Below are 409,190 nucleotides of genomic sequence, written 5' to 3' on the forward strand. Positions count from 1 at the left end.
ACTGACAAAAAGACAGAATGCTGAAACTGAAGATTTTAACTGGGAGTGACCAGGATAGATGAGATTTGAAATGAATAAATCATTGGGAGGTAAGTTAGAGAAGCATGGCTGAGATGGTTTGGAGATGTGCAGACGAGGGTTATTGGATGTACTGGACAAAGGATGTTGAAGGTGGAGCTGCAGGCAGGAGAAAATGAAAGACCACAAAGAGGTAGAACTACAGAAAAGATTCAGATTTTAGAACTGGATTGCTAAGCATTTGGTGTGATGGAAGCAGAGGACCCCAAGAGGACTTGCTGAAAGAGAAGAAGTCCCTTCCATGTTTTTGGTGTTTTTCTTCTTCCTCCCCTTCTTCTTCTTCTTCTTCTTCTTCTTCTTCCAGCTGCTCCCTTTAGATGCTGCCACAGCAGATCATCTATTCAGTTCAATTCAGACCAGGCTGAAGGAGGGGTGGTTATCTGCCCCGACCAGGTGAGGAAGACAGGATGAAGACATACTGTGGAAGAGAGCCAGTGATTAATAATAACTACTGGTTGAATGCAGAGTGGTTTATAAACACATGGTGAGTGAAAAAGAAACACTCAGTGCATCATGTGAAGCCTCCAGCTGCATAGCCTTTTTAAGCATAATTAAGGGAGGACTCAAGGTCACCTGATCTACACTCAAAAAAGTGAAATTTGGTGGTTATTGCATTTACAAGACTCTAACATGTAATTTGAACACAATGAATTTATGTTTCTAAGGTGAACGTAATAAAATCATATAAGATCTACATGAAATTTACCAACTTAGCGCCTCTTAAATTTATTCTTGTTGATATGACATGATAAAATCTAACAAGAGTGGTTAGCTGCCTTAAAGACTCGCGATATCACAAGATCACGTGAGATTCTAAACAACAAGAGGCAGGAAAGCACATGGTTTGCTTCGCGGTCATCTTGGAAAGGTAAGAGTGAATCTATCTTCATCCATCTTGATGAAAATACTTTTTGCACAAAGGTATCATTAGTTTGTCGATTCTTTTCAGTTCTATTTATTCACATTTGTTTTTTTTTGTGTGTTTTTTTAAATATCTGTTTGTTTATGCCATTCTAGCTAGCTAACACGTTAGTGCAAGAATATAGCACAATGTCATGCTAGCATGATAGCCTAATATGAAAGACTTAGCTACTCCAAATATAGATATTGTTTATAACTTAACCTCTGCACATAAGCTAGTTTGGCTCTACCACAGACACTGTTGTGATAAATTTACATTTTACATGTGGGTTGTTGAAATTTGTAAGTTTGTAAGTTGCAACTGATGGACAGTGGTTTATTTAACAATTTATGTGTTTTTAGTACACTGAGGAGGAAAGACAAAACATGAACAGATATGTTTTCCTGTTTTTTAATTTTTTTGAAATTAAATATTTTTCTACTTAATAAACTTGGAGACTTGCAGTTCCCTCCTGTAAAGATAATAAATGTTTAATCTTATCAGGTGGTGAAAGGTCTGGAGAGCTGGCAGGCCAGTTCATCAAATTCATAGTGAGCTAATATTTTTCTTAAAAATTATCACATTCCCATGTTAAAAATGTAATATATTCATTTGTAAGTGACATATACTTTTGAGACCAAGAAAACATTGCATTCTGATTTTATGTACACATCATCTAAACTTTCTTGAATTGGGGGTATGGCATGATTAAATTAATACACAATTTACAAAACAATATTAAAATGACAGACTTGTCTAAAATGCATAAATACTATTTGAAAAGATTAAGACTGTAAAACAATAGCCTCTGTATTTCTCACAAATTCCTGGTAATTCAACTAATAGTTCTTTAATCCCACTGCTAGGTCGTTGAGATGGATTTCCCTATATATTTGTTTTTTTTCCCCCTCTGTGTATAAAGACTGATGCTGTTGAAATCAGAAGAGAATACATCACCAAAGGTCTTTGCATGTACCTGAATGAAGATCCTGAGAAGCTGGTGAAGGATTACCTGGTATGTTAACTTGCCTGTATCCTTAACTAAGGAGATGATCAAAGATAAGCTTGAACTACATAAAAGAGTTTCAGGGGATGGGGTTTTCCTATAAATTACCGGTGGCTGTAAAAAATACCTTTTAAAATAGGAAAAGTAAGAGCTTTAAGTTTCTCACTGGATACTACACACACCATTCTTGAGTGTTTTATACTATCATTATTATAATATCATTATAATAACCTCATTCATACACACATTCATACAAGATTTTTATGTAACATTTACACTTCAATGGATGTATCAGGAGCAACTTGGGGTTCAGTATGTTACCCATTGATAGTTTTAGTATCAGATTAGAGAAGACAGGGATTAAACCAGTAGACAACTTGCTCTACCTCCTGTGCCACAGTCACCCCTATCACAACTCAAGATTTTGAAAGACAGGACATTGTTGAGGTATTGAATGAACTTCTCTTGAGTCAGGAAAAATATCGGGCAGTCATTTTTGATTACATTTACATTATTATAAGGCTTGAATGAGTAAAGCTTTTAGGTATTTTACATTAATGTAAAACAGATATTTACTTTTAAAACTGTTTGCAATGGACATTAGTGAGAAATCATTATCTTTTTTTGTTTGTTTTATTGTCACAGGAAGTTGATAAAAAGCATCGCCACTGCCATAGCAGAGACAGTCTTTGGAATCTGTGTCATTCGGTCAGAGGGTGCGGAGCCTGGCGATGACCCTCAGGATGTTGTGATTGTTCTAGAGGGGGTGGAAGTGATGGGTGAGTTGGGCAGTGTAGTTTTTGCAGTGACAATGTTGCTTGGTCTGGTCTATTCACTGAACCTGAGCTACCCTCTGGAACTCAGGTACACCTTTGAGGTCCTGCACAAGATTCTTATGGAATTAGATGCACACAAACTATCCAACAGCACACAAAGTACAGGTTCTCAAAAGACTATTTTCTCATTGAGAAATGTTTCCATTACAACAGCTACACCATGTATCTGGACCATGAACCTAAAATAATTGCAGATATTTTCTTTTTTGAAAGTGCATCTGTTGACCTTCAAAGTAGTTGTATTGGTCATCGGAAAATCACCTGCTTCAGCCATTCATTGTTGTTAAAAAAATTGTTTTAACAGGTTAACTTTCCACTTTGTCCACTACTTTTTTTTCTGTTATGTAACTTGTACTTGCATTTCATGTATTCTTTATACATTATGTGAAATTTGCTATAAATTCAATAAATTGGAGAAAACAAAAAGATGTGTATGACAAAATTTTATTTACCTTTTAGATGTAATAGTGAAATGTATGTTAACCAGGCTCTAGACTTTGTTAAATGCTCCAAAAAATTACTCTTTAAATTAACTTAAAATAATCATGGAAAGAATTTCCACGTGATTAAATTGCTTTCTATTAGCATTAAAGACTTGTGTTGGAATAACTTAATTTGTATGAGTTGGTTCAACTCAATTAACTTAAGCTGGGACCAAATTTAGTAAATTAGTTGGAGAAAACCTACTGAATTGAGTAGGTTTAAGTTGGATCAATTCAATTGAGTTGAATTGATCCAACTTAAAGAACAAAACTCTTTAAGTTGGATCAACACTATTAAAATATATTGGATCAAAATGCAGTAAATACGTTGATTCATCAATCTTTAATTAAGTTGGTCCAACTTGAGTGCATTAAGTTGGAGTAACAGAATTGCATAATGCTAAAATAAAGCAATTTAATCACATGGAAATTCTTTCCATGATTTTTTTATGTTCATTTAAAGAGTTATTTTTTTGAGTGTAGTCCTAACTATATGTTTGATCAAAAAGGAAAGACGGAGAGGGTGTGTTTCCCAAATCCAACCAGGGAGCTGGTTCTGCAGAAGAAGGGCCTGAAAGCTGAAGGCTCTGCCTCCCATTCTACTTTTAAATACTCTAGGAACCACAAGTCAGCCTGCAGTCTGAGAGTGAAGTGCTCTAATGGGGTCATATGGTACTATAAGGTCATTAAGATAACATGGAGCCTGAATATTCAAGACCTTCTCCTTGTGTTTGAGGAGAAGAATTTTAAATTCAATTCTGGATTTAACAGGGAGCCAATGAAGAAGAATATAGGAATATAGCCAATAAAAGAGGAATATCTCTCTGTCTAATCCCTGTCAGCATTCTTGCTGCAGCATTTTGGTTTAGCTAAAGGCTTTTCAGGGAAAATATGCTTAATCCCTCGACCTTTCCCGACACCTTTCAGTACCTTTTAAAATGATCATTGATACCAGTTGATACAATTCCTTCTCTCTCCATATTTATATTTGAATATTTTATTATAGGTTAGTGGTTCACATTTCTCATGAACTGTGTGTTTCTATGTTCTTCTCAGTTATTCTCATACTCACTGTTGTCATACCATAAGAAAAACACTTTGGAAGGTCTGCACTCTTGAACTGAACTAAGGACCTGTTTTTGTTGAATTTGTGACCTCGTCCTCCTGGTGAGGAGGATGAGAGTAAGTAGAAAGTATGAATAACAGTGTAAGCATGCACCCTGCGTTGTTTTATGTGCAGTGTCATTTAAAAACATCCTTAGCTCAGTTTCCTAAATTGATACCTTGATTGAAAGATTATCATTCATACAAGAGCCACGTACTCAGACGTGTGATGAGGGTAGGCCCACTGGCTGTACATATGTGTCATGACTTGTTCAGCACTTACAGTGGCTGAAATGCTTAAACCATGATACAGTATAATCATGACAACAACACTCCAAATTCTAGTGACCAAAAAAACCTACAGAAAAAGTGCCCGTATGAATGGGTGAATGAGGTAAGTTGTGTTCAATCATCTTCACTTCACTTCAAGTGCTCAGAGTAGAAAAGTGCTATGTATGAACCAGTCCATTTACCATTTGCTCCATAATCTGATTGGGTGTTGCGTCCTTTTACTACTGAATGCCTCCTATGCCCACTAGGTGGTGATGGAGAATACCCTCTACCCATATGTCACAGTGATGTATATATATCATACGTGGAACCACCAAAAAAAATTTCATGTAGAGTGAAAGATGATTAGTAAGTGGTGCTACAAGTATGATATAATACTGTCACATAGATGACTCCAGGCTCATGTTTTATTTTGACATTCCTTGATCTGTGTTCAGTGTATTTAGTTTTGCTTCCTGTTTTTTCCTCCTGTGTCTCATTCCCTCGTTATCCCTCTGTGTATTTGAGCCGTTTTTTCCTCTGTTCGTTGTTGTGTCGTGCCGTCACATACCCCACGTGCTGTTTCCACGTGTGGGAAAAAGTGTCTGTGACTGTAATTAGCAAACCATGAAACAGTTTTGTTTACCTGAATTTTTAATGTTTTGAGCTGGTTTGTTTTTAACGATACAGGGGATTAAAAATGAAAAAGGAGAGAAGGGATATTGGACACAGGTGTTCTTTGTTTTTGTCTTCAGACAATTCAAAATAAAGGTGGAGATTTGAGATTAGAAACAACGTAGCAGCTCAAGCTTCCAGTTAGTCTTCTGAAAGAGTAAACGTTTGAATAAACTGATTATTAGCTGTATACTAATGCAATAAAAATTCAAAAACTTGCTGTAGTCACATGTAGATGTTTATTATGTAAAACCTGTCATGACAACACCACTCTGCTACTCCACCTACTCAACCAGTGAAACCAGGATCATTCAGCTAACCAAACTAGTTATTTGAAACCTGCTTTTTTTTAGTGACTTCGAGACAGTCTGGACTTGCTGAGATTGAAGATTGTTTACTGTGGTGCAAAAATAAACCAGTCACTCTGGTTTATTACAAAGCCTTATCTAAGTGTATACATCTTATGCACTCAGTGCACAGAATAATTACCGATGTGAACATCTGATCATTACTGTAAAAACAAGTCAATTATGTTTACTGAAAATCAGTCCAGTCATTCTGGCTTTTGTTTGGTTGAGAAACAAAATCAGGCAAAGACTTCATCTATAAGTATCACAGAAACAGTGAAAACTTCACACTATTAACTATTTTTATGCAAGGCCACATAGTCTCTCGCTGAGCTCCCAGAGCTTCTTTGATGCTGCATCATCCTTAGCTTTGTCAGAAACTTCTTTCACTGTGCAGTTGGAGAAGAAACGTCCGCTGAACGGTTCAATCCCCTCCTGGAGGGCACAGTGCAGGGTGGTCTGGCATCCCTGCTCTGTGTTCTTGAAAAAATAAGCAGTGAGGGGCTTCAGGAATAATTGCAAAGTCGAGTTTATATTCCTGGCCAGTTCAGAGTTGATGGCTCCTGCAAAAATAGAAGAACAACTTTAACTTGAAGGGAAAGCTGGTTAGATCTGCTTCAGTTTCTAAATCATGTAGGATCAGAACTTAAAGTGTATACCGAGTGTGTGTACTATACATTAATTCGGTGTTTGTTTGCATGAACTGATGGGGAATATTGGTGCCATGCCCACTGACCTGGATGGAGGCTGTAGCAGGTGACATTGGTACCCTTCAGTCTCTTGGCCAGCTCATGGGTGAAGAGGTAATTGCACAACTTGCTATCAGAATAGTACTGAAGGACCTCCATGAATGAGGTCCCCAGTCCAAGAGCTTTGTGAGTGTTAAGGCAGTCAAAATCAATTTTTCCAAAGTAATGTGCCATAGATGACACGTTGACCACCCTACTTGGTCCACACGCCTTCAGCTGTTCCAGCAGCAGATTCGTTAACAGGAAGTGACCAATGTGATTGACACCAAACATCAGGCCCAGTCCGTCCGCTGTGCGACCCTGCATTTGCACACCTGGACAAAACATGGAGAAAACTTTTATCTTGTTTCAAGATGTGTTAAGATCTAAACAAGCAAGACTTTTAAACATCTGATCACAGTAGAGTAGATAGTTAGGTAAGTCAGATAAGTTCAGGCCACAGGAATAGTCAACAGAATCCTGATTCTCTAGAAGTGCACGTTTAAGTGTATCAGAACTGACTGACTTCTTTCTGTATTTCATTGCAACCCTGAATGTTCAAAATCGGCAGCACGAGGATCATAACCTTGCAAAGTTGACATATGAAGTAGTTCTGTGAACTGGGATGGATGTTGTGTAATAACTGTGTAGCCTTCTTTCTCTGTATTCTTTACGTAGTGTGCTAAAGTGACTGGAAAACATTTTAATCGCTTTCCAAAGCTCACCATGTTATCCATTAAATGTATAAAATCCTTTATACTCTAGAGATAAATATATTTATAATAATATAAATATAATAACCAATGACGACAGACACTGACACAGTTCTCTGTTCATATGACATGAAGTTGCAATGGACAGCCAAACCTGCATTATTGATGAGGATGTCCAGTCGGGGTTCAGATTTGAGGAAGTTTTCAGCAAAACTGCGAACAGACTTTAGACTCCCCAGATCTAGCTGCATGAACACCACCTGGTTGTTCCCGCTGTCCTGCAGAAAACATGAAAAACTCATTGAGCACATAACTATTTTACAATGTCCATCTACTGTCATGAATGAGCCTGGTATAACCTGTACAATAATTGTTAGATTTGTATTGTTGGATTGTCATTTATGCTTAGAAATATATATTTATATATGCTTAGAAGTATATAACCATTTGTAGATTGAAAGAATGTCTCATCCTAGGAGGTCTGTAACAACTCTGTGTAGCATGAAGAGGGGGGTGCGTTTACTCCTCTCCAGAGTGTTGTTCTAGCATGGATCACACACCTCTTGGGATCATGAGCGAGGTTGTATCTTCTCTTCTGATATATGGTATAGCAAACACACGTATATCTGTTTAAGTATAAGTGCCTTTTGTTTAGATGAACTGCTGGACTTCCAGACCAGTAGGTTTAGGGAAGTCGTTTATGGGGTCACAGTCTGACCCCCCCCCCCCCACACACTTACTTACACAACGCACAGACAAGGTACTCTTTGTGTGTATGTATACGTCATATGTTAATGAACCTATGTATATTCATGTAACCTAACGGACGAGAGAAACTGGGGTCAAGCGTTTGTCCAGTTCTCTCCCGTGCACGAGAAACATAAAGAACTTTGCCAACTCGTGTCTTGCTTTGTTGTGCAGCTGAATTGTCTTGAACGTTCCAGCGAATAGGTTTAAGCTACAAACCTATCAATAATGTACATACTAGATAACATTGCAGGTTATTTAGGACAGACATGGGTCTTTTGCTTGGTTAAATATCTAGTCACCCTCTTGATTTCTTCAAGTGCAGCCTCTCCTCGCTGCTTGCTGCGACAGGCCAGAATCACCCGAGCTCCTCTTTTAGCCAGATCTAGGGCTGTGGTCTTCCCAATACCCGTGTTGCTGCCTGCAGGTGAAAAAGCTTTTATTCTGCTCATCAAAGAAACATAGTGCAACACAGTGGCCACAAAACACAGCCTTTACTTACCAGTCACAATCACAGTTTTCCCATGTAGCTTTGCTTTGCTTGTGCACCTCTTTCCTTTCACTACAATCTCACGGTAAAAATAAGCAACAGCTATAGCAAGACCCAAGACCAGCAGAAGGCACATTGTTCCTGCCTCAGTTTCACAGCAAACTGCCTGCTCACAAGAAGTCTAAGCAATTCAGCTGGCTGTAACTTGCTCTGAGATTTAAACAAACACACCCATTTCCTGCATGGGCGTGACTGTGTCTTTGTTATCGGGTTACAGCCAATGACAGTCATTGGTTACAGCCAAAATGAAGCCAAAACGTCTCTATCGCCCCCTGGTGTCTGGCTGCAGTATAGGTCATAAACCCCGCCTCTTCCATGTGGCTGGGGTCAGACTAAAATAAATTTATTCTCCTCAGATAATTTTTTTTCCAAAGATTCTTTCTTTTGTTGTCAATAATTCTCATCACGTTGATTTATGTCCAAGGGGTCTCCTCTCCCATAAGTTTGATTCTAATTCCTACCGCGGTGATGTTAAATTGGGGGTGAAACGTCATCATAACAGCTTTGACTGGCAGCTGCAGTCACGGAGAAACTTGCGTATCTCTGTCCGGGAATAGCAGATAGAGCGTAGGCTCTGAGAGGAGGGCCAGCGTTTACGCTACGAAAACACGACCGAGTGTTTTAACCTGACAGCCTGAGGTGTTCTTCAGTAAACTGGACTACCCGACAGAAGGACCCGAGGCCCCGCTGCACTTTTTCGGTAAGTTAAATGTGTTTGTAAGCTACTCAGTAACTACCGTCCTTAGCTAGCTCCTGAGACCTTAGCTAGCTAAAATGAGCACTCGGCTGTCAGGGTTCGTTTAGCTAATCTGTGCAGGTAAATGAATTTACTAAAGAAATCAAGAGAAACGTCCCGGGCTACTCAGTCACTAATTACTGTTCCTGTACTTTTATTACAAGTATTATACTGTAAAAGCAACAGGCTGCACCCTGCTGCAGCTCCTGTGCAGAGCTGAATATTAAATATGTGCAAACAACATGTTTTCAGTCTCTTGCCACATCTGTAAAGACAGTAACACCATTTTTAAAAGCTTGTACTTCAGTAACTCCTCATTAATCAGGAACTATGGATTAAAGTACTGTAGTGTACTGTAATACTGAAAAAAATGTAAGAGAATAACTTCAGATCCTGAGTGTGTGAGGACAGAAGAATCAGCTTTATTTCAATTTTGAGGGATAAAATTTATATCTGAGTTTGATGGTTCTGTTCTCTTTGTGATTACAGGAGCTGCCCTCAGATTCAGACCTCAGCACCACCCAGTGACAGCAGACAGATCATCCAACATGTTCACGTGTGAACTGCAAAATGAACTGATGAAAACAGTACAAAGGTTAAAGTACCACATGTGCTGTAGTGAAAGCTGCAGCTGTTTTATTGATAAAGTTAAAGACAAAAAAACAAAAGGATTAATCACACCTGTAACTGTGTCACATATATCAGCATTAACACGACCTCAGTTTGGTGTTTCACAAAGCTGCTGATCTCAGACCTGCACAGCTTCCGTTTTAAACACTTGATGTACTCAGCTGCATGAAGAGCATATGAGATTTTCTCTAACACAATTAAATAAAACCTGATGAAGGTCAAAGGTCGTCACTTGTATGTTTAACTACAAACTTGTCATCTGGAATTCTTTCAGTTTTTTGCAGATAGTGTGTTATTTACCATAAAGTAATTCAGAGTTATTCATACCAGAGTAACCAGAGAGGATCATATATTTTTAAATGTATAACTTTCTACAGGACTAAATATAATATCTTTATGTAAAAGTCTGGAGCCTCTGGGGAGTATCTGAGTATTTATAACATTACACAGTGTTCATGAAATGCTGGGTTTATCCATCTCCTGGGGCGGGCCTACGGAGGAGTGCTGAAGATTTCCCTGTGAGGGAGCTGCTAGTGAAGAGTCCTGCTTGATCAATGCGATGAGCTTCAGTGTTCCTGTTGTTTTGTAAATGAAGCCTCTCTCAGCGGGTCAACAGAACTTCTGGCGCAGGACAGCTGTGATGAAAAAAAGGCAAGAAGTTTCTCCAAACCTCTGGACCCAGGAAACCCAGCTTGGTCCTGATGGTCTCCCTCACTAGTTTCTCTCCAGGGTGAATGTAGCTGTTGATATAATATGGACTCTATTATTAAATGAAAAGAACAAATTAGACTACACTACTAAAACCTGCTGTTTTTAAAGTTTCCATGTTACCAGGCTGTAGAGGGCTCTGAAGATTTAAACAGTTTAGATCCATTACACTCACAGTCTTATGTTAAAATCTCAAAGGACAGCATTATATTTTTGATATTAATAGTAACTCTGGGCCTCTGTAGAGTTTGCAGATGATCTCATCTCTGTCTAAAAATGAATAAAAAAAAACACAAGAAGTGCGCATTTCAGAAGGACGCTGCTCATAAAGTTACACAATTACACAGCCGAATTCACGTTTATTGTTGTATTTACAAAATACCATCGTTTTTGTCTTTGTTTGTATCATTTTATTTTGTTGTATTTATCTGCAACACCTTAAAGGCCGGTCCATGAAAATATAAAAATATTATATAAATTTTATATAAGCATCGGGGACAATGCTGTCTTGCAATTGTTGAGGTCACTAGTGTGCGCCCTATTTCTTCCAGGATCACTCTTCATTTGTAGGTTTTAGTGGACTCCTACTACTGTGACGTGGTTTTCATGGGCCAAAGGCATTTGATTCCAAGATCTGGGAGATTGTAGAAATGAGCAGTGATGCCCTTCTTGCCATCTTTCCAGAAAAATAAGTGATCTGGAAGCTGTTTGGCTTACTTACTGCAGCAGCACTTTCTGCACCTGCGTAAAGGTGCACATTTACTAACAGTATGTGTTGCAGCTTTGAATCTTTTATTAATATATATTTTGTTAATATTTTGGCTATGGTGTCTTGTTATGAAATATATAGAAGACTAACAGTGTTAGCTTGCGGTCAAAGCTAAGTTTGACTGGGAAACTCAAAGCTCAATAGTCTGTATCAACAAAAATTCACTGCAGCCTGTGTAATATTTGATGCATCATAATTTATTCCAGTCTATCTTGCAAATACATATTTGCGTTGCAATGTCACGCACAAACACACACAACTATTAGATCCTTAAGATCAAACCTGTGTCATTCTTTTGGTCCACTGTAGTGTAGTAAAAAAAACAAAAAACAAGTGAAGTGGCCACAAATGGCCAGGATAGAGCCCAGAGGGTTAATTCGTAAAATGTATAAAAATATGATTGATTACAGGATAATACATTACTGTTAATAGCAACTGTAAGCTTTTTACTTTGAAGTTACAAGTATAAACAATGCTGTTACCTTTACACTAATTTTTTTTTTACCATAAGTATGGACATAAAACAAGTGAACAACATTTTATAATAAGCTTAATTAGAATTCTGTACACTGCAAAAAAAAAAAAAAAACCCACAACAACAAATAAAAAACACAAACAAACAGCCAATGCCTTCGTCTGTTTATTAAATGTCAAACATCGCATTGACCTGTAGTCTCTGCTCGTCAGCACATGCTTTTAAAAAGAGCTCCGTGTCCTCTGCAAACTGAAAAACAAAGAGGAAGAAGTCCCTCTACACAAAAACACTGCAGATGACAGGCCAGGCAAACATCTATTGACCTGTTTGAATGCCTCCTCAGCATGTGAGCCTTGAAGGGTTTTTTTAAGAAGACTAAGACCACAGTGAGGGAATTCCATTTTCATGGACTTTCCACAAGCCGCAGTTTCATTTAGCACAGAGGGTAGAGCACATGAATGTTCTACCAAAGATTCAGAAAATGGTTTAGATGCTGGAGAGAAGACATCGAGAGGGAGATGGGGCTCCACGGAGAGTTCAGTGGGGAGCAGTCCTGAACACTGACATGACAATAATTGACTTGCCATATCCCCACGCTGTATGACTGTCATGTTACAGACAGGGCAGTGAAAGTGCACCGGCATATCATTTTGTCTGTAAGAGAGAAAAAAAAAGAAAGAACCCCACATGTAATTTAAATGTAGTTGTATAGAATGCAATCAGTTCATCTAACAGTCAGATTGTACATATTAACAAAAATATCCAAGCCATCCTCAATAATGAAAGCAAAATGGTGTGGATCACAAAAGCAGTCAGGAAATGTGGTGAACAAGAAAAAAAAATATTTAATGAAAACTAGAGATGGACGGATCCGATATTACGTATCGGTATCGGTCCGATACTGACCTAAATTACTGGATCGGATATCGGAGAAAAATAAAAAATGTAATCCGATCCATTAAATATCACGAAAGCACCTCACAAAACTTGCAACACGCCGTAACTCACCTCAGAATGTTAGCAGTATGCATCACATGATAGAGCGGCTGTGGCATGCAGGACCTGTCGGTGGTCTGGATAGCATTTGGAGTTTCGCTAGCAACCCGGCATTTCATCTCCGACAAAGTTATCCCCGAAAGAAGTAAAGCAAGTGTGTAAGTCCATCTCTGAATGTTTGTAAAGCATTCCTGCGTTAAGCTTAACAACTGATATATGGAGCGACTGCCTCTCTCTCTCTCCCTCTCTTGCTGCTACTTCAATCATGAAATTGCTTAATGATCAGCTGATCGGCTTTTCTGTCGTGAGTCCGTCTCTCTTGTTTGTTTTTGTTGTTTTGTTTTGTTTCCTTCCAGAAAGAGGAAACCAGCGGATAAACAACAGCAGCACGTTTAAGCTTGATAAGCTATTGTTAGAATTTATTTAATATTACTTTCTACACCAGGATCCTTTTGTAGCTGACGCTGGTAACTGTGCAGGGGCGGATCTAGCAAAGTTTAGCCAGGGGAGCCGATAGGGCATTAACAGGGAAAAGGGGGCACAAAGACATACTTTTCTTTCTTATTCTCATTTAAAATGTCTAGCTTTTAATAAATAATTATCTGACACCCAAAGTTTTAATTTGATGCAAAATGAATAGAAGTCCATTACTGTATTTAGTAACGATTAAGTCTAATATATATACCCTAGTAAGCTATAGTACTTTTTATTTTGGGAAGGTACCATCTGTGCAGTGTGCAATTTTGTTGAAGAAAGATGTTAATATTTTAATATATTGAAAAATAATTTATTTCTGTGCATTTTTTTTTCACACTGCATCAAATTAAGGTTGATTACGTCGATTAAGCATCATGAGGTGGAGGGTGGTTCCCTATTTTTTATTTATTTATTTTTGTTGTTGCTAGGAGTTGGAACCCTATTAGTTAGTTTGCTTAATATTTACGCTAAGTACTCTTTAAAATACCAGAATAGGGAGGATGGTGTAGGTTTAAGTTTATTAGATTGATCAGTATTGCTGAACTATGAAATATTTTTTTTGCATACAGGTATAACTAGGGATGGGTATCGAAAACCGGTTCTTGTTGAGAACCGGTTCCCACTGTTTCAATTCCTTGGAATTGTTTGCCATTTTTGCAAACGATTCCCTTATCGATTCCAGTCGCCCCGAATGACGTCACCACGTTGCGGAGCGTCATTTACCTGGCAGGAAACACGGCGCGTAAGCGGCTCAAACGCTCAAAAGTTTACGAGAATGGATGACAACAGGGCAACTTGCAATACTTGCAAAGTAGATATTTAATTTAAGGGAGGAAACACTACGAATATGCAAAAGCATTTGCTCACAAAACACGTGATAACCTTAAATGAATGTCATGTTTTTAATTCCGCTCTGGACTCGTGAATCTCAACCCAGCAGCAGCGGTAACGTTTGCACGTCCTCTCCCGTTAATGCGGCAGGTAAATAATCAACTAACAGTGCATATTATGTTAGCGCGATCTGCCTTATTACAAAACCTGCTATTACTGTGCATTTAGGTGACAATGATGAGACAGACAGACAGAGTCTGGCTGGCTCAGATGCTGGCAGTTCTCGCTGCAGTCTACCGGTAGCGTCTCCTTTCAGGCCATGATTGACGAATGTCACCGAGCAGTGACTAAGTTTGTGGTAAAAGGCTTGAACCAGTGTTGCCAACTCCTCAGTAAGGAAAATCGCTATTGGTTGTCCTAAAAGTTGCTAGAAGTCGCTAAATGACGTCATCGCCTAATTTGCATAATTGGTCATGCTAATCTAATTGTAACCTATGTTGTTGGAGAGAGAAATAACATCGTGGAAGAGACATAAAGTGAGTAAAAAACGTCCTAAATGCATTTAGAGTTTATTTAGAACTACAAATTAAATTTATTTTAGCAATTATTGTTTTTTTTAATGTCACAATTCCAACCCTGCTCCTTTACCCGGGCTTGGACCGGCAAAAGTGACCTGAAATAGGCACTCTGGTGGAGTTACTTTGTGTGTGTGTGTTTATAAGTAGTTTTAAACCTTGTGATCCACAAAACAGCATAAGAGTAAAAGAGTAAAAGATGAACTGACTGCGTTACAGCACCCACTGCTTGTTGAGAGTAAAAGCGATACGCGCTTTCACGTCTTTTTTTAGCGACTTCTTTTTTCTAAAAAAAAAGTCGCTAAGGGGTCTGAAAACTCGCTAAATATAGCAACAAAGTCGCTGGCTTGAACCCATTTGCCACAGCAGATGCCCCCAATTTTAGGTAAGTGAATGTGTTTAATTGTAGGCAGGGACATTACTGGATATTCTTGTGTAATTGCTACTGAATAATTTATGTTATACTTTGTTATTGCTACAGAAGAATATTTATTTATTTTTTACATTTACAATTTTTTTTCCTGGGGACCCTGTGACACCCCATTGAAGAGCCGTAGGCTGGATCTCTTAAGATCTCACTGTTGGGTTTGTAAGGCCATGTTACCCCTAAATTTCTATCTTGTTCAAAGAGAAGATATAAAATGAAGTTCTAAGCTAATCGAACTTAGTGTTCTCCTTTTTTAAAAAGAATCGATAAGAGAATCGATAAAGAATCGAATCGTTAAACAGAATCGAAAATGGAATCGGAATCGTGAAAATCTTATCAATACCCATCCCTAGGTATAACAGAATAGCTTTAGTGTAGTTGTTGTTTTAAACTTGAGTATGAACTTATACAAAATGCAGCAAGATATTTAAAAAAACAGTTTTGTTGATTAAAACACACTATATCGGATTCTTATCGGTATCGGCAGATATCCAAATTTATGATATCGGTATCGGTATCCAACATAAAAAAGTGGTGTCGTGCCATCTCTAATGAAAACACACTTTTTTCTCTTGCTGATGAATGCACTGAACTGTAGATTAAGAAAAGATACTTTTAAGTCAACAAAGAGACTGCAGAGGTGCTGAAAAGAAGTGCATATTTATAACTTTAACTATGATATTTAATACCAACATACCTTTGAAAAGCAAAGCATTTTTAATGTGTCCATTTACACTGAACAAAAATATAAACGCAACACTTTTGTTTTTGCTCCCATTCCCCATGGGATGGACGTAGAGACCTAAAATTCATTCCAGATACACAATATAACCATCCCTCCCAAACAGTGGTCACAAATCAGTCCAAATGTGTGGTAGTGGGCACATCTGCTATATTGAGATAATCCATCCCACCTCACAGGTGTGCCACATCAGGATGCTGATCTGACATCATGAGTAGTGCACAGGTGTACCTCAGACTGCCCACAACAAAAGGCCACCCTGGAATGTGCAGTTTTTTGCGCTATTGGGGGTCTGGGGACCCAGAACCGGTCAGTATCTGGTGTGACCACCATTTGCCTCATGCAGTGCAACACATCGTCGCATGGAGTCTATCAGATTGTCAATTGTGGCCTGTGGAATGTTGGTCCACTCCACTTCAATGGCTGTGCGAGGTTGTTGGATAATCGTGGGAACTGGTACACGCTGTCGTATACGCCGGTCAAGCACATCCCGAATATGCTCAATGGGTGACATGTCCGGTGAGTATGCTGGCCATGCAAGAACTGGGACATTCTCAGCTGCCATCTGCCCTGAACAATGTGAACCATGATTCATCCGTGAAGCGCACACCTCTCCAACGTGCCAGACGCCATCGAATGTGAGCATTTGCCCACACAAGTCTGTTACGGCGACGAGCTGGAGTCAGGTCAAGACCCCGATGAGGACGACGGGCATGCAGTTGAGCGTCCCTGAGACGGTTTCTGACAGTTTGTGCAGAAATTGTTTGGTTGTGCAAACCAATTGTTCCAGCAGCTGTCTGGGTGGCTGGTCTCAGACGATCTTGGAGGTGAACCTGCTGGATGTGGAGGTCCTGGGCTGGTGTGGTTACACGAGGTCTGCGGTTGTGAGGCTGGTTGGATGTGCTGCCATATTCTCTGAAACGCCTGTGGAGACGGCTTATGGTTGAGAAATGAACATTCAATGCACGGGCGACAGATCTGGTTGACATTCCTGCTGTCAGCATGCCAATTGCACGCTCCCTCATTGCTTGTGGCATCTGTGGCATTTTGCTGTGAGACAAAACTGCACATTCCAGGGTGGCCTTTTGTTGTGGGCAGTCTGAGGTACACCTGTGCACTACTCATGATGTCAGATCAGCATCCTGATGTGGCACACCTGTGAGGTGGGATGGATTATCTCAATATAGCAGATGTGCCCACTACCACACATTTGGACTGATTTGTGACCACTGTTTGGGAGGGATGGTTATATTGTGTATCTGGAATGAATTTTAGGTCTCTACGTCCATCACATGGGGAATGGGAGCAAAAACAAAAGTGTTGCGTTTATATTTTTGTTCAGTGTATATGCTCTTCGATCTTTGCCCTGAAAGAAGGGCTGAAAGGGGGGCACAGAGGGCAGTGAAAGAGTCTTCTGCAACACGTGGTGCATTCCTGCAATTCTGGCTTGGTGGCAGAATTCCAAATTGATATGTGCATCTAAAACAGAGAGAAAAACAAATAAACACCATATACACATTTAAGTTCAGGTTTTAGCAGAAATAACACGTTACAGTTAGCATGTAAGAGATTTGGGAGAAAATTCATTACAAAACCTAATTTACAAGACACTTTTATTTGTGACATACATATCTATTGACATATAACAGACAATTTAACAAAGGCTAACTAAAATCTGGGCAATAAAAAAGCAGAACAGAATGGAATAGAGAATATTAATATTTATAAATGTATAAATCTCTTTGTGACAAACTTTACAATGTTGATGCAGGTGGAATGAGAGACATGAATAAAGCGCAATATGCAGTAAATGGAATGTGCATTGATGTCAGATAGTGAAAAGCAGTGAAGTGAATTTGTTAACAAGCAAAAATCAAATACGTTCGAAAGGGACCACTAAATGCTAACCAGAGGTGTCAAAAGTACACACATTCCTCACTAAAGTTTAGATACCTCGAGGGTATGACAGTTGTTGTAACGCTAACAAAGTGCCAACGTAATCAGTGTCAGCAAAGTAGATGATTCCTAGAATTATATATTTATTAACGGCGAATTTATACATGGATGACTCTGTACCAACCTTTACGATCGATTTGCAAGGTTAATGATCCATGCAGGAACGAGACAAAAAAAAGAAAAAAGAACGTCTTTCCACCTACTGTGGAGGTCACGTGTTTCCAGTTACTGTGGAGGTCCCAATGGTCGTGTCCAAATTCATGGGCTGCATCTTCCTGTGGGCCGGGTCCTCAGAAGGTTGGGTAGGCTGGAAGTAAACGGCTGGGGAAATTGGACAGTCTAGCCTTCTGATTAGCGTGACCGCTGTCTCGGTGGAGTTTAATAAACTCAGCCGTCTGCTCCTTGCTATCTAAAATATAACAGGACACTGGCGTAAATTCTCGACCGTCTCATACTTCTGTTTAATCAGTTTTCTGTTTGACGTTTAGTCAGCTGTGTAAAAACCAAGGAGGACCCCACCCGGGGGATTAATAAAGTTTTATTTTATCCAATCTAATAACCCGGGGTAGCGGTCATGTCCGGTTGGGGGCTCTTTTGGCTCTCAGGTGACTGTTTCCTCATGGCTGCGTGCAGCGGGGCTAGAGGAGGGGCTGTGCTGTCGGGAGTGGGTTACTGACCTGGTAGCCTGGCTGCCCCTGGGTGGGTCCGGGATGGGCGTGAGGTTCTGGGGGCGCTCCGTCTCTAGGCTGGGGCCCTGGCCGGGCCTCGGGTCCTGGTTGGTGTGTTGCCGGGGTTGTGGGCGGGTGGGTGCATGGGGGCCCATCCCTGGCGCAGGGTGCCGCTGGTGCGTCGAGCCACCTGGGGGGGCTCTTCAACTGGTGGGGGAGATTGTCACACCTTGCAGGAGCTTTCCTCTCTTCAGGAACTCTCTCTGCAGGAGGGGGAGATACAGGAGAGGTGGAGGAAGATCTCAGCCTGGGCGTCTATTGTCTCATGTAGTCTGGAAGATGAGTGGATGGTGGGGTGGGTGCAGTTTTCTCTGTGGTGGGGTTGGGTGGACTGTCCCGGGCTCTGTGGGGCCGGGGGGCGCTGCTGCACTGGGCCCCGGTCTGGATGGGCCTGGGCCCCCTTTCCCTGGCGGGTCGCGGAGTATGGGAGTGCCTACTGGGGTCAGCGGGGGATCTGGCCCCAGGGAGGGGTCACCTGCCCCTCCCTTCCTTCCCTCCCCATCTCCAGCTGCCTCCCTCTTCCCGCTCCACCACAACCACCCACACATGCAGGGCCTTGGAGTAGGGGTATGTCACCAGGGTGCAGAGGAGGCTACCCCCCCCCCCCCCCCCCCCGTCCCCCCGTCCCCTTCTGGCTGCCTCTGCCTCAATTTTATCCCACAACTTGGACATTCACATTACTCACACTCTCATTACACATACATATAGGATCTTGGGGGTGGGCACGATACACGGAGTCCAAATTACCATCAGGGTGTATACCTCACCCCTGGCGTCGTTGCCCACCTCTCAATTTTAAATACACGTAGACATTGAGGGCTAGCAGGAGGGACTATGCGCTTACCTGCTGCTCTCTGGCAGGTAGCTCCATGCCCTCCTGGGTTTTAATTGCACCTTAGAACACACATGCATCAACACTACAATGAGCGGGTGGAGGGAGGTTTGGAGTCTTCTCTCACCCCCGTTCTCTGCGGCCTGCTGGAGCGGGGGGGCTAGGAGGAGTTGGCCGTCCGACTGCGGTCTGGAGTGTGGGGCCTCCCTGCTGCTACGGAGTCGGGGCGGTCTGCCTCCCCCCACCGCAGGGAAAAGGGTAACACCACCTGGGTCTGGGTGCAGTTCCCCCCTCCAGGGGCAAGGGTACCTAGACCCGGTTCGTAGAGTACGCTTGGGGAGTGTGATCGTGTGTACAGCGTCTCTTTATGTCTGTCTCCACGTTGGTTGAGTGTGGAGTAAGTGCATATGAGAGCATGAGGGTGGGAATGGATGTTTGTGTCTGTGTGTGCCTGTATGTCTGTGTCTATATGTCAGGTTGGGTATCAGACGCCACCTCTCTGGGGACACCTCAGGCCCTCCAAGGTTTGGAGGCCTATCTCCACCCACCACCACTTCCCCTGCCAGTGGCGGACTCCCTCAGGTGTCGGTGCGTTGGTGGTTCTTTGTGTCTGGGGATGGGCGTCCAGGTACACACTGGCTCACTCCTTGGCGGCCGCTTATCGGGGCCTGGAGCCTGGGGCTCGCTCGGGCCACTTCGGAGGTGGGGTGCCCCCGGCCTCTCGGCCTGGGGCTCGGTCACTCAGGCACAGCTGGCTGCCGGCGGAGCTCACGGGCGCGTCACTGCAACTCCCCCTGGCTTCTGCTCGGTGGCTGCTGAGTGAGCCCTCATCTGGGACTCTCCTCAGCTCTTACTGGGACAGTGGCGCGGCTGCCCCTCTGTTGGTCTTCCTTGGTCTCTTGTGTTCTGGGGGCCTCTGGATGTCTGGAGTTTTGATCTCCTCCATACCTGCTTCATACCCTGGAGGGCGGGGCTGTGGCTCCCCACACTCCCTAGCAGATCGTTACATGGAGAAACCTTTGGAATATAAGCATGCTGATCCACACAGGTATGCACACAGGTGTACACACGGGTATTCACAGACGCGGACTACAGCTTTCTTGGCTGCTGCCTCAAAGCACATTGTGCGCTGTCTATCTTGCGTGCTGCACAATATCGTTTATTATTTAGTATCTACTGATATCTACTGCTAGCTAGTTTATTGTGATGGTGCTGTTTTTTTTATTATGTTGCTCTTTGTTGTTTGCTTTCTCTTCTGTTTTTTTTCTCCATACAGGTGACCCAGGTGTTTTGTTTTGTTTTGTTTTGGGTTTTTTTGTTTTTTTTTCTTTCTTCCCCCCCCTTCTCACCGTCTCTTCTCCTCTTTGGTTTTCTTTCTCTCCCTCTCTTTCTTTCATTCTTTCTCCCTGTCCTATCCCCCAGTCATGTCTGTCCCGTTTGTAGCAACTGAAAATAAAATAAATTCATAATTATAATAAAGGTCAATCAAATGGACCAATATGGCAAGACCATGATGATCTACTTGGTAAAATTAATCCGCTTGGCATCTTTCTTGGCCTTAAGACAACAATTCTGATGGCTAAAGATCCAAACGGGACACAAAAAAAAAAAACAAAAAAAAAAAACAAGGAGGACCCCAAAGTTTTATTTTATCCAATCTAATAACTTTAATCTCAGCCAAACCGATTTACTCACGAACAAACAAAACACTGAAAAAAGCCCAACAATAACATTTTTAGGTTGTTTAAGTGACTTATATATTACGTTTAACCCGAGTAGCGAAAGTCCACGGTGATCTGAAAATGATGTGCCGGGAGTTGTGCCGTTCTCGGCGGTATCAGTGACCCTCGAGCTCCCGGCTAGCTATCAAGCTGGTGGGTAGCATGTTTGAGAGAGAATATGTGTGTCTGTGACTGTCGGCTCTCTTTTCTTGCATTGTCTCCTCACTGTACAGAGTTGTGACAAACCACCTGTTTCTGGCCGGAATCCCGGCATACAGGTACATTGCATTTCCCTCATAGACTGCTGACTTTACCATCTTTCTTACTCGGCTCTGAACTCTTGCTAACTTAGGTTGGAACTTGTCTGTTTTTCCCCTGTGGCCGAGTTCTGGTTTATGCCACCCTACACCTTCCCACCCTTAGTGATCGGAGTTTGGGGGCAACATTCCAGTTGACTTCTCATGTGTGGTGTGGTTAGCTCCTTTGAGTGCTCAGTCAGGAAGAGCTGGCATGCATTATTAATACAATTCTTTAATTTAATTTATTTTAAAAAGTCATTAATGGTGGTAATGTCAAGTTGTAGCACAGCACCATGGGCCACCACTGTGTTATACACTTGCAGAGGTATCACATCATGCTCAGGAGTACATCAGTGTTTCTTTTCTTGCTGCCCATGCTAAGGCTGCCATTGAATCCAAACTGTGCTGTAAAACTCCCTGGACTTGGGAGCCTTGATCAGAAGAAGGATATCTGCCTTGTTCAGTTGTAGAGTCCCCAAAAATGTTTCTCCAGGAGACAGTGGATAAGGGGCACACTGGAGAAAAGTTAACTGTGGTGATGGTGCATCTTGTTTTTCTGAATCTACTGCAGAAATGAATGCAGGTCGTTTTTGACCCACCTATGAAAGTTTGGGGTAGTAATACAAAAACTACAATTTTTGTAAAATGTGTAAAACGTAAGGTGAAAATTTCAATTGTATGATATCAGCAACATGTTTTCGAGGAATCGCTGGAACATGAAATGATGAAGACTTTTCATTAATTAGATATTGCAAGAAAACAACCTCACTGGCCAACTGCACGTATGTATCTAAGGGTTGAAACTGATTTTAGACACTTGCCACTGTCTGGGAACATCCGGGCACTCTTTTTGAAAAGTTAGCCCTTCCAGGTGCCTCTGAGCTGCCTACATAGCTAAACGCTGGACAACTAACAGCATAAAATGGGTAAAATGTTAACAGCTGAATGGGATTAATTTGGCATGTTTTACTAACTAACAGCGTAAAAAGTGAGCTGGCCCATGAAAGTCAATCACACTTTGAACCAGATGTTGATTCAGTGCATTCCTGCAGCATGTGCTCTCCGCTATCATTCAGATGTGATAGCAGTAGCATCAGTAAAACCAGCTCCTGCGTTTCCCTCTGTGATTTCCATGGTTACATTTGGGTCCATGGCAACAAGCAGAAAATGGCAACACATTACGAATGCCATTCTACTGAAAACAACAAAAGTAGCAACATCACTCACTGAATTAATGACTCTTTAGCTTCCTAATCAGATTCAGTCATTTATTTACTGATTACATATTAGTGTTTCTCAGCAATATTTACAGAAAGGTATTGTGAAATAGACAGAAAAGAAACAAACACAAACAAAGAAGATATGGTAACTGACATGCCACAGTAGCATACATGGATGGTGAAAGAGAGGGGCTGCTATTCATCATCATGAGATGTCACCAAGGAGCGTGAGCCTGTGCAATTATAGTTAAGGTATGATTCAGCTCCTGATCTGTGATCCATTGCCAATACTCCCCTACATCACCACGTGCTGGTCATAGTGGATGGTCTGATTTGGGGGGTTCTCTCTCTGTACTTTAGGGTCATTAACTCGTTAAATAAGGTTTTGAGATGACTGCCATTGTGAACAGGTGTTCTATGATTAAAATCAAAAAAACATTTAAAATGTTTTATCAAAGAAAATCTGAAAATTTAAAGCCGAATGAAGCTTAATGTTAAATGTAAGACTTGACATGGTCTTCAATTGATGATTAAAGTCCTACATGTTTTCCTCAGCCCTCTAACTCGTATCAAGTACTTTTCCCAAACCACTGGGTCGCAGCACAGTTACACTGTCGGTCTCATTCAGTAATAAAAGCAGATTGAGGCATCCTGCACTCTAGTGGTTGCAAAGTTGAACAACACCCTACTCAAAAGAAGACAGCCACACACTGTGGTGTGAACTTACTTCCGTTCCACTTCATTTCCCTGTGTTACTTCTGGAAGAACTTTTACATACTCAGTACTCAGGGGTGGATCAAGAGAAATCTTCTTAGGGTGGTATGAGGGTGGCATGGAGATCAAATGGGGTGGCAAAAAAGAAAAAAGTCTTTTTTTTGACACATATGCGGCTGTTACATTCTGCAATATGCATTATATATCATTAAAATAGTAAGTATACAAAAATGGAGTAACTATACACATGTTTCAAATAAATATACTACCAGTTAAAAACATGAAAATATTAGATGATTCATTACATGTCACACTCAGTGTGACAAAGTGGCTAGGACAGAATTCATTTGTCATTTGTCACTTGCATATATTGTTATTTTGTGTTCTGTTATTTTACAGTCAGCCATAATGCTTTAATTTAGACATTGCTGGTGTAACTTCTCTTAACACACAATATCCCGGGTTTTGTTTGTGGTAGCAGTAGTTACATTCTTTACATCCATGCATGTGTTTTAAAGCAAACACTACTAACTAGTGATGGTCCGCTTGAAGCTGACGCTCCGGTGCGTGTGTCAAAAAAATCAACACACTGCTTCAGAAGCACTGTGTCGAAGCTTGACTCGTTTGGCCAGAGTCACGTGATCAGTGACGTCCGAAGCTTCATTTAGAGCCTAACTGCTTCGGTATCTGATTCAATGGTTTATAAGGAAGCAAATCATTCGCGGGATTTGTGGAGTGTTTTGATGGTGACAGATAGCGAACCACTGATCATTCTACTGAGAGATTTGGAGCCAGCGAGGAATAAAGGAGGTTCTGTTGTGTGGGAGAATTTTGAGTTGATTTTTGTCAATCGGGTGGGTTTTCCAGCTTTGTGTTCTGGCCGTTTGCTTTTTGTTTTGTGCGTGTTTATTATATCTGAAAACGGGAAAAAGGTAAAATGTCAAAAATCTGTTTCCATAATATAAATATCATTAAATATATAAATATAGACTTCAGCCACTGCACAGAGACCTGCCATCTTCAGAAGTTTTCTGATGACTCTGCGGTGGTTGGATGCATCAGCAGGGATGATGAGACAGAGTACCGGGCTGTGGTCGACTCCTTTGTCACGTGGTGTGAGCAGAATCATCTGCAGCTCAACGTGGCAAAGACCAAGGAACTGATCGTGGACTTCAGGAAGACCAGGAAACACTTGACCCCTGTTTCAATCCAGGGGGTCAGTGTTGACATTGTGGAGGACTATAAATACCTTGGAGTACACATTGACAATAAACTGGACTGGGCTAAAAACACCACAGCACTTTACAGGAAGGGCCAGAGTCGTCTCTATTTTTTGAGGCGACTGAGGTCCTTCAACATCTGCCAGAAAATGCTGAGGATTTTCTATGAGTCTGTGGTGGCCAGTGCGATCCTCTATGCTGTTGCATGCTGGGGGAGCAGGCTGAGGGTCGCAGATGCCAACAGACTTAATAAACTGATCCGTAAGGCCAGCAATGTTGTGGGGATGGAGCTGGACTCCCTCAAGGTGGTGTCGGAGAGGCGGATGCTGTCCAAGATAAAGACAATGTTGGATAACACCTCCCACCCACTCCATGACATGTTGGTCAGTCACAGGAGCTCGTTCAGTGAGAGACTGAGATTACCGAAAAGCACCACTGAACGACACAGGAAATCATTCCTGCCTGTGGCCATCTCCCTGTACAACGCATCCACTTAACACACTGTTTGCTGCTACAACTACACATGTTTCTTTTCCAAATATTTATTTATAAGTAACTTATGTATGTATGTATGTATATATATGTATATATTGTACTATTCTTAGTTAGCGTATTGTCTGTCTTGTCTTAATGTTGGTTTAAAATGGAGCACTGTAACAAAAAATAATTTCCCCCAGGGATCAATAAAGTATTCTGATTCTGATTCTGATTCTGATAAATATCACCCAATGTATATACTATATATATATATATATAATGTTCTTCCTCTACAGCCCCCCCCCCCCCCCCCCCCCCAATTTTTGCACATGTCGAGGAGCGTGTCAGGCTACATTTCACTGTGTGTTATACTTGTATAACTATGCATGTGACAAATAAAGAACCTTGAACCTTGAAATAACTTTAGAAAAACTTCCACTTGACTCTTTACATGTAATGTTGTAAAACTATATATTTTATTGTTTAATTAATCTGAAAATGTTAGTCTGCCAAATGTGCAGCAATTGAATTTCTTTATTCTCTTTATCTGATCGTTTGTGGGGCCCAGGTAGACTGTATAACTGCATCTCTACCAGTTTCTCTGCACTCCAGCCTCTTCTGTTCCATGTGAAGGGATTTTCCTTAAGGCAGGAGAAATTATCTCCACAAAAAGGAACAGGTTCAGTCATCGCACACTAGAACAAATTCTCTTTTTAAATAAAAATGAGAAAGGGTTACCTTAAATGCATCATGTTTTTAATTTGCAAGTTCATAAGCATTTTCCTTTTCCATTTCACAATCAATTCTACCCCCAGGTCAAAAATATGTCTGGGGAAATTTCCCTAATATAATATTATTTATAAATACACCCCTCCGGCGATTAATTGCATACCTGCATGGAGGCAAGACCTCACAGCAGAAGCATACTCCATAATGTGTTTTACATTATTATATGTATATATTATATGTAACCTGGTATTTTTCAATTATTGTATTTACCAACATCAAGAAGTCACAAGCAAAGAAAGACCACACCATGGTGCATAACAAGGAGAGTTTACTGGTCAAAACTATTTATTAAACAAATAAAACACATTTTCTATTTCATTTATTTTAACCAGAACACATACAGATGAGTGGCTAAGTGGAAGAAGATGGATGGATATGAATTCTCTAGCTGGGCCCACGTCCTCATTTTTGACAGCGTTTTAGTAAGTAAAAGTGAATGCTTTGGCATGAATTGAGCTGCGGTTCGGGTAAGGCCTCGAAGGGGACTGGTGACGGCTCGCGGGCCTGGCAGATCCCCATGCACTAAATAGACATGAAGAAGTTAAAGAATTGAAAAAAAGAAGGGAGGTTTGGGCACGTAAACGAGAATGAACAGCTTGCAGAACTGAGGGAACATACATAGATGACAACTGGAAGGAGTGTGTTTGGAGGTGTGGTCCGGCTCCTGAAATTCCGATATGTAATCTCCAATAAAATTGTGTTCATACAAAATCTATGAGTGACGACCTCATCAGCAGTCCAAGTCAAACTGGGCACACAGACCTGGGTTCCTTCAAGCCAATCCAAACAGATGACGGAGATGTACTTACGAATGATTCCTTGGACTTTGGCTACCAGGCCACCGGGTGGACATGGTGAGGTCTTCTCAGAGAAATCGCACGAGTACAGGACATTATCCACTGTGGTGCCATGCTCGCTATAGTTCAGAAGCTCATAATGCTTGGTATTCTGAAGGACGACAAAGACACACACACACACACAATTTACATCTTGGTCACTAACAACCACAGGAGTGCTCTGCAGAGTGATGTAGTTTAACAGCCTCACCTTGTCATAGAAAATACAGGCATGTTTCCCCGATACGTAGTTGCAGTGACCGTAGTTTGTAAGGCACACATCCATGTCAGCACCTTAAAGAAACAGTTAAAGACTTAAACACCCTTTCCCACAACACAAAGAATACAGATTTGCAACATGGATTTTTTTTCTGCAGTATTGCCGTGTCAAAATGTATTTTAATGACCTGCACTCCAATGTGACATATTGTGTTTTTGTTCAGTAGTTTTTATTCCACATGGTCCTGTTGTGACCCTCACAGGTCTAAGAACTTACTTTCACAGACAACTTGCTTAAAATACTCCGATTTAAAGATGACGGTATCAACTATCACTCAACCTGACTAATGATGCAGAGATTGTGAGCTAGTACAGGCTCAGTACATTATTATATTATACTCTGTCGTGTACTGCTGCCTGTCGTACAGAAGTACAGTCATGGTTAAAAGGATACCTTCTGTCAAGGTTTACATATTGGGACAAAATAAAAATCATCTTGTTTTTAGCAGGTCTTGAAATTAAATCTTGATATATAACCTCAGATGAACTATAAAATATGACATTACACTGTCATGTATTTGACAAAACTAAGCCAAAATGCAGAATTAGTGTATGAAGCACTAAGCAAACCCTTGTTGCTTCCATAGAAATAAAGATGACAAGTAGCAGGTACATACTGCTGATCAAACACAACTGATTAACTGATTATCAGCACGAGTGACCACCTCTATAAACTCAGAAGCATTCTGGTGTGTGTCGACATAATGCCAAAGAGGAAAGATGTCTTAAAGAATAAATGAGTGCTGCATGTCAGTATCTGAAGTTGCATGAAGCCAGTCCCAAACACGCTCATAATTCTACCATGAGAAAGATTATTCACTATTCAAGTGGAAAACATGCAAGACAACTGCAAAACATTCCCAGGAGTTAAAGTCCAAAAACAGTCACCAAGGATCAGGCAGTGCAATGACTCCAAGCACGTCAGCAAATCTGTCTGGTGGTTCTGCAAGCTAATGAATGATGGGGTGTTGTTAGTTTTTCCACACACTGCTTCTGCTTCACTTCCCAGTTTTATATCTGTAGGAGTGATTAGCTCAGAGCCAAGACACCAAACCAGGGGCCGTGGTACACCTGCTGTGTTGACAGCTTTGCGTGTCACCAGTAATACCATCACACACCTATATCCATTCATGCTAGCTGTTACGGTGCATGTACGTGCTGCAGTATTCTTCTGAACAATAGGTGTTGCCCGTCCTCCAAATCAGCGCTGGTATAGAAGGAGAAGAAGTCAAAGTTGGAAGCCGAGGAATTTTAAAGTTTTTGCCAAGTTTCAAAGTTTCAACATCTCCCTCTGTGAAACCTGTGAACCTCTAAACTTCTGTACTGATATGATGTTAGGATGCCATTAAAAACAGACTTTAACCCAGCTGCAGCAGCAATGCTGCCAGATTATAAAAATGGAGAAGTGCATGACCAGCAGAGATGACAGCTTACAACATGTAACATCAACTTTGCTGTACGGTGACATTTGCCAGGCACCACACAGCAGGTATGATGGGGCCCTACCTATGTTCTACTTCGGTCTTACTAAACTTTAGTCACAAGGCAAGAATATAACCTAAATCAAACATGATTAACTAGAGTTTGGTGAACTGGTAAAAAAAAACTACGTGAGAGCAGCTTTAATGCTGTTCTCCTACGTGAACCTTTCCCCATCACAGGTGAAACCTAAGAGTGGCTCAGAGCCAGGGCACAGAATGCAGCAGGGTCAAAGTCACAGCGACTGAATGTCCTACCTGATCCTACGTGTAACGTCCTATAGCACATGCTGACAGCTGCTCCTCTTCCTGTCAGAGGGTAAAAGACCGCTCTGGCTTGCACCTTTTTCTGACCTGGGAGGAGGAGAGTGTAGGTTTTAATAATTAGAACAAAACAGCAATCAAACAGCAGAAAAACTGACTTCTTGACAAGTAAACAGACTAAACTGTAGTGCAAAGGTATCTTACTGTTTGGGTGGGGTGCTGAGGTTTTTGGGGTAGTGCTGGTGGTGGGGGGAGGTTGAGTGCTGGGCACTTTGGGAGCAAAGAGCTGCTGGATCCTCTGATAGGCCAAGAGCTTGATCATCTCTGCATCCAGTTTGTCCAGCTCGATCGATGTGCACAAAAACACAAACGCACACAACCGCTAGAAGCTAATTACATCTTGTAGGTGGCTGTAGCTCAGGTGGCAGAGCAGGTCAGCCACTAATCAGAAGGTCGGTGGTTCGATCCCAGGCTGCCTCCTGGCTGCATGCCAAATCTTGGGCAAGATACTAACCCCATGTTTGCCTACTGGTGGTGGTCAGAGGGCCCGGTGGCGCTAGTATCCGGCAGCCGCTGGGCAGCTGTGGCTATAATGTAGCTTGCCAATGGGTGAATGACTGAATGTAGTGTGAAACGCTTTGGGGTCCTTAGGGACTAGAAAAATGCTATACAAATGCAGGCCATTTACCATCTTCGTGTGCTTCATAGCAGAACACAGCAATACGAAGGCTCTTAAACTGTCACATGTGGCCGCAGAGTGACAAACTCACCCCCATCCTCCTCTTTTCCATCCTTCATGGAGCTGGACAGGTTGGTGATGGAGGGCAGTGTGTTGGGCAGCAGTGAGTCCGTCAGTGCAGGAGCAGCCTTTATGTCTGAGGGACAGGAGAGGAAAAAAGAGACAAACTGATGAGATGAGATAAAAGAAGGACCAGAAAAAAGACAGTTTTTGATAGTTCACTATAAAGGAAAAAAGTGCACAGGAACTATTACTGAGATAGAAGGCAAAGCAAGTTGTATCTGAATAACTTTTTTTTCTTCATAACTCAGTAACTGAAAATAAAATGTGCTCTTAAATGGCCATGTATCCTTTTGGTAAATGGGGCTGCACGACACAAAATATGCAAGAAAACTGTTAGCACCATCGATTATGTCAGCAGTGAGTATTCAATTAATAGCAACAGTAAACATTCAAAAGAGAGAAAACTCAGGTCTTTTAAAATGAACGTTTCATTTGTTTCCACTTTAGAAAATGCTTGTTTTGATAGTTTAACAATACACAGTATCTGCCAAAAGAGCTCAACTCTTTCACTGTATTTACATCCCATATCACAATCACATTTCCACTTTCTTGAAGAAACATTTTCCTAAAGACAAAAAACTGATAAATTATTAGAAGTAGAAATAACAGAATCACAATTTTAAGTGATCTGCCAAATAAAATAAGCTATGCATCCTAGACTGAGGCATGAAATAAAAAGGCCTTCTTCCCATCTGCTTGGAGCTCTTTCTTACATTATAAGGGGAAAAAAAAGAGTTCTGACAGTATTGCATCTCCTGGATGAAGCAGAGTTGGTCAGTGTGCACGCGTGTGAATGCATGTCAAATCAAATCAAATCAAATCAAATCACTTTTATTGTCACATCACATGTGCAGGTACATTGGTACAGTACATGTGAGTGAAATTCTTGTGTGCGAGCTTCACAAGCAACAGAGTTGTGCAAAATACAATAATGTAAACAAGCAAATACAAGAATGGCTACATCTGAAACTAATAAATATATGTACAATATATAATAGTATATGCATTTCTGGATGTGTATACTAAATATTTTTCTACGTGTGTGTGTGTGTGTGTGTGTGTGTGTGTGTGTGTGTGTGTGTGTGTGTGTGTGTGTATACACATATTTACAAATTAAATAGAGTAAACAATAAATAAAAATATACAGAGTTGAATATGTGCAAAACAGTGGCATTACTGTACAGTATGGAGTGCATAATGTTAAAGTTCCAGTAGTGAAGCTGAGGTGTCTATGACGTGTTCAGCAGTCTGATGGCCTGATGGAAAAAGCTGTCTCTCAGTCTGCTGGTACGGGACCGGATGCTGCAGAACCTCCTTCCTGATGGAAGTAGTCTGAACAGTTTATGGCTGGGGTGACTGGAGTCCTTGATGATCCTCCCCGCTTTCCTCAGGCACCGCTTCCTGTAGATGTCTTGGAGGGAGGGAAGCTCACCTCCAATTATCCGTTCAGAGCACCGCACTACTCGCTGGAGAGCTTTGCAGTTGTAGGCGGTGCTGTTGCCATACCAGGTGGTGATGCATCCAGTGAGGATGCTCTCAATGGCACAGTGATAGAAGGTCCTGAGGATGCGGGGGCTCATGCCGAATCTTTTCAGTCTCCTGAGAAAGAAGAGGCGCTGCTGCGCCTTCTTCACTGTTTTGTTTGTGTGTACTGACCACGTAAGATCCTCAGCCAGATGTACACCAAGGAACCGGAAGCTGCTCACTCTCTCCACAGCAGCGCCGTTGATGGTGATGGGGGTGTGTACTTCTCTGCACCTCCGGAAGTCCACTATCAACTCCTTTGTCTTTGCGACGTTGAGGGTGAGATGGTTGTCTTGACACCAGTGGGTCAGAGCGCTGACCTCCTCCCTGTAAGCCATCTCATCACCGTTGGTGATAAGACCCACCACTGTTGTGTCGTCCGCAAACTTCACAATGATGTTGGAGTTGTTAGTGGCTGTGCAGTCGTAGGTGTAGAGTGAGTACAGGAGAGGGCTCAGTACACACCCCTGTGGAGCACCAGTGTTCAGTGTGATGGGGGATGAGGTGATGCTGCCCAGTCTGACCACTTGGCGTCTGTCAGACAGGAAGCTAAGGATCCAGCTGCAAAGGGAGCTGCTCAGTCCTAGATCCTGCAGTTTCCTGTCCAGCTTCGAGGGAACGATGGTATTGAATGCTGAGCTGTAATCTACAAACAGCATTCTCACATACGTGTCTCTCTTCTCCAGGTGTGACAGGGCAGTGTGTAGTGTCAGGGCTGTGGCATCATCAGTGGACCTGTTGTGGCGGTATGCAAACTGTAGAGGGTCCAGTGAGTCGGGTAGTGCAGAGCAGATGAAGTCCCTGACCAGCTTGTCAAAGCAATAGCTCACGATGGGGGTCAGGGCTACAGGTCCTCAGTCGTTCAATGAGGAGATGGTGGAGGATTTGGGTACAGGGACGATGGTGGCCATTTTGAAGCAGGCTGGGACTACAGACAGAGAGAGGGAAAGGTTGAAGATGTGTGTGAACACTCCAGCCAGCTGAGCCGCGCATGACTTGAGGACGCGGCCGGGAATCCCGTCCGGACCAGTAGCTTTGCGCGCGTTCACCTTCCTGAAGCACTTCCGCACATCCTCCTCAGACACAGTGTGCGCACTGACGTCATCCGCGGTGCGCACACTGTCCGGTCTCATGGTGTTCGCTGTGTCGAAGCTAGCGTAGAATACGTTTAGATCCTCACACAGAGAGGCCGTGGTCTGCGGTGTGCTGGTTTTCCCTCTAAAGTCTGTGATCGTGTGTTAAAGATGGTAAATGGCCTGCATTTGTATAGCACTTTTCTAGTCCCTAAGGACCCCAAAGCGCATGTGTGTTAAAGTGTGCGAGTGAATGTGTGTAAGCCTTCAAACAAGCATGTAGTGAAGTGAAGAAAGGTGAGCATATAACCATTCTCAGTTCTGAGGCCTTCTCTGTGCTTTAATGCAAAACAGACGTTATGAAAGTGGAGATGTTAATACTAATAATAATTCAGCCTAACAGCATGACTATTAACACAATTTCTTAAAGTTAAAAATGTATTTATATCAAGGTTCAAGGTTCAAGGTTCTTTATTTGTCACATGCATAGTTATACAAGTATAACACACAGTGAAATGTAGCCTGACACGCTCCTCGACATGTGCAAAAAAATTGGGGGGGGGGGGGGGGGTGTAGAGGAAGAACATCATATATATATATATATATATATATATATATATACATTGGGTGAATGTGCAGTAGTAGCAGCAAGCAGGTGAATTCTGTACATTAATATGAATAGACATCTGACTATTTTACAGGATAGACAGTATAAACATATTTAAAATTAAAGGAATTGAAATGTACATTGTGCCTTGGTTTAGTGTCTGGAAGAGTCCTGTCTCAGTCAATTATAGATGATGTGAGAGGGCGGGTGTGTGTGTTTAGGGCACGGATGGCTTGGGGATAGAAGCTCCTCTTGAGTCTCTCTGTCCTTGCCCGGAAGATGCAGAACCTTCTACCAGATTGCAGAAGTTGGAACAGTTTGTTGCCAGGATGGGACGGGTCCTTCAGTATCTGCGCTGCTCTAGTCCGGCATTTCCTGGTGTAGGTGTCCTGAAGCGGGGGGAGAGCAATCCTGCAGCAGCGTTCTGCTGTACGGATCACTCTCTGGAGAGCTTTTTGGTCCTTCACACAGCTGTTCCCAAACCACGATGTCATGTTCTGTGTGAGGATGCTCTCCACAGCGCCTGTGTAGAAAATCCTGAGGATCTTTGGAGAGACCCTGAACTTCCTCAGTTGTCGTAGGTGATACAGGCGCTGCCTAGCCTTTTTGGTCTGGGCCTGAATGTGGGCAGCCCATGTCAGGTCTGAGGAGATGTGGACACCAAGATACTTGAAGGACTGCACCCTCTCCACTGGAGTGCCATTGATGATAATGGGCTTGTCCTCTGGGATGGAGGAGGAGATGATGTTCTTCAGCAGCCTCTCAAACACCTTCATTACTACCGAGGTCAGTGCAACTGGCCGGTAATCGTTCAGGGATGAGAGTTTGCTGTTCTTGGGCACAGGGATGATGGTGGATCCTTTGAAGCATGTGGGGACCACAGACTTCACCATGGACTCGTTGAAGATGTAAGTGAACACACCTGCTAGCTGGTCAGCACAGCAGCGCAGCAGACGCCCGGTGATGCCGTCTGGCCCCGCCGCTTTCCTTGTGTTCACTCTCCTCAGTGCCGCTCGGACGTCATGCTCTGCGATGCTGGTCACCGGTCTCTCGCTGATGACGTCACTGTCCTCGGTAGTCAGGCGGTAGATAGCATTAGAATAGATGTCAGACTATTCCCCTGCATTACCAGAAGCAGTCTGTTCTCCCTGCTCCTGAGGAGCAGTTCTCCCACAGTCAGCAGCCCAGCGACAATGCTGTGCTTGGTAAGATGATGTCAATGCTCAGGGAGCTGTTGAATAAAGTGAAGGCTGGGGATGAACATTCCCCCTCACAGCAGGGTGGCGGGCGAGTACAGAACCGGGCCCCTTCGTTCAATGGCAGGAGCTGTCAGGTCTGTAATAAGGAGGACCACACTACACAGTCCCATTGCCGCTTTGCCCGACTCTGTTTCCCATGCTTTCAGCCCGGTCACACACGGCGCTCGTGTGCCAATGGGGCCTCTACGGGTATTAACACCCAGGGAAACTAGACGACCTGTGTTTTGAGGGAGGCTGTACAGGTCATGAAGAACACTCCCACACATATGATGCAGCAGAGCTGTATGACAATGTAAAGGACTTAGACAAGTCTGAGAGAGTTATTTTTCAGGACACACAGAGAATCAGCAGCAGTGACAGCCTGTTCTACACTCCTGTTACAATCGGAGGCAAGGCATCCCTTGGTGCTATGTTGGATAGTGGTTCAATGGCCTGTTTTTTGAGTGAAGTAGCACTGCAGAGGTTTGCTGCTGCTGGTGCTATTGATTTGAGCAATCAGGGGGCACCCACTGTTGTTTTTGTTGGCTGTGGTGGTGTACGAGTGAAGCCTAAATCAGTGGTGGAGCTCGACATGGAAGTGTATGGGTGTCATATCTTGGTTCCAACCTTTGTTGTTGAGAATCAACAAAATTACTTAATTTATGGCTCGAATGTCATCAGACATTTAATCCATCAGTTCAAGAAAGATGCAAGCTACTGGGAGGCAGTTTTGACGTCGGGTTCAGGGCATCAGGAACTTGAACAGTTCCTCTCTCTGCTTGCTGGGCTGGAATGCTGGTCTGGTACTGAGGTACCAGACAAAGTGGGCACAGTCAGGTGCAACAGGGCTGTCACCCTGCCAGGTAACAGTGAGTTTCTTGTATGGGGGAAACCTCCTAAAGATGTTAAGATTTCTCCCGGCTCTACTGTGGTTACTGAGCCAACCCCCTCTCGCTCTGCACCCAGGGGCATCATGGTCGCTAGAGTGGTGACTCCTCTCTGGGGAGACAGGTGGGTCCCACTCAAGCTCCTCAACGTCACAGACAACCCTGTTATTCTGTGGAGGAATGCCAAGCTTGCTGATGTCTACACCTGCTTTGCATTGGAGGATATGGAGGTTCCAGAGCTCAGTCAACAGTCTACTCGTACAGAGCCCACTGGGACATCTGTACCCACAGTGGATGTTGGTACTGTACAGGAGAGGCTGGACCGTGTTGGCCTGGGTGACCTGGACCTAAAGTCCTGTGATGTGTCTCCGGACTGGCAAGAAAAGTTGGCTGACCTTGTGGTCAATTATCAAGATGTCTTTTCTCGCCATCAGGCGTGTGCCTCCTGCCTAATACCACAAGCTCCGCCAGGTTCTTAACAAGATGGAGGAGAGAGACATACACCTTCCAACAACTGCTCACACTGTCTAGCAAATACACCGGACAATTACATCCACGCTCTTTGGTTCTGTCCACCAGTTCAGAAGTTTTGGCGTGAGATATGTGAAGACTTATCAAAGTGTCTGAAATGTAACATTCCAGCCTCCCCTTTAGTATGCTTGCTGGGCAACTTGGATGTGGTCACTGCAGAAATAAACACAGCCCACATTGTTTTTACGGCCCTATGCATTGCCAAGAAAATGGTCCTCATTAACTGGAAAAATAAAAATAATCTTAATTCTAACCAACATAAAAACCATCTAATAGATCACATTAGTCTTGATACAGCCTCTGCCATCACATTTGATCAATCCCTTTGGGTCTTTTGATTGGCTTCATCACCTAGTGGGGGTGGGGGGTCGTGGTTTGGTCCTGCCTTCGGTATTGTGGTTGATATGGGGGTAGGGACGGCCTTAGGGCGTCTGAGGAGTCCCTAGGGACGTTTTCCCTGGAGGGCCTAACCCGGGGGATGTGGCCATGACCTGGTTAGGGGCTCTGGTGGCTCTTAGATGGGCCGGATGAGCCTGGGCCCCCTTGCCCTGGTGGGTTCCAGAGTGTGGGGGTGCCTACTGGGGTCAGCGGGGGAGCTGACCCCAGGGAGGGGCCGCTTGCCCCTCCCTTTCTTCCTTCCCCATCCTCAGCTGCCTCCCTATTCCCGCTCTACCACACCCACCCACACACGCAGGGCTTGGGGTGCAGGTATGTCACCAGGGTGCAGGGGAGGCACTCCCCCTCTGTCCCCTTCTGGCCGCCTGTGCCTCAATTTTATTCTGCAACCTAGACATCCACATTACTAACACTCTCACATAACACATACATATAGGGCCTTGCGGGTGGGCACGTTTTACAGCATCCAGAGGATGGTCGGTGTATTCCAACCCACCTCTGGCGCTGGTGCCCTACCCTCAATTTTAAATGCATATAGACACTGAGGGTTTTCGGGAGGAGCCATGCTGCTCTCTGATAGGAAGCAGGAACCATGCTCTCCTGTGTTTTAAATGCACTTTAGAACAGCACACAGCAACACTACATATGAGCGGGCAGAGGGAGGTTTGGGGTCTTCACTCACCCCGGTTCTTTTAGCCCTCAGGGCTGGGGGGCTGGGAGGAGGTTCTGGCCGTCAGATTGGGGTCTGGGATGCGGGGCCTCCCTGCTACTGCAGATAAGGAGGTGGTCCGCTTGCCTCCACCCCAGAGAGAAGGGTTCCATCTCCTGGGTCTAGGTGCAGCTTGCCCCTCTGGGGACGGGGGTACCTGGACCTGGGATATAGAGTATGTTTGGGGAGTGTGACTGTCTGTGCAGTGTCTATTTGTGTCTGTCTACACGTTGGGTGAGTGCAGAGTATTTGGTTGGTTCTCTGGGTACATCTCAGGCCCTCCAAAGTACGGAGGCCTATCTCCCCTCACCACACTCCCTGCTGGTGGCTGATGCCCTCAGACGTTGGTGTGTTGGTGGTTCTTGTCGACTGGGGCTGGGCGCTCATGTATGTACCGGCTCACTCCTGGTGGCCGATTGGCAGGGCCTGGCGCCTGTGGCCCGGCTGGGCCCCTTCCGGGGGGTGGGGTCCGCTCAGGCCTCTGGTCCTCTCTGGCACAGCTGGCTGCCGGCAGAGCCCGCAGGCACGCCACTGCAACCCCCTCTGGCCTCTGCTCCATAGCTGCTGGGTGACCTCTCGTTTGGGGCTCTCCTCAGCTCTTCCCAGAAGTGTGGCACGGTTCCCCCCCTTTGGTGGTCCTCCTCAGGTCCTCGTACTCTGGGGCCTCTGGATGTCTGGGGCCTGGATCTCCTCCATACCTGCTTCATGCCCTGGGGGACGGGGCTATGGCTCCCCACACTCCCTAGCAGATCGTTACATGGGGAATCCTTTGGAATACAAGTTTATTGTGATGGTGCTGTTTTTTTTTATTATGTTGCTCTTTGTTGTTTGCTTTCTCTTCTGTTTTTTTTCTCCATACAGGTGACCCAGGTGTTTTATTTGTTTTTTTTTTCTTTCTTCCCCCCCTTCTCACCGTCTCTTCTCCTCTTTGGTTTTCTTTCTCTCCCTCTCTTTCTTTCATTCTTTCTCCCTGTCCTATCCCCCAGTCATGTCTGTCCCGTTTGTAGCAACTGAAAATAAAATAAATTCATAATTATAATAAAGGTCAATCAAATGGACCAATATGGCAAGGCCATGATGATCCACTTGGTAAAATAAATCCGCTTGGCTTCTTTCTTGGCCTTAAGACAACAATTCTGATGGCTAAAGATCCAAACGGGACACAAAAAAGAAAAAAAAAAAGGAATAGAAGCATGCTGATCCACACAGGTATGCACACAGGTGTACACACAGGTGTTCACAGACGCGGACTACACCTTTCTTGGCTGCTGCCTCAAAGCACATTGTGCGCTGTCTATTTTGCGTGCTGCACAATAGCGTTTAATATTTAGTATCTACTGTTATCTACTGCTAGCTAGTTTATTGTGATGGTGCTGTATTTATTATGTTGCTCTTTGTTGTTTGCTTTCTCTTCTGTTTTTTTTTCTCCATACAGGTGATCCAGGTGTTTTGTTTGTTTTTCTTTCTTTCTTCCCCCCTTTCTCACCGTCTCTTCTCCCCTCTGTTTTTCTTTCTCTCCCTCTCTTTCTTTCATTCTTTCTCCCTGTCCTATCCCCCAGTCATGTCTGTCCGGTTTGTAGCAACCAAAAAATAAAATAAAATAAATACATAATTATAATAAATGGCCTGTATTTATATAGCGCTTTACTAGTCCCTAAGGACCCCAAAGCGCTTTACATATCCAGTCATCCACCCATTCACACACACATTCACACACTGGTGATGGCAAGCTACATTGTAGCCACAGCCACCCTGGGGAGCACTGACAGAGGCGAGGCTGCCGGACACTGGCGCCACCGGGCCCTCTGACCACCACCAGTAGGCAACGGGTGAAGTGTCTTGCCCAAGGACACAACAACCGAGACTGTCCAAGCCGGGGCTCGAACCGGCAACCTTCCGATTACAAGGCGAACTCCCAACTCTTGAGCCACGATCGCCCCAATAATAAAGGTCAATCAAATGGACCAATATGGCAAGGCCATGATGATCCACTTGATAAAATAAAATAAAATAAGACAATTATGATGGCTAAAGATCCAAACGGGACAAAAAACCCCCCCAAAAAAACAGGCGGACGCTGAAGGACGCTCATCCCCTGCCACATCAAGCTGATTGCTTGGCAGCCCTTGGTGGCAATGCGTTTTTTAGCACGATGGACTTGACTTCTGGCTTCTATAACATGCCGCTACATGAGGAGGATTGCAAATACTCTCCATTCACAACACCCATGGGTTTGTACAAGTATAACCGCCTCCCTCAGGGTTTGTGCAACAGCCCAGCCAGCTTCATGAGAATGGACCTGTGGACGTGGACAGCAGATCGCACCTTTCAGTCTTCTTCTGAAGCTGGATCTGGCGATGTCATGGATGCGAAAGTGGGGATTCTGTGAACAGAACTCGGCAATGGGTTGACAATTTGTCGGCTGCATGTTCAGACAGCTGTGAGGGCGCTGAGCCCTCTAGTCGTGTTTTCAGCATGGCTGATGAGCCTGAGAGTGTGAGTGATTTGCACCATCAAGCCGGTTCAGTGACCTCTGAACAAGACTGCTTATCGGCCCCCTCGACTATCACTCAGGGAGCGAACAGACAACTCAAGCCTTCCAACCAATCTGGTCCTGGCAATGTACAACCAGTCAGATCTCGTTTTGGACGCATTGTCAAACCAGTCAATCGGTTGCTCCATGTAATGTCCACTCAAGAGGTCGTTAATGATGCAAGTCAGATAATTGGCAAAGTCTCTAAGTCAAGGCTTTTCAGTAAGGTTTTTCTTCTACATTGTGGTTTCCAGTTTGGTGTATTCTTTGTTCCATTCTGGTTTTCATTTGCACCACCATGTTTGAACTTCAGTCCCGATGCGGGGACATTTTTTTTTCTGTGGGGCATGGTTTGTGTGGGGTGTAGACGGCATCCTGCATCCAGGAGTTGTAGTGAGTTGGCGCTGCTCACTCTGCTTCATCCTTTTGGGGATACTTCTTGAGTTGGTGTGTCTATATAACCATGTCGGGTCTGTTTTCTTTTGGGTCTCTCTTTTATTTTGTTGATTTTGGTGGATGCTGTGGGTTGTGCAGAGTACAAAAATATCGATATTATAATATGAGAATCGATTCTAGAACATAAATTGCTGGTATCGGAAGAATCGATATTTCAGTATCGATCCGCACACCACTAGAAAATACTCCCAAGCTGGTGGTAGGTGCTTGTGAGCGATACTGTTGTCAATTTTGTATGTGTATTAATGAAAACATTCTTATGGTGGTAATTGTCAACATGTATTTTGATTGTAAGCAGTACTAGCATGTATCCTGAAAGTTACAGGCATTTTGATGCATGGGTAGTAACTTTATTCACGAGTAGCATTTTTAGTTAGCATGCTAAGCTAATACTCGTTAGCTAGTCGGGTGCTTGTTGACTTGCACTCAGCTCTAATGTTTCTCTATGAGATTGTAATTGTTCTAATTCTTGTTAACAGAACTGAATGTTGCAGTGTCTTTGCACACTGTTAATGACGACTGTGTGCTGTTTTCTTTGTACCAGGTAGGCGCTGTTAAGTATAAGTTTTAATTGATGCTGTTGTATAGGAAAAAAAAATGATAAACAATGATGATTTGTTTTATAATAGAAAAGCTGTTTTTATATGTTATTGTTGTTGTTGGTTAGGAAAAAGGAGATATAATGTCTCTTATCACTCATTTACCACAAAGAGAAAAATAAATAAATAATACTGCCACTATATGATCACAGGTTTGGTTTCAGCTAGAACTTTTAAAGAAAGACTTTGTTGCTGTTATGTTGTATAAATATATCTTAGTCATTTGTTAAGTGTTATGTTTGGAAGAAAAGAAAAGGAAAATACTCCCCAGCTGGTGAACTGAATGTTGCAGTTGCTTTGCACACTGTTAATAACGACTGTGTGCTGTTTTCTTTGTACCAGTTGCCAGAATAAAGAGGGAGCCCAGAGTAAGGGCAAGTCCAGCGTCACAGTGCCGTCCTTTCTACATGGGCATATCGCACCACTTGCACCATAGACCCACAGAACAGCAACAGCTACATATGCAGGACACCTTAAACTAGTTTTTTAATTAAGCAGCAAGGCAGAACAAAGTCAGGGCTGTATCAAGACACGAGGACTAAACCCCAATTCAACCAGACCCAGAGCAGGATTTAACCAAGACAGAACCAGAATCAAAACTAGATGATAGTAGCACTAAAAATCATCATAGACCTGCACTACACTTATTTTTTAATTCTACCAAAGTCCACTATTTAGATTCAGAAACGTTTATATAATTATTTAGCCTTGTTGTGTAAACAAGCCTGCATAACTTAATAAATATAGAATTTGAAAAATAACAAACCTAAAAAGAAACACTATGAGCTACATGCTACAATGCTGAAGAGGCATACAGTTCATCACCTCTCCCTCCACTGGGCAAATCTGACCACAACCTGGTGCACCTTGTCCATGTGTATGAGCCCTTAGTGCGCAGGGTGCCACCAGCCACCCGCACAGTGCAGAGATGGTCAGAGGAGAGCGAGGAGGCTCTTAAGGACTGTTTTGAGTCGACTGTGTGGGAGGTGATCTGTGACGACCATGGAGAGGACATCGACAGCCTTACTACATGCATTACTGACTATATTAATTTCTGTGTGGATAACACCGTACCTACCAGGACTGTACGGTGTTTCTCCAACAACAAACCTTGGATTACCCCAGAAATTAAAGCTGTCCTCAAGCAGAAGAGGAGGGCCTTCAAATCCAAAGACAAAGAGGAGTTGAAAAGGGTGCAGAGAGAGTTGAGGGGACTGATAAGGAATGGGAAGGACAGCTACAGGCAGAAGATGGAGAACCAGCTTCAGCAAAACAACGTTGGTGAAGTCTGGAGAGGCCTCAGAACCATCTCAGGCCACAAACAGCAGAACTCTCTGCCTGGGAGGGATGTGAGGTGGGCAAATGAACTGAATCATTTCTTCAACAGATTTGATTCAACCATGAGACAGTCTACAACATCGGCTGCAGACTCACCCACCCCCACTGCTGCTGTTCCACCTCTGACACCTCAGACACTTCACACCTCCTCTATTCACCCTGCTCACTCCTCCCCACCCCCAACAACAGCATCCAATACACACTCAACACAAGGCTCCAGCCTGTCTCTCTCAACCACCCAGGTTAGGAGGGAACTGAGGAGGATTAATGGCAAGAAGGCAGCGGGTCCAGATGGCATCAGCTCGAGGGTCGTCAGGTCCTGCGCGGACCAACTGTGTGGGGTGATGGAGCACCTCTTCAACCTGAGCCTGAGGTTGGGAAGAGTCCCACAGCTCTGGAAAACCTCCTGTGTTGTACCAGTGCCAAAGACTTCACGCCCCAAGGACCTCAACAGCTACAGGCCGGTGGCTCTGACATCCCACCTGATGAAGACCCTGGAGCGGTTGGTCCTGGCTCAGCTTCGGCGCCTAACAAGCTCATCACTGGACCCACTTCAGTTTGCCTACCAGCCTGGCATTGGAGCGGATGATGCCGTCATTCACCTCCTACATCGTTCCCTCGCTCACCTGGAGACCGCTGGAAGCACTGTGAGAATCATGTTCTTTGATTTCTCCAGTGCCTTCAACACTATTCTTCCCTCGGTTCTAAAGGACAAGCTGGTGAACTCTGGAGTGGACCATCACCTCACTACCTGGATCCTGGACTACCTCACCGACCGACCACAGTATGTGAGGACTCAGGGCTGTGTGTCGGACAGGGTCGTCTGCAGTACGGGGGCCCCACAGGGAACGGTTCTGGCTCCGTTCCTCTTCACCATCTACACTGCAGACTTCTCCCACAATTCCACCCAGTGCTTCCTGCAGAAGTTCTCTGATGACTCTGCAATAGTCGGCCTCATCACTGATGGGGACGACAAGGAGTACAGAGGTCTGACCCAAGACTTTGTGGACTGGTGCCAGCTGAACTACCTCCAGATCAACGCCAGTAAAACCAAGGAGCTGGTGGTAGACTTCCGCAGGCACAAGCATTCTCCACTGCAACCACTGAACATCCAAGGTATGGACATTGAGGCTGTGGACAGCTACAGGTACCTTGGTGTTCATCTGAACAATAGACTGGACTGGACTCATAACTCAGACGCCCTCTACAGGAAAGGGCAGAGCAGGCTGTACCTGCTGCGGAGACTCAGGTCGTTTGGGGTGGAGGGCCCACTCCTGAAGAAATTCTATGACTCTGTTGTGGCTTCTGCTATCTTTTATGGTGTGGTCTGCTGGGGCGGCAGCATCTCTGCTGGGGACAGGAAGAGACTGAACAGGGTGATCCGAAGGGCCAGCTCTGTTCTAGGATGCCCTCTGGACCCAGTGGAGGTGGTGAGTGACAGGAGAACGGCGGCTAAGCTGTCATCCCTGTTGGACAACGTCTCCCACCCCATGCAGCAGACTGTGACAGCACTGAGCAGCTCCTTCAGTGGGAGACTGCGGCACCCACGGTGTGGGACGGAGAGATTTCGCAGGTCTTTCCTCCCCACTGCTGTCAGACTCCATAATAAAGACTTTAACTGAACAAACACACACATCCATACATGTGCAATAACACTAAGTGCAATAATCTTTTCTGGCATCGTTGTATTTTTACTCAGTTGTATATAGCATTCGTATTCTATTTTTATCTTATTGTATATTTTTATTCTATTTTATTCTACTGTATATAGTATATTATTTTATTCTATTCTGTACAGCTGTGTACTGTATTTATTCTTATTGTATTCTAATTTTTGCGTCATAACTTTTGCACTGTCCACTTCCTGCTGTGACAAAACAAATTTCCCACGTGTGGGACTAATAAAGGTTATCTTATCTTATCTTATCTTATCTTATCTTATGAGGACCTATGATACAGTTATACTTTTGGTAAACAACCATTTGACTAACATGTGTGTCTCACCTGCTCTTGTTCCATCTCTGTTCTGTCCTCATTCTCCACCTCCCTCTCTGCCTCTATCTCTCCCTCTCAGTTCCTCTCTCTCCCTCTCTGCTCCTCTCTCTCCAACATCATCAAATATACAGTTGAAACCAGATATTTACAAACTCTTCAGATAAAAACACTTTTTAAATTGTAACATCAAATCAGACTAAATGTTTATTTCTTTTAGATTGATAAAAATAAAAAACATATTTGTTAACTTTAAGAGTAAAGAGAGAAACTGTCTGTATTTCTTAATTGTAAATGGCACCAAATTGTATTCAAAATTGAGCCACACTTATGGAGCTCCACAATTCTTTTCCTGGTGTTTTGGTTGACATCTCTTGATTTTCCCATGTCACAGAAACAGGCTCTGTGTTTTGCCTTATATGCATCCACAGCTGTGCCACCAATTTACTCACATGGACTCTACTAACCTATCAGAAGCTTCTTCAGCTCAGAATGGAATCGTCTGCAGTTTTCTTATTAATTAACAATAGACTTAGTGTACATGTACTCCTACATTTGATGAAAGTGATAAAAAATAGAAGCTCTGTCTCTCTTTATTCTGACATTTAACTAATTCAAAAGATATTTCAATATTTATTTATCCAAAACAAAACAAGTTTACTCTAAATGGATGTTGTACAGTAAAAAATGTTCTTGTATTTTCTCCATAAAGTGTATGTAAATATCTGGTTTAAACTGTGAATATACTGCTGTGTATTGAAATTCCTCTTGTTTTGCATAGAAATATACTGAACAACATACAAAGCATAATATATAAAATAACATCTACCAGAGTTTTTTCTTTGAAAGAAGCCCCTTATGTCCATTCTTGTATATCAGTACATTACTGAAACCGATTTATTTAGCCGTGGAGGGAAACAACTGAAAATATGAAATAAACACACATGTAAGCTAAGACTCTCTAAAGAAACAGCATTGTTGTTGTTCGGCTTTTCATTTCGCCATTTGTTGATTCACTTGAAGAGAAGTAACGTAATATGGGTCAAGTGATCAGTTTGACATCAATCTTTTGTGATACACCGTCATATTTACATTATTTGTACAGTACGAATGATTTGCTTTGGTACCTGGTCGAACTTCAGTTCTCCTCTGTCTGCCTGGCTGCGCTTCCAGTTTTTGTTTTATACAGTTGTCAGCCAGGCATCTAACTATGAAAAATTACCCTCCAAAAGACCCCGAGCTTCTGAAAAAACAACCCGGGCTTAAGCCCAGTAAGACACCCCCCGCTCCTCCACTGCTGCTCAGATTCAGAGATTTGGCTGATGTCGGTTGATTGGACTGAATTTAACAGTGCAATTCCATAAGGACCCAAAATGTACTGCAAAAACAACTCAAAATATTCCAAGGCAAAGAAATCGGATATTTGTAAATGTTCAAACCAATCACATGATCTGAGATCAACACTCAAAAAAAATAACTTGTTCAATTTACTTAATACAGTTATGTCAACAATTTCCACTAAGCAGAGTTTTGTTCTAATTCTAAATGATTATTAAGATGCAAATAAGTGACTTAAGTGTAACTAACATAAGAAAATCAGGTCATTCTAACCTTATCTGGTCAGCTTTGATTTAGGTAGTAGGTCTGTGTTCACCTAATTAAAGTGACCAAAACAAAAATTCTTGTTGATTAATGCAAACATAAATATTTCATTATACTGAATTAAGTTCTATTTACATAAGTAAGTTAACCATATTTAGTAAAACCAATCAAACAATACTTTGCAGCTCTTAAATTAGTGTGGCAATCACTGGATTTTATTTTACTTAACTTGTTTTAACTGGTATAACCGTAGTAGTTTAAAGTTGATTTACTAAACCAGGATATGTCAACAATTTCCACAGAGTGTAGTTAAGTTACGGCACTTTAGTGGAACAAACATTTATTACTAATGAAGCAGAGATACAGTGGGGCAAAAAAGTATTTAGTCAGCCACTGATTGTGCAAGTTCCCCCACTTAAAATGATGACAGAGGTCAGTAATTTGCACCAGAGGTACACTTCAACTGTGAGAGACAGAATGTGAAAAAAAAATCCATGAATTCACATGGTAGGATTTGTAAAGAATTTATTCGTAAATTAGGGTGGAAAATAAGTATTTGGTCACCTCAAACAAGGAAAATCTCTGGCTCTCACAGACCTGTAACGTCTTCTGTAAGAAGCTTTTCTGTCCCCCACTCGTTACCTGTATGAATGGCACCTGTTTGAACTCATCATCTGTATAAAAGACACCTGTCCACAGCCTCAAACAGTCAGACTCTAAACGCCGCCATGGCCAAGACCAAAGAGCTTTCGAAGGACACCAGGAAAAGTATTGTAGACCTGCACCAGACTGGGAAGAGTGAATCTACAATAGGCAAGCAGCTTGGTGTGAAAAAAATCAACTGTGGGAGCAATCATCAGAAAATGGAAGACATACAAGACCACTGATAATCTCCCTCGATCTGGGGCTCCACGCAAGATCTCATCCCGTGGGGTCAAAATGATCATGAGAACGGTGAGCAAAGATCCCAGAACCACACGGGGGGACCTGGTGAATGACCTGCAGAGAGCTGGGACCAAAGTAACAAAGGTCACCATCAGTAACACACTACAACGGCAGGGAATCAAATCCCGCAGTGCCAGACGTGTTCCGCTGCTGAAGCCAGTGCATGTCCAGGCCCGTCTGAAGTTTGCCAGAGAGCACATGGATGATACAGCAGAGGATTGGGAGAATGTCATGTGGTCAGATGAAACCAAAGTAGAACTTTTTGGTATAAACTCAACTCGTCGTGTTTGGAGGAAGAAGAATACTGAGTTGCATCCCAAGAACACCATACCTACTGTGAAGCATGGGGGTGGAAACATCATGCTATGGGGCTGTTTTTCTGCCAAGGGGACAGGACGACTGATCCGTGTTAAGGACAGAATGAATGGGGCCATGTATCGTGGGATTTTGAGCCAAAACCTCCTTCCATCAGTGAGAACTTTGAAGATGAAACGAGGCTGGGTCTTCCAACATGACAATGATCCAAAACACACCGCCCGGGCAACAAAGGAGTGGCTCCGTAAGAAGCATTTGAAAGTCCTGGAGTGGCCTAGCCAGTCTCCAGACCTCAACCTCATAGAAAATCTGTGGCGGGAGTTGAAAGTCCGTGTTGCTCGGCGACAGCCCCAAAACATCACTGCTCTCGAGAAGATCTGCATGGAGGAATGGGCCAAAATACCAGCTACTGTGTGTGCAAACCTGGTAAAGACCTATAGTAAACGTTTGACCTCTGTTATTGCCAACAAAGGTTATGTTACAAAGTATTGAGTTGTATTTTTGTTATTGACCAAATACTTATTTTCCACCCTGATTTACGAATAAATTCTTTACAAATCCTACCATGTGGATTCATGGATTTTTTTTTTTCACATTCTGTCTCTCACAGTTGAAGTGTACCTCTGGTGCAAATTACTGACCTCTGTCATCATTTTAAGTGGGGGAACTTGCACAATCGGTGGCTGACTAAATACTTTTTTTGCCCCACTGTATCTCTGAGTATCAATAAACATTTTCCTTCTTCTATATCGGGCGTAATGTTTAACAGTTTTCACTAAAGAGCAAATAAGTAGGAAAAGTGGTTCTATTTCACTTTTACATTAATAAGATTATAGCTGGTGTTTTTCTATGCTGTGTTAATATTGTGTCAAATGCTGTTTAAAAAGCAAGCCAACAACAAATGGACTCTGTAGCAGAAGGGAACTACACATACCAAGTTTTGGAAAAACAGAAAATAGTTAAGATACGCAACCCTTGTGACATCTCTTATTGCCCCGTTTTCATGCCAATCTGTTACATTCTCCATTTTTTATTTTTCACCCTTCCCTCTCCATCCATCCATTCTCCAGCTGTCTTAGGGCGAGAGGCGGGGTACGCCCTGGACAGGTCGCCAGTCTGTTGCAGTCAGAGCTGGGAGCCCCCTTCCCTCACCAACATAAAATGAAAATCTCATATTAAAAATCTGAAAGTCTGCTAAAACATATCCAGACATCATTTCTTGTTTTTGTTTTAGCTCTTGAGCTTTTGTTGAGAGACAGTTTCCATCAAGTTCCATGACAATTGTTTGTAAAACCTCAAATGTCTACTTAAGCTTTGTGGGGTAGCTCAAGACCAGTGAGTAAAGGAGGCCAAACAACATGGCGACTACATTTGCAATGTTACCAAGGTCATGAAGCACTTCGACACCTTCAGTGATTATTCCAACACCTTCAAGGTCATCTGTGGGTTCTGCGTCCATCTTAATGGTGAAGATTCCCAGGATCATTTCCCGCATTGCCTAATAGTTGTCATTCTCAAAATAAAAATAAATAAATCTTTAGCCAGAACACAAACCTGCAAAAAAACATTCTCTTTGCTTCCACAAAGCAAAGCTGTGGAAAGCAGAGGCCACTAAACTTACAGTGTCCTCCTTTATGAGAGTTTCTGGGTCTTCACTGAGATAAACAATTCGTGCTTTTAGTACACGAGCTCTTTTAGTTTCAATGGCAGCAGCCTGCAGCAAAGAAAAGGGCAGTGTGTAAGGTTATTGTTGTATTGTGCCGTAAAGAACACAAGAAAAAAAATAAAAGGAAAAAACACAAAAAGTAATCACTGAAAAGTCCAAAATAACTGAAATTTTTAATAGTTTCTGCAGCTGAAAGTAGCAGTTTAAACAGTTTAAATCTTAATTTTAGGAAGATTTTTCAAAATCGACTTTGTAAAAAATCTCTTGAGAAAAGGTTATTACAGAAAGAATAACAGGAACAAATGCCAGAAGTTATAGCACCCAAAAAAGAACCCATACAGAGTTCAGAAAAATAAAGAGTAATTGAGTAACAGTTGCACTCAAATAATAATAACAGAATTAATTGAATACAAAAATATATTGATGAACAGACATTTGTTAGAAAAACAACAATAAAAAAAACACCTTGTCCAAGTCTGCCTTGATGTTCTTAATTTTTTGTCGCAAATAATAATAATGGATTGGATTTATATAGCGCTTTTCAAGGCACCCAAAGCGCTTTACAATGCCACTATTCATTCACTCTAGCATTCATACACTGGTGGAGGCAAGCTACGGTTGTAGCCACAGCTGCCCTGGGGCAGACTGACAGAAGCGAGGCTGCCATTTCGCGCCATCGGCCCCTCTGGCCAACACCAGTAGGCGGTAGGGTAAAGTGTCTTGCCCAAGGACACAACGACCAGGACAGAGAGCCCAGGGATCGAACCGGCGACCTTCCGGTTACAGATACGCTTCCCAACCCCCTGAGCTTGTCTTTTCCTTTGGAAGAATTTTATTAGCTGCAAGGAGCGGTGATCTAACTGCTGCATGAATGTCAGTGGGACAGTGGTGATGTGGGCAAACTCTGCTTCCACCTACAAACATGTAATAATTACAGTAAAAAAGTGCTGTGGACCACAGCAATCTGATGTAGGATAATGATAACAACAATGAAATGCATTTTTATTATCTGATTCATTTTAGTTAAAACAAGTCAAAATAATCAGAAATGGCAGTGGTGCTCTTTCTTAACTACAAACCAAATTTGAAAATGACAATTTCCAGCTCTGGGTGAATATTCACGAAAGATCTGAACCCTTTACAAAATAAAAAAGGGTAATAATAATAATAATAATAACTGATCTCAGTGGTATCCCACATCACTACTAGAGAGAGCTTCTGAGCACGTGTGATGTTTTCTCAGTGTGATATGACACAGGACTTTGTAAAGAGGCAGTTTGGATTGTTGAATTCACTCAGCCCTGTTATGTTGTAAAAAGGAAAAAAGGACCTTTGTCAAAAGAAGCAATCAGATATACTTGAATGTAAACACTGATATCAATACCATTCGTCTCTTAGGAGAACCTGTTAGAGCACATGCACACAAAGTGGGTTCTGTGACTGTAGCTAGTCCAAAATTTGAGTTAACGCTATAATGCCCTTTGTATCATATTTGATACATGAGTTTCTGAGACCCCTATCTCATCAGCATGATCAATACTTGCCATGATTTCAAAATGTTATGGACAAAACTCTTTTTTGTCTAAAATTAAAATTGTTGTTAACAAAAAGTTGCAAAAAATGCCCAATGTATCAAATATATACAAAAATATATAATAAATATATAATAAAAATATACCATATACAAAATGATATAGCAAAAAAAGTGGATTTTGTTATAAGGGTTATTAAACATCTGAGTTCCAAAAAAATCTGAATTTTCTGGCTATTTTTTGATGGGTTGGATCTTACAGGGTTAAACTTGGTAAAGTGTAGTGATGTGTCGGTTGCGAACGAAATGGCTCTTAGAGCCAGGTCTTTGACGTGAACGACGCGAGCCGGCTCCTTATCGCGAGTCGTGGTTTGTTTGTTTTTTCCTTTCTCTCACCAGAGCAGAGGGAGAGACAGAGAAAGAGCCAGGGACAACAACGTCACATTAGAAAAGTATAGTAATTATCCACAACTATTTTCATTTGCGGATGATAAAGGATTAAGGTTTATTCATGCAGGCCCATATGACAGAGAATATGCATCTTCTTTTTGTTTTCATATTTTAATTAATATTTTATTGTGTTGTGGTTTGCAGTGTTTTGTGTTGTTTCACTTTAAATTTGTTTAAAAGGAAAAAGCTGAAAATTTAAATAGTTAAAAGTTGAACTGTGACTAGTTGGTTTTTGTATTATATGATTTATTTAATATATTTTATGTGGAGTGAATAAATAAAAGTATATTTACGGTGGCCCCTAGAGACAAAGCACGTACAAACTCCAAAACACATAAAAACTCAGAAGCACGTAAAAACTCCAAAACACAAACAAAACACAACAGAAGTGCTCCAGGATGCTAGGGGGCAGTGTTGAGCTTTTGTTACCTAGAGGCTACACAAGCCAGCAAGTACCAACGACCGGATTTGGTGTGGTAATAACAGGTAAATGAAGATTTTTTTAAATGATTTGAATATATATGAGTGATTGTGTATTAATACACAAACAATACACATATGCTTTCAATTGTGTAATTTAAGTGATCTAGGTAGCTCTGTTTTGGAAGTTCAGTTAATGCTAAAAATGTGTTTTGGAGTTTGTACGTGCTTTGTCTCTAGGGGCCACTGTACATATTTATATATAAACATATATAAATAAATTTTTTAACATTAGTAATTCCTTTTTGTGCATAATTTTATATTATTGTTAATAATAAATTAATTAAAGCAACAAAACAACCTGAAGAGTCGGTTCGGAGCCGAAAGAGCCGTCTCTTTTTAGTGAGCCGAACCAAAAGAGCCGGTTCTCTAAAAAGAGCCGGAAATCCCATCACTAGTAAAGTGTGATATGTTTAAAATGCCAACAAATTCATCTGAGTTAATTTGTGTGTAGCTGCATTTATTTAACTGAATAACTCCCAGTTGACTTCTTTGAGTGAACGGAGCACACTCGTTACAGTTACAGTTATTAACGTGTCTAACATTACTAACGTGTTTAAGTACTGATTTTGGCAGAAATGATGATACAACATGGGAACAAATTCATGACTAGGTGTAGCAGAGTAACAGCCAACCAATAGACTTAAGAGACATGAAATGCATGCTGCTAAACATGTGTTAACAGACGTCTCTGCTGATTCTCTGTCTCTCTTCCACAGCATGTCTTCTATCCTGTCTTCCTTCTCTCTCCCCAATCGGTCTCAGCAGATGGCCCCGCCCCTCCCTGAGCCTGGTTCTTTCTCATACTTTGGAATAGGGCCCATTATCACATAAGAGGCACCATGTACCAGTGTCAGTACCTAAAAACACTGAAAGAGGTCATGTTGCCTTATGCTGAGGAAGAAATGCCCTTAAAATCGTGGGGCGATCGTGGCTCAAGAGTTGGGAGGTCGCCTTGTAATCGGAAGGTTGCCGGTTCGAGCCCCGGCTTGGACAGTCTCGGTCGTTGTGTCCTTGGGCAAGACACTTCACCCGTTGCCTACTGGTGGTGGTCAGAGGGCCCGGTGGCGCCAGTGTCAGGCAGCCTCGCCTCTGTCAGTGCGCCCCAGGGTGGCTGTGGCTACAATGTAGCTTGCCATCACCAGTGTGTGAATGTGTGTGTGAATGGGTGGATGACTGGATATGTAAAGCGCTTTGGGGTCCTTAGGGACTAGTAAAGCGCTATATAAATACAGGCCATTTACCATTTAAAATGGGTGTTTCAGCAGGACAACGACCCCAAACACACCAGCAAGCAGGCAACATCCTGGTTGCAGACAAAAACAGATTGATGTTATAAAGTGGCCGGCCCTATACCCAGACCTCAATCTGATTGAGAATTAGTGGAATGACCTCAAAAATTGTCTTCTTGATGCAAAACCCAAGAATGCAGAAGATCTGTTTAATGTAGTCCAGTCAGCTTGGAGGCAGGTGTCAAATATTTGTTGACTCCATGCCACACAGATGTAAAACAGTGATCAGAAATAATAGTTACACAACTTAATATTAGTTGTGTGCTTAAAGGAAAAGCAAAATCCTCATTTTAGTTTCTACTGTAAATATTCCAGTTTGTAAATGAAAATGCAGACACTTCTATTTTTGTGAACCTAATTTTCTTTTTCTTCATTTTCAGTAAAGAAAAACTTGTTCATGTTTTCATTTGGGATTGAATGTGCATGGCTCCAGGGCCTTTGTATATATGGAAAAAAATGCTATTAACTGTACCATAGACAAAACTGAAGGCAGAGACAAATCAAGAAACCGAAAGCTGCTGCAGCAAAGGTCCGACAGAGCATCTAGACTTCAGTCAGTCACTGACTGCCAAAGATTTTCATTGTTTTTAAAAAAACGATCAAGGGCTGAACCATTTTCTAATAGGGGAGGGAGGGTAACACTGCAATATATTCATTTTTTAGAATTTATATTCAACGTTAATTGCAGCTAGGCTCAAAGTGTTAATGCTAACTTATTTTAATAAACAACATGTCATATGCAAACAACTAGGGTGTGGCAAAGATTATTTTAGGGTGGCACATGCCCACCCAATGCCACCCTTGTAGATCCACCCCTGTCAGTACTGAACTTGCTGTCTCAGAAAGTGAAAACCAAACTAGAGCTCAAAGTGGACCTAGAACAAGGCTGAAAATAACAGGCATAAACACTGAGTTTGTTCTTAGAAAATCTTTCTGTATTTACAGGTTTGAACAGACAAGCAGGTACAGACAGAGTGCTTATATACACAGCAGCACAAGATGTTAAAATGAGTGCTAAAACTATACGGTATTTACAGATGGACTACAGCGGAAAGTACAGACTAAGAACAAGTTTTATCACAAAACGTCTGGTACTCTACACAGTATCACAAATTCAATGAGCTGTACAGTTAAAAACCAAAAAATGGCAAATCTACATGAAATCCAATGTTTCTCCAATCGAGAGGCACTGAATTAAAATGTATTTACATTATATATACATGTTATAGTGTATAAGCATGTATGTTTTCATACATATATAGCTACCTGTGGTGCAAAAGCAGCAAAAGAAATTAGAATGTATGGAATTGAATACTACAAAGAAAAAAAATGTTTGTGCTAAATGGGCTGACTGACAAAAAGGTTACACCATACATAACTAATATACTGGCAAAAACAAAGATTGAGCCCAAGGAAGTAATGTTTGCTCAAAGTCCTAACGGTCCTAACGGTTACGTCAGTCATTTAAAAGAAAAAAGAAAAAAAGAGATTGTCAATAATACTTCAAGTTCATGCAAAGATATAAACCATTTAAAAAAAAAAGAAAAAAAAGAAGAACTTTTCCCTGTTGACCAACCAGCTGTGCAGCTTTCCCTTCATCGTGACACAGAAGGTGCAAAATAAGAGGGAGGGCGGGGCTTCCTGTGCGGATTATGGAACAGAGTTAGAACGCAGTACGGGCACTTGGTGGGGAGGTACAGTCTCAGAGTCAGCCTCATCCTGGTTGGAAAAGCCGCTTGTTGTGGCAGTGCTGGGTGGTGGTGGTGTGGAGGTGTTAGCGGTGGTGCTGAGGGTGGTGCTGATGACACTGCTGCTGGTGGTGGTGCTTGTGCAACTGGCAGCAGGTGTAGTGGCCTGCTCCTCTTTGGGCTGCTTACTGGCAAACTCAGTGATGCTAAAGACAAATTGGAGGCAGCCCAGTTTGATGTAGCTGCCATGGTGGAGCAGGGCCGTGCCCTCCCAGCCCGCCCCGCTGCCTCCAATTAGGCTGGAGCTACTCGCTTTGCAGCTACAAGACGGCTCAGCACCACCCTGACGTTGGCTACTCATCACTCCTCCTACTGGCAACAACCCCACCATGGAGTTGGCTCCCTCGTTCTCTTCCCGTTTCTTACTGCGACCTACGCAAAGAAGAAATGCAGCAGGTCTGAGAAAGACGTCTGTACAGACTAGTGTCACAGTAAACTCCATTAATGTGGAGACAATGCAACCATGAAAAGATTTCACTGATTACATTTTATCCACAAAATAAAAATGAACACTTTGTTTTGAAAATGAGACTAAAATCATGTGGAAAGCTGAACTCTGGCAAACATGTTTTACACTCATCATCTATAAACAGTTTCAGAGAAATCTGATTTAATGCTGTTTCACACTGCAGCTCTTTACTAATCAAACATCTGTCCAAATGATCTTTAATAACAGATTAAGACTGGAAGCTTTATGTGATACAGCAACATTCAGACTTTACATAACGTGGTCTGCCACAGAACAAGTATATCTGACTGCTCATTTTACACTTTATTTACCTTTCTCATTGCTACAATGCCACATGCACCAAGTTTACCACTGTACTGTACGTTTACTACATCCTTACTTTTACTTTGCAATTGCAATAGCTAATAATAAGCCAGCCCGTTCTTTCCCATTTGGTGTTTTCTCTACCAGCAGGCTCGCTGGCTAGATCGCCATTATGGATGGAGATGAACTCCAACACCAAACTCATGGTTTGTTTTTTTCCTGCACTTCAAGCTGGCACTCTAACCAGAACCTACAACAGACGGAGAACTGGTTCGTGTGCAGTTCTCCAACAATGAGAATACAATGAGCTCACTGGGACTCAAAGCAGAACAAGAGCCAGCAGCTGCAGTCCAAGAACATGGGCTGACTGAAGACAGCTAATGATGATGTTCACTTATTTATTTTAGTTTTATATTAAGCTAATATTATTCACTTAAATATAAGCACGCATAGCTCAGCACATCTCATAGACTACTCTAAGGTATGAATTACAGCAAGAAGGTGATAAGTTTTCTTGTCATTGGTTCACTGCACTGCACAAACTAATTACATGTACCCATTAAGAATGACAAATGTGACCTTGACCACAATTTGGATGAAGAACACTAAAAGCTGACCAAAAATGCAGGAGCAGTGTCAGTGTAACAAACAGGACACTGACATTAAGCACATGGGGGGGGTACACTTCCTGAAATTCTAGCCAAACTAAAAATAATTCTTTTCAGTATTAGAGTATAAATTAAAGTATTCCTGTAATTTACAGACGCAATGATGTTATGATTTCTTCACAATTAAAATTTTAACCATTTTAACCAGAACACATACAGATGAGTGGCTAAGTGGAAGAAGATGGATGGATATTCATAAAAAGTTCATACAAAATCTATGAGTGACGACCTCATCAGCAGTCAAACTGGGCACACAGACCTGGGTTCCTTCAAGCCAATCCAAACAGATGACGGAGATGTACTTACGAATGATTCCTTGGACTTTGGCTACCAGGCCACCGGGTGGACATGGTGAGGTCTTCTCAGAGAAATCGCACGAGTACAGGACATTATCCACTGTGGTGCCATGCTCGCTATAGTTCAGAAGCTCATAATGCTTGGTATTCTGAAGGACGACAAACACACATCTTGGTCATTTACATCTTGGTCACTAACAACCACAGGAGTGCTCTGCAGAGTGATGTAGTTTAACAGCCTCACCTCGTCATAGAAAATACAGGCATGTTTCCCCGATACGTAGTTGCAGTGACCGTAGTTTGTAAGGCACACATCCATGTCAGCACCTTAAAGAAACAGTTAAAGACTTAAACACCCTTTCCCACAACACAAAGAATACAGATTTGCAACATGGATTTTTTTTCTGCAATATTGACGTGTCAAAATGTATTTTAATGACCTGCACTCCAATGTGACATATTGTGTTTTTGTTCAGTAGTTTTTATTCCACATGGTCCTGTTGTGACCCTCACAGGTCTAAGAACTTACTTTCACAGACAACTTGCTTAAAATACTCCGATTTAAAGATGACGGTATCAACTAGGGCTGGGCCATATTATACCGTTCACGGTAATACCGGTATAATGTTAGGCAACGATAGGAAAATGAAATATCGCGATAGAATGGGAGTAAAACGCGCATGCGCAGTGCCTTTGTTTTCATACGCACATGGCCGATTGTTGAGTGAAACAGATGAACCAGAATTGGTTTGTAAAAATGGTGCAACTTCAGTGATGTGGAACTGATTTGGTGTTTGTCCGTCAGATACACGACAAAGCACATTTTTTTGCAGAACATGCAAGCGGCCGTCGTTATTGTCGTATTTGTCGGACTAAGATGCTCTTAAATCTGGGAGTAATCTGGGTCCTAAACTCCGTATGCTTCAGGTCAAACAACACTGCAGCATCACTGAGCGTTAAAAACTGTCTAAATTCTTTCATCTTTAATAAAACGATCAGCATTGCTGCTTTACCAGGTGTAACTATAAAGTTTAACTTCCAGGCATCCATGAAAACAAAAGTTATTACATTTAACGGAGTTAGAAGTTAGCAGGAAGCTAGCGGAAGTTAGCTCGCTAGTTTTGCTAGTTACCTAAGCATGATATTGCATGTTCTGACTGAGAGATTTCTGAAAAAAAATCAAACGTACAGCTCTGCTATCACTTCCAACATAAATGAAGACAGGAAACTAAACAGCAGTGACGTTTGTAGGGTTACTGAAGTTGGGCTAGCTGGTATATAATGATGTGCTACGTGATTGCTAGCGACACAGCTATATTAGCATAACATAAACAGTGAAGCTGGAGGACGAACACTAACACTTTTCCACTTATAAAAGTTAACGTTAAGGTTCTTCATGGTTAGAGACAAATGCAATTGCATGGCAGGATGTTGTAAACGGACCAAACTTCAGTCAGGAGAACAACTGAGATAATCCATCCACAATACGAGGTTAGTCATTAATATACTGCAACATGGGAATAGAGCAGCTGCCAGAGAATTCAACATTAATGAATCAATGGTACAGAAGTGGAGGAAGCAAGAAGAATGAGTTTAATAAAATTTGATTTATCTGACTGCTTTGTTTCGCTTAATGTGCCTTATAATCCCGTGCACCTTATGGTCCGAAAAATACATACTGCACACTGCAGTTTAATGTTGCAAAGCACCTCTTTAACTTCAGTGGATATTATACATGGTTATGCTCAGGATATGTCAGCCCATTTCTACTGGAAATGCCTTTTGGTTAAACTTTCAGCAAGGAATTTGCATTTGCACTGTTACATTTTTATAAAGCTTTAATGTACATAAAAACCAGCTTCTTGTTTAAGTGAAAATAAATGGAAGGTTGTCTTTTTGCGCTAGTAATGTTGTGGAGTTGTATTTTGTCTCGCATCAATTATATCGTCGGTTATATCGTTATCGCAAATTTTCAAATATATATATCGTGATAAATATTTTTGGCCATATCGCCCTGCTCTAGTATCAACTATCACTCAACCTGACTAATGATGCAGAGATTGTGATATATTATTATATTATACTCTAAAATATGACATTACTGCCATGTATTTGAAAAAAACTAAGCCAAAATGCAGAATTAGTGTATGAAACACTAAGCAAACCCTTGTTGCTTCCATAGAAATAAAGATGACAAGTAGCAGGTACATACTGCTAATCAAACACAATTGATTAACTTATCAGCACGAGTGACCACCTCTATAAAAACCCAGAAGCATTCTGGTGTGTACATAATGCCAAAGAGGAAAGATGTCTTAAAGCAGCGGTCCCCAACCCCCGGGCCTTGGACCGGTACCGGTCCGTGAGTCGTTTGGTACCGGGCCGCGAGAGTTGAGACTCAGGTGTGAAATGTATGGTTTTCAGCGTTATTTTTTATCGTTTTTATCGTTGACTTGGTTTTCCTGGGTCTTTTCACGTGTGTTATGAATAAATCTTTTTTTCGGTACCGGTACTAGTTTTATTTTGTTGTATTTATCCGCGACACCTTAAAGGCCGGTCCGTGAAAATATTGTCAGGCATAAACCGGTTCGTGGCGCAAAAAAGGTTGGGGACCGCTGTCTTAAAGAATAAATGAGTGCTGCATGTCAGTATCTGAAGTTGCATGAAGCCAGTCCCAAACACGCTCATAATTCTACCATGAGAAAGATTATTCACTATTCAAGTGGAAAACATTCAAGACTGTTGCAAAATATTTCCAGGAGTTAAAGTCCCAAAAAAAATTCACCTAGGATCAGGCAGTGCAATGACTCCAAGCACATCAGCAAATCTAAACAAGAATGTCTGGTGATTCTGCAAGCTAATGAATGATGGGGTGTTGTTAGTTTTTCCACAAACTGCTTCTGCATCACTTCCCATTTTTGTATTTGTAGGAGTGACTAGCTCAGGTCCAAGGTACACCTGCTGTGTTGGCAACTTTGCGTATCACCGGCAATGCCATCACACAGCTATATCCATTCATGCTAGCTATTACGGTGCATGTACGTGCTGCAGTATTCTTCTGAACAATAGGTGTTGCCCGTCCTCCAAATCAGCGCTGGTATAGAAGGAGAAGAAGTCAAAGTTGGAAGCCAAGGAATTTTAAAGTTTTTGCCAAGTTTCAAAGTTTCAACATCTCCCTCTGTGAAACCTGTGAACCTCTAAACTTCTGTACTGATATGATGTTAGGATGCCATTAAAAACAGACTTTAACCCAGCTGCAGCAGCAATGGAACGATGCATCATAAAAATGGAGCAGTCCCCTCTGCGAATCCCTAACTTATTGTGGTGGAGGGGTTTGTGTGTCCCAGGGATCCCAGGGGCTATGTTGCCTGGGGGCTTTTGCCCCCCTGGTAGGGTCTGCCATGGCAAATTGGTCCTGGTTGAGGGACCAGACAAAGAGCGATTCGGAAGACCCCTATGGCAAGACCATCGAGGGAACAGTTCACCCTGCCATAGGGTTATTGGGGCCCCGCCATGGGGTCTGGCCGGGCACAGCCCGAAAGAGGGACATGGGCCCATCTTCCTGCAGGCCCACCACCCGCATGAGGTACGGTAGGGGTAGGGTGCATTGTGAGCCAGGCGGCGGCCAGGACCGGCAAACCGTCAGGCGACTCAGGAGGGGAAAGCGGTGTTCAACCTGCACTGTGTATAGTGCGGGTGGAGTGCTGCTGACTTAGACTGAGAAAATTGCCGGGCGGTGGAAGGAATAGTTCGAGGACCTCCTTTGGGGGCGAGGTCACTGAAGCAGTTAAACAATTCCTTGGTGGCAGAGCCCCTGGGTTGGATGAGGTCCACCCTGAGTTCCTGAAGGCTCCAGATGTTGTAGGGCTGTCTTGGTTGACACACCTCTACAATGTTACATTGAGATCAGGGGCCGTACCTCTGGATTGGTAGACCGGGGTGGTGGTTCCAATCTTTAAGAACGGGGACCGGAGGGTGTGTTCCAACTACAGGGGAATCACACTCTTCAGCCTCCCTGGGAAAGTCTATGCCAGGGTGCTGGAAAGGAGAGTCTGTCTGTTAGTTGAACCTCTGATACAGGAGGAAGAATGCGGTTTTCGTCCTGGTCGTGGAACACTGGATCAGCTCTTCAGCATCTCAAGGATACTTGAGGGTGCATGGGAGTTTGCCCAACCAGTCTACATGTGTTTTGTGGACTTTGAGAAGGCATTCGACCGTGTCCCTCGGGGAGTCCTGGGAGTATGGGGCGTCTGGCCCATTGCTACGGGCCATTCAGTCCCTATACAACTGTTGCATTGGTCCATATAGCCGGCAATAAGTTGGACTTGTTCCTGGTGGGTGATGGGCTCCACCAGAGCTGCCCTTTGTCACCAATTCTGTTCATAATTTTTAAGGACAGAATTTTTAGGCGTAGCCAAGGGGTGGAAGGCTTTCACTTGGGTGGTCTCAGGATCTCATCTCTGCTTTTTGCAGATGGAGTTGTTTCTGCTGGCTTCATCGGGTGATAGCCTCTGGCTTCCCTCGGAATGGTTCGCAGCCGAGTGTGAAGCGGTGGGAATAAGAATCAGCACCTCCAAATCTGAGGCCATGGTTCTCAGCCGAAAAATGGTAGAGTGCCCACTCCGGGTCAGGGACGAGTTCCCGCCCAAGTGGAGAAGTTTAAGTATCTCGGGGTCTTGTTCACGAGAGACGGGAGCAGGAAATCGACAAACGGATTGGTGCGGCGGCCGCAGTGATGCGGACGCTATATGGGTCTGTTGTGGCGAAGAGAGCTGAGTGTAAAAGAGATTGCGGATACAAGCGGCGGAAATGGGCTTCCCCCGAAGGGTGGCTGACCTCTCACTTGAGATAGGGTGAGAAGTTTGGCCATTTGGGAGGGGCTCAGAGTAGAGCCGCTGCTCCTCCACATCGAAAGGAGCCAGTTGAGGTGGTTAGGGCATCTGACAAGGATGCCTCCTGGGGGCCACCTGGGTGAGGTGTTCCGGGCATGTGCCACCGGAAGGAGGCCCCGGGGCAGACCGAGATTATATCCCTCGGGTGGCCTCGGAACGCCTTGGTATTCCCCCAGACAAGCTGGAGGAAGTGGCTGGGGAGAGGGAGGTCTGGGCTTCTCTGCTTGGGCTGCTGCCTTCGCAACCCAGCCCTGGATAAGCGGAAGAAAATGGATGGATGGATGACCAGCAGAGATGACAGCTTACAGCATGTAACATCAATTTTGCTATACGGTGACATTTGCCAGGCACCACACAGCAGGTATAATGGCGTCCTACCCATGTTCCACTTCTGTCTTACTAAACTTTAGTCATAAGGCAAGAGTCTAACCTAAATCAAACATGATTGACTGGAGTTTGGTGAAGTGGTATGATTTTTATAAAGTACGTCAGTACGTGAACCTTTCCTCATCAAAGGTGAAACCTAAGAGTGGCTCAGAGCCAGGGCACAGAATGCAGCAGGGTCAAAGTCACAGCGACTGAATGTCCTACCTGATCCTATGTGTAACGTCCTATAGCACATGCTGACAGCTGCTCCTCTTCCTGTCAGAGGGTAAAAGACCGCTCTGGCTTGCACCTTTTTCTGACCTGGGAGGAGGAGAGTGTAGGTTTTAATAATTAGAACAAAACAGCAATCAAACAGCAGAAAAACTGACTTCTTGACAAGTAAACAGACTAAACTGTAGTGCAAAGGTATCTTACTGTTTGGGTGGGGTGCTGAGGTTTTTGGGGTAGTGCTGGTGGTGGGGGGAGGTTGAGTGCTGGGCACTTTGGGAGCAAAGAGCTGCTGGATCCTCTGATAGGCCAAGAGCTTGATCATCTCTGTATCCAGTTTGTCCAGCTCAATCCCTGCACACACACAAACACACATAACCGCTAGAAGCTAATTACATCTTCGTGTGTTTCATAGCAGAACACAGCAATACGAAGGCTCTTAAACTGTCACATGTGGCCGCAGAGTGACAAACTCACCCCCATCCTCCTCTTTTCCATCCTTCATGCAGCTGGACAGGTTGGTGATGGAGGGCAGTGTGTTGGGCAGCAGTGAGTCCGTCAGTGCAGGAGCAGCCTTTATGTCTGAGGGACAGGAGAGGAAAAAAGAGACAAATTGATGAGATGAGATAAAAGAAGGACCAGAAAAAAGACAGTTTTTGATAGTTCACTATAAAGGAAAAAAGTGCACAGGAACTATTACTGAGATAGAAGGCAAAGCAAGTTGTATCTGAATAACTTTTTTTTCTTCATAACTCAGTAACTGAAAATAAAATGTGCTCTTAAATGGCCATGTATCCTTTTGGTAAATGGGGCTGCACGACACAAAATATGTAAGAAAACTGTTAGCACCATCGATTATGTCAGCAGTGAGTATTCAATTAATAGGAACAGTAAACATTCAAAAGAGAGAAAACTCAGGTCTTTTAAAATGAACGTTTCATTTGTTTCCACTTTAGAAAATGCTTGTTTTGATAGTTTAACAATACACAGTATCTGCCAAAAGAGCTCAACTCTTTCACTGTATTTACATCCCATATCACAATCACATTTCCACTTTCTTGAAGAAACATTTTCCTAAAGACAAAAAACTGATAAATTATTAGAAGTAGAAATAACAGAATCACAATTTTAAGTGATCTGCCAAATAAAATAAGCTATGCATCCTAGACTGAGGCATGAAATAAAAAGGCCTTCTTCCCATCTGCTTGGAGCTCTTTCTTACATTATAAGGGGAAAAAAAGAGTTCTGACAGTATTGCATCTCCTGGATGAAGCAGAGTTGGTCAGTGTGCACGCGTGTGAATGCATGTGTGTTAAAGTGTGCGAGTGAATGTGTGTAAGCCTTCAAACAAGCATGTAGTGGCTGCAGTGAAGAAAGGTGAGCATATAACCATTCTCAGTTCTGAGGCCTTCTCTGTGCTTTAATGCAAAACAGACGTTATGAAAGTGGAGATGTTAATACTAATAATAATTCAGCCTAACAGCATGACTATTAACACAATTTCTTAAAGTTAAAAATGTATTTAAATTAATATAAATACGCAAAATAATGTTGCTATAGCCTCAAATTAAATGTTCTCTCATGCACACCATGGCCACCGTTACATGTATAATGAGGAGAGAGTAACATAATGATTACCTGAGTATATTATTACTATTATTATCATCATTATTATTATTAGCTGTATAAAGTGATACATTTAGACTGCAGCTTTGACATTTCTGATGTGTACCTGGAGTAGGTGCTGATCCAAACTTTACTGTGTCGTGCTCCTGGCTGCCTCTAGATGGTGCATCTGTGAAGGAACTGCTGGTGATTGAGGAGGGCTTTTCATCGGTGCTCACACACTCCTCCTGGGGCTCTGTCTGGCTCCTGTGGTTCTGTTGGCCACTGTGGGGCCATATCGTGGGGGCAGTGGGGCAGTTCTGTTGGGCACATGCATTTACAGTGCTCTCAGGTTCCTTCTTAACCGTTTCTGTTCCTATGTGGTTCACCAGTCCATAGGCAGAAGCTGATGGCGTTTTCCCAGCCTTCAGTCTGTTCTGTAGCTCAGCCTGCCTGCAGGAATCTGAGGCACTGTTACAGTCTACAGGTCCATTGGCTCTGGGAGGCTGAACCAATTCCAGAGGCCCATTAGGTTTCCTACAGTTCTGACATGGTGTCACGGTGCATTTGCAAAGAACTAGCCCTGATGGGCTGTCCTTGGAAAGAGAGGCCCCCTGGGAGTCACTGGGTGTACTGCAAGCTTTAGAGCAGGGGTCAGGGGAAGAAGTCCTTTCTAATGAGGCCTGAGTTTTCATGTCTTCTGATGCTCCACTTGATTGTGTATTTGCTTTCTGCTCAAAGTGCCACTCTGTTGATGAGGCCTTCTGTTTGATGGATAGGTGTCGCATGATACTGCACTGGAGAGCGATGACATCCTGAAGCCACTGTTCAACACAACACATGTATGTTTTTATAAAGAAGCAACCAGCAGTTCTGTTGAGAGGCCCTCCCCTTCATCAAGGATTCATTTATATCACACAAACAAACAGATACCAGAATTTATCTTTTGCTGCAATTTTCAATTAATTACTCAAAGCTCTACAGTCTGTGAAAAAAACAGACTTTCTAATGCAACTGTTGCAAAGTGCCGTGAAGCAGTTGGTTCAGCTTTCAGAACTTCTGAAACTGAATTTTCTGTTACTTTCTGATAAACACAGTACACAGGATGTGTCAGTGTTTCACTCATCTACACCAAAAATCTGACTCTCTAAAAACTTCTTGTCCAAAAGCGATCAATCATCCTTAACCTCCTAGGACCTGGTGTCCACATATGTGAACATCACATTTTGGGTTGGCTAGACCAAAATACTAAATGTTGCTCTACAAAGGCCTGATTTCCACATGCGAGGACGTTATACTGCCACTGTTCTATTGAAATTTAAATCGAATGTCCTCATATGTGGATCTCATTTTTCTCAGAAACAAACATCAGGTAAAAAATAAAATCTGATAATTCTTTGGTTTTACATTCATCAGGTCCCAATCAGCCCAAATAGCAAAGAGAAATTAAAAATGCATGCTATGAAAGAGTTTGGGTCTTAGGAGGTTACGCTGCTCTCCTATTAATCTCACATCCTATTACATCAGATGACACAGATTGTAGCACACAAAAGCCTGTTTCGAGGGAACTATCATTACAATCTGACTTAAAGAACATGTTAGGCAGCTGCTGGTTTCTCTTGTGCCTACCTCCTGCTGCTCAGCCTCTGTGGTGAAATGCTTTGTGGGCTGATGGTCAGGAATGCCACTACAAACCAGCTCCAGCTGGCGCACCCCTGCAGGAAGCAGCATGGGCGGAGGATTCTGGTACTGGGACTTGATGGCATCTGGCACCTGAATAAAAACACTGACTGTTAGAGACAATCTAACACTTTCTAGCAAATTAACCAGTACGTTCAGATGTGTCTAAAAATAGCATCACTTCATATACAAGTGCACAACTGCTTAAATTTCAGAAGCTGGAAAAAAGACAGAATGTCAGTATCTAGGTAGAGCAGGGCGATATGACCAAAATATTTATCACGATATACATTTGAAAATTTGCGATAACTATATAATTGACACTAGACAAAACACTTTCCAACTCCTCAACTTTATTAGTGCAAAAAAAAAAAAAAAAACATCAATGTATTTTCACTTAAACAAGCAGCTGTTTTTTATGTGCATTAAAGTTATATAAAAATGTAACAGTGCAAATGCAAATCCTTGCTGACAGTTTAACCAAAAAGACATTTCCAGTGGAAATTGGTCGACATATCCTCAGCATAACCATGTATAATATCCACAAAACTTAAAAAGAGGTTATACACACACAGTACTGTAATATTATGTTGAAGTACAGTACGTATCACTCCGCGAGGCTCCGCCTACGATAGCCGTAACGCTCCGACAATCCATCAAGCGGTGTGGCTTCGTAGCTTAGCAAAGTCGTACTGAAACATTTGACAGATTTTCGAGCGCTGTGTACATAAAATCGTTTCGAGGTCAGTAAACACAACCAGAATTCATACATAAGGCACACGGGATTATAAGGGGCACTGTCTATTTTGAGAAAAATCAAAGGATTGATTTTAAGTGCGCCGTATTTTCCAAAAAACACGGTAATAACGTCGGCCCGCTAGCACGCGCTACCAAAAATAGTGCTTTGTTGTGTATCTGACGGATGAAAGCTAAACCAGTTCCACACCACTGAAGTTGCAGCATTTTTACAAACGAATTCTGGTTCATCCGTTTCATTCAACGATCCACTTTCGCTCTTCTCATTCTGCGTCGCCGCCGTGTGCGCATGTAAACAAAGGCACTGCGCATGTGCGTTTTACCCATATTCTATCGCAATATGTCATTTTCCTATCGTTGCCCAACATTACACCGGTATTAGCGTGAACGGTATGATTTAGCCCAGCCCTATATCTAGGTATTACTGTCTTAGTGTAACAGATATATTATTAAAGCCATTCATTTCCTAGATCTCCACCTGTGTTCCAGTGGCCAAGAAAAAAGGATTATATGAAATCCAACACACTGCACCGTCACACTGAGACACACGTCTACCTTGATGGTTTTCTTGTTGCGCTGGCGAGTGGTGCGCCGGTTGGGAGCATTTTGTCGATGTACTCTACGCAGGAAGTCCAACTTAACTGCGTGCTGGGACATCCTGTCCTGGAACTGATCGAAGAGCTGACAGCGGCTGGACAGGCTGAGGCTCCTCTGATTCAGCTGCATAGCAAACAAAAATATATCAATACAAATTTACATCAATAAAAGGAAAGGGAAAGCAGCTTTAGCTTAGAATCAGCACAGTGCATCTTACTACTAAGTGCTCCACATGGTTTGGACACATCCATTTGCCGGCAGGTAAAGCTGTGAGTGGAGGATCCAGACAGTCCATGTGGAACAGGAGGGGACAGTAATCGCACTGGATCAATGGAGCCAACCTGCAACTCCTGAGAGACCAAATAAATAGAATTAGTACCTGCTGTCATCACTTCAGGGCTTCGTCTACCTCTTTGCACTGTGCTCCAGAACTCCTGACCTGTTGCATGAAAAGCAGATTTTGACTGGCAAAGGGACTAGACCATTGGGATCCAGTTCATGCTGAGGCCGCCTGAAGGGCTTTCCAAGCAGCTCTTCTTTTTTCCTCCGTTTACTGCTGCCTAGAAATCCAAACAAAAGAGCAACATTGAAGAAACAGTCTAAATTGCATATATAAAGAGGTATTTTAAACTTAGGGTGCTGAAAGAAATCATATTTTGGTAGTCATTATGACTGACTGACCTGGTAGTGCAGTGGTGCACGTGAGCTCACTCGGCAGCTGAAACTGAGTGGGGTTTCTCTCCATAGCAGCCGCTATTAGGAGCTGAAAGGGCCTCTTGAGGAGTCGCGGTGTCGGAGCAGAAACTGTAGAACTCTCGAGCTCTGCACCCTGAACTTCATCCTCAGGCTCTGCTGCCTCCTCCTCTCCATCGTTCTGCTCCTCTGAGGGGGTTGGGGTGGATGAAGTGTTGGAATTTGGAGTCCCAGGTCGGCTGCTTGGCCTGCTGCTGGTTCTGCGGTCCAATAGTCGTACCTGGGCCACTCGTAGACCAGGGCCTGCAGCTCCAGCCCCCGGAGGAAGACCGTCAAGCCGCAGTGGGCCAGCGTTGAGCTCCAGCTCCACAGATGGAGAAGCAGAGCGCTTGGAGGAGGATTTCTCTGGCAGGCCGTTGGTCTGTTCAGACTTCTGTTCTCTTTTCTGTACAAAGTCACACAAAAAACCCAAACACTGATTTAAAAAGCCATCTCTTGACACTGCTGTCTTAGCAAATTATAGATGAATCTCTAATCTTCCTTTTATCTCAAAGATTCTTGAAAAAAATCATTAAAAAAAAAAAAGCTAACAGATCATCTGCAGAGGAATGGCTTATTTGAACAGTTTCAGTCAGGTTTCAGAGCTCATCACAGCACAAAAACAGCTTTAGTGAAGGTTACAGTTAATCTTCTTATGGCCTCTGACAGTGGACTCATCTCTGTACTTGTACTTGTTAGACCTCAGTGCAACGTTCAATACTTTTGACCATAATATTTTATTAAATTATTATGGTCAAGCATAATATTTATTAGAGCATGCTGTAGGTATTTATTTCTGCAGTGGTTTGTATTAGGGCTCCCACAATTTGTCAACTAGCCACGATTACGTCGACTATCAAAATCGTTGACGACTAATTTAATAGTCAATGTGTCGTTTGAAGCTTTGTAAGACCCCGAAAGATGCAGGAATAAGTAGTAGGATTTAAGAGTGTAACAACGAAATGAAACAGAAGATGGCAGCACTGCATGTACAAGGATGCCAGCTGCCGTTAAACCCCGAAGAAGAAGAACCAGGCTGTGTCCCAATCCAGCGACCGCACGCTTCGAAGTATGCATTTTGAGACCGATTACGTCACAGCGACGCAACGACGGCTGTCCCAATCCAAAGTGTATTCCAAATGCGGTTGCCAAATGTGCCATCAATTTCCCCAAATTTGAAGTGTGGTCCGTTGTAGACTTCGTGGTCCCATACATCCCACAATTCATTGCGCAACAGTGGGTGTGGATAATTTTGCCGAAAAATACGGCAGACGGCTGAAGCGGAGCGGCCGAAGAGTAAACTTTTAAAAGTGAGTACTGAATGTTATGTCACTTATTTATGTGCAAATGTTTAATAATGAAGAACATTAAAACATTACTGTTGCCCACATGTCAGCAAAGTTGTGTGACATTAATGATGTTTGTACTTTCAGCGTCAGCTTGGTTTTAAAGCCTCTACTTTAAAATATACGCCGTTCAATAGTCAACCTTAATCTGACAGAGAATGTGATGATTTTATGGATAATTAAAGTCAGTTATACATCCACAAACACAACAAGCTGAAAGTCAGTGATGCTGCTTGGTTTGCAGTCCTGAATATCACAGCACAAGCAGGATTCACTGCACTGTTAATGTTAGCTATGTTATATTGCTGCCTCTGTTCGGTGGTGTCGAGCCAAACGGACTTTAACGTGTGTTTGAACGAGCTCACGGTTCACTCGTTAAGCTGAAAGAAAGATGCTTTAATCACAGGAGTCACACATGTGTCCACTGTACCATCTGGGAACTCTTCTTGTTTAGCACTCGTAATAACACAAACACTAAATCCTCCTTCTCTTGTGCTGTTTTGTAGCAGTGTGTACACCTGAGACTGTCACCTGTCTGTCTGTCCTGCACTCTCTCTCTGTTTATTTCTCTCCGGTTGTGGAATAAAAGTATGAACATGTCTCAGCCTCAGATACTCAACTAATCAAAGTGATGTCATAAAAAAAATGAACGAACAAAACATTTTTTCTCCTTCATTTCTGTCAAACAATGCTGTATGAAACGTTTCTCGCGGTTTGTATCATGGTTGCTAGGCAACCTGAGCAGCGCGACGAAGGCTAGACCGTCCCATTTCACAACCTCTCACTTCCGCACTTCTCGTACTTCCTAGTACGCGCCGTTCCTAGTACGCAAACTGTGAATACTCTGAAGCGTACGGTCACTGGATTGGGACACAGCCGCAGTCTCCGGTATCATAGCTGTGTCCAAATTCAGGGGCCGCACCCTTTGGAGACTGCATTTGGAGGCCGATTACATTACAGCGACACGAGGAAGGCTGTCCAAATTCGAAGACTCCGACAAATGCGTCCTTCATTTCCCCAGATTTCAAGGATGGGTCGGGTGTATCCTTCGTTGCCCAACCTATCCCAGAATTCATAGCACGGCCCAGCCAATTCCAGTTTCCAACAATGACGGCAGCTACTTAATTTTAATATTACTCTTTGTGGGTCACAAAATAAACTTTTAAGATATTTTCAAGTGAGAATTCAGCTGTCTAAACTTTAAATATCTGATCAGTTTATCAAGACATCACATTTTTGCAAAAGTGCACCAACATTTTCGGAGACATCTGTTACCCACCAGCTCGATAGCTAGCCGGGGCTCAAGGCTCACTAGAGCCGACGAGAACACCGAACTCCTGGCACATCGTTTTCAGACCCCCCGCGGTCTAAACATGATATATAAGTCACTTAGATAACTTAAAAATGTTGTTGTTTGGCTTTTTCCAGTGTTTCATGTGTTCCTGAGTAAGTTGGCTTGGCTGAGATTAAAGTTTTTTCACACAGCTGAAGAAAAATCAAACAGAAAACAGATTAAACAGAAAGTTTGAGATGGTAGAATTTACTCCAATGTCCTGTTATATTTTAGTTAGCAAGGAGCAGACGGCTATCTAATAGACTCCAATTTGTTCATGTGAGTCCGCTTCACACACCAAGGTTAATTATGGATATACTAGGACCAATTCTGTTTACATTTTAAATGCTTCCCTTAGGCAGTATCATCAGCAGTATCATAGTATACATTTTCACTGCTATGCAGAGGACACCCAACTTTATTTATCCATGAAGCCAGATAACACACACCGATTAGTTAAACTGCAGGAATGTCTTAAAGACATAAAGACCTGGATGGCCTCTAATTTTCTGCTTCTAAATTCAGATCAAACTGAGGTTATTGTACTCGGCCCTGAAAATCTTAGAAATATGGTATCTAACCAGACTCTTACTCTGGATGGCATCACCTTGGCCTCCAGTAACACTGTGAGGAACCTTGGAGTCATTTTTAACCAGGATATGTCCTTCAACGCACATATTAAACAAATATCTAGGACTGACTTCCAATCTTTGCGTAATATCTCTAAAATAAGAAATATCCTGTCTCACTGTGACACTGAAAAACTACTTCATGCATTTATTACTTCTAGGTTGGACTATTGTAATTCATTATTATCGGGATTGTCCAAAAACTCCCTGAAAAGCCTTTAATTAATCCAAAATGCTGCAGCAAGAGTCCTGACAGGGACTAGAAAGAGAGAGCAGATTTCTCCTATATTGGCTCCCTGTTAAATCCAGAATTGAATTCAAAATCCTGCTCCTCACATACAGCATATGTAAGCATATAGTTGGGCTGGATCAGTTGACCCTGAATCCTCCCTTAGTTATGCTGCAATAGGTGTAGACTGCTGGGGGACTCCCATGATGCATCGAGTATTTTTTCTTCAGTCACCTTTCTGACTCACTATGTGTCATGGCCCCGCCCCTCCCTGAAACTGGTTCTGCCAGAGGTTTCTTCCTGTTGAAAGGGAGTTTTTCCTTCCCACTGTCGCCAAAGTGCTTGCTCATTGCTTTTCTCTGCATGTTAGGGCTGCACGATTAATCGTTAGAAAAATTGCGATCTCGATTCATACTTATGTGCGATCTCATTTCCAAATGACAACGATTAAAAAATTTTTTTTAAAAAGGCGACGACGATTGTACCGCATTTTGATCCGGGACGCAATCTGCATGAAAACAAGCGCTCACTCTTCCTGCTCAACAAATGACAAGGGCGGAGCTTTATACCACGTGATACAGAAGCTGTGCTAAAATTGGCAGGGAAAAAAACAACGGAGAGCACGTCAGGGATGACGACAAAGTGACAGGAGAAAATCCGTCCCGGTCAACCACCCAAACATCAATAACGGAAACCTTATACAGCGTTTCCCTATACCCGTCGAACTCCCGCAGGCACAAAGAAATTACGGAGGCTATCACTTATCACCTGACCAAAGATATGGCTCCCATCAATACTGTGCAAAACGAGGGATTTAGGAAAATGATCAACACCCTAGACAAACGCTACACAGTGCCGTCCCGCAACTATTTTTCTATTGTTGCACTACCTGCTCTATACACGCAGCGTCGAGCAACGGTGGAGACGGAATTTCAAGCAGTACAACGACAAAATGTGAGACATTTGTTGTTTTTATGTTTATTTATTGTTTTTATGTTCAGTCTCAACTGTTACGAAGTTGATGTGCAGTTAATAAGCGCAATAAATATTTATACTGGAAAAGAGAATCGTGATCTCAATTCTAAGCAAAAAAATCGTGATTCTCATTTTATGCAAAATCGTGCAGCCCTACTGCATGTATTATTGTAGGGTAAAATATTATTGTGATTTGGTGCTGAATAAATAAAATTGAATTGAACTGATTTATCAGTACATAGAACACACTCTCCAGGATACATTTCAAAAGCAGAATGAATCAAATGTGTAACAACACATCTGTCACTCACCTTCTTTCGAACATTGCAGCGATGACACATCCATTCCCCTGGAGGAAGCATTTCTTCACTCAGAGGTGGGTTGCTGTCGTAAGAAGACAGAAATTAAATATTTAATAAGATAAAATGAATCACAATTTCTAATTCTCATTTCATTGAAATGAAAAACTGATTTGATCCCATTGTTTTGGTATCAAAACAAAAGTCTAGCTTCTTCTGTCTCCATCTGGTGGGCCAATGGCTGCATTACAACAAAAGCATCCACACAGTGCAAAGTAATGGCAGTTACCAATGTTACATTTTCATTACAGTAGCTGACACATTCATTAATAATCAATTGCTTCCTATGTTTTACACTACATACTAGAGGTGGGAATCACCATACATCCCACGATACGATATTATCACAATACTTAACACACGACACAATATTATTGCGATTTTTAAAAATATTTTGCAATATTCAGATTCTGTACATAAAGGTAAACTTTATCAATATTCATTTTATCTAATATCAAAGTCTCACACTCAGTCTTTCTCTCATTTCAGTCAGTTTTATTGTTGACAAACTGAACGGTTTGTATTACAGTCTAGTCCAACTTAACTGAATGCAACCATCTGGTACAATTATAGCTATTCTGAACTATGCAATTTATGAAAACTATGCAGCCCATTCAGCAACTGAAGAATTTGAAAGTAAATTAAAACAAAATATAATTTTACATTAAATAAAAAAGTTTTAAACGTAATTAAAATAAAACATGTCTTAAATTAAAATAAGTAAACTGTCATGTTTATTGCTGCCAAAAACAAGTTAAACACATTTGGACAGTGAAGCAATGTCAGGATTGTTGCTCAGAAAAAGGATCAACATGCTCTGAAGTCAGAGCACAAAAACCTTTTTTGTAACAAAATATCGATTTCTGCTGTCCCTGTATCGATACATTATTAGCAAACAAAATATCACGATACTGCACAGTATCGATTTTTTTCCCCCCACCCCTACTACATACTGCCCCCATTCAAGAAAACTTTCGTCAGATCCACCTCATTTCACCTTACCATTTTTTAAAATTATGTCTGGTTAACTGTTACCTTGGTATTTCCATCACTCATCTGCTACTTGCAACCACCATCCGCTTAACAGTTATTCATAAAATTACACTTAGTGACCAAACTGAACCATCTATCTATTATGCTTTGTTACTCCTTTCTTTTTAACTTGCATTTTTAACCATGGTGGTGCAGTGACTAGCACTGTTGCCTCACAGCAAGGAGCTCCTTAGTTTGATTCTACCACCTGGCCGGGGCCTTTCTTTGTGGGGTTTGCATGTTCTCCCCGTGTTTGCGTGGGTTCTCTCTGGGTACTAGTAGTTTGCTTGTAGTAAGCTTATTTACCTACTTTTTCTCTTTACTCATTATTATTTTTTAACAATTTATTCATTTCTATTGGCTGTTTGTTTCTATAGTTTCTAGTCAACTTTAAACTTTTTTTGCTGATGCACCCGGTGTATGAATTCATAATTGCAGAATTTAGCATAAAAATTGGACTAAGAAATACAAAACATATCCAGTAAAATGACGACAAAAATACATTCCTCCAGATTTAAAAAATGAAACAAGTTTTTTTTAATGATATGTTTGTGTTTGAAGTGGTCACATGTGAGATGCGCTGTGCATGGCACAACTGAGTTGTCACCCCATGTAATATTGTCTTTTACATTGCAGACATCAAAGCAGCAAAATTCGTCAATACATATTTAAAATCTGAAGGCGTCCACAGGTGTGGCTATATATGTACAGACGAGTTTTATACGGTTTTCAGGTGACAGTCTGGACTCAATTCTTCCAAATACCAAAGTAATACAGAAAAAAATGATACGGGTATTTATTTATCGCTGCGGCACCGAAATTACCTCAACAAACGCTGTTATACCCGTCCAAAAAAACTGCGGAATATTTCGTCCGTATTTTTAAAGCACCCCTTTTCCATCAGAGTTGATTTTAAAGGTTTGTAAGATGGCGGTGGAAGAAGGGGGGGAAAGAGCAACGAGGTCGCCATATTGTAAACAGAGGCTACATTTTTACCAGCAGCTCCGCTGGCTGCAGCCTCGGCAGGAGGGGAGGACCGACTGCAAGCTAATTCAAGCCTCTTGCAGATACGACATATTTAAGCATTTTTTTTTCAAACTCCTGTGTGTTATATTTTCATTAACGACGCGTGAAAATAAGTTTGCTATACACTTTCAAACTATATAAAGTCCAAAAGTCAGTATACAAGATAGACGACTGGGATAACGGTGCACAGTCCTCCCAGAGCAAGAAAACATTCTGCTCTGTTACTTTAATTATCAGTTCCTATCTTAGATCACCAAACGTCTTTTAATTAACTTTAACTGGTTTATTTCCTGAGATTCTGAAAATGTGTGGAAGTAAATTTGACATGCAAGCAGCTTCCAGAGAAAAATGGGAGTTAATAATAAACCTTACAGAGTGCAACACAGCGGCTAAAGCCGGCCTCCATGGTTAACGTGAACGGAGAACACAGCGGGAATTTCGGAAGAACAATTGATCGTTAACGTTGACTTTTCATTGATATAAGCGTGAGCTTTTGTAGCGAAAAAACTATCAGGCAAAATGAAATCATTTAACAGATCATTTCTTTACACATTTCAAATCATGTGTCTATGAGAATCGGAACCACAGCAAAACGGTAACCGAGGACAATCACTGGAGTTAGCATTCAGCCATCTTTACACATAACTGACGGGGACTAGCAGTTATTTCCGCTTGTTTTACTGACTCTGTGCGTGTTCTTCAGTCAAATAACTTACCAGCACTGGAGATGGAAAGCTGCAGGACAGTGGTCACAGCACAGCAAGTCTCCCCCTTCCCTGCAACTATCGCAGGTGTCGTGGTTAGTCGCCCTGCCGCTCCTCCGGACGTCCCTCACCAGTTTCCGACTCCGTTTCTCTACCTCATCTGACTTCGGGGGCGCCAGTAGTGTTTGAATTTGCTGCAAAAGTTGTTCAGCTGTTTAGTTTGACATCGCGGCTAGTGTCTAGTGTCCGCTGTGACGTTTATAGAGAGCGGTAACAGTAATTTGTGGCCTCCGTTACCAAGCCGAATTAGCTAGCTAAGAGCTTGACAGCGGGCTATAGTGATGATGACAGCTGCGATTCAAATTTGGTAAAATTTATTAAAGTGTTAGCAACAGAGGAATGTTTCGCTTAATTAAGGCCTTAGACATAGCAGCCTTACCTCCATTAAGCCCCCAGAGGTATCCAAATCGTACACAATCGTTGGTGTCTCCATTTTGTCCCACATTCATCCAGAAACAGACTTTGCAAAAGGAATTTGCGAACCAAGAGCCTCGGTGCTCACAATAACCACGATAAATCCTGTAAGAGATTACTTCCCGAATGTTTTCGGTCAGAGGATGTCTGGTAAATCGACGTTAGCTATCGTTAGCTGCCCAAAGGAGCTAGCTAGGCAAACGTCAACCAGTCAAGGTTGTGAAGCTAGCGGTCTCACTAGCTGCCGTGGTTGGCCATAAAAAGGTAACAAAAATGACGTCTAACTATGTAGTTAAAATACTGATTCCTTAGCACCACTTTTTATGTGTAAGTGCCACGAAAACATACAGAATTTTCTATCAGTAGACTACTGCTCTTAGCTACACAATCCATCTGCGGCCTAGCTGGCCAGCCATGATTCTTGTTTCTGCTCCTGCAAAAAGGAGCGCTGTAAATCTGCAAAGCCCTCCGCTCCCATTGTCAAAACAAAATGTAACCAAACAATCCAGGAGAAAACTAGATGTAGTACGGCCCAAAACCTGGTTTCCGACAGCGTCCGGAATGTATAATCCTCAAATCAAGTATGTGGAAATGCAAATTTGGTTGATGTTATTGTTGTGAAAAGGCTGTGCATCTACACTGGCTGCTAGCAACATCCTTACAGTTGGCGCAACCGCGCACACCGGACACGCATGCGTATTGGAACGGATATAGATAATTACGGATACATTATAACGAAGCGGTAAAACATTGTCTACACGGTGTTTTGAGTGGCACTGACGTTTTGAAGTTATTTTATTTGCTATGACTTTCCCTGTCGGTTGCCTTATGGCACTACTCATTACTATTGTGCTGCTACGAGAGTAGCATTAACTGCTTCTTGCTTCAATAGCTTTATTGTTTGTTAAAGAACACGACTCGTGTAATTTGCACTTCTGCTACAATAGCGTTTCAGCTGCTCAAATGACCATCTTAATTCTTCTTCCGCTTGCTCAACGTGTAGTCTATTTCAACATGTAGTCTATGTAGACAGCATCCATCCATTCTCTTCCGCTTATCCTTATCGCGGGGTGGCTGGAGCCTATACCAGCTGGATGACAAGTCAGTTAAGCTAACAGAAATGTTTAGATCAATTCAAACCAATTTAGTTTTAATTACATAGCACCAAATCACATCAGCTGTCACTGTCCTCAAAGCGCTTAGTTATCCTTCTACCAATCAGACTTTTCTGACAGAGGGCATTGTGTATTTTGCAATTAAAGTCCTCACTGGGTTAAGCTGCTGAAGTCTGAAACACATTCTTTAATTAAGAGAGGACCAGATTGTGCAAAGTGAAACGCTGAAGTAATGCACAGATCATTAGAAAATAAAGACATCCAAAACATTAACAAATCAATAATCCACCATTATATTCTCTTAAACCAAAGATTTATTTAAGAATGTATGAAGCCCTAATTTACTTATTTTCCATCTAGCACTTAAATAATATAAGTTCTCACATAAATAAAATTTGTATTTATTGCAGGTTTGTCTGGTTTTTGTTAACCAGATCACACCAACTATAAAGTCTGACCAGATCCCAAAACACTACATGTAGGGTAAAGAATATGTTTGTGTGGGACACCTTACTAATGCTGAGAGATGATGAAAACTGAATCTAGAAACAAAAAACAAAAAAACTATGCTAGTTAACAGTTTGGCATCAGTTATGTGAAGGATATATATACTGCCATTTATGTGAATGAAAATTTCCAATCTTAAAATAGAAGGTATGATCTCTGTTTTGTGCAACCATGTCTATCATATTAAGTATTAAAACTGTTTAAATATATTTTAGCAGCCAAACTGTCTGTTTCAGTTTTAATAGCAATTAATCCATAGGTCAGCACACGGACTGATTGTTATGCAGCACTTTTCTGCTCTTGCAGAGCACTTATAGCACATCAGTTCTGAACCACACTTTTTCATCTTGGTGTTCTCTGTTGCAAACTAGAGCACATTAAAATGTGGGGCATTGCATCAATATATGGGACTGGTAGACAAGGAATAAAAATGCTGTGCAGGCCCACTTAAAGTACACGCATGATCGCAACATCCACAGCAAGTAAAGGTCCTGCATTTAAAGTCTCGGTAAAATAGAAGTATTTAGATATTAAGGTAAAGATATAGTTTATTTATCCCAGAACTGGGAAATTTTTATGTTATAGTAGTTAATGTTTGACTTAAATCAAACAAACCTAAATAACTTAAATAAGTAGAGTGGTGTGCAGCTTAATAAAATCTTAACAATTAACAACAATAATAACTAGTTGAAAATAAAATTAGGCACAATAAAGTAAAATAAGTATAACTTTAATTAGTGATATATAACTAGTAAAAATGTCCATCCATTCATTCATTAATTTTCTGCTGTTTATCCAGGTTCACGTTGCGAGAGCAGCAGTCTAAGCAGAGATTTCCCTCACAACAGCCACCTCTTCTATCTGGGGAATACTGAGACATTCCAGGCCTGCAGAGATGTGTGATCTCTCCACTGAGTCCACTGCCCAGAATACCTCACCTATAGGAAGCGTCCAGGAGGCATCCTAGGCAGATGCCCAAACCACCTCAACTGGCTCCTTTAGAATTTTCCTTTCAAAACAAAAGCAACAACAAAAATAGAACATTAAAACTGGCTAGCTAATTGTTGGTCTTCTACTTCACCTTGTTGTCAGTGTGGGCACCAGGTACCACCTCAAAATCCTGGATAGGCACAGGCTGTAGTTGTTTTCTTCCTTCTGTAGTTGATGATCTCTGGTCTTACTCAGAGATGATTTCTTCCAGACCACTCCACAAAATCATCCTCCTGCTCCTGTCCATCACGTATACATCCAAACACTATAGAACTGTCAGAGTAGTTCTGTTACCCAGAGTTGTACTGAAAGCCTGAGATGCACAAGTTGAACAGGAATGATGAAGGTGGCACTATATGTTGTGCCAATACCCAGTGACACTGGGCAGTTATCAGAAAATTGCATGTTAGTACTCATTGTGCAGAAAAATGTTTGTTTTCATATCTAAAATATTTAAATTGATATTACTGCAAAATTAATATGCATGTCAAATCAAATCAAATCACTTTTATTGTCACATCACATGTGCAGGTACATTGGTACAGTACATGTGAGAGAAATTCTTGTGTGCGAGCTTCACAAGCAACAGAGTTGTGCAAAATACAATAACGTAAACAAGCAAAATACAAGAATGGTTACATCTGAAACTAATAAATATATGTACAATATATAATAGTATATGCATTTATGGATGTGTATACTAAATATTTTTCTATGTGTGTGTGTGTGAGTGTGTGTGTGTGTATACACATATTTTACAAATTAAATAGAGTAAACAATAAAATAAAATATTTAAAAATATGTTGCGTTATATTTAATTCATTTTAACCACTTAGGTTGTTTACTCTAGATCTATGCATCTTATTCTATATGGTAATGTAGCATTATCCTGCTTTAAGAATCATATATATTTAAAAAGTTCAGCAAGCTCATACCTTTGCCTTCAACTCTTTGACATTTTCTAGCAAATATAAGAAGGGCTTTATATATATACTGGCTGTTTTTTTAAATGGGGCTGATTCTAAAACCTAAAAATGGTTGCCTTGGAGAGAGGAAATGTTAGCAATTATAATGTATAGTGGACAGAATTTCCATGAATGATGGGTAATTGCTAACCCTTGCCAGCAGAGGGAGGCACTGCTCAGTTGTATTTGAGTAGCTGGCAAAATGAGTTTTCATGCTGGTAGTTAGCTTATGTCAGGGGTGTCGAACTCCAGGCCTCGAGGGCCGGTGTCCTGTAGGTTTCAGATCTCAACCTGGGTCAACACACCTGAATCACATGATGAGTTCATTACCAGGCCTCTGGAGAACTTCAAGACATGTTGAGGAAGTCATTTAGCCATTTAAATCAGCTGTGTTGGATCAAGGACACACATAAAACCTGCAGGACACCGGCCCGCGAGGCCTGGAGTTCGACACATGTGGCTTATGTGATTTTGTGCACAGAAATATATGACATTCCATTTTAGAAATGTAGTCCCATGTTCCAATTAATTTTAATTAAATTACTAATGTTACTAGCCATCACATGTTGTACACATGTCCAGCATGACCATTCACCAGGCTACAGTTTATTGAACATTTTAGTGCATATATTAATATGTACATTAATATGTAGTACAAGAATGTTGAAAATGAAAAATCTTTTTTACAAAGTGAATTTTCAGTTATATTTTTAAATCTACATATTTTGATCACATTTGTAAAAGCCCTTAAAAAGTATTTAGTTGCTGACTTTAACCTCCTAGGACCTGGCGTCCACATATGTGGACATCACATTTTGGGTTATTTAGACCAAAATACTGAATTTTGCTCTACAAGGGCCTGATATCCACTTATGAAGACATCATACTGCCACTGTTCTATCACAATTTAAAATGAATATCCTCATATGTGGCTCTTATTTTTATTAAAAACAAAAGTAAGGTAAAAAAAAAAATCTGGTAATTCTTTGTTTTTACATTCATCAGGCCCCAATGTGACCAAATATCAAAGAGAAATTAAAAATGCATGCCGTGGAAGAGTTCGGGTCTTAGGAGGTTAAGTCATTTTTCTGATGAAGGAGACTTGTAAGGTTGTAATTATGAAGTATTATACTGTTATAGTTATTACTGATAAATGTATCCTGTTGTGATAAACTAACTAAAGTACTGTGATATGTTTATTTTAAGATATTTTTGAGTGTATTGTATTTAATATTAGAGTAAGAGAATTTCTAATGGTTAAAAAAAAAAAAAAAAATTATATATATATATATATATATATATATAGCTAGCCTTGGTGGTGCTGTTCTCTTATTGTTCCCTTGCCACTGAGAGTACACCTTTGCTGGTTCTGTGGAGAACAGCTGGTTTATTCTCCTGCCTTCTATCTCTCTGGTGTACCTCCTCAAGCGGCTGGCCAAGGCTGTGAGTCTTTGCTTGGCAGTTTCCAAGGCCTCAGGTATGGACAGCTTGCTGTATTTCTTAGGCACCTTATTTGTCGCACCTTTCTGCAACTCCGTTAGTTGGCTAACCTCCCTCCGTGCTACTTTGATCTTGCCCTCTAGCCTCCTTCTCCATGGAGGGTACTGCCCCTTGTCGCTGTTCAACTTGTAGCCAAGCATCTCACTGATCACTGTTGCCGTATTGTAGATCAGCTTGTTAGTGTCGGTAATCGTGGTTGTAGGTATTGCCCGTAGTGCAATACCTACAATACCTAGTATGTATGTATATATATATACATATATGTATGTATATATATACATAATGTATATATATATATATAATATATATATACATATACATATACATATACACATATACATACATATACACATATACATACATATACATACATATATATACATATATGTATGTATATATATATATATAATATATATATACATATACATATACACATATACATACATATACACATATACATACATATACATACATATATATAATATATATATATATATATATATATACATACATATATATATATATATATATACATATATACACATATATATAACACCCAGCACGCCCCTGCGGGCGGTTTATCCTTCAAGCTCGGGTCCTCTACCAGAGGCCTGGGAGCTTGAGGGTCCTGCGCAGTATCTTAGCTGTTCCCAGGACTGCGCTCTTCTGGACAGAGATCTCCGATGTTGTTCCCGGGATCTGCTGGAGCCACTCGCCTAGCTTGGGAGTCACCGCACCTAGTGCTCCGATTACCACGGGGACCACCGTTACCTTCACCCTCCACATCCTCTCGAGCTCTTCTCTGAGCCCTTGGTATTTCTCCAGCTTCTCGTGTTCCTTCTTCCTGATATTGCTGTCATTCGGAACCGCTACATCGATCACTACGGCCGTCTTCTTCTGTTTGTCTACCACCACTATGTCCGGTTGGTTAGCCACCACCATTTTGTCCGTCTGTATCTGGAAGTCCCACAGGATCTTAGCTCGGTCATTCTCCACCACCCTTGGGGGCATCTCCCATTTTGACCTCGGGACTTCCAGGTTATACTCGGCACAGATGTTCCTGTACACTATGCCGGCCACTTGGTTATGGCGTTCCATGTATGCCTTGCCTGCTAGCATCTTGCACCCTGCTGTTAGGTGCTGGATTGTCTCTGGGGCATCTTTACACAGCCTGCACCTGGGGTCTTGCCTGGTGTGATAGACCCCAGCCTCTATGGATCTTGTGCTCAGAGCTTGTTCTTGTGCTGCCATGATTAGTGCTTCTGTGCTGTCTTTCAGTCCAGCTTTGTCCAGCCACTGGTAGGATTTCTGGATATCAGCCACCTCCTCTATCTGCCGGTGGTACATACCGTGCAGGGGCCTGTCCTTCCATGATGGTTCCTCGTCTCCCTCCTCTTTCTTGGGTTTCTGCTGCCTGAGGTATTTACTGAGCACTCGGTCAGTTGGGGCCATCTTCCCAATGTATTCTTGGATGTTCGTTGTCTCATCCTGGACTGTGGTGCTGACACTCACCAGTCCCCGGCCCCCTTCCTTCCGCTTAGCGTACAGCCTCAGGGTGCTGGATTTGGGGTGAAACCCTCCATGCATGGTAAGGAGCTTTCTTGTCTTTATGTCAGTGGCTTCTATCTCCTCCTTTGGCCAGCCTATTACCCCAGCAGGGTACCTGATCACGGGCAGGGCGTACGTGTTGATGGCCCGGATCTTGTTCTTACCATTCAGCTGACTCCTCAGGACTTGCCTGACCCTCTGCAGGTACTTGGTGGTTGCAGCTTTTCTAGCGGCCTCTTCATGGTTCCCATTCGCCTGTGGGATCCCCAAGTACTTGTAACTGTCCTCTATGTCTGCAATGTTGCCTTCTGGTAGTTCAATCCCCTCAGTTCTGACTACCTTCCCTCTCTTTGTTACCATCCGACTACACTTCTCCAGTCCGAACGACATTCCAATGTCATTGCTGTATAGCCTGGTAGTGTGGATCAGTGAATCGATGTCTCGTTCACTCTTGGCATACAGCTTGATGTCATCCATGTACAGGAGGTGGCTGACAACTGCTCCGTTCCGTAGTCGGTATCCGTAGCCAGTCTTGTTAATGATCTCACTGAGGGGGTTCAGGCCTATGCAGAACAGCAGTGGGGACAGAGCATCTCCTTGGTAGATCCCGCACTTGATGGCGACTTGTGCTATGGGCTTGGAGTTGGCCTCTAGTGTTGTACGCCACATCCCCATTGAGTTCCTGATGAAGGCTCTTAGGGTCCCATTGATCTTGTACAATTCTAGGCATTCCAGTATCCAGCTGTGGGGCATTGAGTCATAGGCCTTCTTGTAATCAATCCAGGCAGTGCACAGGTTGGTCAGTCTGGTCTTGCAGTCTCGGCTGATTGTTCTGTCTACCAGTAGCTGGTGTTTTGCGCCTCTGGTATTCTTGCCAATTCCTTTCTGTGTCCCGCTCATGTATTGACCCATGTGCCTGTTCATCTTAGCCGATATGATGCCTGACAGGAGCTTCCATGTAGTACTGAGGCAGGTTATTGGTCGGTAGTTGGAGGGGACCGGTCCCTTCTTGGGGTCCTTGGGGATCAGGACCGTCCGGCCTTCAGTTAGCCATCCAGTTAATGCAGCACTACGGGCAATACCTACAACCACGATTACCGACACTAATATATACATATACATATACATATATATATATACATATATATATATATGTATACAAAAAAAAAAAAAAAACACCCAGCACGCCCCTGCGGGCGGTTTATCCTTCAAGCTCGGGTCCTCTACCAGAGGCCTGGGAGCTTGAGGGTCCTGCGCAGTATCTTAGCTGTTCCCAGGACTGCGCTCTTCTGGACAGAGATCTCCGATGTTTTTCCCGGGATCTGCTGGAGCCACTCGCCTAGCTTGGGAGTCACCGCACCTAGTGCTCCGATTACCACGGGGACCACCGTTACCTTCACCCTCCACATCCTCTCGAGCTCTTCTCTGAGCCCTTGGTATTTCTCCAGCTTCTCGTGTTCCTTCTTCCTGATATTGCTGTCATTAGGAACCGCTACATCGATCACTACGGCCGTCTTCTTCTGTTTGTCTACCACCACTATGTCCGGTTGGTTAGCCACCACCATTTTGTCCGTCTGTATCTGGAAGTCCCACAGGATCTTAGCTCGGTCATTCTCCACCACCCTTGGGGGCATCTCCCATTTTGACCTCGGGACTTCTAGGTTATACTCGGCACAGATGTTCCTGTACACTATGCCGGCCACTTGGTTATGGCGTTCCATGTATGCCTTGCCTGCTAGCATCTTGCACCCTGCTGTTATGTGCTGGATTGTTTCTGGGGCATCTTTACACAGCCTGCACCTGGGGTCTTGCCTGGTGTGATAGACCCCAGCCTCTATGGATCTTGTACTCAGAGCTTGTTCTTGTGCTGCCATGATTAGTGCCTCTGTGCTGTCTTTCAGTCCAGCTTTGTCCAGCCACTGGTAGGATTTCTGGATATCAGCCACCTCCTCTATCTGCCGGTGGTACATACCGTGCAGGGACCTGTCCTTCCATGATGGTTCCTCGTCTCCCTCCTCTTTCTTGGGTTTCTGCTGCCTGAGGTATTCACTGAGCACTCGGTCAGTTGGGGCCATCTTCCCAATGTATTCTTGGATGTTCCTTGTCTCATCCTGGACTGTGGTGCTGACACTCACCAGTCCCCGGCCCCCTTCCTTCCGCTTAGCGTACAGCCTCAGGGTGCTGGACTTGGGGTGAAACCCTCCATGCATGGTCAGGAGCTTTCTTGTCTTTATGTCAGTGGCTTCTATCTCCTCCTTTGGCCAGCTTATTACCCCAGCAGGGTACCTGATCACGGGTAGGGCGTATGTGTTGATGGCCCGGATCTTGTTCTTACCATTCAGCTGACTCCTCAGGACTTGCCTGACCCTCTGCAGGTACTTGGTGGTTGCAGCCTTTCTAGCGGCCTCTTCATGGTTCCCATTTGCCTGCGGGATCCCCAGGTACTTGTAACTGTCCTCTATGTCTGCAATGTTGCCTTCTGGTAGTTCAATCCCCTCAGTTCTGACTACCTTCCCTCTCTTTGTTACCATCCGACTACACTTCTCCAGTCCGAACGACATTCCAATGTCATTGCTGTATAGCCTGGTAGTGTGGATCAGTGAATCGATGTCTCGTTCACTCTTGGCATACAGCTTGATGTCATCCATGTACAGGAGGTGGCTGACAACTGCTCCGTTCCGTAGTCGGTATCCGTAGCCAGTCTTGTTAATGATCTCACTGAGGGGGTTCAGGCCTATGCAGAACAGCAGTGGGGACAGAGCATCTCCTTGGTAGATCCCGCACTTGATGGTAACTTGTGCTATGGGCTTGGAGTTGGCCTCTAGTGTTGTACGCCACATCCCCATTGAGTTCCTGATGAAGGCTCTTAGGGTCCCATTGATCTTGTACAATTCTAGGCATTCCAGTATCCAGCTGTGGGGCATTGAGTCATAGGCCTTCTTGTAATCAATCCAGGCAGTGCACAGGTTGGTCAGTCTGGTCTTGCAGTCTCGGCTGATTGTTCTGTCTACCAGTAGCTGGTGTTTTGCACCTCTGGTATTCTTGCCAATTCCTTTCTGTGTCCCGCTCATGTATTGACCCATGTGCCTGTTCATCTTAGCCGATATGATGCCTGACAGGAGCTTCCATGTAGTACTGAGGCAGGTTATTGGTCGGTAGTTGGAGGGGACCGGTCCCTTCTTGGGGTCCTTGGGGATCAGGACCGTCCGGCCTTCAGTTAGCCATTCCGGGTGTCTTTCGTTAACTAGCAGCTGGTTCATTTGTGCTGCCAGACGCTCGTGGAGTGCAGTCAGCTTCTTCAGCCAGTAGGCGTGAACCATGTCGGGCCCTGGTGCTGTCCAACTCTTCATACTGGAGACCCTTTCTTGGATATCTGCCACTGTGATGGTTACTGGACCCTGTTCAGGGAGGTCGCTGTGGTCTGCCCTCAGATCCTCTAGCCACTGAGCATTGCCGTTATGGGTTGCATCCTTCTCCCATATGCTCTTCCAGTATTGCTCCGTCTCCAGCCTTGGTGGTGCTGTTCTCTTATTGTTCCCTTGCCACTGAGAGTACACCTTTGCTGGTTATATATATATACATATATATATATATATATATATATATATATATATATATATATATATATATATATATATATATATACATATATATATATATACATATATATATATGGGTGATAAGTTAGCAGCGATGCAGGTGGATGCTTCTCTGGTGTCCTGGATTGTTGATTACCTGACAGGAAGACCACAATATGTACGTCTCCCACAGTGTGTCTCTGACAAGGTGATTAGCAACACAGGGGCACCACAGGGGACTGTCCTCTCCCCCTTCCTCTTCACCCTCTACACCACAGACTTCAGCCACTGCACAGAGACCTGCCATCTTCAGAAGTTTTCTGATGACTCTGCGGTGGTTGGATGCATCAGCAGGGATGATGAGACAGAGTACCGGGCTGTGGTCGACTCCTTTGTCACGTGGTGTGAGCAGAATCATCTGCAGCTCAACGTGGCAAAGACCAAGGAACTGATCGTGGACTTCAGGAAGACCAGGAAACACTTGACCCCTGTTTCAATCCAGGGGGTCAGTGTTGACATTGTGGAGGACTATAAATACCTTGGAGTACACATTGACAATAAACTGGACTGGGCTAAAAACACCACAGCACTTTACAGGAAGGGCCAGAGTCGTCTCTATTTTTTGAGGCGACTGAGGTCCTTCAACATCTGCCAGAAAATGCTGAGGATTTTCTATGAGTCTGTTGTGGCCAGTGCGATCCTCTATGCTGTTGCATGATGGGGGAGCAGGCTGAGGGTCGCAGATGCCAACAGACTTAATAAACTGATCCGTAAGGCCAGCAATGTTGTGGGGATGGAGCTGGACTCCCTCAAGGTGGTGTCGGAGAGGCGGATGCTGTCCAAGATAAAGACAATGTTGGATAACACCTCCCACCCACTCCATGACATGTTGGTCAGTCACAGGAGCTCGTTCAGTGAGAGACTGAGATTACCGAAAAGCACCACTGAACGACACAGGAAATCATTCCTGCCTGTGGCCATCTCCCTGTACAACGCATCCACTTAACACACTGTTTGCTGCTACAGCTACACATGTTTCTTTTCCAACTATTTATTTATAAGTGACTTATGTATGTATGTATGTATATATATGTATATATTGTACTATTCTTAGTTAGCGTATTGTCTGTCTTGTCTTAATGTTGGTTTAAAATGGAGCACTGTAACAAAAAATAATTTCCGCCAGGGATCAATAAAGTATTCTGATATATATATATATATATATATATATATATATATATATATATATATATACACATATATATACATATACATATATATATATATATATATATATATTTTTTTTTTTTTTTTTAATTTTTTTTAATTTATTTATATATTTATTTATTTATATATATATTTATTTATATATATATTTATTTATGTATATATTCAGGGGCGATTCTAGGATCAGAGCTCTGGGGGTGCTGATCTCTCTCACCCAGAGAGCTGCCCAGCCAGGCAAGATAAACCTGTCTCTGTCAGTCCCTGCATCCTTAAATGTTGTCCCGAGTTCTCTCTGACTGTCACTTTGGTGCATTTAAACCCCTGTTCCTCCCTGTCCTCATCGTCTGTTGTTTTAGTCTCTGTTATCAGTCATCATAATTTTACCATCTCTGTGCAAGTCTGCAAATTTCTTTATTAAATTATAAGATTCTTAAATTCAATAAGTCTCTCTGTGCCTGGGTCCTCGTCACAAAACATGACATCACTGTTTTGTGCATTTTAACACAATTTAATCCCATATATGTGAAAGAAAAGCAAAACACTTTTTTGAAAAGTCTGTAACTACGGAGCCCCGCAGGGGACATGGGAGAAAAAAAAAATTAAGACGGACTTTTGGAAGATCCCGCAAAACTAACTCGGGATCTCGCAAAACTTTTGCGAGATCTCGCAAAACAAACTCGGGATCTCGCAAAACTTTTAGCCGCATTCTTCGGACGCCGGCTCGAAGCCGACCGGGAGGTCGAGGCACGATGTGCCGGGAAAGCAGTGTTCCTCCCGGCTGTAGTAGGTCTCGACCTCCCGTTAGCTTCAAGCTAACGGGAAGAATGCAGCTAAAACTTTTGGAGATCCCGAGTTTGTTTTGTGAGATAAATTATAAAATACAGAAACCAACTATTTACATTTCATACATTTAAACTTTTAACTACTTAAAATTTTCAGCTTTTTCCTTTTAAACAAATTTAAAGTGAAACAACACAAAACACTGCAAACCACAACACAATAAAATATAAATTAAAATATGGAAAAAAGAGGGGGAAAAAGAACGCCCAGATCTTTAATTAAGGGAAAGGTTGGCATTTAGAAATATTAATATCACATTCAACTGACTGCGTTTTATCTTCCCATTGCACTGATGGGTGGACAGTTCTTAGGTGCCTGTGCATGTTGTTTGTGGAGCCGGCTCTATATGACATCCTTTTCTTGTAGACTCTACACTCTGTCTTTGTTTTGTCAATAAGATTGAAATGGTTCCAGACTTTGCTTCTTTTCTTGGTGTCACTCATTTTCTTTACTGTACCTTTCCAATGTGATGGTGTTGTCTCTTGTTGCTCCCGGCTCTTTCTTTCCCTCTCCCTCTTGTTGTGTGCTGCTGCTGTTGCGAGTGTAACTACCGCCCCTTCAGCTCAGCGCTGAGCAGAGGGGTGCAAACGCAAGGCTCTGTTTGCCGTCTCTGCTCAGTGCAAACACAAGGGTGACTTGCAGCGTGAAGCGAAAAAAAAAGTGAAAGAGAGGGCAGGAGAAAGAAAAAAAAACCCCACGGCTTCCAATAAGGAGCCGGCTCGCATCGTTCACTTCAAAGATCTGGCTCTAAGAGCCATTTCGTTCGCGACCGACCCATCACTAGTGAGTAAAATCAGGTTTTTTCTCTTTGTCAGTTTAACAGTTTTTGTTTTGCCTGTCACTGTTCCCTGTCTGTTTCCTTACCTGGTTCTTCCTGACCTTGTACTTTCTCCTCACGTTCCCCTCTTTCCTCTCTCCCTCTTTGGACTGACAATCATACACAAATAGATTGTATTCAATTAGATGAAAAATTACATTAATATGAAAAAAAAATACTATTAAGATCACTAACAAAAAGGCCTCTCTCAGTGTACTTTCAACCAAAAGGCAAATAACCAAACGACATGAACATCTAATAAAAGATATAAACATTGAAACACTGATCCAACATTACTCTTGATTGACGGATCATTTGTTCTTACACTTTTACCTGAATGTGGCTCCTTTTTTTGAAAAAACTTCCTTATATCCATTATGAACCTGGCTGTCTCTCTGTACACAAACACACACACATACACGCACAACAGGAGTTATAAGGTTAATGGGCATTCAGTCAGCTAGTTAGTATCCATTTCAAACAGGACAGTGGTAACCAGGGGCGATTCTAGTATCAGAGCTTTGGGGGTGCTGAGCACCCAGAGAGATGCCCAGCCAGGCAAGATAAACTTTACTCATCACAATGAGACTTCTTCCCTGTCTCTGTCAGTCCCTGCATCCTTAAATGTCTCCAGTTCCCTCTGACTGTCTCTTTGGTGCATTTAAACCACTGTTCCTCCCTGTCCTCATCGTCTGTTGTCTTCGTCTCTGTTATCAGTCATTATAATTTTACCATCTCTGTGCAAGTCTGCAAATTTCTTTATTAAATCATAAGATTCATCAAGTCTCTCTGCCTGGGTCCTTGTCACAAAACATGACATTGTTTTGTACATTTTAACACAATCCCCACATTTGTGAAAGAAAATCAAAACAGTTTTTAAAAATCTGTAACAGAGCCATCAAATCTGATAAAGGTTATTTAGATGCTGCAAAAGAAGAATGGATTGGAAAAAAAAGAAAATACATATCCTAACCTTAATTACTGCGGGAGAATAATGAATGATGATCATAGTGAGTAAGAAGTAAACTGAGTGCATTTTTTGGACAGAGATTAACTTTTAATGTGTATGTATAATATAATACAGATACATAAAAATACACTTGAAAAATAGAAGTGTATTTTAAATGTACAAATGTACAAAATATTGATAAAAAAATGATAAAACTGGAGGCAACTTTGCCTCTGGTACAATGTATACAATGTATGAAAAGATCTTTACTGCAGATACTATTATGGCTCTGCAGAATTTTTCTTTTATTTTAACCTATGTCGCCTCAGCTTGAGGTTGACAAATCACTATTGTTGGTGAATTCTCTCAAGCAGTTTAACAGTTTGTTTTGCCTGTCACTGTTCCCTGTCTGTTTCCTTACCTGGTTCTTCCTGACCTTGTACTTTCTCCTCTCGTTCCCCTCTTTCCTCTCTCCCTCTTTGGACTGACAATCATACACAAATAGATTGTATTCAATTAGATGAAAAATTACATTAATATGAAAAAAATACTATTAAGATCACTAATAAAAACTGTCTTCTCTCAGTGTACTTTCAAACAAAAGGCAAGTAACTGTTGAGAAATCAGTTTTACCCCGGTTCTTTTCATTCCTCGAGCGTCCAGAGATGGCACCGGACTCAGTAGTCATTTTCACAAAATCTTTATTCATCTTTATTCATCTTCATTTAAGCATGCATCTTCTAGAAGGGAAGACGAGGCCGGTGTCCCTCTGCAAAAATCTTCACCCCTTTGTCTGTGAAACACAGTTTTATAGAAGTGACCCCATCATAAAACCCCCACGGTGTGCTGCAAACTCTGTCTGTGTCTATGTGCACGAGCACATGAATGCCTACATGTGCGCGTTCCCTCGTGTCTATGCGAGTGCTCGTGTGTAACTGTGTACGCATACCTGTGTGTATGTGTGAGTGCACATGAGTGAGTGTGCGTGTGGATGTGTGTGCGTGACAGTTAAAACTCTGTGGGTGTAGGTATCTCCCTAGAGGTCATAAAACCCCTCTCCCTTCCAGACCATAGTTACAAATGTTGAAACCCCCACCCTAAAACATCCTCTGGGGAATTTCCACTCAGTGGGGGAGAAGCCTTCTACAATCTACTCCTAAGTTCACAACACAGTGAGGCCTTTATTACTTTAAGGGCGGTGTCTCTACTATAGTTCTACATTCTATGATAACACATTTCTAAACTCTAAAATAAGCTAAACATTCTACAAGTCCCCCTTTTTTATCTGCTCTATGGCAGATAAAACTAAACTAAATCCCTCACCATAATGTTTTCATACTGTGACTCCACATTTCCCAAAAGTGGCATCATGGTGTCTGCCTTTGTATCAGACTCTCCCACAGCACGATTGATGAGTCTTACAATCAAAGCTCTGATACAAGGCACACAACAACACCCACATGTCACTAATACTGCAATACAAAACAAACAAAGAAACCATAATTAACATAATGAAACCTTTCCATTGCCCAAAGACAGAGGTCATCCACGCTTCCAGCGGGTCATCTAATCCCAAATGCTCATACATTGCGGTGGACGTCTTTAGGCCTTCCAAAACTCGGGTCACAGAGCCGTCAGGAACTGTGTTATTTGGAATGAAAGTACAATACATATCCCCAAACATCGCGCAAACACCCCCTTTTTATCCCAGCAACATATCTAACGCCATCCGATTTTGTACTTCCATTAAAGACGTTGGACTCAACTGTTCAGCAAGCCCTTGCATTTAATGACAGAACAAAGATCAAATGTATACGAGATTGTGGACCCTTTAACGTAGTCCAACTCTATACCGCCATAATAATCAAAACACTCATCTGATTTACCTGTTTCGCTACGTTTGGTTCGCTTCACCGTGGCCTGTGATGGTGGAGTCGCTGGAATGGATTCAGGTCTGTCTCTGGGCAATTCACTTATAAGAAAAATCACAGTTACAATAACAACAGTCACACCTAACACTACCGTTTCTCTCCAATTCCCCCTCCACCAGCCTAGAGAAGTTGACATGATTTAAATGTAGATAAAAAGCTCGTCTGTTTACATCTCTCCCTCACAGAAGGCTTCTCTGCAGAGCATCAAATCTGCATGGCAAAGTAACACACTTTAGGTGATCTTCATCCTTGGGAAAAGTGGTGTCAACTATTTCCCAGTCTCCTAGTATTTGTCCCTCACACAGAATTACAATTCCATCGCTGGACTTCCTCTGCGCTGTCGCTTTTGGAGCTTGGCACGCTCTCTCCATCCCTCAGGTTCTCATGTTCCAACGCTGCTGAAGATTTAAGGCAGAGCACGTCGTACACCTTAGCTGTCTTCCTCAGCGTCAACACTGAATCTTTCATTTTATTTAAAATCTTGCTGTGGGAAGTCTCCTCTTGATCTCCTGGAAGCTCAGTAGCACAGCTCTCTGTGTGATGTCTGCTGTGCTGAAGATGATCTCCGATCCTCCTGAAGCCTCTCTCCTGGCCTCAGCTCCCCTCTTGTGGACGATCCTCTCAGCCACGCCTTCTCGTCATGGCACCTCACGACATTTACAAATTCAAAAATGACACTCCTCTCGCCACACGGCTTTCGCCACGTGTCAACTCCCCAATGAGACATGCACAAGAATGTTGCACATTCTCTCTAAAAAAAATCTCCAGGGTTTCCCACTTGGAGCAGCCATACTCCAACCTGTAACCCTGTGTAAAAACATTAGTCAGCAGTTACATGTTAAGCTTGTTTAACTCCCAGCTCCACCTGGAGCCTGTAACCTGGAAGACAAATCTGTTAAATCAAACTTCACATTTGCAACCAACTATAGATCATGAGAGTGATAAAGTACTCAGCATAACAGACAAGTATCATGTGCAGGTTTTCTCCAATCATTAAATCACTATTATTACCATAATTTGTCCCAAATCATGAATCATCCCAATTTATTCCACAATTTAATCTGTGACTTTCCTTAAACAATGTCACTCCACCCGTTTTATCACTATGAGCTCAATAACCCATCTTCAACTATTCCATAAACACTGCATCCCTTATTTGTTTTTCTCATGTCACTTGTCCACTTCTGCCGAATCCTCCACAATGCACTCTTAAAGAAAACAAACATTAGCAACACACATGGATCGTGTGGTGGGCAGGCGTCGGCCATCCACATTCCAGAGGTGCCATAAAAACACCATAAAGTTAGCCATCCATAGCTGTGGAAAGAATGTTATTCACATCATCAAAGTAACCTTCACATTTTCCCAAAAACACAGTGTAACAGCATCACCAACTCATAACCTGCAGTAGAGAAACAAACATCCACCAATTGTTCTGTTAGAAATCACATCATCAAATCACATGAAGAACTGTAATGCTGTAGAAAAGAGAATGCAAATGTTAGCGCTGCGCAGGTGTGTACAAACTTTCTCACAGTAACTTCTGTGAGCAACACAAGCCCATGAATAACACACCCCTGGTAGATTCACAAACACAGAAAATGGCATTTAAAAGTTAAATCATCACGCAACCTCGAATGTTGCTGTCATCTTTCTGCTCCTGTAAAAGGAAACACATAAATTCATCCACCCTTTTGTCCTGTCTAGGTGGAAGTTAACCTTGTGTCGTGGTCAAGTCTTGTCAGCTTTTACCAATCAGTCTTTTCTCTTTCACTCATTCATTCATACATTCATTCATTCTTTCTTTGCTGATAGTGGAACCTATCGTCGCATTTAGTTTCCACTTTCAGCAAAATGACGTCATTTCAAAAAGAAAAAGAAGAACTTTAGATCGGATTACATCGCTGAATCCTTTTTAGGCAGGGACTCTCACTTTCTAATTGTCCCAAATAAGTGGCTTCCTCCTGAGCCCATTTTAATGTGGAGAAACTCACTTGCAACAATTTTCCCAACGACATGTAGCGCTTTTAATTCCCGACGTGCAGATCTGCTTAAAGAAAAGAAATTCACAAACAAAAATCAGTGCACTGTTCAAAAAATAAAAAATAAAATGACAAATGACAAATAAAACTGAAAAACAAAAGAAAATAAAAATACAGAAGCCCGGTCTTAAGGCTTGTCACAGAATATTCTTTCTCTTATAGGTGAGAAAACACCCATACTTCAGAAACAAAACAAAAATCTGCTAGTTTCACTCATTTAAACTCTGGCTGCAGGATTCTGTTCACCCCTGCTATCATGTTCCCCAAAATAATACTAATTCAGTCGTCTATGTATCAGTTCTCAACCCACTCAATAAACCAGACAGGATGATGGTAACAGAATTACCTACTTAAAATTGTGTTTGATCTTCATTGTGTGTGTGTGTGTGTGTGTGTGTGTGTGTGTGTGTGTGTGTGTGTGTGTGTGTGTGTGTGTGTGTTAGTCGGGTTAATACATTTTCTGTTTTTATGTAACCTTTTATGTACCTTACCCCTTTTTTCTGAAACAAAACTCCGTTCACTCCAATTTTTGTTTCAGAAACATCTAAATGAAAAACTCTGTCATAGTCAGGCACAGCTAAACCCCAAATGCTTGCAGGTTACCATAGGCAACCACACTGTGTGTTGTTAACCCCTTCTACAAATACCCTCTTGTAATGTGTAACACTTTGTGTATGATTTTTTGTTATCTCTGGTGCATATTATCTGCATGTGTGGTGTCACCTTTCCATTTTTCTAACAGTACACTTGCATACCTCAGTGCTTGTCTTCCTCCCCCTTTTGTGGTGGTCTGTGTCAATCCTCCACTTCCAGGCAGTCGTTTGTCTCCCCGGATTCCTTAACCCAATTTGATTCCCCACACTAAAACAGCAGCCTCAGCCCTCTTCTGCTCTTTTTCTTCTCTCCCACTTTTCAGTCCAATGGCAGTCAGTTTTCTTCAGCTTTGTCCCATGTCTCTCTTTGTCCCACTGTCTCTTTCATTGCCATCTCGCTCCAAACATGGCAAATGTCAAACTCAGACAGTCTTCTCAAAAGTCCTTCACACACAGTGAGGTTGCAGCTTGCTGGAAACGCATCTCCATCCATCCAATCTAGATGGTGGTTCTTCTCTTTCTGATGCCGTTTGCCCACAGTGCTGCTGGACCTCTCTGCTCAGAACTCTGGTATTGTCTGTTGGACTCCTGTCCACTGTTGATGTTCATGCTCGTGCTTCTGGAACTGCACTCAGTGTCTTCAGGGAGAGATTAGCTTCCTTGGAGCTTGCTTATTCAGGACGAGGACGAGAAGCTGCAAAACAATTCAGCCAAAAAAATTCTGGCTGGGTGTTTCTATTTTTTTCTAATGATTTTAACCTATAATTTTCTTCCGACTGCTGCCCATGGAGAATTGATCCAGGTCCGTTCCCCACCTGTAAACGACAGACTGAGAGACTTTCATTATTCACTGTGACTGCATATGTTTTCATCACTCCTAAAGCAACACATCTCTACTTATTTTGTTTTGAACTCTACTGACTTTAAAGCCCAAAAATAAAATTTTATTTGGTCTTAACCGCAAACACAAAAATCTTCTTGATGTTGTTGTTAATTATTTTCATCCACAACACTCCAAATTATGTTTTCTTTTGTGTCCAGCAGGGGAAGAAGGTGACCTGTAGTGTCACTGCTTCCCCCAGTTGGAGACAATTTCCCACTCACACTTCCACACTTTTTATTTTCTTTGTTTTCATGATATTTCTTTCTCTTTTTTTATTACCCCATTGTTTTACACCCACACATTAACCTGTTAACTCACTCCTCCAACCTCATTTTCCTTTCACCCCAACAGCTCTCATACAGTCAACAATCAAATTCTCCATTCATCCTTGAGTACTTGATCACCTTTAAATGTCACTGTTAATTTTATCAATTTATTTATCATTACTTTAACACTAATCCACTGTTTATTTTTTATTTACTTTAGTTCATTTTCTCCTATTTGATCACTACGATTTCTTGACTATTTATTATTTCACAGAAAATCAACTAATCTACTTTGTCTCCCTCTTTGTCATCAAGAAATTCACACACACTCACAGGCTGGTCACTCGCCCCCACCTTTTCTTTCTCTCTCACACACACGCACATTTACTCTTCGTTCGTTCCACCTGTGAACCCGCCCCTCGAGGCTGGCTCACACACACCTCATGCTTCTCGCAGCCCCATTCAAACTTTCTGCAAGACACTTCTGCTGATTAAGGACAACGCCCTAAGCGGCACACAAAGCGGGTGCCGTCCGCTCTTGTGCAACTCACAAATTATTCAAACTGCGCCACGGACTCGATACCGCGGTTTCTCTTCCCCTAAAAAATATAGAACCAAATTAAACCCCCAATTGACTTCACAGTTTACAACGACTCGTGACACGGCCTTCTGCCGCGATTTCTGCACACCACAAACACACACTTTTAGACACGAATTCTTTTTGTTACTTTAATTGACTCCTGTACTTCAGACGAGACGCCGACTCTAACGGCGCTTTCACACAAACTGCACAGTCTACACACACTGCAGTCAGTGGGCTGAGCCAAGCAGTCGTTCTCTCACTAACAAAGCAACTTGCCCCCACTCTCATGCAGGTTATCAACCGTGACTAGGATCCAACACCTAGGTTTAGTTATTTAGGGCGCCCCCGGTGCCCAGGTCACCACCCCGGCAAATCCCAAGGACGCGTCCGACCAAGGGTGGAGTTGCCAAACTCGGAGCACACACGGCCCTTAGCCGGCGACAAAGCCTTTCAGCCCCGCTTTCTAACTAATAGTAACACAAGTTTCCTGCTTTAACGCACGAGGACGAGCACAGCACCGCCACTTTTTCCTAATAACTAAGACGGATCAAACACCGATTCTATTAACTCATTCACTGCCATTGACGTCTATAGCCGTCAATGGCAGTGAATGAGTCAATGGGTTTAACTCATTCACTGCCAATGGCTGGCAGTGAATGAGTTAATCCGTAACAAACGTCTCCTGCTTTAACGCACCGAGATGTCCTCACGGGGCGCTAAACATCAACCTGAGTTCTTATCAAAAGTCTCTTGCTTTAATCGCTCACAGTACGCTAAACATCAACCTGAGTTCTTAGCAAAAGTCTCTTGCTTTAGTCGCTCACAGTACGCTAAACATCAACCTGAGTTCTTAGCAAAAGTCTCTTGCTTTAACGTACTGAGACGGACGCTAGCCGCCTTTTTTTCTACTGAGTGAATTTACACTGGGATACGTTCAACTTAGCGAACAGATAATTTAGGCTTTAAACAATATGCACGGTTCGAAAATAAACAGGTCGTGCTTACCTTTTAATCATGTGAGCTAGCTCTCTGTTCGCCTTGTTTCACGATCTCAGCTCTGCCAATTCATCTCTGCGCCTCGAGCGAATCCCGGGTTTCACGGCACCAAAACTGTTGAGAAATCAGTTTTACCCCGGTTCTTTTCATTCCTCGAGCGAGTAAACTTAACAGCAATTGGGGAGACAGAACATAGGAACCTGAAACATGGTACAAAAACGTCACAGTAGACATAACATGGAACACAGGGAAGCCATATGACAAAGCCAAAGAACTAAACCTATGATAACCATAACTGAGACCTAGGGAAACAAGAAACAGTACAACAAAGGACACAAAACATAATCCATAATATAAAAACACGAGATCTCTTCGAAATAAAACAGGAAACATGAGAGGCAGACATGACAACATAAGACAACAGACATGAAACACACGAAGGGCAAGAGAGACTTCACAGGGGTTGAAAACACAAGGGGGAACTAATAAGCAAATGAACATAGGAGACCTAATGAGCTTAAACATACTATAAACATCAAAATGAACTAAAACTCAAAACACTGGGTCATAAGACCCAGGATCGTGACAATCGGCACATGCACATATGACAAAATAACCAGCTTCTCTCATTCCATTTCAAACAGGACAATGGTAACAACAGCAGGCTACAGACAATTTTAAGTTTTAGATTTTAAATAGGCTGTATACATTTCAATGGGAGCAAAAGGACGGTCACATGTCGTTGATTTTACTACATGAGGACGGATTGTAGGTAGGGTAGCAAACCTCGTCGGAAAACACGTTTTCAACACTGCAGGGTACCTGAGTGCAATGCATTTCAGCTAAAAAGAAACATGGTCTGACTCCTACCTAACTATATAAGAGTGACTGAAGGTTAAATGCAGCTAATATGTCCTGTTTTAAGCCAGGCACTTACACCTCCGCTCCGCTGCGTCTCAGCCACCATCGATTTGGCAGCAAGAGGCTAGAGCCAGAGTACGGGAGACGTGAGCTGGAACAAACCATTTTGAGAGGGGGGGTTATCTATACTTTTGTTGTTAAAATGTTACGTCTCAAACAAGTACAGTACTGTATGCTTTTTATAGTTTTAGTAGTGTGTCACACAAACAGCAAATATTGTCAAAAAAAAGTAAGAAATCTTTGATTCATTTTTGGGGGTGCTGAAGCTGAAGCACCCCCAAAAATGGGCTAAAATCGCCCTGTATATATTCCTCTATCCGGTTGTTCAGTGATGACACGACGAATCCTACTTCCGGGTCTAAAGTAGTCTGCATTTAATATGGCTTTTGTGTTGTTAACATGTTTAATGTTAGGTATTTTCTTCTATTTGATCTCAAAAAGCTCCTAAAACAGTCAGTGATCACCGTTGACCTCCCTCGGCTTTTATTACCGCTAATCATTTATTTAAGCTCAGTTTTTAAAACCTTAGGATGTAACTACAGCCCAGCCCATGCAGCAGTATATGAATGACTAACCTCGTATTTTGGATGGATTATCTCAGTTGTTCTCCTGGCTGAAGTTTGGTCCTTTTACAGCATCCTGCCATGCGATTACATTTGTTCCTGACCACCGAGAACACTCACGGTAACTTTTATTGAGTGGAAAAAAAGTTAGCTTGTTTATATTATGCTAACATAGCTGTGTCACTAGCGGTCACGTAGCACATCATTATATACCAGCTAGCCAAACTTCAGTAACCCTACAAACATCACTGCTGTTTAGTTTTCTGTCTTCATTTATGTTGGAAGTGATAACAGAGCTGTACGTTTTAATTTGTTTCCAAAACCCCGCAGTCAGGACATGCTATATTGTATTTAAATAGAAGCTAGCGAGCTAACTCCCTGCTAACTTCTAACTCCGTTAAATGTCATAAATTCCGTTTTCATGGATGCCTGGATGTTAAACTCAATTGTTACACCTGGTAGAGCAGAACGCTGATCATTTTATTAAAGATGAAAGACTTTAGACAGTTTTTCAACTCTCAGTAATGCCATAGTGATCGTTTGATATATGGACCTGCAGCGGAGTTTAGGTCCAGACACGGCTAGTGACGTCAGACTGAACAACCGGATAACTGAAATGCTGTAATGCAGCTGTAATGCAGTTCAGTTCAGGAATACAATGGAGTATACTTAAATGAAAATCGAAACATATTTTTTATACATGGAGTAGATACTTTACTTTTCCAGGTTTGAAAAGAGAAGCCAAGGTGGAAATACCTGAAATCTTTTTTTTTTTTTTTTTGTCTTTTTGTAAAGGACAGGAGAGAGCAACCCCTGTGGCTGGAAAAAGACTTCCGATTTTCTATGGGAAAACAGCACTGGGCTCCCTAGTAATTTGAGCTTGGTAAACATGAGTTATGGCTACATGCATGTTTTATATTATCTATGGTCCAAGTTTCAGTCAGCTGATAATACCAAGAACTCGGACTCTTGGTCAGGCTCATCCAGGCTTGTGGGGATTGGTTTGACACTTATTATTTTTTGCTGCTCGAACAGGTAAATGTCTCTCTTTTCTTAATTCCTCCTACAAAAGGATAATTTGCTAGCTGTGGAAAAGGTCCACGTACAAGATACCTAAATGTCTTAAATTGCTGAAGTAAATCAGAGATATGCAGACTAAGCAAAGCCTTGGAACTAGACTGATAAAGTAATCTCCTGCTCCATTGCAGCAACTATGCTCTGTGTGTCAGGCAGTGTGGGTATTTACATGCACATAAATAATCAGATCCACCAATCAACCCATCCATCTGCCCACTGCTGTAGGATATAATCCTGGACAAGTCACCAGTGTGTCTCAGGGCTAACAGAAGAAGACAACCATTTACATCAGAATCAGCTTTATTGAAGTATGTGTGCACACAAAAAAAATTGGGCTCTGATTATTTCTTTGCTCTCAGTGTACTTAAAATGGTCGCCGGACCAGGCGTGGGTGAAGGGACGGCTGCGGAACCTGACAGCAGCGGGACGGCTGCGGAACCTGACAGCAGCGGGACGGCAGCAGGTGATGATGCTGCAGGCGATGATGTAAAAGTCGCGGGGGACGATTCAGCAGGTGACGGCTGAACCAATTTCCCCGGACCATCAGCAGGTGTGAGGATGTGCTGGCTGGGTCCTCCAGGACCCTCAGCTAACGAGGCGTGGTGCTGGGTGGGCTCCTCGGACCCTCCAGCAGACGATGCATGAGGCCGGACGGGCTCCTCGGGCCCTCCAGCAGACGTGGCTTGAGGCCGGACGGGCTCCACGGGCCCTCCAGCAGACGTGGCTTGAGGCCGGACGGGCTCCTCGGGCCCTCCAGCAGACGTGGCTTGAGGCTGGACGGGCTCCTCGGGCCCTCCAGCTGAGATTGACGGCTGAATGGGTCCCTCTGGTCCTCCCACAGAGGACGGCGGCAGAGGGGCGGACTCACTGGAGCTCTCAGCAGGGGATGACGGCTGAGACTGCTCAGCAAAGTCCTCCAATGAAGCTGCTGGTGCTGGCATCTCGACCTCTAGGGGTCCAGAGCTGGCCGGTGACTGGCACCCAGCCTCTGGGGAGGCCCTAGAGGGAGCTACTGTCTCTGAGATGGCCAGCTTAAATGAACCAGCAAAAGTTTGTGTGGAGTGGCTGGGTAAATGAGTGGGCAGACAGCTGAACCGGTGGCAACAGAGCTATAGGCAGCGAAGCGGCTACGGACTGAACTACCAGTAGCGGAGACGGTAGTAGTGGAGGTGTAATAAATTGTGGAGTGTCTGACTGAACTGAGGGCAGCTGGGCTGCTGACTGAGGTGAAAGTGAGGATGGGACAATATGGCCAGAAAAACCAGTTTCAGAAAGGTTCATTGCTTTCCCTGAAGTAACTGACGGAGACAAGAAAGCTTCCCTGACACTTAAATTCCCTATGTTCGTAGTGCTAGGCTCAGCTACTCCGGGCATGGGAACAACAGCGTGAACATAGTCATTAGCAAAAAATGTCTGCTCAACAAAGGTAGTCTTAGGAGCAATGGCCATGGGCGAGACAGAAATCCTTATTATTTTTAGAGGAGACACAAAAAATAGCTCCAGAAGAAATAGACCTAGTATCTGGGTCAGAAGGAACAGAAAGAGTGTCTGTTTCACCCACCACAGCCGACTGTTTTGACATCCTGAAGTCCGGCTGTGGGGTGCCGCGCTGGTGACGCGAATGTCGCTTCCTCCCTGCCGACTGCTCCGGCGGGCCGGGCAAAACCTCCGGCGGGCCGGGCAAAACCTCCGGCGGGCCGGGCAAAACCTTCGCCGGCGGGCTGGGTTGGGAAGCGGTAGCGGCTGGAGGGTGGAGGTGAAGTTCGTGGAGAATGAAGTTTTGTACCAGAGGGTGCAGAGAGTCCAATAGCCAGGGATAATCGGAAATAATAATAATAAATTTTATTTATGAGTGCCTTTCAAGTCACCCAAGGACACTTTACAATAGAATAAAACACTTAGTAAAACAATGGGAGAATAAGAACAATAAAATACAAGCACAAGATAAAATGAACAAACAGTGGATTCACAGTGAATATGCAGATTTGAACAGATGAGTTTTGAGTTGGGACTTAAACTGGGGGAGAGAACCAATATTTCTTATTTCAGGGGGCAGAGAGTTCCACAGCCTGGGAGCAGAGCAGCTGAAAACTCTGCTTCCCATGGTGGTGAGGCGGAAGGAAGGTACAGTAAGCTGGATATAAGAAGAAGAACGAAGTGAACGGGCAGAACAAGTGGTGGTTAACAGGTCAGAAAGGTAAGAAGGAGCGAGGTTATGAATGGCCTTGAAGGTGAGCAGAAGAAGTTTGAAAATTATCCGGAATTTCACAGGGAGCCAGTGAAGTTCCTGAAGAACAGGGGTGATGTGCTGGTAGGAGGGGGTTCTGGTGATAATGCGAGCAGCAGAGTTCTGAACCAGTTGAAGCTTGTGGAGGGATTTTTGGGGGAGACCATGCAGAAGAGAATTGCAGTAGTCAATACGGGAGGTAACAAGACTATGTACAAGAATGGACGTAGACTGGGTGGAAAGAGAAGGAAGCAATCTGTTAATGTTACGTAGATGGAAGTAGGCAGAACGGGTGAGATTATTGATGTGAGATTTATAGGAAAGTGAACTGTCTAGGATGACACCAAGGCTCTTAACCTGAGGAGAAGGGAAAACTGTGGAGTTATCGATGGTGAGTGAGAAATGGTTTGCCTTCAAAAGGTTGGATTTGGTGCCAATAAGGAGGATCTCAGTTTTATCCTCATTGAGCTTTAGAAAATTAGAGGTAAACCAGGATTTTAACTCGGATAGACATTCTGTAAGGGAAGAAGGTGGGAGGGAGGAATCAGGTTTGCAAGAGAGATATAACTGGGTGTCATCAGCAAAACAGTGAAACTGAAGATCAAATTTGCGGAAGATGGTACCTAGAGGGAGGATGTATATTATAAAGAGAAGAGGGCCTAAAACTGAGCCTTGGGGTACACCAGAGGTGACGGGAAATAGATGAGAGCGGAATGATCTTAGTTGAATAAACTGGGAGCGGTCGAGGAGATATGATTGAAACCAGACGAGGGGTGTGTCAGAGATGCCAAGAGAGGAAAGTCTGCTTAGAAGGACAGAGTGAGAAATGGTGTCAAAGGCTGAGCTCAGATCTAAAAGGACGAGAATGGTGAGAAGACCAGAGTCAGCTCCGATTAGAAGATCGTTAGTGACTTTAAGTAGAGCAGTTTCGGTACTGTGACATGAGCGAAAACCAGATTGAAATCTCTCGTAGATGTTATTATTAACCAGGTGTAAATGAAGTTGAGCTGCAACCACTTTTTCGAGTATCTTAGAAATGAAGGGTAGATTGGAAATCGGACGAAGGTTGTTAAAGTTGTTAGGATCTAAGGAAGGTTTTTTCAGTATAGGAGTGACTAGAGCAGTCTTCAATAAGGAGGGAACGCTACCGGTGGTGAGAGAAGAGTGAATGATAGCAGAAATGAGTGGGAGTAAAGAAGAGAGGCAGGATTTCACAAGCCCGTGGGCATGGGGTCAAGATGACATGTGGCAGGCTTTGATTTACATATTAACTCGGAAATATCAGATAAATCAGGAAGATGAAAAGTGGAAAACGGCTCAAAAAGGAGAAGAGGTTCTGGAGAGGGCGTAGACACAACATTTTATCTGAGTTGCTGGTGGATGTTATTGATTTTCGTAGTCCAGAACAGCATCAAGGAGTTGCATGTTTCAGAGGAATAGAAGTGCGGTGGTAAAGCGTTGGGGGGTTGAATTAGCTTGTTGAAAACTGAAAACAGAGTCCTTGCATTACCCTCATAAGAACTGATAATACCAAAGTAGAAGCTTTGTTTCGCCTTGTTAATGGAGTCTTTATACTGAAGTACGTGGTATTTATAGATTTCTGAATCAACAGTTAAACCAGATTTCTTATATTTACGCTCTAGCTGCCGAGCTTTGGCCTTCAGAGCTCGGAGGTCAGAGGTAAACCAGGGAGCAGAGCAAGCGAAGGAAACAGAGTGGGTTTTTACAGGAGCCAGAGAATCAAGGACAGTGCGTAGACAATTATTATAATATAACAACAAATCATCAGGAGTAGAATAGAAGTCCGGAATCTGAATATTGTCCAAACTGGTAGTGAGAATGTCCATGTCAATGTTCTTGATGTTGCGGAACGAGATGAGACGGGTTGGCTTGGTAGAAGAGCAGCAGAGAGTGAGGTTAAATGAAAGGAGGAAGTGGTCAGTTATGGGGATTTCAGTAGCAGAAAGACTCGAGGGAGTAAGACCAGAACAGCAGACCAAGTCCAGGGTGTGTCCTTTAGAGTGACTGGGAAAGTCAATAAATTGTTTAAATTCAGAGCCTTCGAGACAGGAGGAAAAGTCTCTGGTGAGCAGAAGGTCATATTGTCCAAGTGAATGTTGAAATCTCCCACCAAGATCACATTTGGGGAGAGAGATGAAAGATGGGTTAGTAGATTAGCAAAGTCACTGAGGAAGACAGGGTTAGGTTTGGAGGGGCGGTATACAGTAGCTATGATAGTGGGAATGGGTCCAGTCAGCTCACATGCAAGGACCTCTAGAGAACTAAAGGTATCAACGTTAACTGGCAGGACTTTCAAGTGCTGGCGAAAAAGGATTGCGAGACCACCCCCACGACCTGAGCAGCGGGGTTTAGAAAAGTAAACAAACCCCAGAGGAGCAGATTCGTTTAGCTGAGAAAAGTCATCAGGTTGTTGCCAGGTTTCAGTTAAGCAGAAAAAGTCAAACTTACGGTCAGATAGGAGGTCTTAGCTGTTGTAGCCTGGCTTCCAGAAGGTAGAGAAATGCTTCTCCCTCATGCTCTAGCCACAGGTTGATCAATTTTGAAGCAGAGTTCGTTATGCGGTCCCGAAGCTCCGTGGGTGGGGTGAATGCCGCTGGATCCATATCTGGCTGGTCCGTACTGTCACGGCGAGTGAGAGGAGCCGTGTGGAGGAAATGAAGGAGGATCCAAACGCAGGCACTAGTGGAGAAGTGAGGGTGGTTTATTGAGCACAAAATAAGGACAAACAGCAAATGGAGCTCGAACTAAACTATACTGGGAAACAACTAAACTATAGCGCAGAAACCAGAACATGAACATGAAGCAGGGCGAGCAGAGGCAGACGATGATAGACAGCAGGGTGAACACACGAGCGAGACATGGTGGTTACACAGACGGACCAGCAACTACAATGACGGAGGACACGACTTAAATACACACAGAGAAACACGGGAATTACACACAGGTGGTGGACACAGCTGGGAACAATCAGTAAGACGAGACAGAGGTAAAACTGAACACACTCACATGAGACGCAGACCTTCACAATAAAACATCACACGCAGGCTCGACATCGAGAGACAGACAGGAAATGACATATGAAACTAAACCCACATCTTAAACCCAGATAAACAGAAACATGGAACTCTAATAATAGACATCATAATCATCACCATAACACGACAAGAGAACAAGAACACAATCCCTGATGCAAACTTAAATCAAAACACAATAAACTCAAAATACTGGGTCCCATGGACCCAGAACCGTGACACTTTCGGTTTGCGGGTTACGGCTCCATTTGTCCCATGCAAGTATGGCAGTTCCTATGGGTCATAAATGTGTGGGATGCGACATCTCTATGCCTCTGTAGCATGGAAATGGTAGATGTATGGTGTGTTTGGGCTACCAACATGCTATGCTGGCCAGGGAAGCTCCACAGTCTTGCATAGACTGTTTTATATTGCCAAATTTTTTGAGATGATGGGCAGGGCATCCAGGGCTCTGGATATTGCCTTCCCTGAGAACCCTGTGGCAGTGGCCTCCAGGTTTAACGACATCACACAGCCACGGTGCTCTCAGCTGCAGGTGCTACTGCTGCCTGATTTTAAGGACCTGGTGTGCAGGCAGTTTGAAGCCCTAGCTGCTTTGCACAGGTGGTCCATTGCCTGCAGGAAGTCTTCTAGCATGCATGAAAGAGCAGGCCATCACCACAAATAGTGCATTGGCCTCATCTGGGTGGTGCCGCAGCATCTCTGACTGTTTCAGTCACAGCTCCAGTAGGACAACCAGAAATGTATAAAGAGGCTGCCTGTTGACCCCGCAGCGACTCACACAGGCTTGAGACAGTTGCTGTGTTACTCAGGAGTTGTCAAGGGGCCTGCTCAGGCGCTCTGCAAGTGCAAGGATGCCCAAGGCTGCTGCGCCTCAGCCTGCTCCTGAAGCTCCAGCATGGGGCCCTGGGGATACCAGGCCTCAGCTGGCAGCTTTGCGCAGACATAGCACCAACACGTAGGGGAAACGGAGAGGACGTGCAGCCAAGGCTTGACTGTCCTCCAACCATCTCCCTCCATCTTGACCTTTCCAGGGGCAGACCGGCCAGCCCCCTTCCCTGTCTGCCTTTTTGGTCGGTCCTTGATCCAGGGCTACCACCTGCAGTTCTTCTGCAGACCCCCCATCACAACCATCCCGACCTTCACCTTAGTGAGCAATCCCCATCAGGCCCAGATAATAACATGGCGCCCCTCGAGGCAGAAGTGTTTGCTTGCTCTGCTCTCAGATGCTGACTTGTTGTTCGTTGTTGTTTACTTTTTGTTCTGTTTACACTGGATGAGTGCTGTGCACTGTTAACATACCCGAGACAGGCACTACTTGATATCGGTAACTCATACAATCCTCTGGACTTTACCCTCCCACCGGACTACACTTCCACCAGAGTTTCAAGTCATTGTTCACCCTGGTAGCCACTGCCACCACCACTGCCAGGAAGGCCCTGAAACACTGAGCCCTAGTGAGTCAGCCGACCCCACAAGAGCGCTTCAGAGCTCCCCAAGAAAAGCCCAGCCACCTGCCTGAATGACTATAGACCAGTTGCACCCACTCCAAACATTGCAAAGTGCTTTGAGAGAGTGGTGCTTGCCTACATCCAGAGGAACATCACAGACGCTCTGGATCCCCTGCAGTATGCCTACCGGCCCAATAGGTCCACGTCAGACACCATCGCTGCTGCCCTTCACTATTCCCTCTCCCATGTGGAAAACAAAGACTCTACTTTTTGTTGATTACAGCTCCGCCTTCAATACTGTCATCCCACACAAACTCACTCACAAGCTGGCAACACTCGGCCTGGACCCCACCCTCTGTGACTGGCTATAGGACTTTTTGACTGGCAGGCCCCAGTCCGTCAGGATCGGCAACAGGACTTCAGCCAGCATTATTACAAACACTGGCGTCCCACAAGGTTGCGTCCTCAGTCTCATGTGTCACCTCCAACAAAGATAACATTATTTTGAAGTTCGCAGACAACACTGCAGTGATCGGTCGCATCACTGGAGGGGACGAAGTGGGTTACAGGAGAGATGTGGCCAATCTGGTGTCATGGTGTGAGGACAACAACCTCACCCTCAACACTGACAAGACAAAGGAAATGATAGTGGACATGAGGAAGAAGAGGAGGCCTCACCAGCTGCTGTTTATCCGGGGCCTTGAAGTGGAGAGGGTGAGCAGCTTTAGGTACCTGGGTGTCCACATCAGTGAGGACCTCACCTGGACACTGAACACCACACAGCTGGTCAAAAAGGCTCAGCAGCGGTTGCATTTCCTGAGGAGGCTGAGGAAATTTGGTGTGTCGGCCAAGATCCTCAGCAGGTTCTACAGCTGCATTGTGGAGAACACACTGACCAGTTGCATCACTGCATGGTACGGCAGCACTACTGCTATGGACCGCAAATGCCCGCAGAGAGTGATAATAACTGCAGAGAAGATCAGGACTCCTGCCCTCTCTGCAGAGCATCTACCATCACAGTGGGGATCCAGAGGAGAGCTGCCTCCACCCTCAAAGACCCCACACACCCCCAACACAGACTGTTCACACTTCTGCCCTCGGGGCAGAGGTTCAGAAGTGTGAAATCCAGAACATCCAGACTCAACAACTCCTTCTTCGCCACTGCTATCAGACTCCTGAACAGCTGACCTATTTTTGAACAGTAATAATAATTTTTTGCACATCAGGTCATTCTGCATATTAAGCTACAGCTCTTTTGCACATATCTCTGTTTCACACTTCAATAGTTTGTCTCCTTTTCTGTCTTCCTTTATTTATTTGTACTATTTGTATTTCATCTGTTCTATTTCTATTGTATATATTAATCGGCATCTGTGGGTGGACAGCAAAGAAAGAATTTCATTGCACAGAGAAATGCCATTTTTTTCTTTGGAAACATGACAATAAACATTTTGAATCTTGAATCTTGAATAATGCAGGAAGAACTCTCAGCCCTCCTGAAGAAAGATGGGATACAGGAGGTGGATGCTGGGGACTGCCAAGCTGGGTTCCCTTCCCGCTCTTTTTTGGTTCTCAAACGGGAAGGGTGTCTTTCCCCGATGTTGGATCTCAGGGGCCTCAACTGCTATCTTTGTCCCCTGATATACAAAATGCTGATGGTCCCCAAGGTGAAGCAGGCCATCAGTTTTGGGGATTGGTTTGCTACCAATGATCTGAAAGTCATTTATTGTTTTCCCCTTCGGCATCTCTCTTGCACTCTGGACCTTCACGTGATGCATGGACGCTGTCCTTGGTTCTATGAGGATACAGGGCCACAGGGTCCTTAAATACTTACTTACATGACTGGCTGGTTTGCACCACATCAGAACAACAGTCCTGCAGCCATGTAGCTTAGCTCCTGTTCAAGTTCAGGCTCAAGGCTTGCGCCTGAATCTCAAGAAGAGCAAGCTACAGCCTTCCCAGGTCCTATGTCTGGACATAGGGCCTCTGTGTCCCGCACTGCGGAGCGACGCTAGACCTTTAGGAGATGCCTAGAGCACTTCAGACTTCACTAGTGGGTCAGTTGGGGGCTATACTTCTGCCTCATGGGCCATATGGATGAAGGGACTCCTCCAACGTGGAGCTGGGCTAGGTGGTGGGTCTGGTGACTCACCACCAGTTATTCTCCACAGACGCCTCTCAAGTAGGTTGGGGTGCAATACACGAGGGCTGTGGTATCAAGAACTGCAAGCTGTCATCCTGGCACTCGAGTAGTTTCTCGACTGCAGGGATTTGATGTCAGCGTCAGGGAGACAGCCCTGTTGTGTCAGCCTATGTCAACAGACAGGGTTGCCTAGACTTGCCCCTCCTTTGCAGGATAGCTGCCAGGCTGTGGCAGTAGGCTCACCCGCTGTTCTGCTCACTGAGAGCTATTCATGTGCCAAGGCCACTGAACATAGCAGCAGACATTATGTGAGGAGTCTGGCCCCTGAGAAGGAGAAACTCCGCTGCCAGCCTCAGCCATGCGAACAATGCGGTAGCCTTGTGGACTGTCCATTTGGGCTGCTACTCCTGTCGCTGGGGAGTGTTTATCTCCTGGTGTGTGGTCCACAAGTTGGACCCATATGAGGTTAAAGTGGAAACCATATGTGGCACCCTGAGTATTTTGAGCATTAAGAACAAGTCTCAGATGTGTTCCTTATGTGTTCGTGCCCACCCCCCATCATCTTTTTTTGCTATTTGTTGTGACAATAGTTTGCATCATAACACGGAGTGAAAAGCTCATTTGCTCCCACCTGATGTGATGTTAGGGCGATATTTAGTTTCGCCAGTAGGTGGCAGTGGCGGCTCAGCCAAACGGGTAACTGGCAAAATAATCACAAAAGTAACGCAGGCCAGTTATTACAATGGAAGCCGCCAGTAACACTGAATTGTTTTGCTGTGTTTCAGGTGAGAGCAATATACAAGAACTACATACATTTATGTAAAGTTGATGCTTATTTAACATGTTTGGAGTGTAATTCTTGTTTATATGGTGTTTAATGTGAGCGAATAAGGGAGTTGTTTCACGTTATCTGTGAGTAATGCGAATAACATTTGTGCGCTAGCTAAGTCATGTTAGCCTCCTGCATTAATCTCTGTAACCGTGTTGTTCCATCAGTAAGGTGAAAGGAAACTGTTATCTGGTTTCAGTTAAAGTTATAGGAAATAGACCAGCCAGTACATGTTATGTTGTCTATTGTTTACTGGTCATTTTCTCTGTGTGTTAAGGGCTGATTAATACATGGCCATTACACGTAATGCTACAAAAGTAACGCAGGCCAGTTATTACAATGGAAGCTGCCAGTAACACTGAATTGTTTTGCTGTGTTTCAGCGCAATAAATCTTCATGTGCACCTGAATGAACGTTGGGTTACTTAACGTAATCCCTGGTTCTTTGATAACAGAGTGAGGTGTTTCACTATGGGAATCGCCTCGGCGTGACCAACTATGGAAGCTCCAATGACACCACGTCTGTCTATGACAGACCTGTCGAGCCGTGCTCAGGGCTCCGCCCCCTCGTACTAACACGGCCGACCAGCTCCTCCTAACTCATTCCAAGCAGATTTCTTTCCGTGCCTAAGCAAGGAGGGAAGTGTTGGTGAAACACCTCACTCTGTTATCAAAGAACCAGGGATTACGTTAAGTAACCCAACGTTCTTTTTCTAACTTCGCTCGGTGTTTCACTATGGGAGATATGGCCCACTCCCGGATTGCGCCAGCTCCCGAAGCTACTCTCCAGTGCTACTCCAGGATCTCAGGTCGAACCTGAGGCACCAGAATCCAGCACCGTCTGAGCCAGGGATGACTGTGCAACATCCAGCCGATAAAACCGGACAAACGTGTGCGGCTTAGCCCAGCTTGCTGCCGCACAAATATCCTGGACTGATACACCTCTGAACAACGCCCAGGATGTGGCCACACCCCTAGTGGAGTGTGCTCGGAGTCCCGGGGGGGCCTGCAAGCCCTTACAGCTATAAGCCAGAGCTAAGGCCTCTACAATCCAATGAGCTAGTCTCTGGCGTGATACGGGCCTGCCCTTGTGAGGGGAGGCCCAGGAAACAAACAGCTGATCCGACTTCCTGAATCCAGCTGTTCTGTCAACATAAGTCCCCAAGGCCCGGACAGGGCACAAAGTGTTCAGCCTCTGCTCCCTCTCGGAAGAGAATGGAGGGGGGTGAAAAGCTAGGAGCTCTACTGTAGGGCACCTGTATGATGTTTCCAACACTTTAGGGACAAAGGCTGGGTTAGGCCTCAGGAGTGCTTTAGTGAGTCCCGGGGCCAACTGTAGACAAGAGGGGTGAATAGACAGAGCCTGTAATTCACTAACTCGCTTGGCTGTGGTTAGAGCCAACAGCAGAGTGGTTTTAAGAGAGAGAAACTTCAACCCCACTGCCCCAATAGGCTCAAAGGGGTGGTGGGAGAGGGCATCTAAAACGACTGACAGATCCCATAAAGGGACCAGTGGTCTAGAAACTGGGAGCGTTCGACGCGCTCCTCTCATGAAGCGACCTACAAGGGGGTGCTGCCCAGCAGGTTTATCACCAAGCCCCACGTGGCAGGCTGAAATAGCTGCTAAATAGACCTTTATAGTGGAAAAAGCTTTCCTTTTGTCCAGCAAGTCTTGAAGAAAACACAACAGCTCCACCACTGAACACTGAAAAGGGATAATCTGCTTTTCATGGCACCACTCTTCAAAAACACGCCATTTACTGCTGTAAATGGAACGGGTGGAGGAGGCTCTGGCATTCTGAATGGTTTTAATAACCTTCGGAGGCATGCCTGCTGCCTTCAAATTCCACCTTTCACGGGCCAGGCCCAGAGAGCAACCTGGTCTGGATGGGGATGGTATATCTCCCCCCGCGCCTGAGACAGAAGGTCCCTGCGGATGGGGAGTGGCCATGGCTCGTCCACCAGAAGCTGGATGATTTCTGCTATCCAGTGTTTGGATGGCCACCGTGGAGCTATTAAAATCAGAGACAGCCCCTGATCCCTCACTCTGATCAGTGTTGGGGAGATCAGGCTGAGGGGAGGGAAAGCATACAGCAGAGTTTTTGGCCAAGGATGGGCCAGCGCATCCACGCCCAGTGGCGCGTGTGCGTCTGACAGGGAGAAAAACAGGGGGCACTGTGTGTTTTCTCGCGAGGCGAAGAGATCTACGGCAGCCCGGCCGTATCTCTGCCAAATCTGCTCCACCACCTGTGGGTGAAGCCTCCATTCTCCGAACAGTGGATTTCCTCTGGACAGGAGGTCCGCCCCCCTGTTCAGAATTCCTGGCACGTGAGTTGCCCGAAGGGAGAGGAGCCGAGTGCTGCTCCACATAATTATTTCCCTGGCTAACCTGTGTAGCTGCCGGGAACGGGTGCCGCCCTGGCGGTTGATATAAGCAACTACAGTGGAGTTGTCTGTTTTCACTAAAACATGTTGACCCCGGAGATACGGCAGAAAATGCCGTAAGGCTAGGAGCACCGCGCGGAGCTCCAGCACATTTATGTGATTCAGAGTGAGTCTCTGTGACCAAACGCCATTCACTGCTCTGCCCATCATAGTTGCACCCCAACCTGACAGGGATGCATCTGTGGTCAGCGTCACCCTGGATGATACTGCCCCGAGCGGTACCCCCGCCGCGAGAGCTGTCGGGCTCCTCCAGGGCCGGAGAGCCGCAATACACGGCTGCGTTATTTTTACACCACGACTGAGATGTCGGCGAGGGCACAGCTGCAGAGAAGCGACCCACCGCTGAAAATCTCTCATCATAAGCAGCCCCAAGTGTACCACCGATATCACCGAGGCCATGAGGCCGAGGAGGCGGAGACAGAGTCGGAACCGCACGACTTTCCCCAGCTGAAAACGGGAAAGACAGTGAGTGAAGGATGCGATCCTCCGCTCTGAAAGTGCGATACGATAAGAGATGGAGTCTATTCTGAGCCCCAGATACTCTGTAAACTGTGCGGGTTCCAAGTGGCTCTTTTCCAGGTTGATAGTGAACCCAAGCTCCGTGAGGTGATTCACCACCACCTCGGAGTCTTTGATCGCCTGCTCGCGCGATCGTGAGCATATTAGATAATCGTCTATGTAAGAAAATATTCTGATGCTGCTGTTCCTTAACGGAGACAGCACTGCCTCCACACATTTGCTGAACACCCTCGGAGCTAAGGATAGCCCGAATGGGATAGTTTGAAACTCGTACGCTACGCTCTGATAAGCGAACCTGAGATATTTCCTGTGTGGAGGATAAATGGCGATGTGAAAATATGCGTCTGATAGGTCGATTGTAACAAACCAATCGCCTGTGTGAATTGAGCGACAAAGCGTCTTGTGTGTGAGCATTCTGAACGTGTACTTTCTCAAATGCTTGTTTAACACACGCAGATCCAGAATAGGACGGAGCGACGTTCCGTCCTTTTTCGGGATGAGGAAATAGCGGGAGTAAAAGCCCTGCTGAGCTTCTTCGCTCGGAACCGCTCCGATCGCCTGTTTGTGTAACAGGGAGGATATTTCCTCCTCCAGCACATTCGCTGAATCGCGACTGGCCACAGAAGCTAACACTCCGCCGAATCTCGGTGGTTTTGCCGCAAACTGTAGTCTGTAACCATGGGAAATGGTTGACAAGACCCAGGGATGAACTGCGCATGCGCGCCACCGCTCCAGCCGCTCTGCGAGCGGGCCTCTGAAGAAGCGGTAGCGTGACGTCACCCCTGTCTCCCGGAAGGAGTTGGGGCTCTCCCCCTCGGGAAGAGCGTGAGCTCCCCCCGCTGGGAACAAAGACAAATTGCAGTGATTTTCTTTTGTTTTTATTTTGAAACTGGGGGGACATTCTGCCCTTGGCAAACTGCCTGGCTGCAGAAATGCACGTTTTATTTCTTTTGTTACCCCCAAACCACAGTGAAGTGTCTGGTGACTCTGGGCAGTGCTTGGTGACACAGACAGAGTGTTTAGAAGTGTTTGGTGACACTGCGCCATTTGTCCACAAGTCTGTCCTCCCTGAACTGGAGGAGGAGACTGAGAGGGTGCTCCTGGTGAACTGGAAACTTCCGGAGACCCTGAACTTTGGAGTGATTTGGTTACCCCTTCTAACACCTTCCTTCTCTTTGGGGAAGAAAAGAGGGGTGACACAGAATGCTGCAGGTGTGCTAGGCTGACCGCTTCTTTTTCCCCGTGTGACGGCTTGTTCTTTGCAGCAACTGCTGCAAAGGAATGCTTGCCCCAAGGTCTTCGGTTCTCTACCTTGGCCTGGTGGGCACCCTGCTGGCCTCCTGCTCCTCTCTGCATTCTGACCCCACTCTGTCTCCCTCTCGCAGCTGCTGCTGTTGCTGCAAAGCCAGCTCTTGGCACCTGCTGGGGCTGAGAGTTAGGTTTTCTGGGTAAGCAGAGATTGAATGCTTCACCCTCCTGCTTTCTGCGGGTGCTTGTTTCTCTCATTCTCTCCAGGGCTGGGCCAAAGAGACCCTTGGTTGGGTCATAGGCTGCATCCATGACCTCAGCCTTCTGAGCATCACCCAGGCCTGACAGGTTTAGCCACAAGGCTCTCTCACCCGAGACTGCAAGGCCCATAACGCGACCACACCCTTGGACTGCTCCCCTGGAGGAGCGAAGAATGAGATCATTAACCACGCAGATTTCATCCCAGAGGGCTGGGTTCGGGGAACCCGAGTCAAGCTGACGGCCCATGTCTTCCAGAATTTCTGCCTGATATGCTGATAGCAGTGTGACTGCATTAAGCGAGCACACTGACTGTGCAGCATATTTGTATGTCCTTTGATAAATAGATGCCGTGAGGCGATCTATCTTGTTGGGCAAAGAAATGCTAGAAGAAGCTGAGATTGCCCTGCGGTTAGGGTGAAGGTGATACGCCACTGAAGGCTCCACTGCTGGGGGTTCAGTCAGCCCCAGTTCACCCATCCCCTGGATCTCAAGCTTAGAGCAGCCCTTGGTCGGAAGCTTGCTTTTAAAAGGGCTTGACCAATAGCGACTCATTTCTTTCATGCAGGCTGGGACTGCTGGCAGAAGCGGCTTTGATGGCGGCAAGGCTGGTGGGAGCCTCTTGCCGTCATACAAGTCACGTTCTGCCCCTTCGGCATCCTGGGCGGCTGGCCATGGGATGCCTAGCTTGGCAGCAGCCCGTTTACAGACCTCGTACAAATTGCTGTCCACCAGGGGTGCAACTTCAGCCCCACTCGGTGGCCTGGACTGCTGGGGAGGAAAGGTAGAGTCATCCTCCTGTTCCTCATCCATGTCCTCCAGGTCGAGGAGGTCGGAGTTGGCATCGCCCTCCGCGTCCTCGCCACCCGGCTCGCCCACGTTTTGATCGAGGAGGTCCTCGAACGATGGGGGCATGAGCGGGGACTCTTCTTCCATCATGTCCGCCCAGCTTGTGGAGGCTCGCGGATGACGGATATCGCTCGTAGCAGTAGCAGCCGACAGGCAGGGGTCCTGACTGTTCGTTACTGCTACTCTCAGCCTCCTTTCCAGGACTTTCTCTGGCATCAAAGCACAGTGTGGGCATCCCTGAGGGTCCGCCAGTGAAGCCTGAGCATGCTTGGCACCCATACAGACGATGCACATTGGATGAGGGTCCCTGCCCGAGATGGTGGCACCGCATGACGCGGGGCACGGGCGGGATGCAGCCTCTTTAGCCTTCGGCTCCGACCTTTTGGCGGGAGTAGGAGCCGTAGACATGGTTAGCGGAAAGGGGTGAGACTAGGCTACACCAGGCTCGTCTCGACACGTTAGCCCGTAAGTAGCTAGGACTAGCAGCGGGTGTTAAATCCGATCTAGTCGCGGCAGGAGTCAGCTCGTCGTGACACGTTGGCTGCACTCCGCTAGCCAATATCGTTAGCAACTTAATGCTAACCGAACCCTACGTCGACCAACAAGCTAATGCTAGTGAGACGCTAATGTGGTTCGTGGCCTGCTAACAAGTTAATGCTAGCCGGACACTGAACGAACAGCTCGCCGTAACGCGTTAGCCCGAGTCACACAACGTCGGCTACCTCGCTAACTAAAACCAGGAACCGCTGGGACAGCTCGCCTGACGCGGTTGCTGTTCCACAGTGCAACTCTAAGTACACTTCTTTCGAAGGACTTACTCAGCACGATCCAAACTGGAACCGGAAAAACTGCGTTCGGCGACGTACTCCTACACGGGACGCCTGAGAACTGTTAAGCAGCTAATCAAGTTAGCCTGGATGCGCTGAGGGAGCTCAAAGTAGTTTCTCACGGGAAGAAAGCGAGAATGAGTTAGGAGGAGCTGGTCGGCCGTGTTAGTACGAGGGGGCGGAGCCCTGAGCACGGCTCGACAGGTCTGTCATAGACAGACGTGGTGTCATTGGAGCTTCCGTAGTTGGTCACGCTGAGGCGATTCCCATAGTGAAACACCGAGCGAAGTTAGAAAAAGAACCCTGTCATCCTTCAGTGTGTAACACATACATGGTGGCAGTGATCAAAGACCATTCACTTTGGTCATTCAGCACTTAGTGAGGCTTACTCCTTTTAAATATATTGGTTCCTGAGGGGTGTCCAGCAACTTATTCTCAGGCCAGGATCCCCGGTTCCCCTCTGGGACCTGGACCTTATCATTGGCGCCATTCAGTGGTCTCCTTTTGAAGCACTGTAGGTCACTGACCTGAAATGATTGTCCTTGCGGCTGCACCTCATTGTTTTGTAATTTTATTTAATTTAACATAGAAAGAAAGCATGTCTTATTTTCTGTACTTGATATTTAAATAAATTGACTGCATCTGCGTTTAGAAAATTATCCATGAAACTAACCATACCTATGAATGCTATCCAGAATTGCATTCACAGGCTACTTTGCCTTGTTTAGTAAATTTGGCTCCTAATGTCCTTGTTTCACTTACATTATATTGTCAAAAGTATTCACGCACTTGTCCAAGTCATTGAATACAAGTGCTCCGATCACTTCCATGCCCACAGTTTTATAAATTCAAGCATCTGGGCATGCAGACTATTTCCACAAACATTGGTGGTTGCTCTCAGGACCTCAGTTAATTCCAGTGTGGTACTATGGCCAGATGCAACCTGTTCAACAATCATGAAATTTCCTTTTTTCTAAAATATTCCATACTCAATGTTAGAAGTGTTATAACAAAGTGTAAGCAATTGGGAACCACAGCAATTCAGTCATGAAGTGGTAGGCCAAGTAAAATCACAGAGCGGGTTCAGCAGATCCTGAGGCACATAACGCACAGAGGTCTCCAGCTTTCTGCAGAGTCAATCACTACAGCTTTCAAAATTCATGTGGCCTACAAATTAGTTTAAGAACAGTGTGTAGAGAATTTCATGGGACAGGATTCCAAAGCTCAAAAGCTAACATCACAAATGCCCATTTGGAAGAATGAACAAAAATTCCCATAACACACACCCAGACATCATGGAAAGCCTTTCCAGAAGAGCCGAAGCTGTTATAACATCATATTATAACTGTTATAATATGATGTCGCACTGGGTGGGGCGACATCATATTAAGCCCTATGGATTTGGAAGGGATTGCATGTGAAGGCAGTTGAGTGAATACTGTTAGCCAGAGGTGGGACCAAGTCATTGTTTTGCAAGTCTCAAGTAAGTCTCAAGTCTTTATCCTCAAGTCTCAAGTCAAGTCTCAAGTAATGTCAGGCAAGTCAGAGTCGAGTCTCAAGTCACTGGTGTAAAAGTCCGAGTAAAGTCACAAGTCTGAAATTTTGAATTTCAAGTCCTTTCGAGTCTTTAAAAAAAAAAAAACGAAAGAAGAATGTTGCAGTTATATGCTAAATGTAAATATTAGACCATGTAATTTTTAAATCTGTGTTTTTCTCAACACATGACAAAATAGTGAACTTAGAAAATATACACAAATTGTGAAATTGCACCTCTTTAAAATGCAGCTCAATTAAACCTAGCTCCAAGAATAATTTTCACCGACAGTTCTGAGATAAGCTGCATGCTATTCTTGGATGCGGTTGTAGGACCGGCTTTAAAATCGCATGACAAAAATATCATACATATTAAAAAAAACTGCATCACCAACGTAGCCTGGACAACATTTGCTAGTTAGATGAAGTCAGCTATCTCATTGTAGCATATGCATATTTACAATTATATGGTTCTTGGAGTGAGTGCATACACTCATGAAGTTTAGTAACTTCAGGTCACTGCAACAAGCCCAGGTACAGTTTACCGCCGGATGGGTACAGGACCTTGAAATGCACCGTGTAGAACGAAAGACCATCGTACGTATCATAAGTTTACCAGTCTCACAAATCGTCTTCATAAATACACATTCGTTAACCGTTTATTAATAGGACCTTTGAGCTCAATGGTAATTAATTACTAGTGGAAATAATTTCTGGTACGCATTACAGAAATGTAGCAGTGACAATAATACTGTATGCTGTAATCGCACTGGGCAATTGGTGATACAAAAACCTGTTTTACCCTGTGAATAAAAGTATATGTTTTTGTCAATGTACCATGGTAATAACAGAAGCGAAACGCAATATTGTATCAGGACAATTCACTATTTATGCACAATAAACAAAGGAGCATAGCGCGACAATTTCTGTTCAGCGCCAGACTTGCTTGTAACCTATATCACTAATTATGTTATGAAAATGACGCATTAACTACAACAGAAGACTTGCCTTTGTGGAAATGCTTGGAGCAGACTAACCTGTGAGCTGGAGTGTTCTGGGACGTTATATTTGGTCTTTGAATGGCTGCAATCCAGGCCATCCGTCGCCTGTTTGTCACTTCGGAAACATGGCTCGAACAATTTCTCTTCAACGACGTAATCCGATAACAACCGATCTCTTTACCCGTCGGCTTCCCGTGGCTGTCATGCGACCGGCTATTGCCGTTAATAATACAACAGCTTCTTGACATTTTTGTGTTTCTTTTTATCGCTGTGTGACTGATTTCAATTGAAAGCCTGCGCACGCTAGTACCTCTTGCCACGAGTTCCCAGAATCCTTTGCGGTTTTACCCCTGAATGACGTCACATTTTCAATCTCTATATAATATGCATGTTAAATTTTATATTTGGGGTGAAATATCAAGTCTTTTCAAGTAAACCGGTTCAAGTCCAATTCAAGTCCCAGGTCATTGGTGTAAAAGTCCAAGTCAAGTCACAAGTCTTAGAACATTTTTTCAAGTCAAGTCTAAAGTCATAAAATTAATGACTCGAGTCTGACTCGAGTCCAAGTCATGTGACTCGAGTCCACACCTCTGCTGTTAGCACTATAGTGTATTTGGTATATCCAGATGAATATCTTATAATTAAGCAAGTTTAAGGCTAGAATACAGGAAGGAATAGGACTCTGTGTGTATTTAGTTTATTTTGTTTAAAATGTAATTCAGTTTTAGTCAACGACATAGCACAAGATTATAGTAGACTGAATCTAAAGTTGATTCAGTTGACTAAAACATAAAGTGTAAAAGTTTGTTAAGACAATTGCTCCACACGGTTTACAAAGATCTGAGGCAGAAGAGAAGGAAAGTCACCAACTAATCACAAATCACGAATTATGAAGCACAAGTCCACAGGAGCTGTGAGAACACTGACGTTAGTGTAGTAGTGTAGTGTACAGTAGTACAATCATCCAGCGACGAGAGGATCTGTGTTCCAGCCTCAAATAGTGCTCCCGGTGATGACAGGTGATTGTTGTCAGGTGTGTGTGTGGGCCAAGGGCGGGAGCCCACAGTGAGCTCCGCCCAGGCAGAGAGGGAGAGAACAGAAACAGCAAATGTAGCCTTGTGGGGCCGACCGGGCAGGCACGGAGACCATGACACCTCCAAAGCAGAGATATTTTGTTATGTTTCCATGGGCCCCCCACCCCATAACCACACAAATGCCTTCAAATGTCACTTTACTGCACAAAGACATTGCTTCTGATTGGATCACTTCCAAAAAAAACCCCAAGTTACTACGCTTGAGGTGCTTGTCTTAATTTTTTTTGTTATACTAGAAAACCAAAATATTTGAGGAAAGGTTTGAAACCATGACTATAGATTAGAGAGTTTTAATGAAGCACACAAACCACGGACTCACCACACGTTTTGAAAGTGCCCACTGTTTTTCTGAATAATAACCTTTATTGAAGATGTTTGTGAAGTAGATCAATAAATACTTTATATACAATTAATCAAAAAATAGGTTATCATCAAAGTAGTTTGCAAGGGTACATGTTATCATAGGACAATATTGTATACATTGTATGTTGAATGACAACAAAAGTCTGAATTTAACTTAGTTTGTAACTGAACCAAGGATAAATCAGTCCTGTCTTTCATTCTGCATAATGCATATGAATGTAGGGTCAATACCATCATTTCATAAAGTCAAATCAAATCGCAATGATCCCTATAGTGCTGGATCTTGACAGAGTATAATAATGTCATTTTAATGTAAATTAATTAGTAAGAAATCAATGTTCAATAATTTCTTTAAATAGCAGGGACCTGCAGAGAGGTTTAAAGGGGCGGGTGCTCAAAGTTAAAAAGGGGCACATTGAACCAGGCTGAATAACAACAACACACATTCATCAAGAATCTAATATGGGAAGGGCAGGGCTGTGTTGATCTGAGACTGTAGACATTAAAAAGTCCACAGGAGAGATGGTAGCTGATTAAACAAGTGTCATGAGATAATAACAAAATGCAAAGATTGGTGACAGCGCTTGGAACCATAAGGCAACGAAAAACTGTGACATAAACTCGGCTCTGCCATGTCTGGACAATGTTATATCATGAGTAATATTTTTTTAAATCCAGCTAAATAAAACACACACATGCACACACAGTGACATTTTAGACCTTCTTCAGAATACTGTATATACTATGGGCATCCTTACATTATTATTCATTACTAGAGCTACAATAATAAAGCAATGAGGAGGGGGAAGTAATAAATATGAAATAATGTATTTATGATGATTCCATTTGTTTCACTATCCACTCTGTGCAGGGCAAAGCTTATTACATTTTTAAACTGTAGAGATTACAATCATTTTACTGCTGTAAAATCCAACTTTTGTCTTATTTAAAATATAAATCTAATATAATCTGCTTCTTAATGTATGTTCTTTAAAATACAGCGTGTGTTTTTAATATATTATAATTATAATAATTATTATGTGGACATGCATATTAGATCGTTTTTTAGTGAAATATAATCCCTCCAGAAAGGCAGGAAATGCCCAGAAACTTACTTTAAAACTAAATATGTTCCCTAAAACGGTGACAGAGCTACAGACCCATGACAGCCTTACACAGGTAGCCAGCAGCTGTGACCAGCACTACTTGTGCAGTTGATAAAAGGACAGGTAATGTTTGTCACGCTGTTGCACACACAGCACGCTCGTTTGTTTCAGTTCGTCAAATTGCCACAAGACAACTTACCAACGTGTACGTAATAAGCTAATACTCCTGTGTGCTACACACTACAGTGTACGCTGTACACCTACTTACTGGTTTTGTCGCATCAGTCTGTGTCTCTGAGTTAACTTGTGTTTCTCCTACAGCTCCGGACCGCAAAAAATGCGCGTGCTCTTTGTGAGCTCGTTCCCGGCTCGTAACCAGCGCGTTCTGCCGTCGAGGGCGATCATTGGTTAAATGTGATCATGTGACTGATGCAAGTCAGATCCTTTTATTTAGCAAAACTATGATTAATAGTTAAATATTATTGTTGAGGGGCACAGACAGGACTCCGCACGCACACACACATAAAAAAATAAAAAAATAAATAAAAAAAATTTAAAAGTTGCCTCAACAAAAGGGCACTTTGGGCACTCATCAGGAAAGGGGCGGGTGCTCAAGCCCCTCTAGCCCCCCCCCTCTGCACGTCCCTGTTAAATAGTAGCGTTAGCTAAGTGAAATGAAAAAACCAAAACACTACTGAGCTATAGCTTGGAATTAGCTTAGCTTAGCATATTGGAATCAGGGGAAAACAGCTAGTGTGGCACTTAGAAAAATTAAAAAACACAGACTGAATAAAAACAAAAGTGGCATGAGAGCTCTCATGAAAAAGAAGCAAAACTTTTAGGAAAAGGTCCTGTTGCCTTGCACTAATGTTGGACTGGACCCTGTCTCCGTTCAGTTTCTACACAGGCTAACAATAAATCAACTGGTGAACAATGATGCTAGTATTTTACCAGGCTTCATAAAATGCAATTCCAATAAGTCTGGGAGAATGCTAAATCTCTGAGCGTCTGTAATAAAGTAAAGGCAATCCAAATTAAAATTCTACACAGAGCTCACATATCACCTTCTCCACGCCATAAATACAATTCTGACCTTTCTCCGCTGTGCCCTAAATGAAAAATAGAGGTGGGCAACCCCACGCACTGTCTATGCACCTGCTGCAAAACACAACAATTTTGGTGTGTCAATGCAACCCATTGTGCATGTTACTTGGAGTGGCAAACGACAAAATCAGGGGGAAGTTTGGAAAGCAGCTCTACGCACTGTTAACATTCTGTGCTAGGAAATGTGTCCACGGCCCCATCTAAGACTCAGTGGCACCGGACAGTATTGGAATATGTATATGTGTCACTAGATTTCTTAACATGCAAGTTACATAGTTGGGACAAAAAGTTTAATAAAATATGGGACCCATTTATGGCGTATGCCAGTTTGGATATTTCTGCTATTTTCTCACGGGCCCTGGTACAATGCAAGCAAATCACTGCTGTTTTACATATGTGTATTGTTAATTGTATCTCATAATCAAAGTGTCTGGAATTTCCATTTATTTATTTGTATTCTTGAGCCGGGTTGTTTGTTTTGCTTGGTTTTGGCTAGTTTGTTTTGTCCTGTTATGTTGGTTTTGTTTAATGATGGTGTCAGTATAAAGCTTAAAACTCAACAAATACATGGAAGGAAAAACAATTATAGCATACTAAGTGCAAAAAAAAAAAAAAAATGCAATTCCAATGAAGGCCACTGGATGCTAGATACAAAACCATTCTTGGCCGCAGCTGACGAATGTTCAAATAGCACAGAATCTTCTTAAAGATGGAAAATAAATACTTTATCAATTACTAAATAACATTACTAAAAGTATACTGGTTGTTATGTTGGAAATTATTGCTTCATTATTGCAAACCAATAAGTTTTGAATGTAATACCATGTTACATACAAATTTACTGGCTCATTAATCTGCTAGCATTTGATAGCTAAAGCAGCTGGAGACACAACAGACAACTTATCATTCACCTTATACTATTTTAAAATCTGCCCAAAGTCCACCATCTGAGGTGCACGTGTAATTGGTGCACTGTAATATAAAATTCACTCATAGCCTTGCACTCACTGTCCAATGACAAAGTTTACATTAGCAATAAGCTATAACAGCGTTTAATTATTTTCTTCAGTTTTTCAAAGAATTCAGAGAATGAAAAGTTTAAGAAATCCACAAAACTATAAAAGGGGCTTTAATATTTTTTTCCAGCTTGAGTCATTGTTATCAGATGTAGTTTGTTTTTAAATGGAGCTTTGGAGTTTTGGTTTATCTTCGAGCTCTAGCTGTTTCCCCCTGCTTTCAGTTTTTATGCTAATCTAAGCAAATTATATATTGCATTGATCACTGTGCTGAACATACAGACATGAGAACATCACCCTTTTAGAGAGACAAATATTCCTTCAAAGGTCTTTTATTTAAGACATTTTATTTGTCAAAGAACAGATTCAAGCAACAACAGTTTGGGGATAATCAGATAATTGTTTATACTGTTGCTTTTTTCTAACATTAAAGTGTAAAATCTTAATATACCAATGTACCGCATCCCAACAATCCGTAAGCATTGTTCCTTTAATGGTGCTAGACGACAATGTGTATAATGTACAAAACACAGCCTAACACCTGTGGTTATATGCACTTAATGGCATTGCTTTGCATTGATCCCTCTGCTTTCTGAGATGTTACTTTGCACCGAAAGTTCTCAGGATGTGAGCACAGCGTTAAAAACTGTACAAACTGCTGCTGGACGGTAACTGTTGAAGAACTAGAAAAATATTCTGGTGGCTCAGCTTTTCCAGGGGTGCTGTGGTGGCCTCTGCCAGGTAAATAAAGAAAAGTTCATATTCAGTGTAGAGAAACCAGGGTGGAGGTGTCAAGCGAGTTACCAAAGGAATAAGTGTGGGGGATGTTGAAAAGGCCAGCAGGCGTCTTATCTGTCCATTAAACACACACATACATTGGAGTCTTCAGATAGAAACCTCGTATTCTCTGGATTCCTGTGAAGACATTGCACGAGTTTGGTCAGCACTCAAAGCAGTCAGAAAACTAAACCAGTGTACACTTTAAAATGGCAGGACAGCATGTTACACAAACATGATGGACAACAATGGAAACAATTATAGTTTTTAAATTATTAATAAAAAAAAACAATAAATGAGCAGAGGAACTTTAAAAATGCAGATAATTTTATAGAGATGCACTACACCAGTGGTCCCCAACCCCCGGGCCTCGGACCGGTACCGGTCCGTGAGTCGTTTGGTACCGGGTCGCGAGAGTTGAGGCTCAGGTGTGAAATGTGTGGTTTTCAGGGTTTTTATGGGTTTTCAGCGTTATTTTGTTATCGTTTTTATCGTTAACTCGGTTTTCCTGGGTCTTTTCACGTGTGTTATGAATAAATCTTCTTTTTTTCAGTACCGGTACTAGTTTTATTTTGTTGTATTTATCCGCGACACCTTAAAGGCCGCTGCACTACATGGAACAAAATAATACTCATCAACTCTTCTCTGTAACAGAGTCTGAGCTTGGTTCACCCGAATTGTAAAACTCAAAAACCAGTTCAATTTGTTGTTATCTATGATCCACCTGACCTTTACTCACAGTTCCTCTCAGATTTCTCAGACTTTTTGTTTGATTTAGTGCTCCAAATAATTGTGAGTGATTTTAACACCCATGTAGATGCTTAACAATGACAGCCTCAACACTGCATTTAATATATTATTAGACCCAATTGGCTCAACAGCTCAACCACCACTTTAATCACATTCTGGATGATGTTTTTGTCATATGGCTTATAAACTGAACATTTGTGTTTCTCTTTTGTCTGATCATTTCTTAATAACATTTAAATTCACAATAATGGGTTCCACACCACAAAGGCACCCTTATTGTAGATGTTTTTCTTGAAAAAAGGAGTGTGTAGCCCTATAAAAAAGGCTCTCTGTAAATCTAAGACATTGATTGAAGAAAATAGGTTTCACTTCAGCGCTGTAGCCCGGCTGACAGACAGTCAGAGATCTGGCTGCTAAAAATGGAGCAAAGTAGAAGTGTAATAAAGCTTGAAAGAAATCCTAGTACATGTACCTCAAATTTGGTCCTTTTGTGACCAAACTGTTATATAGATAGAACAAATGTGCCAATATTTTAGAGTATTTAGGCAAATGAATTCACTTTTGATACACAAATGAGTATTCAGGAAGTATAATCACAAGAGTATTTCACAGGAGGATCGAGGACTGACTCACCTCATTGTTCTTCAGAAATCGGAAGCATGGAAGGTGAACAAAACAGCAACTTAGACACTAAAGGAACATCCTCAGTTGCCATATGTTATTGAAGAACTAAGTGTTGAAAGCAAACGTTTGTTCTTATTTATTAATCACAGGTATGTTACTGTTGCTTCTCCTAAAGGAGATGGTATACTGAAAACTTGGGATGTGTGATCAATATATGATGTTTTTCTCTGACAGTGTCATAGTAGCAACTTTCAGTAGATCTTCCACTCTTGGATTTGATTCAAATCATCGTGGAAAACTTTGTGGTGCTGATGACCCATATTGCATTATTCAGAGATACGCAGCCTGCTATGTAGCCTTACCTTACTAATATAATAAGGGTAGATAATATTAAAATAACATCCATCAGTATACCACAGTACAATGCAAGTGAACCACAAAGTGGTTCTAAATGAATGGAGGGCCATTAGATTTGATAGCGTAACAGACTGACAGCTGTGGGGAATGTTGACTCACCATTGTCTCATAAACTGAGTTATAAAGTGTAGACTCTCCAGTGATATTTTCATATGGTAAGTTGGAGTACAGAGTGAGTCTTAGTGGCTTCCTCTGGAACCTGAGCACATAGAGAGAAGCACACATCAATTAAAAGGAGACAAAAAGAATTAAAAAACAAGAAAAACCCAACAACACTAGTTTGTTAAAACAGCTACTGTTTTCATAAGCAAGCGCTTACAGAGATGTATGTGCATAAAGAACATGACCTTACGTGCTTTAACTGAAAAACTTTATTTTTTACCAAACTCTCATTACTAATGATTATCTTCCACAAAACCCCAATTCAGGTATAAATTAGAAGTGTGTGTTTGCTTTCTGCACCAGTTTGAGGCCACACTCTGGCCTTTTGCTCAACATTGTTCTAAAATCCATGATACTAATTCCTTGGCAGGTCCTTTCAGCTAAATATATTTTCATTTGCTTTCAGTGCATCCCAGTCAGACCAAAGCCCCCCAAATCTCCTTATTTGTGACAGAGTTCAGAAATTTATGTTACTAAAAGCTTGCATGCACATTGCATGACTCTGCATTTGCACTGATTCTCTCATTGCATGACAAAGAGAGGCTGTAGTATTACTGTGCTGGAAATAAGTGCTTATTCCAAAAATTGTAAAGATTATGCTGTGTATATTTAAATTCTTTTCTCTAGTCATAATGTAATTTATTCTTTTTTTTCCAGCAGCATTTGTCAACTAATTTGGACATACTTTAAAAAATAAAGGTAGAGCCCAATGATGAGGATGAGGAAGAAGGTGATGGAGATGAAGACAGCCAATGCTACTTGGGCTCCTTCCATCCTTAGGTCTGCAGTAGGTACTGTTGGAGAAAAAAAAAGATTGTGAAGGTTTAACTTTATTTGCAGCATTTTCATCATGAATTCCTGATTCACGCTGAACAGTTGATATTAAGATGGGCCTACTACTTAAAATCTAGAAAGCAGTGATGTGGTCATTAATATAAGATGATAATACTGATGAATTCCTCCTCCTCCTCAGAAGCTTCATCTTCCTTTACTATTGGAGTCCTAGGGTCAGAGCCTTTTAGTCTTTGTGAAGTTTGAGAGATTGAGATTTATCTTCATTGATGGGCCTCCATGTCTTGAAATAACAATATACTTGTTTTGTTTTATTTGGTTGCTTTAATATGGATTCATACATTGACTGAATTAACTTATTAAGACCCAGAGGTTTGCCTGCTAACTGGAACCCAACCAAGTGATCACCTTGTAGAGCTGACTCCAATATTACCAGTGGTTTGCAAAGTAACTACCAAGGCAGAAAGTACAGTAATATACGTTTTTCAAATGACAAACTGTGATTTGATGTCTTTAGTTTTATTATACACTCTAAAAATTACAAAAAATGCAAAAGCGTTGAAATAATAGGTCTGTTAATATGTTTGACTGCTATTACACACCTTTACACATATAGTTGAATTCCCCTCCAGTTGCCTTTATTTTTTTATACAAATTATGATTATATATTGCATATATATTGGAAATATTTCTAGCACAAATGATCCTTTAAACTGTTCATCCCTGATGGTAACTCGTTGTGTGCAGGTAGAATCAGAAAGTTTATACAAAGACTTTTATCTCTGTAGGTAAACTTACCAGCTACTCTGTGCTTATCATACTCTGTTGGGTGGGCTGAGAATACAGAAAGAATGAATGTTAAATAAAAAACAGCAAAAGAAATTAAGAAAATACTTAATAAGGTACCGTTTGGCTGATTTAACTGAATTTTATTGACTATACCACCAGATACACTCTGTCAACAGTGATGAAAGTTTAACAGAATAAAACTTCTTGACTTGATTACATGAAAAATTACATGTGCAACTACAGCCTAACTGAAGGAGACATTTTGCAAGCACAGTGAATACTTTTTTTTAATCAACATTTTTTTTTACTTGCAATCATATATATGCATAATGTTCACAGTTTTGTGGATTATTATGAGTTTAATTCTATTTAAAATCGAATCTATCAGCTTACAATTTTCCTGGTTGGTATGTTAATTAATTTAATCTCATCTATCTAAATAAGTCAGCTCCCTTAAAGTTTTCCAGTTAAATTGCTTAAGAAGTGAGCTTTTGATTGTTTGGGCTACCTGTAGTATATCAGGATTTATTTTTTTAAATATTTTTTTTATAAATCAGGTAAAAATAAAAAACTTACTGAAGTGCATTTGGATATACTCCTTATTACTTTATTGTACTGTACATTGCAAAGATTACAGTACAGAATCCAAATGGCAGAAAACTCGCAGGATGATATTGCAAAGGACCAGATGAGATGCAAACACAAGGGCAGAGAGGCTACACCTGGGAGGACAGCCGAAACTATTCAAGACAATGAGACAATGTACGAGAATGGGAAAAATCATTACCAAAATAAACCTGGAAGCACAGAGCAGGAACTATAATTGTAAGGAGATGTATTTTGTTTACTGAAATGTAATTTGTATTGGAATTATTATAATTTTGGTACAAAATGCAACAAAGGGTTGTTGAGACCCTTTTTCTGCTCAGATATACTGTACCGTTTGCAATCAGAAAACAAATAAGTTCATTATTTTGTGCATATACAGCAGCTTGACTGTGCAACCTCTGAGACTCCTCTAGTAAAAGCAAATTACAGATGCATACTCTCACTGGAGTCCTGATAGGTCTCTCCTGCCTCGTGGTTGTTTGTTTAACATGTCCTTACTGCACCCTGTATCCCTGAGTTGCCTTGATCAAACAGCAGGCTCAAGGTAAAGGCTGCTCTTTTGTTATTTTAGCCTCCAGACTGGAACAACCTTCTCCAAATTGTCAGGACAAAAAAAATCAATTTGAAAAAAGACAGTTCTTTTTCATCTATGGCCTTTCACTGTGATTGATGTGAGTTTCTGCTTTTCCAAAACATACTTTTTTTTTCTTAAGATGATCTGTCTTTCAGTCTGTAAGGTTTCATCATGGTCACGTTAATGTCATCTTTCCAGATCACGTTGCTATTCAAGGTTCATTAATACCTTTTTTTGCATTTTTTCTTTGACTTTTGTATGTTTTGAATTTGATTTAATATGGAATTTACATTTCCAAATATAACCTTTTTGCTTCTGGCTTGGCCACAACTAGTTTTTCTGAGCTGTTTTCCTTCACATGATCTTAAAAAATGAATTGACAATGTAGAAACAAGTCGTGCTGCAGTTTTCTACCTTTGCAGACAGGTGGCAGCCCACTCCACTGGGACGGGTGTCCAGGAACACAGTAGAGAAGAGGTTCACCCAGCAGCTGATGGCCATTCTGGCAGGAATAATGCAGGGTCTCTCCAGCCTGGAAGTGGAGCTTATTAGAGCTGGGCATCCCATAAGTGGGGGTTCCTGGATGATTGCAAGGCTCGAAGGTCTCAGCTGAAGGCAAAGTAATAAAAAATTATGGTCACAACTGTGTAATTAATTAACTCCATGGCAGGTCACAGAGTTGTTGTTAATTAGTATTTCTAACAGAATGCCATTATTTAATCAGCGGGACAGGTGGAAAATTATATTGTCAAGATTTCAATTAAATTATGTTGGTTATTCAGAATCTGCAAAGAAAGACAGCATCTATTATTGTAACAGCATCACTGTCACTCTTACGATATTCACTAATAACTAAGAAATGACAAAATTTCTGTCCTGATGGGAGTTGTGTCCTCCAGGATGACAGTACCACCATTCACAGGACACAAGGTCTTAATTAACGATTTGAAAATGATGAAAACGAGATGAATCATATCCTGTGTTCTTTGTATTCCCCAGGTCTAATTGGAGATTTAATACACACTGAAGCTTGTTTGGTCTGGTCAGGTGTCCTGCTTGGGTTCTGGTTTTAAACAAAATTGGGTCATTAAATTTAGCATTGATGAAGTTAGTTAGAAATCTGTAAAAGTGCAGTGAATGTCTCTATTTCTATGACTAGGATATTATAATCTGAATAGTAAAAGACTTAAAGTAGTAGATGATACTAGTTCAGACAATTTTAAAGAAGGCCTTCATACCAGTTTGAAACTAATAAGCAGGCTTAATACTTTCCGTGTAGATAAAGCTTATATTTAGGGTTGGATCAGGTGACCTTGGACCATCGTAGTTATGTTGCCATAGGCTGAGGCTGCTGGGGGCTTCCTATGCTGTGCATTTCTTTTTTTGTATTAATACATATTTATACACTACTATTACATTTACTCACTAGTAACTATGCAATTCTGACTCTTTCTCCCATAGAGTACATTTGTCCTGTCTCCCACTGCTCTCTTTTTCTTTCATTTCACCACCAACTGGTCACGGTAGATGGCTGCCCTCGCTGATCCTGGCTATGGCTGACGTTTCTTTCTGGTAAAAGAACGTTTTTCTTTTCCAGTGACATCAAGGGCTTGCTCGCAGGGGGCAATGTTGGGGTTTTGTCCTGTTATTTAAGGGGATTGTATATGAAAGATGGACATAATGTTGCAGATGAGCAGTCCAGAGTTCACTGGTATGATGCAGAACATTTGCATTTGCACTGTTTCTCTCATCTGTACCTTGGGCCTCACGGTTAGAGAGCTGACTTCTGTCAATGAATGCTACATACACTGAGTGGTCTTCCAATGGACTTGTGTGTTTCTTAATAAGAAAGGTAAGAAAATCCCAGAAAGTTGATTCTGTTCATCTGGATGCAGCATTTTTCAGTGAGGGTGTTTCTTCACTCATCAGAATGACTTCTTCAGTCTCAGCTGACAGGTGACAGCAGTTCTCCACAACCTTATAAGCAGTGTTGCATAATTACTAAAACTAACTCCAAATGTCTAACAGTTGTCACAACCACAACAACAACAACCTCATTTGTTATTAAAATACAAATTGTGATGATCATTGATCAATGCTGATTACTACAAAGAGAGTTGGGGAATGTCTGCAATCACATCTGTCCATCAGAACTGTTTTCTGTCATATCCAACAGGCCTTGCAATACTATATTATCCCAATAGATCATTGCTCTTAGAGTGCCTGGTTTTTTTGTGTTTCCTAAAATTTCCGAAATTAAAAGTAGGACCAAAGGCACAGCCGTTAGCTCATGTCTTGTGAAGACTGATGCCCTCTTTACTTTTCATTTTAGGCTTTTACAGTTTTTTTTTTTAATTCACAGTTTATTTATAAAACTATAGGCTCTCATTAAAAGTGGCACAAGTACAATGGCTACATGCAGACCCATAAGACAGAGCTTACATATAAAGCTTACAAATACCTTCACACACCAGAAAAATCTCCTCATGAAGTCTGTCTACTAATTTCAGTCATCTACAGTAATTATTAAAAGGGAAGGAAAAGTGTGTACGTACGCAGGCATCTAGGTAGCTTCTGGCTCCACCTGGGGCCTGATGATCCCCGACTGAAGCAGGTTAGCAGGCTGTTTCCAGACAGAGTGAAGCCCTTGTTGCAGATATACTGAATAGTTGAACCTACGGTGAAATGAGTACCTGACAGCACCCGTCTGCTATGCTCCACCTTTCCAGGGTCAGTACAAGACACCACTGGGAGGACAAAGAAACAAAGATTGGTCATTACTGACCAACTACTGACCAGCATCCCAGAAGTGCTCATTGGGGCTGAGGTTAGGACTACAGAGAAGCCATTCCATAATCTCTACTACAAATTCTGGAGCTTGTCCCTGATAAACTCTGCTCTGTGGGGGCGAGTGTGGAGTTGAGATATGGGATTACCACTGGTTGCAGAATCTCATCTTAATAGCTCTCCTCATTGAGGTTGCCTTTAGTGATTGTTTTACCAGTCAGGGAGATGTCGTCCCACACCATCACGTCTTCTCTACTTTACAGCCTGTCTCTGATATTGTAGTTACAACTTTGCCTTCAATCTGGAGATAAGAGAAGGGCTCACTCCAAATAATTCTGCAGATTGGTTTTGTGGAACACCAGCTTGAAGTTGCACTGTGACACAAGCCCTATCAAGATCATTCAAACATGGCATGCTTGAAGCAGACATCAAGTGACCACTGTAGCAGGGTCCATGCTCACAGGTGGTCCTAACCTGGGGTGATAATCTAAAATGTTTGGAACTGGCAGAGAAGATTTGGCAAGTTTTTCATGGGTGCTGCTCAAACCATAAATGTATTTTTCACTCACAGGTGCTTTAACGCAAGGAGTCACTGCTTTCCTCTGTTTTATATTCTATATGATTAACGGATTAATTAGACAAAAACACAGATTAACAGTGAGACAGTTAATTGTTTATCACTAAATACAATTTTTTTAGCTGTAGCTCATCTGGACTATTGAATTTTGACCTATACCAATTTCTCACCTCTTTCACAGCTCGGGAGATCGCCGCTCCAGGTGAGGTCCCACTGGCACATGAGTAGTTCGGAGCCTACCACCTGATAACCAGGGTAACACTGGTAAGTCACTACGGTGCCCTGAACCAACTCAGGGTGAGATGTACTCTTCCAGCCATTAGAGATCTCAGGGAGCTCAGGGCAAGTGTCATTACGAGCTACTTCTGCAGGAGACAGCAAAAAGAAGAAGACAAAAATCTGATGGATGTAAGGTTCGACTGAAAGGTGCTTTACAAGACTTTAAAGTTCTTTCTATCTTTTACTAATGTCAGTTAATCAGTCTCTCTACCTTTTTATGGCCTAATTATGGCTAAAATAATGTTTGAAGATACTGTTTTAAATCCAAAATGTCCATGTAATGTGATATTTTTGCATAACTTGGAGAGAAACTGAGAGTGTTTAGCTAATACATTAGTAGGCAATTTTTTGGCCCTGCTCAAGATGTATGGATGAATCTTGTAACTCTGGGTCAGTAGTGATTTTTGTGCTTGAAAAAACCTAGTGGTGGTGGGTGGCATTCCTATAACAACTCCATTTAGTACTATGTTCCTGCAGTAGTAAATGTGTTAGTTCTTTGGAAATTAAAGTTATCTAAACCTATTGTGGAAAAGTTTCTGATAGGACTGGGATCACCTGGTACACACATGCTCCTCAGAAGATTTCACTGTAAATAAAATGATCTGTCTTTTTTTTTTTTTTTAATTGTCCATTTAAATTTGCTTTATGCTTCTCACCTTGCAAAAACAATTAAACACTGTAAACTTAAAGCCACTTTACTGATGATTTCTATTCTCATTTCTTGTCTATGCAACAAGAAATAACATTGATTCTTATAACATAAAAAAGTATTATACATTGGTATTGTTTTCATATGTTAGACAGCTGTGTGCTGCTGTGTGTTGAGCAACATTATAAAATTTTACAGAGACATTAAAGTATGTATGAGGTGGACTCTAATTCCTATTGTGCACAAAAGAACATGCAACCAGCGAATTCTGTGCAGTGTCATTCTACCATTTGGTTGGTGGTTTGTAGATGTGGCTCATAGCACATAAAACATCTAAAACCTGAATATCTTAATTTGTCTTCAAAGCTTAGACTCAGTTGTTGACAGTATTTTCCATCATTTTAAATGACCTGTTCTCTGGGCAAACTGCCATACCTGATTGCTTTCCTCTGCTCATTCCTACATAACAGCACTCTTCTTAGGAGTCTAATTTCACCAAACACGCCAACGTAATTGCATCTGGGCACTAGACAAGCAGAATTCTCCAACACCTGTCTGTTTTGATGTCTTGTGTTTACATTACTCCAACATGTTTCATGAACCGATTGTAACAAGCTTTCCCTTTCCTTTGCTGGTAATCTGTATTCCGTAGCTTTCCTTTTCCTCTGAATTTATTAGCTCTTATCAGATAAAGTGTGGTCGCTGTGGCATGGTGCTGCACTAATGACACATTCTGTCCAAAACTAGGGATGGCCTCTCATTGCTTCCATTTTAGGTGCCATATCAGCAAAAATGAATTCAAACTTTTTCTTTTTGCCCAGCTTTTTGCTTAATAATACATATGTGTTAGAGGAAATAAGTATGACGCTGCAGCTGCAAAAATGCATTGACAGGAGCGTAAGTTTTGTGGGTGGTCCACTAAAAATGCAGCAACATCATTGCAGTAATGACAAGCATTCTACCCACTCCTGAGATGAGACACATAGAGGTGTTTTGCATTGTGTAGTGATCCCAGTGTCAAAATGTGACTAAAAACCTGAAACACTGCAAAACCACTACAGGTTTCACTTAAGGTTTAGCTTTCAGACAATGTCATCGTTTGAGTTTAAAGAAAAACCTTCAAAACCAGTGTACAATGTATCTGGTTTAAAATTCACATGTGGAATATGGCAGAATGAATATGAGCTGAGGCACAATTGTGCCTAAGACTTACCAAAGAAGTGGACCACAAAACCATTTCCATAGCCATAGACGTTAGTGGCAGGGTCAGACTGAAACTGGATGGTGACATCTGCAGTGGAGGTGTAGAGCTTAAAGCGGGACTTTGATCCTCCATACTGACCCAGCAGTTTGGCTGTAAGGTCATCCCCATCATAAAAGGTCAACAGGTCATTCTTCCCAATATTTAACCTGAAACAAAAATACAAAGAATAAAGTTTTATCTCTGTTAGTGATATTTAGTATTTTATTCTTTTTTATTTATTTTTTTGAAGGTACTTCATTCCTCCTCTCTTTGGCCTCACCTTTAAATTGCACCTTCTCCACGATAGATTTCCGACAGAGCTTAATGTTAATGGTAGGCCTCATAATGTGCTCATACATTTTTAAAATGACAGCAATTACTCAAAGAGAGTGAAGACAAATGTGAGCCACACAAAGGTTACATATTACTAATGTAGAGTATTGCATTATTCATCAGGGGCAGCATAGGTCTGGTTTCTCACTGCAGAGAACAACATCAAGATTTTAATGTGACATTAGTCTAAAGTAAGGTCGTGGTTGATGAACGGAAAATGCGCACTTAAAGTTCACAGTAGACTGAAAGTAAAGCTGCGACTTCTTTTTTCGGCTGCTTCTTTTGGGTCACCACAGATCATCTTCCTCCATCTCATCCTATCCCTAGCATCCTCCTCTGTCATACCAACCCTCTTTCACTGTATCCACGAACCTCCACTGAGGTCCTCCATCCTGGAAACTCCATCTTCAATATCCCTTGTCCAATATATCCACTATACCTCCTTTGCACATGTTCAGACCATTTCAGCCTTGCCTCTCTATTTTAGTTTTTCAAAACACTCAACCCATTTCTAATTCTGTCCATCCTCGTCACTCCTAATGAAAATCTTAGCATCTTTGACCCTGCCACCTCCAACTTGGCCTCCTGTCTCCAGACTATACTTCCTTTCATTCTTGCTCCTATCCTTTTGACACCCATCTCCACCCACCTCACCCTAGAGTGGGTACAGTGCCCTTGCTTCCTCACCTCACTTGTGCACTGTACATTGCTTTGAACTGTGCACAACACTCTGCATTTAAATTTATCTACCTTCACTATCTCTACTCCTTACATGTTCACCATTCTTCCTTTGAATACTTTCCTGTTGTTCCTCATTCCACCATCATGTCTCCTTGTCCCCTTGTGCTTTACAAACCAAAACTAGTGGATTCTTCCTTTTCATTGCAGCAAGTCAGTAATAAAGCTTGGCCCTGACTCATCGAAGAATTAAGAAAGCGGAACCGGCTGTTCAAACCCTCACAAGGCTGCCCGCTGGGATTGGAACGATGGGAGAGGCGTGAGTTTCTCAAAATGGGCTCATTGAGTCAGCACGGATAAGATCTTGGAGAGGCTCCGGCTGCTGTGAATACTCAGAATAAGATCTCTGACTGCAGACTGGATACATCTCAGAAGGGCTAGCTCGGAATAACATCTCTGGGCGCAAATTGGATGACATCTCGGGGAGGCACACTGCCGTGGGTTCTCAGAAATCGGCTCCTTGAGCACAAGAAATGACAACATCACAGAACGCAAGTATGGCGAAGCTCGCGGCTCTCCAACGGGAGATTGAGAGACCAGTGTTGGACTGTAGAACTGCTTTGAAATTCATATGAGCTGTTTGCACTAAAGTAAAAACCACCATCACTTCATGCGGATACCCCTTTGGCGCCAGCTGCGGTCTCAAGGCTGGAGCTGAACAACAACACCCTGATAACGACTGTGTTTCGTCTGTTCCCTCCCATTCCATGCAAGGCCACCTGGGTTGGCTGGAAGACTCTTTACTTAGCCTAGCAGGGCGAAGGACACTGTCTCAGCTGAACTCTGGACACGCACACACATACACTTACACTGATATGCACACACTCATCCCCCCTCCCTTTCCAAACGCCTTCGACACTTATTCCCTTCCGATGCTGACGGGGATCAAGGAGACCAGCGCACAGGCTGCAGGCCCGGATGTACTGTCTAATCCGGCTGTCTCTCACCCTTTACCCACCCCTGTTGCTTGTCATGTGTTTCTTTGGTGTATTAAGAGTTTTTTCATGTGCTTTGTGCAGAGGTGTTTTTTCTGTTCTCAAACTGATCTCCCTGTTGGAGCTCAGTCTGGGGGGAGTTATTTTTTTCTCCTTATCTTTTCACCTGTCCTCAGACATCCTGGTGAACTTCTATCGTTGCACCATCGAGAGCATCTTGACCAACTGTATAACAGTCTGGTACGGGAACTGCTCTGCCTCGGACCGGAAGGCGTTGCAGAGGGTCGTGAAAACTGCCCAGCGCATCGCCGGAGCACCACTTCCTGCCATAAAAGACATCTACAGGAAGCGGTGTCTGAAAAGGGCTGGGAAAATCATCAAAGACCCCAGTCACCCATCACATGGACTCTTCACCCTCCTGCCCTCTGGGAGGCGCTACAGGAGCCTCCGGACTAAGACCACCAGGTACCGGAACAGCTTCTTCCCCACAGCTGTCAGACTCCTGAACTCTGCCTCCTGACATCTGACCCACGTTAACACACGGACTGAACATACACACACCCACAATGGACAACTGTACCCTCAAACACACAATAATAACATGGACTGAACCACCACTCACAACCACTAGCACTTTATATAGCCTCTGTAGGAATTACAGTATATCTCACTTATCTTAACTGCACTACTGTATAGCTCTGTGTAAATAATCACTCTGCACATTTGATAATTTTTAATCCTACAACTGTTTACAACTTGCATAGTTCCCATTTCTGTATAGCTGTATATCTCAGATTCTGTAAAGTTATTTATTTCATATTCTGTATAGTTTTTCATATTTATATCCTGTTCATAGCCTGTACATAGCCTGTACTCACTACAGCCTGTACATACTTATAGTTATAGAATAACAACATACTTCATACCGTGTACATTATAACATACCATAATAGACCCATTTCTGTAATATACTCACATATCTATATTATTGCTAATATATATTGTAATATATCTATATCACTAAAGCACTTCTGGATGGATGCAAACTGCATTTCGTTGCCCTGTACCTGTGCATGTGCAATGACAATAACGTTGAATTCTATTCTATTCTCATGTGGTGCATTTTCCATTGTTATACCTCTCTGACCTGTCTTCCCCATGTGATGTTTTGTGTAATGTATGTATGGTCGGAGGGTAAGATGGCGCCGCCATTGCGTGCAATAGGTCGGCAGCCTTAACATGAAATTTCCCCTTGTGGGACTAATAAAGGTATATCAATGCAATTCAATTCAATTCAATTCAATAAAGAAGCATGTGTTGCTTAGAAGGCAAAGAGTAAAAGTAGACAATCTTTCCTTGTTTTTTTACATAAAATCTATTGTTACAGCTGGGCGCAATATGAGAGTGACCCTGTTAGAGCCTTTATTTAGTTTTAGTTTCTTCGTTTTCCATTAAGTTATTGGTTATTGGCCAAATACAGTGGTTGAACTAAAATCAATTCAGATAGTAACTAAGTTTTTGCCTACAGCATATATGATACTTCATCCACATAGTGAAGTCTCCAAGCCCAAGCTAAGATAACACTGCTGACATTGGCAGCTCTTACATTATTAGTTCCCATTAGATCTTCAGTCTATAACTGTTACACAGGATGAAAAATTCATTCCATAATGAATAAAGAGATCGTATGTTTTTGGGCACTCATACTCCTCCCACATAACCCCCCCAAGTCTCTAATCTTTAAAAACAGTAGTGTGAACTAGTATGTTATAGCCAACAGTCAGAACAAAAATAAAATTAATGACGTCTTGAACCTTTACAGAAGTTTCACGAGACACACAAGACGTTGTTTTTCAGCTGCCTCAGGTTGAGTGTCAAAATGTTAATGGTCAATAATGCAGAGATTTCCCTCTAGGAGAAGATTGAGTTAATATTGTGGTGAATAACTACAGTCCCTCGCTTGAAAGGCACAGTGCCTTTCATTTGCACTGATTTGACCAGAGCTGGAGCTCTTTTAAACCTCAGGGCTATTTGAAAATGTCACCTGGGGTTGAGCTATCTCTTTGTAGAAGGAAGATTTAGAGCATGGAAGAAATGGCTTAGCCAGAATAAAGCCGTGACATGCTCTTTGCTGTCGCTAATTAATCACCAGTGGCTCCTGATAAAACTCATTAGCCAGCCTGAGATTGAGCTATTAATCACTATGGGAATGCTGGAAAATCAAATGTTCAAGCGGCGTGGAAAGAATCGACACATGGCAATGCCTAGAAAAAGATACAATTTTCTTTCTCTTTCAAGGAAATGGTGGGAATGTGACTGAGCTTGTGAACAGATGATAATATGATTGTGGAGTGTTTATTCTTCCACAGGCAGACCCATTTGTCTTCTCTCAGCTGTAGAGAAGCTGAGAAAAGAAAAATGGTCACACACAGTCTTAGCTCTTGTTATTATATACTTGTTAGGACTTCTCACTGAACAAATTACATTGCAATAACGCTAACTGTAACCCACTAAACTTAGCAAGGCTTGATCAAGATCCAGTATTTACCAGGTTTCAAGCTTTAGGATTCTAACTGAGAAACAAGAGTGACAGCAATGACTGAAGTTTTTTAGTGGCACAAATCAGTCACATCCTTCAGGATTTAACAGGGAATAATCCTCAAGTGGTCTCAGCAGGTCTTTCTAATCCATTTATATTCTAAATGATAATTCTAGCAATTGTTGTGATTATGACTGTACATTCACACAGACTCAGAAAAACATAATCCATTCCTCTTGACATCCAGTTTGTGTAAGCAGGTTTCCCATTAGGCAGTCACTAGTAAACTGCCAAGTGGCCATTGTCACACAGTTTAACATGAAAACTGCAATAGTAGTTGGTAGGTTCAGAAAAATGAAATACAGATGGTTTTATTCTATATGTTACTATGCTGTTTGTCCATTGCTTATCTCACAATGAATATTAAAACAAACGCACAGTTTCTTAGGCAGTGGTTGCTAGACGACTGAAGACCAGTGTTTGGTGTAACATGTTACACCCATGTTACTGCGATCGCATTACATTTTTCAGTAGCGGATTAATCTAACACATTGCTGTACTGATTTTAATAATTACATTACAGTTACAATTGTGTTTTCACCTGTTTTACATTACTTTTTCAGTTATCTGCAGTCAGATGCACAGAAGCAGCTGAAAACACACAGTAACAGGAGGAGTAACTGTCATGGACGAACCTTCCTCTGCACCATCAACACACAGAGGGAGTGGCAGACATGTGTTACCTGTGTGTCTGTGGCTAAGATTTATTCTCAACTTTAATACTTTATAACCTCTGGCCAGACTTATCAGGACGTCCTTGGGTTTTGTATCATTTGGGGATTTGAAATCTTGGTACATTTAAGTTTAAAGATTTATATAAACTTTACCATTATGCTAGTGTTCTAGTTTTGATTTGGTATTTGTTGAATGTTTGGTTCCTTTATTCTTATGACTCTCAGACAGTTTTATCTCTGCTGATATTGAGTTTTCAGTTCACTTTACGATTAACTTTCTGGTTATTATAGTTGAATTTCAGGTTTGCAATCCTTAGTTTTGGTTCAAGACGTCACTGTTACTAATGATGGTTTTTAGTTCCCTCAGCATTTTCCTACATGTTTCTCCCTCTGTCTCGTTTCTGTGTTCTGCGGTCTGACATTGGATGTGTTAGTATTCATCTCTGCATCTGTTCTCTTGTTTATTCCATGACTTTGTTTCCATGATGTTTCAGTTCTGTGTTTGTCTTTGATTATTTCTGTGTCCATCTATCTTATCTCTAATAAGTCCACTGTTTGTTTATATTCCAGTCTTCCCTGTATTCATTGTCAAAATGTCTTTTATGCTCCCTCTGTTTATACTCCTGTGTGTTTTTATTCCTCAGGCGTAAAAGGCTGATGCAGTATTGTCATCACCCTGCCAGATGGGCAGGCAGGTGGTTTGGAAACCAACATTGGGAAATATGATAACTCATTGGCTAGGTTTTCACTCAGGACAGTCCAGTTCTTGCTCCTCACCATTGTCAGAGGATTTTGATATTTAATTTAGATTGTTAAGCCACCTAACACTGACTCCTCATACATAGGTGCCTTTTTTATGCTGAATGAACTCATGGAATTAGTTAAGCCTTTTGCTTTTTAGCTGAATCAACAAAAATGCTGAAGATAACAGTTTGACAGACAGAAAATTGTATCTTTGCAACACAAACGTGACTCCCAAACTTTTCGTATTCATACAAACTCAGACTGATGTGCCCTTAAAAAGAACTGAAGACAGTGTGTAGGACAAAAGAAGTGGCAGGCCTAAAACACTACTTTTACCAGTTGGCAGGTGAGGAGCTTCATCACAGCACTGTCTTAGATAAAAGGAGAGACATCACTTTACTTTGCTACGTTTTTTTATGCCTATTTTTCAATTTGACGCTTGTCCTGACAGAACACTGCTGACTCCTGCTTACCTCAAAAATATTATTAAATTTGCAGATAACACAACACTTGTGGAGCTCATCTCACATGGTAATGAGACCGCCTACAGAGGGAAGTGCATAAACTGGTTGAGTGGTGCGATTTCAACAACCTGACACTAAACATCAGAAAAACAGAAGAGCTCATTACACACGCCAGGTGTGTCAATAGGGGGAGCTCCTGCCACTGAAAATCGAAGAAGTGGGGAGGGTGTCCAGCTTTAAATTGTTATCAGTAAAAAAATATTATAGATATATATTTACATATATGTCTTAACTTGAATCATATTTCCTACATCTGGTATTTTTCTTTACTTTTATTGCAAAGTTTTGCTTTAAATGTATTGTGCACCACATTTACGTTTTCAGGGGAAAAATTACACTAAATTGATTGAATTAATCTTCAGGAGTTAAGCTATTTAAGTCTATTTTTATTCCATCATATGTTGTTTTTAATCATTTTAAATTCTTATGGTATTTTTTATTTCTTAAGATGACTTTTTTTTAATACATAAAGGGTGTGAAAAAGTGTTTGCCTCCTTCCTGATTTCCTATTTTCTTTGTATTATTGTCACACTTTAATATTTTAGAGGATCAAAGAAGTTTAGATATTAGACAAAGATAACACACGTAAACGGAAAATGCAGTTTGTTTATTGAAGGTGTTTATTATTGGGGGGGAAAAAACCCACATGGCCCTTTGTGAAAAAGTGATTGCTCGCTAAACCCAATAAATGGTTGGGTCAATGTTTTCCAGAGCTATTCACACACCTGTTCTGAATCAAGAAAACACTTTAGTAGGACCTGCCTGACAAAGTGGAGTAGACCAAAAGATCGTCAAAAGACAAACATCATGCTGCTATCCAAGGAAATTCAGGAACAAATGAGAAAAAAAGTAATTGAGATCTCTCAGTCTGGAACAGGTTATACAGCCATTTCTTAAGCACCCCAGCGAACAACCAGCCATGATCCACAAATGGCAAAAACATGGAATAAAACAACATCCAACATCTTTGTTCATTATTTAAATTTGTTTGATGATCTTAAACATTGAACTGTAACAAAAATACAAAACAATAAGAAATCAGGAAGGGGGCAAACACTTTTGCACACCACTGTTCATTAAAAAAAATTATTAAGCACGTCTGCAATGCAGCTTTCGTTCATTCAAGAGAGACAACACATTTCATTAAAAGTCACATGTAAAAACAAGAAAAGATATCCTATTCTATTCTACACCCAGCTGTCCTTCTGTATTTCTGATGAAGCCTCTTTTTTTCATAGTATCATGTTGTAAACAATAATATTATTAAGATCTTTCATCAGAGACTGTATACAATATCTTTTATTAGCACACCAGTGGCTCCAATGAACTGGGCCTGGTGCTCTCTTAACTGGGTGACGATTGGGGGAGCTGTCACTCAAGAAGTGCTCCAGCTTTGTTCTTGGGTGTAGCTAGTGGCCATTCTACATGTGCATTGTGCTCCAATACAACTGAGCTGTTTTCAGCCCCACTTTTTCAGTAGATCAGTTGAATGAGTCTCTAGCAAACACTAACACGGTAACACTAACACTAGCAAATGAACTGATCTTTGGGGTCTAATGCATTGAACAGTATAAATTGCACAGGGTGACTATACCCTAAAGACTCTCACTTTGGAGAACACTTTGAAATTATGAAGAAAGACAGAAGTGTAATTTTCTGTTATTAAACTAAAACCATTCTTTTAAAAATATTTTATTCTCATAGCTTGTGTCTTATCCATGTGTATACAAACAGATAAGTAAAAGCTGCAGAGAACAGTGGTTTGAAATTATTTTTAGCAACTTTGTATCCAACCAGCCAGTATTTTAAGTGAAAACTAATGTTTGCTAGTTACGGATGTTTGATTTAGAGTCTGTAGAGTGGTTAGAAAAAATGTAATGGTATTCCAGTCCTCCAATGCCCTCCTGCCATTTTTTTAATCTCTTGCTCTCTACCTTAGCTCTTTGTGTGTGTGTGTGTATGGTGTGCACGTATATGAGTTAACCACACTATACCTTACAGGGGAAGGCTCCTCCTGGGATCTCTGCCCTCGTCCCGTGCATACAAAACGTGTCTGTCTGTGTGAAAAGTGAGGATTTTTGCCTTTTCCTGCATTTTGTCAGCTCAGTGCAATATTTGCCTTAAATAAAAGTGAACTAAAATTCTTACAGAGAGTCAGACTGACCCAACATATCAAGGATCATTACTGTTGATGAGAGCTGATTCTCTATCATATCGAGACCTTCTCTCCACTCCGTTACATATTCCATTTGTACGGGGTGGAGAGATAGTGCCTCACTCACAGAACCAAGGTTACAATGTAACCGTACGGTCTCTGGCTATGACACAGATATCACAAAGCTGTCTTGAATAGAAGACTCCATGGTATCACATTTGGTTACAAGCGTGTGCTTGCAACCATGTGTGCTCATTCACATGGTAGTCATTTTGAATTTGTCCCCTCAAGTCAAACTGTTTAATACAGTTCTGCTGTAACATCCTGAGACATCAACTTGAACTCTGGTTCAAGTTTTTTTTCTCCAACCAAACCAAACCAACACATTGATTGTATTGGTGGGAAGAGCACACACACACACACACACACACACACACACACACACACACACACACACACACACACACACACACACACACACACACACACACACACACAGGTGCCTCCCTGCTGCTAAATTAAATTCTAATTGAAGTGTTGCTCTTTGACACTGTAGAGTACTGGGCTAGTGGACAACTGGGAGCAAGGATGGACAAGGAGACAACCTTATAGTGTAGAATAGTTAGAATCACGCCTAATTGTACAAGAAGCTTTAATGTAGGACATCATTATCAAACACAGGCTGATAATCATATAAAGATAAGTCATCACTCGGCATCAAACACTGATGAGATAAAGTTTCAACAGTTTTAAGTTCCCCTACAGAAAGAGAGGACAAGAGTCTGTGTGATATTATTCATTTTACTTCCTTCAGTTCTCTTTAATGACACTTGTACTTCCTCCTCTTTCATTTGAAAGCCATCCATGAAACTCATTTATTGATAATATCTCCCCCTCCATCAGAAAGATGGAGCTGGTGATATGTATATGTACACATATGCACAGGTGCGCAATGTGAGGAACCAATACCCAGGGACCATGTTAAGGGCCTCATTTATCTCTGTACATCAGAGATAAGCTTAGGGAGAACAACTGCTATTGATAAACCTGATATAAATGCTCAGGCACCTGCTGGCATGTGTTCAGATGGGGGAGGAGTTGTGCTAGATTAGATGTTAGTTCCATGGATTTGGTTAAATCCCATGGCCATTCTCTGGAAATCTGGACCACAGTATGTGCTGACACCTTTAGTTTGAGCTACAGATTTTTCACAGATTATTCCCGTTCACTGACACTGACACATGTAACAATGTGCCTGAGAAAGTCTAAATACCCAATTATCATCCCAGAAGTGACAACATACAGTAGAAACCACAGTGATGATTCTTCAGGAAAGCGGGGGAGCAACAGGGGTTTTCACAGCTATCTGCTTATGACATTTACTTCATTCTAGTAACATTCAATCTGTTGTGACGATATTTCTTATTGTAGCATCCAACAATTGAACAAAGTAAATTTAAAATAGCTGATGTTGCATTTAATGTCATATGTTTTAATCCTGCCACCTTTCCTGAGAGAATATTAAAGGATCATGTGGAGTTTTTGACCATTAACAGTGTTAAAACAATGATTTTTATCAATTAGGAGAAAGCTTTAAACTGGTATTGGATTATGAATTAGAGAACCAGATCAGTGAAGAATCAAGCTTTTAATTTCAACAGCAGTAATAAATCAAATCAGAATCATCAGAATGATGATCTCACATGTAGCTAAAATAGCAGAAGTGAGTAACTACATTGGGTCATTCGGTGCCTTTCTGACTTTATACTATGTCCAGACTTTAGACCAGATTGTAATATGCCAGACAGCTAAACCAAGGGTTAGGGGAACAGAAGAAGCCCGTGTCATATTATGGAGAACACGTGTTTCAGGTCCATGCTTTATAGTAACTTTATTCTTAAAACACAGATTTGGCTGCCAGGGAAGTTTTACTTTTACATCACCTGCTCAGCAGCAATAATTACTGATGTTTGCAAACTCCCTCTCAAAATCCAGAAGAAGCCATTAATCAGTATTTCTCAAAGTGCAACACAGGTGGTGCTCAGAGAGAGAGAGAAAAGCGGAGCTTAAGATGCATCCGATGCAAATGAGCCCCCCTTAATTTGCTTGCAAATGGCAAATGATTTTCTATGGCTGACTGACTTATCAGGCCCTGACAAAGCAGGGTGTGCTGTTCTGTGTCTTCACCTTGGCACCACAATCTCAGGAAACAAACACTCTCATGCTGTACACTTGCACCCTGTACTCCACACAGCAGCCATTACAAGAGTGCAGGGTTGGGGATTGGGGGAGGGCTCCTAAACAAATCCCTGATATAATTAGTTTTCTCCACTGCACCTAATTAACCTTTGTCTGTGTGCCATTTACACATCTCATTCACAAGCTGAGCATTCGTTCATTAGCTGCCTGTTGTGTTTTTAATGTGTTTTACTAGTCATGGTGAGGTAGCGCTTTGTTAGTGTCATACTGTTTCTGTGGATGTGTTTGAAGCCTGGGACTGCTGTATGTATCAGCAAAGGAGATAAAGCAAGTTTTGTGATGATTAGATGCTGCTTTAGTAATGTGGTTTTATGCTCATCAAAGGCCAACGGAGTGAAATAGATTGAACATGTGGAAGATGGATACGTACACTTGAATATCTAGCATGATCCTCTTGTCCTCCTCAACGTGGATTCCCCAGATACAGTCCTGGCCTTTATCATAGGATTCAGGCCAGTTGGGAGAGAGCACCACACCAGCTGAGTCTGTGATCTCACCACTGCACACAGCTGGAACACAAACACACAAAAAAAAACATGTTTACAGTTTAAATCTCTAAGTCATCATCAGAGATCGCTCTGTCCCTTTGTTTTGGGGTGTGTAACAAGCAAATTGGATGCGTGATCTCACTAAATATAGAAACAGAACAAAGAATTTTGTAATACAAACAATTAAAGAAATGAAGTCTGCTGTCAGTTTTGTATTGCTGAGAGTCAGTGTTTAATTATCTGTCATCCTGGGGCCAAAGATGTCAGTGAGCCCCCCCGAGACTCATTCTTATATAGTGCTTTTTACAACATGCCACATTCACTATGTTTTAAGTGCTTACTAGCTAACATTCAGACACATTCATATCTTGCCCAGGGATATTTGGCACGCAGACTGGGGGAGCCAGGGATCAAACCACCAACCTTCCAATCAGTAGATGATCTGCTCTACCTCTGAGTTCAATCCTAAGTGTTAAGATGGGTGTATCAAGGGGAAAGTGACTCAAAATGGACAAAATTGTTGCAAAAATGTAGAAGATGACAAGAAAGAAGCACAAGTAATCCAAAGATGCATGTCAATGAATCAGGCATACAAACCTCTGCAAGCAGGCTCAGTCTCATTCCACTGTGGATTGTTAGGATCCATGCACTCAATGGTGACAGATCCCTGTTCCAGAGTATACCCCGGGTCACAGGCAAACTCCACCACAGCTCCTACTGACCAGGTGTTGTCAGTGCTGGTCATGTTACCGTACTTCACAAAGGGTTCATAGCAGTGACCCGCTGCAAAAGCTAGAGAGATGGAAGTAATGTTACAAAAATAGTTGTAGGAAGGAGTTAGAATCCATCCATCTATTCGCTTCCGCTTATCCTTTTCAGGGTCGCAGGGGATGCTGGAGCCTATCCCAGCAGTCATAGGGCGAGAGGAGGGGTACACCCTTGACAGGTCGCCAGTCTGTCACAGGGCTAACACACAGAGACAGACAACCATTCACACTCACATTCACACCTATGGGCAATTTGGATTAATCAATTAACCTATCCCCACAAGCTGCATGTCTTTGGACTGTGGGAGGAAGCCGCAGTACCCGGAGGGAACCCACGCAAACACAGGGAGAAGATGAAAACTCCACACAGAAAGACCCTGGCCTGATGGTGGAATTGAACTCAGGACCTTCTTGCTGTGCGGCAACAGTGCTAACCACTGTTCCACCGTGCTGGAGTTAGAAGCTCCATTAATAAATAATAAACAATTGTTTATATTTGCCCTTATATATATATGTTCAAAATCCATCTTTTAGAGTGTGCATGTGTCAACCAGCCTGTTTCAGTTGCTGCTTTTTCTCTTTAGTTTAACTTTTTTCTTACTAATTTTCTTACTTTTTTCTTACTAATTTGTTTGTCCTTTACTCTTCACTCAGATGAGTGTTCATCTGTATTAATAGCTTTCTTTTCTACATCATTTTCCTAGGGATTATTAAAATATTCTGATTTTGAGATCAAATGTATTTTGTTTATATTTTCTTAAAAATGTGATTTTGTTAAAATCATATTGCATCTTTCACTAGATTTATTTCAAGGTCTCTTTTTTCAAGTGAAACACAGAAAAGAAAACATTAGTTAACAGATAGTCAAGCTTCATAACAAAAAATGTTTAAAGACTGATGCAAAATAGTGAAAAATATTATATTTAGTTCAGTAAAGCTATGAACCATATTTTAAATTTTACCTTCATCTATGTATTCTGTGGTAACTTGTAGGTTTTGACCCGTGTCTTAAATCAGCCAAACAAACAAACAAATAAAAAAAACAACCAGTTGTTTGTCAACCAATTTGTTTGTTAAATCTTTTTGGGCTTCCTTAGCCATTAAAAGATTGGTTTTAACTCATTCACTGCCAGCCATTGGCAGTGAATGAGTTAAACCCATTGACTCATTCACTGCAATTGACGGCTATAGACGTCAATGGCAGTGAATGAGTTAATATTGCATGCTCAATGAATAACTCAGCCAGCAGAAACCCAAAAATGAAGAGGAGAAGCCATCATAGGACAGGCCCCTGCATGGTATGTACCACCGGCAAATAGAGGAAGTGACTGACATCCAAAAATCCTACTGATGGCTGGACAAAGCTGGACTGAAAGACAGCACAGAAGCACTAATCAGGGCAGCACAGGAACAAGATCTAAGTACAAGATCCATAGAGGCAATGGCCTACCACACCAGGCAAGACCCCAGGTTCAGGCTGTGTAAAGATGCCCTGAGATAATCCAGCACAAAACAGCAGGGTGCAAGATGCTTAGCAGGCAGGATATATGTGGAACACTGTAGCCAAGCGGCCGGCATAGTATACAGAAACATCTGTGCTGAACACCCCTTGGAAGTCCCGAGGTCAAAATGGGACCTTGGGTGGTTGAGAATGACTGGGCTAAGATCCTGTGGGACTTCCAGATACAGACGGACAAACTGACTAACCAACATAACAACATCGCTAACGTACATAGTAGTGGTAGACAAGCAGTAGAAGATGGCCGTAGTGACAGATGTAGCAATGACCAGTGACAACAACATCAGGAAGAAGGAAAAAACTTGAGAAGATGTGGAGGGTGAAGGTAAGAATGGTCCCAGTGGTAATCTGAGCACTTTGTGCAGTAACACCCAAGCTAGGCGAGTGGCTCCAGCAGATCTCAGGAACAACATCCGAGATCTCTGTCCAAAAGAGCGCCGTCCTAGATTAAAGGTCTGTCAGTCAGTAGTTCCCCATTCACTCAGATTCCATGGCGGCCAAAATAAAAACAACAAAAGTGGACTGATATTTTGGTTTATTGTGGGTTTAGATTAAATTAAGTTAATTAGGGCAATAGTGAGTGTGGATTTCTTTAAATTGCCACTTTGTTGTGTTTCCAGATTTTAATCACAACCTTTTTTAGTTTAGTTTAATGTTATTAATATGATATTAAATGGAAACATCCATCCATTCGCTTTTCAGGGTCGCGGGAGGCGCTGGAGCCTATCCCAGCTGTCATAGGGCGAGAGGCGGGGTACACCCTGGATAGGTCGCCAATCTGTCGCCGGTGGGCTAACACACAGGGACAGACAACCATTTGCACTCACATTCACTCACGCATTCACACATATGGGCAATTTGGATTGATCAATTAACCTATCCCCACTGGGAGGAAGCCGGAATACCCGGGGAGAACCCACGCAAACATGGGGAGAACATGCAAACTCTACACAGAAAGACCTCGGCCTGATGGTGGAATTGAACTCACGACATTCTTGCTGTGCGGCAACAGTGCTAACCACTGGTCACCGTAAATGGAAACAGTAATTATAAATAATAATTATAAGAAATTACCACATTAGTACATTCTTGTTTCTTCATTGTTACCCTACTATTACCACTTTATTATCAGGCTGTAATAGAAAGTGCTATCCAACTCATCATGCATAATTCTTACCTTGATACCTAATGGCTATGCCAGTCGATGTTCCTGTGGCATCTGTAGTAAGCTCAATGAAGAGCTGCTTAGATGTGCTAAGGAGCCCTTCATTAGGCAAATACTCCACCTCATAGGAATCATACAGTACGGCTGCATTTATGCTGTTGCCATTCTTGATCAGGAGCCTGAAAGACAGTGAACAAAATTTTATTTACAGGGTATCTTATTTAACAGAATGGAACTTTTTGACTCCTACTGGCTGTTCTTTATCTGTTTGCATCCTTGCCTACAATTGAGTATAAAATACTGATTAACGTAACATATTTGAATGATCTATTTAGGCTACTTTGGAAATTAAAAGAAAATATCAGTTGCATGTTTAAACATATGTACAGCAAATTATAAACAGATATTTACAGCATTTTTCTTTTCAATTTGCCTTTGTACACCTCCAGTTGTTTAAATCAAACATCTGACTTTTCTTTTATTTCAGAGGGTTTAAGAACAATATTGCATTTTCATACATACTCCCTATTTTCAGACACTCAAAAGTAATTTAGAAGAACTAACATAAAAAAAATCATTTATAGTCAGTGACTGGCTGAAGTGTAGAACTCACAGACGTCACTGGACTGCAGGAGAAAGTTTGAGTACCTGGAACTAGCAGAAAGCCCCAGTAGAATCAAGCCCTGAACCTTCTTGTTAAGTGGCAGCAGTGTTAATAACTAAATAACTGTGTCACCAGTGTTGGGGAGTAACAGAATACATGTACCGGTGTTACGTATTTAAAATACAAAATATGAGTAACTGTATTGCGTTACAGTTACCATTTAAAAAGGTGGTATTCAGAATACAGTTACTTTGTTGAAATAAAGGGATTACACGGCGGTCTTTTCCTGTTTCATATGTTAGGCTGTCCCCTCTCTATTTTTGGTAATTCCACGCTGGTGGAAACCCAAACAAAACACGCAATAAGAGGCTCTAATGTCTGGGTGTCAATCTCGCGGCCCATGTCACCTCTACTTGCAGCCCGCAAAGAGACGTGAAGAAATATTTTTTTAAAATTATTCAAAAAAATTTTTTTAATATGAAGGCAATAGGCAGAGTATTACAGGCATAGCCCTAAAGAATGTAGCCTAATGGGCAGTGTAGCCCAGTTGTAAGTAAGCTATTAAGACTCGACTGTACACTGTGTTCGTGTTTTCCTCTGAAACAATAAGCTCCGTTGCAGCAGCCTTTCAACGCCGCTCTCTGTCTCTCGCTAGCAAAGTTGACCCAGACAACAAAGTAAGGCTAGTTTTTGGCTACGAGCCCGACACGGAACCCGCCAGAGGTCCCTTTACTACTGGTTCGGAGCCGTGGACCTGTTTTATATACGCGCGGAATAGTTTTCTATACGAGATCACTGCAAAAAGTGCAGCCTTATCTAATGTCCACCCTACTGTTACTCATTTTATATTAAGATTTAAAAATCTAGTTGGTGTTGGTATGATGAGTGACCTTCAGTAATAGCAACAAATCACACAGCAATAGTACATTCATGTAGTTGTAAAAAGCATGATAATATATTAAGTAATCCAAAGTATTCAGAATACGTTACTCTCATTGAGTAACGTAACGGAATATAATAATGGATTGGATTTATATAGCGCTTTTCAAGGCACCCAAAGCGCTTTACAATGCCACTATTCATTCACTCTCGCATTCACACACTGGTGGAGGCAAGCTACGGTTGTAGCCACAGCTGCCCTGGGGTAGACTGACAGAAGGGAGGCTGCCATGTCGCGCCATCGGCCCCTCTGGCCATATGCTACAAAATACAGGGTGGGCCATTTATTTGGATACACTGTAATAAAATGGGAATGGTTGGTGATATTAAAGTCCTGTTTGTGGCACATTTGTATATGTGAGGGGGCAAACTCCTCAAGATGGGTGGTGACCATGTAGAAGTCAGCCATCTTGGATACAACTTTTGTTTTTTCAATAGGAAGAGGGCCATGTGACACATCAAACTTATTGGTAATGTCACAAGAAAAACAATGGTGTGCTTGGTTTCAACGTAACTTTATTCTTTCACAAGTTATTTACAAGTTTCTCTTTGTTCACAGCCATTGACATGTCGAAGAGGTTAACACGTGAAGAGCGGATCGAAATTGTGTTGATATCTGGTGAACGCAGTAACCGGGTCATTGCAGCAGATTTCAATGCAAGACCCCCTACGAGACCACCCATCTCCCATGCTACAGTCAGCAAACTGCTTACTAAGTTTCGTGAAACTGGTTCAGTGTTGGATTTGCCAAAATGTGGACGCAAGAAAACTGTCACTAATGAAGAAACATCAGTGGCTGTCTTAGCTTCATTCAGCAAGAGCCCACAGCGTAGCACTCGCCGCATGTCACTGGAGAGTGGCATTAGTCAAACATCCCTTCGGCAGATATTAGCTACTCACAAATGGCACCCTTGCAAACTTCAGCTACTGCGGCATCTCAACGAGGATGACCCAGATCGGCGCACAGAATTTGCAGAATGGGCAAAACAAAAATTGGAACAGGGCCCTCAGTTCACGCAGAAGATTTTGTTCAGTGATGAGGCAAACTTTTATGTGAATGGTGAAGTTAACAAACAAAACCACCGCTATTGGTCTGACACTAACCCACACTGGATGGATCCCTCCAAGACTGTTGGAACAACAAAAGTGATGGTTTGGTGTGGTATATGGGGCACAACGATAGTGGGTCCATTCTTCATCAGTGGAAACCTCAAGGCCACTGGATATTTGAAATTGCTACATGATGATGTGTTTCCCTCTTTATGCACTGAAGCTGGCACGTTCCCTGAGTTTTTCCAGCAAGATGGTGCACCACCACATTATGGGTGCAGATCCGAGCATTCCTAGATGAACAGTTTTCTGGAAAGTGGATTGGTCGTCGTGGGCCAGTTGAATGGCCCCCAAGGTCTCCCGATCTGACCCCCTTAGACTTTTATCTTTGGGGTCATCTGAAGGCAATTGTCTATGGTGTGAAGATACGAGATGTGCAGCACCTGAAACTACAGATACTGGATGCCTGTGCTGGCATTTCTCCTGTGGTGTTGCTATCAGCGTGTGAAGAGGGGGAGAAGAGGGTTGCATTGACAATCCAACACATTGGGCAGCACATTGAACACATTTTATAAGTGGTCAGAAACTTGTAAATAACTCATGAAATAATAAAGTTATGTTGAAACGAAGCACACCATTGTTTTTCTTGTGACATTACCAATAAGTTTGATGTGTCACATGGCCCTCTTCCTATTGGAAAAACAAGTTGTATCCAAGATGGCCGACTTCTAAATGGCCACCATGGTGATTCACCACCCATCTTGAGGAGTTTGCCCCCTCACATAAACTAATGTGCCACAAACAGGACTTTAATATCACCAACCATTCCCATGTTATTACGGTGTATCCATATAAATGGCCCACAATCTACATTTTGGGGCATGTAACCTGTAATCTGTAGTGGAATACATTTTAAAAGTAACCTTCCCAACACTGTGTGTCACCCAATCATTAATTACCATGTATGAAGGAATATACACACATAGAACACACACACAGATTTGATGTTGATGCACGTCACAGCCCTCCACCAGCAGCAATCTTGTGGTTGTCTTATTCTTCTCAGTTAAAAGAAAAAGGTGTATCAGAGCACTAAAGTGTTAAATAAAATCAATAAACTATTATAAAATATGTGTATATTTATATTTTTTCTTAATGCTCCTGTTGGTTACTTCATAATGTAATGGGTTAGAGATGTGCCTAAACAAATAATATCCAGTTCAGTCTCAGGAGGAGACGCCCTTTGTGTTGTGTCAGGAAGAGCATCCAGTGTTCAAAACATGGGTAAGGGAGCAGTTGAAAATAACTTTTTATTTTTATTGTTTCTGTTCACATAGACTCATATTCATACTCACATTCTCTAGATGGGTAAAAACCCTAAAAACACTGGCTATAGTTTTTCATGCCATTACCTATAAATCATGCAACATTTTGAGTGTTAATGCATTCATAACAATTTTTCTTGCCTTCCAGATAACAACTGGCTGTGATTTCTTGCTATAACAAAAGTAAATCAGCAAACTCTACATTTGTAATCTGTTAAATAGAATATCAAGGGAGCATTTTGAGTACATTGATTAGCTAACGTCTAAAAACCTATAAACAAGAAAGAACGGTTAATTAAGACTGATTAATTAACTGAAGTCATTTTCTGTCAGTATATAATATCTGTGGGCTTGTGTACTGTAGTATCAATGATAAATCACCAATATTTGTCATTTTCCATTGGTTTATTGGAAAAAGTGAGTACATAGCTACATGGGATACATCATAGCAAGTTTCATGAAGTGCAGCTGAACACTATGAAATAGTGAGTAAATGGTCTTAAATGACAGATCTTAGATTTTTTTTGTTGAATAAACACTAGTATTTATATACTTAGGTTATATAATAACTAACTAGTTAAATAAATAATAAACTAGAGGGTTGTATGATAGAGCATCTATCAATCGGCGGATCAATCAGTGGCTCCTCCAGCCCATGAGGGAAAGTATTCTTGGTCAAGATACTGAATTGCGAGTTGTCCCTCCATGTGACTGTGTGAATTGATGTTAGTTTTAAAAAGGGTGGGGGTGGGGGTGCGCTGTATGAATGTGTGTGTGATCGTGTGAATGAGACCAGTAGAACACACTTTGTTCAATCAAACTGAGTAGAAAGGTGCTATACAGTATACTGGAAGTACCAGTCTATTTCTGGCCTTTTAAAAGCCAACAAACCTTGGTGCATTAAATGAATACCTTTTGCACATTTGTCAGTTAACTTTTCCAAATCACCACTTCACCTAAATCTTTTCCTTTTGTTTCTAGAGCTGTCCAGATATCCCTTCGTATCTGTGAGGTCTCCATCTGTAGCATGAGTATAAGAGCAGCCTGGAGCCACTATTGTCTGGCAGACAGAATGGATTACTCAGCTAATTTCTCCCCCATGGTTACTCTATTCACTGGCCCTTAATTGCAGCCCCATGCTGCTAAAATGACACTCAGCTGTCACCGGTATGTGCTGCACTGACATCCTGATGTTATTCTGTGGAGTCTTCAGGGACAAAGCAGAAGGTACAAAGATAAGAGGCCTCATGATTGAACATAAGTTACGGACTGTGCTGAAGTAAAGAGGAAAGTAGTACATCAAAGTTAACAGGGTGTGAGCCATGAGACAGTTACACCAGCCAGCAAATAGCTCATATTTTCTAACAATCTGAAGTGTTTAAGGAGCTTGAAAAGAAAAGCGTCTGGACTTCTTTAAGTTGCTTGAAGACGTTTCACCTCTCATCCGAGAAGCTTCTTCAGGTCAGAAGAAGCTTCAGGTCAGAACTGAACTCTTCAGCATAAGCCCTTCAAGCTTACATGTGGGGCAGATATGATGAGGCAGAGGCGGAAAATGGGTGGGGGTGCTCTGGATAGAGGATTTTGTCATGTAATTTACTTTAATTGGACGGCCAAACATATTAAAACCCAACTATAACACTTCTCACCATTGCCAATATTAACATAACTAAAAAGGGTATGCACAACAGTCCTCCAGACATGGGCATGTGTGGTACCAGGGAGGATTGAACGATCTTAATGTCGTACGACCAAATACATGTTTGGGGTAACTATCCAGTATTGGTTGAGTACACATGCTTCTTTCTGAACTTCTAAAAGTTTGATTTAAGGGGGCAGGATGTTTGTTTAAGAGGATGTTTTTACGATACCAGTTTACTAGCTACTACCCTGTCGTTGCTGGTGCGTTGCAGGCATTTTTCAAGTCACCCCATGCACAATACATGTACATCCCAACTGTAACCTGAGTCTCACATTTGAACAGATTAGTAATTACAATATTAAACCTTTCAGGAATATCCTCTATATTCTTTAAAGTTTAATAAGGCAAAAAATGACAAACAAAAAATTACAAAAAGGAAAAAAACAAACAGTAACAATAACTAACAAAAAAGGGACTACATTGCTTTGTTGCATTAGGTGATACTCATTGGGTGTCTTTCATTCTAAGACTGTGTAAGACTGGAAACTTGGAAATTGTGCACATAGGAGCTTTAGAGTAATTGTTTTTGAAATGATCAATTTGTTAAAGGAAAGAGTTTTCAGTTTACAACAATCTCAAATCATAGCTTACCGATCATCATCCTCAGCCAGTGCTACCTTCTCAAAGTGGATGTGGAGCCTCTGGCCCTCAGGGGCCTCCAGCAGCCAGTGGCAGGTTAGGTTGTTGCTGTAGTTGCTCGGAAAACCAGGAGAGACAATCCGACCAACTGTGATGTTCCTCACCAAACCTCCACAGGCAGCTGAAAAACAAGAAGGAATGGAACTGAACATCAAATTAAACTGTGGTGGATTTCACATTATGTAGTGAATCTCAGTCAAATTTACTTGTACTGACATCATCTCATTCTCTATTACCCTAACTTAATAACCAAACTCAAACTGGTGACCATGAAAAAAAAACAAGAACCAGCCTAATAAGACTGCTTTTAGTATTTGAAAGCATTCAGACATTTGCCAACATCAAAATTTATTATAGCAAAATTTATTTATATTTCCCTTAATTTTAACATTATAAATTGTAAACTTGTAAAGCATAAATTTGATCCATCTACTGCATAATTTGATTATCATCATTAGTATCACACCACTGCTGCTCTGCTGTCAAGTGCTGTTACAATAATTTTAGTAAGTCAACACTTCCTGATACTGTTAGTTGTTATCAAGTAGCTAGTGTAGTACTGTTTGTACTATATTATGAAATTTCCGTTGCAGAAAAATAATGTGAATGTCTGGATGAAATAAAGCCTTTTGGGTTGTGCTAACAGCAGCCAAAGGAGAAACAATGCAAACTGGAGGTTTGTACATTTTACAATGCACAAGAAATCTAAGAAATGTGAATAGCATCAATTATTATTATGTAAAATAATTCTGTAGGAAAACCATTTAATTGCTGTCTGTCTGAGTAATTCACACTGTCAGTAGTTTTCAATTAAAACTACCTTCTACCAAGAAATAAACCTATCAACAGTAGATACACGACTTGATACAACTGCATGTAGGTGAGAAAATAGCTTTTGTTAATATTCAAGCTGTAATCAAGAATTTAGATCGTCAAGCTGTTCCTAAGACCGTGCTGTTCTGTCCTTCTTGAAATCTGCTGGCAAGACTCGCCCAGTTTGGAGGTCACAGGCCTGAGTGTTCTGATTACCATGGAGACCACTGATGCCTTTACCCTCCACATCTTTTCCAGTTACCTCTCAGCCCTTCTCAAGCTTCATGTGTCCTTTCTTCCTGATGTTGCTATCAGTTACTATTTCCACATCTATCACAACCTCTTCTTCTGCTTGTCCACCACTCGGTGTATCCCATTTTGACCCTGGAACTTCCAGGCCATAGATGGCATGTATGTATGTTCCTGTATGCTATCCCACCCACTCGAAACTCATATACAATACTTCTATTAATTACTTTCTCTGACTAACTTAGACTGAGACTTGGGGCGATCGTGGCTCAAAGAGTTGGCAGCTTGTCTTGTAACCGGAAGGTTCAAGCCCCGGCTCGGACAGTCTCGGTCGTTGTGTCCTTGGGCAAGACACTTCACCTACCACCTACTGGTGACGACCAGAGGGGCCGATGGCGCGATATGGCAGCCTCGCCTCTGTCAGTATGTCCCAGGGCAGCTGTGGCTACAACTGTAGCTGCCTCCACCAGTGTGTGAATGAATGAATAGTGGAATTGTAAAGCGTTTTGAGGGGTCCCGAAAAGCACTATATAAATGCATTATTATTATTGATACAATTAAATGTAAATAGAATGCATAAAAACAATAATTTTGCACTTATGTTAATGTGTAAATGCTATGAAATACTTATAAAAAAAACCTTTGTAACTAAAATTTTGCCTGTATAATTAATTAGGTTATGTGTATAATTTCCGTCTTCAGCTGTGGCTAGTCGAAGAGTTTTGTCTGGGAAACGTTACCTTGGCACTTTGGTTCCTTCCCACTCCAGTAGGGTGTGCTAGAATTGCGGCAGGTCAACACAGAGGAACCTTGCAGCTTGTAGCCCGTCAAACAGGAGAAGAAAGCCTGCCCTCCAGAGTGGAGACTGCTCACTGATACATCACCATAGAGAGGCTGCTTGGGGAAGACACAGCTCAACACGAAGGCTGGAGAGAAAGAGGTGAAAGAGTCAGGGAAGCAGAGAGCGTTAAACACACAGAGAGACAGCGGAAAATACACAAAAGGAGACTGAAATTAAGGTGTAAAATGTGAAATTTCAGCAAGACATGACATTTAGTTTCAGAAATTTAGACTAGTGTTTCCTGACAGTGGTGCAAGCATTATAAAAGAACCTGCTCCAAAGCCACCATCTAACCTATAACACATAACCCACTTAACACCTTTCAAAACGTTTTCACACCCTTAGTTATATGGTCTTGGTTTTGTTTGTTTTTTTGTCTCTGCAATAATACAGATAAAACCACAAATATTAGACAACCCCTATCAGCAAGCACTTGAGCAAATGTGGGAGGGAAAAACTCCCTTTAAACAGGAAGAAATTTCGGGCAAAATCAGGCTCAGGGAGGAGCAGCCATCTGGGCTAGGGCGAGGGGAGGGAGAGAGGTCAGGAGACATGTTGTGGAGGCGAGCCAGAGATTAATAATAACTCATAATTAAATGCAGAGATGGATAAACACATGGTGAGTGACAAGGGGTGAGAGAAGGAGAAATGCTGAGCATATCATGGGAAGCCCCCAACACACTACGTTTACTGCAGCATAACTAAGAGGGGATTCATGGTCACCTGATCCAGTCCTAACTTTAAGTTTTGTCAGAAAGGAAAGTTTTAAGTCTAATCTTAAAAGTTCAGAGAGAGTCAGTCTCCCAAATCGAAGCAGGATCTGGTTCCACAGAAGAGAGGCCTGAAAGCTGAAGCCTCTCCCTCATGTTCTACATTTAATTACTCTAAGTAACCCAGCAGTCTGAGAGCGAAGTGCTCTATTTGGGTTTTTTTGTGTCTATGAGGTCTTTATAATAAGATGGGGCCTGATAATTCAAATAATTGTATATAAGGATATGGGAGAATGTTTGTTTGAGAGGATGTTTTTGGGAGAATCTGCTCTCTCTTGCTACAGCATTTTGGTAAATGGCCTGCATTCGTATAGCACTTTACTTATTTATTTTGGATGAACTGAAGGCTTTTCCGGAAGCTTTTAGGGCAACCAGACAATAATGAATTATAATAATCCAGACTAGAAATAGTGAATGAATGAACTAGTTTTTCAGCATCACTCTGAGACAGGATATTTTTAATTTTAGAGATGTTGCACAAATGCAAGAAAGTAGTTTTCCATATTTGTTTAATATGCACACTGAAGGACATGTCCTAGTCAGTCGCTGGAGGCCAAGGTAATGCAGTCCAGAGTGATTATCTGGTTAGACGTCATATTTCTAATATTTTTAGGGCCAAGTATGATTAACTCAGTTTTATCTGAATTTAGAAGCTGAAAATTTGAGGTCATCATGAAAAGATGAGGGTGGCTATCATCTACACAGTGGCGATACTGCATAGGGGAAGCATAAAGAAGAATCCCCATTAACATGACAGATGTCATTCAAACCATGCGGAGCAGTACCTTTAATACCTACGACATGCTGTAATCTTCCTAATAAAAGTTTACGGTCAACATTGGTGAATGCTGAGGTCAAGAAGGACAAGCACTGCGACGAGTCCACTGTCAGCGGCCACAAGAAGATAAGAAAAACAATAAGCAAACTTACACTAATGTGAGGCAAATGTCCAGATATCTGACTAACAACTGAGAATTGTTTTTAAAGTGGGTGTTTTGGTTAAGCTGCTACATTTTCTCAAACACTTCTTTAAGCAATATACAATCAGATTTGTTTATAGCAGCAGCATTCTCTTACTGAAACCCCATAATAACTCATTTGCATTTCAGTTAGCTTGCTGACTGAAATTCTTGAACTATGTTCAAATATTCACATTATACTTGTCTGCATAGATTCTCATGCTGTAAAAAAGTTGCGAAAAGCTGATGAAAGCTGATTTTGTGCAAGTAAAAAGAGAAGAAAAACCCCACTGGCGCTAACTTCCTATCTTTTCAATTATTCCACTGGTATAAACAGAGGTAAATAAACCAGAAATAGTACAAAACAATGAAACACTACAGTGCCGTATCCTCCTGTGACTCCCACCCACTAGAACTTTGTGCTGGCATTTACATTAATTTCTACAAAGAACTATCACATCATTGCAAAATGCTCGGAAACATGTCCAGAGTGCCTCTCAGGTGACCAGTGAACTAACAAGTTTCTTTATAGCCCACTGACTTGTCTTCCTACAGCCTCCTGGAATTCATCCAAACATATAAATAATATACTACTGCTAAAGATTCTGATCCATCTTACTGTAATTGTGCTAGTTTTATTGTTACCCCTCGATGGCGTAGAGTAGCTCTGTTATTGATTCTGTCTGTTGAGAGCAGCACTGTGCCTCAGGTGAGGAAATATGTAGGGAGATTAAATAGGCCAATAAATGACAACCTATAACCCCAGCTGCTTCTAGTACTCTGTTAGTGCAGAGGGATGTTGCCCAGCTCTATAGTGGCTCACAAAAATAGAAATGAGTGCTGCATTGGTCTTTATAGTATTTCTTGTTTGAGCTAAAACGCAGCTGCTTAAGTCGTGTCCTCTCACTCCCTGAGCTGGTCATTAGCATGGTCAGCTGTAGCTGTTAAAACCTAGGCCAACCAAAAAACTAAAGAACTGAAAGGCTCGTGGGAGATGAGAAAAGAGATAAAGGAGCCATCATGGTAGCACTGTGGCATCATAACACTGGTGTTAGCAGGGAGCTTTCACAGAGACAAATTGTCCCCGAGGCTGCTATGTGCTACATCATTTTGCTGTGTCTTTCCAGAATTTATGGCCATTTATCATGTTTTGACTTTAATGAAACTTTACTGATATGCTCAGCTTTTATTTTTCTTTCATGTAAAATGTAGCAGATCTACATGGGGATGAATGGTAAAATAAAAGATGAAAGTGCAGTGGCAATGTAAAAATAGTTCAGCTTTAATCTTGTGTTTTCACTATGTATATATATGTGTGTGTGTGTGTGTGTGTGTGTGTGTGTGTGTGTGTGTGTGTGTGTGTGTGTGTGTGTGTGTGTGTGTGTGTGTGTGTGAGAGAGCACATATGTACACATATACAGTGGGGCAAAAAAGTATTTAGTCAGCCACCGATTGTGCAAGTTCCCCCACTTAAAATGATGACAGAGGTCAGTAATTTGCACCAGAGGTACACTTCAACTGTGAGAGACAGAATGTGAAAAAAAAAATCCATGAATCCACATGGTAGGATTTGTAAAGAATTTATTGGTAAATCAGGGTGGAAAATAAGTATTTGGTCAATAACAAAAATACAACTCAATACTTTGTAACATAACCTTTGTTGGCAATAACAGAGGTCAAACGTTTACTATAGGTCTTTACCAGGTTTGCACACACAGTAGCTGGTATTTTGGCCCATTCCTCCATGCAGATCTTCTCGAGAGCAGTGATGTTTTGGGGCTGTCGCCGAGCAACACGGACTTTCAACTCCCGCCACAGATTTTCTATGGGGTTGAGGTCTGGAGACTGGCTAGGCCACTCCAGGACTTTCAAATGCTTCTTACGGAGCCACTCCTTTGTTGCCCGGGCGGTGTGTTTTGGATCATTGTCATGTTGGAAGACCCAGCCTCGTTTCATCTTCAAAGTTCTCACTGATGGAAGGAGGTTTTGGCTCAAAATCCCACGATACATGGCCCCATTCATTCTGTCCTTAACACGGATCAGTCGTCCTGTCCCCTTGGCAGAAAAACAGCCCCATAGCATGATGTTTCCACCCCCATGCTTCACAGTAGGTATGGTGTTCTTGGGATGCAACTCAGTATTCTTCTTCCTCCAAACACGACGAGTTGAGTTTATACCAAAAAGTTCTACTTTGGTTTCATCTGACCACATGACATTCTCCCAATCCTCTGCTGTATCATCCATGTGCTCTCTGGCAAACTTCAGACGGGCCTGAACATGCACTGGCTTCAGCAGCGGAACACGTCTGGCACTGCGGGATTTGATTCCCTGCCGTTGTAGTGTGTTACTGATGGTGACCTTTGTTACTTTGGTCCCAGCTCTCTGCAGGTCATTCACCAGGTCCCCCCGTGTGGTTCTGGGATCTTTGCTCACCGTTCTCATGATCATTTTGACCCCACGGGATGAGATCTTGCGTGGAGCCCCAGATCGAGGGAGATTATCAGTGGTCTTGTATGTCTTCCATTTTCTGATGATTGCTCCCACAGTTGATTTTTTTCACACCAAGCTGCTTGCCTATTGTAGATTCACTCTTCCCAGTCTGGTGCAGGTCTACAATACTTTTCCTGGTGTCCTTCGAAAGCTCTTTGGTCTTGGCCATGGCGGAGTTTGGAGTCTGACTGTTTGAGGCTGTGGACAGGTGTCTTTTATACAGATGATGAGTTCAAACAGGTGCCATTCATACAGGTAACGAGTGGGGGACAGAAAAGCTTCTTACAGAAGACGTTACAGGTCTGTGAGAGCCAGAGATTTTCCTTGTTTGAGGTGACCAAATACTTATTTTCCACCCTAATTTACGAATAAATTCTTTACAAATCCTACCATGTGAATTCATGGATTTTTTTTTCACATTCTGTCTCTCACAGTTGAAGTGTACCTCTGGTGCAAATTACTGACCTCTGTCATCATTTTAAGTGGGGGAACTTGCACAATCAGTGGCTGACTAAATACTTTTTTGCCCCACTGTACGTAAGTAGGAGGTATTACTGTTTGAGCTGCTAAACCAAGTTATGAGCCCTGGACTGGCTAGAAGCCAAATATGTACAACTGCTGTGAAAAAATGTTAGCCTCTGCTGTATCTAATCAGGCCTTATGGCCACAGTGTAGATCACGAGAGAAGAGCAATAATTTCAGATGTTTAATGTTCTACTGTAGCAAGCGAATGTAAATTGAATTCATTTATTTTGAGCTTCTGATATGGCTTTGATGTGAAATGACCCAGCTCAGCTCAAACTTAGTCTCTAATCTCATTTGCTCCCTCAGAGGATTTATTTCTGCTGACCATTGCCCTCATATTACTGGAAGGAGATGACAAGCTCTACAAAGATTAATGTATGTTGCAGCTCTTTTTCTGGCTTTGCTATGGAATAGCTAGGCTCTCACAGATACAGAGTCGGTGGGCATTGCTATTCAATAATAATGGAAACTGGCAGTTATTCTCTACACATTATTTCAAGCAAACAAAACACAGTTAGCAACATCCAAATTATGTCGTATTTCACAAGGCCAACCATTAAGCCTTAATCTGGATATCAAAAAAGAAAACAAAAAACAAAACACCAGAATCACTTTGATTAATTCAGATGTCCAGAAAAACAAATCTTGCAGTGGTGTGGTGTTTTGGTGGTGTGGCATAAGAGCCACTTCTGGCAATGAATATGCAGGAGTACTAGAGCTTAAAGCCAAATATAATATAAACTAGGTTGGACTGATGCATCTTTCTCTATTTTTAGAATAACCACAATTACCTCTGTCTGTTAACTATAATATCTAAAACTAAAGTTCCTTATGTATTGGTCATTTGCACTTAGTGGCCACCCAGTTAGGCTTCAGTGTTCAAACACGTCATTAAAGAAATAATCTCAGCTGATATAGCAAATTCAGTTTATTTCTTTATTTTAATCAATTTTGGCAATTATTTACCTATCCCATCATTGTGTGAGTAATTTGATCAGATTCAGTAAGAAGGACTAGAGGTTACAGTCCCTGATAATGCATTGCTTTAGATGGAGAGACTCTTGAGTGATGGCTGTTATGAGGAAAGGCAGCCCAGAAACTTTGTCAGCAGCACGCACCATTGTGTGCCTCAACTTTCGGTCTTTTACCCAGGCTAATCTGCCATTTTCCTTCCTTGGTTAGGTTTAGGGATTAGAGATCTGATCTGGATTATCATTTTAAAATTTGGGACACATCGTCAGTAGTGGACCTTTGATTCATCGGGTGTTTCGGCCGTTATCACTAGACACCCTCATCCAAGGAGGCCATGCCAGGGTTGATCAGGCCCTGGAGTGTGCCACTGGTTTATGTTAACTTGTTATTTCTCTTCTTCTTTCTTCTGTTTAGTTTCCTACAGTTTATTTTCTATCTATTCACTGCAACTGAGAAATAATACTTACCTCTTTACCATTAATGGAGCCTAAATTCTTCAAAGGGATAGAAAAGGTGATAGAGAGAAGTAAGACAAAAGGGACAAGATAGGAGAGAGGAGAGCCAGACGGGGGGCGCCCGGTCGTACGCAAGTTTTTGGGAGTTAGACTAAAGGACGAGGTCTGGTCGCAAAGTTGTTGTTACGATCTCTGTGGGAAAAATTGGCCTCTGATCCAAGTCCACTTGCATCTGCCAATCCCTGGCAACCTTCAGCGGGCCCAAGTCTGGGGTTGAGGGGATTGTCCTCGGCTTGTCTCCTTCCCGGACAAATGTTGATGAAAACTGACGGTCCTCTTGGTTCATGAAAGGTTGAGTGATGATGGATTTTCTTTTGCACTCAACTTTCTCGGCTAGACACCCGGGAACCTGGTTGTGTCTCCATGTGTATCTGCCCTGAGTACGGCTAGTCCTACAACCAACCAAGATGTGCTTGAGTGTTGCTGGGACTGTACACAGGGGGTAGGATGGGTCCTTTCCAAACCACAGCTGCAGATTTATTGGGGAAGGTAGCAGATTGTATGTCGCTCGGATGATGAAACTTAGTCTATTAGACTCCATGCTGCAGATTTCACTCCATGAGAGTTTCCTATTTTCCACACTCTATTGTGTCATGCTGTCTCCCAACAGCATGACACAATGAAGGAATCACAAACATTTTTCTTTCTAGATGCACTTTATACAAACATTAGCACAAAATGCAAAGCTCATTGAGAATCACATTGTATATTTTGTGAAAAGTTTATTTCCCAAAACAATGGATTCAATGTGAATCTAAAGCAGCAGGCACTGTTCTGTTTGTATTAGCAGTAACTTAATCCCTCATTTTTCTGACTGTGTTTCCCGGACACTTTCCATTTTGACAAGTAGACTAAAAAGGCTGGTTCTAATATAGTGCCTTCTTTGCTTACATACCTTGCTGTATTCATCCACTCACAATAGCACTTTTCTTCTATGTCTAAGTCTTCTATATAACATTCACACTTCAATGAACTCATCACTTCAGTCCCTTGCCCGAGGATACCTTGGCATCCAGACTGGAACAGACAAGGATCGAGTCACAAATGTTAATTAATTAATAGCTAACTGTTACTGCCAAAATACTTTCTCAAAATTTACACTCAGTAGCAACTGTGAAATCGGTAAATGGACTGGCATACATTGGTTCACCTTGCTAGTGCTTGTAAAACAGCTAACTGATCATCTGCAGAGGACTGGTTTATTTGAAGAGTTTCAGTTTGCTGGATGCTGGATTTTTCATGCAGGGCCAAATAAGAAAGGTCAAAGGCAGGAACACAGCTGGAGGCACTGGATTTCAAAAGCATGACCTCTTTTTCTTTCATGAAAATTAAGATAATAGATTTAGATTTACTATTAGCCAAATGTGAATATAGATAAATGTTGTTAGCAGTCTGTGTCAGTTTTAACATAAAAGACTGGATGTTAAGACCTCTTACCCTCTCACCAATGTAATGAGAGGTAAGCCAAGGGTACTTCAATTTCTTTCGATCTCACCTTTCTCGACAATAAGGGTATTTATTTGTTCTGTTCTGCCCTGACATCAACCGAAGCTTTGTTGGATAGAGAATCTTGATTACAGCACAAAGTGGCTGGCAACATTAAACAGAGCGGACTATTTGAATATTGGCAAAAGGCAAACCAGTGCAGGATTATGACAGTCATAGAGCAAAAGGCGGGGTACAGCCTGAAGAGGCTGCTAATCTATTCCAGGGCTAGCATATAGAGATAGACATATTCATATCTGTGGTATGAATACAATCACTAGTTAACCTAACTTCATTCATCTTTGTGTATCATCCATCTCTCTGGTTTATTGTAGGGTATTTACCTTATAATATAAAGTGCCTTGGGGCAACGGTTATTGTGATTTGGTGCTATATAAATAAAATTTTACTGAATTTTAATTGAATCTTTGGACTGTGGGAGGAAGCCGAAGTACCTGGAGAGAACACGCTAACCCCATTCAGAAAGGCCCCAGACTTGATTTGAAATACAGGACTGGCATAATTTCTGTCTGATATAAAAAAAAATCGTATCAACAGTGACAAGGAATTTCAATATATTCAAGAAGGAGCCACCAAGAGCTAGTATAAATATATCAGAGCTAGTATAAAACACAAAGACTTTCTTCATAAGTGTTCTAACAGTATTCCAGACATTGTCTGTGCTGTCCTAATTTCACAGAGATCCACTGGGAGAAAAGTCTGTGCCTTGACAGAGAGAGCAGCAGAGAAAAACAAAGAGAAACATGGAGAAGACCTACAGTATCTGCTCTGAGAAAAATCTACAAGAGCTGCTTCCCTCTTTTCTTCACCCTCAAGAGGCGATCAACTATGATAAATAGCCAGCAGGAAGAGTTGATGAAGACACGGAAACACCCACATAGAAATCATACATAAATCAGAGGGCCACAGATGATGCAGGCTGAGCTGAATGGAAAAGAACAAGGGGAGAAACAAATTGCTGGCACACTTGGGTCTAATCCAGGGGTCGGCAACCTGCGGCTCCGGAGACGCATGCGGCTCTTTAGTCCTTATAGTGCGGCTCCGCGTGGTTTGTGAAAATAAATTAGAAGTATTTAGCTTACCCACTTCAGTTTGCCTACCAGCCTGGCATTGGAGCGGATGATGCCGTCATTCACCTCCTACATCGTTCCCTCGCTCACCTGGAGACCGCTGGAAGCACTGTGAGAATCATGTTCTTTGATTTCTCCAGTGCCTTCAACACTATTCTTCCCTCGGTTCTGAAGGACAAGCTGGAGAACTCTGGAGTGGACCATCACCTCACTACCTGGATTTTGGACTACCTCACCGACCGACCACAGTATGTGAGGACTCAGGGCTGTGTGTCGGACAGGGTCGTCTGCAGTACGGGGGCCCCACAGGGAACGGTTCTGGCTCCGTTCCTCTTCACCATCTACACTGCAGACTTCTCCCACAATTCCACCCAGTGCTTCCTGCAGAAGTTCTCTGATGACTCTACAATAGTCGGCCTCATCACTGATGGGGACGACAAGGAGTACAGAGGACTGACTCAAGACTTTGTGGACTGGTGCCAGCTGAACTACCTCCAGATCAACGCCAGTAAAACCAAGGAGCTGGTGGTAGACTTCCGCAGGCACAAGCATTCTCCACTGCAACCACTGAACATCCAGGGTATGGACATTGAGGCTGTGGACAGCTACAGGTACCTTGGTGTTCATCTGAACAACAGACTGGACTGGACTCATAACTCAGACGCCCTCTACAGGAAAGGGCAGAGCAGGCTGTACCTGCTGCGGAGACTCAGGTCGTTTGGGGTGGAGGGCCCACTCCTGAAGACCTTCTATGACTCTGTGGTGGCTTCTGCTATCTTTTATGGTGTGGTCTGCTGGGGCGGCAGCATCTCTGCTGGGGACAGGAAGAGACTGAACAGGGTGATCCGAAGGGCCAGCTCTGTTCTAGGATGCCCTCTGGACCCAGTGGAGGTGGTGAGTGACAGGAGAATGGCGGCTAAGCTGTCATCCCTGTTGGACAACGTCTCCCACCCCATGCAGCAGACTGTGACAGCACTGAGCAGCTCCTTCAGTGGGAGACTGCGGCACCCACGGTGTGGGACGGAGAGATTTCGCAGGTCTTTCCTCCCCACTGCTGTCAGACTCCACAACAAAGACTTTAACTGAACAAACACACACATCCACACATGTGCAATAACACTAAGTGCAATAATCTTTTCTGGCATCGTTGTATTTTTACTCAGTTGTATATAGCATTCGTATTCTATTTTTATCTTATTGTATATTTTTATTCTATTTTATTCTACTGTATATAGTATATTATTTTATTCTATTCTGTACAGCTGTGTACTGTATTTATTCTTATTGTATTCTAATTTTTGCGTCATAACTTTTGCACTGTCCACTTCCTGCTGTGACAAAACAAATTTCCCACGTGTGGGACTAATAAAGGTTATCTTATCTTATCTTATCTTAAGTGTATTTTATTTATGTTAGTTCTTTTTTAACTTGTAGTTCTAAATTGGAAGATGATTGTGATATTGAAATATAAAAATACAATTATATTCTTTAATTTTTTCATCGCTCAAAATAAGCGTTACACTCATGGAAGTCGGTGTACGAAATGCCGTGCATTTATCGAGACTTTCAACTCCAGGTAGGCCAGTTATGGACCTTCGGATCCACATTATGTCAGCAGCTGTTCTCCACCATGAACTGTATTAAAAACAAACACCGCTCACGCCTCACAGATGACAGCTTACAGTCCTGCGTAAAGATGAGGTTCAGGAGCAGAAGTTCCATTGTAAACATATCACGGCAGACCCGACGATGTTTGCATGAAAATGCTTTTCAGCATCTCCTTATTGACCACTTTTTACACACGATTGCTGTATGCATACAGCCGGCTGCAGAGGCGGAGGCAGACATTTGATACACCCGGGGCTTAGCCCTAAAGGGTAGAATGCATGTGGGATTGTGGGGGGGGGGATGACTGAGTTTTGAAACATGGACATATATATATATATATATATATATATATATATATATATATATATATATATATATATATCCAGAAGAGCGCATATATATATATCCAGAAGAGCTTCTTCCTGATATTGCTGTCATGTAGCGGTTCCGAATGACAGCAATATCAGGAAGAAGGAACACGAGAAGCTGGAGAAATACCAAGGGCTCAGAGAAGAGCTTGAGAGGATGTGGAGGGTGAAGGTAACGGTGGTCCCCGTGGTAATCGGAGCACTAGGTGCGGTGACTCCCAAGCTAGGCGAGTGGCTCCAGCAGATCCCGGGAACAACATCGGAGATCTCTGTCCAGAAGAGCGCAGTCCTGGGAACAGCTAAGATACTGCGCAGGACCCTCAAGCTCCCAGGCCTCTGGTAGAGGACCCGAGCTTGAAGGATAAACCGCCCGCAGGGGCGTGCTGGGTGTTTTTTTATATATATATATATATATAATGTATAATTAGTATATATATATATATATATACTAATGTCGCACAACTTAGTTGTTCACACAAAGCTCCTCACCATGCATGGAGGGTTTCACCCCAAGTCCAGCACCCTGAGGCTGTACGCTAAGCGGAAGGAAAGGGGCTGGGGACTGGTGAGTGTCAGCACCACAGTCCAGGATGAGACAACGAACATCCAAGAATACATTGGGAAGATGGCCCCAACTGACCGAGTGCTCAGTGAATACCTCAGGCAGCAGAAACCCAAGAAAGAGGAGGGAAACGAGAAACCGTCATGGAAGGACAGGCCCCTGCACGGTATGTACCACCGGCAGATAGAGGAGGTGGCTGATATCCAGAAATCCTACCAGTGGCTGGACAAAGCTGGACTGAAAGACAGCACAGAGGCACTAATCATGGCAGCACAAGAACAAGCTCTGAGCACAAGATCCATAGAGGCTGGGGTCTATCACACCAGGCAAGACCCCAGGTGCAGGCTGTGTAAAGATGCCCCAGAGACAATCCAGCACATAACAGCAGGGTGCAAGATGCTAGCAGGCAAGGCATACATGGAACGCCATAACCAAGTGGCTGGCATAGTGTACAGGAACATCTGTGCCGATTATAACCTGGAAGTCCCGAGGTCAAAATGGGAGATGCCCCCAAGGGTGGTGGAGAATGACCGAGCTAAGATCCTGTGGGACTTCCAGATACAGACGGACAAAATGGTGGTGGCTAACCAACCGGACATAGTGGTGGTAGACAAACAGAAGAAGACGGCCGTAGTGATCGATGTAGCGGTTCCGAATGACAGCAATATCAGGAAGAAGGAACACGAGAAGCTGGAGAAATACCAAGGGCTCAGAGAAGAGCTCGAGAGGATGTGGAGGGTGAAGGTAACGGTGGTCCCCGTGGTAATCGGAGCACTAGGTGCGGTGACTCCCAAGCTAGGCGAGTGGCTCCAGCAGATCCCGGGAACAACATCGGAGATCTCTGTCCAGAAGAGCGCAGTCCTGGGAACAGCTAAGATACTGCGCAGGACCCTCAAGCTCCCAGGCCTCTGGTAGAGAACCCGAGCTTGAAGGATAAACCGCCCGCAGGGGCGTGCTGGGTGTTTTTATATATATATATATATATATATATATATGTCCATGTTTATACTGGACATATATATATATATATATATATCGGCTTTAAAACCAAGTTAACGCTGTAAGTACAAACATCACTAATGTCACACAACTTAGTTGTTCACACAAAGCATAAAGGTAAAAAACATTATATACAGTGTTATCTTCATTTTAGATGGCAAAATGTATTTGCGGCTCCCAGAGTTTTCGTTTGCGTGGAAACCGGGTTTAAATGGCTCTTTGGATGTGAAAGGTTGCTGACCCCTGGTCTAATCTATGTCACAGTCATTCCCCCACTGCCTGAGAGTCAGTGAGCCAATCAGGGGGCTTCAAACATAACTGCAACACCCACCCACACACCACCCCTCCAATCTATTTCATTTATGCTCAAAAGGCTGCAGTATGTGGACATGTTACATAGAGATCACTCTGAAGATTGCTTTTCAACTAGCCTAAACTGGTATGGAGTGCTGGATCTTCCACCCAATATTCAGTCACCCAGTTACCAGTTATACAGTTGTTGGCAATTATGCAAAATTACTCCACAAATATAGAGACCTAAGGAAGCAGCGGTTTCTTTCAAATGAAAGAGGTTCATCCTTTTCTAAAGACAAATACGGTTGGCGAATTTAACACATTTAATTGCAGTTATAGTTGATTGTCACTATATGTTCAAAGCCAAAAAAGAAGCCATAACCATGACAACAATGTCAGTCAATGTGTTGGTCACGCACCATGAGCTGGGTGTCAAAAAATGATTTTGTTTGGATTTAAATTCCAGATCAGTGAAATAAAGGTAAATGATCAAAGTCAAGGTGTTTTTGGAAGCTGCTTTGATTCAGTAAAAAAAAAAAGAAGGTTTGTTTCTTTTCTGTAAATATTTCTTTTAAATGGCCCAATGATAGTGCAAAATGTATTAATTTCACAATAAAGACTCTAAAATTGTGACAACTTTTTTTCATTCTTAGTTCAAATCATGGTTTGGATTAAACCAGATAGAAAGGTTTAGAAAACTTTCTAAGAAGCCTTTAAATCAGACCTGAACGACGCCCATGCCACAGCCAGCACTTTGGTTCTCATGCTGGGCGGTCAGGGACAATTAAGAATTTAAATCTAAAAAATTTCTTGGATCAGATTCCTTGGATTTCATGGCTTTGTCTGTGCACTGAAATGGCAAATAAACTGGTTATTACTTAACCATATGCTTTACCTGACAACTCAAAGTGCTTTTTACAACTTGCCTAATTCACACAAGCAGTTTTTTCTTTGCTTATGTGCTTTCTATCTAACATTCACACTCAGATAAATGCATCAGAGAGCAACTTGGGGTTAATAGCTTGCCTGAGAATATCTGGCAAGCAGGCTGGAGACCCCCGGGATCAAACATCATTTCCTTTGGGATTAATAAAGCGTTCTGATTCTGACACCACAACCCTTCCAATTAGTACATGACCTGCTCTACGTCCTGAGCTACAGCTGACATGTGACAACGTGACATGCACTGTCAACTATAGGACCTTATATAGACATGTGTATACTTCCAAATCATGTCCAGTCAGCTTTAACACACATGGGCTCCAATCAAGTTGTAGAAATATTTGACAGATGATCGATCAGTTAAAACAGGCTGCACCTAATTTTGAGAGTAATGGCTGGGAATATTTCTTTAAATAATATTGTGAAATGACAAAAAGTTAAACACACAAAGCACTCTGAATACTTTCTATATGCACTGTATTATACACTTGGAGGTGTTGTGTAAGTCAGTGCTTTAAATTAACCAAATTGTTGATATGGATATTTAATTTTTAATTATGCTAATGAGGCTAATAGACTTGACTTCCTTCAAAATGTGAAAGATCCCACTAACTGTTTTAATCACACACTGGATCTTGTGCTTACATATAGCTGAAATTGAAAATTTAACATCCATCTTTTGTCTGATCATTTTTGAAAACATTTAATTTCCCAATAATAGATTACACAGATACATGTTATTATAGTAGAGGTCTTTCTGAAAGTGTTGTAACTAAATAGCGAACTAACTGAAGAAGTGATCTCTCTACTATGATCTTCTTTATGCCATGTGCCAACACAATACAAAAGAGCTACCTAAATTTTACTCTCACCAAGGTTCATTGCCATCTTAATAGTTTACATTGTCACTTTATACAAGCCTGTATACTGTGGTTCCTCAGAAAAAGAAGGCAACTAATCAGAGATGCTTGACTCTTTGGTATAACTCACAAACATGGACCTCAAAGAAGAAGACATACAAAATAGAGAGGAAATGATACTGCACTCATTTCAAAGACCGGTTGGCCTGGAAAAATAGTTTGTTACTTTATAAAAATGCCCTCTGTAAAACTAGGACATCTTACTATTCATCAAATTGAGGAAAACAGGAGCACACTGTGCTGCAAGTCTTTAAAATGGATGATGTTACGAGAATGGTTCTCAGAACTGTTAATTTAATCTGAGCAAGTTTGAATCACCATCAGTTTGGCAGCTTTGTTAGTGATAAGAAGGCTGCCAAACTGATGGTCAAAGAGACTGGGCGGTTTACTAATCAAAAGTGACAACGAGTGAGTGAATTACAGGGTGCAGAATGGCTGTAGGATCATGCAAAAATGTTGCAAGGTCCCAATAAAGTTGCTATGCAGGAGTACAAGATTGGATTTTCCATAAACTCAATACTCAGATATTTATTGGTGCTAAAAATTAATATTGAATTAAATAACTCATTTGCAACCGTATTGATAACAACTGTGCCATCTTTGCCTCCTCCAGCTGACACTTCACAGAGGAGCACTGCAGGCAGTCAGACACACAGCTCCTCCACTCACTAACTGAAGTAGTTAATATTAATAACGCAGGCATGACAGAGGTGCAAATGGTTGCAGTAAAGTGCCAAAGACAGTCAGCAGCATGAAGGTATGAATGCAACAGTCCAGGGGTGGGGGGTAGATGGGGGGAGGTAGTGAACAGAGTTATGTCTTCCGGCAGCCTGGTGAATGAAGCTGTTCAGCAGTTGAAGATGTTGATGCTGTTCTAGTGAGCTGAGCCTCGAATCTTCGGTACCTCCTCCCTGAAGGCAGGAGGCTGAAGAGGGAGTGTGAAGGGTGAGAGGGTAAGGGTGCTGATGATTTTGTGGGTATGAAAATGCCCATGAGGGAGGGTAGAGAGGCACCGATGACCTTGCTGGTTGTATTCATGTTTTGCAGAGTCTTCCAGCAGGAGGACATGCAGCCTCCGTACCACACAGTGATGCAGTTGGTGAGGACACTCTGAAGTCTCCTGCTATGATGATGAATCCATTTGGGTGTGCTGTCTGTTGTTCACTGATACCCTGGTAGAGCTCAATGAGTGCCTGTTCCTAATGCTGATAGTAGTGATGGGAGGGATGTAAACAGCAAAGAGGATAACCAATATAAATGACCTCAGCAGGTAGAAGGATCAGCACTTAATGATAATAAACTCTGTGTGACACACACACTGTCTGGGACCCTGGACATGGGGTGTCACCATCTCTCTCTGGCTCAGGTCTTTTCCTCTTCTCTGGTCCTAGCTATTAAAACAGGTAAGGCATAACTGGGTAACTGATCCCAGCTGCCCTGCCAGCCTCCCCAGCACTGCCCCAAAATCCACTGCATCACCCTTCCTCTGCAGCGGAGTCACAGACTACACCCTGCCACATACCCCACCAACCAACTTAGGTTGGGGAGCCATCAGTGAGCGGGACAAGAAATCAGCCCCGACCGTCAGCCTATTGACCACCACAAACTTAAAAGGCTGGAGAGTCAGATACCACCAGGTGATCTGGACATTGGCACCCTTCATGTGGTGCAGCTATTGCAGTGGAACATGATCCTAACAGAGGTTGAATGAGCATCCCAGGAGGTAATAACAAAGCGAGTCAACCATCCTCAGGATTGCCAGACACTTTGCATTCTGCTTTAAAGTTTACAGAGTAAAATCCAGACTAACCTGGTTACATTTTTGAGCAATGATAATGATTTTTACACTGTAAGTCAGCAACAGTTGCATGCTAGGACTCCATCAGCAGACTGCAGTATGTAAACTGCTCATGTTGCAAACTCACAGCTAAAAGTTGAATGTCCATAGAGACTTTCCTCCATGGTAAAAGGACTGCATCACCTTCCATTCACAAGCACTGGTTAAGCCATGTCCTCATACTTCTAATGTCTTACCAGCACCCACAGCTAACCCATCTTATTAATCAGACTCCACATTCCTCACAGAGGAAATATCAATGGAAGGTTTATTTTTGATGAGTGAATGGGTGAAGAGGGAGCTGAGTGTAAAAGCGAAGCTCTCAATTTACTGGTCGATCTACGTCCCTACCCTCACCTATGGCCACGAGCTGTGGGTAGTGACCGAAAGAACGAGATCGCGGATACAAGCGGCAGAAATGAGCTTCCTCCGAAGGGTGGCTGGCCTCTCCCTTAGAGATAGGGTGAGAAGTTCGGCCATCCGGGAGGGGCTCAGAGTAGAGCCGCTGCTCCTCCACATCGAAAGGAGCCAGCTGAGGTGGTTCGGGCATCTGACAAGGATGCCCCCTGGGCGCCTCCTGGGTGAGGTGTTCCAGGCATGTCCCACCGGGAGGAGGCCCCGGGGCAGACCCAGGACACGCTGGAGAGATTATATCTCTCGGCTGGCCTGGGAACGCCTTGGTATTCCCCCAGATAAGCTGGAGGAGGTGGCTGGGGAGAGGGAGGTCTGGGCCTCTTTGCTTAGGCTGCTGCCCCCGCGACCCGGCCTCGGATAAAACGGATGAGGATGGATGGATGGATGGAGGTTTATTTTTCACTTTGGCTATGCATCTACAACATCATCTTTTGAGTTCCTGCATTGGTCTTCAAAACACCACTGCTGAAGCCCAACCATGAAAACTGATAAATAAAAAAATCATGAGGATCATACAAAGGGAAAAGGCAAATTATGCCAATGGTTTATATAATCTGAGCCAGACAGATATAGAGCCTCAGAAAGACAAGATTAACCCATATCTATGAAGGAAAAACACAAAAACTATCTGCTGCAAGAAGGTGCCATTTACAAGGTGCCATGATTGAATATAAATTAAAATAGCTTACTTCATTAGGACAACAGCACTGAATCAGACACCGTTTGTTGTGCTTTTGGAGGAGCATGAGACTCAACATGGTGACATAGGCTACTAGATAGCTGTCGGGTCGCTCACGCTGGGCAAAGTGTTAAAAGTATGGGACATGAAAAAAAGCAAGGAAAGGCTGGTGGCGTGATCCCTGGTTGCTCCAGTCTGCCATATCACTGGGCAAGATAATAAAAAACATGTGTGAATGTTGGTAGAAAGCACTCAAGTGTAAAAAAATGCTTTTGTGAATGACAAATGTTTTCTAACTTGCCTTGAATTCATGAGTAGAGCAGAAAAGCACTATATAAGAACCAGTCCATCCAAAGTGCAAAGTAAGGGTCTATTTGCACACAAATAAAGATTAGTTACATGAATCCCACGCTTAGTTGGCTCACAGGCATCAAAGCTTTGAATCTCACTGTGAGTGCATTTATTCACACAACTGCAAAAGGCTACCTGTGATTAACATTTTTGTTTTAACACCTGCGCAACTGACCAGTATTGTTGTTTTTCATTTTCTCTTTAAAACATTTTACACTTGAACATTCACTTGTATATGTGAGATATGGCAATGCAAATGAAATTTGCCTACAAATGACTACTGAAGCTAATTTATAGCTGCTTCCTTGAGAGGAAATTGTATCTGTGAGGGAGAGGCAAAGAGGAAGACAGAGAGAGATTAGACAAGTTTGGGCCCTCTTACTGTATTATCAACATTTCATTAACAACTATATTACAATAAGAGCATCTTAAAACAGCAGGCGAAGGAATGCTGCAGATGGGAGGCACTTAAAAATATAATTTTACACATTCTCTTCATTCAGATATATATATTACTAAATTTCTTTTGACCATTTTGGAAAATGTCATGAAATAGACATTTATTTAGTAACTAGAACTGAAAACTGTGGACATTTACAAAGCCAGGAATGATATTAGAGTTTAGGACAAAATGCCAAGATATCAGTGCCTCCTGGTTTAATTTTAATTATCGTTTTTCAAAAATGTGTCATCCTAGAGTCCCCTAAATCTATTATTAAAAAATACTACTAGGTCACTAAACACCTTAATACACCCTTTGGCCTTTGCAGAAGTGCAGTCAGACTACATGCTAGTGTATTTTCATGTTAAATATACAGTACATACGTCAAGCATTTGAACGCACCAATTAAAACGGCGTAAATGTAAGGGTTGCTATGGCAGACACTGCCCTAGTTTCCAGACTAAGTCTGTTAAATAAGGTTGCACACCTTCAGTTTACTGTCCTGCTCTTGACAGCCCTGCATATGTTCTTATTTATAGCACCATGAAATCTCCTTTTGCTAACAGAGATTAATGGTCTATTAGCAGTCTTGCATTTTACATGAAGTGATGAAAAATAGATACATCTTATTCTGTGCCTGGACATCAATGAAGAAACTTACAAGGGAGATTCATTTATGGCTCACTCATCAGAGCTCACTGAAAATAAATGGGCGTGACAGGCTTGCACAGGACAAGACAGTGTGGGTGGGAAATATCCTTCCATAATGAGATTCAATTTCACACAATGTCATAACTCCTGTCATGCTGGATGGGACAAGGCTATGAAATTTGAAGTCTAAATGGAAGTGGTACAGACAGCTCTGGAGAGAAAAACACTGTGCAGTGTTAACATGGGAGAAGGGGTGACCTTGGCTCAGGGGGTTGGGAAGCTCATCTGTAACCGGAAGGTTGCTGGTTCAATCCCCCTGCTCTCTGGTCGTTGTGTCCTTGGGCAAGACACTTTACCCTACCGCCTACTGGTGATGGTCAGAGGGGCCGATGACGCGATATGGCAGCCTCACTTCTGTCAGTCTGCCCCAGGGCAGCTGTGGCTACAACCGTAGCTGCCTCCACCAGTGTGTGAATGTGAGAGTGAATGAATAGTGGAATTGTAAAGCGCTTTGGGTGCCTAGAAAAGCGCTATATAAATGCAATCCATTATTTTTATAAACTGTAGAATTATATATACTAAAGATATTCATGTGATCACATACAAGGGAATCCAATCCAACTGAATTCTATTCATATACCACCAAATAACAACAACAACTGCCTCAAGGCAAATGAGTTATACAAAAAATTCATTGTACAGCCTGTCTTCCTTTAGGTTGTGTAATACTTACTACAATCTGAAAGTGTGTTTATAACTTCTAAGAAGATGCTATATCTATAACATAAAATATTAGAAAACTACATGAACACTTGCATGAGCAACTATGACACAGCCATACATTCACAGTAAATGTTAGTCATCCTCTTCCAGCGCTGCGTGAACTGTCCAATCCTTTCTCTGCCTGGGAACAATAAGTGGGCCCAGCAACTCAATCTGATGAATCCTATCTGAGTTAAAACATGGTCTCCCTCATCACTTGAGCTACTGCAGTCCAAAATCATTTAATTTATTGATCAATAGCCTCTTTTTCAGTATTACTGACGAACACTGAGGCCAGGGAGGGAACCATTTGAACGGAAAAGCACAAAATTGAGTTTTTCTGTGAAAAGTTTTTGCTCAGTGGTGGAAAAAATAGTGTCTACACTTTGAATTAACACTAACATTAAATCCTTTCTTTACACCTTCCAAACAACATTATCTATCCTTATAATTACATCCTCCAGTCGGGTTTCAAAGTTTCAAAATTTTCAAAGAACCTGCAAATAGTATGTTGTACTAAGGTATATTACTGTCCATTCAACAGGATTGGAAAGAGCTATGTGGGCCAGTAAGCTCAAGCTTTCTTTGCTGATCTAACCGAGCAAAGATGCATAGAAAAGCAAAGAATAGAATGCCTCAGAGAAAAAGACAGAATTTAATAAACCAATATATGAAACAATGAGTGGAGGGAAAGGACTATCAGTATTTGAGGTGGAGTTTTTGAGTTGTTTAGTCTGGATTTACACTTTTAAAATCAATCTCCTCCTGAAACTCCAGACATGCAAACAGAGACAAAAACACCATCAGCACAAAACAGTATTTAAACAGTGTTCAAGCAACACATCACCAAGGTGTAATTTTACTAAAAACATGTCCTGGTTCACAGAATATTTTTTCACAGAAGCCAGGGCTTCAGTTTATCAAGTTAGGTCATCATTAGAAGCATGTTGTCTTTGCAGTTATTTATTTTTAGTTTTGGAAACTATTTTGTTTTTTTTGTTTCTTCAGTTGTATAGTTTCTACTGTTTGCTGCTGCCAAGACAATCCTTTCATTCTACATTTAAATTTTTCTAACAGGAAGTATATTTAGTAGTACTTTCCTTGAGAGCAGGGAAGTCATGTTTGTGTTGCACTTTGATTTCACCTAGGCTACGGGATAACGCTTTACACTATCAAAGTGGATTTGAAATCAATCAGCCAATCATATTGAACATCATCCTCTTCAGTTTTGCTTAGTTCAAATCACTCTCATGACCGAATATTTGAATAGCCTCATAGACTGTGAATCTCTTGCTCATGTTGACTGATGCTACTACAGAATAAAACTGATAACATCTCACCCAACTCCCATTTATAGATGCTAATGTTTATTAGTCCCTGTCCAGGACGTGTACATCCTCATCACTGAAAGAGTGGCCACTAAATAGACTGCAGAGTCCTGGCCTGATGAGGTAGCTCTTCTGTGTTGTGCCATTTGGTTGGTCAGAGGTGGATTGGTTTGGCCATTTTAACACATTAAAAGAAATTTTCACCATTTCACTATCTCTAAAAGAGAGAGAGAATATACCTGCTGCTCGGCCTGTGGCTTTTCATCAGACTCGGGGAACACGGTGCTGTTTTTTGTAGCCATCCATTATTGTCGGGTTTCATAAATGGCATAAATAAGACACTCTCATGACTCATCGAGTGACTCTACTGACCAGCCATTTGGTGGCATGCAGTCTGACGATGTCACATTTTAGTACCTTGGAACGCTTGGAACCCCAGGAGAGCAGGTACTAAAAAAGTACCTGGTACCAGGTACTATGACCTAATGGAAAACCCTGAAACCTGTGGCAGGTAAGGGTACATCTGGCACCATCTTACAATGCTGTGATTGCAGCCATTCTCCAACTTTCTGAATGGTACTCATGGCCATTGATCCATTGATAAATGGTCTTTGATCAGTGGTTGTTGATCAGTGGTCATCACAATTTGCATATTAATGACCAAGAAACCGACCTTACAGCCTATTGTTCGCCAGTAGTGCTATTTTCAGACCTTTTGCAAATGTACCGCTTATGAGGTTGGGGAAACCTGCATTCAACTAAACTAAAGAACTAACTCGGATGAGTGATGAAACGTTTTTGCCACTGAAAATGCTACATCAATATGAACAGAATCAACACTTTGGGATTTCCTTACTTGGATGATTGAGCATGCTTCAAGACAAGCACAGGCAAACGTTTTTTAATTTTAACTGCATTTTCAAGTTTTCTTCCGACTGATAAAAAAACGTAAGAACCATTTCAACAACCACCAAACAGCTAAAATAACAAATGATTAAAGAGCAGGTAAACAGATTCTGCAAAATGGTGTAAATACAAAGCGAGGCTCCCACCATTCACCTGATATCAGGTGCTGAAAGAAGACATCTGACAGATTCCCAAACTGTAGGTTTCGTCACCCTCCAACCAAATTTCACTAAACCAGCAGCAAAAGAAGACCAAAACTACGCTTCACATTTGAAAAACATTGTAAGGAATTCCCTCTTACTTTGGCTCTCTTGCTTCCACCATGATATTGGCAAGACCCCAGATGCAGGCTATGCAAAGTACGTAGCTTTACATAGCTATGATACATAGCCCTAGCAAGACTCCTACACACTGGGGGACACTTAAAGACATAAAAATATAATGCAAAATACAATGATCAAGAAGAGTCTGGATCCCTTTATCAGTGCACAGTATATTGTTGTGTTATTTTTTTCCCCCAATAACTGTACTACAAGAAATTTCTGAGTCATTGCTTTGAATATGAATATTAAACAAGCAGGTACTGAAAAATAACAGAACAGGACAGTGTTTTAGTCTATAGTTTTAGTCAAAGCTGCTATTCAGATTTTCAAAAGTACATGTTGTCTTTAGCATTTAATATTTTAATAATTTATTTTAATATTTCTTGAATATCAACAGTGCGTTATTAGTGGAGGCCAAGAAAATACTGTTGAACTGAAGAAATGTACTTAAGCTGTTAAATTTAGCTGCACACAGTGCAATTCAGGCAGTCAGTTGCTGTAATACTTTTACATTTTGTGTGACATGTTTTTGAAAGTTGAGGTTTGATTTTTGTTCAGGTAAAAAAGATTACAAAACTGAGTGTTAAATACTGATTTTTGCTAAAGTAAAAAAGTGACTCTCTACTTTAAAGTGGCTCTCCTTTTAAGTTATGTTAGCTTATTTCCATGGGAGACATAAATGAAAATGAATGAAAAGTTCAAGTATATATATGTGTGTGTGTGTGTGTGTGTGTGTGTGTGTGTGTGTGTGTGTGTGTGTGTGTGTGTGTGTGTGTATTTGTGTTCGATGCACAACCTCATAAAAAAGTCATAAAACAAGATTGAAACATCTTCATCACTGCTGCATGCTGTGCCTGAATCTATGTTCATGCTTTGCAACAAGCATGAAACTGTCATTTCTACTTTTTTTTCAGCTTAAACTTTCAGCGTGAAGGAAGAACACGTTCAGTGATTCAGACTTACCTTGATATCTGACAAGGACTGCTCCAGCCTGAGGATTGATGCTGTGGAAGCGGATGGAGATCTGATTGCTGTGACTTCTTACTACCAAACCCCTCATTAGAATGGACTCGTTGGCCAGCACTGTGTTCTCGCTGTTTAGAACATCTTCAAAGATCACTTTGTCTCCTTCAGAAAGATTCACATTCATCACCTGACAAAAAAGGAGTACAGATTATATTGTTTGCACATGAAAATAATACTAGAAAAATCCACGTTCTGTGTCATTCTGTGAACTTTCCTAGAGAATGTTGGCTGTAGAGAGAATTTTCTAAGTTTCCGATACCACCACCATCTTTGATGTTTTTTGTTTGTTTGTTTGGGTTTTTTTTTTAATGAAATGCTATGTTTTATACAAGATGCAATGGGATGCTAACTTTCCAAGAAGTTCAACTTTTGTCACAGAAAAAGTTGCAGAATATTTTTCTATGAGTCTTTAGAATCTTTAAGATGTGAATGTGAATGAATTTGTGTTGTTTTTGGTCAGCAGTGGTTTTTTGCCTTGGAACTCTTCCATGGACGCCATTTTTGCCCAGGCTCGTTGTTATTGTTCGATCATAAACAGTGACCCTAACTGAGGCAAGTAAGGCCTGCAGTTCTTCAGATGTTGTTGTATTTTTTATGACCTCCTGAATTAGTCATTGATGCGCTCTTGGTGTGATTTTGATAGGCCAGCTACTCCTCAGAAGTTAGATAGTTATAAATAAAGTTATAGATAGTTGATGTAGTTTCTTATCTCTTTCTTTAGATCATGGGATAGTGTATTGACCTACTTCACTTTGTCAGACAGGTTCTATTTGAGGGATCTTAGTAGATCTGGCAGCAATCAGGTCTAGCTGTGGCTAGTGAAATCGAATTCAGTTTTACAAAAAATGTTAATTACACGGTTAAATAAAGAGGTAATCTTAAAACATGAACCTCCACCAGGGAAGTTCACTCTCTTGGCAGCATTTACATTTAAGGGAATAGTATTGCATTTTGTATATATTCATTTTGTTTTCTCTGTTTTTTTAAAACATAGTTTAAGATGTTTGTAGTGCAGTAAAAGTCAGATTAGTGCAGCACAACAGTTTATTTAGATTACGCAAACATTATGTATGAGTAGGTAATGGATTACAGTTACTGATTTGTAAATAACTGGACATGAATAAGTTGAGCTTAGTTCTAACCACCTAGGTCAGCTTAGTGATATTTAGAATCCCTATATACCATTTCTTTTGCCTATATGTTGTCAATACAAATAATGTCAGTAGCAAACATAGCTTCAAATAGCTCTCTATAGCATTATTATGACTTTGACTTCAGAGCAATTATTAGCATTTAAGGAGACATCAAAGCTCAAAAGTGACAAATTAAATTTTTGTTATTAATAACCGTTATTATTGTTTTATTTCACAGTGGCTTTCACAAACAAAATAATACATTAATACTAATACTTTAGATGTTTTTAATATGAAATAAATCTCGTTCACTTTGAGTTCATTGAACAAACGTGGATGTTGGTTTTTAAGTTGCTTCACTAAATAAGAAATATTTTTCCCTTGAAGAAGCATTGTTCCCCTGAAGCATTGTTTGTGTTTTACCTTTTGTGAATTAATCATCAATTATAATCATTATTAACAAACAAGGACCCTTGCATTTTCAGAATTTTGCTATTGAATGGTACCATAAGCATCAGTTCTAGATGCATCCCTACTGTTGACCGTCATGGACTTCCCTCTGCAGTTACCTGACTTCAACAACAATAAACAATTACGGGGGAACATTGTTAGTTTCAACCAGGAATGCCCAATACAGAAAGGCCTGGAACCGGATCTCTGTTTAAAAAGTCTTGGACTCTGATCCAGTGATTATTACCCAGTAGGCAAACGGAGCTTGGATACAGCTGAGAAGAGGACTCGCCCAGCTCTAACTGCTTTTCAGTCTCCGAATGTTGATACTGCCTGCTCTGAATGCATGCTTGCCAGAGATGCCTTGCAGTCAAGCATGAATCTTCAGTCACAGCCATTATCAGCAGCTCTCATCCAAATCCGTGCTCTGCATAACTAACTGGGTTAACTTATAGTGGCCTGGAAAATACCCCCCAAGGATCTGTTTATTATAAAGGTTTTTACTTTTGCTGTTTCACAAATGATTAAAAAGGGAATCGCAACAATTTGGACTTTTTGAGTACAGGATATTTTACTAAAGCAATTTAGCAGAAACAAAGCAAAACCCAAGTCAAATAATAATAATCACATAAACAAATCACTTGATTTATAATTATTGAATTACAATTCAATTCAATTCAATTCTTTATTTATTTGTCACATGTAGTTATAACTAGTACAACACACAGTGAAATGTTTTTTCCGGCTAAAAAGTACCCCCCCCCCCCCCCCCTCCCCGACTGTGCATCTTACTAAACTTATAATAAAAAAAAAATATCTATATAAAAGTATAAAAATGTATAATATCGTGCAAAATATTACGCTGTAATAGTTAAGAGCTATAGTGTACGTATTTACATAAATACAGATGTAAATGATAAAATACAAATAAAAATAAGGATAAAACTCAAAAGAAAATTATATACTGTGTATGGAATTGTCCATCATGTTGTCCGATTTGTGTTTTGATTGAGGAGTCTCACTGTTTGTGGGTAAAAACTCCTCCTGAACCTTTCAGTTCTTGTTTTCAGGCTACAGAGGCGTTTCCCTGACCTCAGTGGCCTGAACAGTTTGTAAGCGGGATGGCTGGAGTCGTTAGTGATCCTGATGGCCCGGGATCTGCACCTTTCAGCGTAGATGTCCTGCAGTGTTGGTAAAGATGTTCCCATAGTGCGTTCAGCTGTGCGCACGACCCTCTGCAGGGCTTTCTGTTGCTGTACTGTGCAGTTCCCGTACCACACCGTGATGTTATTACACAGGATGCTCTCAATGACCCCGGTGTAGAATCTCCTCTGGATGTTCTTGGAGATCTTAAACCTCTTTAAACGCCTCAGATGATAGAGGCGCTGTCTGCCTTTGCTGATGAGGAAGTCCGTATGTGTGTTCCAATTAAGGTCCTCGTTGATATAAACACCGAGGTATTTAAAATTAGAGACTTTCTCCACAGGGTTTCCATTGATCTGAATTGGGGTGTGAGTTTTCTCGCCTCTCTGTCTCCTAAAATCATCACCATCTCCTTTGTTTTGCTGATATTCATGGAGAGGTGGTTTGCCACACACCACTTTGCTAATCCGTCCACCTCGCTTCGGTAGGCCCTCTCGTCATTCCCGGAGATGAGTCCTACCACCACTGTGTCGTCAGCGAACTTCACAATGGAGTTAGTGGGGTATCTGGCCGTGCAGTCCGCGGTGTAGAGGGAATAAAGAAGAGGGCTAAGCACACATCCCTGGGGGGCCCCTATGTTCAGTGAAAGGGTATGAGAGTACACATCCCCTATTCTCACCGACTGTGGTCTCGCAGTCAAAAAGCTGTGAATCCACCTGCACAAGGATGTGCTGAATCCCAGATCCCGGAGCTTATCCGTAAGGATGTGGGGCACTATGGTGTTGAACGCTGAGCTGTAGTCTATAAACAGCATTCTCACATAGTTCCCACGTCCCTCATCTAGATGGCTCAGTGTGGTGTGCAGGACCTGTGCTACAGCATCTCCAGTGGATCTATTTGTCCGGTATGCAAACTGCAATGAGTCCAAGTCGGGAGGGAGGAAAGAACTAATAAAGGGTTTCATGAGCCTCTCAAAACATTTCATCACTACAGATGTTAGGGCCACTGGGCGATAATCATTTAGGCTGGCTGGGCGGGTGTTCTTAGGGATCGGAACAATCACTGATGTTTTAAAGCAGGTGGGGACTACCTGCTGGGCCAGGGAGGCATTGAAGATGTTAGTGAAAACTGTAGTTAGCTGATCTGCACATACTCTTAGCACACGTCCCGGTATGCTATCTGGTCCCGCTGCCTTCCTGCAGTTGGTTGCCCTCAGAGCTCTCCTCACGTCATGCTCAGAGAGTATCAGTGGTGCTGGTTCAGCAGCGGGGGCAGGTGCAGGGCTCTGAGATTGAAACTGAGGCGCCTCAAAACGCGCAAAAAAAGCATTGAGTTCGTCAGCTAACTCCGGTTTCGTACATCTCACCGTGCTGGGTTTATAATCTGTGATTGTTCGTAGCCCGTCCCATATACGTCGGGAGTCGCCATATTGGAAATGCGACTCCACCTTGTCCTTGTAACGCCTTTTAGCCGCTTTCACAGTCTTCCTTAAACCATAAGAAGCTGCTTTATAGTTGGTCATATCGCCCGATGTGAGCCCCATATTGTAGGCCGTGGTCCGTGCTTTGAGAGCTTTGAGAGCTCTCCTGACAGTAGAGTCAACCCAAGGTTTTTGATTGGGAAAGGTCCGAATTGTAGTCGAGGGGATGATGGTATCCACTAGCATTCCAATGAAGCTAATCGCTGTGTCCGCAAACTCGTCAATGTTTGCGGAAGTATCCTGGAATACGTCCCAGTCTACATCACCGAGTACGTCCTGCAGCGTCGCCTCTGATTGGACAGTCCAACGTTTGACCTCTCGCGTCACCGGAGCTTCCTGATGAAGCCTTTGTTTATATTCCGGGGCGAGTAAAATGGCGGCGTGGTCCGATTTCCCAAAAGCCGGTAGGGAGATGGCTTTCTAGCCGCCTTTAAATGGACTGTAGCAGTGGTCCAGTGTGTTGTTTCCCCTGGTGGGACAGGTAACATGCTGGTGAAAATTAGGCATGACCTGTTTTAATTTAGCCCTATTAAAATCCCCCGCCACTATGAGGGCGGCATCTGGATGTTTAGCCTGGTGGCCGCTCAGCACATCATGGAGGTCCAATAGCGCCTTGTTGTTATCCGCTTGTGGCGGGATGTAAATCGCAGAGATAATCACAGCCGTGAACTCCCGAGGGAGGTAAAATGGCCGACAGAGGATGGTGAGAAGCTCCAGATGGGGTGAGCATGACCGGGACAGGACCGTGATATTCTGAGGGTTACACCATCTGTTATTAACCATAAAACAAACCCCACCGCCCCGCAGTTTACCGGATTCCGCAGTTCTGTCCGAGCGGAAAATAGAAAATGATTCCGCCGGGGTTATCGCATGGTCCGGCACAGAGCTGGTCAGCCAGGTTTCGGTCAGGCAGAAGATGTTGCAGTCCCTGATGTCTCGCTGGTACCTGGTTCTCGCCCTGATGTCGTCCAGCTTGTTCTCAAGTGACTGGACATTAGCTAGCAATATGCTAGGCAGTGGAGGGCGGTATGCTCTGGTACGCAGCCTGTTCCGGACCCCTGCTCTTCTACCTCTGTATCGCCGTCTCCTTTGTCTCCAACATCCTCTGGAGTCATTGTTCTCGTCGCGGAGGATCTCTTCCGGCCACAACGTTGTGTCCAGTAAACCCGTAGCAGAGGTGAGTGAAAAGTGTTGTCCTATATCCAAAAGTGTGCCAAAGTCATATTGAGTCCGGCCTAGTGCAACACGAGCAAAAAAAACCAATAAAAAACATAAATAAAACGAAATAAAAGCACAGTCGTCGCAGAGCTGCCAGGGCGGCAGCCGAACTCAACGGCGCCATCTTGATTACATGAATTACATCCTATAAACTGATGCTGGTTTCTAATGTTAATCCTGGAAGGAGAGAGGTTCGAAGAAAGAATGCGCATGCCTTGGCCACTACAGATTTATCTCTGATTGGTGTAGTTATACTACTCCAACAGGAAGGCAGTCAAATCCTTGGAAGTTGCAATCCAGTGGGAAATAGCCAAATTCTTGGAAATTATAATCCAACACAGCAAAAATGAGTAGAGAAAAAGACAAAAATTATAAATCCAGTTTGTTGGTCCAAAGTGTTTGGGCAGTGGTTGCTCCACTGTTTCTTACTGTATTATACAACTATGAATTCCCAGAGTCAGATCTTTAAATGATGCTCTCCTACTCATTGCACGGAACAAGAGGAAGAACCCCAATGTTCCTGTTTTATACTCATGTGCCCATATGCATCACCTCCTCTTTTACCTCCTTCATGTTCACCATCATGCAATTACTTACTGCACATAATGTCCTCCTGTATATATCCACTTAATGTATATAATGTTCTCTCTCTCTTTTTGCACAGTTGAGGAGCGTGTCAGGATACATTTCACTGCGTGTTGTACTCGTATAACTATGCATGTGACAAATAAAGAATCTTGAATCTTGAATATGATTATGACATATAAATCCTCTTTTAAGACACACCTTTGTCAACAAGCTTCTTCTCTCTGTTTTTCACATTTCATATACATGATTTAAAGCAAAGTTCAAACATTAAAATCACTTAATTACCGTGGTTACATTTTCTTCTTTTCTATGTTGTACTTTAACATGATCTCACATTAACTGCATCACATGTGAATGTTCAGTCCCATATGAATATACAGGGTGGGCCATTTATATGGATACACCGTAATAACATGGGAATGGTTGGTGATATTAAAGTCCTGTTTGTGGCACATTAGTATATGTGAGGGGGCAAAGTCCTCAAGATGGGTGGTGACCATGGTGGCCATTTAGAAGTCGGCCATCTTGGATACAACTTTTGTTTTTTCAATAGGAAGAGGGCCATGTGACACATCAAACTTATTGGTAATGTCACAAGAAAAACAATGGTGTGCTTGGTTTCAACGTAACTTCATTCTTTCATGAGTTATTTACAAGTTTCTGACCACTTATAAAATGTGTTCAATGTGCTGCCCATTGTGTTGGATTGTCAATGCAACCCTCTTCTCCCACTCTTCACACACTGATAGCAACACCGCAGGAGAAATGCCAGCACAGGCATCCAGTATCTGTAGTTTCAGGTGCTGCACATCTCGTATCTTCACACCATAGACAATTGCCTTCAGATGACCCCAAAGATAAAAGTCTAAGGGGGTCAGATCGGGAGACCTTGGGGGCCATTCAACTGGCCCATGACGACCAATCCACTTTCCAGGAAACTGTTCATCTAGGAATGCTCGGACCTGGCACCCATAATGTGGTGGTGCACCATCTTGCTGGAAAAACTCAGGGAACGTGCCAGCTTCAGTGCATAAAGAGGGAAACATATCATCATGTAGCAATTTCAAATATCCAGTGGCCTTGAGGTTTCCATTGATGAAGAATGGACCCACTATCGTTGTGCCCCATATACCACACCAAACCATCACTTTTGTTGTTCCAACAGTCTTGGAGGGATCCATCCAATGTTAGTGTCAGACCAATAGCGGTGGTTTTGTTTGTTAACTTCACCATTCACATAAAAGTTTGCCTCATCACTGAACAAAATCTTCTGCGTGAACTGAGGGTCCTGTTCCAATTTTTGTTTTGCCCATTCTGCAAATTCTGTGCGCCGATCTGGGTCATCCTCGCTGAGATGCTGCAGTAGCTGGAGTTTGTAAGGGTGCCATTTGTGAGTAGCTAATATCTGCCGAAGGAATGTTCGATGCCACTAATGCCACTCTACAGTGATTTAGACTAACAAGCACCCTGCTTGTTAGTCTAAATGTGTTAGCAATGTCTTAATCCAACATGTAATTTAATCAGACTAAATCAGATTAAATCAGATTAAAAGTATTACAAATCATTATAAGTATTACAACACCCTTATTAAGATAAACTTTCGGATTTCTAAAATATTAGCTTTGAATTGTCAGTCACGCTATTCAGCAGACTACATTTATTATACCAACATTTAACAAGCTGTAGAACATTTTACAAGAAATTAAAAAGTTATTATGTTTTGCAGAAACAAATTTTCTGTGATGTAAATATCTAATAATTCATGCATCTTTTCTAGTTTTATGTTTTATTTTGAAGTTTACTTGAGTTTCATTTCCTATGAGGATTGTGAAATTATTATTATTATTATTATTATTATTATTATTATTATTATGGGTAATTTCTAAAGTGCCATAGAGGCTATGGACAGTTTTTCAGAGGTAGAGTCATTATTGTTGCCACACAGCATACTGTCATCTAGTGACAGAGCAAACTGGAGAACTTACCTGTTTCAGATCAGATGACGAAATGGTCCTTTTATGAAAAGACTTTATGGCACAAAAGTGCTAGCCTTCACAGATTAGTTTGAATTTAGAAGCTACTTGAAAGCTGTGATAGAGAGGTTATAAAAGGAACATTTAAAAGCCTGTTTGCACTTAAACTATCATTACTTTCCTGGTAAAAAAGAGAATTGAAGACAAACTCTGACTTTCAGTTTTGTTATATAAATGCTGTCTTTGTCAAATCTAGCACAGTATCAGACATTTTATTATATTAACATTAAAATATCAGCATGTATCGGAAGAAACTTGATCAGATGTCTGCTTTGAATATTGTTCAAGAACAAATCAAACGTAAGAAACACAGGAAAAGTTTAAAGGACAGTATAGAGAGAGCTCAGTGATAATGCTTTAGATAAGCTTGTCTCTTTCAGTGAAAGCATGTATGGTGACACAAAAAAGTGTCACTTGTAACTTTTTCATCACAGCAGGTATATCTTTAGGAGGCATCCTATTTTTTTTTTGCAGTTTTCTATAGATCATATCAACCACATCACCTCATACCTAACTAAGAGATGAATCCACAGCTTTCCTTAGAAAAGCTGCCAAGGTAGGTTTGTGGGCTGGATATCCACTCAGAGGAGTGGTCAGCATGTTCACATCAAAGTATGAACATCAAACTGGACTTAGAAGTACAGAACAACACTAAAAATGTTGACATACTTACAGTATAATATACATTTAACACATTAACATGTACAAACGCAAAGTCTGGACTTTAAATCAAATCAAGATGTTTTGAAATGACCTTAAACAGGTTGTTTGTGCCTGGAAAACCATCTTATGTGGCTGAATTAAAAAAAAATTCCACAAATGATAGTGTGCCAAAAGTCCTTAAAAGCAATGTGAAAAAATTATTCACAGTTATTGCAAATGCTGATAACAACTAGTTATTAGGGTTAGAGAGCATGTGTGTTTTTACACACAGGGACAGCCACGTTTAGATTTTTTGTCCTTAATGAATAAAATCATCCTTTAAGTATTCTCTCTGGTTTATTATCTAAAACATATTAGTGCAAGTATGACAAATACTTCACTGCACTATGAGTACAGAAGGAACCTATCCAGCTCAAGACAGCACCAATGACTCCACAAGCTCAATAGCCTCTATGGTATGCCTGTGTATAACAAGTCATAAAGCACAGTTAATGAACTCATGGACACAACAGGATCAGGAAAATAGTGTGCTGAACAGAGGGCATCACCAAGTAATCACATTATGCCTACAGCACAGTGATAATAAAACACTTGGGAGACATAATCTAATTTGTCCTGGCTTAAGTCCAGTTTCTGTAAAACAATCTCACGAACATAATCATAAGTGGTGAACCCAGATCTGGAAAAAGCACAAGGCCTTGTCAGCATAATGGATGACATTGTTTTCAAATCTGTATCGCAAACTATTATCTAAGATCTGTCAAACAGTCCCCTCAGTAAAATCTGTGGAAAACTACAGCAGTGGTTTTGGAGTGTTGTGCTGTAGTCTGCTGATGCTGTTATTCTGCTGTCCTGTTCATTAGTCTCATGCTTTTTTTAGACTAAGCAAAAAAATAAAAAATAAATAAAACTTATATAGAGATAGAGCATCCCATCTGCTGCTGTGTTTATTGATCAATTTATATTCTTGGATTTAGTGTTATTCCTGGTTTTGGTTCTCCTTATTGTGTGTATATCCTTAGCTTCTAGTCTTTAGGTTTCTGCTACTGTGCCTTCCTGTGTTACACTTTTAATGTCAAGTCACCACTGTTTCAATGTTTGTGCACCTCCTGTGTTTCCCCCACTCAGTCATGTCTCCATGTCTCAGTGCCATGTCTTTGTGAATGTCTCTTGTTTCCTGTTTTACTTTGATAGTCTTGCATCTTATTTTCAGTTTTGCTTCCTCTTGGTCACTTGTATGTGATCCCCGCTGTGCTCTCCTCCTGGGTCATTCCCTGGTTATCCCTCTGTGTAGTTAGGTCCTTTGTCTTCCTCTGTTTCTTGCCCGATCATCCTGCTAACCTCCCTTGCGTCTCCATGAGGTATTTCCAGGTTTAGGTTTTCCCAGTTTAGGTTTTTGTTAGTTCCAGTCCTGTTTCTGTTTGTTTTCGGCCGCCAAAAAATGGCTCACGTTCTGTTCAAGTTCCATTCTTTCTCCAGTGCTTGCGTTTGGGTTGTACCACTCTTTCCACTCCACACGTCTGCCAGCTAAGACGTGACAGAACGATCCAGCCACACCATGAACCCAGCAGAGCTGGAGGCTCAGGAGACGCGGTCCAGCCTCCTGTTTCATTGGCTGGAGGATCTGAAGAGCTTGTCCAGCCATCTTCCTCATTCGCTGGAGGGTCAGGAGGCTCATTTAATTTAGCGCAACATGTTAATACATGATGGTAGATCTGCTTTCCCCATCTCTGAACCCAAATGCATTGTTACTGACACAGATTTACAGTTGGTGTTGCCTTGAATTCAAGTAACTAACTTAAGTAAGTTTGTTAATTGGTTTAATAGTGTATTTTCATCAGTTCTCAGTAGCGTAGCCCTATTACAAGTCAGATTAGCTCCAGTGATCCAATCCAAGGTTCTTCCTTGTTCTTCCTCCATAATACTGCTCAGTTTTTATTTCAGTCTTCTTGTCACGATCCTGGGTACTTTGACCCAGCGTTTTGAGTTTTAGTTTATTTTGATGTTTATGGTTTATGTTTAAGTTCATTAAGTTATTCAAGTTCATTTGTTATTAGATCCCCCTTGTGTTTTCAAACCCTGTGTTAAGTCTTCCTTGTCCTTCATGTGTTTCATGTCTGCGTTTCATTATGTTTCCTGATTTATTTTGAAGAGGTCCTATGTTCAGTGTTTTTAGTTTTACTCTCCCCTTGTGACATTGTTATGTTCACGTGTGTCAGCTGTTTCCCCATGTGTTCCCACTTCCCTCATTAGCAGAGATGGGCAGACGCGTTACTGTAATCCGATTACTTTTTTCAAGTAACAAATAAAGTAAGGGATTACTATTGCAAAAACGGTAATTAGATTACCGTTACTTTCCCGTAGGAACGCTGCGTCTCATGACAGTGACGTAAGCAAGTGCTACGTTCGTGACAACAGCTGTGTGCAGATCAACAATGGATCATATATCAAGTGCAGGAGAGAGTATGAGCGTGCAGCGTTTAAAGCGTGGAAGTACTGACCTTACTTTAAGTTTGATTCCATAAAAAGTGACAAAAACATTAGTGTCCGTTGTGCGTGGGAAGAAAACTTCTTTTTACAGCGAAAAAACCCCCCTAAAGTTCCAAACTAGCACCGAGTGCGCTACGACGTAATGGAAAATTCACAGAGAAACGCACGGATTCTTCAACTGACCGCGGAACACCTGCACCAGGGTAAACCTCCGCCTACCCTACTCCTGCTTTACAGGTGAAAATAGAGCAAAAGGACCGCTAGTCTTTGATTTTATTTATTTTCTGCTGTGTTTTACTTGCATCTATTTGAAACAGTGAGTGTAAACAAAAAAAATTATTTTATGTGCTGGAATGTGCAGAAAATAGGTTTAAATATTAAACTAATTTCTTCCAGTCAGAGAATGTTGCATATAATTTAATGTTTGCTTGATGCATAAAGTTAAAAGATTAAAACTAATAAAACAAATTTAAAAAAGAGACTTTTCCATTTGATTACATTTTGTATGATGGATTATTCAGAAAAAGTAGAATTGGGCTGAAAGATCTATGGCTTTATCACCTATTCAGGTTGTAAATCGTGTTTTTAAAAAGTAACTAAGTAACTAAGTAATTAATTACTTTTGAAAATAAGTAATCAGTAAAGTAACAGGATTACTTTTTGGGGAAGTAATCAGTAATTAGTTACTGATTACTTCTTTCAAGTAACTTGACCAACACTGCTCATTAGCCTCCTGTGTGTATTTAGTGCGTGTGTTTTCAGTCATTCCTTGTCAGGTCGTCTGCTGTGTTCACGTCATGCATCCAGGTTTTTTCCATGTTTCCATGCCAGGTTCCATGTGTAAGGTTTTTCCATGCTTTAATCTTAGCTCACCCAGTTCAGTTTATTGTTTAGTTTCACCTTTGCCTTTTGTTTTGTACTTCTTTGCCAGCCCTTAATAAACGGCTCATTTTTGTTATTCCACGTCACGTTTCACAATCTGTTTTGGGTTATTTGAGTCCTTTTTCGCAACACATACAGTCTGGCAGGGGCAGACTGTGACACTTCTGATGACTGTGAAGAACTTTTTTGTTCATTCGGCTGGAAATATTAATGGTATCAGGTCACAGTCTGAGGATGTGTTTGGACATTTCCTCACAAAATAAAAGACACTTTCCAAATTAAAAAGAAAAAAAAACACGTGTGAATTCCATGGTGGTTCTGAGTGTGAGTATTGTTTTGTATCGTAATATATTGTTAAAGCAAATTTTTTAAAAGTTATGGAATTGTTTCACGTTCTTCTTCAAGTTAAATGAAAATTATGTAATTTATAAGAAAAGACATAAGACAAGCATATTTCTTATCAAATTATTCAATTCATCGATGGAATAATCAATAAATTACTTGATTTCTAAAATAATGGAGCTGCAGCCCTAGACCATACATGCACTGAGGTGGTACTCAGTTGTAATGGAAAACAACAGAGTAGAGTCAAGTTGAGTCAAACAGGTACTAGTGGGAAAGCGGCATAAAAAAAACAGGTAAACACAATGCTCTAGCCAATTAATGTACACGGCTGTCTTTGAATGAGTCTACATTTATAATGCAGTTTTTTTCTCCTTTTTCTCTTTTAACTCCACGAATCCTCCACGGAAATATTCTAAATGTAAACAAGTAACTTCCACGTATACATAATGAATAAGTAACTCCTGGTTAAAAAACAAAAAGACAATCATACCTCATGCAGTGACACAGCACCGAATAGAAAGCAGTGAGTGCTGTAGTGTAAAAGAAAAGCCTGTCTGACATCCATTTACTTTATAAAAGCAACAAATGACAGCTGAATAATTCAACTGACACTCGCTCATTAGATATAAGTTGACAACATTGGGGGAAAGCATGGAAGATGAGAGCAAAACAGCGACAGATGGAACTCTAGGAAATAGTGCTGATTAATTGATCAAAGTCTATATGAGTGTGTGTGGTGTGTGAGGGAGAGAGACTGAGTGAAAACAAAAACAGTAACACAAAGAAGAAGGCTGGGACAAATAAGAGAAGCATGCAGTGCAATGCAAAATCATTTTGAATTTTGTAGAAAGTGTTTCTGTACTATATTATCTCCTGTTGTCGGTGGAGACACTTGTTGTTTTCTTTTTGTTGTGAAACATAAAGCGAGTAAGAGAAAGAAAGACAGTTTACATGTAAAGGTTCCCTCCATTTCAGACAAAGAAAAATCAAATATACATTCAGGTACTTCACTGGCATCTGCTTGTGATGTAGATACTGAACATTCCACATATATTCCTGTATCAAGGTTGATGTGTCTGAATGTGTGAGTGTGTTTGTGTTTACTAATAAACAGCAGTAATTAAGAGGGAGGTGAGTAAATGATGGTCTAGAGAACATCTGTTCCAGCAGGAGAAGTGGGTCACAGCAGGGAGCGACAACACAGACACTGAGGTGTTTCACAACCTGTCGGTAAATACACACGATGGAAATCCTGTTTCTTCCTACTCGCTGACTGTCTAAAGCAGGAATATCAGACTCATTTTACATCACGGGTCACATACACCTCACATACACTTTGATCTTAAGTGGGCTGAACCAGCAAAAACCCCGTTTCTCTCACTGTAAAGATGTTTACACTCATGTTTATACTTTTAATCACATTTTATGTAAAAACGAGCACAATTTCAACACCACAACTCAGTTTTTCTACATGATAAATGCTGATGTAATAAATATAAGAAATCTGTCACCACAAATAAATAAATGTGTAAAATTACAAATAAAGTGCTGATGCTCGCTGCACCATGTCGCTTTTGTCCTTGTGAACCCAGTGGAAATATTAGATAGTGAAAAAACTGGAACTTTTCTATGACTTAATTGTTACTGTTTATTGTTTATTTAACTACTTTGGTGCATTATAAATAGCACTGGTGGATATCTTTATAGTAAATGCTGTAAAACCTATGAAAATAAAGTGCCCTCCTCCACATTTTACAAAGCCACCTTTGCTAGGCCAATTCCAGCCCTCAGGGCTTGTGTTTGACACCCCTGGTCCAAACTGTTACATGGACAACAACGGCGGAAAGATGATATACCCAAGTAGCAACGTATGACGCTGAAAGAAGACGTAAAAATGTGCATCCCGAGTACAGCACTTTGTCAAATGTCGACTTGAAGTTAGAGCTAAAAGTGAAGAAATCTCTAAAAACCCCATGACTTACATAAAATTACTGACAGCCGGGATGGCCTCCAACCCTCACACAGGACCACATTTTCTTAAAATGTTTGTTTCGGTTCCATCAATTAAGGCCAATACCTTCCCAAAAGTCTTCGGGTTTGTCACGTTTTTTTCGCAAAAGTAATAGAGACCTTTGTGTTCTTTTTGGTCAATGGTTTTCGTCTTTGAACGCTCCTTATGGATGACATTTTCGCCTCTTTTTTGTCTCTTTCTTATTGTTGAATCATGAACACTGACCCTAAGTGAAGCAATTAAGACTTCAGTTCTTTAGATGTTATGTTGTTATTCTTTTGTGATCTCTTGGGTGAGAGGAGGGATATTAGGTACTTTGTGTCAGACTGGTGATTTATGACCCTCTGACAAATTATTTGCCAGAGGAAGTAATAAAAGTTAGAGGCAGCCATAATTTTAATGACTATAATTAAATTATGTCAATAATCACATTTTGTCATTTTGAGGCAAAAAGTTTACTTTTTGACAAAAATGCCACCTTTTTAAACAGCTATTTTTGGGGACCTGTGTGTGTGTGGAAATGTGTTAAACCATAATAAAAAGGTTATTTTTAATGCAAATGGTGCTTTTTGTCACGGCTGCTGGGGCGAGCCGTGTGGTGTGGGAGGAAAAAGGACCCAAAATGCAGGCAGTGACTGATGATACGAGTGACGTTTATTTACAAGTGGCGGAGTGGCAATATGCCATATATCCCACAATTCATAGCGCGGCGGTGGGTGTGGCTAATTTTGCCGCAAAATACGGCAGAAGGGAGCGGCCGAAGAGTGAACTGTCAAAAGTAAGTACTGAATGTTATGTCACTTATTTATGTGCGAATGTTTAATGACGAAGAACATTAAAACTGTTGCTGTTAGCCACATGTCGGCAAAGTTGTGTGACATTAGTGATGTTTGTACTTTCAGCGTTAACTTGGTTTTAAAGCCTCTACATATATATATAGTCGACCTTAATCTTACAGAGAATGTGATGATTTTATGAATAATTAAAGTCAGTCATATATCCACAAACACAACAAGCTGAAAGTCAGTGATGCTGCTCGGTTTGCAGTCCTGAATATCACAGCACAAGCAGGATTCACTGCACTGTTAATGTTAGCTATGTTATATTGCTGCCTCTGTTCGGTGGTGTCGAGCCAAACGGACTTTAACGTGTGTTTGAACGAGCTGACGGTTCACTTGTTAAGCTGAAAGAAAGATGCTTCAATCACAGCAGTCACACATGTGTCCACTGTACCATCTGGGAACTCTTCTTGTTCAGCACTCGTAATAACACAAACACTAAATCCTCCTTCTCTGGTGCTGTTGTGTAGCAGTGTGTACACCTGAGACTGTCACCTGTCTGTCTGTCCTGCACTCTCTCTCTGTTTCTTTCTCTCTGATTGTGGAATAAAAGTATGAACATGTGTTTATAAGTTATACTTGTGTTTGAATCCTGCAGCTTATCACACATTTGATTTCCATGTGTGACGACTGCAAGTGTCCAGAGTGAGGACAGACTGAGGGACCCACTGCTGCACATCATCTGTGAGGCTTTGCACCCCTGATGATCCACCAGGACAAACTCAGCAGTGTGTGAGGAAGAGGAGGAGGAAGAGCCAGCAGCAGCTGACAGATGGAGAGAATAGACAGACTGTTCCCTGTTTGTGAAGGACTGCTAGGAAAGTTTAACATAACTGTCTGTGCTGAATCAGTCTTATTAGGTAATGTTCAAATAATGTGATCATCCCAGTGTTTTCAGTGTGGGAGAAAGTACTCAGGGCCTTCAAGTTACACACTATGAAAGGCAGCAACAAATTTAATGTTCAGAAACCTAAAGTATGTATCAGCAGCAGAATGGAGCTAAAAATAAATGTTTGTTTCAGTTCTATGAAGCTTTGAGTATTTTGGATCAGTAGCTGCTGTGTTTGTTGCATCATATTGCTGTGATTGTTTATTTGCTTTATATAGTCTGAGGTAAGTTGATCTATAGTGTTACATCATATTCTATAAGGATGTTATGTGTTTGTGTACTTTCTGCCCAGTTTGACCCATTTAGCAGAAGTCAGCCTGTTTAAGGCTTTGATATCTATTATATATGACTTAAAGCAGTTATGACATGGTCTGATTTTCTCACCCAATAAAGGAATATTTTATATATCAGTCTACTCTTCATTCTATCAGACACAGTTTTCACATCTCGTACATTTTCCTTTTTACACATGTATGTAAGCATTGAGCCAAATGTAATAATGCCAACATATTAAACGAACAATATTTCTCTTATGTATAATACATCTGTATATACACTTTTGAGTGAAGATTTAAGGTGATAGGAAATATAAATAACTGCAACTTGAATCTTTGACCCAGAGTTCAAGCTCACTGCTGTAATATATATATATATGTGTCACACACACACACACACACACACACACACACACACACACACACACACACACACACACACACACACACACACACACACACACACACATATATATATATTTCCAGTCCTGTGGTCTCAGCCTCAGATACTCAACTAATCAAAGTGATGTCATGACAAAAATGAATGACCAACAAAACATTTTTTCTCCTTCATTTCTGTCACACAAAGCTGTATGTAACGTTTCTCGCGGTTAGTATCATGGTTGCTAGGCAACCTGAACAGCGCGACGAAGGCTAGACCGTCCCATTTCACAAGCCTCTCACTTCCGCACTTCTCGTACTTATAGTACGCATCGTACGTAGTACGCGTAGTGCGCATACTTCAAGCGTCCAGACCCTGAATTGGGACACAGCCACAAACAAGGAGACCAGGAAATGACATACAGGTGGGAGCACAGCTGATTCTAATACACAAGACGACCTGAGGATACAAGCTGAACAACAAACACAGACCTTCAAAATAAAACAGGAAATCCACAACACAAACAGGGCACGAGGGGAGGACACAGAATACCAACATCAGAATAAACTAGAACAGAAGACAATAATCATATAAAACACAAAACGCTCGGTCAACGACCCAGCACCATGACACTTTTGTTACAACAGAGAGCAGTGAGGATGGGAGGAGTCGGAGGTTGCATGTCCCACTGGAAGGCTTGAATTCATACTTAGACACAGCTCCACCACAACATGAGACAGCTACAGCGAGCTTCCCCGGGAAAAGTGAAATTGCATCTTCACACATCAGCCAGTGTGGGCAGAAATGACATTCTCTTTTATTCACAGTTTGAACCCTGAGCTAGTGCTACTCGCCAATCCACCAATAAAGCAATTTAAAATAGAGGTAGTGCTGGCTTTTGCCAGTTAGAAAAAGCACTGATCAATAAAGCAAGCCAGAAAGGCTCTCGCTTTGACCAATCAGAGAGCAGAGTAGGTCAGGGTTTTCCGGATCCCCTCCTCTCCTGAAGCCAGCAACCCGCGAGTCACCAGAAGTTGTCGCCTGCCTGACTTTGAGCTAATGCCATGACCCTTGGCCGAGAGAAAACTTCAACATTTCATGTTTCAAATGAAAGCACAGCAACATGGAAAGATATTTTTCTTTAATGATGTTGCTGTAGAAATCTCAAATGCTAATTATTCTAAGATCTTATGGTCAAACTCCATGATTTTCCATATGTGTGTAGAGTAACATGGCCTTTCTCTGATGATGCAAATGCTGTGACCGAGATCATTCAGGTTTAACAACACAAATTATTTTGATAGCAGAAAACATTCTCAGACGTTTTTACAATTACGAAAGTATCTCGGATATCCCTTATAATACTGGCTCTCCTGGTATTATGGTCTAATGATTGTGTGCAGTTGTGCAGATGGCTCATGTGCCCATGTCTTTCTGTGCCCTGATCATGGCTCAGTACATGATCAGGGCACAGAAAGGAATTGTGAAGGAATACCAGGCAAGCAAAACACCAGCTACTGGTAGGTAGAGTAGTAGCTGCAAGACTAGGCTGACCAGCATGGACACTGTCTGGTTTGATTACAAGAAGGCCTATGACTCAATGCCCCACACTGGGATCCTAGAATGCCTAGAATTGTACTAGATAATTTTTTTTTATCAGGAACTCAATGGGGACCAACTTCAAGCCCAAAGAACAAGTTACCATCAAGTGCGGTATCTGCCAAGGAGGTACGCTGTCCCACTGTATACCCCTGAAACCCCTCAGTGAGGTAATTGACAAGACTGGCTATGGATACCAACTACGGAATGGAGCAATGGTCAGTCACCTCCACTACATGGATGACATCGAGCTGTATGGAGGACATCGAAATGTCTTTTGGAGTGGAGAAGTGTAGTCAGATGATAACGAAGAGAGGGAAGGTAGTCAGAAATGAGGGGATCGAATTACCAGAAGGCACCATTGCAGACATTGAGGAAGCTACAAGTACAGGATCAGGGATAATAAGCTGGCCAAAGGAAGAGATAAAAACCACTGACATCAAGACAAGGAAGCTCCTGACCATGCATGGAGGGTTTTACCCCAAGTGGAGCACCCTTATACTGTGCGCTAAGCGGAAGGAAGGAGGCCAGGAGCTAGTAAGTGTCAGTACCACAGTCCAGGATGAGATAACGAACATTCACGAGTATCACCAGCAGATAGAGCAAGTGGCTGACATCCAAAAATCCTACCAATGGCTGGACAAAGCCGGATTGAAAGACAGCACAGAGGGACTAATTAAGGCAGCACAGGAACAAGCTCTAAGTACAAGATCTATAGAGGCTGGTATCTATCACACCAGGTAAGAGCCCAGGTGCAGGCTGTGTAAAGATGCCCCTCAGACAATCAAGCACATAACAGCAACGTGCAAGATGCTAGCAGACAAGGCGTATATAGAAAGCCATAACCAAGTACCCGGTATAGTATACAGAAACATCTGTGCTGAATATAGCCTGGAAGTCACGAGGTCGAAATGGAACACACCCCTTACGGCGGTCGAGAATGAACAAGCTAAGAGCTTGTGGGACTCCCAGATACAGACTGACAAAATGAGGATGGCTAACCAACCAGACATAGTGGTGATCAAGTAGAGCAGTGGTTCCCAAACTTTTTTTGCTAAGGCCCCCTTTGTTTTACAAGAAAAACGTTCGCCTCCCCCCAATGCACAAACGCACAACGCACAAACACATCCTCCAACCACACATACCCATATTTTGCTCCATTTATTTCACACCTCAAACATTTAGTGAACAATTAAGCAAATATAAGTAAACTGCAATAAATTACAGGTAGTAATAAAATAAACTACTAACTCTTTACTTCACTACATCCACACCTATACAGGTATTTTGGAAAACGCAGCTGTTTCTATGCATTTGGACCTTTCGTCCACACGTAAATGGCGTTTTGAATCACCGAAAACTGAGGATTTTTTTAAAACTCCTTTTTTGTGTTTACGTGTGGACGAGGAATACAGAGTTCGACATGCAACGTCAAAGGTATGTGCCTTTTTTCACGTCACGCTGTGCGCCACGTTATTGTTTACATGAGATGAATTGCAGAATGGCAGATAGAGAAAATACTGTTAATCTGACTATCTGCAGTTTTACACGCTTACATATAAACACACAGTTACTGTCCCTCCATTTAGAAAGGCAGAGGCATCACGGTGTAATTATTTTACGTGTAGTTGTTTTTTTCAATTACGAAAAAAGGGGAGTTATGAAGGGGAGACCTACCTTGGCACTTGTACAGGTGAAGCCAAAGGGAAGATATGCTTAACCATATTTTCTAGTCTTTGGTTTAGAATAAAGTTGGTTTGGAAACATATCCAGCGATGCTTCATCTCCTGCTTTGCGCTTGTGTGTTTTTTCCCCTTTTCATACCGCGCCCTCCCTGCAATGGCTCTGCGCTCCCCCCTAGGGGGCGGGCCCCACACTTTGGGAAGCTCTGAAGTAGAGGAAGACGGCCATAGTGATCGAGGTAGTGATACCAAATGACAGCAACATGAGGAAGAAGGAACACGAGAAGCTGGAGAAGTACCACAGGCTCAGAGAAGAGCTCAAGAAGATGTGAAAGTTCCCAGTAATTGAAGCGCTCGATGCATTGACCCCCAAGCTAGGCAAGTGGTTCCAGCAGATCCCAGCAGATCACACATGAAGACAGACACACACACACACACACACACATCCTACACACCATGATAGCCTTCTCCCAGTCTCCGTGAAGTGGAATATTACCAATTGCAATTTTTCTGATTCAATTCAATTTTATTTATATAGCGCCAAATCACAACAAAAGTCGCCTCAAGGCGTTTATTTTGTACAGTAGATACAGAGAAAAACCCAACAATCACATGACCCCCTATGAGCACGCACTTTGGCGACAGTGGGAAGGAAAAACTCCCTTTTAACAGGAAGAAACCTCCGGCAGAACCAGGTTCAGGGAGGGGCGGGGCCATCTGCTGCGACCAGTTGGGGTGAGAGAAGGAAAACAGGATAAAGACATGCTGTGGAAGAGAGACAGAGATTAATAACAGATATGATTCAATGCAGAGAGGTCTATTAATACATAGTGAGTGATACAACACAGTATTTTATTCTACAGGCAATTGTCTATGGTGTGAAGATATGAGATGTGCAGCTCCTGAAACTACGGATACTGGATGCCTGTGCTGGCATTTCTCCTGCGGTGTTGCTATCAGTGTGTGAAGAGTGGGAGAAGAGGGTTGCATTGACAATCCAACACAATGGGCAGCACATTGAACACATTTTATAAGTGGTCAGAAACTTGTAAATAACTCATGAAAGAATGAAGTTACGTTGAAACCAAGCACACCATTGTTTTTCTTGTGACATTACCAATAAGTTTGATGTGTCACATGGCCCTCTTCCTATTGAAAAAAACAAAAGTTGTATCCAAGATGGCCGACTTCTAAATGGCCACCATGGTCACCACCCATCTTGAGGAGTTTGCCCCCTCACATATACTAATGTGCCACAAACAGGACTTTAATATCACCAACCATTCCCATGTTATTACGGTGTATCCATATAAATGGCTCACCCTGTATTTTGTAAAGTACTTCATTCTATTGTATACAGTATTTTATTCTATTTTGTATAGAATGTTGTTCTATTTTATCTTATTCTATTCTATTTTTTTCTTTTTTTTTTGCTCCTCTTAACTTTGTACTGTCAACTTTTCTGCCATGACAAAAGCATTTTCCACGTGAGATGAATAAAGGTTTTTCTTTCAGTGCCCAAAGTGTTCTGTACCAAGTACCAAAAAACCACAAAGGAAGGCAAAGAGATGCTGAAGGTCAGAAAAAAACAAACTGTTGAGTGTTTCCCTGTTTCGGCAAATTGTAATCTACTGTACTTTAATATTGCACACACAGTAGCAACAAATTAGACAGACAGATGCTACTATAAACTGAATTTGAAATTCCAATTACATTTTGGGATTACTTCATATGGCAAGAAATTCAATAATAACAAAATATCCTCTCACAGGCTTTCATACTGACAGGGACAAAATACTTTTGTCTTCTGCGTTTTGGGTTTAGAACAGACAGTTTCTATTCTCTGTACAATCTGGTGGAGTTGCAAGAGAGACAGCATGAGGTGAGTGTGGCCTTCTCTTTGTAGATGAAAGAAAAAAAAGCACAAAAAAATATCTGGCCTGCTTTACACCACTGTCCTTAAGACGTCCTGTAGTTTCCTGCCACACAAGCTGCTATCAAAAGAACCCAGGCTACAAACAAAAAGAAGAGAGTAATTAGAGATTAGCCTGGGTGTTTGAAAGGAAATTGAACATTGTGCGACCAGATGAGATGGGTTCTTTTACTCTGTTTTAGTTCCTTTTCTCCCTCAGGACAGCCAGGTAATCATGATTTCATGGACGGTATGAATGCAGATGGGCAGAAGGTTATCTGCTCCTATGAAGGTCAATTCTAGAGTGTTTATAAAATTGACCTAAACTGCTTAGCTGCAGTTATTCACAGCAATTCAGTTTGTTGTTTTAAATACAACAGTTTTAGTCAGTTTTGTTAGTAAAGTTTACTACATTCATTTACTTTACTACGTTAATAATGATTACTCTGCATGGCATTACCTTGGCCTCCAGTAAGACTGTGATGAATCTTGGAGTCATTTTTGACCAGGACATGTCCTCAATGCACATATTAAACAAATATGTAGGACTGCACAACATCTAAAATTAGAAACATCTTATCTCAGAGTGACGCTGAAAAACTATTTCATGCATTTATTATTTCCAGGCTGGACTACTGTAATTCATTATTATCAGGATGTCCTAAAAACTCCCTGAAAAGCCTTCAACTAATCCCTAATGCTGCAGCAAGAGTCCTGACAGGGACTAGAAAGAGAGAGCAGAATTCTCCTATATTGGCTTCAGTTCATTGGCTCCCTTTTAATCAAGAATGAATTCAAAATCCTGCTCCTCACATACAAGGACTTAAATAATCAGCTTATCATCTTATCTTAATGACCTTTTAGTACCATATCACCCTATTAGAGCACTTCGCTCTCACACTGCAGGCCTACTTGTTGTTCCTAGAGTATTTAAAAGTAGAATGGGAGGCAGAGCCTTCAGTTTTCAGGCCCCTCTTCTGTGGAACCAGCTTCCAGTTTGGATTCCGGAGACAGACACTATCTCTACTTTTAAGATTAGGCTTAAAACTTTCCTTTTTGCTAAAGCATATAGTTATGCTGCAATAGGTGTAGGCTGCTGGGGGATTCCCATGATGCATTGTATTTCTTCTTCAGTCAACTTTCTCACTCACTATGTGTTAACAGACCTCTCTGCACTGAATCATATCTGTTATTAATCTGTCTCTCTTCCACAGCATGTCTTTACCCTGTCTTCCTTCTCTTACCCCAACCGGTCGCAGCAGATGGCCCCGCCCTTCCCTGAGCCTGGTTCTGCTGGAGGTTTCTTCCTGTTAAAAGGGAGTTTTTCCTTCCCACTGTCGCCAAAGTGCTTGCTCATAGGGGGTCATATGATTGTTGGGTTTTTCTCTGTAAGTATTATTGTAGGGTCTACCTTACAATATAAAGGGCCTTGAGGCGACTGTTGTTGTGATTTGGCGCTGTACAAATAAAATTGATTTGAATTGAAAATTGATTACTTTGTAGAACTTTATCGAGATGGCTATCTTTAGTAAAAGCTAAAACTGATGCTTTCTAAACAAGTTTAGTAAGTAAATTAATTTAGTAAGCTAGTAGGATGGTGCTTTATGATTTGTGTCCTGTTTCTGTCACTCTTTACTTTTGTTGTATTTGGTTTAGATACACATACTGATTGGGAATGAGGCTGTTCTCACTATTGCCACATCAGGTGTGCCATAATACTGATGTCTGTGCATGTTTCAGATTACAAAGCTGCACCTGACCCTCTGGGAAGGAGGATCGGCTCACTCATCAGCAGGGCTGGACTGGGACAAAACATCAGCCCGCCATTATAGGAAAAGCCATAAAGCCTTTGAATGAAATCAGATAAAAACTTTGGTTGTAAGATTCAGATAATTACTTATTCAAAGTGAGACATTTTAAATGAGAATACAAAAGAAAAGTATTTCTTTGTGCCCCCCTTTCCCTGTTAATGCCCCACCTGGCCCCCCTGGCATAACTTTGCTAGACCCGCCCCTGCACAGTTACCAGCTGTCAGCTACTTAGAAAAGGATCCTGGTGTTATTTCTCAGAAACAGTTAATAACGTCCCTTCAACTCATTCATGTCACCTAAAAGGTAAACCTGTTTCTCCATCACCTGTTCAGCTCTGATGATTCAGTAAAGACATCTCCTGGTTTCATCTTCATGTTTCCCTCTCACCACATAACCAAACCGACATCATGACCAGCAGCTTTTACAGCTGTGGCTCCAGCAAACATCAGCTGATACTAGAAATAAATATTAAATAAATTCTGACAACAGCTGATCAAGCTTAAACGTGCTGCTGTTGTTTAGCACGACATCCGCTGGTTTCTTTTTTATGGCGCAAAGAGGGCGATAAACAAACAAGAGAGACGGAACTTGCGTCAGAAATGCAGATCAGCTGATCATTGATCAGTTTCATGATTGAAGTAGCAACAGGAGAGGGAGGGAGAGAGATTGAGGGGAGGAGAAACAGCTGTTCAGTGTAAAGACACAGAATAACTGCAGCTTTGTGTCTTTTTTCATTCTAGCTCAAGTCCGGGACAAACTGTTCCTTTTCAGCTCAATACGAAACACGTAATATTTTTTCTGAATATGGGACAGTTGCCAACTCTAATAACTAACCTTATGAATAAAATAAAGTTCACTATCAGTAACATCGTAGCATCCACCCAGCTGTATAGAAACTCTGTCATGCTAGCTAGTACGCAGTACGAGTTGTTGTAACTGACTGTAAAAAGTCAGCACAACAAAAATAAACTCCATCTAAACTTGGTTTATATCTTCTTACCTGAAGTTCAGTTCACCTGACACTCGGACCGGCGGCCGCCTCGGGTCTCTCCTCCTCCTGCCTCTCCTTTCCCTCATCCACCTGCTGGCCTCTGTGAAAGCTCCGCCATAGAAACCACCACCAAACAACTGAGTTATTTTTACACATCGGCCAATCCACCACCTTTCATTGTTTATACCATTACAACAAAACAAAAACAAACAAAAAAACACCCATCGACCCATAAAAACGAAAAATCACCATCGGCCCACCTGGCAAATGCCCGATGGCCAGTCCAGCTCTGCTCATCAGGGTCACTCATAAGCTTATCCCAACTATCACAGAACGAGACGTCTGGTCCACCTTGGACAACTTGCCAGTTTGATGCAGGACTAACCCAGAGAAACAGACAACCATTCACCCTCACAGTCACACCTATCATTTTAGAATGACCAATGAACCTAACCCCACTAATTGCATGTCTTTTTCTCTGGGAGGAAACACGAGTATCTGGAGAGAACCCAAACAAACACAGGGAGAATATGCAAACTCCACACAGAAAGGTAAAACTTGGTGCTGCCCATGACTGTCCACTTGTAAAACGGAAAATTGGTGGCATAAATTAAACTGCCTTTATTAACCAACTGGTCCTTTATATTACCACAGCACTTATCATCCCAACATGTTTTTCAGTTCTTGACATTTGACTGACAAAGTCACAGGTGAGATATATATAAAATAGTATGATATACTAATTCAACCTATAGCACGTATGATTCACCTTTTTACAAGAACTTCCTTAATAGAGGAAAGAAACATCAGGCTGGCTGAATGTGTGAAGAAAGAGTGACAAGGTCAAAGGAACAAAACTATACATTAATTCACTGAGCTCTATTACATTACAAGACTGTCTGTTATTAGATTAAATTAGAATCATAACCAACTATTAAAAAGAATAAACATCTGCAGTACTGTCTCTCTGTGTTAGTACTGCAACAGACTGCAACTTTTCTATGGTGTACCTGACTCCAATGCGTTCACAATTCTGAATTGGATAAGTGGAAGAAGATGGATGGACTGATACAAAACTAAACGAGCAGAACTTTAAACCCTTGACTTTTGCACATGTCATCTCTTTTTATGTTACATCCTCTGGTCATTAATAAAAGAACAGGATTGTCATTTGTGTGTTACTGTTCAGACTCAAATTGGTTTGATGTTTGGAGGCTTGCAGTGAGTAGATATACAGGCATTTGTTTAAAAATATACATAGTAAAAGTAAAAAGTAGTCAGAAAAACAATACTTAACTAAAGTACAGGTATTTGAAAATTGTACTTAAGTATAGTAACAAAGTATTTGGACTTCCAATCTTTGTCATATAGTCACCAAAAGCAAAAAATTTATTTCCTTTTTAATTCTATTTGTATGGGAACAATCCCTTTGTATACAGCAAGCTTGTATAATCCCGTGGAGGAGAAGCAGGAGAGTGACGTTTCTAAAAAGCCAAGTGAAAAGTCAAGGGCAAGAAGAAGGACACTGTATATTAAGATGTGTGTAGCTTCACTGAGCTCTGCGAGGTAAACATGTTGATATGCATGTGTGTGCAAGCAAGCACAAGTGTGTGTCTCTTCAAGCGGTGAATCAAAGGCCTTATGTGCAGAGCTGCACAGAGCTGATAGCTGACCCATCAAGCGTGGCCCACCTAAAGCAGAATAAAAAACACCCACATCAGAAAAAGCCTCAGTGGAGAGAATTTCTAAAGTGCAGCGCTGCACTGTGCACGTCTAAAAGGCCTACCTCAGCCACAAAAACATCCCTCAAATCCTCAGCCAACAATGGACACTTTCAAAAGGCAGAGAGAGGGCAAAGAGATGGGAAAGAGAGAGAGGGTTGGAAAAGACTTTGTGCTTCCCTCTCCACTCTCCAACCTTTCATGGTCAAGCTGCATGTTTCCTGACAGCAACTACTTGCACTCAGTGTGGTCTGGAGTACAGGACAATGTTTCTGCTACCCTATCAATAAGACCACGCAGTGCATACTCCAGCTGTGAGTGCACAGATTTCCCCTCTGTGAGAGAAACATGAAACTGTCTGACAGTCTGACTTGAATCATAAAAATGAAATACACTTTTTTTTTTACATTATTGTGATGAGGAGCACATGCTATTTGCCTTCTGAATACATGGATCATAAGGTAGGTGTAGCATCAAGTCAATCTTCTATCATATTGATCTGGTCTGTTAAGTAGCAGAGGGAGTTGTTAATCAGTTTCAGATGCTTTGCTGTTAATGGAATTGACAACAGGTGCACCGGGAAGGCAACAAAAAAGAGATTCTCCAGAAGAAGAATGGTTTTAAAGGTGGTGATAGGTACTTTTACATTTGGCTAGGGTCAGTGCCACTACTGCGACCAGGACCCTACAGAGGTTGCACAGGTATTCCATGGAAGGCATATCAGTGCATGCCATTTTCAAAAGGTTTGCTGTGTCTTCCAGCACATTGTCAAGTCCCTTGAGGAAATTCCAAGAGACTGGAGCTACTCTAACAAGGATGGATGCACACGATGAGCACTGCCAGAGCCCTACAACACCACCAGCTGGTGTGAATGTCTCTGACCACAACAGACTTCATGAGGGGGGCCTGAGGGCCCAATGTCCTACAGCGGGACCTGTGGTCACTGCACAGCACCATGGAGCCCGATGGCATTTGCCACAGAATAGAACTGGCAGGTCCACAAATGGTGGCCTGCGCTTTTCACAGAGGAGAATGCTGCCCCAACGTTGTTAGGCATGCATACAAGCCATATAAACTACTGAGGACCATTCTGAGCTTTTTCGATGAAATGTGAAAACTGGGCTAGGCTGCCACATCATTTTTTTCTTTGAATTAAGCTTTCTGTAAGTTTCCATTTCCATTCAATTATTAGGCACATTTACTTTTAAATACAATTATGCTGTCATCTTGTGTTTAATGTCTTTAAATTCATTCCTTAATATTCCAATAAAAAAGAAAATAATAACGTTCTTTTTTTAAATTTTGGTTAAATGAAATCTTGTTATGAATAATTTAATACATTTTATTCCTACAGCCTGTACTAGTTTACAGAAAAATCATATCTTCATTAAATGAAAAATAAATATTATACATTTTAAATGGGATCTTTGTAACAATGATATTTATGATAAATAAGGTAACAAGTAATCTATGCTTACCAGTTAACCAGCCTAAATCCCCTGTTACAATTTTTTACTCTGTATCCAAAAAGCAATATGGGTGGTTGTCTAGTGCTTTTATCTGTACGTATTTTTATCTGATCCATTGTACCACTAGACCATATTAGACCATTCCATAGCCATTAACTGGCACCATGCTTACTGCCGGAGCAAAAATCTCTCTTTGACCAGAATTGATGTTATTATGGCAGATTTTTACACACATCCATCCGTTTTCCCATTTTCTGTTTGTGGAGAGAAGCAAATTTAGACTTGACAACAGCCAGTATTGTTATATATTTTCCACAACATCGCCCAGGTTGACAGCGACAGGAACAATCACAGCAAGATGATACTGTCAGACTTTCCTGCTGCCAAATTAACCCTCTCAGGCTCAAATTAAACTTTCTGTTGCTAATGCACAACCAAGTCCTGCAGTGGTACTTCTGAGTAAAAACACCTCATAAAATATGTATGTGGGGTAACCTCTCTCAAGCCTTTGCACTCTTTTTGAAAGCGTATGCGGCAACCAAGCAGAAGAGACCAAACACTGTAGACGAGGAAAATACTTCATCACTGATCTGTCGTCTCCTTGCACAGGTTCAGGCATTAATATTTAGTTGTTTAGCCATTTAAATCCATAATCAAAGCCAGCGAAAGTAAGAGCATTACCATAATAGCACAAAACAGGGGAACATTATAATTATATAAAGGGAAATGGAGACAGAGCGAATTAGCTAAAAACAAAATCCAATTAAAATATTCATCTGATCATATTTTCAGTCCTACTTTTTTATATCAAATGTTTTAGCGAGACCATTATTGATATAAATGTAATGATGTTATCTTTTTTAAGCTGTCAAATTATGTGACTCTTTCACTCCATGCCAGTGTGGCTGTCTGCCAAAATGTCAGTACTGCAATTTTCATATTGCAAAGAAGCTTCTTATAGTTCTCTACATTTAATATGATAATGTCATATTGTTTAGTTGATGTGGCATCACACAGTGTTAATTAATAGTCTATTCTGTATTTCATTGATATTTCATTTATTTAAAATAAAATTCCGTAAAATCTGAAAAAGTTTTTACAGTGTACATTTAGTGTATTTAAGATTTTGTTTAATTGCAATGTTTGCGACACGTTATTATGGGATGTGTTGTTATTATATTTGTGCATTTCCTGTAATGTAGGCTTTGTATCTTTTTTAATTTTTAATTATTTATGGTGCAGTATGACTTTCAAGCCTAACTGGTGAAATAAATATCAAGACCTAAGGAATATGTTGTTTTTATTTTTACTGCACAAACTAATCATGTATCAATTAACTTTTGTGCAGCATCAACACACACACACACACACACACACACACACACACACACACACACACACACACACACACACACACACACATACAAACAAGAGAAAAAATGAGAGAGAAAAGAGTTTTCTTTCATAATGGATAGATGAGTAGAAGAGTTGATGCTGTTGTTTAGTGAAGGATATGCATTGTGGAGGATCCCATTCTCTGTTTATGGAGAGAAGCATATTTAGACTTGACAACAGCCAATATTGTTGTATTTTTTCCACAACATCACCCAGGTTGACAGCGACAGGAGCAATCGCTGCAAGATGATGCTGTCAGACTTCCTTGCTTCTTGTCTAAAAAATACATTTTTTTCTTTTTTCTGTTCCATTTCAGTCCTATTGGGAGAGAGAGGGGGGGGGGGGGGGGGGGGAGAGAGAGAGAGAGAGAGAGAGAGAGAGAGAGCAAAGGATACATTGCTGCTTAGCAATGATCTGGTCAATGAGATCTTGATAGGCTGTTCTTATCTAATCAACACCTCCACTATTTTAATCCTGTGGTCCGATCTATTGCCTTCTTCAATTTCCTCCTCTTTGAAAGGCAATCAGAGTGTAGGGCACTTTAATAGCTACTTGGCAAAATGCACTTCAAGGGACCATGAACTCAGGACAAGGATCTTTCATCAGATTGTCAACTTTGAGTGATGTGAAGCACTCTGGATGGCACAAGCACATGAACGGGGTGGGGCAGTGGAGTGCAGGTTAGTGCTGTGACCTTGGACACATAATATCTCTGTAGATGGATAACTATAAAAAATGCACCTACCCACCTCTCTTGTGCTGACTCAAGCATGACACACAGTCAGACAAGATTGTCCTTTGTGATTAATTTTGACTGTTAGTCCTTAATAGGCAAGCCAAACAAGCTAAAGTCACAATGTTGCTGGAGACACATTCTATGTGTTTTCTATAGCAGCTGTATGCTGCAGTGCTGTGTACAGGACATCTTTTATTTTACTTTTGGTTGATACAGGCCTCGGTTATTTAACTGCTTTGCCAATTATAAGTGTATAACATATTACAATTGTGAACTCCAGGGATCCACCAGGAGATGCTGAAGGTTGTTGGGAAGAATGTCAGCATACAGTACACAGCACAAATTTGGTACTGGAATTCATATCCAAACTCTTATGACAAAGAAAAGCAGTTTGATTAAAGATCTGTGAATTTATCTCAAATTTTTGTGGCATTCTTTATTAAACCAGACCTCTGAGACACGCCTAATTTCCAGGAGACAGGGTTGTTATGTGTTATGAAATTAATAGTTTTCTTTTCATTTGAATATTTTCTAGTGATTCTTAGTGTGCTTTGCTATTTGCTTCCCATGTTTCTTCCTTAGTACCAGTTAGTTTGGTTTATAATGTCTATGTAATTTCTTGATTCGTTTCATCCTCTTGTGTTAATTTTATTTGTCAGAATCAGAATCAGAAAGGGGTTTATTGCCAAATGTTGAGCAGGTTTACAACATTAGGAAATTGCTGCGGTGCTTCAGTGCAAACATAGTGTCATAAATAGCACTTAAATGGACATGAAAAAATAAAAGTAGAATAAGAATTAAAAGTGCTACGTAGAAAGATATGTGCATGAGATATACATGAGATATATACATGAGAATAAGAATTAAGAGTGCTACGTAGAAAGATATGCGTGCAGGTGGTGATCAGTGCCAAACATGGAATGATGCAGTGACACAGCGTAGGGTCATGTGTTAGTGGCGGGGACAGTCATATGGTTATTGTTCATGTGTCCAACAGCAGAGGGGAAGAAACTGTTCTTGTGGCGAGAGGTTCTGGTGCGAATGGACCGGAGCCTCTTGCCTGAGGGGAGCAGGTCAAACAGACTGTGTCCAGGGTGAGAAGGGTCAGCTGAGATCCGAGCTGCACGCCGCAATGTCCTGGAGGTGTACAGGTCCTGCAGAGATGGGAGTCTGCAGCCAATCACCTTCTCAGCAGAGCGCACAACACGCTGCAGTCTCTGTTTGTCCCTGATAGTGGCTCCAGCGTACCACACGGTGATGGAGGAGGTGAGGATGGACTCGATGATTGCAGTGTAGAACTGCATCATCGTCCGTGTTGGCAGGTTGAATTTCTTCAGCTGCCTCAGGAAGTACATCCTTTGCTGGGCCTTCTTGATGACGGAGGTGATGGTGGGCTCCCACTTCAGGTCCTGGGTGATGGTGGTACCCAGGAAGCGGAATGAGTCCACAGAGGTGATGGGGGTGTCAGTCAGGATGATGGGGGGGAGTGGGGCTGTGTGCTTCCTGAAGTCCACAATAATCTCCACTGTCTTCTGGGCATTCAGCACCAGGTTGTTGTGGCTGCACCAGGACACCAGACGTTCAACCTCCCTCCTGTAGGCAGACTCATCCCCGTCAGAGATGAGCCCAATAACGGTGGTGTCATCTGCAAACTTGATTAGCTTGACAGACTGGTGGGTGGAGGTGCAGCAGTTGGTGTACAGGGAGAAGAGCAGAGGAGAAAGAACACAGCCCTGAGGGGAGCCGGTGCTGATGGTCCGGGAGTCCGAGACATTCTTTCCCAGCCTCACATGCTGCTTTGTGTCTATTTTCCTGTTTAGTTGTCGCATTTCACTGTTTTATTTTGATAGTTATTTGTCTGTGGTGCTTGTGTTTGGTTTTACTTCCCCCTCATCTTGTTTTTCCAGATTGCTTTTCCCCATGGCTGTGTCATTTTCGCTTATCCCTCAGTGTTTATATAAACCCAGTCAGTCCTTTGTTCTTTGTTGGTGAATTAGTTAACCCTAGTTGGTTTATGTTATTTTATTATTATTTGTTTGTTTGTTTGTTCTTATGGTTTCTAAGGTCTGTTCCTTTTTGACTGAACCACAGATTATCATTAAAATTACCTTTTCGAGTTTCATTCTACCTGCCAGGATTCTGGTCTGCATTTGTGATCCTCTGCCACATCCACACCCAACATGAAATGTTATGTCTCTCATGTCATTTAATTTTTCTGTATGTTTTGATTTCTTCATGTACAGTGATGTGAAAAATGATTTTGCCCCCTTTCTGATTTCTTATTCTTTTGCATATTTTTCACACACAACCTTAGAAAAAGATTATACAAGTAAATACTAATGCAGTTCTAAAATGACAATTTGAGTTTTTTTAAGAGAAGCATGCTATCCAAACTTTCCTCGCCTTCATGAAACAATAGTTGCCATCCTTGTAAAATCATTAGTTAATTGTAAGTAACCATGTGTTTTTGGAAAGCTGTTCAATTTCTCTAGCCACACTGAGCCTGGTTACTGCCAGACCTGTCAAATCAAGAAATCACTTCAATAGAACCTCTCTGACATAGTGAAATAGGCTAAAAGATCTCAAAATGCAATACTTCATGCCACAACCTAGAAACACAATCATTGGCATCTTTTTTTCCACTAGCACCTACTCTGCTCAACTCTGAAAAAGACAAAATATTCAGTGGGCAGCAGTTCTCTGGACAAGAGTATGTTATTGACACCACAGGTGAATAGCCAGACTGCCTGAGCCGACAGGAAGGCAACAGTGACTTAAATAACATCTTGTTATATCCAAGTAGAGACCTCACAATACCAATAGTAGAAAGATTACATTATCCCATGTACTTAAATATTAATGTCTTTATTAAAAATCACATTAAAATAATTGACACAGTGGTGGCAGACAATTTATTTAAAATGTAAACATTATATTTTGTTCATCTTCTTACATGTTGAAAGGCTACCAGTTTGGAAAAAAATTCCCCTTCATTGTTGAAGTATGGCAGACAACAGCTAGCTGGTGTTCTCACCAAAATGCTACATGCGTCTTGTGATACAACTACAGTACTGGATGAGTGATACAGAGGTATCATCATAGTTAACCTAAAACATTGTGATAACTGGCACAGAATCACACTTTTTGTCTCTGGAAAACTCCTCTGCATGGCTCTGTTGCATTGCTGCCACTGAATAGTTGAAAAGCAATTATGAGAAAAACAAGCTGACTGATCTTTATGAATGATTATCAGTTATCTCTCAGTTAACTTTATCAGTTTAGTTAAAGCTTTCACTAACGTACACTGCTTCAGTGGTCTACACTGAACAGTTAACATGTTTTACTTACTTTACCATCACTCCCACTGCTACATCTGCACGGATAAGGGGAGCACAGATTTCTTTTTTTTTCTTTTTTTTTTTTTTTTTAATAAATAGGACAGGGGGAATGAATGAGAGAAAGAGGGGGAGAGAAAGAAAGAAAACCAAAGGGGAGAAGAGACGGTGAGAAGGGGGGGGAAGAGAGAGAAAAAAAAAAAAAAAAGAACTCCTGGGTCACCTGTATGGAGAAAAAAAACAAACAAACAAAAAAAACAAACAGAGGAGACAGCAAACAACAAAGAGCAACATAATAATAGAGAAAACAAAGCACCATCACAATAAACTAGCTAGTCATAGATATCAATATTTACTAAATAATAAACGATATTGTGCAGCACGCAAGATAGACAGCGCACAGTGTGCTTTGAGGTAGCAGCCAAGAAAGCTTTAGTCCGCGTCTGTGAATACCCATGTGTGCATACCTGTGTGGATCAGCATGCTTGCATTCCAAAGGTTTCTCCATGTAATGATCTGCTAGGGAGTGTGGGGGGGCCACAGCCCCGTCCTCCAGGGTGTGAAGCGGGTATGGAGGAGATCAAAACTCCAGACATCCAGAGGCCCCCAGAACACAAGAGACCATGGAAGACCAACAGAGGGGCAGCCGCGCCACTGTTCCAGTAAGAGCTGAGGAGAGTCCCAGATGAGTCCCGTGAGCTCCGCCGGCCCCCAGCTGCGCCTGAGTGACCGAGCTCCAGGCCGAGAGGCCGGGGGCACCCCACCTCCAAAGGGGCCCGAGCGAGCCCCAGGCCCCAGGCCCCGACAAGCGGCCGCCAAGGAGTGAGCCGGTGTGTACCCGGACGCCCACCCCCAGACACAAAGAACCACCAACACACCGACACCTGAGGGAGTCCGCCACCGGCAGGGGAAGTGGTGGTGGGTGGAGATAGGCCTCCAAACCTTGGAGGGCCTGAGGTGTCCCCAGAGAGGTGGCGTCTGATACCCAACCTGACATATAGACACAGACATACAGGCACACACAGATACAAACATCCATTCCCACCCTCATGCTCTCATATGCACTCACTCCACACTCAACCAACGTGGAGACAGACATAAAGAGACGCTGTACACACGATCACACTCCCCAAGCGTACTCTACAAACCGGGTCTAGGTACCCGTGTCCCTGGAGGGGGGAATTGCACCCAGACCCAGGTGGTGTTACCCTTTTCCCTGCGGTGGGGAGAGGCAGACCGCCCCGACTCCGCAGCAGCAGGGAGGCCCCACACCCCAGACCGCAGTCGGACGGCCAACTCCTCCTACTAGCCCTCCCGCTCCAGCAGGCCGCAGAGAATGGGGGTGGGAGAAGACTCCAAACCTCCCTCCACCCGCTCATTGTAGTGTTGATGCATATGTGTTCTAAGGTGCAATTAAAACCCAGGAGGGCATGGAGCTACCTGCCATGGAGCAGCAGGTAAGCGCATAGTCCCTCCTGCTAGCCCTCAATGACTAAGTGTATTTAAAATTGAGAGGTGGGCAACGACGTCAGGGGTGAGGTATACACCCTGATGGTAAATTGGACTCCGTGATTGTGCCCACCCCCAAGATCCTATATGTATGTGTAATGAGAGTGTGAATAATGTGAATGTCTAAGTTGTGGGATAAAATTGAGGCAGAGGCAGCCAGAAGGGGACAGGGGGGGGGGGGGGGGGGGGTAGCCTCCTCTGCACCCTGGTGACATACCCCCACTCCAAGGCCCTGCATGTGTGGGTGGTTGTGGAGGAGCGGGAAGAGGGAGGCAGCTGGAGATGGGGAGGGAAGGAAGGGAGCACAGATTTCTTTGAGACTGAGCCTGGACAACATCAGGGTTGTGTCCCCTCAGCTTTTCTATTCTTCTTTGCCATCAATTTTTTTATGAGAAGGTCAGCCAACTAGGATTGTGTAGGATTGTCTTGGAGAGCAGCTACATATCTTGTAGACCTCAGTTTTGAAGATGACATAACTATCTTCGTGTTGACACAGAAAGATCTAAATATGACGATGGCAAAATAGGAAGCCATGAAAATGGCATGAGGAAAAAAGGAAAAAAAACTTTGCACAAAGAAGACGAACGTTCTGTGGATTGGCTTTATGGTATGGCCAGCTTAGATGTCATCAGACAGGTGGGCAAAGCCTTAACTACATTATTATGACTAAGGCCGATCTGAGCATCTTCCTCTCTAACCTCAGGTAGAAATGGTAAATGGACTAGTGCTTATGTAGTACTTTTCTACTCTAGTGGAGCACTCAAAGCCCTTTATACAACATGTCTCATTCACCCATTTATATAAGCACTTTTTTCCATGCCTAAGTGTCTTCTATCTAACATTCACACACAAGCAACTTGGGCTTCAGTATTTTTTCCAAGGATACTTTGGCATGCAGAATGGAGCAGCCATTGATCAAGCCACCAACCTGGTCCAATTAGTGGATGACCTGCTCTATCTCCTAAGCTATAGCCACCCCATCCCACATGCATCACTGTCTTTGTGCATATTTCCTGGACAAGACTGCAGATGAGTTGCCTCATCTTAAGTATTGAGTTGATGCCGTGGCTTATGGATGTGAAATGTGGTTGCTGTAAACCAGTGGGGGAGCGGGGGGGTGGCTTACTGGGCTTAAGCCCGGGTTGTTTTGTCAGAAGCCCGGGGTCTTTTGGAGTGTAATTTTTTCATAGTTAGATGCCTGGCTGACAACTGTATAAAACAAAAACTACACACAATATTCGAAGCACATAGCGCACACTGTGGGAATTTACAACTGTGCGTAAATCCCCCCTAATATTGGTATGATCCGAGCTCAGACACTAAGCGACTGAGGGAGGGGGCGGGGGCAGCTGCTGCCTGCGAGTGCGCTGTTGGAGAAGCGCAGCGAGGCAGACAGAGGAGAACTGAAGTTCGACCAGGTACCAAAGCAAATCATTCGTACTGTACAAATAATGTAAATATGAAGGTGTATTACGAAAGATTGATGTCAAACTGATCGCTTGACCCATATTACGTTACTTCTCTTCAAGTGAATCAACAAATGGCGAAATGAAAAGCCGAACAACAACAATGCTGTTTCTTTAGAGCAGGGGTGTCAAACTCAAATACACAGTGGGCCAAAATTCAAAACTGGAACAAAGTCGCGGGCTAACATTAATATTTATTGAAAAAAAAAATCTTCCTCCAGATATAAGAATGAATCTTTTCTTATGGACTCAAAAAAGTTTTGCTGGAAAACTGAATATGGAACAAGCAAAGCTTAATACTAAACAATATATATATTAGCTGTATAATACCAGTAGGCCATCTCTAATAGTAATTTGGTATGGCTTCGTGGGCCAAATGTAATTAGGCTGCGGGCCAAATTTGGCCCGCGGGCCAGAGTTTGACACCTATGCTTTAGAGAGTCTTAGCTTACATGTGTGTTTATTTCATTTTTTCAGTTGTTACCCTCCACGGCTAAATAAATCGGTTTCAGTAATGTACTGATATACAAGAATGGACATAAGGAGCTTCTTTCAAAGAAAAAACTCTGGTAGATGTTATTTTATATATTATGCTTTGTGTGTTGTTCAGTATACTTCTATGCAAAACAAGAGGAATTTCAATACACAGCAGTATATTCACAGTTTAAACCAGATATTTACATACACTTTATGGAAAACACAAGAACATTTTTTACTGTACAACATCAATTTAGAGTAAACTTGTTTTGTTTTGGATAAATAAATATTGAAATATCTTTTGAATTAGTTAAATGCAGAGGTGGGTAGTAACGAGTTACATTTACTCCGTTACATTTACTTGAGTAAGCTTTTGAAAAAAATGTACTTTTAAAGTACCTTTTTTGCACGATACTTTTTACTTTTACTTGAGTACATTTGTGAAGAAGAAACGGTACTTTTACTCCGCTACATTTGCAAAATTCGACTTGTTACTTTTTTGAAAAATAATTAGTTTAACACATTAGATAATATGCCGCCAGTGGAGTTTCCGGTAACTGTTTTACCAATGAGATGTGGCCATGCAGTCACATGACCAGTTTGAAACTGTGGCGGGCAGAGCGGCCCAAGCATTTCAAAGTAGCGGACATGAAACATGAAAGACGAAACATGAAAACATGGCAGAGTCTACGCTAGAGCTGAAGAGGATGAACAGCATTTTCCACACATACAAAGAATGTTTCGCTTAAAAGCAGCACAAAAGAACAGCTATGTCTTCAGTGTCGGTGTCTTCAGTGAGAGCCAAAACAAACCAACTTGTCAGCGTGAAACAACTCAACTCGTGTAACCTGGTGAAACAGTAAGTTTTCTCTAAATATCTTTTTAGCTGTGGTTAGCTGGATGTCAGTCTTATGTTACAGCAGCTGTGTCGAGCTCGAGCTGCGAGTCATATTTTTGGCGCTACGTTGTAGTGAGATAAGTTTGTGGGTGTTTTGTGCAGCTTCAGCTGTCTTTTTAACTGCTCGCTGGTTAGCTAGCGTGAGCTATAAGCTAACAGCTAGCCTGGTTAATGACGCTAGAGTTCCACGCACATGCAAACAGCTCGTCTCTACTGCTTTAACTGTTAAAAGAGAAGGCAATACTGCGGCTGACAGGGTTTATTATGTGAAACAGCAGCTTGTTTAGTTTAAACAGTCTGCATTAAGCTGGGCAAACACTGTGCGATTTTTTTTCAGTCACGTTATTCTGCTCCTGCTCAAATGTACAATTAAATCGCAGGGGTTAGAAGTTCATAGGTCACGATGCAGGGTCTCACACTATACTTCCAAGATGGCGGCGCGTGAACAACGCGAGGCTCAGTGTCTCTCCAGAATCTGCTATTTAGCGGTTTTTTATCTACTTTTAACCGGATTATTCGTCCAGAATTGCTGTGTGTTGCTGACCTATAGCAGACAAGAGCTTCTGGACATCTGGACTCATAACTCCAACAGTTTTATCGCCGATCTCCGACTCATCCCAGAGATCTCCAGAACACCGGAGGCTGCCCACTCTCCCCGGCCGGGCGGAAGTGCACGCAGACGGCGCTGAGATCGTAAACAAAGGCGAGGTAGGCACGGAGGGCTACGGGCTAAGCTAAAGCTAACACCACACCGGCTGCCTTTACCCAGTATTTTATGTATTATGTCCGTTCTCTGGCAAACAAAATGGATGAGATACGGCTCTCCATCACTAACAACAGACGGATTATGGACTCAAATGTCATGTTTTTCACCGAAACATGGTTGAACAACAGCTGCCCGGACAATGCTATCGAGTTAGCAGGACGCCACACACACCGAGCCGACAGGCTAGCAGATGACTCCAGCAAGACCAGAGGTGGAGGTTTGTGCATTTATATTAACAATGCTTGGTGCATGAACTCCACTACTACTGAGAGTCACTGCTCACCTAATGCGGAGTTTTTAATGGTCAAATGCAGACCTTATTATCTCCCCAGAGAACTCACTTCGATCATACTCACTGCCGTGTATATCCCCCCCGACGCTAATGCTAGGTTGGCCATGAAAGAACTTTCTGCAGCCATTAACAAACACCAGAATAAACACCCCGAGGCTGCTTTTATTGTTGCTGGCGACTCCAACCACACCAACTTAAAGACAGTCCTCCCCAGATTCCACCAACATGTCTCCTGCCACACCAGAGGAGACAAGACTTTAGACCATGTGTATTCCAACCTGGCTGGAGCCTACAAAGCCACACCCCTCCCCCACATTGGACAATCGGACCATCTCTCCCTGTTCCTCACACCTAGGTACTCACCACTCATCCAACGTGTGAAACCTGCTGTGAGGACAATTAAAGTGTGGCCAGAGGGGACAGACGCAGTTCTCCAGGACAGATTTAAAAACACAGACTGGAATATGTTCACCCACACAGACCTGGACCAGTACGCCTCATCTGTACTGGATTACATCTCTGAAACCACAGACAGTGTCACCACCCAGAAACGGATCACCATGTACCCCAACCAGAAGCCTTGGATGAACCGGGATGTTCGTCTCCTCCTGAAGGCCCGCAACACTGCCTTTAGGTCAGGAGATGCACACGCCTACAGCATTTCCAGGGCTAATCTAAAGAAGGGCATCAAAAAAGCCAAACACCATTACAAAAAGAAGGTAGAAGAACACTTCTCTAACTCCAACCCCCGACGCATGTGGCAAGGACTCCAGACCATTACAGACTACAGGACCACCAAACCCTCCCCCGCATCCTCTGATGTCTCCTTCCTCAACGAGCTCAACAACTTTTATGCTCGTTTTGAGCGAGGAAACCCCACAACCACAACCAAAGCAGACGTGACGCCAGACCACCAACCTCTGACTCTCTCCCCCACCGATGTAGGAGCGGTGCTGAGCAGGATCAATGTCCACAAGGCTGCAGGTCCCGATGGCATCCCCGGGCGTGTTCTCAGAGCGTGTTCTAGGGAGCTTGCAGGAGTGCTCACAGACATATTCAATCTGTCCTTGGCCCACGCTGTGGTACCGGCCTGCTTCAAATCCACCTCCATCGTCCCGATACCCAAAAACTCCAACCCATCTTGCCTCAATGACTACCGCCCAGTAGCACTCACCCCCATCATCACTAAGTGCTTAGAGCAGCTGGTCCTAGCACACTTCAAATCCTGTCTCCCCCCCACCCTGGACCCCCACCAATTTGCATACCGCCAGAACAGGAGCGCAGAGGATGTAGTCTCCATCGCACTGCACTCTGTCCTCTCACACCTGGACAACAACAACACATACGCCAGAATGCTGTTTATAGACTTCAGTTCAGCATTCAATACAATCCACCCCTCACAACTCATCAGGAAACTGACAGACCTGGGCATCAGTTCCTTCATCTGCAAATGGTTACTGGACTTCCTGACCAACCGCCCCCAACATGTCCGGCTGGATAACCGCTGCTCATCTACAATCATGATGAACACCAGTGTACCACAAGGCTGTGTGATGAGCCCTTTCCTCTACTCCCTCTTCACCCACGACTGCAGACCTGCTGATGGTTCCAACACCATCATTAAGTTTGCAGATGACACCACGGTGATTGGCCACATCAGTGACAACGATGAGGCCGCCTACAGGGAGGAGGTGGATCGTCTGGCTGAGTGGTGCGACAGAAACAACCTGCTGCTTAACACTGAGAAGACCAAGGAGCTCATCGTGGACTACAGGAGGAATGCTGACCCACATCCACCCATCCACATTAAGGGGACGGCTGTGGAGCGTGTGAGCAGCTTCAAGTTCCTGGGAGTCCACATCTCCGAGGATCTCACCTGGACGACCAACTGCTCCAAGCTGGTCAAGAAGGCTCACCAGCGCCTCTTCTTCTTGAGGACTCTGAGGAAGAACCACCTGTCCTCAGACATCCTGGTGAACTTCTATCGTTGCACCATCGAGTCCATCCTGACCAACTGTATAACAGTCTGGTACGGGAACTGCTCTGCCTCGGACCGGAAGGCGTTGCAGAGGGTCGTGAAAACTGCCCAGCGCATCGCCGGAAAATCATCAAAGACCCCAGTCACCCATCACATGGACTCTTCACCCTCCTGCCCTCTGGGAGGCGCTACAGGAGCCTCCGGACTAAGACCACCAGGTACCGGAACAGCTTCTTCCCCACAGCTGTCAGACTCCTGAACTCTGCCTCCTGACATCTGACCCATGTTAACTCATGGACTGAACATACACACACCCACAATGGACAACTGTACCCTCAAACACACAATAATAACATGGACTGAACCACCACTCACAACCACTAGCACTTTATATAGCCTCTGTAGGAATTATATCTCACTTATCTTAACTGCACTACTGTATAGCTCTGTGTAAATAATCATTCTATACATTCGATAATTTTTAATCCTACAACTGTTTACCACTTGCATAGTTCCCATTTCTGTATAACTGTATATCTCAGATTCTGTAAAGTTATTTATTTCATATTCTGTATAGTTTTTCATATTTATATCCTGTTCATAGCCTGTACATAGCTTGTACTCACTACAGCCTGTACATACTTATAGTTATAGAATATTCACAACATACCTCATACCGTGTACATTATAACATAATAGACCCATTTCTGTAATATACTTACATATCTATATTATTGCTAATATATATTGTAATATATCTATATCACTAAAGCACTTCTGGATGGATGCAAACTGCATTTCGTTGCCCTGTACCTGTGCATGTGCAATGACAATAAAGTTGAATTCTATTCTATTCTATACGGCCTGATGCTCTGATGAGACCTGCTATATCATGTTTGTACAATATGCTATCATGTTAGTAGCCTTGTTGTTTGCACAACAAGGCTAAATAATTATATAAAGTTTTCTGAATCTAAATAGTGGACTTTGGTAGAATTAAAAATTAAGTGTAGTGCAGGTCTATGATGATTTTTAGTGCTACTATCATCTAGTTCTGATTCTGGTTCTGTCTTGGTTAAATCCTAAGTAGTCCTGATTTTGAACTGTTTTAGCCCTTTTTTAATTCCGGATCAGTTCTGGGTCTGGTTGAATTGGGGTTTAGTCCGCCTGTCTTGATACAGCCCTGACCTTGCTGCTTAATTAAAAAACTAGTTTAAGGTGTCCTGCATATGTGATATATATTTTTCCCTATATGAAGTCATTCTTTTTTAAACAAAACTCAAAACAGAGCCTATTAATCTTTCAGTCATTTCTAAGGTACTGAAGGGTTAGGGCACATAGGTCCTCACTGACACCATTACTAAGTGAAAATTTTGATCTGCAGGACATATTCTTCGCAGACCTCCTGAACAACTTGCAGGGATTGCTATTACCTGGACTTGAACAACTAAACATAAGCAAGCCTGACCATTAAGCTGTACACTTCTTCTCTGGTCTCTGACATTACTGAAAAAGGTCTGGTCATATCCACCTGTCCCTTCATCCTCGCTGGCACCGCCCCTTGAGCTCACTGCACCACACCTCCCCTGCAGCTGAGCCAGGAACTACACCACCGCCACAAGGAGAATGTGGACCAAACTTCTCTCAGGGATGTTTCCAGCACCTTTTTGAATCTACGCCATGAAAGACTGGAGCATTTCTGTAGCTAATACCTAATAAAGTAGCCAATATGAAAGTCATGCCCTTGACCACTGCATACCACTAATCAGGTTTCAGTGACTCAGACAGCTTTCCCTTTGACAGTTGGAAGGTCTGTTGTACAGTCATCAACATAATGAATAAGGAAACAAGTGTGCTCTTTGCTGTACTGCTAACAAAATTTAGCTTTTGGCTACAGTCTTGTGTGTCTGTACTATACTATGATTTAAAATTCAAACGAATGCAATTAACACATTGAAAGAACCAAGCCAATCTCGTCTTCTCTGAGAGTAAAAAATATAATAAACAAGTCAAAGGATAAAGATACAAATGTTTATGATAAGAAGAATAAAACTCATGCATAATGCATCGGCAAAATAGTTTGAATTTATTGTCCTCTGTTCCAGGTATCTTTCCTAAGTATGTCATTTATCTTTTGCTTTTTAGCTCCTCTATTACATAGCTTGATGGTAGTGTTAGTGTTAATGTAAAACACAAACAGGCCACAGTGTTCAAAGAAGGTTCAGTGAGTTTAAAGCAAAAGCATGGGTGCTTAACTCAGTTTAATACAATGTGAAGGGTGATTATTACAAGTTAACCAGTAAGCAAAGACATTTATCCTTTAAAGAAAATGCACGTATTGAAAATGAGCAAGAAAACCCCTTAAAGTGATGCTCCCAAAAGGATGTGAATGTTACCTATTTCTCTTGAAAACTGTCTCAGCATTGACAAATGCTTCCCAATCAATCTTTGCCATCAGCACAGACAAAGACTGAAGATAGAACTGTGCCTTATTGAACTGCGATGGTGTCTGGCTCAGCTAAAGCAGCTGAGGGTATTGATCCATCACTCGATACCCTGCACTATCTGAAGCCAAACCTTTGCTGACTATTGTTTGTATCTGTTGTGAGCCCTCTTCAGACCAATTGCTTTTTGGCCTTGGCCCTTTATGGTGTTATCATGAATGCATGCCTGGGCTGTATGCATGGGGAAGGCTCTGATTAAACAAAAAGACTGTCAGTATAATCACAGCACAATGTCAAAGCTGACAGCAGCATCAAGAGAGAAACCACTTTTTATTAAAAAAGCACTTCTAAAGCATTTCTAAACCGCACAAAATACTAAATAATTAATAAATAATAAAATGTACAATTTAAATGAAAGAACACAACAAAGGCTGGGTGTAAAAAGCATGTTATGTGCAATACTGTTTAAATGTCTTGAGCCAGTTCTCACAGCTTTATATTTAATTCCAGGGAACCAGACCTTTTTGTAACATTTTTTTGGTTCTGCTGGAGGTTTCTTCCTGTTAAAAAGGAGTTTTTCCTTCACACTGTCGCCAAAGTGCTTGCTCATAGGGGATCACATGATTGCTAGGTTTTTCTCTGTATGCATTATTGTAGGATCTACCTTACACTTTAAAGCACCTTGAGGCAACTGTTGTTGTTATTTGGTGGTCTATAAATAAAATTGAATTGAACTGAAATTAGTATATAGCAATAGCTTTCCAGGCTTAGGGCTTTCAAAGGTTTTCTTTGGACATTGGGTGGTTTTTTTCCCCACACATTTTCAGTCTAGTCCTTTTTATTTATTTAATTTTTGTTTTTTAAAACCATTTTAACACTGACCTATACATGATTTAGGCATAAAAATGCAGCTAATTAACTATAGGAATGAATAAATGGCCTGTATTTATATAGCGCTTTACTAGTCCCTAAGGACCCCAAAGCGCTTTACATATCCAGTCATCCACCCATTCACACACACATTCACACACTGGTTATGGTAAGCTACATTGTAGCCACAGCCACCCTGGGGCGCACTGACAGAGGCGAGGCTGCCGGACACTGGCGCCACCGGGCCCTCTGACCACCACCAGTAGGCAACGGGTGAAGTGTCTTGCCCAAGGACACAACGACCGAGACTGTCCAAGCCGGGGTTCGAACCGGCAACCTTCCGATTACAAGGCGAACGCCCAACTCTTGAGCCACGATCACCCCATAACTGTTGTGTTTACACATAACACAATTAAACACATTTAACATTTTAAATTGTATCTTTTAAGCACTTTTATTAGCAGCCTTTTGCAACAATACATCATTTGTTTTCATTTCTTTAGTTAAATCTACAAAAATGCCAATAATAAACAGTTCGACAGGAATAGAATATTATGTTTATACCAAGAAGATGATTTCTAAAGAACCATAAACCAAAAACTTTGCAAATTTCGTATAGTGTGTGTACTTAAAATTTTTTAGGAAACTGGACAATTGGAGGACAAGAGAAGAAAGAGCAAAACTATAGCAGATGAACAATATCTGAAGTCATGTCCTCAAGAAATAAGAAAAAAAATCCAGCAGAGACCTAACAAATGCAACTGACCTTTCAGCTGATCGATCTACTTTACCACTGAAGCGTCATCAGAAATGGTTTTAATGGTGAAGAAGCTGTGAAGAAGCTATTTTAAAGGCAGTGAAAGAGGGAGAAAAATTACACAAGAACTGGACTGAAAATGAATGGGAAGAAATCTTATCTGTTGATGAAATTTTGGGGTTAAATCACGATGATCAAAATGTTTGGTGGTGAGGAGAAAGATATAGTGAGTGCATACAGCCATCTCTGAAATGTGGTGGAAGCTTCTTTAGCTTAACACTACACTAAAAGAAAAAAAAAGAAAAAAACGATACTGAAAAAAGTTTTCATTCTTGCCTTAACTCATGTCAGTTTAAATCTTGCTTATTTAATTTGTAACAAAATAAGTGTATAAACACATTCTCACTTCCAACTTGACACATACTGATATTTTAGCGCATAGTTGCATGGTATGAATATTGTTATGCATATCTAGCATAGGTTTCTTATATACAAGGATAAGCTTTTTGTGTCATTTACCTAAATAAACGACACTCACTGTGTTTTCTAAACATTTGCAGATTTCATGGGGGAGTCCAATGGAGTTTCTTTGGTGTGTGTGTGTGTGTGTGTCATGTCTTGTCAAAGTTTATGCAATCTACCACTTTCAGGGATTTCGCCTGCCTAAAGTATTCACTGAGCACGGTGTTGGCTGTGGCCATCTTCCTGATGTATTTGTGGATGTTTGTTGTTGCACCTGGACTGTGGTACTGATACTCACTAGTCCCTGGCCTCCTTCCTTCCGCTTAGCCTACAGTCTCAAGGTGCTCCACTTGGGTGAAACCCTCCATGCATGGTCAGAAGCTTCCTCGTCTTAATGTCAGTGGCTTCTATCTCCTCCTTTGGCCAGCTTATTATCCCAGCAGGGTACCTCATCACGGGCAGGGCGTGTCATGATTCGGCCGTGTGGCAGGCAGGATGAGGACCCAAATTGCAAACTCACAGACACGGGGGATAAACTCAAAATGCAGCTTTATTGCTGATAAGTGATAAACAATAACGATGATACAAAAGCAATACAAAACTACACTAAACTGGGAAAAGCTAAAGTAACATATACCGGAAGACACGGGGAGAACCACACACGGCATGAGGGAGAACGCGACGCCGAACAGGGGAAGACGCAGACAGAAATACACAGAGGGTTAACGAGGAAAGTGGGAACACACGGGGAACACAGGTGACACAGATAACCATAACGAGACAGGGCGGGGTGAACTGAACATGACATGTAGAGGTTCAGACAGGAGGAGAGAGAGAGCACGGGGAAAACACAGACATAACGGGCTGGGGAAACATGAAACAACCACAAAGGGAGACGAGGGCTCATAAATACCTAGAAGGCACACAGGGGGGGAGAGAGAGCACGGGGAGAACTTAGACATAAAGGGCAGGGGAAACATGGAATAAAACATAAGGAGAGACGAGGGCTCACAGATACACAGAGGGGCACACAGGGGGTAGAAGCCATGAAGGGAAAACACTTAGGGAACAACACAACAGGGCAACTCAGAAGACATGGTCTAAATAAGGAACGAAATACGAGAATACAAAGAACTGAGAATACTGGGCCCACATGGCCCAGGACCATGACACCACCCCCCCCTAAAGGGCTGGCTCCCGACAGCCCAAACCCGAGAAACAAAAACAAAAACAGAAAACAACCCACCCAGGGCGGGAGGCGGGGGACCAGGATGGAGGGACCAGAACGGGAAACAAAATAAACAACAGAAAACACGGGAGCACACGACCATAGTCAAAATAAAGTCCAGGGGGCCGACCCAGAGCCCACAGGAACAAGAGTTCACGGGTCACACGGTCGGGGGGCCGACCAGGCGGGTGGCACAGGTGGCAGAGCTGGTCCGGAGGCCGGCCGCGCGGAAGGCAGCGGCGGCGGCGAAGGAGACGACGGAGCAGTTCAGGAGGCCGGCCGCGCGGAAGGCAGCGGCGGCGGCGAAGGAGACGACGGAGCAGTTCAGGGGGCCGGCCGCGCGGAAGGCAGCGGCGGCGGCGAAGGAGACGACGGAGCAGTTCAGGGGGCCGGCCGCGCGGAAGGCAGCGGCGGCGGCGAAGGAGACGACGGAGCAGTTCAGGGGGCCGGCCGCGCGGAAGGCAGCGGCGGCTCTCCAGTGTCAGGCGTGCTGGCCATGGCCCGGTGGGCACAGGACCAGACAAAGCACAGGCCGAAGGCTCGGAGGCTGCTGCAGCTGACGAAGGCTCGGAGGCTGCTGCAGCTGACGAAGGCTCGGAGGCTGCTGCAGCTGACGAAGGCTCGGAGGCTGCTGCAGCGGACGAAGGCTCTGAGGCTGGACCAGGCGAAGGCTCTGAGGCTGGACCAGGCGAAGGCTCTGAGGCTGGACCAGGCGAAGGCTCTGAGGCTGCAGCTGACGAAGGCTCTGAGGCTGCAGCTGACGAAGGCTCTGAGGCTGCAGCTGACGAAGCACAGGCTGGACCAGGCGTAGCAGAAGGTGGCTGGATGGGCTCCTCGGGCCCTCCAGCTGACGTGGCATGAGGCTGGTGCGGTTCTCCCGAACCCCCAGCTGGCGAGGAAGGTTGCTGAACGGGCCCCTCGGACCCTCCAGCGGAGACAGGAGGCTGAACGGGCCCCTCGGACCCTCCAGCTGACGTGGCATGAGGCTGGTGCAGTTCTCCCGAACCCCCAGCTGACGAGGAAGGTTGCTGAACGGGCCCCTCGGACCCTCCAGCGGAGACAGGAGGCTGAACGGGCCCCTCGGACCCTCCAGCGGAGACAGGAGGCTGAACGGGCCCCTCGGACCCTCCAGCTGACGTGGCATGAGGCTGGTGCGGTTCTCCCGAACCCCCAGCTGACGAGGAAGGTTGCTGAACGGGCCCCTCGGACCCTCCAGCGGAGACAGGAGGCTGAACGGGCCCCTCGGACCCTCCAGCGGAGACAGGAGGCTGAACGGGCCCCTCGGACCCTCCAGCTGACGTGGCATGAGGCTGGTGCGGTTCTCCCGAACCCCCAGCTGACGAGGAAGGAGGCTGAACGGGCCCCTCGGACCCTCCAGCTGACGAGGTAGATGGCGGCGTGGGAGCCGCAGAGTCCTGGATGAGCTCATCCGAGCTCCCAGCAGGAGCTGATGCAGGGCCAGAGAGATTTGAGACCCCTGGCTGGATGTTAAGCTGACCAGCGGACCGTACTGCTACTGGGGCCTGCGCTACAGGCGGCACTGGAGCTACTGGGGCCTGCGCTACAGGCGGCACTGGAGCTACTGGGGCCTGCGCTACAGGCGGCACTGGAGCTACTGGGGCCTGCGCTACAGGCGGCACTGGAGCTACTGGGGCCTGCGCTACAGGCGGCACTGGAGCTACTGGGGCCTGCGCTACAGGCGGCACTGGAGCTACTGGGGCCTGCGCTACAGGCGGCACTGGAGCTACTGAAGACCGAACTGGGGGTGACACTGGGGCTACTGGAGACTGAACTGGGGGTGACACTGGAGACCCAGGTGACACTGGTGTACTGGGGTGAAGGCAGCGAGGATGCAGTCTCTCTCTTAAGGGAGGATCGAATGATTTAGCGATAAATCTTGACGGGAAAAGATGCCGATGCTGAGAATACCAGGCAGCGGGGGCTTCCAGGAGGGTAGCTGACTGAACTGAGGGTGGCTGCGGGGTAGCTGACTGAACTGAGGGTGGCTGCGAGGGAGCTGACTGAACTGAGGGTGGCTGCGAGGGAGCTGACTGAACTGAGGGTGGCTGCGAGGGAGCTGACTGAACTGAGGGTGGCTGCGAGGGAGCTAACTGAACTGAGGGTGGCTGCGAGGGAGCTAACTGAACTGAGGGTGGTTGCGAGGGAGCTAACTGAACTGAGGGTGGCTGCGAGGGAGCTAACTGAACTGAGGGTGGCTGCGAGGGAGCTAACTGAACTGACCTGGGAGGAGAAACAGCAGGAAAAGGAGCAGGCTCAGAAAAAACTGTCCGAGAAATGGCAGGCTCAGGGTCGACAAAAATAGCTCTATCAAAGATGAACCCGCCGTCCACTTCATGTTTTGTAGTCTTAGCATTGTCCGGTTTATGGCGGCGGGCGCGCCGCCTCCTTCGAGCAGAGGAAGCTGGCGCGATGGGCGCTGATGGCGCCAACACAGAGGGTGACGTAGTGGTGAGTTCCCCGTCGTCCGCCCCCATCCTTGCCAGAAATGAGGCAGGCGAAAAATAGCCTAAGCGGATCGGAGACGGCGAGCGGCTGGTAGGCTGTGCAGCAGGTGAGAGGTCCTCCTCCGGGATGAGCCAGGGTTTCCGCCGGAGCTCGTCCTCCCGATAAGCCCGTAACACCTGCTGCCGCTCTTCCTCGCCAAAGTCTATGGCTTCCGTTGTCTCCGTGCGCCACGCCGTGCGGCCAGACCGCGGTGAAGACGCGGAAGCCGGCGGGGTGCGGGCGGAAGGTGTGTCTGTGGCGAGCCTCACCGTTCCAACTCTGACCGCTACTGGCTCATGAGACAGCGGGGAAACGGCGCAACGGCACGGCTCTGGTGAAGGTGCACGCCCACCGGGCCGCTGCTCCTGCGGACGGAGTTGGAGGGCGGAGACGAGAAAGTCGCTGACGAGGGGGTGCAGCGTCTCCCATAACCAGGGGAACACAGATACGCACACCCCTACTTGGCGGGCGAACTCCTCTCGTTCCTCCTCACTGGAACAGTGCAGCCACTTGTCGCAGAGAGACTCCACTGTCCGGACGATCCCCCTCCTCTGTGTCGCTGGGTCCGACATGTTCGCGTCGTCCTGCAGGTCCGCGGAGGGGTTGTGAACTGCTGGGTCCATGTTGTGGTCGCGTTCTTCTGTCATGATTCGGCCGTGTGGCAGGCAGGATGAGGACCCAAATTGCAAACTCACAGACACGGGGGATAAACTCAAAATGCAGCTTTATTGCTGATAAGTGATAAACAATAACGATGATACAAAAGCAATACAAAACTACACTAAACTGGGAAAAGCTAAAGTAACATATACCGGAAGACACGGGGAGAACCACACACGGCATGAGGGAGAACGCGACGCCGAACAGGGGAAGACGCAGACAGAAATACACAGAGGGTTAACGAGGAAAGTGGGAACACACGGGGAACACAGGTGACACAGATAACCATAACGAGACAGGGCGGGGTGAACTGAACATGACATGTAGAGGTTCAGACAGGAGGAGAGAGAGAGCACGGGGAAAACACAGACATAACGGGCTGGGGAAACATGAAACAACCACAAAGGGAGACGAGGGCTCATAAATACCTAGAAGGCACACAGGGGGGGAGAGAGAGCACGGGGAGAACTTAGACATAAAGGGCAGGGGAAACATGGAATAAAACATAAGGAGAGACGAGGGCTCACAGATACACAGAGGGGCACACAGGGGGTAGAAGCCATGAAGGGAAAACACTTAGGGAACAACACAACAGGGCAACTCAGAAGACATGGTCTAAATAAGGAACGAAATACGAGAATACAAAGAACTGAGAATACTGGGCCCACATGGCCCAGGACCATGACAGGGCGTAGGTTTTGATAGCCCGGATCTTGTTCTTACCATTCAGCTGACTCCTCAGGACTTGCCTGACCACATTGGCACTTCATGATTCCCATTTGTCTGTGGGATTCCCAGGTACTTGTCCTCAATATCTGCAATGTTGCCTTCTGGTAGTTTGATCTCCTCAGTTCTGACTACCTTGCCTCTCTTCGTTACCATCGGACTACACTCCAATCAGACTGACATGCCAATGTCATTATTGTAGATCCTGGTGGTGTAGATCTGTGAACCAATGTCTCATTCACTCTTAGCATACAGGTTGATGTCGCCCACGTAGAGGAGGTGGCTGACAACTGCTCCGTTCCGTAGTCGGTATCCGTAGCCAGTCTTGTTGATGATCTCACTGAGGGGATTAGATCCCGCACCTGATGGTGACTTGTTCTATGGGCTTGAAGTTGGCTTCTAGTGTTGTAAGCCACATTCCTGTTGAGTTCTTGATGCAGGCTCTTTGGGTCCTGTTAATATTGTACAGTTCTAGGCATTCCAGGATCCAGTGATCCTGTGACTCAGTACCTTCTTGTAATCAATCTAGGCAGTACAGAGGTTGGACACTTGTCAGGGCCTGATGCTGTGCCCTGGAGCACTCATTAGGTGTTCAGCTGGGATAAACACATTTACTCAGGGCCTTCTTAATATGATGTTCTTCTGGCTCCCTGGCACCTGTATCTGTGGGGATGGTGATCACTCTGTGTTGTAGTGTCCTGATGACACCCGGTTTGTGATCCAGTGAATGATGAGAGTGAAATACTGATCTATGCATTGGTTTACGATGCACATCAGCTTTTTTGTCCCACATTAGTGATGGAAATCTCACAGAAGAAGATGAAGAAGGCTAGCCTCTCAAAGGCTAGACTCTGGAAAATTAAAGTAAAACTCAAACTGCTTTATTACTGAAAACTTACAAAACAACTTAAAATAAACCAGGAGCAAATATTTTAAACAAACTATATCACATGGGAGAATAAAGTACAAAGTTAAACTCAGACACACACCTGATAACTAGGGAGATAGGAAACACCAAGAGCAGTAGAAGGCAAATAACACTTTTAAATATCCAAACATAGACAGTCAGGGTAGGAGCTGCTACTGACAAGTATGCCACTCAAACCTCCCCACAGCAGCCTGTGTGAATTTAGGTACGGATTTCTAGCTTTCCAGCTGACACAGACTCTTGTTCACTGACATCAATGAAAGAAGGTCTGCCATCTGAACAAGGGTTAGTAAATGTTGTCACCACTGATTGGACTGGGCTAAGCACATTATCGACAAATCTTCATCCTTATATTATCTACTTTAAATAAATAAATAATCTACTTATTTTCTTTGGACATCTTTATCATGCAACACACACAGTTTGAATCAGTATATCTAGAAAGGTTTTCCTGATCTCTAAATGTAAAAACACATCTGAAAGAGACCAACATTCTGTTCTCCAAGTTTCTGGACATCTCAGCTATCTGATGATACATACTCTATGTTGCCATGAGATTTTATTATGCCCTAAAATAAGATTGCAACCCCAGAACTCCTTCGCATTTCTGGAAAGCTTGACCAGGTGAAGGAGAGGAGACTGAACAAAGATCACCCAAGGGCTTCATAGCTGGAGCTGCTTTCTTCTCTCCTTTTTACATATTCTGTGTGTCTCCCCAGCCCAGATTTCTACATTGAGAATTCCACAACACAGACCCCGGGATCTTGACAGTGAGAAGCTACTAATGTATATGTAATGGAATTTGCTGGAATAGGAAGTAACCTGAAAAATGCATTCTCCAGACCAACTAACTAATTCTCCACCCTATAAGGTTGGAGAAAAAAGAAACATATCCATAGGAACCACGCTGTCATAGTTGAACTATATATATATCTATATATATATATACACCCATAAATGTGGAACTCTGCATTTGCTACTTTAGTTCTGGATTTTGTGAAAAGCAAGGAGTGCACGGTGTCACTAATAAAAGAATAAGAATATATGGAAGATAGTAGCATGGAGTACTGACTAATGTTATGTGTGTCAGTGATCCAATTCTTTTCAACTCCTATTTTCACTGCACCACTGAAAGCTCCAAAACTCCTCACAGGCCGCAGGTCATTGGTAGAGAGCTATTTGAACAAGAAGCACTCTTCGTGATGATTTATTTTGTGCAACAGCCACACGTCTGCCACCGCTGCCGTAACACTGGTATTCTCTAAAGTTAATAAAACACATTTAAAGTAGGTTAATGAGCATGATCCTTTGATAAACGAAATTAGAATCCCACTGCTAGTGTATAACAGACCACCTACTAGATCTGCCTGACATTCTTTAATGCATGTCCAACATTATTTAAATTCAACCTGTGTTTAAATCTGTCTACCCTGGGAGGAAACCATTTTAATTTAGTTAAGAAAAGCTGATAAGACATTTTAGCCAAGCACTTTTAAAGAGGTCTGTAAATAAACAAAAGAAGAGGGCAGATAATCCATGAGCAATTAATTTGCTGCCGTGGCTCAGCCACATTCTTGCACTGGAGTCACTTTTAATAATGAAAGTAAATTGAAGATGAGAGTGAATTGCATTTAACCGCAGGTGTTATTCTACATATCAAATCCTCATCCTTTTCTCCTCTTCTTCTTGTTATTTTCCCTTGCTCTATTTTCCCATCATTCTCCTTTTCCTTCTAGTCAGATTCTGACACTATTCACTTTTCAGCCATTTCTTTCCTTTTTCTTTCACATCTTTCCTTTTAACCCATTCATTACGTTTTTAAAATTTTTATCCAAGGGCATCATTTCACCTAGGAGAATGTCGATTTGGCTAGGTTTTACATTATTCATTTGCGATGACACTGTTAAGTGCAGCCATTTTTCTGTTTGGCTTTATCCAAATACAGTGGGGCAAAAAAAGTATTTAGTCAGCCACCGATTGTGCAAGTTCCCCCACCTAAAATGATGACAGAGGTCAGTAATTTGCACCAGAGGTACACTTCAACTGTGAGAGACAGAATGTGAAAAAAAAAATCCATGAATTCACATGGTAGGATTTGTAAAGAATTTATTCGTAAATCAGGGTGGAAAATAAGTATTTGGTCAATAACAAAAATACAACTCAATACTTTGTAACATAACCTTTGTTGGCAATAACAGAGGTCAAACGTTTACTATAGGTCTTTACCAGGTTTGCACACACAGTAGCTGGTATTTTGGCCCATTCCTCCATGCAGATCTTCTCGAGAGCAGTGATGTTTTGGGGCTGTCGCCGAGCAACACGGACTTTCAACTCCCGCCACAGATTTTCTATGGGGTTGAGGTCTGGAGACTGGCTAGGCCACTCCAGGACTTTCAAATGCTTCTTACGGAGCCACTCCTTTGTTGCCCGGGCGGTGTGTTTTGGATCATTGTCATGTTGGAAGACCCAGCCTCGTTTCATCTTCAAAGTTCTCACTGATGGAAGGTTTTGGCTCAAAATCTCACGATACATGGCCCCATTCATTCTGTCCTTAACACGGATCAGTCGTCCTGTCCCCTTGGCAGAAAAACAGCCCCATAGCATGATGTTTCCACCCCCATGCTTCACAGTAGGTATGGTGTTCTTGGGATGCAACTCAGTATTCTTCTTCCTCCAAACACGACGAGTTGAGTTTATACCAAAAAGTTCTACTTTGGTTTCATCTGACCACATGACATTCTCCCAATCCTCTGCTGTATCATCCATGTGCCCTCTGGCAAACTTCAGACGGGCCTGGACATGCACTGGCTTCAGCAGCGGAACACGTCTGGCACTGCGGGATTTGATTCCCTGCCGTTGTAGTGTGTTACTGATGGTGACCTTTGTTACTTTGGTCCCAGCTCTCTGCAGGTCATTCACCAGGTCCCCCCGTGTGGTTCTGGGATCTTTGCTCACCGTTCTCATGATCGTTTTGACCCCACGGGATGAGATCTTGCGTGGAGCCCCAGATCGAGGGAGATTATCAGTGGTCTTGTATGTCTTCCATTTTCTGATGATTGCTCCCACAGTTGATTTTTTCACACCAAGCTGCTTGCCTATTGTAGATTCACTCTTCCCAGTCTGGTGCAGGTCTACAATACTTTTCCTGGTGTCCTTCGAAAGCTCTTTGGTCTTGGCCATGGCGGAGTTTGGAGTTTGACTGTTTGAGGCTGTGGACAGGTGTCTTTTATACAGATGATGAGTTCAAACAGGTGCCATTCATACAGGTAACAAGTGGGGGACAGAAAAGCTTCTTACAGAAGACGTTACAGGTCTGTGAGAGCCAGAGATTTTCCTTGTTTGAGGTGACCAAATACTTATTTTCCACCCTAATTTACGTATAAATTCTTTACAAATCCTACCATGTGAATTCATGGATTTTTTTTTCACATTCTGTCTCTCACAGTTGAAGTGTACCTCTGGTGCAAATTACTGACCTCTGTCATCATTTTAAGTGGGGGAACTTGCACAATTGGTGGCTGACTAAATACTTTTTTGCCCCACTGTATTTGAGTGCTAAGTCTGACTCTATTATTACTTCTAAAAGATCTTATTTAATTCTGGCTCCATATTTTTCTTCTAGGAAACTATTTGAGTAGCTCTATACTTTATACCTTATACAGTGCTTAGCAAATTTATTAGGACACCTATATTAAGTCAGATGGCATGGAGTTGCCCTCAAGCGACTAACCGCATTTTTGGTAACTACCCTGTCCCTTAATTTTTTTTATTAATTTATTTAGTTTGTGACACAAAACACTTCAGTGTTCAGTATAATGAGGACTAGATGAGGGTTTAAACCAGGGGCCCCCAATCCCAGTCCACGAGGGCCGGTGTCCCTGCAGGTTTTAGATGTGTCCTTGATCCATCACAGCTGATTTAAATAGATAAATTACCGTCTTGAAGTTCTCCAGAGGTCTGGTAATGAACTAATCATGTGATTCAGGTATGTTGACCCAGGGTGAGATCTAAAACCTGCAGGGACACCAGCCCTCGTGGACTGGGATTGAGGACCCCTGGTTTAACCTTTGAACTATGGGCAATCAAAGCCAAATCTACATGTGACACAGTTCTAGCTGCTATTAAAACAAATATGTGCATGTATATGAATATCTGAAGAAGTATTTCTAGTTATTTAAAGGCTGATTCTTAGTTCATTTTTTTACTAAAAATGCATTTTTTGGTTGGTTGCCTCAGAGAAACATTATGCAATTAGGCCACTTTTCTTAACACATGGTAAATATGTGGTTCTAAATTGGTCCTTCTGATTTTGTTTTAGGTTTTTAGGTGCTTCCTCACTCCAAAACACCTTATTCAAATCGTCAGTCTGTTATCAGGCAGTTGCACGACAACACCCAGTCAGTCATTTGAATCAGGTGTATTTGAGGATTGGGATCACTTTTGAGAGCATTGATTGATGGGGTGTGAAAGCAAACAAATCATGCACTAAAATAAGCATGAACAAACTTGCAGGAAAGCAAAAGAACATTTTATGGGAAGAAAGAATTTGATTGGATATCATAAGGTCCCTCACTCTGTGAGGACAGTGAACTGGATAAGAGTGACAGCAAGTACTAAAGGATCCCAGAATCAAGTCTGAGGAACAGTTTGGAGCCTAGGGACCTACATATGTGATGTATGCGGGTAAGCAATTGTGTATGGATGCAAATGATGGTGTGTATGTGGGTGTGGGGGCATGGGTGTCAGTAGCTTGGAGAGGACTATATGAAGTGAAATGTAAGGTACCAGGATCCAATGGAACTCCAAAGGTCAAATGACACAAATATGGCATCCGCCTCTGATTGATAAAGTTCCACAGAGAGTAGTTAGACATCCAGACACACAGCTCTACATACAATTGCACATACAGCCCCATTCATTGCACATGGTATCATACATAACCAGTGTATGAGCAGAGGCACAGAGATACACAAACAGTTATTTGTGATTTGTGGCTCAGGAGGTGAGCCACAACCACCACAAGTAATTCATACAAATCATCTACTAATCAGAAGGTTGGTGGTTTGATCCCTGGCTGCTCCAGTTAGTACATCAAAGTATCTTTGGGCAAGATACTGAACCCAAGTTGCTACCAACATGTTAATCAGAGTGTGATTATGTGTGTGAACATTGGAAAGAAAGCACTTAGATGTAGAAAAGTAGCTTGTATGACTGTGTGTGAATGAGTCATGTTATTCCATGCTAAAAGCTAAAAGCAGTCCATTGACCATTTATTTAGTTGTTGCATTAAACACAGATATAAAAATCAACTTGATTTTTGTTAAAATAAAAATAGAAATTTTTAATAAATTATTTGTTTCCTCAGAAATGTACTAAATCAATAAATACAGAAAACATTTTGGTACCCTTGTTGCACATTGTTGCCTCGAGTTTGCATGTTCTCCCTGTGTCTGCGTGGGTTCAAAGACATCCAGTTAGTGGGATTAGGTTATTCTAAAATTGCCCTTATGTGTGAATGTGAGTGTGAATGTCTCTCTGTCTGTCTCCCTGTGTTAGCCCTGCGACAGACTACATTTATACCATTGAGGGTTAATCAAACATAACATTCAACCACTAAAATGAATAATTTTTAATAATTTTTTCCTGTTCATGACTACAAGTCAGTACCTGGAATTAAGTATCTTAAAAAACTTCTTAAAGATCTTAAAAGTTTTTTTTTTATCAGCTCAGCTTAAAATCATAAATATCAGACTGGGCAGTGGTCTAATAAATTTGTTAAACATTGTACTTATACTAGGAATTGGTGCAACCTTTTAATTCATTCACTGTTTAAAACAAATTATTTTACTTTTAATATTGTTTCACTTCAAGCTGCTTGTCTCCTAACTGGGTGCTACTTGGAACCGGAAAAACTGAACAGCAGTGTATTTGTGCCTGGAATAATAATGTTAGGGATCTCCATCCTCACTGACATCATCCATAGCCTAGAGTAGAAAATACAATCTGAAGCCTGGAGTTTTAATTTACATGGATTACACTCCTCTCATTTCAATCAAAGTTTGGCTCTGTTTGACATGAGGATACACCTCAAGAGTTCAGTCATAGATTATCCTGTAGTTTTTTATTGTGGACATGTTCCTTGGCATTTAAAATGCAATATAATATTATATAACATAATTCACAAAATAAAGGATCCTCAAACAAATAACATCGTGTACAAATTGGAAGACATTCAGCTAGCTTTTCTAAAATTCTACAAAGATCTATACACACAACCTAGAGTGGATGATAAAGGTATGATATCCTTCCTGGACTCACTTTGCTTACCAAAGCTGACTGAAAACCAAAATATAAAATATAAAATAAAGGACATATCCGAAATTGAAATTAAAAAAGCTATTTCAAAATTAAAACCCAATAAATCTCCAGGCCCAGATGGATTTCCATCAGATTGGTATAAGCAAATGAAAGAGTTATTGATCCCCTTGATGAAAACAACATTCAATTCCCCCATCTTGGAATGAGGCTTCTATTTCCTTAATAGCTAAAGAAGGAAAGGACAGGCTTGACTGTGGAAATTACCGCCCTATTAGTGTTCTTAACCAAGACTATAAGATATTTACATACATCCTTGCCAAAAGAATTGAAAATATTCTTGTTCAGATAATTAGCTTGGATCAGACTGGTTTTATTAAGCAGAGACAAACGCAAGATAATGTTCGCCGAACATTACATGTTATTGATTATGTAGTTAAAAATAAAACTCAGATGGTCTTTATGAGCTTAGATGCTGAAAAGGCTTCCGATAGGGTTAATTGGGAATTTCTATACAAAGTTATGGGTAAGTTTGGATTTCATCAATTGTTTATCATGTCATTCAAGCATTATATAAATCACCAAGGGCAAAAATCAAAGTCAATAGGCGCTTTCTAATGTTTTCAATCTACAGAGAGGGAAACGCCAGGGTTGCCCACTTAGTCCTTCACTCTTTGCCCTTTTCATAGAGGCCCTGAGTCAAAGTGTTATACAAAACATTAATATTACTGGAGTCAAGATCATGGGTTGAGAACATAAGATTTCCTTGTTTGCTGGTGATATTTTGATTTACTTGACAAATCCAAATATTACTTACCCCAAGCTGTTATTACTTCTTGAGACGGGTGACCGTGGCTCAAGAGTTGGGCGTTCGCCTTGTAATCGGACGGTTGCCGGTTCGAACCCCGGCTTGGACAGTCTCGGTCGTAGTGTCCTTGGGCATGACACTTCACCTGTTGCCTACTGGTGGTGGTCAGAGGTGGCGCCAGTGTCCAGCAGCCTTGCCTCTGTCAGTGCGCCCCAGGGTGGCTGTGGCTACAATGTAGCTTGCCATCACCAGTGTGTGAATGGGTGGATGACTGGATATGTAAAGTGTTTTGGGGTCCTTAGGGACTAGTAAAGCGCTATATAAATACAGGCCATTTACCATTTAGCTCACTATCAGGTTATAAACTAAATATATCGAAGACTCAGATTTTAACTTTTAATTATAAGCCAAATCAGGAAATTAAGTCTAAAGTTAACTTGAATTGGGAGTTGGAGTAACTTGGAGTAAATATCATTAAAGGTCTCTCTAAAATATATCATGTAAATTTTAAAGCTTCCATCCATCCATCTTCATCCGCTTATCCGAGGTCGGGTCGCGGGGGTAGCAGCCTAAGCAAAGAGGTCCAGACCTCCCTCTCCCCAGCCACCTCCTCCAGCTTGTCCGGGGGAATACCAAGGCATTCCCAGGCCAGCCGAGAGATATAATCTCTCCAGCGTGTCCTGGGTCTGCCCCGGGGCCTCCTCCCGGTGGGACATGCCTGGAACACCTCGCCCAGGAGGCGCCCAGGGGGCATCCTTGCCAGATGCCCGAACCACCTCAGCTGGCTCCTTTCGATGTGGAGCAGCAGCTGCTCTACTCTAAGCCCCTCCCGGATGGCCGAACTTCTCACCCTATCTCTAAGGGAGAGGCCAGCCACCCTTCGGAGGAAGCTCATTTCCGCCGCTTGTATCCGCGATCTCGTTCTTTCGGTCACTACCCACAGCTCGTGGCCATAGGTGAGGGTAGGGACGTAGATCGACCGGTAAATTGAGAGCTTCGCTTTTACACTCAGCTCCCTCTTCACCACGACTGACCGGTGCAGCGTCCGCATTACTGCAGCCGCAGCCCCAATCCGTCTGTCGATCTCCAGCTCCCTTCTCCCATCACTCGCGAACAAGACCCCGAGATACTTGAACTCCTCCACTTGGGGCAGGAACTCATCCCCGACCCGGAGTGGGCACTCCACCCTTTTCCGGCTGAGAACCATGGCCTCAGATTTGGAGGTGCTGATCCTCATTCCCGCTGCGTTACACTCGGCTGCGAACCGCTCCAGTGCGAGCTGGAGGCCCTCACCCGATGAAGCCAACAGAACCACATCATCCGCAAAAATCAGAGATGAGATTCTGAGGCCACCAAAGCGAAAGCCCTCCGCCACTTGGCTGCGCCTAGAAATCCTGTCCATAAAGATTATGAACAGAACCGGAGACAAAGGGCAGCCTTGGCGGAGCCCATCACCCACCGGGAACGAGTCCGACTTATTGCCGGCAATGCGAACCAAGCTCTTGCAACGGTTGTATAGGGATTGAATGGCCCGTAGCAATGGGCCAGACACCCCATACTCGCGCAACACCTCCCACAGGACGCCCCGAGGGACACGGTCGAATGCCTTCTCCAGGTCCACAAAACACATGTAGACTGGTTGGGCAAACTCCCATGCACCCTCAAGTATCCTCGAGAGGACAAAGAGCTGGTCCAGTGTTCCGCGACCAGGACGAAAACCTCCTCCTTGAATCGCTACCTTATCGTGGTGGAGGGGTTTGTGTGTCCCAGGGATCCCAGGGGCTATGTTGTCTGGGGGCTTTTGCCCCCTGGTAGGGTCTCCCATGGCAAACTGGTCCTGGGTGAGGGACCAGACAAAGAGCGATTCAGAAGACCCCCATGAAAAGAATATCGAGGGAACAGTTTACCCTGCCCGGGATAGGGTTACCGGGGCCCCGCCCTGGAGCCAGGCCCGGGGAGGGTGCCCGAGGGCGAGCGTCTGGTGGCCGGGCCTTAGTCCATGGGGTCCGGCCGGGCACAGCCCGAAGAGGAGACATGGGCCCATCCTCCCGCAGGCCCACCACCCGCAGGAGGCGCCATAGGGGTCGGGTGCATTGTGAGCCGGGTGGCGGCCAGGAGCGGAGGCCCTGGCGGACCGACCCCCGGCTGCCAAGACTGGCAATAGGGACATGGAATGTCACCTCTCTGGTGGGGAAGGAGCCTGAGTTGGTGCGTGAGGTTGAGAGGTACCGGCTAGATATAGTTGGGCTCACCTCTACGCATTGTCTGGGCTCTGGAACCAGTCTCCTGGAGAGGGGCTGGACTCTGTCTCAGTCTGGAGTTGCCCCTGGTGAGAGGCGGCGGGCTGGGGTGGGTATTCTTATATCCCCTCGGCTTGCTGCCGGTACGTTGGGGTTTTTCCCGGTGGACGAGAGGGTTTGTTCCCTGCGCCTAAGGGTCGGGGAACGGGTCCTGACTGTCATCTGCGCTTATGCGCCGAGTGGCAGTTCGGAGTACCCAGCCTTCTTAGAGTCCCTGGGGGGGGTGCTGGAAGGTGCTCCACCTGGAGACTCTGTTGTCCTGCTGGGAGACTTCAATGCTCACGTGGGTAACGACAGCGAGACCTGGAGGGGCGTGATTGGGAGGAACGGCCTCCCTGATCTGAACCCGAGCGGTGCTTTGTTATTGGACTTCTGTGCTAATCACAGTTTGGCCATAACGAACACCCTGTTCGAACATAAGAGTGTCCATAAGTGCACGTGGCACCAGGATGCTCTAGGCCGTAGGTCGATGATCGATTTTGTAATCGTATCACCAGACCTGCGACCATATGTTCTGGACACTCGGGTAAAGAGAGGGGCTGAGCTGTCAACTGATCACCACCTGGTGGTGAGTTGGATCAGGTGGCGGGGGAAGACGCTGGACAGACCTGGTGCACCTAAACGCGTAGTGAGGGTGTGCTGGGAACGTCTAGCAGAGGCCCCAGTCCGCGAGATCTTCAACGCACACCTCCGGCAGAGCTTCAACAGCATTCCGAGGGAGACTGGGGACATTGAGTCCGAATGGACCATGTTCAGCGTCTCCATTGCCGAAGCTGCTGCATTGAGCTGCGGCCGCAAGGTGGTTGGTGCCTGCCGTGGTGGTAATCCCCGAACCAAATGGTGGACACCAGAGGTGAAGGGAGCCACCAGGCTGAAGAAGGAGGCCTATCGGGCTTGGTTAGCCTGTGGGACTCCGGAGGCAGCCGACAGGTATCGACAGGCCAAGCGGAATGCGGCTCGGGCAGTGGCTGAAGCAAAAACTCGGGTGTGGGAGGAGTTCGGAGAGGCCATGGAAAAAGACTTTCGGACTGCCTCGAAGAGATTCTGGCAAACCGTCAGGCGTCTCAGGAGGGGAAAGCGGTGCTCTACCTGCACTGTGTATAGTGCTGGCGGAGCGCTGTTGACGTCGACTGAGAAAATTGTCGGGCGGTGGAAGGAATACTTCGAGGACCTCCTTAATCCCACTGACACGTCTTCCGGGGAGGAAGCAGAGTCTGGGGATGAGGGGTGTGACCCACCGATTTCCGGGGGCGAGGTCACTGAGGCAGTTAAACAACTCCTTGGTGGCAGAGCCCCTGGTGTCGATGAGGTCCGCCCCGAGTTCCTGAAGGCTCTGGACGTTGTAGGGCTGTCTTGGTTGACACGTCTCTGCAATGTTGCGTGGAGATCAGGGGCAGTACCTGTGGACTGGCAGACCGGGGTGGTGGTCCCCATCTTCAAGAAGGGGGACCGGAGGGTGTGTTCCAACTACAGGGGGATCACACTCCTCAGCCTCCCCGGGAAAGTCTATGCCAGGGTGCTGGAGAGGAGGGTTCGTCCGCTAGTCGAACCTCGGATACAGGAGGAACAATGCGGTTTTCGTCCTGGTCGCGGAATTTTAAAGCTTTGTGTTATAAAATAAATGAGGATATTAAAAGATGGAACTTAATTCCAATTTTAAATTTTGAGTCACGTATTGATACAGTCAAAATGAATATTTTGCCTAGGATGCTTTATCCGTTCCTAACACTCCCAGTTGAAATAACTGAAAAATAAAATAATCTCTAGGTTCATATGGCAGGGGAAAAGACCACGGATTAAGTACCAAACTATCCAGTTGGCTAAAGATAAAGGGGGGTTGGGGTTCCCATGTTTGAAAGATTACTACACTCAACAAAAATATAAACGCAACACCTTTGTTACTGCTCCCATTCCCCATGGGATGGACGTAGAGACCTAAAATTCATTCCAGATACACAATATAACCATCCCTCCCAAACAGTGGTCACAAATCAGTCCAAATGTGTGGTAGTGGGCACATCTGCTATATTGAGATAATCCATCCCACCTCACAGGTGTGCCACATCAGGATGCTGATCTGACATCATGAGTAGTGCACAGGTGTACCTCAGACTGCCCACAACAAAAGGCCACCCTGGAATGTGCAGTTTTTTGCGCTATTGGGGGTCTGGGGACCCAGAACCGGTCAGTATCTGGTGTGACCACCATTTGCCTCATGCAGTGCAACACATCGTCGCATGGAATCTACCAGATTGTCAATTGTGGCCTGTGGAATGTTGGTCCACTCCACTTCAATGGCTGTGCGAGGTTGTTGGATATTCGTGGGAACTGGTACACGCTGTCGTATACGCCGGTCAAGCACATCCCGAACATGCTCAATGGGTGACATGTCCGGTGAGTATGCTGGCCATGCAAGAACTGGGACATTCTCAGCTGCCATCTGCCCTGAACAATGTGAACCATGATTCATCCGTGAAGCGCACACCTCTCCAACGTGCCAGACGCCATCGATTGTGAGCATTTGCCCACACAAGTCTGTTACGGCGACGAGCTGGAGTCAGGTCAAGACCCCGATGAGGACGACGGGCATGCAGTTGAGCGTCCCTGAGACGGTTTCTGACAGTTTGTGCAGAAATTGTTTGGTTGTGCAAACCAATTGTTCCAGCAGCTGTCTGGGTGGCGATCTTGGAGGTGAACCTGCTGGATGTGGAGGTCCTGGGCTTGTGTGGTTACACGAGGTCTGCAGTTGTGAGGCCGGTTGGATGTGCTGCCATATTCTCTGAAACGCCTGTGGAGACGGCTTATGGTTGAGAAATGAACATTCAATGCACGGGCGACAGATCTGGTTGACATTCCTGCTGTCAGCATGCCAATTGCACGCTCCCTCATTGCTTGTGGCATCTGTGGCATTTTGCTGTGAGACAAAACTGCACATTCCAGGGTGGCCTTTTGTTGTGGGCAGTCTGAGGTACACCTGTGCACTACTCATGATGTCAGATCAGCATCCTGATGTGGCACACCTGTGAGGTGGGATGGATTATCTCAATATAGCAGATGTGCCCACTACCACACATTTGGACTGATTTGTGACCACTGTTTGGGAGGGATGGTTATATTGTGTATCTGGAATGAATTTTAGGTCTCTACGTCCATCCCATGGGGAATGGGAGCAGTAACAAAGGTGTTGCGTTTATATTTTTGTTGAGTGTATATTTCAGCTCAACTGAGGATCCTAGCATGTTGGTGCAATGTAGACTACCAAGCAAGATGGAAAGAAATAGAAACAGTTGTCTCAAGAGATTTTCTGATTCAGGCAAGCTTAGGGGACGTGACACTTATTAAAAACAAATTAATCAAGGAAACCAATGGATTAACTTGCCTTTAAAACTCTGGTTACAATTTCTTAATAAGAATGATTGGAATGAAGAGGCCACTATCTTAAGATGGTGCGCTTATGATCTTGATTTTTTTACCCAATAAGTTAGACGCAAGATATAAAAAATGGGCAGGACAAGGCTTAATGGCATATTGTATGTTTTATGATAAGGGAACTCTTAGGGACTTCCAATCAGTAAAAGATCAATAACAGTTAAGCAATATGGATTTTTTCAGGTTTCTTCAAATCAGGCATCATCTACATAACTTTATACCTAAGAGAACAGATCTTTTCTCTTAACCCGTTTTGAATATATAAGATAAGATAAGATAAGATAAGATAAGATAACCTTTATTAGTCCCACACGTGGGAAATTTGTTTTGTCACAGCAGGAAGTGGACAGTGCAAAAGTTATGACGCAAAAATTAGAATACAATAAGAATAAATACAGTACACAGCTGTACAGAATAGAATAAAATAATATACTATATACAGTAGAATAAAAGGCTTACCATGCAGATCCTGGCCTGAAGGTGATTTCTAGATTGTACAAGGGTTTACCAGAGGTTAAGAAGTTGAACACTATCTACATTAAACAAAAATGGGAAAAGGAAACAAATATAGCAATTTCAAATGATATCTGGTATCAGCAGTGTGTCTTTCAGTGGAAAATTTCTAGTTCTAATATATGGAGATGTTTTGGTTGGAAGAGTCTCTGCAGGTTTTTTTTTTATTACACCTGCACAAAGTAAACACTATTCTAATCACTCTAGCTGTTGGAGAAACTGTGGGGCTCAAGGAATAAAACACTTCCACTTGTTTTGGTCTTGCCCATTGATCAACACTTTTTGGGTATTGATTCACTCTGAGTTACAGACCATTTTTAGTATGCAACTCCCCTTTAATTGGGATGAACTTTTGTCTGGATATTTATATTCAGTGAATGTAGATAAAATGTCCAAGCTGTTATATGGTATTCTGAGTCTGGCTGCCCGAAAGACTATTACTAAGAAATGGCTAAGTGTGAAAATTCCATCACTTAATGACTGGCATGAGACTGTTTATGGATTGTTTACAATGGAAAGAATTTCCTTCTTTAACAGATTTCAATATGACATATTCATTGAGATTTGGGATAAATGGAAACATTATATTTTGTCAAGGAGACCCGATTTTGTTTGAATCTCTGTAATTTTGTATGCCATATTTTTGAACTGCTATGTGTATATATGTGTATGTCCGTATGTATGTAAGTATGTATAGGCGTATATGTATGCATGTAGGTATGTATATGTGTGTGTGTATATATATGTATGTATATGTATATGTATGTATATATATGTGTATATATGTTTAAATGACTAGATGGTACACCCGTTTGTTTATTTTCGATTGCTTGTTTATTTCGGTTTATTTGTGTTTTCATAGGTTGTTTTTATCTTACGTTCCTTATTAAATAAAAAAAAAAGAATAAAAAATAAATAAATAAATAAAATGCAATATAAGCTGTAATTTCATAGTAACAGACAGGCAGAGCAGCTTGTGAACTTAAAAAACTAACCCAATATTTATTTAATAATTTCTTCTTTTTAATTTTAAATATTCACCACATGAAATTTATGTGTGTAAATATGACTGATCTGATCTCATTTTGATTTACTTGAAAAAATTCAAACTGAAAGTGTGGGTGTGGGTGGGGGTTTCTTATAATGTGTGCTTTCATACAAGTATTTCTTATTCCACCTTCCTATAAGATTCCAAGCTCCCATGAGCTCACTTACTCAAGCAGTAAAGCTGCGGCTTCCATTAAACCTAACAAGGTTTAGTGATTAGACTTTAGGGTGGCAGTTCAGCCCCTTTTTATTCCATTTTGCTTCATCCACTTTCCTCCTTTTCTACTTTTTTCTTTCTCTTTATTTCTGACATCTTACTTTTTATATCATTTCCATTGCGCCTCTTCCATTTTTTTCCCACTCCACATCAGTGACAGGAAGCAGCTGGGAGACATCATTGATAATGATTTGCAACCACATATTAATTTTTTATCCTAAATATATTAGGCTGAGAATCTGGAAGGTCAGCAGCATAATGGCCATTGTATATTTTATGAGCAGCAGGAAGCAAAGCTCCCAGAGTTAATCATGGAAATGAGGAGGTTTTCAGGTAGAGACAAGGGCGCTGCTTAAATCATCACATGAGGCACCCTAAAAAGGTCAGGCACTTCAAAGTGAGACTGAATTCCAGAGAATGGATAGAGTAGCTGTAATCATTTGGAGAGCCCTGCTATTGTCTACAGGCAAGATACATTTGTGGAGGTGACATTGGACAATGTATTTCAGCAGCTGCTGCATGCTAGTATATAATACTGTACTGCAGGCTGTAAATGTTTAAAACAAGTAATGGCTTAGAGAGATGGAAAAGGCAAATGAAAAGGCTTGTTTATGTGATGCTGGACACTGAACAAGGAGAAAAGGACTTGGCTAGGCAACGAAATCAAAGTTGAAAGCATGTGCAGCAGGTTAGGGGTATTAAGGACGGAAAAGGAAACAAGTGAAGAGAGTGTGCTCAGAAGATGGAAGAAGTGCTTTAAGGAGTTAATGAATAAAGTAAATGAGAGAGGAGGATGGGTGGAGGACAGGGAATGACAGGGCAGCTGTAAAGAAGATGAAGGGTGGAAAGGCGGCTGGTCCAGACGACATACCTGTGTAGGTATGGAGATGTCTAGGAGAGAGGGCAGTGGAAATTTTCATCAGACTGTTTAACACAATCCTGGATATTGAGAGGTTGCCTGAGGAATGGAGAAGAAGTGTGCTGGTACTGATTTTCAAGAAAAACGTTAATGTGCAGAACTGTACTGACTACAGGGGAATAAAGTTGAAGAGCTATACCATGACGCTATGGGAAAAAGATGCTGAAGCTAGGTTGAAAAGACAGATTATGATCAGCGAACCGTATGGTTTCATGATGGTGCAGGACATGTATGAACGCAACGAGATAGTGGTGAGGTATGCAGTAAGAGTGACAGATGGGTTCAAAGTGCCTCCTCTGGGATTCTTCTTGTTTGCAAATTTGATGGACAGGCAGGAATCTCTGTGGACTATGGTGTTTTCAGATGAGAGGGAACAGGTGGATCAGGTGGAAGAGAGTCTGGAAAGGTGGAGGTATGTGCTGGAGAGAAGAGGAATGGCAATCAGTAGAGATAAAACAAAATACACATGTGTGAATGAGAGGGAGACGGGCGAAAAAGTGAAAATGCAAGGAGTACAGATAGTGAACAGTAGATTGGTTTAAATATCTGAGGTCAGTCAATCAATACATCAGACACTGCACAAGAGAGATGAAGAACACAATGCAGGCAGGGTAGCATGGGTGGGGACCGGTGCTAGGGGTGTGACAGAAAAGTAGCAGCAAAACTGAAAGGTAATGTTTGCAAGATGGTCATGAAACGTGCTATGGTGTATGTTTTAGAAACACTTTTTTTTAGTGCCACTGTTGTTTTGACTGTCTTTTCGTGACTGTTGTCACTCTTGTTTTTATTTTTTAAAGAGAGAGAGAGATCGAGCAAGCATATATACGATACACACCCACACACTTATTCAGCAGGATAGCATAGTTGTAAAACTACACGCTATCCAAGCCTAGCTCAGATATGAGTGAGGAAGAGATAAATGAAGTCCTCGACATCGCCCAAGAAGGTGTACGTCAGGAGTTGAGGAACCAGAACACACTGATGAGAAGTGGATTACTGGAACAAGAAGGCATAAATGACCAAGAGATAAGGACAGGGCAATATTGGAATGCCATTATGCAAGTAACCCCAGTGGAAGAGGTTAAATGAAGTTGGATGTGGGATGTTTGGATCTTTGATAGCCAACATCTACACTGAAGGCCAAACAACTAGTAGCTCAGTGTTCCAACATTCAGAAGCAGGAATTACTATCACAACTGGAGATCAATAAGTGCAACACAAATGCTACAGCAAGGGGGAGCCAGGATGTCAGGGCAAGGGGGAGATATCATCACTCCCACCGAGACAGAAGGAGCATTGAGTGCGAGAGCAGCTGACCTGAAAGATAGGATCATGGCGAAGTTGGAGACCGGGACTCTCCATGGCCAATTACCAAGATTAAGTGAAGTACCTTCTGAAGGTCTACTAGAAGAAGTGAAAGTAGCATTATGGACAATCCCTACTGCGACCATTACAGAAAAAAAAAGATCTAAACTATGGCAGCAGTAATCACAGAGATGCTTGGGTACAAAATGAATAGCCCCAAGGAGTAGTGCCCTCCATAGAGAAGGAGAGTCGAGGCTAAGATCAAGTTAGCATGGAGCAAAGTTAGCCAACTACTGGAGCTACAGAAAGGTGCAATAAAGAAAGGGGTGCCTAAGAAGTACAGCAAGTTGTTCATACCTTGGAAGCTGCTAAGCAAAGACTCACAACCTTGGCTATCTGCTTGAATAGTTATACATGAGAGATAGAAGGCAGGAGAATAAACCAGCTGTACTCTACTGAATCATTCAAGGTGTGCTCTCAGTGGCAGGGGAACAACATGAGAACAGCAACCCCATCAAGGCTGGAGATGGAACAATACTGGAAGAGCATCTGGGAGAAGAACACAACACATAACAGCTATACTCAGTGGCTAATGGTGCTAACAGCAGACCACAGCAGCCTCTCTCAACAGGGGCCTGTAACTATCACAGTGGAAGGCATCCAAGAAAGGTTCTCCAGCATGAAGAGTTGGACAGCACCAGGCGCTGACATGATTCACGCCTACTGGCTAAAAAAGCTGACTGTACTTCATGAGCATCTGGCAACACAAAAGAACCAGCTGCTATTTAACGAGAGACACCCGGAAAGGCTGAAAGCCAGACAGTCTTGATCGGGGAGGGACTGGTGAAGTCCCTTCTTCCCCAGTCCTACTTGTACTTGTACTTGGTTATTGGCCAGTACTGGCCCACCTTCCTCAGCACCACGTGGCTAAGATGAACAGGCACATGGCTCAATACATCAGCAGAGCACATAAATGAATTGGCAGGAATACCAGAGAGGCAAAACACCAGCTACTGGCAGACAGAACAGTTGCTTGAGATTGCTTTACTGAAGGCCGGGCAGTCCTGATCCCCAAGGACCAACAGAAGGCACAGGTCCAAACCAACTACAATAACTTGCCTCAGTACCACATGGAAGCTCCTGTCAGGAGTGGCTAGGATGAACAGGCACATGGGTCAATATATGAGCAGGGCACAGAAAAGGATTGTCAAGAATACCAGAGGTGTAAAACACTAGTTACTGGCAGACTGAGCAGTCAGCGGAGGCTAGAAGAACAGGTTAACCAACCTTTGGACTGCCTAGATTGATTATTAGAAAGCCTATGACACATGGATCCTGGAATCCCTAGACCTATTCAAGATCAACAGGACCCGAAGAGAATTGATCAGGAATTTGATGAGGATGCAGAGAACAACACTGGTGGCACAAGTCAACCTTCAAGAGTGGGATCTACCAAGGAGATACCATGTCTCCACTACTCTTCTGCATAGGCCTGAAGGCCAGTGTGATCACTGACAAGACTGGCTACGGGTACCGACCATGGAATGGAATCGTCAACCACCTCCTCTACATAAATGGCATCAACCTGCACGCCAGGAGTGAACAAGACATCGATTCACTCATCCACACCACTAGGATATACAGCAACAACCTTTATCTGACAGAACTCTTGGTGGCGCTGTCACTTGGTGTTCGCTCACTCTGCGGTAGAGTATCACTTCCTGTTCCTGCTCAAACACAGTGGTGTTTCTGAGTAGCTTATTTGCTTAGCAATTTAAATTAACAACTTTTAAATACATTCTTTTTTCATAGTATAATCTTCACGTGCTTCATCCGAAGCACACTTTCTGTGTACTCACTACCTAATTTATAGCCAAAGTATTCACTCACTGTCTCTGTACTGTTTCGCTAGCTTAGCTTAGCTCGTAGCCGACTCGTTAGCACCATGGCTACTTCACCTGTCCCTCCTGCACTTTCTTGCTCATTGTGTCAGATGTTTAGTTACTGTTTAGTTTAGGGCGACCGTGGCTCAGGGGGTTGGGAATCGCATCCTGGTCATTGTGTCCTTGGGCAAGACACTTTACCCTACTTGCCTACTGGTGTTGGCCAGAGGGGCCGATGGCGCGATATGGCAGCCTCGCTTCTGTCAGTCTGCCCCAGGGCAGCTGTGGCTACAACCGTAGCTTGCCTCCACCAGTGTGTGAATGCGAGAGTGAATGAATAGTGGTATTGTAAAGCACTTTGGGTGCCTTGAAAAGCGCTATATAAATCCAATCCATTATTATTATTATTATTACTCCTCGGCCTCCTTTAGCAGTAATGATATCTGTAACAAATGTAGCATATTTGCAGCTCTGGAGGCCAGGAATACTGAATTGGAGACTCGGCTTCGCACCCTTCATTCACCCGTAGCTAGCCAGGCCCCTGTAGCTGGTGCAGCCGAAGATAGCGTAGGCCCCGCTAGCTGTTCCCCGACAGACCCCAAGCAGATGGGGAAAGAGGGCGGCTGGGTGATGGTGAGGAGGAAGCATAGTCCTAAACAGAAGCCCCAGGTACACCACAAACCCGTTCATGTGTCTAACCGTTTTTCCCCACTCGGCGACACACCCGCCGGGGGTCAAACTCTGGTAATTGGTGATTCTGTTCTCAGACATGTGAAGCTAGAGACACCGGCAACCATAGTCAATTGTCTTCCAGGGGCCAGAGCAGGCGACATTGAAGGAAATTTAAAACTGCTGGCTAAGGGTAAACGTAAATTCAGTAAAATCATAATTCACGTCGGCAGTAATGACACCCGGTTACGCCAATCGCAGGTCACTAAAATCAATATTGAATCGGTGTGCAACTTTGCCGAAACAATGTCGGACTCTGTAGTTTTCTCTGGTCCCCTCCCCAATCAGACCAGGAGCGACATGTTTAGCCGCATGTTCTCCTTAAATTGCTGGCTGTCTGAGTGGTGTCCCAGAAACGATGTGGGCTTCATAGATAATTGGCAAACCTTCTGGAGGAAACCTGGTCTTGTTAGGAGCAACGGCATCCATCCCACTTTGGATGGAGCAGCTCTCATTTCTAGAAATATGGACAAATTTATTAAACCCCCCAAAATATGACTATCCAGAGTTGGGACCAGGAAGCAGAGTTGAAGTCTTACACGCCTCTCTGCAGCTTCTCTCCTCCTGCTACCCCCCCCCCCCCCCCAAAAAAACCCCATCTCCATAGAGACTGTGTCAGCTTCCAAAAAGACAAAAAACAAACTAAAAACCAGTAACAAACAACTTAAACATAAACAATTACAAAGAAAGAACAATACAGTATCCACATCTGAACCAAAGAGTAAAACAGTGAAATGTGGATTATTAAATATTAGGTCTCTCTCCTCCAAGTCTCTGTTAGTACATGACTTAATAATTGATCAACAAATTGATTTACTCTGCCTTACAGAAACCTGGTTGAAGCAGGATGATTATGTTAGTTTAAATGAATCAACACCCCCGAGTCATTCTAACTACCAGAAATCTCGAAGCACAGGCCGAGGGGGCGGTGTGGCAGCAATTTTTCACACCAGCCTATTAATTAATGAAAGACCATGACAGACTTTTAATTCATTTGAGAGCCTGATGCTTAACATTGTCCACCCCAGCTGTGAAACTCAGAAACCAGTCTTACTTGTTATCATCTATCGTCCACCTGGGCCTTACACAGAGTTTCTGTCTGATTTCTCAGACTTTATATCTAATTTAGTTCTGAGCTCAGATAAAATAATTATTGTGGGTGATTTTAACATCCATGTAGATGCTAAAAATGACAGCCTCAACATGGCATTTAATCTGTTATTAGACTCAATTGGCTTCTCTCAAAATGTAAAAGAACCCACCCACCACTTTAATCACACTCTAGATCTTGTTTCAACATATGGCATAGAAACTGAACATTTAACAGTGTTTCCTGAAAACCCTCTCCTGTCTGATCATTTCCTGATAACATTTACATTTACAATAATTGATTACACAGCGGTGGAGAGTAGACTTTATCACAGTAGATGTCTTTCTGAAAGCGCTGTAACTAAGTTCAAGAATATAATCCACCCACTGTTATCATCTTCAATGCCCTGTACCAACATAGAGCAGAGCAGCTATCTGAACGCTACTCCAACAGAGGTCGATTATCTTGTAAATAATTTTACCTCCTCACTGCGTACGACTCTGGATACTGTAGCTCCTGTGAAAACTAAGGTCTCAAATCAGAAGTACCTGACTCCGTGGTATAATTCTCAAACACGTACCCTAAAGCAGATGACTCGTAATCTGGAGAGGAAATGGTGTGTCACAAATTTAGAGGATCATCATTTAGCTTGGAGAAATAGTTTGCTGCTTTATAAGAAAGCGCTCCGCAAAGCCAGAACATCTTACTATTCATCACTGATTGAAGATAATAAGAACAACCCCAGGTTTCTCTTCAGCACTGTAGCCAGGCTGACAAAAAGTCAGAGCTCTTTTGAGCCAACCATCCCTTTAACGTTAACTAGTAATGACTTCATGAACTTCTTCACAAATAAAATTTTTATCATTAGAGGAAAAATTACCAATAATCATCCCACAGATGCAATATTATCTACAGCTTCTCTTAGTACCATTGATGTTAAGTTAGACTCTTTTTCTCCAATTGATCTTTCTGAGTTAACTTCAATAATTACTTCCTCCAAACCATCAACGTGTCTTTTAGACCCCATTCCTACAAAACTGCTCAAAGAAGTCCTGCCATTAACTAATTCTTCGATCTTAAATATGATCAACCTATCTCTAATAATCGGCTATGTACCACAGGCCTTCAAGCTGGCTGTAGTTAAACCTTTACTCAAAAGCATCTCTAGACCCAGCAGTCTTAGCTAATTGTAGGCCAATCTCCAACCTTCCTTTCATATCAAAAATCCTTGAAAGAGTAGTTGTCAAACAGCTAACAGATCATCTGCAGAGGAATGGTTTATTTGAAGAGTTTCAGTCAGGTTTCAGAGTTCATCACAGGACAGAAGCAGCTTTAGTGAAGGTTACAAATGATCTTCTTATGGCCTCTGACAGTGAACTCATCTCTGTGCTTGTCCTGCTAGACCTTAGTGCAGTGTTCGATACTGTTGACCATAATATCCTATTAGAGCGATTAGAACATGCTGTAGGTATTACAGGTACTGCACTGCAGTGGTTTGTATCATATCTATCTGATAGACTCACACACTGAGGTTAATTATGGAGTTCCACAGGGTTCAGTGCTGGGCCCAATTCTGTTTACATTATACATGCTTCCCTTAGGCAGCATCATTAGAAGACATAGCATACATTTTCACTGCTATGCAGATGGCACCCAGCTCTATCTATCCATGAAGGCAGATAACACACACCAATTAGTTAAACTGCAGGAATGTCTTAAAGACATAAAGACCTGGATGGCCGCTAACTTTTTGCTTCTTAATTCAGATAAAACTGAGGTTATTGTACTCGGCCCTGAAAAGCTTAGAAATATGGTATCTAACCAGATTCTTACTCTGGATGGCATTACCACATCTCCAGTAACGCTGTGAGGAACCTTGGACTCATTTTTGACCAGGATATGTCCTTCAACGCACATATTAAACAAATATGTAAGACTGCGTTCTTCCATTTGTGCAACATCTCTAAAATTAGAAATATCCTGTCTCAGAGTGACGCTGAAAAACTAGTTCATGCATTTATTACTTCCAGGCTGGACTACTGTAATTCATTATTATCAGGATGTCCAAAAAACTCACTGAAAAGCCTTCAGTTAATCCAAAATGCTGCAGCAAGAGTACTGACAGGGACTAGAAAGAGAGAGCATATTTCTCCTGTTTTGGCTTCCCTTCACTGGCTTCCTGTTAAATCCAGAATTGAATTCAAAATCCTGCTCCTCACATACAAGGTCTTAAATAATCAGGCCCCATCTTATCTTAATAACCTTGTAGTACCATATCACCCTATTAGAGCACTTCGCTCTCGCTCTGCAGGCCTACTTGTTGTTCCTAGAGTATTTAAAAGTAGAATGGGAGGCAGCGCCTTCAGTTTTCAGGCCCCTCTTCTGTGGAACCAGCTTCCAGTTCAGATTCGGGAGACAGACACTATCTCTACTTTTAAGATTAGGCTTAAAACTTTCCTTTTTGTTAAAGCATATAGTTAGGGTTGGACCAGGTGACCCTGAATCCTCCCTTAGTTATGCTGCAATAGACTTAGGCTGCCGGGGGATTCCCATGATGCATTGAGTTTTTCCTTTCCAGTCACCTTTCTCACTCACTATGTCTTAATAGACCTCTCTGCATTGAATCATATCTGTTATTAACCTCTGTCTCTCTTCCACAGCATGTCTTTTATCCTGTCTTCCTTCTCTCACCCCAACCGGTCGCAGCAGATGGCCGCCCCTCCCTGAGCCTGGTTCTGCCAGAGGTTTCTTCCTGTTAAAAGGGAGTTTTTCCTTCCCACTGTCGCCAAAGTGCTTGCTCATAGGGGGTCATATGATTGTTGGGTTTTTCTCTGTATCTATGAAGTGCCTTGAGGCGACTTTTGTTGTGATTTGGCGCTATATAAATAAAATTGAATTGAATTGAATTGAATTGAACTGAAGAAGAGGTAGAACGTCGCATCCGAGAAGCTTCTTCAGTTCAGATGTGAAGAAGCTTCTTGGATGAGAGGTAAAACGCCTTCAAGCAACTTAAAGAAGTCCAGACGCTTTTCTTTCCGAGCTACGATGACCTGGATATGACTGAGAACCTTCACAGACAAGCACAGGATTTTAAGTGTGCCTTATAGTTTGAAAAAAAAATGTAACTATATCTATAGAGATAGTGTATATACATCTACACATGACACTTTATCTTAATGTAGTTTCATCTAACGAAAGAAAGAAAGTGGTTTATTACTGAGGTAATTTGTAATATATGTTATTCTTAAAATTAATATTCTTATTAAACCTTGCCCCCTGTCGTGTTATTCAATTATACCCGGGTCCACTGTACGATTCATAACCACACTTTATTTTCTTGTTCTTGCTCTGCCCCCACATAACATAACATTCTATACAAAAGCACACCGGTCTCGCCCTCTAGCTGCCATCAGCCTAACTACACTGACTGGCTGCATTAACATCTACTGTACAATGCAGTTACACCACATCTACCCTTTCTAGAATCGATGGGTAGACTACCATTGACTCACCAGACCTTAGAGGGTTATTCTGCCTTTGTGGCTGGAAGGTCTGGTCCTGCGCTTACCTGTAAGGAATACTATATAACGAAAATCTTAACTCCAATTAACCCGTTAAGTAACACAAATTCTTACATGCTAACTCGTCACACCCCCTGCCTTTCCCAACTTCTGAACATGCATATTTGAAAATGACAACCTTTTAGCTTTTACACTTTTACCCTTACTGTGCAAACAATACTACGAAAGAGGGGTATTCTTGTGTAAAACTGTCCTTTCCATCTGATCCGTCACAAGTCCAATCTGGTTGGTCTCACAACCACTCTTCCGGATCTGGTTCTGGGTGTAGATGGAAGCTCTGGAGAAACTGGCTCTGGCATGTCCGTGGAGCACTGCTCCCCGGCTTCTGCAGATTCTGGCTCCCCATTATTGCTCTCAGTTTGATCTGGAGAGTATTTCATGGGAACAAGATGCCGACGATTCCGCCTAATTGTCCCACGAGGTCCCTCCACGAGATATGATCGTGGTGTGGAGTGGCTGCCAATAACGGTGCCGCTGGCTCTCTGGTCTGTTATCTACACTTCTTGGCCTGGAGTAAGCCTATCAAGGCTGCGTGCACGACGACGAAGGTTATATGACTGTGCCTCTCTAGTCCTCCTCTCCTTTTCCCTCCGGGTGACAACCACACTATCAGGAAGTGCGGGGTCAAGCAGAGATGGCAGTATTGGCACCGTGGTGCGAAGCCGTCTCCCCATCAAGAGTTGGGCTGGACTATAACCATTCTGCAGTGGGTTGGCTCTGTAAGCAAGCAGAGCCAAGTGTGGATCAACAGCTTTCCGCAATAGATTCTTGACAGTCTTAACTGCTCGTTCGGCTTCGCCATTGCTTTGGGGATATTTCGGGCTGCTTGTGATGTGACGGAAGCCATACACTTTTGCAAATGTCTCAAAAGCTGCCCCCGAAAACTGTGGCCCATTATCTGTTACCAGCTGCTCGGGGATCCCATGACGTGCAAAAATCCCTTTGAGATGATGGATCACATCCTCTGACCTTGAAGGTGTGAGAGGGGCAATCTCAACAAATCTTGAGGCATAATCCACAACAAGAAGGTACTGTAGGTTTTCCCTCTCAGCATAAACAGATCAGCTCCTAGCTTTTGCCACGGCTGCCCCGGATACTGTGATGGCATCAGCGGTTCTGTGTGGTTTTCTCTCACTTGGCAACATGTCCGACAGTTAAGGACAAGCTCATTTATCTGCTGGCGTAGCCCTGGCCACCAAACCGACTGTCGTGCTCGCTGTCTGCACTTAACCACTCCCTGGTGACCTTCGTGTAGTCTGGTGAGCACATCATTTCTCATAGTTGCAGGTATAACCAACCTGTCCCCTTTGATTAGCAGACCATCATGTACGGTGAGGAACGCCCGTTCTGCCCAGTACAGTCTTAGCGCTGGTTCGCTGTTGAAATGTGTGGGCCATCCTTCCTCACACAGCTGCATCACGCGAGCACATACGCTGTCCCTCTTCAGCTCTTCTCTCAGCTGCTCCAAGAAATTGTTGCTAGCTGGCAGATTGTCCATCAACATGTCCACGTAAATATTTGTGCTCTCCAACAACCCCTTGTCTTGAAGTGTTTCTTTTGCTTTCACTGGAGATCGTGAGAGCGTGTCAGCTGTCCACAGGTGTTTGCCTGGTACATGCGAAATCGAGTAGGAATATCGCATGAGGCGCATCCTAAAGCGTTGAATTCTGGGAGGGAGCGCATCCAGAGTTTGTGCCCCCAGCAGACTTAGCAGCGGCTTATGGTCTGTCTCCATTTGAAAGTGTTTGCCAATAAGAAAGTTGCGGAACCGCTCACAAGCCCAGGTCAGACCTAAAGCCTCCTTTTCAACCTGAGCGTATCTCTGTTCTGTTGCAGTGAGGGAGCGTGACGCGTAGGCAATGGGTCTCCAATCCTCATCCCATCTTTGAAGCAACACACCCCCTAAGCCATACGATGATGCGTCCGCTGACACCTTGCAGTCACGGCTTGGGTCATACATGGCCAACACTGGCGGTGATGCGAGCGCATCTTTCAGGTTCTGAAATGCTCTAGCCTGGTCAATGTCCCATCTCCAGCAGTTTTTCTTAGACAGTAAGTCTCTTAGAGGTTTGTCCCTCTCTGCGAGCTGTGGGATAAACTTCCCAAGCTGGTTAACCATTCCCAGAAAGCTCCTTAACTCACTCACACTTTGTGGCTCATTCATCTCCCTCACAGCCTGGGTCTTGCTTGGGTCAGGGCTGATACCGCTGGCTGAGAGAACATGCCCTAAAAACGTGACCTGCTGTTTCGCGATGCCGCACTTGTCAATGTTTAGGGTGATGCCAGCTTTTTGTATCCTGCCCAGCACAGCGTGTAGGCGAGAGTCATGCTCCTCCTGCGTTCTGCCCCAGACCAGCACGTCGTCCATGTGGCAAACCACCCCTTCCATACCATCTGTGACCATCCTGTTCTGGAAATGCTCCGGTGCTGAAGCAATCCCGAAGGGCAGTCTCTTGAAGTAATAACGCCCAAACGGTGTGATGAAAGTGGTAAATGGTAAATGGCCTGTATTTGTATAGCGCTTTACTAGTCCCTAAGGACCCCAAAGCGCTTTACATATCCAGTCATCCACCCATTCACACACACATTCACACACTGGTGATGGCAAGCTACATTGTAGCCACAGCCACCCTGGGGCGCACTGACAGAGGCGAGGCTGCCGGACACTGGCGCCACCGGGCCCTCTGACCACCACCAGTAGGCAACGGGTGAAGTGTCATGCCCAAGGACACAACGACCGAGACTGTCCAAGCCGGGGCTCGAACCGGCAACCTTCCGATTACAAGGCGAACTCCCAACTCTTAAGCCACGATCATGGTGTATTTGGCTTTCCGTCAGAGGTATCTGCCAAAACCCCATATTAGCGTCCAGCTTGCTGAATATGCTGGCACCAGCCAATCTGCCCAATTTTCCTCCACCGATGGCAGTATGTACTTCTCTCGACACACAGACTCATTGAGGTGTGTAAGGTCGACACATATGCGTACATCTTCTGTCTTCTTCGGTACCACCACCATGCCTGAGCACCAATCAGTTGGCTCCTCAATCCTGCTGATCACCCCTAGTTCTTCCATACGGGCCAGCTCCTGCTTAACTTTGTCCATCAGAGGCAACGGGATTCTCCGTGGCGTCTTCAAGGAAAAAGGTTGAGCTCCAGGTTTCAGTTTGATGTCGTACAGGTTACGTACTTCACCGAGACCACTGCACAGCTTTGGGTAGCACTTTTTAAGCGTCTCTATAGTTATGCTCTCCAGACGGGCCACAAGCTCCAGCTTGCTAATGGCAGGTCTCCCCAGCAAAGCAGTGTGCAGGTGTCTGATGACAAAGACATCCTCAAGTATTTCTTTGTCTCCCTTCCTCAGTACAAGCTCACTGACACCAACGACATCCAAACGACTCCTCCCGGGACCCAGCAGAGCCTTGGTTGGTTTGTGGAGACTGGGGGGTGGTTGTGTCTGTAGAGCTCCTTAAACACCTTAAGGGGTAGGACTGTCACATCGGCACCTGTATCAATTTTAAATGACACGTTTTTGTTGTTTATGCTTAAGTCGACAGTCCACGGCTCACCCTCACACTTAACACTGCCCAGGAACAAACCATGTTCATCCTCTTCAACCTCATGCACTGTTTTTGGTGCCCTGCATACATGCCTGTAATGTCCTTTTTTCCCACATGCATGGCATTTCATTTCATTCACTGGACAATCCTGCTTTGAATGGGATGGAGCGCCACCACATTTCTGACAGGTTGGCCCTTTTTTGCCGTCTTCTCGGAATCCACGTGTTTTAGCTTGACAACTATCAGTCTGGAGCGGTTTGGTTCTAACAGGCTTACGACTGATTTTATGCACTCTATCTACTGACTTAGCATCGCTAGCCTCAGCTCTAGAGTCACCTCGCAAGGAGGATTGTTGTCGCTTTATCTCTTCACTTTGCCTCGCCATGTTGATAGCCCTCTGCAAAGTCAAATCTGGGTCAAGCTGCATGCGTTCTGCCAGCCGTTTGTCCGTGAGACCGACAACGAGCCTATCACGTATCAGCTCATCATGTAGCACGCCATAGTTGCAATGTTCTGCTAGCGCATACAGTGTTGTCACAAAAGCATCCACTGTCTCATTTTCTCCCTGTCAGCATATATTGAATTTGGCGCGCTCATAGATCACATTTTTCTTCACAATGAAAAAAGCCTGGAAACCATCACGTACCCCCTCATACGTTGTCCTTTGCTCCGCTGTTAAACTCAGACCGCGAAGCACATCGTCCGCCTCGTCTCTCATGCAGTAAATCAACGTGTTGACTTGGTTTTCCTCCTAGCTGACGTTCAAATTACTGGCGAGACGGAATCTCTCGAACCTCCGTATCCTTTTGGACCACTCCTGCGGTTTTGAAAAGTCGAAGGATTCCGGTGGCTGGATGCTGAATGTCGCGCTCAGCCCCGCCGGTGCTCTCTGTGCAGTCTCATCCGCCATATTCTCCCCTCGTTTTTCCGCGAGCTCCGCCAGACACAGGTTCGTTCAGTCGAGGTTATATGGATCAGTACAGGACTTCTGACACCATGTCATGTTATTCAATTATACGCGGGTCCACTGTACGGTTCATAACCACACTTTATTTTCTTGTTCTTGCTCTGCCCCCACATAACATAACATTCTATACAAAAACACACCGGTCTCGCCCTCTAGCTGCCATCAGCCTAACTACACTGACCGGCTACATTAACATCTGCTGTACAATGCAATTACACCACACCCCCTATCTACAATCCAACTTATATTGCAAGTGGAGCACTGGACAATGATGCCCTGAACTTTCACATAGACAAACTGCTACAGTCTTGGCTGTCTTGTACTTGCTTTATGCTTAACTTTAAAAAAGAATCTTTGCCAAGGAGGTTGTGTTTTTGGTTGCATTTGAATGTATGCATGCATGTCATTCTGGCTTTAAACACAAAAGCCCAAAAGGTTTCAGTATTATAGCTGAGCCCAAGCCTTTAACTTAGAAGTTATGATTCTTACAATTATGGTTTGTTTTTCATTGTATAGAACATACTGGATAAACATCTAATGTATCTTGTCATAGTCGACCTCTGACCTCTACTTCAAGGTCAGTAGATTTGATATTAAAGATTAACTTTTAAAAAACTTTGTCTTTAAAACTATACTTAAAATTCCTTTATTTGTATAGGCAATATTTAGGAAATGACACTGGTAAATGGTGATTGTAAAATCACATTACAGTTTTTATCTAAATCACATTTGATCTCTGATCTTACTTTTAAATGTCATGTCTGCCTTTCATTCACATTGACCCCCAAATTTGTTATATCTTTAAAGAAACTACTGTTATATCAAATAATGAGCTGCATAGTTAGTAAGTAATATACTACAGTATAATATAACATTGTATAAAATGCTGAAGTTATTTATGTCCAGTTATTTACAAATCAATACCTATTATCCATTGTCTACTTCAACGTTTGCGTAATCAAAGTAAACATCTGTCATGCTACCCTCTTGGAGTGCTTCATATAAAACTATTTAATAAATTAGTTGCTTTTCCTAAGACTTTGGTTCTGTTCATTGCTTTTCAAGGTAGGCCATGGTATTGTCACTTCTTAGAATCTTGTTACCGTATAGTAAGTTAACAATAGTCTGTACTGACTTCTGTACTGGCTCCTTTTCCTTTTCTCTTAAATACATTCCAAATTTTAGTGTTGAATAGTCCATGTTTTAATTATAGGCAAGTACAAAAAAAAAAAATCTTTGAATGATAAAAACTGAAAAACCGCACCCTTACTTTTGGTTTTGGGTCATTGATAACAACGTTAAATTTTGAAAAATTATTGGAGTCCAACTCTGAATATCTGCACACATGTAACTGATTTAGTCTTGTATTAGGCTTAAACTGGACTTCAAAATTTCCTTTTGCCTAAAGCATATAGTTAGGGCTGGATCAGGTGACTCTGAATCCTCCCTTAGTTATGCTGCAATAGGCGTAGGCTGCTGGGGATTCCCATGATGCATTGAGTATTTCTTCTTCAGTCACCTTCTTCACTCACTATGTGTTAATAGACCTCTCTGCATTGAATCATACTTGTTATTAATCTCTGTCTCTCTTCCACAGCATGTCTTTTACCCTGTCTTCCTTCTCTCACCCCAACCGGTCGCAGCAGATGGCTCCGCCCTCCCTGAGCCTGGTTCTGCCGGAAGTTTCTTCCTGTTAAAAGGCAGTTTTTCCTTCCCACTGTCGCCAAAGTGCTTACAATGGGTCATGTGAATGTTGGGTTTTTCTCTGTATGTATTATTGTAGGGTCTACCTTATAACATAAAGTGTCTTGAAGTGACTGTTGTCGTGATTTGGCGCTGTATAAATAAAATTGAAATTAATTGAATTATTTTTAGTTAAGTCACTGAGTAGCTTCTCAGTGACTTAACTAAAAAGCCAAAAGAAATTCCCTGATAAATTAAAACTATTCCTAGCATTATATTTCAAAATATCGCTTGAGCGTAAATGCCTACAATTCTGTTGTACTCTATACATGTCTGCACCTAACTGTGAGTGTGATCTACAAAAACATGCTGTTTAGCCATTTAAAAAGGTTGTCTTTGTAAGAGGGTACCATGTTGACAGTATAATCAATACTGTATCGGCAACCTGTGATGCAGGCTTAGTTTTTATTCATACAGACATTGTGCTGCCGTCCTGCATGCAATGATTCTGCATACATGTCAGTATTGTACATTTGTGTTTAAATTGTCCTTGTCTGACTGTTTAAACACTTATTGCACAATATTGGCTTTTTGTTAGATGAATAGCTTCAATTCACATATTGATTTTTCACCACAGTCTGCAAAGACATAAAACATACGCATCAGTTGTTCTGAGAGGAGAGTGATTTGCGGACCATGTTTAAAATATAGCTCCACTATGATTCTTTTTCCATCTTCCTTCCTTCTTTCTCTGAACCTTCTTCTTCTTCTTCTTCTTCTTCCATATGTTTGAATTTTAATAGAATATATACCAGAAATATTTCATAAACCTGAACATTCTTAGAACATTCTCTTGTAGTCCTCCCACTTCTGAAATATCATCTCATCTTTCTTTCCAAGATAAAATTACTTTGGATAATGAAGTCAGTGAGGAGATTTATTTTCAATTCACTGTTTTTAATATAACATCAAGTCACAACACGAGTCAGTCTAAGTCAAGAACATACAATAGAGAAAACCCACTGATTGAGCATGCACACTGTGAAAGTTGAGATGGTCCTCCATCTTTCAGTAAAAAATTACTGTTATGGCATTTGTCAGTCAATTCTCAATCTCCTTGTGAACATTTTTGCAGGTTTGTGACAGTTGCTATGGTTTCTGTGTTTGATTTGAAACACAGTTTATTTTTTAATGTGTGTCAATGTGCATATTTTTAAGAACATGTTGATAAAAACGTTTACACTGTGAAATAGTTTTTACAGTACTATACTATAATTATAGAGCACATAAACAATTAATTGTCATGGTCCTGGGGCTGTGATCCAGTATTTATGTGTTTGGACTTTGACTCTAGTTTATTTAATATTCTAAGGTTAAGATTTTGTTTGAGGTTTTATTTATTTTTAGAGTTGTAATATTTGTATTCTCAGATCTTAGTTTTGTTATCTAGTCTTTAGGTTTCTATTATCATGCCTCCTCTGTGTTCTACGCTCCTTCTTGTGTAGTCAGTCTTGTGTCCGTGCTTCTTTCCCTTTCTGTCTGTGTGTCAGGGTGAGTAGTCTGTACTTCCTGTCTTATTCTCTGTTCCCTTCCACCAATATCAGTTCCCTAGTATTTCGTCTATTTGTATGTATGTGTCTTCTTGTGAAGTCTGTTTGTTTACCTTTTTGTCTATGTCAAGCTCATGTGTCGTAGTCACGCTGTGTTTATGTTTTATTTTGATAAAAAATAATGTCCATTGTTTTGATAGTCCCTCAGTCCATGTTCTGCCTTTTTTGGTTGTAGGTGGATTCTATTCTGCTGAAGGTGTCTTCTCTCTGCCCTTACCTTATATGTGTATTTAAATCTTCAGGTTTCATTTGCTCCTTGTCATGTCATCATATGTCCTAACCCAGGTTGTGTGCTCTTTCCTATTAATCTCCTAATAATAGTTTTGCTACTTTTAACGTCCCTGGTAGAGTTTAAGCCTGAGTTTTGTGTTTCCTAAGTCATTGAACTTCAGCAATAAAGCTGTTATTTAAGTTTAATCTCCAAGTCCTAGATTTGGGTTTACTTAAAACTGCAATAGCTAAGACCACTAAGTATGTCATTTTCCATTACGTACATACGTATGCTGGGCAAAAGTATTTAACATCAGGCTTATCCAGTAAGCTACCGAAATATCCCGGGTAGATGTTGAACTTTTTCTTACCTGGACCTCCACTCCATAGCCCGTATAGACAGTGACGATATAGTTGCAGTCAGTTGTAAAGTAAAAAGCAGAATTGGTGTGTGGTGGAGCCTCGATGTAGCCTTCTGGACCAGTCAGGTTCAGCTGGCAGGGAACTGCAGGAACAACCACAGCAGCATAACAATAACACTGATAGAAACAGTGTGGACGCTGGTGCACAAACTACTCCATTCAAAACAGATTCAAAACTCCATTCCAAACAAACGCTGCTCTCAATGCAAATGGTCCCCTCATTATGTTTTTGTTATAGTAATAACGACCAATAACCCTGTTATCTTATCTTCACTTACAGATTATAATAATAGGGTTTGAGTCTTTTAAGACACTTTATGTAATGTCAATACTTTCTGCAAACAGGAGATGCCAAAATGATACTATGCTTTAATTCTGGGTAACATTTTTGACCTTTCCAACTGTAGTTAAGGAAAATATTGATTATGTTCAATGTATCTTGAGACCACAGAATCAGCTATTGATAGTTCAATGATTCTATTGTTATAACAGTCAGTCTGACACGGATATCAACTTAGTTTAATGTTTGATCTGTATCTGGATGTATTATTTGTATAAGGCTTATCTGGCATTACCCACAATGCAGGTGAATGATAATTAAAAAGTGCTTGGACTGAGTGTATGTGAATTGGTTTGTAGTAAACAGTACTTCGAGTGCTTAGTTAGAGTATCCATCTATCTGTCTTCTGCCACTTATCCGAGTAAAGATGGCAGGGGACAGCAGTCTAAGCAGAGATGCCTGAACCCTCCTCATCACATCCAGCTCCACCAGCTCTTATGGGGGCACTCTAAGGTGTTCCCAAGCCAGTTAACAAACCTAATCTCTCCAGTGTGTCCAGTGTGCAAATCCCTGGGAGGATTTGCATGTCCTGGGAGAAACTAGAAGGTCATAATTGTCCCTCTAGTTAAGTTGTTCCTGGGTGAGATGCCAGACTATGTGCAATTTTGATGATGGAGACCTGACTCCAATAAGGAACAAGGAATACTTCTCAAAATCACCTGGTGGACAGGTCTTAATCCATGAGGCACTGCCCAGCACCTGCAGGAAGAGCTATAGAGGTCCATTGTGTTGTGGACAGGGTCCCACATAGCAGACAGGTCTGGCCCAGATCTGGTGACAAGCCGGCACTGCTGGCTGACTTCTGGTATGGTAAATGGTATGTCATTCAGGTCAGGCCTGACGCAGATGGCACTGTTTATGTGATGGCACGCCACATCTGGCCCGATTGTGGTTTGGTTTATGTGGCCCAGGCTCATAGAAAACAGGTCTGACCTGGATCCGGTATCAAGCTGGCACTTCTGACTGACTGGTGTTATAGCAGGGTGTATGTCAACCAGTTGTATGTTCCTATTTTCCTATTTTAGTTAGAAGACCCAAATGCTATGTTGCAATACTACACTGCTATGGTAGCCAATGTTTCAAATGCAGGTTTGACAGGTTTGTGAGTGTACACTTTATCCAAAACCTATTGAGGGTTTACTCGCATTGAGCGGGAAATTATTAAAACTCTCCCACGTCCACCCTCTTGTCTCTGAACTTGCTTCTGGCCTTGGTCCGAGCCTTGAATGCAGCAGAGTTGTGAAGATGCCTTTCAAAGCGAGAGATTTTCATGGCCTTCATGGTGGCTGAATCAACCAGCATAGGTGGCAACCACCGGGTGGCTGTAGCTCAGGAGGTAGAGCAGGTCACCCACTAATCAGAAGGTTAGTGGTTCGATCTTTGGCTCTTCCAGTCTGCCTGTCAAGATTCTGAATATGTATAAATGTAGTCAGGAAGCACTCAGTTTAGAGGGAAGTGTGTGAATATGGCATGTTGTATGGAGCACTTGGAGTAATCCAGGAGAGTAGAGAAGTGCTCTATAAGAAACAGCCCATTCACTGTCTGAACAGAGTTTCATACTGTTACTTTTGCACTATTATGTTCTGGCACATGTTGTTATTACGTGGCTTGATTAAGGTACACATTAGCCTGACATCTGGGGCCAGAGCTGAAACTGTTCTGGGCCAGCACAGGGCCAGCAGTGTGTCTGCAACTGGCCCGTGGCTGCACACAACTTACACATGGCCCACATATTGCAAAGAATAACGGCCCTTTGGTGGCGCAGATCTGGTTTTCCAGAGGTAACCCACACATGGGCCAGCACGGGACCACCAGTGTGTCTGCAACTGGCCTTGTGCTGGCCCATGTGTGGATTACCTCTGGAAAACCAGATCTGGGCCACCAAAGGGCCGTCATTCTTTGCGGTATTTGGGCCATGTGTAAATACGTTGTGTGGGCTATGTGGGGTTGACCCTTGGGGGTTCAATCCCCAGCTGCTTAACCCTAGAACAGTATCGCTGGGTGATTTTCACCCGAGCAAATACATTTACATGACTTCTCTCTCCTGCAGCTGTGAGCGTGTCGAGGAGACTGTGCCTTCACCAGGGAAGTCTGGTAAATAATTACAGTGGGGGTAAATAATTATTTTAAGACCTGTTGATCAGTCAATCAATCAACCACTCCAACCAACACAGACGCTACTGATCTGAACTCATTATGTGCATAAAGCAAATAACACTGATATTGTTAAAACAATTTCTATTTTTCTGATCACAGAAAAGGATTCCCAATTCCTAATTTGCCATGATCAGTTTTAATTGAGCTTAACTGAGAAGATAGCAGTGCTTCTATATCCGGTTCCCATTTAGCTTGTTCATTCCATGATAGAGCTTTAACTGCAGTTATGGATTGCATGGCGAACTATGTTCATATATGATCATTTCTTAATGTTCCTGAGTCCATGTAGTGATTTAAATGATAAATGGTAAATGACCTGTATTTGTATAGCGCTTTACTTAGTCCCTAAGGACCCCGAAGCGCTTTACGCTACATTCAGTCATCCACCCATTCACACACACATTCACACACTGGTGATGACAGCTGCCCTGGGCCGCACTGACAGAGGCTAGGCTGCCGGACACTGGCGCCACCGGGCCCTCTGACCACAACCAGTTATTGACCAGAATCATGCCTGTTTTTAATGCAACAGCGCCTGAGGGCATAAAGATCAGGGTGATCCAATACAGATTTTTGGCCTTGTCCCTTGTATCAGAATTTTCTCCAGATTTTGGTGATGAGGTTATGTACTGTAGATGATCCACAATTTGTATTTCTAGTTTTTTTGCAGATTGGTAAATCTCTGCCCAGTTTACTTCTAAAAAGCTCTACCTCTCTAAGATTTAAAAAAAAAAAATTTTTTATATTGAATCATGCTTTTGTCCCGGATTAAGGAATGCTGGACCTGCTCTTTATCCTCTCAAAGATGTTCTAGCGTGCATGGAAGTTTGCCCAACCAATCTAAATGCATTTTTTGGACATGGAGAAGGCTACATGAATAGGGTGTCTGACCCTTTGTTACGTTGTTGTTATGTTAAGCTATTTAGCCCATGTACATCATCGCAAGAGTTTGGTCTGCATTGTTGGCAATAAGTTGGACTAATTTCTGGTGGGTGTTGGACTGTTTATGGACAGAATTTGTAGCTGTAGCAAAAGATGCACACATCCCCTTGTTCCCAGTTGATTTTAATCATCCAATGAGAAAGCAGCTGGGCAACCAGAGGAAGTTTTCATTATCACTATAAATAAATATATTAGATATTATATATATAAATAATATATATATTATTTATATGCAACAGTCAGTATATAATTAAGCATCTGTTAAAATCACATAGAAATGATGGTTTTGTGTTTAACAGTAACGACACTTAATGCTCTTTTTCTGATTTAGGATTATGCGTTTAAGGAGTTGGCGACACAGTTTTTATCTTCATCCTTTACTCCAGAACACACAGAACTGCCAAGGTTGAAGCTGGCTCATGGGCTGGCTGATGCACACACACACACACACACACACACACACACACACACACACACACACACAAAACTCAGAACAGTAATTTCTACTACTCAAATTACATTTATCATTCATGTATTAATTACATTTATATTTTAAGTTATCTTTTATTAAAAACAAATTTGCCTTATTATTACGAAATAGAGAAACACTCTGTTTTAGTACTTCACAATTTAATAAAAGGTTTAAATAATCAATCCCCGCGACCCTGAAAAGGATAAGCGGAAGCGAATGGATGGATGGTTTAAATAATCATTAGTGTTGGTTAGAAAATGTCAAATTATGCAACTATGTGGATTATTTGGCACATAGAGAATGCTCTAAAGCTCTTTTCTTGTCTTCACTGTAATAACTCTGTCTCTGGCTGCCTTTCGAAGCAGCTGAGCTCTGTGATGGACAGCTAAGGACAGATCATTTCTTAGTGGCCTTCGGGAGCTTTCTGCTCCACCGCCTTCATCCATCTCTAAGCTAAAAAGTAAACTTTTGCTGAAGTGCTTCTTTATGAAGAAGAACATCCTCTCTGTGTCCCCTTGGTACTTCCCTTCAGGGAGTGTCCACTCCAGCATTATTGCTGAATTACAATTTTGTGCCTGAATGTCTGTCTCGGAGCAGGGTTTGTCTGTCAGTGCTTTGCTCTGTTATTATCTTGCACACAGATGAGCTGATTAATCAAGCTACTCCCACTTTGCTCTTCCTGACCTGAAAAGTCGAGAAGAAATTAATACCTTGATATTTATTTTCCCAGTCCACTCTCTTCATAACAGCGAGTCTCTGGGTTGTTCTGCTGTGGTCCCTGTTTGGACCTCTTGATTAAGGGTTAGTGATGCAATGATGCTGTTGTAATTTATTTCAGTCCTATGGCAGTCCAGTCATAAGAAATGCAAACAGAGTAGATATTAGCTGAGAGCTTGAAGTCATCATGGGTGTCAACAAAAGAGATAACAAAGTCAACTGATAAAGTAAGAGATATAAGAGACGGGGCTTCTATGGTGTTTGAATTGTTTAGACTATTACTTTTTAAGGTGTAACGGTAATTTTATGAAAAGGGTAAAAGGTGTGTTTGTATGTGGGTGTGTGAGTGTTGAAAAATGTTTTGTTTTTGTTTTTTAATTTACAGACTGCTTGCAGATTGCTATGAGCTGCTGTGGTTCCGATATATTTGCAGTAAATATAAACTAGAGGTTTCACAGATTGAATAAACAGGCTACATAGCAGAAACCGACATATGTACATTGTTACTGCTGATTACTAATTCTGAACATAAGATACATAAAATATTATTCACCAGCACTGGTAATGTTTTAATAGAAAGAAGAAATATTTCAATTTAAATGTGAGTTAATTCTTTACTGATTCCTGTCTAAGCTTGATTCCAAAGGGAGAGCAAGACAGAGAGCACTTCTATTGTACAGCACAGATTCTCTCCCTTTACCTCTGACACTTCAAATGAGCTTTAAGGACCAGAAATATGTGGGGCTCTTAGGGCTGCACGATTTTGCATAAAATGAGAATCACGATTTTGCTTATTATTGAGATCACGATTCTCACGATTCACGATTCTCTCACGATTTTCTTTTCCAATATAAATATTTATTGCACTTATTAATTGCACATCAACTTAGTAACAGTTGAGACTGAACATAAAAACAATAAATAAACATAAAAACAACAAATGTCTCACATTTTGTCGTTGTACTGCTTGAAATTCCGTCTCCACCGCTGCTCGACGCTGCGTGTATAATGCAGGTAGTGCAACAATGGAAAAATAGTTGCGGGACGGCACTGTGTAGCGTTTGTCTAGGGTGTTGATCGTTTTCCTAAATCCCTCGATTTGCACAGTGTTGATGGGAGCCGTATCTTTGGTCAGGTGATAAGTGATAGTCTCTGTAATTTCTTTGTGCCTGCGGGAGTTCGACAGGTATAGGGAAGCGCTGTATAAGGTTCCCGTTATTGGTGTTTGATTTTCTCCTGTCACTTTCTCATCATCCCTGACGTGCTCTCCGTTGTTTTTTCCCTGCCAATTTTAGCAGCCAGCTTCTGTATCACGTGGTATAAGGCTCCGCCCTTGTCATTTGTTGAGCAGGAAGAGTGAGCGCTTGTTTTCACGCAGATTACGTCCCGGATCAAAATGCGGTACAATCGTCGTCTTTTTTTTTTCTTTTTTTTTTTAAATCGTTGTCATTTGGAAATGAATGCATAAGTATGCATTGAGATCGCGATTTTCTAACGATTAATCGTGCAGCCCTAGGGGCTCTGCTCTAAATATTTGGGGTGCGGACTCACTGAAAAGCTACAGGGTCCACAGGGTTAGCACTGTCAACTTAGCTAGCAGATTCCTTCCTAAGGTTCCCAGCTGGTCCCTTTCTGTAGGAAGTTTGCATATTCTGATTTGTGTAGCCTTTCTTTCCCTCTGGGTTTCCTCCCTTTAGATTTCCTGCAATTGAAGGTAATGCAGGTTCAGGTTAACTGTGGTCTCTAAACTAGCCATGGAAATGAGGTAGACGAAGAGCCTAAAGTTTATAGAATAAAGACGTTTAAATGTGGTTTGTAATTTAAAGTGCTATATGAATGTTACCACTATACAGAACTATATTTCTTTAGATATAAATTAGCATTTGTTTATTAAAAGTATAACATTGTTGTTTAGAGGCCCTTTGTTAATGCTTTCATATTTCTACATTTATAAACTATTATGAACCAGCTAATCAAAACGTTTTTCATGGTCAATTAAATCGCTCACACAGAAACTTAAAGTCTTTCCTGTTTTCTTGCTGACTTGATGATAGTTTAACTGACACACTTCACAAATGTCTCCACTCGTAACCCCCCCCCCCCCCCCCCCCACACACACACACACACACACACACCCCCACACACACACACATACATTCCCTTCCCTATAATTAATTGGTACTTTATAATAAAAACTATTATTTTTATGCAATGAGGTGTATTTAAAGACCTATTCTTACCTGGACTCTGCATGGTGGTGATGATGGTGGTGGTTGTGATAGTGGTGGTAGTTGTCTCCTCTTCATCACTGCCTGCCCCTGCAACCTTTTCCCTTGCAGCAGTATCACTGGAGGTCATAATGGTAGAATGTTTGGGGCCTTTCAAAACTCTGCCGGTAACTGGAAGAAGTGCACTGGAGAGAGAAGCGGTTGCTAATGCATGTATGGAAAGGGTTGCTTGCATGTTGGAGCTTTCAGGAGTCTCATCTGAAATCCTTTCATCACTGTTATCCAGTGTTCTCCTGGATGGTGATGTGGAAAGCTGAGAGCTTGATCCTCCACTGTCTTCAAGGTACTTTGCCTGACCACGAGGGCCTGGGTGGGCCTGGTTTTGGGGCGGATTCCGGTAGAGTGGGTGATGATTCAGGATGTTGATTGGCGGTGCAGTGGTGACCACAGGGAGCCTCCTGTCTGTGTCCTGGGTGGTAGGGTAAAGGTTGGGAATGCCCCCAGGAGTGATGGAGAGACTATCCTCAGAGGCAAAGGCTGCAGAGAATGAAAGAAAATCATAGAGGGATGGTGGTTCATATCACAGACTTAATCATCACCTGGCCAAGTGCAGGAATTCCACGCTTTACTTTCCTGCTTGCTGCTCTAGTTCTGAACCTCTCCATCCACAGCCATTATCACACTTCTAGCAGATCAACTTTTAAAGAACAAAACAACAATGATAGTGCATAGTTTTTATAATTGCAAGGTCCAAATCAATATGTAGAAGAAATGGAAAAAATGAGTCTCAGGGGGTTAAAATCAAGACTAACATTATAAAGACATGATGCATTTATAGGAACTTTTATTAATTCCCTTCAAAGATGGAAAAAGGTTTTGTGCTACTTTGCAGTATGGTTCTGTTGTAAATATTTTACTTTGGAGAAGGTGGTTTAAAATGTAGAATATTCAGTTTGTGATTCGCATGTTTTCATTTCTTATTATGTGTTGACTGTTTTGTACAATTTCTTTTATTTTATTTTACTTAGTTTACGTTCATAGTGTGAACTTCAATTTTTTGTTATGTTGTAAAAGGAATATTCTGCTGACACAAGTGAGTAGCATGATCGAACTAAATGCTAAATGGACTTGTTCTTATACATAATGGTTTTCTGCTCTACCCGAGCACTCAGAGTGCTTTACACAACTTGCCTCACTCACCCATTCACACAAGTACTTTTTTCTACGGTATTCACACACATCCATACTCTGATCGGGGCGATCTCAAGAGTTGGGAGTTCGCCTTGTAATCGGAAGGTTGCCGGTTCGAGCCCATGGCTTGGACAGTCTCGGTCGTCGTGTCCTTGGGCAAGACACTTCACCCGTTGCCTACTAGTGGTGGTCAGAGGGCCCGGTGGCGCCAGCCTCGCCTTTGTCAGTGCGCCCCAGGGTGGCTGTGGCTACAATGTAGCTTGCCATCACCAGTGTGTGAATGTGTGTGTGAATGGGTGGATGACAGGTTGTGTAAAGCGCTTTGGGGTCCTTAGGGACTAGAAAAGCGCTATACAAATACAGGCCATTTACCATCGAGGCATCAGAGAGCAAATTGGAGTTCCTGCCCAAGGATATTTGGCATGCAGACTGGAGCAGATGGGGGTCAAATTAGTAGTTGACGTGGTAGAGGAATCTCCCTGGCAATCTCTCTCTGGAAATGTCAAAGAGATATTCTGCGTGCACATTGTGAATAAACCTCTGGTCTTTCATAGTAAATTCATGTGAGACAAGTGTGCTAGGCAAGCTGTCACTGGTTTAGCTTTCACTGCTCTGAGATCAGTTGCCAGCTGTGCTTTGTATGGAAACACAGCTACTATTAGCAAGCAAACAAGCTTCAAAGATTAAGCTTTCCTCTTGCTCGCCAACTTGGTCAACATGTGTGATGTAGAGAAAAACTGAAGAAGCTTCTCCTATGGGAGGTGAAATGTCTTCAAGAAACGCAAAGAAGTCCAGTTGCTTTCTTTCAAAGCTCCTTAGACCAGCGGTTCCCCAACCGCCATGGACCGGTTTATGTCCAACAATATTTTCACGGACTGGCCTTTAAGGTGTCACGGATAAATACAACAAAATAAAACCAGTACCGGCACCGAAAAAAAGAAGATTTATTCATAACACAGGAAACGACCCAGGGAAACAGAGTTAACGATAAAACGATAACTAAATAATGATAAAAACCCTGAAAATCGTAAATTTCACACTCAAGCCTCAACTCTTGCAGCCCGGTACCAAACAACTCACGGACTGCCTTAGACTACCATGACCGGGATGAATCTCCATCAACTAGAGAAGATTTCATGAAATGTAATGAATGAAACAACTCACTGTACAGCATTGAACAAAACTGTCACACTTTTTATGGTGGTGAAATAAGTCATGCTGCATTGTACAGAACTAATCATTTTTATTAATTTAGTGCTGAATTAAAAAACGTTAGGAGAATAACAAATGGAGATTAAATTCTGGAAATTCCCTGTACTAGATTTCTTGGCCATGGGTGTGTAAGCACAATGATTAAATGATTAAACGATACAAATGATTACATTTGTATGATCTCTACAGTCAGAAAAAGACAAAAAGACTATTCATGGCTCAAATGTTTTGTAAAACAATTTCAAAATGCTGTGTAATTGAAACATGTTTTAATATCACAAAGCTGCAGTGATTTTGATAGCTTAACTTCATATCGCAGAATTAAACTGACATGCAGTCCCCCTCTTTATATCTTTACTCTGTCCAAAGCGGTGCATCCTGACATCCAGGCAGCGAGGGCCCGTCACATGCTTTTGGATGGAGACAATAACATTTACTCATATATCACTGCAAATTCATACCATTTTTTTTTAAAGCTATTAAGTCAGACTTGCTCTCAACACTTATTTATGTGGAGCAGTGCATTAGTGTAGGGAGTCAATTGGCAAATGGGAAAGTTCTTTTAAAAAGCCCAACAGTACAACCCAAAGAGTTCTCATAAATTATTCACATTAGTGGATTCTACCCTCGCTATCATCCTCGTAATAAGCCTTAATGTTCGTTCCTGAGGAGATTTGATGAGCCGCTATAATTCTCCCAATGTAATGATTAGTGCTGCCCTCCCAAGTGCACCTGTGAGATCTAATCTGAGACCACTTCAGGAGGCTATCATCCACTGAGGGAAGTCTTATGTTTCCTTAACAATGCTTCATTTCCACCATAATAACTCCCACTCTCTTCCAGCTAATAGCTATCTGCTTCAAACAATCAGGCTTTATTGTAGCTGTGCCACTTTCCTCCCAGCAACTCCCTTGTCAAACATGTGCACAGCTCTTTGCACACAATTGAGTAGATTTGCAAGTAACAAGGAAAATAAAGGAAAATAAAGAATCTTAAGTCAATTGACTGAACATCTGCAGCTTGCTGCTACAAAGTCTATAATGTAATGGATATGCTTGTGTTTTATTTGGGTCAAAATAATTCAGTTGTGTGTTAGAATATTGCAGATACAGAAGGATTTGAAATCTATAAAAATACATAAGTATACTGAAGGGTATATGCCAAACTATAATCAATATTGATAATACTGATGATTAATTAAGGAGTAATTTCAGATCAATAGATTAATTCTTCTCCCTCTTTTTACTATTATTATTATTATTATTTTTAGTAGTAGTAGTATTGAGAACAGATTTGCCCAATCCTGCATTTTAATGGTCATCCAATTCAATTTAATTCCGTTTTATTTATATAATATATAGTTTTACATTTTATCAGCTCTGTTTCTTCCTTATTACACAGAAACTACCACAGGGACTTGAGTGATAATAACTTAGAAATTATTACATTCTTGTTTCTGCCATCTCAACAATAATGAATTACAGTAGTCCAGCCTAGGATCAATAACTGTACTGTGATGAGTTCTGAAACCTGACTGAAACTCTGCAACATATGAATACAGTTGTGGTCAAAAGTTTACATACACTTCTAAAGAATATAATATAATGGCTCTACCGAGTGTCCCGTTATTTCTAAAACTCTGATTTTTCTCTGATAGAGTGATTGGAACAGATACTTCTTTGTTAACAGGGTTAACAGAAAAAAGTGATCACATTTGCTGGTGACCCAAAATAAAGTCATAAAAGAACCAAACTTCATGAATGTTTTTTGTTAGTATCTTGCCCAAGGACATTTGGCATGCAGCCAGGAGGCAGCCTGGGATCGAACCACCGACCTTCTGATTAGTGGCTGACCTGCTCTGCCACCTGAGCTACAGCCACCCCAGGTAAATAGCACCATATAACTTTGTTGTTTGCAAAACTTGTGCATAATTTTTAGAAAGGTACAATTTCTATTTGCATTTCAAGTTATGAAAATGATTCGTTAAACATGTTTGTGGTTTTTACAGTAAAAAAATATAATATATTTTCTACTCGGATTTAAAAACAATTTTTGTCTGAATTTAGATCAATTGTGCTAATATAGTATGCCAAAATGAAAAAATAACGCCAATTTCAGATATTTGAGGTTGTGCTGAAAATAATGATACCAAACAAGGCAAGATAAACAATTTTTAAAGGTGAAATATAGAGGTAAAATCAAAAGTAGTCAAAAATGGCCAATTATACCCTGGACCCCAGAGGGTTAATTAGAGATAGACTGATCACAATTAAGATCAAAGCATTAATTAATAGTAGGACTTCTCTGAGCAGTCTTGTAGAAATTGGATCTACTGGATACATTAATAGTTAGGAGGAGGTAATTATTGAAGTTCTGGGAGGTTTTTTCTTTCATTGAAGCCACAGTATCCAGGGCAATACCATTTGACACACATAAAATAGTATTTTTTCACCAATAAAATTATTCCAAAGTTCTATTAGCTGAAGATTTGGTTTATATAAATATGCTGTGTAGTGTGTGCTTAGAAAATTAAGGGAGCTGGACAAGTTGAGGCCAATTGAACAGTATCTGAAAGTCATGTCCATAAGAAAGCTTCATCAGAAATGGTCTCAGTGGAAGGGTGATTGTCAAGAAGCAATTCTTAAAGAAATGAAACAGGAAAAAAAGACCTCCACAACAGTATTGAAGCATTGTTGAATCATCTTGTCGGAGAGTAGAACAAAAGGCAGCCAACATCCAAAGAAGACCTTGGGTATGTCATTCTAGAAACCCAGAGGACTATTAATGAAAACTGCTTAAAGAAATGAGAAGAAGCTTTTCTCAGAGATTTTAGTCTTGTTGAAGAATAAAAGTAATACCAAACCGTGGCAAACAATCTAATCTTAGAAGCTTAGAATTGTAAAAAGTCTTTTTTTTTCCTTATGGAGTGAAAAAGTCTTTTTAATATGTTTGTCTCACTTAAATGTTTCAGATTATCAAAGAAATTAAAATATTACACAAGCATAACAAAAGTTAACACAAAATGCAGTTTCTAAAGTGTTTATTGTTGATAAGGGGAAAGAAAACAAACCTACATGGTCCTGTGTGAAAATGATTGCCCCCTAAACCTAATAACTGGTTGGGTCACCCTTAGCAGCAACAGCTGAAATCAAGCTTTAGCAATGACTGGCAATCAGTCTTTTACTATTCAATTCAATTCAATTCTATTTATATAGCGCCAAATCACAACAAAAGTCGCCTCAAGGCGCTTCATAGATACAGAGAAAAACCCAACAATCATATGATCCCCTATGAGCAAGCACTTTGGCGACAGAGGGAAGGAAAAACTCCCTTTTAACAGGAAGAAACCTCCGGCAGAACCAGGCTCAGGGAGGGGCGGGGCTGATGGGATTTCCGGCTCTTTTTAGTGAGCCGAACCGGCTCTTTCGGCTCCGAACCGAAAAAAAAAAAAAAGTGGTTTTATTTATATATAAATATATGCGGTGGCCCCTAGAGACAAAACACGTACAAACTCCAAAAAGCACATACAAACTCCAAAACACATTTCTAGCATGAACTGAACTTCCAAAACAGAGCTACCTAGATCACTTAAATTACACAATTGAAAGCATGAAAGCATATGTGTATTGTTTGTGTATTTATACACAAGCATTTATATATAGTCAAATAATTAAAAAGAAAAAAAGTTCATTTACCTGTTATTACCACACAGAAAATCCGGTCATTGGTATTTACTGGCTTGTGTAGCCACTAGGTAACAAAAGCTCAACACTGCCCCTAGCATCCTGGAGCACTTCTGTTATCTTTTGTAGGATGATCTGATATCCTCGTGTTGGTGTTGTTCCCAGACCATCATGAAAATGTTGTTCCAGGTTCAACATTGCAAGTGACCAATCACATTATTGTGACGTTATTCTTTTGCGCGCCAAGCCATTCGTGCATTTATGAAATTCCAATGTTGCAAGGACAATATCAATTCTGCTTACTGTTTATTAAAGGGTTACGGTTAGGGTTAGGGTCAGGGTCCGTTGATCGGCGGACAGAGGCGGTTTCACGCAGCTTTAGTACAGTTTTTTGTTTTACGCCGGTTTTTCCCGAAGTCGCAAAAGTATGACGTCACAACATTCTGATTGGTCACTTGCAATGTTGATCCTGGAACAACATTTAGTATGATGATCTGGGAACAACACCAACACGAGGATATCAGATCAACCGTCTTTTGTATGTGTTTTGAGTTTTTATGTGCTTCTGAGTTTTTTATGTGCTTCTGAGTTTTTACATGTTTTGGAGTTTGTACGTGTTTTTTACGTGTTTTGGAGTTTGTACGTGTTTTGTCTGTAGGGGCCACCATAAATATACTTTTATTTATTCACTCCACATAAAATGTAATAAATAAATCATATAATACAAAAATCAACTATTCACATTTCAACTTTTAACTATTTAAATTTTCAGCTTTTTCCTTTTAAAGTGAAACAACACAAAACACTGCAACACAATTAAATATAAATTATAATATGAAAACAAAAAGAAGATGCACATTCTCTGTCATATGGACCTGCATGAATAAACTTTCTGAATCCTTTATCATCCGCAACTGAAAATAGTTGTGGATGATTACTATACCTTGCTAATGTGACGTTGTTGTCCCTGGCTCTCTTTGTCCATCTCTCCCTCCCGCTCTGTTCCTGTGCTACTGAGTGTAACTACCGCCCCTCTTCCCAGCGTAAAGCACAAGGCTCGCATGCTGAGTGAAGCGGAAAAAAAGTGCGAGAGAGGGTGAGAGAAAGAAAAAAAAAAACATGGCTCGCGATAAGGAGCCGGCTCTAAGAGCCATTTCGTTCGCTACCGACACATCAGTACAACATGTGTTCTGCGCAATGCTCTGAAAATAATTTTGGTAGGCTGGTCACTCCCAGAAAGGTTTACCACGGTTCCATGTTCTTACCATTACTGGATAATGGCTCTCACCATGGGTAAATGGAGTCCCAAAGCCTTAGAAATGGCTTTGTTACACTTTTCCGACTGATAGAGGTCCGTGATTTTGTTTATAAAGTGTTTTTTTAGATTGTGGTATGATGTGTTGCTTTTTCAGATCCTTTAGCCTGCTTCAATTTGTCAGACAGGTTCTATTTAAGTGATTTTTTTTTGATTCAACAAGTCTGGCAATAATCAGGCATAAGTGTTTAGTGAAACTAAACTCAGCTTTCCAAAAAATGTGGCTAATCACAGTTCATTAATGATTTCATTACTTACACAGGACCAGATAGCTTAATCAATGAAATCATCATTAAAAACTCCATTTTGTATTTACTCAGGTTATCTTTGTCTAATATTAAAATTTGTTTGATGATCTCAAACATGTAGGTATATGACAAATATGAAAAACACCAGAAAATAAGGAAGGGGGCAAACAAAAAAAGCAAAAAAACCCACTTTTTCTTTCACAACGAAGCAGTGTGCTATTCTTTTCTTTCTTTTGGCTGTTTCTTTTCTTCAGCAGCAGGTTTCTGTTCTTTGTGCTACAGCAAGAGGACAATTGTGAAAATGAGCAAAACACCTTCAGGGAATCTTTGATGTCTTCCCCCTAAGCTGTCAAAGAGCCACAACTGATTCTAAGCTCACCTTTGAATAAACCATGATTCCAGTACAAATCCCTCACATTAAAGTTCAAAGCAGTTTACAGTAGGAGACACACGCACCCTGGAAGAAAAGCTCTGCTTTGTGCTTCCAAAGCCTGATCTTTGGATTATTCTAAATCTCCCTTTAGCAGTCATTCATCTGAACTACAGTATATCAAACACATTTTTCACAAAATAACCATTCACTTCTACTAAGGTCCTGTATGCCATGAGAAGAATAAGTGAGCCTGAATGGTCTCCTTTTATGAATATTTTGGCTTTATTTGGCTGTTAAAAGACAAAGGAAACAGAACACTCTTTTAATATAAAGGAGCATCTGCATCAAGCAGATGTCTTGCAGCAAATGAACTAAAACAGGGATAAAAGAAGAAGAAAGACCCAAAACAAACTCCTCCTGTGCCTTTTAATGGGATTTCTTTCATTTAAGCTCTCTGAAGTTAGACTGGGTGACCACTTAATGTGAGTGCAGCACATGAAGCACTGGAAGAGTTGCATAGACGTGTGCTTCGGACACTTAAAGTGGTCAAGAAGGAGTGTGTGCAGTACAAGCTGGTTAATAATGTTTTTAATCTATGGAGCATGTTTTCCTATTCTATTCAATTTCATTGCTTTTGCAGTCAAAGCACTCTCTGCTACAAGTCCCACTGACTTCACCTGAACACCTATGTCACGTGCACTCTGATGGCTGCAACTCAGGGTTCAGTATTCTGCCCGAGGATATGCCCCTAAAAGAAGAGAAGTGAAATCATAGACAAGTCACGTACCATTGGCTGCAGTGTAATGGCATGGCCCTGGGTCATTGAGCCTATGTCTCTGTGTTTATGGACTTTTTAGTTTTATTTATTTAAATATGCACTGTTGATTCTTACGTTGTTTGATTACTTGCTTCATGTTTTCCTTTGAGTGTAGTTACTCCTCAGTCCTCTATTCCTGCCTATAGTTTGCCTATTGTTTTCATGTATTTTCTGCATTGTGTTATGTTTTGTTGTCAGATTATGGCTGTATAAGAAATTTTGTTCCATCCTCTTGTGTCATTGGCCTTGTATTAGGTTCTCTCATCCTTTTGTTCCGTTGTAGTTATAACATTTTATTTCCTGCTTTATTTTGCTGCTTGTGCCTTGTGTTTAGTTTGACTTCTTCTCTCATTCACTGATTGTTTGCTATGATCGCTTCCCATGATTTGCACCTATATTTTTCCTCCTTCTTTGTCAGTTTGTTACATATACGTTCCTTGATCGTCACATAAATGTAGTGTTTTTCTGAGGGTTTTCGTTTCTTGCAGCCACTCAAACATATGTTCTACCTGAATCACTATTTCAGCTTAAAGTAATTGTGATGATAATGCTTTATTCACCCTATTTTACAAATTGGCGCTAAACAAAATGTTGCATTTTTCTCCAGCACGTTCACTCCCTCAGCGCTAAATTATCTTAGAAAGTCAAATATTACAGCAGTGCATGTATTAATGTGTTCCTTTTCATTTTCTCTGTTAAATTAGTCTCACTGGTTTTTCCCTGTGAGGCTTTTTTGAAGTGATTGTTGCAGTTTACTATGTTTCCTTATGTCAGACAATGATTCAATGTTATCATAACTGAATAGTAACATAAACCAAAATTTAAAAGCCTTTCAAGAGCTTCCATTGTGGTTTACCACAAATCACAAGAAGCTCAGTCCTCACCAGTGTAATTGAAATATTTTGAGTGAACCTCGCAGACACATGTCATAATGATAAAATTAAATACTCTGCCAGCAGCCACAGTGTGTCAAACACCTTTCTTTTTCCTCCACCATACTTTGCATCTTTGCTTTTTTAGTCACAAACATTCACCCTTGAGCTACAGATTAGCGATGTATTCTCTTTGTGAAGCTGCACAAAGCTCAAGCAATTAAAGGCTCTTCTCTTGCTTAACAAGCCCAAATCCAGACATGCTTTTATTGCATTTGATTTTGCTCGCTGTATGTGCCAAAATGCTGAGAGACAGGGACCCTGTTTTTGCTCTAAGTGTAGCAGTAACCAGTGAGGATTCAGGGTGAGCTCAGGTTTTGGTGGCTGTCACTTTTCCACCCATGGATTGTAGAAAAAGAAAGAGACACACAAAAAAAAAAAAACCAGCCCTAGAGAGAAGTCTGGATCCACCTATCTAACAATGGCAAGCAGAAATTGTTTGGCAGACGTCCACCTCATCACTGGCAGGAATTGTGATTTAGAGGGAAAGTACTTACTGAGACAAAACAAAGCTGTGCTATCAGTGCTTGATATGTCTGACCTGGCAGAAATTCATTCAGGGCTGTAAAAATGATTGAATTGATGACTCCAAACTGATTTATAACTGGATGTTGTAGTGACCACACAGGTGAATGCTGTTAATAGTTGAGTAAAATAGAAGTGACCACACTGCATGTGTAGAGATAATAAGCTAGAAGGAACTGTTTTCTTACTGTATTTGCTTGTAGAAACTCTATTCAGTTCAAGCATATGTTTGTTTAACAAGTCTACATATTATTTAATGTATATACCACCAATTCACAGCAAGTGCCACCTGAAGGCACTTTACATTGTAGACTAGACTAAAATAATCAAACACAAAATAAAATCACAGCAATCACATGACCACAGACGAGCAAGTGGTAGGAAGGAAAGATTCTCTTTAACAGAACAAAAGCTCAAGCAAAACCAGGTTTGGGGGGAGGGGCAAGCCATCTGTCACGACTGGTTGAGGAAAGGGAAAAAAAGAGAACACAAGACATTCTTTGGGGCACAAAGGCAGAGTTTAGTAATTAGCAGCAATAGTGACGCATAACAACAAGGAGAGACAAAATAGGTGAGTGGAAAAGAAATGCTTAGTGGATCATGGGAACGCCCTAGCAGCCTAAGACCATAGCAATTTAAGTAAGGGAGGGTTCAGGGTCACCTGATTCATCCAAGTGTTCTCAAAAAGGAAAGTTTTAACCCCAGTATAGAGAGGGTGTCTGTCTCCCAAATCCAAACTGGTAGCTGGTTCCACAGATGAGGGATCTGAAAGCTGAAGGCTTTTAAATACCCTAGGAATCACAAGTATGTTTTCAGTCTGAGAGTATAGTGCTTTATTGGAATAATATGCAAATAATATGCTACTATGCATTCTTTAAGATATGATGAGGCCTTTTTATGTAAGACTTTGTATGTAGAGACAGATTTTAAATTTGACTCTAGACTTGACAGGTAGCCAATGAAGAGAAACCAATATGGGAGAAATATCCTCTCTATTTCCAGTTACCCTGTCTAGTTTTCCTGTCGGTACTGTCGCTGCAGCATTTTGGATTAACTGAAGGCTTTTTAAGGAAAATGTAGAACATCCTAATACAGGGAGTGCAGAATTATTAGGCAAATGAGTATTTTGTCCACATCATCCTCTTCATGCATGTTGTCTTACTCCAAGCTGTATAGGCTCGAAAGCCTACTACCAATTAAGCATATTAGGTGATGTGCATCTCTGTAATGAGAAGGGGTGTGGTCTAATGACATCAACACCCTATAGGGCTTTGGAGTTGACGTCACGCCGCAATGCATTGTGGGAGCGCAGCTCCATTTTCGGGGTCTACGAATCAAAACAAACACACTGTGTTGGAACGACTACGACAAGAAACATGCTTAAAAGCAGCTCAAAAGAAAACGGATGGTATAGAGACCGATTGCGTCCAGAGGCGAAGCAGCGGTACTTGAAAAAAAAAAATAGAGTGCATCGCAAATCTGGACCCATATGAAATACGGCAGTGGAGTAAAGACCCAGACGACTTACCGCCACTGTCCTACCCCGATATCTTCACGTATCTTGTTTGTGTAGTAAGCGCTTACACAGCGAACCAGTTTCGTAATTACAAGTCACTGGAGGCGCACATCCAATTTACAAATGGCTGGGTGCAAGATTTGGCTATTTTCAAGCCGCCAAACTCTGAGTACGTCGTCAAAGTAAGTCAGCTGGAGTGCATCGAGTGAAATAGCCATTTTCCACCCCCCCCCCCCCCCCCCCCCCACCATAATTAATGTTACACATTTATCATTGAACTGCTAAAATATCGTTATCATATTATATGCCCATAATTGTAAAGTACATGCAAATTAACACATTGATAATCAGGTAAATTATTAACGCCAATTTGTGTCCTTCCTGTCTCATTTCATTTATTGTCTTTACATCAACCAATCAAGTCACTCCATTCTATGTTTGATCGCAATTTCTATAACTTCCGAGACCACCAACGATGATATTATTCAGCTATAAAGTGTGATGTGAACATATTTAGAACTTACCGGAATGAAAATGTCTTGAGCACACCAACTGATATCTGGAGACGTAACAGAACTTGATATCAGCTCGTCTCACGGCTGCTATCCAGGCTAGACGCCTTCGTTTGGTAATATCCGATACATGAGCTCCTTCATGTTGCTTCCAGGTTGGGAAAGCATAAAAAGACAATCGAAACTTATTCCCGTGCCGGTCGTAAGATCGAACATTGCAGCCGACCACACAGCAAGTACGAACCATGGCTATGCTTTCGCTCCTTACTTAGACCCCCAAAATGGCGGATCGGGCCAAAATCCTTTCCACGCCCACCCCCGTGACATCACGCTCCAAAGCCCTATATCAGGTGTGCATAATTATTAGGCAACGTCCTTTCCTTTGGCAAAATGGGTCAAAGGAAGGACTTGACAGGCTCAGTAAAGTCAAAAATAGTGAGATATCTTGCAGAGGGATGCAGCAGTCTCAAAATTGCAAAGCTTCTGAAGCGTGATCATCGAACAATCAAGCGTTTCATTCAAAATAGTCAACAGGGTCGCAAGAAGCGTGTGGAAAAACCAAGGCGCAAAATAACTGCCCACGAACTGAGAAAAGTCAAGCGTGCAGCTGCCAAGATGCCACTTGCCACCAGTTTGGCCATATTTCAGAGCTGCAACATCACTGGAGTGCCCAAAAGCACAAGGTGTGCAATACTCAGAGACATGGCCAAGGTAAGAAAGGCTGAAAAACGACCACCACTGAACAAGACACACAAGCTGAAACGTCAAGACTGGGCCAAGAAATATCTCAAGACTGATTTTTCTAAGGTTTTATGGACTGATGAAATGAGAGTGAGTCTTGATGGGCCAGATGGATGGGCCCGTGGCTGGATTGGTAAAGGGCAGAGAGCTCCAGTCCGACTCAGACGCCAGCAAGGTGGAGGTGGAGTACTGGTTTGGGCTGGTATCATCAAAGATGAGCTTGTGGGGCCTTTTCGGGTTGAGGATGGAGTCAAGCTCAACTCCCAGTCCTACTGCCAGTTTCTGGAAGACACCTTCTTCAAGCAGTGGTACAGGAAGAAGTCTGCATCCTTCAAGAAAAACATGATTTCCATGCAGGACAATGCTCCATCACACAAGTCCAAGTACTCCACAGCGTGGCTGGCAAGAAAGGGTATAAAAGAAGAAAAACTAATTGGCACACGCCAGACAGAGACAGACTCGTAAACAGGCATAATGACGTCATGGACAAACAGAGGGACATACGGGCAGAGAAGACTAAGCACAGGCAACCTAAACCAAACATAAGGGCAAGATAACAAAACCTAAACCAGAAATAATCATCATCGTCATCAACATCATCATCAGATAACTAAAGAATCAGAATATAATTGTAATCAAAACAGTATCACCAGAGAATAACTAATCCATAATGCAAAAATAAACCAAAACATAAGAAACTCAAAATGCTGGGTCGACCCGACCCAGGACCGTGACACTAATGACATGGCCTCCTTGTTCACCTGATCTGAACCCCATTGAGAACCTGTGGTCCATCATCAAATGTGAGATTTACAAGGAGGGAAAACAATACACCTCTCTGAACAGTGTCTGGGAGGCTGTGGTTGCTGCTGCACGCAATGTTGATGGTGAACAGATCAAAACACTGACAGAATCCATGGATGGCAGGCTTTTGAGTGTCCTTGCAAAGAAAGGTGGCTATATTGGTCACTGATTTGTTTTTGTTTTGTTTTTGAATGTCAGAAATGTATATTTGTGAATGTGGAGATGTTATATTGGTTTCACTGGTAAAAATAAATAATTATGCACAGTAATAGTCACCTGCACACACAGATATCCCCCTAAAATAGCTAAAACTGAAAACAAACTAAAAGCTACTTCCAAAAACATTCAGCTTTGATATTAATGAGTTTTTTGGGTTCATTGAGAACATGGTTGTTGTTCAATAATAAAATTATTCCTCAAAAATACAACTTGCCTAATAATTCTGCACTCCCTGTACAACAAATGACAATAGTCAGGCATATATATGCATAAACTACTTTTTCAGCATCACCTGACATTAGGGCTGGGCCATATTATACCTAATGTTTAGGGTTGCCAACCGTCCCTTAAAATACGGAATCGTCCCGTATTTCGAAACAAAAGTACACGTCCCGTATTGAGCTAATAAGGGACGCACTTTGTCCCGTAATACAGTGAGAATCAAAAGTAGTCTATAAATGTTTATGGAATTAACACTTTGTTTGAAAACATAATTCCCAGCCCCTCTCCTGCTTTGTGACCAATGAGCTGACAGCACACTTATGACAATTCGAGTATGACAATTCAGATTACCGCTCATCTCATTGGTCGAGGAAAGGTCGCTTGCGGAGAAAATACCGGAAGACAACAGATGACCACAACAAGAAGCATGGCCAACAGGGAAACAAACGCCGACTCTGCGGTGCAAGTCTCGGATGACAGTAGTACACCTAAAGCTGGGCAAACACTGTGCGATTTTTTTCAGTCACGTTATTCAGCTCCTGCTCAAACTGCACGATTGACTCGCAGGGGTTAGAAGTTCGTATGTCACGATGTACTCTCACACTATACCGCCCGATGCTCTGATGCGACCTGAGTGCTCACACTGTGCCTCCATAACATGAAGGTTATAACAGAAAATCTGTCGCTCGCTCTCTCTGTCTTTCACTCACACAGACACACCACTACCATCAACTTTGCTAAATTGCTAATGAAAAACATTGATCAGGCAGCTGTGATTGAGCAGCAGTGTAAATCCAACTGTTTTCACGGTTGTTGTGGTCGTGATAATTTTGTGATGCCACATCGAAAAGGCTCGGATGAGCTTTCCAAAGTTCTACAAGTTGTGCCTCCATCGCTTGTGTCCAGATCACACGCTGCACAGCCGTGCTGCTCCGTCTTTTTCACCAACGTTTACGTTTGCGCGTGAGCAGTGTGAGCGCCTGTGGTGACACCCTCACGAGCGATTGATGATCGGGAGCTGGTCGTGAGGTGTTAATCACTTCTCGTTACCCCACGTATACTACACGATGCACGATGAAGGCCAAAATCGGTCCGATCACTCAAAAATCGGCTCAAAATGGGCCTAAAACCGCACAGTGTGAGCCCAGCATTAGAGCAGCAATGTTTGTTCCCCTCAGAGAAAGGGAAGAATGGGAAAAGGAAAACACCTGGCTGGAAAACGTTAATATGGGCATGTGCAGTGAATATCAGCGCTATGTGGCCAGAAGTGTGATAATATAATTTATTTTGTGTAATAAACAACTGCAAGGATAGATGATTACAACAAATTGATGACTAATACATAAAAGTAATACATAGATGAATAATGATGATGAGTTATGATGCGTAATCATGGGAACAAGCGGGTTTACAAACAGGAGCAGCTGATTAGCATTAGAAAAGCTGAAATAATACCTCAACTGAAGCCAATTGTACTAAATGCACTAAATGTGCACTGTTACAAGAATATTTTTCTTTCTATTGTTTTCTATTATTTTAAGTTAAGCAGGACAGAGTGCTTTTAAAGAAAGATTTACTTATATTCTCAAAGGTTAAGCATGACAGGCTTCTGTTTAAGAAAGAGACCTGTTTTACTGTGTTAATGTTGTCATTTTGAGCTAAAAATAAATGGCTAAATGATCATTTGTTTCACATGTGTTCATATCACAAAGAATAGAATATGCATCTACTTAAATCAACTTCAAGTCAAATGGTTAAAAAAATAATTTCACACACAAAAAAAGAGCTAGAAAATTCACCACACTGGGAAGGGTGAAGACAACTGGGTCGCCCGGCCCTGGCCACGAGGTGTCCCTTATTTATTTGGCAACCCTACTAATGTTAGGCAACGATAGGAAAATGAAATATCGCGATAGAATGGGAGTAAAACGCGCATGCGCAGTGCCTTTGTTTTCATACGCACATGGCCGATTGTTGAGTGAAACAGATGAACCAGAATTGGTTTGTAAAAATGGTGCAACTTCCGTGATGTGGAACTGGTTTGGTGTTTGTCCGTCACTTTAGAAACAAAATCACGGACCTCTATCAGTCGGAAAAGTGTAACAAAGCACATTTTTTTGCAGAACATGCAAGCGGCCTTTTGTTATTGTCATATTTGTCGGACTAAGATGCTCTTAAATCTGGGAGTAATCTGGGTCCTAAACTCTGTATACTTCAGGTCAAACAACACTGCAGCATCACTGAGAGTTAAAAACTGTCTAAATTCTGTCATCTTCAATAAAACGATCAGGTGTAACTATAAAGTTTAACTTCCAGGCATCCATGAAAACAAAAGTTATTACATTTAACGGAGTTAGAAGTTAGCAGGAAGCTAGCGGAAGTTAGCTCGCTAGTTTCGCTAGTTACCTAAGCATGATATTGCATGTTCTGACTGAGAGATTTGAAAAAATTCTAACGTACAGCTCTGCTATCACTTCCAACATAAATGAAGACAGGAAACTAAACAGCAGTGACGTTTGTAGGGTTACTGAAGTTTGGCTAGCTGGTATATAATGATGTGCTACGTGATCGCTAGCGACACAGCTATGTTAGCATAACATAAACAGTGAAGCTGGAGGACGAACACTAACACTTTTCCACTTATAAAAGTTAACGAGAAGGTTCCTCATGGTTAGAGACAAATGCAATCGCATGGCAGGATGCTGTAAACGGACCAAACTTCAGTCAGGAGAACAACTGAGATAATCCATCCACAATACGAGGTTAGTCATTAATATAATACTGCAACAACATGGGAATAGAGCAGCTGCCAGAGAATTCAACATTAATGAATCAATGATACAGAAGTGGAGGAAGCAAGAAGAATGAGTTTAATAAAGTTTGATTTATCTGACTGCTTTGTTTCGCTTAATGTGCCTTATAATCCCGTGCACCTTATGGTCCAAAAAATGCGTACTGCACACTGCAGTTTAATGTTGCAAAGCTCCTCTTTTTAACTTCAGTGGATATTATACATGGTTATGCTCAGGATATGTCAGCCCATTTCTACTAGAAATGCCTTTTGGTTAAACTTTCAGCAAGGAATTTGCATTTGCACTGTTACATTTTTATAAAGCTTTAATGTACATAAAAAACAGCTTCTTGTTTAAGTGAAAATAAATGGAAGGTTGTCTTTTTGCGCTAGTAATGTTGTGGAGTTGTATTTTGTCTCGCATCAATTATATCGTCGGTTATATTGTTATCGCAAATTTTCAAATATATATCGTGATAAATATTTTTGGCCATATCGCCCTGCTCTACCTGACATATAATTTTTCTAATTTTAGTGATATTGTGCAACTGAAAGGCATTCTTACATGCTTCCTTTGCTTGCACATTTAAAGACAAATCTTCCATTAGGTCACCACCTTATTGTGGTGGAGTGGTCCAGTCATCCCATCAAAAAGGGACATGGGTCCACCCTCTGAGAGTTTGGTTCTTTGTGGAACCAAACTGGTTCTGTAATTTTACAGTCATAAGGCAACCACAAGTAAACAATGTTAATGTGCTGTTATCTACTCTAATATAATTCCATATACTCTAATAAGCAGGAGTGATTTTTATTTTATTTATTTATTTTTTTGACAGTGCAGTTGCAATAGCCTGCAGCTGCTTACTAGTTTACTGTGTATATAAACATTACCAAAGTCAAAGACATTTATCCTGACTGCTGTGACGGATCTCATTTCAAACTTCTGATATGAAGTTTTTATATAAGCTGACTCTCGTTTAAACTGCCGCGTGGGTTTCAGAGTAGCTGCTGACAGCCTGTCAGTTCCTCTGCACTGTACTGCCAGCACACAACAGCTACTGTCCATCTGTCACCTTGAATCTGTCCACCTACTGTTTCCATCAATCCTTACATCCAGCACCATAACTGAACAAGATGTTCCCTGCTTACTGACTGCTACAAAAACAGTATATAGCGTTACCAGAGAGTATTTAACTTCATTAAGGGCAAGAGAGTTAGAGCAATGAGAAAAAAGAGAGAAGCTTTTAACAGAAAACAACCACTGGAAAAAGAAATGATAGATGCAAGGAAAAAGTCAGATGGAGGGCACGATAACATAAAGATAAATATGAATAGATAGAAAAAAAATAAGGAAGCAAAGTAATTACTTGGGGTATGTCGGGAAGCCTCAAGCTAGTAATCAGTAGTTGCATGCTGTATATGTGGAGGAGGTGTTGGTCATATGGAAATTAGATGCTGATGAGTTAGATGAAGAAATGTAAAGGGTGGTACAGTGAGATCTGGGACCTATCAGCAGTGTGTAAGATCAAGCGCACACACACGCAGAGAGAGACAGAGAAGGAGAAACATATCAGCCCATAGAACATATATTTTTATTGTTGTCATCATCAGTATTGCATAGTGTTAGAGTAGTAGCTGTAAATGGAATGATTGAAGGCTTATTCATAAATCAAAATATACTGTATCTTTTGGACTAGCATCCAGTTAAGTATAAGTACAAGTCAGTAAATGAAAACTGAAGCATACTTTAGATCTGGCTAACCTTACTCACTGGTGCTTTGAGCCAAATACTAACCACACCATGCTAATGTTGAAGGCTGGAAAATGCTACATGTTTAGTATAACAGAAAACCCACCTATTTTTTTGATTTAGATTCAATTAAATTATATTTATGTAGTTCCAAATAACAACATTTGCCTTGAGGCACTTTTACTATTCTGCCCCTCGGTTGTTACTTTGTTGGGTTTCTTTGGCTGGCGCATTTCTCAGGTTTCCCAATAGTGGGCAGTATTACCCCTTCAGTTTGTGGCTTCTTCTTTGGTTGTTTGGTGTGCGCTACACTGCCCCCTTTGGTGATGTGTTGTAAGCAGCAGGCAAAGTTCACGCGGGCAGTGTGAGAAAATGCATGGAGCAGAAAACAAGCTGCACAACTTTAAGCCCAGTTTACATCGTTGGGGAGTTTGTTGAGCCATAATCTGTAAGTAAGCAATGTCTAACTTCATTTTCTGTAAGATTGTTACTTTCATGTTACTTAAAAGGTTATTTGAACGTATAAGGAAAGATGTTAATGGTGAATGTAAAGCATAAGGAAAGCTATGTTGCTAACTTCTGTTTTGTTTACAAAATATGTTGATACTGATGCTACGTATTATTTTACTGTATGTTCACAGTCTTACAAATTAAAAGAGGAAAAAACGGTCTTCAGTTAAAGACACAAAGACAAAGCGATGTGTCCTGTCGTTCCTGGAACCATCTCCTCTTATGTTAAGCTCGCTGCATAGGGTGAATAGCCATACATTCACCTGAGGGCAGCAGAGTAAGAAGATTATCTACCTATCAAGCACCCAAGATGTCTCAGCCTGAGGCGTCACCGCCTCTCTCCCAGATGGTGGTCCGGTCAGAGTGCCACTCACGCTCTTCACGCTCTTCACGTCGTTCATCCACCAGTCAAGCTGCAGCCCGAGCCAGAGCAGAAGCAGAAGCCGCCCGCACTAGAGCACAGTACGCCAAACGCCAGATCGACATGGAGGTTGAGAAGGCACGCATCGAGGCAACACTAAACGCTCTAAAGAAGGAGGGTGAGGCTGAAGCAGCGCTCGCCGCAGCTCATGTCCTGGAAGCGGCAGCCGATGAGGAGCATGACGCCGTTGACCTCACAGAACAAGGAGTCTCCTCTAAAACACCTCCTTCCATCAGACGCGCTCAAGATTATGTGAACGCTCACTTCGCTAACCGCAGCTTGGTAGTTAATGAAGACGGAAAGCCTGATACAGGACAACTGGTTGGTAATAACGACGCTCAGCATCTACGACAGAGTCAACCACCAGTTGCCTCCTCTCCAGGTGAACATCTCACTGACTTTGTAAATCAGAAGCAACCAAAGTCCCCTCCTATAAACAGAAAAACTGACATTTCAACCGAGCCTAAATCTTCATTGCCTCCAAAGACTGAACTCTCAGATCTCACAGCCTATCTAGCACGCCGTGATCTGCTGACAGCGGGATTCAAGGTTTTTGACAACCGTCCTGAGTCTTACTTGTCCTGGAAGTCCATTTTCCGCAACGCCATAGAAGGCCTCAACCTCAAGTTCAGCGAAGAGCTTGACCTTCTCACGAAGTGGCTCAGCGGGGAGTCACTACAACATGCGCTGAGGATCAGGGCGGTCCATGTGAACAACCCACACGCAGGTCTTCAACGTTTGTGGCAACGCCTGGACAAAAGTTTTGGTTCTCCAGAGGTAGTCGAAGCGTCACTTTTCCAACGCTTACAGTCTTTTCCAAAAATATCTAATAAGGACACTCACTTATTGCAGGAGCTTGCAGATCTCCTGTTGGAGTTAGAGTATGCACAAAGTGAAAATTATCTACCCGGCCTTAGCTTTCTGGACACCCCAAGGGGGATAAACCCGATAGTGGAAAAGCTCCCCTACGGACTCCAGGAGTCCTGGGTGAAACAGGGGACAAAATACAAAAGGGACAACGGTGCAGTTTACCCACCTTTCTCATATTTTGTTCAGTTTATAAATGATTATGCAGAAATGAAAACAGATCCTAGCTTTATGTTACAAAGTCCAAACATAGTAGCTCCAAAACCTGATAAGCCATTGTTGAAACCAACTAAATACAGAGGTGCGGTTGCAGTGAACAGAACAGATATTAGTCAAACAAATGTCACAACTCGAACGTCAGTTCTCAACCCAGACAGACAATGTCCTATTCACCACAAGCCCCATTCACTTTCCAAATGCAGGGGTTTTAGGTCAAAAACACTAGATGAAAGGAAAAGCATCCTCAAAGAACATGCTATTTGTTATAAGTGTTGTTCTTCCACAGGTCACCGAGCTAACGATTGCAAAGCCATTATCCAATGCTCAGAATGTAATAGTGACGCTCATGTGTCTGCTATGCATGCTGGTCCACCTCTGTGGACAACCAAGGACTCTAACCTCCTGCCTCAAAGCCACGGCGGGGAGTCTGATCCTTCAAGCCCTGTAACCACAACTGCTTGCACAGAGGTGTGTGGCCCAGCTCTGAAAGGCAAATCGTGCTCTAAGATTTGTTTAGTCGACGTGTATCCCCGCACAAATCCTGAAGAGAAAAGGAGGATGTACGCCATGTTGGATGATCAAAGCAACTCATCCTTAGCCAGGTCTGCTTTCTTCGACATGTTTAATGTAAAAAGCGCTATGCTCCCATACACCATGAAAACATGTGCAGGTTTGTCAGAGGCTGGAGGACGCAGAGCAACTAATTTCGTTATTCAGGATGTAAATGGGGAAGTGTCCATGGTGCTGCCCACACTAACAGAATGTGATCACATTCCAGATAATAGAGATGAGATACCCACCAAGGAGGCTGTGTCAGCTCACCCTCATCTACACGCACTCGTTTCACAGATCCCTCCTCTGGACCCAGCCGCGGACATTCTCCTCCTCTTGGGCCGGGACATCATCCAAGCTCACAAGGTTCGCAGTCAGGTAAATGGTCCAAACAGTGCACCTTATGCCCAACGCCTCGATCTGGGATGGGTGGTTGTAGGCGATGTCTGCCTCTCAGGTGCCCACAAACCCACAGTAAACTCTTTCAAGACAGACATTCTGAATAACGGGCGCCCTACCTTCCTTAGCCCCTGTGCAAGCAAAATCTATATAAAAGACAAATACACAGAAAGCTGTCCTAAATTCGAGAAGACACAAGCAGAAGTAGGCAGACACATTTTCCAGCAAACAGCAGATGATGACAAAACGGCTCTGTCAGTAGAAGATGCATTATTCCTGGAAATTATGCACAGAGACTTTACTAAAGATGAGGCGAACAATTGGGTAGCTCCACTCCCATTCCGCTCCCCCAGACAGCGTTTACCCAACAATAGGGACCAAGCCCTCAGTCGCTTAATGACGCTCCGCAAAACACTGAAAAAGAAACCTGAAATGAAAGAACATTACGTTGAGTTTTTAGACAAAACTTTCAGTAAGGGCCACGCTGAACCAGCTCCAGCTTTAGCTCCAGAACAAGAATGCTGGTATCTCCCTAGTTTTGGCATTTATCACCCTCAGAAGCCAGAAAAAATTAGGGTGGTTTTTGATTCAAGTGCGCAATACAACAATGTTTCTCTCAATGATGTGCTACTAAAAGGGCCAGATCTCAATAATACTCTTGTGGGAGTTCTGATGCGTTTCAGGTCCGACCCATATGCAGTCATGGCCGACGTGGAGCAAATGTTTTACAATTTTGTTGTCAGAGAAGACCACCGCAACTACCTTCGCTTCTTGTGGTTCAAAAACCATGATCTGGATGGAGAAGTACAGGAATTCAGGATGAGAGTCCACGTGTTTGGGAACTGCCCCTCCCCATCAGTGGCCATTTACGGACTGAAACGAACAGCGATGGAGGGAGAAAAAGAACACGGCAATGATGTAAGAGAGTTCAATGAACGCCACTTTTATGTGGATGATGGACTAAAATCATTTCCTTCCACTGATGAGGCCATCAACATTCTCTGTGGGGCTCAGAAGATGCTGGCTCAGTGTAACATACGCCTGCATAAAATCTCATCCAACTGTCCTACCATCACAAACGCTTTTCCAAGTGAGGACCTTGCAGCTGACATGCAGGGCCTTGACCTTGGGCAGACACCCATGCAGCGAAGCTTGGGCTTGGGCTGGGACCTGTCTACAGACTTGTTCAGGTTCCAGATAACCGTCAATGAGAAGCCCTTTACCAAGCGTGGAGTATTGTCAGTCGTTAATAGTGTGTACGACCCACTCGGCTTTGCTGTCCCTGTCATTGTAGAGGGCAGGGTCATACTCAGAGACATTTCCACTGACATTCGTGAATGGGACACTGAACTCCCTAAAGACAAATTACAACAGTGGCAACAGTGGAAACACTCTCTCAAACATCTACAACAACTTGAGATTCCCAGAATGTTCACCTCAATACCACTCTCTGCAGCAGTAACTAAGGAAATCCATGTTTTCTGCGATGCCTCTACCAAGGCAGTGGCCGCTGTTGCCTACCTTAAACTCACAGACAGAGATGGTCATAATGAAGTGGGCTTCCTTCTCGGCAAGGCACGGCTTGCCCCAAGACCAGACATCACCATACCCAGACTTGAGCTCTGTGCAGCGGTCCTGGCTGTCGAGGTGGCAGAGTTGGTCGTGGATGAGCTGGACATCGCAGTTGATCAGGTGAGCTTCTATTCAGACTCCAAAGTAGTCCTTGGTTACATCTTCAACACAAAGAGGCGTTTTTACATCTATGTGCACAACAGAGTGGAACGCATCAGGCGATCCACACAAGCTCACCAGTGGCATTATGTGCCCACTCACTTAAATCCTGCTGATCATGCCACGCGCGCATTACCTGCTGAGCACCTTTCTACCTCCACATGGCTCAGTGGACCCGCTTTTCTTACCAAGTCAGAAACAGGTCAGTCTCAGGCAGAGTCATTTGATCTTGTAGACCCAGAGACTGACAACGAACTGCGTCAGGAGGTAACTACTTGTGTTACCACTCTTGCAAAGAATGTTCTCAGTAGTGCCAGATTCGAAAGGTTTTCTAGTTGGAATGTACTACTGAAGGCTATATCTAGACTCCGACACATTGTTCAGTCCTTTAAGCAGAACATAGAAGGCACCTGTCAGGGCTGGCACAGCTGTAGTGAGCATTTAACTGAAAAGCAGCTCGATCAAGCTAAGATCATTATCATTCGCACTGTCCAAAGAGAAGTCTATGCAGAAGACATAAGACAGCTTGAAAAGAGTATGCCCCTCAAAAGTTCAAGCCCACTTAGCAAACTGAACCCATTTCTTGACACAAATGGAATCCTCAGAGTGGGTGGGAGACTAAGACGAGCACAGTTGACTTCAGATGAAACAAATCCGATCCTCATCCCTGCCAAACACCACCTTGCCCAGCTCATTATAAGACACTTCCATGTGAAAGTATGCCATCAGGGCAGACATTTTACTGAAGGAGCAGTCAGAGCTGCAGGCTTTTGGATTGTGGGAGGAAAAAGAGCAATAAGCAAAATGATATTCAGCTGCGTGACATGTCGAAAACTAAGAGGCAGACAGCAGGAACAGATTATGGCTGAGCTACCAGAGGATAGGCTGTCCACTGACCCTCCGTTCACACATGTAGGGCTTGATGTATTCGGTCCCTGGTCTGTCACTGTCAGAAAAACGCGTGGTGGGCAAGCGGATGCAAAGCGATGGGCAGTCATATTTACGTGCATGAGTACACGGGCCATTCACATTGAAGTTATAGAATCAATGGACACGTCATCATTCATCAATGCCCTGCGTCGTTTTTTTGCCATCAGAGGTGCAGTCAAACTTCTTAGGTCCGATTGTGGGACAAATTTTGTGGGTGCCTGCAAAGAGCTGCAAATAGACAAACAGGGCTGCTACAACAGCAAACTAAACAGCTTTCTTGAAGACTCTGGCTGCAAATGGCTATTCAACCCCCCACATGCGTCGCATATGGCTGGCTCCTGGGAGCGAATGATTGGGGTCACACGCAAAATCCTTGATGCAATGCTCCTAGAACACAGGAATGTAAAGCTTACCCATGAAATACTAGTGACCTTAATGGCTGAAGTCACTGCAATAGTGAATGCTCGTCCGTTAACAGCAGTTTCTGCAGATCCAGATAACCCAGTCATCCTTACCCCAGCCATGCTGCTCACGCAAAAGGTTACAACCCCACCAATCCCACCAGGTCAGTTTGGAAACAGTGATCTGTTCAAAGCTCAATGGAGGCGCGTACAATATCTCGCTGATGTCTTCTGGAGACGATGGAAAAAAGAATACATCTCAGGACTTCAGGACCGCCGCAAATGGAAAACAGTAAAGCCTAACCTACAAACAGGAGATGTTGTTCTTTTAAGAGAGACACTCGAACATAGGAACAACTGGCCACTTGGACTTATCACCAAAACCTTTCCCAGTGAGGATGGGCTTGTAAGGAAGATAGAGGTGAGGATTTTCCGCAAGGGTGAAAACAAGTGCTACATAAGGCCTATAAGTGAGGTTGTGCTATTGGTGTCTAAGGATTGTACTTAGAAGCAGAAACTTTGTTTCATTGTATGTCACTTGCCTTTTACATGTTAGTTGAGGGTGACATTCCATGGATGTCAGGCGGGGAGTATTCTGCCCCTCGGTTGTTACTTTGTTGGGTTTCTTTGGCTGGCGCATTTCTCAGGTTTCCCAATAGTGGGCAGTATTACCCCTTCAGTTTGTGGCTTCTTCTTTGGTTGTTTGGTGTGCGCTACACTGCCCCCTTTGGTGATGTGTTGTAAGCAGCAGGCAAAGTTCACGCGGGCAGTGTGAGAAAATGCATGGAGCAGAAAACAAGCTGCACAACTTTAAGCCCAGTTTACATCGTTGGGGAGTTTGTTGAGCCATAATCTGTAAGTAAGCAATGTCTAACTTCATTTTCTGTAAGATTGTTACTTTCATGTTACTTAAAAGGTTATTTGAACGTATAAGGAAAGATGTTAATGGTGAATGTAAAGCATAAGGAAAGCTATGTTGCTAACTTCTGTTTTGTTTACAAAATATGTTGATACTGATGCTACGTATTATTTTACTGTATGTTCACAGTCTTACAAATTAAAAGAGGAAAAAACGGTCTTCAGTTAAAGACACAAAGACAAAGCGATGTGTCCTGTCGTTCCTGGAACCATCTCCTCTTATGTTAAGCTCGCTGCATAGGGTGAATAGCCATACATTCACCTGAGGGCAGCAGATTTACTGTAAGGTAAAGACCCTAAAATAATACAGAGAATGCTATCAGCAAGCACTTGGGAACAGTGGGAAGGAAAATCTCCCTTTTACTAGGAAGAAACTTCCAGCAGAAACATGGAGGCACAGCCAGATGCTGCAGCCAGTTGGGGTTGAGGGGGAGAAGACAGGAGAAAAGACACACTGATGATTAAATGACTAATGATTAAATGAAAAGTGGTGTATAAACACAGAGTGAAGGTGAATGAAGAGAAACACTCAGTGCATCATGGAAAGCCCTCAGCAGCCCATTGTGTTTTTAAATATCCTGGGACCCACAAGTAAGCCAGCAGTACTCTTTTGTGGTGATATGGTTCTATGAGGTCTTTAAGATGAGATGATGCCTGATTATTCAAGACCTTGTAGAAGAAAGATTTTAAATTTGATTCTGAATTTAACAGAAAGCCAATGACCAATTCAATTCCAACAACTGATTTTTATTTATTCGGCACAAAATTACAACAACAGTTGCTTCAAGGCGCTTTACACTGTAAGGTAGATTCTACAGAAGCCAATATGGAAGAAATACTCTTCTCGCTCTCTTTGTATTTTACCTAACCTGTCTTTTTTTCAGCAGTGCACACACAGTGACTTCTTTCTGATTACTATATAGCAAACAAAAGCAAAAATGACTATGAAAATGCAGCCATTAATGAATGCATCTTATTGTATTCGATTAATTCATGAATGTTCCAATTAAAAGAGGGGAAAAAAACAATGCGGCACAATAACATTGTAACTGGGATGGCTCGTGATTGATGGCAAGTAATGTTTGTTATTTTTCTACACATTGTGAAGATTGTGAACTGTACTATTCCACACAGATTTCAGGTTCATATGGTGGAATAGTTTTTAATTATGCAGATCTCCTCTGAAAAATCCTGCACTCACCTGTGTCTTAATCCTCAGCACTAGGGATGGGTATCGTTTAGGTTTTATCCGATACCGGTGCCAAATCGGTACTTTTGAAACAGTGCCGGTGCTCAAACGGTGCTCAAACCGGTGCTTAAAGAATGGAGAACACAAAATTGGTCCAAAAACCTCTCATGTTCAGCTGTTTTTTGTAAAAAGATAACAATGTTAGCCTTTTCTGCAGCTATGGGGCATTTATGGTATCACTCTTGGCTGGAAGCAGTGCTTAAACAATGGAAAAAACACAAACTTTGTCCAAAAACCGCTCATGTTTAGCTGTTTTCCACTTTTTCTTTGGTCATTTTAGCCTTTTTGGCCAGGGTGAAGGGAGTATCTGCCATCAAACAAGAAGACAGCTGCATGTAGCTATGATGATGTTTGCTAGTTCACCTTACATGCATTAATGTAATAACGTGGTTAGCCTACTCAACGTAAATTACACACGAACAACATTTAGCTACTCACGCAGAGAAGAACGGCTGCTGCTGCCATCATCATCCGTCATCATTTCTGCTACACTGGCAGGGCTAGGGGCCAGGACTCTCCTCTTCGTGTTTTTGGGGGATGTTGCATAACAGGCAACCCACGCGCAGTAGATGCGCTCGGTGTGAGGTCTCGCAGCAAGCTATCAAATACGGCGCATTTCTGGGCTTTTAAAAAAACGCTATGCGTCGCCAGGTGTTTCATCGGATTTGAGGTGTTACCTCCTTTGACAGTATCAGCTTAAAGCACTTGTTGCAGGCTGCTGAGTTTGCATATTTTGCTGTGAAGTACAGCCAGACTTTTGACCGCTTCGCCTTGGACATTTTTAATCTGTAGCTCTGCTCTAAAAGAACGTACGTACCTGGGCCCGCCTACTATCCTCGGAAACGTAAAGTGATTGGCTAGAAGTGTATCACAGCTCAGGAAAAAAAAGCACCGAAATAAAGCACCGAAATGTGCGCTGCTTTTCGGTCTGGTTACTACCGTTTATGTCAGAACCGGTGCCATCATGGCACCGGACACCGGTACCCATCCCTACTCAGCACCCTTTGCATAGCGCCCAGCACTTTCTGTCAGAGGTGTTATCCCGAATATTAGAAAACATATTCATTTTCCATCATCTTCTTCTCATTAATCTGAACTGCCTTGCAGATTATTTTGGTAAGTTAGGCCTGCCACTCTCTCCTTCAAGCTCTCATCTTAGATCTGTTCATTTTTGAGCCACTAATTTGCCTGCTTAATAAACTGTATGGGACAATATAATATAGTGAGGGTTGCACTTTCTTGCGTTGTATTATTTTCCCGCTAAATAGTGATTCAGTGTACCTTCTTTCCTCCTCCATGTTTAGGATTTCTATGACTGAGGTAAAATTCCACTCAATCAAAATATATGAGCAGGTTATGGGTTGAAATGGATCATGTATAAATTAACATTTACATGATCTGTATGCATTGTATAGTTGTGTGATGTGAAGCACCTTGAGGCAACTGTTGTTGGGATTTGGAGCTATATAACACCCTCACAGACACTCACAGGTGTCACAGAAGGCATCCACAGAGTGTATTGAACAAACTGTGATCTGCTGTTTTGGAACCAAAAACTACATTGGTATTTTCGGAGCTGATTAACTTAGGCTACGTTCACACTGCAGGTCTTAATGCTCAATTCTGATTTTTTGATCAAATCCGATTTTTTTGTCTGCTTGTTCACACTACAAATAAAATGTGACAGCAAACGCGCTCTAGTGTGAACCCTCAAAGCGGCCGCATGCGCAAAAGAAGACGTCACACAAAATGCGCTCTGTTTAGACCCAGAGCAAACAGTATTGTTTGACTGATGGCCCTTAATATAAAGACTTGTTTTGGACTTTACGTTTCCCAATTTTGCTTTAAGTTATTTTGTTATTTACAAATGGCCTAGATGTGTAAAGCGCTTTGGGGTCCTTAGGGACTAGTAAAGCGCTATACAAATACAGGCCATTTACCATTATCCTTATTGCTGTTTTAGAGGAGCGGTGCTTCAAAGGATAGCTGCAGATTTCTGTCAGAATCTGCAGATTATACAGTACAAATAAATTGTTCCCGTTTCTCCAGCGTTGTCTTCCCAACAGTTTCACTAACATCTACACTGGATGGCCAGGAAGCGTTCGCGATGTCTTCTCAGGCACTTCTCCGGCACTTTTCTGGCGCTGATAATTGGCGTCTGTCTTGTGTCAGTGACGTAAAAGATGGATTTAATGCGACATGACCATTCACACAGCAGTCGCTTTCTAAAACATCAGATATGTATCGGATTCAGTACCACATACGAAAGTGACCTGGATCGGATTTGAAAAAAACGGATTTGTGCTGTTCACACTGTCATACCATGATCGGATATGGGTCACATAGGGTCAAAAAATTCAGATTTGATGCGCTTTCACCTGCAGTGTGAACGTAGCCTTAGAGTTTATGTTTAAACTCAAGATTTTTTAATATGCTTTTTGGAATCGGTCAGTTAGTAATTGTTAACTGACCATGAATATGAATGTGAGCGGCATAAATGGCTTTCTATCTCTGTCTGTTGTGACAGATTAACGACCAAACATACATTCTCAGTGATGGGTACATAAGGGTGTCCATAAGTGCAACACGACACCCTATGCCGCAGGTGGATGATGGATTTTGTAATCGTATCACCAGACCTGCGGCCATATGCTCTGGACACTCGGATAAAGAGAGGGGCTGAGCTGTCAACTGATCACCACCTGGTGGTGAGTTGGATCAGGTGGTGGGTGAGGATGCAGGACAGACTTGGTGCAACTAAACGTATAGTGAGGGTGCGCTGGGAATGCCTGGCAGAGGCTGCGAGATCTTCAACACATACCTCTGGCAGAGTTTCAACAGCATTCTGAGGGAGACTGAGGACGTTGAGTCTGAATGGACCATGTTCAGCACCTCCACTGCCAAAGCTGCTGCAGACAGGCAGCAAGGTGGTTGGTGGTTGGTGCCTTGCGGCCGCAAGGTGGTTGGCACCTGTCATGGTAACCCCTTAACCAAATGGTGGACACCAGAGGTGAAGGGAGCTACCCGGCTGAAGAAGGAGTCCTATTGGGCTTGGTTAGCCTATGGGACTTTGGAGGCAGCTGATAGTTACCAAAAGGCCAAGTGGAACACAGCTTGGGCAGTAGCTGAAGCAAAAACCTAGGTGTGGGAGAAGTTCGTGGGAGGCCATGGAAAAAGACTTTTAGGCTGCCTTGAAGAGATTCCGGCAAACCATCAGGCAACTCAGGATGGGAAAGTGGTGCTTTACCTGCACTGTGAATAGTGAGGGTCAAGCACTGCTGACTTCAACTGAGAACATTGTTGGGTGAACAAGATGGAACAAGATCGTGAATGCAAGCGGCAGAAATGAGCTTCCTCCACAGGGTGGCTGGCCTCTCCCTTAGAGATAGCATTCAGCCATCCAGGAGAGGCTCAGAGTAGAGCCACTGCTCCTCCACATTGAAAGGAGCCAGCTGAGGTAGTTCGGGCATCTGAAAAGGATGCCTCCTGGGCACAGTGTTCCAGGCATGTCTTACTGGGAGGAGGCCCCAGGGTAGACCCAGGACAGGAGAGATTATATCTCTCAGCAGGCCTGGGACCGCCTTGGTGTTGGAGGAGGTGGCTGGGGAGAGGGAAGTCTGGGCTTCTCTGATTAGGCTACTGCCCCCGCGACCTGGTACCAGATAAGCAGAAGAAGACTGATGGATGGATGGATGGAGGATGGATGGATGGATGGATGGATGGATCAGACTTTGTGGGATGTCAATGTTTTCCTTCTTCTCATATTGTTCCACTTTCCAGCCTCCATTGTAAAATAATTAAAACAAGCAAAACCACCGAAAGTGTTTTTAGAATAAAATAAAAGGTTTTGGGGGTGGAGAGATTAGGAAAAGAGAAAAGATAAGTAAATATCTTTATACAGAGAGAAATCTGGCCAAGTTATAGAGAAAGAACAGAATTCCATTTGAGGATTCAATGCAGTAATCCCTCTTTTTTCATTCACAACCCCTACTGTCTCTCCATCTCTGGTCCATAGCACGACAGAGCTGCTGTCATTAATTTTGTAGAATGGAGTGAAGATGAGAGAGGCAGCGAGTCACAATTTTCACAGCCACATATATGGAGCAAGGCCCACTTTCATCTCTCCCAGACAAAAACACAAAGATACTATCTGTTATGCCTGAAACCCATTTCTTTGTAACATTAGGGGCTGAAATGGGGTCCTTCAAAAGACCCGTGGGTCTGGAATCATAAAAAGTCTATGTGGCACTGACTGATTCACCTTCACCTTAGTGTTTTGAATCACCATCTACTAAGGAGAAACTGAGCACAGTGATGAGCAAGATGGTTCCAGTGAAAAAGACTATATTGACTGTTTTGAAGCAATTCTTCATAAGTCAACAAATAAAATTCTTTGAAGTAAATTTCAGTAAGCAGCACACTGCACTGAATTAGAATCAGAATACTTTATTAATCTCAGAGGAAATTATGTGGTCACAGTTGCTCCAAGACAGTAAGAACATATAATAACTAGGGATGGGTACCGGTTCTGACATAAACGGTAGTAACCAGACTGAAAAGCAGCTCACATTTCGGTGCTTTTTTTTTCCTGAGATGTCATACACTTTGGATTCCAGCCAATCATTTTACCTTTGCGAGCGTAGTAGGCGGGCCCAGGTACGTACGTTCTTTTAGAGCAGAGCTACAGATTAAAAACACCCAAAGTGAAGCGGTCAAAGTCTGGCTGTACTTCACAGCAAAAGATGCAAACTCAGCAGCCTGCAACAAGTGCTTTAAGGTGATACTGTGATACTGTCAAAGGAGGTAACACCTCGAATCCGATGAAACACCTGGCGACGTATAACATTTTGTTAAAAGCTGAGAAATGCGCCGTATTTGATAGCTTGCTGCGAGACCTCACACCGAGCACATCTACTGCGCGTGGGTTGCCTGTTATCTGACCCGGAGTTAGCAACATCCCCCAAGAACCCGAAGAGGAGAGTTCTGGCTCCTAGCCCTGCCAGTGTAGCAGAAATGATGACGGATGATGATGCAGCAGCAGCCGTTCTTCGTGAGTAGCTTCATGTTGTTCGTGTGTAATTTACGTTGAGTAGGCTAACCACGTTATTACATTAATGCATGTAAGGTGAACTAGCAAACATCATCATAGCTACATGCAGCTGTCTTCTTGTTTGATGGCAGATACTCCCTTCACCCTGGCCAAAAAGGCTAAAATGACCAAAGAAAAAGTGGAAAACAGTTACACATGAGAGGTTTTTGGACAAAGTTTGTGTTTTTTCCATTGTTTAAGCACTGCTTCCAGCCAAGAGTGATACCATATATGCCCCATAGCTGCAGAAAAGGCTAACATTGTTATCTTTTTACAAAAAACAGCTGAACATGAGAGGTTTTTGGACCAATTTTGTGTTCTTCATTCTTTAAGCACCGGTTCGAGCACCGTTTAAGCACCAGTTTGGTACTGGTATAGGATAAAACCTAAACAATACCCATCTCTAATAATAACAAGTTAAAGTACCAATTAAATCATACAGTATTTATTACACTATTACCAAATATTACAAAACAGCTCTAATAAATACAAAAAGCTCTGAAATATAAATATCCCTCTCTGTTACAAAAAATTGAATATAGTTGGGGCTAATTTGTTGGCAGTTAAAAATACAGTTTAACTTCTGATGAAATTCTCAAGTCGACTTTTAAGTCATTAATTAATCCATCTAAATTCCAAATAAAAAACACCGACAAACGTTTTGAATGCCAAACCAAGACTATGTACAGCTATATCAATTTACAAACTATTATTGACTAAAATGATGTTCAAGTACAATTTCAGTTTTTGTTTTTATTGCAACACATGTAGTTACTCTCATGTACAACAGATAGGGATTAAAGGAAAAAAAATAGTGTCCGTGCTAGAAGAGGAATCATTTCCTTAATTTCCTGTGTTTACACATACACGCACGTGCGCACACACACACACACACGCACGCACGCACGCACGCACACACACACACACACACACACACTACTTTTAACTCCAAAGCATCTACTGAACAAGTTGTGCATCCTGAGTAGCTGCATGTGACTGTTCAGACAACATCTGTGTTTCTGAACCAGTGAGCTCACATCACTCCACTTTTCTTCTTGCTCTTGCCAGGGTGTCTGAATTCTCTTACACAGTGAAAACTAGCTAATGCTTGCTTTAACCTTGAGCGGGGGTAGTGAGAAGGCAATCTGCAAGCACTCACAGACTGTCTGTCTACCTGCGTGGAGATGATTTGTCATAGGCAGTGTCAAAAACTTGTGATACAACCGGTTGGTGGGCTACTCTTGCTTATGTGGTTGGTCTGTTGGCTGGATGTAGAAAAATGCAAAGATGAAAGACAGAATTTAAAACTGATTGTTAAAACAATAAAAAACAAAACAAAAAAACACCCACAGTCACTGTCTGTACTTTTGATGCTGTATTTTTTATTTTTGATCTATTTTTTTGTACTTCTCCCATTCTTGTTGAACTCCAGCGTTTCTCCCTTCCCTGTTCTGGGCCAATTGTGAACCAGTCAGCATTTGACTGGTGATATACACGTCGAGCAACTTGCGTTTTGGATTCTGAGGGATAGCTTAAGAGTGCAGGAAATTTACGGAAATCTGTATGCAGCTGGACGTGTTTGCAGGACCATAAACTACATTTGAGTTCACAGTCAAGTCTGCATTGTTGTTTTCCTGCCATGACACACATGGCACGCTCATAGAAACTTTCTCTCTCCTTGTTAACAATCCTAGTTTGTCCATCTTGCCTAACATTCCCCATTATTATCGACAAAAGCACTGGCCAGAGCTTTCTCTTCCTCAGTCATCTTCCTTTTTGAAAAACTCCAAGATCCAAAAGTGGCCAATAGCATGCTGTTGTGGGAGTTATGGCATATGCCAATGCTGCAATGGTCAGCCAGTTAGTCAGCCAATAAGCAAGCTGTTTGATCCTGCTGCTGCAGTGTTCAACCATTGTCTATGCATGCTAACTGTATGCCTCTTAGCTTTTTGCCTAAGAATTATACACAAAGATTTTTTTTAAAGAAGAAGAAAACAGACTAACACACATTAACTTCTTAAAGAGGCAGGCTGCCATTTCCAACTCTGTTTTAGACCAAACTTCAAATTTGCAAAGAAAATACGTATTTTAAGATCTCTCCATGTTAAGCCAAAAGTTAAAAAATTTAATTTATTTAAAAGCCCTCTTTCTTGCTATTTTCCAGACATTTCAGCCGCACCTCACAGCCCTGATCAATGGATAAAAATCACAATTAGTTTTTTTTTCTGAAAAAAGTCTAAATAAATATCATTTAATATGCATTCCTTGGAAAAATGTACTTGCAGCATATTTTCATATATTTCCTTCTTAGGTTTTCAATTTAAAATCCTTAAAGGCTGATTTAAGCAATAGTGAATGTTTTGATAAATCAGTGACTGATGAAAGCATTTTGTTTTTAACGGTGTCTATATGAACCTAGCCAACATCTTTGTTTAGCTGAGTTTGTAGTAAGCTGTTTCCTCCGATGCTCCTTAGTCATTTAGTAAGATTAGAAGAACATGCATGGCACACTCTTTATGATGCATATCAACTCTCCTCAAACTGTGAAAAATCATTGTGGTGCATTTAACATGTATGTATGTATTAGGTTTGTTTAATTTGCTTTTTCATCTGAATGTCCTATTATTAACATTCAAAATAAATACCAATAAAATCCTGGCTTCAGTGACAGCTGTATAAGTTTTGCTTTAGTTTCTATAGAAATGTATTTTTATTTATTACATGTACACATGATTTTGAACATAAAAAATAAGGAGAAAATACTTTACGGCAATATGATGACATACAAAAAAACACAAGCCTTAAATCAATATATGGCAGGTTTAGAAGCAATAATGTTGTTCCCTGGGAGGGGAAAAAAGACTGCAAAAGAATGGCTTTTCCTTGAAGCCAGCTCTATTTCCACTGCTGGGAACACTGCTGATTCTGCGCTGTGTTCCACATGGCTGCCCTCCTTCACCAAGCTGACAGCCACAAAAATGAGTGTTTACTGCTCTCCGGCAGAGCAAGATGGGCCTCTCCACTCCAACAGGTCGAGAGGAGGCACCTCAGCATGGTAGAAGCTGGATGAAGATGAAGGGGGGCCTAGGTGATACAGAGCTGAAGGGAGTAGGAAGGCGACACAGATAGGTGGGTTTAGAAAGTGGCAACTGGCAACATTGGCACCAGTTCAACATCAGTTGTTGTTCAATCAGGTTCTCACCAACACATTGCATAAATGCTTGCTCTGCTCTGAGGTCAACCTTATCTGCCATGTAGTTAATTTAAGTTTTAAAATACATCACCACTGTCACACTGCGTCACAAATGCCTTATAAGACATATCCTGTATCAGTTACAGGTGACTTTGTATTTTTCTACGTAAATATACACCCAAGCAACAACAAAATCCCAAACAAACAAAACCAGGAAACAAGTTAACTTTCCAAGATATCTTTGTCATTTACAGTATGTTCAAATTAACTTCATCTGATGATGTGTACCTTAAATCCTTTTCAGATAGTCAGTTATATGTTACATCATCTGGGGACTCATCACCACTGGTAAGCCTGGAAATGGAAACGAAGCTTCTAATGTGGCTAATGTTTTAAAAAAGTAATGTAATGTGTGTGTGAATGGGTGAATGACTGAATGTAGTGTAAAGCGCTTTGGGGTCCTATGGACTAGAAAAGCGCTATACAAATGCAGGCCATTTACCATTTACAGCCATTATCCACAAATGGCGAGAACATGGAACAGTGCTGAACCTTGCCAGGAGTGAACGGCCGACCAAAATTACGCCAAGAGTGCAACAACATCCAAATAACTGCATGCCTCACTTGCCTTAGTTAAGGTCAGTGTTAATGACTCCACCATATGAAAGAGACTGGGCAAAAATAATCTGCATGGCAGAACTCCAAGACAAAAGCTACTGCTGAGCAAAAGGAACATAAAGACTCGTCTCAGTTTTGCTAGAAAACACCCAAGACTTTGGGGAAAATATTATGTGGAATGATGAAACAGAAGTTGAACGTTTTGGAAGGTGTGTGTCCTATTACATCTGGAGTAAAAGTAACACAACATTTCAGAAAAGGACCATCATACCAACAGTAAAATATGGTGGTGGTATTAAATTAATGCATGGTGGAACTTGATTAATGAAAACATTCTTGGCAAATGCTTTCGCTTTCGTCCGTCTTGCGCCGGTCCAAGAATTTCACCTCTAGCGGCACAATACGGGGCTGTTTTGCTGCCTCAGGACCTGGAAGACATGCTGTGGTAAATGGCACCATGAATTATGCTGTCTATCCAAACAACCTGAAGAATGTCCAGTCGTCTGTTTGTGACCTCAAGCTGAAGCGCACTTGGGTTCTGCAGCAGGAACAATGACCCAGAACACACCAGCAAGTCCACCTCTGAATGGTTTAAGAAAAACTTTAGAAAAAACTTTGGAGTGCCCTAGTCAAAGTCCAGACCTGAATCTATTTGGGATGCCTTGGCATGACCGCAAAAAGGTAGTTCATGCTCAAACCTTCCAATTTGGCTAAATTACAGCAATTTTGCAAAGATGAGTGGGCCAAAATTCCTCCACAGCACTGACAAAGGCTGATTGCCAGTTATCACACTTGATTGCAGTTGTTGCTGCTATTGTTATTAGGTTAGGTGGCAATCCCTTTTTCACACAGGGCCATGTAGGTTTGGATTTTTCCCCTTAATAATAAACACCCTCATTTAAAAACTGAATTTTGTGTTTACTTGTGTTATCTTTATCTAACATTTAAATTTGTTTGATGATTTGAAACATTTATGTGTGACAAACGTACAAACAAAATAGGAAAGCAGGAAGGGGACAAACACACTTTCACACCACTGTAGATAGATGTTCATGAACGGAGTCTGAAGCAGACCGTTTTTATTACTGTGGTCAATGTAAAAACTCTAAATTAATTATAAACTTAAACAAAACAAGTTTAGAACGTAAGAATATTCGAACTTTTAAATAAAAGTAATACGCCCAGTATTCTCAGTCTTATGTTTCCTGTTCAGACACAGGTGTTTGACAGGTGAATCAAACAATACAAAAGGTGTGTCTCAAAATTAAATTCCCCTTCTACTTAGTGCTTAATGTGTTTCCATTTAACTTCAGTATTAAATATGAAACAGTCTCAACATGCAACAACACAAAATGTTGTCAATGTATAAAATAATAAATATTTCTAAGAAAGCAGTTTACTTTGATGACAGAGTCTTTCTACTCTCCTGCAGGCTCCCAGCTGCAGAGCATCACACCTCTTTTAGGACCATTTGCAAACCTTCAAACAGAGAAAGAGGCAAATCTGTTACGTTTACTGGGATGAGCAGCAAACGTTCAAGGTTGAGGGGTGGCTGTAGCTCAGGAGGTAGAGCAGATCATCTTATAATTGGACAGTTGGTGGTTTAATCCCTGTTTGCTTCACTTTGCATGCTAAATATCCTTAGGTGAGATACTCCCGAGTCTGTTTCTCCATCAAAGAGTGAATGTTAGATAGAAAGCACTTACAGATAGAAAAAAGTGAATGAGGCATGTTGTATAAAGCACTCTGAGTGCTGACATAGAGTAGAAGAATAATATATATCTATATCTATATACATATATAAGAACCAGTCTGAGATTAAGGCCTTTATACACTGGATATGTGAAATATATTATTATATGATTTTTCATGCACAATATTTTGTGCATGAAAAATCTGAAATTGGGACTTCTTGATCCTGCTCTTCACAATGAATGCATTATTTAGCGGGATAAATTTGCAGGTAAAATTAAAATTTGAATAATCAGATCTGACCAATCAGACAATCTGACCAATCAGCTACAGTGCACGTGTTGCTAAATGCAACAAACAACAAATGCAAGACAAAAGTTCAAACTGTCATCCGGAAATATGTACAAAAGTGGTCGTGGTATAAGTTCTCCCCGCTGCTGCCATCTCCTATCTTGTTTTGATGAACTCGGAATGTCCACTTTCTAAGGATACTTTTTTGGAAGTAGTGTAAGTAAGTAATGCTTCCGGTGTGTATAGAGGTTACACGACATGTTCGGATCTGAAAAATTCAGAATTTCACGTTGGTTTTTTTTGCAGTGTGTTCAGTGTACCCTTAAGAGGTAATAGATATGCACAGATGAGCAAGCTCTGTAATATGTTTTAGAGTAATATGTCTCACAGGTTCTGTGAGTGAAGGTTAAGATGGTTGTTTTCAGTCCTGGAGTGTGGCTCTTCTCTATCATTCCATCACAATAGCACCTTCGATTACTAAGCCAATAAACCGTGTGTGAAATTTCTCCCTCTATTCCCTTCGTAACTGCAGGATATAGCAGACAGCTGATCTTTCTTCTTTCAGCTTGTTTAACATGCAGTTAAACAAGCTGAAAGAAGAAGCTGTACAACTGACCTTTGTGTAATTCTGAAGTTAACAATCAGATAAATGGTTACATATAGCAGGAAAAATTCTAAGGTTTTTTTAATTTTAGTTTTTTTTATGAATCTCCTAATGTTCTGAATCTGGTTCATTTATATTTTGTTTAGTTAGGAGAAGTTTTTCTTGTGAAACATTAGCGCTAAGTGGCATTATGAAAGGTTGAAATGGAACCCAGCAGTCTGGGTTCAGTAATTTGCGCAAGAATAGTTTAATTTATGTGGAGAAGCCAGGTATGGACCTGCTCCTTAGCTAGCTAGTTAGCTAGCTAGATCATTCCATACTGTAGCATTCTTTGATTCTTTGTGTTATGGTTATAAAATGGATGACCAGAATAGGACCAGCTTTAACCTGAAACTATCACAGAGGGGATGGTAGTGGTGGTAGGGGGCCTTAGAGAGCTACACTCAGATGTGCTTGTAGCTGTTCGAGGAATCACGCAGCCTGACAAGTGTGAAATTTGAGTAAAGCCAGTGAAGTGAAACGAAAAGGACTGTTGACATCCAGAGAGTAGAGAGAGCCCAGATGAAACACAGGTGCTGTAAAAGACCTTTGAACTTAAGAAGGAAAGGGACACTGGCAGCAACAAGGGTACTCAGGAGGAAAATAAGTCTTACACCTGCCAGAATTGAGGCCATCCTTGCTTTCCCACGTGCAATTTTTAATCAGTAAAGTGCGAGAGAAAGATAGCCACAGGGATTAATCGCAGAAAAACAAACAAACAAGCAGGCTGTATGTTTAGGGGTGAATTTAACTATCATTTTCTAACAGCAAAGCCATTAGAGGAGGGTGTTTAGAAGTGGAATGAAAAGTGGCGGTATCTCACTTTGGTGTGATTAAAATACTCCCCCACTAAGCAATCTGCATATCAGAGCAGTGACCAGAATAATTCAAATATTTGAATTTGGTTCAAAGCGTGGGCGGCATGTGAGAACCGCTTTTGAATCACCAGGAGTAAAAATCCTTCATTTGCCTTTTGTCTAAGAAGAAGAACTCGTAACTGTCCCATGCGTCTTATCAAGGTGTCAGACAAAACCTGGGCAGAACTACACAATGATTTCCGCAACACATAGAAGATAACTGACAGCAGACAAACGTTGATCCAGTTTGAGATGGGCATGCAATCTTGTCCCCTTGAGTCCCTCTTCTTGCTGTGACAGGCAGCCACACAGAATGGCGATAACAAAAAAGTGAATGCAGAGCTGGGAAACCCTGCTGCAGTCTGTGTGGATACATTTCTCTCAGCAGTATGCTGGTTGTGAACAAGCACATCTGAAAATCGAGAAAAGATGATGCTGGTATGACAGATTCACCAGCACTGACAACTTGTACAAATATAGAGTCAAAAGACAGCAGCAGTGCATAGCTGCTGCCTGTAGCCTTTTGTAAAATGACAACCTGAATGGCTTTCTGGTATCATTTTCATATGCTGTTTTTTACCATGTTGTCTGCATAAGATTTAACAGATGAAGAAATGTTTTTGAGTAGCTGACGGTATAGTTGATTCACAATCATACACATTTATTTTTTGATAGATTTTTTACAATTTAAAGTGAATGTTAGATACAATGTTATTTTTGTTTGTTTGTTTGGTTGTTTATTAATGTTGTTAGACAGACCCTGTTAGATTTTGTTACAAAAAAAGCTCTGAAACACGTTAAAGCCTTTGCACAGTGTTTATGCATTTGGAAACTGCTTTTCAGTCAGTCTGCACTCAGTCGGACCCCCTTCAGTTAACACAAACGTGTGTAGTAATGTTCATGATGTCCTAAAGTCTATAAACTCAATTAACGTTACACTACTGTCACACTTATTTTTGATGTAAACTACTCAAAAATTGTGTATGCCAAATTCAACTGAGAGCTCTAAATGCAGCTTCATGACTTTTACCTGCCTTATTAGCAGTGAAAGCAATAAAGCTTTAATTCAAGCAGATAAGAAAAGTTCCACTAAGATATAATAATGCTGCATAAATATGTATATGTGTATTTTATAAATACATAATCAATATACAAAGACTTTTGATGGCAAAGGTTTCACTGTGTTACAGTATTACTTCTTTATTCCATCTGGCTGAAACTAACCAGAAGCATGTATTTACATTCACAAAAAATTGCAGAGCTCTACTTCAGCTGTGATGAAAACATTCTTAATTCATGCCAGCAAAGTTCTGGGTCTAACTCAAGAAAGCAAACACAATTACCAAATCAATTATGTTCCGCTGATTACTCTTGATTTATAATTACTGAGCTCAGGGCCCACTCTGCTTTTCAGCATTAATTCAATAAGCTTGTGTGCACGGCAAACTGCTTTGCACTCAGTCTGAGTTGATTGGCTTGATTGGCGGTTGGCAGGCTGTTGGCAGGTTCAGGTCCATGTCCTTTATTGCCTGTCTAACAAACAAGAAGGCCCATACTTATACAGTTGGACTGGCAATCTGAGATAGCAGAAGTTTACACAGTGGGAGTGCTGGAAACAGAAGCTACTTTGCACTGGTGAGATGAGCAGTGAGAAAAGCAAGACAAAAGACACAGCTCTGAAAACAAACTATGGTAGGAATGGCTTTCTATCAGTTCTTTTTTGGACTAGCACATTATGGGCAGGCAGAGAGTTGTCAATAGTGTGTGTGTGTGTGTGTGTATATATATATATATATATATATTTATATATATATGAGAGAGAGAGAGAGAGTCCTCCTCAAAGACAAGTCACAGGAGTCACAGGAGGACAGAAGTATATCACAATTTGAAAGGAGAGCAACAATAGATCAGTTACAGACTGAATAAATAATTCAGTCTGCAGCATCAGCAAAGCAGATTTTTATGAAGCCTCAGAAGACAAGGTGACACCTGCAAGGAAAAATCACTCTGTCAACTTCATGTAACTCAAAATGTGATTTTTTTCACATGACATTACTCTGTCAAAAAATAAGCATTTTAATAAAAGGAAATTTTTAACTCACAAAGTTGAAAAGAGGACAAATAAGTCTTTCAAGGACTGCAAGTCCTTGTCCCAGTGTGAACAACTCACCCAGGAGGCATTCACGAGGCATATATCAGATACCCAAACCACCTCAACTGGCTTCTTTCGATTTGGAGGACCAGCAACTCTACTCTTGAGTCCCTTGAGTCCAGGGTGGCTGGCCTCTCCATCTCTAAGTGAGAGGCCAGCCACCCTTCGGAGGAAGCCCATTTCCACCGCTTGTATCCACAATCTCGCTATTTTGGTCACTACCCACAGCTAGAGACCATAGGTGAAGGTAGCAACATAGATCGACTGGTAAATTTAGAGCTTCTCTTTTCTAACCAAACACAATGCTGAAATAGCCCAAAAAGTGTGACACCTTAAGAAGCTGATCGTAGACAACATTTTTACAAATGACATTGAAAATAAGACTGTAAGTGGACTCCTGATTAACGACATAAGTGACCATCTTCCAATTTTTACAATCTATGATAGGAATTACAAGATCAATAAAATGGACAGTAAAAAAGAGTACAGGCGAGTAAGAACAGAAGAAAGAATGAATGCATTTAAAAAAGATTTATTGAAAGAGAACTGGGGTGAAGTATATCAGGAACATGACGTTAATAGTGCGTATAATGAATTCCTTAGAATATTTACATTACTGTACAATACCAACTGTCCAATAAAGCAATATAGTAGGAAACATAAATATATGAGCTGTCCATGGATAACAAAAGGTCTGCAAAATGCATGTATAAAGAAAAATGCTCTATACAGAGATTTCTTAAGAAAGAGAACTAAAGATTCTGAAATCAGATACAAAAGATATAAAAATAGGTTAACTAATATACTTAGATATAGTAAAAAGGAATACTATATGAAGCAATTAGATATAAATAGAAATAATAATAAAAGATTATGGGAAATACTGAACAGTGTTATAAAATGTGGGACTGGACAAAAGAACTATCCCAAGTATTTCATTTGTAATGACCATGAAGAATATAATATGGATGTTGTGGCAAATAGTCTCAATGAATTCTTTGTAACTGCTGGACCAAATTTAGCAAGAACAATCACTCATCCTGGGAAAGCACAGGAAAAACCAGATACACTGATAGACAGAAATCCATATTCTATGTTTCTCACAGACGTTGATGAAAATGAAGTTTTTGAGATTGTTAAAAAATGTAAAAATCAGAAATCTTTGGATTGTAATGATATTGATATGATAGTGGTTAAAAGAGTCATTGAGGCTATTATAAAACCATTTACATACATCTGTAATTTATCATTTCAAACTGGTCGATTTCCAGACAGAATGAAAATAGCTAAAGTTATACCTCTATACAAATCTGGAAACAAACACCATTTCACAAACTACAGGCCTGTCTCTTTACTACCTCAATTCTCAAAAGTTCTTGAAAAACTGTTTAAAAACAGACTGGAAAAATTTATAGATAAACATAAACTACTCACGAGAGTCAATAGGGTTTCAGATCAAGCAGATCAACATCATCGGCACTATTAGATTCAATAGAATACATCACAAATTCCATAGACAAAAAGCAATATGTGGCTGGGTTATTCATAGACTTGACACAATACATCATGATATATTAATAAGAAAACTGGAATGTTATGGTGTCAGAGGGGTAGCTTTAGATTGGGTCCGGAGTTATTTAATGACAGGAAGCAGTTTGTGAAAATAAATGGTGGTTGCTCCTTATGTATGGACATTGCTTGTGGTGTACCCCAAGGGTCAGTTTTGGGTCCAAAATTCTTCAACTTGTACATTAACGACATCTGTAAAGTGTCCAAAGTATTAAAAATGGTTCTCTTTGCTGACGATACAAACATCTTCTACTCTGGTGATGATCTGCAGAATTTATTGGAGGATATGACTAATGAAATAAGTAAAGTGAAGTTCTGGCTTGATAAAAATAAATTATCATTAAATTTGAATAAATCTAAACTGATGTTATTTGGAAATAGTAGTTTAAATACAAATGCAAAGATTCAAATAAATGGTGTTGATATTGAAAGAGTCAGTGAAAATAAATTTCTGGGGGTAATAATAGATGAAAAACTTAACTGGAGAGCTCACGTAAGATATATTCATTCCATAGTAACACGAAGCATTGCAATACTCAACAAGGCAAAGCAGGAATTAGACAGAACATTACTTCATATTCTCTACTGTTCACTGGTTTCACCATACTTAAGCCATTGTGCAGAGGTCTGGGGCAACAACTATAAAACCACATTACATTCACGTTTTACTCTTCAAAAAAAAAGCAGTTCGAATCATCCACAGTGCAGGTTACAGGAACATACAGACTCACTATTTTTGCACTGAAATATTGATATCTTGTGAAATTCCAAACAGCACAAATTCTATTCAAAGCAAAAAATAATGAACTGCCAGGTAATACTCAGAGTATGTTTTTTGGTTTTTTGGTTTTTTTTGAACGAAGGAAGCTATAATTTAAGGGGTTTTTGTAACTTCATAACAGGGAAGGTACGTACTACAAGAAAAGGCTTTTGTGTTTCTGTTCATGGAGTGAAACTGTGGAACAGTCTGAATATGGAATTGAAGCAATGTCCAAACATAAAACTGTTCAAAAAGAGTTATAAAAATATGATCTTCTCGAACTACAAAGAAAGGAAACATATTGAAATTAAGTGAATGTCTCTATTTAAAAAAAATTATGATGTGATATTGTAGTATATAGTATATATTATATCAGAAATCTGTTGACTATTCTTATTACAGATTATATCGTGAGGAAGCTGACTAAATATTAACTTATGGTAAAGGGATGGGATTAAATAAGTGTGTACTTCTTCCCACTCCCTTTCAACATGTAAATGAATCAGAACAGTAGCAATATTGAAATGTATTGACTTTTGTATAGTATTTTTTTCTCTCTTATTTTAAATGTACCTGTATACTGTTTACATGTTTGAAATAAATTAACAATCAATCAGTCAAGTTGTTCTGACTTCTATCTTCTGTCAACATCTCACACATACACACACACAGCACTCACAGCAAGGCAATGGAGACATTACGGTGAGTGATGGGCCACACCAGGCTCTCTACTCCACCACCTGTGCACATTAGAGACAACTCCATTTGCTCAGCACACCTCAGCAACACTCCTATAGTGAAAAAATACATGTACAGCAAAGAATTTGGATTCCACAATTCTGACAGTTAAAAGTCAATGTGTATATGTTCTGTTCTTTTTTATTGTCATCTTTTGTAAAGATGTTTTAGTCCAATATCATCTTGTTTCATCCACCAGACTAAGCATTGTCAGCTTCATTAGACACCTAAATGACAAGTTCATATATCCATACCGTGACTTGGTATTCTTCTTACACAGACACCCTGCTGCTGGCTCATCTAAAGTCTGCATGCATTTCTAGCTGCCTGACCACATCAGTATATTGACTTTGAGTACTTGCTATGGAGCAAGCCCCAAAAACACTCCTGGCTTCCATCACAGAAGAATCCTTCTACGTTAACGCCACAGAAATGCTTTTAGGACCAAATAGCTGCAAAACACTGGAACAGCCACATATTCAAAATGTGGGGCTTTCTTTAAAAAAACCTTCCCAACAAATACTTTTCTTTAATTTTCTTCTAAAGGTGAGTAAGTAGAAATTTAAGCAGTCACCTGACTCACTTGTCCCTGCACCAAAGTAATAATATTTTTTTACACCTACCTATTAATTTCTTTTACCTAATGTCCTATTGTGAAATTATATTCCCCCAATATTTACTGCTATAGATGCTATCTGTGATCGTTTCAGTCATCTCAAGTTTACTTAGAGCAGGATAAAGAAAACAGAATAAGTTTGCGGTGAAAGCTTTGTGCTTTACTTATAATGTATTTTGTGGACAGTCACAGTACCTGGTGGTTATGCTTAAGAATGTAATGATAGGTCAAAGTATGGCTAGTGCGTCATACCTTGGACTGACATGAGCTCGTTTTAATTATGATGCAGTGTACATGCTTCCAAAAATACATTTACATTTTTTACATTTGAAGAGAAAAATCTCATAAAATGACGAAATGGAGCCTAACAGGCAGTAAGTAATCAACAGTTCACAGCTATAGAGGAAACACAGGTGCCCAAACAGAAGTTAAGTAATGCTGCTGTTTTGTCTCAGTAAACACAAGAGCCTTAATGGGATTTCACGATTATCTTCCAAAGCTAGATACTGCAAATCTCCTACAGAGCCCTGAGTACAGGTAGTGAATGATAATGAAAACACAGGCACAGGCTGTAGAACTGGTCAAAAGACAAATTAAGTTGCAAACACTGCTCTATGGTCAAATTGTCTGTGTCCACTGAACAGGGAAAGAAATGTTACTTAGCCAAATTGGGACTGGAAAGAAATGCATGGCAAAGGAAAACCCTGAACACTTGTTCCCTACAATGAAGTGATCTGGTGCCTCCATGAAATATATATTATATCATAATTATATGCATATATGTATTTCATTAGGGTAGGTAAGGGTTACTTTCCAGAGTATTCTTGTGCCTTTGCTGCTATAAAAAAACATCCCAGAAATTTTGCTAAATATTCCATCTACACAGTTTGATAATAATATGCCCTATAAATACAATATACTGATTATCACAAGGATAATATCACAGTGAGACAATATGTAACAGACTGTAGATGTATCAAGTTTGCTCACGAAGTACTAGCAAGAGCTGCTATTTCACCAGTGTAGACATACACTCTGTTTTGTTTGTGTCTTTGTTTTTTTCAGCTCTGACAATACATGTATACACTCGGTTGGCCTCAAAGTCTTTTCTCATTTCTGTGTTATGTCTGTCATGTCTGCTCTGCTTTTCCTGAGAAAGATTAATTCTTGGATTTCTTACCTTGATATATTTATAATCATATTTGAATCATTTAAAGCTTTTCAGAAAAATATTTACCTTTTGCAGTTCTTCAGCAAATATCCACTAATGTCACTTGCCTGTTAATGATAGTTTAAATAAAAGACAAAACGCTAATGTCTGCAAAGTGATGTGACTTGACAGCTAATAAATAAACATTTGTGTAGAATTTAGTCTGGAGATTTAACTATGTAACAGGGAAATACTGCAAAAAGACTTATTTGTCCATGTTTGTCTTATCTTGAGTTTTTCCAGTAGAACACTGTGGGTCATCTCTCGGTCATTAGAACACCACATTAGAAGCTTCATTTAAAGTCCAGCTAGTGTTAGTGAGCTGTGTTTAAGGTATGAGTAAAGTCCTCTGGATCTGTGCACTGTGCAATGATTCCCTTTAATTAAAGAGAGTACTGAGCCGACCAGAGGTCTCAAGGGAAAATCCACTGGTCACAGTCAGCTCAAAAAGTCAAACACTGTCACAAGCCAAAGATCTGCTGTAAAGCTCATTAATCTAGTGCAACCTATTTACTGTGAGCCCAAATCCCACCTTTAGGGATTTTGGCTGACCAGTATTCCTTATAATGATATTTGACCTAAAATTTTCAGGGAGATGTAGCGCCTCTCTTTTCACACTATTAAATCAGAAGTCCACCTAGTGCAAGGATGTCAAACTAATTATACATCATGGGTTGCATATATCCCACTTTGATATTAAGTGGACTAGAGCACTAAATCTCACTTTCCAATAAATGTAAAGTTTAAATACACATTTAGCTACAAACAGCTTTCTAATCTATCATATCACTCTATGTCACCCTATGAATTAATTAACCGATATAAATTCCTACTAATGACTGGACAAAGCCTAATTGAAAGACAACAGAGAGTTACTAATCACAACAGCAAAGGAACAAGCTCTGAGCACAAGATCCATAGAGCCTGGGGTCTACCACATCAGACAAGACCCCAGGTGCAGGCTGTGTAAAGATGCCCCTGAGACAATCCAGCACATAACAGCACAGTGCAAGATACTAGCAAGCAGGGCATACATGGAACCCCATAACCAAGTGGCCGAGATAGTATACAGAAACATCTGTGTTGAATATGGCCTGGAAGTCCCGAGGTCAAAATGGGAGAATCCTCTATGGTGGTTGAGAATGACAGAACTAACATCCTGTGGGACTTTGTGATACAGACAAACAAGCTGGCAAAGATTCTGTGCAGGACCCTCAAGCTCTTCCAACTCAAGCCCTTTTGTAGAGGGTCCGAGCTGAAAGGATAAAGACGGCCCGCTCTGCAGTCGGTTGTATTACAAGCTCCATTCTGTCTGACATCACAGGTTAAGTTTATTGCTTTTGCTTTTATGTCATACCAGGAGGTAGGAATATACCATCCCTGATCTGGTGGGCTGCATTTCAAGTGTCAAACCAAATCTGACCTCATATAAAACACACCTGACACCTTGCTGCTGCAACCTTTGCACACCCAAGTCTTTACACTTCTAAATAAAATTCATAAAGTCGATTTCTCCAGCAGTCATTCTGTCTAATTCTGTGTTGAACAACCTGAAGGGTCAACAGTTTAACACAGTTGGAGTCTAACAGAAATTTATGCTTCTAACAAGCGGCTTCTTTTACAGATATAAAATGAACATCAACTGTGTATTGTAAGAACACCTGGACACCAAAAGCTAGACTGAACAGACTTCTTGTATTCAAACTCTTACTCCTTTGTTTAGTGTAACACTTTAGTAGTTAAAGCAGATCAGAATCAAAGCAAGAACACTCATAAGAAATATTTTTTAACATTTCTTCACAGACTGAAGAAAACCAATGAAATATTACTAAAACTGAATTACATTTTAAGTTTGATGACACAGAATGCAGGACACATAAGCTACTGAACAAAAGATAAGCTTTAATAACTGATTTGCAGATTTATTTGAAACAAGAATCCAGAATACAGACATGAAAGAGGAAAGGAACAGAAAGAAACAGAAAACAATTAGTGATGACCAGTGATGGGAATAACGATGTTACTAACGGCGTTACTTTTTTCAGTAATGAGTAATCTAACTAATTACTATTCCTATCGTTACAACGCTGTTACAGTTACTAACAAGAAAATGCGGTCAGTTACTATTTTTCAACAAACAGACGGTTGAAGCTGTGTTCAGTTTATGTCATCTTATATCAGTTGCACGGAAGTAGCTGTAAGTAATCTGGGCGCTACAGCTTTAACCAGCTGCGTGCGCTCCTGCGGACGGTGATCACGATCACTGTCTAGCACAGAGGTTCCCAAACTTTTTTTGCTAGGCCCCTCTTTGTTTTACAAAAAAAATGTTCGCCCCCTACGCGCGCACACACGCACACAAAAACACATCCTCCAACCACACACACCCATATTTTGCTCCATTGCGGTTTATTTCACACCTCAAACATTTGGTGAACAATTAAGCAAATACAAGTAATCTGCAATAAAATAAACTACTAACTCTTTTACGCTACGTCCACACCTACACGGGTATTTTTGAAAACGCAGCAGTTTCGTCCACACGTAAACGGCGTTTCGAATCACCAAAAACTGAGATTAAAAAAAGCTGAGTAGTTGGTCATTACAACAAGTGTTTGTGAACTAAAAATCAAGAATGTGGGATACTGTTTGTCCGTGATTTGAAGAGCCCAGCGCTGCTCCCGACGAAGGGAAAACCAATTCTGCAGGGAGACCTACCTCGGCACTTGTGCAGGTGAAACCAAAGGGAAGATATGCTTCACCATATTTTCTAGTCTTTGGGTTAGAATGAAGTTGGTTTGGAAACATATTCAGCGATGCTTCATCTCCTGCTTTGCGTTTGTGTGGGCGCCCCGTGCTAGCAGTGTCCAAGCGTTGTTTTTCTCCCCCCCCTTTTCATACGCGCCACCCCTGCAATGGCTCTGCGGGCCCCCCCTAGGGGGCGGGCCCCACACTTTGGGAAGATCTGGTCTAGCACAACACACAACACAGACTGATTTCAAAATTACCGGTCATTTCTAAGATTTTAGAAAAGGTTGTGGCTAAGAAGCTTATAGCTGTTCTAGATGAATACAGCGTTCTGGATAAATTCCAATCCCGTTAAATTCAGGATCCAGTTTAAGGTTTTGACCTTGACTTTCAGGGCCCTGCATGGACAAGCACCAACATATATAAGTGAACTTTTGCATCCATGCATTCCCAGCAGGTCCCTGAGGTCATGTGACCAGGGCTTGCTTGCTGTCCAGCACACGAGGCTGAAAACAAAAGGCGACAAAGCTTTTGGAACTGTGGCCCCCAGATTGTGGAACTCTCTCCCTTTGAGCCTGAGATCTGTGGACTCAGTGGTCGCTTTTAAAAAACAGCTAAAAACCCATCTTTTTAAACTTGCTTTTAGTTGATTTTTATTTTTAGGTTTTAGCTTCTGTGAAGCACTTTGTGATTTTTATCTTGAAAGGTGGTATATAAATAAAGTTTTACTTACTTTTACTTACTTACCTGGAGCTAAGGGGGCAAAACAATCGTGTGAGTGCTGCTGTTTGACTGAGGAAGAATAAAGTAGTCGTGGTAAGCCAGTCACACGACCACTTAAAGACAAAGCAACAAGATGATATATACCAGTTTTTAAATTGTGTTGATAGGCCACGTAAAACCACAGTCATGATAAACAATATATACGTGGCGTTTTTACTGTCTAAGGACAGCGCTAGCAAGCACTCTCTGCTTATGACCAACCCCCCCCCCCCCCCCCCCCCCCCCCAAAAAAAAAAAAAAAACAGGGGAAGTTTTAGGAGTGACAGAGAGAGAGAGAGAGAGAGAAGAGAGAGAGAGAGAGAGAGAGAGGGAGAGAGAGAGAGGGAGAGAGAGAAAGGGAGAGCAAGTTTTGAGTTGTGAGAAATTTGTAACATTTAGCATGTTTGGAGTGTGTAGTTAATGTGTTGTCTTGTAGTTAGTGTGTAGTGTTGTGGATAGTTTTGTGTTGTGTGTCAGAACAATGAGGCGACTGCTGTCTCCAGGTAGAAACAGGAGTGATACACCTGCTGCTGTCAGACCTGCAGGTATCAGGCTGTGACGTTCTCCTTTATAGTGGACAGAAATAATTTTTTTGGAGTGGCACAAATAATTTGTGTGGCATCTTATTGAATGCAGAACAGCTGATTGTTATGTAAATAGTTTGAAATGGTTATTTAAAAAATCAAGGTAAAAGGTAAATGGATGCAAATAACTTTGTTGTTTGCAAAACGTGTGCATAGGATTTTAAAATTAACAATTTATATTTGCATTTAAAGTTATCAAATATGATTCATTAAACATGTTTGTGGTTGTTACAGTAAAAGTACTTTTTCTACTCGGATTTTATGTTTTTTGTCTGATTTTAGATCAATTGTGGTAATACAATTGAATAATTAAATAATTTTTAAAGGTAAAATGTGGAGGGAAAATCAAAAGTAGTTAAAAATGGCCAATTATACCCTGGACCAAAGAGGGTTAAACAATTTTTTTAAAGTAACGCAATAGTTACTTTTCAAGTAATTAATTACTTTTAGAATATTGTAACTCAGTTACTAACTCAGTTACTTTTTTGAAGAAGTAACAAGTAACTATAATTAATTACTTTTTCAAAGTAACTTGCCCAACACTGGTGATGACATACAAAACGGGAATAAGATGCAGGTGAAAGTAATCAACAGGTGTCAACAGACAGGAAGCAAAACTAACACAGGACAAAATCTTATTCTCAAAGTAAAACAGAGAAAAACAAGAGAGTAACACTTAACAAGAGAACACAGGGTGTCAAAAGTATAAACACAACCCAAAGACATGCATTTAGTGGGGTTAATCTTTGCTCTCTCTGTGGTAGAGTATCACTTCCTGCTCATGTTCAAACACACAGTCATGTTTTTGTGCAGCTTATCTGTGTAGCCAGTTTAATTAAACTTTAACTTAAAATTTAACTTACAGATAGATTACTTTTTGTTTCATAGTGAGTGCAATCTTCACGTGCTTCATCTGAAGCATACTCTGTGTATTTACTGTGTCTTTAGCGATTTGCTAGCTTAGCTTAGCTCTTAGCCAACTCTCTAGCAGCATGGCCTCTTCATCTGTCCCTCCTGCACTTTCCTGCTCATTGTCCTAGCGGTCATCCTTTGACCGCTAGCTCTCCCCCAGCAGATTGTCACGAACAGGATGGCTGGCTGATGGTGAAGAGGCAGCATAGTCTTAAACAGAAGCCCCTAGTACACCACCAACCTGTTCATGTGTCTAGCCGTTTTTCCCCACTCAGCGACACACCCACTGGGGATCAAACTCTGGTAATTGGTGATTCTGTTCTCAGACATGCGAAGCTAGAGACACTAGCAACCACAGCCAGTTGTCTTCCAGGGGCCAGAGCAGGTGGCATTAAGGGAAATTTAAAACTGTGGCTAAGGGTAAATGTAAATTCAGGAAAATTATAATTCACATTGGCAGTTATGACACCCAGTTGCGTCAATCAGAGGTCACTAAAATTAATTTTGAACCTGTGTCTAACTTTGCCAAAACAATATTGGAGTCTGTAGTTTTCTCTGGTCCCCTCTCCACTCAGACCAGGAGTGACATGTTTATTCGCATGTTCTCCTTAAATTGATGGCTGTCTGAGTGGTGTCCAAAAAACAACGTGGGCTTTATAGATAACTGGAAAACTTTCTGGAGGAAACCTGGTCTTGTTAGGAGACAAGGCATCCATCCTACTTTACACCGAGCAGCTCTCATTTCTAGAAATCTGGCCAAATATATTAAACCCTGCAAAACGTGACTATCCAATAGTTGCAGTCTTACATGCCTCTCTGCAGCTTCTCTCCTCCCATTATCCCCCCAAACCCCCATCCCCTTAGACAAAATCTGGGATCAGACTGTGTTTTAACTAATGGAAAGGTTTCCACATTTATTTTGAAAATTTGACTAATTTTAATTTGGTAGAATTGTGTTCTTTGCTTGCTTTAACCCTTTCACGCATAGTGGTCACTATAGTGGACAGCTATTCAAAGGCTGTTTTCTTGTATTTGTATCAGAGTTGATGGTATACTTGCACATAAACCACTACACTGGACACTAATGTGTCTCTCCATACACATCAATTGTCCACCTGAGTGGACATGTAAAAACCACTCTTTGAAAAGTACATGTTTAAGAAATTGAAGTTTAAGAAATCTTTTTTTCATGCCTAAAAATGAATAAAAATACTTAAGAAAAAAAAAATCCTGATTGAGGTTGTCATGCATGCATGACAGGGTTAAAGTACTTTCTTATTTCTCTCGCATTCTGTTCTGGAACAGTTGATAAGTTCATATATAGGCTCATGACATATTTTAATGGAATGTATGAAATGAAGTGAATACAGACTTAATAGCAATCTTTAATTGCATCAGATATCCTGTTAAATATTGATACATTCACTATATATGGCTTTAAAGCACATTTCCCTGTATGCATTTGCACTTAATTACCATCACTAGATGGTCAATTATTTCATTTTACAATTTTAACTTTCACTGAACCTGATGTTGATGTTTCACTCTGCTTTCTGTCTAAAACTCAAATGATTTTTGGAGTCAAGGTTGCTCAGACTCATCCAGAGGAGACACAAGCAGCTAAGTAGCTGCAGCCCCCCACCACCACCACTCCACTCCACTCCTCTCCCTTTCTTCAGCTGCCACCTATCTCATTTCAAGTGATGACTGGAGCACTAAGACAGCAATCAATCAGGAGTAATATGTTTGACTCAGCTAATCAGTAGCACCATACAGTATATGTAGGCTAAGAAAAGAAGCTCTTAAATGATTGTGAAGCAGACAAGATCAGAACTGCCTGGAGGAAAGAGAGGTCTCCCTGCTATTAATATGAGAAAAGGAGACATCTCCAGGAAGAGGCTGTTTAATTTATATCTTCTGCTTCAAGCCATTATAGACTCCAATTCAAATCTACAGGGAAATAGAACTCTAGGTGATATTGACTGTAAAATCTGTTCAAGATGTCAACAGAAGTATTGCTTTAGTTACTGTAATTTGTAATATCTCAACACAGGCTTTACACTGCTGCTAGGTAAATGTAGTCCTCTATCAGGGTTGATGATGTTTACCCCCAAAAAATCCCACAGTAAAGCTAATTGAAGTCAATCAGTAATGTTGAAGCAAATGACTAATGGTGATCGTAGCAGCATTAACCGCAGCCCAACCAATCATAATCAAGACGCTGCTGATTAACATGCCGTGCTTCTGCATAAACAACCCTAGTGTTGGCTAACAACAGAAAGCACTCTGCATTAAATAACAATTACGTTTGCTAGGAGTGATTCGGCTGCTTTTTTCCATGACAATCAGAATCGTAAACTTGCAAATCTGGTATGTTCTTTAAATACTAACCCAAATTGTTCCCTTGTTTTACTTTTTTGTCCTTTTGGATTTATATGTGTGCATGCAAAAACTGCCCATAATCCTTCAAATATAGCACAGTCAGTGGTCTCCATTAGGACATCACTGACTGTTGTATGGACTACAAACAAATATAACAGAAATCAATTTAAAAAGTTCTCCTTTTATCTCAAACAGCATTCTGTCTCACCTGTTATCCATCCTTTACATCACTTCCATCTTGTGGCCACAATTGGCTATTGTCCCTGGAAGCACACTTGTATGGTGGCCCTGAAAGGTCAAATGCACCAGCATAGAGAAAACGCTACGAAAGCACACAACACAAAACGGACGTTGAATAAAACACAACAGAAATTGAAAATACACAACAAAAACTCAGAAAAGAAAATTTCAAAAAACACAATGGAAGTGTTTTTAAGGGAACCAAAAACGTGAGTTGTGGAAATGATAAGCTAATAGTTAACAACAAATAGCAAACCACAGTATTATACGAATCATGCAATTAAAACACACATTATCTTTTCACCCTCACAACAATGAAGAATCCTTTGTCTCAGTGCAGTCCTTTGAATGGTTTCTGTCCCTTTCGTAGCTGTTCCATCACATTAATATCGCCTCATAACCATTTTTTTCTACTTCTACTATGTTGGTTTTTTTTATTATTATTTCTGTTGTGTTTTATTCAACTTCCACTGTGTTCAGTGTGCTTTTACAGCATTTTTATATTTGCTGGTGTCAAAGGTGATTCTAGGTTCAAACTTTTAGGGGGGCTCAGCTCCTGATTATAATGTCATGCATACAGTGCCTTGTAATATATATTAAGAGAATATGATGTTTGTAATCAGTCCTTTTCACATTTGCAAACCACAGTTCAATTGGATACACATTACAATGTTACCTTCAAAAACAACCTAATTAGTTGCATGACCTATTGTAGTGTCTAAGAATAATTCAGAGAGAACGATCAGAGATTAAAATATATTCCAGCAGTTTTAGTCAAAGCCGAGGAAAAGGCACAGTCATTAAAGAAGTTACAGAACTATTTGTATCAAAGCAGACGAGGTGAGAAACATGCACAACATTATTACAGTCTCTTAACCACATAGAGACAGTCCACCAAATCACAAAGCACTTAAAGTAGCCATCTGAAGTACAGACACAGGAAAATCACCCTGCCACTCCAAATACCTGTACACAAATCAAAATGGTAATAGAGTTGTTTTATAATAAAGCTTTTGAATTCATACAATACAAATCCTCCGTTTATTATGCAGTCTCAGCCCAGAGCATCATGTACCCCAGTTTCCTGAGTGGAGAAAAGATTTGTAGTCCGTCACATCAATGTAGTAATAGCCATCCTGTTCGGACCGCATTTAGAGTGGTATGAATCCTGTAAAATGCTCCCATTCATTACAATATTTTCTGTTTAGAAGTAACTAGCTTCACTATTGTTCCCTCGTTCTTCCTGTTCTAGTACAACCTCTCTGTCCTCTCTTTCTCGCTCCATCCTCTTCAATCAGCTAGAATTGTATTTGCTGGAAAATTGTAAAAATATAACCTCATAATAAAGTAAGTTGAGGATCCATAACTGATACCAGTACATCATACAGTGCTGAGAGTCCCACAGCTATTTCTGGTTGTTTGCATTTGTATACTGTGGATAAAACACAGTATACAAAGAGGGTATACAGCTGCTGCTAGCTCTCCTTTTACTTCTCTGAGATAAGAGTTACAAGTCCTACAACACATTAGCAAATAGACATGATCATCTGGATCATCAGCTTCTTTGATTTATCATCATAACAGAAACGTTTCTGTTACTGACCACCTTGACCAACATGTGTGATATAGAGATGATGGAGTGTCACGTAAAAAAAACCTTTTAATAAGTATTTTAGCATATCAGCCTAGATGATGGAGAAAAATAGTCAACCCCTGTTTAATAAAACAAGGAAGTTAAACAGGTGCAGGCTCAGTCAGCACTTTCAGATTAACATCTCAGAAAAATCACTAATGAAGTAAACCCACTGTTTTGCCAAGACAGAAACTATCGTGACAACCTGTGACTATCGACAGTTGACCATGTCACACAATGCTCAAGCATAAGCTGTACTTTATGTCCATTTGAGAATTCTTCGGTCATGGATTCAGTACACATTCCACCCTCCTTGACAGTGTTGCTTATCACAAACGCCCCACTATGGTAATGCTACTCCCTGAATCCAATAAGATGATGCATGCGGCCACAGCAGAAAAAAAATACTTGGAAACATTTAAAGGAACATGACTGTGAAACTCTCCAGATCGTTATGAGATCAACAACCACAGGATGTACTGGAATAAGGCTAATCCATGGTGGCCAAACCTAATGACACTGTTGTTATTACATTGTTACACTGGTGATGTTTTAAGTGTCTAATTGCTTTCTTGTTTTGTTCAGTGAGGCAATCATTCATGCTGTATTGTATAGCTATCTTCAAAGACAGCTCATGAAGTATGGTGCAATATTAACAGATGATACAAAAAAACCCAACTGTATAATGACATCAACCATGCTACAGCGCTCCAGTATTTTCTGCATTCTTCTTACTGCAAATGATCATCAACAGTGACCCAGGTGAGACAGATCAGTGGCTTGCCTCTAATGACATTTTAATGAGAAACTAATGGGGGTTTCTACAGACAGACACCAGTGGGTTCGATGTGAGGTCAATGAGGCACGAGAAACACACTAATTTCTGCATCATAAAGGGTGTGCATAAACACAGTTATTGTTCTGCTCGACCCTCTGTGGAAGGCATTTTGCACTGAATGAGGTTTCACACTTGTTTTCTGGCAGGCCATGATCGCTGGTGCAATGATTAAAGTTTATTACGCGTCATACAACAATTTCCAAATGCAGAAATCATCTGTAATAAGAGGAAAGGCAGAAACTATTGTGTTCCCCATCTTTTTATGTTGATGCACTTGCCTGTGTGTCTGTGTATATACCTGTTCATTCTAGAAAAGAGAATTATTTCAGTCAGAATATCTTAATATTTCTCCATTTTTGTCTTTTGTGTCTCGGTATGTTCTGAATAGGTGAAGCATTTGGAACAAAAACGTGCAGTCTTGTGCTCTGTAAAGTTAAATATGCCTCTCTCCTCTCTGTTCCCATCACACCTAGTCAGACTAGTGTCAGACCTAGAAAACTCACTAGAAATCGTATCAGTCCATTAAATAACCATTATCAGTTGATATCACTCCCATAGATTTTGCTAGGAGCTCACCTCTTCCATCAGCTAGTTGCTCAGTGGGATGTTTTCACCTCATTTAAGCATGCCACTGCCACACTGTGGAAACATTATGTTTCCACTATAACATAAAATAGCAACATTCATCCATATAAGATGGTCTTTTGTGCATTAGAAAGTGGCAGAGGCATAAATCACATAATTTTTAAGGCATAGTTTTTCACACCTAGGAATGGCAAAACACAACAATAAGATGGTATCCTCTGGTGGACCAGTGGTCCTTTTACATGCTTTGCTTGGAAGATTTCTGCAGACTTTACATGTTTACATGAATCCCGCAATTTTCTTCATGGATATAGTGATGTCAAAGCGATTTTCTTTTAAGATCTGTTTTTTCCTGTAACCAACTTTGAACATCAATCTATTGGGATATGTAAAATTTCCAATAACAAAGCTAATTTGATGACATAGAAATAAAACATTCTCTTTGATTGATAAGTTACATAAAAGGTCTCGTTCTTACCATTATTTTAATATGAGCTTCATTTCATGATTCCTTTGACTTCCTTTCCTATTGTCAAATATGTCAAAATATTGTCTTTTTGACATAGTAATTTTGAAATGTTAGTGTTGTAGCTTATGGCTCTGAAATGAAAACCGTTTTCAATATCTGAACACAAATATACTGGGAATATTTATCAAAGAAGGCCCTGAAGGTCATGCATATAAAAATGCATTAACAGCGTCATGGCGGACGGCTGCCCCTCACTGAACCTGGCTCTGCTGAAGGTCTCTTCTTGTTAAAAGGGAATTTATTCCTTCCAACTGTTGCCAAGTGCTTGCTAAAAAACAGGGTTGTTTGATTGTCAAGAGTTTTTTCTGTCTTGTTGTAGTGTCTTTACCTCACAATATAAAGAACTTTGAGGTAACTGTTGTTTTGATTTGGCACTGCATAAATAATCCTGAACTGAATTACAAACACGCTATTTCCAGTCACACTGCATTATGCATCTTAACTGAAAATAAAAATTGACCCTCCCACTGCAACATGCCAGACACTGGTGATTGTCAGTGTGTCTCACTATAAAGCTTTGCTGCAAGGTCAACATAGAATTCTAGCATGCACAGCACAGCCTCTGATAATACTTTTTTCTGTAAGGGGTCATCAGATGAAGAATTCCCCATCGTGGTGTGTGTGTGCATATGTCTCTGTGTATGTTTGTGTATCCCAGCATGGTTTTCTTTACTCCAGTTGACCAACAGCAAAGAGTATGAGCAATGAGGCTGTGTTGTTAGAAGCTTAAATTGGTAGTGTGGGGTCAGAGGGCAAGCTGCGGTTAATGCTGTTCTAAATTGCCTTTCCCAGGAGGTTTGGCCCATCGAGATACTTGAGAAAGGTGGGAAGGTCATGCTGTGAGGAACAGCATGAAGGAAGTACATAGGAATCTCAAAGAAGCACATTCAAGGCCAGTTAACATCTCGACTGTGATGACCATACTTCCAACCTCTATGACAATCAAATGAATTCTGCAGAGTTTGCTAGTATATGCTTTCATTAGAAAGCAATCAGACACAAAGACAGCTCCGACAGCAAAGTACCTACAATTTACAATAAGCCAAGGTCTCTAGAGCAGACTGACTTTAGTGATCAGAGTCTCCGATGTCACTGTAGCAAAACTGAAAATTGCCTGTGAAAATTCACACAGCAAGATAAGGTATTTTGGGATTTAACAACTGAGCTCTACGAAACTGACTCCCAGTAAATTAGAGATCATGTATATTTTCCTAAAAAAAAAACTAAACATTTTTCTTAAACTGAGTTCAAGCAAGGTAATGAAGCTGTGCGAATCGGGACCAATCAGTTTATTTTCACGTTTGAATCTTGATAGTATAAAAGAGTGCCGGCAGTTTGAAAGGCTGAGCAGTTCCCTTTCGCTCAGCCACAAACACCTTTTTCCACCAACTGCAAGTTAATCTCAGGTTTTATGGTCTCTTTTCAACACTTATTATCAAGACCATTTGAATCAAGTTGTGAACAAATCTCATTAAATCTAATTTTTAAAAAAAAACCAAATAAACAGCATTGCTCAAAGTCAATTATTGCATCAAATAGACGTGTCCTAAACTAAGTGGAAACACTCCTCTACTTACCTGCCTATCCCAACTTACCTATTTCATAAACCCTATTTTTCACGAAGGTTAGCAGTGTACTGCAAGTTCACTACTCACCTGATTGCTCTGGAGGTGCCTTTGAGCCAAATGCTCTAAACAATTCAATTCAGTTTTATTTATATAGCACCAAATCACAACAACAGTCTCCAGGCAACACACAACACATAAAGAAAAGAAAGAGAGAGAAAAACAACACACACAGATGCACCACACTGAAGTCCTTACAGATGGAAACTCCACATAAATTAAAAGTTACCACACTAGAAATCCATGAAATTACTACTAATAATTCACACCTTCCACAAGCATCCCTCAGCCACAACCAGTTGTAGCAGATGGCAGCCTCTCCCTGAGCCTGGTGCTGGAAGTTTCTTCCTGTTAAAAAGGAGTTTTTCCTTCCTGGTCTCACCAAGTGCTTGCTCAAAGTGGATAATTTGATTTTAAGGTTTCCCTGTATTATTGTATGCAAATACAAATCACCTTGAGGCAACTGTTGTTCTGATTTGGCAGTATATGAATAAAATTGAAATGAGCTGAAGTGAACAGAACAGAATTAAAATGGAATTGAATTGAACTAAACTAAACTGATTACTTCAGATTAAGTAACTTCAAATTCAAATGCTTTTTTGTCCTAACAACAAAACACAGAGACCAGGTCACATGGCCTGGTGTTTGGTGACCTAGTGTTTAGTCAGCACAATCAGTAGTGCAAATAAGTACATGGGTGAAAAAAATGGTGCATGCAACATTGTTTAATTGAAAAGCTCAAACCATAGCACAACTGAAATCCAAGATGTCTCAGGGAGGAGAGCCACACAGCAACTGAGTTATAAGGGCTTAAAAGCACTGACACACTGGCCTCAGGGGCTCATTCACCATACCCAGAGTATCTTACTGTTATCTGAATTCACTTTCACTAACATTGGCAATTAGTATAAATGGTCACACAAAGCTTGTTATTAACTCGTTTCCACTCACGTGAAAGGGAAAGGGATGGCATTGGCAGCAAGAGGGATCTTCCAGGAATGGTGAAGCTATCTTCTGGAGAATTAATTGGTCAATAGGTGGTGATTTCATACCATCTGATCGCTAATTATCTTATCTTAAACTGCATGGCAGGTTAGGTTTACAGCACAAGTTACCATGGCGATTTGTCCCCTGTAAGAAGTGAACCACCTTCAAATGACAGAAAAGCCAGGGTTAACCCAGAAGCTATCTTCTGTGTAGTACAGGCCTCAGATGTTGGCAGTGTCACTGATAGGAAACAAGCAGCACCAGCTCACCGATGGCTGCAAATGAGACTTGCCACATAAACAGGCAAGAAGGAAGGCATTATGGAGACACAGGCTTATTCCTTATATTTAAACAGCTGGGTTTATAACTGGTTTTAAAAAAAAGCAATTAATCTGAAATGGTCCTAGGGGAAAGAATCAAGAGGAGAGTTCAAAATATTTGAATCTTATTTGAAGGTCACTCTTTAGTAGAATTTTATTAGTTTAGAAAGTCTTGACGTTGGTGAGAATCCCCAGAAACTTCTTAGTGCAATATAAATCAATGTGTAGGGATGGAACTCACAAATCACGGCGGTTCTCATGATATCATATGTCACTATATAAATGCATTGGTGTATCATGGATTGTATGTTCAAATGCAAATTTTCATTATTGCCTAAATATATTGCTTAGACGATATGTCTTGATTTGCATCTAAAACCAGGTCACCAGCAGAAAGCATGTCAAAACTATTCCTGCTGTGCATCCCACTCTGCGTTTGCTCGGTTCTTTTCAAAATGAGGCAGAGCTGAATGTAACCTTGCACACAGTGTGTTGCGTCTGTGGACTTGCATAGTTCTCCCTTCAGTGCTCTCCACATTCACTTTGAATCTAACAGAACCAGGTCTACAGTGTTAAATATTTCATCATACCTTTCCATGTAACTGTTTTGTAGCGAGAGCAGCTAAGAAAACTAAAGAAAAAGAAGCAGGAGTAACTGCAAGGAGAAATCTAACTGACGTACATTTAAATCTTTCTGAGACTGCGGAAGTGTGTTTATTTCTTAGCTTACACACACTACTATGTATTCCACAACGCAAGGCAAGGCAAACATGCTATTAAATACATCAAGCAATTTACTGAGAAAGACTCTGGGAGCAAGAGACTCATATTTATCTTTTCTTTGAATCTGAAGAAAAGAAGCAGCACTGGCCTTCTACTACATTCAGGATCGAAGACTTCTATAGTGGATAAGCTGAAAAGAACCTCACAAAAATATACAAGCAGATGATCTTGTAGAGGTGGAAATGAATAGCAGACAGTTGCACTGATCCTTGGTGTAATTTACGAATGCAAGGGTTGAGAAGAATGACACTGAAAGCTCCTTCTGTCTGCACTGTGGAGCAGGAGCCATTACTGGCTATAGTGCTGTCAGCCGTTTGGCATCAGCTCCTTTGAGAATGAGGCTTTCAATCAATGTATGAAAAGCCAGTATCTCTGTGGAAAGAATGAGATAGAATAAGGGGCAGTGGAAGCAGTTGAGTGAGTAGGTGTTCAAAAGCAATGCAGCTGTCTAGAAGAAATTGTCTTGTTTTTATCCATGCCATCAGCCACTGCATTGTTTCTGGTAATGGTGGTTTTTTGGCTGCTGTCAGGCGTATTCACAAGCACAGCACATCTGACAGAAATTAGCATGTGTGGACTGTATTGTTAGGCTGGACTATATACGAGTATATGAGAGACAGTTATTTTCTAGAATTCCATCATTATATAAATGTTTAAAACCTGTTTAGTCAACATTAACTATACCAGGGATTTCACACATTTACATACAGTAACATTGGTTTTGATGCTTTAACAAAGCAGCATATTTATGAATGTTTCTATTGTTTCCCCTAATTTCCATTATTTTACACAAAAAATAAGATGTTGGTGATCCCCGAAAGTATAAAGTAACAGCAATAAATGAATGATTTTGATCTGGTACTAAGGTAAGCCAGGTAAGCCATCTTAAAGTGTTGCAATATACCGAGTTGTATATAATGACATAATCTGAACTATAGTGAGCAACATGTAAACCTAACATGAATGTAGTTTTGTTGGCAACACATAACAACTCAAGATGCAGACATTTATGGGGGGGGAAATTGGTCCTGGTTTGTTAACTGCCAATGGAACCCATATTAGCATGGTCCCCTCACAACATGAATGTTTGAATCTGGTGGTTGGATCAGGCCTTTCCAAGTGGATGGTGCATATTTTCCCTGTTTTTCCTATGAGTACTTTGACTTCCTCCCACTGTCCAGAGAAATCCATGTTAATCAAATTAGTGATTCTAAGTTGGCCACACATGTAATGTAATGTGTGTATGTGTTAGTCCCCATAGGGAAATAGTTCCTCTGCATTTAACCCATTCACCCAGTGAAGCAGTGGGCAGCCACCAATGCAGCGCCCGGGGAGCAGTGTGTAGGGACGGTACCTTGCTCATGGGTACCTCAGGGTAGCTGTTCAGTGGAGTCGAACCCCCGACCTTCCGATCAAGGGGCCACCATGTGAGGTAAGTGTATAGCTTGAACGATTAATAAGAGTAGAAAAGTACCATATGAATGCAATTCACTGTGGAAAGCTTTCATACTCATTGACAGCAGTTACGCTGTTTATCTGTTGAGTCCTATTCGATTTACCATCCATGTATCTGGGACCTAGTTTCATGAATTGTATGTTTGTATGCAATTGTATAAACAAATTGGTGTAATTTAAAGATAGCTTGGAAAACCTGAAATTGATTATTATTACAATAACAACTGTGGTCTTCTGATCTTTGTCAATCACCACTTTGTCCAGTTGGCATGCTAGCAGCTGCTTGTATGTCTAGAACTTGAAGTTGCACAGGACCTTAGGCATTTTGTTCTCAACCATCTTTGGTAGCGTCTCGTATCAGGACTTCTAATCCATATGTGGCACTATCACTTCATCCCTCTTTATGTACACGCTCCCAACTTGCATCTTACATCCTGCTGCTAAATGCTGAACAGCCTTTGGGGCATCTTTGCACAGTCTTCTTTGGTCCTGTCAGTTGTGATATTGTTATTGTCCTGCTATTCTGACCCCTTCAGTCTGGATTGCCTTCCCTCTCTTTGCAACCATTCTGCCACACTTTTCCAGTCCGAATGACATCCTTATGTCCTCATTGTAAATGCTTGTGAGTTAATATCTCACTCACTCCTGGAGTGAGGTCATCTATATGCAGGCGGCTGATGGTCACTCCATTGCTGAATCTATATCCATAGCCACTCTTAATGATGAACTGACTTTGGGCATCCTAGCCTATGCAGAACAACAGTGGGGATATCGCCTTGGCATGTTCTGCACTTGATGGTGACTTTGTGATTACCTTTGTGTTGGCCTCCAGTGTTGTTTTCCATAGTTCAATTGAGTTGATTTAGTGACTGACACACTATTAGGCTTGTACAGTGCCAAGCACTCTAGCATGCATGTGATGGGGTATTAGGTTGTATGCTTTCTTATTGTCAATTATGGGAGTTCTTAAATTGCTCTGCCTGGTCTTAGAGTCCTGGTATACTGCTATATTAACAAGGAGCTGGTGCTTTAGTCCTCTGGTGTTATTTGCAATGCATATAACACCATATAACACTCATGCATCAATACATGAGCTGTGCTCATGTATTGACTCGTGCCTACTGCTGTTTGGTTTCCAGCTTGTAGAGAGGCAATTAATCGGTGCGTACTTCAATGGTGTTGTACCCTTTTGGATATGCTTCATGATCAGAATTGTTCTACCCTATATTAGCCGGTGTGGATGAGACTCATTTGTGCTGCAAGGTGATCAAGTCCTGTTAGGGACTTCTGCTAGTAGGTGTGGAGACTGGCAGTTACTTTGCTAATCTGATATTTGTAACTTTACTTACAATTGAAAACAACAAAATCAAGAATGAGAAGGCTCCTGTTTTTGTAGCCAGTGGTACAGAACTTTTACAAGAGCTGAGACAAGAGACTGATGTTTCATATACCTAAGCTTTGGATTTTCTGATGCAATCAGTACCTGTATTTTACTGCAGATATTATGGGGTTTTAGTGACCACATTTTATACTTAAATATAAAATAGGGATTCTGGGTTTTAGCAGGTGCGGCGCTGTATTTTAATTATTTTGCAGCTTAATTATTTTCCTAAACAATAATCCAATGAACGTGCACATCATTAGGATATTTTTCTCTGACACATCCATTTTAGCTTCCGTGATCTGTCCTCATGTCTGATGTGTAATTCACTCACTCAACAGACATGAGGAAAGGTTTGTCAGGCTGTTATTTGCAATGTGGGAGTTTTGAATAGATTCCTTTATGGAAACAGGTGCCAACTTCTGTAGGTGAGCAGAACTGTTCTCCTCACTTCCACTAGCCATTCAGAGCACAAAGTACCCATCTCCAGCCAGCAGCACTTCCTCTGTATTTCTGAATAAGAACAGATCTTATTCAATAATACTGTATGACTAAAACTGAAAAGTTCTAGATTGGACTATTCAGACATGCAACACTACACAGAAGTTGCAGTGTTGCTGCAAGGAAACTTCAGACAGTCAGTGAAAAAGATTAAACTAACAGGCGCGTCTTTAAAGACAGAGAATGCTCTCAGTATTACTGTTAGGTAGGAAAACAACTCTACGCAAAGGTTTGCATGCCTCAGGCACTCAAGCATTCATTTTATTTTTGCAGATGTACAATGCAGAGCGTTTTTCAGTGACTTTTTTTCTTAGCTCTTACTGCTCTTCTGTTGTTCATCTGACAACTCACAAGGTAAATAATGATGCAGCTGATTTCTTCTGACAGGGTTCTGTGTCTCAGCCCTGTATTTGCTTGTTTTATGTTTATTACTGCAAGACTGAGAGCCTGGGGTGCTCTGTCAGTGGCATTTTACTTGGTGAGTTCATTTTATACACACTCATTTCAAAACCTCATCTCTACCTTTCATTTCCATGTAAGTGATTAATACACATTCTCCTCAAACTCTCCTTTGCCATACAACTGAATGAACTTTGTGCAAAGCTGTACTTTAAAATGAAAAACCCATCATTATGTGTGTTTATAATATCTTTTATATACTCTGCATTCTAACAACACAAACCATCTTTGCTGACTCATTCAACAGCACAGTGAATAATCATTATAATGTCCGTGAAGAGGAACAAAATACCTAAAGTGGCAAAATGAGAGCATAAAGCATGTTGCACATCAGTAGAGATTTGTCTCTTTCTCCTCATTCATAAGACATTGTTTTCCCACAGCAGCTTGGAGAGCCTTCTTTCTCAGCTTAAAGTAAATTGCTTGGCTCAACCCATCTGGAGAGCAGAATGGACAAACTTTGGACAAACTGCCCGAAATGCGTTGACAGAGACATTTCAGGGTTTTTGAGTCATTCGGCGCTCCAGATGGGTTGATTGCATTAAAAATTTTAATTGTGTTAATCGCAATGACAGCAGCCCTAATTTTTTGTATTTATTTATTTATATATGTTTGTTTGATTTATTTGTTTGTTTTTTCCAGTCCAGTAGGTATACCTATATCTATACCTATATAAGTACAGGGTGGGCCATTTATATGGATACACCATAATAAAATGGGAATGGTTGGTGATATTAAAGTCCTGTTTGTGGCACGTTAGTATATGTGAGGGGGCAAACTCCTCAAGATGGGTGGTGAATGACCATGGTGGCCATTTAGAAGTCGGCCATCTTGGATACAACTTTTGTTTTTCCAATAGGAAGAGGGCCATGTGACACATCAAACTTATTGGTAATGTCACAAGAAAAATAATGGTGTGCTTGGTTTCAACGTAACTTTATTCTTTCATGAATTATTTACAAGTTTCTGACCACTTATAAAATGTGTTCAATGTGCTGCCCATTGTGTTGGATTGTCAATGCAACCTTCTTCTCCTACTCTTCACACACTGATAGCAACACCACAGGAGAAATGCCAGCACAGGCATCCAGTATCTGTAGTTTCAGGTGCTGCACATCTCCTATCTTCACACCATAGACAATTGCCTTCAGATGAACCCAAAGATAAAAGTCTAAAGGGGTCAGATTGGGAGACCTTGGGGGCCATTCAACTCGCCCACGACGACCAATCCACTTTCCAGGAAACTGTTCATCTAGGAATGCTCGGACCTGGCACCCATAATGTGGTGGTGCACCATCTTGCTGGAAAAACTCAGGGAACGTGCCAGCTTCAGTGCATAAAGAGGGAAACACATCATCATGTAGCAATTTCAAATATCCAGTGGCCTTGAGGTTTCCATTGATGAAGAATGGACCCACTATCATTGTGCCCCATATACCACACCAAACCATCACTTTTGTTGTTCCAACAGTCTTGGAGGGATCCATCCAATGTTAGTGTCAGACCAATTGCAGTGGTTTTGTTTGTTAACTTCACCATTCACATAAAAGTTTGCCTCATCACTGAACAAAATATTCTGCGTGAACTGAGGGTCCTGTTCCAATTTTTGATTTGCCCATTCTGCAAATTCTGTGCGCCGATCTGGGTCATCCTCGTTGAGATGCTGCAGTAGCTGGAGTTTGTAAGGGTGCCATTTGTGAGTAGCTAATATCTGCCGAAGGGATGTTCGACTAATGCCACTCTCCACTCTCTCTGCGGCAAGTGCTACGCTGTGGGCTCTTGCTGAATGAAGCTAAGACAGCCACTGATGTTTCTTCATTAGTGACAGTTTTCTTGCGTCCACATTTTGGCAAATCCAACACTGAACCAGTTTCACAAAACTTAGGAAGCAGTTTGCTGACTGTAGCATGGGAGATGGGTGGTCTCGTAGGGTGTCTTGCATTGAAATCTGCTGCAATGACACGGTTACTGCGTTCACCAGATATCAACACAATTTCGATCCGCTCCTCACGTGTTAACCTCTTCGACATGTCAACGGCTGTGAACAAAGAGAAACTTGTAAATAACTCATGAAAGAATAAAGTTACGTTGAAACCAAGCACACCATTGTTTTTCTTGTGACATTACCAATAAGTTTGATGTGTCACATGGCCCTCTTCCTATTGAAAAAACAAAAGTTGTATCCAAGATGGCCGACTTCTAAATGGCCACCATGGTCACCGCCCATCTTGAGGAGTTTGCCCCCTCACATATACTAACGTGCCACAAACAGGACTTTAATATCACCAACCATTCCCATTTTATTGTATCCATATAAATGGCCCACCCTGTATATCTTTACAGTGCACCACTGCAAGACTGCACCAGCTGACAAGTTCCTACAACCCTCTATTACTAAACAGCATTTTCTCAAAATCTACTTCAACTGTACCAAGTAGAATATAGACATGTTTTCATCACTATTTTAATAGTTTATTGTTTTCACTGTATACTGTAAATTTGATAGTCCAAGTAAAACAAACAGTTACCTTTTTACACAGCTAGTGGAGTCACAGAAACAAAAGCAAAAAGAAAAGGTTTAAAAATGTAAAAAATAAAATCCCCATGCACTCTATTACATTTCAGTTAATATCAACAAACTGGACCTAGACACTTCTATTACACAGCGATTCTGTTGTAATAGATACAGAATTGTTTCGCTGAAATATGCAAGGCCTTCCTTGAAATTGATGATTCCTTTCCAGATGTGCAAGCTGGCAATTCCACAGGCACTGATGCATCTTCATACAATCAGAGATGCAGGCTTTTGAAGAGTTGATAACACCCAGATGGCCCCTCTCATCTTTAGGCCAGAGGATGCAGCATCCAGTTTTTCCAAAATGAATTTCAAATTCAATTTGTCTGACCACAGAACAATTTTACACTAAGTTCATTTTAAATGAGCTTTCGACCACAGAAGATGGCAACAATTTCTAGCTCATGTTCACCTAGTACTTCTTTGCATGATAGAGCTTTAATTTATGGATGGTTGCATGGAAAGACATTAATTTCTGTAAGTGTTCCTGATCTGTCATCTTTATGACAGAATCATGGCTGTTTTTAATGCTATGTCAACTGCGGGCCAAAAATAATGGGCAACTTTTTGTGATTTTTGGCCTTGTCCTTTGCAAGCAGACATTTCAAAGTTTTCACAAATTTATATTGAGTAATAATATTCTGAAATTTTTCCAGACTGCAGTTTTTGCAGATTGGTAAATTTCTGCCCGTCTTTACTTCTGAAAATCTCTATTTTCTTTTTTACCCAATAATGCTACTGACCTGGATCTCATCCATGCATGCTTCAAGTGGGGGGCAGGGCTGTGGCTACCCACACCTACTATCAGATAGTTACATGGATAAACCTTTTGAATACAAGCGTTTGCACCTTACGGCGTTTTTGGTCACTGAAAACGAAGATTTTTGAAAACTCAGTTTTTGCATTTACGTGTGGACTAGAAAAACGGAGAAAACGCAGCGTCAAAGGTGTGCGCATTTTTTGACGTCACACTGTGCGCCACGTTATTGTTTCAGTGAAATGAATTTCTACAATACTGTTACTGTTAATTCTACTCTCTGCAGTGTTTAAATGCTTACATATACACACAGTTACTGTCCCTCCACACATACGACTCGGTTCTGCTTCTATGCCCCAGCTTTGTTTACTTTTTCCCACCGAGGCTTCTAGATTTCTGATTGGCCAGCATTTCTGCACAGTTAGGAATCTAGCGCCACCTGCTGCTTTGGCATGTTCATAGCAGCGTTTTCCTTCATTTCTGCCTTTACGTGTGGACGGGATTATTTTTTAAAATGGAAAATCTCAGTTTTCAAAAATACCCGTGTACGTGTGGACGTAGCCTCAGTCTCTGACTGGAAGCGCTAATTCGTCATTCGGCTTTTGTCAGACTAAAGTAACTGTTAAAACTGTTTGAAAAGCTAAGCTATACAACAAGGAGAGATTGAGAATTTCCTTTTAGTTCTCAGTTTATTTGATATTGACAAAAGTTAGTCAGTTTTGTCTGTTCTTCTGTAAAACAAACTAAGATTTATTTTTAGAATTAATATTTTGTTTCTAAGTGGAATTGACAATTTAGTCTGTTTCGTTTGTTCTATTTTGAAACTTAAACGCTTTAGCGGCTGCCTTTTGTGCAGTTTGCAATATTTGCCTTTATTTACCTGAAAAAGTCTCATGTTCCTTAAGTACATCTACCCTGTTGAACTTATTATGGGAAATAAATATTTAAATAAAAACAAGCTGCTGATTATTTCACATTTTACTTGTGAGCAACGGCACATTTAAATCTTACAAATATAGTTATTTGGCTTATATCGTGATAGATATCGTTATCGCCTGAAATGAAAAAAACATATCGTGATATGAAAAAATCTCATATCACCCAGCTCTACTAGGAATTAAGGAAGAAAGTTTCCAGCTGCTATAAAAATAGTGCCAGATGCAGTCCTTTTTGAAACTGTTAGAATATGCAAATGGTGATCGAGACGTTCAGTAAACAAAAATTCAGAGTAAAACTTAAAGTAATATTTAATAATAACAAATTATATAAGTGAACACTCTCTGAGGGCTGCAGTGAACACACAAATTAACTTGGTGTCAATACCAGAAAGAACAAAAGGGGAGAACAGGTCAGTGTCACATAATGGGAAACAATCACTTTGTCAGGATGAGGTCGTGGACGAAAGAAGGAGGACCCAAACGCTGGACTCACAGGTAGGTGAAGATTGGTGTTTTATTGTCAACGGAGTGAACAAACAGAACAGAAGTAGGAAACGGCTGGCCGGCTGGACGACTGACTGAATGGATGAATGAAAGACTGACTGACAACTGACCGGCTGACCTGACGGAACTGAACAGAGGACAACCTAACAGCGGCGAGAACAACATCACAATAACATCAATGACACGACATTGGACTGGTTGAACTGAGGGACATAAATACACAGGCTGAGTGATGAGAGATTAGAACCTGGTGAGTACACAGCTGAACATAATGACCTAATGATAAACGGGAAGAGGACGGAACATAATGCACATGGACCAAGGCTAACACAATAAAACAGGAGGTGAAGCAGACAGAATATAAACAGTGAACATGAACTAAGAATACTGGGTCAAAGACCCAGAAACCCTGACACACTTAAATAATAAATAGTGAAAATCCTTTTGCTATTAACTCACTGGTCACTGGTAGAGGTATAAAGAAATGATCAAAAACAAGGCAAACTCCAAGTTTTACATTGGCATCCATAATTAACCAAAATACACACTGATTATCTTCATGAAAATCACAATGAGCCAGATAATGATATGAAGCACTACAACAAATTCTTATTTAACCTCCTAGGACCTGGCGTCCACATATGTGGGCATCACATTTTGGGATGTCTAGACGAAAATACTTAATTTTTCTCTACATGGGTCTGGTATCCACTTACGAACATGAAAGATTCCCATATGGAAAGGTTCCCATATGGAAAAGAAATAGTAAAAACGTATATGTGATTACTCATGAAAGTGGCCACTTTCATGAGTAAATCATATAGGCTTACATGATTTACTCATGAAAGTGGCCACTTTCTCATTACTTTCATACATTGTTTTAGTAAGTATCCAAAACATACAAGTTTCATTATATAATTTTTCAAGGGATCTTATATCTGTTTTCACTCTTATATGCTTTTCATACAAATTTCACACAAGACAGATACAAACTTTATAAGATTTATATATATCTTTTCCATATGGGTTAACTGTGAATTATAAAGTAAAGACTAGAATATGTTTTGTTGTTATGACTGATGCATCAAGCAACAGAGAAATTGTACAGTGGCAGAAACCAAAGTAATATTATTTATTTGTAACTTTACTGTATAAAGAGCTAACATCTCCAAAATGTCAGGATTAGTTAGTCATTACAAAAAGTGTTTGTGAACTAAAAATCAAGAATGTGGGATCCTGTTTGTCCATGATTTGGAGAGCCCAGCACTGCTCCCGACGCAGGGAAAAGCAATTAAGCAGGGGAGACCTACCTCGGCACTTGTGCAGGTGAAACCAAAGGGAAGATTTGCTTCACCATATTTTCTAGTCTTTGGCTTAGAATGAAGTTGGTTTGGAAACATATTCAGCGATGCTTCATCTCCTGCTTTGCGTTTGTGTGGGAGCCCCGTGCTAGCAGTGCCCAAGCGTTGTTTTTATTTTTTGTTTTTTTCGCTTTTCATACCCCCCCAATGGCTCTGCGGGCCCCACACTTTTTCTGTCTTGTCTACTCACTTTTCCTCTGCTCAGTTATTCTCTTCCTCCTCCATAACCAAGACTCTGCCTTTCTGTGACATGATTTTAGCCAAGCTCGGTTTTTGCCCACCCCGCCAACCCAGGCAGCTCTGTTTACCTTTAGAATATAGATTTAAATTAGTGGACAAAAAAGGAGGATTACTATCACAGCCTTTACTGACAAGTGTTATTTCTCTCATTCTCTTCCAAGGACAACAGAAATGTGTGACACAAAAATAGCGACTTCCCTTGTCTGTCTACCTTTAAACAACAAACTATGACCCTCCTCCCTCTCCTCACCAAAACAGCTCACTGGATGTGAAGCAGCAATCTAAAAGAGAGCCAAGCTGTCAGAGTCCTAATCATTGTGGAGAGGCCTTTGGCTCTGTATGCACAGAAGAAGCCAGCCCCAATTAGACAGGTGTACACTGTCTGCCAGTGCATGAAGGAAGAGCGGACAGGGCCTGTCTTCTGTATAAACAATGGCCATGCGCCACTGCTGCTGGATCAATGCGCCTCCAGTACCCAGCGGACTGGACTTAGAGGCAGCAGCAATGGCTGAGATGGACAGATGAGATGTTGACAGAGAAGGAAATGAGCAATCACCCAGGAAATGAGAAGCAGTTACTGTCGATTACAAACTTGTCAAAGCTGCTCAGTTGATGTTTTCTGAGTAAGATTTTGATAAAAGACAAAGAGAAGGCTATATATTCGTCAACTATAAAAATAACAAAGAGAGATTGGACATCCTCTGTAGCTAAAGAGAGTACAATTTTTAACAAATTTGACAAAACTGTTCTTTAACAAATAAAGAGACATAAAGAAATCCCTGAGATCAGACAAAATATGCATCAGCATATAAGTCATTTGCAGAAGTGGGAAGCAACGAAGTATAAATACTATACCGTGCTTAAGTAGAATTTTCAGGTATGTGTACTTTACCTGAGTAGCTATTTTCTGACAACCTTTTCCTTTAAGTTTGTACATTTTTAAAACAAGTATATGTACTTTCTGATCCTTACATCTTCAAAACAGGCATATGATTGTATTTAGTATTTCACATCACTGCAGGCCTTGAAACATCAAACCGGTTTAAGTCGAAACAGTAACACATGAAAGGCGAATAATCACCAGGGCATCTCATAAAAAGAGATAAAAGAAGCAAAACCATGCGCCATAGTCAGGGGTTAAAATGGGCTGTTGTTTTTTCTTTTGTTTGGGCCAACACCAAAACAACTGCAGGTACTTGGTACTGGCATAATAGCTAACCCTACAAAAGTGGAAACATAAAGGCAAACATAAAGGGAGTAATGTTTTTTAACACTCTGGTCAATTCAAATGCAACATTTCTATCACCTTGACAGCCATCAGCAAACACAAACTATCTATGTGTAGTTTGTTGCACAGTGTGTCTGCTAGCTAAAAGTACAGCTTCTCTTGGACGAAAAGAATGAGAGCTAACTTCACTCAGAGATGGAGAAAGATAAGAAAGACAAGATATGAGAGGAAGAAGAGAGGTAATATTTAAATTTAAACATCCTAAACATCAAGTTTCACTGGGAAAGTTCACTCTGCCAAATAAGATCTGAACCACTGCAGTGCAGTACTCCCAACACCCACCAACTGCTCTAACCGAGAAACTAAATTTTATGATCCACTGAATCAAAGGCAGCAGTTAAACCTAAAAGCACAATAATAACATTCACCTGAGTCGGTTGCTAAAAACACATCATTAAAAACTCTTAAAAGGGCAGATTCAGTACTGTGTAAAGCTTTAAGACCAGACTGAAAACCCTCTAAAATACCATGTTCCTCTAAAAAGGACATTAAATGCTTGTAAACTACCTTTTTAAGAGTTTTTGAGATAAAAGGCAGTTTGGAAATATGCCTGTAATTTGCAATAATATCAGGATCAAGAGCAGGTTTCTTGAGCAGAGGCTGAATTACTGCACATTTACAACAGCTCCAACACCAGACGACAAATGACTTTTTACAATGGAATGTACAAATGGTGCTATGGTGAGTAAAAAGCTCTTTGAAAAATCATGGAGGAAGAGCATCATATAGGGAACCTGAGGGCTTCAGGTGAGAAACCAACTCCTGCAGGCTGAGCAAAGAAACTGTCATAACTGGTAGCAGAGCAAAGGACACGGATAGAAGGGTCAAGAGCAGAATAGGAAATCTGCGCTTTCACACGTGATACTTTATCAATAAAAAAGTTTAGAAATTTTTCACAAATTTCCTGAAAGGACTCGACACCAACAGCGCATGAAGGACCATCTCAATAGTTTTTAATAAAGCATGAGGCTTACATCAATTTGCCTGAATAATAGCAGCAAAGTGTTTCCTCTTAGCATCATATCTGGATTTAAGAATTACTGGAATTACTGCAGTTCTGATTAAAAACAACAGAGAACTGTCCAGCAGTGGAAGGGTTAAAACATGACAGCACCCAACAACTGCAGCAGGACAAGGGCAGCACACCTGAAGGTTGAAGTCCCCAGAAATAAGGACATGATTGTGTTTTGGCATAATTTCAGCCAACAGATCAGAAAAATTAGTTAAGAAGTCCTTATTGTATTTGGGGGGTCTGTAAACCACAACACAGAGCACTGTGTGAGAGCGACTCAGCTCAAACACACGCAGTTCAAAGCTACTAGGTGATGTTGATGAGGACAGTGGTTTACATTTATACTGCTTCTTTACAACAACCGCTAGGCCTCTGCCCCATATTTGAGCAGAGTTTAAAAAGCAGCAGGCATCCGCTACAAGTTCTGTGAATGCGCTGGACTCACTAGCACTTAACCATGTTTCAGCTATACAGAGGAAATTTAGTCCTTGGGTGATAAATAAAAGTTGTATTACTCAACAATCTAGTGTTCACAAATCCAAAAACAAATCCAATCAGCACATTTGTGGCTGACTGTGAGACCCCACACAGCAGCTGCAGGTTAACTGCACACTGACAAAGATGAGGAGTGAAGATCCTACACGGCTGGAACATCTGATCCAAGCCAACAACAGGCACCAGCCAGGTGTCAATGGGATCCACGGGCACAGATCCATGTTCATTCCAAGGAGCCGGGGAAGGGCACACCAAGTACGCCTTAAGCTTCACAAGCAGACCACTGCGCTTGCACCAACTTCTGAAGCGCTTTTGCCATGAGACTGAGGCCAGGGTGCGAGAAAGGTGAGCTGGAATCCCAGATAGGAGTGGAGACAACGCCTTATGTCCAGCATAGTTGCATTAGTAAGTTCACTGGCAAAGAGTGGAAGCGCCATCTTGACAAACTATTGAGCAAAAATTAATTGAATTGAACTGAAGACGTAGACAGGTCAGTTTGCTCTACTATGAATAATTTAAAATAAAGAATAGCGTGTCAACGGTGCAAAGTAGCTGTTGTGCCATTGGCCAGAGTAAGGTTACCTTGAGTGTAACAGAGATGAATTTGAAGTTAAGCTGATGATGCTTAGGTTCATTTATTGAATTCCACCTTCACACTAACATTATACTGTCTAGTATAATGTTGTAAAACCGGTTAATATTGGTTTTAACCGGTTTTACATGGTGCACCGTGAACATTTAAAAAATAATAATAATAATAATATTTTATTTTTTTTTACTTTTTCACTTTTACTTGAGTAAAGAAGTTGAATATGTACTTCAACTTTTACTAGAGTATTTTTAATACTAATATCTGCACTTGTACTTAAATAAAGAATGTATATATTTTTGCCACCTCTGGTCATTTACTGCACAGCGTCAGACCTGTCAGGCTACAGGCCCTCCACCTTTGAGTGAAGCCATTCCTCCTAAGCTGGGCTTATACTCATCTCAAAAGCAATGTTTTAATATTTAGGCTCAGCTGTGACTGTGATTCTGCACAAGACTGTCTCTTCCTTCATGGTGTCCGATATTCATGGACTCCTGCCTGTGCATCCCCAGCTACTTACCTAAAGAACTCACCCATCTTGCTCTGTGGAACTCCAGATCATAGGCAAAACATCTCTAGCCTTCTAGCATGCAGCTTCTCCCATACAGCCAGCCTCTGACAGAAACTCTTCTCCCTGCCCAATCTAAACCACAGGTCTCTGGTAACCTCAGCTCCAGTCACCCCTGCAACTAACCTCCCTTAGAAACACACTCTTCGGATTTCAAGGAATGTTTCAGTCAAATATTCAGTTATTTGCCTCTGCCTGTACTCCTGCCTCTACTAATTCTCCCTCTCCCCTTTTACAGACTCCCTGAAAGCCACATAAAGGTATATATGCCACACCTTAATTCAGTTTTTTTTTCATCACTGTTGAAGCTTGTAAATAACCCACTTTCTTGCACAACTCGTTGTTTTTGCCTGCTCCTTAGGTCTACCCACTTCCACAAGCCATCACAAAACCAAGGATGAGAAGAAGAAAAGGGCTTTGGGTAAAATTTAAATATGGCTACATGTTAATGCCACTCATGCAGGTTTAACTGCTTACCTGATTGGATTTAGACACAAAAACATCTGCTGAGTTTAGACAGGATAGTCGCAAAGAACAAAAGCATCCATGATGAGGGAAAAGTTTAGAAGAATGAAAAAATTGGTTCTCATGGTAAGGTATGATGAAAGCATTGCATGTAGTTTTTCTCTGTGTGTTTTTTGTTTGCTTGTTTTTTTTGAGTTGTGAACCTCTTAGTGGAAACCACAACCATTTGCTGATCACATTTATTTATTTATGACCATAGTGCACCATCTTTGAACGGCTTGGGCAGGATTATGCAACACGTCGAAATTCTTTTATCATCACGTTTTTAAACATGAACCAGCAGAGTGCAGTGATCCACAGTCACCAGACTTCAATTTGGGAAATGGGAAACTGGCATCAAAAAGGTGCTGCCTGCAAACCGACAATAACTGTTTGATGCTAACATGTCAACAAGGAGCAGAATTTCTGCTCTATGTTCATGCCCATTGTTGAGTGTATAAACTCAGTGACAAGGTGTCACTAAGCAAGTAGAGCGTACAGTTTAAAATAAAGTAAATAATTTGTTCATCATTGGTGAAAACCTTTGGAAGGTCAAACACAGGGGAGAAGCCAAAAGTAGCTTTTACCTAAAATAAATGGTGCAAGATCCAAAATAGATTGCTTGAGGCATAGCAGCAAACCAAATATGACTGACACTGACTATTGATTTGCAAGAAATACCCCAAGGTGCTCTTGGATTGATGTTAAGTGACAGCTATCAATTAGGCCATGCTAAGGATTAATGTACCAGTTTGAAATTCAGACTGTTAGGGTGGACTTAATTGTGTCTGTGTGCAAAACTGGATTCAGAGAATTCTTTATTGTCAGATTTAAAGTCAAAAGAGACACTCTCAGCTCAATGTGTGACTCTTCATGAATGTTCTGTAAAGGCCACATGAAGCAGCATTCAGAGATGTCAGGATGTGGGATGTGATGGTGACATATAAAGCAGATGCAATTCAAAATGCATCATCTGCCATTTGCATCATATTTAATTTAACTCAGAGACTCTGTCATGGGAAATAGCAAACTGGAGAGGACCCAAAGATATTGTAAAGCAGATGAATGCAGCCTTAGGAAACCAGCTTTGATTGACAGAGATGAGGGTAAATACTTCACAAGAGCACTGTTCACTTCACAGGGACTGCTATCCAAAGAGAGAAGAGGAGATGGAGAAAAGGGAAAATGAGAGTGCTCCACCTCTCCACCCCCTCAGCTCCTCTCTGAAGGTGTCAGCAGTTGTATGTAAAGAACCAAAGCCGCTATTTCCTGTGAGAGGGAGCAGCAGTGAATTTTGATAAATCTCATTTCCAAGTGAGTGCTTTAAAGAGGAAAAGGCTGGGAGACAATTAGAAGGAGATTGTAGTCTCAACACCCTGAATAGCTCTTGATGAGTGCAACGGGTGAGTTTGGATAGGTTAATCAGTCGTAATTGTTACGCAGGTGTTGAACAAGTAACCCTTACGTCCTCCACCTTAAATTATATGATCATCACATTCACCAAAGTGTGTCTTTTAATTAAACAGTGTCCTTTCTCGCTGTCTTTTCTTTATTCAAAAGCGTGAAGCAGTGCTGATTGCATCAGATCAGTGACACCAAGAACAAATTGCTTTTCTGCTGTGGCAGGGATGATGAAGGGGGTGGGGAAAGGGTGTGTATGTGTGTGTGTGAGAGGGAGAGAGATACAGATAGAGAAGGAAGAAAGGGTCTCTTATCACTTCTGAAAATAGTTCCTATAAACATTTGAAGGAGTTATATGAATTAAATGAGGACAGGTTCTGAAAGGAAGAAACCGTTTTATTCAGCAAAAGATTTAGTCAGCCATGTATGAATGTAACGAATGACACTTGTGACCAAAGCTTGGTACTGTCACCTGATAATTCAAAAATAGAAACTTCTATCTTCTAAGAGTAGGAGCTAAAATGAGGTTTCACTGAGGCTTCAAAATCAAGGCAAAAGGGTGACATCACAGTGACTGTGGATGGCTCAGGAAGTATAGCTGGTCATCTACTGATTGGACTGTTGCTGGTTTCGCCAGTCTGCATCGTATCCTTGGGCACAATACTAACCCCAAGTTGCTCTCCGGTGAATTCATCAGAATACGAATGTGTCAATGTTAGATAGAAAGCAAGGAGTTTTGAGTGCTCTTGTCTGTCTTTTTTATAAAATCCCTGGAAAAGGTATTAAGAAAAGCTTAACAATGACACAGGGAAAAAATTTAACTTTTGCCAAACAGAGAAGCATAATTCATCACTCAATAGAACACATGTCTACTGCTGTAGAGGCCACGGCAGTGTGCTTTACACTACTCCATCCGACAGTTAGATATTCTATGTTTTTATGTATTAGTTGTGTAGGTACAATCCTCTTCCACACGTTGAAGACTTATGTAAGAACCCAAAATATACTAATTCATCTCTGAGAGAAAATATAGCATAACTTTTGGGGTGTGGTAACACCCCAAAAGGGTGCTGTTTAAAAATTGGATCACTTCTATTTGCCAAGGGCACTATGCAGCCCCTTCCTTTAGACCCTGAAAGCTGTGATGTCTATGTGTTTGGTGCACTGTGTTGTTGTTGGCCTATAATAAAGCCCCTTTAGCCCAGTCAGCCTTGCAGCAGCCATTAGTGTCAGGCAGCTCTCCCAGCAGAGTGCTGACAATGATGACAGGCAGTGGCAATGCAAGCAGGCCCTGGGGGTGGGACTGAGGGCATCACTTGCTCTGGGTCAGCCAGGGCCAACATATTTATCTGGGTAGTAATCTGAAGGAAAAAGGACAGACTGTCTGACCCCAAAACCTCTGAGACATCATCAAAACAGGTTCTATTTCAGGTCTACAACTACTTGCAGTTATATTTCCATTATTGTGCTTAAACTGCACAGAATGCTACATGAAAAGAGACAGTATAACAGAATAACAGAGCAGCAATCAGCAGTGAGTGTAGTAGCAATGGCAAAACATTAAGTAGAACCAGGACTGATCGCTCAGGTCTAAGCTTCAGGATAAAACTGCCCAAAGCTGAAAATGCAACATTGTCAGAGATTTACTTTGTCATGGAGCTACTTCTTCTCTCTGACATATAGTACATCCGCACTGTTGACATGTGCTGCAGTGTTAATTGTGTAGAGGTTGAGCTGTTTCACATTGTAATTTTCCCTTAGTATCCCATATGGAAAAGATATATATAAATCTTATAAAGTTTTTATCTGTCTTGTATGAAACTTGTATGAAAAGCATACAAGAGTGAAAACACATATAAGATCCCTTGAAAAATTATATAATGAAACTTGTATGTTTTGTATACTTACTAAAAATATATATGAAAGTAATGAGAAAGTGGCCACTTTCATGAGTAAATCATATATGTTTTGCTATTTCTTTTCCATATGGGATAGATCTGTTAACAAGTGCCCCAGTTCTGCAAAGTATTGTCTTCCTCCATGTTCTGTATCATTACCAAATGAAAAACCAAACCAACATCCTTTTAAATTTTAACAAAATATGTTGACTAATTGAGATGCTGTGGGTACAATGTGTAGCTGCACTTTATGTTTAAATTCAAGATCTCAAACCTATTTTGCAAGTCATGCCATAATTTTTTGCCAAAAAAAAAAACACAGGACTTAAGTCAACTTAGGTCATATTAAAAATAACTTGATGATCACTATGACAACCAAGCAAGCAATTACTGGTAAAGGCTATGAGACTCTTGTATATTATAACAAATAAATTGCTTCAGATTAAGTGGTTTACGCCAAATCTGTATTTCAAGGACAAAACAAGGAAAGTGAATGACATATATTGGTGCGTGCAGAATAAACTAAGGTTGAAAAGGATTGGTCATGGACTCTGATAGTAGTTTCTGGGTTGCACCTTTGTTACCACTTGTTATAGTTCACATTTTGATTAACTATGTTTTTTTATTCTTTATTGGTTGTTCCTATTTGTACTGAATTACTTAAAATTGGAATAATTATCATTAGGCAAGATTAAAGTTATAGTTATCACTTTATAATGGGCATTGTTCATAAGTAGTAAACTGAGTTAAGCTTGACTTAATAATCATTTACTGTTAACTAACAATGACTAACAATCCCCTGGACAGTCATTGTAAAGTTGTGGTTCAAACAGTTCAAATTCACTTGTTCACACCCGAATCATAAAACGCTGTGTTCACAAAAGAGGATGCTTGGGACAGGGTCAGATGGTGGGAGATGATCAGCTGTGGTGAACCGTCCCGGCTGGACGAAAAGGAAGAAGAACAAGAACAAGAAAATATAAAACGTCGTGTATGCAGATGTCAACAGAATATAACTGTCAGCTTATTTTTGGCTCAGAGTTCGATTGCATTTTGGTTTAGTATATAAAAAAGGAACAATACAGAGCGAATAAAATTGGGATTTTGTTGAGTCATTCTGTACATCACAGTGAACATCGTGTCTGCCTTTATGCCTGTTGACACTGTTTTGTAGTTGTAAATGCAGAGTAATTTGAAACACTTGTGCTGTATTAACAATGGAAACACGAGCAACCCAAAGAAGTTAACAGCCTAAAAAATTGATTTCCAGACCATAGAGACATAAATAGAAACAGATAGCTGTCTATGTACCTAAAAAAGACACAAAAATGTATGTTATGCTTTGGTCGTACTGATGTTGAAGTATTTTGGATTTGTAATAACATGAATGTAACACACACCACTGGATTTTGTTTTGTAAATAGAACTTGGTGCTAACACAGTCCTGCAAAGAAAATGCCTGCCTTCCAGAAAAATGAAAGGTCAAGGTCAACTACAAGCATGATCCCTGAAGCCAACAGTGAACCAAAAAAGACAGACTTTATAACCTCTGCTATTCTGCTTTCCAAAAAGACACTAGGTTTATTTCATGCAAGGCTTATTTCATACCATTAAAGCTTGCTGAGAGCACACCGTTTTGTGCATCAGTGACAGTGAAGAGCTTTGAATAGTAAGAAGTGGCAGCCAAACAAAGCGTCTGCAGGGTCCTGGCACTTCCGATTATAGGCTAATCAGAAGCCAGGGTCAAGGATAGCAATTACTAACATAAAGTATCACCTCCCTTGGGTGACACTTGTCTATTAGATCAAGAGTAGCGTCTCATAAAACCGATTCATTAATTTAGTGGTGAAGAGGGAAGTAAAATGGACAGTACTATACAAGCATAAAACATGAAATGTTACATGTTTGAATATTACGTATATTACAAAAGCAGGCCAATCAATTGGTTAAAAAAAATGTTAATACCGAAACACACAAGTGCCACATCTCCTTGAATCTTAAGCTTTACAACTTTTTTAAGACCACTAGCAGCTAGATTGTTACAAATTATGCATTAAACTAAGCATTCTTCAAACCTACTGGGATATCAAACAGCATCTCTACTTTTTTATCTTTTTTGTCACAAGCTACCTCAGGACGCAAGATTGAGCACTACACCAAAAAAGCACATTTAAGCTTGACCATTACCAAATACAACCGTTGCAAGAGCTTGGTTCGCATTGCCGGCAATAAGTCGGACTCGTTCCCGGTGGGTGATGGGCTCCGCCAAGGCTGCCCTTTGTCTCCGGTTCTGTTCATAATTTTTATGGACAGGATTTCTAGGCGCAGCCAAGTGGCGGAGGGCTTTCGCTTTGGTGGCCTCAGAATCTCATCTCTGATTTTTGCGGATGATGTGGTTCTGTTGGCTTCATCGGGTGAGGGCCTCCAGCTCGCACTGGAGCGGTTCGCAGCCGAGTGTAACGCAGCGGGAATGAGGATCAGCACCTCCAAATCTGAGGCCATGGTTCTCAGCCGGAAAAGGGTGGAGTGCCCACTCCGGGTCGGGGATGAGTTCCTGCCCCAAGTGGAGGAGTTCAAGTATCTCGGGGTCTTGTTCGCGAGTGATGGGAGAAGGGAGCTGGAGATCGACAGACGGATTGGGGCTGCGGCTGCAGTAATGCGGACGCTGCACCGGTCAGTCGTGGTGAAGAGGGAGCTGAGTGTAAAAGCGAAGCTCTCAATTTACCGGTCGATCTACGTCCCTACCCTCACCTATGGCCACGAGCTGTGGGTAGTGACCGAAAGAACGAGATCGCGGATACAAGCGGCGGAAATGAGCTTCCTCCGAAGGGTGGCTGGCCTCTCCCTTAGAGATAGGGTGAGAAGTTCGGCCATCCGGGAGGGGCTTAGAGTAGAGCAGCTGCTGCTCCACATCGAAAGGAGCCAGCTGAGGTGGTTCGGGCATCTGGCAAGGATGCCCCCTGGGCGCCTCCTGGGCGAGGTGTTCCAGGCATGTCCCACCGGGAGGAGGCCCCGGGGCAGACCCAGGACACGCTGGAGAGATTATATCTCTCGGCTGGCCTGGGAACGCCTTGGTATTCCCCCGGACAAGCTGGAGGAGGTGGCTGGGGAGAGGGAGGTCTGGACCTCTTTGCTTAGGCTGCTACCCCCGCGACCCGACCTCGGATAAGCGGATGAAGATGGATGGATGGCATTACCAAATACTGCATTCTATCAAATATCAAAGGCTAAAAAACAGAATTTTGAAAAAGCTGTTTACAAATTAAAAGCCCCAAAATCCCTACTCATTGTTTCTAATTTAGACACAAAAGCAACCAAGGTCAGGTGAAGTATCTTTGCATGAGACACTTTGTGTTATACTAAATTTTTACACACTCAGAATAAAACTTTGTTTTTATCCAAGTTTTCACTGTTCACTTCCACAGCTTTTGATTACCTGAAAACATGACTGCCAGCAATGTAATTCAATAAAGAGATTTTTGCTTAGTCAATATCAGATATATGAGCATAATTATGAGCTAGATTATTTTTCAAGAACATTTAAACATAATAATGGTTCCTTTAGGGACTCTTTAGCCCCAGAACAAGTTCCTTGGATGACAAGTTCTGGGGACAAATTAGATGCATATGTCATTCAACCTATTCAATCCTGGTCTGGATCCTGGGTCAGACCAGTCAGTCATGCCAACAACAGGCCATACATTATTTATTCCATGAAACTCCATTGCTTGGGTAGACTCCAATAACTTTACACAAATAATTTACTGTGACTTTTGTTATGAGATTCGAACCTATTAAAACTTCAATCCTAGTGGCTCGGGTCAGAAAGTTTTTCAAATCCCAAACTAATTCTAACAGCTTCAAACTGTTTAGATAAAGTCTTCTCTAATGGACAAACTTAGGAGAAGGTGGACCTGAATTTTCTCTGCCTACTCCTTTTTGACCTCAGTCAAAAATGTCAGACAATCAAAACATTAAAATCACTGATGACTTAGATCAGTAATCTTGTTGCACATCCTCCACTCCAGTAGCATTCGCAATCATCAGCGACATCTTACAGCCCCAGAACAAAAACTCCTCAGGAATAACACCTCAGTAGGTCCCATGTTCATGACGTATTGTAGGGGAAAAAACAATAACACAAAATGAAAGAAAACAAAAAACTGTAACATAAGTCTCTTCTCCTTCATGTCAGCCCAAAAGTGTATACAGCACTACAGAAGTTCTTCTATCTTGAAGTAACTCTACAAAAAATACGAATTTTATGAGTTTTGACATTTGACATTGACAGAGAAAAATATGTATTTGAGCCTTTAATCTGTGTGAAGATATCCACCAACACTTTCTGAAACATATTTATATTTTCAGCAACTTAGTAGCTTACCTTTTTACCCTTAGAACTGTGAATTTTTAGTGTACACTAGCAGTGCAGTACAGTCAAAAACACACTTGGTCTATATTTCATTTTGCTGTGGAAACACAAACATACTAAGACTAATTATGTAGTGTAAAATTAGTACACGGCTCTGCTAATGGAAGTGTGTATGGTGACAGTAGCAGCAGTCTAACAGGGAACAGTTTAACTTTGTGACATCAAATTCCTAGATGAGACTCAAACCAAATGGCACACTGAGCAGTTCATTCTAGCTATGTCATGATGAATCCTCTACTCTACTTACTTATTTAGTAAGTGACATTTCTAACATATCACAATATAGATCTAAAAACAGGCATCTGACTCCGATCATCCGAAAAATGTGGATTCTGCCGGTGTCGGCTACACCTACACAGACATGTCTAATTAAAAGATGAGTGACAAAGCAGGGGCTTCTCCTCAGATAACTTCTTTACTTCATAGAGTTCTTGTCATCTGTCAAAGAGGCATGTATGATATAGATGATATGATAACAGTTTTAATGCTTAGACTAGGCAGTGTTGATAAGTCAATTCTTAGGTATCGGGCTAGGGATTCAGAAAATATTAGGCGAAATGTCGCCTAGCCTCTATCCGGGGAGACGTCTAACACCATCCATGCTTTGTTGCCCTCTGTGTTTTGTTGGGAAATATGAAAAATGTAGGAAAGCTGTAAAGCCATTCCTCTGTTATGATAAGAGCACTGAGAAAGATGCGATCTTTCTTTGTTGTTTATTAATGTATACATTTTATTTTTAATGTATTTGTTGTAATTAGTTAGTAATGTTGAGGATGGAAAATTGCATTTTTATCCGCCCGCTTGCCTCTGGACTTATAAATGAATCATATACTAAGTTGTAACGGTTATTAAAGTTTGCTTTCTGCTATGTAAAATGCGCCTTGATTGACAACTTTAATGGGCTTTTAAGATTTGTGCTGCTCATGTTTTTATCGGACAGCAATGTAAACAATCAAACCTGAAATTTAGCCACAACCTGTACGCACTCGTGTCTTCCTCACAATAACCAGTGCGTTTTATTCGTAAGCCGTGTGAGCACATGGAGGAGCTGGAAAACGGTGGAAACGGAAAGCGTCCATTACGAAAATAAGACAAAATCCACCACCCAAGCATCTAATTCTGGAAAGCGAAGTCGAAGGCTGAAAAACCATGTAAGCACTCGGGATAAACACGGGAACAGCTTTTTCGAAATAAATATAATTTGAACAGTTCTTACCTCTGGCGCCCGTGTCTTTGACCACCGCCACCAGAACAAGCAGGACAGGAAAATAATATCTCATCCCATTCATCATGTTTTCCCGTTTAGCGCTTCTTGAGCCTTGGAATCAGCACTTTCCCTCCGACGGACCGAAGCACCGAGAGCTCCGCCGAACAACGACTACACACACTGCGTGCTCCTTTGGGTGACTTCAGCCCGGTTTTGCTGTCTGAACGTACTCATTGAAGCAGACGACGGGCTGTTATTTTCGTTCCACCAACACGACTACAGACTACAGACTGTACTCTGTGCGATGACTGGAGGCTGTAGAGAGCTGCTGTTGCCGTTGCAGCGCTCTGTGTTCTACTTGCTAGGAGACTCCTCTTCATGGCAGCACTGCCGCCGAGCATTCAGCACTGTGAACAGCTCCTAGCGTCATCCAGTGGAACACAGGAAAAACAGTTGGAGCTCAAAGTTTGGTCTAAAGACAGTGATTCTTTTAAAGGCTAAAAGTGAATTGTGAACGTTTGACGTCAGATCACTGATGATTATGCATGCAATTTCTACATTTTTCTATATTTTGATTTTAGTTTTGTTGCAATTAATGAATTTATATGCTATCTGATCCTTTGCATTAAGTCCTGCATTTGGAACCCTAGTGTAGTAAAAAGGTAATATATTACATTCTAAATTGAAATAATGCCAAGAGAAACAATAATGATCAAAAGAAAGAAAATCATTGGAATTTGATAGCTTCTGTGAACATTATTTTTATCTTCTATTGATTCATTTTTTTCTAAACCCCTCAAGAAGCGTCTAAACTTTTGTGTGTTCAAAGAAATTCAAAGTGTGAGTACTGAGGTTAGCTAAATGTATCAGTGCAGACGTGTCACTATAGTCTGGGTGTTGCCTCTATTTTCTAGTTTTTTTAGTTTCTGTTTTTGTTTTTTGTTTTTTCATTTTCTTTAAAAAAAAAATACACAAGCCTTACATTACTACAATTTTCTTGCACTTATATAAAGTCTATGGACTTCATTTTTGCTGAGATGTCATGGTCTGGCAGTTTCTGCTGGTCGACCTGCCCATGTGTATGTTTTTCTTTGTGTTTTGTTTCTGACTTCCCTCCCCCCGCCTCCTCTCCTGTGTGTTTGTGTGTGTTCCACCATGCCAGTTTGTGGGCGTCATCAGGCCAGAGGAGTTTCCCGTGCTGAAGCCAGCCACACCTGTCGCCCATCTACTTCACCAGCTGCCGCTGATCACCTTTGTCAGTGGCCACTACTTAACTGGGTGGATGAGTTTCAGTCGACACTGGATTGCTGAGTTATTGAGTTAGTGAAGCCCGGGGTCTGACCAGAAATATTGCTTTCATGCATTTCATGAATAGGCCACTGACCTTCCCGTCTTGTCTTAGCAGGTTTTGGAGAGGAGTGTGTTACAGGAGCGGAGCGAGGAGCATTCCTAGCATACCTTCACAATACATTTAGGCATCCCACGTCTGTCCAGCATCCACCTGATCCAACTCACTGCTGATTGGTGATCAGTTGACAGTTCATCCCTCACCCCCTCAACCTGTTCCCTGAACCAAAGGTGCAGGGAACAAACCCTCTCATCTGCCATGAAAAATGTCAATGTACAGGCAGCAAGCCAAAGGGATACCAAGATACCCACCCAAGGCCGGTGCCTCTCACCAAAGGCAACTCTAGACTGGGACAGAGTCCAGCCCCTCTCCACGAGACTGGTTCCAAAATACAAGCTGTGTGTTGAGGTGAGCCTGACTATATCTAGCCGGGAGCTCATGATCTCACACACTAGCTCAGGTTTCTTTACCACCAGAGAGGTGATGTTCCATGCCCCAATCACAAGTCTCAGTAGCTGGGGGATTGGTCTCTACCCTTGGTCGTCACCCGAACCCTACAGTGCCTCCTGTGGGCGGTGAGCCTACGGGAGGGTGAACCCATGTCTCTTCTTTTTTTTTTTTTTTTTTTTTTTTTTTTTTTTTTTTTCTAAATGACATCAGAAACAGCAGTATGCGACATTACGTGATGGCAGAGCTTCAGTTCATCCTTTGTCATTTTTTTTTTTTTTTTTTTTTTTTTTTTTTTTTTTAATAAATAGGACAGGGGGAATGAATGAGAGAGAGAGGGGGAGAGAAAGAAAGAAAACCAAAGGGGAGAAGAGACGGTGAGAAGGGGGGGGAAGAGAGACAAAAAAAAAAAAAAAAAAACTCCTGGGTCACCTGTATGGAGAAAAAAAACAAACAAACAAACAAACAAAAACAAACAGAGGAGACAGCAAACAACAAAGAGCAACATAATAATAGAGAAAACAAAGCACCATACCATCACAATAAACTAGCTAGTCATAGATATCAGTATTTACTAAGTAATAAACGATATTGTGCAGCACGCAAGATAGACAGCGCACAGTGTGCTTTGAGGCAGCAGCCAAGAAAGCTTTAGTCCGCGTCTGTGAATACCCATGTGTGCATACCTGTGTGGATCAGCATGCTTGCATTCCAAAGGTTTCTCCATGTAATGATCTGCTAGGGAGTGTGGGGGGGCCACAGCCCCGTCCTCCAGGGTGTGAAGCGGGTATGGAGGAGATCAAAACTCCAGACATCCAGAGGCCCCCAGAACACAAGAGACCATGGAAGACCAACAGAGGGGCAGCCGCGCCACTGTCCCAGTAAGAGCTGAGGAGAGTCCCAGATGAGGGCTCGCCCAGCAGCCGCGGAGCAGAAGTCAGGGGGAGTTGCAGTGACGCGCCCGTGAGCTCCGCCGGCCCCCAGCTGCGCCTGAGTGACCGAGCCCTAGGCCGAGAGGCCGGGGGCACCCCACCTCCAAAGGGGCCCGAGCGAGCCCCAGGCCCCAGGCCCTGACAAGCGGCCGCCAAGGAGTGAGCCGGTGTGTACCCGGACGCCCACCCCCAGACACAAAGAACCACCAACACACCGACACCTGAGGGAGTCCGCCACCGGCAGGGGAAGTGGTGGTGGGTGGAGATAGGCCTCCAAACCTTGGAGGGCCTGAGGTGTCCCCAGAGAGGTGGCGTCTGATACCCAACCTGACATATAGACACAGACATACAGGCACACACATATACAAACATCCATTCCCACCCTCATGCTCTCATATGCACTCACTCCACACTCAACCAACGTGGAGACAGACATAAAGAGACGCTGTACACACAATCACACTCCCCAAGCGTACTCTACAAACCGGGTCTAGGTACCCTTGCCTCTGGAGGGGGGAATTGCACCCAGACCCAGGTGGTGTTACCCTTTTCCCTGCGGTGGGGAGAGGCAGACCACCCCGACTCCGCAGCAGCAGGGAGGCCCCACACCCCAGACCGCAGTCGGACGGCCAACTCCTCCTACTAGCCCTCCCGCTCCAGCAGGCCGCAGAGAATGGGGGTGGGAGAAGACTCCAAACCTCCCTCCACCCGCTCATTGTAGTGTTGATGCATATGTGTTCTAAGGTGCAATTAAAACCCAGGAGGGCATGGAGCTACCTGCCAAGGAGCAGCAGGTAAGCGCATAGTCCCTCCTGCTAACCCTCAATGACTAAGTGTATTTAAAATTGAGAGGTGGGCAACGACGTCAGGGGTGAGGTATACACCCTGATGGTGATTTGGACTCCGTGATTGTGCCCACCCCCAAGATCCTATATGTATGTGTAATGAGAGTGTGAATAATGTGAATGTCTAAGTTGTGGGATAAAATTGAGGCAGAGGCAGCCAGAAGGGGACGGGGGGGGGGGGGGGGGGGGGGGGGGTAGCCTCCTCTGCACCCTGGTGACATACCCCCACTCCAAGGCCCTGCATGTGTGGGTGGTTGTGGAGGAGCGGGAAGAGGGAGGCAGCTGGAGATGGGGAGGGAAGGAAGGGAGGGGCAGGTAACCCCTCCCTGGGGCCAGCTCCCCCGCTGACCCCAGTAGGCACTCCCACCCTCCGCGACCCGCCAGGGAAGGGGGGCCCAGGCCCATCAGACCGGGGCCCAGTGCAGTAGCGCCCTCCGGCTCCACAGAGCCCTGGACAGTCCACCCAACCCCACCACAGAGAAAACTGCACCCACCCCACCAACCACACATCTTCCAGACTACATAAGACGGTAAACGCCCAGGCTGAGATCTTCCTCCACCTCTCCTGTATCTCCCCCTCCTGCAGAGAGTTCCTGAGAGAAGAAAGCTCCTGCAAGATGTGACCATCCCCCCCACCAGTTGAAGAGCCCCCCAGGCGGCTCGATGCACTGGCGGCACCCTGCTCCAGGGCCGGGCCCCCATGCACCCACCCGCCCACAACCCCGGCAACACACCAACCAGGACCCGAGCCCCCGAGGCCCGGCCCGGGCCCCAGCCCAGAGACGGAGCGCCCCCAGAACCTCACGCCCATCCCGGACCCACCCAGGGGCAGCCAGGTTGCCAGGTCAGTAACCCGCGTCCGTCAGCACAGACCCTCCCCTAGCCCCGCTGCACGCAGCCGCGAGGAAACAGTCACCTGAGAGCCAACAGAGCCCTCAACCGGACGTGACCGCTACCCCGGGTTGAGCCCCCCAAGGAAGATGCCTCCGGGGAACCCCCCGACGCCCTAAGCCTGTCCCTACCCCCTCACCAATCACAACAGTGAAGGCGGGACCAAACTATGACCCCCCACCCCCACTAGGTGATGGAGCTGATAAAAGGGGCCCAGAGCAATTGATCTGATGTGGTGGCAGAGGCTGTGTCAAGACTAATGTAATCTAATAGATAATTTCTATATTGGTTAGAATTAAGATTGTTTTTATTTTTCCAGTTCATGAGGACTGTTTTCTTGGCTATGCATAGGGCAGTGAAGATCATATGGGCTATATTCTTTTCTGAAGTGACATTATCTAAGCTGCCCAACAAACACACTAAGGGGGAGGTTGGAATGTTACATTTCAGACATTTTGATAAGTCTTCACATATCTCGCGCCAAAACTTTTGCACTGGTGGACAGAACCAAAGAGCGTGGATGTAATTGTCTGGTGTATTGCCTTGACAGTGTGAGCAGTTGTTGGAAGATGTAAAGCCCATCTTGAACATCCGATGACCTGTAAAGTGCACTCTATGAAGTATTTTGTATTGTATTAATTGCAGACTGGGATTTTTAATTAATTTAAAAGTTTTTAAGCAAATCTGAGACCAGAAGTTTTGGTCTAGGTTGACTGATAAATCTGCTTCCCACTTTGCAGTAGGAAGGGATATTGATTCATCTAATTTAGAAAGTGTTCTGTATATTTTAGATAATAATTTGGGGGATTTAAGAGTAAGAAAATGTGCCGCACTTAGTGGTGTTTGTAATTCAACTTGACTGAGGTTAAATTTCTTTTTTACTATGGATTTAATTTGTTGATATTCTAAAAACCTTGTCTTGTTGATCCCATATTGTTCAACTAGTCTGTCAAATGGAATAAATTCTGTTCCCTCTAATATATGTTCTAAGTATTTAATTCCTTTACAACTCCATTCTGGGAAATTAATCATATTATTGTTTTGTAATATGTCAGGGTTATTCCAGATAGGTGTACGTTTGCATGGGATTAATGAAGACTCCGTTATTTTTAGAAACTCCCACCATGCTGTTAGAGAAAAGCTGATGTTGATACTTTTAAAGCATTCATGTCTTTTGATGTTTGAGCTGATAAATGGTAGGTCTGAGATCTCTAGATCCTTGCATAGTGCCTGTTCAACATCTAGCCAGGGCTCAACTAAGAAGGTATGTTTTAACCATTCTGAGATGAACTGAAGCCTGTTGGCTAAGAAGTATTGGTGAAAATTAGGCAGATCTAATCCTCCTCTATCCTTGGTTCTTTGTAGCGTTTTTAAGCTAATACGCGGGGGTTTATCTTTCCAAAGGAATTTGGAAATATATGAATCCAGAGATCTGAACCAATCTTGTGATGGTTTGTTAGGGATCATCAAAAATAAGTAATTTATTTTTGGCAAGATCATCATTTTTATAGTGGCGACCCTTCCCATGAGTGATATGGGTAAAGATTTCCATCTAGTCAGATCGCCTTCTACTTTCTTTAGAAGTGGGATGTGGTTTAGTTTAGTTAAGTCTGAAAGCTTAGGAGAGATATTAATACCTAAATATTTAATATTTCCGGATTGCAGTGGGGCAGAGGAAGAATTATGGAAGGAGCAGTTAATGGGGAGAACTGTAGATTTTGGCCAGTTAATTGAATAATCTGAAACTCTTGAAAACCAGTTTATTAAAGTAATTACCTCAGAGAGGTTGGTTTGTGTGTTTTGCAGAAAAAGCAACACATCATCCGCATAGAGACTGATTTTATGTTCTATGTTCTTACATTTTATGCCCTTAATTGTTGTAGCCTGTCTAAATGCTGCTGCTAGAGGTTCGATAAAAATTGCAAAAAGTGAGGGGGAGAGTGGGCATCCCTGTCTGGTGCCCCTCAGGAGACAGAAGCTGGAGGATGTCTGGTCATTTGTTCTGATACGAGCCGTTGGTGAATTGTATAATATTCTTATCCAGTTTATGAAAGAGTTTCCAAAACCAAATTTGTGTAAAGTTGCGAATAAAAATTTCCAATTAACTCTGTCAAATGCTTTTTCTGCATCTAGAGATAATATTATGGTTTCGATGTTTTTATCGTATGAGTAGTCTATTAAATTAAGTAATCTACGAGTGTTTGTTGAGGAGTGCCGACCTTTTATGAAACCAGTTTGGTCAGGATGAATTAAGAGGGGGGTCATTTTCTCTAATCTCTTTGAGAGAGCTTTGCAGATTATTTTAAGGTCTACATTTAAGAGAGAAATTGGACGATAGCTTGAGGGAAATAAAGGGTCTTTGCCTGGTTTTAGCAGGAGACTAATGTTGGCAGAATTCATATTTGGTGGTAGTCTGCCCTTTTCCTCGATTTCCTGCAACATGCTGTGGAATACTGGTGCCAAAATTGTCCAGAATTCTTTGTAGAATTCTGCAGGGAAGCCGTCTGGACCTGGAGCCTTATTATTGGGCATACTTATCAGGGCTTCCTGGAGTTCACTTGGCGTCAGTGGCGAATCCAATTCCATTGCTTGACTGTCTAGTAATTTTGGAAGAGTTACGTTGTCAAGAAACAGATCAATTTCATTTTTAGATGGGTTTATTTGTGGTGAGTATAAAGTTTCATAGAAATCCCTAAAAATGTTGTTTATTCTTCCAGGATCATATATTGTGTTCCCCGATAAATCTTTAGCAGCACATATAGTTGTTTTTTCTTTATTTATTTTTAGCTGGTTAGCTAGAAATCGACCTGATTTGTTACTGTGTTCAAAATTCTGCAAGCGAAGTCTTTGTATAAGGAATTGTGTTTTTTTATTAATAGTTTCATTTAATTCTAGTTTTGTTTTGCATATTTTGTTCAATGTTTCCTGATCTTGGTGGGACGCGTAGGCTTCATCTAGTGATTTGATGTTTTTTTCTAATTCCTGAATATTTTTGTTTTCTTCTTTCTTTTTGTGTGATGAGAAAGAAATTATTTTACCTCTCATCACAGCTTTCCCTGCTTCCCATAGAACAGAAGCAGATATTCCGGGAGTGTCATTATAGTCCAAATATGAAGTCCACTCTTTTTTAAAATATTTAATAAAGTCTTCATCTTTAAGTAGTGATATATTAAATCTCCAGTTTTTACTTGGCGTAGTATTATTCTTGTGCATTAGTGTTAAAGATACAGGAGCATGATCGCTGACAGCTATAGGATGAATCTCAGTGTCTGAAATGTCACACAGCAGTGAGCTGCTGACCAAAAAATAATCCAGACGAGAGTAAGAGTGATGAACATGCGAGAAAAAAGTATATTCCTTACTGGTGGGGTGAAGAGAGCGCCATGCATCGCAAAGACCAAAGTCGTTCATATACTGTTTGATTATATTTGTGGACTGCCAATTACGCTGAGTTCCTGTTGTGTTGAGCCTATCCATTTCTTCATTTAGTCCAAGGTTGAGGTCACCGCCAAGAATGAGTGTGCAATCAAGGTGTTCAGAGAGTGCACTAAAAAAACCGTGGAAGAATGAACCCATGTCTCTTCTTCGGGCTGCACCTGCCCAAGCCCCATGGGTTAAGGCCTGGCCACCAGGCATTCTCCTTGGGACCCCCTCCCCAGGCTTGCCTCCAGGGAGGGCTTCGGTAACCCTTTCCCTTGATTTTTGACTCATAAGGGTCACCTGAATCGCTCTTTCTCTGGTCCCTCACCCAGGACCAGGTTGCCATGGGTGACTCTGACATCATAGCCCCTGGGATCGCAGGAATAATTTTAATAGTATAATTTTAAGCTTTATATTATACACTACGTAGATGATCAATTTATACTTTATCATTTCGATGAAATTTAAAACATCTTATGAACATTTATTGTTGTTATATACTTTTAAAAAAGCATAGTAAATGTCTGGAATAAACTATGCAAATGTAATTGCTTACTTGGGGATCCAAGGGTCCTTCAGGCCCCTCTTCTGTGGAACTACCTCCCAGGTTGGATTTGTGAGAAAGTCACCCTCTCTAGTTTTAAGATTAGGCTTTAAACCTTCCTTTTTGATAAAGCATATAGTTAAAGCTGTCTCAGATGACCCTGATTCCTCTCGCAATGTTGTAATATGCTGTATTATTTAATTTAGTTTAGTGAATTACTGTCCTTACTGTCTTGGAGCAACTGTGACCACATACTTTCCTCTGGCAATAATAAAGTATTGTGATTCTGATGATTGATGATTGTTGGGGTTTTCTTTGTTTTCTCTCTATTATTTTGTAGTCTTTACCTTACAATATAAAGTTCCTTGAGGAAACTGTTGTCATGATTTAGCATATATAAATGAATTGAATTGAAATAAATTGAACTGAACTGTATTCTACAGGGTGAGCCATTTATATGGATACACCGTCATAACATGGGAATGGTTGGTGATATTAAAGTCCTGTTTGTGGCACATTAGTATATGTGAGGGGGCAAACTCCTCAAGATGGGTGGTGACCATGGTGGCCATTTAGAAGTCGGCCATCTTGGATACAACTTTATTTTTTTCAATAGGAAGAGGGCCATGTGACACATCAAACTTATTGGTAATGTCACAAGAACAACAATGGTGTGCTTGGTTTCAACGTAACTTTATTCTTTCATGAGTTATTTACAAGTTTCTCTTTGTTCACAGCCATTGACATGTTGAAGAGGTTAACACGTGAGGAGTGGATCGAAATTGTGTTGATATCTGGTGAACACAGTAACCGGGTCATTGCAGCAGATTTCAATGCAAGACACCCTACAAGACCACCCATCTCCCATGCTACAGTCAGCAAACTGCTTGCTAAGTTTCGTGAAACTGGTTCAGTGTTGGATTTGCCAAAATGTGGACGCAAGAAAACTCTCACTAATGAAGAAACATCAGTGGCTGTCTAGCTTATTTCAGCAAGAGCCCACAGCATAGCACTCGCCGCATGTCACTGGAGAGTGGCATTAGTCGAACATCCCTTCGGAAAGGCTCTGACTTACTCAGCCTTCAATTCAGTTTTATTTATATAACACCAAATCACAACAGTTGCCTCATTGTGCTTTATATTGTAAGGGACAGACCCTAGAATAATGCAAAGAAATCAAAGAAAACCCCAACAATCATATGAACCCCTAAGCATTTATTAACAGCTCATGGCCCAAGAGCCCACCTCAGCTGGCCAGGCCATCCCTCACATTCATTGCGCTTTGTGGTTTCATTAGACCTTTTAACTCAAGCCTGCATTAAACTCTTTGGTTCATTTTTGTCACAGAGGATTGTACAACAGTGTATTTAATAATTTTTTTTTCATACTGGAAACAAACTGCTTTAAAAACGTGTCCTTGTCCTGGGCAATTTGACCCAGTGTTTTGTGTTTTCTTGCATTTTTTGTAAATTTTTATTATTATTCATGTTTAAGTCCACTGTGTCAGTCTGGAGTTATTCTATACAATCCCTTGAACAAAAACTACCCCTTGTATCTTCCCCTTCCCTGACTATTTAGTGCTCCCAGTATAGTTCGAGTTATTTTCCCAGTTTTGGCTTTGTATCGCTTTTTTCGTTCTCAGCAATAAAGCTGTATTTTGAGTTCACGTTTCGCCTAAGTGAGTTTGTGTCCTGCCTGCACACAGCCAGCTCATGACAAAAGCAGAGAGAGAGACAGGCTCAAAGTGGTCAAAGAAAGCCAAACAGGAAGTTGAGATTGTCAGATCATAAGAGGGTGGTAAAAAGAGAGTCCTAGCGCTTAATTTTCAAAAAAAAAAAAAAAAAAGTGAGCTGGAGCTCAGTGTGTTAGAAAGAACAGGGGGGTTGTGAGGGTTAGAGACAATGATATCAGAGAAAAATTTTGACCTAGCAGTGTAACACAAGCCGGTGTTGGTTCTCCCCAACAGGACACACACACACACACACACACACACACACACACACACACACACACACAAACACTCCTTATTTATAGGTTAGATTTCCAAGGTGTTATAGGGTTTCTCTCATTATGAGGGTGACTGCTCATTCGCAGCTGTCTGCTCTCAGCTCTCCTCCCCTTCTCAGTTGTGTGTTCATCAAATAGGGGAGGCATGATCCCATAATGGCCTCCGACTGCCAGCCTCCCCTTGCTCTGCCCTCTGAACCCACTGCACCACCCTTCCTCTGCAGCTGAGACCACACCCCGTCAGAAGCAGTTTCACATCTATACCGTCACAAACTTTTTCTCAACATTTCAAAAGAAACCTACAACCTGTCCTATTTCCACCTCTGTTAAGCCCTCCTGCACCCCCTTCAAATGGGCCTTGTACTGCCATTTAACCTTGGCTCTGACCTGGGTTTTGGTTGCCTGATTTTTAATAGAGCCACAGACGCCAGAACAGTTAGACTAAAAGAACGCAATTGAAGTGTTAGCTCTTGAGTAGTGGAGGAAGTCACTTCATAGTTAAAGGTAGCACAGAACTGAACAGCAGTGGAAGGCTTAAGAGCATGGCCATGCAGTGCCATGCAGGAGTGCACAGTTTAGCAGGCTGACAGAGATGAACAAAATCATTTAAGAAAGGTGTATGGTCTGAAACCACTGATTCATCAAGTTCCAAATTGAGAACATATTTTGATCTTTTGAAACCAAATGATACAAAGTGTGGCCATATTACAGAGTGGCTTCTTGGGACAGCAAACATCTGTATTAAAAATGTTTTTTTAAATTTCAATTAAAATTTAAAACAGGTGCTAACTCTCCACCATGACCTGAGGATTGCAGGGAATTAAAATACAATTCCAGGCCTGGCGTTGACCAGGCCTGGTCCAAAAAAGCAGTGGTAAGGGGAGCCCGCACCAAAGGCTTCAAGTTCAGAAAATTTGCTCCTTGCCGGCACAAGTGAAATGGGCCAGGGCACAGAGACGGAATCACTTGATCAAAGTTAACAACACATACCAGCCAGGAGTCCACAGCATTCAGAGAGTGCCAAGAAGCAAATAGGTGAGAAGCTGATTCCTTTTGGGCCTGGAAAGTGGGCTAAACAGGCCTTTAGTTTCACTATACACCTGCCTCGCCTACTCCATCGTTTGTAATGCTTCCTCCAACAAGATATCCTTTGCATTATATAATGTAAACAGAACTGGTTCTAGTATGGAAAGGTGTGGAAATCCATAATTAATCTTAGTACCTGAAGGGGTCTTTCTATTTACATCAACAAATTTGAGTCTATTAGATAGATATGATTAAAGTGCCGTACCCTAAACACCTACAGCATGCATAGCTGTAATAGAATATTATGGTCAATAGTATCCAACGCTGCACTGAGGTCTAGCAGGACAAGCACAGAGAGGCCATTAGAACATCATTTTGTAACTTTCACTAAAGCTGTTTCTGTGCTGTGATGAGCTCTGAAACCTGACTGAAAATCTTCATATAGACCATTCTTCTGTACATGATCAGTTAGCTGTTTGACAACTACTCTTTCAAGAATGTTTGCGATAAAAGTATGGCTGCACAATAGATTGGCCTAAACTTAGTGAAGACAGCTGGGTCAGGTGATGGCTTTTTAATCAGTGGTTTAAATACTGTCAACTCGAAGGTCTGTGGTACATAGCCAATTATTGATTGTTTTTATCACATAGGAATGGGGTCTGTTGATGACTTGGAAGAAGTAACTACTGAAGTTAACCCAGAAAGCTCAATTGGAGAAAAAGAGTCTAAATACATATCAGTGGCTTTGAAAGTAGCTGTACATAATGTTATGTCTGTGGGATGGTTATGAGTAATTATTTCTCAAATTGTTAAAATTTTATTTATAAAGAAATTCATGAAGTCATTAATAGTGAAATGAGTGTTTGGCTCGACAGAGCTCTGACTTTTTGTCAGCCTGGCTACAGTGCTGAAGCAAAACCTATGGTTCTTCTTGTTTTCTTCAATCAGTGATGAATAAGATGTTTAATCTTTAGGGAGAGATTTTTTATAAAGCAGCAAACATTTTTCCAGACTAAATAATGATCATCTAAATTATTGAGATGCCGTTTTCTCTCCAGCTTACAAGTTTTCTACACGTTTGAAAGTTATACCAGGGAATCAAGTACTTCTGTTTTGAGGCTTTCTCTTTCAGAGGAACTATTTTAACCAGAGTCGTACACAGTGAGGAAGTAAAATTGTTATAATCGACCTCTTTCAGAGTAGCGTTCAGGTAGCTCCTCTGTACTGAGTTGGCGTAAGGCACTGAAGATGATAACAGTGGATGAATTATATCCTTAGATTTAGTTACATCATTTTCAGAAAGACATCTACTTTGATGAAATGTATTCCCCACTGCTGTGTAATGCAGTATAGCAAATATAAATGTTATTAGGAAATGATCAAACACAGGAGGGTTTTCAGGGAATGCTGTTAAATTCTTTTTCCAGGCTAAATGATGATCTTCTAAATTTGTGAGACTCAGTTTTCTCTCCAGCTTACTAGTTATCGTTCAATTCAATTCATTGTCCTTCTCCCCAACTGGTCACTGTAGATGGCCACCCCTCTCTGAGCCTGGTTCTGCTGGAGGTTTTCTATTAAAAGGGAGTTTTTCATTCCCATTGTCAACAAAATGCTTGCTCATATGATATGATTGTTGGAGTTTTCTCAATTTTCTTTGGATCTGTACCTTACAATATAAAACACTTTGAGGCAGCACTTTGTTGTGATTTGGTGCTACATAACTAAACATTAATTGAATTAAATTAAATTGAACTGAATGTTAAAATCACAGACATGAATTAAAACTTTGTTTGGGTCTTTGGTTGATTAATAAGTGGATGATTGCTTCCACAGAGTGTTGCCATGCTTGGCCTGTGCTTCAGCGATTCTGACAATTAGTATGGCTCAGAAGTGTTGATTCATTTAAACTGACAATCATCCTGTTGTAACCGGGTTTCTATAAGGCTGAGTAAATCAGTTTGTTGATCAATTATTAATTCATGCACTAACAGGTCTCCAATTCAGTGACAGACTCCAGAGCTGTAAACATGCTACATTTATTACAAGTATGAATATCATTAAAGAGGGAATAACTAAACATCTGCCACACTGAGCAGGAAGGTGCAGGAGGGATAGGTGAAGAGACTACCCTGCTATCAAGCAGGTAAAAGCTAAGCAAAGCTAGTGAATCCTAAAGACACAGGGAATAATGTAATTAGCAGGTGGATCAACAGACAGTGTGTTTTGGACAAACCAAGATTACAGGATGAAATAAGACATTATCTCTGAGGTTTTAATTAAACTGGCTACACAGGTAAACTACACAAAAATGCCAGTGTGTATTGTAACAGCAACCACAGACAGAACCAACACCAGTAGTTTAGTTAGTAATTTAATTGGTGCAACCTTAAAGGTCGTGGTATATAGCCTATTAATAGAGATAGAGTCTTAATGTTTAAGACTGAAGCATTAATTAATGGTGTTATGACTTATTTGAGTAGTCTTGAAGCAGTGGGATCTAATAGACAAGTTGATGGTTTGGAGGAAGTAATTATTGAAAGATCGATCAGAGAAAAAGATTCTAAATATATGTAATTATATTAAAAGTGGTTGCATGTAAATTATGACTAATTTATTCTCTAATGACTAAATTTTATTTGAGAAGAAATTCATGAAGTCATTACTAGTTAAGCATAAAGGAATCCTCAGTTCAACAGTGTGCTGAAGAGAAACCTGGTGTTAGTTTTATAGAGGAGCAACTCTTTTTCCAATTAGTGAAACATTAATTCCTCCCAAGCTTATGGGTTATCTGTTTTATGGTGGGCTTTTGAGTGTTATCGGGGCGTCAAGTTCTTCTGATTTCAGGCTGTCTTTTTCGGTATCCAGAGCCGAACCCAGTGAGGACGCAACAATATTAACTAGATAATCGACTTCTAGGGGAATAGAGTTTAGATAGCTGCTCTGTACTGTTTTGGCACATGATTTTGAAATGACTGCTGCTCTATTCAAAGTGGGATGGATTTTACACTCAAACAATTCTGGATGAACACAATTTAATCATGGTATCTTTTTCCACGTAATTTAACCAAGTACAATAACAAATTTTTGACCATGTCAAACAAACACATTTGGCATTTGGTGGTTTGATGTAATCAGATTACATTGGATCAATGTAGTATACTTACATTGACTTGAAGTGATTCATTTAAGTATGTAGAGTGAAATTTGTTTTAATTCATTCTACACAAGTTAAAAACTTTAGGAAAACACAATGAAATCTTGTTGCTTAAACAACTACTTTGTTAATCAAGGCAATTACTGCTGGTCTTGCTTAATGAACCAATACGGGGGTAGATTGTTTCATAGAGACAAACAACCATTTGGACTTACATTCAAGGGTAATGTAGAATCACCAGTTAATCTAACTCTAATTTCCCCCCCCCAGGGGCAAGGGTACCTAGACCTGGGGCTTAGAGTACGCTTGGGGAGTGTGATTGTGTGTACAGTGACTCTTTATGTCTGTATCTGTGTGTGCCTGTATGTCTGTGTCTATATGTCAGGTTGGGTATCAGATGTATGGAGGCCTATCTCCCCCCACCACTTCCCCTGCCAGTGGCAGACGCCCTCAGACACCGATGGTTCTTTGGGTCCGGGGATGGGTGTCCAGGTACACACCGGCTCACTCCTTGGTGGCTGCTTATCTGGGCCTGGAGCCTGGGGCTCGCTCGGGCCACTTCGGGGGTGTGGTGCCCTCGGCCTCTCGGCCTGGGGCTCAGTCACTCTGGCATAGTTGGCTGCCGGCAGAGCTCATGGGCACGTCACTGCAACCCCCCCTGCCTTCTGCTGCTGAGTGACCCCTCATCTGGGGCTCTCCTCAGCTCTTTCCAGGACAGTGGCACGGCTGCCCCTCCGTTGGTCTTCCTTGGTCTCCTTTGCTCTTGCGGCCTCTGGATGTCTGGAGCCTTGATCTCCTCCAGCCTGCTTCATGCCCTGGAGGATGGGGCTATGGCCCCCCACACCCTCTAGCAGATCATTACATGAAGGAACCTTTTAAATACAGTGGGGCAAAAAAGTATTTAGTCAGCCACCGATTGTGCAAGTTCCCCCACTTAAAATGATGACAGAGGTCAGTAATTTGCACCAGAGGTACACTTCAACTGTGAGAGACAGAATGTGAAAAAAAATCCATGAATTCACATGGTAGGATTTGTAAAGAATTTATTCGTAAATTAGGGTGGAAAATAAGTATTTGGTCACCTCAAACAAGGAAAATCTCTGGCTCTCACAGACCTGTAACGTCTTCTGTAAGAAGCTTTTCTGTCCCCCACTCGTTACCTGTATGAATGGCACCTGTTTGAACTCATCATCTGTATAAAAGACACCTGTCCACAGCCTCAAACAGTCAGACTCCAAACTCCGCCATGGCCAAGACCAAAGAGCTTTCGAAGGACACCAGGAAAAGTATTGTAGACCTGCACCAGACTGGGAAGAGTGAATCTACAATAGGCAAGCAGCTTGGTGTGAAAAAATCAACTGTGGGAGCAATCATCAGAAAATGGAAGACATACAAGACCACTGATAATCTCCCTCGATCTGGGGCTCCACGCAAGATCTCATCCCGTGGGGTCAAAATGATCATGAGAACGGTGAGCAAAGATCCCAGAACCACACGGGGGGACCTGGTGAATGACCTGCAGAGAGCTGGGACCAAAGTAACAAAGGTCACCATCAGTAACACACTACAACGGCAGGGAATCAAATCCCGCAGTGCCAGACGTGTTCCGCTGCTGAAGCCAGTGCATGTCCAGGCCCGTCTGAAGTTTGCCAGAGAGCACATGGATGATACAGCAGAGGATTGGGAGAATGTCATGTGGTCAGATGAAACCAAAGTAGAACTTTTTGGTATAAACTCAACTCGTCGTGTTTGGAGGAAGAAGAATACTGAGTTGCATCCCAAGAACACCATACCTACTGTGAAGCATGGGGGTGGAAACATCATGCTATGGGGCTGTTTTTCTGCCAAGGGGACAGGACGACTGATCCGTGTTAAGGACAGAATGAATGGGGCCATGTATCGTGAGATTTTGAGCCAAAACCTCCTTCCATCAGTGAGAACTTTGAAGATGAAACGAGGCTGGGTCTTCCAACATGACAATGATCCAAAACACACCGCCCGGGCAACAAAGGAGTGGCTCCGTAAGAAGCATTTGAAAGTCCTGGAGTGGCCTAGCCAGTCTCCAGACCTCAACCCCATAGAAAATCTGTGGCGGGAGTTGAAAGTCCGTGTTGCTCGGCGACAGCCCCAAAACATCACTGTTCTCGAGAAGATCTGCATGGAGGAATGGGCCAAAATACCAGCTACTGTGTGTGCAAACCTGGTAAAGACCTATAGTAAACGTTTGACCTCTGTTATTGCCAACAAAGGTTATGTTACAAAGTATTGAGTTGTATTTTTGTTATTGACCAAATACTTATTTGCCACCCTGATTTACGAATAAATTCTTTACAAATCCTACCATGTGGATTCATGGATTTTTTTTTCACATTCTGTCTCTCACAGTTGAAGTGTACCTCTGGTGCAATTTACTGACCTCTGTCATCATTTTAAGTGGGAGGTGGGGGAACTTGCACAATCGGTGGCTGACTAAATACTTTTTTGCCCCACTGTACAAGCGCGCTCACACTCACAGATGTACACACAGGTGCTCACACACACAAACTACACCCTTTTTTACTCCTACCTACCTCAAAGCACACTGTACGCTGTCGATATTACGTGCTGCACAATAATGTTCAATATTTAGCTTTTACTGTTATATTCACATAGATCATCGCGATGATGTTGTTTATTATGTTGCTCTTTTTCTTTGCTTGTTGTCCTTTCTCAACAGGTGATCCAGGTGATTGATATACGTATTTTTTGTCTGTTTGTTTTGTTTGTTTTTGGTTTTTGTGGATTTGAACCCAGGCCCTTCTTGCTGTGAGACAGCAGCACTAACCATCACACCACCAAGCTGTCAGTCAAGGGTTTGCAAAACTAGGAAAGCTATGATTACAAGGCTTGATGCAGGCTTTTCTGTACGTTTTTGTCCTTGACAGGTTAAAACAATAAATAGCTATAGCATACAGGTGGTGTGGGTGTAGTTGTCTGCCTCTTAAAACTCCAGTGATTTTATTGCAGTTTGACATCTAATGTGATCTTGTGAATTTCGTGAGTCCAGGCAACTAACCACTCTTACTAGATTGTATCCTGTCATCTCAACAAGAACAAATTCAGTTGCTGAATTTCATGCAGATGCTACATGTTCTAATTATGTTCACCATAGAAACATGAAATTACTTAGTTCAAATTACAAGTTTGAATCTTGTACATGTAGCAACCACCCAATTTAATTTTTTTGAGTGTACCTTGCAATTTAAAGTGGAGTTGGAGTGATACAAATACAACTATATTTCCGCCATCTTCCAAGAGTTAACAAAATCAGAGTACTAAACCTAAATTCTGGAGTGGGCGCCAGATCTCACTGTCAACAGAGCAATAACAATCACATGTGGCCCAGCAGTCACTTTACTGCTGGAAATATTTAGACAGTTATTAACTGTGTAAAGAGTGTGTGGACATCTTGTCAGAAAACTCAAGGTTTAGTTACCATATATTTGTCAAATTCTCTGCTTTCTTCTTCCTTTTTCTTCTTTGTGACTTACATAGATGATTGACATTTAACTCAGTGAAACGACACCCATCTGGATTGTGATCTAAGTTCATTTATTGTAGGCTAGTGACTCCGTCTCAGTCATGACAGGTGTCTACATTTTGACAGAATGTCCACATAGTCCACCACTGCCAATCCTGCAGTCTTCTTATAAAAGTTAAATATATTGATTGAAAGAATGAACAATAAAGATAAACACCCCCAAAACACCTAAGCAGGGTTCAAAGACACATAAATCATAAACATTATACAAGCTGCTTCCGACACATCCCAAAGGAGAAGAAACTAAAATCCACTGAACTTTTATTTTCATGAAAAACATTTTGAGACAAGTTTTGTTTTTGCACAGTTTAATAATCAGTACCAAACTGTGACACTCATTCTAATGGTTTATTTGGTCCTCTCAGATTTCAAATTATTATTATATAACAAAGAATAGAAAGCAAAAAAAACCCTGTCGCCAAGCAGAGATGTGAACTCAAATCCAGAGGACTGAACATGGAAAGAAATGTTAGAGTATTTTTTTAGTCTTTATTAAACACCAGAGGGATTAACAGAGCAGATCATGGGAATGGAGACAAAAGTCTAAGCCACGGTCAGAAGAGTCGAGGTATTGCTCTGAGAAGCAAAGTTTTTGGTGTGAATATGGAGCAGACATTGTGAGGGAATCTTCCAGCTTATGAGAGTGGTGGGTCCAACCAGGAGGAAAGCAACCAGTTTGTGAGAAGTAAGAAATGAGTGCAGGCGGGAGTGTGCTGGAGTCTGGTGCCATTTTTCTTTCTTTTAGTATATTTTCTTGCCGCCTATTATATCCTATAGGTGCTCTGGTAATAGAATAATGAGTTATTCACATCACTTTTCAGTGGTTTTTATCTTGTGTCGAATTGTTAGAAATTATATATCTTAATGACTGCATCCAGCTTCCTTTCCTGTGCTTTAAGGGTTTGAATTAATTAAAAATTATTCTAAAATGCAAATGATGTATAAAGTGTGTGATGATAATAATGTCTGAAATGTGACGAGCCATGAATAATCCAGTAGAACGTCATTAACACCCCCATTAAAATTGGCATTATTAAGAGGTTAGGGCACACCACTGATGCCCACTGTTGTTTATCAATGGTTTTTCACATTTATGGTGTTTTGGCTTGAATTCCTGTCAAAAGAAAAACAGCAGGCAGCACAATGGAAATGAAGTGCTTAAACTAGTCTTTTATAGAGATTAGCCATACAATGACCTGCTCATCATCGTGTTTGCTGTCTGGAAATATCTAAATCTGCATTTTAAAAAGAGCAACACTTATGAATCATACATGAGGATAGACATCGGCGACTTGGGAATTAATGCTGAACTGCTGAATGTATTACAGTGCTGTGTTGTGCTGTGCTATATCTGCAGAATGATTATATGTGAGCTTGTGTCTTATCATAAGGTTTGTCTTGAAAATCTACATACTGCTGTCGCATCTGTAAGTTCAACACCAAACTTATTGCTGCATCTCTGGCAGGCCTAAGGACTTTGGGCAGCTGATCTCAGCTTTGAATTCTATGGATTTTGCAGCCTAGGTGCTTCACATTTCTCAGGGTTATGTCTAGCCTGGCAGCTGGTGCTTACCTCACTGAAAGATGACTCAAGAACACGGTCCTGAATGTCCTCAACAGATTTATTGCCATTTCTGTACCTGTCATGGTCCTCTGTTCTCATTGGTCTGGCCTGCCATTTCTGCCTTTCCCCCCTCCTCAAGCTCTTTTTCCCTTTGCTATCTGTGTGTGTTCTGGTGTTCTCGTCTTTGTGCTGCGTCTGGACTTTGAGGGGTTTTCCCCATTCTGGGCTGCACACACCTACCTTTGATGATCTCATCAGGAGCCACTATTTAGGAGAGTGGCTGAGCTTCAATTGACGCTGGGGCAGTAGTCTCACGTATTTCCAAATTCTCCACCATCATACCAGTCCCCAAAAGACCAGACATATCCACCCTAAACGACTTCAGGCCAGTGGCACTCATACCAGTTGTCATGAAGTGCCTAGAACAACTGGTTCTCATGCACATCTACCACATGGTCCCAGACACTGTCGATCCCCTCCAGTTTGCTATCAGTGGAATGAAGTGGTAGCAATAGCCCTGCACCACACTCTGCAACATCTGGTAAGCAGTGTTGAGGAGTAACAGAATACATGTACCGCCGTTACGTATTTAAAATACAAAATATGAGTAACTGTATTCCGTTACAGTTACCGTTTAAAAAGGTGACATTCAGAATACAGTTACTTTGTTGAAATAAAGGGATTACTCGGCGGTCTTTTCCTGTTTCATATGTTAGGCTGCCCCCTCTCTATTTTTGGTAAATCCACGCTGGTGGAAACCCAAACAAAACACGCATTAAGAGGCTCTAATGCCTGTGTCTCAATCTCGCGGCCCATGTCACCTCTACTTGCATAATGATCTGAATAAATATTTTAAAAATTATTGTTCATGGGCAGTGTAGCCCAGTTGTAAGTAAACTATTAAGACTCGACTGTACACTGTGTTCATGTTTATAAGCTCCGTTGGAGCAGCCTTTCAACGCCTCTCTCTGTCTCTCGCTGGCAAAGTCGACCCAGACAACAAAGCAAAGCTAGTTTTTGGCTACGAGCCCGACACGAACCCGACGCATTAGCCAGAGGTCCCTTTACTACGGCCGCAGACCTGTTTTATATATGCGCGGAATAGTTTTGTGTACAAGATCGCTGCAAAAAGTGCAGCCTTACCTAATGTCCACCTACTGTTACTCATTTTATATTAAGATTTAAAAATGTAGCTGGTATTGGTATGATGAGTGACCTTCAGTAAAAGTAATAAATCACACAGCAATAGTACATTCATGGAGTCGTGGGGTGACCGTGGTTCAGGGGGTTGGGATGCTCATTTTGTAACCGGAAGTTTGCCGGTTCGATCCCCTGCTCTGTCTTGGTCGTTGTGTCCTTGGGCAACACACTTCACCTACTGGTGTTGGCCAGAGGGGCCGATGGTGCGATATGGCAGCCTCGCTTCTGTCAGCCTGCCTCAGGGCAGCTGTGGCTATAACTGTCGCTTACCTCCACCAGTGTGTGAGAGTGAATGAATAGTGGAATTGTAAAGTGCTTTGAGGATCTCAAAAAATGCTATATAAATACAATCCATTATTATTGTAAAAAGCTTGATAATATATTAAGTATTCAGAATACGTGACTCTAATTGAGTAACGTCAAGGAATACGTTCCAAAATACATTTTGGGGCATGTAATCTGTAGTGGAATACATTTTAAAAGTAACCTTCCCAACACTGCTGGTAAGTACCAGAACTTATGTTAGGATGCTTTTCCTGGAATAAAAGCTCTCCAGAGAGTGATCCGTACAGCAGAACGCTGCTGCAGGATTGCTCTCCCCCCGCTTCAGGACACCTACACCAGGAGATGCCGGACTAGAGCAGCGCAGATACTGAAGGACCCGTCCCATCCTGGCAACAAACTGTTCCAACTTCTGCAATCTGGTAGAAGGTTCCGCATCTTCCGGGCAAGGACAGAGAGCCTCAAGAGGAGCTTCTATCCCCAAGCCATCCGTGCCCTAAACACACACACCCGCCCTCTCACATCTTCTATAATTGACTGAGACAGGACTCTCTTCCAGACACTCTAAACCAAGGCACAATGTACATTTCAATTCCTTTAACTTTAAATATGTTTATATTGTCTATCCTGTAAAATAGTCAGATGTCTATTCATATTAATGTACAGAATTCACCTGCTTGCTGCTACTACTGCACATTCACCCAGTGTATATACTATATGTCTGTATATATATATATAATGTTCTTCCTCTACACCCCCCCCCCCCCCCCCCCCATTTTTGCACATGTCGAGGAGCGTGTCAGGCTACATTTCACTGTGTGTTATACTTGTATAACTATGCATGTGACAAATAAAGAACCTTGAACCTTGAATATAGTTCTGCCTTCAATACCATCCCTCTGGGGAAGCTGATCAAGAAGCTGACAGACCTCGGCGTCCCCACAGGACCTTGGTAAACAACAGTCTTTTCTACGGAGAGGTGAATGACATCATCATCAACACAGCTAAGAACAAAGAAATTATGCTGGACTTCAGGAAAAATCCTCCCCATCTGCAGCCTCTTATCATCAAAGGAACCAATCCCCTCAGGTTACACCACAGGTTACACCAGGCCTGGACTAGACTCTTAACACCACAGCCACAGTGAAAAAAGCCCAGCAAAGGTTCTGTTTCATTAGGCTGCTCAGGAAAGCCAGCCTGAACCATTGCCCTCTCACCCAAGACCTACAGAGGACCGGTAGACAACATTGTCACCACAAACATCACTGTCTGATATGGGAACACCACACAGGCAGATAGGAAGGCTCCTCAAAGAGTCATAAAGACTGCGCAGAGCATCATAGGGACAAATCCATCCATGGACTCTATATACACAGAGCACTGCTGGAAACGAGCAGAGGGAATTATCGGGGACTCACTCCATCCAGATCACTCTCTGTTCTGACACAAGAACTGCAAATACAACCTAAGACACAGCAGAGCGGACAGCATCATCACTCACAGAACAAGATTTTTCAATAACTTCTTCCCCGTCACAGTCAGACTGATGGCAAACAAAAACCACTGAACAATATGCAATAATAACCTCACACTACATCACTCTACTTGTCAGAAATGTGCATATCCTAACTGTACAATATGTGCAATATAATCAGACTCCTGTGTAGATATTGCTACTCCTCTTGTAAAGGGGGTAGAATTTATTATTTATAATTTACAAATTTGTATTAGCATTGTATTGTCTTGTTTATGTATGTCTATTTTTTCTAACATGCTTACTATGACAGAGAGCTCCATTGTGCCTTGACTGCTGGTTTATGCACAAGTGCCAAATAAAGAACCCTGAACCTTGACCCTTGATAAAAAAGAAGCTAGATTTCTACTTTACTTTTTTTTACTTGGCCTCAGCAGGCATGGTCATCTTGTTATATAGAACACCGGGTTTGTGACAGCAAACCTATTATAGGTTTACAGCAAATGCATCCTGCGATAGAAGATGTGTCAGATCATACTACTACTTCAGCTAGGGCTTTTTTTATCTAACTCATAATTTCTGTTGTTGTCATGTACGGTCGTGTGGCAAGCAGTGGTTGGACCCAAATGCAGGACTCGGAAACAAGGGTGTAAACTAAGGGAGGCAGCTTTCTGCTGTAACAGAATATGTGAAAAGTGTTAAAGATACATGATTTTTTTTCTGTTGTGAATACAACTAAATGAAAAGGAATATGTCATTTTAATGCATTTTTAACCCATTATGCTTTTATAGTACATTTATTACACTTAAATATTTATCCTGATACATTATACTAGATTCATCTTTACATTGTGACTCATCATAGACACTTGGTGTGCAGTCTTCTTTTGGTTGCTTCCTTTAGGGCGTCACCAGCAGGTCATCTGACTCCTTCTCACCCTCTCCCTAACATCCTCCTTTGTCACAGTAATCCTCTGCATGGCATCCTTCACTACATCCATGAACCCTGTCTGTGGTCTTCTTCTTTTTCTCCTGGCTCCCAGCTTCACATTTAACACTGTTTGCCTAATATAGCCACTATCCTTCCTCTGTATAGGTCCAGACCCCTTCATCCTTTCATCTCTAACTTTGTCTCCAAGGCACTCAAACTGTGCTGTCCCTCTGATAAACACATTTGTAATCTTGTGACTCTTGCCATTCTTGTCACTCCCAACAAAAATCTTAAAAAGCTCCAGCTCTGCCTCCTGTCTTTTTATGCAACGATCTCCATAACAAACTTCATAAAAGTTCTGAATACTATCTTGAAAATCTTCGTGTTCATTCTTACAGCTATACTACAGTCATAAATCATCCCCGACACTCATGTCCACCCATGCCACTTTGCCTATACTTTCTTCGTTGTATAGCTTGTGCACTATATTGCTTTGGTTGGTTGAACCCTGGTATTTAAACTGGTCCACCTTCACTACCTCTGGCCACTGCATCTTCACATCTGTCACCTGTCTCCCTCTTACACAAATGTTGTCTTGCTTCTACTAATTTTAATTCTCCTCTCTCCAGTTCCTGTCACGGCGGGGTGCGCCGATGTGTATGGAAACAGGACCCAAAAGCAGATGAAGACGAGGAGTTGTAAGTTTAAACAGAAAAGTGATCCTTTATTAGATGACGGCAGGGGTTAACCAGGAACCTAAAGCAAACTGACAAAAAAAACACTAAGAAACAAAAACTATGACATACTATGACAAAGACTGTAACTATGACTATGGTGGAAAAACAGGCGAAGACTATGACTATGACTGAGGTGGGAAAAACAGACCACCCAACAATGACATGCAGAAAACAGAGGGCTTAAATACATACATGAGGTGATCAGGGGAAGTGGAGACACATGGGGGAACAGCTGACTGACATAAACCTAAATGACAGGACCAGGAGGAGGAAAGCTAAATACAATGAACAAAGAACACATGACACTGTCAGAATAAAACAGGAAACACTAAAACTAGACATGACAACACAAACTTAACAGACCTAATACGTGATGAATAATACAAGAACCCAAAACATAGAAAACCAAGAGAACAATAATAAATAACAGCTTAAACTAAAGCTAGATAGGAAATGACACAAAAACTAATCACATATCAAAATGAGACAAATACAAAAATGAACTCAGAGCGCTGGGTCAGAGACCCAGCCTGTGACAGTTCCATGCTTTATTCCACCAACTCCCTACTCTCACTACTGATCACAGTGTCATCTATTAATGTCATCATCCTGACCTAATCTGTCAGTCTATCCATCATAACTGCAAATAAGAACCCTGATGTAATCCCATATTTACCTTCAACCAATCTGTTACTCCAACCACACTTCACCAGTGTCTTGCCCTACTTACACGTCTTGTATCAACCTCACATACACCCTCATATACCTACCCAAGTTTTTGACTGTACAACTAGGAAAAGTACATACCGTACACAGTCACATTTCCCTTCTTCATCGCATGATCATGGCATGGTACACCTCTCTCCCTCCTACATATGAGAGCCTTCCAGTCACCACCAAAACATCAAAATGCTGGTATCTTCAAGCTGATGAAGTCCTGAAAAGCTGTTTTTATACAACAGAGCAAGAGATCTTTTCTGTGAGCTGTATGGGGACAATATTAATTAACAGAAGGAAATCTTGCCCTCTAAAGAAATTTGCTGTTTCCTAATAACAAGGCATGGGTTATAACCAGCCAGAAGGAACTGCTGAATGGGAAGGAAAAGGCTTTCAGGGAGGGTGACAGGAATAAAAGCTTCACAGAGAACTGAGGGTGAAGATTAAGGAGGGAAATGAATTGTACAGAATCAAACTAGAACATAAGTTGCAATAAGATTGAGTGAAAAAGGTTTGGGCTGCCATGATAAAGATCACAAGCATGAAACAGAAAGGTAATTTGTTACTTATGGTGATCAGAATCTGACATATGGACTGAGCAGTTTTTTGTTTTTATTTTTATTTTTATTTATTGGCTTTCCCCAAACGGCAGCTCAATTCATGTTTAAGTCATTTGTCTTTAGCTATTAAAAAACACTGTCAAACCTAAAATGAGGACGTGTCCCCAAAGTGAAATAAAACAAAAGAACAAATAATCAGAGTTGCTGTTAAGTAGGTCACACTTAACCTTCCACAGTTCAAAATAGTTTCAGTTACCCCAGCTTTTTTCCAAATTCAATCAAGAGATCTGCTGCTGCATCTTCTCAGAGTGCTGATGTTTAGCAATATCCACTTCTTTACTGAACCTGTACTTGGCCTCTCTGTAGCAGTCCCTGCCTCCGCTTCTGAACACCTTTCTCTTCTCTAACCACAGCTGTTTGAGTTTAGGAGTAAACCAGGGTTGTCCTCGCAGAAGTGGATATAGGAGGTGACAGTGTCCATAAACTCATTCAAGCACATTTGAAAACAACACAGGTTGACCAAAGTGCTGTACACAGCAAAAAAAAAGAAAAAGAAAAAATAGAAAATGTAAAAAGTAGAACAAACACACACAGTGAATAAAACAAAAACTCACAATTACAAACAAATTTAGTTTTGAGAAATTCAGTTTTTAGAATCTGTTTCTTCAAATTGTATCAAAACCCATTTCTGGTGTATTAACCCATAATACAGAGTTCCTGTAGAGAAAATCCAGTTTGTAATCTAACTAATTACTATTCCTATCGTTACAACGCCGTTACAGTTACTAACAAGAAAATGCGGTCACGTTACTATTTTTCAACAAACAGACGGTTGAAGCTGTGTTCAGCTTACTGCATCTTATATCAGTTGCACGGAAGTAGCTGTCTACGTAAGTAATCTGGGCGCGACAGCGAGAGAGAGAGAGAAAGACAGCAGAAGAAGAGAGAGTTTTGAGTAGGGATGGGTATCGTTTAGGTTTTATCCGATACCAGTACCAAACCGGTACTTTTGAAACAGTGCCGGTGCTTAAACGGTGCTTGAACCGGTGCTTAAAGAATCAAGAACACAAACTTTGTCCAAAAACCTCTCATGTTTAGCTGTTTTTTGTAAAAAGATAACAATGTTAGCCTTTTCTGCAGCTATAGGGCATATATGGTATCACTCTTGGTTGGAAGCAGTGCTTAAACAATGGGGGAAAACCACCAACTTTGTCCAAAAACCTCTCATGTTTAGCTGTTTGTCAATTTTTCTTTGGTCATTTTAGCCTTTTTGGCCAGGGTGAAGGGAGTATCTGCCATCAAACACGAAGACAGCCTCATGTAACTACGACGGTGTTTGCTAGTTCACCTTACATGCATTAATGTAATAACGTGGTTAGCCTACTCAACGTAAATTACACACGAACAACATTAAGCTACTCACACAGAGAAGAACGGCTGCTGCTGCCATCATCATCCGTCATCATTTCTGCTACACTGGCAGAGCTAGGGGCCAGGACTCTACTCTTTGGGTTCATGTTGCTAACTCTGGGTCGATAACAGGCACCACACCCGCAGTAGATGTGCTCGGTTTGAGGTCTCGCAGCAAGCTATCAAATACGGTGCATTTCTCAGCTTTTAAAAAAACGCTATGCGTCGCCAGGTGTTTCATCAGATTCGAGGTGTTACCTCCTTTGCACAGTATCACCTTAAAGCACTTGTTGCAGGCTGCTGAGCTTGCATATTTTGCTGTGAAGTACAGCCAGACTTTGACCGCTTTGCCTTGGGCATTTTTAATCTGTAGCTCTGCTCTAAAAGAATGTACGTACCTGGGCCCGCCTACTACGCTTGCAAAGGTAAAATGATTGGCTGGAATCCAAAGTGTATGACATCTCAGTAAAAAAAAAAAGCACCGAAATGTGAGCTGCTTTTCGGTCAGAACCGGCACCGGCTACCGGTACCCATCCCTAGTTTTGAGATGTGAGAGATTTGTGACGTTTAGCGTGTTTGGGGTGTGTAGTTAATGTGTTGTCTTGTGTAGTTAGTGTGTAGTGTTGTGGATAGTTTTGTGTTGTGTGTCGGAACAATGAGGTGACTGCTGTCTCCAGGTAGAAACAGGAGTGATACACCTGCTGCTGTCAGACCTGCAGGTATCAGGCTATGATGTTCTCCTTTATAGTGGACAGAAATATTTGGAGTGGCACAAATAATTTGTGTGGCATCTTATTTAATGCAGAACAGCTGATTGTTATGGAAATGATTATTATGTTGAAATGATTATTAAAAAGGTTAAAAGGTAAATGGCTGCAAATAACTTTGTTGTTTGCAGAACTTGTGCATATTATTTTAAAATCGACAATTTATATTTGCATTTAAAGTTATCAAATATGATTCAGTAAACATGTTTGTGGTTGTTACAGTAAAAAATATAACTTTTTTCTACTCAGATTTTATGTTTTGTGTCTGATTTTAGATCAGTTTTGTTAATACAGTATGTCAAAATGAAAACATAACTGTAAATTCAGACATGTGAGGTTGTGCTGAAAAGAATGATACCAAACAAGGCAATGTAAATAGTTTTTAAAGGTGAAATATAGAGGAAACATCAAAAGTAGTCAAAAGTGTCCAATTATACCCTGGACCCAGAGGGTTAAACATTTTTTTAAAGAAACGCAATAGTTACTTTTCAAGTGATTAATTACTTTTAGAATCTTGTAACTCAGTTACTAACTCAGTTACTTTTTTGAAGAAGTAACTAGTAACTATAATGAATTACTTTTTCAAAGTAACTTGCCCAACACTGTTCAGGACACATCACCTAATATTATAGCGTATAGTTTCAGTTCAGTGTCAGTCTGATCACCTTGGGTAGAATGGCCACATTTGGCCACACCATTACCCCCCGAACCATCTGGCTTAGAACTTAAGCACCAGAGAGTGTGCAGAGCTTACTCGCCAAAAGAAATCTTCACTTTCTCCCATGGGCTTGAATGGTGACCTGCCCAGGGCCGGGAGGACCAATGGCAGGTCCCATGCAGCCACTCGTTTTACTCTGCAAGGCCGTAACCTCCTGACACCACACAGAAACTGTGTCACCCAGAAATGTGCACCAATTCCCTCAAAGCAAAATTGGTATGGCCCGGATCTGGCCCACACAATGTGCTTACACATGGCCCACATACCGCAAAGAATGACGGCCCTTTTGTGGCCAGATCCGGTTTGCCAGAGGTGGCCCACACATGGGCTAGCACAAGGCCAGTTGCAGACACACTGCTGGCCCTGTGCTGGCCCAGAACAGTTTCAGCTCTGGCCCCCGATGACAGCCTAATCTGTATGTAATAACAATATGTAAGTAACATGACAAAACTCTGTTGAGACAGTGAATGGCCTGATTCTTATATAGCGCTTTTCTACTCTCGCAGATTAATCAAAGTGCTCTATACAACATGGCACATTCACCCAATTACACACTTTCCTCTATACGGAGTGCTTCCTAACTACATTCATACACATTCAGACTCTTGACATGCAGACCGGAGGAGCCAGGGATCGAACCACTAGCCTTCTGATCAGTAGGTGACCTGCTCCACCTCCTGAGCTACAGCCACCCACTGGTAAACATGAGTAAACCCTCACTAGAGTTTGGATAAAGTGTACACTCACAAACCTGTCAAACCTGCATTTGAAACGTTGGCTACCATAGCAGTATAGTATTGCAACATGACATTTGGGTCTTCTAACTAAAATAGGAAAACAGAAACATAAATAGTGCAATCATTGCCAGACCTGGCCCAACATCTGGCTGACATACACCCTGCCATGACACCCTGTCATGGCAGGGTGTATGTCAATCGAGCCAGATGTATGTCAATCGAGCCAGATGTGGCATGCCATCACATAAACAGTGCCATCTACGCCAGTGTAGAATTGCATCCTCGTCCGTGTTGGCAGGTTGAATTTCTTCAGCTGCCTCAAGAAGTATATCCTCTGCTGGGCCTTCTTTATGACAGAGGTGATGGTGGGCTCCCACTTGAGGTCCTGGGTGATGGTGGTACCCAGGAATCGGAATGAATCCACAGTGGTGACACAGAATTCCACAATAATCTCCACTGTCTCCTGTGTATTCAGCACCAGGTTGTTGCGACTTCACCAGGACACCAGACGTTCAACCTCCACCTGTAGGCAGACTCATCCCCATCCGAGATGAGTCCGATAACGGAGATGTCATCTGGAAACTTAATTAGCTTGACAGACTGGTGACTGACATCTGGTTGACATACCATGACACCAGTCAGTCAGAAATGCCAGCTCAATGCTGGATCCAGGCCAGACCTGTTTTCTATGAGCCTGGGCCCTCAATACAGTCATGATAAGCCCATATAGCTGCCATGCAACCCTTTAGAGTTGACATGGTTTCAAAAAGACGCTACTAATACAATGGACAGGTGAGTGATTCCAAACTCCTGCCCTTGTATTCTGCAAGGTATAACGAATCAAGGGTTCAGTCAATTCAAAGTTGGTCAAGAATGACTGATTCCCTTCAGTGGTCACACCCAAAGCTGGAGGAGGCCTCAGGAAAGATGGCAAAGCTTCCAGCTGGGCAAAAGGTCTGGTGTCCTTGGAAACTGCCACGTGTCCCTGCTTACCAGGGAAACCAGATCCTTGGCAGCCACCTGAGTGCCACCAAGAGGACCCTGTGATCTGAATGCCTCACCCTGTGAAACAGGGACATTACAGTTGGTGCACATTTCTAGGTGACACAGTTCCTGTGCAGTTTCAGTGGCATCCAATGGATAACTTAAAGTGGATAACAGGTGGTCCGCCATAGAATTAGTTTTGCCTGGGAGATGCATGGTTTTCAGGGAAGCAAAGTGAGAATATGTCCCTGTTAGCAATGTCTAGGCTTCCCTCAAGGCGATCTGGCCCCACCCTGATGGTTTATGTGAAAAACTGCAGAGGTAATAGCCAACAATCTTAACAGGCTAGCTGGCCGACCTAACCAGGCTTTGTACTAGTTAACGTTGTCAAGCTAAACAGCTCCTGTAGCTGGTTACCTCACCTGAAAACTGTAACAGTCACAGAATGCAAGTGGAACCTCCAGCCAATTCACACACCGACATCAGTCAGTGTAGCTGGTGAGGAAGCCAAGTATCAGATAAACAAAGAGAAGTGAAATCGTTTTGCCTACAACAGCCTTAGAGGGCAACAATGTGCACTTCAACATAAAGTCACAGGCAGGATGACAAACCCACAAAAAGAAAGCCACAAAGTGTCCTTACCTGCAATAGAAAATGGTCAATTCCATTCTGCTGTTCCTACCATGCAGTGTTGGCCAGTGCTCTATTTTTTGTTGTGGGCTGCTGGAGAGAAGATGTTTGTATAGCAGACATAAACAGGGTAGATAATCTTATCATGAAGCATGGTTAATTTTTCAGTAACCTAAGTTGTTTTATGCCTAAGTCTAACCATAACGTTAACATAGCACTCTTATAAGGAGTGACAGCAAAAGTAAAGACATTCTTTACTTAAGTATAAGTACAGATACTGGTTGCTTTGGTAAAAGTTGAAGCACTGGTTCATCTTCTTTACTCGAGTAAAAGTGAAAAAGTACAGGCTCTAAAATGTATTCAAGGTAAGAAAGTAAAAAGTAGGTATTTGTACTAATTAACTGAACCTATGATAATAAAATAATATTAATACATAGGAATACAATGTTTTTTAAATTTTACCTGTACATCTAAATAGAAAAATAGGTATAGTCGGGGCTTAAAAGTGTGATTCAGCAGGTGGGAGAAACCAAGATCTGTTGCTTAGTGTGAGGAAAAACCTTCAGCTCACAACAATTTGTATCACAAGCTCAAATTGATTTTCTTAGTGTACAACTGTAGTGATCAGCTGATCTGTGCTGCCGCTCTGGGATTTACTTTTCTTTGTGGATTTACATAACTGAGTTAGATCAGATGCAAATATTTGTCAAGTTGTACTAGCTAAATTCCATTCCTGCAGTGACACTATACCGTTTATACTGTCTTTATACTAGACAGCATACAATTCAATGTTGAATTAAGTGAATGGATCAAAGCACCATCAGCTTAAACTCAAATTCATCTCCATAAAAAGTAAAAAGTTGTCATAAAAATAAATACTCAAGTAGAGTACAGGTACCTGAAAATGCCACTTAAGTACATAAGTATTCATACTTTGTTACTTCCCCCTTTGTTTTCAACAGTAACTGTTTCAAAGGGCAGTACCACCTCCTTTGTGATTTTCCGATAAAAAGCACTAAGGCGCAGAAAAATAATGCTTGTAAGAATGGGGCATGCTGTATGAAAGAAACAGTCAGTTAACTCATACTTTAATGTTCTACTGTAGAGCTCAAATCATGCTATTCCACAATTTGAATGTCATTAAATTTACGTGTTTTCCACCACGAACGAAAGAGAGAAGCTGTATATGAGTTATAACAAAGCCATTTGCAGGCAGAGTAGTTACCTGCTATGTCTTGTTCATTACAGACGTTCTCTTTCTGCCAGCTCCAGAGGGAGTGCAGCCAACAGCTATCTCATCACACCCCGGAAGGGACTGCAGTTTGGAACATGCTAAAGAATACAGAGTACAGAATAAAGAATAAGAGTGTGTTTGTTTGTTTTTTCCAGGAAAGCTAGTGGAAGAATTTTAAATGTTTTCTTGTTTACATTCAAAGCATTAAAAAATAATTGTTAAACAATGTGCACAGCACAGGAAAAATGATGACCAGGTAGTCACAACTTTAAAGCCTGAGAAATGTATTCTTATCTCAACACCTACTGTACATTCAGATAAAGAGAGTGAACTGCAATCCATAACCACACTCCTGAATAAAAGTTTCCCCTCAATAAGCCTATGTCTGACAAACAAAGTGCATCAATTAAAGTTAGCAACAGTAGCTTATCAAAGGAGAATAAAGCAGCTAATCCTCAAGCAATTCATGGAGAGCAGTCAGACAGAGTGATTAACAAGGCAAAGAGAACATAGAAGCATTTTTCTGCTCCAAGTACTAGAACCATGTATCATGGCAGTAAAGAGAGAAAGGGCCGCTGGTTTCTGCCTTAAACCGAAGCACAGTAGGAAAGCTAATGATTATTCATAAGCCTTCAGTTATTCATTAAATGTTCCGGAGCATATTCTTGCCCTGTTAGTATGGGCAATCATCATGAATATTTACATGAGGTCCTTGATATTTAAACATGACTAAGAATACATGCCCAGTAGTAAATGGCAGATAAACAGCAGTAGAGTAATATTTGAGTCTCGGTGAGTGCTGTCTTTTTAGCATGACCGAGACTCAAATGAAGTTTTTTTCACTGGGTTGGACTTTATGCAGATAATTTATACACATAGTTTAGAAATGCACAGGCATGCATATATAAACACCCAAAATACAAACTGCAAGTCAGGAAAAACGCTGAGTTATGAAATTCAGGGAACTGTCTTCTGGATAAAAGTGTTGTGAGGCTCAAAAAAAACAGAGATATAAAATCATCTAAATCTTTGGTTTTCTCAGGGGTCCACACTGGACCCCTGAGAAAAACGTATGGAAAACCCTTTCAGAAGGTCACAACATTTTAATGGTAAACCACGTGGATGATACCCTTCTATAATCCTGTGTTACCTTTTCTCTTGGTATTCCCTCAATCCACTGCCTCATGCTACCAGTTGTGATGAAGACCATAGCAAAAAGTAGAACTAGAGAAAAATCAGCATGGATAAGAGGAGAGCAATGATCTTTGGCCACCTTCGCATGAAGATAAGGAAATGTTTCACTGTGAAACTGAGCTGCTCTGACCTGTCAGCTGCATGTGGACTGAAACTTCTTAAGGTGTGTACAGCACCGGGGGTAGTTCCCATGTTCAGGGTGATTCTAAGTTTAGTTTTTAGTTTTTTAATTGTTGGTCTCTCTTTGTTTACATGGCTTTTAAAAGCCAATTGGCACCAAGCATTCCATTAGTACAATAAACAGAATGCACATCATTTCAAGTTTTGTCTTGTCAGAAGCATTTTTCTGGGCTGGTCCGGACAGGCCTCACCTGGGATACATGAAAGACATTGTGAATTCTCATGGAACGGGGAAGAGACAAACGGATAGTCACAGGGTTCAATATGGCTTGGATGGGGAAGGGTCAGATAAAGCGTGGGGCAAGTTTTTTTGACCTGACCCTTAGAGGAACATGTTTCGCAGAAAGCCATACCTGTTGCCCGACCCGGTATGCAGGGACTGAAACGCGGTGGCGATCCGCTAGTCTCTTGTTCTGCTCTTGTTCTGTGGTGCTGGACTGAAGGAACCGACAATTCCCCTTCCGACACAGAGAGAAGCGGGGGCTGGTACCCCAGGGAGGCCTCAAACGGGGAAACTCCAGTAGCTGCTGACATGCTAGCATTATGGGCATATTCGACTCAAGCCAGTTGATCGCTCCATGATGACTGGTTGGAAGAGACTACACAACGTAGCATCGCTTCGAGTTCTTGATTAGCTCGTTCCGTTTGCCCGTTAGTTTGAGGGTGGAAGCCGGACAATAAGCTGAACTGGGCCCCCAGTTCCTTACAAAACTCCTTCCATACTCGGGACGTGAACTGGGGACCCCGATCGGACACAATATCTTGGGGAACCCCATGGAGACGGAACACCTGCTGTGTTAGAATCTTGGCAGTTTCCAGGGCTGAAGGGAGTTTAGGCAGAGCAATGAAATGAACAGCCTTTGAGAAGCGATCGATTATGGTCAGGATGACTGTGTTACCTGAGAAGAGGGGAAGACCGGTGACGAAGTCCAGTGCGATACGAGACCACGGGCGGCTGGGTACAGGCAATGGATGAAGGAGACCAGCAGGAGGTGAACTGGAGACCTTGTTTCGGGCACAAACGGGGCAAGCTGCCACGTACTCCTGAGCATCCTTCCCTAGAGCTCGCCACCAAAACAAACGTTGCAAAAAGGCAATAGTGCCACCCAGGTTTTTACCTGGGTGGCAGGCGAACTTGGCCGTATGGACCCAGTGAAGGACCTTATTTCGGACTACCGTGGGAACAAACATCCTTCCCTCGGGCCCTGTCCTGGATCAGGTTCTGACCGCTGAGCGTCCTTGATGATCCTCTCTATCTCCCAGGTCAGAGCCCCCACAAAGCACGAGGAAGGCAGAATGGGTTTCTCCTTCTCTTCTGGGTCGAGATCCGGGGTGAATTGGCATGATAAAGCATCCGCTTTGAGATTGCGGGAGCCAGGTCTGTAAGAGATGGTTAAGTTAAACCGTGTGAAAAATAGAGCCCACCTGGCCTGCCGGGCGTTCAGTCTCTTGGCTGCTTGGAGGTAGGCCAGTTCTTGTGGTCTGTCCAGATTACCAACGGATGCTCGCTGCCTTCGAGCCAATGCCGCCACTCTTCAGGAGCCAACTTAATGGTGAAGAGCTCCCGGTCTCCAACGTCGTAATTTCTCTCTGCAGGAGATAAGCGACGAGAGAAAAAGGCACATGGGTGTAACTTTGCGTTCACCCGTTGGGACAGGATTGCCCCCACACCTGCGTCTGAAGCATCCACCTCCACAAAAAACGGTTGACTGATGTCTGCCTGCACCAACACCGGAGATGAGGAAAACAGGTGCTTGAGTCTCTCAAAAGCTCATTCAGCACCGGGAGACCACTGGAATGGCTGATTGGGAAAGGTTAGTTTGGTGAGAGGCAGGGCAACCTGACTGAAATTCCGGATAAACCGTCGATAGAAATTGGCAAATCCCAGAAACTTCTGCAGCTGCTTACGGTTCTTGGGTTCAGGCCATTCCATCACTGCCTTCACTTTTGCTGGGTCTGCCCGCAGCCGTCCCTCCTCAATGATGAACCCCAGAAAGGAGGTTTTACAAATAGCCGGTTCTCCAACAGGCGTTGCAACACCATTCTCACGTGCTTGACATGCTCAGCTGGGCTCCAAGAAAACACGAGGATGTCGTCTAGATAAACGAAAACACAGTGATTAATGAAGTCACGTAAAACATCATTTATCATGGCTTGGAAAACCGCTGGAGCATTTGTGAGCCCGAATGGCATCACCAAATACTCAAAGTGCCCAAGGTGCGTGTTGAATGCCATCTTCCAGTCATCCCCCTGGCGGATTCGGACCAGATGATAAGCACTGCGGAGGTCAAGTTTCGAAAAGATGGTTGCTCCCTGAAGGAGTTCAAAAGCAGAGGTAAGTAAAGGAAGCGGGTATTTGTTCTTAACGGTTAGCAAAGTTATGAAGCGCTATGAAAGTGAGAAGCAGGATCTTGAAATTGACACGGAGGTGAATTGGGAGCCAATGGAGCTGTTTAAGAACAGGTGATTAAATGTTCAGTGGATCTAGTTCTGGAAATAATACGAGCAGCTGTATTTTGAACTAACTGCAATTTATGAGGTAGACCATAGAGAAGAGAATTACAGTAATCCAGACGAGATGTGACAAGCGCATTGACAAGTATGGTGGTACTGTGTGGTGTGAGTGAGGGACGAAGACGGTTAATATTACGGAGATAAAAGTAGGAAGACCGAGTGATATTATTTATATGTATTTCGCCCATCTTTTCTTTAAGTCCTCATAGTATGACATTATCCAGGCAGAGCACTTTGCTTTCACACTGCACGCTTATTTTGTGTTCCTAGACTCTTCAAAAGCAGTATAGGAACCAGAGCCTTCAGCTATGTATCGGCACCCTCTCCTGTGGAAACACTGCTCAATGGATTCAGCAGATAGACACCATCTGTACTGTTAAGGTTCAAAGGGTTGGAGCAGGTGACTCTGAACTGTTCTTTAGTTATGCTGCTATATAAGCTCAGAATGCTTGGAAACTTCCTGTTATGCATTTTGCATCCACTCACATCTTTTCACTCATCATGACTGTCATGGTCCCTCAGTCCTCCCTGGCTGTCTGCTCCAGGTTTATTTTTTTTCTGTCCAGAGGAAGATTTTCCACTAGAGCAGTCTCGTGATGATATTCTGGTCAGCCTTTGATCCGTTAATAAAACTTGATGTTAAAATGGAGCAAACTGATGTAGCAGTGATACAGACTGTATAGAGTGAGTCACTTGCACTGGAAAGGAACACATTCAGTTGCTGGTGCCTACAAACTGTTGGCCTTGAGTCCCCTGACTCATTTTAACCCTATGGCTGGTCACATGCAATACAAAATTTTTTCGATCTAATCAAGGCATGATTTTATACTTACACACTCATACATGCGGCTGGGCATCTGTGGTACATAATTCCAGTGGTGTGCATCTTGAATGCCAACTAGTAAATCAGCCAAAGTGGCGTTGCATCCATTGCCATTAATGTAGGTACCGTTTGAGCACAGTGGCATGGACTTTATCAGGCCATTTCACTGAAATCACAGGGGATATCAGGGGATATTGTTCTATTATTAATGGATAATACAACACAATATCTCCGAGGCAGTGCCACTGTGCAGCATTTCTGCAACGAGTGTGAGGCAGGCATCGTGTCAGGTAATCTCTCAGGTCAGTGTCCCAGAAGAGATACTGGTTGAACAGAGCACAGATTAAAAGGAGCTGTACGAATTACTGGGCTATTTCTGACAAGATCTGACAACTGCTGTTCACAAACGCTGTCCATCTAATCTGACGGAGCTATTTTGCAAAGAAGAATGGGCAAGAATTTCAGTCTCTAGATGTGCAAAGCTGGTAGAGACAGACCCTAAAAGACTGGCAGCTGTAATTGCAGCAAAAGGTGGTTCTACAAAGTATTGACTCAGGGGGCTGAATAATTACGCACACCCCACTTCTCAATTATTTATTTGTAAAAAATGTTTGGAATCATGTATGATTTTCGTTCCACTTCTCACTTGTACACCACTTTGTGTTGGTCTTTCACGTTGAATTCCAATAAAATTGATTCATGTTTGTGGTTGCAATGTGACAACATGTGGGAAAGTTCAAGGGGGCTGAATACTTTTGCAAGCCACTGTACGTATGGAATTGCTGGTTAGACCATCTGGTTTGTGGAGGTGCCTGAAGCGTCGACTGGATAACTGTTGTTTGGCAGGAAACTGCATGGGGTGTTGGACCTGCTCTAAGGAAAACTGGAAGGAAGGATCATAACCAAGTAAAAATAAAATTCAATACATCCTGGACCTGAGACCAAAGCTACACACACACACACAACAGTGGGGCGACACTAATGCAGTTTACACCAGGGGATGAAGCACTTGTATTGCTCTCTTTATCCAGTTCAAAGTTACTTGACCTTTTGTGGTCATTTGGCAAGTGGAGGATATTTACTATGAAGCAGTGCATTCACTCAGGGGTGGAGCCATATAAATACTGTATACCATTCTACCTTCTCAAATCATTGAGAGAGACAGAATCTATTTCTCTGGTGAGCTTGGTGAAAATACAGATGAGGTGAAGCCGGAGGTGCCAAATTCAGCAGCATAGTCCATTGAGACCATCTCACGCTGACCCATAGAACAGACATTGCTGCATTACAACTGCATTTTGCAGATCTGTTCTTCCCACTGCCCAGTCATACCATTAGCTGTAATTGTGGAGATGGGAGTGATAGAAAAGATGCACAGTGCATGATGTTGACCTATAGCTCTTTTAGTAGAAAAAGATGGGTCTATACGGTTCTGTATAGATTATTGAAAGGTGAATGAGGTATTTGATGCTCATCTCATGCCTGTGTTTAACAAGCTCCTTAGATGATTGGGACTGGCACTGCTCATTTTTCCACAACACTTTCCAGCACCTCATGGACCAGGTGCTGAGACTGCATGCTGCATATGCAACTGACTACCTGGATGATGTTATCATCTATAGCAACACCTGGGCATGTGCAGCAGGTGCCCACAGTGCTATTCCCTCAGGCTGGCACAGCCACCAGCCATCCTCTAATTATGCCTCTTCTATTTTAGAAAATAACACGCTGGTGTCTATGATGTAAACAATTTAGTCATTTATTTTTGGTTTAAATAAAGATGTGGACAAATTAGATGATTTGTTGTTGCGTAACGTGATGTAGCTGGGTGGAAAGTTTATTAGCCAATAAGCTAACAGCTATGCAGAGGAAAAAGCTCATGTTAGCAGCATTAATGTGTGTGTGTGTTCCTGTCTAGCTATATTTGTGAGGACTGAATGTGTGTGCGCATGTACGTGTGTGTGTGTGTGTGTGTGTGTGTGTGTGTGTGTGTGTGTGTGTGTGTGTGTGTGTGTGTGTGTGTGTGTGTGTGTGTGTGTGTGTGAGCGAGCTACTGTGAGTTGCCGGATGCAGCTGAAGTGTCAAATCTAGGAGTTGGGTTTTTTGTGAACATTGTCAACTCTTCAAGTTGATAGAATTATAGCTCACATAGAAGGATATGATGCTGCAGTGATTTATTTTGTTGTACAACAGAGCTAGTTGAATTAATAATAACAATAATAATAAACTTTATTTTTAAAGCACACTTAAAAACCAAGGGTATGCCAAGGTGTCATGGTCCTGGGCCATGTTGGTCCAGTATTCTCAGTTTTGTGTGTTTTGCATTTTATTCCCTAGTTATGCCTTGGTTCCTAGGATTATTTAGTTAAGATGTTCCTTATTTGGTTACCTCCTGTGTGCCCCTGTGTATCTGTGAGCCCTCGTCTCTCCTTGTGTTTTATTCTATGTTTTCCCCAGCCCGTTATGTCTGTGTTTTCCCCGTGCTCTCTCTCCTCCTGTCTGAACCTCTGTACTTCCTGTTTTACTTTGCCCGTCTCCCGTCAGTGTTGCGTTCACTCCTGCCGTGTCTTGTTATGATTATCAGTGTCACCTGTGTTCCCCGTGTGCTCCCACTTCCCTCGTTAACCCTCTGTGTATTTATGTCTGCGTCTCCCTCAGTTCTGTGACGCGTTCTCCCTCATGACTGTGTGCCACTCGTAAGTCTGTTCCTTAGTACTTCCCAGTTTAGTTTCATGTTATTTTGTATCGCCGTTATCTTTTGTCATCTTTTGTCAGCAATAAAGCTGCATTTTGAGTTCAGTCCTGTTTTCCCGTGAGTTTGCGTTTGGGTCCTATTTCCTGCCTGCCACACAGCCAGATCATGACACAAGGTGCTTAACAAGTAACATAGAGAATAGAAGGAAGATAATAGAAATAGGACCAAAGCAAGTACTAGGTATGCAAGCAGGTAGCTGTCACTGATACATAGGAAAGCAACAGGTACAGAGCAAACAAGAAATTAAATGAGCATAAAAGTTCATAATATAAAATTATAAAAGAAATATTAACTAGAGGGAAAGGCAAGATTGAATAAGAGGGTTTTTAGTCATGATTTGAACAGTGCAATGGAATCAGATGCACGGAGGTCGAGAGGAAGGGTATTCCACCGTACCGGGGCAGCCAGAGCAAACGCACGGTCACCCCGAGACTTCAGCCGAGATCTGGGTTGTAGTTGAGTGGCAGATCTAAGTGTTCTAGCAGGAGTATGTGGTTTGAGAAGTTCACTAAGATAACTTGGCGCTAATTTATTAATAGTTTTGAATGTAAGGAGTAATATTTTAAATTGAATACAGTACTTTATGGGCAGCCAAAGCAAGCTAGCTAGAACAGGAGTAATAGGGCAAAATTTCCTGGTACCAGTTAAGAGGCGGGCTGCTGCATTTTGGACTGTTTGCAGTCTAAGAAGAAGAGAAGAGGGAAGACCGTAGTACAAGGAGTTACAATAATCCAACCTGGAGGTCACAAAAGCGTGAATAAGCTTCTCCAGGTCCTCATGCGGAACATAATGCCTAGCCTTAGAGATAAGGCGCAGTTGGTGGAAGCTAGATCTCACTACAGCAGACACTTGCTTATCGAGTTTGAGCGAGCTATCCAGCAGTACACCCAAGTTACTGACATAGTCACAAGAAAAGCTAGCAAAGGAACCCAGGGCAGCACAGAGTTGGGCACGAGGGATTTTACTGTTGAACACCACAATCTCAGTCTTCTTATCATTCAAAACAAGAGAATTACTCAGGAACCATTCTTTGACCTCCCGCATGCATTCTTGAAAGTAGTGCAGGGACACAGCAAGGTCGTCAGCAAGTTCAAAATAGATCTGTATGTCATCGGCGTAACAGTGGAAGGCGATATTGTATTTTTCAAAGATTGCGCCTAGAGGGAGCAAATACAATGAGAAGAGAATAGGGCCTAAAACTGATCCTTGAGGCACACCACAACAGACCGGAGCGGAGGAAGAGGAGAAGGTGCCTAAGTTAACTGATAAGGATCTATCAGCGAGATATGATTTAAACCAATCGAGGGCAGTGCCTCTAATACCCACAGTGTGCTCAAGTCTTATAATAAAATGTTATGGGCCACCATATCAAAGGCCGAAGAGAGGTCCAGTAAAACTAGGACCATAGAGCATCCAGTATCAGTGATTACAAGAATATCATTAAGAACTCTAACCAACGCTGTTTCAGTGCTAAGCAATGGCTTGAAGGCAGATTGAAATTTCTCACTAATATTGTTCATGTCCAAGTACGCCTGGAGCTGGGAGAGAACTAGTCTCTCCAGGATCTTGGACAAGAATGAAAGCTTAGAGTTCGGTCTGTAGTTTGAAAGGCCAGTCAGTTTCTTTTTTTAAGAATCGGGTGGACTACAGCATGCTTAAAGGCCAAAGGAACACAGTCTGAAAGCAAGGAAAAGTTAATAAGAAATAGGATACTAGGTCCAATTACATCAAAACAGTCCTTAGCTATGCGAGATGGAAGAATGTCAAGCACAGTATTGATGTTATTCATTTGAACAACTAGCCGCTTAAGAGACAAAAGTGACAATTGAGATAAAAGTTACACTGTTACTTATTGTTCATTCTGAATGTTCTGAATAAGTGGTGTATGTGACTATATGGCTCCTGTGACCCGTTTATAGGTCAGAGTTTTTTCATCTGGTAAAACGATGACTCGAGATACGAACTTAGTCTGAAGCAGGGGCAAATTTAGCCCATTTTTGGGGATGCTTCAGCTAACTGACTGGACGCCCATTAGCCTTATAACTCCCGGTGTGTGTGTGTGTGTGTGTGTGTGTGTGTGTGTGTGTGTGTGTGTGTGTGTGTGTGTGTGTGTGTGTGTGTACAGAGAGACAGCCAGGTTCATTATGGATATAAGGAAGTTTTTTCAAAAAAAGGAGCCACATTCAGGTAAAAGTGTAAGAACAAATGATCTATCAATCAAGAATAATGTTGGATCAGTGTTTCAATATTTATGTGTTTTATTAGATGTTCATGTGGTTTGGTTATTTGCCTTTTGGTTGAAAGTACACTGAAAGAGGACTTTTTGTTAGTGATCTTAATAGTATTTCTTTTTTCATATTAATGTAATTTTTCTCCTCCTTGAATCGCTACCTTATCGTGGTGGAGGGGTTTGTGTGTCCCAGGGATCCCAGGGCAGGGCTCTAGACTAACTTTTTGCCATGGGCGTACCGGTACGCCTAACTTTAAAAGTTAGGCGTACCGGCACAAAAGTTATGCGCACACAAATTTTATAATAATTTATATAATATAATGTGTTTTTCTGGATACACTGTGCTTTTTCAGCATTCAAAGATTGATGACACCGTGTCAGAGCACTGGCTATGAATTTCAGAAGGATCAGGCCTTAACTTAACAGAAAAGTTAGCAATAGTTCTTTTCCTATTACAGCTACATCCACTTCTGTCGTGCCTAGGCTGCTCACTAGGGCTGGGTATCATCACTGATTTCTATAATCCATTCGATTCCGGTTTTCAAAGTCCCGATTCGATTCAACTTAGCCTCAGACAGTCAGAAATATTATAATTCTGATCATTTATCAGTACTGACTTCATCAGAATTGTGAACATCAAAGCAGATGCCTTTGTGTGAAAGTAACTGAGAATAAAACACAGAAAAACATGAAGGAGATTTTCCTGGTCTGGCTTTTTATAGCAGATAACCTTAAAAATATTCTACAATGTTCTGCATATAAAGTTTTAATTTCTTCAGTATTGAACAACAGAAAAAATAGGCTTTCTTGTCCGAGGTCATTTAAGTGAAAAAAAGAAAAAGAAAAGAAAAAGACAGCAGCCGACAGCGCTGTAAACAACGGTAGACTGGTGGGTAATAAGTGAATGAATAATACAGAAAACAGAGATTGGAGACGGGAAACTGTTCTTGAAGTACAGAGAGAGATAGAGAGAGAGCTAGCTGTGCATGAAGTGTGATTTTAATAGTCGTGGAAGCAAAACAGCAAAATTCATGATGACATTGATCAAATGTGAAGCGCAGTTTGCTGCTTCTTTTGCTGCTGGCTCGGTGAATTTTGGTTGGAGAGAGACAAAGCCTGCAGCTCAGAATCAGCGCAAAAAGACGTAAACACAGCGCGGACCGGACGCATCAGAATCCCTAAGCTCCAACAGCGTGTCCGTCTACGGGCCGTCGGGTGAGAAAGCCGAGAAAGACAAAGTTGATTCTGATGCGTCGGGTCTGTTCTGTGTTACGTCTTTGTGTGGAGTCCGTGTACCTGCTCTCATTTGCTGTTTGGTTGTTGTTGAAATGGTTTTGTGAGCTTTAATCTGAGAATCTGGCGTTTCTGGCAAAACACAGTTATATTTAAAAGTCGATTCAGGATTTAATGAATTGATATCACTTTATTCAAGCTACTCACCTCCATTTCCACCTGCACTTTCAACTGGACCACAGCCAATCAGAGAGGTCCCGCCCCTTACTATCTCTGATTGGTTTAGTCCACGATAGGGGCATAATGTGTGTCTGTTGTTGACCACTGGGAAGGTTACAGATATTTTTTTTTTTTTTTTTTTGCTACCCGAACATTTGGTCGCACAGGTGCAACCAAATATTTTTTTTAGTCGCACCACTGAAAAATTTGGTCGCATTTGCGACCAAATTGGTCGCACTCTAGAACCCTGCAGGGGCTATGTTGTCTGGGGGCTTTCGCCCCCTGGTAGGGTCTCCCATGGCAAATTAGTCCTGGGTGAGGGACCAGACAAAGAGTGATTCAGAAGACCCTTATGAAAAGAACATCGAGGGAACAGTTCACCCTGCCCGGGATAAGGTTACCAGGGCCCCGCCCTGGAGCCAGGCCTGGGGAGGGTGCCTGAGGGCAAGCGTCTGGTGGCCAGGCCTTAGTCCATGGAGCCCGGCCGGGCCCAGCCCGAAGAGGAGACATGGGCCCATCCTCCCGCATGCCCTCCGCCCGCAAGAGGCGCCATAGGGGTCGGGTGCATTGTGTGCCGGGTGGCGGCCAGGAGCGGAGGCCCTGGCGGACTGACCCCCGGATGCCAAGACTGGCAATAGGGACATGGAATGTCACCTCTCTGGTGGGGAAGGAGCCTGAGTTAGTGGGTGAGGTTGAGAGGTACCGGCTAGATATAGTCGGGCTCACCTCTACGCATGGCTTGGGCTCTGGAACCAGTCTCCTGGAGAGAGGCTGGACTCTGTCTCAGTCTGGAGTTGCCCCTGGTGAGAGGCGGCGGGCTGGGGTGGGTATTCTAATATCCCTTCGGCTTGCTGCCGGTATGTTGGGGTTTTTCCCGGTGGATGAGAGGGTTTGTTCCCTGCGCCTTAGGGTCGGGGAACGAGTCCTGACTGTCATCTGCGCTTATGCGCCGAGTGGCAGTTCGGAGTACCCAGCCTTCTTAGAGTCCCTGGGGGGGGGGGGGGGGGGGGGGGGGTGCTGGAAGGTGCTCCACCTGGAGACTCTGTTGTCCTGCTGGGAGACTTCAATGCTCACATGGGTCTCCAGGAGTCTCCAGGTGGCCAATCACAGTTTGGCCATAACGAACACCCTGTTCGAACATAAGAGTGTCCATAAGTGCACGTGGCACCAGGACGCTCTAGGCCATAGGTCCATGATCAATTTTGTAATCGTATCACCAGACCTGCGACCATATGTTCTGGACACTCGGGTAAAGAGAGGGGCTGAGCTGTCAACTGATCACCACCTGGTGGTGAGTTGGATCAGGTGGCGGGGGAGGACGCTGGACAGACCCGGTGCACCTAAACGCGCAGTGAGGGTGTGCTGGGAACGTCTAGCAGAGGCCCCAGTCCGCGAGATCTTCAACGCACACCTCCGGCAGAGCTTCAACAGCATTCCGAGGGAGACTGGGGACATTGAGTCTGAATGGACCATGTTCAGCGTCTCCATTGCCGAAGCTGCTGCATTGAGCTGCGGCCGCAAGGTGGTTGGTGCCTGCCGTGGTGGTAATCCCCGAACCAAATGGTGGACACCAGAGGTGAAGGGAGCCACCAGGCTGAAGGAGTCCTATCGGGCTTGGTTAGCCTGTGGGACTCCGGAGGCAGCCGACAGGTATCGACAGGCCAAGTGGAATGCGGCTCGGGCAGTGGCTGAAGCAAAAACTCGGGTGTGGGAGGAGTTCGGAGAGGCCTTGGAAAAAGACTTTCGGACTGCCTCGAAGAGATTCTGGCAAACCGTCAGGCGTCTCAGGAGGGGAAAGCGGTGCTCTACCTGCACTGTGTATAGTGCTGGCAGAGCGCTGCTGACGTCGACTGAGAAAATTGTCAGGCGGTGGAAGGAATACTTCGAGGACCTCCTTAATCCCACTGACACGTCTTCCGAGGAGGAAGCAGAGTCTGGGGATGAGGGGAATGACCCGCCAATTTCCGGGGGCGAGGTCACTGAGGCAGTTAAACAACTCCTTGGTGGCAGAGCCCCTGGTGTTGATGAGGTCCGCCCCGAGTTCCTGAAGGCTCTGGACGTTGTAGGGCTGTCCTGGTTGACACGCCTCTGCAATGTTGCGTGGAGATCAGGGGCAGTACCTGTGGACTGGCAGACCAGGGTGGTGGTCCCCATCTTTAAGAAGGGGGACCGGAGGGTGTGTTCCAACTACAGGGGGATCACATTCCTCAGCCTCCCTGGGAAAGTCTATGCCAGGGTTCTGGAAAGGAGAGTTCGTCCGCTAGTCGAACCTCAGATACAGGAGGAACAATGCGGTTTTCGTCCTGGTCGCTGAACACTGGACCAGCTCTTTATCCTCTCCAGGATACTTGAGGGTGCATGGGAGTTTGCCCAAGCAGTCTACATGTGTTTTGTGGACTTGGAGAAGGCATTCGACCGTGTCCCTCGGGGTGTCCTGTGGGAGGTGTTGCGGGAGTATGGGGTGTCTGGCCCATTGCTACGGGCCATTCGATCCCTATACAACCGTTGCAAGAGCTTGGTTCGCATTGCCGGCAATAAGTCGGACTCGTTCCCGGTGGGTGATGGGCTCCGCCAGGGCTGCCCTTTGTCTCCGGTTCTGTTCATAATTTTTATGGACAGGATTTCTAGGCGCAGCCAAGTGGCGAAGGGCTTTCGCTTTGGTGGCCTCAGAATCTCATCTCTGATTTTTGCAGATGATGTGGTTCTGTTGGCTTCATCGGGTGAGGGCCTCCAGCTTGCACTGGAATGGTTCGCAGCCGAGTGTGAAGCAGCGGGAATGAGGAGGCCATGGTTCTCAGCCGGAAAAGGGTGGAGTGCCCACTCCGGGTCGGGGATGAGTTCCTGCCCCAAGTGGAGGAGTTCAAGTATCTCGGGGTCTTGTTCGCGAGTGATGGGAGAAGGGAGCCGGAGATCGACAGACGGATTGGGGCTGCAGCTGCAGTAATGCAGACGCTGCACCGGTCTGTCGTGGTGAAGAGGGAGCTGAGTGTAATTTACCGGTCGATCTACGTCCCTACCCTCACCTATGGCCACGAGCTGTGGGTAGTGACTGAAAGAACGAGATCGCGGATACAAGCGGCAGAAATGGTCTTCCTCCGAAGGGTGGCTGGCCTCTCCCTTAGAGATAGGGTGAGAAGTTTGGCCATCCGGGAGGGGCTCAGAGTAGAGCCGCTGCTGCTCCACATCGAAAGGAGCCAGCTGAGGTGGTTCGGGCATCTGACAAGGATGCCCCCTGGACGCCTCCTGGGTGAGGTGTTCCAGGCATGTCCCACCGGGAGGAGGCCCCGGGGCAGACCCCGGACACACTGGAGAGATTATATCTCTCGGCTGGCCTGGGAACGCCTTGGTGTTCCCCCGGATAAGCTGGAGGAGGTGGCTGGGGAGAGGGAGGTCTGGGCCTCTCTGCTTAGGCTGCTGCCCCCGCGACCCGGCCTCGGATAAAGCGGATGAAGATGGATGGATGGATGGATGGATGTAATTTTTCATCTAATTGAATACAATCTATTTATGTATGATTGTCAGTCCAAAGAGGGAGAGAGGAAAGAGGGGAACGTGAGGAGAAAGTACAAGGTCAGGAAGAACCAGGTAAGAAAACAGACAGGGAACAGTGACAGGCAAAACAAAACTGTTAAACTGACAAAGAGAAAAAACCTGATTTTACTCACACAATCTGGAAGTTGTGTTCTCCCTATATTAAAGCTGCTATACAGAATCTGCAAAACAAACTGGGTTGAAACATTTTTGACCCTCTTTAACAACATTCCAACATAACATTATAATGGATTGGGGAGATTAAAATTAATGATATATTTTTATGTGGTTCAGCCACAACTCTACTAAAACCTCAGCCAGTAATAGGTAGGCCAACTTTTGGACCGTCCACTTGTCTGTATGACTGCCGCAATACGTACATCACATTTGCACACTATCAGAAAGAGCCAAACAGCCCTGGTGGAGTGAGGAGCTGTAAAGAGAAGCAGATGCTCTGTTTATATTCTAAAAATGTTTTAAGCTTGTTTCAAAGATTCTGTACTGCAGCTTTAAATGTTTTCCAAAAGCACACATACACTTCTCCAAAAGTTGATTCTGTTCATCTGGACGTAGCGTTTTGTGGGAGAAACGTTTCGTCACTCATCCGAGTGACTTCTTCAGTCTCAGCTGACTGCAGGTTTCCCCAATCTTATAAACAGTTACATTTGCATAATGACTGAAACCAGCCCACTGACGGAACAATGGGCTGGGAGGTCAGTTCCTTAATCTTAATCACACATACACTTATCAGTGTTTCTCAAACTTTTTACAGTGTGTACCACCTGATAAAAATGTCAAGCTCTCCAAAGTACCACTATGAAAGCATGAAACTCATAAATCTTACAACACAAAATTTGTATTATTAAATTAGTAAAATTAGTATCCTCAGTAAAGATTTTTTCATATATTGTATACATTCTACCACAGGCAAAGTTGCCTCCATTTTTATAGTTTTTATTAATATTTTGTAATAATTTATTTGTAATAATTTATTCTGTTTCGGGAGTGTTTTTTTAATGTATCTGTATTATATTATACAAACACATTAAAAGTGAATCTCTGTCCAAAAAATGCACTCAATTTACTTCTTACTCACTATGAGCATCATTTATTATTCTCCTCCAGTAATTAAGGTTAGGATATGTATTTTTTTTTTTTATTCCAATCCATTCTTCTTTTGCAGCATTTAAATAACCTTTATCAGATTTGATGGTTTTGTTACAGACTTTTCTGTAACAAAAACACCAAGTGTTTTGCTTTTCTTTCAAAAATGTGGTATTAAATTGTGTTAAAATGTACAAAACAGTGATGTCATGATTTGTGACGAGGACCCAGGCACAGAGAGACTTGATGAATTTAAGAATCTTATGATTTAATAAAGACATTTGCAGACTTGCACAGAGATGGTAAAATTATGATGACTGATAACGGAGACGAAGACAACAGACGATGAGGACAGGGAGGATGCATGGACCGAAAGAGACAGGGAAGAAGTCTCATTGTGACGAGTAAAGTGTATCTGCTGGGCAGCTCTCTGGGTGCTCAGCACCCCCAAAGCTCTGATCCTAGAATCGCCCCTGGTCTGAAGCAAGAGGAGTAGCGATTCCACAGTTCCAGTTAACTGGATGGTGAGCCAACCCAAGAGTCGGTAAGATTGTTGAGGCTTTATTGAAGCCAGAGCTTCGTTTCCATTGCATGTTGAAACAGATACCTGCAAGACTTCAAACTTTCCCTCTTCACTGGAGTGTGGTAGGACAAACAATTAATATATTGTCAAATATACTATTTTGTGCACTGTTACTCTGGTGTGGTTCTTCATTATTGATGTTTATACCTTGGGTTCCTGCCAATCTTAGATCCTCTGATATTGGCCAAGTAAGATTTTTGTTATTCTTATTACTAAAATGTAAGTAGGTTTACACTGGGTCAGGCGTGGGTGGAGAGCAGCAGAGCTGCAGCTGACAGAGGGAAGCAGTAGCCAAGTTTTAACAGCATAGGACTGTTTAGATTTGCAGAAGCAGTGTGTGTACAACCAAAAAACAGAAAAGATGTCTGAACAACTAAAAACAGTGTCCTTCTGTGTGTTGGGCTTCGCTGCACCCTTGAGTGTTACAACATGCTCTCTTTGTCGTTTAAACTTCAATTCTGAATTATCCTTAAATTCACAGCTTGTAAAAGAAGATTTTCTGGAAGTATTTTGACCAACAAAGAATGTTTGGCAGCCTCATAAAAACATAGTATTAGGTAATTAAAAAATAAATAAATAAAAGTTACAAAAAATACACATTTCTGATAAATGTACTCAAGTTGTGCATGCGACCCACTCTACCATCTGAGCCACTCATTAGGAGGATGTGTCCTTCAAGGTAGCACAGTGTGAAGGAAGGATGAATGTGGCATGTGAAGTTAATGTTTTGTGGTGCGATTTAGCAGGATTGTGGGGAGGTGGCATAGCGGAACAGTTGACCAGCTGACCCTTCGCAGGTCTGACATTCTTCACCATCCATCTGTTCACCCTGCTGTCCTCTGAACCCCATGGACCCAACAGAGGCTGTCTCCCACCCACCCAACTGTCTACCCATAAGGCATCTAATGTAATCTGATGTGGATGTGTTACAGACAAATCTATCCAAGGCAGCAATAATGGTTGGTCAGGTAGTTAAACAATGTGTGGTACATGTTGATAGTGTCATTTTTTTTATTATGGAAATAGTTGTAAGAAACTACACAATCTAATGATTGGTTAATATAATGATCCTTTAATGGTTTTTCATAAACATTCCCAAACCACTGGCACCATAATGAATTAAGGTCAGTGTAAGCTACGTAGAGCACTGAACATTTTCACCATTAAGCTGCTTAGCAAATTAGTTTTTGTTTCTTTTGTTATGTTTCTCTATGTCTGTGCTTATTAAAAAATTCATACTATGCAAATATTAGGTCTTGATAGGCAGTGTTGGGTAAGTTACTATAAATTAGTAACTTAGTTACATTACTAGTTACTTCTAGTTACTGGGGCGATCGTGGCCAAAGAGTTGGCAGTTCGTCTTGTAACTGGAAGGTTGCCGGTTCAATTCCCAGCTCTGTCTGTCTTGGTCGTTGTGTCCTTGGGCAAGACACTTCACCTACCGCCTACTGGTGATGGCCAGAGGGGCCGATGGCGCAATATGGCAGCCTCGCTTCTGTCAGTCTGCCCCAGGGCAGCTGTGGCTACAACTGTAGCTGCCTCCACCAGTGTGTGAATGTGAGAGTGAATGAATAGTGGCATTGTACAGCGCTTTGAGGGCCCCGAAAAGCACTATATAAATGCAATCCATTATTATTATCAAAAGCAAGGCAAGGCAAGTTTATTTGTATAGCACAATTCAACAACAAGGTGATTCAAAGTGCTTTACAGAGACATTAGAAACAAAAACAAATAAAAAGCATGATTTAAAACAAGCAAACAAACTAACTAACAAACAAACAAAACAGTATATAAAATCAAAAATCAAAACAGATAAAATCAGAACAGTAGATAAAATCAGTAGTTAAAATGTAAGTTTTGAAATTTAAGCTTAAGTGCGGATTTGGTGCTTTATTTAAATGCAGCTGAGAACAGGTGAGTCTTCAACCTGGATTTAAATAAACTGAGTGTTTCAGCTGATCTGAGGCTTTCTGGGAGTTTGTTCCAGATATAAGGAGCATAAAAGCTGAATGCAGCTTCTCCGTGTCTTGTTCTGACTCAGACACTCAGTTACTTCGAGTTACTCGTTACTTTCAAAGTAAAGTTTCAAAGTAAGTTTCTAGCTCTTATTAAGAAAGGTAGGACGATTTGCCACTAAATTTTAGCTGTTAGTATGCTTGTAGGTCACACTCACAAAGGTAGGATGGTTTGGCACTTAATTTCGTGTTGTGCCATGCGCAGAAACAACGGGTAGGATGGGTTCCCAGAACAACTGGACTTGCGACAGAAAAGCCGATCAGCTGATCATTGATCAGTTTCATGATTGAAGTTGCAACAGGAGAGGGAGGGGGAGAGAATGAGAGAAGAAGAGGCAGCTGTGCAGCGTAAAGACAAAATAACTCCAGCTTTGTGTCTTTTTCATTGTAGCTGAAGTCCGGGACAAACTGTGTTCCTTTTCACCTCAATACGAAACCCGTAATATTTTCTCTGAATACGAGACGATTCCGTTTTTTACGGGACGGTTGGCAACTCTAATAATTAACCTTATGAACAAAATAAACTTCAACATCAGTAACATCATAGCACCCACCCAGCTGTATAGAAACTCCGCCATGCTAGCTAGTACCCAGTACGAAAACGTCAGCATAACGAAAATAAACTCCACCTAAACTTGGTTTATATCTGACCCAGATAGACTGCAGGTCATAACTTCTTACCTGAAGTTCAGTTCACCTGACACCGGCGGCCGCCTCGGGTCTCTCCCCCTCCTGCCTCCCCTTTCCCTCATCCACCTGCTGGCCTCCACCACTTGCTAATGTTACTGAATCTGTGGAAGCTCCACGATAGCCCAGGGCTCGCAAAATCGCTAGCCCGAGTCGGGTTATCATATAGCCCGACAGGCAGGGCTGAGATAGATTTTGGTCGCCCGACCGGAGATATCGCTAGCTCCGGGACGTCGGGCTAGCGATTTTGCGAGCCCTGTAGCCACCACATGAAGTAACGAATAACGACCCTATCTAAATCCCAGTAACGATTAACGCGTTCCTGATTTTGGCATAATAACTAGTTACCGTGCTTGTTACCACAATAATAACGTAGTTACTGTAACGCGTTACTTAATAACGCATTAGTCCCTACACGAAGCTTATTCAAATGGCGGCCCGCGGGCCACATGCAGCCCAGAAGCAACCTGCGAGTGGCCCTGCCTGTGGTCCTGGCAGAAACACAGAGCAAACGCAAAAAATTAATTAATTAATTAATTTTAAAAAATTAAAAATTCCTACAGCGTAGTGTAGACTGTGAATGCAACACTCCTAGTAGCCTAGCAATATTTAACCCACAATGCACCGTGATGTAAACATATTAAACAATCATCATATATACAGTATGATGTGACAACAGCATGTCTTTCTCAGTCCAAACGCGTAAATTTGACAATGAAAACCGTCGGTTTAACCCTGCCTGGACTGACAAATACTTATTCATTTTACTGCCAAATCCAAATGCCAAACCTATGTGTTTAATTTGCAGTGAGTGTATAAAGGAATAAAAAAAATTACTTGTTTTTCAATATAGTTGTGTGGGTTTGAAATTGATCATGATCTGCTGCTTACTGCTGGCCCCTTGATCGTGGCTCAAGAGTTGGGAGTTCGCCTTGTAATTGGAAGGTTGCCAGTTCGAGCCCCGGCTTGGACAGTCTCGGTCGTTGTGTCCTTGGGCAAGACACTTCACCCGTTGCCTACTGGTGGTGGTCAGAGGGCCCGGTGGCGCCAGTGCCCGGCAGCCTCGCCTCTGTCAGTGCGCCCCAGGGCGGCTGTGGCTACAATGTAGCTTGCCATCACCAGTGTGTGAAAGTGTGTGGATGGATGACTGAATGTGTAAAGCGCTTTGGGGTCCTTAGGGACTAGTAAAGCGCTATATAAATACAGGCCATTTACCATTTACTGGCTGCAAAAAAATATCTGGCCCAGATAAATTCCTCAGTTTGAAATCTGGCCCAACTAACGTCTTAGTTGAATAGCCATGCCCTACACTGTTGATAGGTCTTATAGAAATGAGGAAAAGATACGTTGTTGAAAGTACAACATAACGAGGTGGTATTCTGCATATATTAATAACAGCAGAGGTCTAATGTGGTTTTTGAGGAGACTGGACCTTATTTCTATAGTCTTATGTTGCAGAGGTCGATGGTGATGAGGTATCTGAGCGTTGATCGACAACAAAGGAGAACTGTTCGGGCTGAGGCTCCAGCTGTCCTCAAATGCATTTGAGGACAGCTGGAGGACAGTTTATTTAAGGACATACATTTGAGGACATTTAATGATTTTTTTACTCCTCCCATTGGAGGAGTAAAAAAATCATTAAATAAACGTTTGAATCTCTACACCATCATGTATCAGAGACAACTCCTGTTAAAATGTTGAAATGCTTCTTCCACTGAAAATGTTATGTCCAAATAAACAGATTCGGCTTTCTGAGTATGCCTTACCTGGATTATTGGGTATGCTTCAAGACTGTACAGGGCTATACTCCCTGATTAGATGAAGTACAAATGGATAGGGATTAAAAGCATCCTGCAAATGAAACCAAAACATATCTCAAGGCAAAGAAACAGTCTATTATAACATTGTCACCCGATCCCAATTTAATAGAGGATCCTGTTTAGTTACTGAAGACAAAACTGAAGGCAGAGGGACAAACAAACAGGCAGCAACTAAACTGAGCTGCAGCTAAAGCCTGGCAAAGCATAGCAAGGTTGTATAAACAGCATCTGACCACGTCCATGCACTCTAGACTTCAGACTGTCAGTTTCGACTGCAAAGGATCTTATCAAGTATTTTTTTTAAATCCTTAGATTTAAATTTATCTTAGATTTTTTAGTTCTTAAATTTTGGGGGACTTCAGTCGCATCTTTGCTTTGGTTTAAAATCCACTTTGATGATGTTCAGAGGCAAAATTGATTTTTTTCTTCAAGAGCTAACTGCAGACTTGTTGATTGTTGTTCCAACCTCTCCAACCATCCATCCATTTGTTGGAAGAGTTACCAAGGAGCAGCCATTTTTTTCTCTAAAAGGTGGAAGAACTTAGCTTAGCATAAGAATTTTGGAACAATGTCTTTTGGACAGACAACACCAAACATCACCATTGTGTGTAACCTCTACCCTGCCGCTAAACACGTGATGGAAGACAAGACTGATTTGTTCAGTTTGTTTTGCAGTCACTCGACACCCTGGGACATTGCAGTCAGAAAAAAATGAGCTGATCATGAACTCCTCTGTGTGATCCAAGCTTGTCTGGCAGCTGGATTTTTGCCAAAACTACGTCATGGAACATGTCAGTGATCCTGAGCACACCAGCAAATATAACCCAATACCTGAAAAAGAAAAAAAAAAGTCAAAGTCGAGGCTTGTTGCTCTGCCAAGACATTAAGAGAGCTGTACATAAACAAATGGCCTGTGATAAAAAAAAGAGTTCATCCACAAGAGAGAAACAGACAAGGTCTCTCATTACATCATAATTACTTAAACTTATGGCTGCTAAAGATGAATCATTGTGTGAAGTTATTCCCACACTGCTTCTCTATTTTGGTCCAGGTTTTTGACATGGTCTAATATGTTGTGTGGTATGACCTCAACTTCAAAAATTTATTTTTTGTAAAACTTTACAAAGTTTACGTCATTTGTTGTTTTTTACTGTGCCACAATATTACACAATGAAATTATGACATTTCTACCTGTCTGTTCCAGGGTTGCAGAGAAGTGACCTGTGGCCTGAGTAGGCTTTCTGTGGTTATATAACTGATACAGGTGCACTTTGATCTGCTGAGTGTTGCATTAGCTGTGCTGGAAAAAGGAAAGATAAAACTGGAAGGACCCTGCCACAGATGACCCATGATTTTAGTCCCAGACCAGGCCTGCCCACAATATGTTAACTAATATTTCAGAGAAGTGTTTACTTGCACCATTTAGAAGACACTTTTTTTTACTAAATGTGAATTCTGCCTAAGTTCTGTTGTAAAATTAGTTCATCATTAGGTTTTCTGTGACAGACAATTGAAGTGTGGATGAATTATTAAAGCTGCTTCTTCTGAAATATTTGAAAATGTTTTCAGTTTTTTGTTTCTGTTTGTTTATTTAGATAATTGAAAGACTGTCTTCAGTTTTGTTCTGCACTATAAAATAGTAAAACAAATAAAGGAATAAAATATTAAATATGTTGTTATTTTCACATTTTTTTTCCTGCAGTATTTTTTGTCTTTACACTTCTTTTATTCCTATAAATGATTATTAGAACAAAAGTATTCGTTCAAATAGGTATTATTATTATTATTATTATTAATATTATTACTACTACTACTACTATTACATACAGTTATTATTTATTTAATATTTTGGTTTTGTGTGTGTGTGTGTTTTTGTTCCTGAAATTTTTGTCCCAGAATACAAATTAAACGAAATATATTTCACCATTAATTCTATATTTTGCTCCCAGTGGCCTTGGCTAAATCATATATTCTTAGTAGTCCGTCTGATTTATGAGCAGAAAACGAGGCACCAAATACAGCCCA

At 42.1% G+C, this 409,190-nt stretch overlaps 6 protein-coding genes, 2 long non-coding RNA genes and 1 pseudogene across 9 annotated transcripts; 4 read left to right on the top strand and 5 right to left on the bottom strand.

Annotated features, from left to right (window-relative positions):
* The first annotated feature begins 1,365 nt into the window (after nucleotides 1-1,365).
* LOC143421916 (uncharacterized) lies at nucleotides 1,366-3,236 on the top strand. Its single transcript, XR_013101516.1, has 3 exons — nucleotides 1,366-1,530; nucleotides 1,902-1,994; nucleotides 2,631-3,236. It is a non-coding gene; the product is annotated as an uncharacterized LOC143421916 (long non-coding RNA).
* Nucleotides 3,237-5,572: 2,336 nt separating this feature from the next.
* LOC101475537 (dehydrogenase/reductase SDR family member 13) lies at nucleotides 5,573-8,631 on the bottom strand. The gene is made up of 5 exons (XM_004572786.6): nucleotides 8,390-8,631; nucleotides 8,190-8,308; nucleotides 7,295-7,418; nucleotides 6,436-6,762; nucleotides 5,573-6,262 (listed from the first exon to the last, which is right to left on the bottom strand). Exons 1-5 carry the CDS (start codon nucleotides 8,511-8,513, stop codon nucleotides 6,003-6,005), a joined length of 954 nt encoding a protein of 317 aa, XP_004572843.1. The 5' UTR covers nucleotides 8,514-8,631; the 3' UTR covers nucleotides 5,573-6,002.
* Nucleotides 8,632-8,775: 144 nt separating this feature from the next.
* Nucleotides 8,776-10,026, top strand: LOC143421917 (uncharacterized). Its single transcript, XR_013101517.1, has 2 exons — nucleotides 8,776-9,137; nucleotides 9,663-10,026. It is a non-coding gene; the product is annotated as an uncharacterized LOC143421917 (long non-coding RNA).
* Nucleotides 10,027-52,495: 42,469 nt separating this feature from the next.
* On the bottom strand, nucleotides 52,496-74,722 carry phf12b (PHD finger protein 12b). Its single transcript, XM_024799126.2, has 15 exons — nucleotides 73,995-74,722; nucleotides 73,568-73,749; nucleotides 70,746-70,818; nucleotides 65,872-66,328; nucleotides 65,630-65,750; nucleotides 65,408-65,540; nucleotides 65,149-65,313; nucleotides 63,787-63,930; nucleotides 62,285-62,981; nucleotides 61,030-61,134; nucleotides 60,760-60,906; nucleotides 60,550-60,645; nucleotides 55,311-55,393; nucleotides 55,077-55,215; nucleotides 52,496-53,702 (listed from the first exon to the last, which is right to left on the bottom strand). The coding sequence occupies exons 1-15, from the start codon at nucleotides 74,058-74,060 to the stop codon at nucleotides 53,233-53,235; spliced, it is 3,078 nt and encodes a 1,025-aa protein (XP_024654894.2). The 5' UTR covers nucleotides 74,061-74,722; the 3' UTR covers nucleotides 52,496-53,232.
* A 34,739-nt stretch (nucleotides 74,723-109,461) lies between these two features.
* Nucleotides 109,462-113,349, bottom strand: LOC143412527 (uncharacterized). The gene has a single exon (XM_076873572.1). The coding sequence runs from the start codon at nucleotides 113,347-113,349 to the stop codon at nucleotides 109,462-109,464; it is 3,888 nt and encodes a 1,295-aa protein (XP_076729687.1).
* Nucleotides 113,350-117,744: 4,395 nt separating this feature from the next.
* Nucleotides 117,745-354,525, bottom strand: sez6b (seizure related 6 homolog b). 2 transcript variants are annotated; one of them, XM_076892127.1, is made up of 17 exons: nucleotides 354,148-354,525; nucleotides 269,185-269,709; nucleotides 262,266-262,399; nucleotides 178,230-178,419; nucleotides 154,973-155,158; nucleotides 153,123-153,291; nucleotides 146,927-147,093; nucleotides 144,061-144,255; nucleotides 143,346-143,484; nucleotides 131,985-132,181; nucleotides 130,014-130,208; nucleotides 129,035-129,226; nucleotides 126,894-127,088; nucleotides 125,306-125,341; nucleotides 124,401-124,509; nucleotides 123,653-123,752; nucleotides 117,745-121,900 (listed from the first exon to the last, which is right to left on the bottom strand). In XM_076892127.1, the coding sequence occupies exons 1-17, from the start codon at nucleotides 354,221-354,223 to the stop codon at nucleotides 121,871-121,873; spliced, it is 2,835 nt and encodes a 944-aa protein (XP_076748242.1). In that variant the 5' UTR covers nucleotides 354,224-354,525; the 3' UTR covers nucleotides 117,745-121,870. The 2 variants fall into 2 exon arrangements, with proteins under 2 accessions (XP_076748242.1, XP_076748243.1); XM_076892128.1 differs by lacking the exon at nucleotides 125,306-125,341.
* On the bottom strand, nucleotides 224,189-226,514 carry LOC143422011 (uncharacterized). The gene is made up of 2 exons (XM_076892129.1): nucleotides 226,242-226,514; nucleotides 224,189-226,199 (listed from the first exon to the last, which is right to left on the bottom strand). The coding sequence occupies exons 1-2, from the start codon at nucleotides 226,338-226,340 to the stop codon at nucleotides 225,393-225,395; spliced, it is 906 nt and encodes a 301-aa protein (XP_076748244.1). The 5' UTR covers nucleotides 226,341-226,514; the 3' UTR covers nucleotides 224,189-225,392.
* On the top strand, nucleotides 248,264-249,693 carry LOC143421995 (uncharacterized). Its single transcript, XM_076892062.1, has 2 exons — nucleotides 248,264-248,584; nucleotides 248,877-249,693. Exons 1-2 carry the CDS (start codon nucleotides 248,529-248,531, stop codon nucleotides 249,691-249,693), a joined length of 873 nt encoding a protein of 290 aa, XP_076748177.1. The 5' UTR covers nucleotides 248,264-248,528.
* LOC143412522 (uncharacterized) lies at nucleotides 299,006-321,436 on the top strand (annotated as a pseudogene).
* Nucleotides 354,526-409,190: the final 54,665 nt, after the last annotated feature.

The sequence above is a fragment of the Maylandia zebra genome, linkage group LG14, assembly GCF_041146795.1.
Source record: "Maylandia zebra isolate NMK-2024a linkage group LG14, Mzebra_GT3a, whole genome shotgun sequence".
Lineage (NCBI taxonomy): Eukaryota > Metazoa > Chordata > Actinopteri > Cichliformes > Cichlidae > Maylandia > Maylandia zebra.

Excerpts from the sequence above, each read along its gene's own strand:
- LOC101475537 (XM_004572786.6), bottom strand. The coding sequence starts at position 8,513 with ATGTGCCTTCTGCTGGTCTTGGGTCTTGCTATAGCTGTTGCTTATTTT. Across the intron at positions 7,419-8,189 it reads CACTTGAAGAAATCAAGAGG|GACAGCGGGAACAACCAGGT; the intron begins GTGACTAGATAT and ends TGTTTTCTGCAG. Across the intron at positions 6,263-6,435 it reads CTGCTACAGCCTCCATCCAG|GAGCCATCAACTCTGAACTG; the intron begins GTCAGTGGGCAT and ends CTATTTTTGCAG.
- LOC143422011 (XM_076892129.1), bottom strand. The coding sequence starts at position 226,340 with ATGAGCTCATCCAGGACTCTGCGGCTCCCACGCCGCCATCTACCTCGT. Across the intron at positions 226,200-226,241 it reads TCCTTCCTCGTCAGCTGGGG|GGTCCGAGGGGCCCGTTCAG; the intron begins GTTCGGGAGAAC and ends CGTCAGCTGGAG.
- sez6b (XM_076892127.1), bottom strand. The coding sequence starts at position 354,223 with ATGATGAATGGGATGAGATATTATTTTCCTGTCCTGCTTGTTCTGGTG. Across the intron at positions 262,400-269,184 it reads CACCACCATGCAGAGTCCAG|TTCCCTGCCAGCTGAACCTG; the intron begins GTAAGAATAGGT and ends TTGTTCCTGCAG. Across the intron at positions 121,901-123,652 it reads ACTCAGTTTATGAGACAATG|GAATCCAGAGAATACGAGGT; the intron begins GTGAGTCAACAT and ends ATGTCTTCACAG.
- LOC143412527 (XM_076873572.1), bottom strand. The coding sequence starts at position 113,349 with ATGTCTACGGCTCCTACTCCCGCCAAAAGGTCGGAGCCGAAGGCTAAA.
- LOC143421995 (XM_076892062.1), top strand. The coding sequence starts at position 248,529 with ATGGCTACTTCACCTGTCCCTCCTGCACTTTCTTGCTCATTGTGTCAG. Across the intron at positions 248,585-248,876 it reads TCATTGTGTCAGATGTTTAG|TTACTCCTCGGCCTCCTTTA; the intron begins TTACTGTTTAGT and ends TTATTATTATTA.
- phf12b (XM_024799126.2), bottom strand. The coding sequence starts at position 74,060 with ATGTGGGACAAAATGGAGACACCAACGATTGTGTACGATTTGGATACC. Across the intron at positions 70,819-73,567 it reads GCTTTCCATCTCCAGTGCTG|CAACCCACCTCTGAGTGAAG; the intron begins GTAAGTTATTTG and ends TTCTTACGACAG. Across the intron at positions 55,216-55,310 it reads CCTGTATTTTCTATGACGAG|AATACCAAGCATTATGAGCT; the intron begins GTGAGGCTGTTA and ends GTCGTCCTTCAG.